The sequence below is a fragment of the Argiope bruennichi genome, chromosome 5, assembly GCF_947563725.1.
Source record: "Argiope bruennichi chromosome 5, qqArgBrue1.1, whole genome shotgun sequence".
Lineage (NCBI taxonomy): Eukaryota > Metazoa > Arthropoda > Arachnida > Araneae > Araneidae > Argiope > Argiope bruennichi.
Window position 1 is genome coordinate 62,188,899 of NC_079155.1, and position 576,716 is coordinate 62,765,614.

At 28.3% G+C, this 576,716-nt stretch overlaps 14 protein-coding genes and 1 long non-coding RNA gene across 16 annotated transcripts; 6 read left to right on the forward strand and 9 right to left on the reverse strand.

Moving 5' to 3' along the window:
* The first annotated feature begins 304 nt into the window (after window positions 1-304).
* LOC129968879 (uncharacterized) lies at window positions 305-71,952 on the forward strand. The gene is made up of 14 exons (XM_056083193.1): window positions 305-412; window positions 29,847-29,950; window positions 52,691-52,960; window positions 54,274-54,540; window positions 56,024-56,136; window positions 58,222-58,450; window positions 59,292-59,420; window positions 59,890-60,065; window positions 62,015-62,148; window positions 63,788-63,927; window positions 64,043-64,124; window positions 67,358-67,502; window positions 68,788-68,971; window positions 70,091-71,952. The coding sequence occupies exons 2-14, from the start codon at window positions 29,893-29,895 to the stop codon at window positions 70,252-70,254; spliced, it is 2,091 nt and encodes a 696-aa protein (XP_055939168.1). The 5' UTR covers window positions 305-412; window positions 29,847-29,892; the 3' UTR covers window positions 70,255-71,952.
* A 2,134-nt stretch (window positions 71,953-74,086) lies between these two features.
* On the forward strand, window positions 74,087-75,283 carry LOC129968281 (uncharacterized). The gene has a single exon (XM_056082136.1). It carries the CDS (start codon window positions 74,087-74,089, stop codon window positions 75,281-75,283), a length of 1,197 nt encoding a protein of 398 aa, XP_055938111.1.
* A 17,841-nt stretch (window positions 75,284-93,124) lies between these two features.
* Window positions 93,125-113,724, reverse strand: LOC129968576 (cytochrome P450 18a1-like). Its single transcript, XM_056082601.1, has 8 exons — window positions 113,480-113,724; window positions 110,470-110,597; window positions 106,128-106,234; window positions 101,508-101,809; window positions 99,624-99,730; window positions 97,691-97,946; window positions 95,320-95,510; window positions 93,125-93,475 (listed from the first exon to the last, which is right to left on the reverse strand). Exons 1-8 carry the CDS (start codon window positions 113,665-113,667, stop codon window positions 93,297-93,299), a joined length of 1,458 nt encoding a protein of 485 aa, XP_055938576.1. The 5' UTR covers window positions 113,668-113,724; the 3' UTR covers window positions 93,125-93,296.
* Window positions 113,725-124,772: 11,048 nt separating this feature from the next.
* Window positions 124,773-143,201, reverse strand: LOC129968577 (cytochrome P450 18a1-like). The gene is made up of 8 exons (XM_056082602.1): window positions 142,967-143,201; window positions 137,600-137,727; window positions 135,638-135,744; window positions 134,361-134,662; window positions 128,975-129,081; window positions 127,279-127,534; window positions 126,415-126,605; window positions 124,773-125,117 (listed from the first exon to the last, which is right to left on the reverse strand). Exons 1-8 carry the CDS (start codon window positions 143,152-143,154, stop codon window positions 124,939-124,941), a joined length of 1,458 nt encoding a protein of 485 aa, XP_055938577.1. The 5' UTR covers window positions 143,155-143,201; the 3' UTR covers window positions 124,773-124,938.
* A 4,321-nt stretch (window positions 143,202-147,522) lies between these two features.
* On the reverse strand, window positions 147,523-182,775 carry LOC129968282 (cytochrome P450 2U1-like). The gene is made up of 16 exons (XM_056082137.1): window positions 182,375-182,775; window positions 176,960-177,087; window positions 174,362-174,468; window positions 171,719-172,020; window positions 170,852-170,958; window positions 166,878-167,133; window positions 166,260-166,450; window positions 162,785-162,960; window positions 161,211-161,407; window positions 158,568-158,695; window positions 156,377-156,483; window positions 154,984-155,285; window positions 153,886-153,992; window positions 151,942-152,197; window positions 149,007-149,191; window positions 147,523-147,982 (listed from the first exon to the last, which is right to left on the reverse strand). The coding sequence occupies exons 1-16, from the start codon at window positions 182,563-182,565 to the stop codon at window positions 147,804-147,806; spliced, it is 2,919 nt and encodes a 972-aa protein (XP_055938112.1). The 5' UTR covers window positions 182,566-182,775; the 3' UTR covers window positions 147,523-147,803.
* A 3,064-nt stretch (window positions 182,776-185,839) lies between these two features.
* Window positions 185,840-223,428, reverse strand: LOC129968575 (uncharacterized). Of its 2 annotated transcripts, XM_056082599.1 has the most exons (16): window positions 223,182-223,428; window positions 222,600-222,644; window positions 220,384-220,530; window positions 218,908-219,089; window positions 216,506-216,609; window positions 215,223-215,725; window positions 214,499-214,534; window positions 205,811-206,177; window positions 203,765-203,823; window positions 200,225-200,295; window positions 199,183-199,254; window positions 196,284-196,380; window positions 193,734-193,776; window positions 193,456-193,613; window positions 192,896-192,970; window positions 185,840-189,292 (listed from the first exon to the last, which is right to left on the reverse strand). In XM_056082599.1, the coding sequence occupies exons 1-16, from the start codon at window positions 223,287-223,289 to the stop codon at window positions 189,164-189,166; spliced, it is 2,196 nt and encodes a 731-aa protein (XP_055938574.1). In that variant the 5' UTR covers window positions 223,290-223,428; the 3' UTR covers window positions 185,840-189,163. The 2 variants fall into 2 exon arrangements, with proteins under 2 accessions (XP_055938574.1, XP_055938575.1); XM_056082600.1 differs by lacking the exon at window positions 214,499-214,534.
* An 8,597-nt stretch (window positions 223,429-232,025) lies between these two features.
* On the reverse strand, window positions 232,026-235,922 carry LOC129969621 (zinc finger protein 728-like). Its single transcript, XM_056084269.1, has one exon. The coding sequence runs from the start codon at window positions 235,542-235,544 to the stop codon at window positions 233,394-233,396; it is 2,151 nt and encodes a 716-aa protein (XP_055940244.1). The 5' UTR covers window positions 235,545-235,922; the 3' UTR covers window positions 232,026-233,393.
* Window positions 235,923-236,347: 425 nt separating this feature from the next.
* LOC129969003 (DNA polymerase delta subunit 3-like) lies at window positions 236,348-256,221 on the forward strand. The gene is made up of 14 exons (XM_056083396.1): window positions 236,348-236,618; window positions 236,834-236,889; window positions 239,931-240,021; window positions 241,729-241,836; window positions 243,333-243,394; window positions 244,042-244,147; window positions 246,822-246,974; window positions 249,055-249,168; window positions 249,284-249,338; window positions 250,824-250,998; window positions 251,942-251,982; window positions 252,071-252,151; window positions 254,407-254,604; window positions 255,921-256,221. Exons 1-14 carry the CDS (start codon window positions 236,559-236,561, stop codon window positions 256,061-256,063), a joined length of 1,443 nt encoding a protein of 480 aa, XP_055939371.1. The 5' UTR covers window positions 236,348-236,558; the 3' UTR covers window positions 256,064-256,221.
* A 14,845-nt stretch (window positions 256,222-271,066) lies between these two features.
* Window positions 271,067-285,578, reverse strand: LOC129968159 (ras-related protein rab7-like). Its single transcript, XM_056081980.1, has 5 exons — window positions 285,424-285,578; window positions 284,222-284,283; window positions 283,988-284,114; window positions 272,207-272,425; window positions 271,067-271,706 (listed from the first exon to the last, which is right to left on the reverse strand). The coding sequence occupies exons 2-5, from the start codon at window positions 284,272-284,274 to the stop codon at window positions 271,488-271,490; spliced, it is 618 nt and encodes a 205-aa protein (XP_055937955.1). The 5' UTR covers window positions 284,275-284,283; window positions 285,424-285,578; the 3' UTR covers window positions 271,067-271,487.
* An 818-nt stretch (window positions 285,579-286,396) lies between these two features.
* LOC129968158 (cell division cycle 5-like protein) lies at window positions 286,397-308,351 on the forward strand. Its single transcript, XM_056081979.1, has 15 exons — window positions 286,397-286,586; window positions 289,758-289,861; window positions 291,229-291,390; window positions 293,137-293,267; window positions 294,037-294,365; window positions 295,788-295,937; window positions 297,067-297,228; window positions 298,901-299,069; window positions 299,354-299,493; window positions 300,858-301,038; window positions 301,919-302,220; window positions 303,742-303,939; window positions 305,017-305,100; window positions 305,629-305,757; window positions 307,968-308,351. Exons 1-15 carry the CDS (start codon window positions 286,542-286,544, stop codon window positions 308,091-308,093), a joined length of 2,412 nt encoding a protein of 803 aa, XP_055937954.1. The 5' UTR covers window positions 286,397-286,541; the 3' UTR covers window positions 308,094-308,351.
* Window positions 308,352-314,345: 5,994 nt separating this feature from the next.
* On the reverse strand, window positions 314,346-366,079 carry LOC129969089 (locomotion-related protein Hikaru genki-like). Its single transcript, XM_056083498.1, has 10 exons — window positions 365,993-366,079; window positions 331,872-331,952; window positions 328,102-328,305; window positions 325,571-325,831; window positions 324,653-324,812; window positions 322,047-322,195; window positions 319,607-319,783; window positions 316,475-316,651; window positions 315,628-315,798; window positions 314,346-314,742 (listed from the first exon to the last, which is right to left on the reverse strand). The coding sequence occupies exons 1-10, from the start codon at window positions 366,063-366,065 to the stop codon at window positions 314,540-314,542; spliced, it is 1,656 nt and encodes a 551-aa protein (XP_055939473.1). The 5' UTR covers window positions 366,066-366,079; the 3' UTR covers window positions 314,346-314,539.
* Window positions 366,080-423,854: 57,775 nt separating this feature from the next.
* Window positions 423,855-427,536, forward strand: LOC129969614 (histidine-rich glycoprotein-like). The gene is made up of 2 exons (XM_056084260.1): window positions 423,855-424,058; window positions 426,171-427,536. The coding sequence occupies exon 2, from the start codon at window positions 426,207-426,209 to the stop codon at window positions 427,386-427,388; it is 1,182 nt and encodes a 393-aa protein (XP_055940235.1). The 5' UTR covers window positions 423,855-424,058; window positions 426,171-426,206; the 3' UTR covers window positions 427,389-427,536.
* Window positions 427,537-433,484: 5,948 nt separating this feature from the next.
* On the forward strand, window positions 433,485-459,349 carry LOC129968283 (aspartate and glycine-rich protein-like). The gene is made up of 3 exons (XM_056082139.1): window positions 433,485-433,699; window positions 445,172-445,424; window positions 459,077-459,349. The coding sequence occupies exons 1-3, from the start codon at window positions 433,485-433,487 to the stop codon at window positions 459,347-459,349; spliced, it is 741 nt and encodes a 246-aa protein (XP_055938114.1).
* A 4,768-nt stretch (window positions 459,350-464,117) lies between these two features.
* On the reverse strand, window positions 464,118-472,890 carry LOC129969334 (uncharacterized). Its single transcript, XR_008784492.1, has 2 exons — window positions 472,761-472,890; window positions 464,118-464,441 (listed from the first exon to the last, which is right to left on the reverse strand). It is a non-coding gene; the product is annotated as an uncharacterized LOC129969334 (long non-coding RNA).
* A 16,271-nt stretch (window positions 472,891-489,161) lies between these two features.
* LOC129968284 (uncharacterized) lies at window positions 489,162-514,175 on the reverse strand. The gene is made up of 5 exons (XM_056082140.1): window positions 513,897-514,175; window positions 506,393-506,679; window positions 498,825-498,924; window positions 497,347-497,613; window positions 489,162-489,434 (listed from the first exon to the last, which is right to left on the reverse strand). Exons 1-5 carry the CDS (start codon window positions 514,173-514,175, stop codon window positions 489,162-489,164), a joined length of 1,206 nt encoding a protein of 401 aa, XP_055938115.1.
* Between the last annotated feature and the right edge of the window lie 62,541 nt (window positions 514,176-576,716).

The following is a 576,716-nucleotide window of genomic DNA, read 5'->3' on the forward strand; positions in this document are numbered from 1 at the left end:
CATCTCCAGTGTTCTAAAACGAAATGTGACCATCCGTGGGTTTTCAGAAAAGACCACTATAAACAACCCCAGACACCACTCAGGTGTGTGAGAGAAAGGGGATGGAGGGAACAAAATAAAATTAAAATAGTACAAGACATAACTCTCCCTCATCACTGTCAGATGAAGAGGCCTCCGTTATAGGGGAAGAAGATTCGGTCTATGAGTGAAGCGTGCAGCCAGGGGAGGGAGTAGAGCAGGGTGGGTGGGAAGTAACCTTGACCACCCTAGGTCATTACCAAGCAGAAAAGGCGGAAGACACAAACCTCCTGGCATTCACTCGCAGCAGACGCCTTCCGATCTTCTTCCTTCCGATACCTTCTCTGTCACATTGGATTTCACTTCCACCGCTGTTGGAGAAAAAAACGAACCGGTGAGTTAGTTCTCTTGCTCTCCTTCTCTCTTTGTGCTCTTTTCGCGTTTATAGTTTAGTTTGCAATCGAATTTCAAAGTTTTACTTTCATATGGGTAAGAAAATATGGTTCTATCACATATTTCATTAAATTTTAACATATATTTATTATTGTTATTTGGAATTCCGCGCATTCATATGAATTTATTTCTCAGTCTTTGGACTTTAACATTTAGCACTTCAAACTTTGCAATAATGACAGACACTAAATTTTGAGTTGTAATTTTATCTTTTAAAATGCTCAAAATGATACAATTTCTGTTTATATAAAAGAAAAATTTTAGCATTCTTAGTATTAGAATCTGTTGTTTTATATCTATAATTTTTGAAGCTTTAAAACATTAAGTTCTTGAAATTCCAATACAATAACTTTTGCTCACACTCTAAGATTTAGAATCGAATCTCAAAATATATCATATAAATTTCATATTTAAATAGAAGAAAATAATATTTTACGTTATTTTTCATAAAATTTTACGTAAGGACAGTATTATGACCTTTTATTTAATCTATTTCATCCGTTTTCGTTTTTTTTGGAAGTTTGAAATCGAATTTTAAATTCTCTTATTAAAATCTGATATTTATGTTAAGATTAAGGCATATTTTATGATTTTTAACTATTCCAAATTTTAGCACTTTCGTATCTTTTATTCTAATATTTAAATGAATTATTTTCATTTCATTGCAGTGTGAGTCTTTTTTTTATACATCTTCCAAAAGATCTGCCTTCCAAAGACTAAATGGCTGTGTTGTATTTTATTAATTTATCGAAAGAAATGAACAGAAAACTTATTATGAATACCGCAATTATTAAAATATTGACTTCAAAATTTTGAGTTTAATTTTTTAAAAATGAGTTCTCAGTATTTCATACTTTTTAAAATTTTATTTACGAAGGAATCCTCGCTTTTCACGTTTATTCTTTGATGCTTTCGAATGGAATTTTGAACTGCAAAAAATGTTTATGTTTACATGGAAGAAAATGTTATTTTATTAAATTTAATACTGCGATAATATTTTCTGCTTCGTATTAATTGATTTAATATTCGAATAATTTTATTTTCCGTTACATTAGAGCTTGGAATGATTTATTATCTTATATTTTATTATCTATTATCTTATATTTATTAATTATCTTTTCTTTTCATTGAATTATTTTTATAAATTTAGTATAAAATTAGCAAAAGAAAGTTTTCATGGGAATATTTCCGTACTTTTCTTTTAATTTTTCAGAATTGGATTAATTATAGTTTTTATTAACTACTATCATCGCCCTGTTATTTCTTTTGGCACTAAAGGATAGCGTTTCATATTTGTTTGCGCTTTAATAATGAGCCATTTTTTACGGAAAGTACCTTAATTCTTATTTTAAAATTAAAAGTTATACTAGTTGTAAAAATGTTATTTATTAAAATAAGTTTTATAAATTATTTTCTCCTCTAAATGTGTTTATTCTAAAGTGAATGTTTTGTATTCAATTATGTTAGATGGGAGTTATTTTTTTAATCTTATATAAAATATAATCTTTCTTTATTAATAGCCTGCTTAAAATTACGTTCGTTTACGGAAAGATATTTTTAAAGTTATTTAAGCAGACGTTTGGGTCTCATTTTAAATTGTTATTTGTTATTTCTTTTCAATATATATTTTTAGAAATATTTTCAATACAACTGTGTAATAATTTTCCGAAATACTTTCACTGTACGCCAGTTTAAAACTGTGATTAAAGAACTTTTAAAAATATTGGAATTTTTTGCTTAGTTTACTTTGATTAAAGAGAATTAAAAATAGTGATTTGTTTTTTCTATTGCGTTATAAAGAGCATCATAGTTAATGATGCAAATAAATATAAGAAAATATTTTGATGCAAATGCTAAAATTTGATAAATATTTTATGAGCATTTTTATGCAGTAAAAATTGTTGCCGATAGGCGGTTTTTTTTAAAAGAAAACTTTTCTATAAAATTTCGAACTTTTAATTTGTATAAGTTTGATCTGATCGGAAAGAAGTTACATTTCCGCATTGAAAGTTGTCATGGTGGCTCTAAAAAGTCTTAAAAGTTATAATCCTTTCCGATAAAATTTTGTTTAAAAATCAAATAAAGGACGGTAGCCATTCCAGCAAAAATTTCAAACCCAGATACAAATAATATCAACTATCTAAAAATTATTTATGCTTGTTATATATTCTAGTTTGAGTGGTTACAAACTATTTGTCTTATATTTAGATAGCCCTAGCATTTTTTAAGCTTATAATATACTGAGAAATAAAAAAGTGTTTACTAATATCAATATTTACGAAGCTGCATATTTCTAGTTTTTTAAAATCTTATTTTACCACTTCTTATCTGTTTATATCTTTTGTATCTATAATTCGGTTTTAAAGAAACAGAAAAAGTGGTGATTATTTTCATAAAAGATGAGATTGGTTAGGTCATGAAATAAACTGGAAAAGTTTTTCTTTATATTCATAGTTTTGAATTTCATTTGTTATTTTAATATGCATATTGAAGCGGAAATTTTGAGTTTTATTGTATTAAATTCTTTAAAAACTTTTTCTTGCTGACAATTTATTCTATAATTTAAAAATTCCTTTCTTTTTCTTGATGTTTCAATCTAGAATTTTATTAGTAAATTTTTGTTTTTAAATCACTGACTATTTGAAAGAATCATGAATAAAAAAATTACAAAGTCTCAAAAGTTTACAAACAAATTGCAGATGATTGTTTCACTTTCATTTATGCATCTACAAATACCGGTTTTAAAAATTGTTGTTTAAATAGCAATAAGTACTCCAGTTTATAACTTTTTAAAATAAATAAAAATTTCTTTTTAAAAGGTTTTATTTTTTTACCATTATCTTACAATGTTCATTTTAATACAGAATCAACATCCTGGTTGGTCTAATGGAATCAAACCATGTACGGAGGATTCGCGTCAAATGTGCCGCAGTGATTTAATTTTGAAATCTATTGCAAAAAAAAAAAAAAAAAAAATGGCGTGACATTTACAGCACGATATAAGGCACGATTTATTTTGTTGCTTGATGATATGTTCACTCACGATCGTTATAAGACAGTGACGTCACTGAATTGATCTCCTCATGAGGAACTTTCTGTATTATTATTTCATTTCAGTACGATATTCACAGAAATTTTCGTAATAATACGATTATTCTGTTAAAAATTAAAAGGCTATGAGAGTAAAAAGAATAACCCTGGAAGTAGCCCAGAAATTCTTAGTATGAAAAGGTATATTAACAAGGATAAATTAGATTGGCGTTAGAAGGAAAACTTCATGATAAATATAGAAAGAATTTCTATTTTGATCTACTTAATTTATATCTTGTTCGATTTAACTTCAATAGTATGATAGTTAATTTTGTTTTACATTAATAAACGTTTTTTTCCATAAAAATAAAATATCCTAAATTTATTTTCTTTTTTTTAATAAAACAAAAATTTTCCCAACATGAAAACAAAGATCTTTAAATTAGATTTCAATGTTTAAAATTTTAGAATGTGTATTATAAATTAAAATGCATGATAATATAAAGGTAAAGGAATTTTTAATAACCATAATCAAGCTTTAAAAATCTGTCGTATGACTAAAGATATAATTCGCCACTTAACACTAGTTAATGAAACTATTGATGAGTAAATGAATATTTTTATTTAAAAGTAGTGATTTTTTATATTAAAATTTATTTAAATATTATTTTAATTTAATAATTTAATATAGAAAAGAAAGTAAATGCTTGACAAATTGAATAATTTTTAACTGTATTGGTTTTCTGATAGGTCGTTTTATAAAATGTGTAAAAATAATGTGCGGATTACTATTGTAAAAATTATCAAACTGGCTTAAAATGTTTTCTTTTTTTTATGAGTCATGTGTAGAAACATTTTGTGAATTGTTAATTTTCCTTACACATCTTGAGTATAATGCTAATGACGTGATTTTTAAATTTATATTTCTGACATAATTATTAATATATATTATAAAATCAGAAAATACTTACATCTTAAAAGTTATATTTTTCTTTAATTGAAATAAGCAATAATGGGCATCATTTACGGATAACTTCTTGATTTGGGAACCTTAAGGCACAACCCAATTTCATATATTTATGAATAAATTATCAAGCAAGTATATGAAAATTTTATAAAACGTTAAATGTATCAAATAAAAAAATAATTTAATTAATTTCCAAAATTTTTCATTTAATTTAATATATTATTTAAATGCTTTTTATTAATCCAAAATGTGATTGAAAACTTCAAATTATATTTAAATTTAATTAAATTTTTATTATTATTAATGTACAAGAACAAAATGCTTTTTTTTTTGCTCACAAGATACAGAAATCTTAAAATTGCAGCAAGCATAATTTATACAAAAAAAAAAAAAAAAAAAAGAAGTGGTTCTCACATTTTTCTTGACCTAATACATCAACCGAAAACTTTAAATTAATTCGATTTACATCACAAACGCTGCCAAAAATAAAATTAAAAAAACTGTCAGTTTTGTTTACAGCATTTTATGTTTGTCCAGCAATTCAGATATTTATCAAAAGACAGACCCACCTGAAAAAAATAGATAAAAAGACAGTTTCGATGCGGATGCTTGTGTTTATGAGGTCAGCCGAACATCAAGCGAACGGAACAAATCGCAGAATTTATCAAAAAAAGAGAAAACTTTTTTCCCCACCATAGCGGTTGGTTTGAGATAACATGCAAATGTGAATGCTCAGCCGACTGGAAAAGTCCCGTCTCCAAGACTTTGTATGCATAAGATTGAATATCCGGTGAGTGCCTTTTTTTAAAAAAAGCGGCTAATAATATACCGCGATCTACAACAGATAAATTGAATACATGGATGTTAATATTTGGAATTATTGTTCAACATCCAAAGCTGCTTTTTTGAAGGAAAAAAAAAAAAATAAATCACGTAAAAGTAATTTAGTTTGTTTTCGAAAGCTTTCGCATACTTGTTTTTTTATGTTTCAAAAATCTCTTATCCTCTGTAAGTTACCTTTTTAATGATCAAAATTGCTTTGTTTACTTACAGTAGACATTATCTATTATTCTAACTTTTGTTTTATAAATTTTTAATATTTCAAGCTTAATTTTCAGTTTATTTGAATGACTCTATACAATATTTAGAGATGATTTTGCACACGGGATTTCAAAATTAATTAATCCCGTGTGCAAATTAAATTAAATTTTAAAATGTTTATAATAATTAATAAATATAAATTTATAATAATTTGTAATATTAATTAATTAATAATAATTAAATGTCATAATAATTGATGAAACGAGTACGAGAATAGGAATTCATTATCTCTACATGTAATTAGTCTGTCAATTGGCAATCGGTACTTAAATACTTATTTACTAATATTTTCGATAAACAGTTTTCTTTTTGAGATCATCGACTTACTGTAATCGCGTCACTTAGAATTTTGCAACGAAAACGATTGATTAACACTTTTCCGTTTTTTTTACCTGCTTTTTTATACATATTTAAGCAGGATTGTTCCTAAGTACGCAGGAATAAAAGCTGGTTTTCAAATAAAAATGCATTTATCTCGGAATAATTCAAATTGAATGCTTTTTTTTTTGTCGTTATCGGAACCAATAATTTTGAACCATGATGACGAAGACACTTCATTTCTTAAAGGTTTGCATCAAATTGTAAGAGTTTATTGCTTTGAAGAAAGTGAAATAATTTATCAATTCATTTATCTGCGATAAATAATGTTTATTCCTAATATTTTTTACGAGTTTTCTCGATTATATTTAACGCCTGGCCTCAGAATTTGAGTCGATCCAGAATGAAAAACGCAATTATGTGTATTTGTGTAAGTGATTCCAGGATTTCAAAGCTGCAAACCAAGCCTAAATTATTGTAAAAATTTTGTTTTTTTATTTAAATTCTTTTTCGGTTATTTTTCCTAACTCAAAGTATGATAAATCACGGAAAAAGTAAAAAAATAATGAAAATGAAGAAATAAGAGATAAAAAAATCAACATATAAAGGAAGCATATACCAAAGAGATGTGCTGCAAATAATATGGAAAAGCATCAAAATTCTCTGTTTGCAGCTAAATAAAACATAGGAGGGCTTTTTTTTGTCTTTTTTTTCAAATTGGTGGAGATTGAGCTGGAAATTTCGCAGTTTTGATTTGACACTCAGCGAAATGAATTTTAAAAAAATGTGTGCTTCATTTGAATTCTCCTAAGAGTTTTTCCTTTGCAGCACTGTTGATTTCAGAGTTTACGAAAGCCCATTAATTATACATGATATGAGAATGAATTGATTGAAAGTTTTAACTATACTATTGAAACTAGCCGTTATCTAAAATAATTCATATTTATAAAATATTTATATAAATGATATTTTTGACATTTTTTTTTCTCAATGATAAATGGCGTATAGCATCAACAATGAGAAAGAACGACTAAAAATTTTGTTAAATCTAATTATAAACATTTTTTAAATGAAAAGGTAAAATCAGCTATAGAAATAATTCGTGTTATTAATTAGTTTCTATTGTTCCCACCTTAAAAAAAAGGTTTTGGAAAAACTTGTTTTATTTCTCCATGTCCTTTGAGATAGCAACAAAAATTTCCTGTCCGACCGGGGACGGGAAGATGGGTAATAATTGCAAACACGAGAATTAATTAATCCTGAGATGAACCTACACCATAATTTTTGACTACTATTGTTAACCTTAGTTTTCGAATTTTTTTGTGTAATTATTTAAAAAAATTAAATTAAATTAATATAATATTTAAATATGAATTTTATGCACGTAATTTAAAGGAAATTATGTGCTTAAAATTCATATTATTCAGTATTAATCTAAAATGTGAGAAAAGAGCAAATATATTATATATATATATATTTTAAAGTAATAAATAGGCTCAATTTAAGGGTCTGAGTTAAGGAACTTCTGAAAATTACATAAGAATTTTAATTAATTAATAAGAATTGGGTGCTTCTCATACTTCTATTCTCGCATATGTTTCTACATAAGAATACCGATTATAAGAATGTGTAATCGAAATTAATTTTATCTGTATCTTATGGAGATACACATTTTCAATAAAAATACTCTAATAAGTATCGAAAATTAACTTTTCCGATGATATTTAACCTTTTTATTTTTTTGATATCGTAATATTGATGTTTTCGGAGGAATTATTGCTATTTTGGGGTTGTTATCTAGAGGAAACTATTTTTTGTTATCTGAAAAATTCAGAAAATCGTATATTGAACGATTACTAATATTTTTTTATTTCTTCTTATTACAATAACGATAACGTATGCAAAAATAATTTTATATCTTATATACTAGAAAACGAAATAGAAACACTAAATAGCTACAGATACAAAATTTCATATAAATTAAACTAATTAGAAGAATTTCATTTCTAGATATTGGATCGAATTGGATGGAAATTGTTCTCCATCTTTGATTCGGATTTAAAGTAACCAAAGAAGTGAACTTAGTATTGCTCTTACACCCGAAGTTTGGAACAACTTTCAAATATACATTACTTTTCATGACAAAAAAAAAAAAAAAAAGGAACTTTTAAATATTTTTAACTTACCAATTGATTATATAAATGCGATATAACAACAATTCACGTATAAAAAGCAAGTGAGATTTTGAAAAAAAAGGAAAAATCATATTACCTTGATCATAGTAGACCGAAAAATTCAACTATGAAGCTCATATTTCTAAATAATGTTACATATATTAATTTTCGTTTGTGGAGCTGAAAACATTGTTTAAAAATTTTCTTTCCAATTTTTTTGGGTATTACTAAGCAACTCAGCAGTTTTACAATAAATTATAGGAATACGTTTCATTCAGAATTATTTACGGAATAATTTTATTACCAAACGATTCTGAACATATTCCGTCAGTAATAATAAAATTACGATTATATTCGTTTTATTCAATTTTTTTAATTTATGCAATCTGATTCAATTCAGCTTGTAGGAAAATATTAATATAGTAAAATTTAACTTTAACTTGTAAAAAAAATATACTAATAAAGCAAATATCGAATAACAAAATATTTTAAACTTTGCTTGCTTTGCTTTTTGTGATTTCGTTTATTTTTATTTGTATTCTTATTGATATAATAATAAACAATAAAATAAATTTACATGTTGTTTGAGATTTTTTCTTAGTTCTGGCAACCATTTTTTTTTTTTTTTTTTTTTGTATTTTAAAATGTCGTTTGCTGAAATTACTGTAATGTCAAGTAGAACATTCCATCAATTGTCATTTTTTTCAAAATCACTTCCTCTTTTTATTTTTATTTTTTTGTTTTGACGAACACTTTTTTCCCACAACCATTTTACTCAACGAAATGAAAGGATTCGTCTTAAGAACTTACCACTAATCTATTGATTTTTTTATAAAGAAAAATTTACGTCTGGAAAATAACAGCGCCACACGTGGTTAAACAAGTCAATGCTCCATTGGAGCGCTATGCTCAAATGCTTAGCACAGGAATGGAATGTCTAGAATACAAAAGCGAAATATTATGGTAGACCATCTGAAATAATTGAAAGAGGTTTTTACTAATGGAGAATGTGTTTGAATGAACTTCAGCGTAACAGCATCTTTCACGGTAAGCTGTTTGTTTGATCTCTTATTTATAAGAAGAAAAATAAACTTGGCAAGAAAAACAAATTCAATAGAGATGAAGCTTATCTTTTTCAATTTTTTTTTTAGATCATTGGAATTCCTCAAATAACCTCTGGTATTTATTATAAATAAATTTTAAGAGAAATGATTACGGATAAAATAAATACCGTTTTATTATGTTGAATAAATTATTTTTCCAACTGAAAAATTATGCCTAATTTCTTAAAAGCATCAATAATATGCGACAAATTGTTTTCGCTATCATTTTTTACTTTAAAAAAATTTATTCTAAAACATTTAACAATTGATTATTTATCAAATTTTTGTTTCCATCAAAAATTATAATCTATCACAATTAATATTCGTAATAAATTAACTTTGAGCGTATTAAGCTTACAATTGTATTTAAAAATTATTTTTTTATACTTTTTCTGATTATAAATGTAGACATAAACAATTTTTATTTAAAAAAGTTAGAAAAAGTCTTAATAAAAGAGTCAAAGTGTTTGCTTTATTCGTACCCTTTTTTTATTTTTACAATAAGTATTTCATACAAATAAAAATCAATTATAATTTTCTATATTTATTTTATTTTGAAAAATATATTCCTTGTAAATTATTAGCATTTTTTCAAATGTAGAGGATAATGGTAATTTTTAAAAATATTAAATACTATAATGAGTTATTCACAATTTCTTTTATAGCTAAGTATTTAAAAAATATTAGCACATTAATTCAAATAATATTCAAGGTGTTATGGAAAGTTCTTTTTTCTTTTATAGATAGGGGCAAAAAGATGAATATTTTTTATTGGTTTTAGGTACATTTTTGCTACGAGAATTCAAATGTATTAATATTTATTGTCGATATTATTTCTCTATTATAAAAAGCGGTATTTGATTTCTAAAATAATTTGCTTTCGAAATTCTGAAAACATAAATACGTGCCTTTGAATTCCAAAGATTCGATCTGTTTAAATAACTGTATTGGAAATTTTGAAAACTCTATTAATTATTAATCTTCTTGAAAGCAATTGACTTAAATATGGATTTAAAAACATAAATATACATTCTGTATCTACGTTGAATATATTAAAATATCTTTGGAAAATTTCAATATCTAGAGAAAAAATGAAAACAGAAATCGCTTATTTCTTGTGCAAAACTATTCTTTATATTGCAATTTTCAGAAACATTAAATAATTGATATTGAACCAATGCATGATTTTTTTTCAATGGTGATTAGCATTTGCATGATCGTAACACCTGCTTTTTTCCTCACATGTGCACTAGCAAACTGTCTTCTTATGGTTTACTTTGTTGTTTCTGGAGTCATTGACCTTTATTTTTTAAGTAGAAGCCGTGAAGACAGAGGATTAATATTAATACTATTTATCAATTATGTTTTCGAGACTCAGGCAGATCGTACTGTTTATTTTTCTTTTATATATAGGTAATAAATGTATATCATGCTGCATCAATATGCATATAAACAATTTTTTTATTTGGGATATTCGAATTGTATGAATAGGATTCTAGACTATATCCTTTGAAATGGCCAGATTAGGCTGATTTAAGTAGTGATGATCGTCTTCTAGAACATATTCTTAGTACAAAAAACCCGCATATATTTATAAATAATTATTCATTAATATAGTTTTGAATATGCATGAAGCTAATTCTAAATACATATGTTAAGGTTTCTCATAATTTTTTAAATTTTCTGAAAATTTTAGAAAACGTGTGTGAAAACATTGTGTGATTTTTTAAAAAAAAATTTGAAATATTTATATTTTAATAATTTTTTTAAACTGATGCAATCAATAAGTTTGAATAGAAAAGTTGTTTAAAAATGTTTCAATTAATTAAAAAATGGAAATAATCAAATGCTAAATGCAAGTACTTATATAGCTGTTATTGAAACTTTCTATGTATTATTATTGCTTCTATGATTTGCGGTATTTTTGTTGCTATTGCTTGCATTTTTAAAGATTTTTTTGAAAAAAGAAGATGTAATTTCATTTTATCTTAATTTCTACATTCTTTCTTCTTTTTCTAGTTTCATTTTAATTTCATAAAAACAAATCAATCAATTTTTCTTAATACTTCGAGCTTTTCTAAATTTTTTTATTTCTAAATAAAAAATGAGGTTAATTAAGTTAATTATTGCATAATTTGGGTAAATTATTTCCTTTTTGCATAAAAATAATTTTCTTACGAATAAACTATTGTATATTTGCCCTATGAATTTTTACATTAAAAAGCAAATAACTAAGTGTTGTTTTTTTTTAAATTTTTTATCAATCGAATTTTAAAATTAAGCTAATAAATGAAAAATGATTGTATAATAATGCATGAAATTAGAAAAATCACTTATATGTAAAGACTTTTTTTTATCATTTATAATAATAATGCTTAAAAAATTTCAAATGTTGATAAAACGAAATCATTCTTAAAATAGAATTAAGCACATCTCGTATGTTTTTCTGTACTTTTGAAATATCCCCCAAAAATCAGATAAGAACTATTGATTTAAGCTGAGTAACAACAATTATTTTTAAGTATATAATTTGTTTGAATGATTATACTGGCGTCAGTTCATTTTTCCTTTTATTTTTTGAACTATTCTTATTTGACATTAGTTTGTTGTGGTAGAAACAGTTGCTATTCTAGAAATTATATTATTTTTCGAAACTGCATTTTTTTAGAAGTCCCTGATATTTAAGACACTTCAAATTAAATCATATAAACGAAAAAACTAGAAAAATTAATCTATACCAAATTATTTATTGATTATAGAGATTGCAAAGCGTATCTCGCTAACTACATGTGATTTTCAGTCCCACAACTATTTAACTGAAGTAGATTATTCTATACTTAACCTAGGAGCACTAACTGAACCGCAAATAGTTTAAAGGTATGCAACAAGAAAGACACTAGATTCGGTAATGACAGTATCCTTCAGGGACCTGAAATCATTTAAATGCATCTTCAATTGCAAAAGAGCGAAATAGTTTTGACCGCTTTTCGATATCACCTTTCTGAAGACGGTAGTCGAGACGCTCTGCATAAGCACTATGGTCCATTGCTTGGCGCTAATGACGAATACACGAGCAACAACATGCATGTCATGGTAGGACGCTCGCGTGATGGTGAGAGTTTCATTTCGAAGTCCTCAGCTGTCGATGTCTGGTGGAATCATTACCATATCAGGTTAGAACGATAAGGCATAATCACAGAGGGAATTGGAGGTAACATTGTCACTTGATTGCAATTAAAGAGGTGCGAATAAGTAGCAAAACAGCGATGGTGGAGTCTGCCATCAAGATCGCATCAAACATGGTTGGAAGAGATAAATTATCCACAATCTTCTGCGAGATGGATGTTTTGACCCGAACAGTTTCTTGGTTATAAATTAGAAAGGTAAAAGCTTTGGAAAAACTAAGAAAAGTAAAATATTTTCAAATATAGAGAAAGGTATTTCTTTTATGACTTCGAATATGAAGAATCTTATTCAGATTATAATTGAAGAGAAGATTCAGAGGAAAACTGTTGTATTTGATTATAAAAAATAAAAATAAAAAATAGAATGTGTCTAAAAAGGCGTTGTTTTGCACTCTATGTTAATCTTTTAAATCCAATCAATTATTAATTTACAATTTAGCTTTTAATATACCTTTAAAAATCCGACAAAGACATAACATTATATGGTGTTTTATTAGATGAACTCTAATTTTCTATTAAAAATTTATTTTCTTAATATAGACTTTTCAAAACAAAATAAATAATTCCATTTTGCCTACAATTAATGAATATTAGTAATGATGGTATCCAGATAAAGGCTAGTTTGCTTTTTAAACAAGATAGAGAAATGAAGAAACTTTTTTTATTATAACAGTATTATTATAATATTAAATTCCTTAAAAGCTATTCAAAAACTATTCAGGAATTCATTAATTCATTCAAAACGATGATTAAATTAAATTAATTAAAAAATTATTTATATTTTTTAATTTTGAAATAAATTTCAAAAATTTTGAGTCAAGAGTCTTAACATTTGCAATAAATGTTTGTTTAATTCAAAATCTTTTTAATTCCCATTAAGATAGAGGATAACTTAAACAGAAAAAAGTGAAAACTTGACCTTTTCAATGAAAATAACTTTAGAAACTTTTTATACATTTGAATTCTTCTATGAAAGGAAAAATTAGGAATAAATGCTGTCTTAAAATTCTTTAAATCTTTAAAACTGCATCATTTCAAAATCATTGAAAAACTGGTACCATTTATATATGACAAAGAGTTTATTCTACAAAACCAAAACACTATGAAAACATAGCCACTGAACGGCTCATCTAATTTAATAATGCAACCAAATGAGGCATTTATTTCCTGAAACTGGAAACAGAGAGAAGCAGCTACAAATCATAACAAAAATAACTTAAAAAAATATAAGCACACTGAATGGAGGTTATTGATCTCTTGCTATTGATCATTTAAATATATATTTCGTTAATTTTATTACACCCGCTATTTCAGAAAGTCAATAAATAATTCTTCGTTTTTGTAAAGCATTCCATTCATTTTCTCAATCAAAATTTTTTTAAATTATTTCATTGGAATATTTTGATAGCAAATTCAGTTTTCTTGTTGACATTGAAGAACGATCAAAATTTAAAAAAACGCTGATTTTAATTTACTGTAATTATCATTGAACCACTTGTTTCAGTGAGCCAGAAAATTAATATTTTTTTTCTTTGCCGATATTCGCGCATATCGTTTGGAACTTATCAGTGCATGAAAAATAGCTACTTCCTCAACTTCAGTTTCATCATTTTGACATTTAAATGTTAAAAAATAATTTTGCATCAATTAAACTGTTTCTACAAGAAAGAGTTTTTGAAGGTAAAATTTGTTTTTGCTTAAATGCAGCTATTAAGATTATTATCATTTTATTTTGGAATTTTTTCTAAACATAATTCTTGTGATAGTTATAGTAGTTGCACTCGAACTTTAAGGTAACTTAAAAAATTTCCATAATTTATTTCATTGTTTATAATGAGTTGTTGATTTTTTAAATATTTCTTATCTTTCATAGTAAACCAAAATAATACCTTTTAATTTTTGATCATTATTTTTTTATATTTCATAATTTTTTATTACTATTATTAATTAATTAATTATTTATTTTTATATTTTGATAAAAAGTAAATTGTCTTTGATTGATTTATGGGGTGCTACGATCAAAGAAAATTGAATGTTTTATGATTAAATAAATGGAATATATATACAGAAGATATGTACGCATTTTAAAAAAGATTTGATAAAAAAAATTGAATTTTTTAAAATCCTGTTTGAAAAACAGTTTGTAGAATCCTATATGAAAACTATGTAAGTGCAGATAAATAAAAATGCAATTTGACCTTTGATAAAGCATGGGTTTATCTAAATGACTGCAACGAAAATAAATGTATTTACTATGAAAAATGAGGAGAAAAAATATATATATAAATCTAGAGTAATGTAAAGAAAGTTTTAGTAAAGAATTTATGATTTTCGTAGGATTCTGCTACAATAATAAATTAAAAATAAAAGAGTGGAAAAAAAAAAAGAGATTAGAATCAGTTTTAAGTACTATGAATAGAAAACCTTATGTTTGATATTTGCAGAAAAAATTCCATTTCTTCATCCTTTTGACTTTCAAAGAGTGAAACTTCATCAATACAAAACTGTAAGTCATACTTCAAAAAGTATGCTACTACATTCCTTGACAGAAAATGAAAAATGATGCAAATATTGTGTTTAAACATATTCTTACGAAACCCTCTGTCGTTTCACCTATGGACTATTGTGCTTTTGGTCTGCCGAAAAGAGTCCTTTCTAAGTGCAACACTGCAACTGATAGGCACAAAACGAAATGTTTACATATTCAGCATTTATATGTTCATATTACACTATTAAGTAGCTTCTTTCATTGAAATTCAGTTTCAGCACCGATCGTATTTCTAGCATAATATTATTCACGGCAATGAGATTAAATATATACACAGAAGATCTAAATTTAAAAGATTTTTCCATATACTAATTTACTTTCTAATTCATAAACATAGTAATATAAGACAGAAAAAGCTTTCTTGGTTTTGTTTGATATGATCAAAAGCAATATAACTCTTTGTTCGATAATTTCATGATATGTAAATTTTTAAAATTATCAATTGAAAATGAATAAAAGGGTGACAAATTTCGCAATCCAATCTACCAAAAGTTTTGTCGTTATACAAATATTTAATTCAATTATTATTTTTTCCGTATAAAATATTCAAAAATGATGCGCTTCTAAAATAAGCTTGTTTAATATTGAGTTTTATGCAACTCAGATCTAATATTTTTAAATGGTAACTCATTCGTCCATAAACATGTAAGAGGATTTTTTAAACTACGCTTTTCCAGAGCTTTGTTATTGTTATTAGACAAACATCTTAGTATTCTCAAACTAACAATAAATACGCAGGATTTTATAAATAAATTTAATGAGGATTTTATTCTTAATAAAACAGAAAAATCAACAATAATATTAACTTTAACATTTTTTAATCATATCATTTGACTTTTTAATAAATATGCAATTTTTCTATAACACATGTTTATTTTGGAAAGAAGATTGTTGATACAATGATAGTATTATTTCATTGTATGATTACTTAATTTTTTTGGCCTTTTATTTAAAGCATATTAATCACCATTGTTTTCAATAATCATTACTGTTATTATAATAATTATTGTTTTTCAATTATTATATAATAAAGCTAATTTATAAGTATAGAAATTACTTCAGTTATCAAAATTAGTATGCATTTAGTAATGGTTTATAAAATTGCGAAACATTGATTTTCAGACTGAATTTCATTTTATTTATCTTATCTCTAATTTCTATAAAGCTTGTATTGCAAATAATTTACAATTGAAGTTGCGCTATTTTTTTCTATGCATTTAATTCTAATTTAATTTCATTGTCATGATCTCTTTTTCTAAATCTCCTCTTAATCTTCTGTTTTCTAATCTCCCCGATTTAAAGTTGCATGTAGCATTATAGTTGCCAGATGTTTAAATCTTTATTTAATGTTGTTCTATAATTTTTATTTAATATTATTCTGTAAATATCATAAGTTTCAAATAAAACTATTGTGACTTTTGCGTAATCTATATTTTACATAGTAAATACATGAATGCTGGAGATCTTAGTTTCATTACAGTTTTATAAAAGAAGGATTTTTAATTAATAAAAACTAAAGTGCTATATAAATACATTTAGTTGATCTATTTTTAATGTGTCCTGGCAGATGCGCGAATGATGCTTGGAACGAAATTATCATCTTCATTCTTAATGAAATATTGACTATTTAATTAATTACAATAAAATCATCATTAAGACCTTACTTAGACTTCAGATTTGTAAGTAAAACTTTAACTACTTATAATATAACAAATATTTAAAGTAAGCTTTAAGTTACCCTATATTAAATCATTCAAAGTTACAGACTGTAACTTAAATTTCGGATTCCAGAAAGATAAAAATATAATATCGGCACTTAACGGAATTCCAATGTGCTCTTCAATAGACACTTTTGTTAATACTGTCAATATTTTTAATGTAAAAGACCACTTTTAGATAAAATATAATATGCAAAACCTTTCTACCGTCTGTAACTTTATTTTAAATTAAAATGAAAAAATCTACTACATGAAAGAGTTTTGATAACCTCATAATTTTTCGAAAAACTACAGACCGGTCAAACAATTTTTGAAACCTCGGAAAGCTAATTGTTTCAATAAATTAAAAATAAATTTTTAAGGGATGATACAAAATTAGTCAGCTATTGTTCAGTGATAAATTCAAATTTATCTTGTGGAAACTTAAATACGCGTTAAACAGAAATATTAAATAAAAAAAAAAAACAGAAATTTTCAGCAGGGAATTTCAATCGTCATCAACCATTGAAAGCAAGTAGTCAAGGTTAGAATAAACTTTAAAATAACACCTCAAGCAAAATAAAGTAAAATCTCACAACAATTTAAAAATTTAAAAAATATTTTTCAAATAAAATAAATTTTATGTAATTTTCTTTCATTTCCATGTCCAGGGCCAGTCATCTGGGGGAGGGGATGCTATGCACCGGGGCCCCGCGATTGAGGACCCTCCGACATGATCGCGTCTTCCCCGTGGTCTGGGAGTCCTGGGTTCGGGCATGGTTGTTCTTCCTCTGTTCTATCTGTGAGATGTGTGAATGTGCCCTCCTGTAAAAAGGGATTGTGCAAGCGAATGAGTGATGCGTGAGTGGCAAAGTCGTCCTCTTAGTCTTAGTTGGCGCTACTAAAACAAGAGACGCACCCCCTATTGGCTTAAATCGCTGTCTTCGTAACAGCGGGCTTGTCTAAGTGCCATAAAAAACAACACAAACAATAACAATGAGAAAAGGCTATAATTATATTTATTCTAAACTACTTACATATAATAATTTATAATTATTAAAGAATAGGGATATTTTCCATCGCTATGAATAAACGTTTTGTTTTTAATGACCTGTATAAATTTTGGAATTTACTTTTATTCTAAGAATGAGAACGTAATACCTTACAATGGAATCTCAGTGTTTTATAATATTAGATTGGCAGTGCTGTCATTGTCAAAGGAATTTTTTTCAGATAATTTCGAAAAATTTCTACTCTCACAACTCGGGAATTTTTTTAATTGTATTTATTGTTATTACTTATATTGTTGACAGTATTAAATCATAATTATCACAATGCTTATAGCATTATACTTATCACCACTGTATTAAGAACAGATAGATAAAATGCTCAAATATATTTAGGAATGGCTGTTGATTAGAGTAATTATTCTGGATATCATTAAAATGTTGCTAAATATTTTAAATAACTATATGAAAAAGTAAAAGTTTATATTTTTCAAACACGTAGTCAATATGTTAAGTTCATGAACCCTATGAACCTTGTGAACCACTACTACTACCATCAACGTTCAACTACAAGGAAAAGAAGTAATGTTCGAATAACTCGAGATTATTACGAAACCGCAGTTCTTTGGGTGTTTGGAACAGAATGAATGAATGATGGCTTGTCAGAAGATATGACAAACATGTGGTCTAAAATAAATTACCATTCAGTTCTGCTTCGATGGATAAAAGAACAGAAATCGCTTTATCGGAACTTCCAGGCGCTAGTTTCGTTTTGTCAGACAAAAGAAATCTTCTTTGATGGCTTATTCTAAAACGAGCGGTTGGCTTCGTCTGATGACAGCCAAATGGCGGTTGAAATGTGTTTATTACGCGCATCCGAGTGATACAATCTGCTCTGCTCCAAGAAAAATGCAAGATATTACTCGAGTGCACACGACTTTTTTTGTTGTTGCAAGATCTAATGGTTTTTCTCAAGGCGTTAGCCTTTTTTGGAATTCTACATTCTATTCATAAAAGATGCAGTAATTCAAGTTTTAATGTTACGAATTATGCCAAAAAGCGAAGTGTGTTCCGGTTCTTCGTGTTTAATTCATACGCCCAGGAATTTAATGTGTCGTTCATCCTTTCTGGAATCATACCTTCCATAGAAATACATTGTAATGCAACAATAACTTTGCAACTAAATGTCATAGTTTTATTGAAAGTAGCGTATATATGGAAATAGTGTTCATTCAACTCTAGGAAGTAGAAAGCAGCGGAATAAATATACAAAGCATTATTTCCTGATAAAATGAATAAATCCATTCTAACTATCTGTGGTAGAATATGATTGTATTTATATATGTTTTTATTGAACAATTTCCTTTAAAGTAAAGTTTTCTATTATATTTATTTCTTTTTAAATTCTGTCTGAAAATATAACTTCATGTATAATTTCTTTTTAATCCCATTTTACGTTTTGAAATCGAGATCATCTTTTTTTTTAGAATGGGGGGATCGAATAAAAATTTTGCTTTTTAACATAATTTTTTTTTGCAATAAAATTGTATTTTAGCATTCACTTATTACATTTAGTGTATAATTTATTTTGCCTTAAGAGGGAAATAATTCGAATTGCATGTGATTTTTATCCAAAGATTATTTTAACTGATATTTGATGAATACATATAAGTTTGTTATTTAAAATGTACGTATGTAGTTTGAGAAATTATAAGCGTTTTACTTTCTCAATATTTGAATTTTCTTCAGCTCTTAAAAGTATAATACATTCATCAGTTGCACAACTCAGACTTTTTACCTCAGTTTTTAAAATCAACTCTGCAAGCTTCATCAATTCAAAATGAGAAAATTTTTTTAATAATTTCATGATGATGCGTAAAAAATAATTTTAAAATGTTAAATACAATTAATAAAAGGTAGCTTTGATTAATCTGTAGAAATGCCTCAAGAAATAAGTCTATTTTATTCCCATTTTTAGCTCTGATGAGTGACAAAATATTTAATTTTCGTAACTTTCATTATTATTACGAACTTTTTTACAAAGCAAATATGGGAAATGAGTGTTCATATAACTAAGCAGAAGCAATTTTCAAACCCTTTGAAAAATGGAATTCTAAATGAAATTTATGTCAGGAAGAACTAACGATATTAATAATTTTTATTTTAAGATTAGTATTGGGAAATGTTTCTTTAAACAATTTTTCATATTTTATTTATAAATAATGAATTTACCTCTCAAATAGAATATTTTATAATTATAGGTTTAATGATTTATTTTTAAGTTATAAGCTTCTGCTTTTATCTGTAATCAATTTGGATTTTAAATTTTGTATCGGAAAATCAAGAAGAAAACCTTATATCTATATATAAAAAAACATAATAAGAATAAATGAACGATGATTATCCGAACATAATAAGAATAAAATGAAAAAAGAATAATAATAATCACAGCAAATAAAGTAAATAATAAAAATTTTCTTAAATAAAGATCATTCGAGCGTATTTCGCATAAATGTATGTGAATATATGATGATTAATATTCAGAAACAGGAACGTGTCTTAAAAATGTAAAGATAGATTAGAGATAATAATACTACTTAACAATCTTAAAAGATATCGTAACGACAAACTGTAACAATATTGACAGGTTTCATATAAAAATAAAATAAAGATTTGAAAGAAAATCTTGATCTTCAAGTTTTTTTTATGAATCAACGATTTTAAATAGGGATTAGTTTGTTTATTCTCACAGGAATCAAATCGTATATTTAATTGTACACATGAAGAATTTTTAAAAAAAATTCTTTAAATTATTACTGAATGAAAATATTTTATCTGAAATGGTAATAGTGAAAAATTTTGTTTTAACGATCCTAACGATTAAAAATATTTCGACACCTTTTATTTTGACTCGTATAATCGCACAACATACTTTCAATACTATAATGTTAAGATCAGTTTTCAAGATAAAGAAAAAAATATGATGTAAAATAAGTCTTTTAAGAAACATTGCTTTTTGACATGTATATACTTACATAATACATAAAATACTTTTTTGCTATTTCTATTGATTATCCCTGCAATTTTACTTACAAAGTTGAAAGAAAAATTTGAAGGAAATTCGAACCATCAATCAGAATATTACAATTTGATAATGTTTCGCTTGATTTGTCTATTTTTATTTTATTTGTAAAATTATTATTTTACATTAGATCTTCGTATTCCAACTTCATGCGAAACAAATTATTCAACATAACTGATTTAACTTCCTCTTGGTTTTTAAAGGCATGCCAAACAGAGCATTAATATTCTAAAAGTAAATATATTTCATTAGGTTAGTCTTCGATATGGACCTTGGAAGGGATTAGATGCGGTTCATTTCTGTAATTAGTCACAAAGTATGGAGATGAGTAACAGAAATCGAATTAATTATCAATAAATGTATGATTCTGAATGATCAATATCCTTTATATATCACAATAGTATTTTAATAAGCACGCATCCATGCTTGCAAAGATAATAAGACACGGTTCAAGTTTCAAGAAACGCGGGTAAGCCCTTAAACGTATCTTTAATAGTTGTAACTAGTTATAAAAGTACCGTACTTAAAAATGGTAGTTGATTGCTACTTAACGATGAATAACAGGCTAACGAATCTGACAATGAAGGATATAGCAGATTAACGATGAATTACCCTTCCACGACGAATGGAGCAGATTGAATAGAGAAAAAGAATAGGCAGATGATGAAAAATGTAAAATTGCCACTAAAATACCTATGGTTTATGGTAGAAAAGAGCTTAGTATGTCAGATTATAAAAATAGAAAAATTGCTATCAATGTGAATAATATCGATCTTTTCTTTCTAACTGTTGTATATAAGCAATTTATCGAATAATTCTTAAAATGTATATAATCGCTTAAATTTATATTACTGAATTTACAAGTATTTCTGTGAGAAATATATTGAAGCACTTATATACATAGAACACTGAGGACATGTTTCCACATTTCAAAATAAGGTATGAATACTAATTCACAAAACAGCCGTTGAATTTTTATGATAGTTTACTTGTTAAACAATCTCCGTAAGTCGAGATTTAGCAAAAAATTTTACGATTTAAAATTTTTTAAAATGTTAATTGCAATATCTACAAAAATGGCATTAAAAAAAAGCAGAAAAATGAGTCAGATTCCTGCAAAGACGAACATAGAAACTGAGCGGAAAATATTAGTTAGTTAGAAAATCGAGATGTAGTGAATAAAATCGATAAAATATTTGCCAATATAGAATTTTATAGAGGTTCGCGCAGTTGGATGAACTGATTGACTGATGTGACTTAAAAAAATATCTAGATTTGAAAATTAATTTTGGCAGCAAATAGAGTGGTGAAAAATAAAAGATTATATATATATAGAACTGTTCCATGCTTTTTTACAAATAATATAATTCAGGAGAAGATGATTTTACCCCAGTAATAATTTTACTTGCTGTTTGCTTGCAAATATTTTTCAAACTATTTTACATCGAAATAAGATAAGTTGTGGTTGTTTAATTATATTTAATTCGTGTATTTCTTTTGTTGCTTTTAGCAAAATTTGCATGAAAATTTGTTTTATGATAACTCTTCCAGGTTGTGAAGCTGAATTGAATAAATACTACAGAATTTTCAAATTCTATTCAACAATTTTCTTTTCAGAGTATTTTGATGTATAATCTGTGTAAAGAATATATTCATAAGAAAAAAAATTATTTGTGAAAATGATGAGAAAACAGAATGAATTTAGTTTATGCACGCTATTAAATATTTTGGGATAATAGTATTGTGAACTACTGATTAAGATAGATATTTTATTAAGGTTGCATAAAAATATTAAAAAGTCTTGATAGTATATAAAACATGTTTTATCAATCATTGTGATATGCTATTTATTGCTTCTAAGCAAATAGATTTAGTGAGATATATTCATTGTAAAATAATCTATAAAAATAAATATTTCTTGGAATTACTAATTTTGATAAAATCTCATTAAAGAATAGTTTTGTATATTATCTTAAACATTATTCAAAATTTCCTAAAACACCAGTTTTTAAAAAGTGGGGAAAATCGACATGAAATTAAGAGTAATAATTTTTTTTACAGAAAACATTTTCCCTAAAAGATAACAAAATAAAAAATTTTAGAAAAAGATGAAATTATAAAAAAAATATGTATTTTAAATGTTTTATGAAAAAATTGAGTTATTTATATACTTAAACAAATTTGGCGAAATAAGTTCATGACTAAGCAATTCAGCTGGTTTAAAAAAAGGTCAACGGATACTGTTGATATAACTGATGTAAAGTAACAAAATAAATTATCGTTTTAAAAAACATATTAAAAAATATTATACAATCCCTTTAACACACACTACCAGTAGCTTACATTCCAAAGTTCACGTTTTACAAATTGTTTATTCAAAAGATCTGCTGTTTTTCAACCGCATCCTTGACTCATTTGTTTTAGTAATTATTAAATATTGAATTCAATAAAATTGCTTAGGTTTACATTTAATCCAAATATCGCACCACGAGCTTAAACATAATCTGAATCGGAATTTAATGAGGCTAAAAGATAACCCTTTCACGCTTGATGACCACTCTTTATTCAACAATGGAGTTCACGCCATGTGTTTTCTTCTCTTTTACAAATAGCGAATTGGTCATTCATTAGCTTTGCAATGCTCCAGGCGATGCTCAGCGTTTAATGCTGCTTCTCGAGAATAGCCGCCATTTTTGTACCTTTTGGAAAAGTGTCTTCTTCCCAACTCTTTTATGAGCACATTATTGATGCATTGAACTCATCTAATACAAAACATATACTTTTTTTTTAGAAAGAATTTCACCTCTGTCGTAACGATTAGCACAAATTAAGCTGTGTTAATGACTTTTTTTAGTATATTCTCTTATTTATAAAGAAGCTACTTTTTACGAATGCAACAAGATTTCAAATGATGTGTAAACATATATTTGGATTCATTTAATCAAGCAGATTTGTAAGTTTAATTCAGACAAGTGTGTTTCAGAATTTTAATGAAACTGCAAAAATTATTGATGATGCTTGAAAGTCATATTTTTTTTTCATCTGAAGAACTCCTATTCCCAATCTTAATTGCTCTCTTTGCAATTTAATTTTGATCAGATTTTTTTTCTTTGCGCATCGTTATTTTGTTTCTGATAAATATATGGTTTGAAAAGAATCATTATTATGTCTAACTAATACAAATAGTTGAAAAGGGAACATTATATTTCATTCTATACCACCAGAGGGTACTTCAGAACACGGATGAGAAGCTGCTAGTATGGTAGTTGATTTTCGCCATCTTGGTGAGTACACAAATGGTGTGGGATCGGTTACCTCCTACCGATGATAGGACGTGCCTTGGGGTTGTACTGTAGTTGGTGATGGTCCTTTGGATTGAACATTAGCTCGCGTCAATGTTGTTACAGCTGTTAGGTCATTCAATTTCTTCCATGTGCCTCAGGGCGTGTCAGAGTAGTCGGTTGAGTTTAATTTTCATTCTAGAGAAATGAAATGGTAACTTTAAACGGTTTAATTTTATTTTTCATTGGTTTTCATTTATTGAATGTGAAAACACACTTCCTTTATTGCATTTATTTGTTAGATTAGTATTTGATTTCAAAACTAAATTGCAGATTTCAAAAAAAATAATATAATATGATGGACGAGATCCTCGCATTGTTTGGGGGGGGGGAGTTATGAGGGGTTTTTTTTTCATCAAATGGGGAAAATGTAAGTTATTATTACAAAAAATATTTTTAAAAGTTAAGTTGTGCATTTTTCTAAACACATAATATTAGAAAAGTAGTAATTTTAATGAAATATGTAGCAATGATTAACTTTTAAAGCTTATTAAAATTTTTGTGGATGATAGAAAAGCCGCAAGACTTTGTTGAAAGACGTTATAAAGAGATCATAAAAAATATGTTGAAAAAGTATTTTAAACAATTATGAAAAATAAATTACAGACTTGATATTTTTTAATTTTTAATTTCCCTTTCTTTGGTTGCCATTTACATAATTATTTATGAACACAAAAGAAGTATTTTTTTTATTTTATTGAAAATTTAATATCAAAATTTAGCTATTACAATTTTAAAAATTTCTATTTAAAAAAACAATTTACCAAAATTACTTTAAAACGAAGCTTTGCTTTCTATCTACTGTTATGTTCTTTATAATAAAATAAAATATTCAATAAATATTTTGTAATTGCATGTGCTTTCTTTAAGCTTAAATAATTTTAAAATTTATTAATTCAAAATATGTTCCGAAGAGCTCAAAAGGAGTCATTTAATATAATATTTTAGATAATGAAAATGAGTGAGATGAAAGTAAGAATTTAAACTTATGTGAAAATGTTTTCTTACATTTCATATTCAATTTCTATCAATCACTATTTATTTAAACTCTCCTATTGGAAATAATTTTAATCAAAATTTATTTCACTTCTTTTATTCGATTTTGTTTTATTTACATATTACGTATTGGGAGCAATTCAGTAAGTTGGACAAATTTAATTAATTAATAAGATTTTCATTCTTAATTCTTTTCAATTCAAATATTTTTTAATTAAGAAATTTCAGCTTATAATATACATGTCATTGTCCTTTAAGAAGTTAAAATACTTTTTCTATTCCTTTAAACAGGAATATAAAAGGACAATTTTAAAATAAATCTTCTGAACTCTATAAAAAAATCCATTTGGCGAGCCTGCAATCTAAAAACTCTGTTTCATAGAATTAGAACATATATGCTTGCTGAAAAATAAATGACGGCAAAATGGCAAGTGTAGACAATAAGTACTTGAGCTATAAAGAAATAATGCTTCTAAAGTATAGCCTAGGAAATCTGATTGTTCCATGAAGACAATATTTGTATCGACACATCGAACATCTTTCAATGTCCGATTTAGAAATTCTACCATTATTCACCTCCGCATAGGTGTTAGGTGTTCTCATGCAATTCTAATGACCCCAAAAAGCAATTGGAGGAGCTTTCTGACACAATGGTGGCAGATTTAACTACGGTCTTTACCTCAAAGAACCATAAAAACGAACGTTCCAGCTGATCGTGAACTTAGGCTGGTTATTTTTTCCCCCTTCCTTTACTTGCAACAAGTTTGTTTTCTGCAATAAGTTAAAAGACAAGTTCACCCCGACCTAGCAGGGCATCGTTTTTGAAGAAAGAGATCCGCTGGCCACGATTCTGAACCAACCTCGTTAACGAAGAAACTGCTGGAACGGATAATCCAGTCCTGTCTTGGTGACCCATTCGGCTTGTTAATCAGTCGAGCCGGACTTCCTCTATGGATTTGTAATCTTCGAAGAAAGGAAAAGAACACGAAAGAAGGGCAGAAATGAGTCAAATTTTATTCTTCAGCAGTCGCTGGTCCGATTAAAAAGGCTTTGAAGTGTTAAGGATGGCTTCTTTATCGGAACACTAATGAAGTATAAATATGTAAAGCACTGTAGTAACGTAATCTAACAGAAACTGTGAAGCATATAAGTTTGTTTTATGTATGTAATTTTTTTTTGTTTAAATCAATTTATTGTCCCTAATTGTTATAAAGCCAAAGCCTATTTCTATTAAAGAATCTGAATAATCCACATTAAAGAAAATTATAACTAATTCATCAAATAAATATTAAAAATAAAATATTTTCTCAAAAATCATTTCTTTTTTATTTCGTTTAAGAAAATAATAAAATGTTTATTTAGATCATTGTAAAACGTTTGTCTGGCTGGAATTCGATTAAAGGCTCAAATTCAGACAGTTTTATTATAAAATTAAAAAATAATCTATACTATCCAAATTGTAATTTGTGCATAAAATTACAAAAAATACCGACAAATTGTTGATGCATATATATATATATCAATAATTTATTCACTGCTATTAGTATGTACATTCATAGATGGAAATGGATATTAAATACTTTTTAATAGAAAAAAATGTGTTTATTCTTTCAAACGAGTCACTTTGACTTTGAACTATAATGAGCTTACTGTGACTATTAAGTGAAATTCGTTTCAGTAGGTAAAAGAACTGCCAAGAATTTAAGAAATTAGTTAGTTTAAGAGTTATTTTTTCATTAGAGAGCTATTCATTCATTCATTTCCAAGAGAAAAATTTTAAGAATGCGAAACTACGTCACAGCATGTAACTCTTAATTAAACATTTTTTTTTGCAGCAGCAGCAGCAGCGTTTTATTCATGCATAAGATGAAATACATGCCTTTCTGCAATTGCCTACTGTTTGAAAAGAGTACATTATTTAAGCTTCTCATTAGTATTAATGATTTCTTGAATTTTCAATCCCAAATGAGAAAACTAAAAAAAGAGTAAATATTTGAAAGCGAAAATAAAATTCTTTCTACTGTTGATATGTTTACGTATTGGCAATAAAAACTAAAAATGAAAATCAAAGTAACCCATTAACTTGATGAACGAAAGATATTCTTATTTCATTTACTTAAGTCTAAATGATATTTTAAACAACTAATTTTTTTTATATCTAAACATTGCTTCTTTTTTTCTAATGTTGAATAACATACTTATTTAAAAAAAATTCTAACTCGACATTCAATTATTGTTTCAAAATCGCTTCACTACGCTAACGGTTTATTATATTTCATTAACTCATTCGGAGTTAATTATTTCGTATTCGCCTTATCACCATCAATAACAATCATTCATGCCTTGTAAATATGAATATATTTCTTTACTTAAAATAAAGATGTACTAAGTTTTAAAAACAGAAATAATATGTGTATCAAATCATTTGATTTGATTCAAATAATGAACTGATTAATTTCTTATATAATCAAATAAAATTATATATATATATATATATGTGTGTACACTCATGTGTTGTTTATTTTGTTTATATTATCATGAATATTTATCTATACAATAACTTTTTTGTTCAATGCGAATATGCTAATCAATGTGAAATTATGCAGTTATAAATGTAGCTTCTGAAGCGTTTACGTGAATAATAATCTTCCAAACCCCTTCTGTTTATTTACACATTTCCATTATCTCTATGCATAATTACATTAATTTTCTTCTAACCGCAGTGTAATTTATAGCCATATCTACATATTTTTTAAAATATTTAATTACACTCAACTACCATTCAATCAGTTTAATTCTCGAGGCAAGCTAGCCATCGTGGTCTGTCACCAACACGTTCCCAGGTGCTGGCAGCTAAAATCGTGATCGCCAAATCGACATTTCCCCATTAATCAATCGATGGATGGGCGAGGCCTTCAATTACATCAAGTTCACTCATCAATCTAACTATTGAATTAAGGCGTCAGCTACAGAAGTCGTGAGACCTCCCGAGGCACGTCCATGGTTTCATCATTTTTCAGTAGCTACTTACAATCGCTGCGATTACAGTATTTCCAATACCTACGAAGACTAACTTGTCGGGAAATTTATAGAGATGATAATTATTTCTTTAACACTTGCTGGGTTTTTTTTGCGAAGAAGCCTGTTCAGCTCGTGTACGACGATGTAGTAATTGCAAAAGGAGGAGCTGATTGGGCTAATAATCCATTGATCTTGAGTCGACTAAACACGAAGTATTCAGGTTCCTGTTCCGTAGATGACTCGTATTTTGAGAGACCACACATCGTTGAAATCGATGATAAACTGCCAATAGAGCATTGTGAGGCCAGGCGACATTGTCAGCTTTATCGAATTTAGAAATTAAAAAGGTGTAATAAGACAAATACGACAGTATTTTACGAAAACGCTTCAACATTTCGTAAGAACGTTTAACTGTTAGCATATTTAAAGCCATAGAAATAATTAAATTTTTGAGGTACAACAATAATATTTAACATTACATTTTAATTTTAAGTTACAACAACATATTAATGTTTTATTTTGAAACTGCAAGCATGCTTCGAGATTTGGCGAGAAAACTTCTTTCTGACTCGTAGTCTATTTTTGAGTTTTCACCTGATCGCTACATGTTTTCTCTTTCTAAGACTACAATAGTATCAATAAGTGCCATAAATCGGTTCAAACTTTTTTTACTACATCCAGATAGCCAGCCCCCAGTGGTAATTGGTAACTTTCCGTGTCTGTTTTGTTTTATTTAAATTTTCCATCCCGGGAGACACAAGCAGCATGGACAAGGCACGTCAGCTCACAGCGCGATTCAAGAGCAGATTAGAGTGAAAGAAAGAGAAATTAATTATCCCTGGTCTTATATAAGATATTTTGATACGGAAAATATTTTTCACAGTGCTTATATACTATTAAGATTCTGATAGAGATTTCTCACACGTGTCGATTCTGGTAAGGGAAATACAGGGATCTTTTAGAAAAATTTGCTTGGCTGTCAATTTTCTATTCCTTCACTCAGAGTGTGGTAACCGCTGACGGAAGCATTTTTACAAAGCTTCTTTTGAATTAATGAAATAGAAAAAGTAGAATGGGACAGGAAATAAGAGAATATTCTAGAATGAAGTTAATATGGGCTAAATTAAACTGAAAGTTAGGAAATTAATTAAGTTTAAATGAGATTTTAAAATATCATTACATATATATCATACATATATATTTATATGTGTGTGTGTGTATGAATTTCTTGCATAAATTTGAAATTTCTTTAATTGTAACTGTTACGATTTAGTGTCGAAGAAGTTAGTGATGCTGTGCTTATATTCCATACTCTTTTTTGTGCACTCCTCACTTCTCTAAATACCTTGTCCTATAAGTGTGCGTTTGAGAGCTGTGGAATTTTTTCTTAACCAGGAGAAACACGATATGCAGAAAGTGAATTCTCTATAGTAACTCTACTTCTTGATTAATAATATAGTTTTTAATAGTCATATAGTCTTGATTAATCATATATTTTTTTCTGCAATTATTTAAAAAATATCATTTAAGAATCTCGTAAAAAAACTTAAGGGGCAGGCTATAATTTTAGATGAAATAAAATCTTGTCTTAAATATTAAAATAAGTGTTTTTTTTCTTTTGTCTTGCTTTTAATAATCTTTTTATGTCTTGATATTTTCCTTTAACAGACGCATTCACAAAGTTTTATAACAACAGTAAGCTTTAAGAAGCTACAAATCTGAATATCAGGATTAATTTGTTGATATTTTAATGTAATGTTACTTTGTATAATAGTATATATTTATGAATTTTTCTGAAATTTCAGCTTACAGGTACTTTAGAAGGTATTAGTGGAAGAACAAGAAAAAAAAATGATCCCTCTTTGGAGAACCATCGCACTCACTCTCTTAGTGACTGTAGCTGTAGAATGTAAGTTATATTTTATTTATTGTAAAAAAAATTAAGCATTTAATCCATTATTTTTCACGTAAAAGTAACAAAATCAAATAGAAGATGGAAATACTGCCAAATTCTTTTATTATTAACCAGCTCTTTTTTTGGTAACCATTTATTTCGGCTGGTTTAATGGTGCTAAAAAGTTTAATAAATATTTTTCATAATTATGTTTAATAGTATCTCTATCAATTATTTTTAAATTTCAAATTTTAATAGACATATAATTGAAGCCTTTTTTAGAAACCTTATATCTTTTGTTCATTTTGATATGCATTTCTCTAATTAACTCTCTATATCTTTATACATCCAATTATACTTTACAACCTCACATCTTTTTGTTCATTGTAGTACGCATTTCCCTACTTTCTGTATATATCTTTATGCATTCAATTATATCGCGCAAAAGAGCAGCTGTGCTTAAAAATGGCCATGTGTGCCAAGTCTTCATATTTTGATCATCAATAAGGGGAAAAAATAACCCAGAATTAAACATTGGTAGCAACCATGAAAAAAAGATTTGTGTTTATTATTATATATTATTAAAAATATATTGTAAAAAGCTAATATCGACGAAAACAAATTTGTTTGAATTTAAAGTTGATATAAAAATCAGTTTCATACTGCTATATTTTCTTAAATTATAGCGGAAAAATATCAATACGTTTAATTTTTAATTAAGTAAAATATCAAAAAATCTTTTATTTTTTTCTTAAAATTACTGTGAAAATCGGTTTGAAAATGAAAATGATTCTTATTCTATTAACAGAATTCTTTTATAAAATATTGCATAAAAAATTGTAAAGTCAAAAAGCAAGTAAACCCCATGGAAGGAAAGTTTTTAATTTTAGGAAAAAAGTGTCAAGTTTTATGTTTGTTTGAAAAATTATAGAGTGCGACAAGTGCATTTATTCATTTACATAACGAAATCAAAACAAATAATTACCGAAGTCGATGTTCATTAGAATAAGTGTTTATAAAATTGACGCAAAGAGTTTATTTTCATAATGTTTAAAGATTGGCATATTATCTGTAAATTGCGGCACACGGTAAGCATGACGCGATAGACATGATGAAATAAAAGCCTTCTATTTGTCAAAATCATTTCCATCAATTTCTAATCGTTTTAAACCATTAATCCTAAAACTGCCAAGTTCAGTACGAGTTTATTCCAGTTTAATAGGTGTTCAAAATGAATTTTTTTCAACATTTTAATTCTAGTTTTGATAGAAATTCATCAACATTTCAATGTGTTTCTTTAATAATGTTTGCATATATTGTTGTACAAAAACGTTTTTACACTATTTTATAATTTAAAGATTACCCTTTTCAGTGATGTACATTTTATTTTTGGCACGATTATTGATTTACTTTAATGCGTTTTTAAAAAAGAGTATAATTAGTATTTTATTTCAATTTTTATATAATAATTTTTCAATTTTTTGAATTTTGCATGCAAATTATTTAACTTCATTTTTTATAAAGTCTGATAATTTTTCAATTTTTTGAATTTTGCATGCAAATTATTTAATTTCATTTTTTATAAAGTCTGATAATTTTTCAAGTAAACAATAATTAATGATAGAGTTCTTTAATTATGTTTCTAAAAATTTAATCGAGAAAGCCAAAACAAACCTTTGGTAATTTTTTTTCTCTTTAAAATGCTAGAATTTAACTCACCTTTATAAAAAACGTCTTCCGGCATCTTCAGGCGATAGAAAAAGATAAAAAAAGAAATAAACGAAGGGGAAAAGAAATCTCGAATTACATTCATAAGAAGTTTCTAGTAACGAGTGGGCACTGAACCGGAATAGCTGTGTTATGCTACTAGGCCACTCAAAGGACATAATATAATTCGATATAACGAGACAAAGTAATGGATAAAAAAGAGCCTAATTTGTGTCAAGTTCAATTCGTCCACCAAGCGGTCGGAAATGACATCGTTTAAAAAAATTGACTGAGGACACTTAAAGAATTTTCAGGTGACGGATTACAGGGAATTCAACTTTGCCTTTGTAAGGAGTTATAAAAAATCGTGATCGAGAGATAAAAGTATGCTAAAATCGCCCAAGGTTTTACATTGAAGCTTTTCGATCCGATTACTTGAAAGAAACTTCTTTAATGTTTGTCTCGATGTAATGGTCCAGAAATGACTTAATGTCCGCCGCAAACATGCTCTTAAAATATAAAATATTCATGACATTTTAGAACAAAGGGTATTTAAATAAGATTGATATACTTAGAGCGTAAGTATTTTAAGTAAGGATTGTTTGTTGAGATTTTTCAGCTAAGGTAAGCTTTGGAAAACAGAAAGCTTACTTACGTTACTATTAGAAAGAAAATAACACTATAACTTATTATACAAGGTGTGTCATAAGTAATATAAACTTTAAATGTACGTCAGGCATATATATAAAGAAATCATTTTTGTGTTAGAAGATAGGACCGAAAAAACACATGAAGTGCTATGCGGAGTTCTTTATTCACTTAAAAATAAATAAATGCAACTGTAAAAAGAATATCTAATATAATGCAAATTCATAAAAACAGAGTTATACGAATAACAGTATATGAAGCGTGTATCACTTCTGAGATTAGTTTCTTCGAATTTTTAATAAGTACTCCAAAGTTAATTGTTGATACTGCATTCTTCTTGGTATTTGTCTGATATGCTGTAATTAATTTGTAATGCTTTATTTTCAATTGGTTTATTGTTTTTTTTGTGAATGTGCAATCCATTAGATTTGAATTGTGTTTTTTATGTAGTAATTTTTATTTAATTCACTGATAAACTGCTTCCATTTGTAAGTACGAGCACATGGTCCAATTAGGGATTGCAATACCGGTATACCGGGATACCGAATACCGGTATTTTGAGCCATTTGTACAATTTTGTAATACCGGTATTCACAAGTTTAAATACCGGTTTTTCGGTATTTACTAGAAATTTTTAAAATTGTCTCCACTATATGTGCAGGTATCACGAACATAGCAATATAGTATACGTTTTTGTTTTTATGTTAGCAATTAATTAATGGCTTAATTAATTGCTTAAATCTAAATTAGCGAAACATGGATTATCCCTGAAAGAAATTATTGTATCCATAACGACTGATGCAGTAACAACTATGAAAAAAGTTGGAAAGTTGATTGGTGCAAATCAGCAATTGTTCTATGCTCATGGAATTCAGTTAGGAATATTATACCAAAAATATAAATAACAGAAGAATCCAAACATTGTGGATACAGAAACTTCAGATTCCAACTATATTACATTGAAAAATCGCACAGAAGAAAGGCATACCGAAATAGAAAGTGTCTTATGGTATTTACATAATTATAATGATTTTAAAAATGAAAATGTAAAAGAAGAAAAGAAAATAATCTGATTAAGTTTATAGTAAATTTTCTTACAATTTTTTACCCACAAACCTATCCACATTCAGAAGAATTCGGTTCAGTTATTGAAGATTATGATGACACAAATGTCGATAGTGAAAAGGAATTGTCTCTTGAACAAAAATTAGAATTAGCGATAAATAAAAAAAAATCAGCGAACCAAAATACAATACAGAAATCAGCTATATCCAAAACCATCCGACGGGAAATCGATTTATTTGAAGATGAGGTATTTAGAGGTAAATACTTGGAAAAAGTATATCGCGCATTGCTAACAGTACCACCAACTACCGTAGATGCCGAAAGAGCGTTTTCGACAGCTGGTAATTTTTACACAAAATTACTTTTCAGGCTTAATGACAGTACAATTGAGGCATTACGTTTTTTTAGATCACATTTCAAAAATTTGTAATAGTACCAAAAACTGAATAGTGATATTTACACTTTTTTTTTATTTAAATAAATAAGATGTTTCTTAACTTTTTTGTGATTCTATACGGTTATAATTTATAAGTTACAAATTATTTTTTGTGATATTTACACTCTCTAACAAAACTGGCAAATAAAAAAAAGAAACACATGTGTTTTCTTTCTTTTTCCAAAATTTCTAATACCGGTATTAAAACCGGTATTAAGATTTAAAAAATACCGAATACCGGTATTGAAATTTTCGTCCGGTATTGCAATCCCTAGGTCCAATGTCAAAGTGATTTGTTTCAATACAGTTACTAATGAGGTACTTTGAATAATAATTAGAACTTGAATTGAAGGAATAACTTTTTAAAGAAATTGAAGATTATTTAATATCTGGTTACTAAAATGTGCAGATGGTTGTTTGCTTTAAAAGTATATTTCATACGTTTCTGAAAATTACTGAGCATTTACAAAAATATTTATTTTAATATTCGAATTCGCTCTTTAAAAAGTAAGAATTTATGTTGCATCTTGTATAATTTAGTGACGGTAATTAAAAATTTATATAGAGATTAAATTGAAGTTATTAATATTTTTAATTAATAATTGTGATTTTTAAAAACATTTTATAATGTTTCTTCATTGCAATGTAAATAATTAGAAGTCATAACAAGAAAATGGCAATGGTAGTATATGTTTCCAAAAAAGAAAGAAAAATAATTTCTGGAAAATTCTAAAAATGAAGTATTTTTTATCCCCCAAATGGGATACAAATAGTTTATTTGAGTAAATGTTTTAATTTTAAAGAAAAGATTAAATACTTGAAAATAAAGCAGTCTAAAAAAATAATAAAATCTTTCGGAAGTATGTTGATTAATAAAAATTTTGGATAGTTCAGTATGAGGTGAAAGCGTAACAAAACAAATAAATTAAAAATGGCCACAAAAGTAGAATTAATTTTTCAAAAACGCCACTGCATTGAAATAAATATTGTGATCTACTACATGTTGTGCACGATTTTTATCCATGTTTTAGATAAGCTTCGTCCGGTTTCGTCGACTTTAAATTTGGCAGCAAATTCGTATTTTCATTTTATTTGTTTCTTCTTTCTCATTAGTTCGTGAATTTTTAATATCAATTCCAACGTTTTTATTGAATAAAATCATACTCATATTTTAATTAAATAAATATTAATTTAAACAAAGTTTAATGTCTAAAGTGTTTTTATTACATTGAGAGGTAAAGCCATGAAAAACCGAATTAAACATTATTTATTAGGAAATTTCTGAATTTTTATTTTAGAAATATCAGTCATGATAGATTTTAGTATATTGACACTTTTTTGCTATTATATAAAACAATTTCCTTTTGTCATAAAAAAATCCTTTTTATTATTTCGAACATATTCAAACATAACATTTTATATATTTTTAAAAAAAATTGTAGCCTTAAAATCCATTCTTTTTGTTTAAAAAATCATAAAATGTTATTAGGAATCTTTAAAACTTTAAGAAATAATCCTCGAATTAAAAATCAGCAAAAATATACTTAATATATTTAAGAAGTTTCTAATCTTGAAAATCGATTTCGAACCAATAAATATCTGAACAACATTTGCTAGATAAAAAAAAATGTCGCAAACCGGCTTTAAAAAAAGCACATCATCATTCCTTAACTGTGAACTCATACTCTGATTACAGGATAAACAGCTAGCGCTAAATTATCCCTAATGATATAAAAATCTCTGTCAGGAAAAAAAAAGTGACTGAAAATCAATTTACTTTTTTTTTATTCAATAGAGAGATATGATATCACATTGTTGACTCAATTGTACTTTAATACAACTTAACGATGCCTAAAAGCGATCAGTTTTTTTCTTTGCAACACCACCCACAGCGACGATTTATCCCTTATTATTTACAAAATCAGTTTTAAGGATATCGTCATTTTGATATACATCAAAAAGTTAATCAATCTGGAGGTCAACTGTATCGTGGAATTCGTGGACGAATGAGCAAAATAAATCGTTCCACCGTTACAACTGGGCTCTGTTTTGTAAGATTCAGCTCTAAGCAAGCATAAACTTTTTTTTTATGTTTATTATATAACGGACATGGTTGTCTCAGTGAAGAACTCAAAACAAGCCTTCTATCAGCTTTCGATTCATTCTACCATCGATTCGGAACGTGGATTCTTTTGAAGGAATTCGAAGGCCATGCAACTGTCTTTTTTTTTTTTTTCGCCTTTTATGTCTTCATGGTTTTTTTTTTTTTTTTTCCCTTGTTGGACGCGCTCACCGTTAGTTGATCGAAACAACCTAGCGGGCAACCAACCGCACACCCGCATGAACTTTCATCCATTTTCCCGCTTTTTATTTATTTTATTATTTTTAATCTACGCCATTTTTATTTTTGGCCATCTGCAGCGAATGATTTCCGTAAACGATAGAGCATGTTCGTGAGAAGATGACTTGTCGTGATAATTTATAGTTGTTTGCTTGTAACGTGTGTGAATAAAATGAATAATATGGAAACTTAAACACGTAGGGAAAGGCATCTGATAGCGTGATTGTTTATTCAAACTCAGGTGAAATTCTTTTTCCCCAAATATAACATTAGAATTCTGTTTTTACGATTTCTCCGAAAAAAAAAAGGGTTAAAAGGTTGATAAAAATTACTCAAGCATAATGAACGTTCCACCATCATTTCATTGAAATAAGCATCTCGTGAGGTTATTTTAATTTCAATTTAGAAACAACCATAATGAGTTCAAAGAAAAGTGGAAGGTTTCGTTGTATTATCTTCGCGAAGAATGATTACATACGCATAGAATAGTAATGAGAGTATACTTATGATGATTTTTCGTGTAATTAAGTATTATTACTACTGTAGAGCAATTTAATAGCGGGATAATTTAACTCACGATAGCCAGAGGAAAATAAATAATAGTGATTCGCCAAATTAAAATGTTTTTATTTTATATGCTTCCCTTTCATTGACATTTTGAAAATAAATCTGTAACTTACTCTATCTAAATTTGAAGTATAGAAGAATTATCAAGCACAAACTAAGATCTTAGATAAATTTAAAATTTCGGCAGTTTAAAAATATAAGAAGAAATTATTTATATGAAACATTCTGTATCATGTATTAAAATTGTATCTTATGAAAATAAAAGTGCGCTGCGTGTCAAAATAAAAAAAAATATATATGTCTAATAGAATCATGATGAAGGTCTGTTTTAACAAGAAAAAAAAAGAGTGAAGTGCCATTTTTAAAGACAATAAAGAATAAAATAAGAACGTAGGAAACCACTGAAGTGGGAAAAGAAATAAATATTATTTTAATACAAGGCATAAATTAAAGTAATTAAAAGATTTTTTTAATCTTGGAAAAGTACACTGATTATTTAAAATAACAATTCTGCTTATTTTAGCATTTAATTGTATTTTATCTTGAAGATAATTTTCTAAGATAAAACATAAATGGTTTGTTTTTTAGTGGTTACATATTATTCTTATCAAGAATCTTATTACCTCTCATAAACTGGTCCTTTATTGTTTCAGAGAAATAAAACTCGAGAAGAGAGGGAAAAAACAAATAGAATTTCCATTCGAATTTTCTTTATATATCTAAGTAATTGGATTAATTTGAATAGAATTTTGCGATTAAATATTTTTAATTTATATTAAATGCTTTATCTGTTTACGAAGATAATCTTACATTAATCGATAATACTACCATTTCTTAAATATTCTTTTTATCTTATTATCTGATATATAATACATTTCTTTTAAGAAGAATAAAAATTCAGCATTAATACCCTCTTTTTGGCAGTGGAAGTTTAGTTTGTGTATCAGTAAAATAATATTTATTTCCTGTACCTTGTAAATACCATAGAATTATTTTAAATACCAGATACAAAGTCTGTCTACATTTAAAAAAATATATATTTAAAATCATCAATTGGTAGATAATTTTCTTGAAAGATTCAGTACTTTATTTAGCTAACCCTTTAATATGTTCTTGCAAATTGCAGCTATAACCATTCGATTTTTCACAGGAGAATAAAATATTAAAAACATGTGATTATGTGTTAAATTTAGAAAAACAATTTTTCCCATGTTTATATCTAATTTGGAATTTGCTGCATCGAAGCAAGAATACTTTTTTAGAATAATATTTTTAAATACTTCTTTTAGAATTGCAGTAACCAACCACAACAAAGAGGGTTTTTTCAAGCATTTAAAATGGTTTATCCTTTGTTAGTGTTGTTATATATGGGGTCAATGCTATTTTATTTTGCTGTTTTTTTAGGTAATCTTAATGCGATCTTAAAATAACTTATTATTTCATTAATGACTGAGAAATATTCAATAAGGACTTTGATTTTATGAAAATACTCTTTTATTATTCTGTATTATTATTATTATTATTTTGTATAAACGTATTCGTATTTTAAGCAATGTGCAGTTTACGTTACTGAAATAGCCAGTTTTTATTTTAGTTATATTTTGTTCAGTGGTTTACGAATTTTATTTCTACCATCTTAATCTAAAGCACAGTACATATGACATTTTAATGCAATTTTTTATTGCTGAGGTATAAAATGTCTGCTTTATTCTAATGCTTTCCATAATTTTGCAAATAAATTATTTAAAGTATTCAAAATTGAATGTCTATAATTCTTTTGGAAAATTATTAAAAAACTCTAGCAATTTATATAATAAACGTTATCGCCTTTTACCAGGGTCCTCTGCTCAAGACTGAAGAACCATTCCTAACTATATGAAAAACTAAAAAATTATGTTTCCCTTCTTTCTTCCATCTAGATCTAGTTGTTAAACATATTATGAGTTTCAATTTTGATTAAGATGTTATGTTAATCAAAGATGTTTATGTTTAAGATGTTAATGTTAAATCAAATAATTTCGTCAACTTCGTTTTTATTGATTTCATCAACATCGATTTTGTGCAATGATTTGCCATTTGCTGTAAAATGCCCTTGTGAAAAAGATTAATTTGAAAATGTGATACAGGAATTTGTTGCATAAAAAGGAAAAGAATACCTTTTTCTTGATAAAAATTTAGATTAGTGCTAGGCCTTTTATTTTCAACTGTAATTAACTGCTTTGTTCTATGTTCAAATATTTAAATTTTTTTATGCATTCTTTTATGTAGAGATACAGTTTAAATGGATAATATAATATGCATTTAAAAGCTACAATTAAATCGATTGATTACTGATCATTAATTGCTTGAACTAATTTTTTAATATGTAGAACTAAATTATAAACGTTCGTCATTTTTTTCTCTCAGGTATTCACTACAATTATTTAAACAATTTTTTTAATTAAAAAATTTGTTTTAGGTGATAAAATTAGAAAATTTTATTAAAAAAATTTCAAATAAGCAAATAATATTTATTTCAGCCAGATGATTGTTAATTTTACTAGTCAAAGTTAAGATATCAGAAAAAGCTATAAAAATTACTTGTCAACTCACAAAATCCTCTAAACGTGACTTCCGTAAAGCTATGTTGTTCAATATTGTATGCTAAAAAAAATGTGCAATTTTATCTAACGATACTATAATGTTGAATAAAGGAAATAAAGACAATTTTATTCTTATTGTTCAAATTTAAAATATTTATTTTATTATATAAATCAATTCACTAAATATCTGAAATACTGTTGTGTTACTTACATCAAAAGCCGGAAATTCTATATTATTTTAAGCTATAATATATTACATATAATATATTATATCTAAAAATCTGCTGATTCAACCTGAAAGAAACAAAAAGTTAAAAAAATACCCTTATGCACTTAAAGAATGGCTTCTTGATTTATTAGACGGTTAATGCGTAGACTTTGGAGGCTTAATTCAAATAAGGCTAAAATATAAAGTCTCGTTTCATCAAAAGAAGCGATATTGTCTTGTCCAAACGAATATATGCATAATAAAAAAGTCGCCGTTATGGAACATGACACTAAACAACCAGCCAAGCTTGAAGAACGAATTGAATTTAAGCTAGAATAACTTGCTATTTTAAATTTCAATTGTATCTTTTTTTAATCTGTATCAACAACATCGTCTGAATTGCTCAAGCCTCTTCGTCTGACTTTTTAAAACCCTTCCTATAAACATTACAACAGAAAAGAGCCTGGAGCTGTTTTCATCACCCACCCATTTCCTGGCCGTCTGTGTAATCTAAAATTACATCATGAAATCATGCCGCTCACTTTATAACCACTCGTGTAATCCATCAGAAAATATTAGTACTTAACGCTTTTTTTTCTTGTGTACTTGCTGTGTTCCAAGTTTTGTAAAGAACATTCGTTCCGCTACGATACATTCTCTTCTGTTCTTTTTCTTTTTCTTTTTTATTCCTTTCGTGATAACACGGCTTTTATGATGTAGAGAAAAAGACTTTTGTTAAAGAAACTTCCGTGTGTGTTCTATGTTTTATTATTTCTTTGATTAACTAGAGCATTGCATCTTGACCTTGATTTTACTCATGAATGTTGAAGGTGAAATGGATAATTTTGGCGAAGACGCACACGCACCTGTGCAGAAAATGTGTACAATATTAAAATCCCTTTTTTTCCATTGAAGTTCGTCTCCTTCCGTGTTCGGAATCATCCGTCATGAAAGAAGTAGTTGTTACGATGAAAGAAGTTCAGGAGAAAAATTATAAAATAAAATGTGGAATGAGAGATATCTGAATAGCATTTTGATACTTATTGTTGATTAGAGTTGGAAGTGTACAGTGGCGGAATTCCAGTAAGGTTGGGTTTTGGGGCCGCTGAATCGAGGGAGGTTGTAGGTAGTAGAAATGAAAAAATAAGCTGTAGGATACCAAATGAATAAATTAATAAAAAATAGTTTCTAAAAATTATGAAACAATAGAACAATTTAACAATTTGCCAATCATTATTGGACAAATTCCTATATGCTTCATTACATTCATAAGCTATTTATAAAAACCAAGATTCTGTTTAAATAATATTGTGTACAAACAAGAATGCCGTGCAGTCACGAATTATCTCTCTATATAATAAAGACGCATGTGTATATGAGTATATACTGGAGTTCTATATCCCCGTCGTTTCACCCATAGATTCTAAAATTGGTACACGTGTACTTTCAAGGATGGAAATGTACACGTCAGGGAGTTTTTTAAAAAAAAATTGAATTAGAATATTAATTAATAAAAAATAAGAAAGATTTTGGCGTTTTGCCATGACAACTTCGAAAAGTATTACGACACAAAAATGATTTTTGCATGAACTAAAAATTCCGAAAATTATCTTTTTAATTATACCAATTTTTTGCGGTATAATTATTTTCTATTTTCAATAATTTTTGTAAAAATATTTTAAGCATATTTTATGACTATATATTTCAATGATGAAATGAACTTCAAATCGCTTACATTGTTGGTACTAATACTTCCAGCTGGCTATTTTCCTTGATAATAAGATTTGAAAATTCGACTTACTTTTGCATTTTGAGTAGATTTCGGTATAAAGCAGCCATTTAATAATTTTTTAAATTTTAGAATTCATTTCAGAAATGGTGAAAATTTTAAAAATATTTCTGTTTTTAAAACTTGCGTCTGTTTCCGGCGATATAATTAGATGTATAAAGATACATATCAGAAAATTAGGGAAGTACAAAGCATAATGAAAAGAACGATGTGCCATGTAAGACTTCGAAAATAGTATAAGTTATGTGTCCATCAAAATTTGAAGTTAAAAGGTTTTCTGAGGAAGCTACAAAATATTCAATCGAATTTTCAGCAACCATTAACTCGGTTAACCAACTAGTTGCCAAAGGCTAATGAAGAAAGCTGCTTATTAAATTAGAGTTCAAAGTTATTGAAATAAGGAAAAATCAACCTAAAATTATTCATCTGCATACGTATTACTTAAAAGTATGTTGGAATGTAAAACTAAAATGGCCATTCTTGAATCTCTCCTTAAAATGACTCTCTTTTTATAAGTAGTGGTTTCATATGCTTCATTGTCTGAAATAAAAAAAGAAAGTGTCTAAATGCGCCTCTAGATGTAGAATATAAAAGTGTATTTAACATATTTTTATATTAACTTGGTGGTGAAAATATTAAAACATTTTTTTTATCCATTGTAAATATTTTCTAAAAATACAAATACTTTTTAATAAATACATCTTCACTGATTTCATTAATATTAAAATCATATATTTGTATCTGTACTTCTTAAATATTAAAAATGTGGATATATCTGTATTTTATTATTTTTATCGATTAATAATTTTTTTAGAAACTCTTCATTTGTTACAAAAGGAGGGAGGGAGTAGAAATCCTTTTAAAATATCGATTTGAACATAAGATTAACTTATTTTTTCAATTTTCATTATGCACTATCATAAGGATATCTAAACCACAATAATATAGTTACTCCAAAGTATTCTGTAAAAGATCATCATCATTTGTGCATCGGTAATTTAAGTCTGAAACCAAGAATGTGACACTGAATTGTTTAATCTCTTTGTAGCTGATTGAAATTAAACCATTTTGTTTGTCCCTCACATTCATTAAACAGTAATATTTTATAATTACAATCTTCATTGTTTCTCTACAATAAGTATAAAAATGTGCCAAATTTAAATACAAATGCTAGAATACTTTTATTTTGAAGATAAGAAATTTTTAATGTTAATTACATGATTAAGTTTGCAATTTGATATTACATTTAAAACGATTAATATTTCATTTCACATTTAAAATATTTAATATTTTATGAAATTAAAATTTCTGAAGTGCAAGCTACTAAAGAGACAAAGAAAATATATCAGATTTAATTGAAGAAAATTTTATAATTTAAAATAGTTGTTTTCTTTAATTGTTCTTAATGAATATTTAAGTTTCGAATTATATACTGTAATAACAATTATATTTTAAAATAACGCAGGTCATGTTTATGTATATAGGAAGAGAAAACTTGTTCCCTTAACCTTAATCTGTTTTCACCAAGTTTCTTAAACACTAACTGAAAGTATGAATTAAAAAATAAGTTTTAGCTTTTAGTTGGAACTTCAGTAAGTATCTTGCAACAAAATGTTTTTTTTTAAATTCAGAGCTTATGATGAAAATTAGAAAAATTTTATGTTTCTACTGAAAATAGTAAGACAGAAAATGTGTAACAGACGTTACTCTTCACTGAACATGAATTAGTCAAAAAAGAAATTTATGAAATTCTAAAGTAGTTTTTCTTGTTTTTCTGCCAGTGACCAAATGTGCTAGTCATACTTCTACGATTAAAACTGTTGTTGGGTCCAAGACAAAGGGTATTCATCTGTCACATTTAATAATTTTCTGTCTTCCAAATATGGGTCTGTCGATGACCTGGTGCGCCAGTCGCAATAAACAACTATATTTTGATTGCTAATCATCCTCTCAACACAAAGGATCAGAACCTATTCATTTCCTGCAGACATCCGATAGCATTCCAGAAAAAGAACTTCCCGAAACAAAATTACAGAGATTGTAACGAACCCTGAAAGATCCGTCGGAGTCACGAAAAATAATAACAATTTATCCACCGTTCGAGGCCAAAGATCATCCATCGAAACCTCTTTAAGGAAGTGGAGCAACATCGGCCAAAAGGATAAGATTGTGGGCACTGGTGAACCACTGGGACATGTTAGCCATATCCTGCTCTACCCTGAAGGAAGGCCAAGGTCAAATCTTCTCTTTCTTTCTGATTGAATATCTCAAGGTAAAGAGTGCCTGAGAAGGCGAATGTCATACCAACCACGTGCCCATTTATATCTGATGAGGGTTGACAATATCCGTAGGGAAAAAGCTACAAGTTGAATCTCTTGTTGATTAACTTTCACCATGGGTTCGATGGTTGATTTAAACTCCAGACACGTCGCAATTCTATTTTTATTCTGCACCTCCTGCTACTGAGGAATGTTTTACAGCAATACAAGATATGAAAAAAAATGTATTTCGATATTTGATGAGCGTGGCAAATAAGAGAAACAAAATGAGAGAAGTTAAGAGATTAAAGTGGCTGAGTTATTGCTGTGGACACAGAAGACGAACTTTTCACCTTTTTAATTTTCGAAGCACGCACAGCTGATGAGTGTGTTGTTCTCATAGAAATGTTGAGGGAGTGCAGCTTTGAATGCTTCCTGAAAGAAATATTTTAAAACGACTTTTTTTCTTAAGGATTATGGCTACTTCAAAGAATGCGACAAACTAGATGATAGCATGCACATGTTTTCAAATAAAAAATGAATCAGAACTTTCGAATTAAAATAATTTAGAATATGAGAAACTAATTTTCTAAGAAATAGACTCTTAATTAAACATGAAATGCTAAAAAAATGATAAATGATTTTTATCAAATATATATTTTTGATATATGAAATAACAGCACGCAAACAATACAGACAATAAATCATTGAATAGTATAGCATTTTGTTTATCTAAAATTACCTTTAACAAAAAACTCAAGAAAAACAAAGTGAGCATAACTAAAACTATATATATATTGTATATTAAAATTATATATTTATATAATGCTGAACTTGCTATTCTGCCTGTGTTCATTATTCTACATATGTAAAAGGAAAATACATATAATTTTACGTCATGCAGCTTTTGAATTCATATATTCAACCCCTTAAGAATTTTAGAATCCTCAACCTTATTTGAATGGTATCATTGTGCAGAAGTTTTGAAAAATACATTAAAATTAAAGAAATAATTCCACGTAAGTGAAACTTATGCTCCTATTATGACAAGCTAATTTTTTTTTTAAATTCAAGATAGTGCAAAAATAATGCTTTTGTAATGATACATTTTAAAGTTATGGCGAGAAAACGCAAAATCATTCTAGCCCTATTGTTTTTTCTTTAAAAGACTCAGAAGTTTTTCAATAAAACATTTAATCCTTCTACGCGCTAAAAGACGCGCGCACGCACACACACACACACACACACACACACACACACACACACACACACACACACACACACACACACACACACACACACACACACACACACACACACACACACAATTTTTTAAGCAGAGGCCGAAGAGAGAAGACACTTTCAAATTTTATACTTCACTCTTATTCTATCTCGGGGAGGCATAATTTATGTACAAGCAGGAGCGACGAGGCACATCAACACAGAACAACACAAGATCGATAAGAGGTAAAGCTAATGAAATATTTATCCCCGTGATTATATATTGCGAGATTTTTATAGGAATTTCTTTACACTTGTCGATTTAGGTAAGGGAATTATAGGAATCTTTTAAAAAGAATTCGCCTAGGTTGATAATTTTTTATCCCTTCACTCGGAATGTGGGAACTTGACGACTTCAGCAATTTTAGAACTCGTAAAAAAGGTGGAATTGGATCATGCAATAAGAGAACATTTTAGAATGAAGTTAATATGGGTTTAATTAAGTTAAAAATTAGGAATAGAAAATTAATTAAGTTTAAATTAGATTTTAAAATATCATTACATACATATACATACATACATATATATACATACATACATATATATATATATATAATGATGTTCTCTTATTTCCTGGTCCAATAAGAGAAATATATATATATATATACAGAAAATAAATTTTTCTTTGACTCCAGCTTCTAATTTCAATTATCATTTTAAATTAAAAGAATAGCATTATAAAAACATAATGGTTGCAGACATTAAGATGTAGATGCTAATGAACGAATTAATGAACCACAATTTATGATTTTCTGGTATTCCCTTGTAAGTAAAAAAAAAAAAAAAAAAAAAATAAGTATGCCTTACGGTTCAATGGAAGATGGAAACAAACCCTTTATTTGTTATTTATTTTGTCATTTCTTTTATTTTTATAAGGGATGAGTGGGAAAATTTTATTTCACACTTCTTCAACCAAAACTGAGTGCGTCGTTGTAAACGGAAATGTTACACTACACTGAGCTTTCCTTGTCAACTAGATAAAAAATCCCTCTTTAATGGGAAAAAATTTTAGTTCTTCTATTTGTTCATGTTATTTGTCAGTGAGTTCAATGAATTAATGGCTTAGGATGCTTATTTTAAAGGCGATCGGAAGACAAGGAAGAATAATTTTTTTTTGCTTATTTTTATAGCTGTAAAACATTATTTTCCTCAAAGACATACCATATGTTTAAATTATTCAAATAATTTAAGATTCAGTTACATCATTTGTATTTTAAGTTGGTGTATGTATTTGAAACTAGCAAAATAATGGAAAAAATGGCAATTTTTTAAAATTAAAAATCTGATTAAAATTTTTAAGAAATACTCTTAGAATGCACCTACGACTTAGAACGTTTCTACGTACCGAATTTGATACCTATATGTTTGGAAATCCGCATTATAGAGAATTGTCTTCATGCATTCGCAGTTTACAAATAGTATACCAGCTTACGAATATTATTATATTAATTATACTCCGTGCTGTGAAATCTTGAATATTCGAGTGGAATAACAGTAGAAAAACTTGCCTAAAAATTCGTAACTTTTTATTTCCCTGTAAAACAAGCAGTTCATGGTAGATATGAGACATAATAGCAGTCGAGCTCGACAAAATATAACTCCAAAGACTGAAATAACCTGGCATTACCACACAAGCAAAAATATCCTTCGAATCACCTCTCCTTCATGGATTACCAACTAAATAATACCAGGTGGGCTGGCTGAATGCAAATTATTTTACTAACAAAAGCAAGCACCGGTTTTTTTTTGTTTAATCACAACTGGGGGGTATTATTTTTTTCTGCTCTATAGTAGACTATTCTCTACTTAAATATGCATTGTTTATGCTGTACCGGAAACAAGATAGATCGCGAAACGTGGTTAATCTGCTAGCACAATCGCCAGGAACAAGTTCAACCTTTTGTTTCGCCATCCTCTAAAAGTAAAATAGTGAAGATAGTGTTACTTTCATGGGACACCTTCTCAGGTTCTGTTACTCCTACGGTTCCCAAAATGATGGGCAAGAAAAAAAAATATAAGTGCTGAAATTGTGAAGCTAATGTAAATTTGGTGTGCTGTCCGTTGATAAAGTTCGTGAAAAAATAATAGGCTTGACTTTGTAATCTATGAGAACGTACAGACTTTGAATAATTCTGCTTCCTTAAAGGCGAATTCCTCAGGAAATACCTGAATGAAAGACGCGTGATGTAGCGATAAAATTTATGTCACGTTTGTGCGTCAATACAAGCATACTGATATGTTCACTCATAATATTATTTAACATTTAAATTGCTGGATTTGAAGTTCAACCGGACAGTCTTTTTGTCTCGAAAGGAAATTATGCATGCATTGCATTAATTTCTAAATGCATTAAAATTTTTTTATTCCTTTGTTTAAAATAGAAATTATGAATGTTTGAGCTAAGACGCTTCGGATTTATTTATAGAGAGAGTTTTGCTCTATAGCGATGTAAGCGGCCGTTAAGATAAACAGCATTTTATTTCTGCATAAAATTATAAGAATTAATGCGAAAACTAATTATTTTTATGGAATACTAGCCGGTTATGATAAATTAATCATTCGAAGTTTTTACAGCAGTTGCATTTGCATATATTTAATAAACGAATTCTTATCATATTTAAAGACACGCTTGGCCGGTATTTATCACAATCAACCTAACAAGCCCTGTTATTAAATATATTGCAATTAAAATTTCTTCAATTTCACCCCATGGATGTTAGTAGAATTCTATCGTTCAGCATGGTTTTAGTACTCATGATATATCATTTTTTAGAATACATTCATATTATTTTTCTCATTTATAATAGAGAAATTAGATTAACATTTCTATGTCTATATTAGATATCAATTGATGTCAATTTTTTCAAAAAAAAAGAGGTTTAAGACCTGTTTTTAAAATTCAAAGAATAAATAAATAATAATGAATAACAGATCATCCATGATCGAATAGTTTCATATATTCATTTCCGTTTGATTTCTTTTATTACATATAATTCAATTCTGAACAATTTACTGTCTTAATTACGAATCTCTTCACAATTTCAAGATTTTATTAAAAAATGAGCTGACGAATCTGCACAAATTATTATAAATTGAAGAATAGATATTGAAATCTCATTTAATAGGATGTAGGTATCTTTATTAGCACGAAGCATATCAATATCATCCTAGATTTTTTGAAAATTCCATAGTGTCGCTACAAATGATAAATCAAATAAAATCTGAAAGTGATTTTATCAAATATATTTTGCTTATGCTTACATATTATATATTTTCGTTCGATACACTATATATTTAATATAATCTCACAATACGAACCCAGATCACGATATATATTTTCCCTTTATTCAAGCTATAGTCAATATTCCGGGATTCTTTAGCCTTCCTTTCTTTAAAGTTGTCTTAAAATACAAAAATATGATGTAATCATTAATTTTGATAATAACTCTATACGAGAAACAAATTTAATTTACTCAATAATTGCTTTTTTATTAATTTTTTTGAATTTGTTAAGAGATTGCGGACTTCTTGATTGGACATTCAATTATTAAAGCATCTTTGAATTACTGAATGCATTAAATTTCTTTAGTTCTATACTCAATATCAAAACACTTCGAATTTGTTTCAAATTAACTCGATTCCTTAGTATTTGAGATTCATATTTACGTTCAATTTTATCTCCTGTATTTGAATAATTTTAGATTTTACGTTCTTCCTTACATACACAAACTACTTTTTTACCATTAGTGGATTCAGATATGTATGTTGTATTTAAAAACGTACAAAGGATATCAGAATTAAGATTTGCTTTTCATCTCGTATCTTGTACTGACCTTAAAAATAAATTAAAAAGGGACCTCAGTAGTAATTGCTTGAATAGGGACCTCAGTAGTAAATGCTTGAAACTTCGTAAGATATAATTACGCTGCTACTAACGAATAACGCTCTGTTGCCCGGGTATCAATTTTTTTTCAACGACAACTAGTCACGATAGACAGAGCTTCACAGAATTGTTTACCTCCTCGCTGGTGTGTTATTTACGTCGCTTTCTCAGGTGACAGGTTCAACGTGTCTAATTGTTCATTGTTCTTTCTGTTGCTGAAAGGCGCACGTGGTTGGCTGGCCGGAATTCTTGAGCGACCATCCACTGTTCACATGCGGCACCATCCATCACAATTACGATCAATTTTCTTGGGCTCAGAAGGTTCTTAAAGCTTCTCAGAGTGGCAAGATAAGAACTGTAAATGGTTTTCATAGTGATTGATAATTCGGCAACAGAAATGTAAAGTCACACCACACGGTCATAGGTTTGCAGGCGGATGTTTAATATGATTTACATACTATGGTGTAGTAATATCTTATACGATGCGTTGCGTCGGCCTTTTTTTTCTGTTAATCTTTAAATTAATTTTTTTCTAAAAAATGGAAACAAAAAGCTGGCCATTTCTTAAGATCTTAGTACTAATTTCTCAGATTAGTGTTTTTCCAAAGATCGTACGGAAGGCCACAAAAGTTTGGTGAAAGTTCCAAGATAAATAAATTATCTATAATAACCTCTTAATCTACCAGTTGTCATAATCCACAAGCACAGTAATAGAATTAAACTAGGAGTGGTTTACAAAACTTATTTATTAACTTTGATCCGTTCCGAATGAACGGAAATGATTTGGTATTAGTTAATAAATTGAAAAATTTGGTTGTTGAGAGAATTCATAATGTTTGATATTTGGTAATTGAGTTGTTGAATATTGATTGTTCAAGTTTTCTTACATGAGGGATTTTTGTTTTCTATAGATAGAGATAATGTTAAAAAAATGATTAATCGATAAATGGCAATTAAACAGTTAAATCTGAATTTTGTTCTTGCCAAAATAGCAATATGCCTGGCCTCTTTTCCAAAAGGCATGCATAATGACTTCCCTTATTTTGGATTTACTTGGTAATATATTATAGCTTCAAATTCTTTTATTCGAGTACATAACGAAAGAAAAAATTTCCCAGTCATAGTTTTTAATCGAATTTTTCGCATCAATGTATAGTTTCATGTCATCAATGTATAGTTCAATGTCATAGTTTTTAACCGAATTTTTCGCATCAATGTATAGTTTCATGTCATCAATGTATAGTTCAATGTCATAATTTTTAACCGAATTTTTCGCATCAATGTATAATTTCATGTCATCAATGTATAGTTCAATGTCATAGTTTTTAACCGAATTTTTCGCATCAATGTATAGTTTCATGTCATCAATGTATAGTTCAATGTCATAGTTTTTAACCGAATTTTTCGCACCAATGTATAATTTCATGTCATCAATGTATAGTTCAATGTCATAGTTTTTAACCGAATTTTTCGCATCATTTCTTATCATCTATTATTAATATTTCTTATATGTATTTGACATTCACGCTTGCGGAAAGTTTTACAAAAATAAATATTATTTCAATACGCAATAATTTGCTAAGTAACTAATATATAAAGAACACACAACCATTCAACAATATCTCAATACCTCTTTCTAAACATACAAATGGAAATATAGATATATCATCATTTAATAAATAGATGGCAATCTGTGTATTCAAATAAATAACCCAAATATTTTTTTGTGATAGAACAGCCTTGTTTACAAAAATGTATTGATTAAATAACTCATTTGTTAACTCAAGAGAGGTAATTATTGTTTGAAAATCATTTAAGGCAACAGTGCATGCCTTCTTTTTTTAAATAGACGTAACCTTACAAACAAAATTAGAAGGTCTCGCAACAACCTTTTTCTATTCTTTACTTCATGGCCAAATATGAACTTGCGAATAGTTCATCTGTTTCAATTACAACATTCCTTTTGTTTTATTGGATAATTATGATATCTTTCAGTTACACATCATCTGTTACGTAATCATGTTTTACGATCACGAAGGATGTCTAAAAATAAATGTGTGAAAACCGTAATGTGCGGAACGTAGAACTCAGTGGAACAATTAATGGGGCATTGAGGCACGTTTTTTTTCTCTTCCTTTTAAGTAATTTTTTTAGAAACAATGTACCTTGCATCCTTGAGCAAGAGAAACAATTTTCGCTTCAGAAGCTTCTGAAAGAAAAAGAAATCTTCAAATTCTTGAAAATGTCTGAGCTTTTGAATATCATTTTAAAATTTTATTTAATATTTTTAAGTAACGATAAGGAAGTCTAAATAATTTTTGAATAAATAATAAATTTAAATTTAAAAATTTTAGTAGCGACGTCTTTTAATGTATGAAATTGCACAAAATATTTAATTAACTTATGTCTTTTTTTTAGAGTTTGACTTAATTTAATAATTTCAGATGTTTTCCAGAAATATTTAAATTAATTTAAACCCTTCTAAATTTTCATAGAATCATCGAATTCATGGTTGTTAAAATTTTCTTTGAGATATTTCTCAAGAATCAGCATAAAAAAATAGATAAACAAAATTTGGGATTTTGAATGTTAAGAAGAATTTATTTATTTCATTTTCTTCAAAATGTTCATGTTTGCATAAAATTGAGGCAAATTCATTAGAAATGAGAAAGAATCAATATTCAGCACAGTTTCAATCCGAATCCATTGAAACTGAGTGCCAGAAGTTTGCCAATCGAGATTCGGAAGGTTAAAAAGTTAACCAATAAAATTATTTTCCTGTCAGGAAATATTATTTATTATTATGAATAATTATTATAATTGAAAAAAAGAAACTTCTTTCTAGTATGATTCATTGTTGCTGCTTTTCACTTTGATCAGCAAATATTTCCCACAAGAAAAGTTTCTCCGAACTGGAAGAGCAACAGAGGAGAAGAAAATATGAGTATCAGAAGGAAGACCTGACCTTTACGATAGTATTGTAATTGCTAAAAATTTTGAACTCGAGATTTTGTCGTATCTTTACAATACAGACCTGTCTGAATCCGAAAAACACATTTTGGAAATTATGTTTGTCTGAAAATGAAAGCTCAAAAACACTTTGACTTAGATAGATAAAATTTGGTATATGATTTTTAACATGCAATTTGCAGATTTCCATTACATTTTAGGATTTTTTTTGTTCAGTTATTCCAATACGGCTGAACAAAATACAAAGAGTTAGATACCTAAGATATAGAATACAGAGTATAGGGTTGTATTAGATTTTGAACGAAATTCATCAAAGGGTTGAACTTCTATCAGTCTGTATTTTCTTATGCATACGAACTCGGTAATTCAAAAATATCACGACTTACTATACGAAATTTGGCACATAGTTTTAAGACCTTAAATATATTCGTGTCAAATGTAAAACTCAACAAAGATTTGAACTATTTGTCAGTCTGTGCTTTCGCATGTATGTAAACTCAAAAACGAATTGTTTTAAATAAATTAAATTTATTCTGTGATCTTACAATTAAAATTATAGTTATGTGAAACACTTTGGGTTTTAATTAATCGTAAAAAGACATCCGAAATGCATATGTGATTTTTTTTACTGTGTTGCGAAATATATAATTATTATGTGTGGGATACTGAAAATAAAAATTTGAGCACTCATGTCATTCACGATCTTTCAAAAGGTTTATAATTTTATATGAGAAGGAAGAAGGAAATAACACCTTAGTTAGAAAAAGCCCAAGAAAAATTCGAGAAAGCCAGTCCCATTGGTTTCTCTTTCCTCTGAAGATTTTGAATGAATATTTCCATAAAAATTGAAATGGTAAAAGAAACTTGGAACTTGTTAATTCAAACCATTTTAATTTGTGAGCAAGACATGCAAGTTTCAATGCATCTGAAAAAACCCGAATCTAAATTCATTAAACTTTGCGCCCAGCTTTTATAGCTAGCTTTGAAAATTGTATAACATTTCCCATTGTATTATTTTAGGTCGAGTGACATTTGTAAAGAGCACAGGTTTGAGTTATAGTGGATTTTCCTATTTCACTATTCGCAATGTTTCTCTGCATGAGTGCCAGAGGTGGTGCCGCGACGACACCGAATGTGAGGCTGCTGCCTTCGATTACTCCGTTAGACCCCTCGACGGAATGCCTGAAACCACTTGTACCTTGCAGAATGACACAACGGCTGGTAAAACCAATACTGCACCGAAGAGAGGAAAGCACACCTATTATCTCACAAAGGTTCATGTCAACTCAGGTGAGCCCATGTTCTTAATATTCTGCATAATGAGCTTTTAAGGAATTTTTATTTAACGGAAGTAGATGGTTGAAGATCCGATTGGAATAATGATTGTACACACATTAAACTTGTTATTTCCAAAGTTATTTTCGAGCCTATATTTTAATATGCCAGTTATGTCTGAAACCTTTGCATTCTATAAAATGCATTGGCATATTATAAAATGTCGAGGGTTTTTAGGCGAAATATTGAGATTAATGATTCTATTTAATGATTATGCATTCTACAGAATGATAAATGCTATTTAGACAACGTATGAAGAATGGTAATGATAACGATATTGTTTTAAAAACAAAGAGTGCACACAAAACATCAATTTCACCATCTTTACTAGAATGGCCACAGGAAGTATGAATTTTTTTACTACACTTTGTGCATGCATAAGCATCACTGATTTCCTTTAAATACACACAGTAGGTAAGGAGAAACGGAAATTGGTGAGCATGTCATCATCTTGTTTGTTTAATACAGGCCTAACATTTAGTATTCGATAGAAAGCTTAGGAAATGTTTAATCGTTTCATACATTACCGGCCAGCTTCCGGCATTTTATAACATGCCCTAGGTATTCCATAGAATGCTAGTTTTCATACATTAATAGTAAAATACCGAGTAACGTTTTAGACAAATATAGTGAATATCGTCGGTATGATAAGGATAATTGATTATTTTTATGTACAAAATAATTTTTATAAAGTTTTTAATTTAATGAAATCTGCAATCACCTCAATCTCAAAAATCGTATATTCCTTGAATTCGTTAAAGTATATTATTTAATGCAGATAATATTATGAATCCTTACCAATTTATGATCAACAATAAAAAAATTATATGCATATGTAGCGGATGTTTTTATTCCGTAACTATCCCATATTACATACATCAGTGAAAGAATTTTTACAGCTTTTTATAAAGTATTTGAAATCATTAAGCTTTGCATTAAGAAAAAATAAGTTAAAAGCTAGCAATTTTTTGGAAAATGTATTTAGAAATAAATTCATTTGAAAAGTGCGATATAAGCATGATATTTATTTTATTAAGATCATTACATTTTTAACTATAATTTTATATATTATATAATTTTATATATTTCCATTGAAAAGTTTTCAATACTCTTCGATTTATTCTAGTTTATTTATTTAAATTATCCAGATGTTGAATCTGGAGTTTAAAATTTCATTTCAGTAATAAATCCGAGATATTAAAAACTGAGAGATATTCAATTAAATTGCTAAGGTAAAAATATTAATATATATATTTTTAACATTTCAGACCATTTGTGTGATAGACTGTGGACCTTCGAATGGATACCCAACAAAATTCTGAGAGGTTTAGACAATGCCATCATTTTCACCTCTAATCGCGAATCATGTCTTGCCGCTTGTTTGTCGGAAGTGAGATTTGTCTGTCGGTCCGTGGAATTCAACAGTGTAACCCATGAGTGCCATCTAAGCGAATTCGACCGTCGGTCACCAGGAGCTAACGTTCATCTTGTCGATTCTCAAGGCGTGGATTACTTGGAGAACTTTTGCCTGCAGTGTGAGTGTTATGGATTAATTAAATTGCTTTTAAGAGTAATTTCTGTTAAATAAATTGAAATGAAAAGGTTGAAAGATTACACAAGGAAATCAGCAACTTATATATCGAAATAATATATCTATCCCTTCAAAGTATAAACTTGTTGCATGTGCAGACAATTTCATGATTATCGCAATGCTAATTGAAAATGGAGTTTCCATATACATTCCATTTCCGCTAACATATCTATTTGGTGATAGCTGCTATTGAGTTACAGGAAAAGTAAAGAACTCAGGAGAGATCAGAAATTCAAGTAACTGGTAAAATATCAAATTACATAAAAAGACGGTTTAGCTAATTTTGATTAAATTTTAATCCTCCGACAAATCGCGTTTCCCCATTTTGTACAAGGACAAGCGGTCAAAGAAATATACACATGTCATTTGCGGAAAATCGATTTCTGAATTATTTGATGACGTGGGTGTTAAAGTAATGAAATAAAAAGTTATAACTTTTGAAATAAAAAGCGAATAAAAATTTTAATCGCTTCTTTTAATAATTTAAAATTTTTCGTGCATCTACCAAGATATTATTTATACAGATAGGCATTTGCAATAAGATATTCTTATTAAATATCCTTAATATTGCTTTGTAAAATTTATTTAATTATTACCTTAACAATCAGATCTGAATGTCAATGAAGAAATAATACACATAACTTCTTGACCTTTAAGCTGGTGAAAAAGATACTTTTGCTATCGCCGCTGTCTCCTGTGAAAGGATCTAGTATCAAATCAACTAGTAAAATACAGTAACAAATTTATGATCCAATTTCAGCTCCTATCTGAAATTATCTGAGCAGCTTAAGAGACATATTTGTCTGCATTCCTAGAGCTATACAAAAGTTTGGTACTCAGTTTAGTAGTTCGAATCATGTCTTACTTGTAAGCATTATTATTATTATTATTATTATTATTATTTACTTAGACGCTGTAACATTGTGTTAGATTAATTTCCTTTTATAAAACTGCAGTACGAATATTTTAAAAAGGGCTTCGTAATTTTGAGTGTGGTCAGGTAACAAGAATGAAATATCACTGATCTTTAAATTTCAATGTCAAATCAGTGTATGGACGTTTAATCCTCCACCTAAAATTTAACGCAAACACGTTCACGCGTTCAAGGTGAATTTTTGAAAAAAAAATCGAATCTCGAAGTTTTGTTTTCAGATTACCAAAGTCTTTAAATTCATAGTAACGTGCTAGAATCTATGAGAGTACTCTAAAAGATTTAAAGACTATTTGTTAAATTTTATTTCTCTGGAAAATTCCAATATGAGAACATATCCTTTCTGTGTGATTGTTCTGTTATTCCAAAAGATGATAAAATATTGAAATTGAATTTAGTTGACTGATTGATTTTTTTTAATACCGGTGTTTAAGATGCAATCATTGCTTTCTGAAACGAATATGTTATCTCATTAATTTTCCCCCCCATTTTATAGCTTCTATGGTATGCCCTGGACCGAAACATTATAATTATCTTCAAGTAGGACTTTCACAAGCCGCTGTTACTAGTTATGTCCAATACAATTATTATCCAGACAAACAAATTGTTGTAAGTATAACGTTGATTACAATTGTTGATATCGGGATAGAATACTTTAATTTAATGTATAATAGAAATTCTTTTTATTGCTTACATAAAAAATCTAATTATTTCTATTATCGCTGAAGTTTTCAAATTGTTAAAATATTAGTAGCATTGTTCAAACGAACAAATAAATGCCGGAAGCTATGTTCTGAAAATGTGTGACATGTGCTATTAATTTTTGGGATACATTGTTGTTTTTCAGGGAATTTATTTTCATAAGTGGCATTAAAAATGTGATTGTTTTCTGCTTTCTAATTTGGTATTAATAAATTATAGCTTCTTAAGTAATGCTTTAAAAGCAATAAATAGAATTGCAGCGTTTACAAAAGCATAAAATGTTTACTTATATTTTCCCATATTTTTTATTAATGCATAAGGAACCTATTTTTCATTTTAATCTAATTTCTGAAAATGTGTGACATGTGCTATTAATTTTTGGGATACATTGTTGTTTTTCAGGGAATTTATTTTCATAAGTGGCATTAAAAATGTGATTGTTTTCTGTTTTCTAATTTGGTATTAATAAATTAAAGCTTCTTAAGTAATGCTTTAAAAGCAATAAATAGAATTGCAGCGTTTACAAAAGCATAAAATGTTTACTTATATTTTTCCATATTTTTTATTAATACATAAGGAACCTATTTTTCATTTTAATTTAATTTTTAAAACTATTTATGTCTCCCTAGATCATTGAATACTTCGAAATGCAATTTTAACTTCCTTCTTAATTATAATTTTAAAAATTTGTGCAAAATAGCTTTTAAAATGTTGTTCCTTCTTTTATTTATTCATAATGTAAAATAAAACTAATTAACAAAATAATTCTAACCAAGTTTTCTGTAAAGTAGGCATTTTTAAGACTTAAATATAAACTAAAATAATAATTTGAAAAAAATCGAGTATTGAATAAATAAAACCAAAACATTACGCTTCCATGTAATTGTTTACACTCGACCAAGTAAACAGAATGGTTTATTTTGTTAAGGTTCATAAGAATAAATAGCATTATTTCCATGGCTTCAGAATGGTAGCATTTTTCTGTGTCTCTAATTCCACACCTCTTATTTCCAAGTAAGAATTTTTATTTAGGATAGTGAGAAGTTTTTGAAAAATATTTTTATTTCACGAATAGAGCTGTTGAATGTTTTACCTGGGAGAAAGAAAGACTAGTGAACCATTTCTGCTGTTGTTATGAGAGAATATTTTCCATAAAACAAACGAAAGAACGAAAAGTTAGAAAAAGTCGAAGAAAAATAATAATTCTCTAAAAAAAATATTTTAAAGACTTTTAATCGATTTGATTTCAATGTATTGGTAATCTAAAAGGTTTGTTTAAATATATTTTGAAGAAAGCATTGTTACAATTTTAAAATAATGATAATTTTATTAATACTTTTTATACATTCCATAAAAATACTATGCGATCATAAATTAAAATGGTTTAAATTTTAACTATTTATTAGAGCCATATTGCGAAAAGTGTCATTTTTTTTTATCATTGTGACCGAAGGATATATGTTGGTTATCAGATAACATCTATTGGACAACTCTAGATATATTGATTGTTGCAGACATGATCAATATTTTTCTTCACTCATTTATTTTATGAAGTTTTCTAAATTGTTGAAAAGATTACTTGCAATTTTTGGCTTTATGATTAAAAACAAAAGATAGATTTTTTGGCAAAAATTTCTTTTTGTTTTATTTTGATTATTATAAAATATGAAAAAAATATCAATAATGTTATAGAAATCATTTATAAATTTTATTTTTATAAACTTTTCTATGCGCGTTTAACCTAACGTGGTTGATGTCTGTAAACACGCATCTTAATAGAGTTTTTTTTATCAATAAATCTATTAATAAATTTATTCATATTCGTACAATTGTTAGTGAATTTAAGGAAAAAGAGTTTCAAAAGGATTTGTAATAGTGGATAATGAATTCAAGAGTAAAAAATTGAAAATAATTTGAAATAAAAAAAAATTGCGATGAAGACATTTATAAAAAAGTGTTTTTAAAAACTGCTTTTATTAAATTTTGTTTTAGGTTAACAGCCGTCAAGATTGTCTCCACCAATGTTCTATCGAGGAGAGCTTCGTTTGCCGGTCCGTTCTTTTCAAGCCCGATACCCGACCCGGAAAAGCCCTGTGCGTTCTCTACCATCTGGACCATACAGCGTTTCCGGGAGGTGCGGACGACTTGACCACTGCCAGTCCACAACCGGTCATCGGGGGAGAAAGGTCACGGTTTTATTTGGAGACTGTGTGCGGAGCAGGTGGGTGGAAGTCTGCCCTAACCTGTATTTTGTGTTTACTTTATAAAACAGTTCGTAGGGAGCATTCGTAGGCTCTCTGTTTTTAATTTTTTCTTCACAGCATCAGTTTGATACATATATATTTAATGATACAAGGAAGCGAGCTGGGGTTTTTTAAAAAGGGGTTGCATGTTTACATAAAATTGTGTTCATTCTTGAGTGTTTTCCGAAATTCTCCTTTTTTAATACTTTTTTTTTACTCAACAAAGAATTTTTATTAAAGCATGTCTTATCATCCCCCCCCCTTCATATTATCGATCGATTCTTTAAATATTATTTCTTTATCCTTATCTATTCAAAAGTAGATTTTTCTGAGGTTGATTTATTGGTAAATTTTGTTGATCGTATACACTCAAAAAATAATCAGCAGAATTTTTTGATTTGATTTTTTTTTGAAAATTACGCAGATGAGCTGCACAAACTGTTATTACATTTATTAATTTTCTTTCTAAAATTTGCGCCTTCTGTAAAACCTTTTAAAAGAATTTTTTTTACAACAAAACCTTCTAATGATTTTTGTTAAAATTTTACTCACACAACTTATCGTATTCTTTCTTATCAGCCTTAATTTTAAAAAAGTGGACTAATCAAAATTGTCTAATATCTCCATAAAGGAAAAGAAAATTTTAAATTTTTTGGAGCTAAAAGGAAAAATATTGCTCTAATTTATTTCTATATTAAATTGTTTAAACGTTGCATTGTTTTCTTTAGTGTTAACAATAGTATTCTTTGGTAAACAAGGAAAAATATTTGAATATGGTCTGAGTCATTTAAATACTATATAACTTCAATTTTTCACTAGGTCCATCTGATGGTTTGTTCAACCAAGTTCCTGAAATGCTTCACGACACCCCGACTACACCCAAAACAGCTGCTGTCATGGAAGATGAAAGCGATCCCTCGTGTGATGCATATGGTGTTTGCTATGACGGTATGCATTTTTTTTTCTCATCTTCTTTGAAATGATAATCAAAATACAAGTCGTGACCTTTTCCACGGATCTTATTGATAATTGCAATACAGCAGCTGCTTTCTGCCTATATGCCATTTTTGTTTTTCAGATCTGTCTTACATCCCTGATATTAAATTGTAGTACACTTGCTTAGTGATTCAATCAAAGTACAGTATTAAATTATTATGTAATTATCCTCAAAAATCAAACCCCCTAAGCAGTTGCTGACGTTTTCTATTTAATTATTCGATCTTGCTTCATAATGAAGAGATTTATCTAAACGATTTTAATATCAGTTTGAAAGAAAAAGATGAAAAAAAAATGAATCTGGTGATTGAAAGTATACCTTGCAATAGAAATGTCATTAATTTCGATTGGCATGTTAAGGTAATTTTTAATTATATAATCCCATCTGATATATTATTCTATCATTCTACTTTTCTCTTAGTGAAAATCCGGTGCAGCGACACGAAGATCGTCGTTTTCGTGGAGACCTCGAGGCCTTTTCACGGCAGAGTGTATGCTCTAGGCAGAAGCGAGACCTGCAACGCCCACATCCACAACAGCCAGAACTTCCAACTGGAGCTCTCACTCACTGGACAGGACTGCAATACTCAATCACTCGTAATTGCCTCTCTCTCTCTTACTCTCTGATTTAATCGCATAAATTTCATTGTTCGAAAATGACATTCATTTTTCTTTATCTGAAGGACTTTTCAACGATAAAATGGCACTCTCGATGATCGTAATCAAACATTTCTAAAGCGTTCTCAATAATCATTTATTATCTGATACATGTCTTTGTGTCGTGAAACCTATCTTTTTTTCTTTCAAATAATTCTATGATATCTCAATCTGGTAAGTGTAAGACAGTTTTTATAAGCTATTTCTTATCCACTTGTCAATTTATTGGAGATTATCATCTGTGGGTTAAAGAAGTAGGCAATTGATTCAGAAGTGATTTTACAAGCGAATCTTTTCTTTAAATAATTCTGTTATTGAATAATGATTAATACTTTTCGAATTAATAATATCAAATTAATTTGAAAACCTCTAAGTCTTTATTACTTCTAATGCTTTCCTCTTGGGAAACTACATCAATAAGACGTCCCAATTTATTAATTCGCAGAAAGTCAAACAAATTTAATGTAAATTGTCGCAAGATTGTAAATGCCGCATGATTTCTGGAATAATAGCTGTCTAGAAAATACGCAATATTTATACTTTGGTGTCGAATTATCTTACGTTTTTGTCATATTTAAATTTTCTTTAAAATTCAACTGATTCCTACGATAATGAATAGGGAACTGAATAGTTTAAGTAATTTTTTTATGATTTAAAATAATTCTACTCAAGTGCCGAATAAAATAATTCTACTGAAGCATGTAAGTGCCGAGTAAATTAAAAAAAGCCAACAAAGCGGTCCTTAAATTTTCTCTAAAATTAATTTATCTTCATAACAGTAAAATGGGTTTTTCTTGTCATTTAAAATTAACTGCAAGCAATCATTTCCTAGAAAAATAAATTAAACTCTTTGGTGTAAACATTTATACTGGATAATATAAATAGGAATAAGAATTAGTTACTTTGTTTTTCATTTCTAAAGGGTAGTTGCACATCTTATCATATCTCAAAATTTTTAATCTTAAGGAAAATTTAAAAAAAACTATTCAAGTGATTCATTAAGAAGAATACGAATTCGTTTTATTTTATAATTCTATTGTTCAGAGGTTGGTGTCTATCAATGTCATCAATTTCTGAAGAAGAAAAATTGTTAGAAATTGTCTCGGCTTATCTCACATCACATATTGTATTTGCAAATAAATGATGTAGGCAAATTTCAAGGTTATTATTGACGTTCTTCTTTAAATGTCTGTAAAAAAGTGCATATTTTTCTATCTCCTTTCACGTAAAGTAATCTGTTCAGGAAATATGTTTATGAAAGTGCTTTTAATTAAGACAAAATTAATCAGCGTTGAATAGCAAAATAAAGTAGTTCAGTTTGACTGTATCTTTTCATTGGAATCCTTATTTTTCACCATTTTATGTTTTATTTGAATTCTTTCCAACATTTACAACTTCCTAGCATTACATTTTTAGATTTATTATTCGCAGGAAAATTAAATAACTTGCTTGGGTTATTGAGAAAAAAATTAAATTATAAAAATTCAAAATGTTAACGCATTGTATTGCTCATATTGTTAGAATCACAAAATAAAAAAAAATAAACATAAATTTTTTTAACTATGCCTAATCATATAATAAAAGTTTTTGAATATGACAATAAAAACTTATTATATCTTTTATAATGAATCTTTCTCGAGGCCATCCAATTGAAATAATAGCATACTTCTTGAAGTTTTAACCATAAGTTTGAAAGCACTTGCTGATTATAAATATGATGGTCTTTCATTAACTTTTCATAAACTGTTATAATCATTTATTTATATAAGAAAATATACTTTTTGTTTGTTTTTCAGAGAAATAATTTTTTTTTAAGAATCTAAGATATTTTTTCGAAATTATTTTATTTATCTACAATTTTATACTTTTGTTTCATAATATTTCCCCAGGCTGGAGTTTATACAAATACAGTAGTACTGCAACATCATAATGTTGTACTGACAAAAGCTGATAAAATGTACAACGTCCGTTGCACCTATGAAACGACATCTAGAAATGTTTCTTTTGGAATGATACCTGTGAGGTTAGTAGCATATACTTCAATAAGAGAATTAAATTAAAGGAAATGTATTTTGAATATGTTTTATACCTTATAAAATATTGATAAACTCATAAGATAAAACGTAAATCGATTTGATTCTTTCTACGACTTTTCCCTGTTTGTTTTTGTGCTTTTATGTATTACTATCTGTTTTCTACGTATTCAAACTGTTTTATTCTGTAAAGTCTTTACTGTTGATAATAGAACGTATACTCGGGTTGCTGAAACTAAGAAGGGCGTGTAACCAGTTCATTTACACTTATATTAGAAAAAGTTATAAGATTTATTTATATTTCAAGCTGACCGAAAGGCGCAAACCTCGAAAACTGTTATAATATTAAAAAAATATACTCATTTTTTTCCCTGCATGGCCGAGTTTATATAAATATATGCAACAATTTTAAGGACACTGAAAAAATAATAAGAAATTTCAGTTTCCAATATTTAAAATATATGCTATTATATTATATTGCTGCAAGTTATTACAGCAATTTTCGATCTCAGTTGGAATACTTTAGAAAATTCATTAGGTAAGAAATGTAATCTTATGTTCAAGCAATATCTTTTAAAATTTTTTTATTAATTTAAAAAAACAAAACCTATTTAAAGTTAAAATGATAATAACTTAGCATAACATACACTTGTATGATATTACATTTAAAATAACAAAAATGTTTAATATAAGGAAAGATTATTCGATTATACACTAAACTCTAAATAAACTTGGTGAAGTTAAAGCCAGAGAATTAGAGCCATATTTACTTTTTTTCATATTAAACTAAAAGTTTTTTTATATTGTTTTGTTTATGTTTATATTAATTGTTATATATTTCCATTTAGATAGGAATAAAAGAATAAATAATTAGTACGCTTAATTCTTTTTCTTTTACTTTCTAATGTAAGAAAAATATTTTTTCGTCCTTTTAGTTTTCTTTTAAGTTTGTTTACTGATAAAACTTCTTATTTTCCTTTCGCTTATCAAAATATCAGAATAATTCAACTTTTATAAAGTAACATATACTGAGTTTATATTTAATAAATTCAATTTTAACATGCTACTAGGATTTGTATTTCGTAATAATAAGACATGCAGAATATATTTTATGAAAGTAAATGTTTTATTCATTATATTGAATAGAATCAGGCTGTGATCACTAAAAATATAAAATTCAATTCAAATTCTTATCAAGGAAAAAGCCTAAGTTGAAGCGATGGATTTTTTTATTTTACATATTTTTTGAACTTTCAAATTTCATTTTACTGTTAGGTTCCAATTTTTTCAACGTTTAGCTAAGGAAATCTCAAAGCAAAATATGTTTAGAAGAAGAAGAAGAAGAAATGCTTCCAGCAAAATTAGCTGCCCTAGAAAGGGTTAAACTTAAAAATGCGTCAAAATCTTCAAATCAAATACGTGAAAGCAAAAAAGGGAAAACAACACTCAGGAAAGGAAGCTATGACTAATAGATTTATTCATGCTGCTTCTTCCTCTTACTTATTTATTTCTTTTTATATATTATTAGGCTCAATTAATTTTATTTCTATTCTGCTTATTCCTCAAAACTTCACGAAAAAATCCTAACTACTAAAATTCTAATTATTACTATTCATGCCTGCGCTTTAGGGACCCAGCTACCCTGGAAGTATCCGGTGCTCCAGAGGCCCCTCTGCCTCAAATTGTAATTTTGGGAAGGGATGGTCGAGAAGCTAGCACTGTCCGAATTGGAGACAGACTCACCTTCCACATTGAGATACCCGATGACAGTAAGTATTCGATGCAGAAATTGCAAAATCGTTTTTTTCCTGTGCAGTTTTGCTTCTCATTTTTAATCTCGATCCATAAAGATCTTTGTTTATTAATTCTTATCATTCTTTTCAGCTCCTTATGGTATATTTGCAAGAAGCTGTTTTGCCATGGCCAAGGATGGAAGAAGTACATTCGAAATCATTGACGAAAGAGGGTGATCTATTTATTTTTAGTCTGAATGCAAACTGTCAATTTGAAATAGAGCTAGTAGTTTATTTTGAAGAGTTGTTGAAGGGTACTTAAGAATTTAAAATAGTGCCCTATCAGCAGTCTGGACATTATCTCTCTTTCCATATCAAACCAATCTCGGCTCCTTAAAATGTTTTCCGTTCAATTTTGTTCTTCTTTGTAACTATTTGAAATTTCACCCACTAGTGGCTAAGTAGTTAGAACCTGACATAAATAAGACACAAGAATCATAAAAAGATTACAATCTTTATTCTTGTTTCTGCCCTTAGCTCACGTTAATCAAAAAGTAATAAATTAATGAAGATCGAAGCTTTCAAAAATAATTTCTAGATATGCCTTTACGAAATCGGAATACATTTGTGTGCCAGTTTCGCTTAAAAATTTTCCATGAAATTAATTTACTTCACATAAGGTAGCTAAGTTAAATTTCTCCTTCAATTGCTGTTTAATAATTCAAAAATCGCTTTGACTAATAGAAGATGGCAGAATCTTTTTTATTACGAATCTTTGTTACATTGATTTCATTAGATATATTCAAGCAAATAAGATTAGAGATTATTCTAATTACCACTGAATTTGGAAATTTTAAATACTTAATGCAAAGAGTACAATTTTTAATTCTCTTCAATCCAGAGTAATAGTTGCTAGTGAAAAAAGAAATTAAATATTGAAAAGACAATCCAATAATACTTCAGATTTAAAATGATTCATTGAATCCAGATTTATTAATTAATTGCATTATTCATTAATTCCTTCTATTACTTGTATTCAAATTATATTGTTATGCAGGTGCGATATGTAATCAGATTTTGTTGATTATTAAAAACATATTACTCCGAGGTAATCATTTGACATTACTGGCTGGAAACGGTTGGGAACACTAATTTTATCCCATATTAACAGAACAAACCTTTTTCTTAATTACGTTTTTTCTTTTCTTCCTTTATTGTTTCTTATAATATTTACTTCAGAGATTGATGATCACGTTTCTCTATCAAATATGCATTATTTTTGATTTCATCTCATAATAAAAGTCAAAATGTTTATCAACTTAGACTATTAATTTAATAACTGCACATTCTTTAAAAATTGTCAATTAAAATTTGTGCATCAATCAGTTCTAAATCAAAGACATACTACCTAAAAATTCTTATTTTTTATATTCCATTTGTTTTAATTTATTCAATCAATCATCTTTTATCAAATCAAATAAAGAGAAACGCTACATAAAACTAAAATAATTCAGCTTAAGCGAAAATTCGCTCAGCAGAAATAATAGGCAAACATTTTTGCTTCGTTTCTCTTTTGACAAGAAAACTATTAATGCGTCAACCTCTAATAACGCAAAAATTGGAATTTCTTTCATTATATTTTTGTTGCTCTGATTCATGGCATATTACTAGTTTTGCTGCGTATAAAAAATTGCTCATTGTTTTTGTTGTAGGGACTTGATTGTCTTTAATATCCCAGGAAAGATTTTATCACTGCTTAATGTTTAATTTCCGAAAAGCTTGAAAGAAAGAATTTAATGCAATGATGGATTAGATCGTTGCTGTAGGCTCCATAAGATAGATACGAATTCCATGATGCATTTGTTCCTGTCTTTAATTTTATCGGTACACTCTTTGAATTCATCTAATAAGTTCAAGTTATAATTGAAAGTTAATTATTATTTTTATTGCTTTTGATTTTGCTTTTATATTAGTCTGAACTTAGAAATAAGAAATGTTCTACGTAATTTTGAATAAAACATTAAAAAAAAAGATTAGAAATATGGGGAATAAATAGCCAAATTTTTTCCTATGTTTTGAACTATTATATTATATAGATAATCTATTAATATTAATAATAATATATTAGTAATATAATGAGAAAAATTTTAAAAGTTCACTAAGGAGACTGATCCACATTATTTGAAATGTAACCTTTGTTCTTAAATGCATAGGAGCTATTTAAGAACGGACCGCGAAATTTTGAATATTCGTCACATGAAGCGGCCAGCACATCTCGGTACATTATTAATCCATAATTCATTAATTCTCGAATAATTTTATAAAATAATTTCAATGAATTTTTTTAACTCGCATTAAACAGGAAACAAAATTTCTCATGAGTAAAACTTTTTTCTAATACCATTGGAAGTATATTTACCATGAAATTCATTAATTTATAAGTGACCATGGCAATAATGTATTTCGATGTGTTCTAGAGTTTGTCACTTCTAGTTAGAAATACCATACTTGAAAAGCTTTATAAACTTTAAAAAATTATAAATAAACGTTGATTGCATAATGTTATTTATTAATAAAATTAATTATAAATGAGTTTTTATGAGTTTATTTTGAAACAATTATGTGCTAATTTCTATGGCTTAAAATAAGGGTGGCATAAGTTCTCGTCAAATTTTCCAAAGAAACAAGAATCTAGATGCCGTGATTCATCTTCATTCTAGATTCTACAGTTTGAAATGTTAACTAAGGGTTGATTAATTAACTATTAATCAAATGAAGTAATTAATGCATCTAATAGGCTAAACGAATTTCTTTTCTTAAATCTATTTCAATTAAAAAGATGGTTTATTATACCATTATGAATAAACGCTCCTTAAAAGCGTTAAATCAAACAATAAATAATGTTCTGAAGTAAAATTATATAATATATTAGATTATATAATAATAATTATATAATATATTATATTCAAAGAAGTATGAAGAAGAAAAGGTGGACAATCGTATTATTTAATTAACATTATGCACCCTAAATATATTGATTAAATTTGCTTATTTCTCTCCATCGTTTCAGCGGGAAAATATTCAGCTTTCAAAAGAACATAAATTATAATTCAAGTAAATTTATACCAAAATGTGAAATTCTGAAAACTGTATTCTAAATTTTCAAATTCAAGAAAATTTCAGATTCTTAGAATTTTCAAACTCCTATGAATCATTGGAGAACAATATATAAGAGAATACAGTACTTTTTTTCAGACAGAATATGAAGACATGGATTTAAAAAATTTACATAGTAAAGTACTTGTTTATATAGTATAAAAATTTATATAGTATAAATATCTATATAGTAAGACTTTTTTTTATTCGACAGAATTTTAAGACATTTGTTTTACATGGATTGAAAAAATTTATATAGTAAGACTCATTGTTTTTTCGTTTATTGATGGGATTAATTGTTTGATTATAGTTGCCCTGTTGATCCTGTGATATTCCCCCGATTCCTGCAAGTAGGAGGCGCTCTTGAAAGTTCCTACGAAGCTTTTAGGTTTACTGAATCTTACGGAGTCATATTCCAGTGCAACGTCAAGTATTGCGTTGGAAAATGTGAACCGGTGAGAAAAAGTCTAATTTCTAATTTTTATCAAGTAATCTAATGAAGCGTTTTTCTTTGGCGTCTTCGACTCAGAATAAAAATTGTTGAAAGTACAATGTGTAAAATATCCACTATAATCGTGACCCAAGATTTAATATTTAAACTATTGGATATTTATATACAGTTCTATTCAAAATGGCTTATGAAGTAAATAATTATATTTCACTTAATATAAATTGAGCTTGTTTGAGTCAATAAATGTATGAGAAAATTGAGTCAATTTATATTGAGAAAATTATGAAGTCTAAATTTTATACAGTCGCTTGACAACGCCATTAGTTATCGCTTGACTACGTCATACCATATTAGACATACTAGTAAAATGTTTTTAATACTCTGTTATTTTAAATAAAAAATATCCATTTTTTTGTGATTGAAATTAACCAAGTTATGAAATTACAAATTTCATTATTTTAGATCAGACAACATTATATATCTCCTCAAGATATGTTTTTATTGGAAGATATTCCTTGAGAAGATCATTAAAATGGTCCAAAATCAAATAATATAACGACATTCAAAGTTTCAAAATTCAATCAGTTATGATTATAGAAATAAGGAAACCGTTTTTATGTTTAATGCTCGTGTATCAAGATTTTACTAAACATAATTAACAGGACGTGAATTACATAAGAATGTACTTTTTCAGTTTAGTTTAGTTATATTAACGTCCCGTTTAAAGCAACACTAGGGCTATTTTGGGACGGACCTCGTAATTTTGAACCTCGGTCACCTGAGCTGGCACCCCCTTCTCCACACTACGCCACGCCACACCAGCGAGAGGACGTTTGGTCTTGACGAATTTAACGTGTAACAGACCTCCTTACACGACGGTTCTTCGGTGGAATCGGGACACGAACCTGAAACCCTCCGATTCCGAAGCCGAGACCTTACCACCAGACCACCGCGTCCCACGTACTTTTTTAGTAATACACTTACTGGCACAAACAAATAAAATATCATTCTTGACATCCTTTAAAGATTATTCTAATTGAAAGTATATGTTTATCTCTAACAATTTTAGAAATTAGCTGTTGAGACACGATTAGAGTGGACAATTTGTATATAGTAGACTAAATAATATTAAAAATTAACTTTATAAAAACATAATTATTATAATATTAAACATTACAATGAAATGATTCCTTCGTTTTTCTCCCTAGAGAGTGGTTATTTTTAATAATTAAGGTTTTTCTTTATTCACAACTTTTCACTATATTTCATTGTTGTTTCTTCCTGGTCAGGCTATCTGCGGCGATTATCTGAGTCTTGCCAGAGAAGAGTCCTGGGGAAGGAAGAAGAGGTCTATTTCGGAGAATGTGGGTGCTTTGGAAGACGAGATGACTCTCAGCAAGGAAATATTGGTGCTAGATTTCGGGGATGAAGGAGTTTCTACTTCATTGCAAAATACGCCTCATTCGGCCAACGGTAAGTAATGAATGCAGCAAATGAAATGAGAGCAATTGAGTTATACGGGCATTAAGGTATTTTAACTTACAGGAATATAGATTGTTGTAAATCATAATAAAAATTATCATGAGTTTTAACTAAAGCAAACTTTGAAAAAGTTTGAATGCTTGTGCAATTTGAAGAATAATTTTAATAGTTAATCTATTTAAGGTTATATTGCCACCTAAAGCCAAGCGAAGCAAATACGTTATCATTCGCACCATATAATTTTAGGCTGAGACATTAGAAAGTATCAACTATCAGTAATCTGATTGCTTCAAGCAACAAAGGCAATAACAAAGGTTATTTCTACATATTTAAACATATTTTTATATATGTTATGAAAAATTGTTCTTCCTAAACTATCTCATTCTCCTGTAATCAAACTTTATTGGCTTGTTTAAATAATGGATAATCAGAAGAGTTCTTGAATGAAACAGAATAATTTTTTGTTAATAACTTGCTTAAAATCAAGCTAAAAGTTACGCAAACACCAGGGTACAAATAAAACCTTAATTTTTTCCGGTACTGAAATATAATTACTACTTCATTTATTTTTCAGTACAGTATCTAAAAACGTAAGCCAAAATATTATTTTTAAAAATATTTTCATAAATAAATAAGAAAATAACATTAAACTCATCTACGAGAAAGCATTTATAAGTTCATTAATTTTTATCTTGCAGCTTCATGGTTTTTTTATTATTTATTATTATTTAGTCGCCAAATGAGTAAATCTTTCTAAACTAGAGTATGAAAGGCAAAACAGAAACTTAAAATATTTTTAAAGATTTTTTTAATTAAACTGAATTAAAAATTAGTTATTGTTTGGTTACATTATATTTGGTGATTTTACTGCATCAAGTCAAAAATTCAATTAAATGTTTTTTCTCTAGTTATTGAGTTATTCAAACTTAGTTAATAGACGTTAAATTATGGCAAGAAGCATCCATTAGCGATTTAGTATAGGTTATGTCGCCTCCGCCACCATAATGCAGAAGCCCCACCGTTTAAAACGTACATGTGAAGAGAGAAAAGTTATAATGTCTTCAAAATATTTGCTTTGAAAGACTTTAACATTATTATTTTTTTTTTCAGAATCCTTCGTCGTACAACCATCCGTTGGCATCTTTAGTGACTGTGCTTCTAGAACCTCACTGATGGCGCTGGGTGTTACAACGGCGTTGCTCTTCGTCATCTACATTTGCACAGTGGCCTACTTCGTCGCACATCAAAAAGCAGCAAAGGAGCTAAGGCGTTAAAGCTTTAGATTATTTAAGACTATATTTAATTTGTTCTTCACGTCTATTGAAGTCATGGACGACTTCGGCCATTTGCGGTTTTCCTATGCTTGGTGGAACATGTTTTCGTCCTCTCTTTCATGCCCATTGACTGCATTTTAGTGCAAATCTTACCTCATTCAAAATGTGAAGTCGAAGCATTCAAGTGCAATAATAACATTCAATGAAAAAATACATTTATTTTGCTTGAATGTCATATTTCCCGTTAGCAAAAAAAAATGTCATATATGATAGCTACCTTTTTATATTGTCATATTTGATACCTTTATGAAAATTGTTTTTTAAAAATCTTTATGAATTTATCTTTTTAATTCAAAGATCTGAATCCTAAAAAATGCAGTCCTTATATATGAGTATAATAAAACGCAAATATCAAAATAAAATGTTAAATAATCTAAATAATATCTATTACGATATTATTTTAATTATGTATTAAATTATCTTATTTTAGAAATGTTTTATATTGAAATAATACTCTTATATATTATAATCTAACTTCGCCATTTTTACACATGCTGCATTTGATGTATTATTCATATTTGAGCATAATTGCAGCTCTTCTCATAGAATTTACCATTTTATTTTAAAAATCATGATAGAATATATTTAAAATAATTTTCCCGATGTGTAATTCTTTTATAGAAAAGATATATTTATTTTATTATTCTTCCGAGATCAAGCAGTGTTACAAATTGTATTTTAATTAACAACAAAATCGAAAAGATTGTGGTTAGTTTTTTAAGATAATTTTGTGCTTCTCAAATGCTTAGATTTCATATTTTGTATTTTTATGTGTGATGGTTATGATTATATTTCTGGAATGTATTAGACAATCGATGCTTAGGGATGTGTCTTGTACATAACTTATCAAAAATATAATTTTGGGGCTTTCGTTTGAATTTTCTTGAAGTTCTCTTGTCTATTGTTTTAATATATGATGAGAAACCTCAGATGCCTATTTTCACTATTTCAGACTGAATCCTTATTTGCCATCTTTTATTATTTATTTATTCAGTTAACACGTATTTATTATTCATTAATTTATTACTTATTTATTTCATCATTTCATTCATCGCATCATTCAAGTCTATCGAAAAAATAGTAAATAATTTTTACATTCCATTTATTTATTCCATTGTAGGGCACTGAATGCGAATTATTTGGCTATTTTGTATAATAGCATTTGAAGCATCTTTGAGGTTATTAAAATATTTAAAAATAGGTCATAATCATTGATTTTTAATGATATCAGTTTCCATAATGTTCGAACATATAGTATTTTTTAAATTTTGTTTCTATTTGAAATAAAAATCGGAATGCTTAAAGTATATATTTTGTTAATGAAGGCTATAAGTTTATTATTTTAAGATTTTCGATGTATTGAATGTAATAGAAGATAACCATATTTGAACAATGTATAAATACAATAAATCATTTTGGCTTTTAATATTTCTGTAATCATGCAATATATGTGTTTTTACCAATATCAATAATATTGAAAGTTTTAAACTGTCAGGCAGCTATTTTTTTGTGCAACTGATTTATCAACCATGGGTGTTTTATTGTAATATTTATCAATTGCATCAAATGTATTATTTAAAAAATGATCTTGTCATATGGTGTATGCAATTCATAAGAACTATTTTTTAATAAAATCCTTTAAGCCAAAATTAGATTTTATTAATTTTGACTCATTTTTCATTGAATGAAATTCTCATTTTGAAGCAAGGAAAGGGTTCAAGGGAAGCAAAATTTTATTATACCATTATGACTGCCAAATAAAAATTTAGATTTACATTTATGAAATAAACAAAAAGGTGTTAAATTTACTACATTAAAAGTCTCTTTATTAGACATTTTATAAATTATACACAGCGCATCTGAATGTTTAAAAACATAAAGAAGTTGCAGAAGATACCGAAACAACTCAGAATCACAAAGCAATAAGATAAAAACATGACTAGGATACAAAAGCATATGCTCTGTGGTTAGCAGTCCAGTAACATGACCAGATACAAAAGCATATGCTCATGTAGCGCAGTTGTTAACTGGCTTATATGCTATTCACCACAATGCTATAGATGGCGTTGCAAGAGCTATTTCGAGCATTCTCACTCAGAAGCTTACCATCGCACGCAGATGGAGCCAAATGAATACATGAATTAGGCGAAAGATCTATGATCTTTCAGTAAGCCTACTCGAGCATAGGACCAATTATGTCGTGACTTCTTGATAGTTAAAGGTAATGTAATTCGTAGTTTATTTGCGACAATTTTCGTGATTTAAAAAGGAATTTCTAGATTAATTAAATACATTTCTTTGAAATAAAGAAAGAGACTTTTCATAATTTTTTTGTACCTAAATAGTGATTGTTAAAAAAATATTTTGCAGCAAAATTTGAATATTATAGAAATTTACATATTATTTCTCCTTCCAAATGTTGAAAAAAAGTTAGTTCATAGGCAGGAATACTTAATTTTTTAATTTTTTCAGTTTACCTTTCAGCAACAAACTCGCTTTATGCAATGTGAAGAATACTTATTGATATCCTGGGTGTAAAAAATACAAGAAATGGCGTCTAGTTTATTATAATAATCAGTTAGAAAGTATAAAATGTCATCAAATCAAGGTAATGTTTTTGTAATTCTTTTATTCAATCTTTTCCATGTACTCTATTGGTAAATCCACCTATTAGCAAATTTTCCTTCGTAAGTTAAATGTTTATTATCATTTTATGGTTTACATTATTGACAGAAATTAAAATATACAAGTTTCAACAACCATTTGCTGTTCATTGAAGAAACTCAGGGGCATTTCACAAGTTTTCCTGTATGAAGTTGTTCGTTTGATAATATGAAAACACTTATCTTGTTAAGAACACGTGACATAATGAAATGGTATTTAATCAATTTTATAGGATCTCAGAAGAGTAATACTTATTTTTACATTTCCTTAACTTTCTTTCTGACATCCTGGACACACCAACAGAAAGTACAAGTATTGCTCTTATTTCTAAGTGGTGCTGAAAATGATAAAAATGAATGAAAAATGAATTTTGTTTATACTTAACTGCAAATTTCGATGTGAAAGTTACAAAATATCAGACAGAAATAAATACAAACTAACAAACAATTACAACACATTAAGAGCAACAAAAGAAAAGCTACGCTTATTGTCCATGACAGTGAAATAGATATGAATACTATTGCTGTACTTTATTCATTAGAGGCAGATTTTTCAACACCAAAATTTTTATTCTAAAGTTGACTTGGTGTTTTTATTTTTTTATTTTTTAACCTTTTGTTGCATTGTTATGCACGAATAAGCAATGATTATTACTTATTAATTTATTATTAATAATAAACTTATTAATTTTCATTTTAAAATAAAGGGGTAAAAACCCAAAGATATTTATATCCCTATCATGCAATGGCACCAGGCATTTCGGGGGGACAATGGCACCTCGAAAAGAGGATGAGATGCTTCCGTAAAAGATGCTAAAACCCAGAAAAAAGAAAGAAAATTCGGTACCCTAGATTTTGAAGAAGTAGAGGCTGCAGAAAAGTACATTTTAAAACAAGTTCAAAGTCAATGTTTTTTGGGGAATGAAAAACTGAACTTACAGACATTCCTGGATTCAGATGGTTTATTAAGAGTAAAGACCAAAATTTCTCAAAGAAGTGATCTACCAACATTTAGATTTCCAATTTTGCTGCCTTCAAAGCATGATGTTATTGGAAAACTTATTTTTGAAAAGCATGTTGAACTTAGTCATGCTGGGATACAGATTTTGATGTCGAGTTTAAGAGAGAATTATTGGATCTTAAAAAGCAGGAAGACAATACGTCAAGTAATAAGGAATTGTGTAATATGTCAACGTTTTTCATCTCGGCCATTAGAAGTAGCAAGTGCTCCACTACCCGAAGATAGCGTCAGAGATGCTTATGTTTTTGAAGTAGTAGGAGTTGACTTGTGCGGACCACTATATTTGAAAAACAAAAGCAAATGTTGGGCTGTACTTTTTACATGCGCAGTTTATCGCGCAGTCCACATCGAGCTGGTAACTAGTTTATCAACAGATAGTTTTATTCTAGATTTACGAAGGTTTATTTCTAGAAGAGGAAGACCAGCTACAATTTATTCAGATAATGGAACCAACTTAGTGGGTACTTCTAATGAGCTGAAATCTGTTGATTGGGTGAAAATACAAGAATATGCCTCAGTAAAGAAAATCCTATGGAAATTCAACCCCCCATCAGCCCCATGGTGGGGCGGATTTTGGGAAAGGCTTATAGGTATGTTGAAATCTATCTTAAGAAAAATTCTTGGAAAGGCCTCCTTACAATTTGAAGAATTGTACACTGTACTATGTGATGCTGAGGGCATTATAAATTCAAGACCTTTGACATACTTAAGTGAAGACAATGAGGACCTTATAGCATTAACACCTGCTATGTTTTTACAAGATGTAAAAGAAATAGGAGTTCCAGATATAGATCAAATAGATGCTAAGAGAATGAATAAAAGATTCTTCTACAGGCAGAAAGTGTGTCAAGATCTCAGAAAACGTTTCAGAATCGAATATCTTGGACATCTTAGAGAATTTTCAAAGATTCGTAATGAATCTAAAATTAAAGAAGGAGACATTGTTCTCATCGGTGATAGTAACGTCAAGCGAATAAATTGGCCTTTGGGAAGAGTCATCAAATTATATCTTGGAAAAGACAAGAAAGTTCGTCTCGTGGAAGTCCAGACCAAATCTGGGTCTTTCCTACGTCCAATCCAGAGACTTTTTCCTCTTGAGGTCAGCCAAAGTGAAAAATCTGCTATCCCGTGTCTCCCAAAGAGTGATTCTCCATCCACAATGATGATTCCTGATGGTACACCTACCTCTAGTGACTCTCATGCTGTTTCAGATGTGAGACAACCAAGAAGATCCCGTTATGGCCGGCTTTTAAAGCCCAATGCTCTCCTAGACTCATTGGTTTGAGTATCTAAAGTCTTTACGAAACTCAAAGGTGGGAGAGTGTTGGATACCAGGCCTTAACTGTAACCAGTTTTAACTGTGAAGAACTTTCCCTTCTCACCACCAGGGGTTTGTTGACTTCCTCTCGATTTGGCGGCAACCAACGAACGCGTTTTATACTCTTCTAACTTGTAAATATATTCTTAATCATGTAACCTATAATCAAGTAACTATTAAAATAATATCTTAAAGAGAAGTTCCCCATGTTAATGAGTCATACAGTCACTGAACCTGCCACTAATTAGATATTTGAGATTTTCAGCTGCAGATGGAGACAACAACACCAGTATGTAAACAAAAAGAGATTCCAACCAACAAAACAAAGGTAAGCGCATTTACTTGCCTTTAATTTAGAGATTGTTTGTGTTGGAATAATGGTGGTTGGATCTCGCCACCCTGGAAGGTACACAAAAAGGTGGGGGATATGGCTCCTCGCATCGATGACGGGACGTACTTCCTTCGGGAAGGATTGTACCGTGGCCAGTGATGGTCCTTAGGACTCAACCACAGTTCCCTCCATTCGGTCCGGTCATTCAGTTTTCTTTATCCGTGTGCCTTCGGGCGGGTCGAAGAGTCAGTGATATGACTATCCTTATCATGCCCATAATCGGTGTGCTTTGTTTAAATTTTGAGCATTTAACATGGCGTTAAGTTCCATCACTGTTGCACATTTTTGATTACGCTATTATTCAAAACTCTAAACCGAGTATCAAATAAGTTTAAGATAACTGGAAGAATCAAAACACTAGTTTAGGACTGGTCTGGAAATACAAACTGTGTAATATTGAAAATTAAATTTCTCTGCAATTTACACCCCTGAAGAAGATAAGAATAAGACGAATTCAGAACGATTCAGAGAATAAGACGAATTTATGATTACAAAAGAAAAATAAGTCTATTCATTTATCACTGTAACACTACTGAAAGAAAGTATTCTTAACTCTTAATTGTAGAATATATGAATATCTGTTAAAAGAAAGAATTAAACTTCAATCTATAATGGTATCGAAATTGCAAATATTGCTATTATCATAGATCAAAAACATTTACCAAAATTTCAGTTTCAGCCTTCAAGAATTAAGTAGAGCTTTAATAATTTTTAGAGTCAGAAGTTGTATTTGTATTGAGGAAGTAAACGCAAAAACTAGAACAGGTTATTTCAATTATATTAATTCATTCTATCAAAAAACGTTCACGGTATGTCAGTCATAAAATTCTTGCAAGTCATTATGAAACGGAATTGAATAATAGTTCACTTTTTTATTGTTTTGTCTGATTTCCGAGTCATTTCCATCCCAGCGTGTTTGCTTCAGATTGCCTCGAAGTCTACAATGATTCTTATTCACTACAGAATAATAGACTTCATAATGAAAAAGAAATGTTGAATGAGCCACATGGTTTCTTTAAAGATGAAAAAACAATTATTTATATACCACGTATTTATTTATAATTGTATACGTTTTCTCATTAGATTAAATTGGAATGATCATGGCAATTAATTAATAAAAATAAATAAATAACAGTACTTTAAATTAAGTGCTTGAGAACAAAAGAAATAAAATAAGGTGAAGAATTAAAGAAAGCCTTTATCTCATAAAGATTTTCAAAAAGGTAAATATTTTTTCAAATCTGTAATTCCTTTAAAACATTAAATATCTTTATTTTACTAACCTTATTTTCACAACATGTATTTATGTATTTAAAATATCTAAGTTAAAGATACTTATGTAAGGAAATTTTTAGCTCATGTTTTTTAAAACTTACATGCTTTATGCAATTTCTTTTAAACTGTAAACACGATTATTTCCTTAAATTTATTTATCTTACCAGCAAATTCCCTAATTAGTGTTTTGTAAAAAATTCTAAATCAAATATAAATAAGAAAATATAAACATGCAGAAAACATTATTCCATGAAAAAAAAATCAGTTCCTGTTATACGATTTTGACGATCGAATAACAACATTGACCTTGAGTATATTGATAACACACTCTACCTAACAGGAAAGGGAGGAATGAATTAATAACATTCAAAAGAATTCGATGAAAGAAATGAAAAAGGGAACACCGTGTCAATTAAAAGGCATCTATCACATAAACTGACTTGTTTTCTTTATTCTTGATTAGCTTTTGAATCATGAGGTTAAATGAATACCCATTAATTTGTGTCAAGTTATTAGAGATTAGATTTTTCCGTGGCACTAGAGTTAATAATGTTCAATTATACGGAGGTGAAAATATTTATGAAAATTATAGGTTTAGTTGACAGTTGAACTCCAAAATATTTTATTTCTATTAGGGTTTTCAGACTATTTCGGTTTAAATTTGCAATGTATTTCATAAAAAAATGGCAATGCTAAGAAAGACATTCGATTTTTTTTTCTTGTTATTTTATTTATCATTTCAACTGCTCCAATTCATATCGGAATATATATATATATTTCTTCAATTCAACTTTTAAAGAAAAATTTTAAATCCTTTTATAAATATTTGTTTAAAAAAACGAAGCTTAGAAAATTGCTCGCTTTAAGAAATTTTAATTAAAAATTTTGTTGATGATTTTTGTATTTACCGAAAAATACACTACGCTTCTATTTACCGACAATATTTTACATAACGTGATATTAATTTTGTTCAGCAATTGTTTTATAGTGCATAAAATCTTTCAGTTCTCGACATGTATTATCTGTAGAATGTACCTAGTAGTAATTTCTTGTCCATATTAATTCTAATAAATTTATTTTATTTTGTTGTTTACGGAATCATTTCTAGACCACTCAACATTTTTCTTATCTAGTTATATAATAATCAGGTGAGGTTTGTCTGTGTACCAGTAATAATTGCCATCATGTGTGCTCCATACTTACAGTGTTCATTACTTCTAAATCATTTGTTGAAGGGGGGAAAAAAACGGAAATAATTCAAGTTATTTATTGATTCATTTTATTTATTTCTTCTTTTCTTCTTATTGATTGGTATTGGGTCTTTCGTGGATTATTATGTCAAACTAAGAGAGATAGTTGGGAAAAAAAATTAGTGTAAGGCAAATAGAATATCATTTTAAAATTCTATACTTTTTATGTAAACTTTAATGCATTTAAAAAAATTTTATGTAGCAATTTAAACAAATTGATGAATTAGATTGAAAACATTCTAGACTAATGATTTTTGAATTTTTTTCTATTCTTTGTGCATTTGATGAATCTTGAATTTTTACTCCAGGGCCTCAATGTAAAATTTCAAAAAATACATTTTGCAAATAGTTTATTATTTCAAAATATATTATATAAGAATAAATGAAGTGCGTTTTTGATTATATAAAATTTTAGTGGACAAACTTTAATAAATATAATAGTTAGCAGCATGGGTGAGCATGTTGAATGCTACGCATTTTCTGGAATCGTGGAGTTAAACTAGACTTGGATACTTTTTATGGCAGCAACTGACAAATGCTCCGTTTCGGTCTTATAAGAAGTGCAAATGTTATTAAAAATTTTTTAACTTTAGCAGTTGAGAAAGAGAGCTATTTTTTACTGACTACCAAACATACTGAATTAATAATATTTTAATAAATTTTCATAAGACAACTCATTTATTTCTTTAACAGCAATAATTTTAAATGGAATAGTGACAGATGGAATAGTGCGGCAGGTGACATGCACCGAGGAACCGCAATTGAGGGGCCCCAGCATGATTAAGAACTAAAATAATATCCTGCATGGTAATAGAGAGATGGAAAGAAGAGAGAGAAAAAATTTAAATTATATATAAAGTTAGCCAAGTATTACAGTATCCAAATAGCTTCTGATATTTCTAATAAAATACAAACTTCAGTTATCATTAGGTATGTGAATTTTGAAGAAAAAAGATTAGTTATAAATGAGTCTTTTATAGGGTTTATTAAAATAGCTGATGTGACTGGAGAAGGACTAGCAAAAGCTCTATTGGAAATATTCAGTGAGCTTGATTTAGATATTATGAACTGTAGAGGACAGGGGAACGGCAACGATGACAACATGAAAGATAAATATGAAGGGGTTTTTTTGGATATTGCAACGTTTATATTGCTAATTTTCTTCATCTACAAAAAGATGGGAAATTCTACAAAAGCATTTAAACGTTACTCATAAACCATTAGGAAACACTCGTTGGAAAGCAAAAATAGATTCAATTAAAGCAATATATATAGTTTGAAGAAACTTGTATTGGCTTAGAATAATTTATTGATGCAAATAACAATAACAATTAAGAAGCAATTGTTTTCGGTCAAGCTTGTGTGCATAACTCTTAAATGCATTTGCTATACTAAGCATCGAAAAAAATAATTGCAAAAAAATGTAATTTTCCTGAAGTAATTAATAGTAAAAACAAAATCACCCATTAAATGAGGATGCAATAGTAATTAATATGTGTTCATGTTTGTATTTTTTTACTTACATTTCAAAAAAATTTGGGTCCCAAAGGTTTCATGCATCAGGGTCCCTTCCTAGAGAAGGCCGGCTCTGTTGCAAACTCCTTAATAAAGGTATTTCCTCCCCTAGCCTGTGAACGTTTGAGTCTCACCCCTGAGCGTTTTGTGCTTGCTTCTTAAAATTCTGAAGAAAAACAAGTACCTATACAATTTAGACACCTCTTTGAAACGCCAAAACCAAAATAATATTGCGACATGTTTGATATTAACTGGGAATCTCATTACATAATCCGATTAAAATGAATATCTGAGAATAATTTGAATAATGAATTTAATTAGTAAATCATTATATTTTTGAGCTATCCCGGTTATATATAAGAATGTATAGACAGTAAAACGATCAACCTTTCGGCAAATTTGATTAAAAATGTAATGCAGATCTACATTTTAGATGCCAGATTCTATGGATTAAATTTTATCTTTATCTTCACGCTTGTAACTATCGTATTCCCTTGCACACGGGTCTACAGATGGACAAATTTTTCGTTCAAAACTTGATAGATATGTGCTGATTGCTAATCTGATGAATAGATTATACAGGAATTTGATTCATAGTCCAAATGATGACACCCATAATCAAAAAGTTTTTTTTAAAGTTTTTGTGTCACAACTAGATAGGCATAATTCAAAAAATGTATCGAACCTTTTGATAACTACAATATTTTCTTTCCGTATATTTCATATAGTATAAAATAAAATAAAGGGGAAAGAAACTCTTATAAAATATTTAGATGTCCCATATCTCTCTACTGGAGGACCTGTTTGTCATTAGCTGTAACCTATCAAACCCATCAATACTCACAATAATGCCTGAAGGAGATATCGGATCAAAAACATGAATGAAGATTCGTACAACAAGCAATTGTTTTATGAATGCCAGTCACGTTCTATCACGGTGTGACTTCGATTGCCACAGGGCTATAGAATTAATTATTATTAATGCCCCATCAGCCGGCTCTCATTAGAGTGTTTTCTCTTCAGATCTCTTTCTTCCCATGTCCTTTAGTAAAACCGGCATATTTAATGGCGGACTCCCTTTATCAAGAGAAAGGAGATAGGAAACCTCATTACGTAATCTGATTAAAATGAATATGCTACAAATTGTTCTTATCTTTATTTGGAGTGAATTAGTGTCCATTCTCGTAGCTTAAAAGGTTTTGTCGTTGCATGATCCATTTCCTACATGTTCTGAAACATGAGGGCCCAATGAAGACGGAAGTTTCATGCCATAGATCTTGAATGTTTTCTAAGATGTGCACTATTCATTTTTTAATAGTAATGCCGCAGGTTAGACTTTTAACTAGCTTCGTAAATAGTATGTTTTGTTTGTGCGTTTATATGTTTCCTGTTCTTGAGTGTGTTATTATGTAAATATCTTCTTCAACAGTGTGATAGTTAAAAATATCATACATTGCATCTGGCTAGTACAATTCATTGTTTGAATGTTTTGAATGCAATCATAATTAGATAAAATATTTATGTCTTCATGAATGACGTTATTTGCGATGAACCATGAAAACCAACTAATCCGCGAGCCACCGTTCTTCTGAGTGTTTTATGTCCAGTGGATTTCCTATTAGACATACCGAGGTAAGACTAGGGCCTCTAGGCTGAAAGAGAACTCAAGTATGTCGATTAAAGAATATTATTTCCCTTTTTCTAAATATTATTTTCCTAAGTTTCAAAAAATACAAATTCATCCTATGAATTTTAAAATATCAGGATAATATTAGCATTTTATCACGTATAATTGGTCAAATTCCTTTGTTTTATTCGTTGACTTAGTTATTAGAAAAATTGACAAATAGGGAGTCTCTTTGCCAATAGCATTATGTTCAAATATGGATACAAGGCAGTTTTAAGTCATAACAGATAAATAATTATAGGAAGTTGTCTCCCCAAACTTTCTCGTATACTTTCCGGCCTTTCCACCAACTCCCGCATAAAATATGGACTGTGGACGATACAGTAAATACCTTGCATAGTATTAGCAAACAACAGTTGCGAAATGTAGCTCTTTGACGTGATTCCGTCATTTTTATTCAATCGAAAATGAATTTTGGCCGCCTTTTTCCACCGGGCCGATTGAAATCAAAATTTAATGGGAAACTATATTTGCAATAGCAACATCAAACCGAATTTCATTAAGTCATTGAGTTTATGGGTTACCGCTTTTACATGAATATTAAAAAACAGACCGACAGAATTTCAACTCTTTGGTCGATTTGATTCAAAATTTTATAAGAATATACCTATTAGATGCTAAATCTAAGCACCAAATTTTGTTTTTCCAGCTCTTTCCGTTTTGTAGCAATCGAGTTTACTTGTACTCGAACAGCCAGACCGATAACTTCTACTGAATGGATTTCATTCAACATTGACAAAATTATATGAACAAAATTAGTTTAAAATCAATATACCAAATTTTATCCATCCATCTCTAAATGTTCACAGTCAAATAGATTGGAATAGTTAAGAAAAAAGGCAGTTGTCGAACTAGGGAGTTCTGAAATGTGGACTGTTACAATATTTGACTGTTACAATATTTTCTTTATATATAGTAGAGAACGTAAAAACTAATTTGTTTACAGGAAATTAATTAAAAAAACCCTAAAATAAATCATTACTATGTTAAAAATGTGTTGGAATGTGAAATTAAATTCGCCACTTCATTAAAAGAAGGGCATCATAATGTAAACTATCCATGGTCTCAAAGTACGTAAATCCGCCATTACTGACATTGGCATATGGGCATTATTTTATGTAAAGTCAGCCATCTAACTCTCCGACCCGCCAAGAAGGCACACGGATTTAAACCATAAAAACTGAATGACCGGACAGCTGCAACAGCAACATTGGGGGGAACTGTGGTTGAGTCCTAAGTTCCATCACCAGCCAAGGTACAACTCTCCCCGAAGGAAGTACGTCCCGTCATCGATGGGAGGAGTCAGATCCCCCACCTATTAGTGTACCCTCCAGGGTGGCGAGATCCAACCACCATGCCGGAAGCTTCTCGACCTCATTTCGAGGTGCCCCCGGGGGTTTTTATTTTATGTAAATATGTTTCGCAATTGTCTATATCAAACAGCATGAAATGTGACTAGTGCATAAATTCTGTGTTATCATATAATCGTATTGTTTCATGCATGCATGAAACGATCTTAATCTATACAATGTACCAGGAGTTTTTAAAGTGAACTGCTTTTAATATTCGTTTCATCTAAAGTAAGATCAATTTTAGCCCAAATAGCAAGATCATCAGCTACTTTAATACCTCACCCCGGTACAAATTTGTATGTGCCTGCAAAGTTAATAAAGATAATAACATGATGTATATCCTAAATATGGTGGCAAATGAAAAAGGATTTTGATACAGATTTCCAGCAGTACAAAAGGAAACATTCATCGAGGGAAAAGTAACTCTTGAAGATAGAACTAAATTGAAATCGTCATTTGCTGCCAAACACGCCAATCAAAATATTGTAAAATTTCTAAAATTGTGGGTTGGTATCCCAATGGAACAGTTTTGATTGTACTTACTTCAAATTCCTCGACATTCGAAAGATATAATTTTTGCGATGGTCATTTTGAAGCAAAATATCCAGTTAAAAGTCATAGATGAATTCAATTCGTGTGACATCTCAGTCACGTAACAAACGCAGCTGGGCAGGTCATCTGAACTCATAACAAAATGTTACATTACATGACACTTGGACATATATATCTTGTAATATCTTAACTGTGTGCCATGATTCTATGCTTGCTCGTAGTTTCAGAGAATTTTTAAATATAAATTTATTTCTTCTTAATTCCTCCCAATATAAAATTATATCGTGATAAATAACGTAAAAATGTTTTATACCTATATAAATGTCAACAGCACATTTTGGAATTAGGCTTGTCTGTCTGAGAACACAATTCTTCGCTTTCAGCTAGAAGGATAAAATACAGTATGTGGTCTTTACACCACATATCGAATTCCAACAAAATATATTCAGAGGAAATCTATCAGTTCGGGTGTTTACCAGATATTCATGATAACAACAAATATGTACAAATCTTGGCACCAAATGCGTCAAAAGGTTAACTTTTGTCGGTGTGTATTTTCACAAACACCTAGGCATGGCCTGGTTGGTAGAGCGTTAGATTCGCGTCCCTTAGGTTGCGAGTTCAAACGCCGCCGGCCGAAGATTCCCCGCGTGCTTGGTGGCTGACGCGCGTATAAATCTATCGTGGTCACAAAGTCCTCCATGTCGAGAGTAATACCATTGGGGATACTGGATCAGGGGTGATCGTTCCCTGACTCGGGTCTAAATTACGATCTGTAAATGAAATGCGTGAATGAAGTCCGTCCCGTAAAAAGGGTTGTGACGTGTGTGTAGCTAAATCATTATCTTGGCCCTGGATGGCGCTACTATAAAATCAAGAGACGCTCCCCCACCGGCTTAAAATCGCTGTCTTCGTAACAGCGGGCTTGCCCATGGCAAGTGCCATAAGAAACAACAACAAACACCTAAACGCAATAAATTAAAAATGCGATGACTTACATATAGGAAATTTGGCATGTCTTTTGTGGCTATTATTATAGTTTTGTGTCCAATTTTGTTTCAATGAATAGGAAAAAAAGAGCTCAAATCACATATTCAGTATTCAGGTACGTGCATTAACCACATTCCAACTATTAATCGCGAAGAATCACACGTCAATAGACTTTTTCGTAACTATTTTTCATTAATGGTACGCGATTAATAATACAAGCATATTTATTAGAGAATACGAGAAAGTTTAGGAGAAATTACTTCCGTTGGTTTAATTATTTGAATAGCCAAAAAAGGAGTTAATAAAGGAAATGCAGTCACGAAAATATCCTTTCCGCCGGAGAGAATGTCGGAAAAAGTTTAAAGAGCCCTTAATTATCTCATTTATCTGTTCTGTAGATAGCCGAAGGGTTATCATCGAGTTTTTCTTCTTGTGTGGTTGAGAAGGGTGACCGTTACATCCTCGTGTTCCATTCCTGACTTAAAGTGGTTCCTGAATTAGCGTGCTACTGCCTCGTGCGGATGAATCCATTAAGGTCAAATGCTTAGGTGAAGAATAAAACGATTACATTTACATAGCTTTGAGTTAGAGTGAAAGCAGGCTCTTGAAAGTGGTTGAAAAAAAAAGAGAATGAGAGATAAATCTTTGAATTTGTGAATAAAATCAAATAAACAACAAAGCTTATGTTTTAACATAATCACAATCTTCGTTTAATACGAGATCTCTATAATCCAATACGAGAATTTTAGAATAATCACTAAATATTTATCTAATGATAATTCCAGAATGCAAATCAACGCAATATTGGGAAAAAATCTGTAAGTTGAAGATATTTAATCAGCAACTAACCATCTCAAAGGCAAGTTTATTTTCTTGAAAAATGTTGGCTTTCCATGGTATTATTATATGAAATGCATTTAATAATAATTTAACTTTTAGATAGAAAGACTGAGATCTTCTTTGCCTTTCGAATTTGTCACCAGTTTTGTAATCTAACAATCAAACGGAGTAGTTCTGTTAGCACTCACTCCTCTGGTTAGTATTTTTTTGTTGTATTTTGCACTTATTACATGAATTTCAAGAGTGTTGAAAACTAAAAATAATCAAAATAAAATGTGGATCTAATTTTTAATAAGATATTTCTTGTTCTTAATAATAATGAAAACTTTTTAGTGCTAATTTTAAAACGAATCTGGAAAATATTTTTTTTCTTTCTTTTTCGTTATTAAATAATTTTTGAATTCATTATTTTAATAAAAATCGTTTGTTTTCCACCTTTTTGATAACATTTGCCTTCATTTTTTAATTTTCCATTTTCTAATCTAAATCTTTGATTCCAACAAAATCCTTTTAAGTTGATTTTCGTTTTTTTTCGCTTGCTTTTATAATTCTATTGATATTTGTGTTTGGAACTGAATACTGAGTAATAAAAGGCAGTTTACTGGAATATTTTAAAGAAATTGATGGGTCATTAAGAAAATAACTAGTGGCTTCGTTATTAATGATTGATGTTTATCCATTTGCTTTCTTTTTCCGCTATTCCGCTGTCTTCTCCAATATCCTTACTTTTAACGTGCTGGTGAAGTCATTATATTCCTACCTCTACCACTTGCGAAACTGTAAGATGCTTATTAAATTGAAAAAAATATACTTTGTTCCATAGGCATCGATCGTGTATACGATTAAGCCTGTTTCATTTAGATTATTTAAAAAAACATCAAAACCAAATATTGGTATTAAAAATGTCGAATTATTATCCTATTTCATTGTATGAGTGCATCTAGCCTACTTCATTTACGCTATTAAAATGCAATTTTTAATGCATATTCACTTATTGGAGTTTGGGCGTCATGGCTGACATGTCAAGCAGTCCAAACATGAATTGCGGTGTTTAGAACTGTGAAATGAAAGTTAAGATTTTTTAATTGATAAATTGAATAATTTATAATAGTAGTTTTAGCAATGTTACTGGAAAAAGGGTTGCCAGTAAAAGGCAAAAGGACAGTTTTAAAGAGTTAAGAGCTGATATTTCGTTGTTGTAAATGGATATAGTATCTAAGATGGCTCCCTGTCAAGAAACTGGTGCTGATCAGCAGAACAGCATTATGGGATTGTTTATTGACTTGAAACGTGAATTTTCATCCTGCCGTTTTAACTTAAATAATAAAGTTGACTACATTACTAAACAGATAGTCCTTCAAAATACTGCCAAAAGCCCGAGTATTCAAGAACCTAACTTGTATGATGTGACTGTGAAAGAAAATTTTAATCCTAAGGTCAAAATATATGTTTCTGCGGCTCGAAGCTATTCAAGTGCCGTAAAAAGATTCAAATGGTGATTAATGGCACCAGTAAGATATCGATGTTGTTAAGTTCCGATAAGTTACCCGAAACAAAAGCTGTTTTTCTTTCAAGGCTTAATTTTGACTTCTTTAAAACTAGATTATCGTCTGTGCCGAAGAAATGGGACAAAATTTCAGCCTTATGTAAAAGTTTACGAGAGTGATTTTCATCGCCTATCTGACGCATCGAGTTGGCTTGAAGGCTACCTGGTTTCAGAAGCTTTTGGTGCACTAAAAGAAGATCAGATTTATCATTATGGAACCAACAGCAACCCTCTACCTTACTTAGATATTTGGCAACATGAACATGCTTGAAATGACTGTCTTTGTTTTATTAAAATGTTCGTGGTTTACACACCAAAATTATAGAATTCTTTTGTTCTGTGGTTTCTATGGAATATGATGCAATTTGTATTACTGAGACATGGCTTTGTGACGCTATAGATTCTTTGAACTTATTTGATAATCGTTATCATTTTTTTTAAAAGATCGTGATCCCACAGCTAATTCTTGCAGAAGGAGTGGTGGTGTTCTTGTGACTATCAAAAAATGTCCACAAATTGGACGTTCCTGATTTGGATCTTCAAGCTATTTGGATTTCAGTCACGTTAAATCACAGAAAAGGGATGCTTTTATGTACTGTTTATTTTCTACCTTCCTCACACGTGGACACGTAAGTTAATTTTTTTTTAATGTTTTGAAGGATTTGGTTCTTATGATAAAATATTAATTTTTGTGATTTAAATTTACCTATATATGATCATTTTTGTGAACACAACACTCCTATTATTTATGAACTGTCCAATTTTATGAATCTTTTCAATTTGAATCAATGTGACAATATTCATATTCAATTTGATTTTGGATACTGATATGGATTCGAGTGATACTTCTGTCTGGCTCAGCGATAGCCCTTTTGTACCTGAGGATAAATATCATCCTGCTCTGTCAGTTTCTACTGTTTCTGTATCTTTCTTCCTCAATGTGAATATTTCTAGGCTTGATTTTAAATAAGCAGATTTTTTTTAACTATGTGAGATAAACGATGCGTTTTTTTAAATAATTATTTAGATGATATTTTTAGTATAACTGTTCTTGAGAAATTTCCTTTCTGGTATTCATTGAAACTAGAATAATAATAATTAAAAAAAAAAAAGGTCACGATCCGTAAAGTGGCTTTAAAGGATGTTAAACCTGCCTTCTATTTACTAATTTAAATCTTTAGATAATAATATAATATCCAAAAAGATTATGACGCATTTCTACGATTAACAGAAAATAATTTAGTTTTGAATGTAGAACAATTCTGGCCCTATTTCATGGATAAAAAAAATGGATACGCCGATTATTATGTACTATAAGAAAGTACTTTATGAAAATGATGGTGATATCGCACATGCTTTTGCTATTTTAGTTCCGTTTTCAAACTTAGCACTGATGTTGATGGCATTGCTAAATATATAAGTAACAACATTAGTGATATTAAAATCGAACAGAGTAAATAATGTTTTGATATTGGATAAAAGGGAATTAAAATCTTTAACTGTTGGAGTTGATAACATTCCATCCTTGATTATTAAGGAAGGAGCGGAGTTTTTTATTTATCCACTGTTTATTTTGTTTAAAGCGTCATCCAGAAGATGTGTTTCCTCATAACTTGAAACATACAAAAATTATTCTTGTTTTTTTAAAAAAGGCAATGAAACATGATTGTAAAAACTATCATTCCTATTGCTATTTTAAATCCTTTGTCTAAAAGTTTTGAAAATATAATTCATAAAAGCCTTTTCCTGCAAGTTAACCTAATTTCTTCGTCACAACACGGTTTTATTTCTGAAAGTTCGCCACTGATTTATATTGCTTGTCAAATAAGATTTCTTAGTATGAAAGGGATTCTCGACTTAATGTTCTGATTTCTCTATCGGCTCTGGAATTCTTTTAAATAAGTTACATAACCTTGGTTTTCATGTCAAGACGAATTAGCTCCATTTTTATTTATGTAATAGTAATACTATTTCACGTGAGTTCTCGGTACCACCGGAGTTCCTTAAGGCTTAAATTTTGAACTTGGACTTTCTAATTTATGAAATTACTAGTCCCGGGTATTATTTATTTGCTGACGACTTGAAGTTGTTTCGTTCATTATTCAAACATTGATGCTGTACCAAGACTACTGAGATACCTTGATACTCTTTTTAAATGAGGCACAGATAACAAGTTATACCTGAACTTTGATAAATGTAGCACTCTTATTATACAAGGCTCAGACCTTGAATCATATTTGTATTATTTCGCTCATATTCAGTTTAGTTTAGTTCAATGAAATTTACAGATGGTGGAAAAGTAAAATTGAGATAGTAATATCAGAATTAGGGATTGCAATACCGGACCAAAATTTCAATACTGGTATTCGGTATTTTTTAAATCTTAATACCGGGATACCGGTTTTAATACCGGTATTAGAAATTTTAGAGAAAGAAAGAAAACACAGGTGTTTCTTTGTTTTATTTGCTGGTTTTGTTAGAGAGTGTAAATATCACAAAAATAGTTTGTAACTTATAAATTATAACAGTATATAATCACAAAAAAGTAAAGGAACATCTTATTTATTTAAATCACAAAAAAAGTGTAAACATCATTATTCAGTCTGTGGTACTATTACAAATTTTTGAAATGTGATCTTAAAAAACATAATGCATCAATTGTACTGCCTTTAAGTCTGAAAAGTAATTTTGTGTGAAAATTACCAGCTGTCGAAAATGCTCTTTCGGCATCTCTGCTAGCTGGTGGTACTGTTAGCAATGCGCGATATATTTTTTTCAAGTATTTACCTCTAAATCCCTCATCTTCAAATAAATCGATTTCTCGTCGGATGGTTTTGGATATAACTGATTTCTGTATAGTATTTTGGTTCGTTGAAATTTTTTTTATTTATCGCTAATTCTAATTTTTGTTCAAAAGACAATTCCTTTTCACTATCGACAGTAGTGACATCATAATCTTCGATAATTGAACCGAATTCTGAATGTGGATAGGTTTGTGGGTAAAAGGTTTTAAGAAAATTTACTCTAAACTTAATCAGATTTCAATTGGTTATTTTCTTTTCTTCTTTTTCATTTTTAAAATCATTATAATTATTTAAATACCATAAGACATTTTCTATTTCGGTATGCTTTTCTTCTGTGCGATTTTTCAATGTAATTCTTTAGATAGTGATGTGTGCTGTTCTTTCAGTGACTGCAACATGAAATTTATTGTTGCATTAGCTGTTAAAAAATTAGAATCTCTCCGACATAATGCCTCAATAGTCAGTTTTATTGGAAGTAGAGCTGATATAGTTCTGGATATTAAGTCGAATTCACTATCTGAAAAATTAATTTACGGGTTTAAATCGATTATTGCTTTTTGGATTGGATTTCTCAGTTTCAAAAATCATTCCATCATTAGGAGTAAACTGTTCCAACGTGTTTTAGAATCTAATATTAACATATATTCTGTTTTATTTTCAGTTAGTATATATTTTAGTAATATATCCTTTTTATAGAGGAACGTTTAAATATCTTAACAATTTTTCGAACTTTATAAATTATAGGAAGCAATTCTTGATAGGTTAATATTTCATCCTCATTAGCAATATCTTCTTCAACAATTACATTGTCATTATCTTCATTGTCAATATCACTCTCACTCTTACTCTCTTCAAAGTTGGAATCCGAAGTTTCTATATCCACATTATTTGGATTCTTCTGTTCTTTATTTTTTTGGTATAATACATCTATTACTCCTAATTGAATTCCACGTGCATAGCACAACTGCTGATTTGCACCAATCAACTTTCCAACTTTTTTCATAATTGTTGCTCCATCAGTCGTTATGGATACAATATTTTCTTCAGGGATAATCCATATTTCGCTACTTTAGATTTAAGCAATTAAATAAGCCATTAATTAACTAATTAATTTCGCCCGTTAGGGAGACATAAAAACAAAAACGTATGCTATTTTGTCACGTTGGCGATCCCTGAACATATAGTGGTAACAATTTTAAAAATTTCTAGTAAATACCGAAAAACCGGTATTTAAACTTGTGAATACCGGTATTACAAAAATGTACAAATGGCTCAAAATACCGGTATTCGGTATCCCGGTATACCGGTATTGCAATCCCTAATCAGAATATATAATGAAAAAAAACACGTAAAATGTACTTAATTTTAATTAACTTTTTGGATTTTGAAAGGTAACAAATTTTTTGATGAACAATTGTAATTTATTTCAATGAAATTGACACAAACTGCAGATTTGCATACGGAACACGATTATATAGTTATAGATAGGAAAGGAATGGTTTTAAAAATTGTCTTTTATTAGCATGAAAACTAGAAAAAAATATTTCAATAAAAAAATTTAGCTCTTAAAACACAAATCATATAAGCATATGACGATGATGTAATTATTCCAAGTATCATCTGCATTTTAAGTACAAGCATAAATTATTTTAATTTTAATATTTGTTTCTTTACATTTATTGTGGTTTAGTTTCCTTGAGATATTGTTTTTCTTGGCACGCGATTTTGCGTTAACTTATAGATATTTAATTTAAAAAAAAAAGAATAATTTTCTGCAATTAAATACAGCAAAAAAACTAATTTTAATTTCTTAAATTGTGTACTATTTTCTATTTTTTTAGTTTTTAATATATATTTTAAGTCATCTTTATAAACATTATAAACGACTGAATCAATTTTTCTCGTATTCTTTATAAGATGACATCTCGAGCATTAAATAAATTTTATTAAACTGGTTAAATACTAAATAAATTTCAGAAACTTTTTAAATAATGCATTGATATCGGATGTTAATTCTACAGAATTTTAACAATTTATCAAAAACGGTTACCAAATTCCATCTTTTATAGACTTTAAAGATTTGATTTTTATTTATAATAAAGATGTGTGTGTTATCACTTTACTGAGCAGATCGTTTGACCTAGAACTAGCATATTTAACACAAATATGCTGTGAAAGAGTGGGAATATGCGCCTCAAACCGATTGTTTTTTTAAATTTTAATTAAAATTTGCATTTATTAAATGGAAAGGAATTTTGGATCTTCACTATAATAATTTAAAAAAGTATTACAGCACAAAAACCATTCATACATCATCTTAAAGCTCAATAATTTCCTCTTAATGATTCTATTTTTTTTAAATTTCTAACATATTTTACAGTAATATATTTCATTGTCAAAGTAAAACTCATTTTCATTGTTGCTACTCATATTTGATCTTAACATTTTTTTCCCCATTGTTGACGATCAAATTGCGAAGATTTGGCTTACTTTACTATGTTGAGAAGTTTTCAATATAAAACTTGCATTTAATAAAAATTTTGAATTCTTTTGCACTTACATTAAAAATTTGATTTCATGTTTCAAAATATTTTCTGATGAAGCCATTAGGAACCACGCTGCACAAATGTCTTAATTGTAATTTTTAGCAACCATTAACCAGACTGACAACAGACAGACGGACATTTTCCAAAAAAAATTTTTTTTTCGATCTCGGGGAGATCTAAAACGTGGAGATTCGTCAAATTTTGAGTTCGAATTTTTTGACGATTACTGTACTTTCTCTATATTACGTATATGAGGAAGTAAAACACTTCTTCACTGTACTTTCTTTATAGAAAAAAATCATATCAAAGTTTTTATTTCAATTGAGAGTATTTTCATTTTATTTCACATTAGAATATTTTAGATACATCATCAGTGTAACCTGCTCCCCTTCATTTTCGGGGAATTTCGCAAGATAAGATTTTACCTCAACGACTAACCTTAAAATTTAGAAAAATTTCGCCAGTCTCATTCGGCAGTTAATTTTGCTAATCTACGTACATAGCAAACTGATCAGAATTCGTCATCGTTATTGTGCAAGTATAAAATTATACTTTTCTTTTATTATTTGGAGTGATAAGATACAGTTCATCAAATTTGATCAACATTATTAAATTAATGCCTTTAATATATTGAACGGTTAGCTAATCGTCTAAGGCGACTAATTATATAAAAAGAAATGAAGTAAATGAGAAATAAATGCAAATTAGACTAGCAGCAATGTCTTATAAATGTGCTTGCTTTGAATACTAAGCAATAATATCGAAAAGCCATTTGTTACAGTAAATTCATTTTTTATAATTCTTCTTTCATCATAATTACTTTTGGAGATAGAGTAATTCAATAACAATTACTCTCTATTACTAGCAAGATTTATTCAAAGGCAATGAAATCTGTGAACGAATATCTTTAGCTTAAGAAATGGGTGGTCGAAATTTCATTTAGATATACAAAGAAAAAATTCGAATGTTCGATTTATTGAAATGATACAAAGACAAATTTTCGGTTACCACATACTTGTCGCTAAAAGAAATTATATCTAAATTAAATAAGATACCACGGTTCTACAAAATCAAATTTATTTTCATGTTCCAAGTGGGAAAAATTTACAGAATTGAAACAAATGAAATGATTTGATTGGATATTTAGAAAGTCCTCATCACAGTATTATTTTATCACAAAAAACCTTCTCTCAGAAAATTCTGTATTTTTTATGTACATATGTTAAAGACCACTAAAATCTTTTTGTCAAGCACACCTCAAAAGGTTTGGGCATCAATCCAATACCGAGTTGTCCATCAAAATCGGGCTTTGCTCCTTCGAGCAAAGAAATATGGAACTTTTGTAGAATCGAAGTGAAATATAGGAAAACTTCAATTTTGGCGTAAGATTCACCTGGACACGACCTTTTGCCTGTAAGAAAAATGGAAAAGTTAATACCATTCATTAATTATATACAAAAGTAATAATACAAAACTTTGCATCTAAAACCATTCTCAAGAATGAATTTGTTTAAAATGCACATGTTTGATATGGATTTAAGTACTATTTTGAAGCTACTCGGCACCGCTAAGATGTAGCTCGTAATTTTATAATGCTGTTGAATAAGAATGGCATTTCTTCAAATTTCCGCAGTTGCACTGTGATCAGAGTGTTTCTCTACGTCAACAAAAGGAACCATGTCAAATATTTCTAATTTCCAGAAAGGTCGAAATATTCGGCATAAATCAAAACTTTTAATGCGAAAAAAAGCTAATTTATTAATTATGTTATTAAAAATGAATTTATTTTAAACTGTTTTTTTTTTTTGTTTAGAATGGAATCGGGGAGTGAAATCAAATAACTCTGAACTATGGTTTTGAAATGTGGTATAAATTGTATTTCCTGGTCACTTCAGTCTCAGAGCAATTTTTCTCAACAATTAAGTGCATCAGATTATCACATAACGTGAATTTTTCATAATCATCAGGTCCAGATCACGAGATCTACAAGAGTAGATGCCAACGTTTCACTTTTCAACTTCAATAAAAAAAAAATGATTGTTTTTTTAGAAAAACATTTTTGTGGCCTATTTTAGCATTTTTTCTGAATTAATATTAAAATACTTTATATTTTCAGAAAAATTACATTTGCCGTAGTTGAAGCATTTGATCCTAATATAGACATCTCTGAAACTTGTAGAAAATAATTAATTTTTTTGTATGTGTATGTAGAATCTCAAATAATTTGTCATATAAATTGAAAAAAAAAATCTCATTTCTAACTTCTTCCAGTTTATTCACTTTGAATTTTAACTCAATAGATGGTGCTTCAATTATTCCTTATGATGACGGTGCATTATGACCAAACGTGGTTAGAATTTAGTTTACCGAAGTGTGTTTGCACTGACACGTTTACTTGCTTTACACTGTTTTTTTTTTTTTTTTTGTTTTTTTTTTTTTTGGAGTTGCACTTACAATTGGTATGTGTTTTGCTTTCATATTTTAATGATTTTGGTTCTATGTTTTATGATCTTTTGTTGTCTGGTTTGCAGTGATCTTACTTGGATGTGAAAAAAAATTGGAAATAATTTTGATTGTTATTATATAATTATTTTGTGATACTAATTTCATCTCCAAAAACTTTGATTTCCTGGGATTTTCGGGTCACGAGGGGTCAATTTGTTGGACGAAAGTCCCTCAAAAAGTTCTCGGAAGAAAAAATCCCTGGTTTGAATATCTGGCTGAGGTTCATCCTTGAGAAAGATTTCAGGCCGGATCTATTATATCTTTCTTTTCGGTTCTTTTGCTTTAAACTTTATACTTAATATTCATTTTAATTTGGCTAAGTCCATTTGTGTTTTAGTTGTGGCAGCATTAGCGCTCTCTAAATGCATTGTGTCTTTCATTATATAGGTTCAGGAAATATTTTTTTAGGTAAATTTCATATTGATTGTTTTTGGATTCATAGTTTCAAGCCTTAAAAATAACCTTTCATTTTCAGTTTATGCAATTTTTTAAATCTTAATTCAGAATTACTTCTAGCGCTTAATTTCTAATCTACAATTCGAACATAAGTGTTTTCCGTTAGCTGACCATCCACTGCATACCGAAATAGAAAAAATGCATTACTGTAGAAAGACTTCGTAAGAAATAATCAATTTTTATATAAAGCAACTATGATAAAATTATGGATTTTGAAAAGAGTTCGTAATCACAATAAATTGAATAGATCTCCTCAATTGGTGAGTGAAACTAAATTTTAAATAAGAAACTTACCGACTGAAAACGGAATAAAGTACTCTGGCCTGACCACTTCGTTTCCATCTTCTGTCAAGAATCTTTCAGGTCGAAACACGTCTACATCTTTTCCCCAATACTTTGGATTGTGATGAATAGACCACAGATTAGCCAAAACATATGCATCTTTCGGAATAAAGAACCCGTTCAGTTCTGTGTCCCAAAGAGTGCTGAAATGGAAAAGCAGATAAGCCTTCTTATTATGAAATATTAAAATAACGTGAATAAAATCTTAAAGGGGTTTAATTAGTTAAATAATTATAATTATTCAAGATTATTAATTGACATTATTATACAAAACGCTCCCCTTTTTTTAAAAAAAAATGTTAATCGTGAGTGTTATACTTCAAATGAAATTTTAGCATTTATAGTTTTTCTATTACCATACAAGAGTGGGTTCAGTTAAGGTAATTGGAAATGTAATTTGCAGACTTTGTCATTTCCTCGATTTAAAATGAAAGTATGAGAAGGAAAATAAGCCTTTAATTTATGTGACTGCATTATTAAGTTCAAAAGAATTTGTGGCGGGTTGATATGAGTGAGGATAGAACCTGGGATCTTGTGGTTCGCAGCCGAGTAACATGACCACTATACAAAAGCAATTGTCCGTGTAGCGTAGCTGTTAACTGGCTTATAAGTTTTCACCACAAATTCACGAAATAATCCCTTTATCCGAATCACCTTATTAATGAACCATTCTGAGTTACCGCAACGTTCAGAATTACTCAGGTATGTTCCCAATTACCCGAAAGACTATGAGGTAGTTATGAACACGGGTTCTGGTTTCTGATCACGCTAACGAACTAATTGAACAAGCATGTATTTGAAGTGATAAGAGGCTGCTATTCTTTACCTCAAGATTTATTTTACAATTTTCTCCCAACTATCCCAAAGTATTGTCTTTTTATTGTTTTTCAATAAAAAAAAATTATTTTAGAAGATATCTCATTTAAATTTTTATAGCTATTTAATATTTTCAATTTGGAGATAAATCTGCCATATTGTGAGGAAATGTTGAGAAATGCACCTTTATATGAAAACAGAAGTGAATGTATATTTATGGAATATAAAAATAAATATCTAAAGTTTTGATATACATTTTGAAATGAGTCAAAACTAATAGTTCAATTTAGTAATATGCCCATTTCAGATAGAATGTTCAATCTCTTATTCAGATTATTTCTCTGTATTTTACATGACCTAAAAAAATCTTTTTAGAGACAGCTTCTGATAGGATAGCTTTTATTGGACTCTTGGAAATCGCAAACAATTGATAACCGCCAAAACACATTTCATTTTGTCAAACTGGTGCCCTTCAAAGTCAAATTCAATTTACCACTGTCAATTCCATTAGGTTGTATGACATTCAAATAAAGGATATTCTTTTTTTGATATGTTCAACATAATCAATAAAAAAGAGAAATAAAATAGAATTGTACTCACAAACAAATTCGGTAACAGAAAAATTGAATTCGAATTTAAAATTTTGTTTCAAACCCATTATATTTTTAAGGAATAATACCTTAATTTAATCAAATAATAACACATAATTCTAAATTTTACTTTTGTAAAGTTTAATACCTGAGTCACGATTTAAATAAATAAATAAAATTCAAATGCTAGAACTCTAATTCTATAGCATCCATACTTTAATCGTTTGATGATGAAACTAGTTTTAACCAGTTTTCCTCAACAACATAATTAGAAGATTTGGGATTCACCAGTTTTTAAATAATTCTATCTTTAATGATTTGTTTTTCGAGTTGGACATATTTCCATTGAGTTTTCATATTTTCAAAATTAACCCTTTGAACTTTATTCTTTAAAACTCCTAATTAGATGCTTTGGAATTCATCTATCGTTATAATTACCCAAATTAAATGTAAGGCTTAAGAAATGAGGCTCAATTATTCTATCAGAATAATATTTCTTTACTTATTTTGGTTTTAATAATTGACGGCAATAGTTAGATAAAAAAATTTTGATGTTTAAATCCAAAGATCACGTTTTCGTTACCCTTTTCATATAAAGCCTGGTGATTGTTAAATCTATCATAGTTGTTCATAAGTTGTCAAATTGATGAGGATTTCCTGGTTAAAGTAATAGCGTTCTCTATATCATGATATTTCAAAATTCATCTCAAACCACCCATCTTATTGCTTTAAAACGAAGAATTACTCAAACAAATCAAATCATTCAAGATATTATTTCTTCGATTTCTGTTAATTTTTTTTATCTATTACTTCGATGCCCATTCTGAGTCCCAAGTTCCTTGTAATAAATCAAGGCAGTGATACTATCTGAGGATTATGATGGTTCATACTATCTGAGGACATATTGGAATTCATACTATCTGAGGACATTGATGGGAATGATGGTTCGCCACCGCATTATCTCCATGATGGTCGCTTCGGTGTAGGGCATTTTGCTGTGGTCGGTCCAAGATGGCAATCTTTCAGTTCCAATCACGTCATCGATCTCCTGCTGGACCTTCTTCTGGACATCTTGGTAAGTAGCCGTGGTAAGGACAAGCCACTCCAGTGTGAGACGAACTGTTTCACTGCCTGCACCGAAGAAAGCCCCGACCATATCTTCAAGGACTTCCTCTACAAGAAAAATTATATTAAAAAATGAAGGATAAGTCAGCCATCTAACTCTCCGACCCGCCAAGAAGGCACACGGATTTAAACCATAAAAACTGAATGACCGCCGCAACAGCAACATTGGCGGGCACTGTGGGTGAGTCCTAAAGGCCGTCACCGGCCACGGTACAACCCTCCCCGAAGGAAGTACGTCTCGTCATCGATGGGAGGAGTGAGATCCCCCACCTATTAGTGTACCCTCCAGGGTGAAGAGATCCAACCACTGTGCCGGAAGCATCTCATCCTCATTTCGAGGTGCCCCCCCCGGGGGTTTAAAAATGAAGGATAAAACGAAAGAAGGGGGAAAAAAGTGTTAAGTAGTTTGTGGTACGGAAAAGAAAGCGGAATGATCTTTCCTCCTTTTTTTTTTTTTTTTTTTTTTTTTGTTTGTTTATCAATCAAGAAGAGTTGCACAAATGAAATAAAGAATACATTCTCCTTTTCTTTTCATAAAGACCATAACATAGAACGAACATACATGTTGGAATTGTATCTCTTCTCGTTGTCCGAAATTCTCTAACTTTCGGCAAAGATTTATAATTTAGGTGTAATATGATAAGCTAAAATTCAGATATCGAGCATGTTACGTTTTTGAAATATAGAATTCTGATGCACACGGGCAAAATATGCAGAATGGTCTCCTTAGAAAAATTTATATTATATCTATATTTTTGATATTAAAGCCACATACCAACATTTTTCATGTTAAGACTTCATATCAAATTTCAGCCTTCTGACTTGTATTTTTAAGGTATCCTAATCGCAGCAAATAGACCGACCCAATGCAAACAGAGATAATTATAAAAATCCCTTTATTTTGACTATGAATATCTGAAATGTAGAAATTAATCAAAAGCTCGTCGTCGAATTTTTCGACGATTATATATTTTCTCGATATCAGGGTTTTTATGTCAAAATGTCAATCAAATTTACCAAAAAAGTTTGTCGATAGAAAATATTGCCATACATTAGCTAAACGGCTTTCAAACTGTTATATGTTGTCCCAAAATGCCATATACTAATAAAAGTTGCAACTTTTACAGCAAAATTGTATATGTATTGATGAATATGGTTTTTGACAGGATGAATGCAGGTAAGTAAAGTAGTGAAGATTGATATTTCATAAATGAAAATTTTTTTAAAAAAATGTGTGGATTAAAAAGTTATATGCTGTAACTTATATTTCGTGTTTTCATACTAATGAAAACACTAAATTGTAGTGACGAATATTTTTTATTGATAACTGAAATTTCGCATTTTTTCACAAATTTCTCTACTGATAATTAAAAATCAAAACTTCGTAGTCTGTGGGTTGCTTTAATAATTGAAATCGTTAATGAATATTTGATTTTTTTTCATTGTTAAAAATTCTCTTGAACACAAAGTATGCTTTTATCCCATTTTTTCATTGCATGTTTGCAAAAATGATAGCAACTATTTTGATTTTTAAAAAATCGTTTCATTGAGGATGTGGAGTTTGACTTCTCAAAATATTTGCAATTAGAATTGTTATAGAAACGGAAATATTCAATTTTATTTATAAAAAGAACTGGTTGCATTTTAATATCCATACATCACTTTCTCACAAAATAAAGTGAAAGATTTCTCACAACATTATTGTGATTACTGTTTTATACTCACTGCAAAATGCTGGATCATTTCGCTTTTTTATTTCAATCAAATAGCCATCAATATAATCTCGTGGGTTATTTGGATCCAATGTTTTTTCGTGCTCTGCAATTTCTTTTCTGTAAGAAAAATAATTTTTTAGCATCATTTATATTTTTACTATAATTACATGAGCATTCATGGTGTTATAACACAATTATTTGCTAATATTGCGAGCCGTTATAATTTATTCCGTAAAATAAAAATACGTTGTTAAAAAGTTGCTTGCTTAAATTATTTATTCACAGTTAATAAGTCTCGTTCTCAACTTAAATAAAATTCCTTTTAAACAATGTGATATTTTATGTATTAGTTTTTTTAAAAGAGGAATATCTCTATAATGCGAATATGTAATAATACGCTCTAATATAACAAGAAAATTTGAGCAAGTAAAGCATAACATATCTTTTCGTGAATATTTATTCTAAACTCAACCGCTCGCATTTAAACTAACTCATTAAAAATATGTTCATATAGTTCTTCCTATTATTGTATCCTATTCAGTGCAAGTTTTTTTGAATCGATTTCAATTAATATAAATAATTTATTATATTTATAAAAGAAATCGTGTTATTTCAGATCTTTAGACACCAGAAACAAAAAGAATGTTCGGAGTTCAAAGGGGAAAATTTAATTAAGAAACTTGAAAAACTGAATTTTTAAATACAGTAAGTTATAAGTCATAATAATAAACGCTTTTAAATTAATAAGCTATTGACTAAGTGAACACTTTGAGTTTTGCATCTATTGGAGTTTTTATTGCTCAGAATACATAAAGATTTGGCACTGTCTGTTTAGATAAACGCAATGTTTTGAACTTACACTAAGTTTATCATAGTCAGTGGCGACTAAAGTTGACAGCTCTAATAAAAGATCTGAAACGTATCCTCATTCCTAAATAAATTGCTTGTTAAAAAAGATTTTAGCTCATTAAAAATATTTTATATATTTACACAGAATTTATTTTTAAACACCATTAACTGATTCCTTTTGTGACAAAATTCTTCAGATAAACAGATTTTTAAAAGAATTTATTGAGTTCCTTTCATTCTCCTTGTAGAGCCAGGAATACGTTCTACTTCATCTAAAAGTGATGTGCTTGCTCATTAATACTTATTTAATTGTTGCTTGCTATAAAAAAATTAATAGTTTTCAACATTAAAGAGATCTTGAAGAAATACTGTAGTTTCAGATTTAATGAATATTTGGCAGAATATAGCTTTATATTCAGTTATTATGAGCACCAGAAATTAAAGTACTATTACGGAAATAATCCGGAATCCATTTCATGGGTTGTGCTTTGAAATTTTCTGCAGTCTAAACAACAACAACAAAAGGAAGCTTTATTCTACAAGAGAACACAAATACACAAGCAATAAAACATAACCAAAGCGCGCACGAGAATAGAAGTTGCAATTAGTAGCAGCATATCGGTAATGGATAACCGTAACAGCTCAAAGCGTCCTGAGAAAATTAACAGAATAGAGACTTCATTCAATTATCCACATCTATCAGTTCGTTTACCATTCTTACAGTCTCGATTCATCTTTGCTTTATACAGCTTTCGAAACCGGACAAAGAAGCTTCTAAAACAATCGTCAGAAATCAAGCCCTAAAGGAGCTATTGCCAAGATTCTCAAACTGTCTGGGTCTTTCCTTTTAATCATCAGTCACTAAATGGTAGCCAAGTTTGTCCCAAAACTGGTGGGTAGGGATCATTGACTCAGCATTTATTCAGTAACTATTGTTTAACTCTAAAACTACCTTCCTTTTCAGACGACTTTCAATGCAGTGAAGAAATACTACAAATTTGTAACAATATGTTTGATTCGATAAAAAACATCACAAATATCTTACCGGGTATGATCTCTCGATTCCTTTAACGTTTTGGCTATCTTCCCTTCAGATCCGAGATTCAAGAATTTTGCTATTTTTGCGATCTTGGGGAAGAATAACTGCCAAATCACTTGTCCGGCAGCGGCAGCCGACTCTGTGAGAGTTCTGTCCAGCATCTTTCGAACTGGGTCATCGTATTTCAGTCTTTTGCCGAACACTAGAGAAGCGATGTTGTTAGACATACTGGGAGACAACACAGTCCGTACTTTCATGGGCTGTCCGTTGAATTTGGCGAAGTGATCGAGACAGTCGTGGATCTCTTCCTAAAATCAGTGGAAAACAACTTTTTATTAATATAAGAGAAGATTATCGAATTTGAGGAATAGAATCTAACTTATCTTTCTAATAAAAATTTCACTATGTAAAATTATTTTTTTTTTCAGCTGTGCATAGAGACAAACTTTGTATAACAAGATTTATAATACAACTCGAAAAGCGGAGGAAGCCCTAGAGCACTATGTTTTATAACATAATTAGAAAATAAAAGTAGTTTTAGGAAGCACGCGAATAAGATGACATTTTCGAAACGAAATAATATATATAATAATGGAAAGAAAGAGAAAGGATTTAATTCTTACTAAAGTTACTCTTACTCATCTTTTTTTAAAATGACATTTCTATTGAGTTATTTTTATTCTTTCTTGTAAACAGAGTTCATAATTATTTTCAAGTAATATGCATTTAAAACCTAATTTTATGTTTCATAGTTTCTCATTTATTAATTCAACCAGCGGGAGTGGCCATCCAAAAACCTTTTCGCATATTCTCTTCTCTTCCCCCCCCCCGCCGCAGAAAAATGTGGACCTTGGGGGAGGCAAAGAATGACTTGAAAGCCATTGGAGTACATAGTTACGAAATATTAATTTATTTCTTGAATTTAGCGTTTTTATCGATCGTGTGGCGATTCGCCAGCGTTATTGGCGATTAATCGCTGGCATATAGTTAACAGTATCCAAAAAATCGAATTTGTGTTTTAGATGCTTTTCCCCAACCGATTGAAACCAAAATTTGACTCGGAACTATAATTTTAGTCACAAAATCACATACTAAGTTCGTAAATTTATTTAGGTTCTTGCGTTTTTTAATTTTCGCATTTACATGCTTCTGAAAGTACAAATCGAAGCACGATCAACCCTTTGTTAGATTCGGCTTAAAACTTGAAAGGTATCTATACTGAAATATGTACCGAATTTCATCCATCTTGCTCTCTTCTTTATAATTATCGTGTTTACTTATATTTGAATAGCCGGACAGACAGATTTCCTCTGAATGGATATTTTTTTTTAATTTGACAGAAAACTACAAATATGATGTTAAGATCATATACCAAATTTCAGCTATCTAGCTCAAAGCGTTTTTTGCATTATCTTTATTACTGGCAGTAATAATACCAAAAACGTTTCAGAATTCAGAGAAGATTTGTTAAAATATCGAGTTCAAATTTGACGGTTACAATATTCTCTCTATACTTCATATACGATAAAGTAAAAAGTGACGGTAAACTAAATGAAAGCAACCGTTTACCATACAAAATGCAAAAGAAAGGGGGGAGCGGGGGGAGTGTGATCAAGATTCTAAAGATCTATCCTAATTCATGAAAAGATGCAGAGAATTAACAGCAAAGTAAAACGAATAAAATTGATTTGGGGAACAATATAAAAATTATAATAGTCCAATAAAAATTCTGATTGCTCTAGAAATTTTCATGAAATAATCCACACTTTCTTATAATATATATTCATGTATGACTTAACCCATTTATTTTGCATTGTTATTGCAAATCAACATATTAGAAAAAAGGAAATAATCTGAAAGTAATTTGCGAATTAAAAGATATAAAATCTATGTTTTATTGATAAAAACGAATTATGAGAATAATTGCCACTAAAATATTATTTTCACAAAATTGTAAACTATGTGGAAAAATCATGGGAAGAAAATAATTGTTCATAAAATTGAACATCCAAATCAAACATTGTCTTCCTCTATTTTGTGATGTGACGGCTTCTTACTGCAAAATCCATGACAGATTTCAAATTAAAATCAGTAGAGCGGATCAAGGTAATTTCCGTGCAGATCACAAGTGAAAAAAAATTTTTAAAGTTCCATTTTGAAATAATCAGAAAGTTATTTTAGAACAGATCTCGGCTATTTGAACAGTAATCAGCTGACTACGGCGACATTTAAAATTATAATTCTTTTTCCATCTTCCACATTGAACCTCCGTGGCCTGTGATGAGGGTTTCAGGTTCGAGACCCGATTCCACCGAAGAACCGTCGTGTAAGCGGGTCTGGTGCACGTTAAACCGTCCGAGGCAAACGTCCTTCCGCTGGTGTAGTGTGGAGAGGGGGGCGCCAGCTCAGGTGTCGTCCTTGTCATCTGACCGAGGCTCAAAATTGCGAGGTCCGTCCCAATGTAGCCCTAGTGTTGCTTTAAAACGGGACGCTGATATAACTAAACTAAGTTTCCACATTAGATCAAAGAAGGAAGGGGGGGGGGGGCGTTGTATCCTCGTCATCGGATAGAACGAGACTCGGCTCATGCACGCAATGGATGGTCTTAGAAATCGAGTTTTGAACACGTAATCAGCCCAATCTTTATCACGAGTACGTGAATGGAAAGCATACTTGTTTGCACTTCCTTGTTGGGCATAGTAATGTTGTGCATTCGAGTTACTTCTATTCAAATGACGACAATACTTCCTATTGAAGAGGTTCTATTTTGGTTAGTTATGATCCTAGGACTGCAGATGTTCGCGCCTTCTGCTATCGCGACGACAGTCATTTAATTAAACCTTGATGTTTAGGAATGGCGGGAATTACTCCAATATGGAATTCATTACTAGGTTTCAGAGGATCCAAATGAGTCAATCTTTTCATAGGCACATTGTTGACCGGCAATTTGATGCCGAAGTTATTAAACACGAATTAACACTTGAGCTATCAACAATGTTATGAAACATTCATTTCAGTGTAATTGAATACATAAGACCAAAACAAGAAATCGTCTTTTTAGAGAAAAAAACATCTGTAAATCATTTCTTAATACTATTCTTTCTAAAATTTATCCGAAATAAATTTATGAACGGACGTTTTCGGTGTCCAAGGGGTGGATGAGGTGGAAACTATATCTTTTGCCATTGCGACCAACATTCAAGGCTGGAGGCGGTAATATGTCTTCTACCGAAGACAGTTCTGCTAAGATAATTTAGGCAATTACAACACCTGCGCTGTTAAGTAAATATTTCACTGCAGCCAGACGTAAATGATAGTGTAAGGGAAGAAAATAATCAGTATGAGTCGGAGCATCAAAAGTTATTTCGGTTGTTTTATTGTACTCAAATGCCAAAAAACTAAAGCCTCTTGAAAGGAAAAAAAAATGTGTTTTGGGGAATAATTTTACTACTTGGCTGGTATTTCATTAAAATGATGCGTCGTTATACAGACATTTTTGTAGTTTCTTTTTCAACCACAGAATGAATGGATAATGTAGATATGAAAATGCGGAAAATTATATAATTTTTTTTATTAACTCTCCTATAATTTCGATAACATGCTGTTGCAAAAATATTTCAAAGGAAATTATTGTACTGGAAGCACTTTATTTCGTTTTATTTATGGTGTAATAAATTCACTTTTGTGTAACGTGAAGAAAATTCGTATGAATAATGTTAGGACGCACATCGAAAAATGAAAGCGAAAGCTGATGGGAATTAATGAATTTAATTATCCGGAAGTCTATATCTACAAATATGTTCACAATACTAATTTATATACTATACGCAATACTAATATAATTCATAAAAAACGGAATAGCACCAGTAAGATTTAAAAAAAAAAAAACCTTAATTATGAACAAAAGTTAAAGAATCCGAGCATATCAACATTACATAATATTAAATCCAGAAAAATGGGAAGCACAAGAAATAGATCTTTACAAATGATGTATTGTTTGTCAACGGATTCTAAAATCCTCCGTGCTTTTGCGCATGCGTTAGGATGGAATTAATTCGGCAAAATAGAGGTAAGAGGATGAAAAGAAGAAATGTTTACATTTAACAGTAAAGTAAATATCAGAAATCCGCACATCCTCCCACGTCTCATCCCTTATTGAGATATAATCGTTGAAAAGTGATTTTCACATGATACTGAAGCAAAACACTAAACAAGATAAATGTTTATTTTGAATCTTTTTAACTATAGATCTGGTGCTGATATGCCTTAAAAAATCTGAAAGCTCGTTAAAATTTACGTTAAAAAAAGTTAAGTTACGTTAAAAGTTACGTTACGTTTTCATATCTACATTATCCATTCATTCTGTGGTTGAAAAAGAAACTACAAAAATGCCTGTATAATGTCGCATCATTTTATATCTACATCTATATTACATTTTCACTCTACATCTATTTCGCACTTAATCTCTTCTACGCAGATTGAATGATAAAAAAAAATTCCATTGTATCTATAAAATTTTATCCCTTTCCATTAGCTGTTATCTACAGTTTTTCACAAGCAGCATCTTCAGAGTCAAAATTGCTTATTTTTAGCTAAAATGACTTAAAAATTTCAAATTTTACTTACCTTTATCATGTCTTCCAGACGAGGTTTTCCGAATCCAAGATCTCTCAGCATCTGAAGTGAAAACCTTCTTTGTTCTTTCCAAGGAAGACCGTTAAATGCTCCCGTTTCTAAAAAAATACAATAACAAAAACGTAAATTTTAACGAGTTTCCAAATTTATTTCTTTAAGGCATATCAGCCACCAGTTCGTCTTTTAGTCTAAAGGTTCTTTTATATTTTTCAGAACTGTATTGCAAAACGTTAATGAATATTTTATTATTTTTCTGTAGTTATATGTCTTAGAATCCTTTTGAAAATGCCAAATTCGATACTTTTGGCATGTAGATTTGGAAGTTTATATTTTGGATTTAAATTCCGAATTCTTTTTTGAAAAAGAATATCTGTTAAAATATTTATTTATCACCTTTATAATTATTAATGGCGCACTGAACCTAAGAAATACTGAAAACATTTTATTGAAATTGAATCTAAATTCGATGCCATGGTTCATCATAAATAATTGCTCTAAAAAACTAATAAATGAAAAAAAAATTCGACATAGTAAGAATCTTATTTAATATTTCGCGTGTAAAATACAAAATGAATTCAGTACTGTAATAAAGTTTAGTTTAGTTGAGTTAATGATACGGTTTAAAATAACATTCGACTGTGCTGGGGTGGACCTCGTAATTTTGAACTGTAATTTGATGATGAAGACGAGACCTGAATTGGCATCAACTCCCTTCTTGACCTACCCCTCACACTAGCTCACACGATTCTTCTTTAATGCAACCGGGTTTTGAAAGTCCGGCGCCAAAGCTGAGACCTTGCCACCAGCCTACGGGGATCTCGTATTGCAATCATAGAAAGAAAGAACGACCACGTTTTACCTTAAGAACGGTATTGATGGAGAAATTAGAGTTTATCATGGAATGTTATTAAACCACGCCTTGAATTATATCTGGTAGAATTAGGGTTGTTGAACCCATGCACTGAATTACAGAATTTTTACCTGCAATTTAACTAAAATAAAATAAATAGCTAACAAAATCTCTTGGACAAGATAATCCAGATAATCGTTTTCTTATACGGATGGAAAATATAATTATAAATGTCCAAATTAAGATGTAGCATCAAATCAGTCAAACCAAATAAATCAGCAGTTCAAGGGCTTAATTTACCAATCGAATTATGTCTGTTTCAAAACTAATTTAAATTTGCAAGAATTATATATAAACAAAACAGTTAACTAAGAAATAATTAGCTTTTTACTTATCTAAATTGTTTGTCTATATATCAGCCTACTTATGCTGATGTGGAAATTATATCGGAAATGTAGAAAAACTCTGTTGCATTAACGTAATTGATTTAATATTATAATCAATAATCCGTTCCATTTACTGATAGTATTTTACTTGAATGACCATATCGCATAAAACAATAACCTCAATGTATGCGTAACGTAATTGGGAATCATGCAAAATAGATGGCATTACGAGAGCCACAAGGAAGCGAGTCCAGGCATTGTTTATGTAGTCGTTAACCAGCCACATTTATAATCTTTTGCCAAAAGATTCGAAAATTTGCTCCTTTATACTATATTTTCTCATTCTGGAACATGAGAATCCTTTTACAGATGGGGTTAATATAGGTTAAGAAGCAGACTAATGCAAATTCGCTCCCTTGTTAGCATGAAATGCCCGTAACAACATTGTGACGCTATTTTTCGCGATTTTGTATGATATTCAGAATGTCAATTAACAATGTGGATATATCGTAAAGCATCTGCTGCTAAAAGGGTCTTGCTATTAATTAGAGGAAAAACATCAGCTGCAATTTCAAAGATGTTTTTTTTCTAATGAATTAATGCATTTGGTTTTATCATTAGTCTCGATATGAAATATTGATACAAGGTAATGTGGGAAAAGAAAAGACAAGAGAATATTCATAATCAACTTAAAAATAATCTCTTTTCAACCACTAATTCACAAAAATCATGAAATGGTTCTTGAAGAAAATAAAGTAGACAAAATCCTTTGGAAATATAAATGTCAGAAAGGGTCAAGAAAGATTGTTTATAAAAATGATTGAAACACAGAAAATAGTCAAGATACTTTAATCATATATAGTAGATTATATCATTAATTTCCCAACTAAAATATTTCTCAAAATGATACTAAATGCTTTTGATCTGAAGCCATTTTTAATAGAATCAAAGAAAATTCAGAAAACTTAAATTATGATTTGAAACTTGTAGATACAGTGCAATTCAGATAGTTAACAATGAAAGAATTACCATTCCTATTTGAACTATTAAGCAACTATAACCACAAAACTGTTTGAAGTTTTCAAACTTCAATATCAAACAATAAATTGAAAGCCAAATAAAAATTTATGGACAAACTAAATATTTTTGAAATATTTATTGCCCCAATTTATGTAAGTATATATGCACTGAGGTGAAATTATGAGAGAGTCACGAAAGTCATCCAGACAAAATTATTTTGATCCAAATGTATGAAATAATATACTTTTCATTAACATGAAGGATCATACTCATAAAACTTAATAGATGACGCCACGAGTCCGAGGAATTTCATATCATGATCATTTAGCCACCGAAATCAATGTCATATTTTCCATCCTGAAATAGGCTAATTTCGGAAGAAACTAACGAAGTTGCTGGCCTAACTGGAACAGTATTAAAATTCACAATAAATAATGAATAAAATTAATTTATTGCTTACAATAGCAACTATCAACAAAAATTTTAAACCCATGGGGTTACTGATAACAGATCTGTTAAAGCAAATTCTGTTCACGAGTTTATTATATCATTGAAATTTATAATTATTTCATCTTCAATGCAGTGGTATAGCGAAGGTCAGTGACATTCGCAGTATGATATTATTTTTTCGCTTCTTCATAATATATAATATTTATATTCAAAAAGGTTCATTAATGAGTTAATGTTTTGCCTACATGGTGCACGATAAAACTGAGGCCTGAAACAATTGAATCCCTTTTGCCCCCTCCCCCATTTGTTATGGCACTGTTTTATTGTTTTATTTATTGGTTCAGCACTTGATTCACTTATCGGCATGCCATTTTATATTCAAGATCATAAGACTCAAATTATAACCATTGGATTCAAGTTCCTCTTCGATGCTACATATATTCCATGAAGATTCTTTTTACGTTTTATGTCATTTTAATGGTGCATAGCTATATCAATTAAATGGAAAAGAAAGACAGCAGAAAAAGAGTCTGATGATTTTGGGTAAATTAATAAAGAGAATTTCTCGATTCTCAGAAATTATTCTACTCAGAAAATGAATGGTGTGGAAGAAATATCAAATGATGACTGGCAAACAAAGAATTCCAGCAATTCTAATAAATTTTGTTAGCCTAAATTAAAATTTTATTATAGAGAGATCTATTGAACAATATAAATGCATAAATACCAAGACTGCGCGATTTTGAAATATTTTCAAAAATATTTATTAAGTAAATATTTATTTAGAACTGAAAAACTGTCACAGTGTAACAGCAGGAAAGAAAATATCCCCTCTCCAATTAAGTTTAAAATGCAATCTGCAATGTTGCTTAGCAGAAAATTATGTATTAACTTTTCAAGAAATAAGGCAGTTCCTTGAAATTCAATTAAACCCTTCAAGAAAAATATTGAAATATTTTTAGATAATAATAGTGTCCATAATAGAATAATAGATCTGTTAAGAAAGAACTGGCAAGGTTGTTGTTGTCGTTCCTTTGCTAATTTCTGTAGATTACTTAAAGTCACTATTCAAAGTTTTCACAAGAAAAGGCATTAAAAACTTCAGACGAAGAAGCTTTCAAAATTATGAAAATAATAAAATTTCAAAGAGCAAAAGAGCGGATAAAACTTTCGTTGCTTCCAGTTTTTATAATGTTGATATTTATTATATTGATTGCAAACAAAAATACAAAAAAATGTAACTACTTGTTGAATGAAAACTACAAATTCCATTGATTTTATCACTTACAACTGCTCTGTTTAGTAAAGTTATACATGACGTTAATATTCAAGTTTTTTTTTACTTTCCTAAAAACTGAAGTTAGTCACCAAAACGCACACATACACATATAACACCATCCAAAATTTAACAATATACGAATTTAAATTAAAATGATTCTCCAAGTCTTTCTCCAATCAAAAATTCGCGTTAAAGGATATGTAAATTCTTTTAACAACTATTCATTTTAATTTTCCTCGTTCATCTCTACAGCACTTTAAGATTTAAAACTTCAGTACATTGTAAAAAATATCTTACAATAGCTAAAATTCATAACATATTTCTACAAACTATCATCAAAACACTCACCCAAAGTTGCTTTTCTAAGATCAAATGGATTTTCTGGTGGTCTTCCCATAAAGGCATCTTGAGCGAAAGCATCTTTAGTTGATTGGTAGTCGTCCAAAATAACACAGTATTGGGTTCCTAACTGCAAACTAGAAATATAATTCAAAGTAGGTCTTAATTTTAAATTGCATAATAAATATTAACGAAGTCAATTTAAGCTCACATTATGCCATGTCAATAGCATTAGTTTTATTTTGGAATCCAAGAAACATGTGTCAAAACATAATGCAAAACAAAACGCAGTTGAATGTCAGCTGTTGTGTGTACCTATATATATTAGGTGACACTGAAATTGTGTGATTTGATTCCAATGCATTAAAGCAATTATTAATTGAGTGCAAATAAATTTTGGTTTGCAGAAAATGACAAATAAAATTGTGAATTTGAGGTGAATGTAATAAAGTATTGTAGTGTAATAAACAATAAATATTGTTGAAAAATATTTTTCAGAATTTTTGCAAGAATGATATAATTTTTTTAAACTTTTAAATTTCATTTTGCTATTAAAAAATTATAAACTGTTAAGTATTTTTTGTGCCAAATTTTTTTGCAAAACGTAATCTTGACAATTTTTAATTTCAACTCTGAAGATCGTTTTCTACCGTTTCTTGCATCCATAAAAAATGTCGAACTTTTGGTGAATTTTGACGAATTTGTCGTGTTAAGTGGAAAATGAGGCACTAATTTTAATCTGTACCATTAAAAAACATAAAATGTTCTGATAACAATAAAAAAAACTGGTTATTTGAGAATGTTTTTCAGTAAAGGTGCCCGGAGTAATTCTGAATTCATTGAGTTGTGAACGGCACTTGATTTTTCCAACAATAACTGAAGAAATTAAGAGAATTTGTAGAGTAATTTAAGAATTTTTAATTTTTTTTAATTATTAGAGAAGAAAATAGACGTTCACACTTTTTTCCATCACGATTTCACTGGTCAACTCAACAGGGTTTTATTTTCACATTTTGCTTAGTTATATATATTTATTTTGCTATTTATTGCATGTACGTATATGATTGTGAAAATTAAATTTATTCGTTAACAGAAGTATTTTTAATAATAAATAAAATCACTAAATTATTTAAAAAAGGACTAGATAAGAATTTTCACTAATGTATCGTTAGTGTGCAGTTAAAGTGACCACTATGAATATGTGTTCTAATTATTGGAAAATGTCATATCTTTAACAGAAAAGTTTTTTCAAATAACAATATATGTGCAATATGCGTTATAAGTTGCCGATAGATAATATAGAGTTAAAAATGACCATATCGAAATAAAAATATATTTGTATACTTCGAGAAAGTAAAAAAAAATGTTACATTTCTCGGAAAATATCATTACTAATACAAGAAAAAAATATTACAATTCAACAGCACAATATTTTTTTTTCTGTCAGAGATGTCATTTTCTAATAATTTGAACCAATAAATTCAGTTCTCTGCTTCTTTTTATTGGCCACTTTTAGCTCTGTACGACGAGACGTCGCCTAATTTTTCTGTAACATAAGGAAGATTAAATATCTAAAATATTTCATTTATCCATTGGGTTTATAATTTCTTTGATTCATTCTAAAATGTCGCTTAATTTCGTATCATTCTAAAATATCGAATATCATTTAATGTTATGTGTTAATCATCTATCATCAAAATTTGACAGGTATAATTTTAATCTTTCGATACTTTTTTAATTTTCATAAATATTTTATATTTAATTAATAATAATATAATAAAATTAACAGTTTTATAAAATAATATATAATTTAATATAAAAATAATAAATTATTTTATAGATAAAAGATTTTTTAATCTTAAAATATCTATAGTTATGAATTTTATAATTCAAATTGAAAAACAAAATGTTGTATAATATTACACTTTAAGTGTGACCTGGCGTCGAGAGATAAGGTTATCATTTGAAAAGAACAAAAATATTTCTGCTTGTTTTTATCCATATTTTTTTCATTCCAAAGAGAGTGCTAGACATTCTTATCATTTTATTTCATGACATGAAAGAATTTCATCAGTTATTGCTTCAGCTTTACAAAGAGATCTTTATTTGCATTAGTTTTTAACTTTACCTCTTTAAAGATAATTGAAGCAAAACTTAATATGTAAATAATCAAATTACTCATTTAGTCTATTTTCTCGAAATTAGAGAATTTTAATGCTAATCAAACAATTTAAATTTGCAATTTATTATATATATTTATTATTTTATTTTCCTATATATACATTTACAATGACAGAAAATTTTTCTTTACATTAAATTTTTATTTACAGTTGTAAGACGAAAACAAATATTTAAAATTGAATTTTATTTCCAAGTGTATTGGTTCATTTTAAATCATTAATAATTCAGTATTTTTGACTTTATTTGATTTACAGTTCACATGAAATTTAAATTTTCAGCTTTATTTTTTAGCAGATTCATTGTTTCAATATTTTATATTTAGAATCTTCTCATTGGATAACTTTATTTCAAAATAATAACTATGAAATATAGCAATAACTATTTTAAATAATTTGCAAATTTAAAACAATTTTAACTGATAAACGACTTAAATGGTATATCAATTAATTTGTATATCAACTAGCTAGTACACTAGAGTGGAAAGTTTAAAAAATGGTTACTTTTTAATATTGAGTACATGTTTTTAGCAATGCGTTATTAGCTTTAAAAAATTTTAAAACGCTATGTAGCAGTAATATAAAAAAAATTTTGCTGCTGCCCTGCGGCTTATATTTTATTATTCATTTAAATCAGATTAGATTTCATCAGAATACAGATTTAAAAATATTCTGTCATAGAAATGTTTAAATTAAGGAACACACTATATTTAGCGAAATTTTTTTCTCGAAAATAATAATTCGAACTCAATCAAATTTACTAATTTTATATTTAATTAATAAAATAATTTGCTATATAAACTACAAAAAAATGATTTAATATAAAATGTTACATAATTTACCTGAAAACACTGCCATAAGTTTCGCCAAGCTTCTGAAGATCCACATAAGGTTTAGAGCTCATAAAAGGAATATAACCAACGAGGGGAAAACCATACGGCCCTGGTAGTATCTTACCTTTTTTTCCGGATAAAGCGAAATACAATAGAACACATAAACTACCAACAAGCAAAGCTGTGATGAGCTCCATTTTGTCTTTCTAACTCTTTCAATTGAAATAAGTTCCTGCTTTGAACGCGCTCCAAGGTCTTTTTGTATACGATTAACAGATAAAATTGGTCAAGATAAAGATGTGTGTTTGAGTAGGAAATGATTACGAAAGCATTAAAAAGAGCTATTTATGTAACTCATTTCAAAGGAAATGAATTATATAAACTTTTTCCTGTTTGTATGAGTGTGAATTTGAATAACAGAGATACAGATAAAATATAAATAACATATGATAAGTTACATAAATTATTCTATTTTTATTCTTTCGATACGAAATATACAAAGAAAAAAAAGAAAAAGTATTATAATAGACAAGAAAATGGTAATTCGATTTTGATGAATTGTAATTCCAGGTTTCAGCTCAATATGAATCCAAATAACACATTTTTGGAATTATATTTGTCTGTCTGTAGACACGATATTGCAAACGTGTGGTATTCATGGGAAGCCGATTCTTCAACAAGAAGTAAAAATCAAAAGACGCTTCTAATCCAGGAATATAAGCACTGATTTCAGCATGCCTGTTATTTTAACCCTTTCTAGGGGCTGGGGAAGTATGCTTCCCACCAAATTTATCAATATTTGCATGAAATTATGTAGGTTGGCATAAGTTCTGACAAATTTTTTTAGTAAGTCAGAAACTTAGATGCTTCAGTTCTTTATCTCAGACAAAAATGATGTATCTTGATTTGTTACTTAATTATAAATTAACCAAATTAATTAATTAATCAAATTAAATTTATCTAATAAGCTAAATGAATCCCTTTTCTTATTCTAATTTCAAGCCTAAAAATATTTTAACATAATATGACTAGAAAAAAAAGGCCCTTTAAAGGGTTAACTTCAGTTTCAGTTTGGGGTTGAGCTTCAACTTCTTTAGTTTTTCCTTGTTTCCTGCGTTTCTTCCTCTCTGAGTTTACAACAATTGTTCAGAATCCAACTTCTGTTTTCTTTTAGAATCTAATTAACCTATCCAAAAGTTTATTTTTGATTGACCAACTGTTTGTTATTTTCTTTTTGTTACATATCCAACTGTTACTGATTTTTATTAAAGAAATTTTATTGCTTATCCTGAGGAATTTCATGAAGAAATTTTTGTGGAATTGGGATTGGAGTCGGATGCGTTCAAAAACACTTACAACCGCTTTGAACTAGACGGCTGAAATTTGACGTATGGTATTTACATAGAATTTGTAGATTTCGTACAAATTTTGAACGAAATTCATTCACAGGAAGTCTGGCTATTCGAATGCAGTATGAAGGAAAAAATGAATAAAATTTATGCCTAGATTTAGTATCTAAAGTATAAATACTTATCAGATTTGAATCAAATTCTTCAAAGGGTCGATCATCGTCGGTTTATGCATCCGCATGCACGTAGATGAAATAATTCAAACAACGGAAGGACTTCGATCAATTAAATTTGTTTTATGGTCTTGTTATTAAAATTTCTTTCAGTCGCTTTAAAAAGATTCCCAAATTACATGCTTGGGTTTCATCATTATGATAGATGCACATAATGCTCATATGTGGACCTGTAGCGGTTTGGGATGAGAGAGGATAGAACCTGTGGCCTTGTGGTTCGCAGTCCAGTAACATGACCATGATACAAAAGCAATTGCTCGGGTAGCGTAGTTGTTAGCTGGCTTATAAGCTTTTCACTACAAACCTCCGAGAAGAATTTTGAGTACTTGTGGTATTCATGATCTTGTCCAAGGTCAGCAATTGTTTTTGATGGATAAGGATGAATATTAACCGTTATTAGAGAATATATGAGAAAATTTCAAGGAGACTACTCGCACTGTTTGATATAATTTTAAGTATTCAGAAATAAATATTTAAATATTAGTTTCTATTGTTTCATTTATTGCATTTATGCTGAAACATACAGCAACCGCATTAAATTCATTTTTTAGGCTATTATGTTTGCTGTGGAATAAAGATTAAATTTTAAAAATAATTTCTAAACCTAAAACATTATAATTCTACTATGTTTCAGACGAGAGGTCCGAACATCCTATAATCATTAAAATAGTTTTTTGAAATTACTTCCTTAATACAAGTATGTTTGTTAACTGGGGATTTTTGAAGTTTTGTGATTAAATATTATCTAATTTTGAAAAGATAAAAAGTTTGCATCTTAAATGAAATGTACTTGAAATATATTAAAAAAAATATTCAAATGCATGAACGAGAAGTTGCCTTCAATGGTTATATTTATCTTCGGTAATCTAGCTTTGTACTTATAACAAGTTTCCGTTAACTTAAATTTATTGCAAAAGGTCATATCAGTACATAAATAACTAACATTTAAATCATACAAATTATAATAAACCAGCAGAAATTGTCTCACCAAAACTTTCTTGCGTACTACCTGATAAGCGTTTTGCGTCCCTCTTTCAGCATAAAACTGTGGACCTTGGATAAAGCCGTGAAGGTCACGAATTCTCATATTTTTATTTTCAGACTCCCACAGGTGGGTATTTTTCGTGCACTTAGAAAATATTACATGTATTTTGAACGACTTCTTTTCGATTGATAGAAGTAAAATTTTTATACAGAACTATAATTTTAATAACGATATCACATTGCAAATTTAATTTATATAAGTCACCGCGTTTTTTGAATTATTATATTCTACGTGTAAAGAAATATACAGACTGAACGGATAATCAATCATTCAATAGATTTGATTCGAAATTTGAAAAATATCTACACTTTAGATATTAAAATTGTATTTATCTAAGTCGGTTCGCTTTTGAATTATTGCGTTTATATTCATGTGCAAGTACAGAGTAACAGTCAATCTCTTGACAGATTTGGTTGAAAATTTTTTAAAAAATCTACATTTTAGAAGCTAATCTTTGTATCATAATCTATTCATCTACCACTGTACATTTTGCAATTTTTTGATTCCCTTGTACCAATCAACCAGCCAGAGGGAGAGAAGGAATTTCGTTGAAAATTTGACAGAAATCCAGAAATTTGATGTTAAACCCAATATCAAATGTCCTTCTTCTAACGAGAAACATTTTTTTTTGGGGGGGGGAGCGGGGAGGTATCATATTCACAGACAGACAGACAGACATAATTCCAAAAATATGCTCTTTGAGCACTTGGACGTTTGAAATATGGAGATTTGACAGAATAAAGAGTATGATTTTTTTTTTAATGATTACGATACTTTCTCTTTTCACATAGCTGCTGTTAATATGTAAGAAGTTAAGCAAATATTTCTTTTTTAAAGAATTTGTAACACTAGTGAACGGCGTCTTTCAATCGATAGACACGGTGACCACGCTGAAATTAAAATTTTCGGGGTGATTATGTTATTACATGCTAAAATTGCAAAATTTTTTAAATTTTGATAATATTTGCTCTTATTTCAACGATTTGGAAACAATTTATTTGTTTATTTCAATTTTTTTTAAATGCAAATAAAGAAAATAAAAAACAGAAACTTGAAATCAGTCTATAACATATTTTGTAATGACTCCGTGAATTATCTATTCACACCGTATACTTCCACCACATATTTCCATGAAAAATAAGTCTTTCGTGTGCAACGATACCAATTATTACAGAACAATACAAGGTCACCATCGCTGCTACCCAATAATCATTTTCCTTTTACTATAGTGAGGAATAATCTGCAGAAATTGAGTATTTTGATTTTTTTATCCGCAACTTTGAGATTAAGAATTTATCATACTATTTAAAAATACTTTTCTCTAGTTATCAGAGAAGGAAAGAGGTTTGTAGAATTTCTAAATGTTTATTTGTCATGAATATAAATTTCTCTAATTTTCATTTGTTTTTGTAATGCATGAGTGTTTCAAGAAAATGATTGTTAACGAACTATATGTTTGAGTTATCTTTCCAATTATTTTTAACATTTTCGAAACAATATTCGGCTGCATAAAGGAAATACTGTATTTCGAAGATTTTCAAATATTATTCAAAAACTTTGTTTTTAAATTCATTTATTATAAAAAGAATATTAGAAATCAGTTGTATGTAACAAATATGCCTTACAAACAACTGTTATAATCTATTATATTAAAGCATTTATAGAAAATGCGGCGCTTGCTTTCTTTGTTCATATAAATTTAAAAAAAAAAAAGAAATTACATCCTGTCATTACTCTGCCATCTTTTAAAAATTCTAGTTAAAATTGGCTATAAAATATCATTATATACCATTAACTACTAAGAATTTTTCAATGATTACTCTCCTTTATAGTGCGTTAAATTCTTATTTCATGCATTATATTTTTAATTTAAATTATTTTGCTACAGGAAATGAGATTTGTTTCATAAGGTTAAAAATTTTTAAATGCTTACTCAAAAAAGTACATGAAATTTGGGCTTTAAATGAAATCTGTAATTTCATCAGTTTTGAGTAAAAATCTTCTTTGCATTTTTGTATGCGAAATTTGTCTTTACATTCAAACCAAAAAAAAAAAAATCATGTATAGTTGCAAATTCAAATGGATCTGATCCATTTAATGTCTTAATAAATTATAGGCTTTTAATTAATTTAGATTTTTTAAAGAATGTTTTACTGTCTGCTGCTTATATAATTTCTAATATTCAACTAAGTTCTGATAATCATGCTTTGATTATCATAAAATATTATGTTTCAATCAAATTTGGTAACAAAATTTAAAATTAGTGATGTAATAAAATCAGAACTAAAGAGCGATAAATCACTTTGAAAATTTTTGATGTTTATTCGTCTGATGCTTAAGATTAAATTCTCTAAATTTTCAATTTAAAGCCGCAGATGCTTTATATTTCTTGTATAGTAACCACCCGTTCTGTTGCTATTAATTATAATTTCAAATGACAGTAAATGTAAAGTTTCTCAAATTAAATGCTAAAAATTAATATTTTAATTATCATATCCTCATAGCAAGCAATCACTCATATTAAGTATTATTTAAAGCATTTAATACGATTACGGAATGCGTAAATGGCAGCTTGATATTTTGATGCACTTTAACCATTTAAAGGGCCATTTTTTTTTTTAGTCATATTATGTTAAAATAATTTTAGGCTTGAAATTAGAATAAGAAAAGGAATTCATTTAACTTATTAGATAAATTTAATTTGATTAATTAATTAATTTGGTTAATTAATAATTAAGTAACAAATCAAGGCACATCATTTTGTCTGAGATAAAGAACTGAAGCCTCTAAGTTTCTGACTTACTAAAAAAATTTGTCAGAACTTATGCCAACCTACATAATTTCATACAAAGATTGATAAATTTGGTGGGAAGCATACTTCCCACTGCCCTAGAAAGGGTTAAAATGCAGAGATTATAAGAGTGGTTTAAAGGTTCAGATGATATTATGAATGAAAGAATATTGGTGTCATGTACTTAGTGACAACTAGAAGGTTATTTCTTAAATTTTTCGTTACATAGTACTGTTGATAATTAAGAGAGTATTGTGCATATTCTGTTTTTAATATTCAGAGATTCAAAGATGTTTTACCTGCCAAATAGATGATGAATTTCATCTGCAATTGAACGTATCCTTATTAGTTTTCAAAACAAATTTCAGCTCTGAAATTTATTTCAGTGACAGCAGCGAAATATTTTAAGAAGAGAATAGATATTTTTACCTTCTCATATACGAAGTATAGAGATATTGTAGTAAACATTTTCGAACTCGAAATTTTATTGAATCTCCAAGTCTCAGAACTCTTTGAGTTCGAAAAATATATTATCGGCCTTACGTATGTCTATGAACACGTTAACTCTTAAACACTTTGAAATAAACGAATGAAATTTAAAATAGGAATTATTTACCAAATTTGTAAATTTCTATCAAAGTGTGTGGGAAAATCATTCTGAGAAAGTCTTGCTGGTTGATTGTTCAAGTAGAAGCGAACCTGATAACTTCATTAAGACTCGGGTAGTCAAAATTTGGTACACAAGTTTGGTATCTATAGTATGAATTCTTATCAAGTTTTGAACCAAATCTGTCCAAGCATTCACTTTCTATAGGTTTGTATTTTAGTTTGCATGCAAACGCCATAACTCAAAATTGCCACGATTTAAATCCATGAAATTAGTTATGTGATCTTGCGATTATAATTGTAATTTCGTGTCAAATTTTGGCTGCAATCGACATAAAAAGCATCCAGTATACATACTACCATGATAGATTCAGTAAAAATGCTATATTCACTCCAAAGATCCATATTTCATAACTGTTGTTCACCAATACCATCCAGGGCATTAGTCCTTTATTCGGTGACGCAGGATAACACCTTTATTGGAGAATACACAATAAAGTTTCGGAAAGCCCACTCCCACTGGTTCTGATAAGATTTAAAAATGGTGTGTGGTTTCGCACCAAGCAGTCCAACCATATCAACAATCTAAAACTTCTCCAAAAGTCCATCCTATAGAATAGCAACATGAAATGGTTACAAACTGTATTAATGAATGTAGCAATGAAATTTGTCAGGATTGCCACATTTGTAAAATAATATTCTAAAAGACTTAACTTTGGTAGCATCGTTTCATTCTTAAATCGAGCCATTTTTCTCTATTTGAATCCCATATTCACATGTTTAAGTATTTAGCCTCTGACTAAAGATTTCTATGGTTTAAAGAAAAACATGTTTGTATTTCATTACAATACTTTTTCTTAAAATCTTCTTCGTATTTATTTTACACGCTTTAGACTTTAGAATCTGGGTAAATAAATAGAAGCTCCATAGTCTAAGTTGAATTCAATGGGTATCATTACATCTCACCATAATTGCTCTCATACAATATATTTATCTTCTCATATATGAGAGTTTTACTTTTTAAATATGTCTCGGTTAATTCTTTAACTCTGAAATAGATTCAAGTGTCATTTAAATAATTTAATTATCAAATGTTAGTTATTAAATGCCATTTAAAATTCCTCATTATCATTTTTCTAATGGCAAATGTTGTATATATTCAGTACAAAATTAATGTAAATAATAAATGAAATATAATTTCACGGCCATGACCAATTTCAGTAAATGTAAATAAAGAACCACGTAATAAAATTATAGACTTTGTTATGGTATTATTGATGGTTTGACTTTTAATAGAAAATATTTCATGATTTTTTCGATTTTCTTACCTGAAAATAGGCCCATAAATCTTGTAAATAAATATAAGGCCTAGAAAAGAAATAATATCCAATGATATGCAATCCAATTGGTCCACTTGGAGTGTTGCCACCAATATAATAAATTGATATATAAATAATTATAGCAACAAAAATGAGAGCTCTGAAGGCAAAACTGTTTACCATCTCACTCAGTAGGCAATCCATTCAGATCTAACGGACCCGAAATATTTTTACATTTATTATTCCGTTGTTTTACGAAACTGAAAGTAGATAGATGATTTCCCTATCTCTTAAAAAAACACCTTGGATTAGATAGCATGCATTTATTTATTTAAAAGAAAATATATACAGGAAAAACCTCCAGTTACGGAACGCATTAAAAATGATCATCAAAGTCGTTTGAAGATACTCAGAAAATTGAAGAAAGACAAACCATTTCAAATTCCTAGCATTCTAACATCGCCATAGTGGGAATAGGTAGTTATGGTTGTAGTCAAAACACGTACAGATGATACAGTACACACACACACATATTACAAAGATCTAAAAAATGGAACAAGCCTTTATTTCCTTAAATATTACAATCAGACATATATTTCTAGTTCCAAAGTTTCATCAAATAAGATACCCACATGTATGAAAATACTTTGGTTTCAGTAGAAAGGACTAATAAAATTTAGGAAAATTAATTTTTATATGACCCCGTAGAGAAAAGTGCAAGTAGGTGAAATGTTTGTCTAACACTCATCTATAAAGATATAAAGTTTTATTCTTTTATCGGTAAACTGTAAAATTCTTTGAGTTACTAAAATGTACATTTATTTACTTAGACCGTACTACTATACCTCTGACCGGTTTAAAGCGAAACTGTCGTTGTAATTTTCAGGGATAATATCATAAAAAAATTATTAAAAAGTCAGAATAAAAAAATAACACATTCTTTGATATCTCTAAAAATTGTATTCTTTAAACAATATTTTATATATGCAATCCATTTCATCACTTAAGATATAAATATAGGAATATTTATATCTTAGTAATATAGGAATTTAAAGAATTTTGAATTCATCGACATAGATCTGCAGATCTTGTATTGTCAAAGGCATTTCATATTTTATTTCAAACATAATGCCAATCGCAACTAATTGAATATATCGGTTACCATTCAAATATGGCTGAAATCTATTTTAATGTTTTCTTTGAGTTTTTTTATTTTCAACATGGTAATCAAGCGTTGTATAGTCTTTAGTAAGAGCAATCCTTTAGAAATTCCTGTACGTTTGTTTTTAAGAGAAATCCTTTGATTATTGATTTAAAAATGAAATCTAATTTCTTTTATGTATGATTATTTTAAATAATAAAAATAATGTTACCGTTGTTTTTAAAAGGAATTCCGAAAAAAAAAATGTTTATTTCATTTCCATTGTTTAATAAAGAAATGTCTAAAATTATTTTTTTAATAGAACTCGTCTGCTCTCCAAAAATAGTAAAATAAAGACATTTCTAAAATTGTCTTTATTTTACTATTTTTCATTTTCATCTGGCATTTTCATTTCACCTGAGTTCTTGGAACATTTTCGTTCTTATTGTTTTATTTCACAATTCCTTTATCTTTTTAGACAGTCATTAATTGCTGAAAAATAGAAGAAAGGTGAGCAGAATTTTTTTGAAGGAATTGATGGTTGGGAGTGAATAGAATAGTGCGAAGTTTATTTTTGATATTGTTTTAATTTCTTTTATTTGTTCTTTCCCCTGCTAGTTTCTTCGAAATTCTTAATTTTAATAATTTAGCGGAGTTATTCGGTTCTCACTAGTGAAGTCGTTGCATATTTTTTAGATTAAAAACATTCTGTCTCATGATTACTTGAGATACCACTGACACAGCGAATTCTATTTTATAATTCCCAATGAAGGTATGATCACAGAAGTTAACTATTTGGCGAATAGTTGCCTTTCTTCTATTAGTCTGGTATTAATCTAATGTGAACAATTGGGGCAGCATTCTCGGAACAACTACTTGCCATTTATTTATCGAAGTCACGTGATCTTTTTGAGGTAGGCAAGACTCTATATTATGTCGTAGTTCACCTTATGTGAACGTTGCTTTACTAAGAGCGGGTCCGTGAGATTCAAAGCCCAAGCAATCGCCAATCGTTATATTTCAAAAAGTAGACTTATAAGGTGTATCCTCAATAATAAAGACAAAAAATTCAAAAGATTATAAATTTGGATTCTCTGGTAAAATTGGATGTTGGTTAATCTTTAACTGGGACTGCATTGTTTATTTTAGAAGCCATCTTGGTTGTTGTGCCTGCGCATATTTCAATGAAATATAATTTGAGCATTTAACATTTTTGCTTATAATGACATGACTGACTCGTGTATTGTAACTACAGATCTTTGTGCATTTAAATTTGTAATTACTTAACTGACCGAAAATACTGAAATATATATATAATTTTTACTATTATATATATTGAAATAACAATAAATACCCCTAATAAATTATTCATCTAATTGAGAGATTAAATAAATTCTTCGGCCAAAGGATTAAACATATTCATAACAGAAAAAAATTCAATAATAAGGGCCTGATTCTTATACAAAGCATTTAAAAAAGGAAAAATATTTAAAAAGTAGTGGAAACGATGTAAATATTCTTAATTGACATTTTTCTCAAATTCATAACACATTTAAACTTTAATTAATGTTAAAATAATTATTTACTATTGCTATTCATGAGGACTTAAATTTCTTAACATATTGTTTTTAATAATCTCACGCTTTACAGTTTTTAATTTGACATCTAGATTTTTTAATTAAAAAAAATTATGTTTTTGAAGATATTATTCAGTTTTTATATTTATATTTACAATTTTCTTCTCTGTAACCTTGAACATATATTGTAATTCATTCAAATTCACTACCAGATAGGTAATCTTATTTTGAATTTGGAAACTTTAAGGATTGATTAATAAATGAAATTATTAAAGCATTGTATTTTCATCATGAACAATCAGATGTGAAAAATTTCACAGCACTATCACTACTGTTTGTTACTACTATTAATTAAAAAAAATTAATTAGAAAAAGTAATTAAACGAAAGCATATCCTTCAATAATATTAATATGTAAGATTTTTTAAATTTTTCTTTAATAAAAACCCTCTTTTTACTATTAAATATGTACTGGCATTTTTTTAAAATTTTATTTTCGATATGTAATCATTTTTTGCATATAATATGGAATATGTTTTATTCCATATAATATGTATCCGAATGATGCGACTTTTTCAGGAATTTCAAGGTCATATGGCGTATTTGTATCTACATCCTGTAAGTTAGTATATACAGAAAAGGTATTATCTAATAGGTAATTATTATTATAATTATCGTTTGATTATTGATTTAAAAATTAATGAAAAAATTGAATAAAATTTCTTTTAAGTAAGATAATTTGGAATAATATTAGACGCTGCTATATAAAGATATACAGAAGCTATTATCTAAATAAGCATATTAACTAAATGTGGAAAAATGAAACATAAACCATTTTCGTTAGTCCAAGCAATAATTTATGAATATTTACAGTGAAAATACAAGAAAACAATTAGGAAATTTCCATAGAAAGTAATAAATCTTATAAAACTGAAACAATTTACAAAACTGAATTTTAAATTCCTTATTTATCCTAATTACTATTTATAGATAGTATGACCTTGAGCAAACTTTTTTTGTCCTAAATTATATTAAGCTGTTCTGCTATTTGGTACACAATTCTTTTATCAAAGGAAACGGAAATGATTGTTATTTCTTGCGAATATGGCAAGAAAATGCACGCGATATCGTATGTTTACTTAATTTGATCCGAGGTGCTGCAAGGCCAAATCCTAGGTGCTACATGCTAGTCACTAAAGTAAACTATATATAAAGAAAAAAGAAAAACATCTTTTTTTTCAGAAGTATATAATTTATTTTCGTGATTCTTGACTGGTAAATTTACAGAAATGGAATAAATGATATATGTTTATTCAATATTTAGAAAGTTCTCTTGAATTTTATATCACAGAAAATTTTTCTTCCAAACGTTCTGCAATCTTTTTTGATGAATATTCATATATGAACCCTATACTCTTTTCTTCAAGCATACGTCATAGGAATTGGGTCCTAATCCAATGCCCAGCTGTCCATCAAAATCAGGTTTTGTTCCTTCGGGTAAAGAAATGTGGAACTTTTGAAGAAGCGAAGTGAAGTACAAGAAAACTTCAGTCTTAGCATAAGATTCACCAGGACACGATCGTTTACCTAAAAGAAAAAAAAAAAATGGAAAGTTTATTTCACAGGTTTATTCTCTATATATTAAAAATAATATTTATAAGTAAAATTTGAAAATGGATATATAAAATTTTAAATCTAAAACCCTTCTTCAGGAAGAATTGCTTAAAATATACTTGCTTGGTTTAAATTTAGATATTTTTTGTATCTATTCAAGCCCATTGAATATTGAGTATATTTTTGAGTTGTGATTGAATAATAAGAAGGGTTTTTCTTCAATCTTTTACGGCTAAACTATCAATATTTGTGTACAAAGTAATCGCCGTTTGCCCTCATAGACAAAAGGTATCAAATCCGTGTATATATATATATATATATATATATATATATATATATATATATATATATATAGGATAGTCACAAAAACACTTTATCATTATTTAAACCGATTGCCAATCAAAAGTAAATTTCAAATATTGTTATTTGAAAGTATGCTCTAATGATTGTGATAATTTAGAATAATAGAATTCTCACGATCATTGTTATGGCTAAAAAAAAATCAAAATCAAAATTTTCGAATGGTAACTATCTTTTTTTTCTTGTTTAGTTTAGTTATATTAACGCCCCCATTGTAAAGCAACACTAGGGCTATTTTGGGACGGACCTCGAAATTTTGAACCGTGGTCAGATGACGAGGACGACACCGGAGCTGGCACTCCCCCTCTCCACACCACACCAGCGGAAGGACGTTTGGCATGACGGATTTAACGTGCAACAGACCCCCTTACACGACGGTTCTTCGGTGGAATCGGGTCTCGAACCTGAAACCCTACGGTTCACAAGCCGAGACCTTACCACGAGGCCACCGCGGCTTTATCTTTTTTTCTTGGGCAAATTGATCAATGTATTGAAAAACTATAAATATGAAGCGATATACATATGTTGAAAATTGCTGGTGTAAAACATTTGCAAAGATTATAAACTACAAATAGCATCACAGAGAGGAGATGAGTTGACACATTTTGTATAATTCAAAAGGAAGACAAAGAAGCATAAATTACAGGAAACCATGTGCAAAGCATAGCTAGTGGGAGACATTTAATAAACAAGGTGCAAAAATTGTTTCTTTATTGAGGTGTTCTAACGCGGCTATAAGATGACGCTTTCAAAGGAAGAACAGAATGAACAGATACAAGGTGAACAGATAAAGCTGTTTTACTTTAACGAGGAAATACTGACGAGGCAGTACGATTTTACTGAAGTTGTTGCTGGTGTGTATAAAAAGATTATCTCAGGTTCATTCACTAATTTTAAGTAACAATCTTACCGATTGAAAACGGAATAAAGTACTCTGGTTTGATCACTTCGTTTCCATCTTTGGTCAAGAATCTTTCGGGTCGAAAAACGTCTACATCTTCTCCCCAGTACTTTGGATTGTGGTGAACAGACCACAGATTGGCCAAAACATACGAGTCTTTCGGAATAAAGAACCCGTTCAGTTCTGTGTCCCAAAGAGTGCTGAAAAGGAAAATTATATTAATACATCTCTGGTATGCAGTATCGGATTAATTCCTAAACCAACTTTATGAAACAAACGATATTCTAATCAACTGATAAAACAGATATTTAAAAATTTCATCTTTTTAGTGTACAATTTCTGAGATAGAATATGTAACAATATTTTCAAAAGCGCATACTACAATCCTATAACAGTCTCGTTTCTACCATCAGAGCTCAAAAATAGTTCCGAAACTTTTCTTAAACTAAGAATCAGGACTCGTTATGTATTTATCTAATTTAAATCGTAATTAATATTCTAATTTTTATCTTAAATTATCCCAAGTTAACTTTATTTCAAAATGTTCACTTTTTTCCTGATCCAATTCTCACTTTTTATTTAAATATTTCTAATACGAACGTAACAAAATTGCTGATTCCTAAGTCAGGAACGAAGGGGTAAAATTCTTGAATACTTGCATATCTTTTTAAAAGATACGATTTCAATGTAACAAAGAAATCCCTATCAGAATCTGATTGTAAAATTAGTGGAAGCATTCAGGAAGTACTCTTCAAAACGAGAAGTTAAATCATTCAAGAATTCATTTTTCCTAATTCTGTTACTTAGGAGTTCCATACTTTTCCGTTTCAGTTTAGAGATCACCTTTATAAATCGAAATAATAAATTTCATACTATCTGAGGATATTGATAGGAATGATGGTTCTCCATCGCATCAGCTCCATGATGGTAGCTTCTGTGTAAGGCATTTTATTATGGACATCCCAAGAGGGAAACCTTTCGGTTCCAATCACGTTGTCGATCTCCTGCTGTACCTTCTTCTGTACATCTTGGTGTACAGCCATCGTAAGGACGAGCCAATCCACTGTCAGACGAACGGTTTCACTGCCTGCACCAAAGAATGTGCCTATCATGTCTTGGAGGACTTCCTCTAGATTCAGAACGAAATGACAATGAATGCAGAGCACGGGGATAAGCAAAATAATTACACATAAAGATATTTATAATATAGTAACGGACGTTTGACAGCTAGTAGTTTCTATATACTTTTATGCAGCTTGAATTTCCTCATATTTTTAGAGCTGAAATCTCGATAAAGTCCAGATTTTTCACTCATTTCTTCATGTTCTGAAGGTCTGAAAATTCTTATAATTGTGTGTTGGCAATGGTAATTCAACTAGTCTGCATTATATTTACATTTAATGTCTCACTTTTACCGGGTCTATCGTCAACTTAGATTCAAAACTCTAAACGGGAAAGAATTTGCATGAACACACACAAAAAAGGGAAAATGCGATGTAGGATTCACTACAACCATAGCAATAAATTTTGAAAATGATATTTTTCTGTTTAATCCAAAATAATGTTTTGTTTGTTTATTTGTTGTGCTTTTATTCATTAGGGTTATGCTGTTAAATATGAATACCCTTGGGAAAAATTTTAAAATTTCGCCCTCTAAAATGCCTTACAATTGTTCAAAACAATAAAATATAATTTAATTTAAAAATTGATCAATTTAATATATAAATTTCATTTAAAAATGGATCCATTTATATGGTGATGTAATAGTATAAAATAGTCATTTTATGCTAGTGAAATGCACGTTGCTTTATTCTGTGTTTCACCTTTTAAAAAAAAGATATCCTTTACCTTGAATTGATTAAATCAGAGAGATCTTATTCCTCCAATACTTTTTTTCTCTTTCAAACTTTGCTATTTACTTCCTAAGAATTAAAATATCATTGCACGACCATTAACAGACACTTTTTTTTTTTTTTGTACTTTTCCGTTAGCCGAGCTCAAATGTCGCCAATTGTGAACCAAACGCGAATTTGGCGGAACTCCACATTATTTGGCGATTTTTCGCTTGCGTTCGGCTAACGAATTGTGAACCAACGCAAATTTGGCGTAAGAAATTTGGCGGAATTCTACATTATTTGGCGATTTTTCACTTGCGCCCGGCTAACAGAAAAGTACCCTTTTTTTTCAATAAATGGGCTGTTGTTATTCAATCCATACATTGTTTAAAAAAAGAAACTCCAATGAAATACTTCTTATAGCATTAAATATAATAATAATTTTTATTGTTTTAGACTAGTCCAACATGCTTGACATGCATCCTATAACAGTTTGAATTGATCATATCCAGAAAAATTATTTTCCTTCAACAATTTCTTTTTTTTTTCCCTCTCTTTCAGACCGTTGTTTACTAACTGAGGATGCAATTTTTACTCAAGATCATAAATAAATGGTTTCTTTTAATAAATGAGCAAACCTTTAAGTTTCTTTGTTATTCACTGTATGAATTCTTTTTTAACAAACTAAAATGGAAATTTAGAGAGTATTGTAATTATCATTGTTTTAAACTTACTGCAAAATGCTGGATCATTCCGTTTCTTTATTTCCATTAAATAGCCATCGATATAATCTCGGGGATTATTTGGATCCAATGTCTTCTCGTGCTCAGAGATTTCCTTCCTGCAAAATATAATGATAGCTTATGTCTTAAAAATTACTGTATGTCCAAAGAAATGTGAAACAGAGAATAATATACTAAATGAATATCTTTATAGCCCCTTCTTTTTATTCCATTTTGCTAGTTTATGTGGTGAGTCGATTTTTTTCGTTAAGAAAATTTTGATGTCTGGCAAGATCGGTAAACTAGATTCATGGATTTTGGGATAAGTTACTTTCAAGAACAGTTTGTCGAGTCGACAAAATTGGATTTCATTTATACCAAGTTGAAGTAACAAACGACAAGGTTCGCTGATTTGATTATTTTTTTTTTTTAATTTAACGCTTGAAGCTCTCTTGATGTCGCTGTTTTATAATACTGCGAAGTAAAAATAGAGATGTGTTTATGAATCTATTAATTTTTGGATCATTTAACTGAATATAGCTAAGATAATTTAGTTCTACAGCAGGCTTCAAGGTACAGTTCTAGGGACGGGTACCATTTGGCGACTTTCCGACAAATTTTTCTCGCCAAGCCCCGCGGACGCTGTCTTCAGAATTTTATTCAGAATTTTATCTTCAGAAATCTTCAGAATTTTATTTCTCAATATTATGACTATTTTCAAGAGAAGCTGGTGACTTTATCTTTAAAGTTTGGCGCCAAATTTAGTGGTACCCGTCCCTAGGATTTAGCCGGCTTCTAGACAAAACTTTAAACGAGGATTATTATGAATTAAAGCAATGTAATTAAGTGGTGCGATTGATGAAAATTTTTCTGGTACCTTTTCAATAATTACTACAATATAAAGTTTACAAATATCTATTTTGATGTGAATCTTTGATTTAAGGTGTCATTTAGTATTTGATATTTTGATTTTTAAATAAGATTACTTTGTATTTAATAAACAAAAGAGGCGGGATTTAATGGGAAGCGAAAAAAAAAATGACGCCTAAAAGGATATGAATTTTTTTAATAAGCAGTTGTTAATTATCCCTCGCTTAGTATAGTAACCAAAATTATAGCTCTCATAAAATAAATTTTCGAAAAATATTATAATTTATTAGTCAGTTTGTAAATATAAAAGCAATTCTTCAATTTTTGCAAAATTTTCAGCACCAGTATATAAAATAAGCTTTTGTGAATATTTATTATTAGCTCAAATTCAAAACAAAATAGTAAAAATATATTTAGATTAAATTAATGTTTAATTAAAATTATTAATTGCTTTCAAATCACATAAGTAAATACTGCATTTACAAAAAAAAAAAAAAAAAAAACATCATGATAAAAGCTGAACGATTTCTGAAGAAGATCAATTTTTGGATCATAGGTACCCAAAATTACAGGCGCCTCAATCTCAGGAGACACCCGAGCACAAGTCGAATCTGATTGGTTTATCAGATCAGTGAATTGAAAACCGCCAAATTCGTTTTTCGCCAATTTTACAGTAACCAATTTTTATCTGTGAAGAGGAAAGCATTGTTCCTCATTGCAAGGATAAGCAATAAACATGGAATTCAAATGTGCGTTATGCGGCGCTTAATTTTATAAAAAACGCAGTTATTTTAAACGCATTTTATAAAAAAGCAGTTCATAATATTTTCTTTCCAAATACAGAAATAAGAGCTTCTCCCTGTGAAGTTACTGCCTTAAGTTCCGAAACATATATTAAAATGGATCCAGTGAGAGTTTTGTAGATCTGTTCATTTCATTTTTATTGAAAGGCAACATTTATAAACCTATATAATAACAGTTCATAATATTTTCTTTTCAAATATAGAAATAAGAGCACACTTAGAAACATGTAGCAGACCATGATTTCTTCTATATCAGCTTTATTATAGAACAGATGTGAGTGTAAAATTTTAATCAACTGAATTGCAAAACAAAATACTACAGTACTGATATCTATTCCCAAATTAATTTCTCCAAAGTACGCATCTAATTGCCAAAAGAAAAGATAAATAGCCAACAGAAGATTTCCCATGACGTATAGTTTGAAGTCATGTGATCTGATAAACCAATCAGATACGACTTGTGCTCGGGTGTCTCCTGAGATTGAGGCGCCTGTCCCAAAATTATGTTTCACATTCAGATGCAAAAATCAACTGAAAAGTAAATCTTGAAATATTGCATTATTAAATTGATGTATAATATTAAATTTTTTAAATACAAAAACAATAGATTTCATTAAAGTTAATGAGTTATTTATAGAACGCAGAATATACATTAATGTAATCTTCAAATTAATTGAAAACTGATTAGAATCAGCAAAGAAGAAAAAAAAAATTGATTGATGATTGATCTGTTTTGACTAAAGATTTATTTTGAAGTTTCATCTGGTTTATCATAGTCAGTATCAATCTAGTTGAAAGCTGGAAGGAAAGCTGCGATATGCATCATATCTGCTTGTTGTTATCATGGATTATTTGACCTAATTATAATCCTAGTACATTGAAAATATTTGATGCATTTGAACAAAAATTAGTTTTAAACACTTTTAATCGTCATTCTGTAAAACGAAATAAATAGTCGAGCTAGAGATACTTTGTGAAAATTTCGTTGACTTTTTATAGCATTTTAAGTCAATCAAAAACATTTCTTACATAGGATTCAGTCCTAATGGGGCTTATAAACAATGTTATTTTCAAATACTTGAAAGATTTGAAAATAGTATTTAAAAAAAAAAAGATTGATCCTTTAAATGGAGAGAGTGAAAAAACCTTCAATTTTAAAAATTACATACTTTTATAGATTTGAATTTTATTTTTATATAAGCAGTTTAAGTGGCAATTATAAAAAAAAAAACAGAAATAACAAAATATTTAGCAATTATTTATCTTCAAGAGAATTAGTTTCAATATCTAGTCTATTTAAAAACTCAAATTAGATTTTTAAAAAAATAAAATTGTAAAAATTTTCCTAGTTTTTAACAAAATCTAATACAATGCTTTCCATGCTGCTGATTAACGAGTGAATCAATCAAATGAAAAATATCGGCAACACCAATCTGTAAGCGAATTTGAATACATGTAAACAAATTTTAGAAATAATGTTCAGAAATTGAAATGATAATGATTCAAATTTGAATGTATTCAATTTTTAGACTCTTGTATTGTAAACCAAATGAAAGCAAAGTGTGTCCCAAAACTAATGCAAGATTTAAAATTGCCACCATTCGTGCAGTAAAGTGTTGGCATCCCTATTAAAAACCCCATCAGCTAATAGTTTAGGGTTAGCAAAAATAGAGCGTTACACGATAGTACAACGTGTTAACGAAAGATTTGAATTAAATTAAAAACACAGATTTTTTTTATTTGTAATATATTTTTATTGAATCCCTAGCCGCCTTTGGCGACCAGCCGGTTCGCTAATCTTAATGCTCGTTCGCCAATCTAATTTTAATAATTAAATATTTTATGTAATTCCTACTTTAATAGCTTCTTCATTAAAATATTTTAAAACTTCAAATTTCAATTCACTCATAATATAATAAAGGCCTTTAGTCATAACGTAATCTGTATATCTCTAATTTTTTGTTAGCTCCCGTAGAATTTATGCTTTAAATTAAAGTGGAAATGATTTATCCGCAATTAATATAATAATATTTTTTACTGAAACAAAGCTTTTTTTTTTTTTTTTTTGTAATATGATTACTGAAAACAGAGTCACTGAGCATTTAAACCTTATGGGCTCTAAAGAATATCTTTCTTAAGTTATGTAATATCTCAAGAATTTGTCAACAAAATTTTTTCAGATTCATCATGAGCAGGTCTATTAATTAACAATGTTTAATTTTAAATTCATCAAACACTAAGAAAATAAACAGAGTCGTTTAAAATAATCGGTCGAAAACAGGTAAAAAAAAAATTACTTAAAAAACGATTAACTTAAACTAACATATATACAATTTAATTACAAAAGCATATAACTAACCTAAAAATAATTTAAATCCAGTCCGATAATAGTCCATAATAATTTAAATCCAGTCCGATTGAAAATAGATGTAAACAATCAGAACACAATGCGCAGGCGTGAATTTTCAACGCCTGTTACGGTAACGCAAATGCGTGAATTTTTCTACGCCAGTTGGGGTAACGCCATGCAGATTAGAAATTTTTAATTTCCTTTATTCTGTTTTATTTTAATTCAAAAGTACTTCAGAAGGAATCTGAAAGATTGATTAATTAACAACGTTTAATTTTAAATGCATCAAACATTAAGAAAATAAATAGAATCATTTGAAATAATCGGCCGAAAAATGTTTAGCCTAAGCCTCATTAGCGTGGGAAAAAAATGCTGAATCCTTACTCATTTTGCGGTGGGGAAATGAAGATTTTTTTGGAGGGAAAGTTAGTTTTTAATTAATAATTAAAATTTCAAAAAAGAGACCCCAGGTGCACATTCCCGACCTCCAAGGTATACACGTACCAAATTTGGTAGCTGTAGGTCAAGTGGTCTTTTCTGTAGAGCGCCAACACACACACACACACACACACACACACACTGAGCTTTATATAAGTATAGATAAAGTACAAGATTATGTATAGAATAACACATAGGGCATATTGCCTCCTCCACTTTGCTGGAACATTCACATGTTTTGTCGAAATTTCCATGACCATTTTTCACCTAATGTGGCTGAATTTCGTTGATGCAGCGTTGAATTTCCTACTTCATTTCACGCGTGCTGGTGGGCTTCTTGGCGTAGACGTTTCACTTACTTCAAATAACTCCATAAAAAGATTCCAGTGGTGTTAAATCACACGGTCTAGGACTTCAGTTCTCAAATTTTTGAACTGTGGCCGCCAGACTGTCATTATTTTTGAAATATTGCTCAGCAATGAAAACACGTTGTTCTATCCTATAACACTCCGTTTTTTACTAACCTTGAACAATCAGCTGTCAAATGATTTTTAATAGGGTTACAATACTTTACTGCTCGAATGGTGGCAAATTCAAATCTTGCGTTAATTTTGGATACACTTTATAAAATTTAATTACGCTATAAATACCATAAAAATGTCCAGGCCCGCCAACTGTTCTGTCTTTAGACAATTCCCTACTTCCTCAATTTAGTAATGTGGCTTTGTTAATTCTTCTTTAACACAATCGTTTGTAACTTTCTGCATTCTGTCAGGCTGAATTAATGCACTTAGTAGAATAGTTTCTTAGCGTACAGCATTTTCCCAAATTTGAAAGCAGATTAGATGAATCAAGATTTAGAAACACCTATCAGGTAATCACAAATTAATTTCTTATAGATTCGAAATAGGAAGTGTATCGGAAAAAAGACACTTACAAAGTGTATTCGTTCACATCTTTCGTTATCCTGGCTAGCTTCCCTTCAGATCCCAGCTTGAAGAACTTCACCAATCTTGCGAGCCAAGGGAAGAAGAGTTGCCAAGACACTTGTCCGGCAGCAGCGGCTCCCTCGATTAGGGCTTTGTCCAACATCATTCGGACAGGGTCATCATATTTCAATCTTTTCCCGTACATTAGGGAAGCGATGTTGTTGGACATACTAGGAGACAACACAGGCCGCAGTTGCATGGGTTGACCATTGTATTTGGCAAGGTGATCAAGCAGGTCGCGGATCTCTTCCTAAAATCAATGGGAAAAAAAAGCTTTTTTATTAATCTATGAGAATTTTTACATCGCAGATTGTAATATTTCTTGATATTTTGTCCATTCGCACATGCTCAGATGTTTTTTCTCATTGTATCATGGACCTATTTTTATTCTTTTCAAAACGTGATTTTAAGTCCATTGGCATGTTGTTCGGTAATTAGATAGTAAGAGTTTATCTTGTTGTATCATAGACCTGAAGAGTTAGCGGATGATCTTCAACTTTATATAGCTAGGCACATTTTCTGAAGACATAAAAATGTGAAAGAAAAGGGGGGACGAAAAAATAAAGGAATCATGATAAATCTGATTGTTTTTCAAAATTCGGTGCATTTTTTCTCATCTTTAATTATAGGTACGTTTTCAATTGCTATAGCTAAGAAAGCTATAGCGATGACTCAAACAGCTAAGCTAAGAGAGCTTGATAGCTAATCGCCCGAAGAGCTAAATGCATCCAGGTTTGGCACACTTTGCTTAAAATCCGTTTCCTAACTTATTAAAGTAGACTCGCTTTTGGTTAATATTTTTTTAAATATATTAAGTTCTTTTAATCCATATAAACACACACTAAAGAATTAATTACTTATATTCATTTCAATTCCAACGATAAAAATTTGGGCTGCCTGCGAACGTATTTTTTTTTTTTTGCAACAGGGTTTTTTCCCCCCAAATTTGCATCAACATCTCATCACACATAATTCATTTAATACCATGAAATTCTTACGATATGTATAGTAAATCGTCAGTGCCAAGTTCATATTGTTCTTGATTTTTTTTTAGTTACAGAGCGATATTCTTGGCCAATTATCCATTTTCTCATTTTACGCCCAAATCCAAAGACTAAAAAAACTGAGCATAATTAACATTTCCCTCACTTCATTAATTAAATTTCCCATTTAGTCACTAGAGTATCAAAGCTAAATATATCTTAGAGGGATGGTGATGTCTTACTTTCATCATATCTTCCAGATTAGACTTTCCAAACCCAAGATCTTTCAGTATCTGAAGAGAAAACCTTCTTTGCTCTTTCCATGGAAGGCCATTAAATGCTCCAGTTTCTGTAAAAACAAAGAAAACATCTTCGAAACAAGTTTTCTGGTTTTCTTTAACTTTCTCGTCCATAAAATACGAAAAGAGGAAGAATTATCATCGTCAAAAAATCGAATTCAAAGTTTTGGCGAATCTCCACGTTTCAAACTTCGTTGAGTAGAAAAATATTGTTTTCTGTCGATAACTCAAAACCATTTTGAGCTCATTCCGATGAAATTTGGCATATGGTTTCTACTCTTAATTTTTAGATTTCTGTCAAGTTTCGAACAGACTTCTCATTTGAGAAATCATTATTTGAAACCTCATGTATAATGACTTAAATCCAAAGAATTTGCAATCAAAAGTATTCAGCCGACGGAATGTAGTTTATACTTCCCACTTTGAAAAATCCTCAACTTTGAAAGAAATGTTAAAAAATCATCGACGTTACTCTGAAACTATAATTAAAACCCTAGAAGGATTGCAACCACATTGAATCCATCCCCTCAAACTAAACCCAGATTAAAACCTATAATCCCCCCCACCCCCCAAAAAATGTAACTTCTTTCTTCAAGAACTAACGTAACCCTTTCTAGGGCCGGGGGAAGTATGCTTCCCACCAAATTTATCAATCTTCGTATGGATTTATATAGTTTGGCATAAGTTTTGACAGATTTTTAAAGAAAGACAGAAACTTAAATGCTTTAGTTCTTTATTTTACACAAAATGATGTGTCTTTATTTGATACTTAATTATTAATTAACAAATTAATAATTATCTTGAAATAACAAATTAATTAATTAATTAATCAAATTAAATTTATCTAATAAGTTAAATGAATCCCTTTTCTTATTCTAATTTCAAGCCTAAAAATATTTAACATAATATGACTAGAAAAAAATGGCCTTTTAAAGGGTTAAGTTATCCCCCAAGACCACTATCTTGTCTTCCAAAAGAATATATCACGATATGTCATGACATTGACTGTATTCGCTAGGGAATTAAGGCATATTTACAAAATTTTAATTTATGCTATTAAATCCAGTGGTTTCTGAAAATCTTTTTTAAAAGCTTCCCATATCAGAAATCTAAAAAGGTTATCAAAGCAACTTAAAAAACAATTTCAAAATTGTAAAAACTATCTTGAAATAAATTTTGAAATAAAAATGATCTCCAAATGCACCTTGCCAATTTTCTCCCTGAGTTTATACTAACAAAACATGCAGATAAAATATTTAATGTATTCAGCTTGCTATAGTTGCGTGAGGTGAACGAAACTTATAAAAACGTTATTGTCTTGATTCAATCATATTTTTTTGTAAATTTTTTATACGCATTTCGGACGTTTTTCGAAGCGCACTGTTTAAATTCTATAAATAATCATCAAATAAGCAAATGAAAGCATTATAGAAAATCAAAGAGTTTGAACTCTGAGAAATCTGGATATATCGTTACTTAGAATCGATACGAAATATTTCCAGAATTAAAACTACTTTCAATCAATAACAGAGTAAATATATATGCATCTAGATCAATAATCCGAGAATTAAAATAAAAAACTTCTATTATACCTAAGCTGTGGCTAACAAAGGAACCCGAGAATTAAGCAAAGAACATCAAAAACATATATTAAATTTTTACAGATCAGAAGTTCTGAATATAATTATGAAAAAAGTCAAATGATTTTCAAGCTTTTTTTGCAAGTCAAAAGGTTTTGCTATCACAAAATGTGTTCATTGTTTGAAAAATCTCTTTAATAATTAATCAATCAACTTAATTCATTAATCATTTCAAAATCATAAAATGCTTTAAAAAGAAAAAAACATTGAATTCGAAAAAATTAAAATAGGTAGCATCTTCCAACAATTTTCGCCATAAACTCACCTAGAGTTGCTTTTTTAAGATCAAATGGATTTTCTGGTGGTCTTCCCAAAAAAGCGTCTTGAGCAAAAGCATCTTTAATTGACTGGTAGTCGTCCAAAATAATGCAATATTGGCTTCCAAGTTGAAGACTAGAAACAGATTAAATAATTAAAAAAGATCTTAATTTTATATTACGAAATATATTTTAATAGGGTATTTAAACTTATAAATAATTGGAAATTAGATGTTAGTTGATATGCATACCTATGATGTCATGTGATTTGATTCCATTGTATTATAAGGTATTGATTCATACAAAATAGATGAAAATGTATTTTTGTTATCTATTTAGCGAAAATATATTTAAGAATAATGTAAAACTTATAAGCAAATAAAATTGGGAATTTTAAGCGGACAATGACTAAACATTTTTATATTATTCAATGGAAAAGAGCAGAATTCTGATTAAGTATTTTTTATTATGAACTAGCCGCCTTTTAAGACCAGCTGGTTCAACGGGATTAATGGTCGCTAAAACTTTTAAATAAATATTTTATTCAATTTGTTTTTAATGGCTTCTGCAATAAACTATTTTTAAGCTCCAATTTTTGATTGATGTATAATTCATTTTATTTGAGAAAACATTACATTGTTCTGTCCATTTTATTATGAATTATTTTATTTTCTGTCTCACCCCCCCCCCAAATTCTTTAAAAAATGAATATGTTCTGATATTTCTATTCTTTTTAACAATGTAACCTAATTTCTAACCTAAAACAATAAAAAAATTGGCATTTTCTTCTTGTTAATAGCACTTTCAATATTAGTTTACATCTTTTATAGATTCTTTTTAGAGTCAAGTAAATATATCGTTGGCTTTCCTGGTATTTGTTTTGTAAATAATGATTTATATGAAGAACAGAAGTTTAATTTCTATATTTTGTTCGTTTCATTATATTTTTTATATTAATCAATAGTAAGCCAGATTGAAAAAAAACCCTGCAACTTTAGTAAACAAAAATAAAAAAGAACCTACTGAAATTTAGTAGAGATTTTTAGACAACTTTTGTAATATTGGCATTCTTTCAGAATTATGTTTTTTATAATAGTTTGTCATGCATTTAATATTCGTCCAGAATTCATTCACGCCTTTGTATTTTTGTTGAAAAACAATCTTAAAATATTTTTTTAATTTATTAAAAGTAGGAAAAAATTACATTACACAAAAATTAGTATCATTGAAAAGATAATTTTTTGAATTGTGAAATAATCTGAAGATAATTTTGTGCTGTAATATTTTCAGAAATTATCGAGGAAAACCTCAACAATTTCTCTTTGTTTAATTAATTGAAAATTTAATTAAAATTTTTTTAAAAATCGCTCTGAGTTCCACATTTTTTAACCTTCGAAATTTATACTTGACAGTTTTGTAACTCTTCACATGGTCTACCCAGTAGAGCGCAAACAAACACAAACACGCAAATACACTATAATCTTTATTATAAGCAAAGATAATATAGGTAATATATAATATTTCATAGAATGTAATATTTCTCAGAATTATAGAATTCCTTCAGGTTTTTAAATACTCTTTCGGCATTAAGAATTTTAACATTAGAAATAAATTCTGAACTTAAATAAAACTACACAAAATAAAATTTTCTCTCTTTGGTAATAGCAAAACTAATTTAATTATTTGAATGAATTTTGTTGCAATAAATAGTTACAACTTCACATTTTTAATGGTAAATATTTTTCTGTTGTTATGTATTCCATGCATGTGCAAGTAGATGCTGATTTTGTTTAAAAAATGAAAAAACAAATTTTAACATTATTTAAAAAAGGAAATAAGTAAGTTCTACAAGACATGAGCTTCTACTAACATATGTAACATAATTTTACTGCAAAGAAAAGTAATTATCCTTATATTTTTATATATAATAATTATCTATGTTTTTGTTTTATTCTAAATTATTTTGTTGTAGAATTTATTGTAGAATTTCGTACAAAGTTACATCTTATTATAAACACTTTTCTAAATTATTTATCTTTCAGAATAAAACTTAGAAAATTGCTATAGTGCCTCCATTTTATTAATTACTAGTCACCTTTGAGAACAAGCTGGTTAGCCGATATTAATGGTTGCTAAAAGTTTCATTGAAATATTTTGTCATCTTCAGTAAAATAATTTTTAAGCTTCAAATTTTGGTAGATAGATCTCTTATTAATTTAGAAACCTTACACCTCTCCATTGTGCCATGCATTTCCTAATTTTTGATTTATATATATCCAGTTTATCCAGTTTTGTTACAGGAAATAACAGCAGTAATGCAACTATTTTGCGCTTTCATTATTTTTTGTATGAATACCAATAGTAATTTCGGTTAGGGAAAAAAAACGAAAAAATATGCGTAACTTTAAAATTGATTTTTAATAGTAACTTCGTAGTTCTTAGAGAATTCTTATATTTTGTATTGTAGTCCATGGTATATTTAATATTCTCCTGAAAATATATACTCATTTTTTTAAATTGATTAAAAACAGAAAATGTATGGTTAGTGTTGAAATAAATTGATAAAAATGATACAAAAATCATTTTTGTATTATAATATTTTCGGAAATTACCGCGAAAAAATGCCAAACATTTATTAATTTTCAGTTAATTGAAATTCTAATTAAAATTTTAATAAAATCACACCAGGGTGCATATTTCCACCTTCCACAGTATATACGTGCCAATCTTTTGACCAAATTATCAAACCTAGAAAGCGCCAACTCACTGGCACACACACACACATTCATTCTTAAAATAAGTAAAGATATATTTGAAATAGAATTCAAGGTTTCAACACCCTAAAAATCATCCGGCACTGATAGATAGCGCTATCTGTTGCAAAGAATAAATATATCCTTTTCTTAACATTTTTATAGATAACAATTGGACCTTTTTATCAGTTTTCATCAAAACATTTTTTATAGAATTTCATCAGCTGTAGAATTGCAGAGAAAATTTGTTTATATCATTTATATTTTTCTTTTGTTACTTCATTTTGAAAAAATAAGTAATTAATTAATTAGACAATTTACTTATTCTATTTTTCTCCTAAACTTGATAATTTTTAATTAAGTATTAATGGCCAAACGATTTGTAAATGATTTTTTTCCCTTTCTATTTTATGCTCTTATATAATAACTGAAGTGCTATACATACCAAACACATTGGTTCATTTTAACATAATTAAGATTTGTTAGATAGCTTTATATAAATTACTGATGTTTGCACTGCCTGAAATGTTCAGCATTTAAATATAGAGTTACATTTCTCTTTGAATTTTTTTCAAAAACAAATATTTTAAAAAAATTGATGTTCCAAAGTTCTGAATGCCTAAAAAGTAATTTTAATAACTTAGAAGGTTTTTTAATTATTTTATTTTAATCTAGAACTGTTCTATTATCTAGATTAGTTCATAAAGTCTCAGATAAATACAGAATCCCTTCTTGTGTCTATTTTAGCAAAATTTGTTCCAAAGTCTATTTAGCAACAGTTTTTTTAACAAAACCAATAAAAATCTGTACATCGGTAAAGATATCCAAAAAATAAAATTTAAAAAAATTAAAAAGGATTCAAATATGTGTTCTAAAGTATTTTAGCATAATAATATTTAAGCTTGTTTCTTTATTTTGTCTTCATCTGGTTTAATTGCTTCAGGAATTATATTTCATGTGTAATGATTTACACAATTTACGAAAAGAATGCGAGTTTGGAATTTAGTTAAAATGTAGTTTAAAGTATAAATTAGTAAAAACACTGAGAGGAAAACCTAATATTTAATGTTGCTTAATATTACAAGAGATATTAAAATAACAATTCTGTGAATTTGTTATATTTGATTATTTTTATAATAGCCAAAAGCGCAGCTATAAAATTGTGCTGAAAAGCAGTTTTTTAAAAATTATTAAGCTTAAAGAAAAATTGCTTAGAAATGGAACTGAGATCACTAAACATAATTTTTGATTTTTTAAAATGCCATAAAATTGATTTTTGATAGATAATATATTCTGATATAATTTTAAAAAATAATATTCAGATTAAAGAAAAATTTTAATTTTTTGAAAATAGAGTTAAAATTTTGAAAACCCTTTCTTGATAAGGACCTACTACCTGAAAAGAAATTATATGTCAAATTTTGTAGCACTAAGTCGAACTCTGCTTGACACAGTATTTTAATTTTTTTAATAAATTTTATTAGAAATTTTGTTGAAAGCATGTAAATTCAACGACTCTGTCATGTTCAAAAAGCATGCAAATCTTTTTCTCAGAAATATGAATTTCTCTTATTATAAATCTATAAAATTTTAAATGCTTTTTTATTGTATGTAATCCCTTTTCACCATCTCTATCTGATATGCGTTCGAATTGATGAATTATCACTTTATTTTTATCTTAATTGAAACTTTATGAAGTTCCATATAGTAATTTTACCAAAAACTGAAAATACTTAAAAAAAAATTTCTGTAATGTTGAGATAAATTTTAATTTAGTATTGAAAACTGCGGCAGATAATTGCAAAGAACTATTGTTCTGACAATATTAAATTTAATTTAATAAATAATAAGCTAATAAAATCTGAAAATGCATCTATATTTTTAGTACTTTTGGATATACTTGAATTTCATTATTAATTTTAATTCTAATTGGGCTGGAAATTTTCTCTTGAAAAGTATTTGTGAAATTTTATCATTTTAAAATTCGATGTTTTAAAAGTATATTTAAAAGTAAAGCTTTTTTTTTAATATTTTGACTTCAAAAAATAAGTTTCTTTGACTTAATGATTTCAATGTGATATCATTTCTTTGGATATCTTAATTTAATATGAATGTAATATTTGAATTAATCGGTAAATTTAAAATTTTATTGATTGAACTGTAATGTTATTGCTAATAAAGTGTCTGAAAAAGTTGCTCATGAAATCCTACTATGGGGAAGAATTGCTTTGGATTATATTGAGAATATTATTGAGAAATATTATATTATTTTTGCTATCGCAATTTACTTATAAAAATAGTTGAAGACTAAAACAAATGCAGCGCACTTATAATATTTTGCTGTACAGTAATATGTTATTAATAATTACCAATTAATTTTATCAGAATTCAAAATCTCAACACAATTTTGACTAAGAATTGTATAATAAAGAATCTAATGTCGCATGGATAAAGAAAAGAAAGTGACGTTTTCTCATTTCTAAAGCTATTGCTTTATCTTACATAAATATATTAATTTTATATTTAGATCTAAAATCAATTTACAACTAGGAATTACTTTGTTTTTCCAACGCTAATTATAACACAAAATTATTTAATGAAAGATAATAACAAATAATTTACCTAAACACGCCGCCATATTTTTTTCCAAACTTCTGAAGATCCAAATACGGTTTAGGGCTCATAAAAGGTATATAACCCACTAGGGGTAAACCATAAGGCCCTGGCAGAGTTTTGCTTTGTTTTCCAGAGAATAAGAAATACAGCAGAACGCATAAACTGCCAAGGAGGAAAGCTGTGATAAGTTCCATTTTGCTCTGTCAACCCTTTCACGTGGAATGTGCTTGTGTTTTCCACACACCCCGAGGTCTTTGTACATGATTAATAGATAAAATTTTATTAGATAAAGACTGCGTTATATTTGAAATGATTACGAAAGCTAGAGAATTGCGAAATTTATTTGCTTTGATAGATATTATATAAATCCTTCTCTTTTTTGTCACTATAAATCTGGAAAACAATACAAAGATAGAAAATAATAAAACAAAACGTTTGTTTATTTTGTGAAAACTGTACTTTTTTCCCCTTTTCCAGAAATTAAAAAAGAGAGAGAGAGAGAGAGATTTTAGTAAATTAGATATATTACTAACTGTCAAAAATTTCTTTTTTACTACTAATAAAGGAGATTGTATGTTACTTTTTTATAGCCCCGATTGTTTGCTCAGGAATTACAAAATTCGGAAAAAAATATATTTTGTATAATGGGAATGGGCACGTCGAAAATATTTTTTCTTGAAATTATAATTATAATTTTAATTAATTAAAAATCAAACTTAATTAATTAAATTAATTTTAAATTAATTATCTTGACTAAACTAAAAAGATAATCTCAATTAATTAAAAATTGAGATTTTGGATTTTTTTTCGAGATGACTGCTAAAAGTGTAACTACAAAAAAAAAAAATGAATTTAACATCATCCTCATGTTTAAAAAACTGACTTCTTAATAATATCAGTTCAAGTATTTTGAAATTTTTTTCAGAAGTTTTGTACTTTTTTCAATATATTTTTGTATAATATTCAGCAATACATTTAAATGTTGCAATGAAATTCAAACCATTTTATATTTTCATCAAAGATTCATTTGTTCTATTTTTTTATTGTATAAAGCAAGGAAAAAAATATGTTTATTTTACATGAGGTATAAAAAAATAGATTATATTATCCCTAAAGTTAAAAGTTATATGAAACGATGGTGATTTTAGTGTTTATAATATATCATTCGACTAGACTCCATTAAGATGGTGATTTGACCTAAGCAAATCAGATATAAGCCTATTAAAATAATATGAGGTAGATGAAATGATTATGAGGTAGAGGAAATGAGTTAGATGAAAATAACAGAAAACCTTCATTATGAGGTAGATGAACTTTCATTATGATAACCTTCATTATGGGGTAGATGAAAATAACAAACCAGTTTCTAGAACAATTACTTTTTTATTTTCTACGTTTCACATTTTACAAGACAAAACAAACAGGAACACGAAAATACATGATACTCACTTTGAATACAATCAAATAATGACCCTCAAGAAGTATACTTTTAAACATACCTTGATATTAATAAGGTAACGCCATCTGTTGTATAAAAAGAGATGGTAATAGAATTATGTAACCGCTACAATGCGATTTTAATATCCATCACAATTTGCTGCTTAAAAGTGGTTTTTTGAATGAAATATGAATATCAAGTCATGTATAAGAGATGTAATTGAAATTAAATATAACTAATATTCCGGATAAACCAACTGGTTATCAAAGAGTATTAGTCGGTAATAAAATGACATTAAATTCCTAATTTTTAAAATAATTTGAAGATTAATTCGAAATAATTTCTTTTTAACGAAATATTTTAAGTTCGTAGTGTTTACTCAAAATATAACTTCCTTGAACAAAATGACTATGACAGAAAATTTGTTGCTTCCTAAAAATCTCCGTAAAAAAGACATCAGTCTATGATAAAGTATTCTTTTGCATTTACAAATGAAAAATTCTTCTTTGCATTTATTTTGAAAAATAATTTTATGAAATCATATGCACTCGCAGATGTAATGTGATCAAATTCCTATATTTATAAATTATTTGATTTAAATTTTTAATACGATTATGTTCATAGGTTGGCATAGTATCTGCGAAAACATAATAAAACATATCTTTGAGCTTCGAGCTACCTAATATGACAAGCGATTATTTCTTAGATAGCAATAGGCTCACAAAGAAATAGTTTTCCAAAATTTTAATAAAATTTTAATGTAAAAATTAACTTTTTCGTTTTCGGAGCAAAAAATAAATTTTTTAGTGATTTCGCTTTTAATTCCACATAATTTGTTTCGGTTATTTAAATAAATTCAAAAATTATTTTTAAGCATCTGTGTATTTAAAATATTATCAAAACCTGAAATTCATCCTCCTACCTTAATACCGTATTTGTGAATTTTTACTTTCTTACATGCGAAGTACAGAAAGAGTACTGCAATCGTAAAAAAATTAGAATATCAGATTTTAACGGATCTCCACATTTTAGATCTCTCTTAGTTTGAAAAATACACTTTTGGCATTATGTTTGTCTGTCTGTCTGTGACAAAGATAACTTAAAAAAACTCTTTGTGGTGGACGGATGAAATTTGGTACATGGTCTTTACACCAAATGTATAGATTTATATCAAATTTTGAGCAAAATTCATTCAAAAGAAGTCTACCTGTCATCCGGTTCGAATATAATTTAATATGATAACTACAAAATGAAAAGAGCTAGATGGATAAAATTCGGTACACAGATTTAACATCCTTAGTGTAGACATCTACACTAAGGATGTTAAAGTCTATCTTTCAGTCTGTGCTTTTCAAAAGCCTGAAATGCCAAAACCCAAACACGCAATGATTTAAATTTACCAAATTTGGTTATGGAAAAAGGTATGTGATTTTGTGACTACAATTTCAGTTAGTGTTAAATATTAATTTTAATCGGTTGGGGAAAAATACGTCTCAAACGCAGATTTAATTTTCGAAGGCTATTATTCGTATGACAGGATTTAATCTTACGAAAAATCTCGTCAAATATTACACAACAGATTCAGTAAAAATGTTAAATTTACGCCAAAAGTTAATATTTCATGACTAACATATACAACAATGTCATGGAAAGCTTTCTTCACCTTTTTAAGAAAATATGCGAGAAAGTTTTAGGAAGACCACTCCCGATTGGTTACTTTTGAAGAAAGCTCAGGAACCCCAAGTAGGTCATCAAGGGTTGCATGTTCAACCAGCCTCTATTTTCATAGAGTTGATATAATGTTAAGACATATATAATTGTTATAGTATCAAATATTAAATCAAGACATTATTCAAAGAGCCTTTAAATTGATTGTTTCCAGAAATTATTCATCTCTAAATACAAATTGAATTTTTAAAAAAGCCAGCATAAGTTTAGAAGCTCAATGTTTCTTAAACGGTAAATTGTATGTTGCAAAATCAGGGTTTAAATTCTTAACCTTTAGAGTAGTAATTAATTAGATATAATTAATAGCTTCGGGGTATAAAACTCCTTGAAGCATTAAATATAAAAACTGCATGTTGAAAAAACATAAGTGCTTTAGCTTATCTTACGTTTATTCAGAACAAATAAATGGAGGTTAAGCCGTTAGTGCATCAGACTTTCAAAGACATTACATATCAGAAACTTTGATTGAAATCTACTTTATTGTTTGAATTTGTCGCCAATATGGTAGTACAAACAATAAAACGGCGTAGTTCGGAAAGCAACCTTTTGGCAAATTTTTTTTGTTGTTGAGTTACACACCTTCTACACGGATTTCCAAAGAACTGAAAAATTCAAAATAAATTACACTTGATTATTGATCTGAAAATTGAATCAAAATGTGAATCTAATCTCTTTTAAATAATATTGTTTTGAATAATAATAACATTTTAGCAATTTTTAATCACATTTGCTCACTCTCTTCCGCTTATTAAAATACGAATTCTTTAATTTCCTAATATAATAAAAATGGTTTATAAAATTCCATAATTTCATAAAAATCGTCTATAAATTTTCTAATTTAATAAAAAAAATCGTCTATAAATTTATTAATTTAATAAATCGTTTGTCAATTTCCTAATTTAATAAAAATCATTTTGATATAGCATTTATCATAGGAGGGAAGTATCTTCTCTGTGATCTTTATTCGAAAATTCTTCATTTATTAAGACTTCAATGATTGAATTAACACTTCAATGAATTCTTAGATTTTTTTCATTTGATTACTGAGAATTGGAAGGAAGGTGAGCAAAACTTCTGAAAGAAATTGATGACGTCAGAAAAGGTGGCATTGGCAGATGTTCTTTTCTCTTCATTTTTCGTATCTGTTTTCTGCTAAATAAATAAATGCATGAATTAAATATGGAAAATTTTAAATACCGCCATTTCTGTTTGTCAAAACAATGCTCAATGGAAAATGCCCTGAAACTGAATTTAGGAAACTTGATTGACCTTCAATGGTTTTTAGAGGTGCAGTAATCTTTAGCAAGAGTTATTCAATTGAATCAAAATTTGGAATACAATTCCCTTATCATAAGAAATGGAATGCGATATGGTTTGCGATATCAAATATTTATTTAATTTGATATGAAGAGTTACAAGGCCAACATTTTAATAATCACATATTAGTAGCTAAAGTCAACTATAAATAAATAAATAGAATGCACATTTTTATTTTTTTTTCAAAACAATAAAAATTATTTTTATGATTCTTATTTAGCAAATTTGTAGAAATGGAACAAATGATATATATAATTCCATTTAGAGCTTCCATAATTTACATCACAGTACCATTTTATCAAGAGAATTTTTCTCCAATAAGCTCTGCAATAATTTTTCATGTACATTCATTAAAAGTCTCTAAAATCTTTTATTTAAACACACAGCATGAGATTTGGTGTCTAATCCAATATCCAGTTGCCCATTGACATCAGGTTTTGTTCCTTCAGGTAAAGTAATGTTGAACTTTTGTAGAATCGAAGTGAAGTACAAGAAAATTTCAGTCTTTGCGTAAGATTGATTTGGACATGCTCGTTCATCTAAAGGAAAAAGGAAAATTTATGAATTGAAGATAATATACTGATAAAATAATTAGTAGCATATGTCTGAAAAAATATAAAATTTTAAATCTGAAAGCCTTCCTTAAAAGGAATTTGTTTAAAATATTCCTATTTGGTTTTGACTTAAGAACTATTTTGAAACTATTCGATGTTCATTGAGGACAGGGTACATATTTGTGAGATGTGATTGAATAAGAATTGCACTTTCTCGAACTTCTTCAGCTACATCCTCAACGTGTTTATCTGACAAAATATATCAGGTGCATATGCATTTCTGATCTTCATTAGAGCGGGAGTTTTGAAGCACCCTATCTCTAGAAAATTCATTATTTCACCATAATCTCACTTCAAATATACAATTTGAAAACATCTGATGGACAAATAGAAATCTTTTGTATTTTGGTTTTAAATAAAGATTCAATGAATTAACAAAAGAATTCTTGAGTAAAATTCGAATTTGTTTCTATGTGCTAAAATTAATGCTAAAAATTATTTTTTATTTTTTGATATATTATTCAGAAAAGTTTTTTGCACATGTCTATTATCCGAAGTATTTGTCGGTAATTTTTTATGTTTACTGAATATAATCAATTCCTTTGTATGCTCTTAAGTATTTTATGCCTCACAGAAGAAAAAAAGGTTTTCTGTCTTCTGAACTTATATAATGACTATGATAATAAAATCAATAAGCTTCATAATAGTCAATAATAATTAGTTAAGATATATTAGTATTTAAAAGTAGCTTTTGATTTCCCAATTTATTCTTCTTATTTTAATTGTCATGACGCTAGACGATAGCATTGACGATAAGAAGCACATTTGCAAATGTTATATTTACTATCGCTCCTGATGTATAATTTGTTAGATTCCCATAAGCTGAACACAAAAATCCTTTGCTATTTACTCTATCTCAACGGATCATCCACTATATTTCAAAACAGAAAATACATTGCAATAGAAAGAGTATAATTTTGCAGTTAATATTCAAACAAGCCAAACTTACCAAACGGAATAAAGTACTCTGGCCTGGTCACTTCTTTTCTATCTTCGGTCAAGAATCTTTCAGGTCTAAATGTTTTTATATCTTCTCCCCAGTACTCTGGATTGTGGTGAACAGACCACACATTGGCCAAAACATGCGAATCTTTCGGGATGAAGTATCCGTCCAGTTCCGTGTCCTGAAGAGTACTGAAATCGAAAAACAGATTAGCATCGCTGTAATGCATTGTGTCAAGTAAATTCTCAAATCATCTTTACGGCATAAACACTGGTCTAATTGTTAAGGATGGGAAGCTTTTAATTTTGCAATGTATAATTCCTGAATTTGAAATGAAATAAATTTGTTGAGTTCAAAAATACCAGTTATCAATCTACAACAACCTTAGTTTTATAACTAGCTTCCAAAATACTTTCTTTTTCCTCAATGTTTTCCCAAGCAATTATGAAGTATTCTTTTTATAAAGAATACCAGAATACATGTTTGCCAATTTTGTATACGATGATGAAAAAATCTTAAATACGCAAATTTTGAATAATGTAGATATTCATGTTTATATGGGTGTACACATGGAAAAGAAAGAACTGCTCAAAGTTTGGTGTGTGAAGGATATCTAATTTAACAAAATGCCGCATGTGTGCGACAGTAGTTTTCATATTTGCAGATATGGATAATCTATCACTTTCAATACCAACTCTCTTGTTTAATGAATTGAGTGCTGTCTTTCTCCATATAACATCTCCAATACGTCTCACAATAGTTGAGAGGAGTTAGTTAATAATCCAACAAGCACAAGAAGATGCATTGCATGTAAACAAGGTTTGACAAAAAGAGAGCATGGTTGAAAAATTTAGTTCGTAATGAGATTTAGTATGGTAATATACCTTTAGAATGTTTATTAATAAAAATTTTAAAACACAATAACAGCCAATATCGGGAAAATGACCCTCAAACTTTCAGCGAAACTTATATACGAATAATATGTTGACGTCGCTGAGCGTTCGGACAGCTCACTCTTTATTACATTCTTTTTCATTCAATTAACACTATGCACTCATTTAAACATTATTTTTCTTTCAAAAATTCAAATTCAAAAATTAGGAGAATAAACATTTGATTTTGTTTTTAAAAAATGAAAAACATGTTAATTAAAACTATTTGCAAATTGTTAAATTCAATTGAAATATTTTTGAAAGAAAAAAAAATGGATAAAGATAAAAAGAATACTAGCCCAGGACAGAACTCGGGTCTCGTGAATACTAATTAAACGCGTTACAGAGTACGCTTTTCAGACGTTCAACGGAGCGACACATTGTTAATATATATAAACTAAGCTGAAAGCTTGAGGGCCATTTTCACAAAATTAGATAGCTATTGTGTTTTAAAACTTTAATAAATGAACTTTCTAAAGGCATACTACCATTATACTGAATCTCATTACAAATTCAATTTTCCAATAAGTTCCCTCTCCTTATCAGACCCACTTTACATGCAATGAATTTTCTTGCTCTTGTTGGAGGATTCAGCTCAATGGTACATAAGAAAATTCTACTTCTCAAAGACTTCTAGATTATCTCGTCCTGTCTTCATCATATCTGTTAGCATATCAATCTCAAAAGTTTTCAAATTCGACAATTGAATAGATGTGCATCGCTCATTGTTCCTTTAAGAAACTGAAAAGATGTGCCTTTAAGAAGCACCTCTGTTTCAGTTTCCAACTTATTTATCATCAGTCACTGAATTCAATCTGCGATGCACGTATCCTAAATCCAGAAGAAAATTATGCCTTATGCCCGTATAAGATATTGGCTACCTTGAACATTATATTCTACAGCCCAAATGAGGCACTTCTGAACAGATATTGCATAGCATATGAATGGTTATTTAACTTCCTTATAACCTCTTTAAAATTTGGATAGATATTTTCCGAGTATCGTTCATTCCATCCCCAATGAATTTATTTTCAAGTTTTGGAATTTTTCAGAGAATTTTTAAAATTTTCATTAGTAATAGGAAAATTTATTTTATCTGCCTTTTATTAATTATTTTTAAACTTTGTTTTACATCAGGTATAATAATAATAGCAGTAATAGATCGTATAATACAGGGTGTTCATTAATTATTGTCGGGGTTTCCATACCTCATAACTTTTGAATAAAAAATATTACGCAAAAACCGATTACGTATTCGTAAATTACACTTTAATGATATTAAAGTGTAAAGCTTGCACAATTTGCACTTTGTAGGCATTCAGCTGAAGGCGATTATGTATTCGTAAATTACAACTCAAAGAATTTTACTTGGCAGCAATGCGATCTTAGCGCATTTGCTTTACACTTAAATATCATTAATAAAATTCTTCGAGTTGTAATTTACGAATACGTAATCGGTTTTTGCGTAATATTTTTTATTCGAAAGTTATGAGGTACGGAAACCCCGACAATAATTAATGAATACCATGTATTTCACTAAGACATTGTAACTATTAATACCAGTAATTTATTCGAAGGGTTGACAGCACGGATCACCTCAGGACAAAGGAATTCCCTATTAATGCTAATATTACTCAATGTAAAAGCAAGGCTTAAGGAATGATGTTTCATTATTCTAAAGGCTTAATATTTATTTTCAGACGAACTCAGTACAATCTAAGCTCTAGTGCTTGTTAAATGTGTCATAGCTGTTCAAATGTTATTATTAATCTGGTGTGCCACTGGAACAGAAAGAGGATTGTAGGCTCAGATGCCGTCCTTCTCATCTGCTCAAATATAAACTCCTTCACAAAACACTCCTCATGGTGTTTTAGAACGGAACGAATCAAGTTATTCAAAAATTCGTTGTTTTCTGAATTTTTTAAGTTTAGTTACAAATCTTTATACTCATTATAGATCCCAAAAGTATCGAATCGTTGTAATATGTCTACGCATGTTGAAATTCATACTGAGTGAGGATATCGATAGGTATGATGGTTCTCCACCGCATCAGCTCCATGATGGTCGCTTCGGTGTAAGGCATTTTGTTGTGATCGGCCCAAGATGGCAACCTTTCGGTTCCAATCACGTCGTCGATCTCCTGCTGGACCTTTATCTGGACATCTTGGTGAGTAGCCATAGTAAGGACGAGCCACTCTACTGTGAGAAGAACTGTTTCACAGCAGGCACCGAAAAATGCTCCAACCATGTCTTCAAGGACTTCCTCTAGTTGCAAGAATGAAATCACATTGAATGCAAAGTATGGTGGTAAAAGAAATGTGTACACATAAAAAAATTATAACATAAAAAAGGAAATTGAATTTCTTCTATGTTTTTATCGGCTTTATCAAATTTGACTTTTTTTCATGTTTATATAGATTAGGGTTCAATAATCTCTCGATTTTTCACTGTACAGGAATTCTGAAATTTCGAATAATTGTGTAATGAAGTTGATAATTTTATATTTCATAATTTTAGAACATAATTATCAATTAATATACATTTTAATCCCATATGAGTAATGACATCAGATTGTGAATTTGATGAAAGATTATTTTAATATTATATAATATTTATGATAATCTACTATAAATGATACTATGCTCTACTATACACTCTACTATAAATGGAAGAAAAAATCATTCAGAGTAAAATCAGAAGAGCGTCAGTTTCTAATAAATAAAATATTTTGATGAAATTAAGACATTGTGAATATCATAAGAAAAAAAGAAAGATCAAAAGAAATTCTAAAACATTCATTGGTAGTAAAAATATATTTTAAATTTAATTAAAATTACAATAAAAATATCCAACGCCTCATGCTTTACGATTTTATTTTGGAGTTCTCGTTTTTTTTAAAAATACATTTATTATAGAATGTTATATTATGATTATCTATGAAATTAATATTATTAAAATCTATTTCTATTTTACTAAAATAATTAATTTTTTTACAAGCATGCAGTATATTGATTAATCCTTACCATATTCATGCAGAAATGATATGATAAATAGAATTTGTTATATTTTGGTACATACTTAATCGAATAAAATAAATAGTAATAAAGGTTCCAATTTCGAATGAAATTTTGCTTATCACACATCAGTAATGAAAGTTTATTTTCTACGATGGAGACAATCAGTGTGTTGAATTTACCCAAATAGATTAACATTTATAACGAAATATGTTCTGTGCAGAAAGTTTTTATGATCTGCTTGAAAATTGTAGATGTTACATTACACTAAATTTACCCATACCTTGTAACTCAGATTCAAATTTACAAATAGAAGTTATATGCATATAGAAAAGGAATGAAAAATGTGATAGAAGATTCACGCCAAAAATAATAGGAAATTCTAGAAACGAATATTTCTTCTTTTAATATATGTTGATACTTTATGATTTATTGTTGGTTTTTATGTATTGGAGTTGCGATAATAAATTCAAACGCCAGTAGGAGAAATTTATATATGTCATGTTAACAAATATCGTGACATTTATTTCATTTAACAATAAGGTCAATTCACGTGGTGTGTTAACCACTTGGAAAGGCCACTGCATATTATTGAAAAGTTCGTTGCTTTAGTTTGTGATGTCATGTTATTTATCACAAAAAATTGGACTTTGGTTTCCAAAGATTGGTCCAGCATGCTTGACATGCATCTTATGACAGTTTGAATTGATCATATCACGAAAAAATTATTTTCCTCCAACAATTTCTTTTTTCTCTCTTTCAGACATCGTTGTTTACTAACTCAGTATGCAAATTTTTTCTCAAGATCATAAATAAATAGTTACTTTTAATAAATGAGCATAAATAAATAGGTTCTTTGTTATTCAGTATATCAATTTTTTTTAACAAACTAAAAGGAAAATTTAGAGAGTATTGCAATTATCATTGTTTTAGACTTACTGCATAGTGCTGAATCATTCCGTTTTTCTATTTCTATTAAATAGCCATCGATATAATCTCGGGGGTTATTTGGATCCAATGTCTTCTCATGCTCTGCAATTTCCTTCCTACAAAAAAAAATTAGAAAAGCTTTTATTTTTAACACTACTTTTACTGTCACTATATTATAAAGGATGGGAATTATATGTTAAAGAATACAAAAGTTTGCTGCCGATATAGTTACTTTTATAACCTGCTAATCGCTTTGGGGGGCTGGTATGTTATAAAGGTAACCAAGTCCAACATTTCACACCATTCAATACAATTAGTACTCCCCATCCAACCACTATCCCTGATTGGTTCGCTGAGAATATTGGTTGGATTAATTTGAATGCAGTTCTTGCTATTCATGATTCCTTCAATAAAGTATTTTATGAATTAAACTATGATAAATCCTTATCATTTTTATATTTGTTCTGTTTACTATTCCTTCCAAATGGAGACAAGATTCATGATATCACGGGACCATTAAAAGCATAATACTACATGTGTAATCTATTTTCTAATAGCAAGTTGTTTTCCAATGAACTCCAGTTTTTTATTACTCATTCAAACAGTGCAGATAAGTAACACAATATTTCATATTTAGAATTTGAACCGTGGAAAAAAATCAAGCAATTAAATATTTGATTAAGCAATGGAAAATGTTTTAATTTCATTACAAAAATGGAATCTGTTGAGGGGCAAATTGTTGGTCAATTATATTTAATTATCTTGAAGATATCGCAAAAGAATAACCAGAAACGCCAAAGCTGCGTTAAAACTAGAGAGTTACATACTATACTTATTTAATCCAGGTTTCATTCATTGCTGACACAATTATTTACAACTTTCAACATGCTGCAACTTGGATTAACTGCAATTATTGCATGCTGTAAACTTGAAATAACGCATATTATAGGTTTATACGCACATTATAAATAGTTTCAGAGTGCAGTATTTAACTAAATTAGATGATAGATTAACTGAATAATGATTTATAAACAATTATTCAAATAGTCACTATTTAATATATAACAGATTCAAAATAGGAAAATATATTGTAAAAAAAAGGCTTACAAAATATAATCGTTCACATCTTTCGACAGTTGGGCTTTCTTTCCTTCAGATTCCGGCTTGAAGAACTTCGCCACCTTTGCGAGTCGAGGAAAAAAGATTTGCCAATCCAAGAGCCCGGCAACAGCAGATTCATCAATGAGAGATTCTTCCATCATCTTTCGGACTGGATCGTCATACTTAAATCTCTTGCCGAACACTAGTGAAGCGATGTTGTTGAATATGCTAGAAGATAACACTGATCGAACTTGAATGGGCTGATCGTCGGATTTAGCGAATTGGCCAAGTAGATCTCTAATCTCTTCCTAAAATCATATGATGAGAGTTGTTATTAATATAGGAGAATTACCGCATTTTAGTTCGTTATTTTGATTATATTTATTTATTTATTTATTGCTAATTTGCCTCTTTATGTAAGTTCAAATTTTCGTTACAGCTATCTTTCATTATTATTGTTTGTGGCATTGAAATTTTGAAATTTTTCGACTGATTACCCAAGATTCATATTTATATACGGAATGAAGGGGATAAAACCTTTATTGGAGAGCGGGAGAAAAATTTCGAAGAGACCATTCCCACTGCTTCATTTTGGTAAGTTCCTTTATTCATAGATGCATTAAAATACTAGCAAGTTATACAAGTTTTACACTCAAGGAAATCATGTTGCATTCTTTTATTTGCAACACGGTCGCATATGAGAACATTTGCTGAATCCCTCATTTCCCGTTATGTTTTCTCTGATCTCCCAATTTTTTAACAGCCAGGTGCATGCGTATCAAGTAATGCTGAGAAGACATACTATACTCACGACACAACCGCCAACTCGTCAGAGCCAGACTGCACATTATTTTGTATTGATGATGTCTTACATAGAATACTGTGTTGCATAATATCCTCAAGCGGAAATTTTTTAACTTTTTTTAATAGATTCCTTAGCGCGTTTTATATTAATCCTCAGAAACAGTTTCAGCTTTAGGTTACTCTGAATAGGGAAAATTTTAAAAATTACTTCTATATAGATGAATGTGATATCAACAGTTAGAAATCAATTTAAATAAAGATCTTGGTAATGAACAATATTAATAAAATTCGGGGGTATCAATTCTATATTAAATTAGATCTACAAGCTTAAGATAAATAAGTAATATCTGATTTCCATACTTGATGCAATCAAAATGAATGTTTATATTATTTTTGTAATTTTTAAATGCTATATGCTTTTTATACCAATTTACGATTTTATACATGGATTCGACTACTAAAACGAAATTTCAGAGTATTTTTAACATTATTTTTCCATTTTATAAATTAAGTTTCACATTTAGCTTCGATACTGCCACAATTATTTATTTTGAGGTTGATTGAATCTTCGACTTCTCTGGTGGTGCTATCTTACCTTTATCACAGCTTCTAAATGAATCGTTCCGAACTCTAGATTTTTCAGCATTTGGAGTGAAAATCTTCTTTGTTCTTTCCATGAAAAGCCATTAAACTGTCCAATTTCTGTAAAAATAAAGAAAAGATATTGGAAAAGAATTTTTTGTTTCGTGTATTTAAGCCACTGAACCTTCAATTCGGCTTAATATACACTGGACAGTGATCTGCAAATATTCAGCACTATATATGAAACTGTTATCAAGTATTTAAAATTTTTCAGAGGTTGTTATCCCCTGCTTTGAAAATGCTATTTTTTTTATTTCGACAGATTGTGATATTTATTATTATTATTATTGTGGATTAAAAATTAGATTTTTAACAGAAAATCTTCTATAATCTTTTTGTTATCGTTCTTCTGTTCATCTCTACGAAGTATTCACCTAAGTTTAAAGTTACTTCTGTCATTCTTTTCAAGTAATCAAAATTGGATATCATTGTTTGTTGCAAATAATCTTTTATGGAAATCATTTACTTTATTAATCACTAGCCGCCTTTGGCGACCAGCCGGTTCGCCAATCTTAATGCTCGTTAAAATTTTAATAATTAACTATTTTATGTAATTCCTACTTTAATAGCTTCTTCATTAAAATATTTTAAAACTTCAAATTTCAATTCACTCAGAATATTATAAAGGCCTTCAGTCATAACGTAATCTATATCTCTCCAATTTTCTGTTAGCTCCCGTAGAATTTATGCTTTAAATTAAAGTGTAAAGGATTAATCTGCAATTAATATAATAATATTTTTTACTGAAACAAAGCATTTTTTTTTGTAATATGATTATTGAAAACAGAGTCACTGAGCATTTAAACCTTAAGGGCACTAAAGAATATCTTTCTTAATTTATGTAATATCTCAAGAATTTGTCAACAAAATTTTTTCAGATTCATCTTGAGCAGGTATATTAATTAACAATTACTAGTCAAAAATCATTTACTTTAAAGATATATTAGAATTTAATATTTTGTAACAGCTTTTCTGTATAAAACGCAGAACATAAGGTAGATTTCTAAACATTACATCTCAGGAAATGAAGCGTGATAACGACTTAGTCTGTCGCTTAATATAATTGCATTAATTTATTTTTCGGGCTGTGTCGATATCTCTAACATGAATTTAAAAAAATCCTAAATATCATTTTGCCCAAGTATCAGAGCAAGATATGTGGTGCAAATAATCGTTTACAGAAATTAAGAGTCGAAAATAATTGATCAAAGTCGGTGTAATCTGAAATGTTTGTGGATCATGTTGATCAAGAAACTCACAATCGTGTTTTTATGCAGATATATAGAGAGACATATAGACATAATTACAAATAAAATTTTTTAGCGATTGCTATATTCTCTTTTTGATGACTTCATATACAAAGAAGTAAATATATATTTAAAGTAAATTTTCAAATATAAATAAATTCCAACACACTTTGCCAATTCCCACTAACGATTCAATTAGCAGAATTTATTAGATATAATATTTAAAATTCTCAGTTTGCATATAAGAAATGAAAACTACAAAAACGTATTAGTTTGACTAACTCACAATTATAATTTATAACAATTATATTTTTATATTCAGTTCAAATGTTCTCTGAAACATAAACTAGTTGTCTAAATTCTGTAAATAGTTGTAAGATAAGTAAATGTAACCCAAAACACAGAAGAAAATCCAAGTTGCCTGAGCTTTTGGAAAATTAGCATATGTCGTCACATAAAGGAATCTCATAATCGAAATTACTTTGAATCTGTAGAAGTGTAAATACATATTATTCTGATTAATAACTCCCCAATCAAGGAAAAAAAACTCTCTTTTTCACAATCCTGACAAAAACCATGAACAGAAAGCATTCAGCAAAAAATGATCAAAAATGTCTACTAAATTTTTTGACAGAAGTTCTAGATATAAAAATTCTACTTATGATGAAATTAAAATGATTTTTCAAAATTTCTAAAAATCCAGTTGCTCTTGTTGCAAAAAAATGTGTAAATCGTATATAACTTTACAGCCTACAATATTCAATTTTAACTCCATTCGTTCATCATTTAAATAGTCTAAAAAATGTATATTTCCAGTGGGTAATGTAAGAAAAAACATTGAGTACATGATAATCAAATTCATAACGTCTTTTTTTCAAATTATTTCTAGAAACTCACCTCGAGTTGCTATTTTATGATCACACAGATTTTCTGGCGATCTTTCCAAAAAAGTTTCTTGAGTGAAAGCATCTTTTGTTAACTGATAGTCCTCCAAAACAATGCAGCGTTGGCTCCCTAACTGCAAACTAGAAATACCATAAATGTTTATATCTTAATATTCCTTTAAATAAATATGTATTACTCCTGTCAATTTGTTTTCACACTTTGTATATTCATGTATTTTGTATCAATTAAATTTTGTAATTCAATAAGCATCTTCTCATTTGAGGAAACGATGCGCCATTAAAGCACATTGTAAAATGAAGAAGAGCAGTTAGATATTAGTTAATATGCACGAACTATGATGTCCTGTGAATTGACTCCATGGTATCAAAAGATATTAATATATATAATGAAGAGAAGATATTTCTTTTATAAATAACAATATAAAAAATCTAATTAAATAAAAATACATAAAACTATAATGAAAAATCTATAATTTAGTGGAGACCAATAAACAATATTTGGATTTCTTAATTCGTAAATTTTAAAAAAATTATTGAGAATAACAACTAAAAATTTACAGAATTTTCATAAGAGTTACAGATTTCTTCCAAGCCTTTAAACATCTTTCATCATTATAAACTATGAACTTACATGAATTATGCAGACAATATTTGCTATCTTTGGTAAAAAAAAAAACTTTAAACTAATTATTTGAATGATTTTTTTTTTTTGTAGTACAGAGAAGCTTTCACTTTGTACTACTTTTTTGTAGTATTTACTTTTGTTTATTTATAAGCATTTTTCATCTTGTTTCTTGCATGTTTATTTTTGTAACCATTGTATTTCTTTCATTAACATAAATATTTCTTTAAAGAAAAGCTAATAAAAACTGATTCGATTTAAATTCTAAACTGATTCTAGAAAGAGTGATATCAGTTAGATTGCCTAGAGCTTCTACTAAATATAAGTAATTTAATTTTACAGTGAAGAATAATATTATCCTTTATTTCTATTTTAATTTTATAATTCTATTCATATGTTTAAAAAGGTGGATTCTGTATCATTATAGTCATCTTTAAAAATCACGTACCGCTCATTTTTTAAAAAATTCATTGAAATACTAACTAAATCCTTTCCATGTATTTTTTTCTATTATGACAAAATAGTTCAGATGAAATTTTAGAAATACTATTTCTGTGATTCATATACATTCTAGTTATTTTTGAAAATAAGATAAAATTCAGAACATTTTTATAGCATTTCTATTTTATTAATTTTATTCTCATATTTAAATATAGAATCAGCTCATTCAGCATTCTAAAACTCCTCAAGGTTATAAGGTTATCCTTTTAAAAGAATAAAAACCTTTCTGCTTATCATTTCTATAGAAATATGAATAGGCATTCTTATCATTTCTTATCACAATTTTTTTAATAAAATTTCTTCAGCAATGTTCACAAAATTGTAAAGAAATACGCATTTACTCATTTTCATTTTTGTCTTTTTTATTTCATCTTGAAAAACGTGATAACTAATAAATTAGGCAATTTACTTAATCCATTTTTTCTAAATTAGATATTTTTAATTAAATGATATTAAAATATTAATTGAAATTTGACTGGAATCATTTTCTTTCGCCCTTTGTATTCTTATAATATGGTCTGTGATTATTAAAAAAACGTTAAAATTTAGATTCATTTTTGATTATTTAAAAATCGAATGAAACACTTTTCCCAGTAAACACCTACCACCTACAATCTTGCCAAATTTGGCAACTCTAGATCAAACTTTTATTTAAAATTTCATGAAAAAAATTTATCCTGGTTGTACATTCTTGTTTTCCAAGGTATATGTATGCCAAATTTGGTGGTCGTAGGTCAAACGATTTGGTCTGTAGAAGGACAATACACACATTAATCTTTATTATCAGTAAAGATTAGAGATAATTAGATTAAATTTATAATTGGAGATATATTTAACAAAGGTTTAAAAAATTTATTAAAATTAAAGAAAAAATGCCACGAAAAAATATTATAAGTAGAAAGTATCAGGTGATATAAAAATATTTTTGTTTAATAATAACTTCCAATGTTAGTAAGGAAAAATGCTAATATTTTTATGAATTTTTATACTGTAGTTTAATTAAAATTTAAAATGCTTTTCTTAGAGTCTACTATTCAAAAAGTAATTTGTTGCAACGCTAATTTAGTAAGTCTAAGTATGATTATCAGCTTTGTGCAGTATTTTGCACTAATTTCCATCACAAATGTCGCAAAACGCAGCTTACTGATAGCATGTAATTTGTAAATGTTATTATTTTAGTAATCCTGTTTAGCTAAATAAATTTAAGCTTAAGGTAAGACGAAGAAACATATTATTCATATTCCTAGTGGACGGATAATCTTATATCAATTTTGAAAAACCTTTATTAATCTCTGTTTGTCCGATGATGCGACAATTACCCAAATCTTTGAAAAGAAAAGCATAACTTTTGAGTCACGACAAACACAAATAAATATAATTGATTGTCTAAGGTCAATTTTAAAAAATTGAATGATGTTCATAATATATTTATTATATAGCTTATATGAAAAGCCTTATTAATGTTTTGAATACAAATACGAAGCAAAACACAAATTTTCTTATTACTCTTACCTGAATATGGGCCCATAAATCTTGCCTAAATTTTGTAGGTCAATATAAGGCCTAGAACTTAAAAAGAAATAATATCCTATGATTGGCAACCCCGTTGGTCCATGCGGAGTGTTGCCACCAGTATCATAAATTGCTATATAAATAACCAGAACAACAAAACTTACAACTATCAAAGCAAAATTGTTTACCATTACAAGCAATCACCAGGTAATCCATTCTGTTCCAATAGACCTGATGAATTTTTGGATCGATTCTTTAGTTTTATCAGATAATAGCAAATAGATAAGGAGCTCATTTTACTCTCCAAGGAGGAAACTTAGATTAGATAACAAGCCTTTATATAATATATTTTTATTTAATCGAATAAAATGAAAGTGATATTTATGAAAAACATGTACGCTGCATATTTTCAAAGTTTAAAGGTCTTCAAAGTTTAAAGGTCTTGGTTGAAAAATTCAACATTTAAAAAAGAATTACCGCATTTATCATGTTATTTCTTTTAAATTTCTTTTGTAGACTCTTTATAATTTTATTATGAGGGGAGATGGAAATAATAGACGAGTTTCTAAAACAGTTATTTAATTATTTCCTAAGTTCCACATTTCACAAGACAAAACAAACACGAACACGAAAATACACGACACTCACTAGAATACAATCTAATAATGACCCCCAAGAAGGATCATGGGAAATATATCTTGATGTTAATAAAGTAACGCCATCTGTTGTATCAAAAAAGAAGATAGTAGAATAACATTACCGCTACACTTTATCTGATGAGAGCTTATAGGAAAGATTCTCATGTCCGGGCTATAAAAAAGACTATATATTAAGTTGCACATTTGGTTTGAATTTTTCTTAAGGGTTCTAAGGATTTAGAGTTTAATGAAGTAGGGCATTGTTCTCTTATGGTCGATACTTTTCCTCACACTTTAAACCAAACGTTGAGAAGTTTATTAAATAACAGTCTTTAAGATGCCACTTTTTTTCAGCAATATCAACACCCAAAGGTTAAGAATCCTTAAGTTCAAAAACTTTGCCAATCGACAGCATGTTGGCATCTTTTTACTTTTATCAACTTCGTTCACATTCTGAAATATCTTCCTCATATTAAACACTCTTTACACAAAACTATGTGTTAGATTCTCCTTCTCAACCCCCTTTATCCTAAAGTAGAATCTGCCGTTTTGTAAGTTGCACATGCGCTAGCTGCTCGATGTTTACGTCACATGTATTTTATATGGTTGAAGATGCTGCTACGACCTTTCGTTCATGTATACTTAATTAATCATTTACTGTAATGTCTTCATGTGTGTGTTGCTGTACAAATAAATGCTTTTGATGTTTTGCAATATTCGGTGAGAAAATCTCCAACACTATGAAAAGCAAGAACCATTTTCAATATTATTATATATTTATTTTCAACAACAATAAAATTAATTATCACAAAAAGCTTTAAAATACATATTATCACCAATTAACTCTAAAGATCCTATTTATGAGGTATATAAAATCTCAGGAGGAAACATAAATTGCTCGAATGATATCTTTGATTTCTGATTTTTGTTAAGTCAGTTCCTCTTTTTGATGCAAATCTCAAAGGGTTTCGCAGAATAACTTAATCCTAGAACTCCTTCGAAATCCGGAACGGCACCTTCTGGTAAACTGACTTTGAATTTCTGAAAGATGCCGACGAAGTACATAAAGACTTCTGATCTTGCAAAAGGCTCCCCAGGACAGGATCTTTTACCTAAAAAAATGTTCACGACATTATTCAATAAATAAGACAATAATTCAATGAAATATTTTGGTATAAGTTCATTTCAATATAAACATCTATAGCAAAAATGTCAGGATTTATTTCTAGGTTTAGAGAGAATGACTTATGGATGGGTATGTTGTTCATAAAAGACTACCTGGATTTTTGTCATCTTTTGTAACTCTTTGTCAGTAGAGATCTTCAAATTTTCAATTCTAAGTTCGAAAGCATTAATTTTCTTTTCGAATGTTATTACTAAAGGAATAAAGTAATGTCAAAAATCGCCTTCTTATTTGGAACGCATTTATTTTTTTGTGCTTTTTATGAGGTTCATAATCTTGCCAATCATGATATGCTCATTATGTATTATACATCTAAGAACGTGTTTTGTTCTAGTTGGTCTAAATGGGAGAGAAAGTCATTTCAAATCGTTTGACCATTATTCTTTGTTCTACGGCTGAGCTGACAATAGTGTATAACAGTTTTTCATGTAAATTCCTTTTTTTCCCCCTTTACAGATATTCATTTTTTAATGGATATTTATTATGTCCTTCAATAATTCCAATTGTTGAAAATGCGAATGAATGCATATTAAAGCATTCTGTAAATCATTTTTTTTGCCATGTTATTTGATTTAAGGGAAAAAACTATGTTAAGAAAGGATTTAATTTAACCATCGTTTTTCTTTTTCTTTTTTTTATTGCATTGGAGTTGCAATGTTTCTTGCGTCTTGTCTTTCAATGCGATTTTGAAAATCGCACCAAGCAGTGGACGATTCTTTATTTTTTCCTTGGATGAGTTAAAAATTTCATATTTGATATTCTTTATTTATGTGATAATATTAAGAGAATGATGGTATCTGCAAAATTTTGGAACAAAAATCTCTAAAAATGAGTATCTGTAGAGCACTTTAAAAGCAAGTTATTGTATTCGGAGCTACAAATTTGATGCGCTATTGCTTCTTGAATATTAATTAAATAAAGGCAAAAAAAATTATTTAGATTTTATAGAATCAAAAACCAATCGAAGTTTTAATACTTTCTTCAATAATTTCGGAGCTTATTTCGGAAAGTGTGTGTGTGTGTGGGGGGGGGGGTTAAAACATAATTACACCACTTAAAATTTAAAAAATTCGATTTAGGTGATTACAGTTCTAATTATGTGCGATTATTTTCCAATTTCAATAAATTTTGCAAAATATGGTGAAATATATTTTTTAACAATATTTTCAAAAGTTTGAGAACTTTACACGTTGACAATACGACACGTTGATTGCAGCATATTAAATACGGTTTTTGTATGTGCATTATCGTTACACACAAAAATAACTTTTTAAAAATATTTTTGATACATAAGCTGAACTTCAATCAATAAAAAATGTAGAAGTTCGATTCTGCTATGAATTTTTCTCTGACTTTGTATGCTGACTAAAACGCTTTGTATCCACCAATACAAATCACATTGATACTCTTTACGGAGGGGATACGCATGTGTTACAAAATAAAAATACTTTGTGTGCCTCCTTTTTTCAGATTTAATGTCATAGTTCTATGTCATCACTCTTTCTGGTAATATACTGGTTGGTCACAAAGTCTTTTTTTGTTTACGAAAAATTATTATGAAAGAACCACTGAATATAATGTAGAAAAATTGTTATCATAATATAAGCGTGTTCTTAATTGTTTTAGTCAAACAGATGGCACAACTAATGCAAAAATAGGAATTCTACATTCGAATATCATCAAAATGGCGTCAATAGAGTCATGATGAAAATAGTGTCAATGACGTTCACATTCATCTGAAATTTTTCCTCCAGATTTTTTTTTCTTTTGAAGTTACATAAAACACAGTGTCCACAACGTCAATTGAAGATATTGTAACGAATCTGTAAAGTTGCTTCCCATCATAGTTGGTTCCATCATCAGAAAGACCGTTTTACAGTCATCTGTATTGGACGGAGTCCGTTTGTCGCACCGGAGGTCCCAGAGCTTGGCGACAAACTTGGCGACCATTTAGCGACTTGGCGACGAATGTGGCGACTTTGGCGCCAAAATTCCATATACCCGAAACATCGAGAATTTTCCCGATCCGTCCATTTGGAACCGAGATACGCCTCGAAAGTTCCTGATTGGTTGAGAGGCTTCTAGCCCCGCCTCCTGAGACCTATAAAAGGAGGCAGTCTGTGGCTGCCAGAGTAGTCGGAATCGACGGTGAAGAACTGGTCTTCCAGGGATTGGCGGAGCAGCGACGGAGTCAAGTTAGTGCTGAACTAAGTTGTGCGCTCCTGTCTGCAGTAGAGTCTTGTGTGCTGCTGTGTGTGCACGTCTCGCGGCTGAAGATAATTGTCTTGTCTGTGCTGTATATAGTTGTCGTCTTTGTGCTGTCCTGTGTGTCTTCGTGTAAATAAACGTCGTTGTTTCTTTTTCTACTGCCGCCTGCTGATTGAGCGTTCTCTACACCATATAACATTCACTATCCAAACGAACCCGGGAAATTTCGTAACAATATTGATATATTCAAAGTTAGGATAGAATATGGCAGCCGAAATGTTTGACAATATGTGGCGAGAATCAGTAGAATTGTCATTTTTCGAGCTACCGAGTATATATCGGAACAATTACATGAATATAGTGGACTTTTTACAATAATGTTTTATATTTAAGGGGAGAATTCATGACTACTTTGTTTTAATAGAGTCAAGGAATTACTAATCCCAATTTTTAATCTGAATTCGAATAGGAGAACATTACTGTATTTTGTAACTTGCCTTCTGGTGAAACTAACTGACCAATAAAGAATTGAAAATTCAGTGGCAATTCATAGACAAGTCGAAAAATGATTCACTATTTAATGATTGCTTAAATTGTAGGGTAAATATATTGTCAAATATTTGCTTACGATTGTTATTTGTAATTGAAAGCTTCTGGCATTGTATTTTAATGAAGTCACATGATTTTCCAATTGTTATCATTATTATCTTATTATGAACAAAACTTAACCACCGGCTTATTTTTTATATTTTTTTCAATAAGATTTTTTTTCTTACTTTTATAAAATTGCGAAAGTCTTTAAAGTTTATCCAGTATATTCATATTTTATATGAAAAGCAATTTCAAAAGTATGCCCAATTCGACACACTGCTTAATATCATAGATATCCTAGCTGAATGATGTGCTTAGCAATACAGTGCATAATATTTTATATTTACTTAATCGTGAAACGTATCAGAGAACTAGTACAAAAGCAAGAAAACAGTAATGATGTTTCACTATGTCGCAAAAAATACTTACCAACTGAAAATGGTACGAAATATTCAGTTTTAATGAGAGTTTTCTCATCATCTGCCAGAAATCTCTCCGGACGAAATATTTCTGCATCCGGGCCCCAATATTTAGGATTGTGAAGAATTGCCCACAAATTAGCTATAACGGTACAGCCCTTCGGAATCACGTATCCATTCAACTCAGTTTCCCAAAGGGTGCTGAAAAAATATAAAATAGCACACTATTAAGAAGTAATATTTTTTCAAACTTTCTTTAATCGATATCTCCTTAAATTCAAATTTAGTTTTCTGTTAAATATGTAAAAACATTTCACTAATATAAGAAAATTAGGAAGATGAGATTTAAGATTTGACCTAAGACTATTTCAAAAGATTTTTTTTTTTTTTTGCTTAATCTTGTTCACAAATTTTAATCGTCTGTCTATCGCGTTCACAGATGGACAGACATAATGCCAGAAATGGTTTCTTCGGACTCTCAAAAGTCTAAATAGAGTCAAAAGTCTAAAACGTCAAAATTTAGAGTTTGATATTTTTTTTTGACGATTACAATATTTCCTCTACATTTCGTATACCAGAAAGTAAAAAAGAAATTCGCATAATAAAGGTAAAAAACTAAATGTCTTACTATCTAGGGAGATTTAGTGGAATGGCACATCTCCATCGCATGATTTCCATTATGGTAGCTTCGGTGTATGGCATCTGCAAGTGGTCGTTCCAGGAGGGTGGACGATTTTGACCAATGATGTTATCGATTTCGGCATGTACCTTAGCTTGTATATCTTGATAAGTTGCCATAGTCAGCAGTAGCCATTCGATCGTCACACGGACAGTTTCGCTTCCACCCCCAAAGAAGGCTCCAGATAAGTCTTCAAGAACTGGTTCTGCAAGAAAATAAGGCATTTCTTACCATAACAAAGTACGCACTTAATAACTGATAGCAACTATTATATTTTATTCGATTCTTGTAATTTAGATTCATTATAAGGAAATGTAATATAAATGACATCATAAATATTAATTGTATTTTCATTTTTTCAGGTAAATACATGAAAGAGAAAGAATTTCTTATTTAGCAAAATAAGGGTGTCCACTCGAATCATGACGCAACAGTTAAGTTCCAAACCATTTAAGATACATATGCTTCCAATTCGAAAAATATTCTAAATGACAAAGAATTAAATTTTGTTTTTGAATCAATAAATGTACTTTCTAAAATTACAAAGTCCATATTGTATGCTAAATTTATATTATATAATCTTATCAATCAAATTTAATAAAGCATTATCGACAAACTACATTTTAACAGAAAAAAGCTCCACAATTCTACAGTTAAAACTAATTGAGTTATGAAATTTTGAATACATATTGAACGATTACATTATTTTAAGTGATTTTAAATTATTTATGAGGCCTCTAAAATAACGATCCTATAATTAAAACACTGTACTGCGTTTCCTTGAGGCATCAGTTATTTTGCCGAAAATTAAAAAAAAATCCAAGTTTCATAATTCGGTCAGTTGCAGAAATATGAATATTCTTTTTATTGTGGTGAAAGCTTATAAGCCAGTTAACAGCTACGCTACACGAGCAATTGCTCTTGTATTGTAGTCATGTTACTCGGCTGCGAACCACAAGATCCCAGGTTCTATCCTCGCTCAATTCAATCCGTCACATTATTTTAAATTGTTTGTGGGACCAAAATATTTTACTTAAGATGACTAATTGGAGCGGGGACTGTATAAAAATTTAGACTTCATAATTTTTTAGTATATTTTCTGACGCAAACAACATAAAGTATAATTCTTTACATCATTTGTTACGTTATTGTTCTTTACGTCACATGTTGCCAATAACATTCAAACGCTGTTTATGGGAATTTTGTAACTATGAAGATAACATTCCAATAAAAAAAGGTATTGCCATTAGAAATTACGAAAACTTATCAAAAAGTTAATGAATAATGGTTCTTCATATTATCATTGTTTAAATATCTTAAAATATCTACATCCAAAATTTCCTTTTATTTTCTTAAAGAATACAATTACTAAGAACCTAAAATCAGCCGATTCTCCAACAATATTGTTTTCTTTTTTTTTTTTTTTTTGAATTTCCAATTAAATATTTTATATAGATTAATCTCAATTGCTTCTTCAGCAAAGTATTTCTAAATGTGATAGACTAGTAAAACAAATATTTAAGACAAATTTTGATAGATATATAACACATACTACTTTTAAAATCTTACGCCGTTCTTATATTATGCAATGCATCTAATTTTCCGTCATCTTGCCTATAATTTGAACTTTAATTTGAAAAATGGTTGTGGTGGAATTTCGACCTGTACAAAACTTTCTTGCTAAAGCTAACATTTTTACTTTAAAATATAAGAGCGGAAAGAGAATAATTCAACTTCGAAGTTTTGTATGCAATGCAGAATATATTTAAGGAATTATGTAATATATCAGAAAATTAATCAGTAATAGTTTCTTCGATTTAAAAAAATCGGTGTATTTTAATAAGAAAATAAAACGTCCAGCTAAAAGAGAAATAATATAAAGGTGTTTAAAAAATGATCGAATTTTTTAAAAAAATTCATCGTTGCTTTTTTCTGAAGCTAAACCTTAGATGTATTCCAAACAAACTTCAAAAAGTGCCTTAAAAGCATACTTTAAATAAAAATTAAATTATTGTGGGAAATTAAGTCATAACTTCATATCTCATTATCAACAATGAAAGAAAAAGTCAAGATGAAATATTTCTTCCAATAAATAAAATAATTTGAGTTTCTTCACAACAGTGAAATACTTTGATGTAAGATATTTTTTTCATTTTTTTTCTGAAATTAAATTAATTTTAAAAGCATAATTTATTAAATTTTAAGATAATATAAGAATCACTTTGTGCCATGATAATTTCGAAAGTTATGGCGAAAAAAGGCTAAAATTTCACTTAATTTTTAATTAATTAAAATTTTCAAAAAACCATTCCGAGCTTTTATATTCTCATTGACCAATATGTGTGAAATATTACTTATCTCTTGGTCTAACGACTCTTTTTCTATGAAGTGCCAACACATAAATGCAAAATGAGAAAGAAATATTCAACATTATTATTAGTATATTGTTTCGGAAATATTCAAATTTGTATTCGAAATTCATCCGGTGAGTAAACTGTGGAAATTTCAATGGATTCAATAACAAATAAAGATGCTATATTCTGCACTAAAACACTGTATTCATATAACAAAACACAGACGGAAGCGAACACAAAAACAAACAACCGTAATAGAATAAAGCACTCAGAGAGATTCCGCTCAGATGACTACGCTCTATCTACGCTTTTTATAATTTCCATGACAGACCACAAAAGCTTTTGGAAAGATATCGTATCTTCGCTTCTAATCAAGACATCACCAAAATTTCAATAGTTCTTTCACTTTTGTCACCAAATTTGTTTCCAACGCCGTGGGCATCCATTCAGCATCTGTAAGAGCTATCTATCTGTCTATCTTCCTTATTATAAAACAAACTGCACAGAGAAAAAATATTGCAAATTTTTAAACACACACACACACACACACACACACACACACACATATATATATATATATATATATATATATATATATATATATATATATAGATAGATAGATAGATAGATAGATAGATAAAGATAGAGATATAGAGTGAACGGTAAAACCATTTAATCATTTTAATTCAAAACGGTGCATGCATTTTCAGATCCCCCACCACCACCAAGTGGACTTTTCAGATTTTTTTCTTTCTCCCCCCCCCCCCTTTATTGCTTAAATTTTAACTCACTGTTGCTTAACTCGGAAAAACTGTATGATAATACCAAAGATACATTTTTCAATTTTAGCACGAACCGTCTTTTAAAATATAGAAAGTTCATAATTTTAATCGCAAATATCAGCGACAATTTTGTAAATAATTGCATGAAACTTTTCCCTGGGATTTCATTATGATGCAGCAACATTTTTCTAACTGAACTTTTTGGTCAATCTGCTTTATTTTTTGAGTTATTTTTGTAACATATTTTTCTAAGGTTATAACGCTGGAGTTGTTCAATTAACCTTAAATAAATTCAGCACAGTCATTTTACTGTAGGTAGACAATACTTCCCTAGCTATACGAGACACCATTTTGAATATAAAGGGCTTAACATCAATTTACCAATCATCCTGTGTATATACATATATATAATATAAAATCATCCTATGACATTCATGACTAAACGTTCTTTGACGACTAACTTCACTAAGGATACTCCAAGTTCTCATGTAAAAATGACTTTTTTTCTGTAAACTTTATCCTTAAAGTTTATTCTATGATTTTTAAAACACTATGTATACATTTAGTGATCACAAAAATGAGATATAAACAATTACTATTTTTGCTACATGACGTTGGAAGCAATATTTCAAAATTAATTTCTTCCATGCTTAAAAAAATAAAAAAATATAAAAAACTTCAAAGTGAAATACCGTTTATAAGATAATCAGACCTGAAGCTGAATAGTATATTTATGAAAATTAATTTTGATATATTAAAATCAATAAAATTGCGTTTTCTTACTTACTGCAAAACGCTGGATCCTTATTTTTGCGAATTTCTAGCAAGTAGCCATCAATATAATCTCGTATGTTGTCTTCGTCGAAAGTTTCCTCGTGTTTTGCAATTTCTTTCCTGTATAATAAATTTATATTAATCAAAATTTAAAATATTTTGTAAAACTTTTTGTTTCCGACAGTAAAATTTAAAATTAATGAATGCTACCCATTATTCTCGAGATTTTTTAAATAATAAAAATTTTCTTCATAAAAAAAATTAATTTTTTTTTAAATATGCATTTGCCTTAAAGGCAATTTAATAATTGAACATATTTTAGCTCTTTTCTTTAACATATTTTAATGCTTATAAATTGGGTGTTTTTAATGATGATAAATTCTTATAGTTTAACTATGTTGGATTTAAATTCCATTGGGCCAAACGAAAAAATGATTGAATGATATGTCAACTTCTATTGATTCTTATTGTTTTAATGATTGTATTTCAAGCAAAGTAAATCATGGGTATGATTAATAGTAAAAACTGAATTCCAGTAATTTCAATAATTTGATACAACTTCTACTCAAAAAAAGAAACTTTTTTAAAATTGAGTTGCTGCAACAATCACGACGAAGAAACAATATTTAAGTCATTCAGTTAATGGATGTTTACTGATTTTTAAATAAATTAATTTGATCGAAATTGTTTCCATTGTAAGTTAAAATATAATTGGGACATTACTGATGAGGAACGAAATGAAAGTATAATATCAGTCACAAGTGACTTACATGGCCCGAACGGTAAATTCAGTGTCAGTTACTGGTAACTAAAGCTTAACGTATTAATTTTGTCATTATTCTTTGGCATTGCAAAAAGATTTTTAAAAAACTCATCTCACCGAGCAAACTCCTTCATTTTTCGCAACAGATAATCCATTCTTCCTTCCTTTCCGAATTGGAAAAACTCGAACACTTTCCGGACCCAGGGAAAGAAGAACTGCCAGGCCGCCGCTCCAGCTTCAGCCGCAGATTCGTTGATGACTCGGTCTAAAAAGATCCTGTCCGGATCGTCGTATTTCATCCGTCTTCCATAAATGAGAGAAGCAATGTTGTTTGACATGCTGGGAGCCAGTATAGGTCGGACGAACATTGGCTGACCCTTGGATTCTGAAAAGTGTTCCAACACCTCATCGAGTTCCTCCTAGAAATGTTTCAGTTTTTTTTTTTAAAAGTACAATATGGAATATAAAATTTTTATACCACTAGAGAACCTTTTCCTTACAGATGATTCAAAGGTTGTACTAAATTCCTTCTCTCCTCAATACACAAGACTGATATGCATATCTCATTATTAACGCTTCATTAATGCATTTCTTAATTGAAAACAATCTTTACACTTCTATGGTCACCCTTTGAATACTTTTACTGTCACTTTCTGTTGCATCGCCATACATGGTAAATAGATATCATACCGACACGACCCACTCGCATTAGGGCTTGGGGTAACGAATGAGTCGGTAGAGAGAACATTAGCCAGCCATCACACTAGGAAGCTGCCAGCATAGCTTTACCTATAGGTAAACGGGATGATGAGGTGGAAAATCAGTGATTGACCATCTTGTGGCTAGGGGCCAGTTGCCTTGAAGAGGATGTCAGTTTGGTGAATCGGTCAGTGTTATGGGCGGATATGCTAAAGACAGCAATCGGCTACAACAAATCCTGTCGATACTGCTACGTTCAGTGGTGGCGGGGTGGCCGGCTGTACACAAGAATAAGAAGCCCAACTTCATCGGGAAGGAGGAACATAGAGATCCTCCAGTGAAGTGCCAAGGCACCAAGAGGTATCACTAAGTCTGTCGTTGCTCCTCCCGTGCAGTTTATTAACTTTTTTAAAAAATTACAAAACAGCAGCACTTATTAATTACGAATTAACCCTTTAAAGGGCCATTTTTTTCTAGTCATATTATGTTTAAATATTTTTAGGCTTGAAATTAGAATAAGAAAAGGGATTCATTTAGCTTATTAGATAAATTTAATTTGATTAATTAATTAATTTGGTTAATTACTAATAATTAAGTAACAAATCAAGACACATCATTTTGTGTGAGATAAAGAACTGAAGCATTTAAGTTTGTGTCTTTCTAAAAAAATTTGTCAGAACTTATGCCAACCTACATAATTTCATACAAAGATTGATAAATTTGGTGGGAAGCATACTTCCCACGGCCTTAGAAAGGATTTTTGACTGTTTGATTCACACCAATGGGAAGGAAGATTGTGTCTTTTGCACAGCTCATCTCACGGCTGTGGAAAGATAGACACACGCCTGTGGGTTGAGACTTGTATAATAGAAGATTTTTCTGCTCAATGGTATGGGTCAAACAGTTGTAAAGCACTGTACATGTGATGCTCATGGTATGCCTTGATTTCTGAATGGGAGAGTTTCAGGTTAGAGATCCCAATTCCAATAATACTCCTCCGTATGCATGGACTTAATGCATGGTAACTTTGATGTTGTGAATCAAATATTATTTCGCTAGCAAAGTGCGGAAATCTGGAATGGAGAGATATGCTCAAATGTTTCCCTCGTTTTCTAAAAAAAAGTTCAAATGCATGAGGTCCATCACAGAAGGGGCCTAGTGTTGTTTCAAAAACAAGATGTTAAAAAAACTAAACTAAATCACGCATATAATGGTTAGATAAAAAAAAAACTCGTAAATAAAAGGAATGACTAATATCATGTTTCATTAACCTAAAATAAGAGAAAGATGAAACACTTTCTATATTTTTAAAAAGAAAGAAAGAAACACAGCTTAAAGAGAATATTTAATAATTTGTACAATGTTAATCGGAAAATTAAACATGTCTCGCGACAGCTGTTTTATTGACACAAGTTCTTGCGTTGCGCCATTACTTCAACTTGAAATGCACTACATTTTCGTACCTTCATTTTCTACTGTAAAAAATATGTCATACCTCTTCGTTGAAGGTCAACTGAAGCTTGATTTTTATTAAATTAAACCAGAAATCCCCACATCCAGGTATTTCCGCCATGGAGTTATTCCGTAGGGAATAACCCCATGCTAGGTCGTTTTGAAAAGCTCGCGAAAGCTTTTTTCATCATCTACTTCAGTTTTTTTTATTAAAAATATCAATTCACTAAAATTTGATGAACATTAATTTTAAATTGATTTTTTCTCTTCTATTTGTCACTAGTTGATACTCCATTTTGTGTAATACATATAGATAATCACTAGATAATTTGTGAAGGAATAATAAACAGCCGAATTCCCAAGTGTTATCAAAGACAACGAATTGATGAATTGGTTATATTTGAAACAAAATAACGTAAAAACTGATTTATTATGATGTATTTCTCAAATTCGCGTGTAACCGCCTTTAATTAATTTTATGAACAGTTCAAACAATTGATCATTTCATCCATTAGTACTTATATCTACATATTACATACACGCGTTTTTTGTGTGTGTATGCATACAACTTTTGTATGTATGCAATAAAACAAAATATTTTTATCTTACTCTTATCATTTCATCCAGCTTTGATTTTCCAAATCCCAAATCCCTCAGAAGGCGAAGCGAAAATCTCCTTTGGTCTCTCCAGGGCATTCCATTAATCGCTTGGGTTCCTAAATTACGTTAAAATATTTTAGCAAAAGATCAAGTAAAAACTATGTTTAATTTAAGGACTTCTACGATTAGTTCTGTAGAATCAGCGCAATGATACAATTATCCGTTAAACCGTCCGTTTTGTAATCTTTCAAACCATTTCTAAATTTAACAGTGCCTTCAAACCATACTGACATATTTATTTAAACCTACCTTCTAATTAAAAATAGTATTAAATAAACTCAGATAAACTATCAGTCAGACTGATACAGCGATAATTTTATTTAAAGATACGAAGGTACATTCACACAAGCCCAAATACTGTGTGCATTTGTTATATTTCTGCTGTCGTCTCCTTAAGTCCTAATATGACCAACTGAGACAACGTAGTTGGAACAATGGCAAGTAGTTGTCCTGACTGAACAACTATTTGACATTGTTCCATAGGGATCACAGAATCTTCTTGAGGTAGGCGTGGCTTTCTATTGGACCGCAGTAAACGCTATTTAACAGCTAAGGCAGTTCTGATTACCTAAAACCTATTGCCTCTAACCTAATTACCTAAAACCTCTGATTACCTATGGCAGGCAGTGAATCTCAAAGAGTCTGCTTTCGTAAAATATTTTCCTTCTTTTATGCAAACGATTAAAAAAAGAAGCAAATAATATAGCAATTACTAAAATCAATCAAGGAATTTAAATAATTTTAATTATTTGTATCATTTCTCATTTAGGATCAGATAGGGTGTTTGGAACCGGTGACTGCTGTGCGGAAATTAGCAGTTTTAGCAGATAGAAATACGTGCTTCGGTTAAAGTACTGAAGAAGAAGACTTTCTAGGATTTTGAAATATTATCTTATACGGTTTGTTTATTTCAATTGAACTGTGTTAAAAAAAAGTGAGACCAATATTTTCTTTTTAAGTTTCATTTTTAAGCAATTTATAAGTAATGTATGTTGTTAAGTTATATATTTCTTGGATTTAAATAACAATTATAAGAAAAATTTAGATTTTTTTTTTCCTTTTTGACGATTTTCTCCAACAGTTTACATCGCTGTGTAAATAGAAGCGGGTGTATTATATTTCATTCTGTTAATAATGCTTATTCTTTTATTTCATACTAACAACTGATATTTAAAAAAAAAAATTTAAGCTGTGATCAACAGGCATATTATTTTTCACGCATAAATTGGTTATTGATGATAATTTGAAGCCGTTTGACGTCAATATGGAAAAAAAATGGATGTGACGGGTTTGAGGATCATCAATATGACTAAATAAAAAACTTGTTTAGTATTGATCAATTTGTGATTTTTGAGAGTAAGACATAAACTGTACTTCCGCATCTTATCTTCGAAGTAGACGGTAGGTACAGGTAATATAAATGTCGAAGGAAAATTAGTTAAATCATGGATTGAACTTTTTATTTAAAATGGGAGTCTCTACTTCCTTCTATTAGATCGAATTAACAACTTTTATTAATTTTAATGTGTGTTTTTAAGACTTAGATATTTCCTTATTGTTTGTTATAATATTTTGTCATTTCTGTTTCATAAAGTTTGATTTCTTAAAATTAGAGAAATAATAATTGTGTTAATCCATATTGAAAATATTAAATAATATTCTCTTCGAATCAACTCATTAATATGATCAGAAGTGGAGCACATGTTTCCAATTATTTTATAGCTTCTGGGATTATTACAAATATTCTTGTAAGTAAAGCTAGTTAATTAATAAAATATTTTGAAAAACGGTGCATTGCTTAAAGAGTTTTCTTTGTTACGGGAGAGGGGGGTGGTATAATTAGATTCCGAGAATCCTGCGATTGTGAGAGAACTTTTTTCAAAGTTTTGACCCACATTGAATGTACAAGGAAGTAGTGTTTTGAAGAATTTCTCCCAAAAAAGGTGGAAAACATGAGGCAGGTGACTTCTAATGGCGTATTTAAAGGTTATGAGTTATCATATGAAATGAAAATTGATAAAATCAATTCTGCTGTTCTGGCTAAAATTTGGTTTTGTCGATTCATTTGTTTGGATTTCGCCAGTTTTTATCTCACATAAAAGGTCATAACCCTTAGGTACATCATAAATGGTCATCTGTCCAGCAACTCAATCTTCAAAATCTCCGTTTTCGCAAAATAAAATTTTCACTGGGCTCCCGGCCTTAACACCTGGGCGATTTGGCCTATTTCATTTGCTAATTAATTCCTCCACTTTGCAAGTATAACTAACCCTTTAGAATGCATTTTTTACTGTGCATATAATAATTTTTTTCCAAATAATTTTTTCATTTATTGTGATAAAACGCTGTTCCCCAGAGTTGGTTAGTATGGTTAGACTAATATTATTGAGAAAGTGGTTTTATGATATAGCCTTCATCTAAACATCTATGAATAGAGAACCTATTATTTTTCCTTAAGCCAATGGTAAATATAATCCAAAAGATGAAGCCATTTATTAAAAAAATACTTAAATCTATAATTTTTTAATGAAATAAAGAAAGCATTACGGTCAGTTTCTTTGTTGGCTTTGAATGCTGAATTAGGCGGTCTTCCCATAAAGGCATCCTGAAGGAAGGCGTCTCTGGATGACTGGAAATCATTCAGGATTATCACATTTTCGCTTCCTAATTTCAAGCTACAAAAAAATTAAATTATGAATGATAGCACAAAAAAACTTGATATTATGATACATACATTTTGAGATATTATTTTCGTAAAATATTGTATAACCCATGGAAATATTCTCTCCTCAACCTTTTGCATATCTTTGATATGGCTCATGCTGTGTTTAATTTCGTCTTGTAGTCAATGCACATTTTGTTTTCCTTCGGATTAGGTGAAAATTTCGAGACAAATCTACCAGGGGCGTCTACTCCAACGAAGCAAGTAAAGCAGTACTTCGGTAAGAAATTTTCTCAAATATTATCTGGTATGTTTTAATTTCTTTCTTTTCCGAAACTTTCTTAGAAAGATTGTGTTTTCTGTGTCGACCTCGCTTGAAATAAAATGGACCCAACGAGTAAAGTTCCTCATATCAGAGTGCTATAAAAATATACTTGAACTTATTCAAAACAAAATCAAATAACGATTTATTTTTAAACCATTAAATTTAGGATTTTTTTCATGTTCTTAAATTTGTTTCTTGACCTGTGTGATCTTATTTTTTTTAAACAATCAATTTTATAAAAGTACAGAGAGAGAGAGAAGGTATGTGGTGAATAGCATATAAGCCAGTTAACAACTAGGCTACAAGAGCATATGCCTTTGTATCCTGGTTATGTTACTGGACTGCGAACCACAAAGTCTCGGGTTCTATCCTCACGCATCTCAATCCACTAAAATTGGTGAAGGTACATTTAGTCACCTCTTGCAGGGACCACCGTTTGTTTTGTAGAGGAATAGTTTCCCTTTCCTCTTTGTCGTAAGCCTCCATAGCATAAAAAATTTGAATGGTCCTCTCGGCTAGGCCATGCACATAAGAAGAGGTTTTTTTACTTCTAACATACTATTTATAATGTTTTATTTATATCGTTTAAAAAAAAGTAAAGGATTTTGCGATTCTTTGCAAGGGCAAGTTCTTTTGTTTCTCTCTCACTCATACCTCCTGGGAGGGGAAAGGATCTCATACTATCTTACAGGTAAAACCGTCCTCGCCGTCAGTCATCATCTGTTGTAATTCATTAATACCTTCGAACGGCAATATTTGTGTTCGAAAAAAGACCTGATGGTTTTATGAGTGAACCGAATAATTCGCCTAATTTTAAAACGCTTTAAATTCTAATTTGTAGGCAATTCGATTTTTTCTCCATGAACTTCTTATTAATATAAAGTTAAAATAAGCTGGTACACTGGTCAATTAGCATCTTTTGTAATTCGAAGATGACTTCGAATGACAATATTTGTGAAAAAAAAAGGGATTCAAAAAAAGGACGAACCCTAATAAATTTATGAATGAATTGGATAATTTGGATAACTTAAAAGTTTTTGATTCTAATTCGTCGACAATTCGAATTTTTCCCCGTGCATTTCTTATTAATATAATGTTAAAATATTGCCAATAAGACTTATTTATTTTGTTTAAAGTCAAGTCTATAAATCATATACGTTTTTAATTGAGATTTTCATTAATACATATAGCTGTACTTTAAACCCACAATGATCAGTGAAATAACTTTTCAAGGCTCCCTAATTCTCTCGTACATTTAATTGCTGTCCAGTGGATCTAATAAAAAATTTCCTTATTATAATAATTATTATAAAATTACCAATAAGAATTTTATGTTAATAAAATCTAATTTTAAATTGATAAGATTTTATATATTAATTCTAATAAGAATTTTGATTCAAATCTAGAAAATATTTGTGAGTCATGCATTTGATATGCAATATAGTATCTCTTTCTAAAGTAATTTATAATGGAATTATTAATGGACGTAATAAACGAAATGTCTATCTTCGTAATGAAATTTTCATCCATTTCTTGAAGTGGAGAACTTTGAAAATGTATCCACATTTTTATTCCCTATGACTATACACAATTTATTAGTTGAAAATACTAAACGGGGTTAGCAAAACATCATTCAGTATGTGATGAAACCGAAAATTACGAAGATTCTATTAAAGCTAGTACTAAGTTTATAAATAAAGGATTACTGCTCGAAAAAAAATTGTTTTACATAATGGTTTGCAAAACATGTTCACTGATTAGATATGGAATTCTTATTGAAATCAGTTTATTATACCTAAAAACATTTTTCTTATCAGCAAATGTCTGATAAAAAATTTTGATATGTTTTTTGAAGTGGTTGAGAAGAATCAAGTTATTTAATCGAATACAATCTTTCAATCTTTCAAATTGATGTAGGGAAAAAAAAAAAAAAAAAAAAAGAACGGAATGCTAAGTGTAGGTTTTCTGAAATTGTCACTGAGAATATGGCTAACCTTTATTTCGTTGTTCATTTGTTAATCTAATCAAATTGTACTTTAAATGGAAAAAATAGATTGCTGTTTTATTATATAGATTCTTGATTTCCAAAACAGGCCTCTAAGTTTGCACTGGACATGTTACTAGATAAGATGGAAGAAGGGGGAGTTAAAACATTGGTTTTTCGCATTTTATAAAAAAATTTATTAATGTAAGTGAAAATTTCCATAAAAAAATTGTAGATATTTTAAGACCTACTAATTGAGGAATCAAACGTTTAATTTAGAAAAAATAAGTTTTTCAAAGTAAAAATTTGAAAAAATATTTTGATTTTTTTTTTAATTTGAAATTTTTTTCAAAATTCCATTTAAAGTATGTATTTCGTAGAGGGAAATATCTAATATGAATTTCAATTTCATACTTCATTATTTTCTGAAAATTTTGATCTTATCGAAAAAAACAAGGTCACTAGTCTATAAATACTTTTCAAAGAGTCACAATTCGTGGCCTTGAAAAAAATCATATGTAAAAAATATTTTTTCTGCGATTTCAGATAGTATTATTTATAATTGCCGATTTTCAGAAAAAAAGTGGTGAAAATTAAATTTGAAATTAACATTTTGTCTTAATTAAGAATCCTGAAAGCATTTTCCGATGAACGTTATGCTCTAAATTCAAACAAATAGGCAAGTACTTGTAGACATTTTCGAAACGATAGATTTGAATATTTCACAAAATAATGAAGATATCGATCTGAAAATTTTACCGATTATTTCTTTCTATGCAACACGCAATTAAGAAAACCAAAAGTTTTTATAGAATTTTAAAAAGTTAAAAATACTTTTTTTTTTTCAAATTTACTCCACAGCTATTTAAGCTATCATAGCATTCGATATTTCCTTTTGTAAGTTTTTTTTAAATTCCAAATATTTTTTCAATTCGAAGCTTCCCTCTCTGGTTAATAACTTGATATTTAAAAGCGAAAATGCCATTTTAAAATTTCTATATCCTCTCATCCCCTTGCCAAGCAGCATCCTAATTCAAACTCAGATGCCCGTTTTTTGATAGAAAACTCAATTTAAATAACTTAAATTTCCTTTATGCACTTTCTCACATTTTTTACAGGTGTTTTTTTTTTATTATTATTATAATTCAATTGGATTATTCCTACTATTAAGGTTTAGTTTAGTTTAGTTTAGTTATATTAACGTCCCGTTGTAAAGCAGCACTAGGGCTATTTTGGGACGGTCCTCGTAATTTTGAACCACAGTCAGATGACGAGGACGACACCTGAGCTGGCATCCCCCTCTCCACACCGTACCACACCACACCAGCAGAATCCGTTTGGTCTGACGGATTTAACGTGCAACAGACCCCCTTGCACGACGATTCTTCGGGTCACGAACCTGAAACCTTAGGCTGACAAGCCGAGACCTTACACCAGGCCACCGCGTCCTTCCTACTATTAAGGAAAGTGAGAGCGCGCATGTGTGCGATTGTTTTGACAGACAGGGCATAAGATTAGCAAATTTGTTACAAAAATACTTTGGATGTTAAAATGGTTACTACGGGAAAACATTTTAAAAACTTTCAATTAATTAATTATTAATTTGAATATTTTGAAAATAATTCCGGAATATATTGCAGCAATTCGCGATTATATTTATACATATTCCCGAATACCAAAATTTTTTATATCATCTTAAAATTTTAAAAATTATTCTTTCAATGTTATTAATTTGGTTGTCGGGCAATTTTTCCTCTCCTGCTCCCCCAAATTTAAGAAATTTAAGAAAATGTTTTTTTTAAACTATTACTTGTAACAATATTTATAAGTCAAAGCTACTTCACTGTTTCATTAAAGTTTCTGTATGTTTTATTTAAAAAAATAATAACATCAAATTATCCTCAAACTAGCGGTACCCGCACAGCGTTGCCCGTGGCAAGGCATCCAAGATGAAAAATTAGCTTTAAACTTAAATCTAGCCTCCACCCGATATGACATGGGCATGTCTCACAACGTCAAACAAACATAAAAATTATTTATTTAGAAATAATCAAAAATAACTACAAAACAATTTTTAGCTAACCTTTGATATACAGTCATTTGGCGTCTTGCGAGGTTGGCAATTTTTCGGTGGCACTTTTGCTACCGTTATCTGTTGCTGTCATTCGCGCCACATTTGGCTATTTCGCTAAAATTTGGCGATAAACTATTTTTTTTTAGTAAAAATGACTGTATATTAAAGCTGTTCCAGATTCACAAAAAATATACAATAGAAAAACTGTTTTAAAATTTAAAAATATACAAATAACTCATTGTGCCCATTGTTCCACACTTGTTTATCAACTCTGTACAATCTGATATGAAAATAAAATTCAGCTTGCTTCATAACATTTCTTCGTAAACTAAATTGGATGTTTTTCCTTCTGGTGCCAAGATAAAAAGATTTTGCTTGGATGTAATTTTAGAAAGTGCCACATAAAGTTGTCCATGGACTTCAATATACTAAAACCTCCCCAATAAATGCCTACAAAATGGTACGCATATCTCTAATATCAGTTAAGTATTTCTCGAGTGTTTCGAGTTCAAACATACAGACGCTTTCAGGAGACTTCATTTTATACTATGTATAGATTTTGCTTATTGGCTTAAAGAAATAGATTATTATTAATTGGCAGAATATTTCAAATGTTAAATACATTTCCTGTATATTGCTTCTTTTTTTTATTTGTATTTAATAAATTATTTCTTGAGGGTGTTTTTATACTATTTATAATTTCTTCGCTTGGCAAGAATTAAATCAGATTTTATTAGATTAATAATGATAGACGAACTAGTTGGTCACCGAAAGTGACTATTAAATCTGAAAATTTCTTGCTACTAGATTTTAGACTCGCTCTCTTAAAAACGCTTTTTTATATGTATACATAAATATATAATTGTGCTTTCGTGACTTAGAAAGTAATATATATTTTTTAAAGAATGTTAACTCACCTGAAAACTGGTCCATATTTTTTTTCCAGCCTTGAAAACTCCAAATGAGGTTTAGAAGTGATAAAAGGAAGATAACCCACAATGGGCAATCCTGTAGGACCTGGCGGCGTCCTGTCATTTCTCTTTTGCAGTGCCCAGAAAATGAGCAGCCCTATTATGCATGCCAAAATGGTGAGCGTAAGAATTTCCATGCCTGCCTCTCTCAATGAACATTCCTGTTACAATGCTTAAATAAATTCGACACGCGCTGCTGATAATATCAGAATATAAATAGATAACTAATTTTATCCGCTGAAGGTTACTAACTGATAAGTTTTCAGTTGACAATCACACTTCAAAACCGCAATATTGTTAAGGAATTTGAAGCTTTTATCGGAAGAAAACATCGAATAGGGCGGCGACTGAGTCACTTACGTAACTGTTACGTAAATCATTATAAAACACAAGGAAGTCGGGAGTTAAGATTCGTATTTTTGTCCGCCGCAGTGAAATAACTGGGTGTATTTCATATCTACAGATTATTATCTCACAAATTTACTATTCATAATAGCTACAATTTATTTACCTACAAATTAATATCATTAATAATCTTTAATAAGGAGAATGGATGTGTGTACAATGTGTAAATATTGGCAGTCTACTAATCAGATAGTTTGAACTAGAGCTATCAAATATGATACAAATAGATATTGGAGGATAAGAAATGCAAATCGCAACTATTTTTTTTTTTTTTTTTTTTGCTGCTGCTGCTTCAATAATTTCTTAAAATATCATTACGGAAAAGAAAGAAGAAAAAAAAAGCACCAAAAATATTATTGCACATTTTTACGCTGTTTAAAAATTTAAAATTTTCTATTTTTAATGGTACCAATTTGATTGGCATGCAAAGTTTTTACTGAATTTTGCCAAGTTTTAAAAATATTTTTTGCGTAGTTTTCAACAATGGCCTTCATCATTGCTTTGAAAATCAAATTATTTTCATTGCTTTTTAGTATGCTTAATTGCACGACTTTTTCCATTGTTAAAAGTCAAGAAAGAAAGATCCCGTTTCTTATCTGCAAGAGGTATAAAATAATAATAATACCTACTTCCTTTAAGGAGTAATTAGATTACTCATAGAATTATACTTTTAATGACCCTATGTCATAGAATGCGACACCATTAAGAAAGTTCATGTGCATAATAAACATAAAATAGATATAAGATTAATAAATTAGTAGGACTTAAGGAGGCCGGTTATTAATGATTTATGATTCTTAATCCTTTAAAATTGGAAAATCAATTTTCAAATCGCTTTTAATACGCATTTTCCTCTAATGATTCGTGGAGTATGCTGCTTCCTTCAAAGAATTTCCAAATATGCATAAAAATTGCTTAATCTTTCAATATTTTAAATCAAAATATCTTTAGTTATAAACATGCATTTAATTATTCTCGAGAATATTTTATTTTGATAAAATGGTATGGATCAAAATTAATTTTTAATAAATATTTTAGCATTATATAATGTTTTTAGGCTGATATAATTTCTATATATTACTTCTTAAATAATGATTTACTATAAAAAAAATAAAATTGTAGTTAATTTTTTTCTATTTATTAAAATTTTGATTATTTTTTCCTTAAAAAACTATGAAGCATATTATGGAACAAAAAATATTTTTATAATAATGTTTAGATTTTTTTTTTCAATCAGCTTTACAGTGGTATTGATTTTATTTCTGTCCAAGTTTGTTTCTTCTTTTTCAAAGTTAAGTTTAAACACAATTAGTAAAAATTGCTTTTTTTTTGTTTTTATAATGAAATTCAAATCAATTTTATGGCTTTATCAAATCTTTTGCCCTTTGTTAAATAATAAAAAATGCTTTCTTGTATTAAAAAATTAGTTTTCCATTTTTTTTTCCAGAACTCTACAAATGAGACAAATAAAAAAAGTTTAACTAATTTGTCTCTTTAACATAAAATGGTAATAATTCATTGCAATCTGAATCTCTGTAAAATGGAGAATTTTTACTTCTATGAATACGACATGAAGAAGCACGTCAGCTAACTAATGTTAAATATATGTAAGAACATACCGACACAAAGCATTAACATTTACATTAAATACACATCATTTTTTGAATTTATTTAAAAGTAACATTAGGCTGATTTTGGGCAAACAATGTACTGAATTTTGCCAGTACATTGTTTGGCAACCAACAATGTACTGACAATTGTACCAACTATGAATTACATTTTAAACTACCGTCAGATGTAAAAGGGGGAACCTTACGTAGACATCCTCCTTCCAAAAGTTCTCTATCACACAATCATTTCTTACTTTCTAGAATGCAAAATATAGAGGAAGTATTGTAATTGTCATCTAATTAAAAAGTTAAATGAATTCATAGTTGGAAATTGAAAACTGTGTGCAATTTTCATAGCCAAATGTCAAACAGCACTATCTATAAAAATTGTTTTTGAGTTCATGCATTAAATGTACTTGAAACCAAAGGAAGTGGTTCCATCTACACAAAAAATATTGTGCATACTCCCTAATAAAAATCTTACCCCTCCCCCCTCAGGACATATAAGGTCTTGGGCAAAACCGCGAATGCCGTGTATAGCATTAGTTATAATAATAGTTATGAAATGTCAATTTTTGGTGTGAATGTAGCATTTTTATCGAATTTAATGTATTATCCTTGGCGATTATTCCGTAGCATTTAACAATATATACTATGTTTTAGTTGTGTTTAGTTTAGTTTAGTTTAATTTAGTTGTTTCAACCCGATTGAAATCAAGAGTTAACACAGAACTACAATTGTAAGCACAAAATCCAATATAAATTTTCAAATGATTTATTGAGTTTTTTTCTTTTTTTGTTATAATATTAACATACTTGTGAAAATACAGACTAACAGGAAGTCAACTCCTTGATGGATTTGTTCCCGAATGATACAGATTTTTGATGTTAAATCGGTGTACTAAATTTTTATCTATTTATCACTCGTCGTTTTATAATTATCATGTTAACTTATATTCGGACATATAGTTATTTTTTAAATGGATTTTTCTCAAAATTTGATAAAATCTCCAAATTGGTGTTAAGTCCATTAGCAATTTCATTAGTCTAACTAGGGAAAGTCTAAAATATGGAGATTCGTTGAAGTCTCGAGTTCGAATTTTTTGACAATTTTCAAATATCAAAAAATTTTCTATACTTCGTATACAAATAAAAAAGAAAGCATCTATTATATTTTACATTTTCAACTCTGCTTCTGTTAATAATCGGATTCTATTCTAATAACAGAATTCATTTTTTAAAACATATAATACATATCTACAAATGAAATTTTAGCAGATAGTGTTGTAAGATAGTGATTTTAGTTAGTAGTAAGTATATGATTTTTAAAAAAATGGAATAACTGATATTAGAAAATTTCATTACAGGTATATAATGGAATTTACGACACACAGATATCAATTTGGAAACTGTTTTATTCAACTTCAATTTTATGGCGACTGAATGCATTAAAAAACATCACTGATGATCTGCATTATAACACTTGAACTATTCCTTTCTGAAAAATTTATTCCACAATAAGGTTAAGTATTGTGTAAGTACTACAATTATAAGCAATGCATAATTTCAACAGTTCTTAAACCTATCATTTTGTAGACCTAAAAAACATTTTGTAAGTATGTCAGTTTTAGGTTTTATTTAAGATCGCAAGGACAGAAATCAATATCACTGCAACAAAATGTTGGCATTAACATTAAAATAAAATCAAAGTATACTTAAATGCTAAAAATAGGACAGGAAAAAGAAACATCACAGTTTTAAGTGGAACAGTTATGGCAACCAAAACGTATCTTTCAGTTTAATTCAACTGACATATAAAAATGTGACAAAGATAAAACGAAAATATATATGGACAGAAAGCATGGAGACAATAGAAATCTGCAAATTACTGTTTGGACCTTACTATTAGCTGTCCTACTCAGACAATTTTAAATTATTGGAAGAGAAAATAAAATAAAAGCAATTATTTTATAAATTTACATATATATACTTTAGAAAACTATATATGCCAGATGATTTTTAAATATTGATTTCTGACCAGACAACTGATTGATGAATTTCTTATTTTATTAAAATATATAAAAATAACAATCCCTATTATTTTAAAATCTTACTTTTCATTGAAAAAATGTTATATTAAAATTAATGTATTTTCTAAATATAATATTAATGCAGATTTCTAATGCAAAGACATGAAAATATGACATAACAGATAGCAAAATGAATGATATAATTTGTTAAACTATCAACATTGATTAATTGATTCTTTGATATTCATTCAAAATGTATTTATTTATCACATCATAATAATCTGCATCTGGTTTATTGAAATCATTAAAAGATTTCAACAATAATTGATAAAAGTAAACATACATAATAAAATGTATGTTTCTTGTTAACAATTATAATATACATTCAATGATATCGAAACACAACTTTTATTTTGAAAAATAAAATTACTTGTGTTAAAAAATATTCTTACAGCATCAGAAAAAAAAAATGTTTAACAAAAGCAAAAACTTAATGCACACATTACCTTACCTTAAGAAATGTACATTCAAGTTGATTTATTAAATTTAAGATATTGGAAACAATAGCAAATTAAAAGTAATTTAATAAAATGGCCAATTTATTAGACATAGAAATCATTGTCAAAATTCTCATAAACTTTTAAATTGTACATCTTTTAAAATTGAATAATTAATTCTAAGATATTTAAGAGATGAGAATTAAATGAAAAAAATGAAAGAAAAAGAATAAATAAACACTAATACATAATGAAAACTGTATGAAAATAGAACAGAACATTAATTCATTAAATGCATTACACATTCAATAAATATTTAACAAAGCATATAATTTTATCATTTCATTTATCATACATTCTGTAACAAATCATTCAGAAAGTGGGGAGAAAAATTAATACCCAGAAGAAAGGCACATAACATTGTCTAATCATATTCTCAACAATAATTATAGTCATAATTTTGTTTCTATGATTAATAACGTGCAAAAGGAATTAAATACAAGAAATAAAAAGAAAGATTTCTACTTTACTCACAAGTTTAAGCTAAATCTACAGATAGCATTCCAATACACTGCTTCATTTTCTAAATTTATTTAATACCTTATAATTAATACATTACTCTAGTATAGCTGTTGAGCCAACAAATTATTTGAGCAATTTTCTACACTCAGTCTATAGATATAAGCAAGTCTATAGATATTTTTCATTTTATATATATTCTAGTATATTCCTTCTCGTTATTTTATTTTTTACATGTTCATAGTTTTAAATTACAACATTGTCATTATCATTGCAATTCATCAAATAGAAATATTTTAAGGTAACTCCATAATCACTATTTTATTTCATTCATATACAAGAAATAAAATAAGAAAAATAGTGTGACTATGTAAATTAAGTAGATATTGTGACCTATCTCTAAGTACCTATATAATATAAATTTCATGAAAACTTTATATAATGTAACACAAGTTATTGCATACCTATTCAAGAAATAAAATGAAAAAGGATTTCAAATAACTACCAGTCACTCTAAAAACATTACTCAAATTGCAGTATCTTTCACTCTATTATCTCAAGCTTCTATAATTCCTGCTTGAATTAATTTTTCAGATCAATCTTATAACATACAACTTAATTTTTAGGGCTTAATCTTTTCATTTAACAACTAAAAGACTAAACTTTATTTTTGTTCCAATTTATCTTAAAATCTTATTTTTTATTCAAATGAAACAAATAAGTTTTCAAATATTGTTGTAATTTAATAAGATATTGAGGGCATAAGTCATTTGAGTTTATTTTGTAAGAAAGACAAATAAAAACATACCACAAAATTAACATAGAAAAATTTAAGTAATTAAAAAAAAGTTGGATAAATAAATCAAATAAGATTTATCTTGCACACCCCATTATTCACATAGCAAGAGTTAATATTCATTTAGTTTCAAAAAGTATTCCAACTTTATTGAAAGTGTAATATTAGTATTCCAATGTTATTAATGATGATTATTTCCTCATCATTTAATAAATTATCAAAATGATTAAAGTCTATAAATTGATGGGGGGGAAAAAACTGCTTCAGCAAATTTGAAATTTTTTATTATTACTTTGTATAGAGAAAAAGTAATTTTAACTTGTATCGAAATAAATTAAAATTAAAATCTAAAACTTAATTTTTTGATTTAAAAAAATTTTAGAAATATAATTTACAACTTTTTAAAATTATTAATTTACTTCTATTATTTATTGTAAAAGAATATGGAAACTAGCATTTAAGGCATTTGCATGCATTTAAAGAGATCGACAAAAAATTTTCTGAATTATAAAATTATACAATCATGAAATGTTTTATTAATTTTAAAATTAAATCTTAAAATTGCTGAAATTAATTATCATTGAAATCAGTATAAATATATTATAGTGATATTATGAGCTACCTTAAAAAAAATTTCAAAACATTTCACTGACAACTGATATGTAATATTACAAAAGCTATCAGCTATTGATCATTATATTTAAAACATAAAATATTATTAACAGAGAAAGCAGAGCCCTGTGTATAAAAATTAATTTTCCTTTCAACAACACATCACAATAAAAGAAGGCATATTAAAATATTTGTTCAATGAGTAGAAAACAGCAGTTGTTATGTTAAAGAGGTACATCTTGTGTGAATATAGCACTTGATGAGGACTTAAGTTTGCACAGGCAAATAGCTGGGTGGTTTTGCAGATAAATAAATGCTCAAATTATTAATACATTGAGATTGCAAATGACTAATTTCTTCCATGGTTGTACTAGCTTCAGGACTGCTTACCACCATCTACAAAAAGTAAATGTAAAATATTGAAATAACTTTACAAACAAAAGATAAATATCTATTAATATTTACTCTTTGATAATTTAATTTTGTTAATTATTAATTTTCAAAATATAGAAAAAGTCATTACTACCAAATTTATGCAAAGTATGTTAATAAGAATGAAATAAATAACAAATAAATACAAACTGTTAAAAAAATAACAAAATGGCTTCTAGAGACAAATGAAATACATGCTTCAGTAGTCAGTGTAAATACTGTAAAATTATGTTTTTAAATAATTTCCAGAATGCATTTTTAGTGGCTATCAAAAAAAGTAGAGTAAAGAAATAATGTAATACTTAAGGAATTCAAAAATGAATTTTCTGAATGCTGATCATAATTAGAAGGAATTATAGGACGAAAAATATTCTTACAGACAGAAAATTAATACACTTTAATGGATCACATATTGTACAGATATACAAATTGTTTGACAATAACATTAATGTTCAAGTCAAAAAATAATTTGCTATAAAATAAAACTTCATTTAAAAATAAATCTTAATCATTATAAATAAATAAAATACAACATAACTGTAAAAAAAAAAAAAAAAAAAAAAATATGAAAAGATAGTGAAAACAGAGGCAACATAAAAAAAATCTCCAATGATAGGGGGGAGCTAAATTTGTTTCCAATTTGATTTTAGAATAAAACACAATAATTAATTTTCTATTTAAATCAGGGGGATTAGATATTTAATAGAAATTTAATTATAATAAATGGTTATTTGCAAAAATTAATCATTCTGCTTTTGAAGAATAAAAACAGAGTGATTGAACCATAAAAAATCAATAACAAATCAAATTTACTGCATTGATATATTGGAAACAGATCTTCACCTTATTATTTAAATTTTGTAATAAAATAAGGGCTGAAACAAGTAAAAAATAATTATTATTAAACTTGACTATTGAATGATGCAATGAATTAATTAAATGGACATTATATGATCTAAAATCAATTTGTTTTCTTCACTACAATGTAAATTATAGTTATTGTTGTTATTTTTGATATTTAAAATAAAATTATTTCTCAATCAAAAAAAAATATTAGAATCATTTTTTTTTAATTAAAAGGTATTTTTAGGGAGAATATTTTCTACTGATAGATTTTTAAATGTAAATATTTTATAAAATATTAAACTAAAAGTTTTTTTTTCAGTTTCTCAAAGAAAATCAACTACAGTTTTAAAATAAGAATTATAGAGAACATGAAGTATTCATAAGTTGTCACATTCATGTAAAAGTCTTAAACACTGAAGTTGTTTAAAAAGTTTTTATTTCTTATTTATTTATTTTTTCCTATAAGGCTGACACATGTTAGAAGGTAACAGAAGAAAATGCTAAGTTTTGAAGTTAAATTTACAGTGCTAAAATTAAATTATAAAATATAAAAATAGTTTCAATTAGGATTTTCAAATATAAAAGTCGAAGAAACTTAAAATTCAATGTTATTACATTATAATAACCTCTCGCCCTCTTTATATTTCTGCTGAGTAGATAAGCTCAAATTTAGACAACAGGTGTCTAACAGATTAGTAGCCTAGTAGACAACAGATGTCTACTAGGCTGATTTTAAATCTTAATTAGGCATGGAATTATTATAAAGAAGTAAAAGAAATCTGGGAAACAGGGATGTGATTACATAAACTGCAAAAAAAGAGGAAATCCAAAAATATAATGCAAAACAATGCTCTAAGGAAAAATTTCCAAAAAGTATGAATTAAACAGTCAATATACAGAAAAAATTGTTCAAACTTCAGCCCAACTGTGTTTTATATTCATTTCAAAATACACATAAAAGTAAGAAATCAATAGTATATGATTTTTACAAAATATTTTCTGAAGTATATTGTCCAAAAACAAATTTAAATTTATATAGGGAAAAATATGATGTGAAAAACCAGTACTTTGTAGAAATACACCACACTAGCACATTTTAGTAAATATCTCTTTAATGCTCACTGGACCTTGTATATCACCAGAACATTAAATTTTTTTACAGGCCTTTCACTGACATGATTCAATTGAAGTTTTATAGTTTACTTTTAAGCAAATTCCTTTTCTGTAAAAGATTGAAATGTGGAATATTTAAAACCTGGGATCTCTCTCTTTCTTATTTTGTTCTGATTAATATTTCCCTGCAATGTGGTAGCTTTGATAGATATTTCTTTACGGCTTCATCAGACACTAGTTTTTTCCTTTGACTAGATTGTTTGTGATTTTTTTTGTTTCCCTCAGATCTTCTGCTTTGTAGTTCCTTGCAGTTGAATTTATGTTTTTACAGAAATTTCTGCTTACTTCATATCTTTAAGATAGTCCTTCAGAAAAGTCAATTGAATTGCAGATATCTGATTAGGCATAAGTTCATATTTCACAGTCTGAATGGCATCAAATGACTCTATATTTAGTCTATTTGTTTCAGAAGAGATGACCGAGTTCATGATATTAAAACGAACTCAACTAGAGACCTATGAAAATAGGTTAACATGGTACATGCCACTTTTTGACACTAGGCGAAAGCATCTAGAATTTTCAATTTTTAACCCCTAGCTCCTTCTGCTGTGGTTGATGTAAACTAGCAGCAGGATGCTTGTGTATCACCAAGTCATAAGAACTTCTTGATCTGATGACTAATGTCATTAGTGTTGCAAAAAGAAGACTTTTCATTCAATGTTCTTGAACATTCAACATATGCTTGCAGTACATTTTTTTTCAAGAATTTATTTTCTAAATGCAATCTTGAATTTAGGGCGGAAGTACAGATTTTATGGGAAATTCGTGTGTGTGTGACAATAAAAACAAAAAATTGCTATTTTTGTTATTGTATTTTTACTTTGTAGTGGTTATTTTCTTCTAATTTGTTGTTTTGTATTTTCCTTTTTGTTAAAATGGTATATCTCTTGGGCATAATTTCAGGGGATTTTCGGGTCACGAGGAATCATTATTAGACAAATGTCTGCATTTCCTCACAGAAAAAATCCCTTTCTTTGAATCCCTGCCTGAGGGTTACCCTTGAAAACGTTTTCAGGCCGGATTCTTTTTTATATTTTTTTACATTTTTTATAATTTTTTTGGTTTAATTTTTATTTGATTTTTTTGATTTTCCTATTAACTTGATTCTAATACTTTTGTATCAATTCATCTGTGTTTTAGAAGTAGCTGCAAATGCGCTCTCTAAATACTATGAAGTTCTTTTTTTGTTTTTAGTTTGAATAGGTAATAAATTTTAGTTGCGATTTCGAAACTGTTTTGTTTCGTTTTCATTTTAGTTTCGTTTTCAAACTATTTCTTACTTTAGATTGGTTATATATATATATATATATATATATATATATATATATATATATATATATATATTAATTTTATAACAGCGGGAACGAAAATGGCTTAAAAAAATGTTAAATATTTGGGAACGGAAGTGGAGAAATAAAGTGCTAAAAAATAAATCATTTACAAAGAAAGAACAAAAAAGAATTATATAGTAAGGTAAATATCTAATTTTCACTTAGAAAGCAACTTTTAACAATTTCTACATGCAATTATTAATGAAATAAATGATACCTGGACTAAATAAGATACTTGGCATGACTCAACGTTGTCTTTAACAGGTTCGAGTACCCAACCACTGGCAACAACCTAAAACATAACCTTATGTCAGGCCAGATAGAATTATAAAAAATAAGCAATCATAAATAATGTTGTTGCTCTTCCCATGATCTAATTGGATGTATAAAGATATGGACAGAAAATTACAACTATTCATGAAATGAAAAAAATGGAATTAGGTTTCTGTTATAGTATGAGTTAAATCTTCTAAAAAAATTAGGATTTTACAATTATTTTGTGGATGAAATCACAAAAGCAAAGTTATAAAAAATATTTAATTGAAATTTTTAGCAACCATTAATTACAGTCAACCAAATGGTTAAAAAAGGTGGCTAGTAATGTGAATGTGATAGGAATTAGAATATATTTCTAACTTATTAGAAACAGACAGTTTTTTTAAAAAATGAGGTAAATTAACCTTTTAAAAGTTTCTCAAACACAAAAAATTGCAGAACAGATATAATAAAATCTATAAAATAATTTTAATCTGCTTAATTTTAATATTTTTTACTCACAGTTCCTCGAACAATATCTTTAACAGGAGGACAAACAGCATCCTTAACAGAATGGAAACCAAGCAGATATTTAGACCCCTGTATTTTTTCAGTCTGAAGAATACAAAAATCCTGCACTTCTTTATGCAAAAGTGTGACAGATTCATTATACATGTGAACTAAAAAAAAAAAAAATAATTAAGTAATAATAATTGAATAAACAAAAATAACGTGAATCATTTAGCATCCTGCCTTAGCTTCTTAAGAAAATAAATATATAAACATATATATTTACTTACTTAATTTTTGTCCTTCTGGATATTCACTTAAAACAGTTATTTTCTGAAAAACAAAATTTTAACAATATCATAATTTAAATTTTTTTAAATTATTTTTCAAATTTCAGCATATTATTATTTTTAATTTTAAAATACTTATAAAAATTACAGAAACAAAGAGTATTCTAAATGAATAAGAAAAGTGAGTATTAGAATACATTGTAATTGATTATGTCACTGTTTCAAAACTGTTACTGTTTATCACTGCAATGGACACAAAAAGAAGAAAAAAAAAATATTACTACACAAAAATGACACACTTTTAAGACTCTTATATTTGTAGCAAGATGTGCTTTAAAGATTTAAAAAATTATTTCAATTAATTACTTCAAAATACTAACATGTAATGCAATGTAAGATAAGAATAGAAAGCAACAAAAAACAAACATAGATGCAAGTTATGATAATAAAATAATAAAATTTATATATAAAAAATAATAATAATAGTAAAAAAATAGACACAAAAAAAGTAAAACTATACCATAGGTAATTTGATAATTTTTCTTAATTTTTAAATTAAAAACATTAAAAAAAATTAGATAAATTTTTGAAATAAGAGTCTAGAATTTCAATAGAACTTTTTATTATTATTGTCTGTTTAATTCGTAACTTTACATAATTGAAATAAAATGCTGCATTATTAATTTACAAGATTAAAAAAAAAATTCAATACATAAAACAGGGGTGTTTGTGGGACCCCAAAAAATCCCCTGAAACTTTTACGGACTTACTACCGGCATTTTGGAGTTTCGAGAAGGGGGGGGGGGTAGAAATGAAAAATTACAATTATGAAGTATTGAATGACCTAATTATAAAAGTTCAATGAATTACTTTTTTTGCAAAATTAATAACCATAAATTTTCAAACATATAAACTACTACATTTTATGCAAATCTTTTAAATTACCTGAATTAATTCTTTTAAAAAAATTATCTAATTTCTGCTGCTTTTTTTTTATTTTCTGATGTTTGTGGGCTTGTCTTTCTTTTGTGGTGAACTTCATAATTGCAGGAAGGTTGACTTTTATTTTCCTCATTTACAGTTGAAGAAATTTCCTCGAGAACTGCACATGCAGAGGTAGAGGCAGTTTGCTTTTCTGCTAATGTAGAAGGTTTTTCAGAGACTTTTATAGGTGACTCATCTGAAATACATGTTTTTAAGTCCTCTTGATATGTTTTCCAACTTCTGTTCATATTCAGTAAGAGATCTTTGTGAATTGGATCAGTCATTGGATTTTTTGAGCCATATTTTTCACATGAGGTTTCTTTAGAAGCCATTAAATCATATTTAATAGTCTGCACTGCATCTAGGGAATCAATCTTAAGAGAGGTTCTATAGTCAGTGACAAGTGTGTCCATTAAGTTGAATGCACTTTCCACTAATGGGCCATGGAAGCAGCTAAGGCAGGCTTTGACCAATTTAGCCAATGTAGGATACTTATAATCATTTGTGAAATCATCTTTTAAATTAAAAACTTTAGACCAATATTTATCAATTGTACACTTGACTTGATTTCCACTTTCATCAGATGTGTAGAGCATTTCTTTGGTGATATCAATATCACTCTGGTATAACCTTATTTCAGCTTCTACTTTTGACTTTTCATTATCACTAAAAATATGGGACATAAAAGATGATAATTTTTCAAAAGCTAATATTGTACTGGTTTTACCTCTTAGCTCTGGATCTAATGCTGTAAAACTAATTAGATATGAATTTTTAAGGGGTAATTTCTGTTTCATATGCTGAAATTTCTAAATGAAATTCTCTTGCGTACATAAATAAAAAAATATTTCAATAAGCGAAACGAAAAATTTACACGTGCATCAATAAATGAAACAAAAATTTTACACAGCAAAGAAAAAAAAGTTCCGAAGCGATCAATGACAAATAGCTAATACGGCGAAAAATCCCCCTTCTCTAATTATTGGCGCCACGCCAGGAGAGATAAGACCTTTGAACCCAGAATCACGTTATCGCACATCTGGTCGAACGAAGTCTCCCCCTTTTTTTTTCTGCCGCGCCTACTTGCCGAAAAGAATCCAGAAGAGAATGTACGAGAACCGGGGGAATGAGTCATAACTCGCAATAAGGAAAGAACAAAAAAGAAGTTTTTTCCCCCTTTTCACGCATTATCACTGCCTTTGGAGAAAGAAAGGAAAAGTTTTCACCACACACACTGACCTTGCGTTTTCTGCTTTAAAAGCAAACAAAATTACCCAGATCAAAATAAATAATTCATTATTATTCCTACTTCCTTTTGAACGACGATCCCCGGAAATTCCGGGGATCGAAGTTCAAAATCCCCGGAATTCCGGGGTTTCCCCGGAGCACAAACACCCCTGATAAAAAGAAATATGCTGTTCTCACTTAACCCAAAATGGTGAATCAACTGTTAAGACATGAAAAATAAATACTCTAGTAAAAATTACAAATCATAATTACAAAAAATATTTTTTTTAATTATAAAAAAAAATAGAAACATTAAAATTATATAAAAAATATTCTTACTTTGACAGTATCATCATACATAAAACGTGTTAGAGGATTGCAGAGTGTTTTCCACACAACATTAAGAGGAGTTGGAATAATTCCTTTACATAAATAGCTAAAGAGAAAAGAAATTCAATATTGGTAGTGCAATGTATGCAGTTAAATATAGCTAATCACATTACTAAAAGTGAATAAATTTAAAAAAACACTAAAAAATTCATTTTATCATGTGAGAGCATGATGTTAAGAATTCAGTTAACCACGTGGTCTCACTGTTGATGATAGTATATTTTTTTTCTAGTAAAAGCGAACTTGACTCCTGTGCTAGGGGGAGTGTGATCTCGCCTCTCTCTCTCCTGAGAAATTTTATGTGTAGTTTTCTAGGCCTACTACACTATGGCGTAATCATGTATCTTTTGTTGTTGATGTTACCAATAAACCACATAAAAGACAATATGTGTCTTCAAGTCATTTCACCCAGACACAATCTTCACTATCAAATAAATTTTTGTGTAATCATGAAAAGCAATAATTTAATAATATATGGTAATGAAACCCGGGAATTATTATACTGGGTAAAGATTGTGTTTAAGCTCTTGAATTTGTGAATAATTGTGGTGCTCTTGAAATTTTGCATTTATCTAGGATTATAACTTGTCATTGGACATTTAAAAAGGTACTGTAAACTTTATTTTATGCATGAAAATGGAAACTCTTGATAAGTTAAAGACGAAACGGAAGATATCTCGTACTGCTTGTACAAAATTGATTAACAAGGTTTATTTGTTATTAGAAAGTCGTGATATTAAAAAGGGAAGCGGTCAAGAACAACTTTTGGAGCATTTATTAAGTTTAGAAGCAAAACAATTAGATCTCAAAAGCCTTAACAGTGAAATTGAGGATTTAATTTCTGATAGTGCATTGTTTGAAACAGAAATTCAAAGCTCTCTTGAATATGAATAGCAAATAAATGAAGCTAAGTTCAAAATCATAAGTAAGATCAATAAGTTTTAAAATTAATCAACAACCTGTCGCACCACTTGCTGCTAATGGTTCTAGAGTAAGAATTAACTATCCTGCAACAGGCATTAATTTGCCAAAGCTAAGAATTCCCACATTTAGTGGAGATGCTAGCACTTTTCTAGAATTCATCAATAGCTTCAATAATACAATTGACTCTAATGATTCATTAAGTAATGTTGATAAATTCATATATTTAAAATCTTTTTTATCCGGCGAAGCTTACAGAATTGTTTTTGGTTTTTCTCTTAGTGAAGAAAATTACAAATCGTGTTTATCTTTGTTAAAAGACAGATATGGGAGACAAGATCATTTCATTTGTCATTTCATGAATCGACTATTAGAAATTGAACCTGTAAATTCCTCTTTAAGGCAATACAAAGGGATCTCAAGGGATTATGAAAACTGTATGATGAGAGTGAAATTAGTATAAGAAATTTAAACTCAATGGGAATTGCATCCTGAAATTATGGTCACTTACTTATATCAATTTTATTAAAACAATTACCCCAAGATTTAGTTGTAGAGTTCCATCGTAAGAAAGATTCTTCTAAGATTGGTGATGTTAACGAATCAGATTTATTACAAATAAGATTAATCAAATTTATAAAAGTTGAAATTGAATCTCACGAAAAATATTGTAACTGGACATTCTCAAAAAGTTCCCGAAATTCCCCAACATCCTCAGCGAAATTCTTCTTATCATGGGCAGACTAAATTTAAAAATAGGTTGCCTTCATCTGCTGCTTTAAATACTGTTGTTAAAAATGTGTGTATTTTTTGTAACTCTGATACACACACAGCATTAAAATGCAAAACTTTCTCGAATGAACAAAAATCGGTTGAGATCCAAAACTTTGCTTACCAGCTAGAAAAATTGAAAATGAAAGTTTAAAAAAATTAAAAAATTATCATTATATATATATATATATATATATAAAGAGAGAGAGGAGGGGAATAGAGACTGTGACATGAAACATGACTGTTTCAAACCAGTTTAAACTGGTTAATGACTTAATGATTAATTAAAACAAGTTAAGTTAATGATTAATCAAGTTAATGATTAATTAAGTTAATGATTAATTAAGACAAATAATAATTTTAAAAATAATAATGTTCTCACATGATAACTTGCAATTTGCGATAGTCGAATTCATTTTTTTTTTTAATCATTTTAGTATAAAGTTAAAAGTTTTATTTTTAAAACAATAGTATGTAAGAGAAATTTTTTCTTTTTCAACATTGCTCGATTTTCCTAAAAAAATCACAATTAAATTCAACTTTTTAAGCTTTAAAAAAAAGGACAATACATCACTTATGATTTAAAAAATTATTACATTTGATTTTTCATACCTCACAAATGATTATTTATGATAAATTTCAAAACATGTATCAATAATTCATAATCTTCTTTCACTTTTATATTGACTGTTTGAATTCACTCCCATAAAATTAATCTCTTGCATTTGAAACAGTTAGTTTAATGTAATGATACTCACTGACTATATCATGGCACAGGTAAAAGTTGCAGATGTAATATAAGGATGACTGTGAGAAAGACACATTCATGTTAAATATGAACAGAAAATAAGTAACTTGTAATAATTTGTATAGAATGTTTCATTTTTTCCTCTAAGCCCATACATCATTCTTAAAATTGGATTTTTTTAAAAATTTAATATGTCCTTATTTCAAACTTGCTTTCTTATTATTTCCAATATTAATATTTTCTTGTTTTGGCATACATCATGAGTAACAAGCAAATACTTCTTTATATTGAAAAAAAAATTACTAAAATTGAAAACAGATTGCTATACTATATATATAATCACAGTCAAAAGACAATTGAAGAGCTGTTGTAAAATTACAAGTTGGAAAGAGAGGGAAAAAAAATTACCTCATAAACACACATGAGTCAAATGACATAGTTTTCTTAAATATGGCAATATTCTTATTGATTTCTTTAAATCTAAAATGATTAAAACGTATATTCAATAAAAAAATTAAATATATACTCAAACATATAATTTTAAAAAATATATACAATATTGATTTGTATTTCATGAAAAACAAACAAGCAAATAATTTCAGAATTTTAAAATATTTAAATAAAGGAACTAAAAGTTCAGATAACAAAAACTGTGATTTTCACAAATACATTTTGAAGCTTAAACAAAAATTAATTACGAAATAAGTATGAATTTCTTTTTCATCTGATAATCAATTATGCTGTAAGAAAAGTTACAACTTAATAATAAATTGTAATAGAAAAATTATTCTTTTTCTCCCTTATACCTAAAGCATTTGCAATTATACAGCAAACTTGTTAGAATAAAAACATTTAACAGTAAAATATAATAGTCATATAATGATCCATAACTATGTTGGAAATTTACAAATCACATTTGTAGAAAAATTGCTCTCTTTCAAGTAAATAATTACGGATTCAATAATTTAAACCTTAATTTCACAATTTAAAAAAATTGTTTCTATACCAGAGACAGTCTTATATATATATTTTTTTAATTATAGATAATTAAATTCTTTAATTTTGAATTTAGTACATTTTTTTAAGATTGAATATTTAGCTAAGATTAAATTACAATCTATTTGTAAACAGTTAAAAAGATGGAATAAAATTTATTTAGAACTATGGAGCAAAAAAAGGAAAAAAAAAAAGCATTATTTAGAAACAATTTCAAAAATGTTTAATATAAGAAATGTTTTCCTTGAAAACTAATCAAATGGTATTTTGAGCAGTCTTGAAAGAATTATTATAATTAGATACCAATCCTATCCAAGAACATCATTATAAACAGAATTACAAAGTAAAAAAATGTCATAATTTTTTTTTCAAAATGAAATTCATTCTAAAATATTGCTTCTAATAAAATGATATATATATTCATGCACAGAAACTTTGTGAATATGCTACTTACACCCAACCTCCACTTTTTCTTTTCTGTTCTTCTTCAGGTGCATCAATATCAACAAGTGATGCCTTGAGATTCTAAATTTGAAGACATTGTATTAATGAATAAATACCTTCTAACTTATTTAAAAAATTCATTCATCTTAAGACTTAAAATTAAAAAAGAAACAATACTGCAACAGGTAATTTATTTAAAGCAGTTAAAGAGATAAGTTCATGTTTGTAAAAATTTTGTGAGCAGATTTGTAACATTAAATATAATTAGCTAGTTAGTGCAATAATCTAATTAAAGTAAATGAATATTACTTTTTATCTTCAATTCAAAACGTTGAATAACTGAAAATCTCACTTCATTAGTAAAAATAAATTATTAATTAAGAATACTAATATTATTATTAATAAGCTGGTACCCAGCATGTTGCTACCACAGAAGAGATAATTTTAAAAATATCGTTTGAAATTTAAAATAGCTGTCTTGTTTAATTATGTATGATAGAAAAAATGTTATTTATTTTCTTATCGGAAATGAATTCATTGAAATTTAATTATATATAAAGAAGAAGTACAAATAATATTTATTCTATTTTTTTTTTCAAGTGCTTTAGGGTAGACAATATTTTATGTTTTTCGGTCTTCAGCAAAAACAAATAAATTTCTTGGCTGTCCGACTCGTAAGCATCCAACATATAACTGACCATGTGAAAAACATGGATTTTCTAGGTTCAATCCACTCACTTGAAGTGATTGACCTTGTGCCTTGTTGACGGTCATCAGGAATGCAAGTCGAATGGGGAACTGAAGTCGTTTGAAATCAAAAGGCATGTCGGTGGGAATAATGGGAATGCGTGGAATGAGCACATCTTCCCCAATCCACTTTCCGTTAAGAATAGTTGCCTCGCTTCTTACCGCATATTGGTCTTTCGATTTTTATGCACATGATAGGTAGCATATAAATGTTGTCTTTCAATTCTTGTCAAATGTTGATCTTGAGATTCTGAAGCACTTGAATTTACAATTCGCAAACGATCTACTTTATTGCTCGCTTGTCGTTCTTCGTTTGTTTGAAAAGCTCGAATTGGCTTATTTCTACGTGCTGCGCTGGTAAATTTATTAAGTAACGAACGTTTGGGGACATATTTTTTGTCGAAGTAATCAACACGATGTACGCTTGTATAACCGAAATATCGTTTGTCGATTCACTGAATAAATAAAAAAATTACTGTTTGCACTGGAAAATTTCCATCATCATATATAAATTATATATTAATTATTCCATCATAATTAATATATATTTTAACTTGCTAATATCTTGCATCTATAAAAGTAATTCTATTTTGTATGCGTGAGATAAATTCTGAATAACACGTGTGGTTTGTCGCAGACAAAATATTGTGCATGCTGAATGACAACAGCCTGTGTAGGTGACTGCTCATTAATGAGAAGAAAAAAAAAAAAATTAGCCCTTGCACTAAATATTTTCGATTTTATTTCATTCACATCGATTGGCATCAATCATAATAATTTTATTTTGTTTGATATATGTGCAATTAACTCCGAATGACGTCTGCCATTTACTGCTTTTCTTTTGTCCATTTTAAAATATAATCTTCGCGCAAGTGCAAGCAATAAGTTAGCAAAGTTTCATTGGAATCTGTTGAATGGTACAGTAGTGCATGAGATATGACAAACAAAAATTCATGATAACTGTGACATGATATGATAACTGTACTATGCCTATAACCTTCACGCAGGTGCAAACAAAAAGTTGACCAAGTTTTAACACAATTGGTTAAACGGTACGGCAGCACATAAGGTATGAACGAACAAAAATTCATTTTTATATGCTAGATATGATAACTGTACTATGCCTATAATCTTTGCGCAGGTGCAAGCAATAAGTTGACCTTCATCGCAATTAGTTGAACGGTACGGCAGCGTATAAGGTACGAACAAACAAAAATTCATTTTTATACATTGGACTAGCTGAACCAGCAAACGTTGTTATACCATATAAATTATTTCTAGCGAATATTTTGGTCGTTAATTAAAAAATAACGAATGTATTTTAAGTGTTTGGGGATGGGATCTATGACAGAAAGAGGAATGGAGCGCTGTAGACGATGATCGCCGATAAAAACAAAAAAGCACCACCCATTCATTTTCTCAATACAATGTATTTCATTAACGTAACGGACATATACATGAAATAAAGAAAATCAATATTCATTTCGAAGAGCAATTGAGTGTACGATATTTTTTGTCAGTCCATCATTAACCAACACAAACATGTGAAACATGTCTGTGTGAAAAACATGGTGTGCCCAAATCTAAGCCGCAAACAGACTTCGTTTGACCTAGCGACTTATCGATTGTCATTGCGAATGTCAATCTAATAGGAAATTGAATTCAATTGGCACGTCTGTGAGAATCATTGGAATTCGTGGCAGCAAAACATTTTTGGCTCGGAATTTGCCATTCAAAATGGTGGCTTCGATAATGTTTTTTTATCAACTTTTTAATGACCAATCGCGTGCAAATTCCGAAGTAAAATAACGGGAGATCCAACTTCAGTCGTAGAAGGTGTGGTGGCATGCCAAGCAAATCCAGTGAGTTCAAAAACTCTGTTGGATAATTTACAGCTTCGTTAGCATCGCAAACTGTATCGATCGATTTGTATGATACCAAGTCGCCTGGCAACGACTGTTGTATCTTGAAGTTTAAATCGTCGACGTCCACATTTTTTGCTGCCAAAATGGCTCTTTCTGCCAGCCACGAATGATTTATGGATTGTGTGCGTACGTCGGGAAATCAATGCCGTCAATGAGAACATTTTGCCAATCAACGATAATGCAGAAATTAGTGGGCAATTTTATGCATTCAGTATTTTCATAGAGAGCAACTTTTCCATCGCCGATATCTAACAATTGGTCCGAGAATGCGTCAGCAGATAGATCTTGTAGCATTTGGACGCGCATGCTTATTTTTAGCTGGACGTTTTCAACATTACGCCACAGTGGCGAAGATTTCAAGCAAGCGTCGATCTCATCAGCGTACGTTGGACGTGGAATGACGGGATAGGGAGACCCTAATTACCTAGCGTAATGAAATATGCTTTACGACCTATTCTCATACTTGCCAAATACACATAAAAAATTTCATAAAAATCGGTCGAGCCGTTTCGGAGGAGTACGAACACACCGTGACACGAGAGTTTTATATATTAGATATAACTATTGTAAGAACAACAATAACAAAAATTTAATGTAGACCATTCATAATTTTTAAACATTTTAAAAAAATAGTAATTAAAAGTTTTTGATTTATTATTATTTAATGCTAATGATTTCTAGATACCCATTAAGCAAGAAACTGCCACGAAATTTCAGTATTTAATTATTAATGCAAGAATGAAATAAAAAAAATTAAGTATATTGTAAACACTGTAACTATTTTACATTGAAAATAAATTAAAAGTGTATACTGGATTAGCATTAACTTTAATATTATCAATCTGCATTTTTAAAAGATAATCTTATAAAATCTTTACCTCTTGAAGAACAGCGGAGATGGAATATTCGCCTAAAGCTTTGAAATCTATGTTATCTTCTGTAAAAGAGAGAGAGAATTTAACATTGAAATTTATGTGATATAAATAAATGGTCTTTTTTTCATAATTTCTTTCATGTATCATATGTAAACAGATTCACTTTATTATTATTATTTCAAAAGAATGTGCAACTGTAATAAGAGATCATAGATTAGATACTTCTTCCATAAAATACTTCTTTCTGAACAAAAAACACATTTCTGACTAACAAGCAATTCACAGAACATATGCAAAGTGATGATGTGTGTGGAATACTCATAGATTTGCATCTTTAACTCTTCATGTTGTTACAGTGGAGATGAACAGGCAAATGTGAGATACAAAAAGGTTGGGATACGTAGCAGCAAACCAAAGAGATTTTTTTAAATTGAAGATGAGAAGAATAAACGTTTTTAAATCAATCTTCTTTAATAATATATTTAGAAATGTATAAATTTTTTTAATAACATTTTGACAAATGTATAAATAATCCTTCCTAGTCGCATAAGTAATTTCTCATCTTTGAATTTTTGTAAGTGACTTTCTTGAACTTTTATTTTTTTTAAAAAAAAGTGAAAAATTATGGAATCATAAAGGAATATATCATTACAAAAATGTCTTCGCTATAAAAACTGTAATGTAAAAATAAAATCCGCACAAATAGATTTTGTGATATAGAAATATTTCTGCTTTTTATATCTTTAGGATGAATTAAAGAAATTCCTATAAAAGTCTGTGATAAACTGATGATTGATCAACAAATAATTTGTTTTGAATTGATAGCGCCTTTATTGTAATAATACATGTTAATCAATTATCTACAGTATATTTTACTCCAAATAAAGAAAGAGATGTCTTATTTTTAAAAAATTCTGATTTTATATTGAAAATAATAACATCACACAGATTTATTATTATTATTACAGAGCTGATTGTTTTTTTACAGTACTAATTATTATCCCACCGTTTTGTAAAATAAAATTTTTATAATTATAAATGATCAGTTTAAATTCGTGCAATTTGAAAACTTCATAATTGAAAGAAACTATGTAAAGTAAAAATACATGAAGGCTCTATATTTTAATCGCATACTTTCACTAACCATTTCACAGATAACAATCGACACTTCATTAAAGTGTAAAATAACTAGCAAAATTTATTTTACTTGATGATATTAATTGCTATACTGAGACATAGAGGGATTTTAATTAAAAGTCAGAAAACAAAATGCTGCATAATATTAATGTTACATAATATTAATTTTTAGATTAAGAACAAAGAAACCATTATCTCCATTTACATGCAAGATATTTGTTATGAGCAAATTTGTTAAATACATAGAGCTTAGTATAAATAACACTTTAAATGCTGCATAATTTAGATAAATTGTTTATTTTATACATCCATCCACTCTATCATTATATTTAAATTCACTTCACATTTTAGCTTTTTATTACAGAAAACTAATCGAATTATTAATTTATTATACACTAAGTGGCCTGGAAAAGTTATTTCTTGTAATAAGTATTCTATGAACTAACTGAATCATGTCTTTTAAGAGCAAGAAACATATAAACAAAAATAAACTCATTTATAACTATAGTGTGTGTGTGAGAGAGTTTATGAGCATGTGCTGTTTTTTGAAGGAACAGACGTTTTTTTGGCACTTTTTAATCTTTATAATTTTAAATAAATAATCCAATTTTTATCTTTTATCAAGATTTCTTTTTTTTAAATCATTATCAACATACTGCTTCACACCAGATTAGTAGGCAAAGAACACGAAAGAAAGGCCATGGGAAAATATTTTGAACTTATATAGTTTTGGAAAGGAATTTATCAACCTGATATTTTGGTTATTGTGGAAATTAACAGTCTGTGTAGTTCAGAAATTACAGTGAAGCCACAATCTGAGCAATTAGGAAATAATTTTAAAATGAAGAATAATTAGAGATTATTGCATTTATATTAATTAATTTAATCAATCATTACAAGTAAAAAATATACCTCGTGCACTGTGTGCCATTTTGAGAAAGTTCTGATCACCCTCATTAGTGTCTGATAAATCGAAGTCTTGATATGAAGATCTGCTCGATAAGTCTTCTTGACTGGACAGAGAGGAATTTTTTTCAAACTTGAAAAACCTCTTTTTATTTCTTCTTGGTGATAAGCTCCTACAAGGTGAAGCACTCCTACTCCTCTGACAAGACTCAGATGAATGTCGGCGAGGAAACAACACATTGAGAAAAGAATGACTAGCAGCTCGTTGCGGTTTCTGATCATCTTCTTCAGGCTGTGTAATGGTAAGCTCTGGAGGCTTCTTTCGGATAGGAGCAGAAAGTGAGGACGAGCGTCTATTTTCGATTTCCAGTTGCTATCAAAAGATTGTTTCTAACTCCAAGTGCAATAGTAATAATGAAAAGAGATCGGTAATTAACAATTTCAATCATATAAATTAAAATCAAGGAATAACAAGAAACAAAACTTTCAAAAATCTTTTTTATCTTGATGTAAACCATGAATATTTTTGATCAATATATTATAGGAGAAATTAGCTACATACATGGTCATAATAAAGTTTTCCAATAAATAAATATTCAATTTAATCAATATAATCTAAATGATACAGGTATAACAAATTGAAAAATCAAATTTTTTTTTTTACATACAGAAGGAATGTTTAGATGTGATAAAATGCTAGAGGAAATATGCTGTTTAATACAGTATAAAATATTTACTATTATTTTAATTTTAGAGGTTTTAGATAAAAATTTAATTTTAAATGCTCATGTTTGGTATATCATAAACTGGGAAAAAACTTATCACATTTTTTTAATTGCTTTGTAAACAAGCAATGAATAAAAATACTTGAAAAACCATTAGTTTCAATAGCAGGCTTAATGTTCTATAAAAACAGTTACGGCAGCAAAGCTATCTTGAAAAAGGTCCAACTTCAAAAACTGTGTAAAAAACAGTAAAAAATCTCAAAATATTTTTGATTTTTTTTTAACTATGATAATGCTTTACACGCTGATATTAACTCTTTATTGTAAAGAAAAATATTTAAAAATATTCAAAGTATGAAAATAGGAGTATTTAAAACTCAAACCTCAAAATTATAATTTCTTCAGAAAAGGAACATTTTAAATTTTTTTCATGATAAGGAAGGTCAATTATGTACATGATATTTTTTCATTCAGTAAAGCTTCATCATCCTTGTTTGGGAAATAAGAAGTTTTTCTTCTCTCATTCATACAAAGTTATGACAGCTGAATCCCCCATACAATTGAATGACTTTATCAACAAAATGTTTAACACTCTACTTTCCCCAAAAACTTTCGAAACTTTAGTTTTAGATAGCCATACCATCAATCTTCAGAGTCCTGTTTATTTTCAATTTTTCCTCGAGTTCATCAGATTTGTAATGTAAAGAAAATGAATACCAAGAATCATCTCTAATCTTATGGTCAATCCTCTAATTATTCCTCCATTTACAAGACCCCATACTCTTATTTGGTTTTCTGTAAACGTATTTGGACTTTCCAATTGATGGTAAAATTGTGGACTCTGCCTTCCCAAAGAATCTTGGAGAGTATTAAGAGACATCATTCCATCTGTACAAGTAAGGACTTGTATGAGAACTCGCTTTCCTTATCATTGCTCAACAAAGTGCGGTGTCTATGATTTTTTTTTAAATGGAAATTCTTAATTTATATTCTCAATCATTCTTCGAGAGAAATTATAATTTTCAAATGCTTGGCTATTGATCATTCCCTCATTAACAGAGCCGGCCTTCACTACAAAGGGCCCGGGTGCAAAAAAAAAAAAAAAAAAAAAAAAAAAAAACATTTGGGGCCTTAAATTTTTTGCAAAATACAAATATGAACACATATTATTATTGCACGTTTATTTAATGCATAATTTTGTTTTTGCTATTAATTACTTCAGGAAAATTACAAATTTTTGCAATTTATTTTTCGATGCTTAGTATAAGCAAGTGCATTTAAGCATTATGAGCACATGCTTGACCGAAGTTTAATTTGCTGAATTAATATTAATATTAATTTGCTGAAAGAGGCGCTTAGCATTTATTATAGTAACTGGCATTGTAAAGAAAAGTTTTAATACATTTAGAAATAAATCGTTATAATTATTAATTACTACATATTGCTTGAGAGAACTCGCAATATGTACTAATTAATAATTATGTGTTAAGCGTTATTTACATCCCTTTCATTCAAAATCAAATCCCATAGCAAAACAATTATTTGGATAAGGTTTTCATTCACGCAGTTATTATGAAACGTTGCAACGTTTTTGGAACAATTTTCTAATTCATGTTTTTCTAAAGTTTTTAAATCAGTGATTGATTTAAAATACTTTTAAATCTATCTTCTATCTGTACAATAACAGTATCAGTTACAGAGTAAAAAAATAAAATCTAAATTCCTCAAGCGAGATTTTTATAATTTCATCTTCTGCTGTTTCGAATAATATATATATTTTTCTCTCTTTTTTCGAATTCATTTTTCAGGAAAATGTTCGCTTCCATACTATTGCTTTTGCTTCGTCTAAAAATGAGTTAAATATTGTTCTTAAATTTTAGATTTCAGTTTTAATTTTATTGATTAAATTAAAAGCAAATCAATAACAACTGTTTTTACTTGAAATTGTTTATTGAGAGTGCTAATTTTGGACAATATTGTAAACCATACTATTATACATAAAATAAGTATCTTTTATTGTAGTGAATCCAATAGACTTTTAGCTTCAGATACCGCTGTATTATTGTTATTTGCATCAATAATTTCTTCAAGGGAATTATAAATTTGTTCAAACTATATATACTCTGCTTTAGCCGTATCTATTTTGGCTCCCCAACGAGTGTCGTATAATGATTTAAGAGTAATGTTTAAATGCTTTTGTAGAATTTCTCATATTTTTGTAAATGAAGAAAATAAGCAGTATAAACGTTGTAATATTCCCAAAAATTTACAATATATTTTGCTGAAAGCGGCATCACAGATTAATAAATTAAAAGAGTGTTATAGGCATTGAATATAAATTACATGAAGGTTTAGAGCAATTATTCTACATTGTGCATCTTTATATTTCCCTTTCATGTTGCTACCAGTGTCCTATGTCTATTCACTACACTTCATAATATTTAAATCAAGCTCACTTAATATTTCCAATAGAGCTTTTGCTAGTTCTTCTCCAATCACATTAGTTACTTCAATAAACTCTATAAATATTCATTTATACTTAATCTTTTCTCTTCAAAATTTACATACCGAATAAAGATTGAAGTTTGTTTTTTATGGGATATATCAGAAGTAGAATCCTTTTGGACATGGCAGAGAAAATCAACCAACTGCAAAGCTGCATTTCACTATTTGTTACTTTTTTTTTTAAGTAGTAATTAGTGAAAAATGGTCTTCCTTCAGCATTTTTAGAAAAAAATTCCTTTGTGTTGCACAGATCTGTTGGTTATCTAATTGGTTATAATTCTTGGTCATAAACCTGAATCACTTATATGGACTTGATCACATTTGTTATTGTCATTTTCACCATTATTTTCTGGTTCAATCATATTTGTATAAACATACGGTTCTTCAAATTTCTTCCTCACTTCTTTCCATCTCGCTATTGCCATTCAAAACATTATTTTAGTTCTTAATCAGGTTGGAGGCCCCCTCAATTGCGAGATCCCTGGTGCATAGAATCTGCCGCATCCCCCATATGGCCGGACCTGCTCATTAATCCCAATTGAGATAGTAAACTGTAACATAATCATCATAATTTTAATACCCCATGGCTTACTAACTTGGTTTTAATGCATCTTTGCAAATGAAATACTTATAAATCATGAAGAACACACAATTAGAAAAAAAGGAAAAATTATAAACTGGATGGTAAAATTGTTCCATTTTTACCCAGACTTCTGGTGCAACTTTACCAAGTTAAATTATTAAACAAAAATGCAATAGAAAATTTAAATTTAAAGTAGATTCTAAAATGGAGTTATATGCTGATTTAAATAAAACATGTAGTTTTTATTTTATTCATGATGGATTGAACCTACAGTTCACTTATATTGACTACCCAAAACAATTGTTCAATAAGTATGAATTAAACAGCTTAAAAGGATTAAAACGTGTTTAATGTGTAATATTAAATGTCTTCTCTGAGTAATTAAATGACTGGCATCTTTAAAGCTGGATTCAGAAACATAGTGGTACCAAACTTTAATTCTTTTTTCAAAAATTAATTAAAATAATAACTTGTTATAATTGGAACATAAAAGTAAATGCTCTCTAATTCTGCAAAGATTCTTAAAAACTTTCATGAAAAAATACTAACAATTTTCAAGAATTATTTATCAAAATACTGCCAAATTGGAAATTATATTAAAAAAATTATAGTTCAAACTTTTTATAAAGAATTCTGGTTATTGATTTTATGTAATCACTTTTGAAATAATAGTCAGTGACAACGATCTTTTGCAGAAGCTATGAATGAACACAGCCCTGCTGAATGAAATATTATGTATGGAATACAAAAAAAAAAAAAAAAACAAATTAAGTTCTTTCGAAATTAATAATACAGACTTAAAACTAATTAACAAAGCTTTTGTTTTAGCTGAGTTAAAGTGATTATAAAAACTATTGATGTTAGAACTTCAGAATATGATACAATCCAAATATTTATTTTATTTAAATACATCAGTATTATATTTGAAACTATTTAATTGAGTGAAATGAAATTACATAGTATTTTTCTTATATTATCAACTTAATTTAACATTTATAATAGTAGTGCAATTTGAAAATAGTAACACAAGAAAACTTTTAAAATCCTGAAAAATCAAGGAAATTTTATAGTAAAGACCACAATAAATGTTTTAGCAATTTTGAGGAATCAATAAAATGTATAGCAGCTTCTTTTATGCAAATTATTTCAATAAAGAACATATTTCTCTTTTCAGTGAAACTACATGCAAAAATTCATGTTGTAAATAAAAAGCCTTTGATATGCATATTTTTCATCATAAAGAGAATATTTGTTTAATTTAAGGGTATTTTATTGATTACAAAAATTTAATAAAAATATTTCTAAACAAATATGCATAAAACTAATAATTTCTTTGTTGAAAATTTGGTCATAAATAAAGAAAACTGGCAAATAAAAAATATAACCATAAAAGAAAAAAATTATTCTGAAATGAGATACAACCATTATTTAAATACATATTTTTAGAATAAATAACTAGTGATTTTTTAAATGACATTTTTTAAATTTGCTGTTAATTTAACTTTAAATAAATTTTACAACTATAAATTTACAGCTGCAATAAGAATTAATTCTTCTATCCTAAAATTTTATTAAAAACCAAATTACAATTATGTATGAAAATAAGTTTATCAAATAAATAGTTATTTAAATACTTATTTTGTTTGTTTTCATGAAATTGATAATATGATCAAGTAAAAGCTATTTAATAATAATTTCCCTTATTTAAATTAATTTTTAACTTAAAAAATGCATTTGAAATATGAAGAGTACAATTCTTTAGACAAATTATTGATATATCTATACAAAAGAAATTTTATTGATTTAACTAAGAGTTCTGATTCCTTATCTTAATTAGAATTAAATGAAATACACACAGTAAAAACAAGTACTATTATTAGAAATTACAAAGTATTTGTAATTATATAGATATGATCAAATCTATAGTTAATACCCATCTACCCAAAATCTAAAATTAATTTCATGCTGAAATTCCATTTACAGGCATATTAAGAAATTTTCATGCTTTAACAGTGCAATGATTAATTTAAAAAGCAAAGCAGTTAATTTAAAATATCCATTATCCAGATATTAGTACTTAGGATATATAAGCAAAGGTTTTTTTCCATCAGCTTAACAACAGCTGCAGTTGAACAGAGAGATTTTCAAAAAACTAACTTTTAGTCCTTATTTGCATGCACATCTTTTTTATATAATTTCCAGTAATTAAATATGTATATTCTTATCAATTTACAATAATGTTTTATTATATAAGTAAAACACGGCAATACTAATAAAAATACATCAAATACTATTTAGTTCTATTTATAAAAAAATATTTAAAAATGAAATAACTTCATGCTATATGTCCAGGTAAAAAGAATTAAAAAATGTAGTTGCTCATTTCTTATTAATAATAAAAATGAATGATTATGTGTGCATGTATTGGTACTTTTCAGGCCTGATCATTTGGCCCAAGTCTATAAAACTAGATACACATAAAACTGGAAAAAGAACATTCACCTCAGAGCATTTTTTAAATCTAATTTTATAATTAGAAATTTTATATTAGAAGCTGAATTTTGGTGTTTTTCTGCAATAACTTCCAAAAATATTACTTTACATGTGTTTTACATTTTAGAATGATGTAAAATTTATTCAAATAAATTTTACATTATTCCAAAATTTAAAAAATTATCTTTCTAATAATCATGTGGATAACTGCTGAATTTTCAGTTCTTTAAAAAATACTTTTTTTTTTGTTTAATCTCCAAAAATAGATAAAATTATTGCCCTGAAATTCAAACCATCTTCACTATTTCAACTATTTAACAGCACGATTTCCTTCCACAGCTGAAAGTTACAAAAAACAAAAGTTTAATATCTGTGTACTTTATGAGACAAATTTACATTTAAAAAAAAGTGAAGTTACAATTCTTTGAAGTTTCTAAAATAGATGAACCAGGTGTTTACATTTTTAATGGTGCCACAGAATCATAGGATTGGTCTCCAGTAGAAAGTTTCATGAGAGGAATGTATGTTAGACAAAACATCTTTAATGTCTACAATTTCATGATACCATGGATATTAAGCAACATCTAAATAATTTAACTGAGATTAAATATAAGCAATAGTCCCAGCGAACTAGTCACCAGAAATGACTAATTTGATGAAATACTTCTCTATATGTTGAAATAATTGCAATTACATCCAACTATACTAATTTTTTAAAATTAGGAAAAAAAAAAAGAATTCAAGATATGATTGCCAGAATGAAAAAAAGATAAGGAAATTTTGAAGGAATATATATATTATACTAATGGTTTTAAATATGAATAAATCATTCATATTCATGAATATGTGTCCTTTGAAGTTACTTGCATTCCAAATCAATTCAGCACTTCTTAAACTTTGAATCACAATTTCTATAGCATTTTACAGAATAATATTTCAAGTTGTAAAATTTGAAAACACTTTGATTTCACAGATATTTGTAAGTAGAAATTATTGAAAAATCGCTTGATTTACGACAAAGTTTATTTACATTAATTTATCATTACTTATCCTTAATTTCCTTACCCAAATTCAAATTTTTAGGTTCAAAAAAAAAAAAGTGTGGAGTTGAAAAATACTGAAACTTGATTTCTAACATTTTTGTTACTGCTTTCTTCACTATAAAAAGGTCTCATCTAGTGAAAAAAAAATTTAAAAAATGTGATAAACTTCTATTGTGTTCTGGCAATATGCAACAGAAGGAATTGGTACAAGGAGAGTGAGTGAACTGTCTTCTGATAAGCACATTTTTTACAAGGATGCTTATACACTGCATACTATTCAGACAGGAAAAACCACAAAATGTTCTGTTTCAGTTATTTCTTGCATTTTCCTTGAAGACTAAGAATGTTTAAAGGAAAATCTGATTTGATTGTTGATAAATTTAAATATGTGATTTGCTCATTTTAATGGTGTTTAATTGCAAATTTTTAAACTGCCAGAGATAAGCAATTGTTTCCAAAGCGAAAAATTCTCTAAATAATATATAAAAAGATATTTTACATTATCTGTGCTAGAATTGCAACCAAAAGCAATCAAGTTATGAAAGTTTAAGTTCCATTAATATAGAATAATCAACAGCCATCTCAGGAAGGACCATATCTAGATTCATGAATATTCCCCAAAAAGACTTACTTAGAAATATTCTATCATATAAAATATATATCCGAAACTTCATAATTAAAAATTCAAGTAAAAAAAAAAATGAGGAATTTTTTTTGTTTAAAATATTAGTTTAGTTAGAATATATGAATATTATTACAGTTTTTTGCTAAGTATAGTTGATAAATTTATGTATATTTGATTAGTATAATTGATTTTGTTAAGTATTTTTGCTTAGTACAATATATAATATATATAGGTATAGTTAGAGTATTTTACTGTGGATAATAAAGCCAGAAAATGTAAAAATTTAGAATTCATGGTTTTTGCAATAATACATCGACTGACTCATACAATGTATAATTTTTACATCATTTAGAGCACTTTACAAATGGAAGTATATGCTTATATCTAATGGTTTAGAATTATTGGGTCAAGATCAGAGAATTCACCATGCATGTACGGAAGAATGCTTGGGGTGTTAGAATTCATATCTAATGATATCACAAAATTATACATCTAAACAGCAACTTTACACCATGCAGACCAAGCTAAAGCTTAGTGTGTTTTTTGGCTGTTGTCAAGCTAATGGAAAAGTACCTTAATTATCTTATAGTATTTTTATTTTTTTGTACAGTTGAGCATAATTTTTTAAATAAATCTTTCTGCGTAAAGTAATCCATTATTATTGCAAGCACATTGGCTGTGTTTTTACCAAAGCAGCAGAGCTAAGTTTAAAATACTCACCAGAAATAAAATGCCTGACCTGGAGTATAGTTTCCCCTGCAAAGGGGCAATGGATATCTTTAAAATCTAAAGTTAGCTTAAAAATAGACCCAATTAATGAATTTTGAAAATTTCAGTGACAAAGTGTCATTACAAGAAGTTATATTTATCATTAAAAAAAACTGATGTACCAAAATTGATAAATGAAATAAAATGTGTCAATTTGTTTAACATGGCAGTTCAGATCATTATAATAAATTTATCAAAATATTTGAAAAAATTAAGTGGTTTATTATGTTATAATTTTGGTAAAAATAAACTAACTATTCATTCTAAAAACAGAAAAAATATTTATTAGAATCATGCAGATACAAAGCAATAAAACAGTACATTAAATGTATAAAGAATCTGAACATATTAAAAATTTATAAAAGCAACCTATAAGATTATAAAACGAAAACATGCCCTGAAATGCTTTAAAAATACCCTTTTAATAAATAGATGAGGCATGTTTACAAAACGAAATGTATAAAAAAATATAATTTACATGCTGTAAAATATACAAATACAAAACCAAAATTATACATAATCTGAATGGCAGTTAAATGCAAGTTATTTGTTATTACAAAAACAGCTAGAAAAATAATGCAACAATATAATCTGTTCACAGGGCTCAAACAACATTGGTGACAAATTATTTATATTTCCACCACAATCCGTATGTTTTGATAGGACTGTCACTTACCTTATTTCGAGGAAATCCAGAATTCATAGAATCACTCCTAACCTTCTGTCTCCTCCTGGATCTTCTTTTATCTTCAGATACAACAGTTTCAGAATTTAAAATACCTGCGCTGTTTGATTTCTTTAACTGATGCAACACCAAAGAAAAACCAGTTATGCTATTAATTGTCATGGGTATTTGAGAAGACTGGGGCACAACAGCTAAAACAGCATTCTGAAATGCAGATTTCTCTTTTTCATATTCTAAAAGAACACATGGTTTTATTGGAAGATCATCTAAAGCTGAATGAATGGTTGGAAAATGTGGATTTGTCAATGATGAAGGAAGCATCAATGATTGAAATGGACGGATTTTCAACTGGCTCCATGAAATAGCCTCTGACAAATTATGTACTTTCCTGCATAATATGTCAGGCATGTTTTCCTGCATTGTTGGTTTTGGTTCACAACCCCATATTGCTGTCAATAAGCATTTTTCTTCATTTTTCTGTAGTCCATTTTGATCTTTGGAAATAAATAAAAAGTATTAATGCAATTTTTATATTTAAGAAAAATGAAATATTCTATATGATTAAGACGTATTCATAAATAGCTACACATTGTTAAGCAATCATAAAACACTAAAATAGCACTTTGAGATTCAATTGTTTTTACAAAGTTATATATTTAAATGCTGTATGTTTTTAAAAATTAATTACTGCGTTACACAATGGACAATAAATTATTTAATTTTTGAGGTCAAATCAAGGTTAGGTGGGAAAAATTTTTTTATGTGTAATCTTAGAATATCAACTCTGAAATCCATAAGATGGTATTTGATCCTTAATTGCAAACTAATGTGCAATTGATACTGCATAATTTTGTTAAGGTTAAAACTTTTTAAAATTTTTTGCCAAATAACATTAAATTTTATTTTAAAAATATAAACAAAAATTGTATCAAAAAATTTAAATAAATATTATATCCTGGATAATAATGATCAATATAACTAAATGTTATTTTTATTTAAACTTCAAAACGGAAAATTCAGGGCAATTAGATTCTGTAAAAAATTTATTTTTTGTATGCAATTAAAAAAAGAAAACTTTATCTAATCTAGAACTTTAATCTATAATGAAAGTTTTCCCCCCTTCTAAAATATTATTTAACATATAATATTCTAAGTTCAACCATATAAATAATTTATTTGTCCTGAATTTTATCAAAGAGATTCCCAAAATTAATCAAAGTAAATTATGAAAATTTTATAAACAAAGAATACTTTAAGATAGAAAATATTTAAACCTGAACAATCATCTATTGGCTGAGCAACAAAGAGAGTCCAATCTAAGCGCTTTGCATTCCACAACAAAATCCAGCCTGTACCATTGCTTTCAAGATTTCCAAATCTACAAATTTACATATTATGAAATATCTTTAAAATTATGAACATTCAAATCTTATTATCATGCATAAAATTAAATGTCATTAATAAATAAAACTTATGGCTCAATTAGAATGTATCAATTAATTAATAAAGATATTTTTAATCAAGAGAAATTGCTGAATAAAATGACTAATATTTTATCACTGTTCTTGGAAAAATAACAGAAAATTTATATTTTAAATTAACTACAAGTTGACCATATTATTTCATGAAGAATGTTAAGCTTGAAAGTAATCCTATACCCAAGGCTAAAATATTAAAATGCTACTATCAATTATAAAATAGTTTGATAGCAAACATTTTAAATATGATTCTTTAAACTATATATATGTAATGATATTTTAAAATCTAGTTTTAATTTAATTAATTTCTAAGGTTTTATCTTAATTTACCCATAGTAACTGCATTTTAAAATATTTTCTTATTCCGTGATCCAATTCCACTTTCTCTACTTAATTAATTCAAGAGAAGCTTTGTAAAATTGCTGAATCTGCTAAAAGCCTAACTTTCCCACATTCCGCATGAAGGGCTAGAAAAATGTCCAATAAGCACATTCTTTTTTAAAGGATCCCTGTGTTTCCCCTGCCTTGTCAACGCATGTAGCAAAAATCCCTATCGAAATTTTAATATAATAGCACTGTAAAGAAATATTTTCCCTATCAAAATCTCAGGTTATATAAGACCAGAGATAAAATGTTCAAGAGCTTTTTCCTCATTTCTTTCTGTATTGTGTGTGTTGCTTGTCGCTCCTGCTTGTACATAATGTGTGCTTCTCCAAAACGAAATAAAACGTCACGAAATCGAAAGTCTCTTCAATGTCTTCAAAACTGCATGCGGCTTCACATAAAATAATGCTTACATGCATGTGTGTGTGTACTACTCTTCAATAATCTTAAATTTAAAGTAATAATTAAAGGTTGATAAATCTGCATGGCTGTATGTCTTAACATCAATGTCAAGATTTCAACTAGCAGTGAAATCACTTAAGAGTTCCTTGTTTCTGCAAAATTTACAAATAAAAGGACTGTAATCAACAAAGATAAACTGAAATTCCAGCAATCCTAGTTCATTTTGATATGGTTTATTCATTAAAAAAACACATAAAAGAAAATGTCCTTAGTTTTTAAAATTGGTGGCATCTTGCTTTGAAACTACAGAATCGAAATTTTCAGGTCCAATTTCACTAAACATTTGGTATGTATTCAACCTTAATATATGTAAAATGCACTAATGTTAAACAGCCTTCATCAATGTATGGCCTACAAAGGAAATTGTCTACTAAAGTACCATCCAAGTTATTGGTTCACAAACCAAAATTACAGCATACAATCTTTAATACAATTTCAAATTTTGTCAACTTTAATAAGCAGCTAAATTGATAATGATGACAAGAAAATTTTGTATACAATTTTATATAATGCAAAAAAAAAATGCAAATACATACTATTCCAGAACAATATATATATGTATATATATATGTATGAAAGGGAAGAATTTAGGAGCATTGAATCTCATTCCTTCATTATTATATCCAAACAAAGATTTATATATTAAGATAATGTAAACAAAAAACAAAAAAACATGCCTATAATAGCAACTTTTAATATTTTTTTACTAAAATTGTAGACTGTATTATTATTCATTTATTTATGGGCAGAAAATATTTAATTGCTTACAGATTAACAAAGTAGATGACTATTATCAACTCCTTTTAAATATACTAGAAAGAAATAAGCTTAAAAAATATATGCTATAGATGAATTAAAATTACTGACAAGTCTATTTTTCATTTATTGCTGTATTGATTAAATTTTTATTTATTGATTAAAAATGTGCATTTTAAATTCCTAAATCTTAGTTAGGAAATTATAAAATCCTTCAAAACAGAAAAGGAAATATAATAGCACTGAACAAATGCAATTTAAAAGTAAATCATTAAAATCATTAAGATGATACGCTATAATAGAAGAATTTTTACTTTCTTTATTAAATAATTAAAAGATGTTTTCCCCAATATATATATTTTGTATTTTAATTTTAATAAATTTTGCAACTCAAAACCCTGCGTTCTTTTCTTATCAAATTTAATACATTGTTAATAATTACAAAATAATGTTATATATATTTAATTGAAATATTCATTTTCTAATAAGAATATAAAATTAATAAACAATAAAAAATGCTGTATCCATATAAAATATAAAAATCTTTAAATGATTTCAACAATTAATAGAAAAGTATATCCATAATTTATTCTTACCTGTACATTTCAATTTCTGGCTTAGTGTTCAGTTTCGAGGTTACCAAGACCTGATCACATTGCATAAAAGGATCACCATGCAATGATGGATTATCAGGTAATTCCAAGTGAACAGTCTGATTCTGAATTTGATCATCCCATTCTGACCAAGTAGAAACATCAGCAATGACATTTAACAGTATCTTAAGGAAAGAATAAATGCCTTTAATTTTTTTGAAGTGACATTAGTTATAGCATCTAAAAAGAATTCTAGGCACACTACAATTAAATTGGCATTTTTTTAATAGCTCAGTAAGAAGTTTCTTGATATCATTAAGCAAAACTTTCAATATTAATATGGATTAAATAAATTACAAGGTAAATACATAAAAGAAACACAGAATAACTTCATATTCTTCCATATATAAACGGTTAAATAGTCTTACAAAAGCTTTGGTCTCACCATTATAATATTCTGAACAATTTTGATTAAAAGATATTTTCTGCAATAAAATGAATGATTTTATAAAGAGAATTTGTGATGAAACAAACATAAAAGAATTTAAACATCAACATTATATCTCTCTAAGTGGGTCAATGGTTATGTACAGACAGTCACAATCAAAAAAGATGTGGGGGTGGGATGAGAAGATAAGAATTAAAAAATGAATGGCATTCTAAATACTTTCAGAAAGGCTATAAAAACATTAAAATTAGATAATAAATTCATATGACCATTAATCATATTTCACATAGAAATTAATTATTCTAATTTACTGACTTAAAATTAAATTGTAAAAAAATTAATTGGACAACACAGATTTATGTAATTTAAATTAATTCACTGATAAAAAGGACTGTAGCAACTCAAATCAAATTGATTTTGAAATTAATTCTGAACACTCTGAAGCATAAAATAAATTGATATAGTAACTTGTGAACAGAAAATAATTTTATATTCACAAAATACTCTATCATTACTTTTATTATCTTACTATATTATAGGTGCAATTCATAATTGTTATAAATACCCCTTTTTATGTATCATGAAAATTTTTGTAGAATATCATACATATATGAAATAAGATACAATAAGCATACAAGATACTTTATATCAAACAACGCATCACATATATATTTGTGCAGCCTTCAATATATATTTAGATGGAATAATTACGATAGAAATAAAATCATCTATTAATTGACAACTCTAATTATTCATGCACCATAAAGAAAAACCACATATATTTAAAGAGATTACCAAATAAATTTAATGTGTAAAATTAGAACAATTAATTGAATACTGAGCAAAAATCATGTTCAGATGAATTTCCATTTCTTACTGAGCAACATGCAAACAAAAGAAGTTTTATAAAATCTCAAATTATTTCTCAATAAGTTTATCTGTTAACAATTTAAATGTTATAAACATTTTCAATGGAATAAATCTGAAAACAATGTCATTAACACAAAAAAGATACTGCATTAAATACTAACCACAGCAGCACATGGTATTTCTTTTGTACAACCATAAACAGAAATAGGATATCCAACAATATTTAATGAAAGGTCTTTCTGCCAGCAGCGTAAGCTACAATTTGAAGGAATAAGACTCCAGCCATGAGCAGAATTTACAGGTAAGTTCTAGAAAAGTAAGTACTTCACTTATATACATATGTTTTAAAGATGCAATTTTGTGCTTACTTTGTATTTAAAATATTCATGGGTAAAAACACGAATTCACATTTTGTAATAGATATATTTCTATGATGAAAATCTCACATTCATTTGTTTTTCATTAAGTTTTGAAGAAAATATAAAAATTTCAGATGCACTTTTCTATAAATGAATTATGAAGATCTAAAACAGAAAATTTAATATTTTAAATTTCATCCTGAATTAGTATTAATTATTATAATAATAGTTTTAAATGCAAATGAAACAATCTCAGATTTGGAATAGATAACTTTACAATCCATGTAATTGGAAACATATTCCATTCAAAATCCTTCTTATATATCAAAGTATATTTTGTTAATATACTAATAAATACATGAACCAAACAAAAAAATACATTTTATAAATCCTTTTTACATTTAATAAAAGAGCATATCTATTATTATTTTTTAAATTTTATATTGTAAATAATGTACATTATATATTTACAAAAATAAGAATATTAAATACAAGTATATCAACTATAAACAGCCATAACTACTTTTCAAATAACAACAACAACAAAAAAAAAACACTTTTTAGTGTTTTGTGCTTATGATGCTAATAAGTAAGACAATTTTATCTTCAGACAGTGTATGAAAGTTATACTCATTAGATTTTGAAAACATGGAAAAAATTTAAGATTTGTGAAATTTATAGATTAAAGTAGAAATACTTTAGAAAAAGAAGAAGGATGCTTATTTTTAAGAATTAAATAGCATTATAAACCAATAAATTCAATTTATCTGTGTGTCGATATCCGATTTATTCAATTTATGTAATATGTGTATGGAATTTATCTACTACATAAAACAATTTTCTGCTTGAAATATGCTGGGAGAAAAATGTCTATCACAATGGAATGAAACTTCAAACAAAATAACAGCATTTTTTTTTTCTTTAAATTTTTTATTACATTTATTTTTCCTAGTCATTAAGCTGGATGGATAGTGATAAGAGTTTTTCCATGACCTTTTTGAGTCATAAATTCTGACCGAGAATTAAGCTCAAACAATTCCACCCAAAATAACTACAATAAATTTTATTTTTAAGTAAACTGCAATTTTCTTTTCTGGGATTCTTGATTGTTAAAATATTTAAATAAACAGTGTGTTTGTAGAGTGTATGAAAAATCCACTAGCTTATATTCAAATCAAACAGCAGATATTTTTAAAGAAATGATAGTAAAAAAAAAAAAAAAAAAAAAAAAAAAAATGATACAAATACTATATTTTATTCTACTGAATTTATCTAACCACCATATAAGTATATATACAGTATATATAATCTATTTCTTTTCATTTATTAAATAATTTCTTATACATTATTTATTACATTTCTTTCATTTATTACATATAATAAATAAATAATATCATATATTTAAAATAAATATACAATAATAAAATTTAAAATAATAATATTAATTTTCCATTTTAATAATAGTTAGAACTGTTTCAGTGCATAATAAACACAGTTGACATTCTCCTTCTCAAGGACTAGTAAAATATAAGGAACAAGTATGCAATAAACTTCATAAACTGTATAAAAATAATCCAACTTTCAAGCATGGATACAAATATATTTTTAAAAATAATCAAATTTGCAAATTGTTTTAAGAAATTGTGAGTATTAACAGTTCAGGACTGAAGAAATTAGAAACACACAGTGTTTGTACTTGCTTTAATCAAAATCACAACACATCAATTCTTTTATTTAAAATTACAATTCCTTTCATCTAACATATTTAAAAGAAAGATAAAATGTCCTATCCACCATTAGACCAAATATTAACTAACGAATATAGTAAGATTGCTAATGTAACAATATAGTGTCTTTGATAATTATAGTTTTACAATTGTACTATATTCTTTGGTTTAACTGATTTGTTGAGATTAAATCATCATATAAGTAAATAATATATTTAAAGCTTTATTATAACTTAATATTTTACATAAGCTTTGTATAAAAGCTCACAAATGTTATTCAAAATCACTTACTTCACGATGCAGTTCAACTATTTTTACAATAACAACAGTAGGATCCTAAAAAAGAATATCATAGGATTGAACAGTGAAAAAATATTTAGATTTAAATACAATTATAAGAGTTGTGAATGTTAAAATAAACAAGATTCTAAAAATATTAAATTTTAACTAATGATAAAACTGCTACTAAAATTTTTAAGTGTATATTTCATACATTTCAATCCACACAAAATCTTATAGAAGTAAAATAATGCGGGAAAATATTATTTAAAAATTCATTGACATTGTTTATTTAAAATGTTTTAAAGAGAATTCTATTTGTTCACCTTGCAATTAACTACCCTGATATAAATTGCTGCTAAAATAAAATTAGGTTCAATTATTGTATAAATAATGTTCAATAAAGAACAGATTCAAAGAACAGGTATAAATTAACTGAAAAAAATGATTACCGATTAAAAACAAGAAATTTCTATTTAATGAAAAACAAATTTAAAAAAATGAGTAGAATTTAGAAAATATGGGAAATATATTTCACACAATACGCACATAAAACTAGACACTCCCAAATTCATAAAATACTATTATACTTACTTTTATTGTATTTTGAAATCTTTTAGGATTCAGAAAAAGTAATATTAGCAAAAATAGCGACAAACCGAAGCCTAAAGCTACTAATAATATTAATAATATGGAAAACATTGAAGTACTTTAAACAGCACACGACTCATACATTTTTATAAACAAAACAGAAACTGCCAGATTTGCTACTACCAGCTGATCAATCGTAAGGAGTGTCATTTTCAGTACCTACAAAGTTTTCAAACATAAATAAAATGTTCTTAATCGATTTAAAAACCTCTGACTTTTATTGCCTTGCTTATTCAATTTTTTTATGATTTATTTTTGATTTTTTAGCAATTTATTAAACAAAAAGGATACCAAATAATTTTCATCACCCGATTATTAATGTCATGAGTGCCCTTGCACTCATTCCAGTACACGTGCACTACTCTGTATATTAGTGTTATTAGTTTCGGTGTTCGTCCGAAGCGTTGAAAGCCATTAGTTTCTTAAAGATAGTCGACTGGATAATTTTTTTTTAAATTTAAGACGAATAAAGACAGAGGTTACCAGATTTAATTGAAAACAAATTATAGAGAATTGTCAATGAACAAATTATATTTATGAACAGCAATAGTTCAGTTTTATGCGAAGATACTACTAAAACAATGGTTTTTAAAAATGTGAGATAATTTCTGTGTCGCTATTGCTGTAATCATAGTTATGTATAATAGTACGGACTGCCGCTTTTCTTTGTATTAAATTAAGCTCTGTGATATTGATTTTGTTGAGACATATTTTTATCATCTTGGGATTGCTCTTTGAGTACAATATTTTTAAAAATTTATATTCAAAAATAAAATTGAGGAGAAATTGTTTAATAATAGTTTACATATTAAGGAAAAAACTATTCACTGTTAGTGCATACAAGTTATTAAATTTCTGTCTTTTTAATTATAATATATGCAACAAAGTAAGGTCTTGTATTTTATTTATTGCCTTTAAAAATGTGTGTTATACTTTGTAGCAAATTTAAAATAGGGTATCACTACTTAGAATATAGAAAATATATTTTACCATTTTTTATATTTTAACTTTGATATAAATATTTTTAGTTAGAAATACTAAATATGCTTTATGTATTTTCCCCCTTGGAGTTTTCATTATTTCAAACAACCTTGAGGGAATTTCAAACTATTTTTTATGCTTATGTAAAGAGTCTGCAATTTAAATAATGATTAGCACCTTTGAATTTTCGTATCTTTACTTTCTTTGCAATTGTTATTAGTTTTTATTCATATTTGTTTTAATTTGCAGCTTAAAAAAAAAAAACAATCAGCTTGCTCAACACAGCTTCCTAAAGTATGTTTTTTCATTGTATCCTTGATTGTTAGGTAAATTGTAAGATTGTAAACTTAAAGTGGATACAATTGGAAATAACTATATCCACACTGGATTTTATTTTACTGTATTTTTTTTGTAGTCAAATTCATTGCCTCAAATGATTGTAATTTTACATTAATTTAGTGTACTTAAAGTTTTGAATGATTAGAAACAAACAAGTTATTTATTCCTTGAAAAAAACACTTAACATACTTCTAAAAAATGATATTCTTTTCATTAATATCTTTTTTTTTTTTACTATGCATATTTCATTAACTTGGGATAATTATTCAACTGAATCTAATAGAGAATCTTTTGATCTTCTTCTCCCCCCCCCCTTTTGATTTTCCAGCAAGTTAAAGCTATTTTTTTATTATTATTTTATTTTTTTATAGTAATCAATTATCATCAAACAATTTCTGTTGAAATATCCCTTTGTAAAATATTTCAGTTAAAAGTTTATCAATATTCATCTTAGTATTATTTTAAATTAATAAGAAATTATAATTTGTTTATCATGCTCTTTTATTGTTTATGAATTGCTATTTACAAATATAAAAAGTTCATAAAGAATTTTAATAAAAAGCTTTTATTCTTTCATCAAAGAACAAATACATAATGTCTGATATAAAAAATTAGTTGTTAGGATGTTATTGGCAGACAAGGGGGATGGAACATCATTAATTTAAATGCAAGAAAAATAAATTAATATTCATTTCAATTTTCTATTTGAAAAAAAATAGTGAAATTGAAAATATCTTTGAAACAGTCTTAATTTAGTATTTTTGCTGGAGTTTGTATGAAATAATGATGCATTAATTATAAATTTTTACTATGAACAAAGCTATCTAATTTAACAAAATGGAGAATTGTAATATGAACACTTACACTGAGCTTTTCCACATTTGAAATCTGAAAATGAATCGTTATAAAGCATACTGTTAAAAATCTAGTGATATAATATAAATAAATTGGTAACTCATGTAAAGTATGATATAAATAAATTAAATGTGTAATTTTTTATTACCAATAATTAATGTTATTATTGTAACAACCATTTGAAGCATGTCACTTCAATGGCTATAAATTTTATATAATTTGGATATATTTTTGACTAAAAAATTAACTCTTTTAGGTATTTTATTACTTACCAGCTAGTACCTGGCATTTTGCTGCTGCAGAAGAAATAATTTTGGAAATATTTGAAATTTCTATCTTATTTAATTAGGATTGATAGAAGGAGTGATACTTATTTATTTATTTTTGTCGACAATGTATGCATTAATTGAAATTGAATGATATGTAAAGGAGAAATATAAATAATATTTATTCTATTTTAAAAAAATACTATATTATTCAGGTTTAAGGCATGACGTTTTTTTTGTTTTTCCATTTTCAGCAAAAACAAATTTTTTTGGCTGTCCAAATCATGAGCATCAAACTTACAACTGTTCATGTAAAAAACATGGATTTTGTAGGCGTTTGAAGTTATTGACTTTGCACCTTGTTGATGATAATTGAAAATGTAAGTCGAATGGGGAACTGCAGTCATTTGAAATGAAAAGGCATGTCGGTGGGAATAATTGGAATGCGTGGGAAGAGCACATCTCCATTTGACATTTTGTTAAGAATAGTGGCCTCGATTTTTACTGCATGTTGGTCTTCTAATTCTGATGTACATGATCAGGTATACATAATCTTTGTCCTTTGATTCTTGTTGCATGTTGATCTTGAGATTCTGAAGCGTGTGAATTTGCAATTTGTTAACGATCTTCTTCATTGTCGCTTGTCATTACTGATTTATTTGAGAAGCTCAAATTCGATTATTTCTCCGTACTGCACTTGTAAAGCTACTGAGAGGCAAATGTTTGGGAGACATATTTTTGATGAAGCAATAAACATAATATATGCTTGTATAGTCAAAATATCGTTTGTGAATACACAAATTCACCTAACTTAATCCCATATGATTTTTGGTTTGAAAATGCTGCAACACTCTTTCACATGTTAGTCTTGAACCAAAGTCATATAGTGAAACCTTTGTGTCCTGTGTCCTTTGTTTGTGGTGAACCGAATATTTTCAAGACTGATAGTTTGTGTGTAATAAAAAATGTAATAATGAAGTTAATTTCTGTCATTAGCATTTTTGTCTTTATTGACAATGTCATATTGCATTTTCATTTCCTTAAACTAATCACAGTGCTTTATCTTCTGCTAACTGCCTTTGTTTGAATATTTTTTTTTTCTGTACCCATCAATTTCCCATGTTCTGATATATATATATATATATATATATATATATATATATATATATATATATATATATATATATATATATATATATATCATCTAAATATGAAGACGTCATATCCACTGCTTCTCTTGTCCTGGTATCCCAAGCAGGATTATTTCAATTTGAATCACCCTTTTATTTTTGATTATCAGTATAATATTGCTGTACTGAGTATAATCTTTTACTTGTAAAAAGAAGTGCAAATGATAGTGTAGGTTCTTTGGATTAAAATAATTTAATTTACAACAAAAACTTACAAATTCAAATAGTTGAAGTATGCTTAGATATACCAATCGTAATAGAACACAAATTATATTATAGACTCTGAGCCAACTCTGAAACTAACTTTAAAGCTGTTAACTGGCTTTTATAGTATAGCAGGGTGAGGGTTTGAACTTTCTGGAAATTCCCCAGTACTTCGAGAACCAAATTTTGTCAAGTCTTGAGACCTTGCATTTCTCGAACATTTAGTTGGCAAATCAAGTTGCAATTACAATATATATTTGAATCTGAATTCATTTTTTTCTAATGATATGGAAATTGGCATATTGGACACAATATTTAAACAGACAGACAATTATTTAAAATTTTTAGTAAGGCAAAAGAAATCCATATAATTCATGCCTTTAATGCAAATCTTCAAAAGATATTCTATTATACGAAAGTTGAAAATATTTTCATAATTCATTAAAAAGAAATCAAATGTAACAGTTTCTGGAGAGCTAATGTTTGTTAAATAATGCAGGTTGATCTAGATTAATGAAATTTAATAAACAATTTGTCAAATAGTGGTCATGTTTAATTGCAAACTTGAATTTTAATATCTGTAATATTCAACAGGTTATGTTATACTTTAATTATTTTCTAATGTTTTTTTTGTGTGTATTATTAATATATTTTTTTAAGTATGTTTATAAATATTGGAGTTATCTAAAAAATAGATAAGTAAAATTATATTTGATAAAATGGTTATGGTTTTGAAATAAAAAAGGAAATAGAATTTAAAATTTGATACAAATTATGAAAATTAAAAGAAAGTACTTGATTACTTAATTTTTCCCCCTTCTAAACATATACAAATAATTCGAACAATTTGTATCTAGGTCAAAGTTCAAAAAGTTTCACCATAATAAAGTCTTTGGGATTATTATTTTCTTAATTATAAACTATTGCAGCTGGGAAAATGCATATAACCATATTTTTTCTGGTGTTTATATGGCATTTGGCAGAATCTTCAACATATTTTTTTTAATTCAAGAAATTTTCATACTAGAAAACATTTATATTTGTCTAAAATTATATAGACATTGAATTCAGTATTGATTTCCATATGTTAATGAGTCTTCATATCATCTACATAAGTATTGGATTTCTTTTCACTGTTAAATGAAGGCTATAAAGTAAAGCATTCATTATATAAAAAGAGTATCAGGGTTTAAAATGTCAAATATCTGTTGCATGGTAATGTTGTGTAAACTCGCTATATAAATAATAAAGTAGTGCAATTTTGGAGTTTATGAGAAGTACTAATTATTCCTATTACTACATATTTTAAGACAGCTCTAATTGTGAAGATGCTGTAACTTTTAATCCTTTATATTACAGTTATGTATTTTTCTATCTATTATCATTAACTTTGAATATTTGGATAATTTATTAGAGCAAGTTTGACTGAATGTATTTAAGTATTTCAAATCATTTCAATAAAAAATTCAAGCCCACACATTAGTTCTGTTGTTTTTCTTTGTGTTATCCTTATTACATTTATAAAGATCCTCATAACAGTAACAGATCCACACACACAATAAAGTTATGGTGTAGTACAGAATTAAAATAATTTTATCAATTTACATGAATTTTTTTTAAGTAAAACTAATATAAAAATAAACTTATTTGACTAGTATTTATTACTACTATTAAAAATTACTTAAATAAAATTCATCTTACTTATTTTTGCTGAAAAGATATTCATTTTTCTTATTTATTGTGAAATTTTGGCTTACAAACAATATTTATTATTATTTTCTTGCTAAGTAAAAAATGTTTCAATCTCTGTGCATCTGTCTGTAATGCACAGTTTAATACTACCTTTATTTATTTGTAAAGCTTATCTGAAAGTAGCTGTCTTCTATTACTGCCCAAGCAAAGATTGAAATTGGGATTGTAAAAATATGCAAATTTATATTTACCTCTACAAAGAGAAGCATAATCTTTAAATAAAGAACTCAGCTTGCATCTATGTTTTTATTTTCTATTTTTCTTAAAAAAATTTCTAAAGGAAAACTGTATTAGATTATTAATAGATTTAAATATTAAAAGTAAAATTAAATAAATGAATGATTAAATTTATACACTGAAAAAAAAAAGTTGGAATTGATGTGTTTACCTACAGATAAATTATCCCTGGTTACATTCAACAGTTTTTGTGAATACCAAGTTGAAATTGTAATACATATTCGAGATATGTATTCACATCTCGAAATTATTGTGGAATTTTATTAATGGAATGTAATACACCTCAAATAAAAATTCTTGGAACATAACACTATCACTAGTGATTAAATTTTGTCCAGCAGAATATACTGTGATACAACCTTTAAATGCAAATGTACATCCAGATGTTTCTTTAACCCTTTAAAGGGCCATTTTTTTCTAGTCATATTATGTTAAAATATTTTTAGGCTTGAAATTAGAATAAGAAAAGGGATTCATTTAGCTTATTAGATAAATTTAATTTGATTAATTAATAATTAAGTAACAAATCAAGACGCATCATTTTGTGTGAGATAAAGAACTAAAGCATCTAAGTTTCTGTCTTTCTAAAAAAATTTGTCAGAATTTATGCCAACCTACATAATTTCATACAAAGATTGCTAAATTCGGTGGGAAGCATACTTCCCACATCCCTAGAAAGGGTTAAAAGGGAAACAATGTTGCTTGATGGCACAAAGTTAAATAGTAATTGAAAATGTATATTCAATAATTAGTGTAAGGGAAACAGAAAAATGTTGATATATTAAATGTAGTTATACTTCACCAATCATTCATAATATAAACTTGGTTTTTCATCTAATTTGAAGTGTTAAGACTTGTAACAATGAACTTGTTGATATTGGGTAGTTTATTACAGAAAAGAAAATAATAATTACAAATAGATTTATAACTTTGAAGCATGCTTTATAAAATTATGCAACTACTTACTCTCTTTTCACCAGCAATAATGAATCAAAAATATTATACAGGATTACTTGTCTATACATAGTGGCAAATTTCTGATTAGGTGATTGTCTAGGGCCACTGAATCGAAAAGGAACTGCAAGCAGGTCTATTGAACATAAATATTTGCTAGCCAAATAAATTTGTAATATTTTAATTTTATGAATTATAAAATATGGAATAATTAAGAATTATACAATATCTATAAGCAACAAGCATTTTTAAAAATATAATTGTATATTAACCTGAATGTCATGTATTATAATTCCTAATATATAAATGAGTCATGAGTCAACCTAAAATGAATCGTATATTATTTAAGCAAAAAAATATGTATTGAAATGTACAACTAAATTGAATACTTTATTGAAAGAGGGGTCTTATAATGCTTACTGTTTAAGAATACAAGCCTTAACACTTCAAATGTCTTAATCCACTCCTGTCTATACAAGATGGTTGGGGTTGAATACTTGTTTCTACATTTTGATAGATTGCTATGAAACGATGCAAGTCATATACTACACAGCCAGTTCTGAAAATCAAAATTTCAAGGCATAAAGCTTCCAAAATTCATTTCTATTATTAGGAAAATCAGTAAGTGAATTTCTTTGCAATATAGAAGTTAGTTAGACTGTGCTACTATGGAATGATCTTAATATAAAAGCTATACATATGCCATTTGAAGATGCATATTAAATTAGACTTAATTATTTTGTTTTATGCAATTTATATTTTTGCTAATACAAAAATTTCCTCTAATAACTCTCCACTGTTATAGAGTTTAGGTTGTTGAAATTGATTGCTTTAGCACCTATTTCTAAATGACTAACATGTTAATCACATTCTAAAAAGTAATTAAAAATTTGCAATAAAAATAAGCACTGGGACATTTTTATGTCCCCCCCCTTTTTTTTACAACTACACAGAATATAAATATATATACAGAAACTTTTATTAATTTTTTTTTTATTGTGAATGATTCTGAACTTTTTAAAATATCTTTTATAAAAGTTAGTATTTTATGATTTATTTTTCGGTTACTTAACTGTCTATTTTGTGGTAATTCAATAATTTTAAAGCTTTGCAATGCATAAAATCTTTGAAATTCAATTAATGCTTGCAGATATCAGGCAATCAAAAAAATGCAATTTTTTATAATCATTAAGAATTTTAGACATTAATTAAAATATGAAATGTAATAGAGAGAACATTATGAGAAAATTCTCCAATCAATTCTGTTCATATTATAAAGATATATCATATAAGAGAAACTGATAAAGTTATAACATAATTCATTATTGAAAATTTAATTAAAAAAACACAGTTAATAAACATGCAAGGGTTAAAAATATTCATACATGTATTTTTTTTAAAGTAACAAAATTTATGCATAAAAAATAATTAATAGCTTTTATACTGATAATGCATATGAAAATTTAAGAATTCATTTATATTGATATTTTTACAAATAATGACATATAAATTAATCTATTTTTATATGATAAATTTAAAAATAAATCTTATTTTCAAGCATTAAAATAAGAAATTATAGAAATTTTATACATTGCATAAAATTATAATAATGGAAAACTTTAAATAAATATGCAATGCTAATGCAAATAAATAAATTGAGATATACATATAAGCATTCATATGATTTAAGCATACAAAAAAAAATTAACAAATAAATGCACAGGGAAATTCGTTCTTAGAATCGAATCTTTAAATTCAGTGAAATAACAAACACAAGACAGATATAAGGGTTATTAAAATAATAAATTATAAATAAATAGCATATATGGAAATAAATAAGCTATATATATGTAGAAATCAATAAAATAAGAACAAACAACATTTCTTTGAAACAGAGTTCTTTATACAGTTAAATCAATGCACAAAATTTTTTTATTCATATATGAAAAATTACTTATGATTTTTTTAGAGAAAAATTCAATATTTTTATGAAAAAAAATTTGTTTTGATTTATTAAAAAATTATTAATAGATAGTAAATAAATACATTTTACTTTGTAATTAAAGAAAAGTATCAGACAAGTTGTAGAATGAACACAATTATTGGAAATGATTTAGATCTAAGTCCTAATGGGTGTAATAATTATTATACCATTTAAAATTCATGCTGCTTGAGCAAGCATATTTTAACAAAGCTTTTGAGCATATTCAAGTCCAATAATAAATCAAAGTTATTCATTAAATTACATATTTTTACATTAAAATATGTAATTTAATTGTCAATAATAATAAACTTAAAAGACAAATATTTAGACAATACAGTAGAATTCTCTGATATCCTTTAGGTATTTGTATGGCTCAAAATGAAAATTAATTTCAAAACAAAATGATTTGTAAAAAAATCTAAAATATTAAAGAGCTATGCAACAGTTTTAATGATTTTAAAACTATAATTTGCATTTTATGAGATCCATATTAGAATTTATTTCTGAATCTTTAACTATGTTCATGAATTCAACAAAAATTTTACTGAGTTTTCATTTTGTTCTTGTCAGTATCCATACATAAACATATATAGTTAAAGCTCTTCTTAATATTAGAAACATATGGGTGAAGAGCAGCTTCACAGTACTAGTTTCTTTATGATGTTGTTTCCTGACTTGTGACAAAAAGCATTTTCTATTTCTTAACATTTCTATCTTGCTTTCCTTGAAAATTGTGCTTTAGAATAGTAAGGCAAAAATAAAAAAGGTACAATTGAATTTTAATGGTGACCAAAAAGCGTCAAGAAAAAATTTCATCAAATTATAAGAATATACTTAAATGCATTATTCTTTATTATGAAAAATTTTGAACAAGTGAATCACATGCTATATAGTTTGATGATTGAAATCCCCAAATTGGCAAAAAATTTTCTTGGCGCTTTTTGGTTGCCATTACAATTGGCAAGTACCATAAACAATAACTGTATTAAATAAAAGTCTTTTGAGTTATAAACAATTATATTTTACAATAATTATTTAGTAATACAATCATAAAATAAATATAATCTATTTGAAAAAGGCTGTTTCTTGATCAAGTATCCTATTGAACAAGACATTGATGAAATAAGGAAGACTTGTTTTTTTAAGAAATGACTTATTTGTACATTATTCTAATCTGCTGTCACTATGAGGGAAATATTAGTGTACATGTATTGCAAAAACATATCAATAAATGATATTTTTTTAAAAAAAATTCTATAACCAGGTAGAACATTTGTAGAGATTTAGAGAGTTTACATAAAATTCTATATTATTCATATATTGTATTTGTTTATTCTTATTAATTAAGATATTCAGAAGACCAAGCAAAATAAAATTTGACATTAAATAATAATCACTTATGAAATTTCCGTACATGTTTATTTAAATCAGATTTATGTCGATACTTTCTATCACAAAATTCACAATTAAAATAGCTATCTAGAATACAGATATGTTGTTCTAAAATTTCTGGTGAAGCAAAGACTTTTTTACACTCAAAACACTTAACTCGTTTCTTAGGCATATGTGCAACAGAATGTTTCTGCAAACTCGTCTCTTGAAAAAAACCTTTTTTGCATACAGGACAAATATAAGGAGGTTCCATACCTGTGTGATAATGATAATGATGAACTCTGAGATATCTATAACTTTTAAATGCACCATTACAGATTGTGCAAATTACATCCTTAACCTCTGAATGAATTAATACATGAGTGTTTACATCTGTTTTTTTTACAAACCTTCTAGTGCAATATGGACATGAATATGGTCGAGATGAATTGTGCAGCTCTTTATGACGTTCTAATTTAGTGTTTGTAGTAAAGGTTTCACCACAAATTTCACAACAATTAATATGAGTCAACACATGCCTCTGCAAGCTACTCTTTGTAGTAAACTTTTTTTCACACATGTCACAAGTGTGACCTTTTTCCCTTGTATGTGTCACTTGATGCTCCCTTAAATGTGATATTTGAGTGAATGCCCGCTGACATATCTCACAAGTGTAAGGCTTCTCTCCGGTATGAGTTTGATAATGTTTCCTCCTAGCACTTGAATCAGCAAATTTCTTCCCACACATTTTGCATGGATAAGGTCTTTCCCCAGTATGTGTAAAGGAATGCTGTTTAAGATCTCTTTTTAACCTAAAACCTCTTTCACATATTTTACAAACATGAGGTTTTTCTCCAGTATGTACCATTATATGTCTTAAAAAACGATTATAAGGAAAAGACTTACCACACATATTACACTCAATTTTTTCATTTAAGGAATGTCTCTCCAAATGAGTTTCATATCTTTTTTTACTTTTGAAAGTTGCATCACAAAGATTGCATTTTATGGTTGCTGCTACTATATTTTTTGATTTCTCAAAATTAATGCTAATTTTTGGGGTTCTACAATTTTCATGAGGTTCCAATCCAGCTCTTTGTGTTTCATTTAGAACCACAGTACCATCTGAAACCTCGCATTTCACTATAGGTTCTAACATGGCTATTGTCTCCTCATCAAAATCATTTGAATCATCACAGGAATCAGATTGTGTTTGTGTGTTTATCCTTGAATTAAATTCAACTGTAGAAGGATCATAAATGTCGGTTAACTTTAATGCACTTCCCCTTCCTTCATAATCAGAATCATTATCTGATAAATCATATTTCTTAGATGGTTCCACTGAATTTAACTGTTCTTTACAATTATTTTCAATTTTCATTTCTATTCCAGTCATCTTTCCATCACAATCAGAAACATCAGTTGATGTATCTTGGTTATAAATAGATTCAACTGAATTTTCCTCTATATGACAATCAAAATCACTTCCAGATTCCATTTTTATTCCAATTGTTTGCTGTTCAAAGTCATCAATTGATATATTTTGTTTATAAGCAACTTCCACATGGGAATCAAAACCTTTTTCAATTTTCATCTGTATCCTAGTTAATAGTTCATTACAATCAGAATTAATATTTAATTTATCTTGTTTACAAGCTAATTTTAATGAACTATCTATGTTCTTGTAATTAAACTCAGTTTTTATTTTTATTCCAGTCATCTGCTCTTCATAATCAGATTTATTACTTAATATATCTTGTTTATAAGCTAATTCCAGTGCATTATACCCTTTCTTGCAATTAAATTCATTTTCTGTCTCTGTTCCAGATATCTGCTCTTCACAAACAGAATTATTATTTGATGTACCTTGTTTGCAAGCCAATTCTAATGAATTATCTATGTTCTTGTAATTAAAATTAGATTGTATTGCTATTCCTGTCATCTGCTCTACACAATCAGATTTATTATTTGATATATCTTGATCACAAGCTAATTCTAATGCACTATTATTTGTCTTACAATTAAATTCACTTTCATTTTTTATCTTTATTCCAGTCAACCATTCTCCACAATCAAAACCATTATTTGAGTGATCAAGTTTATATGCCAATTCTGAAGAATTTTCGTCTGCTTTGCAAGCAAAACCAGTTGTAGAGAAATAATTGATTTCCATTATGTTTTTTTTATTTATATTAAAACTATTTTTTTAAAATATACATTAAAAAATGAAAAATATATTATTAATTGATTCAGTTGCTTACATTAAATATTTATATAGATACCATATTTCACAGACTGTTTTAAGATGTTTGCCTGTCATGAATGCATTTTAATCTCAATAAACGATAAAGTTCTCTTATTTAAATATGAAGACAAGTTTTCAATCATATCACTGTTGATAAAATAAAATTAATCAATAAGTTCAAAGCAAAAGTTCGAATAATCCGCATTATTAGATGAAGGAAATAGAATTGTAATCAAAATTTCATATTCATTAAAATTCCAAAAAAATCGCTTACAAGCATCTTATTAAATATGAAAACAAATACTGCCCAGGTGTGTTGTCACAATATCAAAACAAAACTTTTTTTTTTTTTTTTTTTCATTTGGCTGCCAAATATGTTGTAAAAGAAACAAATAATAAATATAGACGCTTGAAGCCCCTAAAAAAATAAGTTGTGATAAATGCAAAGAATGTACCAAATTTTTAATCAAGAATGTACCAATCAAACTAAGTAAGTCAATAAAAAAACTTAAATGTTCATAAAAACAACTCATTAATAACAAAAAATTATTTAGATAAACATTGTAGAATTTCTGATACTTTTTTTTCTACCTTTCTTTAAATTTAAAAAAATTAAAAAAAGTATTTTTTAAATTTAAAAATTATGTTTTGAAATTTTTAATGGTTGCTGTTTAAATTTAAAACTGTTCTATATCAAATCTGATCTAAATGCATCACTGAAACGAACTGAATACATCTGAGGACTCTGAGCGCGAACTGTTTTTATTTTTTAATTTTAAACATAAACATTGTTTAATCGCTGTAAGAATAACGATTCTGGATCATACTCCAGAGTACCTATCTTCATTTTTTCTTTCCTTCCTTTAATTGCTGTGCAAGTGTATTTCAGTTATCAATTTGCATTTGCTTCTATTGTTTTTTGTGTTTGTGTGTGATTAAATCATGACTCGTGAAGAGTATTTCGAAAAACTGGAGCAGTTAATTCTTGATGAAAGTGAAATGGTAAATTAATTATAAAAGTCTGCTTTCCTGCCTGTCAGATTTTTTTGATTTCCAGTTCGCTTATCTAATATTTTTAAAACTTAAAATCATTCACAAATCTTGTTCATATGAAAATGTATCTGGAACTGCAAAATTGATGTATTAGTTTCTAAATTTGTTTAAATACATTGTATTTCTTAAACTTGATATTAATTTTAAATGCTTCCCTTTTTCAGGTTACATATAAAATAGCTAGTAGAGAATTAAAGATAAGTGTGAATGAAGCCAAACAGTGAGTAATTTTATATATTTATGCTATTGTAAAACTCAATATTAAAATACAATGTAGGATGAAGAAAAATGCCGGAAATTTAGTTGATTGATTAAATCTCCTACTTTAATGAAAAATAATTGGGTTATGAAAACTTAATGTGACTGCTTTTGTGTTAAAAATAGTATGTTGATTAATGATGTATGGTTATATAATATAAACAATTGTATGATTATCTGTATTGAATAATATAGCACTATGAATTATAGATATTGTTATACATATTAAGCCACTACTTCTTTAATTTGTTCAAATATTTGGGAAATCTAAATTGTTTGTAATTCTGTACGGTCTTTTAATCTAATACTGTCATTTCAATGAATCTGTAGTATTTGATGTCTGAATATCCTCTCTTGAATTGAAAAGTCCTTTAGATTGTTCATGTTTTTGGAGTAATTAGTAGCTCTTATTAAAAAAAAAACAGACTAAGGATTGAAATATGTTAAGCAATAAAAATGTGAAATTTACATTAATTTTTCTTTTATGTAGTTTTATACTTTTTGTTTGATCAGAAAATATTTATCAATTTCATTTTTTTTTTTAAGAGAAAGTGTTCTTTTTCTCAATTTTGAAATAATATTTCCATTAGAACAATTCATAATAATGCTTATCTATAGAAAATAAATTTTGCAGTATTTTTATTATATATATATAATGTAAATATATAATTTTTTAATCAGAGGCAGTTTCAAAGACAGTAAAGAGACTTTTGATATTTTGACATCGCTTTGTTTCATCCCAGTTAGGCAAGTATTATGTACAAGCAGAAGCGACGAGCACACACACAACACAGAACGACACAACACGAACTGAGGAAAAGCTGATGAAAATTTTATCCCTGATCTTATATAACATAAGATATTGATAGGGAAAATATTTCTTCACAGTACTTATATTTAATGATATTTCAATAGGGATTTTCTCTACACACGCCAAACCAGGCAAGGGAAACACAGGGATCTTTTAAAAAAGAATTTGTTTAGATCAGCAATTTTTATCCTTTCACTTAAAGCATAGGAACTACTGACTAAAGCATTTTACAAAGCTTCTGTTGAATTAATTAAATAGAAAAAGGGGAATGGGATCAGGAAATAAGAGAATATTTTAGAATGAAGTTAATATGGGCTAAATTGAGCTAAAAATTAAGAAATTAATTAAGTTTAAATTAGAGTTTAAAATATTATTACATATATATATATATATATTCTGCCCATTCTCTGTTTAGAAAATCATTGACAGAATTTGCCTATCACAATCCCTAAATAAAATATTTTATACATGGATTTTGCCAATTTTTATTTCATATGAAACTTTATGATTTTTTGATGTGTCATTAAGAGTAATTTGTCTTACCATATAGATTTTCAAGAGATATTGTAAAAAAAAAAAAAAAACTTTGAGCCATTTTACCTCTATCCAAACTCAACAACTGAAGTAATTTTACCAATTTTCACTGCCAATTCACCACTTTGCAAACACAGTTATCGAATCAGAATGCTCTACATCATTTTATGATCATAATTCAAAATAGTATTTCTTTTATATTGATAAATTGAAGTAATTCATTAAAATCCACTGACATAATTATATTAATGTGATTAATATTGACATTGAAAATGCCTGGTCAATAAGCTTGATTTAGTCATATCAACCAATTTCGATTATCTATATTTTGTGGTAATAAAAATATAGTTACATTAATATAAGTAAAACTTGAAAAATAATAATAAAGCATTCTGATGCATTAACTATATTTTAAAGTGGAAAATTGGCAAAGTCATTTCAGCTGTTGAGGCTGAGGGTTGTAACAAAATTTTATTTTGCAAAATCTCTTGAAATGGAGAGGAATTAAATAAGTGATAATTGATGATGTGTCAAAGGTCAAAAACATTCATATGAGATTTTTTTTAAAAAATTGAGAATCATTCAGTGGTTGTTAGTGAAAAATTCTGTGGCAGATTTTTCCATAGAGAATGTACTATAACATTTTGTTTTTCGATTTGACCTAAAAATGTAGGATGTTGGAAGGTAGACAATTGCTGGTGACATATCAGAGGTTGTGATTAGCAGCTTGCAGGAAAACATTTTGAAATCGACTCATTGGGTGAGGCTGGCATATTCTGACATAAGATTTCCCAATAGAGAATGCATTATGAGTTTGTGTTTTTCTGATTTCTTATAAGAAAAACACAAAACTCAGAAATGGAGGATGTAGGGGGGCAGGCAGCCCTTGATGACATATTGGCAGTCATGATCTTTCATATAAAGCTGAAATTGTAAAAATCAGTTCATTGATCTTTTCTGGCAAACTCTGTCGCATGATTTTCCCATAGGGAGCATATTATGAAATTGTGTGTATTTTTTTTTTTTTTTAAATTTTTATTCATCACGAAACTAGAACATGATGAAAGGGAGTCAATCCTTAGTAACTTGCTTGGTATCATGAGATTTAATATGAAAAAAAAAGTTTCTTAATAAATGCAATCTGTATATTTAAAATATTAAAGAAAAATAGCTTTTTTGATTTTCCTTGTTATTTTAAATACTTAGATTGCATTTATTAAGCTTTATGTATTTAACAAAATTTGCTTTATCATTTGCATAAATGATAGCTATTGATTCAGAATTTCATCATTTGGCATTTAATGTTGCTATGATATTTTATGTAAGAATTACTTCATAACATAAAAAGTACTAAAGTAGTCATTTTAAAATATCTTTCTCTCTTAATTATTTTTGCTGTTTTAAACTGTAGAGAAATTTGGTATCATCTCGATATTGAGTATCATTATGATATATAAACTACTTTAAATGAATATTTTTACAAGAATGTTTTTAATTATAAACTGAAAGATATATATTTTCTTACGTTGTATAGTAATTCATGTTATCTCTAACATTACTAATTCATTATCTGTAAATTTTTGTTAATTTTAAAACTAAAATCTTTTTTTATTTGCTTTTCATTTGTCTGATGCCATGTCTAATGTTTCTTTTCTTAGATATCTACAAGAATTTCTAGATAACCACAACTCTGAAAATTTAACTGCAACATATTTTCTATCAGGGATATCAAAAAAGGAACCTGGAAATGTAAGACTTTTAATATTGTGAATTCTATTTCTTTCAGCACCTTTTTTAAATATTTTATTAGTTAACCAGTTATTTGAAAATAACAATGAAAATGCCTAACTCCTCATAGTATTGTTTTTTTTTTTTTTTTTTAATTTTTATTTTGTGACAAAAAAAAAAAAGCTACAGTTTGTAACATAAAATTTTTCCCACAAAATCTGTTTGATAGGGGAGGTGTTATTAGGCTTTCCCACTTCAATCCTGAAGTTAAAATTGATGTAGTAAAAAAATTCCAAAAAAAAAAAAAAAAAAAAATTGAAGGCATATTTTGTATATTTATGAACACTGCAGAAGACACCTTTGTATAATTTGCTGTTGCAATCTGTATCAGCACTTGATTCCGTTTGTTGGTCCTTTGTATAATTTGCTGTTGCAATCTGCATCAGCACTTGATTCCGTTCGTTGATCCAACCATAAATTTGATGCACCATGGCCAAGCCTGGCCCTTGTGCAAAATCAAACTCTCTCACTCCCTCTGTTTGTTGGAAGCATTCTCTTTCTTAGACATTAAAGAGAGGTCTTCTGATTTAGAAACTAATGGCATTAATGTTGCAGAAACACATGCTTATAACTAGGAGATACATGGGTATCCTGCTAACATTTTACGACAACAAATGTAGAAGGAGTCAGTGCATACTGGTGGATGGAAGTTAAAAATCCCCAGGCAATTTCCACTAACCTCAAAAGGATCATATGCTATGCTCACTGTTTTCATTAACCTAAAGTTGAGTCGTAAAGTAGACTATGTAGAATTGTTTGATGTCATTCAGATTGGGAAGTATGAGCATTGGTCTCAAAAGAAATTTGTCGTTCAATCGTATAAAAGGATTGTTCAAAGTGAGCAAAAACATGAATTCAGCAGCAAGGAACTACAGAACAGAAGTTCTCAGAAAAAAAAAATGTTTATGGCAGATTAGGTCATAGAAAAAGCTAGTGTCGAAGGAGGCTTCAAAAGGTTTGGTAGCTTTCCTAGAAAAACTGCCAAATTGCAGATAAATATTCATCTGAAAAAATGAGGTACATCCCTGTACTATAGTATCTGATCCTGTGTTTTCATTCGGAATATACATTTTCTTATTATGATGAAGGCTTGCTAAATATTTGAAGCAGGATATTGCTATGCAGTCTGTGAAGAGGCTAAAATATATTTTATAACAAAAAATACATCTACTTAATGTATATATAAATGAATATGAATGCATGGGAGGATGAAAAGTCTGTAATGTTATTCAGGGGGGGGGCAGCTGTTTTCTTTTGTAATTATTCATAATCAATAATTTTATCTAGTCTTATTCTTTTCTTTTGATGTACATTTTTGATCATGATTAATCTCAATGAAGATTCAAAAAGTTTAAAAACATATGTATGTATATTTTTTGCAATAACTTGAGAATTTTCAAATTTTGGTTTAAAATCAACAAAACACAATTAGAAGTTAGATAGTTCTTTGCACAGTATTTTGTAAAAGTAAAAATCAACTCTATAAATAGGAAACAGAATGAATTGGTACTGTAGTGTCATAAAGAATCTACTGCATTAACAAGATAATTTAGAAATTTAAATCTGACATAGCATTAAATATAAATTGCAGCAAGCAACTATTATTGAATGATTTATGTAATGCAGTGGTCTTTTATGTATTTTAAGAATTATTATTTCATTTTACAGCCTCTGAAGGTGTATGTTGTTTATAAAAATAATTTAGAAAAATTCAAGGAAAGTCTGTCTGAAGTAACTAGCTGCCATGTTTATTGTGTCTGTAAAGCAGTAAAAGCGGTAAGTTAAAAAACTTTTCTTGCACATAATTTTTTTATATTGTTATGATACGCGATTTTTGTTGAATGATTCCCTGCCCCTGAATTTTTTTTGGTTGATATATATGGCGGTATATATTGTATTAAATATTTAAATTATTAATGCTAGATATATATAGATTTGTTTTTTGAAAATTTGAAGAGATTTACTATACTTTTTCCAATTTCTGTCTATAGTCTTTGCATTTTGATTCAACAAATAACTGGAGATATTTTTTTTTTTTTTCAGAAAAACTTGCTACTCATCTCTTTAATAAACACATAATTTATCATTTTTAATTTATTTTACAAAAATCAGAAGCAGAGAGATTTTGATTCCTTCTCTTTTACTTTTTTTTTTTATTTCAAAACATTTTTTTAAAGCATTTTTTAAAAAAGATTTTAAGCTTTAATACGTCTCTTATTTAAAAAGATATATATGGAGCTATGCCCCCCCTTTTTATTTCTCCCTTCAAATGTTAAATCAATCATACTATGTGTTACAAGAGTGAAAGTATGAATATTGAGTATTAATATTCAAAACTGTTTGTAACGTATTGATCCATTATTATAATTCCAAAATAATTTATTTTAATCAAACGGTATTTTACAATAATGATCCTTTTCCTATCTTCTCAGAGTCTAAAGTATTTATTTGTTTAAATCAATAGAGAGCTTGATTTATTTTTTTAAGGCATCAGATTTGTGATGAAAATATTGTGTGATGTAGATAATAACCTATACTTGATTCTTCAAATAACCTTCCATTAAAGTTTTACATTTTGAATATTTTCATTATTAGATATTAAAATAAATAAGATTCTTCAGAATGACATTTTTGATTTTCTGATGAAAAATGAACTAAATAAATGTAAGTTAGCATGTATAGTGGTGTTAAATTATATCCTAAATAGAATAAACATATATTTTAGAAATTTCTTCAATAATTATAAGGAATACATGTATTAATTAACAAAAAAAAGTACAAAATTATAATATTTGTGGATATAAAGATTTTAAATTACAATGAATAAGAAATTTAAATGCCTTGCGATTATGATTGATTTAATTTATAATATGAATACCTAAAATTCTAGGATTCATTAATAATAATCATGTGTTTTCAATGCATTTTTTAAGATTCAAAAGAGAGAGATCTGTATACTGCTCTTTTTCTATCTTTTTCTGCTGATTTTTTTCTTGTTTTGAAACATATACATGCTATTCTTCTTATATGCGCAAAGAGCAAAACTAATAATAAATTTAACATTTATCTTTTTTATAGGGTGTAGTTATAATTCTCCTGAAAAAAGTTTGATATTTTCATTTAATTATTTCAAAGTAACATTCTGGGTATTTCTTTTCATTTAAACATGAACCTGTATATATATATATATATATATATATATATATATAATATGTATGCTTTCTTTGTGTATTATATATTGATGTTTTTTCTCTATATATATATATTTGAAGGATGAGGGTATATTGTACAACCTCGATGTACCTTATAATGAAAATGAAGAAGATAATCGCAAGTAAGGATTTTTTTTTTTTTTTGCAATATTTTTAAAAGACTAAATCAAAAAAAAAAAACACTGCTATAAGCATTGTTTTAAGTTAATCTCAATTATAAAAAATTATGATGGCTATTTTTATATTTTTAACCGTGAAATAAAGAGGAATGTAAATGAAATGACAGTTTTCAAATATAGTTTATATGTAGGTGTAACTGCTTTCAAGATATTGTTTCAGAAGGGAAAAAAATGAATGTGGCTGGATTGAAATAAATATATATATATGTATTCTAGAAGCTTTAAATATCTGTTTTGCAATTTTCCCTGAAATTTTTGAAATAATTTTAGATGCATAAAGTTGCATGCATTTTTGTTTTCATCAAATTATAAAAATCTCCAAATAGCTATCTTTATGCATTCGGGACAATAGTTGTATTTATGATACAATGAAAAATGTTCTTGTAAATAATTCCAAATGAATTTGAAATATAAATGTAAAGTAATCATGATCAAGCATTTTATTGTTATTGAATATTTTGTCTAAAAATTTTGACTTGTTGTTCTGATAGGAATGTTCCCTTTTCAATTATCAGGAGATTTTTTTATTTTCATGCATTAGTATCTATAAATATTGTATTAATATTTAAAGCAATATTTTTTTTCTCTAGTTATGCAGTGATTAAGCAACCAAACATTGAAATGAAAGCTCCAGTTTTGAGCAAGATGACTAATGGAATTAAGAAAGAAGTAAAAGCTGCTATTCCCCAAAAAATGGTATTCTTCATTATAATAAAAATTGTTATTATAAATCTAATTTCATTAGAATTGTGAGTTTTCTAAAAGAGAGAGAGAGGGATTTCATAAAATCTCTTGCACAGTTTATTATTCAAAATGGAGGAATAGTATTGATCTTATAATTATTTTTCTCTAAAATATAAATTGAAAATTAATATTCCTTCAATCAAATTTTCTTCAAGATGAAATTAGTCATTTGGAAGAAAAATTTGCTGCAAATTATGTAGTACTTGTTAAATTATGAGATATTAGCACACATTTTCTGTTCAAAGTGCAGAATTAGAAATCTATGATAGTGGCTTAACAGGAAGATAAATTAATGGGTTATATGCATGTATTTCACATTTCCCTGAGATTTTCTGTTCTTTTCATTCATTTTCTGTATTCTTTATTTTCTTTAACTACAATATGTCTAAATAGGGTAATGAAAAGGATTTAAAAAAATATTTTTTATTCATTTACAATCTTGCATCATCTTTTGCACAGTGACTGCTTTGGAAACTACATAAAATTGGAGGGTATTTTTAAATTCTTTTTAATAGTCTTGGAACCTAGATACTGAATGGTCAATTGAAGCCATTTTAATATTTTCCATTATACCAAAATTATGTCATTTTTCAATACTGGATTGAAATTAGAGCAATGGAAAGTGGGTAGGAGATGAAATAGGGATGTTATGATCAAGTGTAAGTCTTGTCACCAATAATGACATTTTCCAGAAAGTGGAGATCATTTTCAATCTGCACCATGAAATCAAGGCATATGTTTCCTTTGTTGTTATTTTTTTCATGTAAAAGATTAAAGAAAAAACCAATTTATCCTTATTTTATTTGTTAAAGTTTAAATGTCTGTGTGATGCAAATTCATCCCTTCTCCTATCGTTTTGACTGTCAAACACTGTTCAGGATGCTCAAGATCTAGGGTTCTGGCAACATTTCATTAGTTTTTGCAATTTTGGACCATTTATTTTAGTGTTCATTATCATTTAATTTCTTTCTTTCTAAAATTACTGTAAATCACTTTAAAACATGGATTTATGAAAAACATTATCTCCATGCTTCAGTTCTGAATCAAAATCTCATAATCCTGCATTACTTAAAATTGACATTATTCATTTTCTAAATACACAAGAAAAAAATGTGGCCTAAGAAAAAAGAAAAAAAAAATTCTACAAACAATTATGTAGCTTGGCTCTTTTCACTTCAAATATCTATTTGCTGTATGTTTCATGTTTACTTAACTTTCATGTCAAATGGAAAATCCTCAATGTAACCAAATTGAATGCTATCCTTCCAGTCTCATTACTTTATATACATACTTTGAATTATCTTAGAATGGATGTTTTCAAGATTTTACTGCAACTACTTTAGATTTTTAATCTAAAATTTTACATAAAATATGACTTTTTTTATCCCCCCCCCCCCCCGGCCCCTTTAATACTAAGAAATATACTTGCAAAACGATATTTTATCTTTAAATGAATTTTAAAATATAATAATAAATGTTAAATCTCAGTGCTTATTAATCATTTTTATCTAATTAAAACAAGTATTTAGTTATATTACATTTAAATGGAATTAGTTTCAATGATCCTAAGGAAGAAGTGAAAAGTTTACAGAAAATGCTATGAAAGTGCTGAAGAATTATATCTAAATGATAATTTCTTAAAAGCAAGTTATGTCTTGATATTTTTTGTGATTTTTTTTAAAGTTAATTATTTACTTGTTGACAATTACATGCATTCCTATAAGATATTATAATAAATTCTAATGGCTATATTCTGAATTAGAAAGTAACCAAATTTAGAAATGATTTTTATCTACCTTTTTACCTTCTTATTTAAAAAGTATGGTGTAAGTTCTATAGTAATAGTGTCAAGCAACTAAAACTCGAAGTTTTGGTGAATCTCTGTGTTTTTAGACCAAGATTATCTGTAGATTCCTATAAAGTTTTGAGCAAAATCCACTGAAAGGAAATCTATCTGTCCGACTTTCAGAATATAAGTTAACATGGCAACTATGAAAGGAAGAGAGCTATGTGAATAAAAATTGGTACACAGATTTATCATTCAGAATGTAGATATGTGTCAGATTTGGAACCAGATTCATTTGTAGATTGACTGTTTGTCTGTCTGTACTTTTATACTCATGTAAATGCGGTAAGTCAAAAATGCACTTACTTAAATATATGAAATTTGCTGCGTAATCTTGCAATACAATGTAATTTTGTATTAAATTTTATTTTCATTTGATTGGAAACATCTAAAACACAAGTTTTCAATTCCTGGTGATGTATTTGCTAAATTCCAAAGATTAATAATCAAAAATTACACAATAGATTCACTAAAAATGCTAAATTCACACTAAATATCAATATTCCTTAATTATTGCTCATCATTGCACAGCTTTTGTGACCTTACCCAATGTCCACAATTTTATATGGTGACAGGGGGGATTCATTCTTATTAATAGAGAATATGCAAGGAAGTTTTGGAAAAAATCACTCCCACTAGATTTTTTTTTTTTAAATATAAATTTGAATCTTTTTTCTGATTTTGTTGTGAAAAATTTTATTTATTATTGTGCAGTTTTGGAAATGGATAGTACTTTTACTATAAAAGTGTTATTAAAACATGATATTTATTGATTTTCAGGGTGCAAGTTTCTTCAAAAATGTTGCAAGTAATTCATCTAAAAATAATGAAAAAACTGAACCATCTGAGAGCATTGGTACTAAGGAAGCTGCTAAACCAGTGGAAAGCAGCAAAACTAAAACACAATCTCCTGTTAAGATATCTAATTCAGAGGTATTCAAAATATTAATATTCTGATATTATTTGATCCATCACTTTTATTCATCTGTTTTTCATGATCATTTCCTTCACATTAAATATCAGATACAGTTCCTATTTCAATTGAATTTTGCCGACGACTATAAACCTTCTTGTTAGTTAAATTAACTTTTTTAGTGTGAATAGCATTGCTTTTTTAACTAGATTTCCAATTAATGGATTATTAATTAAAATGTGTGTTAAAGGATTGAGGAAAATGAGATGAATGAAAACAGTAGTGATGAATAAGTGAAAACTGTAGTAGTCAAGTTTTCTAATTTTTAGTTCACTTACTAATGCTTTTTTTAGTCATTTCTGGGTAATTTGTATATTTTATACTGTTTCTTTAATTTGAATTCATATTTACAACATCAATAAATGGTTAAAAAAAAGAATTTAACGTATATTATATAACTTAGTGAGAAAACATCTCCCTTCACAGCTCTTATATACCTAATAACAAGTATTGATTCAAAAATCATTATCAAAACAAGATCTTCTTTCTAGACTAGACTAGTTAAATAGATTGTTTTCAGAATATATGAATTCATAATTAAAAGCAAGGCAGTAGATAAATTAAATCTGTTGATGTCAGAATTGTAACTGAATAAAGAAAATATTTATATTGCTTTACAAATGCGGGTTAAGTTTTTTATATTATTGATACAATTTGATCTCAAGTAAAAAATGTATTTAAAAACATCAATATTGTTTAAATTTTAAAAATTGCATAATCCTTATAAGTTGAACCGTATTAGAAGATAATATTTTTTTAATGTTTATACATTATGTTTTGTATTTTATACATTAATGAAATCAAGTATTTATTTGTTGCTAAAAAACTGATGATTTAAAGTATCATCATCTGTCCCACTCTATTTGTGACTTCCTAATTGAATTTGTTGAAAGTTTTAATTCAGCTTATAGTCTGAAACAAAACTAAAGATATGATACAAAATTAAAAACACACACATTGGGAAGCTCGATATCAATAGGTAGATTCTTGAAAAAATTAATTTTTATTGATTTTAAAATAAACTCTGTCAGTAAATCAGCTACAAAATGTCTACTATTTCTCCTTACTTTCTCCTCTACAGCCTGTTTATTTTTCTCCATTTCGTCTGATGTGGGAAGCACACAAAAATTTCTCCTGTAATGACTTTGGCTGTAGATCATGATAATTTAAAAATTTATAAACTTTAGATAAAGAATCTTACAGTACTTTAACCAGTATCATTACAAAGATAAATATTCATACTTTGCTACAGCATAAAAATAATTATTGTGTGATAATTCTTTTAGTCTTAGTGTGACTAAAATTTTAACCTAATTTTTTTTTAAAAGGCTCTGAGGTGCATAACTTTAATATCCAAAGTATATTTGTGTCAAATTTGGCAACTAGGTTTTACAATCTATTCAATAAATGCCTTACAGACACATGCATATTCATCTTTTATTAGTATTGAAAATTAGCATTATTACACAATTTGTAACTAAATAAGTTGGAAAGGAATTGCATTATGATTGAGAATTTGTTTAAAAGATGAAATAAATATTTATTTTAATGGGTAAAATTTTAAAATGTTTAAGCGATAGAAAAACATTTAAGTGAAAAAATCTGTTGAGTTACTTTGATTTTCTTGCAGGCTTAGAATTGTTTCAACTTACGATTTAAATTAAATATGATAAAATTTAAGGGTGATCATACAGACACTTATGTTAGTGTTGTTGATAAAATAATTTTTTGAATTGCAAAACAGTGCAAGTTTTATTTTTGTGTTGTAACTCTTTCTTGCAAATGATTGATGATTTCAACTGAATTAAGCTAAATCACCCACTGATATTTAAAAATAGATATTAAGTAAAATATTTTTATACTGTACACTTAGTAATATTTTTGCTTTTTAAATTTTTTTTCAAACTACATTTTATTTGTATTTTTTAAAATTAATTATGGAATCCTTTTTGTCTAAGTTAACGAAATTATTTTTGCAAGTGTGATACTTTGATTTTTAATTGTTGAGTAATGCCTTTTTTCTTTTAAAATCTTTTTTAGTCTAAACCTCAAAAGCTGAATACTCTTGCTTCAATGTGGCAAAAAAGTGAAAATAAGTCCAAGAAAGGTGAAAATCCAAAAGCTGATGGGAAAGGGAAAACTAAATCTCCTCAGGTTAGTGTTTTTAAATGATGATATCATTAATATAAATTTGGAGTGTTTTAACTAGTTTTTTAATTAAATTTATTTTTATATATATTATAAATTTCTATTTTATTTCTATCTGCAGGAAACAAAACAGATGCCTAAAAATAATATTTTAAGCATGTTCTCAAAGCAATCAGGTAAATTTTAATTTATTATTTACAGAATCTTGTTCTTATTAATTTCTGTGAAATTCTTGCATATTTTTTTTATATATTGGTTTTTACCAGTTCCTTATTTATACTATTGTATTTTATATCTATATATTTCCATCAAGACTAATATTCTTTGTAATCCCATATAAATATTTAAAAAATTCTTATTGCCAAAGATATTTTATGGTTTTTTCTTCTAATTTTTTTTTTTTTTTTTCTGCTGAAAGATATTGTAGACTTAAAGTTGATATGTAAATAAATTTGGTTTTCTGTGTTTTCAAATGATAATAGAGAAAGTGAGATTTAAATTGTAAGTATTCCTTATTATAAATATTCTCAATGATTCACAAATTTTTATTATTTACTGATATATTATATTTGTATTTAAAGAAACCTTTCATTTTGTAAATATTTTTTTCTTGTGATATATCAACTAAGTGTCGATTCAGATAAATGGTTTGTGGACTGCTTGAAAGTGCAAGGGTATGGCATCAAATAAAAATCTAAAATTTCTTTGCTTAAAAGACATTAAAGTATTTGACAAATCAATAAGGGGAGAAAATTGAGTTGTAATTTTATTTAAAATTGGTCAGATGTGGTATTTTAATGTATTTATTTATTTTAATAATTTGGAGGAAAATAATTTATTAATGATTAAAATATGTAAAATGCTACACTTAGAAAATCTTTAACCAAATGTATTTGGGTTAAATTCAGACATAATTTTTCAATTGTAAGTATGGAATGGGAAAAAAGAATTATCCGTGGTTACTTATGATATGATTGATTATGATTATTAAGATATTTGCCCCCTGGTTGTCTAAGACAACTAGAAGACAAATTTGGATTTAAAAATCAAAGCTCATTTATGGATTCTACTGCTTAGTGGATCTTTAAAGTTATGAGATAAACATGCATAATATGATAAAACTTTATTCATTAAAAGATTACTCAATTTAACTCCTTAACATCTGAGGAAAACTTACAAGATGTGATCCCTAGTGCCACTGTGTTTCAAAAATTATTTTGGTAAGATGTAAGATATATGTGTTTGCCTGTTAAGAAATTAATTGATGTTTACACTTTACTTGGTCATGTTTTTGCCATTATTATTATATATAAAGTAGATTGCCTAATTATGAAATGATCCAATCTCATTAAGCTATAAATGAACAAACTAGATCCCCCATCCCCCTGCATGGCAAATCTGGCTACATATCACTCATGACCTTCACTGTGTTGGCCCACCAAATTTTTAATTTCAGAATGAAATTAGCACAATCATCAAAGGGCCTCTGAATTTATTCAATTTTCCAATTTTCTGCAAGACTTTTTTTTTTTTTTCTGTAGACGGACATAGTAAAAAATTGATTAAAGATTATGATATATGATTAAATTATACCACTAAAAACTTAAATAGTCATTAAGTAAATGCTTTGTTTAAAATATTTTATTTATTTATTATTTCAGAAAAGAAAATAGATAACTCGTCAAAAAAATCACCTTCAGTGTCAGAAACAGTTGAAGAAAGTGGTTCGTCTAAAGAAATATTTAGTAAAAGTGAAAGTCCCATTAAAACTGAGAAAATAAATGAGGCAAAATCATCTAAACCATCGTCTGATAAAAAGAAGAAAATTAATCAAAGGTTATTATCATTTACTGCTTTTCTTAATTCTTGTGTGTAATCATTGCACTACTGTGATTTTGTTTTTACATTATTTAACTAGAAGGAGGATATCTGAAATTTAAAAAAAGAAAAAATCAGTCATATTTCAATAAATTTACCTATCATATGCATGCTTATTTTCTTCTGTTCATTATAACTTAATGTTCTTGTAAAAATGATATTTCATAAGCCATATTATAATTTTTAAGTCACTAATATGTAGAACTGATTACTTCTGTACTTATATATAGCATTTGTTAAATGGTTCGAAAATTTATTTGCATTACATAACTATAATTATTTGCATCTTTGAGTGATATACTGAACTTCTGGATTTATACATCAACAATTATTTTAAATTATTTCGTAAATTTTCTCTGAATAAAGAAATTATATTTTTAAATTAATGTGTTTATAAAATTGTTTATTTTAGTATATGTTAAATGGATATTGTTTTTTATTATATTTAAAATTATTTAATTAATCATAATAGTATGCTATGTTTTTTTTTCTATTTGCATTTTAATTATAATTTATTGGCTGTTTGATAAAATTTTCGGTAATAAATGATAAAATTATAAATAAATTGCCGCAAATGAAGATCTGGTGCATCAAAATTTAAAGAAATATGTAATAATGAGTTGTTTTACTCACAAAAATTAAATAAAACAGTAAACTTTATTATCACATTCAATCACTTTTTAAAAGTATAATTTTAAAAATTAGTTTAAATTAAACAGTAAACTTCATTAACAAATACAATCACTTTTTAAAAAGTAGTTTATCTGACATTTACAATAAATCTTAGAATTTCTAGATATTGTTAAGTAAATCTAAAATATTACATTTTTGTATATATTTTACTGTTATTTCTTATTTAAATTTCCTGTATAATTATTAATGTTACTTTTTATTTTTGTAGGCAAACTAAAGTTTCAAAACACAAAAAAGATGATGAATCTGGTAATTTATTTTTATTTATTCTTTTTATAATTCTTGCAGAATTGATATGATATTATATAAATCATTAAAATTATATTTTACTGTATAGATGATGAATTTCAACCAAAAAAGAAAAAACACCGCAGGATATGCACTTTTGATGATTCTGAATCTGAGAGTGAATCTGAAGGTGATATTTTGATTTATTTCCATATTAATTTAATGATTTGATGTTTATGTTCTAATAACTATGTATACAGTATATTCAAACTATACATGCTTATTAGGAATTTGGCTCATATTTAGCAGTATAATTTTAAAAATTAATTATTTATCTAAAAAAGAATTATAATTTATTGCAGTTTCACTTTGTATCAGTTATAATTGTTAACAAATATTTCAATTATACATATAATTGCATTAGTTTTTAGCTGTTTATGGTTAAAGTATTTATATATTTCTTTCAGTGATTTATGATTTATGCCTATTGAATTATTATACATAATAAAAAAATTAAATGATTTAATTGATAAGCTAAGTCCTATTCTGAGTTTAGCTGTTATATTCTGAAAGAGTAGCATTTAAAACTTAAATATTCAAACTCAATGCCTTTTTTTTTTAATCCATTGTAGATGCCATCTAATATATTAAATGAATATTCATATTAAAATATCATCTTCAACATTAAGCCATCATTTATGACATTTGGCACCAGCTATTAATGCTTGATTTGGGATGAAATAAGCTAATTCTGAGGTTTTAAAGAGATTATGAAGCTAACTGATGCTTGGGTATTGACTTCATGCCATCTGCAAACTTTAAGCTTAACTATATGTCATTTGCTAATATAATTAATAGACTATTTTTAAAAAAATTCTTGGAGATAAATCACTGGGTTTGAGTTAATATGCAAGTACCATCAAATTACATTGAACATGAATAAAATGATTTCATAATATTTGATACGTAAAGAAAGAAAGAAAGATGCTGGTTGACATGTAATTCATACTTTTATTATTCAATAAAATTCCTTTCATTGTCATACCCTTATTAATATCTTTTAATATGTTTATTAAGCATTATGTTTAATAATTCGGATTAAATATATGCTGTAGAAAATATATAACTGAATATCATTGTAATGAAATACATTTATATTGTTTTACAGGTGCATTTACAAACTATCTGAGGATTTCATGAAACTAATTTTAATATTACTGACATACTCATGTATAAATCTTCAATTCTGTGAATTTTTAAATATTTTCGTCTTAAGTTTGAAAGCATATATTTTCTGCATTATATTCAATATACAGTTTCAAAAAAATGTATATAATCTAAGCCTTTAAATAATTACTATTTTGGGTGAATGACTTGTGATTCTCTTTTGAATTTTCATGAGTAATGGGTACCTTTTTAGAAAAAGAATTGCAATTATAGTTTTTAATAAATTTCTATTGGAAAGTTTGTAATAATAATTGTTCATTCCATTTTTACTTTTTTATACACTAAACATATAAAAAGAAAAAAATTGTAATTGTGTAAGTATTGAACCATTAATAAATATCAGTGTTCCAAACTCATTGTATTTGAGGTAGGGAGGATCGAAATTTTAAAAATAAGTTCAGCTGTTAATATAATTATAACTCAAAACTAAACTCTTAACACTGAGCTAAATGGGGGGGGGGAATCTAATGCATGATCTTTATACTAAAATTTTAAATGTTTGTCGATTTTTGGAATAAATCTTTCATCTGGAAAAACATCATATATCCCTCTTCATTGTTTTATTAAATTTAATAATTTTTGTTAAAATATCATTGTTTTATAAAGTGTGTAATAAGGATCTTATATTTATAAGGATATTTTGAACTTGTTAAAGAATTTTCATGGTGAATGAAAATATTATTTTTGTTTTAAGTAATTAAACTTTTAATAATTGGAACATAATTCTGTGAAACATAACTCCAGAAATTGTCTTCCATTTCAATAAATAATTATCACTGTGTATAATTTGATAATAAGTTAATGTAAAATTATTTCAGTGTCCTTTTCATTTGTTCTCAATACTATTACATAAGATGAAAAAAAAAAAAGTTCATTCCATCTAAGCTCTTAACATTTTTGATAAAAACTTCTTTGTGCAAAGCCATGATTGTGAGGAAAATGTATGATAATTAGGAGGAATACTTGGGGGAAAAAATCAAATTGTACATGAGAAAGGGAGGTGACTATTGATAGATAAAGGTTGGTGACCATTTATCTATTCAAGCTCAAAGAATTTATAAACTTTTGAGATATGGAACAAATTAAGAAAATTATGTTATTACTTGAATATTTATTTTTAAAAAAACAATGTTTTAATAGTTATGAATATTTCTTTTTGCAATCTGAAACTTTTTACTTTAACAATTGTATATTGTGATTTTTTTTGTGTGTGTTTAGAAATTCAAGACAGAGTCCAAAGGAATTTCTTGTCACCTGAAAAGCCAATGGAAATTGATACACCTGCTAAATCTGCTACTCCTCCAAGTGATGATGAAGAACCCATACCTCCAACACCTCCAGTTATATCAAATAAGGGTAAAAAGAAAGTTTGGAAGACTGTTCAGAAGACATTTGAAGATGAGGATGGATTCTTTGGTAACTTATTCTCAATGCATTTATATTATATTTTATTTGATATATGCAAACTGCATGATTTAAATTTGAAAAAAAAAATTATATTAAAATTTAGCTTAAGGTGATTATCAATCAAATCAGTTGTATAGTTAATCAATCAATCAATTTCAGTCATTTTTAAAAAGAGTGTCATTTTTTCCAGAGAAATGATTTCCCTTTACTTTATATGCTTGTCTCTAGAAATGTCTTAGAATAAAAACCTACCAGTTTTGCTATGAAAATAAAGATTTTTTTAAACTGATTAGTTAGTATTATTTCCAATCCAGAGATCATTAACTGACAGATCATGATCAGACCTGACAGACTATGCTGCAAATTTATTTCGAAAAGGCCCTTTAATGATGATAAATAATTTATTTAGTTCATTAAAATATAAATGTATAAATGTTTAATTTTTCACTAAATGTATTGAAAAAAGGGGCTGCTAACTTAACATTTTGTAGTCTGACAACTTTAAACTTTTGAAGTTATTGCTCTGAAAAATGAGTGAAACTTTTTTAAAAAACAGGAAGTTTAGTGAAAAATAAAACTTATTATATATGTAAATAAATCTATTAATATTTTGTTAATGGATGAAAAAATGTTATTCTATATGACATAACTCTTCATTTTTTAGATTTCCATTTTATTGTAAGGATCTTGGTTTAAAAAAATGAATTAATTACTTCAAAATCATTTTATCATATTGTTGTAATTGTAGGTTAAAAATCTTAATCAACAGTAATAAATTATCAAAAGTTGAAAAAAATATTTTTAATAGTTATTTGAGAATAATGACTAATAATTTAAATAAATTCTTAAAATTGCATGATTTATTTCTATTTTTGATTCATTGATGCATATTTATCAAACTACTTGATTTAAATAAATTGGAATTTAAAGGCTAATTAATTTTTATTTTTAAGTTATAGGTGATTGCTATTACCATTATGCTTTACTAAGTTCTATTTAACACAATTTTTTTCACATTTATAAAGAATGGAATTAGATAATCTTTCACTTGCTTCTTTATATCATTAATTTTAATGTTTTATATCTGAGCATTTTTAATAAAAATACGTTATGCAGCATTTTTTAAAATTAATTACCAGCTAGTCGATATTTGTATTCAAATTCTAATTCCATATTAATGATGCCCCCTAATGATAAATACAAGAAAACTATTGATTTCTTGGACCCATTATTTTATAATAAGAAATTTAATAAAAACTATTTTTTGTATAGTATAAAAGTTGTTTGAAAAAAAAAATATTAAACATTTTTGTTGTTATTTTCAGTAACAAAACAAGAAAAAGTGCTAGTTTCAGAAGATGATGAAGATCCAGTACCACATAGTTCAAAAAGTAAAGAAGTCAATAAATCAAATCAATTTACATACAGAAAACAAGCTTCATTGACTAGTTTTTTTAAGCAAAAATGAGTTATAATTTTTATATGGGTTTCTAGGAATCATACTGATGTAAATAAAATTGTTTATATTTTACTAAATTTGTATATATCTGTCATTAACTGAACATTATTTTGGAAATCACTTTTCAATTCTGTAACATTAAATGTTAATTTTAACTTCTAGCTTTTGCATGTATTTAATTTAAAGTATGAAATTATTAACTTATATTGTGTTTTTTATCAGAAAAGTAAACAATACTGTTAAGAGAAGCAAAAAAGTATTGAAGTTGCAAAAAGTAAATAAAAAGATTATTTTACAAATGTTATGTTGAATTTATATTTGTTTTTAATTAACTATGCTGACACAATTGACAATATTTCCCTTTTAAAAATATATTACTTAAACTGTGATAAATTACTTTTTTTTTTTTTTACATTTGTTCTGCTTATAATATTATGAAAATTTTTATGTTAATTACAAGTAATTTTGTATTTTTTTAATGCAGTATTTGTGTAATCTTCATCTTCGTTAAGTAAATTCTGAATGAATTTGTTGTGAATATAAACTTTTGTTTATACATGATTTTATTTATTGGGCCCATTAAAATCTGTATTAAGATTTTATCATGCAAATTATTATAATTTTACTTTTAGTTGTCATAATTCCAACAATTTGAAAGAAAGAAATTAATTTTTTTAACAAAGTCTATGCACTTTTGTATCCATTTTATTAATAAAAATTTATGAATTTATTAAAATTATTCAGTTAATATTGATAATATGATTGAGTAAAACTATTTATATCATCTGTAATTCAAATTATTCCTTTTATCTTGCTGATTTTTACATCTTTTAACAAACATTACTATGGAATTCATTTTGGGAGTTCCTAATTTCAGATATTTTGAAAGTTGTGTAGCAAACTCTGGTCTGAAAAAGAAATATGTACCCAACATTTTAACATTTGTCTTATCTTGACAGTAAATTATTTAGAACACTGCATATTAGTCAGAATCATATTTTAGAAAAATTATGGTAAAATTAATAATTTCCATTAATATCTGAATATCTATCGAATATAAAAGTTTTCTCTGTAAAATATTTTTGATTTTATAAATTAACTTAAGTGCTATTGATTCATTTAATCAACATTTAGATGAAAAAGGCAAACATTTATAAATAATAGTAAAAATATTTTGCACACAAATATCCAAATGGTTTTTTTAGTAAGCCATTGATTATATATATTTTTTATTTTCTTATTAATGAAATAGATATATATAAAATACTAGCTGACCCGGCAAACGTTGTTCTGCAATATAAATTATTTCTAGTGAATATTTTGGTTGTTAATTAAAAAATAACGAATGTATTGTAAGTGTGTGGTGATGGGATCTTTGACAGAAAGAGGAATGGAGCGGTGTAGACGATGATCGCCGATAAAATTATAAAAACTCCTACCATTCATTTTCTCAATACAATGTATTTCATTAACGTAACGAACATATACATTATTTTATCTCTTAAAAGTTAATTGTGAAATGAAAAAAGTAATAGCTTTTTTATCCTAAAGTATAAAAATGAAATAAAGAAAATCACTATTCATTTCAAAGAGCAATTGAGTGTACGATATTTTATGTCAGTCCATCTTTAGCCAACACAAATAAGCTCGATTGTTTGCCCACGCGAGAACATGCCACAAATAATTGTCTGTATGAAAAACATGTTATGCCCAAATCTAAGCCGCAAACAGACATCGTTTGGCCTTTCGACTTATTGATTGTCATTGCGAATGCCAATCTAATAGGAAATTGAACGCGTTTGAATTCAATTGGCACGTCTGTGAGAATCCTTGGAATTCGTGACAGAAAAACATTTTCGGCTCGGAATTTGCCATTCAAAACGGTGGCTTCGATAACGTTTTTCATCAATTTTTTGATGACCAATCACGTGTCATTGCACAGCCATGGTGGGTTCCAATTCCGAAGTAAAAAAAACCGGAGATCCATTTTTCAGTCGTAAAAGGTGTGGTGACATGCCTGGCAAATCCAGTGAATTCAAAAACTCTGTTGGATAATTTACAGCTTCGTTAGCATCGCAAACTGTATCGATCAATTTGTATGATACCAAGTCGCCTGACAACGACTGCTGTATCTTGAAGTTTAAATCGTCGACGTCCTCATTTTTTGCTGCCAAAATGGCTCTTTCTGCCAGCCACGCATTATTTATGTATTGTGTGCGTACATTTGGAAATATGCGGTCAATGAGAGCATTTTGCGAATCAGCTAAAGTGCAAAAATTAGTGGACAATTTTATGTATCCAGTATTTTCATAGACAGCAACTTTTCCATTGCCGATATCTGACAATTGATCCGAGAATGTGTCAGCAGACGGATCTTGTAGCATTTGGACGCGCATGTTTATTTTTATCTGGACTTTTCCAACATTACGCCACAGTGGCGATGATTTCAAGCAAGCGTTGATCTCATCAGCGTACGTTGTACGTGGAATGACGGGAAGTGTTTGTCTGAAATCATCTGAATGGTGTAACAGCGTGGAGCCGAATAGTTTTTTTTTATATATATATCTTTGAGTGTTCTGTTCAACGCTCCAAGAGCATGTTTGTGTGCCATAGTCCATTCATCCTAGATAATAATTTTGCATTTTTTCAGCACCGTTTCCATGGATGATTTCTTGTCATTCGGAAACAAAACCAAATTATTTCTTAAATCGAAACTAAAAAATTATTTCGGAATAAAACTAAAAAGTAAAAAACAGAAAAAGCACCATTATATTTAGAGCGCAAATGCAACTACTAAAACACAGATGAATCTAGACAATTTGTTATAAAAACCAAGTTAAAAAGAAAAAAATAGAATCAAAATTATGCCAAATAAAATAAGCATCCGGTCTGAAAACTTTCTCAAGGGTCACCCTCAGGCAGTTATTCAAAATAAGGGATTTTTTTTTCTGTGAGGAATCGGAAAGTCCGATTGGAAAATCTCTTATTTTGAATTCCTGTCTGAGGGTGACCCTTTAGAAAGTCTTCAGGCCGGATGCTTATTTTATTTGGTTTAATTTTGATTCTATTTTTCCTTTTATCTTGGGTTTTTATTGCTAATTATATATACATACACCTCTAATCAATCATTCAAATAAAATTTTTAAATAGAGAACGGGAATAAGGATTTGGAAGCATTTGTGAAATTGTCTTGTGGGTCCACTTGCTTAAATATAGTTTTCTAATTTAAATAGATTGAAGAAAAAAATACAGAATTTAAAAATTTTTCTTGAATAAGAAGTCAATTTCATATTAAATTTTTCGTTACAAAAAGAGTGTGATCGTCAAAGAATTCGATTTCAAGATTTTGATGAATCTGCACGTTTTATTAACTTTCCTGAATAATAATAATAAAAGCAGCAGCAGTTACTGAGAAGCATTATAAGGTTGGGGGATAAAATTTCGTACCCGGTCTTTCAACCAAAATTATATTATTTTCAACAATGTTTTTTTACCGATTTTTTTTAATAAAAATATATCTATATGTATACCTTTGAGCACGATAACTCAAAAATGTAGTTAGCTATGTAGAGAAGATTCGATACGAGGTTTTATTATTAGAAATTTAGGTCTGCAACAAATTTTGGATAAATATATGGAAAAACTGATTATCTATCTATTCTTTCAAATGTAAATCCGATTACTTATAATGGAATTTACATTTGAATTCGACAAGCTAAATGAGTAAATTATAGTATATAATCCTTATTCTAAAATTATAAATATATCTCTCTTAATTTTTTTTATCATATGCATTAACTGAACAGACTGCCCGTATATATGTGAATACAGTAATTCTAAAACATGATAAATTAATTTTAATGCTTTGTCTAGACATCAAAATCGTAAATTTTGGACTCGATCGGAGGATTTCAAGAGTTCAAATGCATAATCGATTCGCTTCACATTGTTATACATAAAAGTATCAGAATGTGAAATGGCTTGGGCAAATGATGTATTTCAGCGCTTGAGAAAAAAAATTTTCCAGCACTGCTCGATTTTGAATAGACAACTCGCAACTATCTTTGAATAATTTCGATACTACTATTCCTTGCTATTCATTAAAACTTTCAAGATCGATGGGAAACATGCTTTAGGAAATTCTCGAGGAAGAGTGATGATATTCAATATTAGCTGATAAATAGCAATAATAGATCCTTGTCCGCAGTCTTGGGTTTATTGTACACATTCATAACTCTTAATGGAAATTGCTTCCCTTTTCAAATCAACGAGTCATCAGCACACAAACACTTTTCTGGGGAACTTGGTTTGAAAAGTCCTTTACAAAATACACGAATTTCGCCAAAAAAAAAAAAAATGGAAAGTCCCTATGGTTCTATAATTTTAACATTTTTCTTCTGAAAAATTAAGCGGAATATTTTTTATTTTTTTTAAATACAGAAATATAATTATCATTTTAAACAGGTTCTCAAAATATGGTATTCCCGACATTCTGTTATGCATTTCCTTACTTTTGGAGGTGTGGTTATGGTCCATAAAGAAATATGTTTCTTTTGCAATATTTTATTGTGTGCTTTCAATGTGTGCACCATTAATCAAGCACAACGCATCGAGTCTATACTAGATTTCTAATCATGTTTTATGAAGATTATAAAATTAACAGTCTAGATGGTCGCTGTAATTTGACTTTTCAGCTCATCGGTGTCATAAATTTAAGATTGCTAAACTTTTTTTTTTTTTTTTTTTTTTTGGCATACCTATGAAAAGAAGTCCAAAGGAATTATGTGGAGATTTAAGTGGTCATGTTATTGGTCTTCCTTTCTCACTCCAACGCCTAGGAAATATTCCTTCTGCGTATTTCACATTTCCGAACTATAATGTGACGTTACCTCATCCTGTTGTAAAAATCATACATATTAGATTGCAAATCATTTATTTGAGGAAATATGAAAATTTTAAGCAATCAAGATGATTATCAAAACGGACAGTTACTTCCGAGGGGAAAAAAAAATAGGCTGTCTAATTCGATTGTGTAGTAAGTAAACCACACCATACGACGTTTAATTTAAGTCTGTTTCTTTCTTACTCCCAATACAGTATGAAGATTTTCTAATTATATTCAAGTTTTGTATGTGTGTGCGCTAGTGCACGAAATTCAGAACGCTAATGTAGTGTGGAAGTTTTGTCACGAAATTCCAGCTAATTTGCGCTCTATTTAATTCATCATGGTACAAAATTAAATGTTCATATCAAAATAACTTTCATGTATCTGAATAGCATACAACATTTTATAATATAAAATATGAGAATGCAGTATTGTCGTACAAAATTGGAACAGTGTAAATATAAGGCTAGTTATATTAATCAATATTAGATTCCAATACTGCGCAATATCGTCTTTTCCCTGATATTCACCAAATTATTTTTCAGTGTTGTAAATATTCTCAAAGTTAATTATAATGATCCGTTCAGATATAAAAAAAGAAATATTAAATTTTTAGATGCGTCATTTGATAACTTTTAATCTAATTTCTCTATACTTCTATTCTTTACTTACTTTGAGACTTGATCCCGGGATCAATGATATATCAGAAGTGGCCGATGATGGTAATTATTTGTTTGATTTAACCCTTTATCTACTAACGGTACTGATAAGTACCAATCACTTTAAAACTTTATAGCACAGCAATCATTACTTATATTCTGCTGGTGTGTTTTAGAAACAGTCTTTTAACTCCTTTTTTTCATGATAGATGGCAGTAGTTGTTCTAGGCTGATGAATTTTGCGAGGAAGAAAGCTATTTTCAAACGGACATTGTATTCTTTTGCTGCCATTTTGTACGGATTGCCGCTTTTATCTTTTCTTTGCTATAAATATATAATATCAAACCAAATTTAAGTGTTGTATTTTTTTTTATTAATTCTGTATTATCATAGAATAAGGTGTGTTTCAACTTTTTAGGGACACCAATAAAAATGAAAATAAAAGCGTGAATAATAAATATTTGACATTTATTTCTGAAACAAGTTAGATAATAACAAAAACAAATATTGTAAGATAATTTAGATTAAACAAATAAAGATTACACAAATAAATTTCAACTTTGAAATAACTAAACAAAAGAGCAGCACAAATTTTGTGTTTCAAATTTTTAGAAACAGTGGAATTAAAAGCTTCAAAACTTCAAATTAAACTTTTTTACCGTTCAATATTAACAACATTTTTTCTGATGACATCATATATTCTGTTTGGCATGGAATATATTAGGTTCTGAAGAAGTGTTGGATCCAGAGAACACCAAGCTTTCATTATTGCTTGTTGAAGTTGCATTTTCGAATAAAATTGACGCCCTCCTTCATAAACTGTTCTTGCCAAAAGACCCCATAGATTTCCAATGGGGTTTAGATCAGGGCTTCTAGCTGGCCAATCCATAACTTTCACATTGTTATCTCTAAACCACTTTTTTGTTGATTTTGAGCTGTGGATAGATGCATTATCTTATTGAAAAGTCCAATTTGGACCACATATTTCAAGTCCTGCATTAAGTAAATGTGTTTGTAACATTTCTTGGTATCGATCAGAATCCATTCTTTCATTCACAAATGCCAGTTCGCATGTACCATTGAAGCTAATTGCTCCCCAAATCATAACAGATCCACCACCCATTTGCCTTTTGGAGAAAATCTCTGGTTCTTTTCTTAGATCATGCCAGTAATATCTCCAACCGTCTGGCCCATCTAGATTAAACTTCTTCTCGTCGCTGAACATGACTTCTATCCACTCATCTTTGAAATGCATGTATTCATTTGCCCAGAATAAAGGTTGTAATTTGTGTTGTTTGGCAAGTGGTGGTTTGCAAGCCTTTTTCGCATATTTCATGTTTTTATTGCTCTTGATTGACCTCCAAACAGTGGTGTGAGAACATAGCAGTTTCAATTCTTTTGTTACTTTTCGTACTGATGATTTTTCATTTACACATTTCTGAATAATTCTCCTGCGGGTACGTGAATCGAGCTTTGGCTCAGATCCTCGCTTTTGAATGGCAGTTGATTTCACATTTAACTGCTTCACATAATTTTCCACAGCACGTTTTGAACGTTTTATGAGGGCTGCAATATTTCTCAAAGACTTTTTTCGCTGTAATAAGCTTTTATTTGGCCTTTTTCAAGATCTGATAACCATTTCCCTTTAGCCATATTTCTTCGGCAAAAAATTAAGTACTAACGAGGACGTTTTCAATATAAGCTTTTTAAGTTATTAAAACAACTGGTAGTAAATGAAAATGAGCAATAATAAAGATTTAACTTGAATTTATATACCATCTCATCTAGCTGTCCCTAAAAATTTGAAACACAAATTTGGCATTTTTTTTTTTTGTAATTTCTTTTTTTATTAGCATTGATATTTATTTAATTATTTTAGATTTTTTTATTATATTTAATTTTTTATGTTTTTCAAAGAAGTTTTTACAGATATTAGGTAAAAATTATTTCGATTTTATGTTTTTATATGGTGTCCCTAAAAATTTGAAACACATCTTATTATTTTCCCAATCACTGTAAGATAACAGATTATGTAATATGATTAACGGTAGAATTTTTCGGTGGTACTTATAAGAACCGCCAGTACACGCAGTGTTGGAGAAAACTTGTTTTCATTTTGTCCATTTAATTATCTATAGTATTTCTGTTTGTTATAATGTAATTATGAAAGTGTAGTGTTATGTAATTATGAAAGTGTAGGAATATGTTTTAGTATTTTTTATAGATTTCAATTATAGATTTTTTTAATTATTATTTATTATTATTATTATTATTACTAACACTGTCAAGAGCATTTGAAAATGTTAGTACTGAATGTGAATTTGCTTTTGCATTCTGAATAAAAAAATAAGCTAGATTTTACTTGAAAAGTCCAAAGGAAACTCAAAGATGGTACCAAAATTGACGTTACCGCACCCATTATTGTAAAAGACTACAATGGACACGTGGGGAGGATTGATAAAGCCGACATGTTACGTACTATTTATAATAGGAACAAGAAATCGAAAAAATGGTGGCACAGGCTTTTTTTTTGCTATGCTAGAAATGGCATATGTAAATTCATGTATATGTGGAAGTGCGTCATGAGAAAATGTCGTTCCTCGAACACAAGCACTGCATTACCAAAAGATTACTAACAAAATCAAAACCACGAACAAAACGAAAAGGGAGACCTAAATCTAATGGATGAACAAACTTTTTGTGCAAAAAAGAGAAGAAAAAGAAATTTGTCTGTTTCTAATGATGTTCGTTTAGAAAATAGAGGATATAATTAACCAACGTTCGTGTCGAATCGAGGAGGTTATGAATTCTGTGCAATCAAAAATATTCAATCAAAACCACATTCAAAATGCTCAACTTGTAATATATTTTTTTGTGCGCAAATGAAAAAAAAAAAAAAAATATGATTCTCATCAAATGTGAATTTCTACCTTTATTATGTATAAAATAAAAGTATGTCAATTTGATAATTTCTTTGTTTTTTATGAGTGTTTTTTATTTATTTAGCATTTTTTAAGAGGTTAAATATCATTAGAAATATCATCCATAATTTTTTTCTATTATGAGGAAATTTATACATAGTGTACTGACGGTACTTTTAAGTACCACTTTAATTAATTAGTTCTAACAAATTAAATTTCGCACCGGGGAGATTTTTTTTCTTGTATATTCTTTGATTATCAATATGGCAGCTAAAAAAAATATTTATGAAGAAATTTTCAGTAGTTCATAATGCAGTAGATAAAGGGTTAAAAGGTATATCATACACTTTTACATATAATTGTTTCATCCTTCTTTTAATTAATTTATATTTTACAATGTCAAGTTAAAAATGGATTTGAAGTCAAAGAGAAAGCGATTTCACTCATAACTAAGGTTTTTTATTAGAATAAATTATAAAAGTCAGGTACAAAAGTGCTATCTTTTAAATATACGGAACATTTACAAATTTAACACCTTTCCAAAACTACTTACCGTTTTCATAGTTAATTCAATATTAAGAAAAAGGTAAAAATAAATTTCTTTGTGAAACAAGGGCGTTGTTCACCATTGCCTTTGATAGTTAACGAGAAAGCATATTCTAATGATAGCAAAAGTTGGATGAAAACTTTTTCAAAAGTATAATTTATTATATCTATAGGAAATTAATTTTTTTAGTTTATTCTCTTTATTTAATTTTTTTCATTTTCTAACATTTTTTTTTTTTTACTTTAAATACATAAAGAGCAAGCTAAGATATTTTATTAAAAACTAGCCGCCTTTGGCGGCCAGTCGGTTCGCCAATCTCAATGTTCGTTTAAATTTTAATAATTACTACTTTAGTAGATTCTTCAAAAAATATTTTAAAACTTCAAATTTTGATAGTCATATAATTTACTCATAATATTATAAAGGCCTTCAGTCATAACAAAATATGTATATCTCCAATTTTCCATTATTTCCCGTAGAATTTATGTCTTAAATTAAAGTGGAAAGGATTAATCTGCAATTAATATAACAATATTTTTTACTGAAACAAAGCATTTTTTTTAATAATATGATACTGAAAACAGAGTCACTGAGCATTTAAACCTTATGGGCACTAAAGAATATAATTCTTAATTTATGTAATGTCTCAAGAATTTGTCAACAAAATTTTCTCAGATTCATCATGAGCAGATCGATTAATTAACAATGTTTAATTTTAATGCATCAAACACTAAGAAAATAAAATGAATCGTTTAAAATAATCGGTCGAAAACAGGTTTAAAAAAACTACTTAAAAAGTGATGTATTTAAAATTATAAGCATATAAAAAAATATATAACTAACATAAATACAATTTAATTACAAAAGCATACAACTAACCCAAAAATAATTTAAGTCTGCATCCGTTGAAAACAGTTGTCAACAATCAGAACACAGTGCGCATGCGTGAATTTTCAACGCGTTATGGTAACGCAAATGCGTGAATCTTTCTACGCCAGTTGGGGTAACGCTATGCAGATTAGAAATTTTTAATTTCCTCTATTCTGTTTTATTTTAATTCAAAAGTACTTCAGAATGAATCTGAAAGATCGATTAATTAACAATGTTTAATTTTAAATGCATCAAACATTAAGAAAATAAACAGAATCGTTTGAAATAATCCGCCGAAAAATGTTAACCCTAGCCTCATTAGCGTGGGGAAAAAAACTGAACCCTTACTCATTTGGCGGTGAGGAAAATAAGATTTTTTTTCGCGGGAAAGTTAGTTTTTAATTTATAATTAAAATTCTAATTAAGAATTAAAAAAAAGGGGTCCCCAGGTGCACATTCCCGACCTCCAAGGTATACATGTACCAAATTAGGTAGCTGTAGGTCAAACGGTCTGGTCTGTAGAGCGCCAACACACACATACACACATTGAGCTTTATATAAATATAGATAGATAGATAGATTGAATAAAAATATATACGAAGAATCAAAATCAACAAATCTCAATATATAACCGGTTGTCTGATCACTTCAGGTAAACATAAAAATGAATAATAAACTGTTATATCGTAGTTTTAAAAACGTAATTTACAGAAATATCTTCAAACCTTGGTAAAAAGAATGGAAGAAATTACAATATAGATTTCATAATTTTGTTCAGTGTAGAGTTTTCAATACTGTTTTTACAATGTTGTATAATAGTGTTACAAAAATTTGTAACATTACCTTCTTGTGCAGTACGTCTCCTGAAAAGAAAAAGGAAGATAATTTTACAGATAGCTCTAATGAATGCCGATTCAATGACGCTCGGCCTTGGGGAGTTTCCCAACAAAAATGAAAAATAGAGAATATTCGAGAACCTTGGCGATAGTTCCATTAGAAACTTCTAGTCAATTATTCTAGTAGAAACTTTCTTATCTTATCATAGAAACGATAAAAAAAAAAAAAAAAAAAAAAAAAGAGGGGGCAGATTGCTAACAATTTTCTAAAAACCTGGAAATAATGAAGCTTACAATAAAATATTGGGGGACCTTTGAGATATATGAAATAATGATATAAATAATTCCTTTGCGAAAAAGCACTTATTTGTTAATTAAAATTATTGAATTAACACTATCCGTCAGGGAAATTTTGTTTTGAAAGATGTGCATTCAATTACTACACTTAAGCAAATAGAAATCAACATTAGTTTTTTTTTAAAAAAAGAAAAGAAATAATAGATTTGTAAAGAAAAGAAATAACATATTTTGGAAATTAATTTTTATGCGGTGAATTCTTAAAATACTAGAATTCAAAAAAAAAAAAAAAAAAAAAAAAAAAAAAAAAATCGTGCAATTTTAGAAAGCCTAAAATCACGGCATTTAAAATAAAATCAATAACCTAAAAATTTTAGGTTCCAAAAGAAATGGCCAGAGAACAAAGAAATCACAATCGGCAACAACTACAACCTGTCTTTATTATTACAGTTCCTCAATTATTAAAAAAATTTCTGAAACATTATACAAACAATAGTGCTTAGAAACTTGGAGTACCTACTTGAACTCTTATCATTTTACTAATATTATCATTGCAGGACATATTCTTATAAAAATTAAACACCTAACACTTTAATTTTCTATTAAACATTTGGCTAATCATTGCTTTTCCCCATCGGCTATAAAAACGATTATATGAAGTTTCATAACTGATTAAAAATGGCAGAGAAACCTTCAGAAAGACATTGGAAAATTTCAGTTCTCCAGAATATCCATTAATACTTCAGTACTTCTTCACTCCACTTTCAATATGTCTGAAGCATTCATCAATTAATTCAGTTTCAAAAGTAAAGAAATCTTAATTTCAGACGCAGCAACTGATTTCAATTTTTGCATTAGAACCATATTTTCAAATCACTTTATCATAGATACAGATGATTCAAAGTCGCATTGATCCACTTATTCGCAGGCGCATGCTGCATCCAAAAATCTTCCTATATTATTTATCATATAAATTCTATTTTTATCAGAAGTTCTAGCGGGATGTCCAGCCTTAGATGTTCTTTAACAATTTCAAAGATATTCCAATTCTTTCACTTCCTTAAAAATATTTCCTTTCATTCGCCTAAAATTATGAAGTATCTGGTTTCAAAAATTCACATAAGAAAATGTTAAAAAAAAAAAAAATCTTATTCATTATTCCTCAGGAATCTTATGGAATGAAGAAAGATTCACTCACAAAGAAAATTATAAAATTATTGCCATTTATAGACCAGATTTTCTCGGAGGATATTATTTTTTAATACTATAAGGGAGGGACTCGATTTAAATTACTTAAGAAACTAATAGAGAAGCAAATATCAAGATTCGTTTGGAAAAATTCTGGATATATCTAACTGGACTCAAAAAAAGGGACAGGACAGAATCATAGCACGTTAAATAAATGAAATGATTTTTACTCTACGCCTTTTGCATAAATTCAACTTAACCATCAACTTGTAGCAATGCAAACATCTCCCATATACTATTAAAATAAACATAACATATTCTGTTTATAAAGAAAAACTTTGAAACTCTCTTCTCCGAAAAAATAAAGAACTGCCCAATAGGACATTACCTACAATTTCCTTTTATCAACTAAAATCATCTGAAAACCTTTTTTCAAGAACTCTAGTATTTTGCCATTGGCTAATTACAACTTTTATCAACTTACGGCACTCAAAGCGAAGACACTCTTATGTTGGCTACAGATATATCAATATTCAATTCACCAATCAAGCTGCATAGGAATTTACTGGATCCACATTCTATTAATGTATCTAGTTACCACTATACTTTTTTTCCCATCAGGAGCGGTTTTTAAAGCCGCTTTGAGATACATGGAAGTAAGTTATTTCTTCAATGTCTGATACATTTGAATCTGTACCTATCATCAAACACGATATGCCACAAATATCATGGCATATTGTTTCATGCAATTCTATTCGCCAATGGCATATTGTTTCATTTTCTATTTCGCTAAGCGTAGAAACATTCTGTTCACTACTCAGAAAAAACAGCCTTCGTTCAGAAAGAAGCTGTAAGTTAGTTTCCTATGGATGAGCATAATCGCTTGGAATTCTCTGAGCATGTGTACTTTTTTTTTATTGCACATGTTTAGATTTTGGCAAGAAATGAGTTTCTTTCCAGTAGAAAGACTGTTCGATAATTTTTCTAATCTTTTTCGAAAGTGATTCAAATTTAAATTTAAAAAAATAAAGAGCAAAATCCTATTTTTACTGATCTTGCAAATAGATATCTTCGAATGAGTTTCCAAAGCCTCATATTTCATATTATACACCAAAAGTTAATTTCAAATCTTTTGTATCCACTAATCTCTTTCAATGTTACCTTCATCTTTGATAGCGCCTACGAAGTATTCGGTTGCCAAGCTTTCCCGAACACCCTGAAAACAACTAGTATGCAATCTCATTAATCATTTCACATCAGTGGCAAATATTAGAAGACTTTTGTTTGTCAATTCAGTTCTATATAACGGAGTAACATGATCATTTCCAAATAGAGCTCTCAAGAGCCGTCAACTTATCAGCTGTTATTTCTTGTAGAATACCTGATGATCTTCAGAGCGAGGTTTGCAAGTTGATTCGGGTTTCATAAAACTCATCCATCCGTTGGCAAAAATTACAATTTCGAATTGCATCTTGAAAACAGTCCATGGTATTTGTCCGCTGAATATCCATGAATTTACAACTGGTCTGAAACATGGATTTTAAATTTATCGAGGTATTGCACAGTTTATCCTCGCAATCAATAAGTCTTTTCCCGATGCCGCTAATCTTTCTTTGAAATTCTTTATTTCTTCAATCTCTTTTTGTGCCCTAGACATCTATTTTCCCAATGCATCTGTTTACATGATCTTTAATTTCTTTGACTTCATTTGTGATGTGCATTCACCTCTTTTTTTTTTTTAGCTCACATTAGATTCTTCAGTTCTCGACTTTGCTACATTCTATTTTTCATTTCGTCTTATCCAGCTTCTATAGATTTTTTCAAATAGGATAATAAAGAAATCAGATCATCGTCCTCAGTCATTTTCGCTTGATATCTCAATAAATGTGGGATTTTCCGCCATAAATCATACGAAAATCGTCAATGGGCGTACATTGAATGCAATTCAATTAATTGGATAACAGAAAAAGATGCTTTATTCAATGAATATTCCAAAAAACATGTAGTAAAATTAATAACAGCACTTGCGCAAATTAACAAACAAAAGTAAGTAATAATTTAATTAAATAACAGTAACAGCACTATCAATAATGCTCAGCGTATATAGTTTACCAGCTCACACTATGAACAACACTTCATAGAAATTAATCCGCTTAAGCACTTTCAGTATATATAGCTTCCCGAAAGAGCATGGCATTGCATAGAATTCTCCATATCAGCTCCTAAGGGAAATAGGGACATAATACTTATTTTCAAGAATCTTTTAATTATTCATTAAAGATTTCTACAAATCTCTTTTCCAGTATGAAACTAGCATGGAAAGGAATTAACATAACAGATTTCTAAGAATATTGTTCTTTCATCATTTTTCAAGCATAACTGAAGCAATTACAGAATTATATAATGCATAAACTACCAGTTTTGTAGAGAAATGTTTACTTATTTTTTCCTTTTAATCATCTTCTGCTACGCTCTCAAATCATTTAAATTAATAAAATGTCAACCTATTAAAAATTTCCTTCAATAATGAATTCTATTCATATCCACTACGTTACTGAAATTTGTTTCACCGATTCACAAGTGAGATTAAACTTACTTGTAATTAAAATATTTTGAAGGAAAAAATATAGTTTGTTTTGTTACAGCTAGAATAAAAATTACTAGAAAAGATTAAATGAAACACAAATCAACAAATACAATAATTTTTTTTTTTTCAATTTAAGTTTGCAAAATTTTATTCTATAAAATATACATTGAAATACTTGTATATGTGATTCAAAAAATTTACATGCATAAATTAAGCAGAACTGGAAATCATTTAAATAACCACACATTGAAAAAAAAAATAAGAACAAAAAAAAAATGCAATAGGCGTAACTGCTATTAGTGTATAAATTACAATTAAGTGATATTTTTCTTAAAACATTTAACAAATATTTTCACATACTATATATTTATAATTGCTCAAACCTTCTATACATATTTTACATCAGAAATATCTTAAGAACACAAATTTTCAGCAGTAACATATGTACACTTAAAAACATTGATGTTATCAATGAATGGAGCATCAGTTTTAAAACAGGATTTATGCTTGAAATCTTGATGATTACCACCCTTCAGATCTCAGACTGAAAAATACAAATTAAAAAGCACAGAATCTTAACTATAATTGTTTAATATCAAAAGCTGAAGACTTAGCAGTTGCTAACACAACAGTCAGTTCCAAATTAGCAAGCACAGCTGTCCGATCTAGGTGTCTGTTCATTTGTAAGCTTAATTTGATCAGGAAATTCATTATACAGTTCTACTTCTGTCTCTTGTGCTAGTGCATTTTTTGCTACACATTGGAAAGCTTGCTCCACATTAATAGCTTCTTTAGCTGAGGTTTCAAAGTAAGGAATATTATTCTTGCTCTGACACCAAGCTAATGCACGCTTTGTGGTAATCTGTAAAAAACATTTATAATTTTAATTTATGATTAAATAATCAGACTAGAAAAATAATAGAATCTCAAAATTCTCTTAAATTCTTCAACAGTTGCTTTGTTAACTGTTTCAATATTGTCAACAAAAATAATAAATAAACCTCATTAAATATATTTTAATTTGTTAAATTTCACAGAATTAATCTCATTTTTATTTAATCCTTAATTAATGTTTTATTTATAGATTTTTCACTACCTTCACAATTATAGTTTGAACCACAGAATTTTCCTTTTATTTCAATAAATAGGAAAAGTTTGAGTTTTGGTATAAATATCTCTTTCTTCCCAAGGTTTTGATAAGAAAAATAGATAATATTCTGCTCAACAGAGTACAACTTATTGAAGAATTCAAATGCATGCATTTTAAGCATCAAAATAATTTTGTTAAAAATCAGATTTACTAAAAACTAAAAGTAACTGTTAAAAATATAAATTTTAAAATAAAATGCTACACAAACTTACAGATCGATTTTCAAGATCAATTTTGTTGCCAATAACAATGAAGGGAAAATTATCAGGATCTCGAGGTCCAGCTTGAATCAAAAATTCATCTCTCCAACCATCTAGTGACTTGAAAGTATTTGGTGCAGTAACATCATAAACAAGCACTGCACAATCTGCACCTCGATAGAAGGCTAATCCAAGTGACTGAAATCTTTCTTGTCCAGCTGTATCCCAAATCTAAAAAAGGCCATTTAAATTTGTTGTCTTAACAAAAATTAATTATACACTACATAAAAATAAAGATAAATATTATCTAATGTGTAAATATGGAGTAGAATGCAAGATTATGAATATAACTAAACACAAAATTTCTCTATTCATGAAGAAGAGAATTATTAAAATAATAAATACTGTAAAAAAGATTAATCTTTTGATCTGATTCACTAGACTAGCATATCATCTTGAAGCCATTTAAAAATTATTTTAGAGCTTACTAGATAATTTTAATTTGTGACAGATGGCAATTTTAACATTTGAAACAGCACTTTATTCTCTAGATTTCTACATCAAACCAATAGGATGATAATTAATGTCAGATTTTAAAAAGTACCAAACTTAAAGGTATGATAAAATGTGGATAAGATCAGTTTCAAACTTATAATCCTAATTCCTAAGTAGAAATATTGATAATAATTTTAATTAATATCTATATCCATTCAATCCATATTTAATGTACTCAAAAACAAAATAAAATTCTGGGTAATAGTGTATTTATAACAAATTGATACTATTTGAAGACACTAAGTTTTAAATACTAGTATTTGTGTATAAAAATTTAATATTAAAAAAAAAACAGGAATAAAGTATCATTATATTAAGGAAATCTTTCTACAATCCAAGATTTGAAGAAATATTAAGCAATTTAGTCCTCCTAGCTTAAGTTAATTTTAAACTTGCATTTTTACATTGTATGATTGCTTTCATTTCTTAAATAAAATATTGAAATTGAATTGACTGTCTTTTCAACTTTTTTTCTATACTTGGCACATTTCTGTGCTAATTTTAATTTTTATCAGAAAAAAAAAAAAAAAAAAAAACCTTGATTTTTTTTAATTACATAAGCAAATTCTTTTTATGACAATTTTACCATTAATCTAGTTACATATTATTACCATAAAATAAAACTATGTTTATGAACGTTTATCAATAATTAGCAAGTAAATTAGAAATTACTCTCCTCTCCCCCAAAAAACTAAAAATATGCAATTCTACAAGAATTAATTCTTACAAGGAAAGCAGCAATGGAAATGCAAATAAATAACTAAAATAAAATATTTAAATAAATATTGATAAAAAAACAAGTAATGATTTAAAATTATTTCACAGCAAAATATTTCTAATTTTAAGAAAAAATGAACACACACTCACGTGCATTCTGCATTGCAATCTAAACTACAATCTAAACTATTTACAAAATTATCCTGAAAAGTATGAGTAAAGACAGAAATTGATACTTCATACACACAACATTAAAAATAAAAAAATTATACATCAATATGAAAAACACTTAAGATACTTTTAAAGTATATTTTACAATATAAATTCAGGTTCATGTTTTTTAAATTATAAATCTTAAAATTGGTTTTGTAATTAGTATTTCTTTCAATTTTTCAAAGGCATTTGGCATTCTTTAGTCCAGATGAACTAAATCCAATTTTTCAACGATTGTTTTTAAAATATTCACCATTTTTTAATTTTGTAAAATTTTAGTAAAATATCTTAAATTTCAAAAATTTTAAATTAACAGATCTCCTAGACACAAATTTCAACAACTACTAATAAAGAAAGTGTGTGTTGATACTCTACAGGTCAAGTCTTTTATTAAGCATGATGCATAATTACTTTGGAGTGCGAAAATGAGCACTTTTGAATTTTTAAGAAAACTGCAAGTAAAAATTTAATTTTTAAAAAAAAGCAAAATTTTGGCTTACTCCATGATAACTTCCAAAAATATTACAACATAAGAATTATTTTTACATTTTAAAATTATATATATATATATATTCTTTGATAAAAAAAAATTTTTGCCTCAATTTTTTTTTTCTTCTATTTTTTAATCAATTTTTTCAAAAATATTTTATACAATATATTTCATCATTGAAATAAAATTTGAATCATATACATTGTTGCTGCTAGCATTTCATGTTGGTCTTCTAAAAAATATTGTTAATATTGTTACAAACCTATAATATTGCTACCCGGCACGAATAGAGTCATCGTAAGAAAGACCGTTGTACGATCGGTCCTGTACGTGCTGAGATCAATGAACTTAGAGCTTGGCGACAGACTTGGCGAGCATTTGGCGGCTTGGCGATAAATTTGGCGACTAAATGGATAATACCAGAAAGTTCAAGAACTTTCACGATCCATCCACTAAGACCCGAGATACAGCCAGGTACGCCCTGATTGGTCTGAAGACTCTAGCCCCGCCTCCCGGAACTATAAAAGACGGGCACTCAGAAGCTACGTCGTCGTCTGCCCTGTGTGGGGATATGCTGCCAAGACTAATCTTAGACTTATTGAACGCTAGCAAAATAACTTAATTAGAAATTTCTGCAATATGAAATACTACATGCCCAATACAAATATGTACTTATGCCTAGACTATCCCCCTCTTAAAAAATTCATTAAAAATCTAGCCACTAATTTCTTTAAAAACATGGATAAGAATGAAAATGAAGCAATAGCTAAAATCCCTAAATATAAACCATCTACAAACTCTAGAAGACCCCGTAATATACTACTTTAATTTATCTCAGCCCCTTAGTTTTTCTTCCTAACTTTTATTTTTTCAAACTCAAATTATACTGTATCTCAATAGCCAATTCTAGCCCACAAGCAGTAAAAACTTACTAAGCCCAACGGCAGCGTACACCCCCCTTCCCACCCTCACCCTAATATCAGACAATCACAATGAGTCCTGACACTCGTCATCTCCAAATTTCGTCGAAGACGGCCACGGCAAAGTATAGACAGCAAAGCACTGTGAAGTCTCTCCTTACCGGGGATAAGCCCCGTCAACCCAACCATCAAGCTACGTCGTCGTGTCGTGTGTATCGGAAGAAGTGGTGTGGACCGTCAGAAGTTGTGTGTATCGTCAGAAGGCGGCGTGTGGTTAGCAGGCGGAGTCGCCGACACGTAGAGGTCTTGGAGGATTAGACAGCAAGCAAGCTGCTAAACTTACAATTAAATGCGCTGAGTAATTACAATTGAGTGGCGGTATTTGTTGTAGAAGAAAAAATTTTTGTAACATTTGGTGTCAGGAGTGGGGTTAGTCGGACTTTCCTATGTATGCCTTGAACCAGAAAAATGGATGAAAAATTCGCATTGTTACTTGCCATGATGGCAGAGATAAAGAAAGGACAAGATGAATTGATAGCCGGATATGAGAAAATGAAGAACGAATTCAAGATAGAAATTTTAGAAGATAAAAGTAACAAAACCGAAGACGTCCATGATATCACAGAAGAAATTGAAGGAAACAGCGAGAGCCAAGTGGAAGAAAAGACTGAAGATCGAATGGAGACCGGTGTCACCGAAATGGAGCTTAGCCATCCGGAGGATGAACCGAAGTTCAATGAGGAGATGCACGAACAGGGAGACTGTCAAATATCTGCAGGGCTGAAACAGGCTTCTCCGAACGAGTCCCCTGAAGTGGAATCGAAAGTGCAAACACTTGGGGATGGAGAAGGTGAACTCTGTTTGGACGGGTCTGTTAGTGGCGACCCGTGCTCGATGCCTATGAATGCAGGTGTTAAAGAGACCCTATCTGGGCTGGATTCATCCCGAAGGTCGATGGGACAACCTCTTAGCAAGCCTCTTAGTAGCTCCTTGCAGAGTGATACGGATGAAGATTACATGCCTGGTATCGCTGATCCTTGTGGTCTCCACCTGGACTTCCTTCAAGAATTCGGCTTTGCGGTGGATTTGCAAAGGGGTGTGATGCAAATAGAAGCCGAAGAATCGCCTGTGTATCTGGTCAAGCTACGTCGTCGCAAAAGGACCCTTCCCGCAAAGACAGATGCGCTCTTCAGAAGTTCCTGTATGGAGGACGGCGGACAATTCTCGAGTGTTGAGAATGGACCGGGAAAGGGTGGACGTATTCCCGTGAGAGCTCTGCCGACAAAGTTGAATCCCTGGCTTTCAAGTGGACTCCAGTGGGCACTGTTGGACCTTCCTGATAGTCGATTGGTTAGATGGAGGAAGTTCAAAATGACCAACCGACCATCCTGGCAAGAATTCGTTCCGGAGAAATCCGTTGCAATACGATGTTTGGCTCCATGGGATATCCTGCATTTTAAGGAGCGGGATCAAGTCTGGATGTACCATCCGAAACAACGAAGAGATCCGTGTCAAAAGCATTGAGAAGGTTCGGATGGATCGTTAGTCGCCGCCAAATTAGCGAATGATGCCATCTTCGAAAGTGCGGAAGTCGCCAAACGCATCAACATCATCACATCGTTCGGAAGCCTACGCCAGCTGCTGGATTGAAGTGGACTGCCGGGACGTCCGGGGAGCAATGTTACAAACCTATAATATTGCTACCCGGCACGAATAGAGTCATCGTAAGAAAGACCGTTGTACGATCGGTCCTGTACGTGCTGATATCAATGAACTTAGAGCTTGGCGATAAATTTGGCGAGTTTGGCGACTAAATGGATAATACCAGAAAGTTCGAGAACTTTCACGATCCATCCACTAAGACCCGAGATACAGCCAGGTACGCCCTGATTGGTCTGAAGACTCTAGCCCCGCCTCCCGGAACTATAAAAGACGGGCACTCAGAAGCTACATCGTCGTGTCGTGTGTATCGGAAGAAGTGGTGCGGATCGTCAGAAGGCGGTGTGTGGTGAGCAGGCGGAGTCGCAGACACGTAGAGGTCTTGGAGGATTAGACAGCAAGCAAGCTGCTAAACTTGCAATTAAATGCGCTGAGTAATTATAATTGAGTGGCGGTATTTGTTGTAGAAGAAAAAAATTTTGTAACAATATAAATTTTGAAATTTATTGCATTTACAATTTAGATTTAATTTCACAAGTCAGCAATAATTAAATTTTAATAAAATCAATTTAATTTTAAGCAATGCTACATTTTAATATAATTGGATGCATAAAACTATATTGTTCTTCTTATCATTATTGTTGAGGAAGATAAAGTTTATATTGAGTAATTAACTTGCACATTTAACAAATTACGATAAATATTCAGAGTAGACAAAAAATTGCAATGCTTACATGAGATGGCAAAAAAAATTAGAGAGATGAATTATGTAATGAATGAAACTGTATAAAGCTTTTAAAATAATAGACGTCGCATGACTATCAAATTTGAAATTGGTTGAATTGGAAATACTTAGTTGAGTAAGCCATCAAGAACATCTAAAAAAAATATTTAACAGAAAATTTTAACAAATATAAATCTGAGCAAACCAGTTGATTGCTAAAGAGGGCCAATACTGAATAAATCAATTCGGATATTAAAAAAAGATTAAAATATTTGTCACTTCTAAACATTAGCAGTCTAAGGCTGTTCTTTATGTGCCACTAAAATTTTTGAAGTAGATGTATACTAATTACTTATTTTGTCTTAATAATTTTTTATCAATATTTCTTTAGCACAGGTCCATACATATATTATACATTTCAAATTGAGTCGATGAAACTATTTGAATTTTCATCACTCTTCTGATAGATTTGATGGTCTTGTAAAAAGTAAAGAGAAGTAAAAAGAAACTTGGCCTAAATGAAATAAAACATCAGAGATGCATTAATTCAGCTGGATTCATCTTGGAGCAGAAAATTTTCACTAAAAGCAGCATAGCTAAAACATCAGTGAACATAAGTTATTAAAGCAACTGAAGTAGCAATGGAAAGATAAAACAAAACAGAGAAAAATAAATTTAAGCACTAAGTTCTTCTGTTGTGGTTGATGGCTTTGACATCCATTGGGTTGCATCTTATATAATGCTAGATTAGGGATATTGGGTTATAGTTTCCAATGCAATAATCGTTGATAAGAAGTCATAAATCAGTTTATTATTAAAGTTGAAATTTTAAGGCCCTTTTCAGATAGTAGTTAGTATTAATGGTGATAGTTTTGTTAATGAATATAGAAGAAAAATACAATGAAAGCTTTGCTAATAGGAATGTCATAGGAAAAAGAAGGCAAAATACGAGATTAGTACCATTTCAACAATTAAGAAACAGGATTTATTTTCTATTTCTAAACATCATAGCATAATAATATTTGAGGCTCAATTCATCCATTTTTATTTTTAAAATTTATTCTTAATTTGTACACAAAAATATGTTTAGTATCGTTACAAAGTTTATTAATATAAATTAAGAAGTGATTTTTTAAAAATTTATTAAAATCAGATGAAGAAAGATTTGTTTAGGTAGCGGTTAAAGCTATAGTTTTTACATATTGAAAGACATGGAAAGCTTGTGTGCACAGAAGTTAAAATGAAGTTTGAATTCAAATGAATAAAAAATAGTTAAGTTTAAAAACATACATAAGCTGTTCTTCCATTTTTAAATTGGATAAAAAATAATTAATTGACACATTTTTTTACTGAATTTTTAAAAAATTAAACAAAAAAAAAAAAAAAAAAATATAGGTTAGGTACTTTGAACATTTTGACAAAACAAAAGAATGCACCAAGATCCCCAATAGAAACCTTCTGCCTTAGTTTTCAACAACGGAAGGAAATCCAGCAAACCTGCGTATTAATGCCACTGCAGCTACAGATTTGGCCCTAATGTGCCAATAAAGACCAATCCTAATGTTCGCACACAGTTATCTTTTGGATTCCATGCTGTCTTGTTGTTTGTTGATTTTTGATGCCATTTTTTACAAAAATGCATCTTTGGGATTTGCCAAAAACAGAACAAGATGCAATTTTATTTTTTCAGGAGCAAAATATTTTGCAAAAAAAAAAAAAAAAAAAAAAAAAAAAAAAAAAAAAACCCTGAAAATGTACTAATTCCAATGACATGAAACTTTATTTTGGTAAATGTATGTTTTAGAAATGTAATTTAAGACAGTGTGATCAGCAAGTGGAACTTAATTTTGTTCAGCTTTGAGATTCATATACTGCTGGTATGAGGAGTTGATGTCGATTAAATTTTGTGAAAAGCAACTTGATTGAACAAAGTGTTTTGATTTTAAATAAAGTGTTTTATTCTATGATTTGTCGCAAAAATTTTAGGTGTAGATTGGTGGCACTTAAAAACCACCAAATCTGTAGCTATGGTGGCGTTAATACGCAAGTACCAACATTTTATAAAACATTGAAAATTGTTTGAATTTCACTGTAACAATTTAATACATTGTTAGAAATCAGGCAAGCATATACATACACACACACACTTAAAAAAATTGCCAAAATTCAGAAAAAGATTTTTTTTTAATGTTGAAAAATAGTAATATATATATATTTGCTATAATATTTCTGGATGTTACTGTAAGAAAACACTAAAATTCAGTTTAATTTTTAAATAATTAGAATTCTAATTAAAATTTTTAAAAAATCTTTTTGAGGTGTATATTTCTAATCTCCAATGTGTATACATGTCACATTTTGGTAGCAGCATGTCAAATACCCTGGTCTGTAGAATGCCAACACACACAATAATCTTTATTAATAGTATAGATTAGTCATCTTTTGCAACTAGCTAATTTATCAAGATCAATGGTTGCAAAAAATTTCAATTAAATAATTTGTGAACCAAGTAACTTCTTGGTGTTCGAAGTTTGATAGACATATAACTCGTACTATTTTAGAAATTTTGCATCATTCTGTTCATTGAGCTATATATTTAATTTATTGTCAGTCAATATCTTTATATCATAAAAAGGCGCAGCAGTATTAAAATGAATAAATAAAAACTTTTTTTACCGTTACTTAATTATGAAGTTAAACCATTATTGCAAATGTAACAAAATTTCAAGAATTTTATTTAAAGCATTATATTGAAACTTACTCAACTTTTAAAAAGAAATCAAATGCTACATCATGATCAAAGGGAAAACAGTAGAATGAAATATTAGTAGTGATAATGAAAACGATTTGAGTTTCACTTAAAATAATGAACCATTTTAATATATATATTTAAATTTAATAAAGAAATATTTGACATCGATGAAAAGAGAGCTTTTTGAATTTTCAGATGGTATAAAAAGAATTTTGTGCTGTAATATTTTTAGGAGTCCCTGAGAAAAATGCTAAAATTTTTCTTAATTAAGAATTAAAATTTCAAAATAATGATAATCCCACCAAAAGGTCCATTCCCACTTTCCAAAATATATATGTGCAAGAGTAATCAAAATATATTGTTTGGTAATTCTTGGTCAAATAATCTAACCAGTATAGCTAATACACACAGAGCTTTCTGATTTTTAGAGATATATTGTTTCAAAATAATATTATATATGTTAGGTCAATATGTTAACAGGTTAAGAGGAATAAGTATCGTTCATTATAATAAATCAATAAATACATTGGCCATAATATATATAAGTACTAAAAAAAAAGATTCATTGAGAATCATGATATGAAGAACAAAGGATGCTAATTTTAAATTCAAAAGCATGCTGAACAAGAAATAGATTAATTAAAAATTTTATTTCATAAACTTAAAAAGCTAATATTTTAGGTGATATTAGTAGATTCTTTATAAACAACAATAAAAAAACATAGTTACTAAGTCTTTAATAAAAGCCTAAGTGATTTTCAATGATAAATTGGAATATTCTGATAACTTATACTGTTAGTACAAAAAGAAATAGAATAAAGATTTCCCAAATAAAGAATGCTTAATTTTGTAACCAAGCCTTCTTTAATAATTTTAAGCATCATAAGTAGGGATTGCAATACCGGACCAAAATTTCAATACCGGTATTCGGTATTTTTAAAATCGTAATACCGGGATACCGGTTTTAATACCGGTATTAGAAATTTTAGAAAAAGAAAGAAAACACAGGTGTTTCTTTGTTTTATTTACCAGTTTTGTTAGAGAGTGTAAATGTCACAAAAAATAATTTATAACTTATAAATTATAACAGTATATAATTACAAAAAAGTAAAGAAACATCTTATTTATTTAAATCACAAAAAAAATGTAAATATCACTATTCAGTCTGTGGTACTATTACAAAGTTTTGAAATGTGATCTTAAAAAACATAATGCATCCATTGTACTGTCATTAAGCCTGAAAAGTAATTTTGTGTAAAAATTACTTTTGTGTAAAAACGCTCTTTCGGCATCTACGCTAGTTGGTGGTCCTGTTAGCAATGCGCGATATATTTCCAAGTATTTATCTCTAAATCCCTTATCTTCAAATAAAATAAATCGATTTCTCGTCGGATGATTTTGGATATAGCTGATTTCTGTATTGTATTTTGGTTCGTTTAAATTTTTTTTATTGATCGCTAATTCTAATTTTTGTTCAAGAGACAATTCCTTTTCACTATCGATAGTAGTGACATAATCTTCGATAATTGAACCGAATTCTTCTGAATGTGGATAAAAAATTTTAAGAAAATTTACTATAAACTTAATCAGATTTGAATTATTTTCTTTTCTTCTTTTTCATTTTTAAAATCATTATAATTATGTAAATACCAAAAGACATTTTCTATTTCGGTATGCCTATCTTCTGTGCGATTTTTCAATGTAATATATAATTCTTCAGATAGTGATGTGTGCTGTTCTTTCAATGACTGCAACATGAAATTTATTGTTGCATTAGCTGTTAATAAATTAGAATCTCTCCGACATAATGACTCAATCGTCAGTTTTATTGGAAGTAGAGCTGATATAGTTCTGGATATTAAGTCGAATTCACTATCTGAAAAATTAATTTATAGGTTTAAGTCGATTATTGCTTTTGGATTGGATTTCTCAGTTTCAAAAATCGTTCTATCATTAGGAGCAAACTGTTCCAACGTGTTTTAGAATCTATTAACATATATTCTGTTTTATTTTCAGTTAGTATATATTTTTATAGGGGAACGTTTAAATATCTGAACAATTTTTCGAACTTCCTATAAATTATAGGAAGCATTTCTTGATAGCTTAATATTTCATCCTCATTAGAAATATCTTCTTCAACAATTACATTGTCATTATCTTCATTGTCAATATCACTCTCACTCTTACACTTTTCAAAGTTGGAATCCGAAATTTCTATATCCACAGTATTTGGATTCTTCTGTTCTTTATTTTTTTGGTATAATACATCTATTACTCCTAAACTTTTTTCATAATTGTTGCTCCATCAGTCGTTATGGTTACAATATTTTCTTTCAGGGATAATCCATGTTTCGCTAATATAGATTTAAGCAATTAATTAAGCCATTAATTAGCTAATTAATTTCGCCCGTTAGGAAGACATGAAAACCAAAACGTATACTATTTTGCTATGTTTCGCGATACCTGAACAGATAGTGGAGACAATTTTAAAAATTTCTAGTAAATACCGAAAAACCGGTATTTAAACTTGTGAATACCGCTATTACGAAATTGTACAAATGGCTCGAAATACCGGTATTCGGTATCCCAATCCCTAATCATAAGTATTTAAATCAGAATAATCATAAAAACTATAGCATTTTTCAAGCATTTCATTAAACTGAAAAATCTCAACTTGTAACAAAACTGAATGTATAATAAAATATTAGTGCTTGATCAGACAGATCCTTGGACCATAAAGAACCAAATTTAAGGGAAATATGCTTTGGTAAATAGAAATACCAAGGAGCAATTTAAAAAAAATATCTCTAAGTAAATATTGTATACAAATTTGACATTTTTGTTGATAACTGGGAAATATAAGCAAATAATAATAATTTTCACATAACTAAAAATTTACAAAAATTCCTTTTTTTAATGAATCAAGGTACTTTCTTATTCTACTGCCCTCAGGGCTTATTTGCTGATTTTTGGATTATCCCAAGATTGCAGCTATGATTTTGGCAAACTCGAGATATTGCAAAGATTTTGGTGAGATATTACCATTCACATCTTGAATATTAGGCATATGAATGTTGGTAAGGGTACATAAAAACAAGAAAGTAATAATAAATTTAATCATACAATTTTTAACAAATATTCTTATGCAGGATTTGTAAAAACTATTCAACAATGGTACTGAAATTTCAACTGTTTTTAAAAATATTTAATTATATACTTTTCTTCCATCATTTAATGAAGATTATGTGAATTTTTTTGTGGGGTCTATTAATAAAACCTACTAAGATATTAAGCTATGAATCTATTAATTTAACATTACTATTCTTTCATATATTTATTAGCATGTCTCAACCCATTGCAGGCAATTAAACATTTACATATAATTTAAAAAAATTTATCAATATTTTAATATTGGAATTCTATCACATTTTATAGAAAAAATAAGAAACTGATGTTACTGTATTATATAATATGCAGTTAAATACATAATAATACAAACAGTTATGTTTGCAAGCAAATGTGACTTGACTACCTATGAAAATTCAAATGTAGTAAACAGAAAATATGAAAGGTTACCAAAATAAGACAGCTTAAAGGTCTATTAAAATTTAGATACTTAAACATATCTTATTGAAGAAATCATGAATATGAAATTAATATATGAATTATGAATATGAAAAGATTTAAATGAAATGAAACAACCAATATTCTTGGTGAACTAGCTAATCACCCAATTTAGCTAAGTAGAAGAAGAAAAAATTACCTGCATTGTGACAAGTCTATCATCTACTCCAATTTCCTTAGTAAGGAAATCAGCTCCAATAGTAGCCTTGTATTGGTTGGTAAATCTTTTATTTACATACTGATTCATGAGAGATGTTTTCCCAACTCTAAAAATAAAACAATATTTCTATATATTTTAAGAAATGCATTTAAAAAAATGAATAAATTTTCATTGCAAATGAAACAAATTAAACAATATTTCAAACTGACATACCCACTATCTCCAAGTATGATTACTTTCAATAAAGCCTTTTTTCTTGCAGCCATGTTTCAAAACTGTGCAAAGTGGGAAATAAAAACCAAGATAAAAATGCAATTCTCAGAAAAACTAAAAATTAATAAGAAAATGAAATACTTTCATATAAGAATTTTAGAGAAAAATCGTTATGAAAGTGAAAAACAACAGTGAAGATTAAATAGTAATTTACACATTAATTTAAATATCTTTATATTTTTAAAAATTATTGAAAAATAGAAAATAATTATGCAACTCTTTGAAGCCAAGTAGTTTTTCTGACTTACAAAAAGATGCGAATTTAATATTTTATATTCTCTCAACAGCACTTTAAGTTGTAAGTTAATAAGTAAATTTCAGCAATTTTCAGTCTTAATTTTCTTATTTTAATCACTCTGAACTTATTATAGAATAAGCTATCTCAAAAGGAAATCATGTAAAATTTCTTTGAAAAAGAAACTGAAAATGTTTAACTCTGCAAATACAAAAATGATAAAAATGATGCAAGTCTAGTTCTAGTTTTCACTATAAAAAAAAAAAAAAAAAAAAAAAAACCTTTTAAATTCATTTATACATTGTAAATTTATAATATTTTTCCGGAATTAAAGCAATGATTTACAACTAAAATATTCAGTAAAACACAAATACTAAAAGATACTATTGCAATAACTTAAGCTAAAAAGATGAAATAAAATTGAATAATCCAACATTATATTTTTTGTTGAGTTTTTAAAATAGAGAAATAAATCGAATTTTTCCTGTCATATCATACAAGTTTGAAAAAAATATATAATTTTTTTTAAATGTTATTTTTTTGACACTGGAAGAATTGTAATTTTCTGAATTAGAAATTTATCAAATAATTAATGGATACTTTCATAAAATTTAATTCCTTCAATAAGCATTTAAAATTCGATAAATAATTTATCAAAATTTAGATAATGAATACGATTTAAATAAATTTTTATGGTGTGTAAAAATTGAAATAAAAATATTCCATTATGTAAGATAGCTTTAATACATAAAATCTTACAATATCCATAACAATAGGGAAAAATAAAATTCTATTTCAAAGAAATGTTTCCTGTTCCAGGGACATTGTTAAATATTCAATACAATAATTGAAGTTCATTAATATTTAAAATAAATCATTACACTTCGTTATCTAAAATTTTACTTACAATTAAAAACGGTTAAAAATCAAACCTCCCTCTTCACGAATATCTACGCACAATTTTAATTAAGTTACTACGTTAGAAATCAAAAGCATGTAATCTATAATATGTAAATACATTTCAAGACAGAGAAGCGCAGTAAACAACACATGACCATGATGAACATCATGTGACATATGGTTACATTTCTTTTCATGTATGATTATTTCTCAACATACATTTAGTTTTAAATGATCCTTAGTTCCAATTATAGTTGCATCTACTCACATCAATTTGATATGTTTGATATGTAGATTTCTATTCCAAATGACTTTATCTATAGAAAACGTTTCCAAACGGACATAAACGATTACTTTGACAAGCTGATAATTTCTTTTTTCATGTGCAGCTTTACGTCAATTTAGTCTAAACAAAACATAACACGCCAAATGTAGTAACCCTAAAAATTCAATGACTTATCTGACGAAAGCATTATTGAAATTCAGACATCACGAAATGTCCACACATGAACAATAATGCCTTCGATTAGTTTTTAAATAAAAAAAAAACTAATTCAATGCTTTTTAGAGATAAAAATGTCACAAATACGAATCTTCAAAAACATGAGTTTTGTCTGAGAGTACTTTTTTTAGAGATAATGGAATTCTTCCATTCTTACAATTCAAAAACGCTCTCCACTTCTTATAATAATAAAAAGAATCAAAATCTTTTATACAAATCGAGGTTAATTATATATTATTAATATAAATATGCCCATGATTTTTTTCTTTCTATTTTAATACAATGTAAATGGTCTGTCATAGTACAAATTAAAACAATTTTCGAAACTGTTATTTTTTTAAGAACAATGCTATGATTTAAAAATCATATTTTCTTTTTTCAGATTACTAAGAAATTCTGAGAATAACTTGAGGTAAAACCAGCTTTGAAATATTTAATCGAATTTTCAACAGTGAAATCAAATGAAAAGAAGAAAAAATGAAGATTGTATTGGAAGAAGCGAAATTGCATGTCTCAACTCAACATGAAAGCTTGATCTAGCTAAATTATATATGTTTTATAATCGTTATATTTCTTTATAATTGTTTCTGATTTATTGTTTCTAATTATTCATACTCATCAAAATGCCTCGTATAATGATTAAAGGAGGCGTTTGGAGGAACACTGAGGTAAAAAATTTTTATGCGATCCTACCTAAACTTATCCGAACATCTTTGAAAGTGTTTGTTATATTGAATTTTATATTAAATGAGGATGGATTGTATTTTTTTAGTTTATTTCATCGATACGTGTTTCGAACAAATTTCCTAAAGTATTATTTCAGTGTTTACAAAAAAACGATGAAAAATATCATTCTTGTAATTTAAAAACTGTTTCTCACGCGGAAAAAAAAAAGTCAGTAACTGACAATTGTAAGCCATTAGAATTTATAAAATTTGTGTAGTTCTATCTAATGGAGTACACATTATAAATTTTTAGCGCCATTTCTGTGAAAACATAATTTGTTTTTCTTTAATATAATTTTTATTACAGGAATTCATCTACTATTCTCTTGCTTCTAAATCTTCAGTTGCTTTTCTTCCGAATAACCTCATTATAGTCCCGAAATCTGCATTTTTAAAGAATAATAAAAAATGATTTTATCATTGGACATTTATTTATATAAGGGTGAATTATGAGAAGTGTTACAAATTTCGCAATTTTTTTTTCTTTATTGGTGCATACTTACCAAAAGTGCAGTTTATAAAAAAGTTTAAAAGTATGTTCTTTAATTTATTTTTTTAAAAAATACAATAATAGCAAATGCAAACAACTAGCCTTTATTTGTATAGTCAAAAATTACAACAATTTGGTCCTATACCTCCGTTATATGAGAGAGAGAGGTATGGGACACATATGAAATAACAATGGGACAAAGTTTGAGGATTTAAAATTGATAAGTAGTGTATTTTAATATTCTTTTCATTCAATAATTTATGGTTTTGAACATGCCAAACAAGAGTTAATTTTGAAATCTTTATTAGTGCTGTTACATCCTGAAAACTTTCATTTTCTTTTATTACTATTTCTTCTGATTGCAATATGTTATTATTTATTTTTCTCTTTCTAGATGCTTTTTTTCTTTCATATTTGTGATATTTTTAGATAAAAAAAGATAAAATTATAAATTCTTTTTTTAATTTGGAGCAACAAAAGTTTTAATAAATAACTTTTATAACTTAGCTTCACTCTTTTCATTGCTTAGTATTAATTATATACATATTATTTACCCTTGTTATACTCCTGATCAAATTTGATGATTTATATGACTATGTAAAAACTTATTGAAATGATTTAAAAATTATTGATAATAATTTTGTAATGGTGCTATCCCCTCCCAAATCTATTGAGATTTAATTAGATATTTTCTTAATGTCAATAAATTATCAGCATCTATAAATATTTGCTAAAAAAATCCCATTTAATGTTACTTTAATTTAAATCTACTTTAAAGTATTTACTAGGGTTTGACCGGTTTAAAAAAACTGGTTTTTAAAAGTAAATTTGTCACATTTGAAAACCAGTTTTTAAATTAAACTGGTTTTCTGAACACCTGGATATTCTCCTTCTTCAAAAAAACAAAAAAATATTTTGAACTTTATCGGTTGCGACCGAATTATCTAGCAGCTGAAGGCTTAGGCAACGAGATACCAATTTATTAACAAGAAAAAGTATATCTGAATTTCTGTTAAATAAACTAAAAAATTTAAGCATTGAAATAAGTTTGAAATTATTGTATGCTTTAAAAGAACGAATTCAAGAAAGAAGAAGAATTAGCAACTTTTTTGCTGTATTTGCACATTTCTAGTTCAGCGAAGAAATCTAGTGTACTTTCTTTAACTTCAAAAACCGAAATTATTGATTTATCTGGAAAGATAATGTCTAGAATATCTCCGAATTCTTTTGTGGAAACCAATTCTGATGAAAAGCAAACTGAAGAAACTTCTCATCAGAGTAATGCTTTTTTAAAAGAAGCCATAGAAAAATCAATTCAAAAGTTTCTTGAAGACCCTGAAGAAAAATTTAAAAGTCCAAAGACACTGAAAGCTGAATTTTCATCATTTGAGTGAACGAATAGAAGAACAAAAAACTTAGATTTGTTATTTGATGCCATGAAAACTATAAAACCTAGCTCAGTAGCTAGTGAACAAGTAGTTTCATTGTCAGACAATATTGTATCCAAAATAAGAACAAGAATCAGCCACCATTCAGTGTATATTTTATGTTTTTTTAAAATCCTTCTTAGGAGAAATTAAAATTAGTGAAAATAATATAAATATTATTTGAAATTTTGTTTGACTTCGTTATTTTATGTAAGTAATATATATATGTAATTCTTAATTTTTTTATACATATTTTGTCTTTGACATTGATTTCATGTTTTGTTATTTTATGTAAATTAAATTAAATATTTTTGCCAATTCTATTTTTTTTTTGACAAAAATTCATAAAATGCTTTAAACCATTTTTTTTTTTTTTTTTGAAATATTGAATTTGAAAACTGGTTTTTCAAAATATTGGTTTTTATATAAACTCTAGTATTTGCTTATGCTTAATGCATCTAATATTTATGGTTTATATATATATATATATATATATATATATATATATATATATATATATATATATATATATATATATATATATATGCATGCTTCCTTTTAAAGAAAAATGTACTTATTTATTGTTTTTTTTATTTATTTGAATAGTAGAAAATATTTTAGTGGAGAAAATATATATATATATATTTTGCTTTATTTGTGATAAACTTTCTCAATTTTCTTTTAAAAATATTTCTTTAACAGTATTAGAAATGCCTGCAAATTATTTGACTACCATAAACTTTTTATTCATTAATATTAATTTAGAATTTTTTTAAAAATATTTTAAAGATTAACTATCAAGTTATTGTCATATAAATTTTTTCGCTTTTTGTTTCCTAGTGGTTTGCTGTCAAGAAATATATTTTATTTTTATATTTATTTTGACGTATATGTTTAGAAAATGTATTTGAAGAATTTTTTTCATTGTTTTCCTTTTGAAAAGAAATGTCATCGTAGAACATTTAAACTTTTTCATGCATGTTTATATAAAGAAGTTCAAAATAATTTAATATTCATATGTAACTTCATTTATAAAATACAAAAATATTTGACATCAAGTAAAATAAACTGAAGTGATAAATGTAAGGAACAAGATAGTTTATAAACCATGACATTCTCATAGGAGGAATAGTTTTCTAGATGATTATTTTCCATTTATAAATGTATGTATGCATAATTGTCTTATATCTGTTACAGGATGAAATTTTGAAAGCTGCTGTGATGAAATATGGCAAAAATCAGTGGTCACGAATTGCCTCCTTACTTCATAGGAAATCTGCAAAACAGTGTAAAGCTAGATGGTAGTAAAAATTTAATCCATTTTATGTGATACTTCAAAAATTTTCATTAAAAATTTCAATTGAAAAGTCAAAAGTTATTAATTTAAAATTAGTTAAATTAAAGTTGAATTAATTTTTTATTCTTTAATTTGAATAAACTAATATAAAAGTTATTATTTTAAAAGATATTTATTTTTTAAAATATTAACTAAGAAGAACATTGTTCATGATTTGAACTCTTTGTCAGATAAACTGATAAATCCCCGTCTTTTTCTTTAAAAAAAAGGGAAGGGGAAAGGGGGAGAATTACATTAGAAAAATAACACAAAATATTTTTTATCTTGCTCTCTCTTATTTGGGGGGAAAATAATTGTTCTAATTTGGTTTTAATTTCTTTTTTGTTCTAACAAAAATTCAATCCATTTTATTATCAATTTTTATAACATTATTTAAATTCTGTAAAATTATACTTTTGCAATCTGTTTAATACGTTACACTAATCTAGGAGCACTAGTACTCTAGTTTTCTTAAAACATGCTCTATAACAAGCCCTTTTAAGTTGTGTTTTTGAAGGAATTCACTACTCCATATGTGTCAGAAAAATTTGTTGTAATTGTATATGTAATATCTGAAAAGTAATAAGTTGTTTAAGTATTAATAAATAATTAGTAAAAACATTAAATTAAATATACTTATTTTTAATGCAGTTGTTAGAACAGAGATGTTTTGATATCTTTATTTGCAACCTTTGAAAAATATTTTTAATTCTTTTTTAAGTAGAGTAATACAGCTTGATGTATCATTATGTTTGCTTTTTACCATTAATAATAAGATAAGAATGAAAGGAGTTCTGTTTTACTATTTGTTTATGTAAACAAACTCCTCAGATTGCTGCTTTACCTCAATTGAAACTTGGTAGTTTCATCTTTGTGTCAACCACCTGTTAACTCCTTTACATATTTAAAAGAAGTCTTTCTAATAAAAATTTTTAATAAAGAAAAAATTAATTTAATATTTTCTTGCATCTTAGAAGTATTTATCCACTTTCTGTGGATAAGAAATAAGCTTTCTAAAGTTGTATACAACTTAATTAAGCTAATAGTAAAACAGAATCCCTCCTATACTTGCCTTATTCTTAATGCTTAATGGCTTAATTTTAAGTAATTGGTAGTCTATTATTTTAAAGTGCAATAAAATATAAAATTCCAAGAATATGTTTTTGAAATTTGGTAAATTCTAAAAAGAATTATACTAAATACATACATTTTTATTTAATGTTGGCCCACCAAGTAGAGTTTTATAACATGACAACTTTCAATTTATCTTTTTATAAAGGAAATATATTTTATAAATTTCGTATAATACGCAATTTTCTTTTTGCATTTCAGGTATGAATGGTTGGATCCAAATATAAAGAAAACAGAATGGACCAGAGATGAAGAAGAAAAATTATTACATTTAGCTAAGCTGATGCCTACTCAATGGAGAACTATTGCTCCCATTATAGGGAGGACAGCTGCACAGTGTTTAGAACATTATGAATATTTGCTGTATGTTCAGTTACTTTAATAATCTTTTTTTTTTTTTTTTTTTTTTTTTCTTTTTTTCCTGAAATTATTCCATGTGTAAATAAAATGAAAAATTTGCTTAGTATTCATTTTATACTAGTTTCAGTATTAGAATGTTTATTAATGCACTACATTTTTCATTTTGTTAAAATCATTCAAAGGTATTTTATAAATCTAAACTGTTATATAGTTTTTTGGTCAAGTATTTAATTATTCAAATCATTCAGTGAATACTAATTGCAACTAATACTGGTTAAATAATGACATTGCCATTACTCTGATCCATATTATTTGTAATAAAAATTATGATTTTCATGAATTTTATCTAAAATTTAAGAATTTTATGTTTAAAGCTATAAGCAAATTTTTACTGTATTTCTGAATATTAAAGGATGCTACATAAATATTAAAAGACTACTGAGAAAAACTGCTATTTACAGCGATAGGAGGAATATATTTATATTATAAAAATATACTTGTTTCATTGTAAATTATGTTAAACAATGAAATAAAATTTACAAGTAATATGGCAAATTGTTATTGATAATTTAATTCTCATTACTGTAATATTTTTACATTCTGATTATTGATTATCACCTATTTTTAGGGAAATATTGAGTTAAACTTTAAATTAAAATGATAAATTAATTTATAAATTAAAATTTAATTAAATTTTAAGCATATTTTTGTATTTTTCTGAATTATTAAAAAAAATTATAAAGAATTAATTGTTTTTGGTGATAGTATTAATAAATCAATAAACCTTAAATATGCATTATTTTTTTTTTAAATATTGGTTTTTAATTCTGAAAAATAAACTAGTGGTTTTCCTTTTGTTAGTGGTGTGTGTGTGTGTCAATTTGTTAGATAACAAGATGATGTGATCAGTTTGTTATAAGATTTGCTAGTGGCTTCAAGATGAGTAGATCAATGAGATAATATTTTTCTTACTTTTTTTTTCTGGAATTAATTTTGATAAACAAAGTGAAATGACATACGATGAAATAGTCTGGTTTGTAAACTATGCCAGACTTGAGTTTGGAAAACAGTAATAAGATTAGTATTATTAAACTCATCCTTGAACTGGATTAAATGCTACTGAAGAGCATTGAAACATGAAATTCATTGAACAAGAAAAAATGGCAAGCATAGAACAGATGCTTTTCATGAAATGAAATTATATTGTAGCCTGAAAATTGATCAACAAAGAGCAATTTAGTTTCACAAACCTTTTTTAAAACTTTACAATTTTATCTTCATTAAATACTTTAGCTTTTTTTTTTTTTTTTTTTTTTTAATAGGATAGGTTTAGACTATTAGTTGCTTGTTATATATATTCTTTGTTTTTATCTTGAAATGCAGTATGCATGGTTGTTTTAGTTATTTTACATTGTTTCTTTCTTTCCTTATTATCTGATATTTTTATTAATTCATTTGATAACTAAGACTTTATTTTTTATAAGCAATGATGGTTCATCCTGTATTTTATCTGCTTGTAAAGATTAAGTATTTTTATACTTTTTTTTTTTCCAGTTTCAATTTGCTAGCAAATATTGAGAGAAATACTTGTAACACATTAGAAATTGTTTATAGTATTATAAAGAAATTTTATTTTTTATTTGAGTTATTGTTTTATTTTATAGAATGGCTATAATAAAAAGAAAACAAAAGACAATATTTTTTTCTTTGCTTCTGTCAGCTTTATATAAAACATTTTGCCTATTTTAGAGATCAAGCTCAAAGAAAAGAAGAAGATGGTGATATGGCTGATGATCCTCGAAAATTGAAACCTGGTGAGATTGATCCTAATCCAGAGACCAAACCTGCTCGGCCAGATCCTCAAGATATGGATGAAGATGGTAAACTGTTTTTGGTAGTTTTCAATCTGAAGTCAATTTAAAGTTACTATATCATGAATTAATTTTCTATTTTAAGATTTTTTTATATAGTAATCACTATTATCTTTTATCAAAAAAAAAAAAAAAAAATTTATTCAACATTTTTATTTTTAAGATATTCTTACTATTTTCTGATAAATTGTTTTCACTTTAAAATTGGATTTGGTAATTATATAAATTACAAGAATTTTGTTTTCATTTCTAAAAGATTTTGCTGCGTAAATTGATTTTTATAAATGTTACAATGCAAATATTTTCCCTTTATTTAAGAATATATTTGCCTTTTTCAATTCATTTTAGCGTGCATTTACTAAACTATAACTGAATTTTTTTATAATTGTGATTTTTCCAGGCTAATTCTTATGTGTGTGTGTATATATATATATATCTCTCTTGCTTCATCCAAAATATCCTATCTTTTCCCATAAAATGCATAAAATATTAATTTAGAAACAAATATCTTCAAAGAAATTTTAAAAATTTATTAATATATAAAGATGATTAAGATTAGTAATATTTTGAATTAATAAAGAATTGAAACAGTTCCATGCATATTTGAATTTAATTAAAAGCAGATTTTGTCTTAAAAAATTTACTCCTGATATATTTCCATTTTCTTTAAAAAGTCTTAAGATTTTTTTTTTTTCATTACTCTGTTTTTAATGTAATTCATTGAAGATGTCTTTATGTGGATTAAATGTTTTGACTGATTCTCATTTTCTTATAATAGAAATGGAGATGTTGTCTGAAGCACGTGCTAGGCTTGCTAATACTCAAGGCAAGAAAGCAAAAAGAAAGGCTCGTGAAAAGCAACTGGAAGAAGCCAGGCGTCTTGCAGCTCTTCAGAAGAGAAGAGAGCTGAGAATGGCAGGTATTCAGTTGGAGGCCAGAAAGAGGAAAAAAAGAACAATAGATTATAATGCTGAAATACCCTTTGAAAAGAAACCAGTACCTGGATTATATGATACATCAGAGGAAACTTATGATCCAATGCAACCTGATTACAAACGTTTAAGGCAACAGCAACTAGATGGCGAATTGAGAAGTGAAAGAGAAGAGGTACTTTTTTCATTTTTCATGTGAAATAAATAAAAAAATGTTCATATGAAATTCTTTACTTTCTTTGATTGATTGAAATATTTATTTTTTATTTTGAACTTGCTGATCAATTATTGCTTGGTATGGAAATATTTTCAATTTTATATTAATTTTGATGAAATACTTATTTAATGCTTTCTTTTGCTTCAGCAAAATTTGAACAAAAACTTTAATTATCCCATATTAAATTCAACTGTTACATTGTATGAACATCACATAATAAGCATATAAAAGCATATTTAGTATTATAGCTAAATGGATACAAAAATAAATGCATTTTTATGTGTATAATTAAAAAAATTCTGATTGTCTGTAATTTTATTTTTTAGTTAAAATGAGAATATTAGTTTGAATAAATTTTATTGTTTTGCATTTCCAAAATATTTTGTTCATTAAGAACTTGAATGGCTCAGTTCCAGCTCTTAGTATTAATATATATTTTAATACTTTGGGTATGAAAAATGCTGTATTTTTTAGTTGACATATTTTCAAGATAGTATACATTGAATGTATGTTTAGGAATGGAAAATGGTATTAAATATATTATACATACTGATTTATGTTAATATTTTATACATACTGAGATGTTAAATATTTTAATTTTATCTTGAATAGAGTAAGAGCAATTTTTCATAAATTAAGGTTTTATGCTCAAACAGTTTTAGACTTATAACCTCCCGAAATGACCACATGTGGTTGTAAAATAATTGAACTTCAGGAAATGAAAGATTTTAATTGTCTATTCTGCAGACAAAACAAGTTTACCAAATGATATATTGTCTGATCTTTCTGATTTTCCCCATTCCATATACTGCATTTTTATATGTATATCGGTCTGCTGCAATTACATGGGTTCAATAATTCAATTCTTTTTAAAATATCAAAAAGCTATGTAGCATTACATTACTTTCCATATTGGTTCTTCTTATAATTAAAGTTTTAAAAGTAAATTGATGATTCAGATATTATTATAACTGAAAATAAATCTCATTCAGTTAGAATATAAGGTAATATTAAAGCCACACAAAAAAACATAGTTCTCAACTTTTCTTTTTTTTCTTTTTGAAATTATTGTGAATACACTGAGATTTAAATTTGTCATAGAATTAGAGAGAGAAAAATTATATTTAGAATCAAAAGTGTTTATCTTTAAAATTGGCCAACTCTATGACATGGAATGAATTTATATGTGTCCAAGTTAGCTGAAATATATCAAAATAAATTGTCTTCCTTCGCATGATATTGGGATATTGAATGGCCTGAAACATATATTCTGTTCTCTCATATATTTCAGAATTTAGTTAAGGTAATGATGAACATTTGATGAATATTAGCCATATTTTGAAAACATTACGCTTCATTTTTTTTTTTTTTTAATTTTAGAGAGAAAGGAAGAAAGATAAGCAGAAATTAAAAAATCGAAAAGAGAATGATATACCATCAGCCATGTTGGCTGGAAATTTTGAACCTGCAAAGAAAAGGAGCAAATTAGTATTACCAGAACCTCAAATTTCAGATGCTGAGTTAGAACAAGTAAGTAAAATGTTTAACTGTTAAAAATTATGTATATTTTTTTATTATTTTATATAAAATATTTATTTATGAATTAAAATGCTGAGATTCTATTAAAGCCACATTGAATTTTTCCCTTGAATTTCAAAAATGTATAATTTTTTTAATATAATGTTCATTAACTTTGTCATCATTTTTAATATTTTTTTCTTTATTTTAAATACAATAAAAAAACTTCCCCTCCTGACATTTATTAAAATAAGTTGAATTGCAATATAAGAATAGGAAACATTATATATTACATATTATTTTATGGTTAGATTAAATTCCTTCCATTTTATAATCCCCCTCTACAAATATAAAGATAATAAAAGTGTAAAGGAGAGAGAAATTAGTGTATAAGCTCTTGCTGAAAAATATTTTCATTTTTATGATAAGTTATTTTACTAAAATAAAAACAAACAATGTAATTAATTTTTCAAATGTTTTATATCTTCATCTTGAATGTATCTAAATTTCAATGCATTTAAAAATATTTTAAACTGTTATATATAGAATTAATTTTAAAATGTTGTTATGGAACTTTTTGACTATGCAATTAAATAATTAATATCTTCAATACCTACTGCATATATATTTTTATTTAATATGATTTTACTTTATACTTAATTTTTGTCTGTACTTTATACATTTTATAAGAAATATATATATATATATATCTTCTTATTTTTTTTCCTAACAGTCATCTTTAAAAACAAAAATTATGGTAATGAAATGTTAAGTTTTTAAATTTTAACCTCAACTATGTATAATCTTATTTTTATTCATTCAGTAATTAATCTGTAGTATCAGTTTTTTTTATACTGAAATTAATAATAGTTGTGAATTTTGACCCAGTTCTATCTGTTTTATCTTAATTCTTATATTTATTACCTAATTAATTTTCCTCAAAGCATGTTAGTAAAGGATTCTCTTTTAAAACAAATATATTATGCAATATTTAAAGAAAGTACTTTTTTCAATTTCTTGTTTCTTAACTTACTTATACATACTTAAAACTTGTACAAATTAAAAATTTGTTAAAAACCTTTTATATGAAAATTTCAGCTATCTATGGATTGTTAAAAGTACCCAAAAATATTTATTGTAGGTTGTGAAATTGGGAAAAGCCAGTGAAACTGCCAGGGAAGCTGCTGAAGAATCTGGTAGTAAAGTATCGGAAACTTTGTTGCCAGATTATACTTTAACTCCTGCTGGATTAAATGCACGAACCCCTCGCACACCAGCTTTGAGCAGGGATTCTATTCTTATGGTAATCTTCATTTTTAAAACATTGTATATTTTTTTTAATGTTTTTAACTTTATATCATTCTATTATATTAAAATTTTGATGTGTGTTCTGAAGTTTTTAAGTATTTGGTTTATTTTATCAGTGTGTGTGTTTGTGTTTGTTTGTTATTTGCATTTTTAAAAGACAAAATAATTTAATAAAATTTTGTAAGAACAATGCATACTTTTTTTATTATAATACTTAAATTCGGAAATATATGAATACTGATTTTAATTCCTTATTTCAAAAAATTCCTGGGGTTAAGAGAAAATAAAGTATGTAAAGAACAAATAAAACGTATTCAAATTACTAGTATCAAATTCTTTAAAAAGGGGGTGAGGAGAAGGAAAAACACAATATAATCAAACACAGCTTGGCTCTTTAGCTTTCCATTACATTCTTGTTTCTAATATCTCTCCAAATATTTTTTATTATTTTTTTAAATCAGAATGTAAGATTTTTTAGAATTTTTATCATCAGTTCTATTAAGATTTTACCACTGCTTTCAGATATATTTTGTATACTTCCCTTTTTAATTGTTAGTTTTGACTTTAAGTTTATTTTGACAAGAAAACCCTATTTAAAAGTGTGAAAAACACCAAAGAAGATGCATTGTTTGTTCACAAACTGTACTAAGTAAAGAAAAAAGCAATTTCATGCTTGTTTATCATGCAATGTAGGACTTTGTATTTCTCTGTGCTTTGAGATTTACTATATTCAGATTCCTTTTTTATTTTCATTATTTTTTTATAAATAGTTTATTTTATATTTTTTATTAATTTTAAAATTTATTAATGCATTTTTCTGTTGAAACTTCTGAATAATTTGAATGGTTTTTGAAAAATTAATTCTCAAGGTAAATTAATTTTTAAAAATATTTTTTTAATGTAAATAAAAGGTAAACAATTTTAATTTTACTAATTTTAATATGTATGAAAGTAACTAATATTTATAATGGTATCACAACTTATGACATTAGGACTTTTTTTTGTGTGTGTAGAACAGGTTTTTTTTTTTTTTTTTTTTTTTTTGAGTTTGGCAATGCAAAAACTGTGGGATGGATTCTTTTCATTTTCAGTCTGATCCAAGTGAACATCTTAAATTGTGGAGCCCTGTCACCAAAAGATTAAAAGATTTTTTGATGATTAAAATTTTTCTTGTTTGTTCTTGATGTGTCAAGAATAAGAATTGCATAAATATATTTTTAAATTTGCATTTTGTTGTTCTTGTTTATCGACTGTTCATATAAAAGTCAGTTTTAAAAATTTAAAGAATTTCTTAAAGAAGATAACAAGCTTGATAAAATAATTGTTCTTATTGTAAAAATATATTAATTTGAAAAAAAATATTTGAGATTTTCTTTAGACAGTGAAAATTTGCAATTTATTTGTGAGAGTCAGCATCATATTGAAAAATTTATCGGATGATTAAACTTTCAAAAATAATATGACACATTGCTTATGTATTCCTTTTTTTTATCAATACTGGAAGAACATGGAAATCTTTAGTTTATTTTGACAGTTAAAAGTTGATTCTATATTTCATTGTTGAAAAAATTAATGAAGTTTTGATTTGCTTCCCATTTATTAGCATTTTGTAATATATTTTTTCCCTGGTATATTTACAATCCTGATATTTTTATGTCTTGTTACAGGAAGCGCAAAATCTCATTGCTTTGACAAATGTAGATACACCTTTAAAAGGAGGACTTAATACTCCTCTTCATGAATCAGATTTCAGTGGAATAACACCTAGAAAGGAAGTTGTTGCAACTCCAAACAACTTAATAACTACTCCATTTCGAGCATCAGTGCATGGTTCAGGTAGGTCATATGAATTTGTAAATTTTGAATACTGATTTTGTAAATTTCAGCATTATCATTTCAGTATTTATTTATGGGAAATATTTAATATTCCCATGAAATTTTAAAAAATAAAATAGCTGTTACTTTTTTGCATTCAAAACTTTTAAATTGTCATTTTTAATTTAGATTTTCTAATTTTTTTTCTTACAAAAATTTTTAAATTAAGGTTTTTAATTAAATTTTTGCTGTGTAACTTAAAAGCGCACTGTTAGTTCTTAAATAAAGGTGTCTTTTTCTTTTAGGTGTAACTCCTGGTCGAACTCCTGGCTTGAAATCTTCCAGAGAAATGACACCTGGTACCACGCCTTTGAGAGACAAATTAAATATTAATCCGGAAGATCATCTTGGATTTGAGGATGTTCTATCAGCACAAAATTACAAGGTAATTTATTATTAATAAAGATTCAACTTTGCTGCTTTTTATTATCTTTATCTTAATTCTGTTGTAATGTATAAATAGAAGTTATTTTAAATTATATATACTTGGTGCTTGAACAGAACTTTACTACCAATGGTGTGTTAATTAAATTTTATTTGGATAAATGTAAAATAATTTTTTTCCCTTTTTTATAAAATTTTTATTCTTTCTCTATAATATGTATTTTCATTTTTAGTTCATGAATGCATTGCCTAGGATATTTAATTTAAGGACTCTCAGAATGCATTTAAGAATTTAATTGCAATTTTGTACTAGTTAGTTTTGGCTCTTTAGAATACACAATTTTAATTAAATATAAATTAATTAAAAATTTCTTGGGCATTTAATCATGCTATTAAGTTAAATTTAGATTATTTGAAGATGGATAATTTATATATATATATATATTTTTTAAAGGATACATTTAGTGCATCATGATCTTTTATTCATATTTCATGGACTGCTAATTTAAGCTATTCAGTGATATAAGTGAAATAACAGACTAAATGAATTCATATATATACACACAACCTTATTTTAATTTAAATTCTAATTAATTCCCACTTTTTAGCTTTAATTACTCCATGTTACATATTCTAAAATTTTCTTTTGTTTCTTTTTATATTTCTTGATCCAAATCCTACTTTTTTATTTAATTATTTCTAACATGCACTCTACAGAATTGTCGCGTTTGAACTTTCCATACTCTGAGTGAAGGGATAAAATTCATAATGCTTATGACATAATTTCAAAGATACCTATGATTCCCTTTCCTAATTCCTATTAGAATCACTGAGTAAAATCACTATCAGAAAAGCTTCTCTCACTTCTGGTTATGTATTCGGAATCCTTAGGGGTCATGAATAATTTTAACAATAATTTGTTCATAGGAGTGATCCCTTTGTACAAATCATGCTTACCATTGAAATATAAATTGAATTTAACTATAAATTTATCTTCTTTCAGCCATGCATCTGCAAAATTATGTTTCACACACACACATACAATATATTGCTGCTATGCTTATAAGCTTGCTGAGAAGACAGGCTTTTCATTTTAAGTGTGTTTAGAGATAAATGTTTTTTTAATATAATTTTTAATGATATTTTATTAAAAACTTTTAGAACATTTGTGAAGTTCGGTTTTAAAAATGAATAATTACAATGAATAAATTTTATGTAATTATGTTAGCAAATTTTTATGTTGTAAAAAGTATGTCCCTTTAGAAGATGCATGAAATTCACATTATTGGAAGTTAAATAATGTTCTCAGGATATTAGATATTTTTAAGAAAAATGTAAACTTATGTTTTCTTTAACTTTTCAAAGGCTGAAAGCAGAAATATGTTGAAAGAAGCTTTATCTTCGCTTCCTGCTCCCAGAAATGACTATGAGATTGTTGTTCCAGAAGATGAACAACCACCAGGTGAAAAAGAACAAGCTGAAGCACCTGTGGTTATGGACCAAGCTGATGTTGATCATCAAAAGCAATTGGAACAAAAAGCATTGAGTATGTTAGATAAGATTTTAATCTTCAAAAAAAGCATATTTTTGAAAAGAAGATGTCCAGTCATAAATGATTTATTTATTGGACCATGAGATGTATTCTCTATTATTCTGCTTAGATAATATGAGAAATTCATTGGAATAATATTTTAACTAATTTTAAAATAGAAAAAAATATGAAAATTCACTTTTGTATAATGAATAGCCAGGATAACTTTTACTAAAAGTATTAAACTTTTTTTAATCTTAAAAAATAAAAATGATTCTTGTTCTTTTTTCTCAAAAGATTCTCAATTTTTAAATTGTAAATAAAATATCCTTTTCTTTGTAGACTCATGAAATAAATTATGTTTTGTAAAAAGTGTTCTTTGAAAAGAGGATTAAAATGTTTTTTTCCTTTTTTAAAATTAAAATAATAATAATAATTTTTGACAGAACACATTTTTTTGCACAAATGATCTTAAATAAAAAAAAAATTTAAGAAAAGAATAACATTTAAAGCATATTCTAGCTTTGAAAATTGCAATAGTTACCTGCTAATAGCTGCCATTGCCCATTCCATGGATGCAATGGTGGTAGATATATTACTTGGAAATTTCAATCTTATTAAAAGTATTTCTATAAAAATTGAATATTGAATTAAAAATTTTTCAAATAAATATATATCTGAGAAAACAATGAAAGCTTTCTATGTACTTTGATTCTGAATTATTGATTAAAAACATAAAACTGTTGCTATAAAAATTGTATTTTTTAACCATATGTCTTCATTTCTTCTTAACTAATAATTTTTGCCAATTATTTTTTTTATTAATGTTTGTTTAAGACATTACAAAGATTTAACTGTTGTTTAGAATTTAATTTTCTCTTTGGTTTATTTATAGTGGAAGCAGAAAGGAAAAAACAGTCAACTGCTGTACAAAGAGATCTTCCACGACCATCTGATGTCAATTCTAATATATTGAGACCTTCTCATTGTGATCCTCCTTTAACTGAACTTCAAAAAGCAGAAGAACTTATTAAGCAGGAGATGTTAGTGATGTTGCACCATGATGCTTTAAAACATCCTTCTCAGATACCTGGCTCTGGTAAAAAACCCCAACAGCCACGTTCTAATGTTGCCCATCATACTGCTTATCTTGAGAGGCATCCATATGTTGAATTTGGTGAAGAAGATATTCAAGAGGTAATTGAAAATATTTTTTTCTATTAACCTATATTAGTCTTTTTATTTTGGAGAATATTCTATAGTTTTGATTTTATCACTCTTTTAATGTTGAGTAAAAATGTTTTTAAATTACAATAATCTTTGTTCATAGTGATCAGGTATGTAGCAGTTAGTAGGTTGTCTTGGTCAAAATAACAGGGAAGGGATATCCTGTATCTTAAGTACATAAAAAAAAAAGTGCTTGCAGTGATTTCAAGGTAGATGGAAAGTCAAAGATTACAAGACTTGGTTTTCTATTGATCATTAAATTTATTTAAAATATCCTTTTCCTATCTTTTCTGCAATACTCTACCTTCTACTTCTTGGGCTGTCAGCTGTCATCAAAGGACATGGCCTGTTTTCTGACAAGCAAACATCGAGTGATGGATTTAAAAATGCAATCTTCTCAAAGAGTCTTAGTAACTTTCCAAATTAAGTCAGTGAGGGCCTATGAGTATGCTGAACATTTCCTAACCATTGGTGATAAGTGGCAGTGATATTGAATCTGCAGTGTGGAAGAATAACATTTTGACTCAAAAGTAATATGAAAAGAATGAAGATGTGGAAAATACATTGACAAAGGAGTTTCTTAAAGTGAGAGGAAAGAGCACATGGTTGAGTGGGTTATTGCTTTGCCAGAAAGCTGGATTTAACCCTTTTTTTTTTTAAATAACTTTGTTATTTATGAAGCTATAACAACAGATGGGATGTGAAACATGAGAAAACTCGTAAGCGGTTTTTAATGTGTTAAGATGTGGCATGAAGCAAAGTACTATTATGATTCTGCTTATTAATATTGTAATTCAAAAAAAATATTTTTTATCCTTTGTATCCCCTTTTTCAAATTCATTATTGTGATATTATTTTATTAGACAATTGTATAAATTTGCTGTGTTTCTTGCTATTATATCATTATCTGGTGCAGCATTGCCAAGTCTGGCTCTTCTGCTTAGAAAAACCAAACTAACTAACTAACATTATCGTTATCTAATTTCTATTTATTTTCTCTGCATTTTTTAAATTGTTTTATCATTTTCAGTTGTATTTTCATAAAATTTACTTCAATTTTTCAAATTTATATACATACATATTTTATTTAAAACATATATATTTTATTTTTATTGCAAGACATTATGTAACAAATGTAGTAAATTATAATACTAGAATTGTTTCTTCTTTTGTAAGTGACATTAATTTACATTCGAATAAACAAAAAGGAATTTGTTAAACCATATGCTAATTTGAATAAAAAGTAACTTGTAATCTTTGTCTAGGTAAACTGTGTGATGCATGAATGTTCCCAAGAGAGTAATAAGTTTTTTTTCTTTGTAAATTTTTTGATAGTTGCCCCTATTAATGAAATTAAGTTAAAAGGAAATTGCTTGTTGATAGCTTTGGATAAGTCATTTATAGTTTAAATATACTTTGCTTTGTATATTATGGAGCATTATATTTTCATTTTATAAATTTTTATATTTTATTTGTTTTTTTTTCTTTTAGGCAACACATTTGCTTAAAGATGAAATGGAAGTTGTGAAGAAAGGTATGGGTCATGGTGATCTTAGCTTAGAAGCTTATACTCAAGTGTGGGAAGAATGTTTGGCTCAAGTTTTATTTTTACCCTCTCAGAACAGATATACCAGAGCCAATCTGGCCAGCAAAAAAGATAGAATTGAGTCATTGGAGAAAAGATTAGAGGTATGGTATATATGGTTATGGATTTACTTCACTTCACTACTACTAAGTTCGTAAAGTCACCGGGTTCATTTGTAGTGGGTGTTAGGTGTGAAAACAATCAGCAGTACTCAGTAAAAAACAACAACAACATTTATTTAACCCAAAGACAATAAATATTTTCAGCCGAGATGAACACACAGCAGCTATAACTGACAGTATCCCACAAGTCGTAATTCGATAGTAACAATGACCACAGCACACAAAGTGGCCAGACAGTATTCAGCAGGAGAGGGAATTTTCAGAGCTTCGCTCTACAGTCTGAAATTCTTCACTGTTTCCTCGCTTTAGCTGTATCCAACTGCCAACTCACTACCACATGACTGGCTACTTCACACACAACTTGATGCTGCTTCCACAATGGACAACATGACTCTGCACACTGCTCAGTTCAGCAATAGCTTGGGCTCCACAATAATGTAATTTTATGTTTAATGAAACAGTTGGAACTTCAAGATAGCAATGCAATTTTTTGTTGAAAACTAGGAGGAAAATGAAAAATACCGCTGAAATTCAGCAAAAATTCATACAAGTATTAAATTGGTATCATTAATAAGACAACTTTTTAAATTTTAACACAATGTAAAATTTGTTTTTGTGCCATATTTTTTTTTTAAATTATCATGAGAAAATCTGAAAATTTTGCTTAATTTTTAATTAAAATTTCAAAAAAACAAAAAAAAATGTTAGATATGCATATTTGCTCCCACCAAAGTATAAAATGCCAACTTTTTGTTAGCTTTAAGTCGATCACTTTCACTTATAGAACAGCAATGCACACACACATTCTTGTTTGTAGAGATATATGTGATGCAAAGTAAAATAATTTTTGTTTAATGCTCTTCTAAAGATCAGTTTTTAGGTTTAAGTATACATTTGTAAAAAAAAAAAAAAAAAAAAAAAAAATCTAAACATTTTATCTAAATATTTTCAAAATTATATATCAGCTTCTTATGCAATATCTACATGAATATATAAATTTCAGCTCTTAAACTGTACTTAGTGGTTATGTATTGAATTTTCTAAACTGTTTTTTTACAGCAAAACCGAAACCAGATGACTAAAGAAGCTAAAAGAGCTGCTAAAATTGAAAAGAAACTACGAATTTTGCTTGGAGGATACCAGGTTAGTTAATGCTTATGTGTGACTTTATATGAGAGTTACAATTTGTATTTAAATTTTGTTTTATAAAATCTATACTTAATTTAAAACTTGTATTAATTTTTAAAAAAAGTCAAAAGTTTAATTGAGAAAAATATTTTATAATTCAATGATTTTCATATTTTTCTTAAGAATGAGTCTGGAAATGTATCCCTTTTACGAATGAGCAATAATATTGTCTAAAACTTTTTACTGCTCTTCACTTGATTGTGTGTGTATGTGAATATAATGATTACAATTTTCTTTTGTCATTGAATGACAATTATTAGGTTAAAATCATACTAAATTTTAACTGAAGCTGGTGATTATTTTAATAAATTACAGCATCTTAATAGGATTAGCAATTGGAACATATCTATAACCAATCAGTATAGATTAGGCTTATTTACCCTCCCCCCTCAAAAGAGTGGATAGTGTAAGGGCAAAAACTATGAAAAGAAAAAAAAAATTAAGGTAATTATTCTTTTCTTAATGTACTTCTATTTATTTTAGTCTAGAAATCAAGCTCTAATGAAGCAACACCAAGATTTAGTTGAACAAGTTGAGCAAACTCATTTGGAGCTGAATACTTTTAAAGCTCTACAAGAACTTGAAAATTTGGCCATCACAAAAAGAGTTGAAGTACGTTTTATTATTATTATTAAAGTTATATATTCAGATCTAGCTTTATAATTGTATATTGTTCATTAAAAAAACTAACTATAGGATTGCTGATGTATGTATTAAAATGCCTCCTGCCATTTAATATTTTTTCTTTATTTAGAAGACCATCTTCTTTATGCTTTACATTGTTAAAGGTTTGAAAATTTAGAATATTTATATATGATAATTTGAAGGCTTGAGAATTAACCATTTATTTTTTATTGCTATATAATCGAAGTTACCTTTATTTTGTTTGCACAATTTCATTATTTTTGTGTTGTTATATGATTTGCTTTTATTCTTATTCTTTGCCATAAGGATGACATTCATTGCCCCAGATTCTGACAGGAATCTTGTTTGTATACTGATTTCAAATTTACGAAGGTTTTCTTTTGGACTGTTATGTCATCACTTTGACTATAAGGAATATTAAGTGAGAAATGCAGTAGAAAGGAACCAAAAAAAATGTTTCTTTGTCCAGTTTTTTCTTTTTCTTTTTCTGGTTTTATTTCCATATTAAAGTTTACCTCTTTATTTAAAGTTATGTTCTTTATTTGACAGTCAAGTCTTCATTTTAATTTGATAAAATAATATTTAAATGATTTAATTAGTTTTGCACAGTTCTGAATAAAAATAATTTATCTACACTCTTTAAAAATTCAAATGAATCCAGATGGAATTCTTTAACAAAATTTCGTAAATTACATTTTATTTTAATTCTGCATATATATTTTTTAATTCAGCAATTCAAGCATATATATATATATATATATATATATATATATATATATATATATATATATATATATATATATATATATATATATATATATATAGTGAAATTTTATGCATAAATATATGTATGACATTAGGAGTTATTCTTTTATTTTTTGCTTGTCATAATAATTCATTAAAATGCTTTATTTTATTAGAGAAAATTCAAAATGTAGAAAATATTAATAATATGCTATTTAATCTCCTACATTACTCAGATTAAAATAATTCATTGATTTATTTGAAAAGATTTTTGTTTTAGGAACATACTTAATTTGCTGATACACAGAATAGTAAATAAAAGTTATAGATTTTAAAATTTTGAATAGTAAATTTAACTCATCATCTGTTAACTTAGGCAAAACAAGTTCAAAATGAGTCTCAGCCATCAAATGTATCTTTTAAAAAAGAAAATATCTATTAAAGTTGTGCTTTTAAATTATTCATGGTGATTATAAAAATTAAAAAAAAATGATAATACTAAAATATTATTTTTTTAAAGTAAGTTTAGTACAACCTTTCAAACTTTAAGATATTTGTCTTGCAATTAAAGAAGAGACATACTGTTAGTGAATGTAAATTCAATTGAAAATTCAGAGGCTTTTAAAAAATAAATTCGATCAATTTATTGATTTCAAAATGCTGAATTCTATTTGAGTCAGAAATTAGGAGTTAATGAGTGAGGATTTTTTCCTAAACATTCTGCATGATGATGATCTGTTATTGCTTATACTGTGTGTTTATAATTTGATGAAAACTAAAATTTATAACCATGATATGAGAAAACTTAGAATGAAAGATTTTTATCTGGATTTTGGATTTTTTCTTATATATATGTAATGAAATATTGGCCTGTATTGATTAGAGGTCTTGGATCTTCAGAATGATGAAACATGCAGTTCCTTTCTCAAAGTTAAGAGAAACTTCGTACTCCCCCCCCCCCCCCTGCTGGAAGCATATATTCTTTAAGGTTTTGTTTGTAAAAGCTGATACTACTTAATCATTGACTATTAATCATTTCTATATTTTCTATGTAAGAATTGAGGATACATATTTTATTTGGAAAAATTGGGCAAATTGCAATAGCTGTTCTTGAATTTAATGAATAGACAATTCTAAGAATTTCAGTATTGAAAAAGCTAATTGAAAAACTGCAAATCTATTAAAGTGCTAGCATATTGCAAAACTTAGAATACTGGTACATTTTTATTTCTGTTATATATTTTTATTTCTATTATATAATAGTGTCTATATGTAATGTTTCCAATTATCAAAATGTATATTTAAAAAAATTATGTGTTGTATCTTTATGGATTAATATATGAAATGCTATTTTAAAAATTCGTTTAAAATTACAAATATTTTTAAAGCAAAAATATTCAATTCTAAATATTTTTTCTTTCTCTTTGTTTCAGTCCTTGACTGAAGATGTGAACAGGCAAGTTGAAAGAGAAAGAATGTTGCAAAAGAAATATGAAGAACTGCTGTTTAAGAAAACTAAATTAGAGGGTGAACTTGAAGTAGCTTGTAGCAAAGTCTGAATTTCATAATATACCAATAAGTATTTTGGTGTTTTATGTTTGTAAATATGCATTTAAATTTATTGTTATAATTACAAGTTAGTTATCTCCTCTTTTTTGTTATTTTTATTCACATGAATTGTAAGTGGATGCTTTTATTTCTGGATCATGTATTTTTAAAAAGAGGCATCAATCTAAATCTTAATTAATGAAGTCTTGTTTCCACATTATTACCATTGTAAAAAGTATTGGAAATAATAAATTCATTTTTCATTAGTATGTTTACTACATATGTGCATTTTTGTGTATCTTAATATATATATATATATATATATATATATATATATATATATATATATATATATATATATATTATCTGTTAAAATAATTCATAATGTTAAGGAAAGCCAAGTACATCAGTAAAATGTTTTTAAAAAATAATTTTTAAAAATTTATAATGATTAACCTAATATTTGTAAGTCAAAGCAATTATAGATTTAAAAAAAAAAAAAATGTTTGCAAATATAATGATGGATAAATGTTCCAATCCAACTTTTGACAGTAAAAAGTAGGTGATGGATTTGTATTTCATTTAATGTTTATGGATTTGTATTTCATTTAATGTTTATGGATGAAAGAATATATATATATATATATATATATATATATATATATATATTCTGTCATCCAAAAACATTAAATGAAATACAAATCCATCACCTACTTTTTACTGTCAAAAGTTGGATTGGAACATTTATCCATCATTATATTTGCAAACATTTTTTTTTTTTTAAAATCTATAATTGCTTTGACTTACAAATATTAGGTTAATCATTATAAATTTTTAAAAATTATTTTTTAAAAACATTTTACTGATGTACTTGGCTTTCCTTAACATTATGAATTATTTTAACAGATAATATTAATTTATTTGTGAAAAATATTCATCTATTTTTCTTGCCAAAAGATTTATTTTAACAAATTATATTGTAATGAAGTGTTTAAAGGCTATTTATAAAAGCTATTTATAAAACATAACATAAGCAATAAAAGTTGGGGAAATAATCCATAACTAAAATTTATTTAATAATTGAATTTTATACAATAATAAAGCTTTATGAAAATAGTTGAAATATTTATATTAAATATGTTTAATATCAATAAGCAGTTAATCTGTTGATGCATTTTTAAAATGCATCCTTTGTTTTTTATGTAAGGGCATCTTCATTTATTATGTAGGAAATTATCACTATTAATAATAAAAATTAATATCTGTGTATCTTATTAATTTACTAAGAATACTATTAACTTGAATGGTTAAATTTGACATGAATGTATATCTCATTATGAAATAGAAAATTGTATCTCATTAATTCTTTAAAAAATATTTAATTAAAAGAAATGACTTTTTTTTTGTCCTATAATTTCTGAAAATATTATCATTTAAAAAGGGTTTTTAGACTATTTAGCAAATATTTTTTTTTTTATATGGTGGGTAAAAATAATTTTCATTGTTGTCATTAAATTGAACCTAATACCAGTGTGTTTCACCAAGCTGTACAATGATATTATTTTTTTCAAGATAATGCCTAATTTAATTTGCTATCGAACTATAATAGCCATTTTCTTTCCATGAAACAGTTCTTAAATAAATTATCTGAACATTTTTTATTGCTCAATATATAAAGTTTAAATTCAAGCAAAACATGCCATTGATTTAGTTTTTTTTTTTTTTTTTTCTCATTCAAATGTATATAACTCAAGTCTATCTTCAAACTAGTTTTACTGTCATTCTTATATTTTCCAATAGTAACTTTCAAAATTTTTCTATTGCAATAAATTCTCATATTCAAAACTTTAAATATGAAATTTTAGATGATTTGATGTCTGATAAAGAGTTACATACTATAAAAAGGTTCTAGGGTTTTGTCTTAATATGCAGATATGGAGAAAATTGATCATTCATCTAATTCTTTCCTTTACTTTTTCTATTTATTAGTTGTGTACCAAAAGATATGAGCAAAATATGGATGTAAAATTATTTGTATAGTTTTTCAGGCTTTCACTAATGAGAAGAAAATCACCATTGACTCAGTAGTATTAAAACGATTTTATTAGAATGTTAGCAAAATTGAATCTATTTCCTGACTCAAGTTATTCACATTTCCTTTGCTTTTTACAATTATTTTGAAAACATTAATGTTTTATCAATATCCAATTATTAGTCAAAAGTAATATTCAAAGATCTGGTTCATTTTGTATTTCATTTCAGCTATAATTTTTTTATCCGGTCAACTTATTAAAAGTCAATGATTCCTTGAAATAAGTGGTTAATAAGTGTTAAAATAGTTTTTGCATCCTGAGCATCAAACAGCAACCTTTAATTAAATTAGATCCCTAAATTTTCCCTGACCATAATTGATTGTCTGTTTCTTTCAAAGAGCAAAGTTTTATAAGTAGTCGAGTCGATTTAATTCGGATGATTTTAACTTGTTCCCATATTGGGTACTGCCATTATAAAACTAAATATATATGAATTTTAATGTGAAAACAATCTAATTAACAAATCGTGCAGAGATAAATTTTCTAGCATGACAGAAAAATTTATTGTTAACACTCAAACATTAGCCCCTGATTAACAAACTGCATTCTGATATTTTTTGGAGGAACTATACAATGTACTGTAGAGTTTGATTTTTCTCTGGAGTTGGAAGTTACAAGCATTTTTCAAATCTATTTTTTTAGGTCAAGATAATTCAATGAAACTGTTTTTAATTCATAGGTTTTTTTCAGTATTTTTTTTTTTTTTTTTTGTTACGAATTTCAATTTAGTATTTTTATATTATAGTCGAAAGCATTTGCTTTGCTTTATATTTACAGATATTCAGTTTTATTTCATTTTGTAGTTATTGTACTTTAGATTTAAATCAAGGAAATTAAATATTATTTCTTACAAAGTATTTAGAAATTATTTATTTTATTGCTTTTCTTAATAGTGCTTTTGGGAAATAAGTCTCATTTTACTTTTCAATGCATCACACTTCACAATGATAATATCGTCATTTTGCAAGTGTTCTAAGTCATTGACTCTCTGCTGTTAAGTTTGATAATTTTGTGAATATTTAAATCAAAACTGTATTACAATGTTTTAATTCTGAATAGTCTTTAGAAATAGATAGTTCATTTTTGTATAAATTTCAATTTTCATAAAATTAATATTTTTCAATTTCAACAAATGGTGAAGATAAAATTTTAAATAATTATGCATTCTATATTAATACTTTAATAGAACCAAGAAACTAGTATTGTTGGTCAGCAAAATTATTAGCATTTAAACATGTATGCACTATTTGCAATCCTCGTCTTATGTTATACTTTGTAAGCAGAATGTTCATTTATATATTATTAGATTATGCAAGGCAAAGTATATGCTACAGTATGTTGTGGGCAATGATTCATACTAATTGAAAACCAAATCTTGATAAGCTAGTTTAATATCTAGACTTAGGTATGATTGTTCTAATTTTTTTAAAAAAATTATGAGCATGTATTAATTTTTTAAGGTAAAAAGCACAAGGAGAATAAAGCTTTAGCAATCATTTGATGCAATATGCATATTTTATTTTTGACATAACCAGTTCAAGCTGAAACTTGAAATATTTATGAACATGCATTGAACTGTTGTACTTATTGTAGGAATATAGCTTTTAAGAACATACAAGTATTACTAGTTATATTTTGAAATGGATAAAAAGTGTTATAGGATTTGTATCATTGCTTTTTATATATACTATAAGTATTTTTTCAAGTTTCTTAAAAAATAAATTTGGCATTGTTTCTGACAAACTGTATGACAATTCATTGCCTTAGTTCTTATCTTATATATTAAGTTAAGTGGTTTAATGATTATTTTCTTAAAAGAGTGTAAATTTTTATTATATTTACTGATGACATAGCAATGTTTTACTATGGATTCCTTGCCTTACAATGGAGCTCTTGAAAATAAGACTTTAAACATTTGTACAAAAAATGATTATATATTTTACATGAAAATATTCTAAAAATTTATTAAATCTTTAATTTATTGTTAATTACCAGATTTTAAATTTGCCATAAAAATTTTAACCGTGAAAAGAAATAGATGTTGTTTCCAGTTTGTTTGGAAGATAAGACTATTGCTTATATGTAGTATAGAGAAAGTACAGTAATCGTCAAAAAATTCGAACTCAAGATTTTGACGAATCTCCATATTTTAGGCCTCCCCAAGTTCGAAAAACACATTTTTTGAAAATGTCCGTCTATCTGTCTATAACAAAGCTTTGAGCTACACAGTTGAAATTCGGTATATGGTCTTTACATCAAATTAACAGATTTCTATCAAATTTTGAGTAAAATCTGATCAGAGAAAATCCGTCTGTCTGATTGTTCGAACACAAATTAACACAATAATTACAAAAGAAGATAGCTAGATAGAAGAAAAAAAAATCGTTATTCAGATTTAACATCTATAGTGTAGACATCAATAAAATTTTGAGCCAAATCCAACAAGGAATTGACTGTCTGTCGGTATGTGCTTTCAGAAAAATGTAAATCCGATAACTCAAAATGCAATTATTTAAATATATCAAAATTGGCATGGGATTTTGTGACTGCAAGTACAGTTTTCCTGTCAAATTTTGATTTCCATTGGTTGAGAAAAACGAGTCTAAAACACAAATTCGATTTTATTAGCGGCATGCCAGGACAAATCGTTCCAAAACTCGCCAATGATGATACGAAAGATTCAGTCAAAATGCTAAATTGACGCCAAAAGTTTATTTCGTAACTATTGTACGCCAATGCCATGTAAGGTATTCTCAGGGATGACACTTTTATGAGAGGGTATGCAAGAAAGTTTTGGAAATCACTCCTGCTAGTTTGATTGGCTTTGCTCACTATCTAACTGTCCATTTAAACGACATTAGTGTCTTCGCCAGCAGTATTTAATCTGATCTACATAAAATATTCATGTAACGATCTGACTAAATTTCATTATCTCTTTTATCTGGAATTTGTTATTAATGCTTCTTCTTGGATAATATGTTCAACAATGGAAAATGTGCCTGTTCTTTTATTAATATTAATATTAGTAGTATTGTGTCCGAAAATTAACATTCATTTCTTAACTATCAGGGAAAGGGTATTGGATTGCCGTGATCTCATATATGAACTCAAAGTATTTCTGTCATTTCACGATTTTGTTTAGAGAAAAAAGAAACACTTCATGATTGATTAAAAAAATTCCATCAAATATGGAAAGGTTTATGAAAAATTTTTTAGATGAAGTTTTGTTTCGAAGACGCATTTATATATCTATCATCTTATATACATATATAAAAAAAGTTAAATGTTGCTTAGAAAGTTAATGATTGACTATTCATAATAATTTACAATATGGACCATAGTTGAAAGATTTATTCTTGTTACTTATGAATAAACTTAAGTATTTTGCATTTTCTTCAATTAAAATTATATTCAAATAGCTAGTATTACAATTATTTCTTTCCTTGTAAATTTCATCATATAACACTTTTCTTGATCTAATGCTGTTGTATTTTCTGCAAGGAGAATTTTTCTCATCTTGTAAATAAATGCAAGATAAAAACTATTTGAAGTCATTACCTGTTAAGGAATGTCTTATTCTGATCTTTCGTACAATTTTCAGAACTTTGTGGTTAAAGTTACAAAATTTTGTATTTAAAGTTATAAAGACCAAGCTTTAAACTCTGGATCTTTTTGAAGATCAACTTATAAGTTTGAGTGATGTTTGCATCCAAAGCTTAAATTACCTTATTTTCATTTTGTGTAGAAAGGTAATGTTTGATTTGCCTTTTCTTTTCCCTCATCAAACAAATGAGGTATTAGAATTTTTATCAATTCGCAAAAGATTTGTTCCAATTTTCTTTGGCAGTGTTCCAGAAACGTAGTTCAGATTGTCAGTCTTTGGTTAGAGGTATCGTCATCTGACCGCGGTTAGCCCTACTGTTGCTTTAAAACGGGACTAAACCATACTTTGGTTAGAGATCATGGATTTAAAATCCGATTCTTCAGAGGATTTGCCATTTGTGCAAGTTTAATTAATGTTCTGTTCGTATGGAAATTTGCATTGGTAAGATACTTGTAAAGGTATCCCCCTTATTATTAACCACGGTTCAAAATTCAGTGATGCCCTCAATAACCCACATGTATCTTTAAATATGAATCTTACTTTAACAAATCAAGCCATTCAGAAACAAAGATATATGAACTTTTAAACATGTGTGAACTTTCCATCCAATCCAACACATATTTGTTGATTACTCCTTTTATACAAACATTTCTTTTTAATACTTTGTGGTTTTTGATGTAACAATTACTTGTGTTAAAAGCCTTGTGGAACTCTGCCACTGTGGAAGAGTGTTTGAACTATTGTTTCTTCGTAACTGAAGTTATGATTGTATCAAGTACGGTCGGCAGTGAGGCAAGGGGCTTGACCAGTGACTAGATGAGGTGCACTGTAGTCGTTGGAATCCTAATATACGGTATCCAGGATGGCATCCAACCATGACAACTTCTCCAATGTCGTAATGAAATTTGGTTGGGATAACTTGCCCGTTAGATGGTTCACCTGGAAATTCACAAGCCGCTTTACCTAGAAAAATAATTTTATATTTATTAAATAATTAAACTTTATTGTTATGTGGTATATATATTTTTTTATTTTCAATAATTTTCAGGTAAGGTTGTTAATTGTTTGGTGCTGAAAAACATTTATTTAATTGAATTCTGGAAAGAGGAAAGGAACTCTTAAAAAAAAACCAAACGACGCAAAATGAGCAATTGAAATGTGGATGGAAGGACATATAATTAGTGGGATCGATAATCAAAACCCATGTCTAGTAAATGAATTTCAAAGAATAGGATTGATTATATCAAGTATCCATTCTTATCATAGCCCAATAGATAATTTCTAAGTCGCTAGAGATAGACATATAGTTCCAGCTAGAAAAATGTTTTTAATGACGAGAATTATATTTTATGTATTTTGAGTCAATAAATTATTTCTAAAAAAAGTTACCGGGTTTATCTAAACATTTTCTGTATCTTATGATTAATTGGATTATTCAGATAGATCAGTAATTTAATGAATTAGTTAAATATTAATTGCTTTATCATTTTATTGATTATATTCAAATATTTAAAGAATCAGAAATTTAATTTAAGCTCAAGATAATTTTTTTTTAAAGTAATGAAAAATATTTTATTATAAATACCATTTTTTATAGCATTTTTTGCATTTTCTTATACTTTTTTCCCCTATCAATAATTAGCAGATTTTTAGCAAAATATATGTTTTATTGTATATTATATTAGGAAAAGATTGCACACCTATAATTTGGAAATATGGACAAATTGACACTTGCGTTCATTTGCGCATTTCAGTGGCATATTTAGTGCATCTACTGTTGTTAATAGTAGAAACTTGTTTGAAAAGAAACAACAAAGATAATCATAACCAAATGGAACTTCTGCTTACATTTTGGTGGAGATTGTGACCAAACTCCATGGTCTGTGCAAATAGCCACTGATTCTCCTACAATCACGTGGCCTGCATTGCAGGTGTATTGCACGAAGTCGCCTGCCAAGAATCTCCCAGTATCCAAAACACGGCCATTCACAGGTGCCACGGGAGGTCTGCAACTTATGGCTAAAAAATTTAAAAAAAAAAAAAATATTATAGATGACATGTTCAATTTCTATATGCTAGTTACGGTAATTTCTTGTAAACTTTTAGATTATTATTTAAGAGTTTATTTTTGTGCAAATTGATTGCGTTCTATATTCTGAGTGTGAGAAACTATTCATTGTATGTTGCAGAATAGTATCAATAGGATATTTTTCTGCTGTATTTTCATAAAAATTTGTGGGGTAAAAACAGTATATGAAGAAGAAATTGTACCAAATTATATCTTATTTGGAATATCTTTATTTCTTGATAGATTTGAGAAGTTAAATTTCTTACATTTTAGATGCCTAAGTTCTTATAGGCTGAACTATGGTAACATGTCAAACCTATCGGAAATTTCTGAAAATCGAGATACATGATGAACCTATTTATGAAGAATTGCAGAAAATGAATGTAAATGCATTAAAAGTATCTACATTATTGTGATCTGATTTGAAACCATTCAAATCGATTACTCACTTGTTGTATATAATGAATAATTTCTCTTCTAACTCTTGTGTTATTTATACATTTTTTTTTTTTTTTAAATTCCCAAGTTGTTTCATTTGCTTTTAAAAATAATTCAAGAAACTACAAATTGATCCCCCCCCCCTCCTTGGTGATACTATTCAGTACAAGAGTAAACAGAAAAACTTACGGTTGCAAGTAGGTGTGGCTTCCGACCAATTAGCTGTCTTCAAACAGTTTAGGAAAGGTGCGCCAGAAAGTTTAAATCCCGTTGGGCAGGAGAACACCACCCGTGTACCATAAGTCCTGTTCCTGGTACTCACTATCAGATGTTTGCTTTCAGAAACAAGAGGTGGGCATTTTAGAACTATAAAAAGATTGGCCATTTTAAAATTATTTTTTAATCTTATTAAAAAAGTCAAATTAACAATAAGCTTTTCGTTATTATGTGCGTTTAAATAGCCTCAAATATTATTTTAAGTATTCAGATCTGTAGATATATTTAAAAAGAATTTAGTTTGAGATACATGTAGCCGATATTTTGTGTGATTTCGTTCTTGGGTTTAAAATGATAATGGTGAATGATTTAGAATGATTATGTAATTGATTCTTAGGCTAACTTGATTTCATGGAACTTTTCCACATTCATTACATTATTCACCATTGGTCACTCGTAACTTTCTACCAATTGTTAATTCAAGTTTCCATTTTCTTTAAAAAAATTACAAAATTCGCTAAATTTTTTCTTAAACGACACTTAATTAAAAGGTAATGCTAAGATATGCTATTTTCTATGATCTAAATTCAGATTTATTGAATAAAGATATTGAATTTGATTCGTTCTATTAAAATCTTATTTTGATACTATCCCTATTAGCATAAAACATCGAACAACATTGTTACAATATTTTCCCGACATTGATCGGCATTCAAAATGTCGAATAACATTGTGATCGTAAAATATTTTGTGCTAATAGTGATGCCAAGGCAATTCAAATATGTTTTATTATATAGATATTGTATTTAATGTATTTGTTTCATGCCTCGTTTTGATGCTATGCAAGGACTTTTAAAGATTAATTAATCGTATGGTATTTAATGGTGCATGAACAGTTTTAAATAAACCGCATCAAATAAAAATAATCTTATTTTAAAAATCAGTATTCTAATTAATTTAATTCTTGAAGGATCTGAAGGATAATTTGTTATTGTAAATAGAAATGGATTTTTGCACCAATGAATAATGTAGATTTTATTTTTAAATCTATACTTATAATAAAGCTCAATGTGTGTGTGTGTGTGTGTGTGTGTGTTGGCGCTCTACAGGCCAGGTCATTTGACATAAAGCTACCAAATTTGGTACATGTATACCTTAGAGGTCGGGAATGTGCACCTGGGGTCCCTTTTTTTGAAATTTTAATTATTAATTAAAAACTAACTTTCCCGCCAAAAAAATCTTCCATTTTCCCCACCGCCAACTTTTCCGCCAAAATAATCTTCCATTTTCCCCAACGCCAAATGATTTAGGCTTTAGTTCTTTTTTTCTCCCAACAGTAATGAGGCTAGGGTTAAGATTTTTCGGCGGATTATTTCAAACGATTCTGTTTATTTTCTTAATGTTTTATGCATTTAAAATTAAACATTGTTAATTAATCGATCTTTCAGATTCATTCTGAAGTACTTTTGAATTAAAATAAAACAGAATAAAGGAAATTAAAAATTTCTAATCCGCATAGCGTTACCCCAACTGGCGTAGAAAAAATCACATATTTGCGTTACGTAACTGGGGAAGAAAATTCACGCATGCGCATTCTGTTCTGATTGTTACTATGGCAACCGTTATCAATGGATGATTTAAATTATTTTTGAGTTAGTCACATGCTTTTGTAAGTAAATTGTATTTATGTTAGTTATATATTTTTTGTATATGCTTATAGTTTTAAGTACATCGTTTTTTAAGTAGTTTTTTTAAAACCTGTTTTCAACCGTTTATTTTAAACGATTCGTTTTATTTTCTTAGTGTTTGATGCAGTTAAATTTAAACATTGTTAATGAATCGATCTGCTCATAATGAATCTAAAAAAATTTTGTTGACAAACTCTTGAGATATTGCATAAATTAAAAAAGATATTCTTTAGTGCCCATAAAGTTTAAACGCTGAGTGACTCTATTTTCAGTAATCAGATTATAAAAAAAATGCTTTGTTTCAGTAAAAAAATATTATTATATTAATTGCAGATTAATCCTTTACACTTTAATATAAAGCATAAATTCTACGAGGGGTAACAGAAAATTAGAGAGATACATATCACGTTATGACTGAAGGCCTTTATAATATTATGAGTGAATTATATGACTATCAAAATTTGAAGTTTTAAAATATTTTGCTGAAGAATCTATTAAAGTTAGAATTGCATAAAATATTTAATTATTAAAATTTTAACGAACATTAAGATTGGCGAACCGGCTGGTCGCCAAAGGCGGCTAGTATATATATATATATACATATATATATGAACTGAGATAAACATTTATGAAGTGCATAATTTTTTCTTATATTTAAATGTTATCGTTAATAGTTACAGCAAATGAATCGTTTGAATGTTATCAAGAATAGTTACAGCAAATGAATCGTTTGAATGTTATCAAGAATAGTTACAGCAAAAGAAAAATAAACTTGAAAATAAAGGAGAATTTTACTAATACCAGCGTGCTAAAATTATCGCACTGTCCACAAGAAATTATAAACTTGGAAATTCTCTTTAAAAGAGTGGTATTTTAAAATCTTTTTATTTCCTTTTCGATTTATTTTTATAGAAAATATATGAACCAGAAGAAATTGCAATGGAAATCAAACTGAAAAATGATATAGAAACGATGTTTTCACATCTTCATTGTGTTAGCTAGCAACGAGTGCGAAAAACATTTTAAATCCTTAAAATACAAAAATCTCATAACATATCTAAGAGGAGATTGCTTATCGGCAATGATGAAATTCAATTTAACCTTTAGGGAATATAAATGCTTTAGAAGCACGTATTCCTGTTATGCAATGAGAATATACTTGTGAAACATTATATATAAAAAAAGTTAATATCTTTTTTTTTTTTTTTTTTTTTTTTTTTTTTTTTTACAAAATCACCCGATAAAAGTTGTAAAATAAGTTAATAAATTTAAAACTAACGCGAAAAAGATGCTTCCTAGCTATTAATAGTAATGAAGAAAAATGTTTATAGCATTATGGTATTTCTATAGAATAGAACAAATCGTTCTGATGTCCAAAAAGAATATAGGGAGAAATAAATGACTAATGGTTCATAACCTTCGCATTTCGGCGCTTCATCAGACCACTGTCCAGATGCTTGACAGGTGATTTCTTCTGGTCCGACCAGCTCGAAACCTTCCATGCACGCAAAGCGAGCTTTACTGTGCATTTTGTTACCCTCCACGGCCATCACTCGATTATGGTCCACGGATTTGATGGCTGGACAATGGACATCTGAGAGAAAGAAAATGTTAGGATAGAACATATCGAGTCCATCAAGTTTGATATGTTATATAATAAAAATTAAAACTTGAAATAACACAAAAAAGAAATATCATTTATAAAAATATACTTTAATATATATGTAGCGTTATTGTATACATCTTTCTCCAACTTATTAACTTTAATAGTAATAAAAAACAGAAAAATAGAAAGGAATACAAAAATGCCAATTAAATATATATGAAAAAATATATTTTATTTGTATACATTTGGAAATGCATATAAAATATATATGTAATATTTTGTATAAATTTGGAATTCAAAATATTATATATATATATATATGACCAGACAGCATAAGGTATTTCTAAATAACTTTCTCTGGTTGAATCGGTTTGCAATTAAAATTATAGAAAGAAGAGAAAATAATATTTTGTAAACACAAATTTCGGATACTGACTCTTTGATGTTTTTCTACAAGCAAAGCACAAATTTGCATTATTGCCCCTGGTAGTCCTCAAAAAAGATAACTTTCTTTCATACACAGTAGCTAAGACGGACTACTCAGATATTATTGTTCTTCGTGCCGGTTTAACCAATAAAAAATTGTCACATTTTTTCTTTATCTTGGGTCTTTACCCAGTTCAGTGGAGTCAGTCACAATATCAAGAAGTTTTTGTAACTATTGAATTTTATTTTTCGTGTATTCAATAATTTAAATTAATAATCAGAGTAATTAATATATGTCACTCATTTTTATTTATTTATTTTTTGACTGCCTTCGATTATTGTTTTATTTAATTAATAATATTTATGAATTTATCTGTAATTTTTCAAAATAGTGTAGCATTTCATACTTTTTACCAGATTTCACAACCCATGTTCTTATAAAATTAGAATAGGTAGTATGTTTATTAATTTTCTAGGCAACTTTCGATATCAAAAATTATATTATTAAAGAAATGCTTTCCTCTTTTCACCCATGGTGACTCAATCCACTCGGGCATCTGCTATTTGTGCCATTTTGACTTGCTGACTTCGTTATCTTTTCAAAAAGGCTGTATAATGAACAGAAATTGAAAATACATCTCTAATGTAATTTATAGATTTAAGGTTTAATATTGAATAATAAATTATTTTAATTCCAAGTCTAAATAGGTGAAAAAGTAGTTACGAAACAAAAACATAAGAGAATGACTCTTTAAATTGTGATTTGTCAAAATCCAACAACATTTCATTGTGATGTTATCCATGAACGAAAGATTACTACTAGATATAGTTCTCAAATAGTAATTTGCATTTTAAATTACAGTTAAATTCTGTTATTCTAACTTTATTGCTTTAAAACTGGGTGAATTTCGAATGGCACCAAAATATCTATGTAGATTTAAAATAATTCGTTATAATGCGTTTCTAAAAAATGTAATAAATTTCAAATTATCTTTTTATTTAAAGATCTGTTTTTTATTGTAAATTTTGTAAATTAGATTATAATCTAACGCTCATTGTTTAATACTTATGGGGAAGCTATTCTTGCACAAGCATCATAACTTTGATCCATGATCAGATTATGATAACGATATTTGTGCTGACAACCTGCACTTTAGATCATAACAGTGGGAGAATGTTTCAGTCCTATTGATTCAACATGCACCTGGCTTACAAAAACAGGAGAATGTTTGATACAATAAGCGCCGAATTTGCGATCTTCCAGTCCAAAATCTGTGACAACCAAAAGGCCAGAAATTTGTTTACGATTCGTAGAACAGTGCAAACATTTCACGAAACGAACGCATTCTCTAATGTGTGAAATTCACGCATATTTGTTATTTCTTACAAATTCGACAGTAAGTATTGAGGTAGGATTTCATAAAATTCTTGTGAAAGATAAAACATTTCTTTAACACAGCAGCAATCGTCATCAAGCATAAACCTTGGGGTAAAATATCACTTGTCAACTCTAACAATCGATAAAAAGAACAGAAAATAATGTATAAAATTGAAAAGAGCGATTTATCATTCAGTCACGAATCATTAAAAAGTGAAAACGATACTGTCACTGAAAGTTGTTGTACCAGAATACTAGTACTTGTATACCCCTACTTTGGTAGTTCAGATCTAACAGAAAGTTATTCCAAAATATCATTTCGTATATTCATGGATGGTTTTTTTTTTTTTTTTCACTATATGGTGACAAATATTTTTCGTTGGAAGCTTTAAGTAAGGATATGTGGCATCTGAAGAGAGATTAAAGAGAATAAGCATGGTTTCGAACCTTTGACGACAATGTTCACTTCGTTGCTGATGTCGTGAGGAGTGACACAGGTGTAGGTTCCGGAATCGGAATCCTTGGCGTAGTAAATGGACAGGCGGAATTTCCAATTCTTCTCTTCAGCTGGAATGGCCCATGCACTTGGATACTGTCTGAAGAGGGGAAAATCAGGTAAAATTAGTCAAAGAACTACTTTTACGAAATAAGTGAAGTTTCGTTGATTTTAAATGCACATCCACCCACCCACACACACACGCATGCGCATGCACACTCAAAGATAGTGAGTCATATCTATATATGCTCAAATTGACAGATATTTTAAACTCTATTTTGACAAATATAACATATTTTTCAGTGGTGATCCGATAATTTAGTCCACTATGCTCCCGCTCTGAATGACTTCTGGTGACCGAATCTTACGCCGGTATTAAGTCGATGTCTTCTTCATAATTGACCTGAATGCTCAAAATTATTAGAACATCATCGGAGTTGAAAAGTACGACCAAGATCACTCTGCTATTTTCAATGTTAAATTTTTGGGGAAGAATTGTATTCTAAAATTATAGCGAAAACATTATTTTAATTGAGAAAAAAAAAACCTACTTGATATCAAAAACTTTATCTTGCAGTTTCATCTGCATCATGGCTACTGAAACATTCCCTCTGTACAATTCATAGTCGCTATGACCGTCTTATACTTCTTTTTCTCCGACTGCAACCTATTTAAACAAACATGGTATTTTCCTACCGGATATTTTTGTATAATTTCATATAAGCCTTTTACTTATGATTCCCGCCTATGTGTTAATCCTCTAAAGGTAATGGATAAAAATGAAAGTCTTAAATCAATAAAAATTGGCTTAAAAATGCAGTGTCAACTTTTTCTTCTGATGGTTTATCACTTATGTTTTAGGATCTCATAATATGGATGTTTTCAACTGAGAACATATTACCGGAATTTATACTTTCTTGATAATCGAAGTTGTGGGACTCTTTAATTCTGCTAGAATTATGGCTTTATACCTATTATAATTTTTTATACCTATTATATACCTATTTTAATTTATTTTTTATACCTATTATAATTTTTTACCTATTATATACCTATTATAATTTTAAAATTATATTTTTTTATACCTATTATAATTTTAAAAAAATCAATCTTGTTTGCAGATTTAATAATTTGACAAAAATAACTATGTTCACGATTTTTATTGGTGTGATAACACACATATAGGTACAAGCAATAATCAAAAATATGTGTATTATTAGTCTTTATGAAAGTAGCAGCATATTAAATATATTCTGTAAATCTGATTTTTTTTTCCGGTTTCATAGCGCAGTAAAGAAAGTTGAATATATGAGAAGGAAAATATCTCTTCAAGTTGACAATATCTGGTGCAGAATTTTTTACGGATCTATGATTTTATTGTAAAGACAGCATACCGAATATTATATTATTCATCAAATCTATATCTTTTTTTTATTTATCAAGTTGCTACATGACTGTTCTGTGCCAAAGACATGGTGACTATAAGTCTAAGGTATAAAAGTTTTAAAATGCTTCATGGTAAGTAACAAAACATGGCTGAAAAGGAAGTTAGAATTTATTATTTATAGTTATTTATTTTATTTATTATTTTATAAGTAAAAACAAGAAGCACATATATTAATCAAAAGGTAAAAAAAATAATAAAAAATATTTATCGATAGTTAACAAATTGAAATGATAAAATACGTTTTTGAAAAAGTGCGTTAGTATAATCAGTACTTTATATTTTGAAAGAATGATAATTTGCGATTATGGAGGTTCTATTTCAAATGGTAAGAGAGCCACTTTTCTTCAATCTTAAAGGGATCGTCAAAAAAAGGGGAGAGAGAAAAAGAAAGAGGACCAGGTTTCTTCTCCTCTCCTCGAAGAACACTGTCAACAGTTTTCAGTGTTCTTGAATGTGTGATGATCAGTAAAATTCCTTTGAAGTTCTTCATTAATCCGGAAGTTCTTTGAGTTCTCTTTTACCGGAAGAATGCAGAGCTGCGATGTTTAAACATCCACTCTCAAAGTGGCAATTCTGACATCCTGGTCCCCCATTCCCTGAATTCCAGTATCCTACGTTTCTTTCGAGCCACTTGTACAACTCACTGAAGAAGACCGATTTGCTTCCTTGTCCTCTTCATCAAGAATGCGACTTAGAGACAAGTGACTTTCACCTCTTCCCTCAACTAAGAACTGTATAGAAGGCTGTACTTCTAGATTAAAAAAGAATTACAAAAAGGAAGGAGAAATTTATTCATCGATAGACTAATGCCTGGATCGATTATGTCGAAATGCAGCCAAAATTGTACAAAACTTTTGGTGACAAATTAGTCTTGTTCTTTAATCATATTTTTTGATGTATCGGAGTTTTTAAAAAAAATAACATGGTCTTCATATTTGTGCCTACTTTCTTGCTTCTAACTGAAAAAAAGGTTTGAAGCAGGAAGATTCATCATTATACCAAGGTTGATTTCGTTGAATATGGCAGTTCTTTATTCATCTCGTCTTTTAGTGTCATCCTATATAAACATAAATGATATCAAATTTCCATAAAATAAATGAAGAAGAGTACCTTTGTGTTGATGTCCATATCCATTGAGGATTCCCATACTGTCTTTGAAACAGGCAGTCGATGTTAATTATAGTTCCTGGAAAAACGACAACCGATCCATTTTCTGCTAATCCAGCGTCTCCAGACACTACATGGTACAAAATAGTTGGAGGAGCTTGCACTACAATGAAAATAAAGATTCTTGATATTTTTATAATATACATTTTCATTGATATTAATATTTTTCAGCATTTTTCAGAAGAAATCAGTAAACATTTTGGTTAAAATAGTAATTTCAAAGAGTAGCTTGTTTTAAAACGAATATGGCAAAAAATTAACCATTTGGTTATCAAATTTAATTTTATGCTTTGATTCTAGAGAAAAAGTTGGGCTTGTAATGCTACTTAAAATGTTCAACCGAAAATATTTTCTCAAACTCCATAATTTATTCTATAATATAAAATAAGAAAGTTAATCAAACTCTTGAGCATAAAAAGTGTGCCGCTTTTCTTCAGAAAATATAGATAAATTGTATAGAGAAATAAATAGTACAGGATAGATAATTACATAGATAAATAGTAAAATATAGATAAATAATAAAGGGATTAAGTAAAAAAAAGTTTAATATTTGAATTAAGAAATCGACAGATCTGGTCTTTGATCTTTTCTTTAATGATGTCCAGAACTATAAACATAAAAAATATATTTAAAAAATTACAGTTTCATTTTTCTTGACATTATATATTATTTCTAAGTTAGTATATTTCACGAAATAAAAATATTATATCATTTTAAAAATTATCAATTGGCCGACACTGTTAACTGTCCAGAATCTTAAATACTATGTCCAGGCCAGCAGATCATATTTGCGATAGTAATGGAATAGATTAAAATAATTCAATAGCAAATTTTTACTAAAATCCAAAAAATGAAACTCACATGAAAAATTTCTGTGCATAGTTGTTGCCACGCAATAGGGTAAGTCTGATGTCCAAGAACCATCGTCACATAGCAGGGTGTCATTTCCTACGAATTTGTACAAACCTGGTTCCACACACCTAAAACGGACTTCGGTGTCGTGTGGAAGGGATACTTCTACATCAGGTGGTATGAGACGGTTTTCGTCAGTCACTCCTATTAACTCAGCATCAGTGAGACGGAGGGTGCATCGGCGCATTATTCTCTTGATTGGATTGCCACCTGAAGTTCAAGCAATGATTTATATATTAATATTGTAAAAAAACCCACATTAGCACTTCTGCAGTTTTAAAAGAAACGAAGGAGCGTGTTTTTTGCTTGTTGTTTGATTTCAATTTTAGATTCTTAGCTTCTAAACATTTCCAGTTTTATTATTATATTATACTATATTTCATGTTTTTTTTAATTATATTTTGAAGAAAATGATTACAATACGGTCTAAATCTCAAGCTTCAGCGCAGTTTATCCTACAAAAAGATCTTGTGCCAGAATAATATCCGCATCAATCATCAATATAGTAAAATCACGTGCAAACTTGATCAACTGTTTATAAAAATATAAATCAATTGAAATCGCTTTAAATCAAATACCTTTAAGTGTTTAGTCTAATTAAGATGCCAAGGTCGATCAGTGTGAATATTTTAACTCTGCTGATGCTTGCATACCGTCAGACTCCAAAAGGATAGTGGTTCTGCTAAATCTAAATTTGCAATATTCTGATTTGACTTGTTAAATTCAAAAAAATTCTCTGAGTTGTAATGGAGTTTGAATAAGTAGTTATTATTAATGATATTATTCGTTAATGTAGCATTTGAAATAAAAACAAGAACAATATGTTAAATTTTAAATAACGAAATAGCAAATTTTTATCAACATATTATAAAAGTTTAGAACAATGTAAATGATAGGTCACTTAATCATTTATAAGCTTTATTAATAAACTAAAAATTAAATTAAGCTTATTTGTTTTGCATCAAATTTTAATTTGCATACCTGGTAAATTGATTAATCAAATACAAAATAAATCATATGATTCCTTTAAAAAATTTTCAAAGTTATGATTTAATAAAGTGATTGAATCGCATTTTCGTTAGGAGCTGTTGCAATTTTATGAAAATTAATTTTCTCTCTTCTGCTCATTTCTATTAATTTGATAATGCACAATTTAAACACAGATGTACCGAAAGAAAGTGTTGTGAAATACATTCAAAATGTGCTGGAAGTGAAACTAGGAATGAAGATACCACCTTTGTTCAATTTTACCGAGACATATCAAATAATACAAAAACTGCAAACATCTTTTCAAGAGTGCATTTTGTTTTCAATCTTTGGAAATATAATCTGAATGTTTTCTTAGAATATTATTTTTATTTTTAGAAATAATCATTTCAGCAATAAAATTATTTCGAAATATCGTCGAGTGTATTCTATTGCAGATAAGTATTGATCATAATCTATTTAGAAATTTTTAATTTTAGCGTGAATAAAGCTGAAAGTAAAATATCAATTAACTACCTTTAAAGAGGTAACATTTTCTGAATAATCACATTTTATATGCAGCCTTTATACAGCACCTAATAAGTAAAGACAAATACTATTTCAGCCATGAAAGATGAATACATAAAACCCAGCTTTAAAGCTAATCCATAACCAGAGGGAGTGGTCTTTCAGCATTTTCTAGTATATTTTTTAATAAACTTGTTATGCCAGAGGACGCCTTACATGGCATTGGTGTACAATAGTTGCAAAATATTAACTTTTGGCGCGAGTTTAGCATTTTGACTGACATTGGCAAGTTATTTGGCGAGTAATCCCAGAATTGTGTTAATAGTATCCGGAAACTGAATTTGTGTTTTAGACACATTTTTTCAACCGATCAAAACTGCACTTATAGTTACAAATTACCATATCAAATTCAATAGATTTAAGTTATTATGTTTTTGGAATATCGCTTTTACATGTTTTTGAAAGTACAAATGGTCAACCCATAATTGGATTTGGCTCAAACTTTAACAGGTGCCTACCCTATAGACGTTAAATCTGTGTAACAAATTTTATCAATCTAACTCTCTTCGTTTTGTAATGATCATGTTAACTTATATTCGAACAGCCGGACAGACAGACTTGCTCTGAACGGATTCTGTTCAAAATTTGATTGAAATCTGAAAATTTTGTGTAATGGCCGTATATCGAATTTCAACCGTCTAGCTCAAAGCGTCTTTTAGTTATCTTTGTCACAGACAGACGGACATTTTCAAAAAACGTGTTTTTGGACCACCGGGAGAGGTCTTAAAAGTGGCAAATCATTAAAATCTCAAATTGTAAATTTTTGATGATTATTACACTTTCTCTATACTATGCATATGAGAAAGTAAAAGATTCTTGTGAAATATATATGTAAAGGCGTTATTCCCGATGAACCTCTTTCTTTTTAATTGATTAACTCATATATTCAATTTTTCTTTAACTACTAACAAACATAAATCGTTCACCTTCTGTACACATGGGTCCTACCCATACGCCATTCAGACACTGTATTTTGCATTCTCTCTTCTGGCCTCTGCGTCCAATTAATCCAACAAAATGTATCTCTTGAACGGTGGAGAAATCTGTTGTGCCATCGGGAATGAGGCTGCCGTTGACGATGACCTCCGGCGCAGAGCAGCCCTCCCTGCTGACAGTTTGCTCTGGTGAGCCTGGATGAAAGAGAATTTGTTCTGGCGAATCTTACCATTGAAATTGACTAAAATGTGAAACTGCAAATGACTAACTATTTATTCTACTGTTTATAAAAATCATTAGTAATTTGAACAAGTAAAAATTATAGTTATTAATAACTGAAGTCAGTAGAATATGAAAAAATACCCAATGTATCATTATTCCTAAATAGTCCTGAATAAGATCTTGAGTATTTGAAAGTTATTAATATTACATAATAAAATTTTGCTTTAAATATCATGTATACATATTTTGTGCAATAAAATCTCCGTTTTAAAACGAAACCTATTTAGGAATTCTTTCTTCAGCTATAAATAGCACTAAAACATGGAAGGTAATGCTATGGCTAATACCTTTTTTTTCGTATTGTGCAATTATCAATGGTTATAGACCATATTAAGGTAAGGATAGGGATTGAATTTCTTTTTTAAATAATATCGAAAAAGTGAGAAAAATGGATAGAATAATCCCTTTTCCAATGAACTCGATCCCTTCTTGTTTCGAATGATTTTACATTTATTTGATTGAACTTCAATGAATATTTGTGAATTTTATATTATTTTGACTTATATTGGACGAAAAAATGTTTATTGGCATTTTTCTGCTAAACATGTATACAATTATAAATCTCTAATAATATATGCTATATCAGGTGTAAATGACACATTATTTGAAAGCTACAATTGCATAAAACAAATAATTGAGATTTTTTTTTAATTAACCGAAAAGCTATTGCGTCTTGAAAAAAAAAGAGAAAAACAATTCTTTAAATATTATATTTACTACGTTATCTAATTAGATACCTTAATTTTTTATTAATTCATTTAAGAATCTGTCCATGTTTCAAGATTATGTGCAACTTTTGTATTGAATTACAGTATCTTTTAATTATTTAAGTTCAGCCTAAAACTCGAAGACGGAAATTTGATTCATGTACATGATCATGGCGACATTTAAAGAGTTAAGAAGAAATCGTACTCACTTTGAAATCTTACTATAAAAAGGAAGTAAGGGAGATGCAGTACAGGTAACTAAAACAATGTATGCCATTTATGAATATGATAGGAACAACTCAAAATTGATTTACAAGTATCCATCTAGAGTTTTTTAGCATTGAATGTGAAAATCTTGCTTGCCATTAAAAAAAAGAAAAGTATATAATAAAACGTTGGAAAAATTCATCAAAACTTAAATGAAAAATGTAATTTCATTACCAAGGAACTAAACAATTATAGTAAATATTTTGAATCACTTTAAGAAATTTTTATATTTGGGTGATGAATTAAAACGATAAAAAGTTCCGTGGATAGAATTGTCAAGTAATTAGATAGAATTCAAGTAATTCATGAATAGAATTGTCAAGTAATTCATTGTCAGGTAATGAATCATTGCTTAAATGTAATGAAATAGAACTGATTTTGTTTGCTCATTGCGAATGATTAAAAATATATATCATGAGATAGATGGCAATGTTCGTGAAAGATCGATTGATCTCATAATGAGAAAAAATGCCGGAAGTGATGTCGAAACCGAGATAAATGGGAAGAAAAGACTTGCTAATATATGAAAAGACTGTTGCACCATGAGATGTAAATAAAACTATGAATTTTTATCTCTGCTATCAGAAAAATTGAGATAAAATCAAGCGATTGAAAAAGGATTTGTAATCACTAAAAAAAAAAAAAAGATGTTTCAAATTAAGAAGCTTGGAATACATATTTCTTTAAGAACAATCTAAAAATATAAAGAAATATTTTTAAAAAACCTTTCTCTTAGAAGTATAGATGCATTTTTTGTCTTGATCTTGAATCTTAGGACTTCGCATTCTCTTAAAGATATAAAACTGATTTTTAAACTACTTGAATTACTTGATTTAATTTTCGGTGCGAAATTCTAGAAATTGACGGGACAATGTTTTCTGACAGAAAAGTAGTAAAAGGTAGTTCCTCAAAATTGTACATAATTATTTTTATAAACTTTGTGTCAATATATAGGAAAGCTGCAATGAAAAATAATTATTTTAATAAATTTTGTTTCAAAACTGAAAATAACTGTTTTAATGTAAAGTGCAAAGAAATTTGTTCCTAAACCTAATAATTATAAAAATAATCCAATTGCATTCATGATTTTGTATAACTTTTAATATAAAGATGACTGAAGAAGAAATAGAAAAAAAGTGTAAATATTTATTAAATTAAAATATTTTAATTATAATTGTAATTACCTAAGATAACACAACTTTCGCCACTATTTATAGTATTTTCTAATTAAATTTCATATTTTCGTCTTTTATTCTGGAGAGATAGATAAAGGTTTCTATTTTTAAAAAGTTAAATAATTTTTTTCGCACTTAGTTTGGTTGATTCACACTGAATATAAGAAATTTTTACAAGTCATTGGGTTTTAATATCAACAGAACAAGGGCGTAAAGAACAAAATAGGAGAACTGTGCACAATTTATATAAAAATGAAGGATCACAAAAATTTAGTATTTTATTCAAAATGATTAAACTGAAACCTGATATCAATAAACAAATAAATGGAAGAAGAGAAGGATTTTCGCAGATGACATGCTGATAAAAAATAAAAATAAATAAATAAAAACTATCGCAGAATGAATGGTTAAGCAAAATTTGATTCACTCCTTTCCATTTCAAATGAAACGGTCAGAATTCTGGTATTCCGTGGTATTTATAGTTTTTGTGGAGGACCAGCAGATTGCTCCCCGAGAAAAGTACTGATCTGAAATATTGGAATGGTTCATTTTTTCTAGATCTTGCTTTTCTAGATCTTGCTTTTCTTGTTGTATTTCAAAGGGAATTGAAAATCCTTTCTCTCAGAAATGAGCAAATTTGATAATCAACTAACTGCATGACGTCTGAAATAAAATTTTTTGTCATATTGTTGCCAAGCGAGCCTCAATATATAATATTTTAACAGTGTACTTATTGCAGGAGGATATTTTATGTAACTAAATGATGACAAAATTAATTATTCATGACAAAGAAAAACCCACGAACTATTGATAACTTCACGAAATTTACCAGTAGAAATTTTTATGTTAGCTTTCAGATTAATATTAACTGCAGTATACATAATTGATTAGATTTTATTGCTCTTTTTAAAATTAATGACCCCCACTGTCTGAACTTCCTGGCAAAGTATATATATATATATATATATATATATATTGCTGATCAAAACATATTATCTATTTATTTATTTGCGTTTGTATAAAATTCTAGTGTTAGAATTTTGGGTTCTGGATTGGAGAATCAAGATAAAATCAGAATGTTTATTTATATGAAATACGTTGGTGGAATTTAGGTAATTTAGATTTAACTAAAACTAACGTCAGGCATATCTCTAAATAAAATCAGATACAAATTTAAAAATTCTAAAATAATATCACCCTAAAAATAGAATTAAATTCCATTATTTATGTCCTCATAGTATTATCGTTATAATAATACAGAATTTTAGGAGGTATATGTCAAAAAGTTTCCAAACATTAAAAAAAAAAAAAAATTAAAAAGAGTTTTACCTGGAGGTAAATTTCCGTGGATATCTTCGCTCGGGCTGGTGACAGATTTAGGTCGAGTAGTTGGTCTTTTCTTTGGGGGTCCTGAAAATAAAGGAATATTTTCAAAATATGTGGAGAAGCATAGTTTATAGTTCCTCAAACTGTAAAACCGTTATTTGTAAAGGTAATCTATGATTATGTGAAAAAATAATCTATCTGTATCTAAAAGTTTATAATTTTTTTTCTCCATAAATTTGTCTAAAATTAGATATACAATAGAAACTCGAATATCCAATCCTCTATCATCCGAGACTTTCTTTTATACCAAGATGGTATAAAAGAAGATCCATATTTTAAATTTATTTAATAACTTGCCGAATTTGGCGACCAGTTGGTTCGCCAATCTTAATGTTCGTTAAAATTTTAATAATTAAATATCTTATGCAATTCCTACTTTAATATCTTCTTCATCAAAATATTTTAAAACTTCAAATTTTGATAGTCATATAATTCACTCACAATATTATAAAGGCCTTAAGTCATAGCGTAATCTGCATCTCTCTAATTATCTGTTAGCTCCCGTAGAATTTATGCTTTAAATTAAAGTGGAAAGGATTAATCTGTAATTAATATAATAATATTTTTTACTAAAACAAAGCATTTTTTTTATAATATGATTACTGCAAACAGAGTTACTGAGTGTTTAAACTTTATGGGCACTAAAAAATATCTTTCTTAATTTATGTAATATCTCAAGAATTTGTCAACAAAATTTTCTCAGATTCATCACGAGCAGATCGATTAATCAACAATGTTTGATTTTAAATGCATCAAACACTAAGAAAATAAACAGAATCGTTTGAAATAATCGGCCGAAAAATGTTAAGCCTAGACTCATTACCGTGGGGGAATTAAACCCTTACTGATTTGGCGGTGGGGAAAATAATATTTTTTTTAGCGGGAAAGTTAGTTTTTAATTAATAATTAAAATTCATTAAAAATTCAAAAAAGGGGCTTCAGGTGCACATTCCCGACCTCCAAGGTATACATGTACCAAATTTGGTAGCTGTAGGTCAAACGGTCTGGCCTGTACAGCGCCAAAACACACACACATTGAGCTTTATATAAGTATAGAAAATCAGCGAATTTTTCACATTTTTTTACTATTCGAAGACTTGTGAGAGGTCGTAATCGGAAAATATTCTTTTTAAGAGTTATTTAGAAAAAAATTATAAAAACCAATTCCATTTTTAAGCGTTTTAAGTAGCGATGAAGACAAATTTCACGCATTTTCATAAGCTGGTATCGTCAATACATTTTGCGTTGTTTGCTGAATTTTTTTATTTTATTTTTTTGAATAATCATTGAAATAATACTAAGGGCACAGCAAAAGTATTTTTTGCCAGTTTCTTGATCAATGATGGATCTTTTGACCTTTCGTTATCAGGGATGAATCATTTAATGTCGCATCTAACGTGTTACATACATTTTTTTCTTTTGTAGCAATATTTTTAAAAAATTATTGGCCGATAGATTGGCTTATGCATAGCTTTACTAATGGATTTATTTTTATAATTTCGTATAAATAATTTTAGAAAGCATTATCAGAAAAAAAGAAGTCATACTTTAATATTTAACCTCTATTAACCGAATTATTTGCTAACCAACGTAATTAAAACTCCAAGATGAAATAGAAATTTAAAACTCAACTTAGAATAGAAAATGTACTAAACAATAAGTACTTGATCACGTAAAACAACTTTTACCAATACTTTAACTAAAATAATATTTATTTAAGTAAAATTTTGATTCTTTATATTGTTGTACCTGTGATGACAGAACCTGTGAGTTATTCTTTGTAGTATAGTCAGAGAAGAGAAGATAAGGGCTACTTTTCTGCTAAAAGCGTGCATCGCCATAGATAAGAGATTGTTGCCTGGGGACACCACACTGAGGCTCATTGTGGATAAAACACAAAGCCGTTGTTACAATATGGTGCGTCTTATTATTTAAATTTAAGAGCAATTTCAGCATTCATGCAAAATTTACTTTTACTTTCTTCCTCCAATTAAATCTCGGACAATTTAACAAAGATAAGAATAAAAATTTACCGATATATCCAAATAATGATATTTTATTTTAAAGCTGCTCTGAAATTAGCAATTTTATTTTTTAAAGAATTCGTTGAAAAAAAAAGGATTTAATCATTAAATTTTTCATTAAAACTGAATTATTTTCAGTAATATTTTAAAACCTTGTAACATATTGGAAAAGGTCACTAATAATCATTGTTCATTTAATCATCAATCGTGGGTATGGTATGGTATAGTTAAGGTTTTCTGGCACAAGGTCCAATTTAGGACAAGCTGCGCCATCCACAAGGATATTTAAATAGTTCCATCATAAAAGTGTGAAATGTGGAAACAAAACAAGGATACATTGTAAAACGTCAAAAGTTTAGAAGGTCTATGATTTATAATGATTTGGCACAAGAATAAAAATAAAACTCAAATTTTAAATGCTATGAAAGAAACCAATGGCTTTTAAAAAGTCAAATAGTTTTAAGTGAGGTTTCTCACCCACCAGGTCCTGTAAATTTAAAATAGGCGAATGAAAGTGAGTTACACGATCAGAAGTAAAATTAGGACATTGAGTAAGAATATGTGCAATAGAATTGATCACTCCACAGTTCGTACAATGAGGGGCTCGTTCACCAAAGAGCAAATGTCTATGCGTATACCTTGTGTGTCCGATTCGTAGACGAATTAATTTTACATCTGCGCATCGGTTTGGTAAAACTGACCACATATTTATTTTTGGTTGAATAGCATGTAGTTTGTTATCAATTGTGGGTTATCGTGTTCTGTTCTCGGTTATTTAAAAAAGGTCAGTTTTCATGTTAGAAGGAACACGAACACACCTTCTATTTATTGACCAATGGAATTCAAAATCTGATGCAAGTCTAGAATTTTGTTTTAAAATCACAATCTAAAATTTGCATAGCTATCTCATTTATAATATAAAATCCAGCAAGTTCGTTTTAAGTTATCGTGTTCACGAATGCGAGAAAAAAAACAGCTCAACCTACAGTCGATCCATCAGCAAGTTTCGTCCAATATTTGGCATAAACTTTTGATATTAGTGATTAAACTTTATGCCAGATTCCACCATTTTAGTAGGCTGATTTTCGAATCATTTGTTTCATATGCAGATGGATGTACAGACAAATTTCTCATTCAAAGATTTCACCTAAAATTAGATAGAAACAATTTCAATGCTAAGACCTCATTTCAAATTTTTTTTTTCCTCTAGCTTGTTCTATTTTCGGAGTTATCGTTTTCCAAAACATACATAGACAAAAATTCCAATATCTTACTTTGGATTCAGAGAGATCTAAACTTTAGAAATTCAGAAAAATTTCGAGGTCGAATCTTTTGATGATTATAATATTTTTCATTCATATAACAAAAAATAAAAAATTATTAAATTTCACAATGGTCAGTTCGTTTTGATTCACCTGTTTATAAATTTTTTTATTATCATTCAAGATAATTATGACCATAATAAAGGATGTTCCAAAATTAACTCATGATTTAAATTTGCAATCATTCTTACAGTAAAATGCTGGCAACCCTATTAAAAATTATTTGACAGCTGATAGTGTAGGTTTAGTAAAAATGGAGCGTTACACTATAGAACAACGTGTTTTCACTGTCGAACAATATTTCAAAAGTAATGAAAGTCTGGTAGCCTCAGTTCGAAAATTTGAGAATTGTCCTCCTAGATCATGTGATTTAACACCATTGGATTTCTTTTTATGGGGTTATTCGAAAACAAAGGTCTATGCCAACAAGTCCACAAGCATTCTTCCATTGGAAGAGGAAATTCAACGCTTCATCAACAAAATTCAATCACATTTATGCAAAATGGTCATGGAAGAATTCGACAAAAGAGTGCGTATGTGCCACCAAAACCGTGGAGGCCATTTGCTCTCTGTGTCATTCCATACAGAACCCTATCTTGTTTACTTTACGATTCAATAAAAACATGACAATTGAAGGAAAGAAAAACCTATGCTTTTTATTTAATTCTAATCTTTCGTTAACACGTTGTTCTATCTTGTAACGCTTCATTATTACTAACACTAACTATCAGCTGTCAGATGGTTTTTTTTTAATAAGGTTACCAACACTCTACTGCGAAAATGGTGGCAAATTCAAATCTTGCTTTAATTTTGGGACAACCTTTATAATTAATTATAAGAGGCATTTCTACCTTATGCTGGTTATATGAATAAGCCATCATAAGATAACACCGTCTCTTATTTTTACTATTCTAAACCCAATCAAGGAATGATAAAGAAGATGTCGATATCAATTTACAAAGATAAAGAACAATTCAATATTTGCCGATAGAAATATTTCATCTCGGAAATAGAAGACAGTTCGAAAAAATAATAATAGCAACTCCTATCTTGAATATTGAAAAATCAATCAATATGCTCTTATACATTGCTATTTCAATAAACTAGATTGAAGTGAAATCGAAAGTTTATAAGGTATCATTCTGATTGAATTCCGAAACAAAGTAACAGGATAAATAAGTCCATATGCTACCTTTCAATGTTATATTTCCTTTGAGGATTATGATTTCCTTTGCAATATCTTTAGGCCTTTTTCTTTTCGGATTCATTTTTTTTTTTTTTTTGATTTCATGAACATGGCAGTATGGAATATATCTTCACAATTCTTTGAAGTTTAAAATATTATTCAGATATTTCACAGATATCGATTTTAATATCTGATTCTGATTGATAATGTTTTGTTTGACACATGCATTCTTAAATATTTCACAACTGATGTGAAGCGAATAATAAATTGGAGAGAATAAATTGGATTTCCACTAATAATAAAGGACAATATGCGTGTATGCTGGCGCTAAATAGGCTTGACTATTTAACCTACAGCAATAAAATCTTGTACAAAAGCGTTTTGAAGGTTGGAATTGTAAGCCTTGGAGAATAATTTTTTTTTTTTTTTTGAAATTTTAGTTGATTAAAAAATAAGCGAAATGTTGTTGGTTTTCTATCATAATTATTGGAAAAACTATCATCTAAAAAGATTTTTACATCATGTTAATATTTAAAAGTTTGTCTTTTTAATAATATCAATCTAACTATTGGAAAGAATTTTTTGGTATGATTTTTAACAATACATTTCATTGTTGCAATGAAATTCAAACCGTTTTCATTGTTTCATCAATGAACTTTCACGTGAATTTTTTTCAGTTGTTGAAAGCTAAGGAAGGAGGATTCCATTTATCATTTGGTTCAATTATATCGAGATCAAGAAAGTGAAGTTACAGTACTGCGAAAACAGCATACAATTATAGAAGATAGATGGCCTTGACAATTATTATTTTAAAGGTGCAATGTCGTCATGGAACTAAATTTCATTAAGAAGGTCATTTAAAACAATAAATACAATGGGTGCGAGGCTATTAATATAGCACGTCTTTAATATCTATCACAATTTGATACTTAAAATATGTTGTTGAGGAATCTTAAATAGGTAGAAATGCATAAAAAAATGTGATTGAAATTAAATGCAACGAATATTTCCGGCAAACCAACTGATTTTTAAAGGCGACTTGTTATACACAATTTTAAGCATTTTTTTCCTCAAAAAATGAACAAAAAACTATTTTTGGACATGACAATCTTTTGTCGAAAAGTATAGGTTAGTTTAAGATTTATTAAAGTTTACTTTTGTACCAACAAATAGTTCAACCCCTTTATGGATTTAGTTTCAAATCTGACATGTATCTACATTATCTACATTTTAGAGGTTAAATCTATGTACCAAATTTTATCCATCTAGCTCTCTTTATTTGGTATTTATCATGTTAACTTATATTCAGACAGTAGAATAGACAAATTTTCTCTAAATGGATTTCATTCAAAATTTCATGGAAATCTACAAATTTGATGTAAATAACAAATTTCATCCGTCTGGCTCAAAACATTTTGAATTATCATATTTACAGACTGCCAGACATAATTCCGAAAACGTGTTTTTTGGACTCAAAGAAGTCCGAAACATGAAGATTCGTCAAAATCTCGATTTGGGAATCTTTCTCTTCATACATCAGACACTTTCTCTTCATACATCAGACAGTGATAGATTAACGATTTACAGTATGGAACTCACCGAAGATAGTCTTTTATTACTCAACATTAGAGTCCCGCTTTCAATGCTTTCATGTAGCGGTTTTCTCTTTGTATAAGATATTGCATCAGATACTTTTGATGGTTCAGTTTCAAATGTGTAAAATTACAAGTATAAGAAACAAATATAAACAGAAACCTCAGTATTTTCAATTTCTAATGAAATGCTTAGTAAATGTAATGACACAAAATTGTAAGTTTCTTGAAATTATTTATATATTATTTTAAAATATTCCGATCAAAAACATTTTACAAGTTACAATTGAAACTAAACAGGATCAAAAATAGTTTGAAAGCAGTCTAAAATACTAATACAGAAAAAACATTCTCTCTGCTTTCTTTAAAAAAAATCAGAAACACGATTGTAAAAATCGAAATTAAATCATTAATTCAAAACAATAGATACCAAAAGCTACTTCGTGAACAGAACAACCAAGTAATGAAAATCAAACTAACCCACTGGAGCAATAAAAAAAAGGGGGGAGAGGAATTGTGCGATATTTAAATGAGCTTAAAACGTGTGTTGCGTTATCGTGAAAAAATGGTTGATAATACAGTTATTGGTCATCCTTCAAAGCGCATGCACGACTATCGCTACTTTATGGTTCCTTTTCAGCCATTTGTGTTGAAAGCTTATAAGCCAGTTAACAGCTACGCTGCATGAGCAATTGCTTTTGTATTGTGGTCATGTTACTCGGTTGCGAACCACAAAGTCCGAGGTTCTATCCTCGCCCATCTCAATCCGCCACATTGGTGACCTCGGACGATGAACCTTCATCTTTCGTACAGCTGTTGTGGCACGATCTACCAGCAACCAAAGTCGTCAGACTCACTTGACGCAGCAACCCAAAGTCGTCAGATTCACTTGACACAGCAACAGCATCAGCAAACATTCACCCACACACGCTCGCCATAACGCTTGGCGCTACTCAAATGGGTACAGGCGCATTAGAATCAACAGCTAATACATCACTACTCAACAGCCATATCGTTCGTCTCACCACCGACTCACTGGAGGGAGAGTCTGTGGTGAAAGCTTATAAGCCAGTTAACAGCTACGCTGCACGAGTAATTGCTTTTGTATTGTGGTCATGTTACTCAGGTGTGAACCACAAGGTCCCAGGTTCTATCCTCACTCATAACAATTCGCCACACATTCAAGACCAAACACTATAACAATTAATCATTAAACACCAAAGCAGTCATTAAAACAATAATGGAAAGGAGTAATTGACAAGATTACGATTTATTTTTAGCTCTTCACATGACTTATTACTAACGGAAATCGTTCGATGGGTATGCAACAACAAAAGTCCAATACATTGTATAATGGAAAATGACGTTTTAGTCTATGAATATTCCGCAAAACACCTCGAATGTGGAACAAATAAGGTGTACACAAAGAGCATCACTTGTAGACATTAATAACATACTAGCAGAGAGTAAATCGCTAATTAAATAACTACACAGCACAATACTTAGCAGAAAATTACTGAAAATTTATCTTCACCTCAGAATAACATTCTAAAAGGAGAATTAATATTTATGTGAGTGCTTAATATAATCTCCATGATAAAGTGTGAAATTCTATAGAAAGATGCACAGTATCTCAACTCCAAATAGAGATATTGACTTAGTTCTTACATATTCAAAGGCCTTCCCTTTTGTTGCCAAGTTTGTTGACAAGATCAGGAGCCACTGACTTTTCATCCATTCAGTTAAATAAAAAATATTTGAAAATCTCCTTTTACAACAAAGAAAGTGAAGATTGAAAACTGTTACAGATTCTTAACAGTGTTATTTTCAAGGTAAAGAAACCTTCCATTCCACTGCTCCATCCTAATTATAGATGATAATTCTTCGGATAGTTAAAAATATCCTGCAGGAGGAAATCAATAAAGTTGTTATTTTCAGAGATTTTTTACATAAAATATCCAAAATCTGCAATTCCGTATCATTTTTCTCTCAGAAATCTTATTTGCAGCAATACGAAAAGGGACGTGTTACATGATGAGTTCTGTTTCGGCAGCAATAAGAATGTTCGATATACGCTTCGATTTAATCTTACCGTTTGTAGGTAGAATGCAGCAGGAAAAGTTTTCGATTGCCGATGGGTATAGATGCGATAGAGATCATGTTTATTTCCTAATCGAAATCTCCTGCCCCACAGCGAGGGGAACTGTTATTAAGTTAGGCGGCAATTGAGTCAACTGTGAAGTAACTTGCTGAATCGATATCAATTTCCAGGCTGTCTGAATCTTTTTTCATTATTTGATAGAAGTATGATGGATGTTAATTGCAACAAGCATTTTTTTAAACCATGAACTAGCCAAACTTGAAGAAATTATTTGGTTGGAAAGTATTTCTAAAGGACATCCATTTTAATTCAAGAAAAACTGTAATTAATATTAAGCTAATCTAATTACTGTTCGAAATTAAACTCATCAATTAAGAATAACTAATAATATTTTTCGTTTAAAGGTAATATTTTTAATAATATTTTTCGCGCAAAATAATGCGCACCTGCTTATCATACATGGACTATCATGTTTTTTAAAAATTAAAAACTATTTTACAATTCCAAAGTTTCTTTAACTCTTATATATGCTTGTAGGAGTAATATGGAGAAATTACTGCAAACATCAAAAAAAAAAAATCCAGATGCGACAAATTTCCGAAAATAAATTAAGACTGGCTACTTTCGAATATTTTAATTCAAAAACGCAATGGCACTGAAGCTTGATATTTGATCTGCAATTTGAAGCACAGAATTATAAATTTCTGACAAATTTTAGAAGAAATATGCGTAAAGAAAGTTCGCGTGTCCGTCGATGCGCTAAGGAACAAAATAACCTAGTAATGCAACAATTTTGATGAATATACGCAGGTATCGCGACGGCAATACGTGCGGCACACGATGGCACTAAATCAAAAAAGGTGCCGAGCATTATCTTTTTAAAAAGCTCTAGACGGAAAAATTATTTTTATGTAACATCATTAATTTTTGGTAGCTAGAACAGAGAGATAATTTTAAAACTTAAAACAATTAAAATTTATAAGAGATCTACTATGGTTCAAGAGATATTGGCAAATCTAAAAACTATTTTTATTGATTGCGAAATTTTACAAAATTTAGTATAGATTTGCTTATAAATCAATTTGCTAAAAACAAATTCCGAGAAGTTCAATTTTTATAATTTAACTCCTATCAAATGTTTAGTTTATTTAAAACTGTTTAAATTTATTTGTTTATTATATAAATGTTACAATGTTAACGTGATCGATAACAGTTTATATGACTATATATATATATATATATATATATATATATATATATATATATATATATATATATATATATACTATAGAAACAAGAGGCGCTCTCCCTCAGGCTTAAGTCGGCTGTCTTCGAACAGCGGGCTTGCCCATGGCAAGTGCCATATGAAACAACAACAACAACAATATATATATGAAATATTTAATATACTAAATATGTAAATTAATTTGTTTTTAATTGTAAGATGTTAAGGATAAGCAGAATATGTGGAATTGAATGTGTTTAGCATATTATTTCGCTTTGCTTGCAGTGTTAATTTTTTATGCCATAAATATATGTGTAATATTTCAGTAAAGGTGTGTCAGTGTAGATTTTAACAAAGAACGAAATTAGTTCAATTATGAAATTTTATCAATAATAAAACATATCATGATAAAAATTATTATGAATGTGATAAAAAATGGATTTGAAAAATAAACGATCAAATATGATGTTTCAACTCTTTTTTTTTTCGCCAGTTAGATCAATAGCTCAATTAACTAATCTCAATCAATAAGGGCACATGAATTTTTTTATCGACTCAGGTGTCGTCTTCATTATCTGGCTCCGAGAAATTTCGAGATCAGTTTGAAAATAGTTCGTGTTGCTTCAAAAGGGAACATTGACGAAATCAAAACTATCATCTCAATTCTAAAATCGGATATACATTAAAGACTAAGGAATGAGCTTAGATAGTGAATAAAATAAGTGTAAATTTATAATATTTATAACTGATTAATATTATATTTGATATAATTGATTAACGAAAATCATATCTTCATTTTCTAAATATAATCCTTCAAAGCTGGAGTATTCTTTTATTTTCCTTGCAACTTATTTTACCCTATGTAATTCATTTTTTTTTTCTAAATATCAGATTTATTTTATTCAGTAATACTTTTTCAGAATATTCCACAATAAGAAATAAATATAATGTGTTATAATTTGAATAATAATTGAATTACAAAATTTTGATCTATCTGGATTTGGAAATCCGATTGCATCAAACTTTAAAAAAATTATAAAATTTTAAATATTCTCCATATAAAACACTATTATTTAAAAATAATAGTGTTTTATAACAGACAGACAAAACAAACATAAAATTATAAGTTTTATAAAATAACAGATATAAAAACGTGGCAGATAATTATGCCTTTAATGCCAAAATCATTTATATCAATATCTCAGTCATTGCTCAAACTCGCTCCCCAAGTAAGCAAATAGCAAACATGAAACTAAACATTTAATTGCCAAAAAAAATTAGATCTGCCTTCACAGGAAGAAACATATTGCTGGGAAACACTCTTACATAAAGGATAAAGCTAAAATGCCATATGTTGGAGAAATCTTATTCGTTATTATGTAAGGATATTAAGAAAATAATACCTAATATTTCATAATTTTCTTATAGATCAAATCTAATTTTCTTTTTTTTTCTTTATCTTTCTCACGTCAGAATTAATTGTTGGTGAATTTGTGATAGATATTGTATTTTGTTTGATAAAAATATGATTTGTTGATAATACTGAAATCACAATATAGATGAAAAAAACTTCCCAATATTTAATAAAATTTTAAAATGCTAATTTTTGAAATAACAGCGATATTAGCATTTTCGAATTTTTATATTATGAAGCATTTCAGTGTTGGCGTAGACTAAATGTGTATCCTTGACTTAAAAGTATAAAAGTATCGAAATTAAATTATAATGAAATAGAAATTTTCTGTGTAACATATTTCGGTGAGATTATTGATTTGATCAGAGTTTTTAAAAAAGTTGAAATAATAGTTTTTGAAAATTTATTTGAATTTATGATTATTTTTGATAATTTACAGCAAACAATATTTAGATAAAAATAAAATTTTATTCTATTTATTCCATCTGTTTCAAAAATAACATTTTAAACAAGAAAACCATTTCCGTTTTAAAAAGTTATATCAATCTGAAGCCTTCAAAATTTTTTCCGACATTCATTTTATTTTAATAAAATAATTCATTTCGATTGCTTTATCATAAATGTAGAATTATGCCTTAACGTTTTGTTTAAACGTTAAGGCAAAACGTTAAATGTAGGGCAGAAGGTTAAAGGTTGAGTTTAGAAGGCAAAAATCACGCTGCAATGTTTTGATATTACTTTTTTTCTATGTATTAGTTTTAATATTAAGATTGCCTGGTGAAGGTTTTTTCCTCGTTTTGTTATTTTCTTGATCCCTCCTTTCATTTATAAAAATGAAATTTTCATTTCGACTCAAGAAATATATTTCAATAAGAGAAAACGTTCCAGTTGCGAAAATTGTGGTGTTCTAATAATATTAACAAATTACAAATGAAGTACATTATAAAGCAACGCATTAATTCGAATCACTCGATTCAAATGAAAAAAAAATATGCAGTAGAAACAGAAAAGAATTCATTCGAATAATAATGCACAAAATAAGAGACAACATGACTTTTTAATAATCAAAGTTAGTAGACAAAATTATAAATAAAAAAAAGCTTAAATTAGAATATAAACTATAAAAAAGAGACAAATGAAGACACAAGACAAAACAGAAATTCTAAAAAGAATAAAAACCTTGAATTCCCACATAAGAGGTACGCATTACTAAATGATATTTAGAGATTTGAAGTTGATGCATGAATGGAATAAAAGCATAATTGTGAAAAAATGATTATATTTGAAATTTTTTTTTATAAATAAAAGTCAGTTCATGCCGTCGAGATGCAAGTCAAATTTACCTCGACTACTTAAGCTAGGAATTCATTGAAACTCTTATAGAAGTAATAAAAAAAGATATCAAACACAACATAAAACAACATATAATTATTGTTTGATGACAATTTTAAATAAGTTTGGCATGCCATTGTAATATCACACAAATTCTGTTTTAATAGAAATATTCAAAAGCTATAAAACTAAAATAAATTGCTTAAAGTTATTTATGTTTCGATTGAGAATTTTTAAAATCTGTTTATTCATTATCTCTCAAGTTTATTATGAAATTGACTTCCTTTAGAGAACCACTTCTAGGCAAGAATATTAATATAGAAACTCTAATGTATAAATTGTATTTTTAAATTTTTATCATCATTTGAAAACACTTTTCACTGATATGTTAAATAATTTTGCAAAATATAGATGATGGAAGTTGACTTATTCGAGACGCACAGCATCTCGAATAAGTCAACTTCTTAAGAATAAAAAATTCTTAAGAATGAAGAAAAATATCTAAAAATAGGTACAATAAAACAATTTTTATCTAAAAATAATAATACTTTTTACTATCTAACAATTTTAATAAATAAGTAATAAATAATTTAAATAAATAAAATAATATTAATTATCACAAAATTTTTCGATAATTTAAAAAATAATAATTAGAATAAATAAATAATCTTAACAAGCAAATAATTTGAATAAACATTATTCAGAGAACTTTAAATATAATATTTGAACAATAAATTAACACCAACCATGTTAAAAGATTTTTAGAGAAAGAATTTTTTTTTTCAATTGAATAAATTGAAAATTATAAAGTATTATAAAGTTGTTCACTTCAGTCACTGATGTTGCAAGATTCTGACGTATATAACTAACAAAAAGAATTCCGAAACATAATACAATCTTTAATTCTTTAAAAATTCATTAGAATTCTTAGTTTTGATATCGAAATAACGAAAATTAAATAGAATTGTTGATGATACTTTAATATTATATCAAGCGACTAGAAAAAGCATCTGATCTGCGTACGAAGTCGTATCAATCACGATCCATGTATTATTCATAACTATATATAATGCATGGATCATACCATGTATTATATTATATAATAATTTCAGCCAATTTTTCCTCTGGCATACATTGAAAAAAGCCATGAGATTACAAACCAAAATTAAAAATGAAACTAAGTCAAGATATGAATTACATTTTTTTACTTTCTTTCAACAAAACTTCGTTAAGTTTACTTGAATATTCACGATATTTCAAAACACAATTTTATTTGCTTTTCAAATAATACCGCATCTTGTGCAGCAAAAATGAGCAACAAGATAGAAATAGACTGAACATTTTTGAAAGCTTTGTTGTTTATTTTAAATACTACTATACAAAAAGAATTCTTATTTCTCATTTGATCATATTCTTCGTGGATTAAAATATATAAAAAGATAAGAATTCTTTTTCTCAGGGATTCACATTCTTCATGGATGAAAATATATTGAAAAAAAGGAGACTTCTACTCAAATTGCTAGTAGTGCCAACGGATACAGATTAAATTACAACTCTCAATTTTATATGGTATGTATTTATAAAGAAAAATTCTACATTGTTAAAGGTCAAGGATACGTTAGATGAAGATGAGGCCGAAAGATTCTATTTCAGAACGTCATTTGTTTTTATTTTATCGTCTGAAAGATAAAAACTTGCTGCTATTTTTCAATATTTTTCTTCTAGTCAGCGATTTTAAACGAAAGCCAGCGGTTTTGTTTATTTATTGATATTATCGATCTCTGTAAACAATAGAAGAGCGAAAGTTGAAACCCAGAGATTGCCGTTGTTGTAGTTATTATTACTAAAAACGGTAATTTATTTTGTTCCGTTCAGGAAACGTTGTCAGCAACCATTAATCTTCCCCTGATTTCAAAAGTAACAAGAGGAAATCGATTTCTAGAGCAAATGGAAAAATCGATTGAAAAAAAAGTTCTCCCACGCAGAAAAGTGTCGTATTAAAGTAATTTTGAAACCCTGTTAAAGAATATTAATAAAATAAAACGAAATGAAAGCCATTCAAAACGTTAAATTTATATCCATATTCGAGTTTAATGAGCCGGAGACAAAAAGGTTTCTTTGATTTATGGCGGAAATGAAAAACTTGCATTACGTAATGGCCCTTACTTAATTATATTAGCAGGGTAGTTTTACTGTTGCGGCGTGTTTTAAATTATAATAAGAATTTTAGCGGTCCGTCTTTTTATTATTCGCTTTATTGAAAAACAAAACTTTCTGTCGACGGGGAAAATGTGCATTTAAAATATTACAAATGGGTTGACTATTATTTTTTTTATGAATAACTTCTGGTTCAACAGTTTGGACACTAGAAATTTTGTTTTTTAAATAGCGTTAAACGTATAAATAAAAGCAATATTATTTTTTATTCACTTTTTATTTAATTAGTCACATCAGTTACATTTAAAACTTTAATAATGAAAGAAAATTTTTGTGTGATTCGATAAACTGAAAATTATTTTCTGCTGCACTTGAAAGTAAACTGTCTGTTTAATCTAATAGGTAATATATAATACAAATTGATGATATTAGAACAGAGGTACTTAAAAAAACTATACCTTTCAAAACAGCAAATTACCAATAACTGTTCTCTTTGAAGTTGTTAGAAAACTGCTATCCTTTTTTTTAATTTTATTTTTTTACTTTTCGTCTTCGTCGTTTAATTGTTTTGGAATACTTATTGTGATTAATTTCTATTAAAGTCTTATGCATGACTTGAGACATCCCTTAACGAAGTCCTTTTAAGCATCGAATTCTAGTAGTCATTAATGCCATGCTAATTTAATAGCATAACTCACGACATAATTTATCTTTAAATTGCATGTTTCTTCCTGCGGCAATATAATATATATTTTTTTTATTTTTCTATGCAAATCATGCAGAGAATAAATTGAATTTTAGCTTCCAGTAATTGTTTTAGTTTGGTTTGGTTTGGTTTAGGGGCACCAAACTAAATCCACGGTTGAAAGCTTAGAAGATTTTACTTATTATTTGCACAACTTCATAAAAATCCTGCAAGTATTTGAAGAAGCAATAAAAGTGTCTTGGATTTCATTACAACTATGAAATTTATCATTCAAAATTATGCAAAAAATATAAAAAGAGAAAAAAAATGAATGACAATTAAATTTATTTTATTAAACTAGCTCGCTTTCTTTCACCATCCCCGATGTTTGTCATTTCCTGTTAGTAAGTTTTTAAACTGCTCTGGCCATTCGTTCAACGTTGGAAGCTTACTCTTTCCAAGATGCTAATATATCCTAATGGATGCATATTAATAAATATATATTAATATTGCAAATCGTGTGGTCTCAAGTCCCACAATGAGAATATCCTTTAATCACCATATCACCAATATCTAAATATTGATTGAACCCAACAAAACAATTAGCGTTTCTTTACAAACTGGCAGATTTCCTTTCGCATTTTTTTTTTTTCATCTGATATCACTGGACGCCTCATTACTATTTAAAAAAACAATGCAGGGTTAACACGTGTATTGTTTAGGTGTGTTCAGATCTTTGTTAGCATAGAGACGAAAAATTTCCGTTGCCCGAAAAAGGTAAATAAATCGGAAAGCTATTCATTAGCGTTGCCACAAGCGGTATTCTAAAAGTAGAATTAACAAATAATATTATTTTAAACTCATTTGTGCTAATTAAAATTTTACTTTCCCTTTTCTGTCATAATTTTGCCATCAAGTGGAATATAAATACTTACTAAAATATAATAATAATTTTAATGAAATATTTCAAACAGTACTGGTAAAACAAATTTCAAATATCACGGGTCAGGTGATTCACTATCTACCAATCACAAAGCGAAAAGAATACAATGAAAATATTTTTTATGTTATAGAAAGATAAGTTTTTCGGAGCTATCGTAAAAAACGCAAAATTGATTTATTTTTTAATAATTAAAATTAAAATTAAAATTAAAACTTTTTAAAAATCGCTCAGAGACATATCTTCTAGCCTCTAAAAAATATCTGGCCACATTTGACAACTTTAGATCAAACGGTCTCTCCTGTATAGCGCCAGGGACATACATTCTACCATGTTATTAGTAGTTATTTATTTATTTTTGAAAAAGTGCCATTTTCTACAACTGGAGTTTTTTTATTTTCTACTCGATTAATTAAATACCGCAACTTTCTAATAAGTCATTTTATAAATACCACTTTACCTTTCGACTTTATTCTAATGCAAAAGGTTTTGTTGCAGCATTGCAACACAGGAAATGAAGCAAACGAATGATTGCTTTTCATTTGCGCAAGAATTGAAGGAAGGAAAAATAGATTCATTCGACTTGTCAAATTATCCATTCAGGGTAATCATCAGGAGGAAGTGCAGTCAATAAAAGTGTCCGGTCCGCAGTTAATTCAGATTAATGAGTTGCTCCCACTGCATTATTTATGCGTTTAACACCATCCATTATTCTTTCGGCTTTCGAACATTTCTGACCGAACTGAAACCATTAAAAGTTTAGTCGTTTGTTAGCTTTCGTAAAAGTGTGTTGAATGCAAATAATTTGTTCTAGAGGAGAGTCTTTTTGAAACAGAAAATAATTAAATTGAAACGAAACAAGCTATAAAGTATTATTTGTAACATCTATATGATTACATTCCCAATGGCATTTTAATAGTGTAATTGTTTCTATAAGTTTGATTTCATTGGTTGTATTTTTAATAGACTTAATTTGATTGTTAGTTATTTACCATTTAGGAACACTAGCCGTCTTTAGCGAGTGTCTGATTTTCTGTGAAATTGATTGCGAAAAATGTCTGCTAATTTTTTACTCTCTTCTATACGAAATACAATCAAACCTTGCTTAACAAATTAGTTTAGTTTAGTTATATTAACGTCCCGTTGTAAAGCAACACTAGGGCTACATTTGGGACGGACCTGCAATTTTGAACCGCGGTCAGATGACGATAACGACACCTGAGTTGGCACCCCCTCTCCACACCATACCAGCGGGAGGACATTTGGCATGACGGATTTAACGTGCCACAGACTCCCTTACACGGCGGTTCTTTGGTGGAATCGGGTTTCGAGCCTGAAACTCTACGGCTCACAAACCGGTACCTTACCACCAGGCCACCACGGCCCACCTTGTTTAACAAGCACCTCTCACAATAAGTAACTGTTATGCGAGCAAAAAAAAAAAAAAAAAAAAAAAATGTAAATAAAGGCATGTTTAAAGAGCGATGTTTCGCAGAGCAAGTGACAAGAAGACGCAATAGCATCACATACTGGATTGGCTTGTATCAATTTTTGTTAGGTTATTGTTTGAAGAGAACCCTGAGCTTTCAATTCTGAAGCGCAATTCTCCCTTTCCTAAGCCTATTTATGCCAAATTTGGTAATTCGAGGTCTAATGGTCTGTCTGTAGCCCGATGATTTACTTTTCATATCGGTCTGTCTGTAGAGACCAACACTCAGACAGATATATATTCTTCTTTATTATTAACAGATATAACCCTTTAGTATTGAGAGTTTCCAAATGACTGCTCTAAAATAAATTGCTAGAATATTTCAAAACATTCAAATAAAAAAGAGTAAAAATTTAGTCACAATTTTTTTTAATTAAATTCAGAGAAGAATTGTTTTACTAAACATACATAATTAGCCCATTATTTTACCATTTAAATCTTTTACTACGCCCCAAATAGCGAAGTATCAGATTTTACTCATTTTCATGGATGATACTCGAAAAGGGTTCTTATGTTACTACTTTTTATTTTTTTGCAGCAATTTCAAAGGACTTGAAAATATTTCTTTACATTTTCCCTTTTTAAAATATTATCATATTTTAAAAAGGGATATGCTTATTATAAAGACATTCATTACTTAAATTTTGTCTCAGATGGTTTCACAAAAAGATAGGTTTTTCCTAAAAAGTTTTTCATATAAACACAATTTTATAAACACACTTTTTTCATTAGTGAATAAAATTATAATTTTATTTTAGTCATTTTCAATTTATTTATTTATATTTCTTACTATAAATATGACATGGAATTTTTTAAATAACTGTTTTCTCAAATTCACCACCAGATGGCGCTACTTGTACGGACTCAAAATTTTCTTAAATTAATCGGTAATTAAATTTTTGAAATGTTAAAATAAGAGTATTGTCTTGGAAAATACAGAAGAGGCAAAAATGTAACAGTCTAACATACGAAGAGAGAAGTAAAAATTAAATAACTAGTATTAAAAGAAATTGAAATCTGAATCTGAATTTTCAAGTTATTATGTTAGAACATTATCTTCTTTTAAGTCAAGTGGTTTCAAACCGACAGAAATCTGATCGAAACACACGAATTAATTGAACTAGTTTACTGCAGATTAAAAGTGTAAAGATTATTAAATAAAAGCGAGTGTGAAAATCTTACAACTGAGTTAAGGATTGATAAAAACACGCAACTGAATATTTTGTTGGATGACTTCATAGCATTTAAAAAGATTATTTCAGATAGTTTCAGATTGAATTAAAAATATTATTAAAATTAAGTGAAAACTCTACACATATGAAATTGATATCATTACAAAGGTAATTTTTAAAGTTTTAGGATAATACAAAGCTATTTGTTTGAAGATAACTGTTTTGGAAGATACGAATATCAATTTCCGTAGGGAAGTCATAACAATTACAACTAGGCTTTAGATTAATGTACAGTTGCCAAAGTTGAAATATTTGGTAGCGATTTCTCTCCAAATGTAACCTTAATTTTTTATTGCAGCCTCTAAAAACCTTTTGTTATCATTTCTGGTATCCATCCAGGGTGACAATCTTTAGACGAGTTTTTGGAGATTTTTGACCAGACAGGAGAATCGGGTACATGGTGGACATTCGTGCCAAGTTGTAACTTTTTGTTAGCGATTAGTAGCCAAATGTGACAACATTCTTTATCATTTTCTAATAACCCTAAAAGCGAAAAATTGATGCCTTGAAAAAGATGAATCGCTAATTTTTTGCTCGTGTATTTTGAGGTTTCAAAAACCCCAAACTAAAACAACATCATGTGCTCACATGATCATACTTAATTTCACCTTTAGAGACAGAAAACAGTAAAGTCATATGAAAAACGTGAGAGAAAGCTTTATTTCATGTAAGAATTTTCTGAAATCTATTGATAATTAATTTATAATTAAGTTTTAAAAGTTTTAAATTAGTATGTTGTTATAGAAAATATATGACGCGAAAAATATGAAAAACTCTTGCACATCATAAAGGGAAAGGGGAGTGGAAAACTGAATAACCAATTTTATATTTATGGACAGCAAACAAATCAAGTTAAACAAAAATGTGCAAGAAAACTAAGAAACTAATTCGTATATGTATTTTTGAGACTGACTATCCAAAAGCAATATATTTGGCTACATTATAATATAATAACCTTTATTATTTTCTAGTCGTTTTTAGCGACCAACCTAGTTCGTCGAAACGAAAGTCGAAAATGTACATCACGAACTCTCTCCAATGTACATACTTTAATTATATACTTCAATTTCCAACAAATCTTTTGTATATGTCATGATTCCCCCAGAAAAGTAATTTTAAGCAAGAAATTCTGACAGAACTGTATTATTTTAACCATGTTACTGTTATTCTATTCATTGTGTATGTGAACCTTCCTAATGAACTCAAATCCCATGACATCAGAATGCTATTAAAGATGCAGCTGTGCGATTCATCTATCATCTCACTTTCCAGATTAACTGCAACTTCACTTTTTTATTTCTCATGTAAACTACATAATTATTAAACGGATTCCTTTTTCTTAGCTATCAGTAAGGAAGGGAAACATGTGTTTAATTATTAGATGAAAAAATGAAAACGAGTTCATTTTCTGTGAAGCAGGGACATCATTGTTGAAAGTTATTCAAAAGATAACTTTTGAAAAATATATCAAAATTAAAAAAAAATTACACTTACACGAGAAATAAATTAATATCATTAAAAATATAATTTTTAAAATTTCAGAATGGTAAAATTACAATTTTTGTAAGGTAATATTTTCGGATGCTATCTCAGAAAAACACCTAAATCTCGCTTTAATTTCTTAAAATTTCAAAAAACCGTTCTGAGTTGCACATTCTTGTTCTTCAAAGCATATTTCCCATAAATTTGGTAGCCTTAGGGCAAACGGTCTGTTCTGCAGAGAGACAACACACACGCTCAAATGAGAAGATTTTAATTTAAAAAAAGATTTCATATTTGTTGAAAAGGGGGAAAAAAAAGCTATCGTCTTAGAAAAATTTGACAATTATTACGAGAGAAATTTCGGATGTTCATTTTAATTAATATTCGGAAAAGTATGGAGGGTGCGAATGAAAAAATGATTAAAAACTTCTTAATTGATAAAATACTTTAACATAATTTCAGTCTTTTCTTTATTAGAAATCTTTTGTCTAGGGAAATATTTTCACCAAGGGAAAAAAGAAGAAAGAAATATTGATTTTTGTGGAATTTTAAGAAAGCTTTTAAAATAATCTTCAAAGCACAAGGAAACAGTTTCAAAGTACTTAAAACATATTAATGATACCTCAAATGACACCAATAAGATTTGTTAAAAAATGAAGTATTATTTTTAAAAAATATCCATAAACATGAAAGTTAAAAAATGCATCCTTTGAAAATTTTTTCCTTGAATTCATTAAATAGCACCATTTACACAATCGTTTGTAAAATGCAAGATCTCAATTAAACGTCGGCATGGAAACTATTTTCTCAAATAATATCTGATTCATATGCCTTTTGAAATATTCTACTTCAAACATTTTGAGAGAAGAAAAACAATATTTTTCTTCAATATCAATATGCAAGAATACATTTGAAAGTATTCAACGTTTTCCATTAGATTTTTCGATAAAAGTTGTCTTTTAAAATATTTATAATCTACTAAAAAGCTCTATGAATAGAAATTATTATTATTTTTTTTTACTAAGCAGATGAAATGAAAAGATGAAAAAACAGAATATCTAATATTTGCAAAAACGATGTTTTATTCTTTTATTCCATTTTTTTTTTTGCAAATAAAAGCCGTTTCCTAAGATGTTAGGATCATTAAATATCTCCAAAAGAATTATATTTGTATAGTTTAAAGATTCTGCGATGAAACTCTGTAAAGAATTTCATACATAACAATACATAGTATGGCAATTAAATTATGATATTAAAACTTTAAAGAAATCTTATAATTGAGAAGAGCGCTTTTGATTCCAAGTGCAATTCTTCTTCAAATATTTACAGAGTATCGAAATTATAGATATGGTTCAAAGTAAATTTGCAGACATGAATTCTATAAAGATAATGGCTCAAGATTCGTTTGTGCTGTAACTCACATGAATGTGATATGAAAACAAGGAATCGAAATGTAACATGAAAAGATGAAAAAGTATTGAATACTTTTTAGAATTGAATACATTAATTCAAAAACTATTTAGAAGTAACATTTCTGCCGTTACTTGGAAAATTTTTCCACTAAAAAAAATGCTAACATTTTTTAAAGCATGAAATATTATGGATATTTGCATGTTGTGATAAATTTATTTTCCCCTTTAAATCCCTGAAAGAAAATATAAAGCCAATATGATGATTCATCTAAAACATTCTGTTTAAAATGTTTTTTTTTTCTGTTATAACTGTTTTTATTTGTATTTAAATAATCTATACTACATGTTTTTATTTTCAATATCTGGAAAATCAAATAACACTTATTTTTCATTGAGGTCTTGAAACTTGTCTTTTAAATAACACTGGCAAAGAGAATTTCATTCGAAATTTCAAAAATTTCAAGACATTCCAATTAAAAACTTTTTTGACAAAGGAAATCTAAATTGAAAAATATTATTATATTTTAAAGGAACATGATTGTCATTTTTGAAAAATGCAAATGAAGTTCGGGCTGTATGTATTATGAAATATCTCCTTTTTGACGTTGACAGATTTATATTTAGGCAAAATGAAATTCTGTCATCCTATTTTGTAAATTTATTAAATGCTTCTTATTTTCCACATTTATCAATAATAATCCATTTATCAATACCTTCCCTCGCTGTTTCGCATTCATTCCCCTTTTCTTCTCTGTGCTTCTTCTAGTGATAACTTCTTAAGGCCCTGTACTTTATTGGAAAGACAGGAGAAAAACTGATGCCACAAAACCGATAAATCGCCAATTTTCCGCCCGTGCATTTTCAGGTTTCAAAATTCCCATACAAAAACAAATCATGTTCTCACATGATAATTAGCAAAGTTACAAAAAATAAGTTTTACCTTGTATGAAATCCGATTACTTCGTATAAATGAAACTTTATGTAATTTTGTTAAAAATAAAATAATTTTTAAAATTAAAAATGTGAAATATCAGATCTTATTTGTAGCTAAGACGCTATTTCAATGAATCTCGGAAGTACCGGAACTTTTTTTGGGAAGAATAAATTAGCATAAGAAAACACAAAGCATATGAAAATGTACACTAAAATTAATATACCATATTAGTTGAAAATAACTTAGAGAAATGAGTAAATGAGCCGATGAATAATGAAGTTAGTGTATAGTGACATTATTAGAGAAATGATTGAGTGAGTAGATGAATAATGAAGTTAGTGTCTAGTGACATTATTAGAGAAATGAGTAAGTGAGTAGATGAATAATGAAGTTAGTGTCTAGTGACATTATTAGAGAAATGAGTAAGTGAGTAGATGAATAATGAAGTTAGTGTCTAGTGACATTATTAGAGAAATGAGTAAGTGAGTAGATGAATAATGAAGTTAGTGTCTAGTGACATTATTAGAGAAATGAGTAAGTGAGTAGATGAATAATAAAGTTAGTGTCTAGTGACATTATTAGAGAAATGAGTAAGTGAGTAGATGAATAATGAAGTTAGTGTCTAGTGACATTATCATTTTAAATACATTTAGATTCAGGTGAATATACTATCAAATATACCTACTTTTACGAACTCTTAAATTTAAAAAACCTCCATAAAAAATTTACTTTCGGAGCTTTAAGTAGCAAAGCATTCACGGCAAAATACGTTTTTTTTTTCATATAAAAATGCCTGCTTAACTTGGGAAATATTATCATATTTTAAAGTAATATGAGAATTCCTTTTTTTTTATTTTCAAAATTTCACATGAAATTTTAGCTCCTATATTCTTTCCGAAATGGTGAGGAAAAAAAGTCGGAGATTCGAAGCATCTTTTTTGTGACATGTCGAAGAATTCTGGCGCAGATGATTGTCAGCCGGATACGAGATTTTGAAGAGTTTTTGAGTAGCGATCGGAGATGAGAACCGTTGAAGCTGACACTATAGGGAGGAGACTATATTTTGGAATGCAAAGCGTATGAATCTAGTTCCGGAAAAAGAGTGAATGGTAAGAGGAACACAGAAAGAAAAGAAATATTTCCTAGTTGGATTTTTGCTTTAAAGGTCTTTGAATATCTGGAAATTCTTTAAAATGGTGGGGTTTTTTTTCTTCGTCTATTTTTAAAAACTATTTTTGTCTGCGGTTTTGTACTCGGCTTCAACCCAGAGAATTTTAGATCCAAAATTTAAAACTACAATTGATGATAGATTAACGAACTTCCTGAATCCTCATATCGGATCATCGTAACATCGTTTTAGAACTTCATAACTAGAGAACTTTAGATCTAAGAATTCAAATTACAATGGAGTATCAGTTGAAGGACAGAAAAATTATCATCGTTTAAATATCGTATTTAAATCTACTGTTTTTAAAATAGTGATTGCTGCTAATATTTTTGTTAACTAATTCAAGACAGATCTTAAGAATACAGGGTTAGCAAAAAATAAGTTACCCACTTCAAAAGGCTCTAAAATGTGTTCTATTGGACCAAATATTCAGTTCGGATTTAAGCATTTTTATTGTTTGTAAATACGAAATTTTGCAACTGATTTTTCACTCATTTCCTGATCTATTAGAACTTTGGAATTTTGTACAGATATGTACTCCAGATTATAATATTATCAATTGATCAATTGACTTAATTAAACGTTGAAAAATGATATACGTGGCTCCATTTTGTTCTGAATCTGTAAACCTGCTTTTAAGATTTAAGTAATGTCTTATGTCAAATATTGTTTCCATTGAAACAATGTTGCATTTTCACCCTATAAATATCAATTTTCAGTAATAAAAATATGATTTTCATTTGAATATGACCATTTGGTAGACATATTGAAAAAATATGAAATTGGCATTTAACATCTTTTTACGTGCTCTCTGAATGTGACACCTTGTGGGTCTTTTTGTGGGTGGAAATTATCTCAGTTCAGTTTTAGACTAATTAACAATTATTGTTAGAACTACAATCAGACACTGGCATACTACGAATAGGAAGGCAAAAAGAAGTGAGAAGAGTCTGTAGTAAAATATTTTGAACTTATATAGTTTCGGAAGGGAATTTGCTGAAGCACTGTTTTAGATTTAGTATGAGTTAGGCTCGGCATAGGAAAATAAAAAATATCGAAACTCAGAAGTTAAGGTTAAAGTGAAGCTTGAGTTCGAGTAATTGGAAAAGAATTATTTTTAGAACGTGGATAAATTGAAATTATTACATACATATATATATTAGTACTCAAAGGACAGAACTTTTAAAGACATTTTAGGCTCCTTAAAGACCATAATATTAATGCAGAATATTCAGAAAAATATAAATAGCAATAGTGAGAAAAAAAATTAGTTTTGAAGAGCATAGTAAGGACGTATTTATAGTAGGCTTACATTCACAGAGGAACAAAAAAGGCATCATAAAATTTTTAAAATTTCCCATACGGCTTTATTTCTCATGTTTACTCTGTGAGGTTCTGGATACCTTAATATGAAGATTTTTTGAAGATAAATATTCTTTGCATGCACTTCTACAGTTCAGCCTGTTCAATCTTTTACAGTTCAATATTTAATGTAGGTTTCCAATGAAACTTCCAGAGATTTTTAGAATTTTAAAAAATGTAATCAATATATGTTAAGCATTAAAATTTTTTTTCCACTTTCAAGAGTGATATTTCTCTTATCTTTCATCGATTCCATCAATTGCCTGCCTTATATATAAGCCTGATGCAAGTAAAAAATTGGTGAAGAGATTCGACCTATGATGAGGGGTCTGGAAGTCTTCAGAGGAGAGATGCCGTCCTCGTCATCTGACTATGGTTCAAAGTTAGGAGCTCCATCCCAAAATAGACCTTTAATCCAAATAATTTAAGCTTTGATACCAGATGATTCATCTATCACAGAATCACTACATGCTTATGTGAAGGAAGTAAAACGAGCTAGACAATTTGATTCTGAACGGCATACTTTGTTTTGCCTGAGGGAAAAGAATAATACATTACAATTTATGAAATGAGCACTATCTTATAAAATGTATAATGACTGAACATTATTACTGCATATTTTGAGATGTAATATGTAGATAAGATTTTTTTTTGTATGTGAATATATAGTTATGTTCTCTGATTCAGTTATAATAATAACTTTCATCTCTCAGTAGTCAAATAACTAAAAAAAAACTAGCATAATGGTTTTAGGCAAGCATGAAAACTATTATGCTTGGCAAAAACAAATGTTTTAAAATTAATTTTATCAAAAAATTTTTTGGGAGCATTTATTCAAAATAAAAAAAAATAACATAACAGTAAAAGAATGCTAATTCAGTTGTAGATTTGCAACTAGAAGCATAACTTTAAAAAAAACATGTACTTTAAGGCAGATGTTTTATAAAATAAGGAAAAGAGGAAATATGCGTGCAATTTAAATTCCAGAGGAAATAGCAACTCTTTGAGGAAGGAATGAACTGTTAGAGGAACAGAGACTAAAAAACAAATCCTTAGAGTCTAAACTTTTGGAGCCGTTTGATTCCAAAACTCATTAGAACTCCTTCCTCTCTGGAACTCTGGATTTATATCAGACGAAGGAAAGTTCTAATTTTGAACGAAGCGAAATTAAGAAAACTTATGTGCTCCCTAATGCAAGTCTAGGTCTTTCTTCTATTCAAGGAATTGAAATTACGGTTGAGGAACACAAAATTGTTTTCGTGGCTCATATGAAACTAAATAAAAATAGGACTGATATATTTTTATTTTCTTTTAATAAAAATACTGAAGCAAAATTTAGTTTAAAATGTGGAAGCGGTTTAGTATGATATACATCATACGTGAGACATATTAGCAAATAAATGAAGTCAGTCATGCAATATATGTAACTGCTCATGCACGATAGCATCTAATTCTGTATATCTATTTTCTGCTATAGTAAATGGTCATTCTAATTCCTTCCCTTCCACGCCCTTCGTTTGCGATAATCCAAAATTAATTGAACAAGGCGCATTTCAAGTCTATAAATGGTAGCATGGATCGATTCTTACTTCTGTCATATACAGGTAATTAACTTTAAAGAATGCCAAAAAACTTTATGTCAGGCAAACTAAAATAAATTCAAGCGAGCAGGTAGCGCTAAAGCCTGGTGGATATACCGCTATTTATTTCTTCTCCAAGTCCCGCCTTGCTACTTCATTATGGCAAAGAGGTGTTCCTGGATGGAATGGGCGAAGTAAACTAAAAATGGGAGCCGTCGAAGTAAGTAACCTATAGTATACACTCCTACTAGAGTCCTCAAGGTCTTTCTGCTTTGCCCAGTTAAAGCGAGCAGGCATTTCAGGTTTAGTTAACCTGCTGACTGCCTAAGGTCTTTACTGGTAAGGTAAATACTGCTCCTTTCCTATTATCATGTGTGCTCCTTTCCTATTATCATGAGTTTTTTCGAGGTTTTTAAAATCATGGAGTTGGTCTTACTGAAATTACTAACAATGACAACAAAATAAATGAATTTTGCATAGCAACAGGTTAACAGAAACATCATATGTACATATAATAGATGGACGAAAAACCAAGGACTAATGAGTGAAAGTATATATTAGAACAACGCAGGTTCGTGTGTAAAGAAGCAGGTTCATCTGTAACATTATGCCCACAATGCACGCAAAATGTAATTGAAAATGCTAGAAATACAGAAGTTCATTTGCAAATTTTAATTGTGAAGAATTTAGCCTCACAGAATCTTGAATAGGCGTAAATAGTAATTTCATAAATCTTTCACGATGCACGAGCATCGTATATTTCCATTAGTAACCCTGTACACTTAATGCATGCTTACAAGAGGTCTATAATAGAGTATTCTTCTAGCTATGCATTCTAATGTTCCTTTAAAGACCATTAGAAAATCAACTTACCTCAAATATTCAAGTTAAATCAGATTTTTATTTTAAATTATATCTAGGTAATATAGTGCTGAATTGATAAAGAAAAGCTGCTGCACTATCTTTTTATTAGTCCTCGTCTCATGGATTTGGTTGATATACTAATTGGGATTAGAACTAATGTTTCGATTAATTATTTTGTTTATATTATACCCCTGCGTAATACAAGAATGGTCACATTCTTCATTGGTATGTTAGACTTTTAAGAAGTTAATTAAATACTGTTCAATCTTGCTAAAATCTTTTGATCAATTAAAGTTTATTTTTAAGCAAGTAAAAATGTAATCTACAATCAATTCTGGGCATTTTTAGCTCTATCTAAAGAAGCAAAAAAACCGCATTCGTTCCATCTAATTACAAACGCAAGATCATTTCAGTATGCTGCTTCATCTGATCGGCATCAGTCCAACACATGTAAAACTAATTTAAACATTAATCAACTTTAAAAATAATACATATTTTTATTACGATTTTTTATGATATGTAAGGATAGTACGTTTCATATAAACTTGAAATTCTGAAAAATGAGTTGCAACAATTTTTCATTTCCTCAATGCTTTGTTCTTGGCAGTTTATTTTCAAAAGTTAATGAAGTATGTTCAAGACTTAATTAATATAATTAAACTCGTTACAATAGAGGTTTTCGCATTCCTGGGCACTTGATATGAAAGAAAAGGAAATAATTAATGACATTGTGGATTTCTTTGCGCTCCTCCAAAACATGCAGACAGCTGCGAGAAAGATTGATGAAACTGTTTTTATTGTTTGGATTAGAAAGCTTCCGTAAAACAAACAAAAAAGGAAAGTGAGACTCTTTCGATACATTTTATTTTTTACACAAAAGAATTTTTACTAATTAACTTAGAGTTGGCGATGAATTATTTGAATTCTTGCAAGCAGCAAAGTAAAATAATATGATACTGAAAAAACTCGATTTTTTTTTTCTTTTATTTCAAAATTTACAACTGCGTAACAATAAAATTATTATTTGTGTTTTTTTATTTATTCCATATATATATTTTTTACATTTCATTCAGAAAATATTTAAACAAAAGGAATTATGTTGATCCTTGGATAATGATAATAATAATCAATTCAATGGTAAGATATTAGGTAGGTAACCATTATTGGAGGTAAATTAAAATGTCCATCATTGAGGAGTAAAGTTTTGAAAAGCCATCATTGGAGGATAAAATTTTGAAATAACCATCATTGGGAGGTAAAATTTTGAAATAGCTATCATTGGGAGGTTGTTGTTGTTGTTTCTAATCCCAGGTGTTATAGCTGCGCTATACCACCTCCATAAAACCAAAGATCTCCAAAAAGTCCAAAAAACAATAGCGGATCCCTTAAAATCTCAAAAATCGTAACATTTAAGCATTTAAGAATGTGATTGGGGGAGGCTTGATCTGCTTTGCACTAAAGATATTCAGCAAAGATCCTCCATCCGTGTTGGAAGGTGAGGGATTTGTTGTGTCCACTCAAAAAACGAGAGAGAGCCGTTTGCTGTTTTCTAGAGATATTCAAGCGGTGACACCAACCAGGGCTCTTACCAAAGTACCAAAGGTGAGCAGGTGGGACTCTCCAAAGTGCACTCGACTCCATCTTTTTGATAGAGGAGATTTCAGAATAAGTTTGTGTTGCATCACCATGAAATATATCAGTTGAGGCAGTCTTAGCCAAGTTATCCGCTATCTCATTACCATTTAAACCAACATGTGAGAGAACCCATTGAAAGTGTATAGAGTGTTCAGCGGAGAGCTTGACAATAAGGTCTAAGATATTCATGCTAATCTTGTCCCCCACTTTCGTCCAATGAGAAAGGTGCTGTATAGAATTACGACTGTCCGTTAAAATCCAAATGTCTCCGAAGACAATTTCAGAGGACGTGTCGATATATTGAAGTCCCTTATAGATTGCAATAAGTTCGGACCTGAATACAGAACAGTTGACCGGATTTCTAAACAAAATATCAGTAGTTTCTTGAGGAGTCTCGATATGCACGTCATTGGGAGGTAAAATGTTGAAATAGCCATCACAGAATAATGATTTAAGAATCGATATAGGGCAATCGATAAAATGTAATAGATTGTCACTTTTTACAATCTTCTCAAAATCTGGTAGGGTACCGGTGCTCAACTTATTTTGTGGACGACTGCATGTTATGAATTTTATTTTAAAAATTAAAATTAGATTTTTTTAAACTGTTGGAAACAATTTTGTATTACACAAACTGAAATTCCAAATATATTTAAACACAGTTCTTGATTGTTTCATTTCTTTATTATAATGGCATTTATTTATTTGGGACTAATTTGTAATATTAATTGATTTATGAATTTGTTCAACTGTTGAGAATTTTTACAGCTGGAATATTCATTAATTAGTATAAGCTTCAATCTATATGTATTAAATACAAAACATACAGATTGAAATATCTGGAAATATGCAATATTTTACGAAAGTGATACCAAGATTGATCAAATTTCTGAAAATTTCGAACCATTTGAACCGGTTTTTTTAATATGATGGTTGAAATTATGCATAATTTCATGACACTCAAAAATCAAAAAGTAATTCAAACTCTCACATTTTAATGAAAAGAATTCCTTTTACTACTTTTTTTAATTTTCTTAATTATAACAAAATGATATCGGAGTCTGCACGAAAGATAATAATAAATATCTTGCAAATCTTAAAGGGAAATAAAATTAATTTGAAAGATGAAATTTTTTTAATAATATAATTTATTTGAAGAGGAATATTCTAAGAAGAATATTTTGACAAGTCCTTCTGAGTCAATCATGCGTCATTTTTGCACAAAGGTCATTGAGAACATTAACTGTTTTTAGAAAAGGGAAAATTTTCTGCATTTAATCATAAAACGTTTTTAGTAAGCTTTTGGTAAAAATGTTTTTTATGTTTATATTAAATTATCTTTGTTTTATAAGGAGGGAAAAAACAAATATACCTCTGTTCAAGAGAAAAAAATTATTTCAAAGAAGTTAGTTGATTAAAAACAACATTTTTCTATTTGGCAGGGGGTCTTCTGACATATTCGTTAATAAATTTCTATCCCCTTTCCCAAACCCGCATAAAATTGCAGCCCTTGAGCAAGGTCATGTATGCCATGAGTGCTCAGATATCTTTCTGAGAGTTGTATGCTTCAAATAACGAGAGTTCTGTGCTTCATAGTATAATAAAAAAGCCGTTATTTGTTCATTATTAACTTCTTCCCATAGCGAACAATAGTTAGGAAAGAGCTTCCTTGGCAATTAATGCTGAGAGGCGGTTAATACACAAGTATAAGAAAATCGGACTTTTCCCGACCGATTAAAACAGAAATTGAACACAAACTACAATTGAAGTGAAAAGATTATATATCAAATTTTACTTAGTTTTAGTTAAATTGAAACGTTTTTCAATTATCGCGTTTACATATATGCAGAAGTACAAGCCGACAACTGGACCACCCCTCAATGGATTTTGTTTCAAACATTATGCAAATCTTAGTTTTTGATGCTAAATCTAAGTTCTCAAGTCTAGCTCTTTTCGTTTTTGCTGCTGTCCTGTAAGCTTGTCTTTGAAAAGCCGGACGGACAAACTGAATTTTGTAGAAAATTTGAGAAAATTCTACAAATGTGGAATAATGATCATATATCAAATTTCGTTCAAAACGTGGAGTTTCATTGAAATCTCGAGTTCGAATTTTTTGGCAATTACAATACTATCTCTTCGTATAAAAACTTTTAGAAAAGTAAAAACTTTTATGCGCCTTTCTTTTTGAAAGTCTTTGGTTATTCGCATAATTTTGGAAAATACATAATTAATAATTATATAAAAATATTCCCATTTTGAAATAATCCAGGATAATATTTTATTCACATTTGAGCGCTTGTAATGAATAAGACTGAATTAATAATAAGATTAATTAATTTGAGATATAAATAAATAATTTTATTTCTTATATGAAAAAATATAATATTTCCATTTTCGTTTTAACAACACTGTATTTTTTAACATCCCCATAATTATTAAGTAGGCATAGATTTTTTTTATTGATAGTTTATTTACTGATCTGAGTGCACAAATATATAGGCGAAAGTCGAAAATGTACATCACAGACATTCTACAAAACACAACACTTAATTATAGATTAGCCGGCTTTGACGACTAGATGATTTGCCAGGAATATTGATAGGGCTTGATTTCATAAAATTTATCATGCATAACTTTAATCTTTCTTAAAACATCAAAAAGATACTTTTAAACGTTGATATAGATTGAATTGTAATTACATTAGAATTGTATTATTTCAATACCATCATAACTATTCTATTTTTTATTTATATGAACTTTCCTAATGAAAGCAAATCCCACGATATAATATTGTTATTAAAAATGTAGTTTTCTGGTTAATTAGTATTTTTTAACTATCAAGATACTTTAACTTCATTTTCTTATTTGTAAACTACACATATATTAAACAGGCTCTTTCTTTTTTAACGAGGGTATCTTTTTGAAGTTTTAAGGGACATCAAAGTTATGCATGAGAAATGCATGAGACAAAGTTATGCATTATAGAAATTAAATCCTATCAATATTCTTGGCAAATCAGCTAGTCGATTAATCTATAACTTAATTATGTATTTTGGAGAATATTTGTGATGTGCATTTTCGACTTTCACCTATATATTTGTGTACTCAGATCAGTAAATAAACTATCAATAAAAAATCTATGTCTACTTAATCATTATAGACGTTTACTTCTTCTCAACGACGGAAAAAATTATGCAAATACGTATTTGCTGAAGCAATAAAAACGGTTTGAATTTCGAATAAAAATGCATTCTATTAATTGAGTAAATTATTAATTTAAAAAAAAGTCAAAATTTAAAAAAAAATACACACCAAATGAATGGTTTTCTTAAAAGAATAATTTTTGAAATTTTAAAACTGTGAAAAAAAAACCCCTTAAGTTTTGGTGTGATAATACTTTTAGAAGTTATCAGAGAAAACACACAAAATCTGGATTAAATTTTACGTAATTAAAATTTTAAAAACATAGCAATGAAGGGGACATTTCTACTAAATTTGATTGATATAGGTCAAACGATCTGGCTTGTTAAGTTCGGACACACACACACACAATCGCACGAACGCACGCACACGCACACAGACACATCTTTATTATCAATGATATTATTTCATGAATCACACAAACGCATGTACACAATAAGAGTCCCATATATTCTTTTGAAGTGGAGAAGTATTGTACAGGAAAATGTAGGATGGGGGAATTTCTGGTCAAAAGAATTCGATAAATATTTTCTGTAACTAACTGAAGCAAAAGTTAAATTCAAAGATTAAATCAGAATCTTCTCGCTCGTGACCTATTCATTTGACATTTCTGAACAAATTGTTTCAAAAAAAAAAAAATCGTCAAATCTCAAAAAAACAGAAAAAAATTTAAGACTGAAATTTTTTTTCCGCTTTTTTCTCACAGCTTTTATAAATCCTTTAGTAATTATGTCAATAATACGCTAATTTCTTTATATTTAAAACCCGCGACTTATAACAGAAAATTTAAATTTTTTAATTTTTGGATGCATTTCTTGAGAATATACGTTTGCTAATAGAACGTTATTTAATTACAGAATGAATAAACGTTTATTTAAAGTTAAGGCGGTTCGATTTTTTTTAAATGCTTCCGTGTGATTTAACTGTTGTGTACTGAACGTCAATATTCTAAATTTCCCAGATAGTAGAGCCTTTTTAATGTAATGTTTCGTAAATTTATTTCGTTCAAAAACCCCTTCTTCTGGTAGAAAATATTTTCGTTTGAAATAAAATGATAAATTAAAAATAATTAGTATGTTAATTTTAACCAAAGTAGTTTTCTACCTTTCCTGTAGATATTATTTATAATAATATAAATTATGAAAGAGAAAGCAGAGAGTGCGTTCAACAATTAATTATAAAAAAATAACCCACTCTTCAGTCAGAAAATTCTTTTCTGAAATATATTATCTTATTTGATTGATTATTATTTTGATCATTATTTTATTTACTTAAAATATCTATAACTGGAAATAAGGGATGCCATTTATTACAATTTAATGAAATTTTACTAACAAAAATGCAATTTCAAAAATAGTTGTTTATATGTTGATTTATTTAGATACGGTTCAATGAACTCTTTGTTATTCTTATATGTATATCTTCCATGTAAGACTTTTCTTTTTCTAAAATGAAAAATAATCCCTAATTCAGCTTACAAACGTTATCTTAAAACCAAAGAAGCATCTTTCTTAAACTCTTTCAAGGACAGAAACATAAGGCATTTCCTTGAGGTTGTATTTGGAAGAGCACAACACGCGACCCAACTTCTTTGTCAACAACATCGTTCCCATGTACTATTCCTCTGCCGTCAGATACATTTAATTTTTCCCTTCCCTTTCCATCCCGTTGCAAAAATCCCCACGAGAGGGAATTATTCGTTGGAAGCAAGAGAGAAAAGTACTCACGCCTCCTAATTGCGACCCGTTGCCCATCCACGGCCAGGAAGACGAAGAGCAGCAAGAGCAACGACGTCTTCATTTTGACTGCGTGTTTATCATCTTCAGCTTCCGGATGGTGATGGGATGAATGCAGCGCCCCCTTGTGGATATCTGCGCCCACGCAAAATGAAAAATTTTGCGCGCCCTTTCTGTTTAGTAAATGTTACATTGTTTTTTATTGTGTTTGATCGTTAACTTCGGGTGGATATTATTAAATGGTAGAGAGGTATACGAGTTAGATTTTCTAAAATAAAATAGGAAAATTTAAACGAATAAAAGTGCAAAAAAACATTGATATTCATATGTTAAAATATTAAAAATATAAGGGTGGAATTGTTTAAAATTGAATTCATTAGGCACAAAGTTTAAAATGAGCCCTAAATTATGTATATTTGGGAAACTTAATTTAAGAATCGGTGCAAAATTCTTTAAAAAAGAAATGCTTTATGTAAATTATTTTCACAATAATTTTTTTTAAAGTTTAATAATCTTCCAATAAATTCTTAATGAGTTAAAAATGGTTAATAATAAAGAGTTAAAATCAATTATGTAACTATGGAATAAAGGTACCAAAGATATATTGCTAGATTAAATAATAATAATAATAATAATGCTTGAGTATGCTCAACATAAATACAAATTAAGGTTATGGCTTATGATTAAGGGCTTAACAAGTACAAAGTATTAACAGGACGATCGAAAATTTAACATATCAACTGTTAAGGTAAGTAAGAGACACAACAGAAAGATAAAAAAAAACCACATTGTAAAGAATACTTGAAATGCTAAATACATGAGCTACTTGCTAGATTAAATAATAATAATAATAATAATGCTTGGGTATGCTCAACTAAAAACAAATTAAGGTTATGGCTTATGATTAAGGGCTTAACAAGTACAAAGTATTAACAGGACGATCGAAAATTTAACATATCAACTGTTAAGGTAAGTAAGAGACACAACAGAAAGATAAAAAAAACCGCATTGTAAAGAATACTTGAGATGCTAAATACATGAGCTACTTGCTAGATTAAATAATAATAATAATAATAATGCTTGGGTATGCTCAACTAAAAACAAATTAAAGTTATGGCTTATGATTAAGGGCTTAACAAGTACAAAGTATTAACAGGACGATCGAAAATTTAACATATCAACTGTTAAGGTAAGTAAGAGACACAACAGAAAGATAAAAAAAACCGCATTGTAAAGAATACTTGAGATGCTAAATACATGAGCTACTTGCTAGATTAAATAATAATAATAATAATAATGCTTGGGTATGCTCAACTAAAAACAAATTAAAGTTATGGCTTATGATTAAGGGCTTAACAAGTACAAAGTATTAACAGGACGATCGAAAATTTAACATATCAACTGTTAAGGTAAGTAAGAGACACAACAGAAAGATAAAAAAAACCACATTGTAAAGAATACTTGAAATGCTAAATACATGAGCTACTTGCTAGATTAAATAATAATAATAATAATAATGCTTGGGTATGCTCAACTAAAAACAAATTAAAGTTATGGCTTATGATTAAGGGCTTAACAAGTACAAAGTATTAACAGGACGATCGAAAATTTAACATATCAACTGTTAAGGTAAGTAAGAGACACAACAGAAAGATAAAAAAAACCGCATTGTAAAGAATACTTGAGATGCTAAATACATGAGCTACTTATCGTTGTTCATCAGCACTGCATTAGAATTTCTGTCAAAGGCAAATTTACGAAGTCAGTCACATAATTTTTCGTATGAACAACATGCAATAATTTGCAAATGGTGAGATGGTGGATATGCTAACCTTATTTAAAGAATCTCTGATGTGACTACTAATATTCACGAAATGCTGGTTATTTTCATAAAGATTTGGTTAATCCATTAACTGCTGTGGTTCGTACATAGCTTCGAATAATTGTTATGAAACTGAACTTATTAACAGGTATACTTGTGTAAAAAGTATGTAAAAGCCCAACTGTAAAAAGTATGTAAAAACCAAATGTAAAAAGTATGTAAAAACCCAACTGTAAAAAGTATGTAAAAACCAAGTGTAAAAAGTATGTGTATACCAAGTGTAAAAAGTTTCTAAAAAATTCTAACTTTGTGTACCCTTGTTGTTCTTTGGGTAGAGTTTATGGTTATATTTTCCTATGTTTAATTTGTTTGAGATTTTTATTTTCCCTAACAGTATATTCATTGAATGTGTATATTTAAATATGTTAGAACTATTTTCTCATATCGTAAAAAGCCTTCTCAAAGAAAAATTTACACCATATTGTAAAATATCTAACTCAAGGGTTTGAAACAATATAATTATTTGAGCATAATTTTATTAATGCCCCATTTTGAAATTTAATGAAGATAAAGGACTAAGGCAACACCAAAGCGTTTAATTCCCTTTATAAATATTCGCAAACACACATAGATTTTCTCACTTTGCCAAGTGGAATAATGACATCGACGAAAATAACGTATATCAAGCACACGTAAAGTATTTTTTTTTAATAAAGAAGAGAGTTTTTGTTTCGCAATCCAACAGTTTCGAAGCCGAGACCTTGACACCCGAGCCTTCTTTCAGCCAACAAGAGGGAAACAGCCGAAGTATATTTAGCCACTCTTCTCACTAATTGTGACGCTTAAAATCAACAGCACGTGGTACCTAATAATTTTTTTTTATCAAAGCTCCCTCTTTACAGAATAAATAATTGCATAAAAATGTCGAGATTAATTCAAAATCAGGGAAAGCTTGAATATAAATTTCTTAATTACATAATAGTTGCTCGCTAGTATGTGTCAAATAGAATATGTATAAATAAATTAAATGATATGTGATAAATTTTGGTTCAATATGACAGCTAGTTGCAGCTGCCATGTGCTCTGAATCGAATTATTTTATCCTCACCATATATGTATATTTTTAGAAGATAATATAATGTATGTCCTAATGAAAATGAGAATTTTCGAAGTAACTAATGACAGAGGCAAAGGAATTTTGCCAATAGATCATGGAGTGGAGCAGTTTAGTTTCCCCATGTCCATGAGAAATTCATTTTACCATTGAACGCCAGAAAAGTGATAACCATTTCTTAAAGAAATACCTTAAAGATTAGCTGAACCAGTATAAAATAGTTAAAGCTCAATGATAATGTGACATGGATTTTAGACTTAGCCGTAAAGGAGTACAGAGGCAGACTCTTGAAGAAAACAGTGCTGCTCGAGGGCAAGCCAAGCCACATGTGGCTAAGAAAACCCTCTAGATATATTGTTCTGAAGCATTTTCAGTGCAATCCCAATCTTCCTCCTCGTAACTTAAAAAATGATTGAAAATAGAATGGTGCATCTGTGACATTAAATTCAGGGCATTGGAATTGTTTGAATTCTAATTATTCGAACATTGACGTCATCTTCCAACCTATTGGAACAGTAGCATCAATGTCATCGAATAATTAAAGACGTAATGCCACACTTGAAATTGCAATTAAAAAAGACTGTTGTTATGTCTATATTTTTCAGATATAATAATAGTTTTCTTTTCATTTGGAAACATATTTATCGTGATTTCAATAAAACATTTTATACAGCAGAGATTTTACAATTTTTGAAAACTTAGTTATAAGAAAACTAAAGAGTGTCTTGAAAACAGAAGAATGCTTAGAACTGAGTAGATGAGAGGTTTCAAATACAAATGAGAAATTCTATTCAAATCATTTGAATGCAAATGCACAGCAATGTAAATACATTTGATAGGCCAGAAAATATTTTTTAAAAAATTAAAATCAAAATGATGGTTAAGATTTTATTTATATTCGTATTAATACATCCTTAATTATCGCGTAAATAATACTAAAAGACTCTTAAATAACAATTAGATGTAAGGGCTCTTAGATGTTTCAAATACGAAATCTTAAATTTCGAAATTTTAACTGAAAAATTTCAAATAGCATTAGAATTTCTTTAACTTTTTTTTTCTAAAATGTACAACAAAATGCTCAAAGTAATTCTTAAAGAATTGGTGGTCATTTTTACAATAGGCAAATTTTCAAAAAAAGAAAGAAAAGAAAAGAAAAATGAATGCATTTTTATTTCTAAAATATTATGATGAAAACGAAAATTTTATTTCAATATATCTGAATCTTACAAATGAAGTATTGGAAAAATACACCATTTAGCATTAAATTTTAATTAACATATTTTCTCTACTATCTAATTAGATAGCGCTTCTATTTTGGAATTGTTTTGATTCGAATGACAATTTACAAAACACTTAAGTTGTTTATTGAGTTAGAGTTATAGAGCTTCGAATTAAATAGTTAAGGAATTTTATTACTTCATGATACATTTCTTTAGCAACTCGAAAAAATTATTGCAGTTGAGAGGTCATACTGAATCTATCAAGAAGTTCTGATTTTACCTTATTAAATTATTTATGTTTTCACAACAAAACTCTTTGAGGGGTAAAAGTCACAACAATAATGAGGTAAGAAGATCGTACTTGGTTAAATCTTTTGTTGATAAGGATAAGAAATTAGAATGCAAAATGAATGAGAAAATAAAACTGCAAAATGATGCCACATTTTTAGAGAACAAAACTGACAGTATGGCATTGATGTAATTCCTTCATTGTTACAAGAATAGTGCTTTAATTCGCAGAAAAAATTATTATTTTTGCATAACCGAATATTGTTTGAATATTACACCTTCCAGATTTTATGAATCTTCTCTTTAACATTTACTTAATTCATTGAATCAATTAATTATTGTTTTATTTTATATTCATTGCAAAAGCTTTGGTAATAGAAAGAACGTTTTAAAATTCACGCATTGTTGTATTTTTTAGAATCAACTAATTAAATTAAACTTTTGTGCAAATTTTAAGAGTTAGAAAAGTCTTAGATATAAGTTTTCAGAGCGTAAAACTAACATAATCGTAATTTCGAAAAACTTATTTGAAAAGACAGAAATTTAAGAGTTCATTCATCTCCCAAGTAATATTTGCTAGAATTTTTCTTCCGAAGCTGAATAACTTAGCCTACAGTATATTTTCCAAATTCGTGGAAAGATTTATTGTTATCCAACCCTTTTCATGAAAGTTTTAAATACTGGACAAGCTGATCACACCTCTTAAGTAACAATTTTAAAAAACAGTCTGGCTTAGACAAAACAGTTTTAATAACATCGAAATGAAACCTAAAAAATATTTTCTTGTTGATATTAATGCAGAGAAGATGATGCAACTGATACTTCTTTTTTAAGAAAACTATTTTGCATGATCATAATGTGAAAGACTAAATTTCATTTTTGAAAAATTATTTTTCAAAATATAGAGAGACTTGATTATTTTGCTATTTAATTTATAAAAGCCTCAAAATTATTTGTTTTATTGAAGGAATTTCCTTACTCCCTATATTATGTGACTTTATTTAAGATGATGATGATACAAAAAAATTGTTATATGGTTTTCATTTAGATTATAAAATTATTAAATTATTATTGAGCAATTCAGAAATTCATGATTATCTTCAGTATCAGACAGTATTTCTTATTGTTTTCTTATTTCGAGCTTGGAAATACTATATTTTGCTTTAATAATTGCTTGCTTGCTTATCAGAGTCTTAAATGTTTTAATGTTACGTTTCATTACAATCTTTCTCATTATTTTTGAAATTGGTTACAACAATTATAAAGAGAAATTTTAAAAAATAAATAACTGCGACAAATTCTGTGATTTTTAAAAAAGATAGTTTAACAATTTATCTCTTTGATAATTTTTTCAATTATTGACAAAAATATTTTTAAAATTTTTATCCTTAGAGAATTTTTGATATATCACTTATAAATATAATTAAAAGAAACCTGTAAATTAGGATTTCTTGTGAGTATTTCATCATTATATTCAAATATTCTAGAAGGATCATTAGTTACGGCATTTTATGACTGGACTGCGATACATATCTGTCTATACCCTTTCTCGGCTGAGTTGAAAACATTTCACGCGCATAATTCGTACCAGAATCTTACTTAATACAAAACACTCAAACTATCAATACAAACTATCAAAAAAAAACTATCAATACAAAACACTCCTCACGAATCAATTTTTTTTCCATAGGAATCCATGTAAAATAGAACAATGCGTTCCATTATTATTTATAATATGCTTGTTTTGCAAGAAAATTGTCTTTTCTTTGCTACGCTTCAAAGTTTGACGAAAATGAGACGTTGCATTATCGTTAAATGAATTTTAACGTTCATAGCTACTGTCTTATCAAGCTGAAGCTTCTCAGCACACGATGCAATAATTTCCCGTGCTTTCAGAATCTTCCTTATTCGATTGGAAGGTTGCTGTTTTGTTCCGGCTATTATTTCTTTCTCTCCTGGCCAAGTCTCTTCCTCAGTTTTTTGCTGTGATACAGAATGCAGTTTCAAAAACTTTTCAGTAGTTGTGGCTTATCGATGCCGTTCCTATCCATCTCTATTCTCTAAGTTTGAGCGGAGACAAAATCTCGTCGATTAAGGCTCCACAGGTTCTTGGTCAAAGCCATGGAGTCCGTTCGCCAACTCTAATTAAAACTTCTTCCATGTAGATATACGGGTTCTCTTTAAACAAGAACCCAATCCAATATGTGGAATCATGGTATCTTACTACCATACATTCTGCGAAAATTGCTCATCAAACGAGCCACTTTCGTACCTTTTGTTTTGCTCATTATGCAAATCATTCGTTATGCGAGGTGCTCACTAAGCAAGATTTGGCTGTATATTTATAACAACACAATTTTGAATGCACGATCAACAAAATATTAATTATTATACTCCAGTGGCAATCAGCTAACTGGCCGGGAATATCGATTGTGTTTAATTTAAGCTAAATGTGCTATGCTTAGTTTGATAAATATTCATAACTCCCTCAAAAACTCAATTAACATATCCTCATAATTTTCTGAATAAATCATCTTTAAGTATCAATTTATTTTACGCAGGAACCTTCCTATAACACCATTATGAAATTAACAACGTTGCCCTGAGAGTAATTCAATAGCCTAATTATACCTTTCCTTTCGCGGTTTTGAAAATTCACTTTTTTACTGAAAACTCCGCGAATAATAATAAAATCTTTCTTTTCAAGACCTCAACAATAAAAGAAAATCTCTTTATTAAATAGATTTGTTGAAGTAATGAAAATGATTTCCATTTCATTGCAAGAATGAAATATATAGTGTGAAATTATACAAAGATAATTTTCTTGAAATGTCAGAATTTAAGGGAAAGAAAAAACAGCACATCAATTAAATTGGCATAATTAAAAGGATAATTTTTTAGATAAAACTAAGTAAAAATCCAATTTTTCCATCACATTTTCGAAAGTTATCATGGAAAAACCTCCAAAATTTCTCTTATTTTATTAATTAATTAAAATTCTAATGACGATATTAAATAAAAATCGTTCTGGTGTGCACATTTTTACCTATCAATGTTCTCAATCCCGCGAAGTATATATGTACTAAATTAAAAGCTTTTGGAAAACCGAGCTGTCGGCCCAATTTCGGTCAAGCGTTATAGAACAGCTACATATAAGTACTCATTTTCCCATGTTTTAAATAGTGGTATATGGATAAAAAAGAAAATATCCTATTGTTTATTCATCAGATTTAATACAATGAAATCATATTACTGCAAAGCGTTTAACATGGAAAAAAAAGCATTATAATTATTCTACAATTCTAAATCTTTCTTTTTATAAGAAATTTAAAAAAACTAAATATGCTTGAATTATTTAAGCATATTTAGTATCAAGACGGAAAGAGTGTTGCGACGTATTTCAGTATTTAGCTCATTGTTTGTATTGAGAAAAATAAAGAAATATGTTAGAAACGTGAAATAAGAACAACTGAATATGGGACTGCAGTGATTTTAAACATATTTTATACAGTGAGATTCTTTAGGCTTGTAAGAATTCAATGTTTAAACTTTTGCAAATCCCATCCTCCCTCAAGTCGAAAAACCGCAATGACTCTTCGTACTTTTAAGAAGGTGATGCACAAAAAAGGATAACGAAAATTCTGTCCGGATTGCTAACAAGTTCTAAGAAAATTATTTATTTAAAGGAAGGGGCAGCAAATTCACAGAGATATCCGGGCGATCTCCGTTTTTCGGTTGAAAGTGAGTTTGGGCCCTTCAATATTGAAATATCATTTAATTAATCAATTAAAATCATTTAAAATTAGTGTTATATTTTTTGTATCAATAATGGATACTTGGAAAAATTGGAAATATTGAAATTGCATTTAATGGTGAAAGTGAGACAGACTTATACATCAATCAAAATTCTGTAACTTGTTTTTTTCGCTTAAAGCAAAAAGTTTTAGAAGCACATTTTGTATAATTGGATAATGAATTTATATTCCATAACAATTCTTATTATTATGCCCCTAACCGAATATTTTTAATATTTCTCAAAATACTATATATAGATTAATATCCCAAAAATATAATCTTAATTTAATCAAAAATAAGAATTTCCAGTCACTTATAGAACAGAGTTTATAAAAAGATCTCGCTTAAGAGTGTATGAAATCGTTATAATTATTACTAAATAAAAAATAATCTTTATTAAATTAAGAAGCTGAGAAATACTTGAATTATTCAATCTCCTATAAAGGCTCTCTTAATAATGGAAGGAGCATTTATTGGATTTAATGGATTGGTAAAGAATAACACAGGAAAGAAACGTGAAACGTATTACTTAATTAGAGACTAAAGTGATTTCGGCACTTCTCTTACAAAGAGAGCTTTTTTGTGTTCGTTATCTCTTTTTAGGTGGTTTATGTTAGCACTTTTAATTAGAATTCACTGATTTGGTTCACTTTCAGAAAGACATTTTCTGATAAAATTCAGAGTGTTTTGAAAACTGTCCAAAACGTGAAGAAAGATCTAATCTTGATATATTCTTGATTATTAGTAGTAATTAATACAGAAAAATCGATAATATTTTACAAAAAAAAAATTTTTAGATTTTTCTACAACCATATTTAGAAGGCTATATAATTCCAGTTACTGTAACATTGCTACTTACATAGCTAAAAATTACCAGAATTAAAACTACGTTAGTAAACAAAGTATCATATTTGTTTATTAAAGAATTAAATTCTCTACTGATATAGCTTTTTAGCGTCTATCGAAGCGAGATTTTTACTGCGTTCATAAAGTGAAAGAAAAAGAAGCATTAATCGCAGATTTAGGTGAATTAGCGACATTATTCCTGATATTATTATATATTAGGTGGATTAGTGTTAATATCATTTAAACACTGGAGCAAACAAATGCTGAAATTGATTTAACAAGCATATGAAAAACTTTAAGCGAATTGCTTATTTTTGTGCAGTTTTTTTTCAGTAATACTAAACAAAAATTTGTGGCTAATATACTGTTTTCTAGTATGTGGCACATATTGAGCTTTCTCATTAAGTATATTTATAATCATACAGAAGTTAATTCTGAAAATTTATATATAGATCTTTTTTATATTTTAGGCTTTCAAGTTCCAGGTATTATTTTGTAGAGACAAAAAATTTTATGGAATTTGATTGTTTTATTAAATATTTTATTAGAATATTTATTGATTTTGCTTTACAAACAAATTCAAAGAATTTTTTGTGGAAAAAATACTAAGAATTCAAACATTATTAGATGAAAACTGAAATAATAATAAACTAAGAATTTTGTCATTTCATCGAAGAAGTTAAAATCAGTATCAAAGAGATAATAAATTCATCAGTTCTTGAAAGCAGTTGGATTAAACAGACATTTCATCAATTTGATATCAAAAGTATCATATCTTCGAGCTCTTATTTTATTTTTTTAATCTATTTTCTCCATAAAAATCATGAAATTAAAAAAGAAACCCATACTATACTATGTATCATTAGTAATAATATATTATGCCAAAAAAATACCTTAACCATGTAATGTCGTCGTTTGTTGCTACTTTGCTATTTATTTTGCCGAAATAAAATTCATTATTAAAAATTATTTATTTATTATTAAATTAGTTAATTAAAAATTCATTAATCTGTTCCTTGATTCTTCAAAATTTCAGTAAATTATTTTTGTACTAAAGCTGGTAACATCCGATTTCCAATTCGAATAATGTGAACAGGTTTACCTGAATGGTTCATAGCATTAAAATAGTCTTAAAAATTCTTTTATACAACACTACAATGTAACAAAAGTTAGAATACCTGATTTTTTTAGGAAGCACTTATTTAATGTTTCCATTAGTATTTTTTGAAGTTTTCCTTCAAAAGGATTTCATATACTTATACAACACTACAATCTAACAAAGGGAACGAATTCCCTTCCAAGATATAATTTAACAAATGGAGCAAAATTATTTCTTCGTATTCTTCATTTCTATTCCAAGAAAGAAGGTATTTTTGTCTTGTCCATAAGCAGTTGTCGTAATGCTAATGTACAAAAATATGGATTATAAGATTTTTAAAGAATTATTTTCTTTCTTTCCTTTTGCTTTATATTTATCCAAGCTAATAAAAGTTGAAAAATGCTTTATTTCTATTTTTATATAACGAACTTATTGAATTTGATTTCTCAATCAATATCCAACTTTTTAGTCAAAAGTTAATACTAAAAAAGGCTGCTTTATACTTCTCGATTATATGTTTTGAAGCTGAATTAATTTTATAGTAGGCTAAAATTAAAAATATTACACGAAAGAAATTAAGTAATAATAAAAATACCTAAATGTTAATTTTTATCCATATCTTGATTCACTAAAGAAACATGCATGCAAATTAATATTTAATTTTAAAAAATCCACTTTCATAGACTCATATTATTCACTAAAATTCTATATTCAGTGCAAAAAATGAGTGGGATAAAAAATTTAGATTTAATGGGATTAATTTTAGAAATTGAAAAACTTTAATTTATTAAAAATTTAAAATGCTCAAATTGTTACTAATAAATACGGAATCTAGCAACATTTTTATTTCAATTATATTTCAAAACATTTCCTGTTATTACCTGTTAGTTAGATAGTTTTATGTACACCCATGTTTCAATCATTTCAATATTGATTTTCTGACAGTTTTCTTCCAACATAATTTAACTCAAGTAGTTAATTAATTTTAAACAATTAATCAATTAATTGTAAAAACTCACACTATAAATGTATGTTTCGAATTAATGAATTTTTTCCTTCTTCAGAAACAAAATAGAAATTTTGTGCATTTATAGTTTTCAGAACTATTTTCAAAGTTCAGACCTTCATTTAATTACCTTAAAATTGAATAATTATCTAATTTCATACGAATTTTTTTTATTTATAGCTTCGCTGCCAATATTTTACTACTTCTAATTTTACATTATTATTAACAAAAAAATTAATACTTTAAGATAATAAATTAAAAGGAGTGAGTAACTTATTTTAAATCTTTTTCGAGAAATAATGAATTGTTTTCTAGCATGAATTACATGAAATAATTCAGGTAGAAGTAATAAAATTTTAATGATAACTTGAATACATAGGGAAGTCTTGCTTAATATCCATTTATGTTTTGTTCCATGAACACTTTTATGGCTAGTGTTGTACTTTTGTTGAAAAATTATTGCGGTACGTTAAGAAAACGAAAACAGCTATTAATGTTTATACAATGTGTAATTAGTAATTCAAAGTTGACAGAGCTAAAAGGAATTCAAATTTTCCAAAACCCTGAATGAAATAAAATTGAGCACCTTTACTTTTATTTATGTTAAATAAAGGTAAAGACACTATAGCCAATTGGTTATGAATATGGATTACTCTTAGTTTCGATTAATTCTATTATGCTTAATGTGATGTTCATGATTTATGAACAAAATATTTTAATTGTTTTAATTATTTACTATTTATTCTTAATAGACTTGATATTTCAATATACTGATAATTGTTCTATTTATTTTGCATATTTTATACGAGGAGTCTAGTCCCATAGACACCATAGACCCATTAATAGCTTAAGTTACCGAGTAATCTGTTTCAAATTCCCTTTTATTATTTGTAGAAATGTAATTATTTTTATTGATTTCTCGTAAAAAAATAATGTTTGAATTTCATTCCAATAATTAAATTTATTAAAAATATCTTTTTTTAAATTGTTAGTATTCAGAAATAATTTTCACAATTAAGCTGGTATTATTAAAATGACATTTTTTTGTCTACGGATAAGAAAATCAGTTTTATGCACAGTTATTTTCGGTAATTATTGCAAAAAACGCCGAAATGTCACTTGATATTTAATTATTTATAACTCTAATTAAAATTTCAAAAAACCACTTATCTTATTTGGGTATCTTAGTCTTCAAAGAGCATTTATGACATATTTGACGAGATTCGATCATTCAGTCTATCTTGTAGAACGCCTTTATATTTAGTAAAAATAAGAAGTTTAAGAAATAAAGAAAATGCCTTACTTTCCAGTAGAGTTTGAATTAAAAAAAATTAAAATTAGCGCAATTCCACTGTATTAATAAGCATGATTCTTAGTTTGGACATGGAGTTTTAAAACATTTATATGGCTCTTCTACTTAAGAGCTGTATGTTTTTTATCTCTAAATTTCAAAAACAGCCTCTTAAATAGAGTTTTCTGAATTACTTTTTGAAATTATGCATGTCTTTCATTTTTTATTTAAATTTGTTTTTAGTAATTATTAATTAACGGTAAACATTTCATTGATAAATATTTAATAATTAACGGCAAATATTTCATTAGTTACTTCCTTTTCAGGACGTGCTGATTTAGATACTTTAAATTTTACTTGAAAAGTTCATAGGTAATGTGAACTCAGCCAATGAATTCTAATTAAAAATGTTAACATAAATCTCCTGAATTGAATTAACGAACCCAAATGAGTCCACTTAATAAGAGACTTCCGAAATCATTTCGGTCTCTAATTAAATTATACGTTTCATGTTTCTTACCTGTTTTATTCTTTACTTCAAACTAGTCAACGAGATTTCTGTCATTAAAAGTATCTTTGTTAGAGATTAGATTGCTCAAGTGTAATCCTCGTTTTCTCGGTTTCTTCTAATAAAGAGGATAGGTTATTAAATATATAATTTTTGTTTGTTGAGGGAAACATAATCAATTTATAAAAAAACCCCGGGGTGGCACCTCGAAAAGAGGATGAGATTAGGGATTGCAATACCGATATACCGGGATACCGAATACCGGTATTTTGAGACATTTGTACAATTTTGTAATACCGGTATTCACAAGTTTAAATACCGGTTTTTCGGTATTTACTAGAAATTTTCAAAATTGTCTCCTCTATATGTTCAGGTATCGCGAACATAACAAAATAGTATACGTTTTGGTTTTTATGTCTCTCTAAGGGCGAAATTAATTAGCTAATTAATGGCTTAATTAATAGCTTAAATCTGAATTAGCGAAACATGGATTATCCCTGAAAAAAAATATTGTATCCATACGACTGATGGAGCAACAATTATGAAAAAAGTTGGAAAGTTGATTGGTGCAAATCAGCAGTTATGCTATGCACGTGGAATTCAATTAGGAGTAATAGATGTATTATACCAAAAAAATAAAGAACAGGAGAATCCAAATACTGTGGATATAGAAACTTCGGATTCCAGCTTAGAAAAGAGTAAGAGTGAGAGTGATATTGACAATGAAGATAATGACAATGTAATTGTTGAAGAAGATATTGCTAATGAGGATGAAATATTTACCTATCAAGAATTGCTTCCTATAATTTATAAAGTTCGAAAAATTGTTAAGATATTTAAACGTTCCCCTATAAAAAGGATATTGTTACGAATTTCCTGCGATGTGCTTAGAGTAAATTCAATAAGCAGAATCCTTTTTTAAAAAAATAAATAAAGCTATTTATTTAACGAAGACTGCGCATTCAATAGCTCAGTCACCAGCCTACAGCTTGCTTGCTGTCTAAGGCTCCAATACAACTCCTAATCTTTCGTGCTTGTTTTTATATGCTCTCTGCCGGAAGTGACGTCACTAACAGGAAGTTATGTCATATTAGAAAAATCCAGAACCTTGGAGAGAATTCAAGAAATCAGGATCCCTCTAGAAAATCCTCTCTGTCGCCAAGGTTTCCAACTTCCGTCGCCAAACTTGGCGAAATGTCGCCAAATTTGGCGACAAAAATTAGTTGCCTAAAACATCGACAATGAGCCAATATCTCGCCAATTTGGCGACTTGCTATTGAAATACAATGGGATACATATAACATTCATTATCATAAGACAAATTACACCAATTTACAGAATTCGTAACAATATATTACTAAAATATATACTAACTGAAAATAAAACAGAATATATGTTAATATTAGATTCTAAAACACGTTGGAACAGTTTACTCCTAATGATGGAACGATTTTTGAAACTGAGAAATCCAATCCAAAAAGCAATAATCGACTTAAACCTGTAAATTAATTTTTCAGATAGTGAATTCGACTTAATATCCAGAACTATATCAGCTCTAATTCCAATAAAACTGACTATAGAGGCATTATGTCGGAGAGATTTTAATTTATTAACAGCTAATGCAACAATAAATTTCATGTTGCAGTCATGAAAGAACAGCACACATCACTATCCGAAGAATTATATATTACATTGAAAAATCACACAGAAGAAAGGCATACCGAAAAATTAAATGTCTTATGGTATTTATATAATTATAATGATTTTAAAAATGAAAATGAAAAAGAAAAAAAGAAAATAATCAATTCAAATCTGATCCACATTCAACCACAAACCTATCCACATTCAGAAGAATTCGGTTCAGTTATCGAAGATTATGATGATACTAATGTCGATTGTGAAAAGGAATTGTCTTTTGAACAAAAATTAGAATTAGCGATAAATAAAAAAATTTCAACAAACCAAAATACAATACAGAAATCAGCTATATCCAAAACCATCTGACGAGAAATCGATTTATTTGAAGATGAGGGATTTAGAGGTAAATACTTGGAAAAAGTATATCGCGCATTGCTAACAGTACCACCAACTAGCGTAGATGCCAAAAGATCGTTTTCGACAGATGATAATTTTTACACAAAATTACTTTTCAGGCTTAATAACAGTACCATTGATGCATTATGCGTTTTAATATCACATTTCAAAAATTTGTAATAGTATCACAGACTGAATAGTGATATTTGTACTTTTTTGTGATTTAAATAAATAAGATGTTTCTATACTTTTTTGTGATTATATACTGTTAGAATTAATAAATTACAAATTATTTTTCGTGATATTTACAGTCTCTAACAAAACTGGCAAATAAAACAAAGAAACACCTGTGGTTTCTTTCTTTTTCTAAAATTTCTAATACCGGTGTCCCGGTATTAAGATTTAAAAAATACCGAATACCGGTATTGAAATTTTGGTCCGGTATTGCAATCCCTAAATACGATCAATGAGATTTAATAAAATATTAATATTATCTTAATATTTTATAATAAATAGAATATTGACAAATTTATTTATTTTGGCAACTAGAAAAAACAGAGTCGTTTAATTGATCCGTTGCTGGCTTTTCTCATCCTGTTCACCCTCTGCTGTAAATTGGAAATATGTCATTGATTACAAAAGTGGAAGTGCAGCCGAAAGTTATAGGGTCTATTCGAAAGATTCAGTGCCATTCGTGCAATTTATTTTTCATATCTAACATATTCTAATTTCATACATAATAATGTTTAGAGATTGGCATTATATCTGTCATTTATAACATGCTGGATTTAAAATTTTGCAAAACACTTTTCAAGACATATTGTTAAAATTAAAGCAACCAGGCCAAGTGCTAACTATCACAGATAGTTAGCACTTGGACGTTAGATGCTCATTAGAAAAGAATTTTCAAACCATTAATTCAATTTTTAATTAGAAATTAATCGAAGAGAACTTACAACAATGATATTAAAAATTATTCCATGTCATCCAAGTGCCATCTATTCAATTGCTGCTGATTTAAAACCAGAGAATAGAAGATCTAACCTCATCCAAAAGCAGTTATGTTCGCAGGCATAGTACACTATAAACTCATCTCGCTGACTTGCGCATTGAAAGATATAGAGAAATCAGTAGGAGTAGTCTCCCTGAAACGTTCTTGTATATCACAAGTAAAGTTCTTATCCCCTCCCCTCCATATAAAATCGGGGATGATGAGTAAAGTCTCAATTTATAACTCATTGCCAAGCAATAGTTAAGAAATAGAGATCTTCATCGAAAATTCGGCAGTTTCGCTTAATTTAGCGTGTTGGTGTGTATTTTGAAGATTTTTTATCCGCCAATTGAAACCGAAATTTCACACACAACTATAATTGAAGTCACAAGAACTTTGCTAATATCGCAAGCCATTGCACTTATGAATTATTGCGTTAGCATGCCTGTGTCAAACTGTTAACCATTTGACAGATTTGATTCAAACTTGATGTATCTACATTTTACATCTTTAAGTACCAAATTTTTTCTAATAAATGCTTTGCGTTTTTTGTTACGGAGACTTGAAGTCAAACAATTAGACAGACGGTTTGTTATTATCTGAATGAATTTCATTCTAAATTTGATAGATATACAAATCTGGTTTTAAATCACTATGCCGAATTTCATCCGCTTAGTTCAAAGCATTTTCCAAAATCTTGTTCACAGATAGAATGCCTAAACGGAACTTAATAATCACCTTTTATTCATTCAAGGTAATATGTATGTAAATCACATGACAGATATTTTAAAAGTGCTAGTTTTTAATTTGACATAATATAATGAACATATTTCGCTGACACGAATGCTGCCGAGTTCCTAAGAGTGAATATGGCGTCCAATCATATAATAAATAATACCAAATATATGAAAAATATAGGAATTTATTACATTAAAGGCAAGTTCCTAATTACTTCAAGATACATATTGTACGGAGTAACTGAAAATCCTTTCCTATCTCTCAGCAGAAAATCGAAAAATGGAAATTCATTTTTTTTCTTTAACCTTTATATCCTAGTATACAAGAAATATAAATATATATGGTATCTACGGCGACAAAATAGTAATAGATCTGGACCTCGAGGCCGGAGGGGGGGGGAAGAGATGGATTTTCAACATGCAACTATTATCTAAATTGGGGCTAGCTAAATCCTTCTGTTTTAAATAATTGGAACCCATCAATGCTGAAAGGGATGTTAACCGACTTACCGTCCCCACGGTTCAAAATTACCCTAGCGTTGTTCAATAAGGATGTTAATATAACTGAACTATATGAAATCTTCTTGAGTGAATTTCCATATTAACATTTTATATACTTTACCATTGTAAACTATGGATTTGATTTCTCCATATAAATTTCTATAAGCATATTTCGGAACATTTTTATTTAAAAAAAATTATTATAAATAGCATCTAGAAATCTAGCTCAAAGAATTAGAAATGTCTCACAGAATTAGAATGAATAACTATAGAGAAAAAGGGATTTAATCAAGCCTATGAAGCTTAAAATCATTAATATTTCTGCAATTATTTCCTAACTTCTTACACATATAGCTCAACGCAGATACTTTTCTCCCAACACATAAAACCAAATGGCGGAAGTATTGTTCCCGTAACATGAAATTTTATTATGTTTTTAAAGCTTTTGAGCTCAGAAAAAAACTATTTATAAATGATCTGATAAATATTCAACCTTTCAAAATTAAGATGTTCCTTTTTGGTTAAAATTAACTCCCCCTTTCTTTTTTCTGCCATTTCCCGCCTAACTCCTATCCATCCCTAATTTTCTTTGTCCATAGTCAGGAAAAAAAAATTCTTATTGTCCCATTTGAAACGTTTTATTGAAATATAATTTTTATATTTTTCTTGCATTTTCATTAAGCTATATTAAATTTACCTCCCATACAAAGTCATATTTTTATAATACTTACATTAAGTAATTCTACAAAAATTTAAAAATTCTTTTTCATATTAATTTTTCCCTTTCTCCCTCCCCTTACATCCCTAATTTGTATTATTGATATTCTTACATTTGTTGGCTTTATAATAATTATTGATCATATTTTAGTTGTTAATTTCAACAGTCAATTTTGCTATTGTCAACAACAATATAACAGTTTAAATGTTTAACAAAGTTATAGATTCTAAACAATCTCATGGAATAAACAATGGATTCCAGTTCTGTTGTTTTCTGCTAAAATTCCTTCACTGTTTTACAACCGAACGTTGTGCGACTTTTTTTGCTGAGTTATAATGCTTAGTGCGCTTTTCGGGAATTTCAATGAGGCTTCGGCCATCATTGTGTTCCTCGTCTTTATGACGATTTGGGAAATACTAGAATATTTCCTTACCCCCAATTTGCCATCTATTGGGGATGTAGATTCAAATCCAGTTTTGGATCTTGATACAGATATATCATCTGACCCGCCTGTACCCCGAGTTGCTGTAGTGCGCTCGTTTGTCGTTTATAAGATCTGCCGAGCTCTGGAGCTACCTGTTGAATTGGCTCCCATTCAAGTCCAAAAGGCTGAGACTCCGATCGTAAAATCTGTCATGGTTTACGAAATGTGCTGTGCGTTAAAGTTGCCAGCACGACTGGCTCCTATTGGAGTGCCAGTTGTGGAGTCATTTGCAGTTTACCAACTTTGCATGGCCTTGGACTTGCCGGCTGAATACCGGCAGCGGCAGAATGCAGTTTAAGATCAGAACTGTAGTATCGATGCTGTCTTAAAATCAGGACTGTCATCGGATGTTGAAGGGAGGGTTGGCGGGCGGGGAACGAGAGTAGCACACCTCCACGTGGTGTTCCCTGGGCAACGGGGCAGTTCATTGGAACTGCAACGGCTAAGATGCTACTCAAATTTGAAAACATAAATAAAGAATTTATTGAAACATAAATAAAGATTTTTTATTTAGTCTGACAAATTGTACACTCTTATTTTTATTACTATAGTTTTCATTAGTCATTTCATTACTATTAAATCGTTTGGTGTAAAAATTCATATTTATTTGGCACACCCTTATATTGTCAATAGATGCCAAGATTACCAAGCATATTAGTGTTGTTGTGTTGTGACTTATGGCATTTTATAAGCCCGCTAAAGTTATCTGTCAGCGAATTATGCCAAGTGAGCGTCTCTTGGTTTTTCAGTAGTGCCAACTAGGGCCATGAGTAAAACTTAGGTACTTCATGCATCACATTCGCTTGTGCAGTCCCTTTTTACAGGGGTGCGCATTCACACACTTCACAGATAGAACACAGAAGAACAACCATACCCGAATCGGAAACTGAACCCGGGAAGCCCAGATCACGGGGAAACGCGCTACCCCTATGTCAGGATGCCTGCATGCATATCAGTAAGAAATGTCATTAAAATTCAGTGCCTTTTAATTGAAAAAAAAAGCATATTTTTCCTTGGCATGAAATCTGTAGACCAACGCTTTCTACTTCAAAAATTCTTATGTTTGATTTTTAAAAAAATCAGAATAGGCAAATTATTTATGAAAATTATTGTTTCTTTTGAAAAAATGAACTATACGGGATTTTCAAACACTCAGAAAAAACCAGAAAAGGTCTGAAACAAAACTTTAGGAAAACATTAGGAAAGGTTAATAGATTTTTGAATAAGCTTAATAGCATTTATAATACTACATGAATATTGAACTTCAAAGTTAATACTGTGAAACATCAAAATAAATTTTCATTTTCCAAAAGTAAAATTACAATGAAGACATGAGCTTTGACTAAACAGTTCGGTAACCTATAAATCAAAAATCCGTTTTAAATATTTGCAATTAGCAAAAAAGCGATATAGACTTTCTTAATTCTAAGGAATTTTAATTTATCTTACATTTAAAGATATTCTTACTAATTAGAGAACGAAGAAATATTGTTTGGATATGAATGAAAATGGAAATTGGAAATCCGAATTGTAAGATTTTATGTATCAGTTTCTAGAGCGACATATCTATCAATATTACATACTAAACGTCTTTGACAGTTGGTTGGTTGGCTGAGATAAATGGCAGGTAAAAATTTCAGTTGAATTCTTTCTGCAACGTGATTTTAATAACTTCCTCATCAAAATATTTCCACTTTCAAATTTTCATAGTCTTAAATAGACGTTTTAGACTTTTCATATATTCCCCTAATTTTCTATTTGTATCTTTATACTCCTAATTTATCCCCCTTCTGAGGACTTCAGATGTGAAAATGAGTAGAGTACGGAAACGGTTTGGGGCTCGATACCCTTACCGATGATGGAAGATACCTTCTACGAGAAGTGCCAGTGATGGCCCTTAGGACTCTATCATAATTCCAGCCTGTACTGTCGATTCATTCATTTAATCCGTGAGCTTTCGTGCAGATCGGACTAACTACTTACGGTTATACATCTAATTAAAACACTGGGATGAATAGTAATGCTTAAAAATGGATCTATTAAAGAAAATTACCGCTACTTGATTCTGAAGTGAATCTTTAATATTTATATCATTATGATATAATTATTTAAAATTCAGATTCATTTAGACTAATTTTAGTAATATCGTAGAAGGTGATTGAAAATGTTCTGATGAGAAGGAAAATAAGTCTATAATTTACATCATGCACAAGAAGGTTCTGTAAACAATCCCTTTGTATTCAAATTCATTTATTAACTATCCACTATCAGAAGGAGTAACGTTCATTAATACTCCATATATTCATAATTAAATAGATAACCTCGGATAATTGGGATAAAGGGGTATACATTTTCTGATCATAGAAACGAATTGATTGAAGGGAATAGATTTGTAATTTATCATTTTACATTTATTTATTATTTAGGGATTGCAATACCGCTATACCGGGAGACCGAATACCGGTATTTTGAGCCATTTGTACAATTTTGTAATACCGGTATTCACAAGTTTAAATACCGGTTTTTCGGTATTTACTAGAAATTTTTAAAATGGTCTCCACTATATGTTCAGGGATCGCGAACATAGCAAAATAGTATACATTTTTGTTGTTATGTCTCCGTAACAGGCAAAATTAATTAGTTGATTAATTGCTTAAATCTAAATTAGCGAAACATGGATTATCCCTGAAAGAAAATATTTTATCCATAACGACTGATGGAGCAACAATTATGAAAAAAGTTAGAAAGTTGATTGGTGCAAATCAGCAGTTGTGCTATGCACATGGATTCAATTAGGAGTAATAGATGTATTATACCAAAAAAATAAAGAACAGAAGAATCCAAATACTGTGGATATAGAAACTTCGGATTCCAATTTTGAAAAGAGTAAGAGTGTGAGTGATATTGACAAAGAAGAAAATGGCAATGTAATTGTTGAAGAAGATATTGCTAATGAGGATGAAATATTTACCTATCAAGAATTGCTTCCTACAATTTATAAAATTCGAAAAATTGTTAAAATATAAAAACGTTCACCTATAAAAATGGTTTATATTACTTAAATATATACTAACTGAAAATAAAACAGAATATATGTTAATATTAGATTCTAAAACACGTTGGAACAGTTTACTCCTAATGATGGAACGATTTTTGAAACTGAGAAATCCAATCCAAAAAGCAATAATCGAATTAAACCTGTAAATTAATTTTTCAGATAATGAATTCGACTTAATATCCATAACTATATCAGCTCTACTTCCAATAAAACTTACTATTGAGGCATTATGTCGGAGAGATTCTAATTTATTAACAGTTAATGCAGCAATAAATTTCATGTTGCAGTCACTGAAAGAACAGCACACATCACTATCTGAAGAATTATATATTACATTGAAAAACCGCACAGAAGAAAGGCATACCGAAAAAAAACTGTACTTACGGTATTAACATAATTATAGTGATTTTAAAAATGAAAATGAAAAAGAAGGAAAGAAAATAACCAATTCAAATCTGATTAAGTTTAGAGTAAATTTTCTTAAAATTTTTTACCCACAAACCTATCCACATTCAGAAGAATTCGTTTCAATTATCGAAGATTATGATGTCATTACTGTCGATAGTGAAAAGGAATTGTCCCTTGAACAAAAATTAGAATTAGCGATAAATAAAAAAATTTCAACGAACCAAAATACAATACAGAAATCAGCTATATCCAAAACCATCCAACGAGAAATCGATTTATTTGAAGATGAGGGATTTAGAGGTAAATACTTGGAAAAAGTATATCGCGCCTTGCTAACAGTACCATCAACTAGCGTAGATGCCGAAAGGGCATTTTCGACAGCTGGCAATTTTTACACAAAATTTCTTTTCAGGCTTAATGACAGTACAATTGATACATTATGTTTTTTTAAGATCCCATTTCAAAAATTTGTAATAGTACCACAGACTAAATAGTGATATTTACACTTTTTTTGTGATTTAAATAAATAAGATGTTCCTTTACTTTTTTGTGATTATATACTGTTATAATTTATAAGTTACAAATTATTTTTTGGGATATTTACACTCTCTAACAAAACTGGCAAATAAAACAATGAAACACCTGTGTTTTCTTTCTTTTTCTAAAATTTCTAATACCGGTATTAAAACCGGTATCCCGGTATTAAGATGTAGAAAATACCGAATACCGGTATTGAAATTTTGGTCCGGTATTGCCCTAGATGAGATGCTTCCGGTAAGGTAGTTGGATCTCACCACCCTGGAGAGTTCATAAAAAAGGTGGGGGATCTGGTTCCTCCCATCGATGATGGAATGTACTTCCTTCGGGAAGGGTCATACCATGGCCGGTGATGGCCCTTAGGACTCAATCACAATTCCCGCCAGTGTTGCTGTTGCGGCGGTCCGGTCATTCAGTATTCTTTATCCGTGTGCCTTCGGGCGGGTCGGAGAGTCAGTGATATAACTAATCAATTTATACCGAATTCCATTGATTATTTTTGAATCAATTTTCAATATTCTCATTTATTTTTGATATTTTCTTCGCAGATAAAATATTATAAATATTAGAAAGATTCAGAAAATACGTAAGGAAAAAAAAAAGAAGGGGGGAATGACCACAATGGTGGTATTAAGCTTAAACAAACCTCTAGATTTATTTATTTTTTAAATATAGCATTTAAAGCAAGAAAAAGTTAATAATAACAAAATTTTCGAAAGCACATTGGATTCGTTCTATATATGCATAGATTTAAAAACTCTCTGTAGTTTTCTCAACATTTTTCTTAATTTAAATTTCCTGCAATCTCAATTTAGTGACCTAAGTTAACAAACAAAAGAAAGAGTGTCACGAGCACAGGAATGTGAAGTTACTGGAGAAGTAATAGAGCTCCTGTTTCTACTAGGTGTATAGCAATGATGTGGTGGTATGTCCTCTCCGATGGCGGAATATACCTCCCTTGAAAAAGAGCGATTATTGATAGTTCTATCTTTAATTTCAAATATTTTTAGTGGTGATCATGTGAAGTACCTATCCAAGCATCCGAAGTACTCGAGTGACCATCGTTGAAGAAGTTTGGAGGATATGAACTAATGTTGAGGCCTAATGGCCATCATCAGCCACGGTACAACCTCTCCCTTAGGATGTACATCTTGTCATCAACGTCTAAGTAATTTGACGTCAAAACTTTAATGCGCGAATCCAGGATGCAAGAATCAACCACCTCACACTAGCTTGTCTTCTTACATCGAGTGGGAATTACCATCTAATTTTAAATTCAAGAAAATGGCTGAATAGCGTTACGCGTCAGATGGAGTCAGATTGGGAAAACTTGGAAAGATAGCCTTGGCATATTCTTTTCAATTATTATTATTATTATAAATTTAATCTTCTTCTTTTGATAATGTTCGACAGCCTATAATATGTCAATGCTTCTTCTTGTTGCGTACAGCCGACCACCCCGTCGATACTGCTACGTTCAGTGGTGGCGGGGTGGTCGGCTGTACGAAACAAGAAGAAGCCTTGACATATTGTAGGCTGTCGAACATTATCAAAAGAAGAAAATTAAATTTATAATAATAATAATAATTGAAAAGATTGATAAATATATTCTGCTATCAAGAAAAAAAGATGCTTATATTGTTCAGAAACACAAAAAATGGCGTAATTATTCATGAAATAAAAATCGGGTCATAAATAGTTTTAGTTATAGTTAGGATGAAAAAATTGTTCTCAGGGTTTATTTTTTAAAAATATATTCGATAAATTTTTAAAAAATTATTTCATCCTTATAGAAAAAAATATGTTAATTTAATGATATCTAAAATTTCGTTTTTTTATATTGCAATGCGGTATTATTTGGTAGATTAAATTCGATCTGCAATTGCATTCAGATGAATATGATTGCTTTGGAGGCAAATTGAAATTTGATTAAGAATTAGATTGAAATTGAAATTTTTTATTTTTAAGAAGCTTTTGAAAATTTAATAGAATAAAAAGACGGAAATTTTTATGAAATAAAAACACTACAAAAGATCCTAGCCAATGTAAGAATATTTGTAGTACAATTTTTGAAATAATGAATTCTAATTTTCTGATAATAATATCCCAGCATTTTTTTTATAATTTTTGTAACAAATCTGGAAGTTTTCTAATTTTCATTATCCACTAAAATGAAGAAAAAATAACAAATGATTACTGAAATCGTAAAAGCATTTTTCATTTTTACATCCAAAGACATTTTTACATCCATTTGCACCGATCAAAACCGGTTGCATCAAGTATTGCCTTTCCCGAAGAGCTCAACACATCCGCACACTAGCGAACACAAAGTTCAATATTTTAGTACGATTTATCTTTTCTGGGAATGATAAATCAAATTTCCCAGAGCTAAAGCGTTCCTAAGTCCACATTTTTAACAGATGGAGCAAAATTCCACGTTCGTGTTCCTCATTTATATTAAAAAAAAAGAAGTTATTGCAGTATATGCGAAAAGGACCTTTGTTCTTGTCGATTTGCAACTGCCATTATGCTAATGCGCTGCATTTTCTCAAAAAGATGAATTATCGATTATTTTATGAAGTGTTTTCTATATTACCTCATGGATTTACCTAATCGAAACTAATACAAATCCGAAAGAGATTCTCTGCTTGGAATTTTATGCAAATGGCATTTCAGTCTCTGAAGTAGACTAAAATTCATTCATACGGAAATTTTCAAGAATACGGTCTCTAAATGAAAATTTATAATTAGTTGTTTATTCAAACTGTATTAATCTTAAATCAATTTTATAGATACAATTTCTCTAATTACTATGAAATAATGTAAAATATTGAGATCTTCAGAACGCATGCGTTTCAGTTTAATGAAAGCTAATTTAAAATTATCGAACTAATAGTTCAAATATTTTTAGTTGCCTTCTTTAAGTTGAAGATAAAATGTTAGACAGAATCTCAATAGCAATAGTTTCGTTTTTTAGTTTTCATTGGGAGAAACACAAAAAAAATTCTTGATTTTATGGGGGGAATGGGAGGATCTTTTAGAACAATTTTGTTGGAAATCCAGTAAATAAAATTTGGCAATTGTATTTTTCTAAGTATAGATTCGATAATTTAACAAAGAATACTTTCTGCATGAATAGTTTTAACACATTTCATTTTAAGGATTTTATAATAGGGACTCGGAATTAATAATCTTTCTGACAACTTGTCACCCATAAAAAAATCTATGAAGAGTTAAACGAAAATCTTAATTTTAACAATACCAAATTAAATAAGCATTTTATTTGGAGAAGGAAAATTATAAGTTGTTTAAGTTCTCATTTGCAAATGTTGATTTAAATAGTGGTTACATGTGAACTATATTTCGCTGCAAAATGTTGTTTATATTTTTAAAAAAATATTGATGATTTAAAAATTTTTTTTAATAAATATGTTTTTGAATACTTGCATAGTGCAGTTGTTTGGCAATGAACCTGTATACAACTTGTAAGATGCATTGCATGATGAAGAGGTCATTTGCAATAAACTTGATATTTCAATATGTTATGATTTATGCATTAATCAAGCTATATTTTTGAATAAAAATATACATCTTCCACAAATTAAAGTGTTTGTCTTATATTCATACTTATCTTGGAAATAATAAATTTGTAGTAATAAAATGCATCTTTTTTAAAATTATATTTAACACGGTTTATTTTCATTCTTAAAACCAAGTATATATTATAAATTCAAACATATGAAATAAAAAGCAACAAACATTTTGTAATTTTTTTTATTGGAAAAATTTTTATTTCAAAATTTGTTCCTTTAATACTCTTTTAGTTATTTACTTTATAAAAACTTTTTAAAAATTTCTAAGTGTATGCCATCGATCAATAAAGTACATAATTACATGTAATAAATTATAAAATAAACCAATAATAAAATATATAATATTAATTTGAAGTGGTATATAACATACGTTGTATAATAAAGTATATAATATTAATTCGAATTAGTATATAATAAAGTATATAATATACCAATTCGAATTATGAAATTTGAAATTTAGATAATTGTTTTTTTCAAAATGTTTTATTATGATATTTTGTATCAATACCTACTACACCTATTTTTCACAAGGTTGTTTTATACATATCTGTATACACTATGCTCAATTTGCAATATTTTTAACACCTATGCCAGTGATTTTCCTACTACTCAAGTGAGATTTTCCTAGTACTCAATCAGAAACAATTTAAACTTTCACAATTATTTAACATTCATTAATGAAATCATTATGATGAGTACGAAATGATGCAACTTCTTTAGAAGAAATTAAAAAATACTGAGAAGTATCTGAATTATTTAATTTTCATTAAAAGCTATCTTAATGATAGAAAATGCATTGATTAGATTATATGAAGTAAGGAAGGGTTATGCATAAAAAAAACTTAAAATATACGCAGAACTCGATTAAAGACTAAAGTGATTTCAGAAATCTTTTATATGTGAACTCTTTTGAGTTCGTTAATTCGTTTAAAGTGATTTATGTCAGCACTTTTAATTTGAATTTATCGATCGACTCAATTAAGTAAGGAAATTTTCAACTAAAATTGAAAGTACTTAGAAAACTGTCCAGTAAATAACGAAAAGTTCTTAAAGAAATGATTATGAATTGCAATTAAAGGAGAACCACCACTCTATTTTTTACAAAAGAAAACTTCAGGGTTTCATACAGCTATATTTATAGGAGTGTTTAATGTAAGCATAATTTAAGATAGCTTTAGTGCTTAGGTATCTAAAAAGTATTAAAGAGTTAGAACTTCGACATAAAGTAAAGGATCATAATTATTAATTAAATTAGGTTTGTTACTTAGCATACTCAAATAGCTTTTCAGAGCGGAACTAAAAATGGCCATTAGTGCTTTCACAAAATTAAAAAAATAAAGAAATACCAACCATCAAAGTTTAAGTGATTTAGTAGTATTATCCTACTTTTGTATTAAGTATGTTAAGTAAATGATCTCAGAAAAAAATAGTATAATATTGCCTAAAATGAGTTAACGAATTGCTAATTTTTGTTAAATATGCACTTATCTTACCTTTTAATGTCTTCATTTTGATATTGATGATTGCATTAAATTAATAGTGTAGATTTATTGAGAAAACTTTATTAATTCGATTTCTTTTTGCAAAACAAAAAGAAATATTTATGCTTTAAATAAAAATTTTGTTTAATATGTTACGTATAACGAATTTGTTCCTTAAATTTTATAATTTTATTAATATAAAGAAGATAATATATAGAAGATATCTAATACAAAGAAGTTATTTCACAAAATTTACCTAATTATTTCAGATTTCAAAATACCGGTCGAGTTCAAATGTTTAGTCTATTGGGACAATAATTTTATAGTATTTTGAATATCGTCTTCGGTTATATAACATACATTAGTAAATTATTTATTGACTTCATTGTTCAAAACAATGCTATGATCTCAAAGAACGTAAAAAATTTATATAAGTCGACTAAAAAAAGATATTACTACTTTTAGTTTTTAAAATTTTCATAAAAAAATAAAATTAATATTGTTATGGATATTTTTTTGTGCATAAACTTCAGCGGACTCCATAACGATGCTTTATTCCAACAGGAAAATAAGAATCATAGTAATTTGTAGTCGACCATTCTGTCATTCAACTGCACAACATTTTCAGCCGATCATTATTGAATTGCACAGTATCGATAGAATTAATATGGTCGACCGTTGTCTAATTCACTATTCAACAACACCATAGACCAATTCCTCAAATTCAACATCCTTTTAAGGGATGTCCAATCTCTCGACTTTATGGGTATAATATAATCAAAATAGCCCATGTCCATAATTATTACTTTCTGCAGCGGCAGTTGAATTCCAGTCACAAGGTGATCAATATTTAACCAAATACGGAATACAATTGAAGAGTACACAAATATAACCTTTGCAGAAATCAACGTATACAGTCAAAAAGCAAATCGCAACTAAACACACGCAACAGCCCAATAACGCTTAACTGCACAACTGGAGGGCCACTCCAAGGAGAGAATTAATTCACTTGACCAACTCTCTTTAGGACTCTGGCATTTTATATCGTTTTTTTGGCAGAGAACTGTAGCTCCGTAACTCGAATTCTAATTAAAATATCGCCATATATATATTCATGTACTTTCTAGAACTTTCGTTATTGCTGTTAAAATCTCCAAATGAACGCCAGTACCAGTGTCTTTGGTCACCGGGCCTGCAATCTATTGAGTATTCATTAATCCCTTATTATTGAGTTTCTATATGGAATCTATTGAATATCCATTATTCGTAACAATATCGATATAAGCCTTACAATAAATTTAGACATGTAAAAAAATTATTTCAAATTCAGTATTAGGTTTTATCAACTGACATTGAAGACATGAAATCTTCAAACTTTTACGTTATTAAATTTTTAAAAAAATCTACTTTCTTATAAAAATACTTCAAATAGTTGAGACTTTCATTCAAAATTCTATTGGTTATTTATTAATATCTAAAAATTCATTGAGGGATAAAAAGGTTATGACCAAAAAATCTCACATCGTCCAATATGATTTACTGTTTTTAATTGTCATTACTTATAATTATTTTGAATTTTGAATCTTGTTAATCTCAAAATGTTTCGATGTGTTGTACAAACTTTCCTATCAGCGATCTCTGAGAATATGCGAAGTGCCTCTTTCAGCGTTCCAAATCTTTTATTTGCTTATAATGATTCACGAAAAGATGATTCATTAAGATGATTTAAGCATTGCGAGGTACTCAGGCATGCAGCTTTTATGCAACTTTTGAAGACTCCAATCGAGACACTGATTTACTGCAAATTGTTATCTCTGGTTATTTTCAAAGTCGCGTAGCAGTTTAGTAGGAATCATTATATTTATTCGATGAAGAATTCTAAAGGCAAATGTAGGTGATGCTTGATAATTAATATTCTGAAATAATTTGCATGATTATTAAAAATTACATGAATTTGTTGGTGCACTTAAACTTGTAAAATTTGATTTTATGTTCTATAAATTTGAATAAGGTTAAAGTCACAGCGAACATTCCGTTATGTTGCCATTTGATTTTTGTTTTGGAAGCGTTTAATGTGTGAATAAATCAAGTATAGGCGAGGGAAACATTGCACCACATGTTTCTTTAATTCTTTTAGAATTAAAGAAAGAATAATTTTTAATTCCAAAGGAATAGACTTCAATTCCAAACTTAAGGGTTTCAATAGAGCAAAATATATTTTTCTTGCTTTATTGAATAAAATAAAGTACCTCTAGAGAGAAAAAAAAATTATTTCTCATTTTTTTTTTCGTTTCAAATCATAAACATAACCTTTTTTTAATCAATTTTATTAATTGGAAATGTATAATATAAATTCGAAAATCATCATCATTTATTCTTATGTTAATTAATGTTAATTATATTCAAATAATAAAATCAGACAGTGTTTCTAAATAAAAAGAAATTAACCCTTCTTGAAATAATAAAAAATTAAAGATTTTTTATGCTATATATTTAGATCTGATTACTGAGTATTCATATTAAAATTATGGAAGATTAAAACACATACTTCTTAAATTTTTATGATAATTTTTTATTGTATCAAACTTTTTCCTTTATTGCATCTAAAATGAAGTAAAATGGCAAATGATAGCGCTAAAAACTCTTTCTTATTCCTCTTCGAAAACACCATTTACTTCAATGAAATTCAGTAGTGTTAGGCATTGTGCTCGCAAACGGACTTAGAAAGTCTGTACCAACAGTACGAAGTTCAACATTCGAGAACAATTTATCTCCCTTTGCAATAATAAATCACGCTTCCTTGCGTGAACGTTTTCCGCAAATCCACACTTTTAACAAATGGAGCAAAATTCTTCGCTCATGTTCGTCATTTGTATTCAAGGAAAAAAATTCAAGGTGATCTTGTTCTTGGCCATTTGTTACTGACATGCTGTTAATACATGGCATTTTTTTTTCAAAATTTAGATTGCAGATTATTTACGACATTATTTCATTGCCACTTTTTAATTTATCATATCAAAGCTAATTCACTTCATAAATTAGTTTATTTCGATTTTCATAAACATAGCACGCTACGTACCATTTATTTTTGAATTAGAAGTGGACTTAGGAAGGAAAAGAGGATATCAAAAGATGTTTTATGCTTCTCTTGAAGAAGTTATGTTTGATTAATTCTATAAGATGTGATAGTTTTCTAACTAGTCAGACTGGGTAGCAGCCTACGGCTGATAGGCTAAGAGATGGGAAAGTATATCAATTTAAAACTTCATTTTCCTAGTTACCAGATAAATGAGTTTATAAAAAAATGCACATTCTATAAAATATAAAATAATTATCGCTTCAGACGATCAGCTGGTTCTCAGAGAATATTATTTATATTCAGCTTCAGACAATTCGTTTAAATCTAACTTCTTGTCTATGAGTGCACAAAATCGTCTGACATTAAAGCCATGTTATTTTAATTGTTTTGTTTGTCATGTGCATTATGTTCTGTCTATTGTGTTCATGAATTTTTCTAACGGAGATCAGCCTTATGATATCATAACGATATTAAAAATATAAATATCCGATTCGTCTCTTTCTAAATTTTGAGATATTGTAATTTCTCTTCTTTTTTGTCTTGTAAGCTACATAGATATTAAGCAGAATATATTTTTTTTTAATTTTCAACAAATGAAGGAAATCGCGCGATTGATATTTGATGAAATAATGAAAACGGTTTTAATTTCAGGGCAATAATGTAACCTATTATTGATTTGGACAGATATTTTGTCTGCTTGTCTATTTGGAATTTGGACTGATAGTTTGTCTTATTCGATACTTATCCTCAAACCTAAAACATACCACAGTTCAGTCAGACAAATTCAATCTCTGATTCATTTCATTAAACACATAACCTAAGATGGCTCAAGGTTCACATCAGGCATTTGGGCACCTAGCGAAACAATTATTGGCTCTGCTTTCTCTCTTCCTAAGATACTTATCTATTTAAAATTGAAAATTAGGGCTACTTTGCTTTAAACATCTGGCTAGAGAAGTAGGACAATGGCGAAACGGGTAGAAGTAGTAATGAAATATTGTCCAAAGTCTCTAAAAAGTCAATTGATAGGTATTATAACTATTGCTGTGGTGAAAAAAAATAATCCAATGCATTATGTAATTCAATCTCCACTAACAATCGTCTGGCAGAAAATAAACCCCAATAAACTCTAAAACCTTCATCAGAATTAATTTATCAAGAACCACACTTAGACTTTTAATGTCCTTCATGTGTGAAGAGAACAATTTTCTTTTAAAAGAACGCCAATGAACAAGATTCCTGTATATTTCATTCTGCATTTTTTGTATGTAAATTGCCTTTTTATCTAAAAAATAAAACTCGCCACCGTGTATTCAAATTAAAACAGGAATGCAGGTGGTGAAATATAATGTAAAATGCGAAGGACGCATCATAATAGACAAACAAAATAAAAAAAATGAGCTTCAAACAAATTTTCAATATTTTAAAAATATACTAAGATGTGAAATTAAATTGACCACATTATTCAAGGAGAGACTTCAAAATATGCACTATGTAAGGCCGCGAAATGCCTATATGTGCCCCTAGTAAAATTATTGAGTCAATATTTTATATTGAGAATATTATTTTTAAGAAAAGTGAAACTACTTATAGGTTAATTAGTTATTTTATTCTGATAAGGAAACATTCAAATATTAATTTTGAATGTTCAATTATCAGATTAAAATTTATTAATTTTTAACATATTTTACTTCTATATAATTCCCTACATTTTTATATTTATGGTAAAAAAAGAGTGAAAATATTCCTACAACAGAAAATATGAAATATTTATATATAAATAACATAAAATGTTTAAGATGTTATCTGAAAAAAAAACAGATTTAAATATATTCATTTTTAGAAAGTTGATCTCTTGAGCATTTAACTGCTCGGATCTTAGTTAATTCTGTAAGTTTTTCTCAAACAATTTAATAATAATTGTTCATTGTATCAAGTGTCTATCAATGTGTTCCCGATAGTAAATGTTTTAGAAACTTGAATGCTTTTCCAACAGTTTGAATATCATTCTGCTTTGCATTTATTGATTCTGTAAAAGATTTGTTTCAGTAATGCTTAACTAATGTTAACTATATTAACTAATGTTAATGAAATAATGGATTGATTATTAAAATTTATTTATAAACAACAAATAAATTTATTTGAAAATACATTTTTGACAGGGAGTGTATTTTAAAATTACTTATTAGTCGTCTTATCTCAAAAATTAAATCGAGATTTTGAGAATCTATAATTCTCACAAGAATTAGAACTAACTATTTTGTAAGGAAATTTTTTAACTGTATAGATTATACTGTTAAATATTTGAGAAGATTCAGTTAATTAATCATTCAACTTCTAAGTAATATTTACGAAGAACTTTATGCAAAAATTACATACCGTAAACACAACCTTTTCTTAAACTTTATTGGGAAGAATTCTGCTACACTTCTCTCTCCATGGGGTAATAAACGCATGCAAGCTAAGCAAATATTCTGGGGTAATAAATTCAACAAATAACCTTGTATATTTTTAAGTATCTAAAATGCAGACTGTGGGAAGAGCTGTGCTGCCAATAAAAGATCTTCCAAGATGACACTTTTATTTTAATAATATATTTAATATCACAGCAATATCATAAATGAGGGCTTTCTTTTGACATTTATTACTGCCTCAAAGATACTTTATTCATTTAATATTTAATTTTCAAAGGTTTCGAAATTAATAACTTGTCTCAGAAGGAAGTAGATATCTTTCTTTTTAATTTAGGATGGCGCAAAAAAGAAGAGCTTTGATTCTTTTTTTGGCATGACGTTATTAGTCATAAAAAGTACTCACAGGACTATCTGTCTTACTTGAACTTTTTCGAGCATTTCTTTACGTAATTTGATATTGAATATCTTATTTTTAGACTTTGATAATAAAGAAACATTATTTCATTTTTAAAGTCCAAAATTAAATATATCATTGTAGAAGCTATGAATTATAAATATCTTTATAAATTTAGATTAATACGTAAAAAAATCTTTGTGGTTATTTCATGAAAGTTCCATTATTTACAATTTCTCCTCCTATTCATAAAAAGAAATTTTTATGAAGATGTTTATGAAATGAAATGCAAATTAAAATGTTAATAAAAAAGTAGTTAAATTTAATTCTTTTAGAAATTTCAATATTCCATTGACTTTTATATTCATTATTAACAACATAAGTCTTTCTGATTAAAACTATATTTTAAAGATTTTTTTATTGATTTTGTGGAAAGAAATACTTTATATTTCATGATATTTGTTTTCAGAAGTGTACAATTATTTTTTTTTTGTCAAACATGATAGCTGCCCCTTGAAATCGTTATAAACATGGCAAGATCGCTTTTCGCAAAGTTGATTTTCTATAGTAAAAATGTGATTGAAGAAATTTAAAAGATTATACCTATAAGTATAATCATTATTTAAAAAATTGAATTGAAAGGAGAATGTAACAAATTAATCGAATTCTGACAACTGCCTAATAAAAAATTACATAATACATTATGCTCTTAAAAATCTGGTGGTTTCTACTGAGAACAATGATTGACGCTAATTTTCAAAAGTTTCGTTGTGACAAGTGCAGAATTTTTCAAAACATCCACTTCTTTATTTGACCAATCTTCACATTGCAAAATAAGAATTCTATTTCACCATCGTTGCTTTCATTGCCAGTTGGCATTAACAATATCTGTTCTTCATTCATCATTTAATTAATTCTTATATATCTGAAAATTCCTCGTCAAAAATTATTTTGTAATTAGTGCAATTGTTTTGGCTTCATTTTCAGTAAATAATATTCTTTAAATTGCTGAGAACCTTTGTCGAACTATGGAGCACTCTGAATGCATAAAATTCAAGCATTGGGCAAATTAATTGGAAATACTGAAGATAATGCTAATGTGAAAAATCGTGTTTTGTGGATCTTTGCTGACTTACAGTTTACTACATATTTTTTTGTATAGCTATACGATATTAAATTAACGATCATACACACTTGGATAGGTTGGAGGTTTTATTTACAGATATTATTATTTTTTTAATTTTTAGTGTAATATATTTAATACAATGAATCAAAACAAATCTGCCTTTATAAATTTCCCTTATATAGCCGATTTTCATTGTTTTATTTTCAGCATGACAAACTATAAATTTGGGCATCTTTCATAACAAATGTTCAATGAAGAAAATGTCGATCAATCATGAAAGGTTCAGACAATTTTCAAGACTAATAACGTCTTCCATACATAGATTGTTTAGCAGATTTTGCATATTATATTAAACATGTAATTTTATTGGTATGAAAAACTGATATCTAATTTATATCAGAATTAATTATTTTACTGATATCTTGATCAGTATAACAGTAATAATAATTTAATTAGAAAAGTTGTCTAAACTAATTGAAAGATATTCGAATAAATTGCAGAAAACCAGATATTCAATATCCAGTAAGATTTTTTTAACAAAGTGATAAAAAGATAAAAAGTAAAAAATACAAAAATTAATTATTAAAAACTAAAAAAAAAAAAAGATATGTACAATCTACTAAATTTACCTAAGAAATGCACATTCTATTAAAATTTCATTCCTATATAGAGCCAAAATAATAGATTTTAATTAGAAGAGCTAACATAAATTGCTTGAACTAAATTAGCAAACCTAAAAGAGTCCACGTTATTTCCGAAATCACTTTAGCCTCTAATTAAGTTATACGTATCACGTTTCTTATGTAACTTGTTTTTTCACTTCTCTCTAATCAATGTGATTCCTATCATCAAAAGCGTCTTTGCTTAAGACTAAGACTAAATAATTCAGGTGTGTCCCAGTTCCTTACATTTTACAAGTATTGAATCCTTCCTTCTTTCTTGAGAGCTGAATAAGTTGTTTCTTGTGAAAATGTGATTAATTTATTTTAAGCGTTATTTATGAGGGAAAAAATGCTTTATTTTGTGATTCATTTTAGCTTTTCTTTGTTAATTAAATCAAAGTAGAAGTGTGACAAAAATAAAAGAAAGTTCGGAATTCTACATAACGAAGACTTTATATTTATATAGTGATAATGCTATTAAAAAATGAAATAGAAAATTTTAATGCAAAAATATTTCCAAAAGAGTAGGAAAGAAACTAATAACATCATTTTAATAATTCTATTGAGTTATATTTTCATTTAAATGTTTTTCAAATTGCTGTACTTTTAATGACAAGAAGTTTTTCCCAATATAAAATTCACAGCTTTCCTTAAGATCCTGGAACTAAATCAAGAAACTTGTACTAAAGAGTTAACGCTATAAAAGACCTCTGAAATCCTTTCTAGTATTTACTGAGTAAAACATAATTCTTATTTTTTTACATATTTTTACCTCAATCCAATCTAGATGATATTATTAAAGGCATCTCATTTAATGTTTAATATATAAAGCTGTTATATGTCTCTTTATTTCTACAAAGTAGATATATTAATTATTATGCAGATTAATTATAATTATAATGAATTTTTCTAATGTTAAAAAAGCTTTGGAAATATGATTCATTTATACCAATTTCACAGATAAAGTAATAGAAAGGTTCAATTTTTAATCTCATTAATTATAATTGTTTATTTTTGTTATTCAATTTCAGAGTAGTGGGATTAGCATTAAAATTTTTCACATATTAGCATAATGAAATAATTTTACTGAAATTAGGCTATAATACATAGAAAAAAAATTTTCATACGAAAATACTCCAAATCGAAAATGCTTTTCATATAAATATATTCAACATAAAAAATATTTAATAGTATCTGCAAAACTATGTATGTTTTAATTTTGTTTACACATATTTCGTAACTTTCTTGATTTTTACTTAAGATTTTAAGAAAAATTATTAAAGAGATCGGTTGTCCAACTGCCTTAAAATTTAGGGAAACTTTTCATTTTTCAGCCTAGTATTATTTGTTTCTATCACTTTAATAATAAAATTATTTAATCTTTATTATTTCTCAATGAAATAACTATACTCAGTGAAAAAGCAGAAAATTTATTCATAATTATTCTTTTCTAATACGTTTAAGCAATTTTTCAAATAGTTTACACCAGAATATTCACCAATATTACACATGATAGATACATATCACGATAAAAAAAATAAAGCCGATAACGTAGGAATCAGAGAAATAAGAGCCGGCGCAACTCAGAAGATAAAGTTTAATTGTGAAGTCTGAGTTCCAAAGGTTAGATAATGATTAATTTTAGAACGCAGGATAAAGCAAGACCATTTGAAAGTTTTCGACACTTATATGTATAATTTGAAAAAAGAGTCAGCCTTTCCATTTAGTCAACGCCGGTGCTTGGTCATAACTCTAAAATGACCTTATCAAATGCATCTTAAAAACTGAAATACTTTTTTAATCATGAAAAAAATAATAAAAAATAATTTCTAGTTAACTACCTCTATTCTCATTTCGAAAGAGTATCATTTCATTTATATATTTTGAAACAATTTCCTCTTCCTCTCTTATAATAATTAAGGTTTAAGAGCAAAATATTGCGTCGATATCTTCTTTCAAACTCTAAATAGTTGAAAATATTCCACTTCAGCTTTTCATTCTTAAATTAATAGAACCGAATGAAATTTTTATCGGAAATGATAGCATAAATCTGCTGAAATGAGTGATAACTGCTAGGAGCTCACTTTAAGTGAAACTTCTGGGGTTAGACCATTTGCTAATTACATATATGTTTTATGTTCCTTACCTATCTAACTTTACTATATCACCTCTCTTTCCACCATTTAGGCTTCCAGAACGTGAAATAAGTAATTCAAATATTGCTCAATGGAGGGTTTCCTTATATGAGAATAGATCTATTACTAGGAACTATGTAGCCTTACCTTAAACCTTAAACTGACTACTCTAACTCACCACATGGCGCACGGAAAAATCTGAATGAGCGGACTGCCCCAACAACAACACTGGTGGGAACTGTGGTTGAGTCCTAAGGGTCATCACCGGCTACGGTACAACCCTTCCCGTGGAAAATACGTCCCGTTATAGAGAGAAGGAGCCAGACCCCTACCTTTTTCTGTACCTATGAGGGTGACGAGAACCAAATATCATGCAAAAAGCTTCTCATCATCACTTACGAGGTGCCACCGGGGGGGGGGGGATTAGGAACTATGTAAATCTGATTATTCTTTTTTAGTGTGAAAAAACATCAGAGGAAGTAAGGTTACTTTTGACCTAATTATTTAACTAAGTCACTGGAATTTTTAATTTCTAATTTAATTATCATTATCATAATTTCTCTCTATTATTAACGCTATAAAAAAGAAGCAATTTTCCATGGCGTTAAATGTTAAGTCTCTGATTGCCCAAATTATCATTATAAGATTTAACTCACAATAATTATTAAAACTGAAAGGATTAACAAAAATTATAACATCAAGAAAGAATATGCTTATACTGCGCAGTGATACAGAGAATATTATGAATACTGATAAAAGCTAAAGCAAGATGAATCTGAGTACAAAAGAAAAAACCAATTCAGATGACTTTCTATTTCTAAAACATGAACAATAGCTTTTAAAAAATTGTTTATTTTTGTAAGAAAAAAAATGTTAAGGTTAATCTAATAGAAACCAATAAGCTTTAAATTTCATCATTTTTCATTGTATGATGGTGGTGCTTATTAATTAAATTGGTTTTCTTTATTTTGCTTTATTTATCATATGAATTTTTCAGGTATATATAGTGAATTGTATATGCATTTTTTATATTTATTAAGATTTTTAAAATGTTAAGAACATAACGGAATAAAGGAAATATAACATGAAACAACAGAAAATAATACTATGTATTTTAAGGAATTTTTATGCATATTAATTTTAAATATCTTTACTAAAATATCCCACCATTTTCAACAATTGTTATTAAAAAAATCTTCGAATGCATTGAATTCTTGCATAATTAATCCGAAATTAAACAAAACGATGAATGATAACTCTAGATAATCTTTCTTTTTCTTAGATTTCTTCCCTATGATCAGTTGCACTCATCGAAACCGTTTGCATCAAAGATTGCATTTCTAGAAAAAAATTGGGACCGCGGTGGTCTGGTGGTAAGGTCTCGGCTTCGGAACCGAAGGGTTCCAGGTTCGTGACCCGATTCCACCGAAGAACCATCGTGTAAGGGGGTCTGTTGCACTTTAAATTTGTCATGACCAAATGTCCTCCCGCTGGTGTGGAAAGGGGGGGGAGGACGACACCTGCCAGCTCAGGTGTCGTCCTCGTCATCTGACCGCGGTTCAAAATTACAAGGTCCGTCCCAAAATAGCCCTAGTGTTGCTTTAAAGCGGGATGTTAATATAACTTAACTTCTAGAAAAATTTAATTCATCCACATACTAATAAACACATTCAACATTTTTTCACGATTTGTATATCTCCGAAATAATAAATCAAGTTTCCTTACGTTGAAACGTTCCGCAGATACACATTTTTAATAGATGAAGCAAAATTCCATCGTGTTCCTTATTTATATTCAAAGACAGAATGTATTGCAATATGTGCGAGGACACTTTGCATTTGTAGTTTTGCAACTGCCATTACGCTAATGTACTGCATTTTCTCAAAAAGATAGACTGACGATTATTTTATGAAGTACTTTATACATCGCATTATGTTTTATCCTTATCAAAGCTAAATATATTAGAAAATAGTTCATTTCGAATTTCATGCAAATAGCATATAATTCCTATGTAAACTTATAAGTAATAATGAACTTTTGAAGAATATTTAACATCAAAAGAGGCTTTATATTTATTTCTAATCAAGACGCTATGTTAATTTTCATGGTTTAGTTTCCATATTCAATCAATGTTAAACTTTACTCTAAGATAGAGAATATGGATTTTTTTAGAAGTCAAGATTTAGATATTTTAGAAAACTATAGATTCGAAAAGGAAACATTATTATTATTATGAGTGTGGGAACACTTTTTACAATTATAGTTTCAAACACTTCGATATTTTTAAACAATCTTTCATCTCTATTACTAGAATATTGAGAAAATATCTAAAAATATTTTCTAAATGTAAGTAAATTACTCAATTTCTCGATGAACAAACAAAGGCTATCATATGACCAATTAGTCCGAAAAAGTTTCATCCAATTAAGCTCATGATATAGGCGGGAACGATATATCCTGTGTTTTGCATCATGATAATGCATCAGATCACAGGTCGCTCATAGTATTGAATTATTTATGGAAATTTTATACTAGGTTATATCCACAGTAACTGATAAAGATAACGGAGTTATCCACAGTAACTGATCAGTTTATTCTTCTGATCTTGTCTATATCGTATCGTACTCCTATATTTTATCTTCAAATGGGGAATTGACATAAGAGATAGCGAGTTTTAAGTTTTCAAGAAGTACAGAGGAGAAGGCATTGGGGAGTGGGCAAAAGAGAGTAAGAAACACAAAACAAATAAGTTTCATCTTCTATATTATATCCTGATTTTTCATTCTCCCATAATAAAATAAATTTCAGAATATTTTTGTATATCGAAGTATAATCCTCTTTCAATTAAACAATGGTTTTTTTTAAATAATTAAATTCACAGCTTACGAAATTTGAGATTTTATTTATGGGTATTAAGAGCAAAACCTTATATATATTACGGACGTTTAAGAGTGAAGTATTATTTTTCTGCACACACACACACACACACACACACACACACACATATATATATATATATATATATATATATATATATAATTACGCGATATTGTTTGCAAAAATTTTATAATTTCTCTTGCTATCGATATTAATTTCATCCTCTAATGAACAATTAATGCGTTGATTGCCGTGTTCACATTCTGTTTTACATTTCCTTTTCATCTTTACTATTGATTTACACTACACACACACACACACACATTATGTCATTTTTCTACTTGTTATTTTATGTCTCTCTCCATACTTTTTGAAGAAATACGTCAAAGTTTGAGAATAGTTGTTTCACAGCATAAATAAGCATTTCGAATTCAAAAGCATTTAATTAAGCTTGCATGAGAAGGAACTAGCTTATGATATTAAATTTATGATTCTTTCCTTATTTAAACGTTAATTTTTTCTCTAAAATAAAGTTCATATGAGTGAAATCAATATCATGATCCATTTTCATAATTATTTAATTAAAAAAGTTCTATTGAGGAAATTTATAATAACCTTCATTATTAAAAGATATGCGCCTTAATATTCGATATTTATCATAATTTAATCGGTATTTATCCTGTAAATATAGTTTTATGCCAAAATTAATTTTTATGGTTGCTTTGAAAAAATTGGTTTCAGCAGTAATTTCTATTAATTTTTAAATTATAATTTTAGTTTTAGAATTAGAAAACTTTATTATGAAACGCTTGGCTTAAATATTACTTTAAATATTAGAATCCCAAAATACCTTGATTATGACCTTCTCATACATTATATGCACTGGAATTATGCAATTCCTGCTTAAATGCAATTATGTTTTTAAAAAATTAATGAATAGTTATAGTAATTCTTAGTCTCAGTAAATTACATACTATTACATAAAATATTTAAGTACATAATTTTCTAAGAAGGTAAAATTATTTTACGAACAAATTTAAGTAACGATAAGGTTTCACTGTGTAGAGCTTAAGGAGACTTTCCTAATTAATCACTCGGTAAACTTCCAAGTAATATTTACGAAAACGTTTATGAAAATAACTACCTTACATACAAAATGCTCTTAAATTCAGAAGAAACTAATTGTTACCTTTTGAGCTGTTCATAATTTATAAACGTAATGTTAGCTAGTGAAACCATTTAGTTATGAAAAATAGAAAATAATCCTGCAAGTTTTGAATTATCTAAAATAGAAACTTCTAAGAAATTTTGAGTTGCTGATGACAGAGAAAAAGATTTTAAAAGATGCCACTTTTATTTTAATAAAACTGCGTAATATTACCGTAATGTCAAAAATGAAACCTTAATAACGACTTTCATTACTTTTCGAGACTATTTTGTTCTTTTAATATTTAATACAAGAACGCATCAAAATTAATTCTTTAATCATGAGGAAGTAGCGCACTTTTGTTTTTTTTTTTAATTCAACGTTTAAAAAAAGGAGAAGCATTGTTTTTGATATTTCTTCGCCGTAAATTAAAATTGTTCTCAGTATTTTCATTCTGAGTTTATGTTTCCTTCAAACTTCTTTATTTAATTCCTTCTTGAATATCTCAGCAATTTAAATTTTTTTTATAACAGAAGAAAAAAGCTTTATAAATTTTAATACTTTATAAAGCTCTGCAATTGTAATATGAAGAATAATTTCCTTTTGAATTCAAATAAACATCTTAAAAAGTAATATTGAGTCTTATAAATATTGGTTGTTGACCTATACATTGATTATAAGAATTTTTCTAGCAATTTAAAAACATATGTTAAAAATCATTTTATACATAATTATTAATTTAAAAACAAAAAATTATTAATTAATTTTTAATTGTAACATGAGTTTGTTAATTAAATTAATTGGACAAAAGAATTTTAATTCTTTAAAAAAATTTGCTGAAAGAATAACATATTTTAGAAAAATTGCTTGCAAGAATATATTAATTTTTTTTTTGGTGAGGGGTGGGAGAGATTTTTTATTGTGTTACTAATGAAGAAGAATGTATGTGTATATTTTGGTGCTCTACAAAAAGACCGTTAGACAAAATTTGGCACAGATATACTTTGAAAATTGGAATGTATACCTCGGAGCAATTTTTTAAAAAGAATTTCAATTAGAATTTCATTAAATGAAAATAAGCAGAATTTTAGCTGATTTCAACCCAATTAAAAATTTAAAAAACTGTTTTTTAATAATAGTTAATTATATGCAGATTTTCCATGAATGTTGGCATTATTTAAAGCATTTTTCAGCAATAAATTTGTGTATTTTCAATAATAATGCTAAATTAAATTCTCAATCGTTTATGTTGTTTCATCAAATTATTTAATCACGTAATTTTCATCCATTGTTAAAAGCTGAGGGAGAAGAATTCTGTTTAATTTGTGCGTGATTTATATGAGGAATGACAACTGTGCCGTCATGGAACTCCATTAGAAGGGTTTCAATATATAAAGAATAGAGTATTTTGTAAGAACTAACACGATTTTAATATGACATAATTTAATGCTTATAATGTCTTTTTAAAATTTTGTTCAATTTGTTAGGTTTGACGATCATGTACATTAAGATTCGCATAAGAAAACCGAAATTAAACTCAGCCCCTACTTCTGCCTATCCAGCTGGTCGCCAAGGACGGTTAGTGCATTATGAAGATTATTACTCTATTTATGAAGGATACTTTTTATTTGATACTTCGCTACTAAATTCCTAGTGGGTAAGACACACCTTCATTTATTAAAATATGTGAAATATTGTATACATTGTTTTAAGAAAAGCCTATTCAGAATTAATAATGTGTAATCCTTTAAGAACTAAAAGAGAACGACGACAATTCTGACTAAATTTGTCGACAATGCTGAACTATAATGGGCCGAAAAGTAAATTTGATAAGTACTATATAATGATTTTTTTTTCAGTATATTGATTCATGAAATAAAAGTACTATTGAAGGAAAATTCACAGCTGCATTTCTATTGATAACGCAAATCTTCTACATGAGGAAATATCAGTTTTTCAAGTCTATCAGTTTTTTTTGTTAGATATTAATAAATATAAAGATGCTAAATTGGATGGTACATCTTGTACGTGAAAATATAAATGTCTATGAGTTTATGCTTTATTAGTCATTATTAGTTGGCATATATCAGTAGTTCACAATTAATTAGCAATATGTATGTCAAAACTGAAAATTTTTAAAAGTTATTATTTAATTACATGATGACAGATTTGGTGACTATAAACACAGACAATGGCGTGTGTTAGTGACAAATTATGTACTATAAAGTAAAACAGCATCTTTTACACATGCATCAATAATCTGGAAAAATGAAAATTATATAATTTAATTTACCAACTTACTTCTTATGGAAATACTTCCCAAAAATGAAAATTTCATCCAAAATGACTTTAAAATTTTTGCAAGCAAAATAAAGAAATCAGTCGGCTTATGAATATTTTTATAATGGAATCACACCGATATAATTTTGATAGCGATTAAAACTATCTATATCGGCTGAAGTTTTGATTTCAATCGGAAAAGTATTTAATTTTAACCACGTTAAAGATAAAAAAATTTCCTAGTCATTTGAAAATCAAAAAGTCTTGGGTCAAAATTTCAAGTTGAATGCAATTATTATACATTCGAAGTGTAAGTTATATTACGTTAATAGTTTTAATCTAAAAGTCAAACCTAATAATCAAACAACCAAATCAAAGTTAAAACAATCAAATGTCTAAAATTAGGATCATAGATTCATATAGAAAACAATAATATACGATATCATACGTTATTTTTTTTTTAAATTTCGTGACAATTCACCAGGCAGTTATTAAATCTCATACTTCATTGTAATGAGAATATCTTTAAATAAATCCTGTTTAGAAAAGCCATGAAAATTCTTTTATTTAATAATAAGGCATTTAATCTATACTTATAATAAAGCTCAATGTGTGTGTGTGTGTGTGTGTGTGTGTGTGTGTGTGTGTGTGTGTGTGTGTTGGCGCTCTACAGGCCAGGTCATTTGATATACAGCTATCAAATTTGGTACATGTATACCTTAGAGGTCGGGAATGTGCACCTGGGGTCCCATTTTTTGAAATTTTAATTAGAATTTTAATTATTAATTAAAAACTAACTTTCCCGCCAAAAAAATCTTCCATTTTCCCCACCGCCAACTTTTCCGCCAAAAAAAATCTTCCATTTTCGCCACCGCCAAATGAGTAAGGCTTCCGGGTTTTTTTTCTCCCAACAGTAATGAGGCTAGGGTTAGTATTTTTCGGAGGATTATTTCAAACGATTCTGTTTATTTTCTTAATGTTTGATGCATTTAAAATTAAACATTGTTAATTAATCGATTCTTCAGATTCATTCTGAAGAACTTTTGAATAAAAATAAAACAGAATAAAGGAAATTAAAAATGTCTAATCCGCATAGCGTTACCCCAACTGGCGTAGAAAAAAAATCACGTATTTGCGTTACGTAACTGGCGTTGAAAATTCACGCATGCGCTTTGTGTTCTGAATTCCGCATTGTGTTGACGAATTATTATCAACCAATGAGGACTGGATTTAAATTTTTTTTAGGTTCGTTGCATGTTTTTGTAATTAAAATGTATTTATGTTAGTTATATATTTTTTGTATATGCTTATAGTTTTAAGTGCATCGTTTTTTAAGTAGTTTTTTTAAAACCTGTTTTAAACCGTCTATTTTAAACGATTCGTTTCATTTTGTTAGTGTTTGATGCATTCAAAAGTAAACATTGTTAATGAATCGATCTGCTCATGATGAATCTAAGAAAATTTTGTTGACAAATTCTTGAGATAATACGTAAATTGAAAAGGATATTCTTTAGTGCCCATAAAGTTTAAACGCTGAGTGACTCTATTTTCATTAATCAGATTATAAAAAAATTCTTTGTTTCAATAAAAAATATTATTATATTAATTGCAGATTAATTCTTTCCACTTTAATTTAAAACATAAATTCTACGGGTGCTAACAGAAAATTAGAGAGATACATATTACGTTATGACTGAAGGCCTTTATAATATTATGAGTGAATTATATGACTATCAAAATTTGAAGTTTTAAAATATTTTGATGAAGAAGCTATTAAAGTAGGAATTGCATAAAATATTTAAATATAAAAATTTTAACGAGCATTAAGTATGGCGAACCGGTTGGTCGACAAATTCTTGAGATATTACATAAATTAAGAAAGATATTTTTTAGTTCCCATAAGGTTTAAATGCTCAGTGACTCTGTTTTCGTTAATCATGTTATTAAAAAAATTAACATTTATTGACGAACACGAACACACTGATATTCACTGTTACTCTCATTAGATATTATAAAATCTGAATAGATAAAAATAAACGTGTAAACAGCTGTGCGCCGGTTTCTATGGCAACACAGCTGGAAAGGGAAAAGAAGTTTCCGAAGAAAATTCACGCATGCGCATTGTTCTGATTGTTGTCATGACAACCACTTTCAACAGACGATTTAAATTATTTTTAGGTGAGTTACATGCTTTTGTAAGTAAATTGTATTTATGTTAGTTATATATTTTTTGTATATGCTTATAGTTTTAAGTACATCGTTTTTTAAGTAGTTTTTTTAAACCTGTTTTAGACCGATTATTTTAAACGATTCATTTTATTTTCTTAGTGTTTAATTCATTTAAAATGAAACATTGTTCATTAATCGATCTGTTCATGATGAATCTGCGAAAATTTTGTTGACAAATTCTTGAGATATTACATAAATTAAGAAAGATATTCTTTAGTGCCCATAAAGTTTAAACGCTCAGTGACTCTATTATCAGTAATCATATTATTAAAAAAAATGCTTTGTTTCAGTAAAAAATATTATTATATTAATTGCAGATGAATCATTTACACTTTAATTTAAAGCATAAATTCTACGAGGGGTAACAGAAAATGAGAGAGATACATATCACGTTATGACTGAAGGCCTTTATAATATTATGAGTGAATTATATGACTATCAAAATTTGAAGTTTTAAAATATTTTGCTGAAGAATCTATTAAAGTTGGAATTGCATAAAATATTTAATTATTAAAATTTTAACGAACATTAAGATTGGCGAACCGGCTGGTCGCCAAAGGCGGCTAGTTAATAATAAATAAAACTTCTTCAATCAACAATAAACTCTGTAATTATCGATTTAGGCTGTAATGTCGTCAAAACCACAGCTTTCGAAATTTGTATTCTTTATTAGCATTCAGATAATTATATGTGAAATCTAGATACTTTAAAAATCTTGGTGTACTTTTATACTTTATGAATTCGGTATCATCTAAATTTTGAATGAATTAAGAATAGTAATTGAAAAGCAGGGATTTAAAATTGTACAAAGCTTTATTTACAGTCCTTCATTACCTAGAAAATACCTTGCTGATTAAAATAATAATTTAAAATAAACGTATCGGTTTTCTGTATCTTAGAGTCCTGTTGAAATTCGTACTAAATTGAATATTTTGAGCTAGTAACATTTTAACGAAGTAAAATTATTGAAGCAGCAATATTCTTAAGAGTGATAATTACATTACCTTGAATCTGAGAAGTTCACTAATTAATCACTCAGCTTTCAAATAATTTTTATGCAAATTTTCATTCAAAATTGGATACTTTTAAAACGAACTTTTCGGAAGCTTTGTGAAGAGTAAGTTTGTTTCCTTTTCTGCTACTTGAATATTTTTCAAAGCTCTATGATTCTATGTGCTCGTTAAAACCTCTTGAGTAATCTGTTTAACAAATGATTCTTACAACTCCTAAGAATTTAAAACTAAGGCTTGCAAGAGGGTTCATTACTGTTAGTAATTTGAGAAGAGATCTTAGGATAGGATTCTTTTATTTAATGTAGAATATGGGAAATAATATAATGGTTACATTAATTATTGTATGGGGCAATTTTATCGATAATAATACTATGACTGTTGTTCTCTTATGACATAAATTACTTTTCAAAATATTTTGTTCATTCAACATTTGATTAAAAAAATATGCAAAATCATTCATTTCATTTCCTAAGCAGTAAGTTTTCCTTACTGAGATATAACGAGAAAAAAAGGAATTGCTGATTTAGAGGAGCGAGACTCTTTATAACTTCATTATGGAGTAGATGAAAATGATAGACGAGTTTCAGGAACAATTATTTATTTATTTTCTAAGTTCCACAAATAATAACTTAAAAAGTAATAATGTTCTCACATGATAACTTAAAATTTGCGATATTAGATTTCTTTTTTCTAAATTTATTTTCTAAGTTCCATATTTCACAAGACAAAACAAACACGAACACAAAAATTAAATGACACTCACTGGAATACAATCTATTAATGGATCTAAAGAAGGAGCATGGAAAATATACCTTGATGTTAATGAGGTAACGCCATCTGTTGTATCAAAAGAGAAGGTAGTAGAGTTATGTAACTGCTACATTGATTATTAGTTTCATATTTTTCCCGACTGTGTCTAAATGGATTGGACCAAGACAAGGCTTGGCAAAGAAGAATGAATCGAGAAGGATACTCAGTTAGGCTTTTAACTAGCATTAATTAAAAACAGGAATATCAGAACGCATTTTACAAATAATTGTTGACTAATGCCTGTTTTCCTGTATATCTTCCAAGGAAAAACAGTAAGATGACCATACATCCATCAAAACTATTTCATGAAGGGTACTGTCATAAATTAGAATTTAAATAGTTTTCTGATTCTGATTTTTAAAAACCACTTTGATCAACATAATATTTCCCATTTACGCTCTATAATGAATCTCTGACTTAGATACAAGATTACCTGGAATTAGGATCACTATACCATGTTCCTAAGCCATTCAAATATGGAATTGGACTTTATTTTATAATAAAAGCAACACTTTTATATTAAATATTATATATATAATTCAGATGATTGTGTATTTCTCTCTCTCTCTCTTTCTCTGTGGGTATGTGTTAGTGCCATACAGTTCAGACAATTTGACTTAGAGCTATCAAATTTTTAAAATTTCCACCTCGGAGCGAATTTTCGAAATTTTAATTAATTAAAAGATGTTGAAATTTTGAAGTTTTCCCACCATTATTTCTGAAAATATTGCAGCGCAAAAATAATTGTTGCGCCATCCTAAAATTCAGAAATAAAAATTCAGTTATTGTTTAGCCTTTTCTCGAAGCTTTATTAGTTAAAAATATTATACTTACTTTATATGAAATTATAACTTTAAATGAAAAAAATCCATTACGTATGCTTGATGATGTTACCTTACCATTTTTTATTTATTTTACCTTTAATTTTTTAAAGAAAAAGAATTCCAAAAAAAATTATGGATATATAGAGATAAAACAAATGAAGCCAGCACATATCTCAAAGATCAATCAACTAATCGAAAATATTAATTCTTAGGCATGCATCATTATATATATCCATATTTATGAAATATTTAATTCACCGAGATAGAATAAAATCCCAACTTACAAAATAAATGCAATTCACTACCTTTTCATCCTGCATTGATTTGGCATCTGTCATAGCAAGCAATCGAGGAAAGAAATGTCAATCATTTTTGAAAGCATCAGAAGTTTAATTGACACATGACGTTTTACTAGAGTTATTCTTGTGTCTATTCCTATGTTTCTACTAATGTGATAAAAATGTATCGGAAGCGCTTTTTTAAAAATACTATTAGAAATCGTTTGCGAATTTTTAGGAAATTTCACGGTTTTAATAACATTTGGCAACATTTAATATAAAAATACGACGGTAATATTTTTATTATCGTCTGGCGATTTTAGATGATAATATTATCGTCTGAAAATGAATTTGTTTTTAATGAGATAAAATTTTTATTGTTGTCCATTTTTTAAATGTTTAATGCAATTGAGCAAAGAATTTCAATTTGTTCCCGCAAATCAATGAACTGATTCGAATGTCGTGCAAAAGAACGATTTAAGTAGAATCATTATATAAGATAAATACTCTAACAACAATTTAAAAGAACAGACAGTGAAGACATGAGATCCGGAACATTGAATAAACATCATATTAGGTATACTATGATTCACATTTAACTATTCATTGTCTGATGTCTTTGGTCCAGATTTTGGTAAAAATACAGTTAGGGTACTTACAATAAAACTGATAATATAAAAAGGGACTAGTGCTTTGAAAAATAGAATTCTGTTAAACAGATTTTGACCGTAGGCCTCAAGCTGGTTATGAAATTATATTTTTTGTGGATTTTCTTGTATTATCGCAATTCTGAAAAATACCAATTTTGAGGCAGCAAGTATACATAAAATATAAGTAAATCGGAATATAAAATGAATCTTAATACCACTATTTCATGTACCTAATGGAAAATAGATAAAAACCTAAAGAATAATTTTTTTAACAACCTAATCCTGCTTATTATTCTTTTGAAACAAAGAAAGAGCCAATGTTCGATTTGCGACTCGTGCTGTTAATTTTTTAAAATATATCCAGAACATAATAAAAGATATATTAATTAATAGTTATAATCTATATCTTTCAAAGGCTACTGATTTTTCGACACAGAAAATATGAAAATATCGTAAATTAAATTCTCAATAAATAGACTCCACAATAAATTTTTTGATAGCAAGGTAATTTGTTTTCACGTACTATGACAGAGCCTTCTGATTATGGTCTTGAATTACAGTAAATAATTAAGTATAAGTAATTTGCTAATAACTTTTGTCAACACGGTGGGCATTTCGAAATATTATAAATTTTATCTGAAAGTTTCACTTCTAAAGTTACCGAACCGATAAATGCTAATAAGAAATGTTTCAATACTTACCATCTTTTAAATAAATAATGAACAACAAAGAGTTAGTTCCTTTTGTCTGAGTAATCCGAAATGACTTCAGTCTCTAATTAAGTAATACGTTTCACGTTTCTCATTTTATTCTTTACCTCATTTGCTTCAACTGTATTTCTAACTTGAAGAGTGTCTATCCTGAATATTAAATAATTCAAATATTTCTACAGTTCTGAATTTCTGAGAAACAGCAATGCTCCTTAATAATTACTGTATCTAACGAATTCAGCCAGTTTTGAAACTTTATGGTGATCCTTTTGTATTGATTTTGTGCTGATTAAGCGACAAAATATTATAACTTTGATGAGACGTTGTACATAATTCAATATTCCTTAGCAAACTTATAGGGAAAATGGTGAAAAACTATTTTAAAAGACTTTAGAAATTCTACATAATTTTATTTGTAATGTAATATTTAGAGTAATGAGTTACAAATTAAACATCAAAAAATAAATATTTATAAAAAATAATTATTTTTTAAAATTTTTTTATCAAATTTATTTTATATATGTTTATGTGGTTCTATAGAGTTTAGAAAAAATAAAAAATAACAGAAATAGTAACAACAGATTACATTTTACGTTGTGTGAGTAAAAGTATATTTTTTACGTTGTTCGGGAATTGCATAGGCGACCCAGAAGGATTTAATAATAAGTTTATTTGAAAATGTCTGGGAATGTTTTATTATTATTCAATATCAAACATTTTTTTTATATTTTTAAGATAAATGAGTTATAGATCTGAATTCAATTTTTAATAATAATTGTAAAGATGAAATTTTGAAACCGAGTGTTCACACTCTTCCTTTTTGTGATAGAATTTTCAAACTATGAACACTTACATATTCTAAATGATATTATATTATTTGAATAATTTCAAAATTGAATTATTAAATAATCTATTAATTTTATAAAAGGCTAGTAGGGAATGTGAGAAAAATATTTTTAACTTACTATATTTCTTACATTAAATCGTTGGCTAAAAATTAAAAAGAAAAAAATGATCATTGAATTTCATCTTTTTGTACAAAAATAAAAGTTGGTTTTTACAAAACTGTTTTAATTAAATACATGTTTAGCTTAATAAATAATAATTTATTGCCAGCATAAAAATTGATATTAATTAATACAATTTCAGAGTACAGTTATATTGTTAGATAGTTCGTTCTTTTGCTATAAATCTATAAATTAGTTGATATTATTATTATTAAAGTAAAAAATACCCAAGAAAATAATGTATAATAATAATTTACCATTAATTTGATTGTATAATCAAAAATTAGATCCATTACGGTAGTTGTCATGTCACTTTCCGATTCCAGTATGATGTCAAAAATGGAGCAGATTAGTTTGTGTGCTTCGAATTGAACATCGTTATAGGGATGGTAATAAATAATGATAATAAGGTAATAAATATAAAGTAACATAATAATGATGATAAGGTAATAAGTATAAGGTAATATAATAATGGTAATAAGGTAATAAGTATAAAGTGATATAATAATGGTAATAAGGTTATATAATAATGACAATAAGTACTTTGTATTCATCGAACATAGAGCAAAATATTGTCATCTTACATGAGTCGCTATTCAGTCATTATTTTCTTTTTTCAATTTGTATGTATTTCGTTCTCCCAAATTTTCTAATTTTCATTAATTAATAGTCAGAATTTCCTTATTTAAGCCTGTTCAGAATCTTATTCAGTACTTGAGGGGAAAAATGAAATATTTCTTTTATTTTAATCTATACTTATAATAAAGCTCAATGTGTGTGTGTGTGTGTGTTGGCGCTCTACAGGCCAGACCGTTTGACATACAGCTACCAAATTTGGTACATGTATACCTTGGAGGTTGGGAATGTGCACCTGGGGTTTCTTTTTTCGAATTTTTAATTAGAATTTTAATTATTAATTAAAAACTAACTTTCCCGCCAAAAAAATCTTCCATTTTCCCCACCGCCAACTTTTCCGCCAAAAAAATCTTCCATTATCCCCAGCGCCAAACGAGAAAGGCTTCAGTTTTTTTTTCTCCCAACAGTAATGAGGCTAGGGTTAATATTTTTCGGCGGATTATTTCAATCGGTTCTGTTTATTTTCTTAATGTTTTATGCATTTAAAATTAAACATTGTTAATGAATCTATCTTTCAGATTCATTCTGAAGTACTTTTGAATTAAAATAAAACAGAATAAAGGAAATTAAAAATTTCTAATCCGCATAGCGTTACCCCAACTGGCGTAGAAAAAATCACGTATTTGCGTTACGTAACCGGCGAAGAAAATTCACGCATGCGCATTCTGTTCTGATTGTTGCCATGACAACGTTATCAATGGATGATTTAAATTATATTTGGGTTAGTTGCATGCTTTTGTAAGTAAATTGTATTTATGTTAGTTATATATTTTTTGTATATGCTTATAGTTTTAAGTACATCGTTTTTTAAGTAGTTTTTTTTAAAACCTGTTTTCAACCGTTTATTTTAAACGATTCGTTTTATTTTCTTAGTGTTTGATGCATTTAAATTTAAACATTGTTAATTAATCGATCTGCTCATAATGAATCTAAGAAAATTTTGTTGACCAACTCTTGAGATATTACATATATTTAAAAATATATTCTTTAGTGCCCATAAAGTTTAAACGCTGAGTGACTCTATTTTCAGTAATCAGATTATAAAAAAATGCTTTATTTCAGTAAAAAATATTATTATATTAATTGAAGATAAATTCTTTCCACTTTAATTTAAAGCATAAATTCTACCGTTTTCAACCGTTTATTTTAAACGATTCGTTTTATTTTCTTAGTGTTTGATGCATTTAAATTTAAACATTGTTAATTAATCGATCTGCTCATAATGAATCTAAGAAAATTTTGTTGACCAACTCTTGAGATATTACATAAATTTAAAAATATATTCTTTAGTGCCCATAAAGTTTAAACGCTGAGTGACTCTATTTTCAGTAATCAGATTATAAAAAAATGCTTTATTTCAGTAAAAAATATTATTATATTAATTGAAGATAAATTCTTTCCACTTTAATTTAAAGCATAAATTCTACGGGTGCTAACAGAAAATGAGAGAGATACATATTACGTTATGACTGAAGGCCTTTATAATATTATGAATGAATTATATGATAATCAAAATTTGAAGTTTTAAAATATTTTGATAAAGAAGCTATTAAAGTAGAAATTGCATAAAATATTTAATTATTAAAATTTTAACGAACATTAAGATTGGCGAACCGGCTGGTCGCCAAAGGCGGCTAGTTTATAATAAAAAACGGATATGAATTTGAATTCATTGGTACACTTCTAAATTTTCACCAATTTTTCATAAACATCATTGCATTAGTCATAAATTCTTACAACAAATGTTGGTAATCTGTAGATTTTTTTAAAATTATTACTTACAAAATGAAGTAAAATGAAAAATGATTAACCCTTTTTTTTTTATCTTCCCAAATAATTTATGCCGATCAAAAACATTTGGATCAAACCTTACGATTTGAAATAAACTCAGCACGTGTGTGTACTAGTCAGCGTGAAATACAATATTCATATATAAATTATCTCTCTTTGAAATGATGAATCACGCTTTCTTGCGAGAACGCATTCCGCAGGTTCATACTTTTAACAAATGGAGTAAAATTTCTCATTTATATTCACAGAAAGAAAGCGCTGCCGGATGAACGGAGAGGGATCTCGTTCTTGTTCATTTGTAACTGTCCTTGCGCTAAAGCACAGCACTTTCTCAAAAAGACGGATTATCGATTAATTTATGGAGCGCTTCCTCCGTCTCCTTATGTTCTAATCTTTTCAAAGCCAATGTAGATTGGAAAATCTGTCATTCTGAGTTTTATGAAAAGAAAGATGCAGCTCATTTAGAAAAATTGCATAACAACAATTAATTTTATTTCCAGCAAATGATTAAAAAAAAAGCTGATTTTGTTGTTAAATTTACATTGATAAGGGTTTTGACATAGTTATAATATAATAATGAAAATTCCTTTGAAATATTATGTGTGTTAATTAATACTCTAGTTTGAGATATAATTGATCTGCAGTTATTAAACTAGCATTTCATATTTACCTTTTAACATATGTTTGTGCAAAGAAAATTTATTCAAAAAAAAAATTAATTTCAACCAAGGTGAGAATTTTCTCTGAAACTTTCTCGCATAAACTAATAATTGTGTATTTATTACAAAAACCAACTGACAAACAATATTTACTTTACTTTAAGTAAAATAAATAATGTAGCTTTACCTTTTACTTACCTTAGATAGGCCCTTTTACCTTTTACTTCTCTTAGATAGGCACCTTTACCTTTTACTTACCTCATATAGGCACCTTTACCTTTTACTTCCCTGAGATAGGCACCTTTACCTTTTACTTACCTTAGATAGGCACCTTTACCTTTTACTTCTCTTAGATAATAACCTTTACCTTTTACTTACCTTAGATAGGCACCTTTATCTTTTACTTACCTCAGATAGGCACCTTTACTTTTTACTTATTTTAGGTAGGTACCTTCAACTTTTACTTACTTTAGGTAGGTTAATAAGTGATGGAGGAGAATTGCTCTTTAACAGCGATGCTAAGATAGAAAAAGCTAGTGTGAGAATTCGTGATCGGACAACTGAACAGACAAACTTCCTTTGAAAGGATTTCATTCAAAATTTGCATGAAATCTACTATTTTGGCAGATATATAAATTTCAATCTTCTAGTTCGTAGATTATTTCAGTCATCATGTTCACAGACACAGAGATGTTACTCCAAAAGTGAGTTTTTTCGGACTCGAAGATTCGCCAAAATCTAGAGTTAAAATTTTTTGACAATTTTAATATATTTCTTTGTATACTTACTTGAAAGTAAAATTTATTAATTAATAATATTAAGTTTAATTCATAATTATACGTAATTATTAAGGAATTTTAAATGAAACAGCATCTATAAAAAATACATGAAATTAGACTTGAGACTTTTAAGTTGAATTGAATATGAGTTTTACAAATTTAAATTTTAAGAAAAAAAGCTTCTTTTAATTTTAGTACAAATATAGAATTTGCGCTTAATCTAATGCAAATATGCAATTTGTTCTCTCTAAAAGGATTACGATCTGAAAGTATTATTTACATAAATTACCAACGCATCGATTTCATTTTTTTTGTGTGTATGTGTGACGATTACATTTTCTCTTTTTTTATGTCCTTCATATATGAGGAAGTGAAAATTTAATTCATATCGATGCACTTCGCATGAATATAAAATGAAGTAAAAAAGATGTATGTTGTGGTGAAAGTTTATAAGCCAGTTAACAGCAACGCTACAAGAGCAATTGCTTTTGTATTGTGGTCATGTTACTGGGCTGCGAACCGCAAGGTCCCAAGTTCTATCCTCGCTCATTACCTGCCACCACATTGTTATAATGTTCAACGAGCAGTTCTTGTTTATACATATAAATTTATTTCGTATATCTTGGAAATGGTTCTAACGGTTTGGATCAAATTTCATATTCAGATAAGGTTTTGCTTTTTATAATTATCTATATGGATGTTACACAAAATATTTACAAAAAAAAAACATTTTCTTATAACTAACTATTAGAATAAAAATATTCAATTTCCACTTCGAAGTGTGGCAGTGCAATGCAACCTGATTAGCGCGTGTGTTGCGGGTTTCGAGTCACGCTTTTTGCTTTATTTTTTAATATTTATATTTATTTTTAATATTATTTTTTTAAAGTTTATCTATATAGATGTCTTTCCTGAAAATAAAGCGATTTTACACACGCACAAACAGACACACACAAAACACACAGAAAAAAAACAATTTTTATAACTATTAGAGCCTATTATCTCTGCTCTCATGCTGACAATATCATGTAACGCACTTTCGGACCCGATTTCATCATGGTAAAACTGAGTGTAAATTAAAAAAAAAAAGTAAAGATAGATAAACTGTAAAATGAATACTGTAATATAGCAGATTGTTTCGAATAACATGTTAAACTAAGTGCACTCATGATTTTTTAAAATGTAAATGACGAATTTAAATGTAGGTAAGATTGAAAAATATTCATATGTATATATGAACATACATTATGTATATTACGATTAATCTCTAAATATTTTCTCCGAAAAAACACAATTTTACAAAAAAAAAAACACTGCTGAGTTTCGGTCTAAGTGCAAAATAGCCGGTCTTCCAGATATTGTGTAATAATATCGCCAAAAGTATTGAGGTAAATTTTAAATTTCGATTAATTTTTAATTAAACGTTTAATTAAATTCTGAGTAGTATAACTTATAAAAATTTTGAGTTACATCAACTAGTGAGTTATTTGCTATCATAGATGAAATAGCATGAATTCGACAGATGTATGCCCCGCTGTCTGCCCTGTGCAACGTTCTGCAGGATATTTTGCTTCTCGCAATTTGTAGATAATACGACAATTTGTAAACATTATCGTATTAAAATTCTGTTATTTCAAATCTACACCCAAAATGAATAGGTTTAATGCAATAAGTCTATTTTGAAAAAGAATTACAAATAATTTAATTTTGCATGACAATTTAATAATTTAATATCCGAAATTCTTCGAATAGTAGATGGTTATCAATCACATTTATAATTGTGTCCATTTCAATCTGCATATATAGTGCTAAAAATATTGCTAATAATGTAAATCAAAATTAGGATATTTAACTAAAACAAGGATAAATAAATATATCAAGCTCAAGAAAAAATAGAGTAAGAATGCGGAAATCCTATATCTTATTCTTTCTTAAAAACGTTTACTACAAATATTGAAGATAAATTTTTTGAATCTCTAAGAAACAATTACAGTACATATATTTATGAATTTTACAATATATTTTATGGTTTTTAATATTTAAAAGAACAGAATAATAAAAAGAGTTTTATTTTATTTTTTATAATGCAAAACTATTTTCTTATAAATTGTATTATATAAAGTTAATGTCAGTTCAGAAAATTCCTTTACAGAAAAAAAGAGAAGAAAATTTAAAAAAATAATTAAAATATATTTCGTTTTTAATTGTGAACAATAAAAAAAATTAAAATATAAAAGAAATGACTGCCTATTTTTTGTAACTCTTTTGCTAATATAAAAATGCATTTTTATATTTGAAAAATTGTTGCCAATTTATATATAGAATAATTAAAATATTTGCTATAATTAAATATTTTAATTAACGCGAAAAGAATTTCACCATTTCTTCTCCAGGAGGAAATTTAAAACGCTATCTTTTTTTTTTAAAACATACGATGTAAAAAGATAACCAGAAATGATGAGTTATTTTCTTATCTATCATTTCATTTTTAACATTATCAGTGAACGTTTCGAATAACTACCTCTTTCAAACTTCACTGCAACATTATTTGCGTACTGAAAATGAAAAAAACAAAAAAGACCACAGATATCTGAGCTTGCATTGTTTGCGATTAATTTCAAGGTCACAACTCATGTGACTATTGCGTGTAGACAAGAGAGGGTAAGTAATCTCAGGCGTCAGCAGGTTTTTGAAAAATAAAAGTGAAATAAGAAGAAAGGAAAGGATTGCACCACTGGATGTAATCGACGTCACAAAGTTGCGCCACTGATAGTAATCATCGACCTATGAACAGGATATCATTTTGTTTGTGGATTTTCATTTAAAAAGTCTAGACGAGTTCTGTCGAACAGTAGTGCACTGGCTTTTCTACTTCTGCATTGTGTGGATCTTTTCAACTGATGGATTACTAATATTGAATGAATTGATGATATTTTTGACGAAAGATTGAAAAGTTCTATCTTGAAATATTTTGATATTATTGAAGATTTTGCTAAGATTTACTAATTGATTCTACGATCAAAGTAAGTTGATGAATTTTTAATTTCATTGCAACAAATGAAATTGCTTGAAATGATATTTTGCAAGAAGAATGGGAAGATTTTATTTTATGAAGAAAATGTATACTTGTTGATATTTGCTGAAATCACGAGGAAAATGAGAAATTGCATGAACAGGCATTTTTGAACGGCAGAATTATTGAGAAATTACTAGATGATTTATTTATCATAAAATTAAATTACCTGTACGATGCTATTGCATATGAAGAAAAATTCGTCAAGAAATCAAGAAGCCAAAATTATTCGGTAACTAGCTAAAGAGAAATATTTATTGAAAGCATTTTTCATTATTATATGATTTGTGACTTTTTGAAATTACGCAACAGCATTAGAAAATCGTATTTAAGAATTTTAATAAAATAATTGGCACTGAAAATTTTATTAGCTATTCTGATCTGACAAAATACAAAAGAAATTTTTATGAAAAGAGAATACGATGATTTTTTAGCAAATGTGATGACTTCTTGCATATTAATAATGGTTAATATTTTGTACTGATCAAATTTAGAATGAAACCTATTACTTTATCAATATGCAAATTGGATATTTCATTGGTTGCAGTTATTATATTAAGACAAAGAATTATTATAAAGAAAGGAAATATCTGAAAAATCTGGTAAACTTTTAATTGCTTTAGAAACTGATGTGAAGAAATTTTTCAAAACAAATTATTAACACTGAAATATTTTAAAATATTCTGGCCTAAGAATAAAAGGAAATATATAAGCAATAGCTTTGAAAGAAAATGTGGCATTTTTAAACCAAATATAACCTCTTGAATGTTATTACAGATCTTGATTTTTTTACCAATAAAATATAATATGAATACAATCCCTATATCGATATACTAATTAGGTACAGAACTGAATATAATTATTACATCGAAATAATTAAGAATTGTCAAAGGAATGTAAAGTTTATCAAATGTAATAAATTATTAAAAGTTTTGACTTATCAAAAATTTTAGAATAATTTTGAAAGTGTGGAAAATGGATAATTAGAATATTTTTGACGAAAAATTAAGCAAATGATTTGAAGATAGTATATAATCATTGCAGTTCATTCAAAATTATTTCTATACTACATTGAATGTCATCTAAATAAAATTTTATATTCTGAGGCATTGAAGCATTTTGGCGATTATTTAATATACTATGAAGAGTATTTTCCTTAAACATTAAAATATTTGAAATTTCGATAGAAATTCAAGAAATATAATTATTGATCAAAATTGCAAAAATATATGAAATGAATTGAAAATGTATATTGAAATAGAATTTTTTATGAAAAATCTAGACAAAACTTATGGTAGTTACATAAATGCTAAAGATTTGAAAAGTTATTACAACATAAAAGCTGATGTATATGAGAAATAAAAATGCATGTGGACAAAATATTGAAATATTTTAATATAAATCGTATACAATGCAAGTTTAGAAGTTATTAGATTGAAATGAAGATTTATTTTCTCTTGTAGTTCACATCATATGCTCTACTGGAGCATAATATATTGCAATTAAAACCACGAAGAAGCTGAATTTAATAGCCCTGAGAGAAAATAAAATAATCTAGTACTACGCTTTTTTTTTGAAATTTGAGCATACTTTTAAATAATAATTCATGTATGGAACTATGTTTAATAAATTTTTTATAAACTTTGTATGTTTTTTTTGTCCTGTTGTGTAAAATATACTTGCTGAAAGCAAATGTATTGGTCTATAATAAAAAATAAAATAAATAATTTACAAATAAAAATATCTACACTCATAAATTAGCTTAGATTATGCCAATTGCCTATTTATAAAATTTTATTTCCGCATCAGTCGTTGATTTATAAACTATTTTATACTATAATATTCGATGCCACAGATAAAATATAAAAGACTTGCTATTCAATTTTATTCATCATTAAGAACAAAAAAAAAAGTGCAACATAATTATTTTAAAATTATTATATTCTAGCAGCTTAATCTTTCAAAACTTTAAATATTCATTTAAGTTTAGAAATTAAATTTAATATTTTCTTTTGATCAAGCAAAATTGTTAATTTTAAAATAGAATTATTTTTCCTTCCAGACCATTTTTTGCAAATAACACATACATCGCCTTACAATGAAGTGTGCAGCAGTCTTTTGCAAATCGAAAGGTGCAGGGTTCCGCCGTTTTGGGCACCACCACCATCATCATCGGAAGATGAAGGGTCATGGTTTTCCTCATGGTCGTCATTTTAAGGGACACCATGGTCTTCACGGCAAACATCTATTGAAACATTTCCTTGGAGAAAAGTACTTTGGAAAATTTGACGAAAGTCACTGTAAGCCCCATGGGAAACATCACTTTGGTCATGTTGGACATCATCATGGCCATCATCATGAAAGTTATCATGGCCATCATGATGAAAGGCACCATGGTCATCATGAAAGTTATCATGTCCATCATGATGAAAGGCACTATGGTCATCATGGTAAACACCACCGCGGTCATCATGATGAACATCAGCTGGATCATTTATATGGTGGACGTCATCATGGCCGTCATGGAGGATGTCACGGTTGGTCTCGAGAAGGATTCGGACATGGTAATGAGCTGCATGGTCACTTTGGCAAGTTCGGGCATGTCTATCGTGGATCTTGTGATAAGCTGCGACATGAATCGGATGGAGAGCATCACTCTGCTGAATCAGGGCATGAATCCGATGGGAAAGATCATCATGGCCGCTTCAAACATGGTCATCATGAAAAACGACATCATGGTGCTTGCGGTAAACTGCAACGTGAAGTGGATGGAGAACATCGATCTTCTGAATCACGACATGATGTTACCGGAAAAGATCAACATGGTTACTTTGGCAAATTTAAACGTCGTCATCATGGTCAACATGAATCGGATGGAGATTATCACTCAGCTGAATCAGGACATGAGTCTGATGGAAAAGATCGCCATGGTCGTTGCGATAAATACAGGCGTGGTCATCATGGAGAAGACCCCCATGGCGTTTGTGGAAGAAAACGCATGCATAGATTTCATGGTAAATTCGGGCATGGTTTTCGTGGAAAATTCAAGCATTTTCGACATGGATGTGGCAAGCATGGCCACTGCCATTCAGATGATGAAAGAAACCAACATGAAGAACAGCAACAAGCCAATGATCCAGAGCAACAGCTTGGTAACGAGCAGCCTATTGAAGAGGTACTTCTTTCGGGACCAGAAGAGGAACAGCAACTTGAAAAAGAACAAACCATTGAAGAAATGCTCCTTTCTGAACCAGAAAAGGATCAAGAACATAATGAATAAAATTCTACCAATATAGCAATGAATAAGCTTTTTTTACCCTCGAATTATATATTATAAACTTTATCTTGGTGATTTTTGAAATATTATCTTTTCCAAATAACTGAAATGACTTTCATGTATGTTTTGTTGTAATAAATATTTTTCATCATATGTGTGTTTTGTCTTACTTTCTTTACTTCAAAATTAATTTAACAGAATTAATTAGTAGATATTTTCAGGAAAAAATTGATCAATTTGAATTTTTATAAATACTATAATAATAAAGATTGAATGAAACATTTATTATCAATAATATGCACATGTAAAAAAGTTATAATTTTGTTCTTCAAATAAAATGCTTGAAAAATAAATTTATGATTTTTTTTGAAAAAATGATTGATTTATTCAACTTAAATTATTTATTGAGAATTAAATTTTCAAAAAGCATTACAGAAAATAAAGACCTCGATATATTAATTTGTTATAAGTACAGTGTTTATAAAATAGTATTTTGTCTTTATATTAATATTATAATATTTGTAATACTAATATCGTAATATTAGAGAAGAATAATTAGAATAGAAAATAACTTACAATATGTAGTAAGATTTTCTATTTAAAAAACTGACTGGTAATATTCATATAATCAATGATTGATATTCTGTAAAGACTGAAAATTTTAATGAATTTAACTTGATTTAAAGAAGAGAATGTCATTCGAAATGCAACAACAAATTTCAGTTTATTTGAAAATTGTTTATATCATTAATAAAATTTCATAAATTAAAAAAATTGGTGGGATTTTAGTGCAAGCAAAAAAGATTGTTTTTATTGTCTTGTGAAAAATAAAATATATCTATCTGTACAACAAATATTTAAAAAAATTTTTAATTCGATGTCTTTTTGTAATAAAAGTCAAATAACTAGATGACTTCAGGGATGTATGCATACACATTTAAGAAATCTTTAGGCTATTTTGCAAGATAAAATGCATTACTAATAATTTAATAATTTAAGGTCATTAATTAAATTATTTAATCTTTTACGATCAAATAATCTCTGATTTTAAAAAAATGACCTTTTCTCATATTACCATTTCTCTGGCACTTCTGTCCTCGAATTATTAGTCTTATTCTTTGTAATTTTGTAAATCTTTCTTTGCGTGTTAACATTTATAACAGTAATCAATAAGTAGGAAAAATAAATCCTAAATTAAATTTTTTAAAACACCTTTTTTGATAAAAAAAATATTTCTTCTTGGATAACATTGAATATCAATATAAAATTATTTTAATTGATTATGAAATTGGCTATTGATTTTGAAATAGTTATGTAATTGCAAATCAACTCCAAAATGCTTATATTAATATATACCCATTTTAAAAAAATATAAGAAAATTTCTAATATTTTAATTTTTCTTAATTATCTATTGCATTATGAGTAATCTACAATAAAAAATGAACTGGCGATTATTTTAAATTTGCATTATATATTTAGGTAAAAGTGTCAACAATAAACTCGAAAACCACATAACAGTATTTATTTCTCTATTGCATAGTTGCATGAAAAGACAATTTTGATGGAAACTCTTTATGAAAAAATAACATTTTTACAAAGAAAAAGAAAAGTTAATAAAAAAAGCGAGAGTGTCAGTGCCTCTCTTAAAGAATTGACAAAACATTTATATTAAATCCGAAAAGTATATAACAATCAATACTTTTTTGGGATAAACTTCTTTCCATTTTATAATGTAGCCTTTTGATGATTTTTGTAAGATGGTCTGATTTAGCAGAAAAATTATTTTTCTATATAAGGTACCGCTCATCATCATCATCATTCATCAGTATTATCGTAATAGCATTATTCACTTAATTTTTCACGAAAATTTCAGTTCTCAAAAAAAATGAAAGGGTTTCCTTTGAAATCTTTACATACATCCATAATATGGTTAGTTTTTTGATTAGTTAGTTTCATGGCGCTCTGAGGAAAATCCTATAGGCAAAACGTATTTTTCTGTTGGTCCATTGAATTCAAAATTTGATAGAAATTTACAATTGTGGTGTCATGCACCAAATTCATTTTTCTAGCTTGATGCGCTTTTGAGTTATCATATTCAAATTGCACCGATAGACAAACTGACAAACAATGTACCCAACTACAAATTTTGTCCAAAATTTGATATAAATCTATAATTTTAGTGATGAAACAGTGCGTCGTATTTTATCCCCTTAATTAATGAATTTTTAAAGTGTCGCATTCACACGAACATGGACTTATAGACACATCACTTTAACGGATTTTATTCAAGACTAGCCGCGCTTGGCGATTAACTGTTGCCAATAATGTTATTTGTGTTATTTCCAATGAAATCTCTCATGCATAACTTAATGCTCACGATTCCTCCTAAAAAATATTTTTAAATATCAAATTTCAACAGACATCGAAGCATGTTATTTTAATACTTTTATACATGTTTATTGTGCATATATGAACCATCCTAATAGAGTCAAGTTCATCCTAATAGAGTCATCATAATACTATCAAAAACGTAACATTCATATCAATCTACTATCTCTTAAGTTTTGTGGTATTACAACGCATTTTTTTATTTCTCAGTAGCTGCCTATGGGTACCAATTGGTCAGCCAGAGATATTGTTATATTTAGTACCAGATAAATCGCGTAGATAAATTTTCATGCTCATAATTCTGCTAAATTGTCAAACATTAAAGAAATGCTATTCCAATGGGCTTACATATTTTCTCTTCGTTGTGTTCATTAACTTTTCGAATGATTATCAGTCCCAAGATAACATAGCGCTATTAAAAAGTTAAATGCCTGTTCATATACCTTCTTTATTTGGTAGTATTGAAAGCATTTTTTTAATCATATAGTATACACTTCACAGATATTAAGCAGAACCTTTCTTCTTTAGCTTTCAACAATGGAAGATCACATGATTAAATATTTGATAGAACAAGAAAAAAGGACAACAATATAATCTATTGTTAAAAATTAAGCAACAAAAAATTATATTTAAAAAATTGACTAAATTTAGGAACATTTGCATAATTATTAATTGATATCATTTTTTTTTAATTTTTAAAATATGTAAAAAAATTTGCAATAATATTTTGGGAAGCTATATTGAAAAAAGGCAAAAACCGGGCTTTATTCTTAATTAATTAAAATTCTATTTAAAATTTCAAAACAGTTATTTCAAGGTGCACATTTGCGTCCTCTAAAGTTTATATATGTGCCAAATTTTGAAGCTGCAAGTAGTCTTACAGCACCGAAACGCAAATTCATCTTTATAATTAGAGATTTCAATAAACAAATCTACTTTTTTGCTAAATGTTAAAATAAAATAAATATCTCAGGCATTTTATAGACATTCCAAAGAATATTCTTATTTTATAAACTTTCGATAGCACTTATAAACGTGTCAGGTATTTTTCGACAAATTCCATTTTAATAAAAACATTTTATATTCTAACTTATCATTTTTTTAAAAAGCTTTAAAAGTAATTTGTAGTAATTTTTGAAATTATAAATATGGTAGTTATTGTTTCTAGTTCCTAATTTCGTAATAAGATGGTAATTGATAGTAATACGTTGATGATTTCGCTTTAAGATAATAAATCTACATCCAGTGGATCCATTTTTCACATAAAATATAACCAATCGGCACATTATTATTAAATAGAGTTTTTTATAACAAATAACAAATTGAAGTAAGATTTTTTTTTTCATTATAAATTGAGAAAAAAAAGTATTATTAGAATTTCTGATCTCTAAATCTCAATTAATCTCCACATTTTGAGCCATAACCATTTGAGAATAAACCATTTTTTTAAAAAATTTCCCTATGTGTGGAACAATAACTCGTTTATAGTGAGGTGAACTAGGTGAATCAAATTTAAAATGTTTTCTTCGTTCTAAAATTGTAGATTTCTTCTATGAGACTAATATCACGCACTCAAAATTTAAGTTAACTTAATTCTACTACTGAACTTGTTATTTAGTTAGGATTAGTCTATAGGAAGACAAAAAACTAATGCTCAAACTCTACTTATAATGAAGAAGAATGTATGTTGTTTATGTGTATCAATCACTATGAGATTCGGTTGATCAGATTTAGAGCAAATATATAGCAGATTATTATGAGCGAGGAGAGAATCTGGGACCTTGTGGTTCGCAGACGAGTAACAAGACCACAAGACAAAAATAATCACTCGTGTCCTGTAGCTGTTATCTGGCTTATAAGCTTTCACCACAAATCTACGATTCTGAACAATTTTTAAAAATTTTAATTAATTGAAAATTAAGGCAGATTTTGGAGAAAATATTGTGCTTGAAACTGCTTTTAGTAACGCTTTAAAATTTAAAAATTTCTTTTTTTATTATAGCAATTTAATTGCTGTGCAAATTTTTCTTGAATTTTGTCAATTTAAAACGAATATTTTTTGAATAAATTTCTTTGTTGTCCTAAATGTTTCACTTTTAAGTGTTCTGATTGTTTCATCAAATATTTAATCGCATGGGTTTCTTCCAATGTTGAAAATTAAAGAAGAAAGATTATTTTCATTAATTAAGAAATGTAAATGAAGAATCAGAAATTGAAATTGAAATTGCATTTCTGCAAAATACATCGCGGAATTTTAAATAGATTTCCCAGACGCATTAGCTTTTAATGGTATTATAATGTCCAGGCAGTATAATGTCCTGTATTATATGGGAGTAATTAGGAAAATTAATGTATACTATAAACAGAGCAGGTATAAAGTTTTAACAAAGTTATAATGTCTCTCTAGGATGATTAAAAATCTTTTGAGGGAAACATCAACATTAGCATTTCCAATTTAGAACAATTTTAAAATTTATTATCAACATCTTGTCCACAGGTAATAAGAGTATTCTTTAATAATATTTTTATTTGGAACAAAAAATATATACTTACTAACAGCCAAGGTACTAAAATATTCATTGCTCGGCTTGCAAGTTTTAGTTTTAATTCTTCTGAATTTGGATCAGCATTTGATAGTATTGCATCTTAACCCATTCTAAGACCATGGGAAGAATATTTATCACCAAATTTAACAATCCTTGAATGAAGTTATGTAAGTTTGCATAAGTTCTTACACATCTTTCAATATGATAGAATTCTAGATGCTTCAGTTTCTTATCTTACACAAAATGACATGTTTTAATTCATTACTTAGTTATTAATTAAACAAATTAATTAATAAATCAAATTAAATTGATCTAATAAGCTGAACCAATCTCAGCCCTAAAAATATTTTAATATACATATGACAAGAAAAAAAGAACTCTTTAAATGATTGATCCTCTTACTTTGGGCAACGTAGAAATCGTGTCTCAGTTATCTTACAATTTGGCTGTTACCTTATTACATTGTTCCATGTCAATAAAAATGAAAAAAAAATTGAGCTTATTCTTTAACATCACATACGAAAATGATTAAAAACTGACTATTATTTTCAACAAAACAAGTTAAAAGAATCCCTTAAAGTTGGAATATTGAAATATGAACAGATTTTAGGTTCATAAGAAATGTAATTAAATAAAGTGATGATAACTGAGGAAAAAATGAACAGGCAAAAGAAACGACCAATATTGAATAAAAATAACCTCTTGTGTTCAATTTTGAAAGTCGAATATAAATTTAAGAGACAAATGATTCCAACCCGTAATGAAGACTTTTGAAGAAAATTGTTAATCAGTTGTAAAAGCTTTAAAGTTTTTTTTATACCAACCATGTAAATAATGTATAGATATTAAATTAATTTGAAATAGCATTTTAATTTTTTTCCTTAATGTGCATTTATTTGTTTTTTGATTTAAGAACCTTTGTTATCGAATCGAAACTATGTGCGCTATCAAATTCATTAAAAAAAAATAGCTTATTATTCTAAAATAAAGCTTCCAAACATTTCTCAAAGACATTTTTTTATTTACACTACTTCATTCTTTGTCAACCAGATTCTACTTTAAGTCGGCCACTACAAATCCTGCCAATACTGCTGCGTTCAGTGATTGTGGTATGGTTGGCTGTACACAAGAAGAAGATTCTGTTCTAATCAGATTTTCAGAAAGATGCACGTTTTTAGTGATGATGCCCGTGATGATGATGATGTCCATGATGGTGGTGGTGACCATGGTGATGGTGATGTCCATGATGGTGATCATGATGGTGGTCATGATGGTGATCGTGATGATGGTCATGATGATGATCATGGTGGTGGTGATGTCCATGATGGTGGTGGTGGCCGTGATGATGACGAGCTTCTCCTTCAGGCAAAGGATTTCCAGTAGCACTGGTAAGCAGCAGCATAACGCAAAAAACAGCAATGATCACCAGAGAAGTATTCTGTAACAAACATCATTTTAATGCTGTTTTTATAATTGAAAAATAAGAAAATTATTGAAACCAATGGGAAAAAAATCAGAATCACTTAATAATATTGTTTTAGCTTTATTACCATTTTAACTTGTGTCGTCTTAAATGAAAACAAAATAAATAAAAAAATTCAGTATTAAAGGAAATTTTTGTTCAGTATTAAAAATGCAAGGTAAACATTTCTCAATTTAAATTCAAACAGTTGGAGTGGTCTTCCCAAAACTTTCTAGCATATATAATAAATATGTTACTCTGATGAACGCCTTACATGGCATTGGTATACAATAGTTACGAAATATTAACTTTTGGCATGAATTTAGCATTGCTACTTAATCTATCATGTGATCCTTAGCGAATTTTTAGTCAATTAATTTCTGTTATGCGAATAATAAATCCGAAAATCGAATCTGTGCTTTAGATTCGTTTTTCCCAATCGATTGAAACAAAAATTTATTAAAAAGCTACACAAAATAGCTATACAATCCCATACCAGATTTGATATATTTAACTCATAGCGTTTTTGAGTTTTTCTAGAAGTACAAACTGACAGACGGTCAACTACTTATTGGATTTGGCACAAAATATGATAGGTATCTACAATATAGATGTTAAATATGCCGAATTTTATCCATTTAGCTCTCTTTGTTTTGCAGTTATCGGGTTTACTTATGTTGGTACAGCCGGATATACAGACTTGCTCAATTTATTCAAAATTTGATTAAAAAAATCTACAAGTTTGGTGCAAAAACCAAACCAAGTTTGGTGTTTTTGTCATAGATAGATATACAGACGGATCTTTGTCATAGATAGATATACAGACGGATCTTTGTCATAGATAGATAGACAGAAGGACATTCTCAAAAAACATTTTTTTTCGAACTTAGAGATGTCTAAAACGCAGAGATTCATCAAAATCTCAATTTTGGAATTTTTTATGACTACTATACTTTCTTTATTCTACGTAGACGAGAAAGTAAAAAAAAAAAAATATCTTACAATTTAATCACACGCATGCATATCTTTCTGCAGTTCTCACTAAACTCTTTAATGACAAACATAAAACATAAACATCATTTATCTAATATATTCTCACTAAACTCTTTAATGACAAACATAAACATAAACATCATTTATCTAATATATTCTCACTAAACTCTTTAATGAAAAACATAAACATCATTTATCTAATATATTCGCACTAAACTCTTTAATGAAAAGCATAAACATCATTTATCTAATATATTCTCACTAAACTCTTTAATGAAAAACATAAACATCATTTATCTAATATATTCTCACTAAACTCTTTAATGAAAAACATAAACATCATTTATCTAATATATTCGCACTAAACTCTTTAATGAAAAACATAAACATCATTTATCTAATATATTCTCACTAAACTCTTTAATGAAAAACATAAACATTATTTATCTAATATATTCTCACTAAACTCTTTAATGAAAAACATAAACATCATTTATCTAATATATTCTAACTAAACTCTTTAATGAAAAACATAAACATTTATCTAATATATTCTCACTAAACTCTTTAATGAAAAACATAAACATCATTTATCTAATATATTCTCACTAAACTCTTTAATGAAAAACATAAACATCATTTATCTAATATATTCTAACTAAACTCTTTAATGAAAAACATAAACATCATTTATCTAATATATTTTCCTGTCATCTGCAAGCATATAATTCGTAGATTCTGGAAGCAACCTTTAATTAGTTAGTTTCAAAATGTTCCTTTTTAAATTAAATTGTTATTCACAAATTTCATCAAGTATTTCAAGATAAATATGATGGGTTTTTTTGTGAATTTTGAAAGTTAAAGTTTATATTTAAGATTGATAAAATGCTCTGTATTTTTAAAGTATTTTTGTTTAACCCAATAAAGTCTAAAACGTACGATCCAAAGTTACTGAATTAAAAATATCACACTTTCAATAAAGAACCATTTCAATTATTTGAATTTGAATTGTTAGAAATAAATTCATATCACCAGATAATCAACTTTCCCCACTAAAATTATTTGCGTTGCGTGTCACCGCCGAGCTGTGTACTAGAAATAGTAGAATCTTGGCTATGAAATCGAATCATAGTCCAGAAATAAATTTAATAGAAGAATTGGAATCTAATCATAGCCATCACGTGAATCTAACAATACAAATTATATCTGACGCCAACTTCCACATTACGTCATAAAGATGTAATGTGGAAATGTTAAACGTGTGTTGCCGGTTCTCATGTTAATATCATAAGACCACGGTTAAAAATCATGACATCCGTTCAAAAATATCCCTTGGGAAAACATCAAAATGAAATATATATCTAACTAATCTCGGTGGAAGTTTAGTGACATTTTTTATTAACTTATATAATTATTGATTAAAAATCTGAGTTTATTTAACTCAGATTTATATAAATTAATGAAAAATCTCAATGTTTATTTTTTTAATGCATTCATGGGAAAAAAATCGTTATAAGAGAAAAACTGAAGTTTTTCTAAATATTTTTCCACCATCTTAGAGCATTCCATCACTTCCCTCAAAATAGTAATAATTTTTATTAACAGTAATAATTAATAGTATGAAAAAGTTTAAAATATATCATTGCAAGAAAATATAGTCTACAATTTAGACAAACTGATATAAATCAGTTGATTTATTAGATTAATAGCACTGTCTGAGGTTATTATATTAGTGGAATCACGATTTGAGCACTAAATTAGAAATTATATGAGAGCCTTTAAATTTTATAACCGTGATCAGATACCGAAAAATTCACCTGAATCATTATTTCACAAGCCAAATTTCACCTTCACACCAGCATATAGAAGTCTGATAGAGGAGAGATTTTAAGTGCACTTTCTTTTATGGAAACAGATCTCGAACTTGTATCTTATGATCTTGTACCTGAGATTCATACCGATACGAGAGAATGTAAAATATTGCTTGTTAATGAGAACACAAACGGGCATCTTTACTAATAATAAAGAAGAATTTATGTATGCATGTCTATGTTGGCACTCTACAGGTCAAGCCATGTAGGCCTGGGAATACTAAATATCGAACAAATAAACTTTGGAGGTTGGGGCTTTGCAACTTGGACAGATTTTTTAAAACTTTGTTTAGAATTTTTATTAATTAAATAATATTTCGTATTTTTCTTGAAATCTTGTTGCACAAGATTTATTTTCCCGACAATTGAAGATTCAAATTGTCTTTTTAATTATATCAATTTCCGCGCGATATTTTGAAATTTTTTTAAAAAATTGAAGAATTTTCAATAATAGTTTTATTGTTGCAATGAAACATTTAACCATTTTTATAGTTATATTAAATATTTCATCTTTTCATTTTTTGTCATTGTTAAAAGCAAGTAATAATCTACTAATTATATGCACAGTTGAAAGGAAGACTGAGAATGTGAAATTAGATTAACCCCAAAAAATATCGGGCAGTTTGAAATCGATTACTCAAGCATTGAACTTTATCATGGCACTATAATGTTGCGAGATTCAATGCTATTAGGGTACCAAATGTAAAAACTTCAATTTGCCACAATGCTTAAAATACTTTAATGAGAGACTCGTAATTATCAATTATACATAGCAAATTTAATTAAAATGAAAAATTCAATTTACATTACCGATTAATCGCCAAAGATAATTCAGAATTACTTACCATTTTGTAAAGCTTATATTCTCTTGAAATCAAAGCGAATTTTAAGTCGAGCTGAGCTCAAAAGCCGTCTTACAAATCAATTCGTTGTATTCGAAATCTATATGCAGAATAATTCAAATTCTCAATTTATATACTATTTATAAGACTGAGCTTTATGCTCACTCCTCTCTTTGTGCCTGGACATACACGCTTCAATAAATTTTATCGGCCAGAATCTCTAAGAGAAGAAAGGATTATTCTCAAGGGCATTTTTCTAAAAAAGGAGGGTTAGGAACATAGCTATTTATATTTCGCAATTATAAATGGAACTGAAAAAGCAAAATGTCAAAGTCAATATCTTTTTTGTAGAAGGATTGTTATATAATACCGATTTTGTATGAAAACAATTGATCTTGATTTTTTTATATTTCACCAATCAGAACCATTGACCTGAAAACCGCTATGTCTTATTCACTGCGACGTCATTCTGAGCTATGAATTGTCTAGAAATGACACTTCTTAAATAGAGGGGTTTCATTAAAATATGTTAAGCAACAGGATAAACCTATGCAATTGGATGAAAACATTAAATATCAGGTGAAATTAGTTTTTATACACATTATTGTTAACTTAATTAAGCAATTGCATGCAAATTACTTTACATTTTAATTCATTCTTGCAAAATATTTTTTTTTTAAAGTTTTCCAAATGAAAATTTTTTTAAGCGTTGTGTTTTGTTTTGTCACTCTTGTTCTAGAACTGAATGCACTATTCAATAAAAAATGACGTTATTTGATGTGGGTTTTCTTCCGATTCCTTTTTTAATTTAATTTAAATCTTTTTAGTGCAGAATTATATCAAAACAATTTTGAGCGTAACTTTAATTAATTAATATTATTAAAAATGACTTTATCATCAAGCAATCATGTAAGATATAATCTTCAATTCATATTTTAAAGAAGTAATTTACGAAGAAATAAGTCATAAATAAATAGGTTTTATTAAAATATTTTTTAAATAAAACACAAAAAAAATTATTACACAATTTTCACGGTATTTCTAATATAATAACACTTAATTGTGTTTGATTTATTTTCGGTCAATTGAATTTAAATTATTGTCAGTAAATTATTGTAGCCAGAAAATTCTGTAAACCACATAGTACCAAATATTTTTTGTCAAATAATTACAATTGTTAATACAGAAAAATATAACAGAAACATATAAAAAATCTAAATATTCATTTAGATCTCCAACAAGAACTAAAAAAATCTTTATCCACTCTCTTATAAAGGAAAAGAAGACTGATCAATCTCAGAATCCTCAGTGAGTTGTAGATATCTTAAACGACAAACCGAAATTGGTATTAGAAAACTAACTGCTTTTATAATGATGCAATTAATATGTTTCACTCATTACTTGCAAAAAATTTCTCTGGCAATGAAGTAAATTTATTCTTCAGAAAAAATAGCCGGTTTTAGAATATTTTGTGCTATAAATTGTTTTGTTTATATTATTTTTCATTAAAAAAATTTAAATATTTTTTTCTCTATTTTTTTTCTGTTCATATAAATAATTTTGACGCATATAATTGCAAAACAAAAGTTAAAATATATTGCTCGATAAAACATTTCTTTTTATAAAACGAACTTATAAAACATTTCTTTTTTTAGACTGACATTCTTTGCTAATTAATTAAGAATGTTTTTCTGATAATATTAGTTTCGTTCGATCTTAATTGACAGGTTATTTCTGCAATTGCAAAAGTGTATGAATTGTTTTAGTTTTTAAAAAACTCCTTGGTGAGATAAAAATGTTATTTTGCTTTCAAAGAAACAACATCCTTTATTGTATCCAAGTGAAAGTTAAGAAATATATCACATGATCATTTCATAAAAAATTACACAATAGCACAAAGATCATTACATAAAATTAAATACAGAAAGAAGAAATCAAAAACCATTATTGCCTGCGAATGAATATGCCAGAATGAGAGACAGAACTATTTTCCACGCCTATGAATATGAATAAATACATTGTTTTCTGTTATTCAAATGTATTCCTGTTCGAGACCACGGTCCATATGTATCTATTATTTGTGAAAGCGGAAATTCTGTATGTTCACTTACCTAATATATATTATCTGTAAATTTATCTTTAATAATATTTTATAATGATAAAGGAAAATGTGTATGTGTTTGTGTATATGTATATATGTGCATATGCTGGAGCTCTGCAGTCCAGATCTGGTAGACCGTTTAATCTAGAGTATATATATTGGAAAGTAAGAACGAGCAACTTGGAAAACGATATTTTTTTGAAATTTTAATTAGAATTTTATCAATTAAAAACTAAACCAAATTTCGCCATTTTTTCAAGATATTTTCTTAAAATATTATTATGCAAAAAGGAATATTATATCATTTCAAAATTTAAAAAAATTACCTTCTGAATGATACCAATTAACACAATTTAATATCTGCGAAAACTTTTTCCTGAATGTTGGTACTTATAAAAATCTATTTGTTTAATTTTCAATAATAGATCACATTGTCCTGAAGATGAAATCGTTTTAATTGTTTCATCAAATATTTAATATCGCGATTTTCTGTACTATTAAAAGCTAAGAAAGAAGGATTCTATTAATTTACATATGAATCAAATTTTTTCCATCGATTGTTTATCTATTTGTTTATTCATATAGAAATATATAATCTAAAAATTCAACGACGTCCTTAAATGAAATATGGTATATGATCTTGACATCGAAATAGTATACAAAAACCTTCAAACCTAAACCGAAAGAGAAAAGATGACCACCGTGAAGTAAGCAACACCGTAGAATGACACTTAACAAAACCACAGGCACTAATGGGCAAAACTGATGATAAGCAATCGGCTTATTCACATTAAGTTCTTTTAAAATGTCTAATAATACAAGGGGTGTTCAAATGAAAATATTCAAAACAACACTCTGGATAAAAGTGAAGACTTTATTCAAAGTATACAGCATAGGACTGAACACAACGATCCCATTGATTAACGAGTCGAAGGATTCTTTGTTCCCAGAATTCCTGTGGCCGTGATGAGACCCAGTCCTTCACAGCGTCCTTGAGATCGCCGTCCAAGTTTCGCTACTTGTTGAATTCCTCGAGCACAGAAGAACCGTTAACTCCGATGTGAGACACTCCGAAGATAACGCAGGTCCATCAAGAACAAAAGACCGGGGCTACTCACGGAGGGTGTGGTTCTGCTCCATAATAACGCGCGTCCACACATCTCCAGGGTCACACAAGCGAAACTGGCCAAGTTCAAGTGGGAACAGCTCGACCATCCGCCCTACAGCCCGGACATGTCGCCCTGCGATTTTCATGTGTTTGGTCCCCTGAAAAAATATCTGAAGGGGAACTCGGATTGCTAACTCAAGGACGTTGTAAAGGACTGGGTCCCGTCACGGCCAAAGGAATTTTGGGAACAAGGAATCTTTCGGTTCGTTAATCAACGGGTTCTTTGTGCTCAGGCCTATGGTGTATACTTTGAATAAAGTCTTCATTTATACCCACAGTGTCATTTCGTACCTTTTCATTTGAGTACTTCTTGTACAGTCACAACCAACTAAAAACACTACCACCAAATTGCAAAAAAAAAAAAAAAAAAAAAAAAAAAAAAAAAAAAAAAAAAACCTTAATAGCACTGGTAGTTTAGTTGCAAATTAAAATTTTTATCTATTTTTCCGTTTTATTAAAATTCTTATATTTTAAGATGATAGAAACTTATTTGCAAATCTGCAAGGCATGGACATTGTATTGTATCAGTTGTATCAAATTCTTACAAGCTTAAAACTTTCATTTCTCGTGGCTCTTTTTTTGATGTGTCACGCTTAAACCTGATGATAATGCATTGAACAGAGTAACTGTGAAAAGAAGTAAAGATCACAAGAGCAACAAATCATATTAACTCTTATTACAAAAATTCAAACTGTTCTGAATCATATTGCTTCATCCTCTAGTAATTTTGGCAAAATAGATTAATATCACAAAATAGATATACTTAGTTTGATATATCAAATCAGAATAGTACATCTGTATTAATTGGTAGGTTCAATATATTTAATGAGAAACGGTTCTAGAATATGTACTTGATTATCTTGGCCATATAATTAAAATAAGAGCAGATTGCATCATAGAGCGATAGTTTACAAGAAAGGCGAAAGGAGAATATTCTCGATAATTCCCATTGTTCTTTTTACGCTTCAATAGAATAAATCAACAGTTAAAAACGACAAAAAATGCAGAATAAAAATTTCAGATATTTTCTAAAGACAGAAATATGTATCTTTTCCATACAATTGACTATTATTGTGATCAATTGAAAAAAAAACATCTTTATTTTTATACAATGCATGCTTTTTTCCAAAGGTATAACAGGAACGTGAAGAAAACACGTGCTTACATAGTGTATCTAGTAAATGGATTTAAAAAAGCATTAAATACAAACTGCCTAACATTATTTTATTCGAATTTAATAGCAGGTACAATTATTCAGAGAAAATGCCAGAAATTTTCTAAACTTATTTATTTTATTCAAAACATTTCAAATATTCAAAAATGTCTATCTTTTAAAATAAAACAAAATACATGGCTTCGCGGGTATTTGCAATTTTTTCCACTATTTTTTTTTAACAGAAAAAGCAGTTTTGCAAATTCTATGAGGAAAAAGATTGCGTAAATTCGAATAAAAATTACTTTTTAGTTTCTGTCAAATCTGAAAATTACTTTTTACTTTCTGTCAAATCATGTATACAAACGAAAGTTTTGTGAATTGTCATTTTGTAATTGTTTTGTGAATTGTCATTCCCTGAATTCGAAAAAGAAATTGTTGCTTGAAAATATGTCTTTCAGTCTATCAATGTATTGATGTATTATATCACCACATGTATTAATCATGATTACTCATAAATTGAAGTTAGTTACCCTTAAATTCTCAAAACATCTACAAAGCATTTTTTTTCTTTTCTATTTTAGTGCTTTCTCAATGTGTGCTATATGATGAAATAAAATATTTGCATATATAATGAAATAAAAATGACTTTCAATGGCAATCACATAAAAAGAAAATAAAATATTTCCAAATTTTTAAGACAAAATACTCGTTGTACAATACACACTGCACATAATATGCTGGGGTTTTTTTTTTAAAAAAAATGTCATAAAATAAATAACTTTTGATGATTTAAAATACTAATTTTGCTTTCCTGACCAGTATTTCCTTGCTCTTCTGGAATGAAACCCAAATCTACTCATTCAGATCAGTATTTAGCCATTTACATAGTATTTTGCATTCATTGGCCCGCTCAATGATACTGAGAGACATTAGATGGTCTTTTTTTTTTTAAATATGGACTAAAGAGAATAGCATCTTAAGAGAATCAGAAACAAAATTTCACATAATTAGTAACTTCGGAAGAAAAAATTTATAATTTTTTTTATCTTTCAGCAAAAATTTAAAATATAAATTACAAGTTATACAATAATAAATCAAGTTCTGAATGGTTAAATTATTTCAAGACAGTCTAACATTAAAAAAAATAAGAATACGTCTTCAGTCCTATAATGAGCATGTAACCGAACTTTCTCTCTAAATTTAGTTAGTAATACTACCGATACCGATTTAGTTAGTAATACTCTAATACCGATACCGAGAGTTAGAAAACTTTGCGTTTTCTTTTTTTCTTTTCTCCAAACGGATCATGCATTTTGAGTCAATCACAAATGATTACAGCTAAAATTGAAGAGGAAACGCTTTCTCCAAATATTCAATATTTCGTTATTTTCAAGGAAAATACGTTTATATTTAATACTAGATTTGGTATGCCAACTGCATAAATCAAGAGAGTAATGATGGAATCAAGTTTGAAAATTGTTATCCTTTGATTCTGAGGAAAAGAGCTAGTCAATAGACCACAATTGCTCTATTGAAAACCAAATACATATATACACGCAATATAGTTTCATTATATTCAATAAGTTCTCCAAATAATTAAACATTTTCAATGATTTAATACCCTGACATATGAATTCTCAAAAGTTCTATGTTAATACTGCAGTCAGAACTGCTTAGTAAAAGAAAATGTAAATGACTTGAATAATTTCTGGTAGCAAATATAAGGGGAAAGTTTTAATGCTTTCATTATACAACACATATTTTTTAACGTTATTTTTTTTTTCTATTTGAAATAAATAACTTTAAATAAGCTATCTACTCTCTTTTCTATCTCATTCTAGTCAATATTGCAAAACATTTGCTTCTTAATACATTTTTATTACTAATTCTTAATGATGATACAATTTGTGCAGTAGCAAAGTCTATCTTTTATATTTGAATTTAAATAATTAGTTTCTCACCTCCTCTGTTTTTTTTTTCTTTTAAGCCTGTACTGTCCTTACTAGCTAGCCCCACTTTTTTTCGAAATCACTAACCATACATGTCCGTTACTTTTAAAACTTTTGTTATGTGAATTTTTGGAAATTATTTTTATTAACTGGTTGGATTAACGTTTCTTGTTTCAAATAATCCTATGTTCCTTTTCTGAAGGGCCTTATCAGTTTTCGAAAGTGCCTAATCCCTTCCACATTTCAAAATTAACTGATAGAGAAACACAAAAATTTGACATATAATTGAGCGAATAAAAGAAGTAAATACAATGGAAAACTGAGCTTTGAATTCACAATCCTGGGACCGAAAACTGAAATTCTACTGTCAAAGAATCACAGCTCCTGTGCAATATTCTAAAATGGTGGTGATTAGAACATAAATAAATTTTAATTCTTCAAAATGATATAATTCTGAATGAAATTTAATAAAGGAATTTTAATTAATTATCCCTCTCCTTTTTATTATTGACAGAAATTTTTTCAAAAATTTAATAGTAAATGAAATTGCCAGTAAAACAGAATTAAAAGACTTAACTTAAGTCTATATTTCCATTACTTTCATTCACAGATTCTAATTGAGAAAATAAAAAGGCGGAACTCAAACTTCTGAATTAATCATGTCACTAAAGATCACAAGAATTATTATAAGGACATTTTAATATTTTCTATTAATAACATTACATAACATAATCAATACATAATTAAAAACAATAAATAATTCAACCGAAAAACCACACATTTAATATAGTTATTGTTAAATATATCTCGCAAAAATCTTATGATGACAAGTATTCATCTCCATTATGTTTTGAATAAAAAATTAATTCATCTAATTCATTTCAAACTAATTTTCCTGTAATTCACTTCAAACTGCTAAAAATAAGAATTCTCTTCATGTATATAATCTGTTCATTAGTTGATAAGAACCTAAGTATATAGTTGATATGTACCAAAGTATATAACAAAACCATTAGTCGATACCAAAATATATTCAGCGAATAAAGTTCGAACAAATATAGAAATAATCAGCACATTTTTGAGACAAAATTTTTTATTGAAATTCGAAACTTTCATAGTAACATTCTGTATATTGAATGGATTACATCGAAAACTATTTTTGATTATCATTTTATGAATATTTTTGCATAGTTATGAATCTTTGGTAGTATTAACATATCCATCTATTATTTAACCGATGGGAACAATCGAAAGAAAAATAGATAGAACATTATCTGATACTTTTTAATTAAGAATAATACTATATCAGAGTACTGCATTTTTTTAATGGTGGTGACCATGGTGATGATGATGCCCGTGATGATGATGATGCCCATGGTGATGATGATGTCCATGATGGTGGTGATGACCATGGTGGTGGTGGTGATCGTGATGATGGTGGTAATGATGTCCATGATGATGATGGTGGTAATGCCCGTGGTGATGGTGGTGACCATGGTGATGATGATGTCCGTGATGGTGATGATGTCCATGATGGTGATGATGGCGAGGCTCTGTTTCAGGTACAGGATTGGCAGTGGCATTTGTCAGCAGCAGCATGATGCAGATCAATGCAATGACAAAAAGAGAAGTATTCTATAAAAAGAACAGTGCAAGTTTGTTATTGATCATCAACATTAGAAATCATAGAAAATAAAAGTAATTACAATTCTTGTGCCGTAATCATGTTAATGGAAAGTGCATTGTTGTTTCAGTTTTCCACATATTTTAATTGAAAATATTTATTTATTCCTTCTATTATTAGAAACAAATCTTAAAATTTCAATACCTTCAAGTTGTAAAGCAATCATCAAAGTGATTAGAAGACAGAAAAGATTATAGAGAGTAAAATTTTAATGACTTAATAATACAGTGTTTAAACCAGCAAGCACTGCGCAAAGAAACACATTCTACTCAAGTAACATCTGAGTTGCTCGTAAGAAAAGGCCTTTTTCTGTCGAAGGCTTTTCTTTCGAAATTCATTTATTTTTTACTAAATTCATTTATGCAATATTTTTATTTCAAAACTTTCAACTGCAAACTTAAGAAAAGTTTTTCGAAATGCCTGTCGAAAACAAGATTTAAATTATTTCAATTTTTTTCATTACAAAAATGTTTTAGTAACATAATTACTAGTTACCCTTCAAAAAAGGTTTTAAAAAAACTGAATTATAAGTGGGAACTAAAAGTTAGATTCAGTATCAATTGCTTATTCTAGCTACATATCAATTAGTGCTGCACTTACCATTGTGAAGTAGAAATACCGTTCTTGATATCAAAGCAAGAACTACGACTAAGCTGTGCTCAAGAATGCTCAAATGTTCGATGCAATTTGTCTGTATACCGGTTGCAAATCCCGATGTATATTTATATACCATTTCCGAAAGTCAGATTTTGCGTATTGTTCTCATCTGCGCTTAGAATTCAATGCTTGAATTGAGTTAATTGGCCTCTTAAGACAGAAAAAACAGCGTCCAACTTTTTCTATTCTTTTATTAAAAATAGAAGCTTACATAATATTAAGTAAAGGCATTATAATAGAGAACAGTTTTTCTAATATATTTCATCAATGGATTTTATCGCGATATAACAATTACCTAAACTGTGCTGCAATTCTTAGCTTAGAATCACTAAAAATAAAAATAAAAAATGGAGAAAATGACCCAAATGTCATCTAATATCTTTGGAGTTTTTTATTATAACAAAATAGCATATTGTAAAAGAAAAAGAGTTACATAATTTTTAAAATCCATTAACTAGGCGTATGATATCATTTTATCTGTGAATGCTTCAGCTGTTTAGCTTCAAGCTAAAGTTTAAAAATGATTAAGTCATTTCATGTTGAATTATAATTTCATTCTTCATCTGAATAACTTCCACGAAATGAAGAAATAAATTATTTTACAAAGTATATGCCAGTCATTTTCTTTAAAGTACAGCAATTATATGATATAAATTTTTAAATTTAAGGATATGAAGCGTCACATAAATTATTAATTTTTGAAGAAATTGTAAGGATTTTTTATATGTATAATTTTTATATGTATAATTATTATTTATCTTATTTTTGCAATTGACAGGATGTTTTGTATTTCTCTAAAATTATTTTTTAAAACAGAATTATAGAAATTTTGATAGCATTGAATTTGTCTCTGTTGTTATTATCTTCCTGTTTGTTTGTATGTTAACAATGTAAGAAAGGAAAATATTAAGACAAAGAAGAAAAATATTTAAAAACTTATTTCAAACTTCTAATGAGAAAAACGACTGCTTAAGGAGTGTTACATTATATTTTAAAGAAAGCCTCAAAATATCCATTAAATGAAGAGAAAAATTGAAATATTTAAATGTCTATTTTTAAACTCCTATAAAATCATCTTTTTAATTTTATTTTTCTGAAAAATCTTCTTATCATTGTAAATTCTTGTTATATCTTATAAGAATTCGTGTTGTAGAAGATTTCTTGTCACTCATTTCTTATAAATCAAAGTCACACACTTAAAATTGTTATTCCCGAAGCAATTTTTTTTCTAGATTTCATGAAATAACAATTATTTTTTAGATTGTCGGAAATTCTATATATCCTTTTCTCATTATTAAATTCTTCTTATAGGAAGAGATTCAAATAGACATTTAGATTTTTTTCTGACTGACTGGATCCAAATTTCAGCAGTGAAGCATTGATCAGCAGTGCAGTATTGATTATCAGTATCCATGCCGAGACCATATCAAATTTTATTGGCATATTTCTTTGCATTTTGAAATTATATTACTTACATATCGTGGATTGGCAAACAAACAAACATCTATCTATTGATTGATTTGATATAAAATTTAATTCTTACCCAAAAATTTTCTGCGAAGATTTCGTGTTGAAATTTATCTGTCCATCTTGTGTTGTTTTTGAGCCATGGCATTAACAAACATACGAATAGATAGACAGTATATAGGCAAAAGTAATCTCTATGTTTCTAATGATGCCAAAATTCATTCATTTAACTCATTGTATGAGACGGATAGACAGGTTTACTTTGACAGATTTTTTCCAAAACTTAATTGAAAATCTATAGGTTTAGCATAAAAAAATTAGGTTAAAAAAATTTAGGTAATAGGTTTAGCATATTAAATTTCTCTTGATTAAATCGTCAAATTTTGAAATTATTCCTTTCAGAGACTTACCAACAAATCGATAGTAAGATGTAACTCAATTTTTTTTTCTACTTATAGAGATCTAAACATTTAATATCCCAAATTTAGATTCAAATTTTATGAATATTACAACAATTATTTTACTATACTACGATTGTCTGTTGTAATTCTTTATCTCGTGAATGAGAAGTAATAAGTAAAAAATATCTTGTGTTGGTTAAAAATATATTTTGCATTCAATATTAATATTTACATCATATAATTAAATTTAAAACATAATATTTTTAAAAACATGCCAACACTAGCAGATGAACTCATGATAAAGAAAAAAATTATATAAATATATAATAGATAAAATTCTTAAATGCAAGTTATTAGTGAGTTCTTTTTTCGCCGCGTTACATAAGAGAACGTGTGATATGAGCTTTTATTTTGAAAGTGGAGCATGTCCATTTTTGAAAGAAATAGAGATAATAATAGTATAGATAAAACTTGTTATGATCTTTTTTATGGTAAACAATTTAAAGTAAAAAAAAAATCAGTTTCTAGTATTTTGGAGATGGTAGTTTTAGCTCTTAACAGTATTGAAAATCCGTTTATTTTGAAATTAGTCCATCTTAGATTGAAATTATTCTTGACCGAATATATTACGGCAAAATTTAGCTCCGGTTGCTGCATGGTGAAGCAAATGTGGCCATTTGATATCATGTCTGAAATCTAGGGTGTTTCAATCTATCTATCTTTGATAATGAAAATCAGTGGTTGTACAGTTTTTCATAAATAATAAAAACTGTATCTTAATTTTGTTTTTCGATAATAATAATATTATTACCGATAATATCATATTTGATAAAAATAATATTAATAATAATATTATAACTATATTATAGTTATATAATTCACGGTTTCTCCACCGGTATTTTTATTTCTTTTTAAAACCACTTTCTCCAGAGGTTGGGTTGAAAATAAAAATCCGCGATTCATTTCATGTATTAAACATTTATTATATTTTCGACAATTTTGTATTACTTTATAGTAATCCGGGGGAACATACAAGAAACTGGTTTTCCGAATTGCCAGTTCTACCAATCCAAAATAACGATCGTTTGGTAAACGGAATGTCCTGACAACAAAAATTTGTGATCAATGATATTTATTTCATTGTCACTGGACTGAACAATCGGTGTTGGAAGTAAACATATTGTTATCGAAACATAAAATTAAGATAAACCTTTTATTATTTATGAAACACTGTACAATCACCGATTTTCATTATCAAATATAGATAGATAGAAACACCCAAGATTTCAGACATGATATCAAACGGCCACATTTGCTTCGCCATGCAGCAACCGGAGCTAAATTTTGCCGTAATATATTCGGTCAAGAATAATTTCAATCTAAGATGGACTAATTTCAAAATAAACGGATTTTCAATACTGTTAAGAGCTAAAACTACCATCTCCAAAATACTAGAAACTGATTTTTTTTTTTTTTTTACTTTAAATGGTTTACGCATAAAAAGTTTAATCATAAAAAGTTAAGTCATAACAAGTTTTATCTATAACTACCATTATCTAATTTTTTTTTTCAAAAATGGACTTGCCCCACTTTCAAAATAAACGGCTCATATGGATCTAATTAGATGCAGATATGATGCAGACCTAATTAGATACAAACTAGATGCAGGCCTAATTAGATGCATTATTTAGATGCGGATCTAATTATATGCAGATCTGATGCGGGTCTAATTAGATGCTGATTTGAATATATCTAGTTATTTACTGCTCTAAATAGATGCAGGTGTAAATAGAAGCAGTTCTGATGCGGGCCTAATAAGATGCAGACCTGATTCAGATATAATTAGATGCGGTCCTAATAAGATGCAGTTCTATTTAGATGCGGTCCAAATAAGATGCAGTTCTATTTAGATGTGGTCCTAATAAGATGCAGTTCTATTTAGATGCGGTCCTAATAAGATGCAGTTCTATTTAGATGCGGATCTCATTCGCGCTAAATTAGATGCAGGACCGATGCTGGCCTAATTAGATGCAGATCTCATACGGATCAAATTAGATGCAAACCTGATGCAGATTTAGATATGGATCTTATTAGATGTAGATCTGATGGGGGCTTAAATAGATGCAGACTAGATGGAGGCCTAATTAGATGCAACTCTATTTAGATGTGGATCTAATTATATGCAGATCTCATATGGCCTTATTAAATGCAGATTTGAATATATCTAGTTATTTACAGCTCTAAATAGATGCAGGTGTAAATCGAAGCAGATCTCATGCAGGCCTAATAAGATGCAGACATGATTCAGATATAATTAGATCCTGATCTATTTAGATGCGGCCTAATAAGATGCAATTCTATTTAGATGCGGATCTCATTCGCGCTAAATTAGATGCAGGACCGATGCTGGCCTAATTAGATGCAGACCTCATACCGATCAAATTAGATGCAAACCTGATGCAGATTTAGATATGGATCTTATTAGATGTAGATCTGATGGGGGCCTAAATAGATGCAGACTAGATGGAGGCCTAATTAGATGCAACTCTATTTAGATGTGGATCTAATTATATGCAGATCTCATATGGCCTTATTAAATGCAGATTTGAATATATCTAGTTATTTACAGCTCTAAATAGATGCAGGTGTAAAAAGAAGCAGTTCTGATGCGCGGCTAATAAGATGCAGACCTGATTCAGATATAATTAGATGCAGATCCATTAAGATGCAGCTCTATTTAGATGCGGTCCTAATAAGATGCAGTTCTATTTAGATGCGGTCCTAATAAGATGCAGTTCTATTTAGATGCGGTCCAAATAAGATGCAGTTCTATTTAGATGTGGTCCTAATAAGATGCAGTTCTATTTAGATGCGGTCCTAATAAGATGCAGTTCTATTTAGATGCGGATCTCATTCGCGCTAAATTAGATGCAGGACCGATGCTGGCCTAATAGATGCAGACCTGATACCGATCTAATTAGATGCAAATCTGATGTAGATTTAGATATGGATCTAATTAGATGTAGATCTGATGGGGGCTAATTAGATGCAGACTAGATGCAATCCTAATTAGATACAATTCTACTTAGATGCGGTTCTAATTATATGCAGATCTGATATGGGCCTTATTAGATGCAAATTTGAATATATCTAGTTATTTACAGCTCTAAATAGATGCAGGTGTAAAAAGAAGCAGTTCTGATGCGCGGCTAATAAGATGCAGACCTGATTCAGATATAATTAGATGCAGATCCATTAAGATGCAGCTCTATTTAGATGCGGTCCTAATAAGATGCAGTTCTATTTAGATGCGGTCCTAATAAGATGCAGTTCTATTTAGATGCGGATCTCATGGGCGATAAATTAGATGCAGGACCAATGCTGGCCTAATTAGATGCAGGCCTAATTAGATGCATTTCTATTTAGATGCGGATCTAATTAGATGATAGATCTAATGCGGGCCTAATTAGATGCAGATCTAATTAGATCAAGTTATATTCAGTTCTACTTAGATGCAGATCTGATTCTGGCCTAATCAGATGCAGACCTGATTCAGATTTAACTAGATGCAATTATATTTAGATGCAGATCTGATTCAGATCTCATTTTTTTGGGCTTAATTAGATGCAGTTCTATTTAGATGCAGATCTGATGTGGGTGTAATTAGATGCAGACCTGATTCAGATCTAATTAGATGCAGATCTATTTAGAGACGGGTCTTATTAGATGTGGATCTGATGCCGGCCTAATTAGATGCAGGTCTAATAAGCGCCTAATTAAATGCACATCTGATGAAGATTTATTTAGATATAGGTCATATTAAATGCAGACCTCATACAGACCTAATAAGATGCAGACTTTCTGCAGGCCTAATTAGATGCAGTTCTATTTAGATGCGGAGCTAATTAGATGCAGATCTAATTAGATGTAGTTACATGCTGTTCAAATTTGATGCAGATCTACTTAGATGCATGTCTGATGCGGGCCTAATTAGATGCAGACCTGATTCAGATCTAATTAGATGCAGGCATGATTCAGATCTGTTTAGATATGGATTTAATTAGTTGCAGATCTGTTGAATATCTATGTAGACATGTATCTAATTAGATGCAGATCTGATGCAGGCCTAATTAGATGCAGACTTGATACAGGTCTAATTTGATTCAGATTTCATGCAGGCCTAATTAGATGCAGTTCTATTTAGAGGCGGATATAATTTGATGCAGATATAATGCGAGTCTAATTAATTGCAGATCTAATTTGATCTATTTGTATCCAGTTCTAATGAGATGCAGGTCTCATGCGGGCCTACTTAGATACAGACTTGATTCGGATCTAATTAGATACAATCCTAATTAGATGTGTTCCTAATTAGATGCAGTTCTATTTAGATGCAGATTTCATGCGACTTGATTCAGAACTAATTAGATGCACACCTGATGCAGATTTAAATGTATCTAGTTACTTGCAGGTATAAATAGAGGCAGATGTAAGTAGATGCAGGTCTGATGTGGACTTAATTAGATGCAGACCTGATTGAGATATAATTAGATGCAGGTCTGATGTGGACTTAATTAGATGCAGACCTGATTGTGATATAATTAGATGCAGATCTATTTAGATGCCGATCTGATCAGATATGCACACATGATGCTGTATTATTATCGAAACACAAAATTAATATAGACTTTTTATCATTTATGAAACACTGTACAACCACCGATTTTCATTATCAAAGATAGATAGATTGAAACACCCTAGATTTCAGACATGATATCAAATGGCCACATTTGATTCACCATGCAGCAACCGGAGCTAAATTTTGCAGTAATATATTTGGTCAAGAATAATTTCAATCTTAGATGGACCACTTTTAAAATAAACAGATTTTCAATATTGTTAAGAGCTAAAACTTCCACCTCCAAAATACTAGAATCTGATTTTTTTTTCTTTCTTTAAATTGTTTACGCATAAAAAAGATCTTAACAAGTTTTATCTACAGTGGCTCCCAAAAGTGTTCGTACACTAAAGAAATTTGCAGAAATTGTGTTCTATACTTCTTAATAAAGCCTTTTATTAGTTGTTTTTTTTTAATTAGCATCTTTAAATAGTTCTTAATAAAACTGAACAAATATTTTTATAAAAAATCAAGTAGTATTGTTCTAAAAAATAAATAAATAAAAAATGTCACAAAATTAACACTAAAGTCTTCGTACATCCAAACATTATTTATTTAAATTCATCATAAAAATATCTTTTGCGGCTTAATTTTCTTCTAATTGAAAAATACACTAAAATCGTTTGATTTCAGTATTTAATATCACAATTATTTTTTCTATTTACTTTATTCTTAGATATGACACGCATTCGTAAAGAAACGAGTATAGACGTACGAAAATTAATTATATTTCATTTTAAAGCTGGAAAATCAATTAGAGGCATTGCAACTATAACTAATCTACCTCATTCAACGGTGAAAAGCATAATAAAACGTTACAGAGAGGGAAAAAGGATAGCAAACAAGCCTCGTAATGGTCGCCCTCAAATTCTGTCAGCTAGAAGTCAAAGAAATATTGTGAGTAAATTTCTAAGAAATCCACGTCTGAGTGCAATAAAGTTTACTTCACAATATAATGAATCAAATGGAACTTCTATTTCCTGTGAAACTATTCGTAGAATTCTTCGAAATGCTGGTATACATGGCCGCTCTGCAAGAAGAAAATTCTTTGTAAGTCAGAAGAACAGAATTGCTAGGCTTAAATTTGCCAAATCTATGATAAACCAGCCAGAGAGCTATTGGAATCGTGTCTTATTTGCAGATGAAAGTAAGTTTAACATCTTTGGGTCGGATGGGAGAATCATTGTATGGAGAAAAAAAAACGAAGAACTTAATCCCAAGAATTTAGTTGGAACAGTAAAACATGGCGGTGGAGGTGTCATGGTTTGGGGGTGTATGTCAGCGGCTGGAGTAGGAAATTTAGAATTCATTGATGGTATAATGGATTATAGAGTTTATATAAATATTCTCAATAATAATTTAAAAGTGTCAGCACAAAAATTGGGCATTTTAAACAACTTTGTGTATTACCAAGACAACGATCCTAAGCACACGACCATGAATGTTCGTCTCTTTTGCCTCTATCATTGCCCTCAAACCCTTAAAACACCAGCTCAATCACCGGATTTAAACCCTATAGAACATATTTGGAAAGAATTAGAAGTGCGAATAAGAAGTCACGACATTAAATCGAAAATTCAACTGAAAGCAGTAATGATCGAAGAATGGAACAAGATCGGTGCAGAAGTAATCGACCGTTTAGTTAAATCTATGCCCAAACGTTTAAAAGCTGTTATAAAGAATAAAGGATATCCTACTAAATACTAAACATTTATAAAAATTTAGAAAATTTCATATCTAGTGATGTTTTTTTAAAGTGTATGATCACTTTTGTGTCCTATTTTTGTGCAATTTTATTTATTGTCATTTTCAAAAAAATAATTTGCATCGTAATTAAAATTTATTCTTCACTGCTTTATTAAGAACTGTAAAAATATGCTATGAAAAAATTTTCATGTAAAAATAAGAATATATAATGGTAAATAATGAGGTTTTTAATTGATTCTTGTTGGTGTACGAACATTTTTGGGAGCCACTGTATAATACCATTATCTCCACTTTTTTTCAAAAGTGGGGCCACTTTCAAAATAAATGGCTTCATATTATGAAAATCATAGTTGCATTATCTTTAGTTCAGCATAGCGATTAATAGATCCATCAGAGAAAATAAACTGTATGAAGTTTATGTGCATGGCTATTTGTAATTCTTTGTAACACAAACTAATCATTTCTAAATTCTCAGTTTTTCTTCTTCATAGTGAAAGTCAAAGTGTAGAAAAGGCGTGTCAAATGAATGATGGAATTCGAAAAAACTTCAAAATAGTAAATACCCTTAAAATGTACGTATTTGTAAAAGATATTATATATAATTCAATATCTTGAAGAAATTCGTAAAATTCTCTTACAAACTAAATAATATATTTAGTTTAAAATGGTAAATAACATATAATATATATTGGATACATTGAATATATTATTGTGATCAAAAATTTGGCATGAATTTTGGCATGAAACAAAAGACAATTTGTTGCTTAAAGTGTATTGCATTTCCTTCAATATTATCTCTTTTATACTGCAATGCACTTTTGCCGATGCACCTCTAAGGAAGTATATGACAAATTCTAAACAATTTCATCATCTATTCAGCCTTCTGTTTGTGATTCTTTCTATCTGTATGTCACAATTATATTCCGCATTCTATATATAAACGAATATAACAAATTCTAAACGATTTCATCATCTATTCAACCTGCTGTTTATCTGTATACATATGAATCTGTATCTGTATACATATGAATCTGTATCTGTATACATATGAACCTGTATCTGTATACATATGAATCTGTATCTGTATACATATGAACCTGTATCTGTATGCATATGAATCCATCTGTATACATATGAATGATGTGACTGAAAAGCACAATAAGCTAATAAAAAGAAACTTAACAGTGATATAGCCATTAAAATTATAGATTTATTTATGAATTTGGAACCAAAGAGTCAACAAGAAGAGATTAAAAACTAGAGACATGTATTTAATTTTCAACCAAATTTGTCAAAGGATGGATAATCTATTTAAGGATCATAAAATAACTTTTTCTGTTTTTAGACATCAATAACTGAAGTGAATGATTGAAAAGAAATCAAAATTTATATAGAGACTGAAAAAGTATGGAAAGATAAATTTTGGCAACAGTTTTACTATCCTTTATTTATTGATTGGAGAGATTTTGATATTGTTTTCACACGCATACTTAGAAATTTTCATAGTCAAAGAAGATTTTGGAAATTTCCTATGCCCTGCTCATTCATCTTGAAAAATAAAAGCGCACATTCAATTAAAAAATTTTGATTGTTGTTAAATATATAATATACCTCCTACATTACATGAAATTACTCGTAAAGCTGTCTTACGCTGGAGATTGTAATTCTGTTGCGTCTCTTAGGGAAATTGGAAGAGTTCATAATTTACATGACAATATAGTGCCTGCTCTAGTACTGAGAACTATTCTTTAAAAAATCCGAGGAAACTCAATAGTTAGAATTTCAAAGCAAGCAGAGGAAGAAAAGTATTAGACTTCGCAATAATAGATATTTTTAAAAACATCCCAAATGACATTTTACCAATATCAGCCGAAAATATCCTACAATAAATACAATAACTGGTACACAGCCAAGGCTAACATATTGAAAAACAATCTTCGTCGTTAAAAGGATTTTAATTAAAAAAAATTATATCTGTGACTTTCATATTCAATCACATTCATTTCTATATCTGTATTTTAATTACTTGAACATCAATGACATTTTGCATAATTATTTATTCCTTCATTCATTGTAATTGTTGACTCATATTGGTTGCATCGCTTCAAAATTCCTCTTATAAACGACATTTATTGATACTTTTAAGCAGGAATTTGTCTACATTCCTGCTTATTTGTATATATATATATATATATATATGTAGTGTAAATACGGCAATCTAAAACGCAACATTAGATCAATAAAATTTGTGCTAAATTTCAAAATAGCATATCCAAACAGATTTTCAGAATCCCATGTCCCTAGAATCCAAATGCCTAGTTGATTCTCTTCATCATATAAATGTTCCCATTTTTAAACTTTGCTGCTTTTTCCTGTGATATATTTGGATATGTAAGACAGATAGAAAATTAGGGAAATTAGGACAATGAATAGAACTTCTAAAATTATATGAATTATATGCCTGTAAAAATTTGAAATTTAAAAATATGTTTCTAAGGGAGCTATTAGGACTACATTAAAAAAATATTGAATAAATAAAATAAAAAAAAAATGAAATTTTTAGTAGCCATTATTTTTAGTGACCTTGATCGCCAAAGGTCATAACTAAGTGATAATTGAAATTTGTCATATAAATTATATTATAAAATTTAAGGCGTCTTTAAATTTTCGAACGCAGACAGTTATATTGATTTAAAATGAATTTCTATCTTGATAACAGGAGGTTAAATACAAAACGTGCCACATTTTGGGATTTATGCACATGTTTAAGTCATATGCCTAAATTTTTAAACCCATTGTATTTTGACTATACTTAGAGTACCGTTTTCGTTTTTCTGAATTCTTCATAATGATTATTATTTTCTGATAATGATTATTTTTTTCTTATTGTTTTCAAAGGAACGCAAAAAGCATAGTTCCTACAGGAAGCAGTATATATAAAATGAAGGAAGAAATTAAAAATCTTTAATTATTAACTAAATTAACTCAATTATTTTAACTAATTTTGAAAGTTTCTTTTTCTCCTTTCCTGGGCTTATATTAAATCAAAATGTATCTAATAATGGCAAAATAGAATTGAAAAATTTGATATTAAAATAATTCGGTAAATAATGGATAAAAATACTTTCTGAGAATTCGCAAATAATGCAATTTTTTTTTTTTAAATTTAAGAATAACTATTTTTTGATTTTCATCCGCTACTTCATTTCGTCGGCAAAAATATTCAGTGGTATTCACTTAAGAAGCAATTGTTTTTTTTTCTAGACCACATTCTGAATAAGAAAATGAAGTAGAAATGTTTGGCATTTATTAACAATAAAAAACTTATTATAATGTATTTAAGAAAAAAGTGTGATTTAAATATTACAATGATTAATGAAATGATTTTAAAGATTTTGGTTATTAATAATGAAGACCCTCCCAGAAAATGTTTTTAAAAACTCCTAAATATGTTAAACAACACTTGAGGTGAGGTCTGAAGGGTTTTTTTTTGTATGTTATTTAATTAATTTAGAATTTTATTCTACACAGAAACTTATCTAATGATAGAAAAATAGAAGTGAAAAATTAGTAGTAAAAAAATTCTGTAAATAAAGAGTAAAAGACTTTCTGAAAATGCGCAAATAATGCTAATTTAAAAATATTTTTTTTATTTAAGAATAACCATTTTTTTTTATTTTCATATGCTACTTTACTTGAACTCCAAAAATATGAATTTTTTCACTTAAGAAACAATTGTTTTTTCCGAGCCCGCATTCTTAATAAGAAAAAAAAAAGTTGAAATATCAGGTATTTATTAACAATACAAACATTTAATATTATATATTTAAGAAAAAAAAACAAGTTTAGATATTGCAATGAGCATTGAAACGATTTTTAGTCCTTAATTTGGATATTAATAATGAAGACACTACCAGAAAATGTTTTAAAATATTAAATATACTAAGCACTACTTGAGGTCTGAAGTTGTTGTTTTTTGGGGGGATGGAAGGGGGGGAGCGACAAGAAGCCATGTCATATATCGTTGAAATTTATCTGTTGATGTGCAGCCATTAACAGTTTTATCGTGATGATGCTCGTTTCCCTTTTTCTTTATAAAAAGTAGTCAATTGATATAAAAGTAGTAGCCATAAACAATTTAAATGAAAACAATGCATTTTATTAATTAATAGATAAATGTATCTTGCGAAAATTTTGAGATTATCAATAGTTCTTTTGATTGTGCCTTAAATAAAGAATTAACTAGAAGTTTCCATTCCTTACATTTTAAAATGTAAATATGTAAAGAATAATAATCAGCTCATGTATTAATAGTTAAAAATATTTTTTATGTTCAGTGAATAAAGTAAAAAGTACCAAGCAAATAAACACAATTTTTTGTAAAACTTTTTATTGAACTTTGAAATTTTCATGAAAATACATGTCTTATATATTGAAAAAAGTCATTTGATAAATATTGATGATGATAATTTTATGAGCATTTGTGCTTTTAATTAAACTAAAAGATGAAATTGACATTTTCCGGGTAGAAGATATAATTGATAATGCAATCGATAAGAATAATCTCTATCAAGAAATTTTATGGTTCCTTATTTTGATTAAAAATAATTCGATTTCAAGGTATCGTATGTCTTTAATGGTGGTGTCCATGGTGATGATGATGCCCGTGATGATGGTGATGACCATGGTGATGATGATGTCCATGGTGATGGTGGTGACCATGGTGATGATGATGATCGTGATGATGGTGGTGATGATGTCCATGATGATGATGGTGGTGATGTCCATGGTGATGGTGGTGACCATGGTGATGATGATGTCCATGATGGTGATGATGACGAGGTTCTATTTCAGGTACAGGGTTGGCAATGGTATTTGTCAGCAGCAGCATAGTGCAGATCAATACAATGACAAAAAGAGAAGTATTCTACAAAAGAACAATTCCAGCTTGTTAATGGTCTTCCATATTTGGAATGAATGAAAAATAACAATAATTGTAATTACATGTATTAATTTAGAAAAGTAGTCATATTGAATGAACAAATGTTTTGGTTTTTCAGTATGATTTAGTTTTAAAATATTTATACCTTCGTTTATTAGAAAAAAATCTTTAAATCATAAAATCTGAAGATAGCTGAATGGAAGACAGATCAGATTTGTTCAGTATAGAGAATGCAATTTTAACGGCGTAATGATGTAATATTTGAGCCAGCTGGGACATTCGCAAAGTTAAAAAATTCTGCTATTACAGAATCTTTCCCGATGGTAATGAAAAACTATTTTTTGTTCAAATAAACTCCTATGATTTTCAAATTTTTTGTCATGAAAATATCTAAATAATATAATTAACAGAACTATTCTTCAAACGAAGATTAGGGAGGGAAGGGAACCGAAATATGAGAAGAAAGCATATGTTCAATTCAATACTAATTACTTTTAGTTGCTGTTAATTCAAGCTACAGATCCATCTACGTTATACTTACCATTATGAAATATAAATACCGTTCTTGATACCAAAGTAAGGACTACGACTGAGCTGTGCTCAAGAAGGCTCAAATGTGCGATGTGGTTTGTCTGTGTATCGGTCTTCAAATTCCGATATATATTTATATACTACTATTTCCGTAACTCGGATCTTGAGTATTGTTTTCATCTGAGCTTAGAATACCATGCTTGAGTTGCGTTAATTGACCTCTTAAGACAGAAAAAAAACTTTAAACTTTTTTTTTCTATTCTTTTATTATAAATAGAAACTTCCCTCTTACATAATATTGCGTAAAGACATTTGAATACATAGAGAACTGTTTTTCAAATATCTTTCATCAGTAGATTTCATCACGACGTAACAATTACTTAAACTGTGCTGCAATTCTTAGTTTGTAATCAATCAAATTAAGTTATTTAAAAAAACGGAAGAGAGTAACCCAAAATACCATCTGATCTCATTAGTTTTTATTATTATTATTATTATTCTGACAAATAACACAATGTGAAAGAAAGGCGTCATGTAATTTTTAAATCCATTCATTTTGGAAATAATATACCATTTTATCTGCAAATTCTTCAGTTGTTTCGCGTTGATCTGAAGTTACGAAGTTGATTAAATCATTTTATATAAAATTGATAGCTCATTCTCTAAATTACTTTCGTAGAATGGAAAAATAAATTATTTAACATAATTAATTTTATCTACATGAAACCAACTTAGTGCATCAAGTGTATGATTCGTATTTTGAAAGGACCTGTGATACAATATTAAATATATCTTAGAAAAAATATTACAGATATATTTTATTCTGTATATATTTTTCTGCATAGATTTTGTACATAAATAATGCTTCTATGTTTTTGCTATAGGCAACATGTAATTATGACTACGTTTCTCCTAAAGTTACTTTTTATTATAAAACCAATAAGCGTAACACTTAAACAAGGTTAGTTCTGTCGTCGCTATTTTCTAATTTAATGTCAATATACAGGGTGGTTATAATTAAAGTTTCACTTTGAAATGGTCATTAAAAGAACACTACTGGACCAAATGTTATCAAACTTGGAAATAGTTTAAAGGAGGTCGTAGGAATGTGCTGAAACGTGTTACAAAGTATGTTTAATGTGCCGTTCACCATTCTGCATAAAAATCGTGGTGTCTAAAATGCCACGTTGCTGGAGTTCAGTTATGACGAAATGTCTGAACATTTGCTCCCCGCGAACTGCAGTCACACCGCATGTAACAAGTCCGGCTATTGACTGCTTTTCAAAGAAAAATGTTCCAATTATGAAACTGGCTGTCATACTACACATTAAACAGTGAGTTTAGGAAAATTCAATGGAACTGGGTAGATGATACGAGGGATTTGTTTGGTTCAAATCCTGTAATTGCGGATCACCATTTAGGTGGAAAAAAAAGGGGGGGGGGCTTATCTGTTCACAAAATGTTCCATGGCCAATGTTCGACCCTTTCCATCCGAGCAAGGAATTCGAAAACAAATGGTTCTCTTGCAACAGGATCGTTATGTTGAAGTTCTTGAAGTTTGATTTTGTATGAGTAGAAATGCAGCCCTTTACGGGCAATTTTGTACACAGTACTGCTTAGTAAGTCCATTCGATGTGCAACAGCAATTACGCTACTATTTCAACTCTATGACGCTACATGTATTGTTTGTGCTTTCCATTGTTGCTTCCTCCATTGCTAATGCAACAACGTCCTCGGTTTTCACAGAAGCAAGTTTCCATCCCCTTCCAGGTGCAACAGATAAAAAACTCGTGTCTTCAAACTTTGCTATCATTTTCCTCAAGCCCTGAGGTGTCATTGGTAATCTGCGTATTTATTTTACTAAACAATAACCTTTGCAAAGCTCGCCTTTCATTATTATCGCATTCTTAATAACATTTAATGAAAAAAGTACTGTCTTGGATAATCAGAGGCATTGTCGATTCGTAGCAATGAGAACGCTGATAAACAGGATCAATTTTATCTTGAAACTAAAATGACGAGTAAAATGCATCTGCTTAAATAATTTTCCTCTTTCTACCGTAAGGCAATTACGAGCCATTGTGGTTTTGCATAATCCCACAAACAGTTTCGTTTCAGAAATAATTAAACACGTTTTAAACGGATATCTTCCTGTCTCATTTTGTTTCACAATACTGCCTACAATGCCATTCTCTCCAAGTAGTGAGTTTTTGATTTTTTTTTTTTGACGGAAAAGAAATTCTTATTACCTCTTCTAAGCTATTACCAAATTTGATAACATTTGGTCCAGTAGTTTTCCTTTTATGACCATTTCAAGGTGGAACTTTAATTATACCCACTCTATATATTAGAAATAATAAATTAGAACATGAAGAAGAACATGAATTAAGAAAATTGACAATGGAATGACTACTTCATAAAGTTGCGTCCTTTTTTTAAAAAGAATCTATCTTTTTTTTTTTTTTTTTTTTTTGATCGGATAAAATTTTTAAGCCGAATATTTATTATTCATTTTCTTTTGCGTTAAGTATTGGTTTTTTAATTGGTGCATATATTTTATCCCGATTAAAAGTTTAAAAAATGAAATATTTAAGTCTTTTTTTTTATACCATGTAGCAATTATCTTTTAGATTTCATCAATCCTAAAAATCATCTCCATATCCAAAAGTTTTATTGTAATTTCTTTTTATACGTTACATTTATATAAACCGAGTTGAGCCTGATTTCTTAAAAATTATAATTACATGTATAAAATGTTTTTTTATTCATGGCAACTGCATTTTTTTTGCAGGGCTTATTTTTTATATCATATGAAAAAATACGCGATTTTGAAAACTAACCGAAATGTTCTACATTTCCCTTTATGGTTTGGGATTTGAGCACAGTTAAAGGTCGGTCTTTTCGTAAGCAAAATTAATATGCAGGATTTTTCACTCAAATTGGGACTCTATAATTAATTTTTAAGCCATCAAAAATAGGCATATTCTTTCAATTTAAAAATACGTTCTAACTGAAAGAAAGCTATATATTTTAAGTTATTGACCTGGTACATGCTTGCTTCTGACGGATTGGAAATTAGAGATTAGGCAATGATTAAAAAATCATTCGTTTATAAATTTCAGTTTAAATAATTTAGGATTCTATTTAAGTAATTTTGGTTTCATTTCAAAAGTACTTAATGAAATATCTAATGAAAATGTATTATAACATGTAAAATATCTAAAACTATAATATTATCTAAAATTTTGAACTTCAGATGAATTTCGTTAATTATTCATAGAGTTTGTATATAATTTTTATTTAGCCACCTTTCTATGCGATTTACCAAAACCAATTGCTTTTTTAACAAAATTTAAATTTATGATTTTTTAAGAATTGGAAAAAATATTTTCCTGTTTTTTTTTTTTTTTTTTTTTTTTTTCTAATTTTTTAGTGCACATTTCGCAATATCAAAAATAATTTAAGTTACAGTTAAACATAGCTTATGTTAATTTCATCTAAAGTTTCAAATTATCTATAAAATTACTTTTACATTCAGCAGCTGTAAAAGGAATATAAAATTTAGTCATTCAGTTCTTCGATATACAATGATACGATAATTTTTTAATACGCTTATCTGTGATATATATCCCATATCATAAAATCAAATGAACCTAGTTAATTATATTATTAAGTTGAAATTAAAATTGTGGAGTTATTGTAAAGATCAGCATCTAGAAATGATGCTGAAAGTGAGTTGAAGATTAAAGCTTTATATAAATCTCCAAATTAATAATATTAACTAATTTATCTAACTATTATAGTAAAATGTATATAAATCCCCAAATTAATAATATTAACTAATTTATCTAACTATTATAGTAAAATGATTTAAAATTATTTAAAATTTAATTTCCGAAACTGAAATGAAACTTTTTTTTTATTTGAGTTACTGATCTTCCCAACTCAAAATTATTTTCTTAATCTTGTAAAATATAAAATTGGGAGCAAAATTAAATCTGAAAAAGACAACCAAAATTTCTTCTGAGTCAATCTGGATTTCATAATCCATTGTGCGTTGCGTAGTTATAAATTTAGCATGTGCATAACTGTATATATAAGACTGTATATAACTTTAACTGTATATAACTGTAAATAACTGTATATAACTTTATTTATATTAAAAAAAAGTACTGAATTAGAAAATAATTAAATGCAATAAAATTTATTCTAGCAAATTTGGAATGGAATATGCAATAATCTGTTATTTTACATTTTTATTTATTTCACATGTTTTTTAATTTACTCATTATCTCATCCGTAATGAGGGCGGTGTGGGTAAGGTCTTCCATGATGACCATGATGTGGAGGATAGTGACCATGGTGAGATGGGTAGTGACCATGGTGAGGTGGGTAGTGACCATGATGAGGTCTGTGATGATGATATCCATGTCTTTTTGGCGCTGGGGCAGCTTCTGTGCCAGTCAGAAGTAGCATGGCACAAATAACAGCTAAGATAATGGCACAAATTTTCTGCAAGAGAAAAGGAAAGAAGCGTATGAAAAATGTGTGGTATATGAAAGATGTGAAAAACAATTTAGATGAAAAAATACAAATTAAAAATTAAAATAAAAAAAGTTTATAAAAATCAAATCTTCACCTTGCTTCAGTTTTTTTAAGAGGTGATATGAGTTTTTTTTTTTTTTTTTTCATGACTGTGACTAAACCTTTAGAATCAAAATGCATCTAATTTTATATAAACAGCAAGAAACATGATATTTTAAATATGTGATAAGTTTTACAATCAATATAATATTATCCAGTGCTTAACAGTTAACTTTTATTGCAAATGCTTTTTCTTTCGAGGATAATTTTGGATAATTTTCACGAAAAATACCTCTATTCTATTTTTATTTTGGGTAACATGTACAATTGACATTACTTAAAATACACTCATGTCCAAAATTAAGGTCACAAAAGTGTTTTTCAAAATAATTCTAAATCGCTACCAGTAAAATTTAAACAAATTATATTTTATATATTGCAAAGGACAGCTAACACGATATTAACCGTTGTTGTGAGAAAAAATGTTGTTTAGCGTTAGTTTTTGGGGAACTACTGAAATTATACCGTTTAGGCATCTGGGATTTTTGCCTGCAATTTTGTGAATATTGCATTACAACAAAAAGTTTAACCTGTTTCCAGTGAGGATGAGTTATCATAATCGTTTAGACGATTCCTTGAGATGGAGAACCGTTGGCAGGCTTGAAACTGGGCAGTCTCAAGCGGAGGTGGCTCGATGGTTACAAGTGACACCGAAAGTGGTATCCAGGTTATGGAATCAATTCCTAACAAGTGGTTCTGTAACCAGGAAGGCTGGCCAAGACCGTCACAGAGCAACGACGCCTGCACAGGATCCCTATGTGGCATTAAGCGCACGATGGCATAGGCTGACAACGGCTCCTCAACTTGCTGCTGCGTCTGGAATAAGAATTTCGAGACAAAAAGTATGCAGACGTCTAGCAGAGAGGGCTCTTTATGCCCGACGACCAGTTGAGTGCGTCTTTTTGACTGCATCCGACAGAAACGTCCGGCTGTTGTGGTGCCTTACATATTAGTTTTGGGCACAGCAAGAATGGGGGCGTGTTCTTTTCAGTGATGAGTCTAGATTTACCACACAGAGTGACACTCGTTGAATCTTCATCGGAGAGAGCGAGAAGCTCGCTATTATCCCCCCTACGTAAAAGAAATCGACAGATTTGGTGGCAGAGGAATCCTTGTCTGGGGTGGCATAATGTTGGGCAGTCGTACACCACTGCACGTCTTCTATGCGAGTACTGTCAATGCACATCACTATAGGGATGAGATCCTTGAAGCCTATGCGAGGTTGCTCCGGGGTGCTTTTGGCCCAGACTTCATGTTTATGGACGATAATGCGCGTCCACACAGAGCCCAGATCATTGATGATTTTCTTGAGGAAGAGGATATTAGACGTATGGACTGGCCCTCGAGGTATCCGGATCGTAATCCTATTGAACATGTTTGAGATGGTCTCGGAAGAGCCATTGCACAGAGTAACCCCCCCCCCCTAATACCCTCCAAGAGTTAAAAGCCCCGCTTTCGGAAGAATGGGCTTTGTTGCCCCAAGCATTTATTGACATCCTCATAAACAGTATGAAAGCTCGTTGTGAACCCTGTATAGCGCTGCACGGTGGTCACACTCCATATTAGACATGCTTTCCCCGAGATAAATGCTTTATCGCTGATTCATAATGTAACACTTTTTGATATACCCTGTTTCTTAGTTCCAATTAAAATCTTTTCCATGTTTTTATGTGTCTATGTTCTTTCTTCCATTGTAGTGTACCTTTGTGCCAAATTTCGTGGCAACACAGTGAATAGTTTTTCATTTTTCGCAGATTTTATGTTTGTGACCTTAATTTTGGACATGAGTGTACTTATGCACCTATTCATTCACTTAAAATTAAAAATACTTTTATTGCTTTTACTCTATACTCATAAAATCAATTAAATTATTTGGAACTATCATTAGTGTAATTAATAATTAAAATTGATTAAAATAAATCAATTAAAAATGGTTCCTATACAAACGATTAAAAATGGTTCATATACAAACAAATATTCACGTTCAAGCGAAGATTGGTACAAGACTATTTTGTTATAGAATTTGTTAAAAGGATTATTGCTTATTAGAATTTGGCGCAGACTTGTTCTTTCATGCCCATCCAATTAGAATGTGGCGCAGATTTATTCTTTATGAGCAAACTCGAAAATTCTTCTTTTGTTTCGGCTTATTCTTGATCAGAAATGTTTCAATGTAACCATTGTTAATTATTTTTATTTCAATTATCATATGAAAATGGTAAAGGACATGAAAATAAGCAATCAAAATAAATATATTTAAAAAAAATCTTAAAATATTTTATGCATTGACAAAAAAAGCCATTTTCTGTAGCTTTAAAAATTATTTTGAATTCACAACAAGCACCCTTAGGGCTTTTTGTAAAACAATCAGAGTATTTGCTTATTGATGAGGATGGTTTAAACTTTGTATAATTCCCACTCTTTGAATTACAGGTTTTTCCTCCGTTTCTTACTGCTTTCATTTTCAATTATGACTGCCATCTTAATAAATACAGGATTTACAGGTTATTTTTTTCTTTCTATCCTTATTAAATTATCTCTGTATGCTGAAACACGGTGCTAATGGAGGATAAATAATGGAATAATTAATGATTTTAAAAAATGAGAAATCAGTTTAACTGCTATGGATGTTTCCATTGAAAGATTTTCATGCAACTCTTAGTGACTTTAGTAAATCGTTTTGCATTTAAAAAGAGTCGAAATCCTTTTATACATTTGATTAAATTGATTTTTTTACTGTTTATTGATGCAAGAGCCATCTTTTGACTTATTGATTAATTATAATTGATTTTACATTTCTCTCAAATACAATTCTACCAAGTAGGTAGATATAGTTGGAACATATGATAAATTGACGAAGTAATAGCAGCTCTATTAGTGTCTAAAAGCATACTAAAAATATAAACATGCAATTAAATTTAAACATAGAAACCTATGGATTTATACAATGAAAGTTTGAATTGAAATTTTTACATTAATTCTGAAATAAAAAATATATTCTTTAATCAAGTGTATATATATTATTAGCACTACTTGTTCTGTAACAATTGGATTCTGAAGAAGCTTTTGTCGAACAGATATTTATTAAACAATTTCAACAATTAATATTAAGAGATCTTTCGCATCGCTCGAAAAAACTGTCAAGCAGAAAAAAATTGCCCTTATTTCACTGATTTCAGCCATACAGACGTAAAAGTGACTAAAACATTCCTCATTCATATTGCTAATTCACACAATCACAAGAGAAAAAAAAACACAATAAAAATAAATTTCTTATAATTAATATAAAATCAATACAATATTGGAGCTTAATATATGTACTAATGAAAAACGTGAAAATGTTTTCTCTATTAATATTGACAGTTTTACATAAGAATAAGCATAGTAATACAGTTTTAACGTAATCACTAACGTTAAGTTTATAAACCTTAATAATCGTTTTTTTAAATTATTTTTTATGTGAGATTTGCTATGGGTGGCTATTCATGTATTATATGGATAAGGAAATGCATGATTGTTTCATTTGAATTAGAGTGTCAGAAACCTTTTCAGCTTCCCTGATAATACTCTATTTAAAAAAATGATGGCTGCGAATGAGAAGAAATATGCAGTTTTAATTTGTGTATAGTCAACTGGAAACATTTGGAAAAAGAGCCTTTTTGAAAGCCTTTTTGAAAACTTATAGATTAAATTTCTTTGATATTTTAAGCTTTTTGCCTAGATTAGTTAATTGATTTCATTAAGCACAAAGAGAAAATTTTCGAAAAAACTATTAAAATGATTTTTTCGTATTCATTGAAATATACTGTTCGTAGTGAATTGATGTTTGGAATAAGTAGGTTTAATCTTTTCTTCTTCCAATATAAGACAATCATTCCAAAAATATTTTTACTATCATTGCACTAAATAAATGAAAATAAAATATTGCTAAAATATGCATATCAAATTTAAAACAACTTTAGGGCTAATAATCCTTTATTTATTTATTTTTTTAGAATTTCTTGAAATAATCAATTATTTCATTACAAATTAAACATTTTTAGTAAGTGAGAATTATTATAATTCCATTTGTGCTCAGTTTTTTTTAAAAATTCATAAATAACTCATTTAATAGAAAAATATTATGTTGGATTATTTATCCTATTTTTCACAGGAGTATGAGATAAATAATAGACAATAACAAGTAAGACGTTGTATTTAGCTATGAATATGTTTTGTCAATTGGCTAATATGTATTAAGATTAAAGTGCGAATCTTTATAAAATTTTGCTAAAAAACGCAATGGATTTTTATAATCATTACCAGAAAATATTGAAACTAAACAAGGTGGTAAAATGTTTTATTTGAGAACTGAGTAAATAAATAATCACTCTGTCCTAAATCATCTTAGCATAATATTATTTCTGAATATTTATTTTGTATCGAAAAATGTCTTATAACTTTTTTGCTCCCAATATCAAGAAAAGAGATTTTTTACAACAAATGCAAATAAACCCCGTCTTAGTCTTATATTCTAAAGAAATAATTATTCTAAAGAATATATTTTTTGTTTTAGTATATTGGTTTACAAACTTTTATACTGACATTGCCCATATTAGTTATAATTTAAAATTTGACATAAGCATCCTTTAAACTCTATATGCAAAGAATATTTTTAATGAAAATATCATTAAACCGTAACCATTTTATGAGTCTTTAATAAAACATTTTGAATAACTTTATTTTGTGCAGTTTTTATACTGTCTTAAAACTTATCGCATTCGCTTATGGTATTTCAATAATCCTGAATTTCTCTTATCGAAGTAAAAAATCCAAATCTAATCAGTTCCTAAACTTGATAAATTTAATCTGAAATATTTTGAGGATTGATTGGCAAACATGACTATTCTAATCGCAATCTTAGTATGCCATCTGGAAGAAAGCAATTGGTATGATTGCAAATATTTTCACATTCTTTCGGATTTTTATCAAAAGAAAACTCGCATGTTTTCTATTATTCTTGAAAGGACATTTTGATCAGTTTGGTGAAGTTCATACATCAATTAAGAATTATTAAACAGAGAATCCCAATTTGAAGCTTTAATTTCTCTTTTGTCAATAGACAAGATGGTACTTTAAGATTCGTTTGATCAATACCAATGAACAAAACTTTCCAATTTCTAAAGATGAGTACAATCAATCTAATAGACAGCAGTACAATTTTTTTTTACCAAAGACATAGATTTAAAATAATTTCCATATTTTAGAATGATAGTATTGTCATACATTTTTTTATTATATAAGAATGTAAATGAAAATTTACATTTGTTCTATTTCAATCAAAATATACTAAAATAAACGAGTAATCTATTTTAGGCTCGTCATATTATATTTTAAAATTAATACATTTAAGTTTCAGATTAGTTTAATTTTCCAGCCATTGTATGTAAACATTTCAATATCCGAAAAGAAAAAGTTGGTGTTTTTTTTAATATGTGTTACATGTAGGGATTGCAATACCGGTATACCGGGATACCGAATACCGGTATTTTGAGCCATTTTACGATTTTGTAATACCGGTATTCACAAGTTTAAATACCGGTTTTTCGGTATTTACTAGAAATTTTTTTAAATGGTCTCCACTATATATTAAGGGATCGCCAACATAGCAAAATAGTATATGTTTTTGTTTTTATGTCTCACTAACGGGCAAAATTAATTAGCTAATTAATGGCTTAATTAATTGCTTAAATCTAAATTAGCGAAACATGGATTATCCCTGAAAGAAGATATTGTATCCATAACGACTAATGGAGCAACAGTTATGAAAAAAGTTGGAAAGTTGATTGGTGCAAATCAGCAATTGTGCTACGCTCATGGAATTCAATTAAGAGTAATAAATGTATTATACCAAAACAATAAAGAACAGAAGAATCCAAATACTGTGGATATAGAAACTTCGGATTCCGACTTTGAAGAGAGTGAGAGTGATACTGACAATGAAGATAATGGCCAATGTAATTGTTGAAGAAGATATTGCTAATGAGGAAAAAATATTAACCCATGAAGAATTGCTTCCGATAATTTATAAAATTCGAAAAATTGTTAAGATATTTAAACGTTCCCCTATAAAAAATGCCATAATACAAAAATATATACTAACTGAAAATAAAACAGAATATATGTTAATAATAGATTCTAAGACACGTTGGAACAGTTTACTCCTAATGATGGAACGATTTTTGAAATTTGGAAATCCAATCCAAAAAGCAATAATCAAACCTGTAAATTAATTTTTCAGATAGTGAATTCGACTTAATATCCAGAACTATATCAGCTCTACTTCCAATAAAACTGACTATTGAGGCATTATGTCGGAGAGATTTTAATTTATTAACAGCTAATCAACAATAAATTTCATGTTGCAGTCATGAAAGAACAACACACATCACTATCTGAAGAATTATATATTACATTGAAAAATCGCACAGAAGAAAGGCATACCGAAATAGAAAATGTCTTATGGTATTTATATAATTATAATGATTTTAAAAATGAAAATGGAAAAGAAGAAAAGAAAATAATCAATTCAAATCTGATTAAGTTTATAGTAAATTTTCTTAACATTTTTTACCCACAAACCTATCCCCATTCAGAAGAATGCGGTTCAGTTATCGAAGATTATGATGACACTAATGTCGATAGTGAAAAGGAATTGTCTCTTGAATAAAAATTAGAATTAGCGATAAATAAAAAAAATTTCAAAGAACCAAAATACAATACAGAATTCAGCTATATCCAAAACCATCCGACGAGAATTATTATTTGAAGATAAGGGATTTAGAGTTAAATACTTGGAAAAAGTATATCGCGCATTCCTAACAGTATCACCAACTAGCGTTGATGCCGAAAGAGCGTTTCCGTAGCTGGTAATTTTCACACAAAATACTTTAAGACAGTACAAGGCTTAAAGACAGTACAATGGATGCATTATGTCTTTTAAGATCACATTTAAAAAATTTGTAATATTACCACAGACTGAATAGTGATATTTACACTTTTTTTGTGATTTAAATAAATAAGTTGTTCCTTTACTTTTTTGTGATTATATACCGTTATAATTTATAAGTTACATATTATTTTTTGTGAAATTTACACTCTCTTATAAAACTGCCAAATAAAATAAAGAAACGCCTGTGTCTTCTTTCTTTTTCTAAAATTTCTAATACCGGTATTAAAACCGGTATCCCGGTATTAAGATCTAAAAAATACCGAATACCGGTATTGAAATTTTTGTCCGGTATTGCAATCCCTAGTTACATGTAATAGTTAAGAATTATCAGTTTACCTATTTATTTTGATATTTGTCGCCTTTGAGACCAGCTGGTTAGGCTTAATTAAGGATCGCTGAAATTTTCAATTAAATATTTTATGTCGCTCACTTTTCAAAGTATTTTTAAATTTAAGATTTGGTAGGCGTGAAACACATACTATTTTAAATGCTTTATACCTTTCGTTCATTGTGCAATGCATCTTCCTAATTTTCTGTCATTTTACTTAAAACGCAAACATCTATTTTAAAAAACGGAAGAGTTTTAAAAATACGAAATTCTTACATTTTACATCTTAATTTTTTTTAAATGCTAACATTTTAATTTAAAATATAAAATGCATGATTTGTCCATACATTTTGTGTTAAGTACATCAGCAAATTAAGAAGACTATCGTAAAAAAGTTATAACACTTTTGATTTATGATAAATCGACCTATTATGAAAAAACTGTAATAAATTTGAATAGCTTTGGATATCCAAATCAACTTTTGCTTATTTTTGTTTTTGTTAGAATTCATTTGATTTCCAAAGCATTTAAACCTACAAAGATATTTCTATATTTCTTTCTACTTTAAATGCGAAAATTAAAACTTTTATCCATTTAGATTAGTAATCGGTAAAATCTTTTTATTTTCTGCCTTTACTTCCATGGTTGAAATTTTACTTTTTTATTTTACATAAAAATTAATGAAAATGAAATTAATGAATTTTTAAAAAAAACTTGAACATTTCTAAATATATACTATTAATTATGCATAATCTATTGCTAATTTTAAATTATGTACATATTTCCATTTCAAAAGAAACATAAAGTATAGAACAAAAAAAAATATGTCAACTTTATCTGAAAGAAATGAAGCAAACGTTAAACTCACCATAGTTAAGATCAGGTAGGTAACAACTAGCCAGAAAACTGGAGAATATTTACTGTTCGACTGAGGCTTTCTTATATATATAAGGGGTAATACCAGTTATTTCAAACGGTTATCGCAAGAACAAACTAAAATGAACTCGTGGGGAAAATATTGTTAAGCAATGAGAAGTTCCACGAGTTATTTGTTTAGCTTAGAAGTCAGTTCAAAGTCCAACTTAAAGTGCCTTGAGTTGATCACAAAGCATTTTAATTACAACTGCTCGCTTGGAAGAGTCATTTTCTTAAATGAATGGGATGATTTCTAAAGACTGTTGTTGGAAAGGTTTCATTTACAACAATGCACATTTATAAGGAGAGTAAGATTATTTCTAAAGATTGTTGTTGAAAAGTTTATAATAATGCACATTTATAAGGAGGAATTATGAATCTCAAGGCATATTTTGAAAAACAAAGCGAAATATTTCTTTTAAATAATTCTGTCCTTAACATAAATTCGTTTCAGTTTTAAGGACATTTGATTTTCAAAGAATGTATTGAAATACTATTTTATTTAGAAAAGTTTCTATTCATTTAAATTCAATCGCTTATGATATTCAACTCAACTACGTATTCAAATACATTAAATTTGGGAGAAGTCAACAGGTACAACTATTTTGAAATAATGATTCCATGCATCCACAATATATCCAACATTTTTTTTTAACTTACCAATGTTGAAATGAATATAATTCAGCTTTAGTTAACACTTTTAATTAATAATTAATAATTAAGGTATCATTTGCATCTTTTAGAAAAAAAAAGTTTCTTCTTTAAATTTACTTTATTTTATTTAATTTTTTTACTTAAAAATTTTGCACTTAATTCAAAAGTTAATTTTTGATTTTTTAATAACACATTAACAGTTATTTTTTAAAGACATTTTTTTTCCTGTAAACAACTTAGTTATGAAATCTGATTCCTTGTGTCTTTTCCTTTCTTATTGACTAGCCACCCTTGGCAACCAGTTGTTTTGAAGGCATATGGGTTGCATTGACCGTTCTACAGGCCAAGAGCTACCACACTTATCATATTTACACTTTAGAAGGAGTAAAAGTATAAATCGGAATGATTTTTAAAAATTTTAATAACATAAAAACTTCACGAATTTTTTGGCGCAATAATTTTTTTAAGTATTACAGCACAAAAACGAATATCACACTGTTTCAAGACTTTAAAAAAGTCGTTTAATAACATTAAGTTAACATTCATGGAAATTTTTCATGAATTTTGGAAATTTATTTAAATATCTTTTTACTTAATGTGAAACAATAGATTATATCACCTCCCTGTGATTCAAACCCTTTTCAATGTTTCATTAAACATTTAATAGCTTGACTTTCATCGATTGTAGAAAGCTAGAGAAGAATTCTATTCATTTGTGCAATTTACAAAATGAATAAAAAACGTGAAGTTGCAATACTCTTGCAATAAAAAGTTACAAGATAGATGTGATAAAAGGTTATATTTACATTTCTAATAGCCCTTGATTACATAGACTGGCTTCTTTAGAATTGTTCAAGTATACAAAGAACAAAACATTTATTTGTAAGACAATCAAAGTAGCACAAATTTCTGACAATTTGAAGAAATCATGATCATGAAAGATCTAAATGATTAAATGACTTAAAATTAACTGATTGCCTAAACGAATTACTTAAAATTAAATATTGTCAATAGCCCTTCCGAACAAGCTGGCCGCCATTGAAGAATATTCTATTAACTAGAAAGATAAAGGTGAATGTATGCTATCGCTCTATAGGTAGGAAGTTTGACATAGAGCTATTAAATTTGGTACACATTTAATTTGGAGATAAAAATGGGCAACTCAGGGTAATTTTTTTAAAATTTTAATTAAATAAAAAAAATTCGATAATGAAAATACAACTACATAGAACGGGTTTTTTCGTTCATATTAAAATTCAAAAATTAAATATAAATATCAATTCAAAGATAATAATTTTATGTATATTTTTCTATTATTAAAAATTAAAATCATTTTAAGAGTATTTTACTTCAAGATATTTCATTGTTGAAGGGAAAGTCAAATGGTTTTCATTGTTGCTATTAATGTTTCATTCTAACATTTTTTTTTCAATTGTTGGTAACCAAAATATGAAGATTCGACTAATTTTTTACATTGAGTAAATTCAGGAAGAAAAGCATACCTTTAATAAAACTACTTAAATTTTATTGTACTTACAATTAAATCTTAGAATCAGAAGTAAGCAATGGTGAAAATGTTTTCAATTCGTCCATTTTTTTACATACTATTATTCTCTTATCGTGATATAATTGTTTATATAAAAGTATAAGCAGAAAATTAAAGAAATGAGTAGCACAATGAACAGAAAATGTAAGACTTCAAAAATAGTGCGAATTGCATGTCTATCAAAATTTAAAGTTTAAGAATAATTTGTTACGGAAGCCATTGAGACATAGTTACACAAAATAATGAATAGAATTTTTAGCGACCAGTCATCCCGGAGACACAACTGGTCGACAAAGGTAAGTAGTATAAAATATATCATTATAAATTATCAAAAGCTTTAGTCTGATTTTTTGATGCAAATAAAAAGCATTACAATGAAAGCAATTTTTCTTCGAAAAGCCAGTCAAATGTACATTCCTTCCTTTATCAATTAAATTTAAAAAGCGATAAAATAAATGTAAAGATCAAACAACAGACAAGCATGATTAAAGAACCATCTAAGAATCTTCTGATTAAACAGCAAGATAGTGATCAAAATATTTTCTCATTGTTGTGTCATTCCATGCGTTTCCAAACTCCTTTATGTAATTGAATATATTTCATGTTTGTAAAGATAACATTCGATTTTTTACTAACTTTCTTGTGAGTTAGGTTATGTAATTTTGTACACTTCTGTAGTACACGATTAAGTATTTTCAAAATTTTGTAATCATGAATTGATGAATCGATTAATCGAATCATCATTGAACCAGGATCAATGAATCGGTCATTATAAATAAATTTCGATTCCATTTGCGTGGCACTACCTTTTAGTGGATTTCAGAAAAAATTATCTTAAGTGAATAATGAATTATAAATTAAAGACCTAATTCCAAAATAATAATTCCAAAATTGTATTTTTTGTACTCGAGGAACTTTGAAAAGAGGAGATTCAGCAAAGTTTCTGAATATGATGAGATGCATTTGATATGACATAATGATGTTTTTCAGATGTCAGTTTGTGAAATGATTACAGTACCAGAGACTAAAAACAACTGTTGAATATACTGGAAAGTTAAATGCGCCATCAAGTCACTTATTGAGAAATTATTGTAGCATATATTCCAAAATTATTACATAACTAAATGAAACGTGTTATGTTAATTCCTCATTGATTTGTTAAGTAAATATTTTATATATTATCAAAAATGTTGTCTATTAAGCAAATTAAAAACTTAAAATATTTAAAATAATACCGAGAAAATTTGTTTACCGAGTTTTTACTAAAATTGTAACTCAAACTGCAAATTATATGATCATAACGAAAACTTCTTTCTTACAAAGACACATCTTCTAGATGAAATTCATTCTCTGGACTAATCTTGAAAAATAGCAACGTCGAGCACATTTTCAATTTTTTTAAAAGAAAAAAAATTAACAGTTTTAAAAAATCTTGATAAGCAATGTTTTATGCCTCCGATTGAAATAAAATTATTTTTTGAGTTTCCTAAAAGCTATTTTCTACTAAGCCGAAATTGATCTCGAATTTATTCAGAAGAAAAGAATCTTTATCAGAAAAGATTTCCCGCCATCTCAAGAATTCTATTTCAGACGATTCTTTTTAATCTGCTTCTTCCTTCTTGGAATGCCTATTAGTTCCAAGATATTCGCTAATTTACGAAAAAGGTAATCTCATCGTGGATTTTTCTATCTGTGCCCAGATTAAAATTCTTTCAACATGTCGAATATAACGAGTTTTCCATCTGCTTTGCCCTTTTTTCTCTCTCTTTTTCTTCGAAATCCAAAACTTAAGTAGCAGAATCTAATTTGAAATTTAATCACACGAATTGTTATCCTATCATCATGCGCTGGGCAGGGAAAAAAAGAACAGAGATTTTTTCGCCTTTTCTCCGAAACAGAATACTCTTCCTCTTTAATCCGATTTCACCGTTCGGATACTAAAATAAGATAAGTAATTGAAATAAGGGTCCCGGTAACGAGAATGAAATCCAATCAAGATGTAGAAAATATATCTGTTCCTTTTTGGAATAAAAATTAAGCTAGAAAATACGCTTAGCTCAAAGACGGTAACATAATTTTATGCTTCCAAAAGCATATACATTTTTCCCTAAAAAGCTTAATTACTTGAGAGAACTAAGTAGTAGTTTTCTAAAAGATTTTTCCGAGAAAATAATATGGTAACTTGAACATTGATATCTTGGTGTAATTTTTCAGTTGAAGGAAAAGTTACTCGAGAAATACTGATTGGGTTTTAGAAATCTTCGAAGGGAAATCCAGATAAATCTGTTTTCTCGATTTATTCAAAGAAATTTAATTAAACATAAGTTTTCAGTTGTAATAATGAGTAAGTAGATTTTTGGAAACAGTAATCATCAGTTCTAGAGTAGTAATTTAATGTTGACAAAACTAAATTTTTTATTTCTTTGGGAACATCGCTTAGTCGGGTGTATTTTAAATATTTAAATAAGGGAGAATAGAGTGTTCAATAATTTAATATTACTAGGAATTTTAACATTTAAATTAGAAAGAAGATACATTTCAACTCCAATTCGTCCCATGTCTTATTTAAAAAGTAAAAAGTTGTCCTCTTTATTTATTTAGCGCTGCTTCAAAATTCTGATAATTATAATGCATTGCTGTAAAAGAAAAAGGGAAAAGACATCTTCTAGTTTAGTTTTTGGAATAGCGATATTTTGATGATTTATTTGTTTAAGAGACGTGCCGTTTAGGATAATATTTATAATTTTTAGGAGTTGGCTCAGATGCCCAATGAAATTATTAATGAAACTGAATATTTAAAAACGCTGAAAAAATATTTACATCCGCTACTACTCGATATTAGATATGGTTGATTTTCATAGTTGCATCAAGTCCATGTTTTTATTAAAAAGCAACTTGAATGCCTTTTTGATAGCTGATAGTCTTTTAAAAATCAAAGCTCCAATTTACTGGCTCCAATAATCTGGGCCATAAATGGCAAAGTAGGGGTGCCAAAAATGTTCGGGTTGTTAGGCTTTTGCGGAAAATGCCCTTCTTACAAATTGCATAATATCAAGGATCCATACTAAGAAAAATACCATAAAGTTGCTAATTTTAAATACCAAAAAATTATTTTTGTATAAATACCAATTACTTTTATGATTGCTCGATGTTTCTTACATTTTTCTTTTCATACTTTATTCACTTACTCTTGCTTTCTTCACGTGAAATAAATTGAAAAAAATAATTTTTGTTCAAACACTAATTTCTTTTGGGATTGCTTGATGTTTCTTACTTCTTCCTCTTCACACTTAATTCACTAGCTCTTGCTCACTTCATGTGAAATAAATTCAAAAAGTTATTTTTGTTTAAATGTTATTTCTTTTATGACTGCTCGCTATTTCTTAATTCTTTCGTTTCACACTTAATTCACTAACTCTTACTTTCTTCCCGTGAAATAAATTGAAAAATTATTTTTATTTAAATGCTAATTTCTTTTATGGATACTCGGTGTTTCTTACTTCTTTCTTTTCACACTTAATTCACTAGTTCTTATTCTCTTCACGTGATACTCTTAATATTAAACATGAATATTAAAAAAAATCTAGCGTAATTTAAAAGAAAATAGATTATTAAGTATATACTCAGACTTTGTGCTTAAAAAGAGATTTTTATTTCTTAAAAAAATATTTTTCTTATAAATGCTAAAAATGGAAAGATAAAACACATCTGATTACAAGTAAATTGTTATAATTTATCTAAAGGAATTCAGTAATAGAAATTACAGAACTGGGAAAATGATAGAGGAGTCAAGTATTCAATGCCGGCAATGCGACAAAGTAGGGGAAAAAAGAAAAAAATTATTTTTAATAAATGATTTTAAAACAAAACTCTTATATAAACTGTATTTCATTAAAAGAAAATGTCTTTGTTTCATGATATTTAAAAAAGAAATAGAAGAAAATGTTATTCGATATATCTATTTCTACTAATAATAAAAATAAATGTCTGTGTACTGGCGTTTTACAGCTCGGACTGTTGGGTCTAAAGCTATTAAACATAGTATATATATATATATATATATATATATATATATATATATATATATATATATATATATATATATATATATATATATATTAGAGAATAGAAATGTGCAGCAGTTAAAGCAATTTCTTAATTTTAATTATTCAAAATTAGGCAAAATTTTGACGGGTTTTTTTTAATTATAATTCCGGAAATTATTACAGCACAAAGATAAGTTTTATGTCATCTGAAAAATTCAAGCACTTACTATTTCACTAATATTAATTTTTTACCATGTAATTTTTTTATTCTTGATTAAGTAACAACATTTTACGCCTATTTTAAAGCAACAAATTGCATTATTGAAATGAAAGTCCAATCATTGCCATTAATATTTCGATTAATATTAATATTCATTTCTATTAATATTTCATCCTGGCTTTTCTTACGTTGTTGATAATTACTAAATAAAAATTGTCTCATTTCTCATAGAATTTTTTATACAAAGACATTCAAGCAATCGCTGTTAATATTTTTGAGGCAATTAACAATTTTACTAAACTGCTTCAAAATTCCATTTCCCATCCGCATAAAAACATTAAAAATTAAAATTATTTTAAATTTAAAAATTAAAAAAACTTTGAAATTTTTTCTCTTTGAATTTTTTGTTACAAGGAACGTTCGAAGAGTTGCAATTAACAATTTTTAAGCCAAGAATATCGACATGACATTTTAAATAATTTCAAATTCTTATTAAAGGCAAATAATGCATTGAAGCTAATTTTCAGAAAATATCACTATGCTATAAATCATTAATTTCCATCAGTTGTCAAACTGTTTAATAAGAAATATTTCTATATTTTGCAGCATTTGGGGATGAATGTAAGACAGATAACTAGAAACTGCGATAAGATAACTCATAGATAACTACTGCAACGCATTCTATCACATTGCTGTTGTTTTTGCAGTTGTTAGTGAACTTTTGTTCTACATAAACAATTAGAATAAGCAATTGAACTCCATGTTCATCTGATATGAAACTATGGTTGTTTTTTTATTTTCACTTTTATAACCAGTATTTACTTTTTGCCATTAATTAATCTAATATCTATAATCCATGCTGCCGTAAATGAATATTCATCGCAAATCTCGAAGACGGTTCAAGAAGATCACATTTAAATATGTTTTATAAATCGGAATAAATTTTCTGAGTCTTTATGAAAAAGTCTGATTCATTTATGTAATCAGATCAAATTGTAAATCGAATCAAAGAAAATTCAGTATTGTAAATCCAATCAAAGAAACATTTTTTGTAATAGATAGAAGATACTGATTAATGTATTGGAACTCTAGTGCTTTATCATGCTTTTTCTTCTAAACAAAATTTGGGCATAAATTATATGAAGAAGGAAATAGCTTTCAACCAACTTTGTCAATGTTTATTGATGAAATTTATCATGTTATTTCTTTTATATCAAAATTATAAAAAAATAGTCTGGGCGATAATGACGCAGGATTTGTAAAGTTTTATCATTTAACAAAATACAAATATGTCCATTAAAAGAGCCAATTTTAAGACAACTGCTATGTAATATAAATTTTCATAAGAAATTAACTATCAGATACTTCTGATTTAAAGAAAGAATTCATGATTAAGCCATTTTACCTTTCTTTCTGCATGGATTTTTTTTAAGAAAAAAGAACTAAATGGAGTTTTTTAACACATTTAAATTTCCAGTGATAATTGTATCCTGCCATTTGATTCAAATAGAACAATACATTACATTTTCCAGATGAACAGTTCTACTGAATATGTTTAACTGAAGTGGTATATTTCTGAGGACATTGTTTCTTTAAAAAATGCATAGAACACAAAGATCAATAAATAAAAAAATACAAATAAATATATTAGATTTCACTTGGAATTAATTGTTTCAATATTATGTAAGGCAAGGGCATCTATTTTTATCAAAAAAGCTGAAAGAAAAAGTCTCTCTTCTTTTCATCTTTTTTTTCTATTATTGACGGTCAATTAACTTTATTCGAGCGTGAAAGTCCAAGCACGGATTAGAACATATTCCTACATTAGAAAATGTATATAAAACAGGGCTAGAATCTGTACAATCCATCATTAACACATTTCCAAGTGATTTTGAGCATTGCTCAGCAGTAATTCCAAGCTTGATTCGAAGAACACTATTCATATTTCACAATGGTAAGTACTAAGGAGTATGTTTTGTTCATATTCTTAAGGCTTCTAAAAAAGTGTATATTATTTTTTATATAGGACCCTATTGCCACTAGAAGAGTTTTACCAATAAAATCGGATAATTTAGAGTTGGAAATATAATTATCCAGAATATTCCGAGGATGACTTTTCAATTAATTCTAACGGTGCCATGACTTTACGAATAATGGATAATAATATTAATAAAAAGAATCCTGCCATTAAGCTGCCGATTAACTATTAAAATGGTTATATTTTTTGTATAGTAAAAGTTAAGCAGAAAAAGTCTTATCCAGTTAACTGTCTTTGACGAGTATACTCGCCATTAAAAAAATACATTTTGCGTTATGACGAGTTTATTCGTCAGGTGTAATAACTAGTGATAATTTCAGTTTGAATTACAATTTTAGTAAAGACTCGAATATATTCGTAAATTTCAAGATGCCTAAAATATTTTGTGGCCAAATCAAAATCAAAGGGACAAATAAAAGATTATTATGCTTTATAACCATGATTTGCTCACTACCATTCTCTAAAAGCAAATTAAAATAATGAATTAATTTGTTATGTTTCTTTTCGTTCATATGACTCGTTCACGTAACTTTTTTGAATATGACGCAATTATTTCAAAGGCTTTGACTTTCAAAATTAAATACTTTTAATCAATAAAATAAGTAGCTTATTAATAAATAATTTTAAAAGTTTATCAACCACCTCAAAGCATTTATTTTCTCGTTACGATGTTATACAAAGACAAAATATTGTACTCGTCAAAAACTTTGACTTCGAATCTTTGAGGAATTCTCACATATCTAAACTCCCAGTACCTGTAAAAAATGAGGATATTTGCCGGTCTATGAAAACGATAACTCAAAATGTAACAATCTATGAATATGAAATTTACTATTTAGCTTTTACACTATATTTACAGTCGAAATCTGACTAATGAAAATCTTCTGTTGTTACATATGGCATTTTACAAGCCTGCTGACGAACTATGAAAGTCTATCTGTCCATGTGATCCCGATAGTTCTAAGAAATTTTAGTCAAAGTCTGGCTATAGAAAGTCTGTCTGTCCATGTGAGCACGATTGTTTTAACTTAAATGCATATTTGAATGAAATTAAAAATATATATTTGTTCTTCAAATTATACACGTGCAACAGCAACCCAACAAGTTTGACAAAGATGGGACACAAGTTAGAAAATTGAGTCCGGGATGAATTTTAGTATATTTGTAACATGCCCTCAAGATTAAATAAAACAGTATCCAGGATTGGAACGTTACCTTCCAATTACGATTAACGCCTTGACAACAGCATTATTTGGACTCTATTCGGGGCTGATAATTTACCAGTATACAAGAAATGCCAAAAGTTTTAAGACCAGTTTCTCGAAATTAGCTGGCTAATGCGCATTAATACTTTAATGAATTAACATCCTAAAGACATGATATAATTGCTTTATTTTATGAACCACTCAATTTTCAAATTCTTGCCCTTCTCTTGAGTGGATTAACCTACTGTATATTTGTGAGTGTGTGAACCCGATAAGTCGAATATATTTGAATGGACATAAATTATAAATGTCATTACATTTAAGAATTTCTGAATATTTGATGAAATATATTCATTCTAAAACAGACTCAAAATGTTTTTAAATTATAATTCTGCTCAAAACAGACGCTTATAAATAAAATATTAATTTCTACGGAAACATTAAAATAAAAACTGTATGTATTCAGTCTTAAAATTGTGCTTTTATTTAAAATATCTTAATAAATTATTGATGATCATTTTTTTTTTCAGAATACTTCTGTCGTTATCATTGCTTTGGTCTGCGCCATGCTTTTACTAACAAATACTTCCGCTAACCCCCTACCCGAGGGAGAAGCTCGTCACCATCATCATGGGCATCACCATGATCACGGCCATCATCATCACCATGGCCACCATCATCATCACGGCCATCATCATCATCATGACCATCATCATGATCATCATCACGACCACCACCACGATCATCACCATGATCATCATCATGGGCATCACCATCATCATGGACATCATCACCACCATGGTCATCACCATCACCATGGTCATCACCATCACCATGGTCACCATCATTAAAAATTACAAAAGAAATTTTTCAGAAAACTCGCACTTATAATTCGCATTTATGTAGAATTTAGTTCAATAAAAACATTTATATACGAATATATGACGTCTATTTTTATTTGACATAAAAGCACTTTTCGATCTGTTAAAAAAATCCAGTATCACAATCTCATTCAAAAATATATTGTTATCAGTTTATAATAATGACCTCATTAGAAATATGTTTTATAACAGACTTGGTGGTTAGTCATCCAAAAATTAAGCAATAAAAACTGTCTTGATTAAACATTTATTAGTCGATATTTATAACAAAATCAAAAATTATCATGTAATATAAAATATCACTTTTTTCTATTTCATAATCTATTTCTAGTAATATCTATCACATATTTTCTATTACATAATCTATTTCTAGTCATATCTATCACATATTTTCTATTACATAATCTATTTCTAGTCATATCTATCACATATTTTCTATTGCATAATCTATTTCTAGTCATATCTATCACATATTTTCTATTACATAATCTATTTCTAGCCATATCTATCACATATTTTCTATTACATAATCTATTTCTAGTCATATCTATCACATATTTTCTATTACATAATCTATTTCTAGTCATATCTATCACATATTTTCTATCACATTAAATAATCTCCTCCAACAAATAATTTAACAATTATATACTTTCGTTTTAATCATTTTAATATTAAGTACAAATTTGATGTTTGAAATTGTATTTTTATCGTTCATTTTGTATTCTCATTTCTTGATTCTTTTTTCCTCTGAAATGGTGTAATTAATATAATTATTCTCAATAAGTAAAAAAAAAATTATGTATACTAAACAGAGATTCAAAAGATATAAAAAGATACGATAATAAAAATAAACAAAAATGACAAATGCAAAAAAATAAATGCTTCCTTTGCAAAACCACAGGCATATTGCTTTGGTGTTGCATTTTACTTTTGTGTATACCGAATTTTTTTAAGTCTGTATTAAAGCAAATAGTTCTAACTTATTTAAAATCGAACAATTCTATTAATCTTAAAAATTGATTAATTTTAATTAATTTAAAAATTAATTAAGTAATTAATTTTATTTATACAATGCATGGAAAGGTTTTGTTTCAAATTTTATGCAATGAAAATTAAGGATACACTGATTACTAAAAAAATTGAATTAGTTAATATTGGCAATTAATCATCAATAATTGTTAATAATGGTTTTATTACTTTTCACTAATATTGAGAAATTCGAAAATTGGCGTTGAATTAGTTTTTATTTTTGTAAATACAAATTTGATGTTGTAATTACGTTACAGCTTACTAATCAGAAAATTGATTAGTAATTTAGAGACCCAATGGCAATGAATAAATGGCTTTCTAGAAAAATAAAATTTGCACTTTTCTGTGACTAACAACGAAAATGAAAGAAAAAAAAAATATTCAACAAATTCCGAAAAATTCCATTAACCAGTGAACTATCAAATGATCAAGTGATTAATAAAATTATTATCAATTGCAGTAATTTAATTTCAGTATTTATTACTTCATATGATAGCTGCACAAATAGTGTAGATTTGCACATATGTAAAAAATAGTGCATATTTCACAGTCATTTGAATTATTTCTACATCTAATTATTTCTGTACTTTTGATGTGTTTGTTTTTAGAATTGAAATTGGCATGCCATGTTAAATTTCATTATATGCGAATAAATTCCTTTTCTTTTAATTGAACAGATTGAATTTATTTCAACAAATTACATTGTTCTCTTTAAGTTAGTAACAGGACAGAGAATTTCATTAGAAATTTCCTTTTTAGAGATTGAAGGCATTGTGAAATCAGAATCAATGGAATAGTCTTCGTAATTCTACTATTTTTCACAAAAATTGTTTGAATTATATAGAATTTGCTAAGCATTTCGTATATATTTAATATAAGTCAAGTTTAGATTTGATAAAAAAAATCAAATTTATTGACATACAATATTTATAAACTGGTAAAAAGATAAAGATTCCAGGAATTAGAATAAATAATGTCTATTATTTCATGAGAAATATTATGTAACGTCAAGTAATCTGACTTCTATTCATTCTAAAATAAAACTTGTTTTGATTACTGTTTGCTTGTTATTGCAACCAGGAACTTTCCATTTTCATGTGTGGACTTTCCCCTTAGAAAACAAACTGGTTTCATATCTAGTTTTATCATTCATTTTATTTATTAAATTTGAATTTTATTATTATTTTCGCCATTTTAAATCATTACCTTGTGGTAAAAAAGAATGCTTTAAAAATATTAGAAATTTAATTAAAATACCCTAAAAAGTAGTACAATGAAGTAAAAGTAGTACAAAATGAAGTCATAATCTAATAACTGCTTCAAAATAATACATGAAGGTCGATTTTTTTAAGTATGACCAATTTAGAAATAAATCCAAAGCAAGTAAAATAAATTAAACTTTTTCTATCTTACTATACTTATGATTCTCTATTACTTTTTACATAATTTATTTCGCTTTCAAATTCGCCATAAAGAAGTATGAGGAAATATGAGGAACCTCATCGGATTATACCTCATGTAACGATAATCATTTATTGACAATCGTAATAACTTGGTCAGTTTCTAAGCACTTATCACCTATGAATATCATCAAACAGATATGAAAAATTACTAATCGCAAAGTGTGAGATCTTGACTGTATGACGAATGATTGAATACCTCTCAACCAAAATATTTGGTCAGGATTTGAATCGAAACATGCGACCTCACATCATCATGATTTAATATGTCATTGCCTAGTTGCATTCTACTCCGTATGATATGGATTGCCGAAAGTAATTTTCTACAGGATTTTTCTATTTAGTCTTACAACAGGAAGTCGAGTTCCCTCAGATATTCCTCCTGCAAAAATTCAAATAATTAAACATCCTGTATTTTCCATAACTGCGATGACTTTAGGGTTTCAAACTATTTTTTTTTTTCACTTTAACCGGCGTTGATATATGTGTAATTTCAATTGATGGCATTTGGATTCAAAAATCGCATCACTCATATTTCAACTACTTTTATGACATGACTTAAAAGTCTTCAAATTCCTCTATGTAACGAAGCGAAAATGTTACGGCAATTGCCATTCTTTTCCATAGTTTCCTTCATTGAGCAATTAAAAATCCAACCACATACACCGCAAGTTCTTAGATTCAACTTTAAAAAAAAATTAGCCTTAAATTGCTTGGAATAATGTTAAGACCTTAAAAATTGGGTTGTAAGTGTCCACTGCTTGCACGAAATCGTCTATAAAATTAAAAAGGACGATTAGACGTGGATGCTCTCCAAAATTTGTTATAACAACAATCTTATGATGAACAACAATCTTCCATTTTCTCATTTCATTGACACTCATTGTTTTGTTTCAATAAATTTCGCATGTGTGACAACGAATGTCTGCTGATTTTATGTTTCTCGATATCGAGAATCTTTATCTTTTTCTATTATCTAGAATGCGAATACTTTAACGCATTTATTGTTTGATGACTCATATCGTCTTTCTGAAAATAACAGCGGAGGATATTTAGTTATTTTCTGGAAATGCAGAAGGTTTATTCGATTTTAACAGTTAGCAGAATGAATAGATGTAAAACTTCCTGCCATAATGTTTTCCCAATAATATTCAGCCATCTATGTACATATATGTATATATAAAGATGAATGATTATTTGTAGGTCTTTTATACAAATATGCAGTATTTGTCTGATCTTGGTGAAATTTGGCCCAGAAACTTTCCAAGATAAGAGAAAAATTATGATAAATTTTTCGCAATCCAAAATCCAATTGAATAAGTCTAATAAACTAATTTCATTAACTTTTGCAATTAAATTTTAAAAAGTAAGCAATGTTTTGGTGTTTTTCAGCTATATCTTTCGAATATATAAAGCCATAAAAATTATATTTACATCTACAAATTAAAACACTTATTTTTTTAATGTTTTATTTGTAGATACTTAGACAGTTTTATTACCCGTGCAATTTTTTTCTAATTTTCAAATTTTTTTAAAAATTTAATTTAAGACAATATTTGTAACAATGCTTTTAATTTTATAATGGAATGCAAACTAATTTCAGAGTTCCAGTTGCTCCATTGTTTAATTGTTTGGGGATTCTTGCATTAAATAGAGATGGTCTAACAAAACTTAGTCATATGGGATTAGTGTGTTAGTAGACCATCTGAAATTAAAATGTATAATTCAATTATTTAACAGAATTTCTTTTTATTTCATGAAGTATACCTATTTTTCAGTTATTTCAAGAAATAATTAATTATGTTCTATTAAATATTGAATTTATTAATGAAATACATATTTTGTAATTTGCACGACCAATAACTAGTTGTAGACAGATGCCATTATACTCACGTTTTTCAAACTTATCCAATAACAAAATGAAATTTGAAATAAATCAACGCCTTATTAATTGTTTAATATCCAGAAAGCCAATATTTATAGAAAAAAACTAATCATATAATGCGGTTAGGTAAAAATAAATTACTTTATAGATATTTCAGGTGCAAATCATTCGCACTTTGCTTTCAAAGCATCTCATTAAACAAACTCGCCGTCACAAATTTTTGGAAAAAATTTCTCACCTAATATATGGCATAAATAAAGATAACTAATCAAATCAAATCTAATGTGCCTTTTTTCCGTCTTATATTGGAAAAAAGAAGAGTTCCTAATCAGATATCTACTAAATGGTATCCATACAAATATGTTAAAAAAAAGAATTGTATTTAATTTTCATAAAGGAAGAATGCTGATAGATACTTTGCGCTCCTGAAGAAAAAATCGCCGACAATTTTATTATCAATAAACTATTATTTTTCAGAATTAACTAATATTCATATAATTATTATTATTCTAGACAGAATGAAAATTTCGATTCAGCAATATACACAAAAAATATATACATTAATTAAGGACATTATAATATTTAAAGCAAAAAAGAGTATTCTGTTTTATATATAGGATTAATTGTATTTCAGTTTAAGTTTGGTTAAGTTTAAGTTAAGTTTGATTATGTTCAGTTTAAGTTTAATTTGTCCTAAAATTAAGTAATTAATAGCGAGGAATTTGTTTTTCACTTTTTTTTTAAGTTTTCCATTTTCATAATTTTAATTCTACTTTAAATATAATGAATTTAATTTAAAATGTTTTTTAACATTTATTAATGCACAAAGCAGAATTTTTTATTTTAATCATTTTCTATATTTAATCTTTATTTTTATAATTATTATTTCTCAAATTCACTACCAGATGGCAACATGTGTATGAAATGGGAATCGGCATTTAATTTAATTAACTATTAATTGAAGAGACAAAATAGCTGAAAATATTAAAACTGTATATTATCAACGAAAATATATTCTAGTATACAAAATTTCAAATGTCAAAAACGATTATCAAGTAATGAGTGAAAAGTAATGAGTTTGTTTGTCAGATAATGAATAAAATTATTTAGAGTAAAATTCTTTAAAATATAAAATTCTCAAATAGAATATATTTTTAAAAATAATGCATCAAGATTTCCTGATGTTTACTTAGATAATATTGCTTTTTGAGATATGGCAAAACACATTTATTCCTAAACCCTGTGTTGAGTACAAAAATTATTTTTTTCAATTATTGTAGTATTTTTTAATTTCAGATTAACTGTAGATAAAAACCAACAGTGAGAAATAATTTTAAAAATTCTCTAACTTATAAATCAATGTTTAAAATTCACTTTATTCGTTTTGTTAAGACAAGGTAATTAAACCACTTTCTAACTTTTTAAAAAAATTCTTATCAATGATGATGTCCGTGGTGATGCCCATGATGATGACCATGATGGTGGTGATGGCCATGATGATGTCCGTGATGGTGATGATGTCCATGATGGTGATGATGACCATGATGATGATGATGTCCGTGGTGATGGTGATGTCCGTGATGATGATGGTGACCATGGTGGTGATGATGTCCATGATGATGACCATGATGGTGATGGTGACGACCCTCTGCATCATCAGCTGGTTGAGAGTTTGCATAAGTGCATAACAGCACGATGCAAACGGCGAGGAAAAGGATCGTTGAAAATTTCTAAATAAATATAATTTTGTGTACTTGTAGAATAATAATATAATTTTGAACGAAAATAAGTATACGAAATAAAAAACGAAATAAATAAATGTAATTTTGAGTACTTGTATAGTACTCTAATTTTCGTATCCAGGTGTTTATTTTAAATTCAAAAAAATTTCAGTCAAAGCCATTAATGTTATTATTTGAAAGTATTTATTTCAGTATGAGAGGCAAAATTTACATACAGAGAATAAGAGGTAAGAAATGCATCAGTCTATATCGAGAAAAAAGAGCAGAAGAACAAAAAAGGAGACCAATTGCTGAACTATAGTTAACCCTTTTTTACAAATTTTCAATCTTTGTATGAAATTATGTAGGTTAGCATAAGTTGTGACAAATTTGTTTTAGAAAGACAGAAACTTAGATGCTTCAGTTCTTTATCTCACAGAAAATGATATGTCTTGGTTTTGTCACTTAATTATTAATTAACCAAATTAATTAATTAATCAAATTAAATTTATCTAATAAGCTAAATGAATCTCTTTTCTTATTCTAATTTCAAGCCTAAAAATATTTTAACATAATATGACTAGAAAAAAAAACGGCCCTTTAAAGGGTTAAAGGAATATAATGAACTGAAATTTATCTTGAAGAAAAAACGTATCTGGATTTGCCAGATTTTAATTATGAAATTATTTCAGTATAGAACATTTTATTTAATTCCATTTACCTGAAAAGGTAATCTTCTATGTTACTACACAGAATGATTTTTAAAACATAACTTTAAAAAAAATCCCAGCATCAGATGCCATATAAAGTCTTAATGCTTATTTTTCACCTTCTACAAAAGATTAAAGAAATTCCCTCATTTCAAAATAATATACAAAATTATTTTTAAATAATTTCCATTTCAAACAGTTATATCAGCAAGCTGCTACATATTTAAATTTAAATTCAGTGTTCCAAATTCACTAAAGTCACTTTTTTTCTTCAAAATCGCATAACAAAATATTTTAACAAATAGTATGTTAACTCTTGAAAACTCAGTCTTTTTTTTTTCAGAGTTTTTGATAAAAAATTCATTTAGAATTAAATACTAAACAGTTCATATCTGTGAATGCTCATGTAGGAAATTTCTTAATTAATATTGTAAATTATTAACTGGTAATTTTTGTAAACATTCTAAAAGTCGCAATTTATGTTTAATGGAAATTGATATTATATTTTAGTATTGATGCAAAATAGGAATTTATTTAAATTATCTCTTCCTATCTCAGATTTGAAGGTACACAAAAATTATTTGGGGCCAAGAGTCAAAATTTTAATCCGTGATTAAGTGATAAAGAAGACACTGGGGACGTTTGCTCCATTTTACTTCAACTTCACATTGGTGTAATCATGGGCAATCTATGGGACGTTTAGAGACTATTAGGGAAGAGGTACATTTTAAAATAATAATATAAAAATTTTATAGTGTTTGGAGATGCTATATTTAGAACAAAAATTCAGATTTACAGCAAAATATAGCTTTTAAAATTGCATTCATAGTTTCATTATGCATTATTTAATGCTTTAATATTTAAAAAATTGAATTAGTATTTTTCAATCTTTATTTTATTTTATAATACAATTTTCTTGTTAGCTGAATTCTTTCTTTTTTTTATTTATTTTTTGCCTTAAATAATTTCACCACCTCCTGCACTAGTTAAACCAAACAAATTTATTGTCCACATAAATGGGAAAAAAAAAAAAAAAAAAAACAGAATTTTGTTTCGAACTTAATTCAATTATGGGAAGGAATTCTAGGTTCTACTACCACGCCTCAGATTAGAACAAGAATAATAGATTTATTCAAATGTTTTTAAATGTTTGAAAAGAATGCTTATTTAAATGTAATATAAATTTAAAGTAATATGAAAGTAATTTAAAACAGTATATAAAAAAGGAAAGAAAAAGCTTAGGTAAATAAAGCATAAAATTTTATCATGTCATTCGGGATGTTCAGGTAATTTTGAAGTATCATTTAATAGCGAGAATTCCCATTTCATTGTTAAAGGATTAGAAAAAAATTCAAATTTCACTCATTTTCACATTCCTCTTATTATTGTATTACGATTATTAATTATTATTATATTCTTTTTATATTAATTTTCGCTCTTAAACTTTATCCACAGCAAAACTCCAAAAATATACATTGGAGATGTGTGGTCCTTTTATAAAGAAATAATTTACTAAGTTGTAGAGTCACTTATTTCTGCTATTAAGGTGTAGAAAAGGGCATATTACCATAGTGCGATTTTGTTATCCAAGCTAATAAATGCTGCAGAATACAATATATATTGGAATGGTGATACAACTACAAGAAACTCGCCTTTTATATTAATCAGAGCCATTCGTTTTTAAAAAAGTATTAACTAACGTGCTTAGATTTTATTGGTTCATTGATTTCTTCTAGTTTACAAACATTCGATAGAAGACAGATAACAATAGCAAATACGTTGACAAATAAAGAAAGAAGTTGATTTTTTCTAAAAAGAGGCTTACCCACAAGAGTAATGTTGCTTTAATTGTACTAAATGAGCTCACTTGACCGTAAAATGCTTATTCGATTTGTTTATTTATTTATTTACATCGTTTTGTCATCTGATATCAGAAAAGAAAATTATTTAGAATACGCATGTTTCAGTCATATTAGGCGTAAATCAATATTTAATCTTTAAATAAAATAGTTTTTCAAAATTAATACATCAAATTTAACATATAGCTAATACCTCTCCTTATTTTTTTGTTTATAGTCTTGCATACTATCTATAAATTTCATCATATGACATGCATGATGAAACACTCGTGCAAATGAGATCGTTATTAAATCTGCATGTAGCTACTTTTTAAGTAGTAATTGCTTATCATAAAGGTTTTTTTTTTATTCCTGATTAGATTTTTAATTAATTTTTCAAAATTTAACATCCTTTCGCAATTACTTTAAGCCATATTATTGTACAAAAAATATATTTGCTCCATTCTAAATTCCAAAAATTGAGTTTTTCAAGAATGATAGTTTTATTTTCGTAAAATCTGCGCACTTAATAAATTTTTAAAAATATTTTTTATATTTTAAAAATATTTTTTTAAATATTTTCTGTATTTTTCAAAACTTGGTTACTGGATTTAGTTATTTTATATAATTAAAAAAAAATTTTAAAAATAAAATGATGAAAAAAAAATCAAGCCCAAAAAATTATGATGCTATTTAATATTACTAGATTATGCTTAGTTTAGTTACTAAAAAATTATGATGCTACTTATGCATAGTTTCGGTCTAAAGGTTCGAAATAAAATATATGAATTATTAAACATAATAATAAAACGATTTTCATCTTGTTATTTGGCTTTTTTACCTTATTATCATTTCTGCTTATACATAGGGAACATAGATTTTACGAGATAATATTTTTTTCACTTATAAAAAAAAATCAACAAACAGTCAAAAATATAAATTGTTTTTTAAATAATTGTTTCCCTTTAAAATTTTGGTATGTTTATAAATTTGTTTGAGCAAATGTTTTTAAAACTGTGACACTGAAATTGAACTGAATATGACCTTCAAATCAGAATGATATTGAATCAACAGAGTATGAATGCATTAGATTAAATGGTGATTTTATATTTACAAAGAAATTAAAGAAATTTTGTTTTCTAAACGTTTAATAATTGCAAAATTCCCATTCATCCTCATGGTTAAAAGTTTGAATCTATGCATTCTTAATACGAAGCTAATTAATTCAAGCTTCATTAATGATTGCATTGAATTAAAAAAGGAAACTTCTCGTCTCGTTTTCAAGCTTCGCTTATTTAGCTTATTTTATTTCTTTTTTTTTTAAACTATTCTTAACTGTATGGCAGCGACAAACTGCAGACACATACAAAAAAATGTACTTAATATGGTGATAATGCACATGCGTATAAATGCAGGATTTAAAACAATGAAAAATATTGTTGCAAAAGAAGCTTAAAAGGATATTTTTTAATTTATTGTTGTTAGAGAATAATTCGTACAGAAATAAAATTGGTATAACATAACAATTTATTATTTAAATTTTAAAGAATTATGCAAATAATTTTGATGTAATAGAATTTCCAAAGTTATTGAGGCAAGACTTTGACATTTTGATTAATTTTAATAAAGTTTTAAATTCTATTTTAAAATATTTAAAATTCTGTTTGTGAGTACCCAATAATTAACTGTCTCAAATACCTCAAACTCAAATTCAATACCTCAAAGTTCATCGGTCTATCATATAGAGCGTTTTGCACTACTTTTGAATCCTTCATATCTCATTGCTTTTTAATAATTAAATTAATTAAATAATCAAAAACTCAGTTGAGTCAAAATTCATTACTGCAATTCCACCTAAATACAATCCATAGAACCTTTGAATTAAAATCTTGTTTAATTCAAAAGCTATATGAAAGAGTTTTTATAGAGAATATCCAATGAGATTTTTAATTAAGTATCTCTTCGGAATAGTTAGAAAGATATTTTTTTACTAACGTTTCTAGACTGCAATGACAGAATATTAAAATGTTTTATTATTTATTCGTTATAATTGCGCTGTATTTCATTGTCAAGTTTTTAATATAATTTGCAACTTGCTAATAAAAAGGAAATAAATTAAGTTTACTTCTCCAGGAAAGTTTTCTGTTTCCTTCGCTTGAAAAATGAAATTATTGCATTGTTGGAAGTACCAATTTTAATAAATAATTCTATAGATTCGAAAATTAAACGCCAGGGTTTGAAAATTAAAAAAGAGAAATCTGGATGCTTTTGAAATCCACCAAACTCGTAAGTTAACATTTAAAAAAAACCTCCATCTAGCTTTTATGACAGCTTTTAATATTTCTCTCTGAAGCCTGGCGTCATCTTTCTTTTTTTTTTGCAAAAAAATCTTTTTTAATAATCTGTAATAAGACAAATAAAGAAATCTGTGGGACTTCTGGGACATTAAAAAAATTTTCAAAACAAAAGCTTTGAAATATTTGACGTTTTCCGTTTTCTGGACGGAAAAGTACTTAAAGCTCTTTAATAATAAAAATAAAATATCTAATTTAAATAAACCTTATTAATAACTGAAGGATTTTCACAAAAAAGATAATTTTGAAATTAAGCATTTATTAATTTGCAACATTAAATTCCATAGATACATTTTTTCCGTTTCTTTCAACATTTAAAGGAAAGAAATCTGAAAATATTACAAAAAAATTAAACAGTATTTGCATTTAAAAATTTTTATGTATATTATTTCATATAAATATATAGACAATCCTGTTGAACTACTTACGCGCAGTATTTTTCAGGTTATTTTATTCAAATCTGCGACTTTGTTTAATTTGGTGGTATATGATAAACCGCAACAAAATAATCAAAGTCAATCTGAATGGGGCGGAGGCCTTCCCATTTCACTCCTTAAAAAAAATTACATTTCATTCGTTTAAAAAAAAATTTCATCAAACTTATAGCGAAAAAAATTTTCTTCCTCTAAAATTTATGAGCTTATTTATATACATCGAATATTTAAAAAAGAATCAGCTCTACAAATTTGGTAATAATTATAATCAAAATTCTTTTTGATGCAATATCTACTATAATATGTTGCCAATTCTTACTCTTTTTATAAATATAAACTTTTAACCATTTCATTTGAACATTAGTTAAGTTTAATTAAAAACTTTATGTATAAATGAGTTCACTTTTTCTACATATGCAAAAATCTAAAAAAGATAATAAATGTTGAATTCATTTATTTCTCCCATCAGACGAAGTGGTTTTAACACTGCGATTACACTAAAGATTTCGGTACTGTTACTTCAAAGGTCATAGGATTCCTTATTTAAAAAAATGCTACTGTCTTTAATAATTGCAAAATGGAATAATTTTTTTAAATTTCCTTTCATTTTTAACTGAACATTTTACAAATTAAAGTTGGCTAGACATCATGAATAATAATTAAAAACAGAATTCATTTTGAATTAAACTACTCCTTGAAGAGTTATGGCTTTTTTGTATTTAACTAATATGTTTATATAATTGTTCTAGTATTTTTAATAATTCGTAATAATGTCTCTAAAAAAATGGAATTTTTTTCGCAAAATGTGACGAACTTTTAATCTCAGTTGGTAGACTACAAATGAGTATCATTGGAATTTCCGCTTTATTTAAACAAAGATCTTGATTTGTGGCACCATTATTTGTGATTGCAATTCATTATAATCACTTTAAGGACTCCCGAGAATGTCCTTAAAGCAATTTTAATTTTAAAGAGAATTTATCTAAAGTGATTTGAAGTAAGAATTATCATGAGAATGTTTCACTTCATTTCACTTAAGGGAATTTTTTTCAGTTATTCCATGTTGATTTAATAAGCACAGAAAACAAATATTTAAAATTTTAAATTCTCCCTAGCTTTCGTCCCAATTAATTCATTAATTTATCGAAATTCATTTCGAAATTATTGAAATAATTATTAATTCATTAATTATCGAAATTCATTATTTACAGAATTTTTCATCGAAATTCAGAATTATTTTAAATAAGATGCACATCGAAAAAACAGAAAACGTGAATTTTTGAAGATAGAAAATTGTGTTCGTTTCTTCATTTTCGAGACTTTACATCACATGTTCTTTAATTTTTTTTTTTTTCCATCATTTACTTCCTTTCGACAAAAAAATATATTTCTAATCGAATTTATGTACAAAAAAATCTTTTCGCATCAATTATTAATAATGTTAATATTAGAATATTAATTAATAATAATAAATACAGAGATATTTACATAAATATCTTTTGAGGGCATCTAATTAATACTTCAAATGAAAATGAATTTTAAGATAATTTTGGCTGGATATTACTATTGTAACAGAATGAATAGCTGCCAGTATTTCCACAATCCCATTTATGGTAGGGACCCACAGTTTAAGAATATCTACTTTCCTCAAGTGGATTTAGAAGGCATTTAAAATAATGAAATAAAATAAAAATTTCCAGACAAGAATCTACTGAAAAACTTACTCAACCAATTTTTGTAAAAATATATTATGGTAATATATAACCATGAAAATTACGAAATAATAATCAGTTGTTTAAATGCTTAAAAATAGAAAAAAAATGCGACAGAAAAAAATAATTTAGTCCAAATGGATTTTGACAAAATAGTATCTAATAAATATGCTGAACGTGAAACTCATTTTTGCCATAAAATCATCTAGGAATTTTAAAAGTTTTAAAAATTAAAATTTTCCTGACTTACAAATATTATTAAATTTTTTGCATGCAAAAGAATTTAGTAATCAATCACATTTCTTAAAAACGATACATACAAGGAAAATTAACACCATTTGAATTTTCTAAAAAAAACAAAAAAAACACTATTTTTTACATCAACATCTTTTATTTGTCAGTTAATGGAATAAGAAGCACATACAGAATTTCTGAATACATATATTAGGGAGCATTTAAAGGAAATATCTTAAGCACATAATAAATATTTTCCAAAAAAAGTAAAACTAGAACAAAGAAACCACAGCAACCCTAAGAAATATATCAGCAATAAAGGAAAATATTCTAATAATAATAATAATGTTAAATAAGAATAAATATTTTTGTATTAATATTAGAAGTTGTTTCCATTCAGAACAGTACTGCTTTTTATTAAATTTGACGACAAAATCAATTTTATGGCAATCTCATTATCTCATTCTATAATGCTACCTACAAAAGCAACTTACAGGAAAATGAATAGAATGACATTTTATGACACTATTTAGTTTTGCACTATTGAGAACTATTGAGAATAATTTTACAACAAGGTATTGTATTCTTTTAATGGTGATGTCCATGGTGATGGCCGTGATGATGACCATGATGGTGGTGATGGCCATGATGGTGGTGATGGCCATGGTGATGATGATGACCATGGTGATGATGATGCCCATGATGGTGATGATGTCCATGATGGTGGTGGTGATGGTGCCCATGATGATGGTGGTGGTGGTGGCCATGATGGTGGTGGTGTCCATGGTGGTGATGGTGCCCGTGATGATGTCCATGATGATGATGATGCCTGGCCTCTAAGCCATCCGAAGATTCGCAGTTGGCATAGGTGCACAGCATTACGATGAGGATAGCAACGAAGAGTACGATTGAGAGTTTCTAAAAATGTACAAAATTTAGAGGAAAATCATTATCCATAATTATCTAAGGATATTCATCATAAAAAAAATTTTGACGTCTGGTCTATTTAACATCTTTTACATGAATATAAAAATATCATAATTGCAAATAAAAGAGATTTTTTGAAATGATCTTTTATCTCTAATTTTCTAGAACTTTAGGAGCAAACTTTAAAAAAATTCTCCTCTTCTTTAAAAAAAAAATCTAAAATTGTGCAGTTGAATAAAATGAAATGGGTAAAGAATTGATTAATAGAAGATCCGTGAAAAAAAAATTAATTCTTTTAAGATTATGTACATTTTCTTTGAGTTAACTGTTTTCGAATTATAGTATTCAGAAAGATTTCGATAAAATACTAATTTGAATAAGAAATTTACTGCTTAGATCACAATTTTTTTATTTCCATTTTGTAGTCTTTTTCAACTATTTTTTCCTTCATTTGCTAAAAAGGTTTTGTTCATAGTTTGTTCTGATTCTCAACAAGAAATCTTTCTTCCAAAATTAATGTCATTTTCATAAACAACAAATATCTTCTCATTATTTTCACTGGAGCCCTTTCTGAATACCTCTGACTTTATTCTTGCATATAAAGAAGAAATACCCCATGAAATGCTGAAATCGAGAACAGGAAAATTCTCAGAGACACTGGGGAAAATCAAATTGTTCAAATCGTGACGATATGTAAAGAGCCTTGATGCGTTTAGAAAAAAAATACATCAAGATTTATGCATTTAGAAAATATATTAAATCACAAAAATGTCTTGTTTAGAGAAACTTGAAAACAATTTCTTTTCTTACTGTACTACTTCTTTACTTACTGTATTAAAAATGAGTCTAGTTAAATTCTGATTGGTTACTTTGATTAAGATACTTGAATAATATCTGCATATTCAAAACAATCTTGAATTGCTTCATCAACAGCAATTATTACAACCGCATTAATGATGAGATGCCTGTCCGCGATACAACGGAAAGGGAGCATAGTAGCTACAGAGGGTATATACCCCTGAACATCCAAGGGCAGAAGTTTGACTTCTAGCTCATACGAAGATGACACTCACATACTCGCTCACATAACCCCTTTTTATTGGGGGACGTTTTCCCACACCTCACAGATAGAGCAAGGGAGAGGAGCAACCATACCCGAACCACCAGGGACACTCATATCACAAAGAAGACGAACTATCTCTAAGTCAGGACGCCGGCAACTGCAACACTGTTAACTATTATAGAACTCTTATTAAGTTTTACATACTCTATAAATCAAAATATAAAAATATACAAAATATTCTACTCTTCGCAAAACATCGAAATTAAACATAAGTCACTATAATTTGTATCAGTAAAAATGCTGAAATTACCTTAAGTAACATAAAACACTGTTGAATGTTTGTAAATCTACATTTCACATAACCTTTCTATGTATTTGTTTACTCCACTCTGAAATAAGGATACTTAGGTTCTACAAAAGCTGTAAATAATATTTTAATGCATGATTTTAAAAGTTTTTATTGACAACATTTTTAAGATAGGTCATTTAAAATTAATGATTTTGCTTTACACTTCAAAAATACATTAATAGTATTGACAAAAGAAAACCATACCATTTTGAGTAATTCCACGATTTTTCCTCTGTAAAAAGACAGAAGAGCTTGTTTCAGAAAAGTTTGATGGTCAAATTTCGATTCAACTGTCTATTTATACTTCCCCTCGATCTAATTTTTAATAAGTCACACTGTTAAAAAAAATAAGTACAAACGCTTCATTGCTTCTGTAATTATCAAGTTCAAGTCACAATGCAATCAAATTCGTTGGACACAAACAAACCGTAGTCATTATTAGACGGATAATGAAAAAATGTATTTCGTCCAAACTCATTGAACCACAGCGTCTTTTTTTCAATGCTACATAGCGTTTTTAAGCAAAATATTTATATTTTATGTAAATAATATGGGAAAAAACTGCTCACTTTTTGCCCTTTGTCAAGAAAGCTATTGTGTTCTTAACTACGTTTAAAAGATTGAATAAAATTGATATCATAAGTTTTTAGCTCCTAGTATTACAGCCAAAAAAAACCAATTTAATTAATGTAATTTACACCGTGAACCTTTACTGGTGCATAACAAAACCTTATGAAATTTCATATTACATTCTTTCATAAAATTGAATTTTAAATATTAATGAAAACAACGTCGGTTTCAATTTGAAAATAACAGAAAGATAATTTTAAAAGGCTGTCTCCTATCCTAATGTGTTTCTTATATTTAAATCGGATATAAATTTCTTTAACATATAAAATGTTAAGAATGATAAGAAATGGTTATCAATAGGAGCATATTATTGCAAAAGCGGTCTTACGTTTGCGCATGTATTGTAAAATGTTATTAGTACATGTTTATATCATAAATCAATAGCAATTAAAAAGCTTTAAATATTGCAACTAAACGTATAAACTTTCATGTTAGTATTTCTCACTTTATTACTTCATAGTATAAAAATATCTAAACGAAAGTATTGGAATCATCAAAAAAAATTCGAACTCTAGTCTCCATGCTTTAGAACCCGAGTAAAAAAAATGGTGATTATGTCTGTTTATTTGTAACACGATAACTTAAAAGCGCTTTGACCCCGTCAGATAATGTTTGAATTTTAGTACATGATCTTTACATTATATTAATAGATATCCATAAAATTTTGAACAAAATACATTTAGAGAAAGTATATAAAACGGTTCATTTACAACAGAAAAATATGATTACAAAACGTAAAGAGCTAGAGGAATAAAATTTGGAACACAATTTTAGCATCTAAAGTGTAGGTCTGTCTAAAAACTGACTATATATCGGCTTGTAATTTCGCATGTATGTAAGCCCAAAAAGTGCAATGATTTAAATAATTGAAATTCGGTGTATAATTTAGGCAATAAAATTGCATCCATGTGTCAAATTTGGTTTCAACAGACTGTAAACCGGCGTCCAAAATGCTTGTTGGGCTTTCTTTATTATGTAACGAAGTATAAAATTACAGTTCGGGATTTTGGAATCAAAATTCTGAACCAGTAATTCTGTGTAACTTATGAACTTTTCCAAGGTTGACAATTTTGATTGATCCAAAGTTATGAGCTTTCCCAAGGGATAACAGTTTTATAAAATAGTAGGCCAGTTTCGTGCAGACCATTCCAATTGATTTACGCATGCTTTTCCTCTTTGTTTGTCACTTGTAGTTAGATTTATATGTTCCTAGTGTGTGTGTGTGTGTGCGTGTGCGTGTGCGTGTGTGTGTGTGTGCGTGTGTGTGTGTGTGTGTGTGCGTGTGTGTGTGTGTGTGTGTGTGTGTGTGTGTGTGTGTGTGTGGTGTGAGCGTGTGTATGTGTGTGTGTGTGTATTGGCGCTATTATTATGTGTATTGTACTATTCCATAGTCCATGTGTTAAAAATTTGAGGTACATTTCTGTGGAGAGTGAAGTATCATTTCTGTGAGAAGGCACAAGTATTTAGATAATGGGGGCTCATCTTCGTTCATTCACGTCAATATGTTTTCAAAAACACAACACAAATAAAAGGCGTACCATATGATAAAAATTATGTACTCCTGATCAACTTTATTTTTGGACACTATCAACTATTTGAGGCACACGATGAGGCACGAAGAAAAGAAAAAGCCTTGTTATTCAGAAATTTTTTTTATTATAAAACAGTGAAGAAAAAATATTTCTTTCAATTATTTAACATAAAATATTACTCAGAATAAGAGAAAAAAAATAAAATTTCAATAAATCCTTTTTTTTTCAGGGTAGGACATATACAATCCCACTACCTCACAATTAAAAATTAGTAGAAAATATAAAATAACATGGTTTTTTTGGGTTATTAAATAATCTATTCTCTCATAATAAAACTACGCATACTGTGAACTCATATATGAACAACAAAAATTCACTCCATCACATAATGCGACAACCGTAAGCACAGCAGCACACACAACTTATTGATGTGTTTTGATTTATATGAATTTTTTTCATTTATTTATGCATTTACCGTTAGTGCATAGAATTATCAACTGAATAACAAAATTAATCAAAATATTAAACTGCATAATTAAGAGAAACCTTAATGTTTTGAAGTGGTTTAAAATATAACCTACCATGCATAAAAAGCTGAGTAAAAAGGGGAACAGTTTTTTTTTTTTTTAACTCAAAGAGGTAAATCTATAGAAACGATTATAGTATGAATTTGAAAGGTGGAACAGTTATATGTATTAATTTAAGTACATATGTACCTCCTATTTTTTGTAGCTTTTCTAGATCATATCTCTTAAGACTTTTTTTATAAAGCTGAAGCTGAGAGGCAAGTGCTATTTCCTTTTCATATATTTCTACAGGGTCTTTTGTATTTAAAATAGTTAAATTTTAATTAGCGATTATTCCCTTTCCATCTTTAATATATATATATATATATATATATATATATATATATATATCTTTTTATTTATTTAAAATTGAAATTTTTCATATCCTTTTATTTACCTATTAAGAATATTTTACTCCCTATATATATTTTATTAACCATATATAAATATATTTTTTTAAATATAATGTCTTGGATTTCTTTTTCTTTGAAGCCATATAACTTCTACGAACCTTTCCAATTTCACTTATATGCTGAAGATTAATATATGGAATTAAATTTTTTTTCAAAAATATTTCAGGCATCTAGTGAATTGATTTGAAGCTTTAAACGTCATTTGAGTCAAATAAATGCAATTACTGATAAAGTGACCTTCAGTGTGTTCAATTTATATTTAAGTTTCAATTTACATGTGTTCATTTACATTATTTAATATATATTTAAATTATAATTTTAAAAATCTTCATTATAAAAGTTTATGACTAAATGAAAATTAATTGAATAATTCGAACTCATGAATTCTATTCTGTAAAATTTAGAGCAAGTATTTAAAAAATATAATATCTGTAATAAATTCAAAACTGTTAATAACAGTAAAAACGCTTAACTTTTTTAATTCATTTATTACAATTTTATTATTTTCTCTAGATGATGTAAATTATTATGATGTATTATATCTGGATGAGACCCTTGAATTTTCTATTTAATATTATAATTTGTAAAAAGAATCCAGTTTGTTTAGTTCGCTTTTTTATTTTGATCCCATTAATCCAGAATTACTCAAATTCTATGGCAATATGATAAAAAGTTTAATAAAGTATTCAACTGCTTTCTACATTAGAAAACTAGATTTCAAATAAACAATTTCTTTAAAAAAACATATTTTTTTCTTTACCGTATCCAATTATTTTTTAGAGTTTTCCTATTTAGTACAATTTTCAGTTATTTCTTTGAACTTAAAATTTAGGAAAATAAAAGAAATAATTTTTTTTTCAACATTTAGGTTTAATTACGCATTCCATAAGAACCAATAAATATAGTGCAATTACTTACAGAAAAAAATGTAAAAGAGGTATCCTCTTCAATTTTCCACAAAATATCTAGTTTTCAGTTTGAATTCGGCAATATTGCAATGTGTTGGATTGTAAATACAATGGATTTTCTTTATCAGTTTTTTATATTTCCAATTATAAAAAAATGTTTATAATTTATTATTCAAGGAATAATGTAAAGAATTTAACTTCAAGTATATATGTTTCATCATTTTTTTTCTTGTTTGTATAAATATAATATCAATATTATGTATATATATATAATGTAAAGCACAGTCAAGAAAATACATAAAATGAAATACGAAGTACTGTTAGTTATGTACTTGATATTAACGTAAAAACTAAGGGAAAATCCTAGATTAAGGATATTAATATATTTTAAATTAGAAAATTATTTTTATAAATATTTTGTAGAAAAGAAACCGAAGAAAAAGAAAGCTATCATTTTCACCCATTGAATTGTGAATAAGTTTGCTTGTGCTGCCATCTATATTTGAAAACTGTTACTAATTTTAGTTACGAAAAATATATTTTTGTTTATATTTATTTAATATTTTCATACACTTTTTAAGCAAAATTTTGCTAGACATATGTATAATTTTCCCATATAGACCTTCTCATTTAACTTTTTTTTCATACTATACTTTTAAATAAATAAATTCAAAAATATGAAAATCCAGATATTTTTATCATGCATATCATCACCTTGCCCATTTTATCACATTAGGGCATAAATAAATATGCTAGTACATCTTTTAAAAAAACTTTATGCAATTGAATTCTGCTCTTAAATTTGGGATTTTTTTAACTTTAAAGGTCATTTTTTAAATTTTTTAATATACTTTAAAAATATTATACGATTTGTAGTTCATGTTTAATGAATACCAAGAATCTCTGTTTATAAAATTTTTAAGAAATATTTGTAAGTTTCAAGTATCCCATCTCCAATCCATTTTACCTCCAAATCTAAATAGAGATGAATCTGAATCTTCTATTTCATTAGGTAGTAAATCTACATATGTAGATAATTAGTATTATATCATTGTGTTTGGTGAGACAAATGTTGGTGATGTATTGTATTTGGTTTGTGTTTGATGTTTGCTGAGACAAATGTTGGTGATGTATTGTGCTTGGTTTGTGTTTGATGTTTGGTGAGACAAATTGCTCATAAAATATTTGTGTCCTGTTATTAATTTCCACATAAAATCAAGAATTTTAAAAATTAAGCTACGAAATTTTTGCTGAAAATAATTTTTGATATTTCCAGATTTAGTTTGAAAAGATATTTGTTTTGTGTCTCAAATTCATCAACCATGGTCTAACCATTACACCTCTCACCAGACTGTTGACGCAACCATCTGCTTTAAACTTTTTTTTACCCTTTTTTGTCTTATCTTGATATTAGCACGATTGCAACCATAGTGATATTTAGACTCCTGTTAAACAGGTAGGGGGCTAATTTAGTTTTATGGAACCTCAAAGCTCAAGGAATCTTTCCTTTTGTCGATATCATTTCATTAAATATTTAACTTTTGATTTATTTCTTATGCTTATAAACTAATTGTTTGATCGGTTCAACAATAAAACCAGCCAGAATAGTCTCCCCATTTTTTTGGAATATTCTTTAATTAATGTACTTGCGTATTATTAACCGTTTGTTATTGGCGGTCAATAATTATGAAAGAGCGCATTAGCGTGGCGATATAATATTTATATTATATTGGCGATATTATATTTATATGGCTTGGATACGGTTAAAACAAAAATAGCAGAAAACCGAATGAAATCACTGAGTTGCCATTGTAGCAACAAATTAGCGCACCAGATTTCATATATTTAAGTCATTGCATTTCTGGTTTATATCTTTTACATGCTTGTGAAAGTACAGACCGACAGACGGTCAAACTTCGACAGATGTGAAAATTTAATTATAATCTATGCTTTAAATGATAAAACTGTGAATTTCACTTGGCTAGTTGTTATGTTTTAGAATTATTGCCTTTTTAGAATTACCTTTTGCTTAAAGATGATTTAATGATTAATTTGCTTTTCGTTTTTTGATATAGTTTCCGGTAATAAATTTTTTCAACGAAATATTTAATACATGTCAATGTCTAAACATGTTCTTGTTTTATTATAACTTTATCGTGATATTTTTTTAATCCAAAATTAGCTGGTATTTTACTAAAATTTTTACCTTAATGCTTAAAACCATAATTTTTCTTTGTCTGAAAATATTTGGAGAAATAAAAATTAACAAAATATAAGGTGTTTTAATGAATTGCGATTAATCGGATGTATAGAATCCGATTTAGAAATATAACGCTTTAAGACTGCGCTTACGTAAATCTTCGCTTACAATTCGAACTCTTTAATCTATATCCAGTTTCTACATTTCTTTTAAAGAGTCTGCCTACTTTACAATGCTCCAAAAAGTGTAAGAAAGAGTTCAATTTTTGCAATTTGCTGAATTCTAAACTTTTTGATGAAGATGATATTTCAAAAATATTACCCCATACAAAACTTTTAGATGAGGATGATGATATTTCAAATATATTAACCCATGAAGAGCTTTCAGAGGAAGATATTTCTAAAATATTTCCCCATGTAAAGCTTTTAGATGAGGATGATGATATTTCAAATATATTATCCCATGCTATACTTTTAGATGAATTATATAAATATAGAAAAAATCAAATTAACTGGGAAAATATAACGCATTTTCTTCCCTTTTTTTAAAAAAAACTGATATATGAGATTAATTTTAAACATTAATGTTTACTCCGAAATTCAGGCTCGTAAATATAAATCAATGTAATCAAATAGAAGAGTCAACTCTTAAACTTGACAAACTTTGGATAAAACTTTTCTTCAATCTGAACTTATATTTTTCCAAAATTAAAATCTTAAGCATAAAACTTTGTAAATTTTGAATTAAAAATCTTTTTTTAAGAAATGTAACATATTATTGAAAGCATAAACATGTTTGGTGTACACATGCATGAATTTGAGGAATAAAAAATAAAACAAAAAGGTTTTATCATTTGAATTTATTTACTAAGCTTGTACAAAATTTTAAAATTCCAAACGCACTGTCAAATCTAAAATAAGTTAAATATGATTTCAAACTTCTGGAATGAAGCAATTTCTCACAAGTTTTGAAATTGGGCAGCATGAATGGCTTCGTTCTGATTTTCCCCATTATAAAAATGTTGTACCGTAATGCTTCGAGAAGATATTTTAGACTTTCATCAGTGGTGGTGCCCATGATGATGGCCGTGATGATGGTGATGTCCATGATGATGACCATGGTGATGATGATGCCCATGATGATGGTGATGTCCATGGTGATGATGATGTCCATGGTGGTGATGATGTCCATGATGATGATGATGGTGATGGCCATGGTGATGGTGATGGCCATGATGGTGGTGATGGCCATGATGATGCCCATGGTGATGATGATGACCATGGTGATGTCCATGATGATGATGGTGACGAGCCTCTAAGCCATCAGAGGACTCACAATTTGCATAGGTACACAGCAGCACGATGCAAACAGAGACAAGCAGAATAACTGAAAATTTCTGTTGAAAGAAAAATGATTAAAGCAGATTGTAACTGTTAAATTTTAATTTTTGGATATTTGAAATTTCTAATTGTTTAGAATGTTAGCTTAAAACATGATCAAAGCACAGTGATGAAGTCTTCTTAAAGTGATAAGAAAAAGTAAATTCACCGCAATTAACAAATTTATGCAATGTGAATAACAACAGTGTAAGCTTTAGTCAGATCTCTTTCATTTTTTCCCCTGAAAAGTCCTCTAGATAAATTTTTTATTTGACCTTGATTAATAATTAATAATTTATTCAAACCTGATTAATCATTAGTCATATATTATAAAGTTACAAATAGCTCTCTACATTAATAGAAATTTTTCAAAGCGATACTGTTTCTTAGAATTTTGTAATTTAATCCTTTCAACTATCATCTACAATCTTTAAAATCTAATTTCATCATATGAAACTTTTTTTTTGCTTAAGCTAGTTTTTAATAGCATTCATTTATATGGCTCAAAATATGTCTTTATTTCTATAATTACTTTAGTTCCAATTCAAAATATGAGATATTTATAAAAATCATCATTTAGTCATTCAAGCCCGTTCAAAAACTTATTGTTGAAATTCAAATGGTAAATCATGATTCAAAAAGGTTCTTGGCAATTTCTAAATAAGTCTTTAATGGGAAAACATTTCACAAACACGAAAATAATGCAATCTGAGAAATATAGCGTTATTTCTGAATTTTATTAACTATCGACTATTTAATTACTAAACTTATTCAACTGCTTTCTTTGAAAACTTCCTTCTTAATGGAAATACAAGGTACAAATGACAAATTTATTAAAATAGCCATAGTCTGAGATATTTTCAAAGAGAATTTCGGAATGCTTTTACCATTTTGATTACTTCTTTGGCTGCTATGACCACTGCAAATGTAGTTTTGCAAACTGCAATGACTAAGGATTTGCACAAGTCAATTTATATTACTGCTCAGGTCATTACTTTGTGAAGAGTTAATCTAGAAAATGTTAATGTGTCATGATGCTGACCGGTTCATTGGTTCTTTGAGTTAATGACAGGTGCACAATAAAAATTAATGCAAATTAACTTTCTACGGACATCTTTCGACAAACAATCGAAAATGACAAGATTTTTTTAGCTCCTTGCTTACTCAAACGTGGTATCTATTTTATTGTGCCTTTCAGTTCGTTTCTTAACACTCTCTTGTTTCGAAAAAGAAAGTGTTTTGGTATTATGTAATATAAAAATAGTTTTAAGGGCCTTTTTCTGTTTTGCACAACTTTAAAAAAATTGTTTTCTAGTTTCTTTATTGTGCTTAACGGAAAAAATCATGCCTTCTTCAATTAAGGCATATTTAGGCAAAATTTATTTTTTATTATAGTTTTCATGAATTAATTTTAATGGTGTTTGCCTCAGATATCGCGTTCAATTTTTTTAAAAGACTTTTTTATTTTTAAACGTGAATTTTTAAAGATTAAATTCTTTATGCATATCTGCATATATAATATTATTATTAAAATTTATAATAGATATATTGGTTTCTTTGCTGAAAACGTTTTACAAAAACCAAGTGTATATTTCTATTAGTTTTTATTCACTGATTGAACTTTTGGCAACATATGGAAAAATATGTTCTAATCTTAAGAAATGAATACATATAATATATAACTGCAAAATTATTAATAATTAGATATTTATTATTGTTTCTATTTTACTGTAGAATTGTTTACGCATTATTCTTTAAAATAAAATTGATTGTACCCTTAAAATTTGCTGTTTTATTCTTAACCATTTGTCAAAATCAAGTAAAACATATTGTATTGTAATTGTCAAAAATTTAGTTTAATGTAATGACGAATATCCAAGTTTTAACCTTACATGAGTAAAAATAATAAAGATGAATTAACTAACAAATAAATCATTAAAATAAATATTTTTAAAATTATATTTGTATACCTATCAGCTTGAATATTCAACTCGAAGACAGCATTCTGAGCAGTTAGTTTGCTGAAAGCAAATAGATAGACGATAAGGATTTAATTTTTTTTAATTGTAAGCAAATTTTGCAAAAAAATTTTCCAAGATTATTACAAAATGTTTGCAAATTTTTTTTCCATTTCAGATTTTTTTGTTTTTTCTTAAAGAGAAAAAAAATGTTTAAAGCTAAATTTTAAATTAAATAAAAGTTGAAAACTTGATTAATCATAACAATCTTTTCAATTTTAAATTAGTTAGTAATAGTTAAATAGTTGCTTTTTTATTTCATGGTTAACTGTTCATTCATAATTAAAATTTTTGCATTTTAGTTAAATATGAATTCTTTTTTATGAGTCTAATGTTTTTTAATAATATTTTTACAAATTTTAAAGAATCGAAAGAAAGTGATTTTTATATTTTTGGAACATCAGTATTATTCTTTCTTATTCAGTGTGGTGTTGGAATCCATGACTTAAAAGATCTTGATTTAGAATAAAAAAGTACATCTTCAAGGAACCAGTTTCTTAAAGAATTTGTATTCACATTTTAAAAAAAATCACAAATAGAAATACAAAATAACATTTTATTGCTTTTTTGCCATTCTTGTGATTACATCAGAAGTTTAACATCATTTATCAGCATTAAAAAGAATGAAATGATTTCATGAGCATGCTCTAAAAGAACAAATTATATGTACTTATGATGACGGTTTTGCAAGGATAAGCCATTTTTCATTAACTCATTAGGAATTAACTCATTCATTAACTTAATAGGAATTAATAATACTTTCTCAAGGATAGGAATAATGTGATAAATTTTATTAATATTAATAAATGGCATTGAGTTTTGATGAATTTTTATTTTATTTATGCTATATTAGAATTATAAAAAATAAAATATTATCTTAGGCACGCTATTAAAGAACAAATTATATGCACATATTATGCAGGGTTTGAACAGATAAACCATTTTTAAAAGCCACATGAACAACTAGATAAAAATTATTAATATTTTCTTCATAAAAATAAATGGGGTTTAATTCAAAAAATAGCTTTTATAATAATAATAAATCACATTCCATTTCAATTATTTTTATTTTATTTATGCTATAAATTTGTTTTTAGAAATGGATAAAAAGTAATTTTTCATCAGAAAATTCTATATAATCCTAAATTAAATGATTTTCTTATATTTCAATATCAGTTATAAATTCAAATAAAGTTTACAGAAAAAAATAATCTCAAATTTAATTCAAATTTAGTTTATTGACTACATTTAATTAACTATAATATATGCTTTAGCTAAAAGATATTTTAGATTAATTATTTTAGTAACTAAACACCGAATTATTCAATTGAAAAAAGTGAAAATTCTAAGTATTGCAACTAATCATTATTGACTCATGTAGGTTTAAATGCTACAGTGTCTCTATGTTTGCATCATATGAGTCATTATTAAAGATGATTCATTAGAAACCAATTCCTCAATATTCTCTACAAAATTTGACTCGAGCTTGAGTTGATCAATTGCAGTTTTAGTTTTGAATTTATGATATAAACTTGGAAAACATTTTAAATCTTATTTTGGAAAGAAATAAGATTTCTTTAATCTGATATAATTATTTTACAAATTTATGCAAGAAATATATTTCATTGTATTGAATAATCAGTTTCTTAAAACAGAATAATTTTTTTTAATAATTGATGGTCTCAGCACTTAAAAAAACCTTTTATTAACATTACAAAAGTAATATTAATTTCTTTTTGATGTATAGAATTTTGAGACATTTTTCTTGATATATACAATTTTACTTTGACACACATACAAATATATATATATATAATATTTTAAAATCTAATTTCAATCATAGTTAATATCCAAATTTTTGTCTTAAATTAGAACATGTTAACTTCATTCTAAAAATGTTCTCTTATTTCCTGATCCAATTCCACCTTTTTTATTTAATTAATGTTAGACGAGCTTTAGAATACTGATGACTTCAGCATTTTATCACGCTCCAAGTGAAGGGATAAAATCCCTAATGCCTACAACATTCTTTTGAAGATTTCTAAGCCGACACACGTAAAAGAAATCTCTATTAAAATCACTGAAGGGACAAGTTTCCTTCTGTTTTACTCTTGTGATGATGTTTACTCGTAGGATATAGACGGGCGCAATTTTACCACTTTTTTCTTTGTATAAATTTTACCTCCATAAATAAATCGCAATTTAATATTTAATGAAATGAAAATAAATCGCAGATGAAATAAATCGCAGTTAAAATTTCAAGTTTCAACAAAAAAAAATTATTTGTTTGGGTAAATCAGAAATGTTTTATATATCCCACATTCCCCTTGCGAAATGACATTAAGGCTAGTTTTTTCCATATCTTACGAATCCTTTTCTTTTATATATAATGGGAATATTTGCAGTGAATATTAATATTTTTCTCATTGTTAATTTACATTTAAAGTGATAAAGAAAAGTTTAAAAATACTGAGTTAATTTCCACAAATCCGCTTTAATTTACCGCTAATTTTTAGTTTTCAAAATTGCTCACATTAAAAAAATCAAATGAATTCTTTAAGAAATAAAAAAAAACTAACATGTGAGTATAAGAAACATTAAAAAAATCAAAGGAAAGTCTGGGTTTACTTTCTTCTAGACTTGTAATAAAAATGTGGTGTGTGTGTGTGTGTGTGTGTGTGTGTGTGTGTGTGTGTGTGTGTGTGTGTGTGTGTGTGTGTGTGTATCGATGCTCTACAGGTTCTACCTTTAAACCTTCAGAAACAAAATTTGGCCCATATATATCTTGGAAGGTATATATTCCTTATGGAAACATGTACTTCAAAGCTTTGTCTTCTTAATGATATCTACTTAATAATCGTACGTTATTTTCTTAAATTTCGGCAATTTTTAAAAATAATTTTCATACTTTTAAACAGCAGATTACATTGTTCTCCTGAAATTCAAACCTTTTTCATCATTTCATCAAATATTTAATCACGTGATTTTCTTTTACTGGTAAAAGCTAAAGAAGTAGGATTATGACTTTTATCCATCTAGTTTGCAAGATGAGTAAAATAGAGAAGTTGAAACACCATTAAATTTATAAGATAGATGAACCGCACATTTAAATTTTTAATAGTGCTATGATGACTTTTATTTGAATTAATATGCAGTTTGCTAACCTAAAATACAATTATTAATTTTATTTGGTTTCTTAAATAAAATTAAAATTAAAATTAAATTTATAAAAATAAAATTTAAATTTATGTTAAAAAATTTATGATTCGAATGAAATAATTTTTTTATATGAACTAGAAAGACCATAAAAAGTAACAAACTTTCTCCTCCTTTCATCAAACTAAATCAATATTTTTTATTGTAAATTAATATCTATTATTTTTATTAACAAACTTTAGTATTTGGCTTTTATTTTTTTACGATGATTTCTTACTTTGATGATTTTTCACAAATTAATAATTATATACATGATTAATAATTATATACTATCTAGTCCAAAAAATTCACCTCTCAGAATCAATATTTACCTTAATAATATAGATTTTCCGCAACATAAAAATACGTTTGCTGTTTCTAAATTCAACTTTTTCGGATTTGAAGTCAAAACTTATGCATAGTCGGTGTTGTAGTTTACCGAAATAATTTCGTAGGCAAATAGCATTTACTCCTTCCATATAATTGTTGTAATACATGCTTTTGATATATCAAAAATATAGTCATTGACTATACAGTATGTGTAAAATTATATTTAGAAACTCTTCGCAATCAAAATTTATATTGACCTGTTAAAAAATCATAGAATTAAATAATGCTGGATCAACATTATAATTCACATAAACCTACTGTTTTATCTTTAAAAAAAAGTAATATCTTTTAAAAAAATCTTTCCTTAATTTCTTAAAATTAATTTAATTTTAGGCATGTACTATTATTAATCGATATTAATACTATGATTATAATAATTACAAAACGCGAATAACAAAATTCGAACCATCAAATTAGCAAATACATTTAAATACCTAATTTAAGCCATTTAAAAATAAAATATTTTGAAATTATTTCACCTGAATATCATAGGAGTATATTTTTCCTTCTTTTCATATATATTTAACTAATCGTTCATATTAGATTTTAATTATCTAAAAACTAAACAATTAATTATAGAAAACACGCTTTATACAAGTTTTTATTGTACCAATAAGAGAAACAGGGTCATTAAATAATTGCTTAACTGTTGAAAAAAAATTATTTAAGATGTTTCAGCAATTTCGTTTTTTTACTCTCTTAAATTTATGATAAAATTTTAGAGAATTTAGAAGTATAAAAATAAAAGAACAGAATTTAAGAAAGTTAAAAAAAATGCTTAAAATGAAATGATTTTGGTTTAAAACTTTTTTAATCACCAATTGTTTAAAGATCTTTTAATAAATATTAATTAAATTATTGTAATAATTAACAAAGACGAATGTAATGAATTTTAATAATTTATAAACTTTAGATTTTCAGATACATTTAAATAATTTAAACCATTTTGAACTAAAATTTTTACAAATTATTCAGCCTGAATATTATAGAAAAGAATTTTTCCCCTCTTTCGTATCCCTTGAACCAGTCGTTTATTTTAGATTTTAATTATCTGAAAACAAAATAATTAAATATATAAAGGACATTTTATTGAAGTTTTTATCATGCCAATAAAAGAAGCGATGTTGCAAAAAAATTATTTAGCTACTGAATAATTATACAAAAATTTCTTAAGAAATTTAAGCAGTTGTCACTATATCTGTATTGTTTTTTATGCTTAATTTTTCTATGTAACAATAATGAGTGATCTTTAGTTCCAAATTAATTTCCTCTGTTCTTTATTCTCTGAAATCACACTAAAAGGACTTTTTTTTTGGTATGTTTATTCGCATTATCAAAGAAATATAGACACGCAAGTTTCAAACTTAAATATTTATTTTAAAATTGTGTACAAACATTATTCGCAATTGTTTTTAAAACTGCATAATCAGTTCTATACACTTAGATAAGCAGATATATCATTTCGAATTATTTTTTGCAGGTATCTTTAGCTTTATGACATTAAATATTTTTTATCCCAGAATATTATGCATGAACTCCACTCCGAAACCCAATTTTTTCTGCTAGTGATGATGCCCATGATGGTGGTGATGACCATGATGATGTCCATGGTGATGGTGATGCCCATGGTGATGACCATGATGATGATGGTGACCATGGTGGTGATGATGTCCATGATGGTGATGATGATGGTGCCCATGATGGTGGTGGTGGTGATGTCCATGGTGGTGGCCATGATGATGATGATGTCCATGATGGTGGCCATGATGATGACCATGGTGGTGGTGATGGCGTGCCTCTGCAGCATCAGAGACTTCACAGTTGGCATAAGTGCAAAGCAGCACGACGCAGATGGCAACGAAGAAAAGAATGGAGAACCTCTGTAAAAGCAAATATTTATTTCAGTTCTCATTCATAAATATTTCTTATAAAATGTTTGCATTTAAAATTTTCTCCAGATTTTTAATTTATTCTATAATAATAAAGCTAATACTACGGATGTATAAAAGATACTATACTAGAGCTCCAATATAATAATTTTTAAAACAATATCGTAGTAAAATTGACTGTGTAGTATTATATAGTTTAATTGATTTTTTTCAGATGTAAATTGTATTCAATTCGAGCATAATTTCTGCTGCAAATTTGTCAGAAAAGAATTAATTCTTCTCTGTATGACTTAAATTTATGATAAGGCTTTAAAAAATTCAAAAACATGAAAATTTAAGTAACAAATTATAAATATTTAAAGTATTCTGAAAAACTTTTGTCTTCTGCCATGTAATATCAGACATTTGATATAAATTAGTTATATAATAAAAATTCTTAAGTAATATATGGCATAACCACGCGGGTCAATTAAGTATTTCTTTAGTAAATAAGACCATTGAGTTCCAAAACCATTGAGACAAAAGCTGCAAAACGATAAATATCGCAAAAATCTATTGCCTTACCATTTTTAATGTAATGCAAAAGACTGTTTGGATTGCTAACAACTGCTTATGGTTGCTTTCGAACCTTTGATGCTAATGTTTGGATTAGTTACCTATTTATATTGCTTTCTGAGATCTAGTTTCAAATATATCACAGTTCCTTAAAAAAAAGGATATATCATATAACGGTTCATTGCTTTTTAAATATCAAGTTCACGACAAATCACACAATAAATCAACGGTTCCTTAATAATTGTGGCCATCTTTCTGCAAGGAATAAAAAAAACGGATTGCATCATTGTGTAACGTTTACTCAAGCATAAACTCTTAATTTCTCTTTGCTTATTTTTCTCCTTTTACTTTCACTAAGAAATCAAAGTGCTTTGATTCTAATCAGAAAAGGAGTTTTTTTTTCTCCCGAAAAAAAAAACTAAATCTGTCTTTGATAAAATCAAGTACATTTCAATTTGATGAATAATCCATTTCAGTGCACTTTTATTTGAAATTCTGTCAACTTTCTATTTCTTAAATTTTTAGCATGAGTTCTGTGTTAATCACTGAATTTAATACATATGAAAAATTCTGACCTTTTAAATCATAAATAAAAAGAGATTCTGAAGATACAATTTAATCATAAGATAGATTAAAAGTATTCAATTGTTTTTAACATTATATTAGAAAACGAGTATACATGAAATTTTGAAAAAAAGATTTAGATAAATTCACATAAATTCTCTTTGCATCAACCCTATACCAATTCTAAGAGCTCTGAAGATTCAGGCGTACTTGTTCCAATACCTGAACTAAAATCCGGATAAATATCTATACTAACAATACACATGAATACAGTAATTCTGTGTAACTTATGAACTTTTCCAAGTTTGATAAGGTTGATTGATCCAAAGTTATGATCTTTCCCAAGGGATAACAATTTTATAAAATAGTAGGCAAATTTCAGGCAGACCATTCCAACTGATTTACGCATGTTTTTCCTCTTTGTTTGTCACCTGTAGTTAATTTTATATGTTCCTAGAGTGTGTTTGTGTGTGTGTATGTATGTGTGTGTGTGTGTGAGTGCGTGCGTGCGTATGCATGAGTGAGTGAGTCCATATACGTGTAGGCACTCACTCACACATGCATATATATATATATATATATTGGAGGATGGGAATGTGTCTCTCTGAGCAATTTTTAAAATACTAATTAGAATTTTAATTAATTAAAAATCAAGCGAAATTTTAGGCACTTTTTTGCAATAATTTTCAAAAATATAACAATAAAAACGTAATTTCCATAGCATCTTAAAATTTAAAAAAAATTATATTTTCAATGATACCAAATCTTTTGTTATTTTGTAATTTAAGCGCATTTTAGAAGAATATACTTCATTTCCGAAGTGTATCTTAAAAGCGTTCACATTGCTGCTAGGAATATTTCATACAGAATTTTTTTCATTGTTGCGATCAGGATATGAAGAACAGTTTATTTTTCATCTTGAGTAAGTTTCAGTACGAGGTATGCTTTTAATAAATTTTTTGATAATTTGTTGTACACAAAATTTAGGTTTAAGATTCAAAATCAAGCAACGGTGGAAAAATATGCCTCTATTTTAAATACTGTTACTTTTTCTTATGGTATATATTTGATGTATAATGATTTATATATGAAATTAGGGAAATGCAAAACACAAAGAACAGGATGGTGTAAGGCTTTGGAAACAATGTAAGTTATTTGTTCATCAAAGTTTGAATTTAAAAAATATTTTGCCGAGGAAATAATTGATATTTTTAGCAACCACTAATCCCAGAGAGCCAAATGATCGCCAAAGAGACTTATAATTAATAAATTATTTCTATTCTCCCTTTCATTGCCTCTTTGCGCAAACTTTATGACTTTTACTTTCTCAATTTGTTCTTGGTAAGCTTTACAAGCTTCATAAAAATATTGGATCATCAATTCCTTATACAGAACATCTCAAATTACGAATACTCCCTGTTTCAAACTTATAAAAATATGTTGTTGTTTCTTATGGCACTTGCCATGGACAAGCCCGCTGTTACGAAGACAGCGATTTTAAGCCGGTAAGAGAGCGTCTCTTGTTTCTATAGTAGCGCCGACTATACTAGACAACGACTTAACTAGACACATGTCGCAACCCTTTTTACGGGGCGGGCTTCATTCACAGATCATAATTCTGATCTGAATCAGAGAACGATCACCCCTGATACAGTACCCCCAGTGGTATTACTCTCGACATGGAGGACTTTGTGACCACAACAGATTTATACGCGCGTCAGTCACCAAGCACACGGGGTTCGAACTCGGAACCATAGTGACGCGAATCCAACGCTCTACCAACCAGGCTATCCAGGTCCTATAAAAATATCTAACCAATAATTCGATCATCTTTTTCTATGATACCCGCAAATTTTCAGGAATAATCTTAGAATGGACTATTTAATTTGTTAAACATTTTATTCCACATCCTTTTAGACTTTAATGACATGAGGAAACTTAGAAGAAGATATATAATATTCATACATTGATTAGGAGTATTAAATTTTTTAAAAACTAAAATATGAGACTAAATCAAGCCTAATTATAAAAGAAACTGCACTGTTTTGAAACGCTATTTATAGGCAAATATCTGCGTTCGCATATTAAAAGACAATTAAAACTGTAAACAAAAATGAAAATATACGAAATAAAGAAAGCCAACGAACATTGGCAAATGCGGGCGAATGACAGATACAGTAAAATAGGCTTAGTATTTTAACAATGAAAAAAAGGAGATATTGTAATTTGTGCTTAAATTAAATCTTTTAAAAATTGGTTAAAATTCAATTATATTGCTGTTTGAAAATAAAATTTATATCACTAAAAAAGCAATTTTTTTAAAAAAATTTTGATGACGTAAAATTTTTTTTATGCAGTGATTTCTACAAATGTTATAGCTAAAAAATATATAATGTTATAAAACTTATCTCACCTCCCTTTAAGAAGGACGTACAAACTTTTTAATCTTGTAGTTAATACCTTTAGATGGTAAGGAACATGTGTGCCACATTTTGTTTGAATCCGCCAAGGAATGTGGCATTGTACATTATTCAAACAAACGGACATTCAATTAAATATATATATATATATATATACAGAGAGAGAGAGCGAGAGAGTATATATATATATATATATATATATATATATATATATATATATATATATATATATATATATATATATATATAATCAAAAAATACAAACATTATGAAATTTCAATTAAAAAAATTATTTCTGCATCAAACTAAAAAAGATGCAAATTTATTTAGAGAGCAATAATGCTGCTACTATCAAAAATAAATATATTTTGGACGAAAGTCAGACCCCTCACATAAAAAAATCCCCTGTTTGAATCGCTGCCTGAGGGTGACCTTTGAGAAAGTCTTCAGGATGGATTCATCATTATATATATATATATATATATATATATAGAGAGAGAGAGAGAGAGAGAGAGAGAGAATATTTTATTCGAGTATATGAACACCTACACCTAAGTTATTCTTTTGTCCTAAAAAATCATTCGGAATCACTTGTAAAAAAAAGGAATATGCATTTATATTTTAAATGAAACTTTCATAAGCCAAGATTTGGCCTATTTGCAAGCATTGCTCATATCGTCTGCATCAATATTCACTTATTACTGCGCACTACAATAGTCCTAGCCAATGAGTTTTCGCTATGATGTTTTAAAGTAGAAATTCCCAAAACATAAAGGAATTTGTTCAATGAATCCCTCATAAACTGCTTGAAAAAATTCTTTCAATTCTACTCACGAATTCTATATTCTGTTTCTTTTAAAAGAATAAAATGAAAGATTATAAGAATTTTATTAATTAAAAGAAAAGTTGAATTCATGAGTTTTTCTGCGTTAGTTTTAAAAATTTGGTTAAAAAATGCACACAAAAAAAAATTAAAGAAATTATTAGTTTTAACTAAAAATTTCATTTGATGTTTATTTGATAGTATGATATGCTTACATAATTTTGTGTATAAATTAAAGAATTATTTAATATTTTTGGTACACAATAGAACGAAATTTGGATACTTTCTGTTAATATAATATCAAAATAAGAATAAATGATTTTCTCTGTAAAATTAAAACCAAAAATTCTGAAATAAAAGAACTTTCATACATATCTCGGACAGTTAATCCTACTGAAATAGTTTGAAGAAATCCCTAAGCATCCTATTAAGTTGGTTCTTCGGTTTACAAAAGAAAAAAAAATACGTAAATTGGTTTCAAATTATTTAAATAAAAAAAAATCCTTTCGTTTCATTGTGAGATATTTTCTGAAGTTTTATTTATTTATATTTTTTATTTCCTCATGTCATTTCCTCCTCTAGCTTCCACTAGTACAGTGATCTTCTAAAATAGGGAAGTTAAGCTATCTAAGCGAATCATTATTCTCGCTACTCTGTTGATACTGACAATTTTTCATATTGTCTCATCATGAATTTTTTTCATTTTTGTGTGTTTAAATTTTTGCAAAATAAAGCTAAAAAATAACATGATTCAGCATTTGGTCGGTTAAAAACTTTTAAAGTAATTTTGATATTGCTGATAGTAAATTTTTGAAAGAATCTATTTTTAAATTTTGTCCACATTTTGTAATAAACAATGACACATATGTTTCAAACTTAAATGATTTATTTTAAAAGCATATACACAGAAAGTATTTTTAGAAATATTAGAAACTTTCCAAAAGGTATTTAATCTTTTTCAGAGACAATAAATAATTAAAAATATTTAAAATTTTCTCAGTCAGTTTCATTATAATTCAGCAAATATTTTTTCTTTCCGCAGTAAATTTCTCCTTTATTAATGGTGCTGCCCATGGTGGTGGTGATGACCATGATGATGTCCATGGTGATGATGGTGACCATGGTGGTGATGATGGCCATGATGATGATGATGCCCATGATGGTGGTGGTGGCCATGATGATGATGATGCCCATGATGGTGGTGATGGCCATGATGATGATGATGCCCATGATGGTGACCGTGATGATGGCCATGGTGATGATGATGGCGCGCCTCTACAGCATCAGAGAGCTCGCAGTTGGCATATGTGCAAAGCAGTACGACGCAGATGGCGACAAAGAGGAATACAGAGAGTCTCTGAAAATGAAGCCATGTATAATGTTAGGTTATTCACTGAAATAATTTTAAAGAAGTTTTTTTCATAAATTTCTCAACTTATTTCTTTTTAATTAGTTTTATTTAAAAGCATCATTCTAATTAAATGCCATATTCTCAGATATAAATTGACTTCATTTCTAACACAATAACTAGAATAAATTAATCATAACAATTCGAATATGCAATACTTAATCGAGTTAAATTCTTACATAAATTTTTTTTAAAAGGAAAAAAAATTATCTTGAAACAGATATTTTTATAATTTTTTTTTGTTAAATAATAAGAATATTTAACAGAAATTTTGAGTTTTTAGAAAGGCCGCGGTGGCCTGGTGGTAAGGTCTCGGCTTGGAGCCGGAACGTTTCAGGTTCGAGGCCCTATTCCACCGAAGAACCGTCGTGTAAGGGGGTCGGTTGCACGTTAAATCCGTCATGACCAAACGTCCTCCCGCTGGTGTGGAGAGGGGGGTGCCAGATCAGGTGTCGTCCTCGTCATCTGACCGAGGTTCAAAATTGCGAGGTCCATCCCAAAATAACACTTGTGTTGTTTCAAACGGGACGTTAATATAACTAAACTAAACTTTTAAATAACTAATAAATATTTTTAGAAAAAATATTTATTGTTTGCATCAAACAGCCACTCTAATTTAATATTCAGCAATAAATATATAATAATATACAATCATTTGCGTTGTTTATCATAAATTAATCTTGCACCATAGACAAAATTTGAGCTGAATGCTAATTATTGTTATTTTAAATGATCATTTTTAATAATATTTTGGGACGCTTATGCCTAAAATCATATCTCAGAAATTATATTTATTGCAATTCATTTAATGAAATAAAATTATATGTTTATTTTTCATATTATAACTGTTTTTTAATTTCATTGATTAATTATTTATATAATTTTATTTTTGCACCTTTATAATATTAAGTCAGAGAATATATAAGATTGATGAAATTACTATTTGTGTATTTTTGTGTGCGAAATGCAAAATCTTTAACAATAAATATGGAGCAACAGAAAAAATTAAAACAGAACGACTCTTTTTTTGAAAAACCTTTTTGGTAGAAAAAATTACAGACATCAAGACTCTAAATATCAATAAACAGAAGAAACATTTCTAACGTGTAAACTAAAATATTCGAAGATAGTTATAAAAACTAGAACTTAAGATTTTATAACAAACATCTTGAAATGAATACATAGTGTTAAAATCAATTTAGTTGAAAACCATAGCGAGTATTTGCTAAACATTTTGAAACAAAACTATGCGACTGCCTTACCATTTTGAATATATGTCTCTTCAGTTACTAACACCACTGACTACGATTGCGCTTTTGATGTAATATTGGGAATTGTTTACTTATTTATACTTTAATTCAAAACCTAGTTTTAAATATGATACTTTTATTTTTTTTAAATAAATCCGTATTCCATTGTTAATTCCTAGTTTTTTTAACTATCAAGTTCAGAAAAACGAAAGTAAAATGAACTGTTACTTAATAAATACGGACATCTTTCGGAAAAAAATAAAAGATGATTGTATCGTTTTTATGCTTACTGAAGCATAACGTCCACTTTTTTCTGCTACTTTCATTTGAATTCATAATTTCTTGATTTTAATCAACCGATCTAGATTTCTTTTAAATAATTCGTAAATCTAATTTTGATCGAATAAATCAAACACAATTTGGTTTTAATTTTCGGCTATTCTATTTTTTTTTTTTTTAATTTCGAGAAGTTTTATAAAAAATATCAAAGAATTTTTATTATAAGTATTTAAAAAATTGACTAGAAACTCTGCAACATTTTTATATTTACAATTAATAATTGAAAGTGTTTAATAAATATAAAAATATCTGAAACGCCATTTTTTAAAGTTATTTTTATAGAAATTCTAACTACAGAATATATTTCGTCCGTTTTTGTTTTTTTTACAAATAATTTTAAGTAAAAGTTGGATTTTAGTGAAAATTTTGTGACAGTTAATTATAGAGTTAACCTTTATTATTTAAAATATATGCTTCTGTTGCACATGCACGCAAATATTGGCCAGTAAACAATAGGGCCCAAAATTTATTAAATGAATTAGAATTTCAAATATAGCTAAAATGGGTGAAAAATAGATATTTAATTCAGATTTATTATGCTTGTTTGAGATTTCTTATTTCTTCAAAACTGATTCAAAATTTGATTATTTTTAATTGTAAATCTTAATGGATTGGATAGAAATCGAATTTTGCTAATTAAAAAAATGGCTATCTGCAATTCCTTCTAGTGCATATTTAATACATGCATATTCAAGTATCCATCCGCCAAGTTTTATTACATTTTGCATCATTCTTGCAAAGTTATTGATAAGTTATAGGGAAAATTAGCTGTTAGGAAATTTTATAAATCAATTGTGAGAATATGATTTTCAGAGAAAAATTGCAGTAATTTTCGTATAATTTTTTGTGAAAATACATTAGTGCGAAAGACTTTCTCATTTCAATATAAAATAGATTTGCAGATAGTAGAAACTTTCTTTTGTATTATAATTTTTTATATAAAATAATCGTAACGATTTATCGTTACATTTTAAATTTTTTAAAAATCATTTGTTTATAGGTGCTCTAGGATTCTATCAGGTCCTACTTTTAAATACATTTTTATTTTCGCGCATTTGAGGCTTACATGACATAGTTTTCAACCGCTGACTTAACATACAAAAAAAATTGTTAAATATTTATTACATTATTAGCACGGTTTAAACGCCGTTATTTTGTCAATTAAGTAAGCATTTGTTTTTGCATTAGTATAAAACTCAAAAATTCCATCTTCAACACCTCTGAGAATATCAAATAATAAGAACATAAAATGTTTGAAAATTATAACTTAAATGAAAGTTTTTTTAAAAATGAAATTACAAAATACTGTTTTAGCTTTCGAAAATAAAAGACCTAAAAGCAGATTATAAATATTATTAATTAACTATTAAAAATTAGATTTTTCAGATTTTTTTATGAATTCTACAATTAAGAGTTCGCATGGGAGTATTGTGCATGCATATGTTCCTTAAGATCTTACGAAAATTTAATCTAACATTAAACTCTGTGCCAAAAATATTATTTGCTTTAACTCACATGTACGTACTCATTCTATATTTATAGCATCAAAGTTCGTTCATCACTTTGAAATTTACTTTGATGTAAATAGCAAATATAAAACACAAATATTATGCTCCATGATAATTAATCATTTCAAAGTTAATCATAATTTATTTAAAACTTTTCTCTGTTTAAGCTTTTCAATAAATTTTAAAAATATCTTAAACTAATTTACTTTGATGTAAATAGCAAATATAAAACACAAATATTATGCTCCATGATAATTAATCATTTCAAAGTTAAGCATAATTTATTTAAAACTTTTCAGCGTTTAAACTTTCAGATAAATTTTAAAAATATCTTAAGCTAATCGTCTTATTAAAGATAACTGTATTTCTTATTAAAGGCAACTGTATTATTTCTAATCATATATTAAATCGTTGCAAAATTTTCAACATTTTTTTGAAGATATTGAATCATTCTCAAATCCGAGCATCTATTCAATAAAAATATTAGTCAGAAGACTGTCATGACATTATAGTTTTAACCTTGCCAATGGATCCAGCGTCTTTAAATTCTATAGTATTTAAAAAACTGTTTATGGAAATGTTTCCAGAAATACATATTTATACAAATATAATTTGTTTATGCGAATGCTATTGGAATAATATAATAAATAATAAACATAAAATCGTCACCAGGAATGTAAACTTATTCAAATCAATATAATATAATATAATATAAATTGTATTGAAGAGGCACTTCTTTAAAAAAAAAAAAATTTCAACAAAGTTCTGGGTTATTTTCTAATTTAAAAAAAAAAAAAAAAAAAAAAAACCTTCAGCTATCTTTCTCACAGTATGTCTCAATTTCTCAACGCTTTGACTGAATGATAAAACGAATTCAACTATGATACATGATAATAAAATGAATTCGATTGCTGGTTAACACATAACTATGATTGCTTTTGTAAAAAATCTGATAAATAAATCAGCGTTGTTTACCATCCTACATCTCTACAGAAAACAACCAAATACTAGTAGCAGAAAAAATGGTAAAGGTCGGTCTTCCAGGTACGTTCACTTTTCCTCTCTTCACAAAATTTATCGTTTCTTGAGAAGGAAATCCTTTGTTTCTCTGCATCAACTTCTAACTGAAGTAGACTAAATGAAATGGTGCTGTTTGGTTCCCTAGATGATTAGATGGTCATTAGATTATGGTTACAAAGTTGTTGTTTCTTAAGGCACTTGCCACGGACAAGCTCGCTGTTAAAGACAGCGATTTAAGCCGCAGGGGGAGCGTCTCTTGTTTTTCATAATAGCTCCAAGTAGGGTCAAGAGTACGACTTTGCTACTCACGCATCACTCATTCGCTTGCACAACTCCTTTCTACAGGAAAGCACATTCACACATCGAACAACAACTATGCTTAAACCGAGACTCGAACCCGAGACACCCAGCTCACGGGGAAGACGCGCTACCCCTAAGCCAGGACGCCCGCATGGTTACAAAGTGGTTATGGTCACGAGTTCAAAAAGAAATGGAAAAGGATTTAGTGTTGCAGAAAAGACTTTCTTCTTCTTCCTTGTGTGTGTGTGTGTGTGTGTGTGTGTGTGTGTGTGTGTGTGTGTGTGTGTGTGTGTGTGTGTGTGCTTCCTCACATAGCTTGATTTTTCTCGATTAGCATTCAACTCCGCTTTATAAAGACGTATTTATATATAAATTTATAGATGAAAATTTGAAAATATCGTCTAAATATCATGCCAAATACGAAGATAACAAATGAAATGGTCACTAATGGCATTTGGTCTTATAATTTGGATTCGCTCATATCTTCGTGAATATGGATCGATTCTCAGTGAACGTTTTTATATCGTCTTCATACTATTTTTTGTAGCGTGATAATATTCATAGTCTGGCATATTAACTGTAAATTATGAAATTATGAAAAAATCGCGTAGAACGTTTTACAAGGCATATCGTTGCTACTAGATTGGTCAAATTTGGTACTTCTTAGATAGTAGATACTCACTAAGAAAGGTTTTTATTTCAAAATTTTAACCAGATTTTTAATAAAAAATTAATTTAAATTTTAATGCGTTTTTTTTTTCAATAATTCGGAAAATATTATTACACAAAAATTATTGTCTCATTGCATTATGTCTCATTATTTCTCAACAATTAATTAAGAATAAATTTTAAATTAAAGTAAAGATGCAAGAATCACGAATCATTGTCATATTACAAATTTCACTCTAAAGGTTCGAATCTCTTTCAGTTTTTTCCAAGATATTTAACGTTTTCATTGTTTTTTAATAAATGGGTTAATTATCAAGGAACTATTTGGAATGCATTTCGAGCAATTATAATTATTCGGGAAAACTGCATGTTTAAGTGTTTAATGATTATCAAATGCAAAAGATAAGAAAATTTTATAAGATATTTTGGTTAGAATTTGAAAAATAGTGATAGATGTTTGAAGCAGACTTTTAGTAGGCTTAAAAAAATACTTTTTCACAATTTTTGTGCATCACAATTCTAAAATTACTAATAGATTTCACTTTATGTATTCACGAATCTTTGTTTCTTAATAGCCATGAAACCTCAAAGAAACTTTAATTCGCATAATAAATTTAAACAAATATTCATCTTTAAAAAAAAAGAACATTTTTCTTTTCACTGTAATTTTAAAGTCTTTTAGTCATAATAAAATGATTTTCATCATTTTTAAAATGTCCTTGCAAACACTTTTGAGCCACGTGTATAGAAAATGTACGAGGATACCTGTTTTAAGTTATTTTATGTAGTTTCTAAAATAAAATTTTATATATTAACACAAAATTTCTTTAAAATTTCAAAATCTTATTTCTTTTTAACTTCTTTATTGAAAATTCAGCTTACTTTCAACTTCGTATCATCTTCTTTTGGCAACACTTAGGTGATCATATGTAAAGCCTAATTTCCCACTAAAGCTTCCTATTGAATTACGCTTTTACATGATTTTGGCTATGCTTTTGACATACTTGTCTTCATAATTTGCATTTAAGCATAACTAATATAGAGAATTTTGTAAATAACAAAAATCACAATCTAGACAGAGATTTTCTAAAGAAACTAGAATCAACTCTAGTTAAGACTGAAACATGCAAATCAGTTGAGATATCCGAAACATACACATATAAAAAAGACAAAGAGGAAGGTAAAATACCGATCATTTATCCTGAAAAGGATGTGATGTTTGTTATTAAAAATCGTATCCTGCCAGTGGTTGATTTTAACTAAGTTAAAAAATTTTATTAAGAAATTCGTATTATAAACAAGGAATACTATTAGAGTTGGTCAGAGACGCGGAAATCGGAAAAAAAGAATTAAGAAATTCTAAACTATAATATACTAAAAGATGATCTGAAAATGTAAAAAAAAAAAAAAAAAAAAAAAAAAAAAAGACTGAAACAGCAGAAAGCATGAATTTATGAGACAAAAGAAAGCACAAATGTAAAGAATTCTATTTATCAGATTCAAGATCAGCACGATATTTGAAGTGAAAGAATAAAATACGATATTTAATGAAATCCAGCAGTGGTATTAACTGGATTACTTTGAAGGGCCCTTGCTGCTTTCTATAGATCACCGAAGTTAGAAAGATAAATATCTGATGGTAGCGAATACAAATTATGTGACTAAGCCTTTAAATGTTATAGAATCGTGTATTTATCCAAAAATGAAGCAGGGTTGTGTTTTTTTTTGGGGGGGGGGGCGGAGGGGTGATTTGCTATTTATCATTGTGAATGCACAAAATGCACAATTAAAAATACACAAAAAGAAGAAAAGCAAGAAAAAGATACTGCTACGGATATTGGCAACTTAGGGCAATTGAGAATCTTAATAAATGATAAAGTGTTGCTATTTGTAATTTTAAGACAGTTGGAAAATCTTAATAAATGCAAAGCATTGGTGGTAATTGGAGAAAGTCAATTAAACTTAAAATCAAATTTCAAGGGATTTCACATCTGGGAGATATTTAAAGTATATCTGTGGACATTTTCGGATTTACTGCACAACAAAAAAAAGACAAAACACAAATTTTTCACTTTAGTTATTTATTTTCTTATAAAACTTGCACAGAAGATTATATGGATGCATTCTGAAAATGATGTATTCATCTTCAGAGCCAATTTTTTTTCTAGAAATTTATGCAATAAATCCATTCCAAAATGTAGCTTTTCGCTATTAGTGGTGATGCCCGTGATGATGGCCATGATGATGATGATGCCCATGATGGTGTCCATGGTGATGGCCATGATGATGATGATGACCATGATGGTGGTGATGACCGTGATGGTGGTGGTGACCATGATGGTGATGGTGATGATGGCCATGATGGTGATGATGACCGTGATGGTGATGATGGCCATGATGATGTCCGTGGTGGTGGTGGTGACCATGATGATGTCCGTGGTGATGATGGTGACGAGCTTCTAAGCCCTCAGAGGGTTCGCAAATTGCATATGTGCAAAGAAGCACGATGCACAAAGCAACAAAGAAAATTACTGAGAGCCTCTGGAAAGGAAAATATTGAAATTATTGGTTTGCATTTATTAAACAGCACTGAAAAAATATTAGCATTTGGTTGATATTTATCTAAAAATAATAGAAAAATTCATAAGTTTCAGAACAAAATTCTTGCTGACTTTTTGTTTTCACTACAAAATGTTAGACTTTCACTCCAAATGCAAAAGTCTATACTACAAAATGCTACGAATTAAACTTAAATCAAACTAATTCAGTATTAAATTATCTTAAAAATACTAGCAATTCATGGTATTTTAGAAATTTAATTAACATAACAAAATCATAATTTCACTCGATCATAATCACTTAATCATTTCACTTAATCATAATCATAATTTCCACACTTTCCAATTTGATTCAATTAATATAATTTTCTGAACTTTTTAATATTTCATTATTTTTAACAAATTGGTAGTAGACTCACATTTATTTTATGCCATATAATTAGGAGAAATTATGATTATGTTGAAAATTGTAGAAATAATGGAAAATATTTGTAATCAGTGAAATCGAAGGATAGATAATTTCTAAAACACTTTATTCAACATTTCATGATAAATTTATTTCCGTATAAATCTTAGTAATTTACTTGGCTATCTTTGGAATTAGTAATAATTGCTTTATTTATTACCAAAAATTGCATGATATTTAAAAATCATAGATTTTAGTATTATCTAGTATTTCTTAAATTCGTACTCTTTGAATTCAATTAAAAGTATTCACTTTTGAAACTTTTTCCCTCATTAAGAATATGATAAAACTATCCAAATATATAAAATCAGACAAATTATTTTTTAAATACATATCAGCAAATGAAACTTATTTAAAAATTCCTGTAAAAAGTCTCATGTAATGGCTATGAAAAATGTACTTAAAAGCATGATAGTTGGGATTAAGAAATTTAAAACGACAAATTTCCATTGTTAAGATAGCATGGCAAAAGTTTGAAACTCTCTTACCATCTTTAATATAATACAAGTGATCGCTGAATAGCTAACAAACTGATGCTGCTATGCTTTTGGTACAATGAGTTCAATTTCTGGCCTATTTATACTGCATCTCAAGATCTGATTTTTAATATGTTGAAAAAAGATTTGTGAGAATGTCATTTACTAATTCATTGCTTTTTTAGAAATCAGGTCCACAACAAAATAAACAAAATTTTCGGAATAATTATTCAATGTACACATCTTTTGACAACAAAAAGTTATTTTACCTCTGCCAGGCTTATTGAAGCATGACATACAATTTCGATTTTCTTGATTTTCTTTTCCGTTATATTTTTTATTTTAACACCCATTGTTTAAATGTTTGTATGTGTAGAGCATTGCTCTTTTTTTTTCAATGAAGAAATGTAATTTGTTTTTTGTCTGATAAGATCATATGAATTTCAGCTTCAAATAGAGATTAAACATTCTTTTAGTGATTTTATGATAAAATCTTAATATTAATACCTTAATATCGCTTCCATCTTTAACCTTTCAATCGCATGATGTTTTAATCACTATTTATATGCAACGCTTTAGAATAGGTCAAAATACTTATGCAACGTTATAGATTAACATTAAGTTGAAATAATGTTATATAATGCAATCTTATAATAATATAATAATCTTTGAATCCAATCTTTATAATCATTTAAAGCACGAAATTATATAAATTAACTGAGACGTACTCTCTATTTCCCCAGTCCTGAAGAATTTGCTCTTTTTTTACCATTAGTCAGTTTTAAAAACTTTGTTTGGAATTGTGTCACATTATTCATTTTTTTTTAATTTTAAAAACTAATCAATAAAATATTTTATATGCATAATTAGACTTTCATCATTTGAAAGAGAAATAAAATATGATTCAATGATTTAATAAAATAAAGTTTAAAAACCAATTTCATTGAATTTTAAATATTGAAAATTATAAAGTATTTAAACTTTTAATAAAATTTTAAATTAATTTCGATGCAGAAATTTCATTTCATAGTTTTCTTTTATATAATTCAAGTTTCTCTTACAGACGGAGTTAATAAAATTCTCTCTTACGTACATTTCAAGGGAGAAAGCATTTAAAAGGACTTATAAAAAATTATTTAAATGTTTTTATCCATCATTATATTTCCTTAATCATTTCTAAAATTATTAAAAATTATTATTTAAAATTAAACAATCGACTTAATATATTCCCTGAAATATTTGGCATTTAAAGCAAAAATAGGAGACAAATAGAGATTTCATAAAGTGAAATTGTGAAGTAATTTAGTTGCATTTTGACTATTGATAAAGAAGCAAAAATTTCTATCAATTAATAAAATTTAAAATTAGTTTCATAATTGTCTTTTTACTTTCATCTCATGCTTCCCCTTGAGGAAATATTAACATTATTCATTCGAAGATATATTTCACCGGAGGGTGCACTATTTGATTGTAATACATTTTAAAATATTATATCCATAACAAAAATATCCTTCCCTGTAAGAATATATTTATAGTTAAAGCAAATAAACGGAACGATACCGAATTTCGTATAAATTGTGGAAAGCATGAAGGGATGAATTCTTCAAAAATAATTGTACCGGAAGTTGTCAGTATAATATCTTCTATGTAGGGAATATCAGGGCATTGAAAATGCTGCATGTGGATCAAGAGATAATAACGTTTATCAATAAAAGTTTATTTTCTGCTCATGCTTTATATTGTTATTGCATTCTGAATAATTATTGTAATTTTGTTATATTCTCTACAAAATTTTGTATAATTAATTTTTCGTACTGATACCTTTTTCGATCCTACGTCGTCTACACCTCTCTACTGATAAGTTTTGTAACTAAATATTGTTGTGAAAATCCTTTCCAAGTTCCTTCCACAATTTTTATGTGAAATTTGATTGTTCAAAAATTTTAGCTGCAGACATCTCTCAACTGTGAAGGTTGTTTTATGACACCCTGTATATCGAAAATGCGGCGTTTCTCTCCATATTAATGAAACCTTATTACATAAAACACCTACAGATTTGTCTAAAACATAACAATTCTTAAGAATACGGAAATAAAATTATTCATAATTTCATAAATTATTTAATAGCTAAAGATAAATAAGCTAATAGTGCAGCCTTTGGCGACAAGTTTGTTCGTCCATATTAGTGATTTTTAGGCTATTAAAACCTTAATAAGGAGTGCAGCTTTTCAAGTTTCTTACTATAATTTGATAAGACTGAACAACATCAATTTAATTGAATCCATTATAAATAACACTGCACGTACAAATTAAAAAATGTATATTTTACGAAATAAAGGGGTAAGTGAAAATTATATTTTGGGGTTTATCTAAAGAAAACAATTTTTTATTTTAAATTTTAACATTGGCAAAAGCACGCTATTGAATGTTTTAATGGATGAATCTGTATTTCAGTTATAACATTAATAACATTGTTATAGAGTAAATATCTAGTTAAAGTTAAATAATTTTATTTTTTTAAAAAAAGAAAATAATTGTACGGAAATTCAATTAATATCATTGAAAAGGTCATTTTTTGAGTTTAAGAAAGTTCAAAAATCATTTTTCAGCAATATTTGTTTAGGAAGATAGGAACATCTATTTCTACAGACAAGTCATAATGATTTATTTACTTGGGAACGGTTAAGGTTTTTCTTTTTTTTTTCCCCCTTGAATAAATCTTCTGTTTGACGTCTATTTTTAACATCTTGATTTCTTTTATCTCTTCTATCCTCTGACGAATGGAATTTTGGTTTTTCCTTGTCTGGTTTGTAAGATGTCTTTAGATTACAATACTTATCAAGAAGGCACAGATGAGTTAGACTATCTTACATTGGGAAACTGTAGGAATTTATATCTCGTGAAAAGCATATTTTGCATATTCTTGAGTGTAAGAAATTATTTGGCAGCAAATTTTTCAGCAGGCCAAATATAGGATTCGAAGACTCAAAGGATTATTTGGCGTTTTATTTGGAATTTCCTTTCACAAGATCAATACCAAACATTATTGAGAAAGACTGACTCCCAGCATAGCTGACAACGCAAAATGATATTTACTCACAAAAAACGAATGACGCCTAGAACCTTGTAGACCATAAAAGATAACTAATACAAGATGGAGGCGCCAATGAGGCGAGGAAATAACTGACACGTGAAAAAGCGTCATGAACGAACATGAGTCTCGTGCGGCATTGTCAGTTGGGCAATAAATTCAAATTAATTACGCTTGCTAATACTGAATTATTAGCAAGATGCTTGCAACTGTTTCTATTAGAGATGTTTAATTACCTCTCGAATCATTGCAGGTTCTTACAAACTAGTATAGAAAAGTTTTTAATAACGATGAAAATATTCAAAATTTTTGGTTAATTTTTTCGTGAATATTAAAGGATGTACAAGGTTGGAAATATTCTCTAAGTAAAAAAAAAAGAATTTTTTTCGTATGTAACAGCAACTTTCACAACAATACATTTTTTTCGAATATTTAGATAGCTTGCGTAATCAGAAGATATTTTTCAGATTTTAATACTTTTCTCATTATTTAAGCATGCAGCAATCCCAAATTTTCGCGCTATTATGAATCGGAAATATAAATGTTATTTCGATTCTTCCCTAATATGCCATCATCATGGCACTGGATAACAACTGTCATAATTTTTCATCCTAGTTATTCATTAATCTGAATACCGATTCCGCTTGTAACTTTGGATGCGCAATTCTTCAGGTGATAGCACATTCATAAACCTCTCAAATTCTTCTCTTATGTTAATGTCAGTTGTGTGACAAAGGAAACTGGATAATATTCTTTTCATATTCTATGTGTATTTAAATTGGTCCAATGCAATCGTGGTCATTATTTTAATTTTTAGGCAAAACATCAGGATCATGATTCCGTCAAACTGTCAAAAACTAAAGTCATGTCATTTTAATTCCCTTACATATATTATCTTCATTGTATATATATATATAAAAAAAAACCTTCTAAAGATGATCAGTTCCATAACATCATAATGCTATAAAAACGTAACAGTACAATTCGTCTATTTTCTAAATATCGCGTTTCGTTTCTTCATTTTTTTTCCACCTCGTAAATTACTCAGATATTAAACAGAATTCTTCTTTAATGATAGAAAAAAATCAAGCGATTAAATGTTGATTAAGCAATGAAAATGGATGGAATGTCAAGAAGACAATATAAACTATAACTGGAGACCTGGCAAAAAATATTTTAGAAAAACTGCAAAATTCAGCAAAAAATTATATTGTTCTCGAATTGGCATCATTAAAAAGGCAATTATTTAATTTTTGAAATAGTGTAAAATTTATTTTTGGGGGGTAATATCAACTTAATTTTTAATTGATCAAAAAATCGTCAAAATTCAATCTAATTTTAATTGATTAAAATTCCAATTAAATTTTTTTTTAAATTGCTCGAAAGTACACATTTTCGCCCTCCAAGGTATATATATGCCAAATTCGGGAAATGTGGGTTAAATGATCTGGTCTGCATATCGCCAACAGACTCACACTCATTTATCTTTATTATTCGTAGAGAAAGAAATTAGAATATGCGGCTCTAGTGTAGATTTGTGTGCCCTTTCGATTGGCGACAAATTTCAGCGATGAAGCACTACTTTTGGTTTCCATAATGTTTTGTTTTCATTGACGCAACTATTGGGTTACCGATCGAAAATCCCCTTGGCGCCGATTTTGGTATAAAAAAATCGCCAAAAACTCAAGGGCCACCCAATTGTAAACTTTTACTGAATATGCATACGCGCAGGATTTTTTTTTTAGTATATCACTTACGCTAGAAGTATTTTAGCTTTGAAAGATTAATTATTAAAATTCTTTTCCAAAAGAAGAAATGTTGTTTCACCCAAAGAAATAAATTCTATTTAAAGTATATTATTTCTCTTTCATTAGTAAATTATTATAAATTTCTTTTCCAATGCATTATTCAATGAGCCTAAGCCTTTTTATATATAAGGTGGCTATAGAATATCGCGAAGTGTTTGCAGCTCGATTGGAACAATCTTTTCAACCTATAAGGTTTTTCAGATTTATCTACGTGCTTATTTTATTTTATGGCTAATTTGAATTCTATTCACTATCTATCCCATGCAAAGATATGTATATTATTATATAGAGAGAAATTTGTGGTTCATATGCTCTAAACGTATTTTATTCAGACCGGGCATCATATAAAAAAATTAATACATTAAAATAATTTTTTGCAGCCACGAATAAAAGATTTTTTTTCCAAATCAAATGCATGAAAAAAATGTGAAATTCCGCCCATTTGACTTTAAATGCTTTTTTTACAGGTGCATGATTATTTAAAATGCAATTAATACTTTTCTCCCAGCATGAAATAAAAAAAATTGAGGTAGTATAGTTCTCTTAATGTATATCATTATTAAGCAAGTAAAGTAAAAGAATTTCCTTCCATTTATCTCCTTCGTGATGTCCGTGATAGTATTCTGATGTCTGAACAAATCAAGATAATAACTTGAACTTAGGACAATAACATAAGTTTTCTTGTTAAAGCCTTTTCAGTCAAGTCTCTTTCTTTCTTGATAAATAAAATAATAAAACATTTTTAAAAGTTAAAAAAAATTATATTCTATGGTATTAAATATTTAGTCAAGTTTGAGCTTTCACATTGGAAAAAAATATATATTTGGAGGGGGAATTTTACTTCTGTTTAATAATTGATTTTTAGTTGTAAAGTTATAAAGGCATTAATTGCTTTATGGGGGTTTTTTTATATACATGAAAGTATGTAATTTTTCTGACACATGTATGAAGAAATAATTTTTCTGGAATATTTCTGAACAATAGGGCTTCATTTTTAAAATCACAGATTTCATAATTATACAGGGACGAAATGATTTAGTTGTTATGGTTCAACTTAAAGAACGGGCGATTCCAGCTTCAAAACCCGATTCACCGAAGAACCGTCATATGAGCAGATATAATGCTTTCTAAACCCGTCGGTGCCAAATGTCTTCTCGTTGATGTGGAGTGGAAATTTGGACAGAGGCATGCCAGTTTAGGCGTGGACTACGCATCTGGTTCCTGATTTATAGTTACGAGGTTTATCCCAATGTATTCCTTATGCTGCTTCGAAACCAGATGTAAATATAATTAAATTAAACTTTAGAACTCACTTGCATCTCACACGACTAATCAAAACTTGACTTTTAAAATAATAAAAAAATTTTTAGACATTTAACAGTTTTCTTTAAATAATTTCTTTACTTTTATCTCTCTATTCTTCAGCTCTTAATTTATCATTTACAATTTTCAAACGCATTTAAGAAATTAATTGTGTCTTGTATATTACGTTGCCAGTTTTCTATTAGTTAGGAATTAAAAATAGCATATCGGAATTAATTTCTACTGAAATTTAATTATTGATGATGTCGTGTCCGTGTTACCACGGAAAGGGGGTGCAGTAGCTTCTGAGGGTAAAGACCCCTGAGCACCCGAGGGCAGAAGTCTGACTTCTAGTTCATATGAAGATGACACACACACATTCGCTTGCACAACCCCTTCTTACAGGGGGCACATTCACACACCTCACAAACAGAACACAGATGAAGAACAACCATGCCCGAACCAGGATTCGAACCCGAAACGCCCAGATCACGGGAAAGATGGGCTACGCCTATGCCAGGACGCCGGCATATTTAATTATTAAAAATCAAGAATTAGATGTTTTTACTAACAAACTGAAATTCTAAATAGAAGTATGTATTCTAAATCTATTCTAAGTTTCGTATTCTAAATAGAATACGAAAGACTTTTTTATTCTTTTCAATTACGAATCATTTCAGAGAATTGTTAAACTATTTCTTTTACGATTTTAAAGAACTACGTCTGTCTACTTATGACATGACCATCGAGAGTAGGATTTGATTTGTGGATAATTCTTACACCACCAATAGCTCACATTATTTTTCTTCAAATATTCTTGATAATTTAAAATGTCGTGGTATACCCATCATTCTTTATTCTTTGGTTTAAAATGACTTGTTAGTTATATTGTCAATGAATTATGGCATCTATACAAACCAGAACCCGATTAATTTGTTAGTGATAGATTTTGGGTTATAGAACAGAAGTATTACAATAGTTAACAAATAATTTAACAGATGTATTTAATTTTCATTGTCTGACACTTGCACTGGTAAGAAAAACATGATTCATTCTTTAACTGATTTATTAATCAAATAAATACAATGTGAGTAAAAATATTTCATTTCCTGCAATATTAAAAAAATTTCCCATTTGAAAAAAATAGCCAGATAATCCTTTTTATGTATTATAAATATTTCCATAAAAATAACCACAGTGGGTATTTTATTTCTTTTATATTAATGATGATGACCATGATGATGGCCATGATGGTGGTGATGCCCATGATGATGGCCATGATGGTGGTGATGCCCATGATGATGGTGATGCCCATGATGGTGGTGATGCCCGTGATGGTGGTGGTGATGGTGCCCATGATGGTGATGATGGCCATGATGATGTCCATGGTGGTGGTGGTGGCCATGATGATGTCCATGGTGGTGGTGGTGACCATGGTGATGTCCGTGGTGATGATGGTGACGAGCTTCTAAGCCATCAGAGGGTTCGCAAACTGCATATGTGCAAAGCAGCACGATGCATAAAGCAACAAAGAAAATTACTGAGAGTCTCTGGAAAGGAAAATATTGGTTTTATTGATTTGTACTTATTAAACAATACTGTAAAAATGTTAACATTGCTATTTATCTAAAAACAGTAAGACAATTCTTAAGTTTCAGAACAAAATACTTGCTGGATTTTTGTTTTTCATTACAAAAGTTTTCACTCCAAATGCAAAATGCTACGAGTTAAAATTATTCATTAAATAAAATATCAAATTTTGTGAGAAAAATGTAGTATTTTTGTTTAAGTAGAAACTTTTATAATATTAATTATATGACATACATATTTTATGATATGACATGAATAGAAATTAATTTATTTTATTTCATTTTTTTTTCATTAGAACAAAAATAAATTCTAATAAGACTAACCTCAATGTCAATAAATGACAAGGAAAAAAATGTTTTTTCTGAAAGTTAACTGTTATAGCGGTTTTGTTATCTTATTTTTTCTTTTATCGATGTTATTCTTTATGTTAAGTGCTGATAAAAAGAAAGTTAGGTCGCAGAAAAGACAATTTTTGACGCAAATGCTATTTTTTAGAGAGAATTAAGAGCATACAAAGAGGGGGACAAAAATTATTACTAAGCCACATATATCATTAACCCTTAAAACCCTATCTGATAACAACAAGATAATGTTATTTTCCACATACTTCCGAGAACAGTATAATATTATTTCTTGGCTTGAAATTTTACTTAAATAAAAGATTGAATAATAAATCTTAAATTCTGAATTCCTGGTCTCTATCTCAAACACTTTCCAAATCAAAAACAGGCAAACATAAATGTAAAATTATCTTATTCTCATTTGTAAAAGATCATACTTTTTACAATTTTTATTGCTATTTATGCTGTTAATATTTTCTAAAAAAATTCGTACGCTAATGCTCTTTGTATTCGGTCTTATGAATTTAACGTGGCTAGTATTAATAACGATGTAATACTCCGATCACTTGATCAATTTATCAGATCTGCGCTATTGAAGAAGTTTATATTTAAGAAAAAGAAACCTTTCTTTGTGAAGTTATTATTATTATTAATTAATTAGCGGACATAATCCGAATTAATGAAGCATTAGTTGAGACTAAAATAAATAGTATTGAATTGTTTTGCTGAAATAAAATATCAAAAAGTGAAATCCATTTTAAGCTAAATCAAGTTTTTCCGAATGTTCTTCATTTTTAAACTACTTCACCGACTACAAAAACCAAGATTAATTTTCGCTCCATGTAATACTGAAAGCAAAAGCTAAACTTATAATTTATATAAGTCCTTAAATTTAAATATATTAGTATTTTCTACATAAATTCGGCACCGAGTATTTTGGCTCTATGAGTAAAATACTCATTCATAGAGTTCTGAAAGTGCATCAGTCTCAGAAGCACAACAGAAATGGAGTCAAAATTCTCAATTTATTAATTATGAAGCAATCTTCTAGTTTAGTCGATATTTAAAATATTCTAAAAACGAATACTTTACCATTTTCTATGTAATTCAAACTTCTCTTTATAGCTAATATCACTGAAGGATGGCTTAGAAGACTGGTAAAATAATATTGATTGTTTACGTATTTATACTGCAATTTGAGCTATAAATCTTAATATGTTTTACTTGAAAATAAAAAAAAAATGACCTAAATGGCACCGCTTGGTGCATTACTTTTCTGTTCATCAGTGATCAAACAAATGGACATAGTTAAGCAGAGAATGTTTTTCATTAGAAAACGGACCTTTTTTTATAAATACTCGTTTTAAAATTGCGTGTACTCAAGCATAGAGTCTAGTTTTCATCTTTTTTAAACTTTTTCTCTTTTTTTTTTTATATAACAATCACTTTCATTTTATATAGAAAGTTTTTCAGAAAATTAATATGTTATTCTTAATTAAGTTTGCGGTATTTATTTTTATATGTAAGCTAATGTTTCCTTCACATGCACTCTTAAATATCTTATTACAGAAATCAAGAAGAGGTAAAAACTAATTGTATCAAACAGAGAAAAAATTGTAAGTCTAAATTTTGCCTTTGTTCCGACCTGTCACTGTGCTGCCCTCTTGCGGCAAAGGAAAAAACACTTCAGTGTAGCGTGAGCGAGTGTGTGTGCGGTAGCAGGGCAGCGCCTGCTAAGCAATGATGACCAGAATAAAAGGAAAAAGAGTCCAAATTTATTCTTGTGTTGTGATTTCTTAATAATGTGAGAGCTATCAACATAAATTTAGTGCTTGTGTAATCATATGGTCCGTCTCGGAGGAGTGGAAATAGCGATCAGCGATGGATTACGTTTTTTTTGTGTGTGTGAAAATATGCGAAGTGGATTAGCGTAGGCTTAGGAAACGAAACTTGTGCTTGAGTGGTGTTTTTTGTTTCTGTTCTCTGTGTTTTCGAGTATTCTCTAGTCCCAATTCTCAAGGATAATTATTGTGGGTAAGTGTTCAATTACTTAAATTTTCATTATGTCTTTGTCTAGTTTGAAGAAAGACGAATTAAAGAGTTTGTGTACGGAATTAAATATTAAATTTGCATCTTCCGCTAAAGTTGTAGATTTGATAAGTATAATTGAGAATAGTGACATTTATAAGCAAAGAATTGAGGTTGTGAAAAATTTAATTAAAGAGATTTAAGACGAAAGAAGTAAAAATTCGGATCAAGCCGAAAACGAAAGGCGTTCATTAGAACAAAAATTGGAGATTGAAAGGCTTTCGCTTTTGCGTGTAGAGAAAGAAATAGAGCTTTTAAAACTCAAATCCTCATCGTGTGAGCTTAACGATAATGAACAGAGTTTTAGTTTAGAGAATTTAATTAAGAGTATCAAAGTTTTGACGATTCCTGTTCCCAAAAATGCTGAATGTTTTAATCTCTTTTTCAATTCGCTCGAAAAAGCTTTCAAAACAAAAGGAGTTAGTGATAAATTTAAAACGGAAATTCTATTAAATCTATTAGGGGATAGAATTGGCAATTTAATGGTTTATATCAAAGAAGAAGAGTTGAGTGACTATGAAAAAATTAAATCTATTGTCTTAAAACAATTTCAACCAACTTATCAAGAATGTCTAAAACAATTTAAAAGTGCAGTAAAATTGCCAACAGAAAATTATGTGCAATTTGCTTCAAGAGTTAGATCTGTTTTTGAGTATTACATTCAACTTCGTAATGTGAATGATTTTTCTAAATTGTGTGAGTTAATGGTTTCTGATCAGATTTTTAGCACTCTTCCTCAAGATTTAAAAAGTCATATCAGTATTAAACAAGGAGAATCTGTTTTTAATGTGCAGGAATTAAGTAGAGAATGTGATTTATTTGTGGCTTCTAAAACCGAAACCAAAACCAAAACTGAGTTTTCCCGCGCATTCGTTACGAATAGAAATGAGCAAAGGAATTTCGGTAAAGGAAATTTTGAGAATCGTAATAGAAATGTTTCTAAAGTGTTTTTATCGAATACTAATTCTAAATGCGTTATGTGCCAGAACAACCACTCAATATTTAAATGTCAGGAATTTCAAAAACTTTCTGTTAGTGGTAGAGTTGCATTTGTGAAATCCCAAAACTTATGTTTTAAATGCCTCTCACCAATATGCAATGTAAAAAAGTGTTCTGCAAGAAATTGCTTTTGTAATAAACCTCATAATAGGTTACTTCATTATCCCAGAGAGTTTGATCATTTCAGTAGGAGTGGTAAAACCGAAACTAGTACCATAGTTAATAAAGGGGAAAGTTCAACTTTAAACCCGGAAGTTAATTCCTTTTATCCAACTTCTTGCGCAACAAATGAAAATGTGCAATCGACATTTTCAGCTACGAGTACGGTTGAAAATAAACAAATGAGAACTGTATTGTTAAGCACGGCTAAATTTTATATTCCAGATAAATTTGGGAATCTGCAATGTGTTAGAGGGTTGCTGGATGTAGGAAGTCAGTCCGATATTATGACTTCGATATTATATTCGGACTTCGGAGTGTGCAAACAGATTAGGGTTAAAACAAGAAAAAATAAATGTAACAATTTCATGTTTAAATAATTCCTCAATGACTGTTACCAAATTTATTAAAGTTGAAATTTCAAATGCTGATAAGAGCTTTAAGCAAAATTTTGAGTTTCTTGTTGTAGATAAAATCACTGAGTTAACCCCAGTTAAATATTTAAGTGTTAAAGAACAAATTCCTTCTAATATTAATTTGGCTGATAATTTTATGGTTCCCCAAAAAGTTGATTGTCTCCTAGGTGCTAAATCGTTCTATCATTTGTTGAGGCCAGAAAAGATCTACTCATCAAATGCAGAGTTGGTTTTTCAAAATAGTGTTTTTGGATTTTTGGCTTGCGGTAGTGTAATGGAATTTGATTCCCCAAAAATTCATTGTGGGTTAATTATTGATGAAGATTTAAACAATACCATGACAAAATTCTGGGAACTAGAAACTGTTGAGTTAGAGACCCCTAAATCCCATGAGGCAAAAATCGCTGAGGAACATTTTGTTAAAACTCATTATAGAGAGCCTAGTGGAAAATATGTAGTCACAATCCCACTTAAAGAGGAACCTAGTTGTTTAGGCGAGTCTAAAAGTATAGCATTTAAAAGATTAAATTCACTTTGGAGTAAACTATCTGGTGATAAAACTTATTTAAAATTGTATGAAGAATTTATTAATGAGTATGAAAAGTTGGGACATATGAGAGACGTGACGCATGAGACAGAACCAGAAACAGTGTATTACATGCCCCATCATGGAGTATATAGACCAGAGAAAATGACCACTAAGCTTCGTGTAGTATTTAATGCCTCTAGTGAAACTACGAATGGAAATTCATTCAATAGCTTGCAAATTAATGGGGGAATTGTGCAGGAGGACTTAATTTCAATTATGATGCGATTCCGCAAACATCCATATGCATTTATTGCGGACATTGAAAAAATGTATAGAATGATTTACATTCATCCCAGTCAGCGAAACCTACAAAAAATACTTTGGAAGGACAATGAGTTTGGTTCAGTGAAAACGTTTGAACTGTCGACAATTACTTACGGTACTACTAGTGCCCCATTTTTAGCTACTCGAACGCTAATTCAAATTGCAAGGGATGAGGGACACAATTTTCCCCTTGCAGCACCCGTTGTTGAGAAAGAATTTTATGTGGACGATGTGCTATCTGGTGCTAAGACTTTACCCGTATGCATAGAGATGCAACAGCAGCTCACTTCCATGTTAAAACGAGCTGGCATGAACTTGCATAAATGGCGAGGCAATCATCCTCAGTTGTCTACCACTTCTGGATGCAACTACGACTTTGCAGACTGTGATAACAAAACTTTAGGTGTCACGTGGGACCATACTAATGACTGTTTTTGTTTTAAGGTGTCCATAACTTCAACGGATGTTCATACTAAACGAACAGTTCTATCCACAATAGCCAAGTTGTTTGACCCTCTGGGCCTCCTTGGTCCTGTGATTTCACTAGCGAAAATCATTCTACAAAAATTGTGGCTTCTGAATCTTCAATGGGATGATCAGCTTCTTCCTGAAAATCATAGTGAATGGGAGAAGTTTTCAACCGAGTTACAGTGCATTAACAACATCAAGGTGAGCAGATGTATTCTTCCATTTTCCGACGTCGAAGCTATAGAGCTTCATGGTTTCAGCGACGCTTCTGAAGCTGCCTTTGGAGCTGTTGTGTACTGCAAATCCCAAACACCTGCTGGTGAGGTTGTTGTCAAGATGGTGGCCAGTAAATCCAGAGAGGCTCCACTGAAGAAGCTCACGATCCCTAGATTGGAGCTCTGCGCTGCTGTGCTGCTGGTGAAATTGATGCAGCGTATCCAGTCGGCTCTTCGACTGAAAGTGTCCAATACCTATTACTGGAGCGATAGTATGATTGTGCTGTCATGGATTAAAAAAGAGACGTCCCAGTTAAAAACCTTCGTGGCAAACCGTGTAGCCACACTTCAAGACCTTTCGTGTCAGGAGCAGTGGAGACATGTTTCGTCAGGTGATAATCCAGTTGATCTTATCAGTCGTGGTGTAAATCCGTCCAAAATGCTCGAGAGTAACTTGTGGTGGGAAGGCCCTGCCTTTCTAAAAGACAGTGAGTATCCGTGCAGAGAAATCTCTGACTCTGTGATAAAGGACGATGTAGACTGTGAACTCAAAAAAGTTGACTGTGAAAGTGTTTTAGTTACTACATTGAACAATTCATGTGTTACTGATATTCTTAATTGTAGTAATAGTTATACTAAAATATTGCATGTAATAAGTTATGTTTTCAGATTTCTTCACAACTTGAGGAGTCCAACTGAAAGGAGACTGGGTCCCTTGACAACAGAGGAAATTAGGAAGGCTGAAACCTTCATAATAAAGGAAATCCAGAGTAGGGAATTTTCCGAAGAGTTGAGGTGTTTAAATAAAAATAAACCTGTTCTTGGCAAAAGTATGTCACCGGATGAAAGATTTAATATTATTATGGATTGATGAAAATTGTACAACTTCAGATTCTGTTTCACCATTATGGTAATGTGATAGAACTGCTGTTTTATGGAAATTATTCTGTTACAGCAATTTTGTGAAATTTTTATATATTAACTGTTAAACTGCTTCATAGTATTGCATAAGAAATTGTGATTTAAATTAATGCAGCTATTTATATCAAACTCATGTGAAAATTGAATATGAGATTAATATCTGTTAGTAATATATAGAAAAAAAAATATTTTGTTATGCATATTACTTACTTTATTAAATATTTTCTATTCTCTAGCTTTGTCCAAGTGGAAGGTAGAAAAAGATAATGTAAAAATCAATGAGTTAGTGCTTCTTAAAGATGAAAACCTACCCCCTCAAAAATGGGCATTAGGTAGAATAATTGAATGTTATCTGGGTGAAGATAAAAGGGTCAGAGTTGTAAAAGTTAAAACTCAATCTGGAGTTTATAAAAGAGCCATTTCAAAAATTTGTATTTTACCTATTGATGTGTAATCTTATATCAGTGTTCTTTATTGTGTGATTAATGTTATTACCTTGTAATGTGTAGTGTTTAAAATCTGAATTTGTGTGTTTTTATTCAGCATTGTGCATTGAATTGTGATATTTCATAGTTTTTCCTTGTGTGTGTGTGTTGACAACATTATGTCAAGGCGGGCGGTATGTTCCGACCTGTCACTGTGCTGCCCTCTTGCGGCAAAGGAAAAAACACTTCAGTGTAGCGTGAGCGAGTGTGTGTGCGGTAGCAGGGCAGCGCCTGCTAAGCAATGATGACCAGAATAAAAGGAAAAAGAGTCCAAATTTATTCTTGTGTTGTGATTTCTTAATAATGTGAGAGCTATCAACATAAATTTAGTGCTTGTGTAATCAGCCTTTGTCATTTTCTCATACACGAAGTATACAAACAGAAATTATTGTAATCATCAAAAGAATTCAAACTGAAATTTTAGCATATCTCTACGTGTCAGATCTGGCTGAACCTGAAAAATATATTTCGGGAATTATGTGTTATTTGGGCTCAGAGAAATTTATCTGACGCAGAGGTATTCATAAATGCTTCAATAATTCATATACACTTTAAGTTAGACTGGAGAATTTTAGTATTGGTCTATACATCAAATTTGTAGATTTCTGTCAATTTTTCAACAAAATCCATTTCACATTATTTGGTTGGTTATCAAATACAAATGAGGGGTCGCGGTGGCCTAGTGGTAAGGTCTCGGCTTTGGAACCGGAAGGTTTCAGGTTCGTGTCCCGATTCCACTGAAGAACCGCCGTGTAAGGGGGTCTGTTGCACCCTAAATTCATCATGACCAAACGTACTCCCGGTGGTGTGGCGTGGTGTGGAGAGGGAGGTGCCAACTCAGGTGTCGTCCTCATCATCTGACCGAAGTTCAAAATTACGAGGTCCGTCCCAAAATAGCCCTAGTGTTGCTTTAAACGGGACGTTAATATAACTGAACGAACCAACTACAAATGAACACGATAACAAAAATGCAATTTAACACACAAATTTAGCATCTAAAATATGATTCTGTATCAAATTCCGAGCCAAGAGGTTGACAGTTTATCGGTCTTCCCTTTCGCTTACATGTTAACGCAATATTCCAAAAACAAAAGATAGGTAAATGAAATTTGGTATGTGATTTTATTAATTGCAATTCTGTAAATAATCGGTTAATTGCAATTATGTACCAAATTTCAATATAATCGGCCGAAAAAAAACCCATCTAAAATAAATATTTGGTTTTCATTTATTATTACGAAGTACAAAGTTCTTATATGAGAGACTCTAAAAATAAAAATCTGAGTACTCATTACAATTATAGTCTAGTCCAAGGTCCCCAATGTTGAGACAAAGGAATATTAATTTTATTAGATAGTATGTGAGAAAGTTTCGGGGAGACCATTCTCGTTGATTTACGAATCACTCATCATAAATAAGATGATAAATTTAGTTTAGTTTAGTTATATTAACGTCCCGTTTGAAGCAACACTTGAGCTATTTTGGGACGGACCTCGTAATTTTGAACCGCGGTCAGATGACGAGGACGACACCTGAGCTGGCACCTCCCTCTCCACACACCACACCAGCGGGAGGACGTTTGGTCATGACGGATTTAACGTGCAACAGACCCCCTTACACGACGGTTCTTCGGTGGAATAGGGTCTCGAACCTGAAACTCTCCGGCTACGAGCTGAGACCTTACCACCAGGCCACCGCGGCCCAATAAGATGATAAAATATCTAAACATATATTTATATTACTAAAAGATGTGCCAGTCTATAACGACTGTTACCTTGTTTACAACATATATATATATGTGTGTGTGTGTGTGTGTGTGTGTGTGTGTGTGTGTGTGTGTGTGTAATGACATTTTAAACTCTGATTTCAATTCTAATTAATTTACAATGTTTTATCTTAATTTAACCCATAGTAAGTTCATTCACTTATTTCTTGATCCAATTCCACTTTCTCTATTCTTTATTCAAGAGAAACTTTATAAAATTACTGAATCGGCTAAAAGCCGACACATTGTCAAAATCCGCGTTAAGGGATAGAAAAATGTCCAGTAAGCACATTCTTTTTAAAAGATCCCTGTATTTCCCTTACTTGTGATTGATATACGTCAGAAATCTCTATCAGAATTTTAATAATATATTAGCACTGTAAAAAATTATTTTCCCTATCCATATCTCATATTATATAAGACGAGAGATAGTTTATTTCGCTCTTCTTCCCGACTTGCAACGCTCTGTGGCGGACGTGCCTTGTCCGCTACGCCTTCTTGTAAATAATCATGCCTGCCTCCCGAGAGAGAATAAAACGAACTTAAAAATACAAAGTCTCTTCACTACTTGCACGCCTGCATTCTTCTGCTTCACATAAAATAATGCTTATATATATATATATATATATATATATATATATATATATATATATATATATATATATATATATATAGAGAGAGAGAGAGAGAGAGAGAGAGAGAGAGAGAGAGAGAGTACATTTTATTTGTAAATATATAGTAACATTAAATGTTTTTCAATACAAAAATATTTTGAAATAGGCGAATAAAATTTGATATATGGTCTCTACTCCATGTTTGCAGATTTCAATCTAATTTGAACGACTACATTCAGTTTGTCCGAATAAAAGATAATATGATGATTACAAAACTGCGAGAGGCTACATCGGTAAATTTTGGTACACAGATATTACATTTAATGGAAAAATATATATTATATTTGGGACCCAAACCGTCAAGAGGTTAATCGTCTATCGGCCTGTACTTTCGCTAGCATGTAAATGCGATGACTTAATAATAATAAGGATTTAAATATATGAAATTTGGCGAGTGATTCTGCTACTATAATTGCATTTCTGTCTCAAAGTTTGGTTTTAATCAGTAGGGAGACAAATGCACATTCAGTTTTCTGGTACATGCATTAACCGCGTCCCAACGATTAATCACCAAAAAACATCGCCAAAGATCGCACTCTAATAAGCACTTTCGCAACTATTGTTTGTCAAAGATATACGGTTAGTCAACCAACCAACCAACTGACTTCCGACCCGCCACGAAGGCACACGGATTTAAACCATAAGGCTGAATGACCGTACCGCCGCAACAGCAACACTGGTGGGAACTGTGCTTGAGTCCTAAGGGCCATCACCGGCCACGGTACAATCCTCCCCGAAGGAAGTACGTCCGTCATCGATGAGAGGAGTTAGATCCCCCGCCTAGTTGTGTACCCTCCAGGGTGCCGAGATCCAATCACCATACCGGAAGCATCTCATCCTCATTTGGAGGTGACCCCCGAAGGACAAGATATACGGTTAATAAAACACAAGGACATTTATTAGAGAATATGCGAGAAAGTTTCGGGGAAATCATTCCCATTGATTTCTGCAGAAATACAGGTTGTCAATAAATTATTTATTCAAGAAAGATTTGTTGTAAATAATGCAGAATATGAGATGGGGGGGGTGACTTATTGAATTTTATTTAGCAATTAAAACATTTTATATTAATGAAATTCAACACAATCACAATTTGTTGTTTGAAACATTAAATATTCGCGTAATCATTGTAGCTATTTCCGTTATAATTCAATTTCTTAATTTGCAGTATACTTGGTTTTTCAGGATTGCCGAGAAAAAGAAATCGATTGAAGCAATATCGAGAGAAGATGAAAAAAAGAAAGAGGTCCGTCTATGTCAATACACTGATTTGTAAATCTTCATTAAGAAATCATGCACATGTGTAACTTGATGATAGTAAGCTCCAATCTATTGGGAAAAAGTATTTGGTTGCGTTTCTATGAACGGTCGATTCATGAAATTTTTTATTGAAGGCTGACATGGCGAATCGATTTTCTGGGGCGGAGCATAACAAACATCTCTGATTGCTGAAACAATTTCTTCACTTACACTTGATCTGTTTGTATTTCCTTGATGCAAAACATGCTAAACAAATTAGTTTCTCTATTGTCACCATAATTAGATCTAACAAGCAATTTAATTTTTTTTCAATTTAGTGAATAATTCATGGACACTATACTTAATCATCTAGAAAACACCTGAAGACATATCATGGTTTCGTAATTGTACTTATATTTTTCGTTGAAATATTTTATTTTCATAAATCATGGAAGGCGAAAAAAATGTATTAATAATTTTTATCCCTAAAAGAAATTGAAGCTTAATTTTTTTTTATTTATCGTTTGTTCCCTTATTAGTAACTGGGTAGGTCAATTCATAAAAAAAGTGGTAATTGAAAACAAAGGCGTATGCAGAAAATATTATTCGGCAAATTTACAAAAGCAGGAAATTTTCCATCTATTTTTGTACTAGAGTTTATTATACTTTTATTTTTAGACAATTATTTTTATATTATTATCAATTCCTGCATGCTGTATTAACTGTAATTGTTGTAAACTTAGTTAATTATCATTAACTGTAAATTTTTACGCGAATTTAAATTGATGTTTGTTAAAATTACTGACTAATTTTGAGTTTCCTAACTCCCTGTCTAAATAAGAGAACTTAAATTTAGAACAAAAATGCGCCTAAATACTAGAAATCTATTAGTGTTTTTCAAATGAATTAAACACGCTTTCCATGTTGAAAATTCCATGTTGAAAATATATTAAGCTGTTCTTCAATGACAGAAATCATGCAAATGACTCAAAAAAGGAATCTCTTCCGCTGCCAAAAATCTGGAGCTGTATGACGCCCTTAACATAATTGCTCAAACAAAAGTAAGAGTTTTAATATGAATCATGTAAGGCACTCATTGATTTTCAGATGATTCGTTAGTAAAGTGCAAACATAACATCATTCAGAGCTTTTTATCATTTTCAACATTTAAAAATTGATGAACCGTATTGAACCTAATATTTCTAAGTCAGTATTGATATACTAGTAATAATCTAAAATAACTCGTGTATCACTAATCTAAATCAGTATACCCATCTGAATCGCATAGGCATTCATGGAAATGAAAACGCAGATTCAGCTGCAAAATCTACAACGACGTTTTGGAGCGTAGGACTTCTGTTTCATGACGAAGTCAATCTAATCATGTTTTTACTAACTGGCAAAAGTCATTGGATTTGCAAATACAAAATAAATTCCATTCTGTAAAAGCGAACATCCTTTTGTGGCCTGCTCATCCTAGAGTTAGATGTATATTGAATTGTTTCCGTATAGAATGCAATAACTTCACCCATAGGCATCTCATATTTGACCAAACATCGCCTATGTGCAATAGCTGCCAAGTTCATTTTCGTCATTTTTTAATTGAATGTCCAGTTTTTAATTCTTATCATGTTTATTTACCTTCTCCTTAAACATTGCAAGACTTGGATGTGTAAAATACCACCCAAATGTTTTGAACTTTTTAAAGGCCGCTGGGGTTTTTCGCTTGCATTCAACCCTTTTGTTCACTTTCCGATTATGTTTCAAGTTTCTATTCGATATGTATTTCTTCACTACATCATTGTTTCGAAGTTTTATGAATCATTTTTAAGAAATATATGATGAAATAATTTTTGATCTGTTAAGTCATTTTTCGTAGTCTTTTCCTTTTACATTTGCTTTCATACGTTTATTAATCATAACCATTTCCAATTTTACCATAAACATGGCGCAGTACAGCCAAAATTGGCTCTTACGCTAATAAACCAAACAAATCACTCAACTAACCAAAGCAATCAGTATACCAATCATCCAAATATATCAATATAGAAAAAAGGGGTAAACAACACACCATAAGTAATCTAACATTTTTCATAAAATTAAATTTCAAATGATTGATTTGAAAGAAAGATTACAAAGTTAGGCATTGTTTTATCTCCTTAAAAAACCGAAATCAATTTTTTAATATTATATTTAATCATGCCGATTCAAGATTACATTCACGTTTGTCTTGGTTGGTTAAATTAATTATATATATAAAGAATTTGTTATAAATCATCTTAACTTAATGTATTCTTTTTCTGCCGATAAGATGAAAATTACATTATTCTTGGAGAAAAAAAAAAAAGATCCGCCGTTATAAAAAACCCACAGTTTTTTTTTTTTTCTAAAGCCGATAAACAGTACTTTTAACCTATAAAATGTTCCTATGCTATTAAGATATTCTATTCTGTCTGGAATAATACTGAAAATAAACAAAACTTGATAGTTTCCATTATTCTAAAATGAAATTGCCATGTTAACTCTTACGAGTTAAAATTGGATAATTGGAATTTTCGCTTATAGTAACATTTTTTTTATATCAAGTAAATACATGTGCTAATAAATGTGAATATAATATTGACAAATATGTTTAATCTTGTGCTCAACTGCTACAGCATTATAATTTTTATTATATTTCTAAGCCTAAAAATGTTTTCATCGTTTTCAAGCGTCAAGGAATATTGAATACACGCAATTTTGATTTTTGATTAATGCGATTTTTTTTTTTTGTTGTTGTTCTGTCTTTTGAAATAGAATTTAATGGGGGAGGGGGAATAGTCGTCATTAGAAGAATTTTGTCTAACAAGATACTTAAATATATCAGTTTAAAATGTGCTGCATTCAATACAACTTTATTGTAATCTTTATTTCCAGAACAAGGAATTAGGACGCAGTAATGAATATCTAAAATTAGTTTCAATACGGACATCACATTCTTGCAGAGACGAAAAATTGCTATACCTCTTCAGAGTTAATTTATTCTACTTTGCGTTGCTTACTTATGATCCATGTTTGAAAAATTCAGGAAATAGGTTTCTAAAATCGATTACTTTTTGCAATTCCAGAATGATGAATCCTATAATCTGTTGTTCAAATTAATAGAACTTAAGATGGTTTAAAGGCCGGAAAATAAATATCAATATTCGTTTAAACCCATTGATATTTTAATTCTAATATTTTGAAATTTCATTCATTTTCTTTAAGCTCAATGACTCTTCGGGCATTTAAATGGAATTGGAAGGACTGCAACATGAGAAAATTTCAGTTTTATCCTCATAAAATAGGGAATATTTTACCTATTAAAGATAGAAAATATGTATGAGTTTGAAAAGCCTAGAGCTCAAAAATCAACTTTAGAAAATTGGGGTCAACTGAATTTCTATAATAAATAATTTAAGAAAACTAAAAATTAAATTTTGGTAAAATATTTAAAAAATTGCATTTCCCTTGAATTTTTACTATAATGTTTCATTATAAGCATTATACATCTAATAACCTTATTTTTATAAATGATATTTTTAAACTATGTATAATGAAATATTTCGTACGTTTTCCAATCAAGGTGACATTCAAAATTTTGATTATAACTACATTGAAGTAAAAATAAGTTCACTAATTATTAAATTTTCTTTACTCGTATATAAAATTAATTTTGGGTTAATAGTACACTTCTGATCTTATAAATTTATGGCTATGAAATTGATCACCTTAATCCATTTCCGATTTACTATTTTATAACGAAAATAACTCACTCAAATATAGTAACTACTTTGAAAAAATCATTTATTTACAACTCATTCAACTGATTTCCTTCATGAAATATTCCTTTAAATTGCATACAAATACTTTACAACAAAACCAAATTTATAGATAAAAAAATAGAATACGAATACAAAATAAAATTTTTCAATTTTGTTATACAAATTCAAATATAATTGATAACATTTTTACATAAATACATATTTCAAATGGAAAATCAATATTGATAATAAAATTTTAAAAGAAATCAAAATCTTAAAACACACAAGAATTAATGAGAATACATATACAAACATTTTTTTACAATAAAACATTAAAGATATTGAACAACATATCAGTTATACAAATTAATCATCAATATAATACAAAGCTTAAAGTGGTATTTTTTTAAAGGAATAATTAAAATATTTGGCAATAAATTATAGAAAAAAATTATCAATACATTTAATGCAAGACCTTTGCACTCGACAAATAATTAGATGCATTGCTACTCATCTTGTACAAGAACCCTCAATTATATACAAGTATTTTAGAAACAATAAAAATAAGTTTTCCCGAAGAATTAAATTGCGATCCTCTGCAAGTATATGCATTTTTAGCTATATAAATTAACTTTAAAATAATGCACTGTTTAAAACAATGATGGAGCGAAACATCAGGATGCAAAGACCTAAAAGACTACTCAGTATAGTTTGTCTTTTTCAACTATATAAATGATAAATACTTAATGGTGCTACTTCTATACAAATTATGTTATTAATATTCAATGCATCCATTCAATATGTGAAAATGACAAAATTTCATTCAAGAAAAAAAAAGATTAATAATCAGATAAATCCTAAGTTAATTACATAATCAAATTTTAATAATATTAATCTTTAACTTTCTTAAATTTTCTTCTGAAGCATATTGATCCTCATGGTGATCAGACATGATGATCAAATGATGCTTCTTAAAATTCAGAAGATTCCTGATTGGCTGGCTAGCTCAGCCATCAGTCATCCTCTGCCGGATAGCAAAATTTAAAAAAAAAATCTTATCCGTTTCCCTACAAATTAATAAATATCTGAAGAAAATCAGAATTCAAAACATGATTTTTTCCGTTTAATCAAAATAGTTAAAAGTAAACAATTTTTAAATGGATGCAACGAATAAACAAAATATTTTAAAAGTAAGTTCATATAAAATATTTTAAATTAATTTGAGGAAATTACTTAAATTTAATTATAGTAGAATATAATTAGTATCTCAACTTCTAAACAGAAATTAATATTAACTATTCTAAAATATTTTGCCTGAAATTATTAAAAAGCAATTATCACACAATAACCAAATTATATTAGACAAACAAAATTGGAAACATTTAATATTTAACATTTTCAATGTAGAATTTCATAAAATCACAAATTTCTTAGCTCCATGCAAAACAGAGCATAATATTTTATATTTTAGGGCTGGTAACATATTCTTTATTAAATAAAACATATTGACTTTATTATTTGCAATAAATATTTTCAATAAAATAATCAGACCTAACTTTATTTTCACCTTTTACATCTTTCAGAAAGGCATCTAATTTTTTTCAGTGAAAACTCAAATCCTTACACCAAATTTTATGTCAAACTTTGGAAGTTATTATAAACAGTAAAAATCTGATTAACTAATGCAAGGAGAAAAAATCTACGAAAAGGAAATCTTAAACGTATACTAGTCTTTTTGCACTTAGTCTGAAAAGAGATTTGTGAGTAGATTTGTAAATTTTCCAAGTTTTTTTTTTTTTTTTTTTTACTAATTCCACAATAATTTCAATTCAGAAACTTCATGAATCTCTTAAAATTAGTAAGAGATTACAGCTCTTGAACTCTTATTTCTTATCTAGTTATTAATTGTAAAAACAATCTTTATAGTATTTGTGAACAAATTAATATTACATAAAGAGCAATTTATTCTACTTATTTTTACATTACTTTATACTTGAAAAATAAAATATATCAGACAATTTCTGATTTTAAATGTTCAAAATGTATTCATTAATTTTCAAAAATTCTAAAACATTCATTTTGAATACAGTGTTTTCATCAAGGTTTTGTTCCTTTTAAAATTCTCTTGCACGTTAAAACTTTTTTGCATAATAAAATTTGTAAGAATGAAAAAAATAGCGATATTCAGAGATTAATTTTTGAAATAAAAATGACAATTTCAATGATAAAAAAAATTTTCAAAAGAATTTTTCGTGAAACGACCACTGATAAATGCTTCAGATGTCCCACGCAACAGGTAGGCTTTCCATTTTTGTAATTTGTTAAATTATAAAAACATGTTCAGATTAAGGATTATAATATTTTTAATACTGTGTGCAGTTGGATGACAGTTAAATATATTCACATCAAGGAGGCTTATATGTTTCCAAGAAAAGATTTGTCAACAGGTTCAGGATAAAATCCCTATTCAGAAGGGTCCATCTCGCTTTGGTGACATCATCGAAGGCAATCTGGAAAAGAAAACTGAATTTATATATATCATATGAACGGAAGTGAAAAAATTTGATACTATAGGTGATAAACGTCCCTGCACAGAAACATAACAGTGATTCATTTATTTCAAAATAAAATTTTTACAGTTTTTATATGGATGAAATGAATGTATTAGAAACTTGCGTCCCAATCGAGGAAGAGTTCTAGTTCAATTTCAAAACTCAAGTTATTCCTGCGGAACATAAAATTTTGGTGCCGCTAACTTTTTGTAGAAGTTAAAAAAACTCGTCAGGATTATGTATATATACATTATATAAAGAGATGTTAAATGCAGAAATTCTAATGCTTTTTCTTTTTGCTTTCTTTCTATGAAGAGAAATTCTAATCGTCAAAAAATTCGAATTCCAGGCTTTTGACGAATCTTTACACTTCAACCCTTCCCGAGTGTAAAAAACATTTTTAGAATTCTATCTGAACACGATAATTTGAAAACACTTTAAATTAGACGCATTAAATTTGGAATATGGTCTTTACTCTAAATACGTAGATTTCTACCAAATTTTGAGAGAGTAGTTGGGTAGATCAAAATCTACCCAACTGCCACCTATAAGTGAATATGATAATTATAAAACGGTGATATCTAGATTTTTTTATTTAGGATCAATTTTAAATATCTATATTAAGTTTTATCGATTAGGATAAAATTTGGTACTGATATTTAAACTCCAAAGTATAGATATGTACCAAATTTGGAGTCAACTCCATTTAGGAACTGATCGTTTGTCAAATTCCACAAGCATGTGAACGTGACAATTCAAAACTCAATGACTCGAGAAATTGCCTTATAGTATTTATATTTTTGTGACTACAATTTTGTGTTCAATTTGGATTTCAGACAAAAAGAAAAGATTTCCGAATTGGACATTTAGTTTACTGATAACTCTATTAACCACTGCCAGCTATTAACCGCCAAAAAATCTCCGAAGATCACACGCTAATAGGTTTTTTCCGCAACTATTGTTTGCCAATAGTATACGGTTAATCTAAATGAACACCGTACGGAATGCTTAATTATTTTTAAAACTATAATTACTACAATTCATCAACTTACCGAGACTTCGAATGCTTCGCATTCCAGTGCCATCTCCGTGAAATCAATTGCTCCTCGCCTTAAGACAGTTGCCGTCAGTAGAAAGCTTACCGGAAGTAGGTAAAGCTATCATTCTCTAAGTAGAGAATTATGTCCTCTCATTTTGTAAAAAACAGGCATGAACGAGGGAACTGTCGGCTGCAATACAATATTCTTTTTTTTTTTCTTTTTACTACAAATGAAGGCATACCCTTGATTTCGTAAAAGTCCATCTTGCAGTAAGAAAATTATGCAGGAATGGAGTCCGTGCACTTCCATACAAATCTTTATTTGCAACATTCGACGAAATTTACATTCCCGAATCTAGGTTAAAAGCTTAAATTCTGTAGAAGTATGTAGAACCAGATTCTGAAAATAAATTCTAAAGATTTAAGAGAAAAGCATTGCAAATAATTCGATGATGAGCAACGTAAAACGTTCATTTTAATACCGAAAGGACATTTTAATAATCACTGAAGTTGAGGTAGAAATTCGTAATATGTCTTTAATTTATAGAATTTATTCAGCTTTTAAAATTCCTAGCTTATGCCTTACTAACAAAATATTCCACTTCAGTCCCCCCCCCCTTCACTTTGATTCTCATCTTACGTACGTACGTCTCATCTTACGTGCTTTTTCAACAGGCTTCATTTTGAAATCGGAATCGGAAGTCTAAAAATGTCAATTCTATAAGGATCACATGCTTAAAAGAATTCTTTTGCACTTCGCTTAGGACTCTTCTAGAATAGGAGGCACAAGAGTTTTAGAAGAAACTTTTAAGAGTGCAATAAGAACTTTCTTTTGATTCAGATAATACTTCAAGAAGCTGCAGCAATAGGAAAACCCACAAAGAAAACTAATAAATTTCAAAATAGAGATTTCTTTAGATTTCTTTTCATCAGTTTAAATCATTTGTAATTTCAATTTTTTCCGTCTCACAGAAAATACACACGATTCCATATTTTTATATTATCCGTTCATTGATCAGTAATGACTCGTAAAACACATACAATTCACAGAACCATCATGATCTGTCCTTAACCACACTGAACTACACCGAAATCTTCGCCAATCAAATTCAACTTAAATGACAAATTGAGAGAAATTTTAATTTTCAGATAATCATTCTAATGTAATTCCAATCCTATAATTTTTCCATTAGTTTGAATGTTTTATAGCATTAAAATTGGTTATTAACAAACGATTCCAAAAAAATTACCACGAGAAGGATATCTATAGATAGGAAATGGTTCATCTGCAGTAAAAGAAAAAATATCTTGCGTGGTATGTACAGCTACACCAGTAGATTTTCATAAATAAAATTTTAATGAAATTTAATTTAATATTTTGTTACGTGTTTCCTTTTCCAATTTTTGTAGTCGTCGCAGCCAATTTTTTTGCAATTGGCAATTTATTTCATTCGTCTAACCAGTGCATAGTTTCTATTAAGCATTTCGGGAAATGCCAGTAATATTTCATTACTGGAAATTTGTAAAGCCTTCCAGAACACCATTCGATACATTTAAAATGTAAACTTATTAAAATTGAAAAATTAATGTTCAATTTTTTTTTTCAAAATTTCCATTGATTTCCAAAAATTAGTTAAATTTTCCATAGTTTTTATTAAAATGAATCAAATTCTCAGATTATATCAGCAGAATGGATGCTAAATACAAAAAGCATTAGAACATTGAAAAAATAAATAGGGGGAATTTTCATTGGGGGGGGGATGATTCCTCATTTAGAAATTTCAATATTTACAACATTAAATTCTGCATATTTTCTAGATCATATTAATTTTAAAATTAAGTGAAACATGTTTTCAAAATCATTTTTTCCAATTCTATTGCAGTAGGTTAATTTAAATTAAATTGCGGAAGTCTACGAATTTATATTAATTTTTTTATTGGTTATACCAAAGTCTATATTATAAACTACAGATTTTCATCTCGGGTTACTGTATTATACACGTATTCGAACACTGCAGCACTCCGAGCATTGTTGGATATTCTTTTCATGTAAAGTGCCGGAACTCTGTTTCGTTCATATGACCAATTACTATGACTTCAGTCCACTGCTCAAGGCTGAAGGATTTTGCCCGATAACTATCTGGACAAAAAGAATTCTATAGCTGTATTTAACTGCCTAGTTTCCGCTTTCAGTTATTAGCTAAAACCATATATCTTTGTAGTTAATAGGCTTGCTGTAATATCTTGCGATATCTGCAAATTCGTCACATTTTGCCCTATCGTTGGGAAGTAGAATTTCCAATAAACTAGATACTGAATTTAGCATAATTTTGGATACGATTCTCTAATTTTTCAAATTCCATTTTTTGGAAGAATTTTAAAGTTAAATGTTTTGGTTAAATTTCATATCCTTGCTTTTCTCTGTTTCGCTATTTATATTCAACTTGACACCTAATATAATTTGCCTAAATAAAATACTAAACTAGCACATTCTATAATTCTAACAGTTTTTTTGAGTGAGGAAAAGAGAATTAGAAAATATCGCAAGTTTTCAAAAATGAGGTTGGATTGGCTTTTCAGTCTCACGCGAGTCATCATTTTCAGCTGATATTAAGAATTACCCTCACTGTTTCTTGAATGTGGATCATTTTCACGTTAATTGAATTTATCTATCAAACGTATCCAATTAATTTTATTATTTATCTTAATATTTTATAGTCTAAATATGTGAAAGTGTGATTTACTCTATGGTGGCGTTTCTGAAGAATTTTTCATGGTTTGAATAATATGCGCAAAAAGGAGCTTCTATTTAGTTTTTATACAGCAAACTGATTTCATGTCACAAAGACCAGAGTCGGAAAATTACATCAAAAGTTAAGCGAATACGAGACGCACTAAAAATTAAGACAAAAATTAACAATTAATTTCTTGTGGATTGAATATCCTTAATAAGAATCATTAAAATAAACAGACTGGCCAAAAATTTCCTTAAGGTTGAGAATAAGGCCTACGAAGATGGCTCATCTGTAACTATACATCGACAAAATTTAGCACCTCTAGATCCAATGGACTGTCCTGCGGATAATCAGCTCATAGAATTTCCTTTATTATAAAATGGATACTCCAGATGTTACAAAATGCAAATACTGAAATTCTCTTAATGCAATGCTAATATACAGAAGATGACTTACCGAAAAAAGAATTTATGTGAGAAATTATATAGATAATAGGCAAAGAAAATCTCGAACATATTGATTTTTTTAAGAAAAGACATACAAGATTAAGCATTTATAAGAATGCACAAAATGTTCCATTAAATGGATTTTGAAGATCTAAATTTGAAGACCGAACTCGCTGTTGATACTGAAATATAAAAAGGGCCTGCATAAAAAACTACTTTGCTCTAAAAAATACTGGCCACATTAATTTAAATAAGGAATTGGGAACCGAATGATTTTGGACATTAATATTTTCGATGTTTAATATTTTTTGTAAGAAAATATTTGAAAATTTCAACACCTTTATGTATTTTCTTGTCGATAATGTATTGTCAAGAGTTCACATTACTCAGTTATTTCTATCAGCAGAGTGGACAGACATCTATTGAGCTATGGATCCGGCTAAAAGTAGTAAAATTCCATTATGCAATAGGTTTATAAGATTACTGCTAAATAAGATTTTAATTTTCTACAATGGATGAAGAAACTTGCAAATCTCATTAGAATGAGTATTCTATCGGTTAAGTATAGTTCGAGAAGGTGACATTAGTATGAAAATATGTATGTACATTAGTATGTATTAGTATGAAAATAAGGAAAAATAAGAGTGCCTCAACCTTCATAAAATTCTTTCAATTTTCAACATCTAAAATGACCGAACATTTTCCTTGAAAATAATCCGTCAATAAACACTTCCAGATTTCATATCGGACGATGAGCATTTCTTAAGAGTTCAGCTCTCACTCCACACACATTGCCCGCTCCGCCACCATTCACTGTAAGCCCAACAATCCACACACATTGCCCGCTCCGCCACCATTCACTGTAAGCCCAACAATCCACACACACTACTAGTTCCGCCACCATCCACATCAACACTTCACATACATTTCCCGTGCCGACACCAACCACAGCCATCCCAACACTTCACATACATTACCCGCTCCACCGCCATTCACAGCCATCCCAACACTTCACATACATTACCCGCTCCACCGCCATTCACAGCAAGCCCAACACTTCACGTACATTACCCGCTCCGCCGCCATTCACAACAAGCCCAACACTTCACGTACATTACCCGCTCCGCCGCCATTCACAACAAGCCCAACACTTCACGTACATTACCCGCCCCGCGGCCATTCACTGGAAACAGCCTTCCACACACATTACCCGCTCCGCTCCATTTACAGCAAGACCAACAATCCGCACGCACAAACATTACACATCACCAACACCATCCACAGCAAGCCCAATACTTCACATACATTACCCTCTCCACTACCATCCACAGCAAGCCCAATACTTCACATACATTACCCTCTCCACTACCATCCACAGCAAGCACACTTCACATACATTGCCTGCGTCGACACCATCCACAGCAAGCCCAACACTTCACATACATTGCCGGCGCCTACACCACCTACAATAAGCCCAACATTTCACCCATACCACAATTCACAATTTCAATATTCACAAGCATTACCTACCACTCACACGCATAATACCATGTTCAGTTTCTTACTCATTAAACGTTTTGACTCATTACAAAACTACCATCACATGTGTCATTCAACAAGTTACTCATTATCATAACCAAGTTTTTACTTTACTCAATACCTCCTCCAAGCTGATCCACACAATCCTTGTTATAATCATTCCTGCTACTACTGACGATGATATAGTAGTAAAGTAGAAAAGAAAGAGTAAAGAAAACAAATGCATCTTGGGAAAAGTAACTCTTAAGGTCAATGCATACATTAGCTTATTTTTTTTTTATTTAAGACAAGTAACCATTTCTCTATGGTGGTTTAATAAAGTTCGAGAATAGCACATAAGAGTACTTTTTTTTTTACAAACTGCCTGTTAAAACTTTCACTGATTCAGTATACTACTTTCATTGCCTGAACATTAAAGAATTCCTGTCTGTACTTCTTGCTTTACTTTAATCTCTATATTATGTATTGCACTCATTTTTCACTTCCATATCCTTCGAAATTCCTGTTTTTCTCATACGCAAGCTTATTCGAAAATGTCATTGTCTTTATACATTAATTCACATCTGTAAAAAATGAATTTTGAAACTGATTTTACTCTTACATCCTGATGTGCAAAACTATGAAATTTCGAACACTTGTCATTCTACTTGATAACGTGTTACTTTAGCCTAGGAGTACGAAAGTTGTATCGTTTAACTCAGTCATATGGGAAGCTGTAGGATTTTTCAAATTTTCACTACTGGGTTAATATTTTCAGAATTTGATTAATTTAAATTTTAACTCAGTATTAAATAAACCACTTGCTTATGATTTTGATAATTTCACGATTCTGTAATATTCATGATCAATTAAAGACCAAGGTGTAGAAAAGAATTAAAATATTTTCTGGTTTTTAATACACTAATATAAATTTAATTAAAAAGTTATTTATTAAATTTAGATTAAGATTTTATTTAAATTTAACTTTTGGACTTTTATAAATAGAGAGATGTATATAATTAGAAATTCAAAAATGCATCCTGAAAAAACAATTAAGACATACAATTATTCTGGAGGTATCCAAAGGTCAGAGTTTGGTAAACTATAAAAATTTACAAATTATACATCATTTAGATGCAAAGATGAACTTTCTTCTAAACTTATGGACAATGAAATGTTTTGATAAAAATCAACGCATACATGAAAGATTAAACCATACATCGAAAATTTAATACATTAATTATATCTTAACGGACCTTTTCTCCAAAGTCTTGTATTCCCTTAATTCCTGGAATGAGTGAATAGCATTTCTGAATTAAATGCTAGGTAAATCGGTAAAACTTAAGTTTTGGCTCTAAAATAGCGCAAAACGCGAGATATAAACCCGACACACACACATTATATTTTCAGATTAAATTTAATTATAAATATAAGCGTCTATCAATTTTGATGAGCTTTTTCTAAGAATTCAGCACCTTTTCTATTGCCAACAGTATTGGGATAAGCCTTAATAAAAATATTTGGCAAAAATAAAAAGCATTAAAATGATTAAAAATACCATTTTTTATAACAAGATTTGGGATATAGCAGATATCAGTTCAAATGCAACAATAACTAAATTTGGATTTTGTTAAACAGATTAATTATGGTAATTCCTCGATAATTTATTTAAAGCAATAAGTGGATATAAGTTCCACAAAGAATATTGTAGGGAACGTTTACTAGATGCCATATCAGTAAACTTTCGACTTCAGATCTATTCAAATCATTGGTATTACGGATAATAAATAATTATAATAAATCTCATGTTAACGAAACAGAATTCTAGCACTTTGCATGAAGATAATATATAGTGATGCTCAGAAATATTGCAATATTCAGATGCCTTAGTTTATTAACCTAACATAAAAAACTTATTCAATAATAGTTACGAAAACGCACTACAAGAAATTGCTTGTTAGTTATATTTAGTAAAAAATTTGAGAATATTTAAAACTCTTAACTTTCGTAATTTCTTTAAATATTACATTTTTTTCACGGCAATGAAAAATTAATATACGATTATGATCAAATCATGATTCAGTTGATTTTACAACTACTGCAAACTTTCTTTATTCTAAAAATTCTTTAATTTGACACAACCCCAAATATTAAGCATTAAATGAAAGAGTTTATTATAAATCCGGAAACATGGCTAGTTTAACAGAAATGTAATCGAATATTGTTAATATAACCAGATGGCTTCTCTCCACCCGTACATTGAAAGTAAGAATGAGTTGATCTACTGCACGCAAGCATCAAATTAGAGTACATTTAAACTATGGACCTCAACAAACAGAGGTACAGAACAAATTAGCTTGAATTTTAAACGCATCGGATGGAATTTTGATATGCTTTATGAATTTCCTGTGATGAAATAATTCTGAACTTATTTGAAATGCTTCAAACAAATAAGCATTGGCTAGACGAGTAAAATGAATGCTCAATATCAAAAAATTAACAGGAACTACTGCAAGAATTGCAAAAAAATCATGCAAAGCATTATATAGCACTTCATAAAAAGCTATTTTTAAAAATCTCTCTGCTTAATTACAAACCACACGATATATTGCATTTCCTTTAACTGCAGTTGTACCATTTTCGACCTACAGATATACTTCCCATGGCCATTTTCCTCCATCTCTTATTAATAAACATATCTGCACTATAAATTCATTTAAACTAAATCGAAAATTTATAAAATATATTTGAATCGCATTAGGAGGTTTACCAGAACAATTAAAATTTGTCTCACCATATCATCAGATTGGATTTAATTGGCAAGGATTCCAAATAACATGGTCTTGTTTGTCATAATCGAAGATTGAATGTTTATCTATTATTGAATGTAAATGTAACCTTGTATCTTGAATACATCCTCTTTCAAATGCAAATCTTTTACTGGCACCATAAATTTGACCTTTTCGATAAATTGCTTCAGCGCCACTTGAACCTGTATCATTGCTTCAGATGTCGGCAGAAAAGCAAATATTTCTTCAAACTGCAAAATTATCTTCGTGGCATGGAACTGAAAAATAAAAACTCATACTTAGTGCTTGCGAAGATTGAGACAAACTTCAGGCATTCATTGTCCAATTTTTATGTGCTTTTATTTGACTTGCTTTAAAATTATAAAGATTGATTTTATTAATCTATTTTCTTCAATTCATGATGAGCTAGACTACTGAATTCCGAAAACAATTTACTACTTCATGAATTTCAAAATTTGATTTTCAGTTAATCGACTGAATTAAAGGGCGAAAACGAAGGGCGCCATTTGTTAATGAATTTTAAAAAACGTCAATGATTTGTAATATTAAAGCTAAAGAATTATAAATTAAATACTGAAAAGTAAAAAATGATTTTATTTTTTAATACTTAAAAAAATTTATATAGTAACTTAGTTTGCTTTGGCCTAACATTTAAATTTCACATCACAACCAGATCCATTGAAGTATTAAATGCAACTGTTATATGTAATGAAAAAATTCGTTTGAAGTTGAGGAAAATATTTGTCAACATTTTGAACAAGAGATCCCAAAATCTATCATTAACTTTTTAAAAATACTTACTTGAAATCTTTCTATGCTTTTTCAAAAGGGAATATAATCATTAATATCAATGCAGTGGGTGCACAATTTTTTAACCACGAATTTAATAACATACATTTTTATTGACTTTACTTGAAAATTTTAAGCCCATAATATAATTAAATGTTAATAACTACTGCAGTTTATTCCCTTGACGAAGATATCATTTCTTTTCTCTTCTAACATTACTCTTTTCTTTCGTTTTGCTTATCTTCCCAAAAATTTAAAAAGTACCAAGTAATCATGTTCCACGCTTTATTTTGCTGCTCATGATTTTATTACAAATGATTATATTTAAAATATTGTAATATGACAAATAGACTTTCAATTCACGCATTTTCCGTTTATCTTAAAAAGATTAAAATACGTCTATTTTTGAGTATAACCGAGATTGATGAAGTGTTTCGAGGATATTTCCTAATTTATACTACCCTAAAGCACCAAAACGTAGCGTATTCAATTTTGAAACAACATCCCGATTTCAAGCAACACGACAGCCTTTTAGTAAGCAATGAATTTTGAACACTGATCAAATGAAACATACTCCCCTCCCCTCTCAAGTTTCTTAATACGCGAGTTTCAGAGATAAACAAAATATTTCACTTTTAGGAATCGTAAGCATTCATTTCCTACCCGACACAATTTTAACTAATGAATACGTTTTATTTATTCCAATTACCATGTTTAGAGGAATTCGTATCTCAAGAAGAAAGTATATCAAGAAAGTAAAAATTCAATTCTGAAAATTCTTCAAAAAAGTTAACGATTTTCAGAAGAATTTTGGAATTATGAAGAAATTTGGAACAATCTTGGGGTGGTCCTTAAAAAAATTCAGTTTTAAAGCGTTTGGTTTCTCTTTACTTTTTTAAACAAAGGCAACTTTATCACGAGAACTGCGATTGATTTTAAAAGTATGTGCCAAGACGTTTCTTCTGTTGACACTTTTTTGAATATTTCTTACTTAACAAGTTTCAAAATGTGCCATTCACTTTCTAGATTTCAGTTGGCTAGACATTACATTAAAATTATATTTGAATTAAAATTTTTATCAAATTAAAATCCCAATTCTTTTAACAGGCTTACAATTTTTTCAAGACAATCCAAATTTAAATGGCAATTATATTTTCCCTTTTATACGATAAAAATAAATTTCATTTGATAGATTTTATATTTTCTGAAATTATCGAAGCTTTTTCATACAATAAATTAAAATTTATCTTGAATCTCATTAACCCTCTTTTTAGCCTTATAGTGTATTTAGTGTCAAGTTCATCCATTCTAAAGTCATTCTAAGAGTTGTAGAAAGGATATTTTCCCGTCAGATATAAGAAGTGTTATTAATTTTAATGAATAGGTTAAATTAACTCTGTCTTAAAATATTAATTATATAAAAATATTTTCATACACAATCAGACAAAGAAAATTCTTTAAAAAATTAAAAATGATTCAATCTTTAGCTAAATGCAAACTTCTTAAGATTGCGATTTCCCCTCAGTGAGTAAAGTGAAAATAATTTCATTCGTTTATTTTCATAAGAAACACCAAATTTAAAATGTTACAAATTAATACTATTTTCAACAGGAAAAATTATTTCAGCAAATATTTTAATAAATCAAAATAAATATACTAATAAAAAGTAATTAAATTTCCATAAAACACAAATGTATTATTGCTTAATGAAAGCAAAACAACATACCTAAAATATAAATTCTGGGTTTGTGTGTTTTACTGGCGCAAGAGCCATATTTGGCTATACTGCGCAAACGAATGGTGACAGCGCGGATCGAACCTACGACCACTTGTTCGCAGGCTGACACTCGGACCACTAGGCAACATACGATCCTATAAATTCTGGGAAGGTCATGTTTCTTTTCATCTTAACGAAACGTCAAAGATTATGCTTGGAACTTCAAACCAAAAAAAGTCACTAAGACTCAATAAAACAACTAATAAATGATATCTTAAACTGGATTTATCAGAGAAAGAACATTCTAGAGCTGGAGTTGGAGTTGGAGTTGGAGTTGGAGTTGGAGCTGGAGTTGGAGCTGGAGCTGGAGCTGGAGCTGGAGCTGGAGTTGAGAAGTTTGTGGTGAGATTCGTGTGTGCCGTCCATATTCTTTATTTATATTTTCTTGCATCGATTTAAAATTCCAGATGAAATCACTCAATTCAGAATAATTTGAAATAAATCCGAAGAAATGGATTAATTGTTTTATTAATTTATAAAAATGTACAAATATATCGTTCTCTCATAGATTTATACATGGTTGTCGGATTGATGAAGAACGGCATGAAGATCAAAATAATTGGAAAAAGATAACATAATCAAACCATCAAACCAGTAATAACCTAAAAGCTTTAAGAACTGAAAATAATTTAAATGGAAACATTTAATAACACTTTTTTTAAAAAACAAAACTATAAATTTGTCAGCTTTTTTTCATTGATAAACAAAATTTATTTTGATTATGCTTCAAACAGAAGTAGGAAAATTAAAGAATTAATTTTTTGTCAAGAATTCAATCTACGCAATATCATTTTGAAGCACTTTCTGGGGGAAAAACTTTTTTTCCTCAAAGGTAAGGGAAGATAACAGTCAAGAAACCGAATGTTAAATAAAATTTCCACACAGAATACTAAAAATTGGATTTTCAAATCCTACTTAGCCAAACGCGCAAGTACCGAAATTTGTTAACATGTTTTCATTAGATATTCTAAAACAATCGACTAATGAATTCAAACTTTAAATGATTCACACAAATTTCAGTTTATCCACTTTTCCCTTTTCATTTTCTTAAAAAATAAGCTTATAGGAATGTCGGCTTCAATACTAGAGAATTTGAAAGTTTTTAAGTTAAAGTTATTTATTCGCCATGCATATTGATGGTCTCATATTTTGACCAACACGATTGGAAGATTAATCCTGCTTTGATTTTTTTTTCTGATGTCACTTAAAAACTGCTGATTGCAAATAACTAGTTTGGAGTCTTGAGAAGTAAGTAGTTGCATTACCGTTTGAGATAGATGACAGATATCTTCGTTTGGATGGAAATGTCTATTCGATGTCTTACATTATGTGGAGAAAAGCTTAATACGTGAGAAACAAAAAAGCCCTTCCTGAAAGGGCCAGGTCATTAGACTTTGTCATCTCGTATAGCTCGAAATCCGGAATCTTTCAAAAGGTTTATGCATAATAATCTTATTGTTTATTCATTGTTAAGAGAAATGACAGACTTATTGGTTCAAATTTAGTAAATGTCACATTTATAATACAGCATATTGCTTAAGAGCCAAAATTGAAGATAAGGAGGGATTCATTGATAAAAAAGAGAATATTGGCCAAAAAATCTTGCAAATTTAAAGAATTATTCTTACAAGTAAGTAAATAAATGTATGATTCAAAAATCTCCCAATCTTTCAGAATGGTGAGACGTATTATAATAGATCAATTTCATATTGAAATACATAAGATATAAACTCTGGACTTACTAGAAGACATTATTCGTCCTAAAGTGAACTGAATAAATGAAATCATACTTTCAGGGAAAGATATAGCGAAAGAAGGGTGGAATTCTACAATAATGTTGAAACAACAAAGATAATATTTATTATATCTTAATAACAAAAAAGTATGGATATATGGATGGCTTTATATTCTTTTGTCCGGGCAATTCATCGGAAATAATTTTAATATGAATAACACAGATATTTGCTCGAACTCTTAGAAAACACTTTCTGTAATTGAAAATATTCGGGTTCCGAACGAAAAAATATTGGAATCAATTTTTCATTCATTATCTTATTTGCTAGAGTTTTAAATTTTACATACCTGCGTATTCTTTATAACATTGTAACATTTTCTAACTTGTTTGTTAATCAATTATTTTATTCAAATTCCATATCAGTGAAAAACTGGTAGCAAATTGAGCCGATAATATTTATAATAATGAATTAGAATTAAAAGACTAAAAATAGAAAATATTATAAACAAAAATTCTACTTTTTAGCCTATTAGAAAATTGTGTTGCTAAAAACTATATTTTAATTTGTTTCACTATTTTTTCATCTAGTTATTCTGTATTAAATATTAAATCAATTCAAAAAATATTTTCAAAAATTTGTAATTGAGCTCCTCAATTTGTTCAATTTAAATATTTATCGAGAAAATATTTATCAAAACATTTGATGAAATTTCAACCAGTTTACGGTGCACTTTGTAGAATTTTTTATCATATAAAAAATATTTACTTATATTGCCAGAAGAATATAGTTTTTTATCGGTGTCGAAGATTCTGATTTTAAGTATGTTTTAAAAATACTTCAATAGAAGTATTATTTAATTTTTTTTAATTCAATAAAAGTTAATGAATGCCTTATTATTTTCGGATTCCACTGTACATTATTCTTCGAATATACAGCGGAAGACTAGTTAAAATGCAAATCTGAGGTATGAAAAAGTGATCTAATAAATTTGCTTTTTAACATCTTTGCAAATATTGCAAACAGAAGTATTAAACTTTATGTGTTTATGGATGAATGAATCATTTTACTAATTGGCTTTTTTTCAAGGTAGTTTAAAAGTTAAATTTTTTTTTATCAACCCGTACAGAAATCAAATGTTTATGTACAATTTCCTACCATATTTAATAATGATAAAAAAATAAAATTTAATAAATTTTTATTAGAAAGCATTCGTTTAGATACAATATTTAAGACGATAAACGCCTTGTTCCACTTTTTTGGGACACCATGTAATTACAAAAAAAGATTTTCTTCTGAATATGGTACTTTAATGAAGTATGTATATATCTGATGCAAAAATAAATGGAGAGTATTTATTTTCTTTCTATAAAAGTATTTTATTCGTCAAATTTGCATCGATTTCAAAACAGTAATGCATATCATATTAAAAAATGATAGAGAGAAGCATTAATAGCTATCCCTCGTCATTAGTAATATTTAATGGTGATGCCCATGATGATGTCCGTGATGGTGTCCATGATGATGATGATGCCCGTGATGGTGTCCATGATGATGATGGTGACCGTGATGGTGGTGATGGCCATGGTGATGGTGGTGGTGATGTCCATGATGATGGTGGTGGCCATGATGATGTCCGTGGTGATGGTGATGGCCATGGTGATGCCCGTGATGATGATGATGACGGGCTTCTAAGCCATCCGCGGACTGACATGTAGCATATGTGCATAGCAGCACAATGCAGAGAGCAACAAGGACAATCACTGAGAATTTCTGCAAAATTGAAATGCTATGTATCAATGTCTTATATTCTTTAAATAATACCTTAAAGAATGAATATATAAATGTTCTACAATTGTTTCATTTCTTTTAACATTATATGATTTTTTTAAATTTTAAAAATGCAAAAGAGTAATAAAAAATATTAATTTGATCAAAGAACAGAAATTAATATACAATAAATTTGACTGAATAATTATTGTGCCGTGCTTGGAGATCACCAAATGTTCAAAATTTTGATTCCTCATCTAGATCTAAGTCTTGACGAAATCTCCAGACTAGAATCTAGAAACTCCTGATTTTTTTGCTTTTTCATATTTAAATTGATGTTTGTATAATGAGTTTTATAAAAATAAAAATGGAAATTGTTGAAATTTTTTGAAAATATAGTAAAAATCTTTTATAAATACATTACTTTTTTTTCAGTTCTATACTTAATCCTTATTTTTCCATAATGTATAATTAAAAATGACACTTGGATGGTATTTTTTTCTATATTTTAAAATAGAAATGATCATTTCTGAGTGCCACTTTCAATAATTTAAGCTTTTTTGAATAATAGTAATCTCTTATAATTTTTAAAGCAAATTATTAGACTCAAATCTTCCTTTCTAAATTTAACTGTTACATCAGTTATTTTTTAAATGAAATTGATAGATTCAATTAAGATTTGATCTGATAAAAAATATCACTAATTTTCTCACGTATTTATATACTGAAGTATTTTCTTATATAGTTATATTTAAAACCCATAATCACTAAAACAGGGGTGGGCATTAAGTCGATTGCGATCGACCGGTAGACCGCCAAGACATTTTGGGCTGACCACCTTTACTATGACCTAAGAAACGCATACTAAAAAACACATTTTTATGGAACATTATATTCTCTTTATTTCTTAAAGGTTTTCCTCCTTCAAAGTGACATAATTTTCAAAACGCATAGTTCAGAATAACTCTTGGAATCTATTGCACGAAGTAAGGCATTATAATTTTTTTTAAAAGTTGCATATCATTTAACATCGTTCTTTGGTTATATCTACCTGCGTGAATCTGCATTTTCAACAATGAATATAGTTAAGATAATATGTCATTCCCGCCTTATGGTCGACCACGTAGAATGCTATGCAAGATTAGCAGTTATAAATTATATACCGAAATATTCAAGATTGGCGGATAGTATGTAGCCTAAATCTTCTACAAGCTATAACTACAAAAACAAACTTTAGATGAAAATGATTTATTTTTTATGTATTTTGAATTGATTGATATTAAATGTATCATTTGATATTATTATATATGGGGCTTTTATTATTATGTTTGCAACTTGCTATTATTATTATGCAAGGCGCTCACTGGGATAACATTTTAATTAGAAAATATGCGATAAAGATTTCGAGACACTTCTCCACTGTGTTCATAATGCAGTTTGCTGAAAGAATCCTAGCCTATAAACATTAAATTAATTTTAATATCAATTGAATTATTTTTAATCTTTGATACGATAACTGGTAGCAATTAAATCTTGAATAAGGTAATTACTTATTTAAAAATCTAATTAGAATCTTGAAAAACCTAATCTAACTGAACATCGACCACTCAAGAAATAACTGAATGTCATGTCAAATTTGGTTATTCCAGTTGCAACATTCTGACCTGTTAACAATTTTGAAAGTTTTTTTCCTAAATGAATTACACATTACACAATTTATAGAAAATTAGTCAACCTTGAAATATTATCATGTTAAAATTTTAGAGTCCATAGATTTTTTTTAACTTTAAAAAAGTATTTTTTTAAACACTGCTATAAAATCAAGGATGCATTTTTATGATGATTAGAATATTATTCCAAAAAAAATATCTTTACCATTTTAGAAGTTGATTTATTTCTCCTTCAGTTTACTGAAACTCTTACAAGTGCTTCCTATTAAAATTTGATATCGAAACAGTCTTGTCCGTCTATTTATACTCAAGCTTGTGTTCTATTTTCCGCAAACCTTGATGAACTCCAGTGGTTATTTCAATGGTTCTGTAATTATCAAGTTCATGTCAAATATCGCTATTAAGTCGATAAATTTGTGCAACAAACAGACATCTTTAAATAAAGAAATAAAAACTATTTTCTTTTTTTCTAATTAATGTTTATTCATGCAAAAGACATTTGAGTTTTTTCACCTCTTTACGTTTTCATTCTAAACACAATAAGATAATTGATACTCGGTGAATAAAATAGAACATTTCTTTTTTCGTCAAGAATGCGATAAGAATATTGATTTCGGAGATTTAATAAAAATTGTCATATCCTATGATGGTACTTCTTAGAGACATCTATTTAAGATTTTTACATTTTTCCAATTCCTACTTTTTGAAAAAATTTATATTTTACTTGGGATTATTTTCTTTATTTATTGTAGGTAATATTTTAAACTTTCCCAAGTGATTGCAGAAATTCTTTGTTGTCTTCTAAAAGTTAGAATTCTTTCCTTTACATTTCTAAAAGTTTATTAAATGAAACAGGAATTAATCAAAAATTTACGATAGTATTTCGAATCTAATATTTTCAGATCTGATATTTATAATTCCAGTAATAGTTTCCTTTTTTTCTAAACATACCTCCCTTGGGAAAAAATTTAAAGAATATAAGAGTCTAATTCGAAACATTATTTCATGAAAATATTTTAGGTTTGATTCATCAATCTTTATTTTATTTTAAAAATTGACCTTGCTTGTATAATAACGATAACGTACATACAAGAAAACGTATATAATATCATTCTAATATTTTGTATATAAATGCAATAAATCAAACAATGATAAATATTGTTGCAAAATATAATACAAATTTATTAAAATAAGAAAAAAATGATATAAAATCGACGTCATGGAAAACTTTATTTGTAGAATTTTAAAGTGGTGTAAAAATAACTGTTATGCTATAATATGATCCGAATTCAAGGAGCAAAATAGTAAAATTTTGATTTATTTTAATTAAAAATGTAAATGAAATTTTAATTTATTTTAATTAAAAACTTAATTAAAAAAAATTTGAATGAAATTTATGCTTTATGTAATTTCATAGTTTAGCAGCCTGTAAACATTTTTATACTAAAAACGTAATAGTATGTTTGACTACCACAAAACATTTTACTCGGAACTTCAGCTTCCTATAAATGAAAGACGTTCGACAACGACTAATTTTATGAACACCAGGTGCATCCACAAGGCAGCTATGTTACAGAATCGGTGTCGAACTTGTAACTCTACAGTTCAGAAGCCGAGATTGTTGCCAGACCAACAAGATCTAGGTAATTGCTGGATATAATTGAAAAATTTTATATTCAAACAAATGAAAAATTTAAGGAAGCAATTATTGTATCGTTTATCAAAAAAATATTCCCGATCAAAGCACTTTTTAAAGATAAGATTCCTTGTGTCAGATATAATGAAACAGAGTTTGATTCACTAAGTATTTATCTTCCTAAAAGGAAATTCTCTAAAAGCATCTTTAATAATAGCCGATATTTCTTGAAACAGAGTGTGGCATTTATAAAGGTTTCGTTATATTATGAAATATTAAAATATATTTTTTTAAATCCATCACTAAGTAGCGTCCGCCACATGAAATCAAAATTTAATTAATTAATCGATGATTATGTAAATATTAACCCAGTATTGTTATAAAAAATACACAAAAGTACAAAATTTCGAAATTAATGTGTCAACAAATGAATGTTTACAACCATGAGACAAGTCAAGTTAATTAAATACCATAATCTAGAATATTTTAAGCAATGAGCAATAGAAATAAAACATTATTGAAATTTCATTTTCATTTTTAGCTTTAGTGCATTGATTTTTGGTCTTTAAATGACTTTAATGCATCTACTTTCTTTATAAACAATGCATATTATTCTTCAAGCGATGGAAAATTAGGTTCTCTAAATTGCTAGTAATATAGTAAGTAACCTTTAAACTTTTTAAAAGGAATACAGCAAGAAGGCGATCTGACTTTATTTTTAAGTTTGCTATACAGAAATTAAAAATGTTTTATGTAATTATGTATATTGCATCATTAAACATATACTACATGCATTACAATATTCAATATGTATAATATGCGTTTGTATTTGAAACGATATTTCAGTGTAGTTGAAATGAATTTCAACTACTACGAAAATATTTTCAATGTAATAAAATATTAACAGAAAATCTATTTTTGTAAAGAGATGTATTGGAATTCAACTTCAATTAATTTCATTACAGAAGGAATAATTTTCATACAAAGAATAAGCGATGATAAAAGAGGCGTCTGTCTACATTGCGAAGCAACGCAAGAACAAAAGAGGCAGAAATTTTTCCCTTCAGTGATTTTAATATGAGAATTTGATAGCGATTTCTTTGACAAATATCGATTTAGGAAAGGGAACCAACAAATGGTGTAAGCATTATGGATTTTTATCCATTCACTCGGAGCATGGGAAAATGTGGAAATGAACAACTTTATAAAGCGCGTGTATAATTAATTAAATAAAGTGGAATTGGACCAGCAAATAAGAGAACATTTTAGAATAATATTAATTTGCACTAAATTAAGGTGTGCGTGTGTATTAACCGCATTGCAACGGTTATTCACAAAAAAATTGCCAAATATCGCCCTCTAGTAAGCACTTTCGCAACTATTGTACGTCAAAGGCATATGGATAAAAATGAACAAGTACATTTATTAGAGAATATGCGAAACCTCTCCCGCTGGTTTCTGCAGAAATACAGGCTGTCAATAAATTATTTACGAAATAAAGATTTATTGTAAATAATAAAGGATACGCGATGAAGGGAGGGGGGCTATTGAATCTTATTTAGCAATTAAAATATTTTATATTAATGAAATTCAACACGAACAACATTCGTTATTTGAAAAATATTAATTTTGTTCTCTTTCCCTGAAAATATTGTTAGATATTTGCACAATTATAGTAACTGTTTCCGCATTGAGTCAATTTCTCAATTTGCAGCATACTCGGTTCTTCTGGATTCCCGAAAAAAAAAAAGTCGAGTGGTGCAATATTTGGAGGAGATGTCGGCCATGAAAGTGGTCTGTCTATCAATCCACTGGTATGGGAATTTTCATAAAGAAAATCAAGCACATATGTAATCCAACGATAATAAGTTCCAGGATTCCCGAAAAAAAGAAGACAAGTGGTGCAATATCTGGACAAGATGGAGGCCAAGAAAGTGGTCCGTCTCTATCAATCCATTGACGTGGGAATTTTCATAAAGAAAAGCAAGCACATGTGTAATAAGTTCCAATATGCTAGGAAAAAAGTATTTCGTTGTATTTTTATTAACAGTCTATCACGGAATTATTACTTTGGGATGGAATGACGAATCGATTTTCTGGGACCACGCACAACACACATCTCTAATTGCTGAAACAGTTTCTTCACTTACACTTGATCTGTTTATTTCCTTGGTGCAATACGGATTAAACAAACTTGTTTATTTGTGCTCACAATAGTTAGAGCAAATGAACAATTTCTTTGTTTTGTAAATAATTTATGGACACTCTGTACTTAAACCATCTATAAAACACTTGAAGACATTTCTTGGTTTTCATCATTCTGATTTTATTGTCTAATATTTTATTTCCATAAATCACGGAAAGGGGAAAAACGAATTTTTTTTATTAATAATTTCGACCACTACAAGAAATCTAAGATTAATTTCATATATGCAGTTTGTTCCCTGATTAGTAAATAATAGGTCAATTCATAAAAAAAGTGGTAACTCAAAACAAAGGGATATACAGAAAATTTTTCTCAATATATTTACAAAAACAGAAATTTTCCTTTTATTTTTTTTTATTTTAATATTGCTCTGAAAACTCCCTGCAGACTTCATTAACTTTTGTTGTAAACTTTTGAGCTAATTTAAACTGACGTTAGTTAAAATTTCGGACTAATTTTGAGTTTCATATCTCCATTCCTAAATAAGAAGAAATCAAATTGAGAATAGAAATAAATCTAATGTAAATACTATAAAATTATTAGTATTTTTCAAATCAATTAAACTCATTTTTCTAATATTCCATGTTGAAAGTCTATGAAGCTGTTCTGCAATGTTAGAAATCATGCAAATGCCTCAATAAAATATACATCAAAGAAATCCCTTTCGCTGCCATGTATCTGGAGCACTATGACGCCTTTAAAATAATTGCTCAAAGAACAATAAAAGGTTTAATATGTATCATGCAAGGCACTAATTGATTTTAAGATCATTCATTAGAAAAATGCAATCATAACATCATTCAAAGTTTTTTATCCTTTTCAATTAAAAGTTGATGAACCGTATTCAACCCAATATTTCTAGTTCAGTAATAATATACTAGAAATAATTTAAAATGACTCATGAATTACTAATCTAAATCAGTATACCAATCTGAATCACATAGGCATTCATGGATATGAAAATGCGGATTGGATCTGCAGATACAAAATAAATTTCATTCTGTTAAAGCGAACATTGTCTTGTGACCTGTTCATCCTATATGCGAAATGGATGTTAAACTGCGTCGATATGCAATATCTACCAAGTTCGTTTTACTGTTCATCATATTTTAATAGAATGTCCAGTTTTTAATTCTTATCATGTTAGTTTATTTACCAGAATATAATTACAAGACTTAGTGGTGTAAAATACCACCCAAATATTTTGAACTTCTTAAAAGCCATTGGATTTTTTACTTGCATTTAGCACTTTTCCGATTGTGTTTAAAGTTTCTATTTGATACGTATTTCTGCATTACATTATTGTTTCGAAGTTTTATAAATCATTTTTAAGATTCTGAAATAATTTTTAATCTGCTACGTCCTTTTTCATAGTCTTTCGTTTTTACATTTGCTTTTATAAGTATATTAATTACAAACAATTCCAATTTTACTATATACATGGTGCAGCATAGCCAAAATTGACTCTTCCGCTAATAAATCATACAAATCAATCAAACAGCCAAATATATCGATATAGGTGAAAGTGAGAAACAACACATCATAATAGAGTAATATTTTTTCATAAAATTAGATTATTTCAAATGGTTGATTCGTAACAAATGCTACAAAGTTAGGCATTGTTTCATCTCATGAAATAACCGAAATAAATTTTTTAATTATATTTCATTAAAGATTAAATTCTCGTTTCTCTTCGTTAAATACAATTATATACACAAGAATTTCTTATAAATCATTTTATCGCATTACGTTACTTTATGCGAACGTATGTATTACGTTAGAATGAAAATTACGTTCTTTGAAAAGAGATCCAGTGTTATAATGAACTACGGTCTTTTTCTAAATCCGATAAACAGTATTTTTAAGTGATCGAATGATCTTATAAGCTTAAGATTCAATTCAGTCTGGAATAATGCTGGAAATAAGCAAACTTAATAGTTTTCTATTATTCAAAAATGAAACTGGCATTTTAATTCTCACGAGTCAAACTTGGCTAATTGGAATTTTCATGGATAGTAACTTTTTTTTTTTAAATCGGGTAAATACATATGCCAATAAATATAATATGGACAAATATGCTTCATCTTGTTTCAAAAGAGAACTACTGTATTAGGATTTTTATGCTATATTTTTAAGCTGTAAAAGGCAATGTTTTACAGCTTAAAATTACAGGCAAAGGCAGGAGGATGGAAGTTTAACATACATTGATTAATGCAAATTTGTTTTTATTCTTTTATTTTGAAATGGTATTTATAGGGAAGAAAGCACGAGCTCCGTTAGAATATTTTGTGTAATAAGATAAGTATATTAGTTTCAAGTGTTGCATTCCAAGATGTGTCATCCTCAAAAAAAAAAGTCTTATTCTAAAGCTTCGAGTCGCTTAATATTTCGAAGAATGCAACACCATAAATTTTTTACTGCAAAATTGAATAAATGCATTTCAATATTGCAATAAAAAAAATTGCCGACATTTCATCAGTTACAGTGACTTTTTTTGCCGAGACCTTTTATGCCCCCTAAACTTACTAGAACTTATTTGATGCTCAAAATGCTCTGCATTAGCTTTCCTTTGTAACCATTGCAATCTATTTTCAAAACAAGAAATCCTTTTTATAACACATTAACGAATATCTAAGATTAATTTCAATGTGAACGTCACATTCTCGCAGAGAAAAATCTCTGCTATGCTGGCTAGTTATTAAATCAGAGTTAATTAAAAATTAAGTCAAGAGGTAAAGCAGAATAAATTGCCTTGTTAACTTATAATCCAGGTTGAAAATATTCAAAGACATAAGTTTTCCAGATCAACTGACTTTTACAATTCTAGAACGATGAATTCTCTAAACTATCCAATAGAATTCAAAATGATTTAAAGACTGGAAAAAAATATCAATATTCATTAAAATCCATTCGAGTTTTAATTCTAATTTATTAAAATTTCTTTCATTTACTTTAAGAACATATGTTACTCTAAGGGTATTTTAAAAAAAACTTTAAGAACTGCGTCAAAGAAAATTTCAATTTCACCCTCACAAAATGGCGAATATTTCACTTAAAGAATAGAATATATACAAGTTTGAAAACATAAGAGCTCAAAGATCAGTTTTAGAAAATTAGGATCAACTGGAATTACTATAACAAAAAGTTTGGGGATCTAAAAAACATTTTAAATTTCGTAACATTTATTAAACTTATTTCTTGTGACATTTCTAAATTATTTGTAATGAAATATTCTTATTTTCAATCC

Bases quoted from the DNA above. Each gene is read 5' to 3' on its own strand.
- LOC129968879 (XM_056083193.1), top strand. From the start codon at position 29,893: ATGATCCCTCTTTGGAGAACCATCGCACTCACTCTCTTAGTGACTGTA. The intron at 52,961-54,273 runs GTGAGCCCATGT...TTAACATTTCAG, and splicing joins AAAGGTTCATGTCAACTCAG to ACCATTTGTGTGATAGACTG. The intron at 68,972-70,090 runs GTAAGTAATGAA...TTTTTTTTTCAG, and splicing joins TACGCCTCATTCGGCCAACG to AATCCTTCGTCGTACAACCA.
- LOC129968281 (XM_056082136.1), top strand. From the start codon at position 74,087: ATGTCGAGTTTAAGAGAGAATTATTGGATCTTAAAAAGCAGGAAGACA.
- LOC129968576 (XM_056082601.1), bottom strand. From the start codon at position 113,667: ATGGAGCTCATCACAGCTTTGCTTGTTGGTAGTTTATGTGTTCTATTG. The intron at 101,810-106,127 runs GTAAGTAAAATT...CACTGATTTTAG, and splicing joins GTCTGGAAGACATGATAAAG to GAAGAGATCCACGACTGTCT. The intron at 95,511-97,690 runs GTATGAATTCCA...TTTCCATTTCAG, and splicing joins CCCATCAATGTCCTCAGATA to CACTCTTTGGGACACAGAAC.
- LOC129968577 (XM_056082602.1), bottom strand. From the start codon at position 143,154: ATGGAACTTATCACAGCTTTCCTCCTTGGCAGTTTATGCGTTCTGCTG. The intron at 129,082-134,360 runs GTAAGTGTCTTT...TATATTTTGCAG, and splicing joins GATGTGAACGAATACACTTT to GAAGGAAATCTCTGAGCACG. The intron at 127,535-128,974 runs GTAAGTTTAAAA...TTCTGAATCTAG, and splicing joins GAATGATCCAGCATTTTGCA to AGGAAGTCCTCCAAGACATG.
- LOC129968282 (XM_056082137.1), bottom strand. From the start codon at position 182,565: ATGGAAATTCTTACGCTCACCATTTTGGCATGCATAATAGGGCTGCTC. The intron at 156,484-158,567 runs GTGAGTTTCTAG...TTATTTTTACAG, and splicing joins TCATAAAATAGCAACTCGAG to AAATTGGACAGTTTAATGGC. The intron at 152,198-153,885 runs GTAAGTCTAAAA...TCTTGCAACTAG, and splicing joins GAATGATTCAGCACTATGCA to AGGAAGTCCTTGAAGACATG.
- LOC129968575 (XM_056082599.1), bottom strand. From the start codon at position 223,289: ATGTTTTCCATATTATTAATATTATTAGTAGCTTTAGGCTTCGGTTTG. The intron at 206,178-214,498 runs GTGAGTATTTTA...ATCTTTTGATAG, and splicing joins GGTCAGGCATTTTATTTCTG to CAACTGGAAATCGAAAATAG. The intron at 199,255-200,224 runs GTAAGTAGCATA...TAATCATTTTAG, and splicing joins AGAAAAAGTGGAGGTTGGGT to ATTTAAAGAAATCAATAAGA.
- LOC129969621 (XM_056084269.1), bottom strand. From the start codon at position 235,544: ATGGAAATCAATTATTTCTCTACAACTGGTTTTGCTTGCAAAGCAGAC.
- LOC129969003 (XM_056083396.1), top strand. From the start codon at position 236,559: ATGACTCGTGAAGAGTATTTCGAAAAACTGGAGCAGTTAATTCTTGAT. The intron at 236,890-239,930 runs GTGAGTAATTTT...TTCTTTTCTTAG, and splicing joins AGTGTGAATGAAGCCAAACA to ATATCTACAAGAATTTCTAG. The intron at 249,169-249,283 runs GTTAGTGTTTTT...TTCTATCTGCAG, and splicing joins GGAAAACTAAATCTCCTCAG to GAAACAAAACAGATGCCTAA.
- LOC129968159 (XM_056081980.1), bottom strand. From the start codon at position 284,274: ATGGCTGCAAGAAAAAAGGCTTTATTGAAAGTAATCATACTTGGAGAT. The intron at 284,115-284,221 runs GTATGTCAGTTT...TTTTATTTTTAG, and splicing joins ATCATACTTGGAGATAGTGG to AGTTGGGAAAACATCTCTCA. The intron at 272,426-283,987 runs GTAATTTTTTCT...GGCCTTTTTTAG, and splicing joins ATAGACTTGTCACAATGCAG to ATTTGGGATACAGCTGGACA.
- LOC129968158 (XM_056081979.1), top strand. From the start codon at position 286,542: ATGCCTCGTATAATGATTAAAGGAGGCGTTTGGAGGAACACTGAG. The intron at 305,101-305,628 runs GTTAGTTAATGC...TATTTATTTTAG, and splicing joins TTTTGCTTGGAGGATACCAG to TCTAGAAATCAAGCTCTAAT. The intron at 305,758-307,967 runs GTACGTTTTATT...TCTTTGTTTCAG, and splicing joins CCATCACAAAAAGAGTTGAA to TCCTTGACTGAAGATGTGAA.
- LOC129969089 (XM_056083498.1), bottom strand. From the start codon at position 366,065: ATGAAGACGTCGTTGCTCTTGCTGCTCTTCGTCTTCCTGGCCGTGGAT. The intron at 322,196-324,652 runs GTACTCTTCTTC...TCCCCTCTTCAG, and splicing joins ATATGGACATCAACACAAAG to ACAGTATCCAAGTGCATGGG. The intron at 319,784-322,046 runs GTTCGAAACCAT...TCTTTCTCTCAG, and splicing joins AGTGAACATTGTCGTCAAAG to ATGTCCATTGTCCAGCCATC.
- LOC129969614 (XM_056084260.1), top strand. From the start codon at position 426,207: ATGAAGTGTGCAGCAGTCTTTTGCAAATCGAAAGGTGCAGGGTTCCGC.
- LOC129968283 (XM_056082139.1), top strand. From the start codon at position 433,485: ATGCACGTTTTTAGTGATGATGCCCGTGATGATGATGATGTCCATGAT. The intron at 433,700-445,171 runs GTAGCACTGGTA...ATACTATATCAG, and splicing joins CTTCAGGCAAAGGATTTCCA to AGTACTGCATTTTTTTAATG. The intron at 445,425-459,076 runs GTACAGGATTGG...TTCGATTTCAAG, and splicing joins ATGGCGAGGCTCTGTTTCAG to GTATCGTATGTCTTTAATGG.
- LOC129968284 (XM_056082140.1), bottom strand. From the start codon at position 514,175: ATGCCAACTGTGAAGTCTCTGATGCTGCAGAGGCACGCCATCACCACC. The intron at 506,680-513,896 runs GTTTCGGAGTGG...CTGATGGCTTAG, and splicing joins TCACTAGCAGAAAAAATTGG to AGGCTCGTCACCATCATCAT. The intron at 497,614-498,824 runs GTGTGGGAAAAC...CGGATGGCTTAG, and splicing joins TCCCTTGCTCTATCTGTGAG to AGGCCAGGCATCATCATCAT.